The sequence below is a fragment of the Homo sapiens genome, chromosome 9 (genome assembly GCF_000001405.40).
Source record: "Homo sapiens chromosome 9, GRCh38.p14 Primary Assembly".
In the NCBI taxonomy this organism is placed as follows: Eukaryota; Metazoa; Chordata; class Mammalia; order Primates; family Hominidae; genus Homo; species Homo sapiens.
In genome coordinates, this window is record NC_000009.12 from 96207798 (window position 1) to 96781179 (window position 573382).

A 573382-nucleotide genomic window follows, 5' to 3' on the forward strand; every position below is an offset into this window, starting at 1 on the left:
AACATAGTGATACCCTGTATCTACAAATAATAAAAATGAAAAATTAGCCTGGCGTGGTCATGTGCACCTGTAGTCCCAACTACTCAGGAGGCTGAAGTGGGAGGATGGCTTGAGCCCAGGAGGTCGAGGCTGCAGTGAACCATAATCACACCACTGCACTCCAGCCTGGGCAACAAGTGAGACCCTAACTCTAAAGAGAGAGAGAGGGAGAGCGAGAGAATGTGTAGAAAGCACATGAAGTGAGAGAACATGTAGAAGGCAGGCCTGGCACGTTATAAGGGCCCAACTACTCTTACAGAAATTGGATATTTTGTAATGCAGTGAACTGGGGGACGAGCCTGTCAACATTGGAAGTTCACGATCCAGGAGCTTCATGCATGGTCCCCATCAACCAAGACCCATGGTTTCTGCCTTCCTCTTCTTTGGGGTTACCTCCTGGAGCCTCCTACCTAGAGAGCAAGCCTTGCTTCTCCTGTTCCATTTGGAAGAGTTGACCCCCGAAACCTAGAGTTGGGGCACCCCATCTCAGTGTTACATCCACCACTTTCTCAGGGGATGGGATTCTTATGCAAAGGGCTTTTGGAGGCCTTGCCCAATAGCTCAGAATTTGGGTGTAAGCATATAATTTGTTCTTCAATTAGATATTGTCTTAGCCTGGACCAAGTGTTGGCAGGAATTGGTAGCTGGTGGCGAGGTGAGGAGAGGGCTGAGGACAGGGCAACGGGGACGTGAAGGACTCAGGCTGCCGCATGGCTAGGAGGCATTCTTGGTCCAGCTAGGACCTCCAGGACAATGTTGACTAGAATTGACCACAGCAGATATCCTTGACTTGTTTGCAACTTCAGGAGGAAAGTGTCCAATATTTCATCTTTGTATAAGGTGTCACCCACAGATCTTTCGGAGATATCCTTTAGTAGATTATGGAAGTGCCTTTCTATTTCTAATTAGTCATAAACAGGTGCTGGATTTTGTCTAATGCTTTGTTTAGAATCTATTGAGATTATCATGTGACATTTTTTCTCCTTTATTCTATTAATATGATTATTATGTTGAATTTTAAACCAGCCTTATATTCCCAGAAAAAAAAGCCACTTGTTCATGATGTATTATCTTTTTTATATATTTTTGTATTTTATTTGCTGCCTGCCTGCTCATGAGAGATGCAGGCCTATACTCCCCTTTCTTATAATGTCCTTGTCAAGTTTTGATATCAATGTTATGCTGGCCTCATAAAATGAATTGAGAAATGTTCTTTCTTTTCCTAGTCTCTGCATCTTTTCTGTACTATTGATATTATTTCCTCCCTAAATATTTAGACTACTTCTTGACATCTGTGGTTGTTTTTAAAATAAGTCCACAAATTCTTTGATACTCTTCTCTTCAAGTGGTGGAGCTTAATTCCCTTTCTTGTGCATGTAGGCTGGATTTAGGGACTTCCAGCTAATGAGTGGAATAATGGCAGGCCACATCCAAGATTAATTCATGAACTGCAGCTTCTGTCGTGGGTTCTCGTCCCCGTCTCTCTCTCCCCCATCAGTCCCCCTAGAGAATCCACTTGCCAGGCTGGGAGCTGCCAGTGAGGACCCAAAGCTTCCCAACAACCATGTGAGTGAGCCTGAAGTGGTTTCTTCAGCCCCAGGCAAGCCTTGAGGTGACTGCAGGGCGACAGCTTGACTGCAGCCTCATGGGGGGCCCTGAGCCAGAACCACCCATCTAAGCTGCTTCCAAACTCCTGACCCTCAGAAAGCAGGTGAGATGAGAACACGTGTTGCTTTTAGCTGCCATGTCTCAGGGTGATTTGTGATGCACCAACAGGTGCTGTGGCTCAGAAGTTAGCTCTGTTAAACTCACCTCTTGCTTGTTCGTAGGATACCTTTACATTCCACTGGAGCACATCCTGCATTAACTTCCTAAAAGGAGTATAAGAGTGGTAAAATCGGACAGTTCTTGCAAGTTTGAGATGCCTTCATGTTATCCTCACACTTGACTCATAGTTTGGCTGGATGTAGAAAACTGGGTGGGTCATAAGTTTTCCTGAAAAGTGTGAGGACATCACTTGACTGCCTTCCAGCTTCCAGGACACTATGGGGAAATGCAATGTCATCATGATTCTTGTTTCATTGTGTGTCATTGCTTTTTCTTCTCTTCTAGAAGCTTCTGAGATATTATTTTGAATCCCTAGAGTTATAAAGAATGAGTGTTTTTTCACTAATTATGAAATTAATGGATTCAGTGCAGAGCAGCTCCACATGGCAGGGCTTTCTGTGATGAGGGAACATTCTTCATCTGCATGCCCAATATAGCAGCCACCACCCACACGTGGCTATCACACACTGGAAATGTGGCTAGCACAACTGAGGAATGAAATTTTCATTTCATTTAATCTCAATTAATTCTCATTTCAACTTAGTTAACCATGGTAGCTAGTGGCTACCATCTTGAACAGTGCAGATCTAGATATCCTGCGTACGTTCTGATAAAGTGCCTTTTTCTTTTTTATTTCTTCTCCTTTCTCTGGCTTCATTTTTGGGTTCATCATTGTTAGATATCCTTGATTGGTCCTCTTAAGCTTCTTACATTTATGTTCTTCTTGTCCATCTCTGCCTTTTTGTTCCTCCTTTGGAACATTCCCTTTGTTTTCTACTTCAACTTGACTTTTTTTATTTTGCTTTTTTTCTTTAAGTTTCAAAAGCTCTTCTTATTGTCAGATTGTTTATTTTTAAAGGGTCTTATACTTGATATATGGATGCATTATTTTACTTTATCTCTGAGAGGTGGTTTTTTTTAAGTTTTTGTGTGTTCTATGCATTTTCTCTTTCCTCTACGATCACCTCATTCTGTCTCTGTCATGTGAGTGTTGCTCTTTAATGTCTGATAATCTGGGGCTATTTGCTCATATTTAAGACTTAAGTGTTAAAAGTCTGAATGAAAGCTTTGAGGGGTTGGCAGAGCTTCTTAGTGTGTGAGAGTCCCTTCAGAGTCCTCAGGTGACAAGCGTCCTGATGGAGGTCCCTAACAGGTCAGTGTCAGGAGGTCTCCTCTCTGGGTCCATTTCGTTTCTTAAGGGAAGCGTCCTTCAGTCCCGTGCCTGCAGGAGGGCGGGGCCACTGGTGTGTGACTGCCTTCCCATGTTCTGAGAGCAAAGAAAGGTAAGAAAGCTGGAGACCTCACCATTCAATATGAAGACGTTCCCCATATCCCCCCATTTTTAACCCTGCATCTGACCTCTCTTCTGCACTGCGCTGTCTGATGGCCCCTAGTCCAGAGCAGAAGAGCTGAATTTCTCACCAGATAACTCTCCAGCCTCCTGAGGGAAGAGGGTGGCAGTTGCCTGGGTGAATGGGCAACTTCATCCAGACCTTTATCAACCCCTTGGTTTTTGGCTTCACTGAGCATGGCACCTGGTGCCTTTGAGACCTGACAGGTTCTAGGGGATAAGGAAGCTCCTTCTCACTTGTGTCCCCTCTGCTGACATTCAAGATGGACATTTTTGGCCTGTTCTGTCCATTACTACTTCTTCAGCGTCTCTCTATCTTTCAGGGTTGTCCTACAGTCTCTCTTCTACAGCTATGTTGGCCCTTGTGGGTTTACCTTTGTATTTCCTTTATTGTCATCCTGGTGAGCTTTTGAAGGGATAGGAAACAAACCCACGTGGCCCCTCCGCATGTAAGAGGCCTTCTTTGTTTTTGAATCTGATTCGAGTTCTCCACATTGGCTTTCCTCCACCAATTAGCCCCACTTGCCTGCCTACATCTTTCCCATTCACTCAGAAGGCTTCATCTGCAGCCAGCGCCATTCTCAATCCCAGCTGCCTTCTGAAAGCTCACGTTGCTTTTCTTCCCTCAGTATCCCTCCCATTTAATTCAACCTCAAATCCCACTATCTCCATGGAGTACTCAATGACTGGTTCAGCCTATAATAAACTTTTTGTTCTCCAATTCTTTTAGCACCTATAGTTTGCACATGTACTCTAACTCTATTTATTGATTTACTTATTCCTGGATTCATTCCTTTACTTATTAGTTGGGAACTTGTCTCCAGAGCCTTTTGCTTTGTTAGGTTACATAAAATGCAGTCATATAGAGCATATTAGAATCATGTGGGAAAGAAAAGGAAAGGGCCAAGGTAAACTGGGGCCAAAAAAGGAGCCGATACAAGAGCACATGCTGTCACATACTCAGTCCTACATGCTCAATGGGTGCATCAAAAAATCAGCTTCAGGCCATTGCGGTGGCTCACGCTTGTAATCCCAGCACTTTGGAGGCCAAGGCAGGTGGATCACCTGATGTCAGGAGTTTGAGACCAGCCTGGCCAACATGGTGAAACACCATCTGTACTAAAAATACAAAAATTAGCCAGGTGTGGTGGTGCATGCCTGTAATCCCAGCTCCTCGGGAGGCTGAGGCAGGAGAATCACTTGAACCCAGGAGGCGGAGGTTGCGGTGAGCCAAGATCACGCCATTGCACTCCAGCCTGGGTGACAAAGTGAGACTCCATCTCAAAAAAAATCAGCTTCCATTATCCAGCCTCTGCTAGTGCTCAACAGGATGGCTGCTGACACGTTGGGCTTTTTCACGAGGGGATCCCATGTCCTGAAAGGCACATATCCTCAACTCCACCCTCACAGACACTGGGGGTCCGGCAGTGGACGCCACAGGACTGTCGTGAAAGGTCACTGAGCTTTCCCGGCTAATATGGTGGGAGAAAATTGCCACACTCTTTCGTCAGAGAATATTGAATACCCTTGTCAGAAACAAGATGCTGGACCTCTGGGCTAACACAGGGTGGCATTTCGCCTGTGACCCCAGCAGTGTCTCCTGGGCAGTGCATAAGACTTGAGTAGTGTTACAGGCCCAGCTTTTCACTTTTATGTGAATCTCTGGTTTTCTCTGAATTTTGGTTTCCTTCCTTGTAAGATGAAGATATACTTACCCTGCCCGCTACTCAGCACTAATATGAGAATCAACTGAGTTAATATCCAAATACTATATAAATCAAATTTAAAATGCTATACATCTATCTTCTTATTGTCTATGCTTTTTCCTGAAATCTAAATTACCCTTTTGAGAAACTATACTGTCAAACCTCATATGGTTTGAAGATGCTAAAGGAGACATACCCATGACACACTACGGGGCCTTAAAACATATGGGGCTAAGCTGCCTCCGGAAATAGAAAGCCATGTCCCAACATTGAATACACTGAACTTGGAACAGAGAATCTAACACAGCAGATCTTTTTTTTTTTTTTTTTTTTTCGGAGACAGGGTCTCACTCTGTGGCCCAGGCTGGAGTGCAGTGACACCATCGTAGCTCACTGCAGCTTTCGTCTCTTGGGCTCAACAGATCCTCCTGCCTCAGCCTTCTGAGGAGCTGGAACTACAGGCATGCACTGTCAAGCCCAACTAATTTCCTAAATTTTCTTGTAGAGATGGGGTTTCTTCACGTTGCCCAAGCTAGTCTCAAACATTAGGGCTCAAGTGAGCCTCCTGCCTGGGTTTCCCAAAGTGCTGGGATTAGAGGTGTGAGCCACTGCACCCGGCCCAGCAGATCTTTAATATATGCAGACATGAAGCCAGGCTAGATGGAGACTGTGTCAGGCTGCATCTCACAAAGCCCTTTCGCATTCTCTATCACATTAAATGCCTACAACAATGCAGTGAGGTAAGCATGACTACTCTCAGTTTAAAGAGAAGTGAGATGAATTTTTCAAAAATCAATCAGTTAAGTGGGAAGACATTTCTCAGTCCTAAATCTTGCTCAGCATCCACACAATCTAAAGAATTTGTCTAACCATGGACGATGATAAGAGTGAGCACATACACGCTCTAAATCAGGGGTCCCCAAACCCCAGGGCGAAGACGGGTACCAGTCCATGGCCTGTTAGGAATCAGGCCACAAAGCAGGAGGTGAGTGGTGGGCGAATGAGCATCCCCACCTGAGTTCAGCCTCCTGTCAGATCAGCAGCGGCATTAGATTCTCATGAATAAGGGCATGAACCCTCTTGTGAACTGTGCATGTGAGGGATGTAGGTTGCACACTCCATAAGAGAATCTAATGCCTGATGATCTGAAGTGGGACAGTTGCATCCCCAAACCATTCTCCCCCTTCTCCCCCCACCCCTGCCCCGCCTTTTTCCACAAAACCAGTCCCTGTTGCCAAAAAGGTTGGGGACCACTGCTCTAAAGGACTCCTCATAGTCCAGTGGCTCTAGGAATGAGTGACAGGCACATAACAGTACTGATAAAGGAAATCCTTTTGAAGGATGGGCTGAACATGTCCTTTAAATTTGGTTTCAAGCTGGACTGAAAGGAAGATGCTTCATAGGATCTCTGTTTAAAACTGTGGGGTACAAAGTCCTTTGTTTAGCATCTGGTTCCTGCCCTAGGAAAAGAACATTGTCTTTCTTGAGCTTTGCCTAAAATCCCTAGAGCAGACGATCCTCTGTTCTCAAACCACCACTTCAAACATCTCAGGGTAGGGGTTAGAAATAAAAGAAAGCTCTTGTTTTTCCCACTACAACCACCATACAAAACGCCAGCAGCTCATGGCTCACCCCAAACCGCTGGGCACTTAGGGATCCATGGTGGCCATGAGAAGCAACGAGATGGAGAGTGGAAGGCAAAACCACTTACGGCAACATAGTCTGCCTCATCGCCAATGCCCACATGACTGGCAGAGTGCATGAGCCTGGGGTAAGAGGGGATGGGCATGGAGGGCTCAGGGAGGAGTTGCTGGAACTTTCAGTACCATGGCTGTCTAGTGCTTAAACCAACCTTCCCACTGAAAACCACCAAAAATGCTAAGGAAGAAAAAGTTTACCTGCACCAAAAACTGATCATTATCAGGCCAAACCTACATGAAGCCAGACCCCCAAAGAGATAGCTGTGATTTGTAGCTCTTTAGCCCTGAAGGCATTTGCTGAAGTCAGCACATTTGAGCTCTGGTTTTTACAGCTTCCCAGAGCACTGGGGAAGAAGACAATACTTCAATACTTCGGGACCACCCAAGGTGGGAAACCTAATAGAATAGTGTGACCCACAAGGCTGCCCCACCCCTTCCCCAAGGCACTGCAAAGAGAAGCTACAGTGCTGAGCAGAGCAGGGGGAGGCAAAAGCTGCACCCGCATAGCAGCCCTCTCTGTGTTAGCAGCCAAACATACGAAACATCAAGCTGTGAATTTCGTTAAAAGCACTGCAGGTGGATAGTGGCCTCCCGGGGCAGAGGTAAGTGCAGATGTTCTCCAAGAACACCCCCTCACTCCAAGCCTCAGAGAGACCCCACAAATAACCTTCTAAGGCTAGGGAGTGACCCTGTGAAAAATAAAGCACACAAGGAAAAAGGCATCATGAGTGGGAAGCGGCAGAAACCAAGTCAGGGTACCAGGCTTTAGTTTGAAGCGTATGGACTTTATTACAGGGGAGCCCTGTGGACCGTATCTGACCACGCTGAGATCTAAGAACATTTTAGCCAAAAGGAGAACAGCATTAGAAGAGGGGATTGTCACCAGTGTGCAGGCTCACACCTCCGACTGACAGATGGCATAATTCCCTGGAATTTAAAGTTCCTGGAAAAGCAGAGGATGCAGTGTGGTTGATCTTCTGCTTCTCTTTCCGCGGCTGTTTTCACCCTCCTCTGCCTCATGAAAGAAGCTGACTGCACTCTGTACCTTCCCCGCTGCCATGACCCTTCCACTATGCTCTGGATAACCAGCTCACCTCCATGTGTTACAGAGCCCACTCAGCCTATTCTCCAGACAGGATCTGGAGGGTGCCCTCAAAATTAATCCGTCTGCAGTCCATTCCATCCACAGGAAAGCATTTCCTGCTCATCTGGCCAGTTTGGCTAATGGTGATTAAAAACCATTTTCATCTGCTTCACCTGCTGTTATCACCTGCTTCAAGATCTTGAGACTCTTGTAAATAACCATTTTCGACTTCAGTAACCATCTCCATGACCCCATGAGATCCAGCTCATAAGTCCTCCATTGCTTTCACTCGTACAGCACTTGGGTCACCAGCACTTGAGTTAGGGTCCATGGACTATGTTCAGTGTCCCACCTGTACCCCAGAACTCTGGGTTCCCTCGGCCATTTCTGCACCTCTGGCCTGAGAGCTTTCCCCCAGAACCTCAGAGGTCACTCTCACCATATGCCTGCAGGTGGCAGGAAGGCCTGAGGAACTGACACACACTGAGCACCTCCACTAGCAGCCCTGAATCAACTACTCTTAAGACTTGGTGTATACATACCCCAGCTCCCTTGCCTCTTGGGTTAGATAATTCTGAGAGGCGAGTTTCCCTGAGTTCCCATGGGATGGGGCTCCTTAGCACTTACCTTCCCTCCTTCCTCTCAGGCTTGTCCAGGAGGATGGGCAGGAGGCACTGAGCTCCCTGGTGGCCTTTGTGAGCACAAGGTCAACCCCAGACCCTTCCTTAGTTCCCAAGTGACTAGAGCCCGGACCTTCTGGGTGGCTGCCTTAATTTTCCCCTTGTCCTCCTGGAAGGAGGCCCCAGGATGTTGAATTCTGGAGGAGCTAAAAGGCTCCACTTAAAACTTCTCCCTCCTCCCTGGGCTAGACCTAAAAATTCTATTAGAATCACACCTCTGTTTCAGACAGAATCTCCACAGCACCCCCAGAGGAATGGGACAGGGGATGGGAGAGGTCGCGTGAGGCTTATCAGCCACAGGAACACGTCCTTCCAGCAGGGTTAGAGGATCCCAAAGAGAGCAGAGACTCCAGGGAAAAGAAGAAGAGCACGGAGTCAGCATGGAGACAGTGCTTATCTGCAGGCGGGGAGCCAGGAGGGATTCTTTGCCCTTCTTGACTATACTTTTCAAATTCTCTAAAATGTTTCAGAAATAAGATAATCACAAAGTCTGCAAGTATCCCCCCACAAGGTATAATCACTTTACAGTGGAGAACACAGCAGACATCACCTAACCAAGTGATAAAGGTGACATCTCCAGGAACGGCTGCTCCCTGGCAGAGGCAGGGGTGGGGGGTGCACCAGGAAGAACCCAGCACCGCCCCTGGGATTCCGAACAGTCTGATCCTGAGGGAACGTCAGACAAGCCCAAGTTCAGGGACTTCCTACAAGATAACTGGTCCATATGCTCAAAAATTGTCCAAGTCATGAAAAAATGAAGAAAATCTGAGAAAGTGTTCCAGATTAGAGGAGACTAAAGAGACGCAATAACTAACCCAAGGTGTGATTCAGCAAAGGCCCATTCATGGGCCTCGGGGAAATATGATGAGGGTCTGTGGAGGATAACACAACTATATCAATGTTAATTTCCTGATTCAGTCACAAGCCTGTGGTTATTTTGAGGGGAAATATAAACCAAGGCATTTATAGGGCATCAATGTGGGTGAAGGGTGCATGTGAACTCTTTGCATAATTTTTAAACTGCTTTTAGAAGCTTCAAATTATTTCAAAATAAAAAGTTAGAAAAGAAAAATGGCCATTAACTTTATAATCAGAAAAAAAAATGTTTTAGGACAAAAATATGTCTCTGGTCATAGCCTGTGCTGTGAATCCATGGAGTAGATTCTTGCTGTCAGCAAAGTTCCCAACAGCTGGAGAAGAACAAGGAACAAAAGCCGAGCTGCCCTCCTGAGCTCCCAGGGTCCCAGACACAAAGCTGGCCTCTCAGGCTTTACTGAAAGATAAGTGCTGATAAGGCCTGCGGGTCATCTTCGTCTACGCGGGCCCCCCAGCTCGCTGAGAGGGGCCCGCCCTTCCAGAGCTCAGCCAGACATAAGCCAGAGCAGAGCGTGTTTCTTTTCAGCTGAAAGCTGCAGCTGGTGCATCCACCCTGGGTATGAGCAGACTCGCAGCAGGGTGCCCACCAGAGTGGGGACCTGCAGATGCCCCTGCCCAGAGACGCCGGGAGGCCACAGCCCAGGTCTTCCGGATGGAGACAGAACTTCAGCATTCCGTTTGGATCAGTCCAGAAGAAAAAAAAAAAAAAAAAAAAAAAACAAGCAAAATCTCACTATCACTGCTACTAAAACAAGATAAGCTACAAAAACAACTAATGCAACTACTGGCTTACACCCAAGTCTCACCAAGTTCCCCATAATAACCAAATTCCCCGTAAGAACGGCCACAAGGGTGACCACACTGACTAGTTGTCCTAGCCTGGTTGACCACACTGACTAGTTGTCCCAGCGAAGTGTTGCTGGAAACATTGTCAAGGTAAGGTTTGTGCCTGGTCCCTCTTGAGGCCAGGGCTGGAGGTGGGCCCCTCCGTGCGAGCTGGCCGACTGGCAGACCTGGTTGCATCTGGGCAAAAAAAGGCCATCATCGCCATAGATGCTGGAAGCTGCTCTCTCGCCCACTTTAACTGTGGGGGCCTCGGCCCCCCGTTTTTTAACTACTGGAAGACGTAGCCCTGAGTCCAACCTCTTCCACGCCTGGCGACGCTGCTAAGAACGCGGAGCAGGGCTGGAGGGCTCAGCGCCGGCGGGCTCAGCGCCGGTGGGGGCAGGGCGCGGGTCCGGGAGCGGGCGCGGAGGCACGGAGCCACACTGCCCCCTGGCGGCCATCCCCTGCCCCGCCGGCACCGCCTCCGTGAGGCGGAAGGTTGAATGTCACCACTGCGTTGCTGAATTCCGGCTCAAGATTATTAGTGCGGGGGCATCGGGTCCATCCAGGGGAGGAGAACGTTCCTAATGCGGAGTCACAAGCCCTACCTTTAAGGTCTGGCTCTGGAACTCTGGGCAAGTTGCTTAAATTCTCTGTTCTCAGCTGCGAAAGGAGGAAAATAATTAAAGCCTGTGTTGTAAAGACCTCACTAGGCAATGTGTGCTCTACAGGCTTTCCCTGCCCCTGACGCAAAGACACACGCACAGAAAGCAAGATCATGAGGGATAGATTTTTTTTTTTTTTTTTGACAGAGTCTCGCTCTGTCGCCAGGCTGGAGTGCAGTGGCTCGATCTTGGCTCACTGCAACCTCCACCTCCTGGGTTCAAGCGGGTCTCCTGCCTCAGCCTCCCGAGTAGCTGGGACTACAGGCGCTCACCACCACGCCTGGCTAATTTTTGTATTTTTAATAGAGATGAGGTTTCACCATGTTGGCCGGGCTGGTCTCGATTTCTTGACCTCGTGATCCTCCCGCTTCGGCCTCCCAAAGTGGTTGGATAGGCTTCAGCCACCACGCCCGACCGAGGGTTAGATTTTAACCCAAACACTGTCCCTTCTAATGTTCTCCGCTGCCGCCCAGTGCAGCTCCCAACGCTGACCCGGGTTTCTGGGGTGGAAGCAGCAGAGGCGCCCCCACCCCCACTCCCGCGCTCCACCGAGCCGGAGGGCAGCCCAGGGGCAGCAGCCCCACAGTGGGGCCTGAACAGCGTCCGCGGACCCGACCCGCGCTGCGGCCGCGCTGCCCCGCTCCTCTGGGCGCCTCCCCGAGGGCCTCGCTCGTCTGACCCGCAGTACTCTCCGCCCTGCTCCTCGTGCCTTTGGTGGGCGCGTGGCTTCCGGCCTGCGGAGGCTGTGCCTCCTCGCCAAGGAGCCGTTCACAGCCGCGCGTTCGAAAACCCAGCCGCCGGCCGCGCGTCCTGGAGAAGGGGCACGGTCAACTCGCACGCCCTAAGGGCCGGGCCACCGGGGTCACTGCCCGGCCTGCGGGGGCCGTGCCTGGGGCGTAGGAGCAGCGCTCCTCCGCAGGCGCTATGCATGCCTGCGCCCTCCTGCAGGATGGGCCACGAGCCCAACTGCCAGGCGATCGGCCGAGACCCAGAAGGGTGAGAGGGGGAAGCCGCACCCTCTTCGTGGGTGCGATGCTGTGAACGTCTTCCTTCAAGGAAAGAGCTGCTTCTGGATTTTCCTTGAACTCCAGGAGGTGCTAAGAAAGCTTCGTGACTGTGGCAGATGCGGCTCAGCGGCCCCTCCCAACCCGCCCGCGCCAGTTGGGAAAGTGACTCCCCCGCTCCCCGCCAGTTGGGAAAGTGACTCCTTCCTGTGGGCAGAAGGCAGCGGACCTGGAGGGAGCCCTCGGGCTCTGAGAGTCACGCGGGGGGCGGCCTGCTCTCCCGCGCCCCCTAGCGGAGCATCGGCTCACACGCACCTGAGAGGTCGGAAGAGGCGGGCGCTTCTCTGCCTCCCCCACCCAGGCCCCTTGCAGTTTGTATGCCCTCACCCTGGATAAAAGATTTTGGTTCAACTAGAACTATCTTTTCTAGATCTCATTCCTTTATAACTTTTTTGCTCACAGGAAAAAAACAGGATTATAAAGCCTCTGGAATACGGTCACAGTCGCCAGACTGGGCCCTAGGAGGGCTGAGTTCCTCATTCATTGTTGGTAGAAATATAAAATGGTATGACCCCCTTCCTTTGGAAAATAGTTTGGAGTTTCATAAAATTTTAAACATACACCTGTCATCTGACCCAGCCATTCTACTCCTAGGTATTTACTCAAGAAAAACAAAAACATCTGTCTATACAAAGATTTGAACCTGACTGCTCATAATTGCTTTGTTTGTAATAGCACCCGAGTGGAAGCGACCCAAATGTCCACCAACAGCTGAATGAATAAATAATTTGTAGTACAGACACTCCAAGAAATATTACTCAGGAGTAAAAAGGAATGCACTGGCCGGGCATGATGAGATTACACGCCTGTAATTTCAGCACTTTGGGAGGCCGAGGTGGGCAGATCATCTGAGCCCAGGAGCTGGAGACCAGCCTGAGCAGCATGAAGAAATCCCATCTCTACAAAAAAAAAAAAAAGAAAAGCCAGGTGTGGTGACGCAGGCCTGTAATCCCAGCTACTCGGGAGGCTGAGGCAGGAGGATCACTTGAGCCCAGGAGGTCGAGGCTGGAGTGATGCAATCTCAGCTCACCCAGCCTGGGCAACAAGAGTGAGACCCTGTCTCAGGAGAAAAAAAAAAAGGGCTGGGCGCAGTGGCTCACGCCTGTAATCCCAGCACTTTGAGAGGCTGAGGCAGGCGGATCACCTGAGGCCAGGAGTTTGAGACCAGCCTGGCCAACATGGTGAAACCCCGTCTCTACTAAAAATACAAAAATACAAAAATCAGCTGGGTGTGGTAGCCCATGCCTGTAATCCCAGCTTCTAGGAGGGGCTGAGGCAGGAGAATTGCTGGAACCTGGGAGGCAGAGGTTGCAGTTAGCTGAGACTGCGCCACTGCACTCCAGGCTGGGCCACAGAGCAAGACTCCAAACCGCCCCCCTAACACACACACACACACACACACACACACACACACACACACAAAGAAAAAGAAAAAGAAAGGAATGTTGTGCACACAACAACATGGGTGACTCTTTTTTTTTTCTTTTTTTTTTGAGACGAAGTCTCGCTCTTGTCCCCCAGGCTGGAGTGCAATGGAGCGATCTCGGCTCACTGCAAACTCCGCCTCCCAGATTCAAGCGATTCTCCTGCCTTGGTCACCCCGAGTACCTGGGATTACAGGTGCCCGCCACCATGCCCGGCTAATTTTTGTATTTTTAGTAGAGACAGGGTTTCACCATGTTGGCCAGGCTGGTCTAGAACTCCTGACCTCAGGTGATCCACCCGCCTCAGCCTCCCAAAGTGCTGGGATTACAGGCGTGAATCACCGTGCCCGGCCAACAACATGGGTGATTCTCAAAACAATTACGTTCAGTGCAAGAAGCCAGACTAAGAAGAATGCCTACTGTGTGATTCCATCCTATAAGCTTCTAGGAAATGCAAATGAATCTATAGTGTCAGAGCAAATCAGTCATCACCAGAGTTTGGGATGGGGCAGGAAGGACATATTTCGAAAGGCACAAGGATGTTGGGGAGGGTGAGGGGTGATCAATATTGTAGTCATTGTGATTGATTGTGATAGTTTCAAAACATATCAAGTTAGGCAATTTTAATATGTATTTATTGTATGTAATATGTCAGTGTCACCTCAATAAAACCATTTTTACCCAAAAAACAACAAACATCAGGTCTCTGGGCTTAGCACCCCTTGGAGAAAGAGGCTACAGGTGGTCAGGAGTAGAGCCTGCAAATCTTTATTTTTCAACTTGTCCCAGTGATTCTAGAGCATAGTCTTGTTTGAAAATCAATGGTTTAAGCAGACCAAAGCAGAGAGGTGGGCAGCCAAAAGTCCACAAACAGCACTGTCCTCCACACCCAGGCATCCTCAAAAATGTTTAGGGACAATCAATTGCTCTACACCCCAACAATCAACACCAAGCAACGGAAACACCAGGGGACACTTGCGGAAAGTCAGACCATCAAAAATCCCATCTTCCCATACCCTCAGCCACCCCAGGAAACACACCATCTAAATAAAATGGCACATCTAGCCCCTCCCGCCAGAAGACTATCCCTAAAACATTCTTAAATAGAAATTCTAAGCCATAAATTTATTTCCCCTTTTTAGGAATCAACTCATGCCTTGGTCAGTGACTAACACACCTACTACTACTCATGACACATTGGTTAGTGCCCCTAATCTTCCTCATCTCCCTAATTTTGGGACCCCAGCCGAAATGGTTTAGTCTTGCTGGAAATGTTCCCACTGGCCACTAGGGGAAGTAGTGCCTGGATTATACACATCCCCTGAGCCTCCAATCCCCAGCTCCTGAAAACTGCCACACATGCAAATTTCTCTTTTTGGGGGTAGTCAGTAAGGCATCTTCAGATTCAAGACCCACGTTGTAATGATTCTGGACTTGGTTTTAACTCAGGGTAAAATTCCAGCAGTCTTTTAACTTATCTGAGCCTCAGTTTTCTCATCTGTAAACTTAGCACAATGAGCCCTTTGGGGCTAGCCTCCCTACAGCACCGACACCCTTAGTGTAGCATCTCCCTCTCCCTTGGCTATTCCTGCATCCACAGCCAGCAGCAAATGTGGACATATGGGATTGAGAGTAGGCAAGGAAGTCCCTGGAAGACAGCAACCATTGAACTGGGTCATGAGTGTAAATGGCAAGCCTGTTCTTCCCTAGTTCTGCCAGGAGGATGGAGTGTCAGCAGAAGTCTATGGAGGTTCCTCCCAATTGACCACACTGGGAAATTCTCCCAACAATGACTCTTCAAAGCCATCCTGGTAAATTCTTCCTCTTGAGTGGTTCCCAAACAGTTGCCTCATTTTCTCCAGAACTTTACAAGTTCAACGTCCATGGTTTGGATCATGGTTTGGGCTCAAATTCATGTTTGTCCCTATACATTTATATATTTTTTAAGGAATAAGAAAAGTTCGATTATGCATTGCTTATCCAAACAGGTTTGCAGCTTCAAGAGTTTTAAAACTAGTGCTTGGATTCAGGGCTAATTTTCCCTGGTAATTGAGGGCAGTTTTGTTGCTAAAAGGCTGAGTTGCTTCAAAGTTCCTTTTATTTCCCTTAATCCCAAAGCCTGTGTGAGACAGTCATTGATGAACATTGCAAACATCCTCATTCTCCTTAACTACATAATTCTCTACGCCTAACTAAAATAGAATAAACTAGAATGGAAAGAAAGAACCCTTCAACATAAAAAACTTCTAAGCCAATAGTCCATGTTTTAAGTCACTATCCAACAAGCAAGGACAAATTGGGTAAAAGAAAACAAAATCTCAAGTGTCAATAGCAGTGAAATAAATAGATTACATTAAGAATCACCTCTTTAAAAATATGCTGGCCCAGGCAGTTTAGAGGCATGTTAAATCTCCAATGAATTGAAAATATTTCTGCTATTTAAACTGTTCTGTAGGATAGAAACAAATAAAAAAAATTCTAAGTTTATTTTACTAATCTAGCACAATCCTGATGCCATGGCTGGTGGGAGGATAAATTAGTAGATGTGTTCTGGAGCAGCCAGTGAGTTACAAGGAAATTAGAGTGTGATGTCAGGAAGTAACATGAAGAAAGTGTTCCAAGAGTCAGTGACAACTAAAATAAGAACCAAGAAGTGACCATTGGATTGGCAACATAAGGGTCATTGCTGACCTTGACAAGCATATTCTCCATGGAGAGGTGAGAACAAAGGCTAATTAGAGTGGGTTGAGGATATAATGTGAAGTGAGGAAGTAGAGAATGTGACAAAGAAAAACTCAAGAAGTTTCATGAAGGGAAACAGAGAGGAGCAGCAGCTGCAAGATGATGTGGAAATAAGGAAGGAATATTTGTTTAATAGTATATGCTAGAGCTTGTTTGGATGCTCATGCAAATGATCCAGGAGTTGGAGAGAAACTGATAGTGAGGAAAGGAGAGGAGATAGTTACAGGTGATATGGGATAGAAACCAGAGGACCATAGGCCTTGGATGAGATCATTCATCCTTAGTAAAAAGGGGAAAACAGAGAGTGTGGGCACTTGGAGGGTAATTACGATGTGCATAAAGATTTTTCCATATGGACATTTATTGAAACATTGCTTATAATAGCAAAAAATAGGAAACAACCTAAATGCCCGAAAGAACATGGACTGAATATTTCAGAGTACTAAGCAGTCATTAAAAGTGATGTTATGTACCTATAACTACCATTAAACTTAATGATAAAGGCTAAATGCTTTCCCCTAAGATTGGGAACTAGGCAAGAATTTCTGTTTTCACCATTCCTATTCAACATAGGACTGGAAGTCCTAGCCAGTGCAATAAGGCAAGAAAAAAAAAAGGCATACAGATTGGAAAGGGGTGGGGCGGGGCTTGTCCTTATTTTCAGACGACTTGACTGTCTATGTAAAAAATTCCAAGAAATCTACCAAAAAAACCTCTTAGAACTAATAAATGGATTTAGCAAAGCCACACGATACAAGGTCAGAATGCAAAAATCAATATATTTCCATAAACTATCAGTGGACAATGGGAAACTGAAATTTAAAACACAATACTGTTTATCATTGCTAGGAAAAGAAAGGAAAGAAGGACAGAAGATAGAGTTAAGTATATATCTAACAAAACATGTACAGCATCTGTATGCTAAAAACTACAAAACCTGAAAGAAATCAATTAAGATGTAAATAAATGGAGAGGCATGCCATGTTCATGGATTGCTAAGACTCAATATAGTAAAGATGTCAATATAGTAAAGGTGTCAATTCTCAAATTGATTTACAGGTTTAATATAATTCTTATTAAAATCCTAGTGGGTTTTTTACAAATATGGACAAACTAAATCTAAAATTTAGATGGAAAAGCAAAGTAACCAAATCATTAAAACAGTTTTAAAAAAGAATAAAGTTGGAGGAATTGTATTACCTGATTTTAAGACTTACTGTAACTACAGTAATTAAGATAATGTGGTACTGACAAAGTTATAGAGACATAAACCAATGACAAAATAGAGAGTTCTGAAATAGACCCACACAAAGATGGCCAACTGATTTTTGACAAAGATGCAATGACAACTCAATTGGAAAGGGATAGTCATTTCAACAAATGGTGTTTGAATTCTTGGACATGAACTTCAACCTAATCTTCACATATTATTCAAAAAGTAACTAAAAATGGATCATAGATCTGTGTGTAAAATATAAAACTATAAAGTACTTAGAGAAGGCCATGTCTTTAATCCCACTACTTTAGGAGGCTGAGGCAGGAGGATTGCTTGAGACCAGGAGTTTGAAACCAGCCTGGGCAATATAGCTTAGACCCTGTCTCTACAAAAGAAAAAAATAATAATTAAGGAGACATGGTTGCACATGCCTGTAGTCCCAGCTACTTGGGAGGCTGAGGTAGAAGGATTGCCTGAGCCCTGGAGTTCAAGTCTGTAGTGACCTATGATCATGCCACTGCACTCCAGCCAGGATGACAGAGTGAGGCCCTGTCTCTAAAAACAAACAACAACAACAACAAAAAAAAAGAGAGAAGACTTTTAAAGGAAAACGTAGGAGAAATTACTTGTGACCTAGGGTTAGGCACAGAATTTGTAGATATGACACCAAACATATAATCTATAAAAGAAAATATTGATCAATTGGATTTCATCAAATTAAAAATATTTGCTCTCAAGACCCTGATAAGAGCATGAAAGAAAAAGCCACAGATGGGAAAAAAATTTTCAATATCGTATCTGACAAAGGACTTGCATCATCCAGAATACATAGAGAACTCTCTAAACTCTATACAAACAAAATTAAAAATTCAATTTAAAAATGGTCAAAAGACTTGAACAGACAATTCATCAAAGAATATACATGGATGGCAAAAAAGAATGCTCATGAAGATATTCATTATCATCTATTTGTAACCAATAAAAGTAACTCTGCACTAAGTCAAAAAAGACAACACTGCAGTTTCTACAAATTTACTAGGATGTTCACTGTTGAAGCCCTGAGTTGTCACGTAAGAAGATAGCTATGCTGCAAGGAAGCCCAAGCCACATGGAGAGGCTTCAGTTGAGAGCCTCAGCTGAGGCCCCAGCCAATAGTTCACATCAATTGCCAGATGTGTGAATAAAGAGACATCCAGATGACTCTAGTCCCCAGCCATTGTCACTCCCATTCACCTAGCCTTCCCAATTGAGGTTCCACATCTTGAAGCAGATACAAGTCTTTTCCACCATTCTCTATCCAAATTAACAACCTGCCGAATTCATTAGCCTAATAAAATGATGCTTTAAGCTACAAAATTTGGGAACAATTTATTATCCAGTAATAGTAACCAGAACAAACTGGTACTCTTTGTTCCTATTGCAAAACATATTGACTGCAAATCAGCGAACATGCTTACTAACATCTACTAACAAGTATGAAGCCACTCTCTGTCATGCTCGCTTTCATATCTTCCTTCCAGGTGAATTGTGCTTATGAAGAGACATGTGTTGTTTCCAAATCTGTCAATGTAAGCTGTATTTATTATGATAATTACACAGTTGAATTAAAAATATATAAGCCAGTAAAGCCTTGGCATGAAAAGAGAGTTACTGGCCAGGCGCAGTGGCGCACGCCTGTAATTCCAGCACTTTGAGAGGCCGAGGCGGGCAGATCACGAGGTCAGGAGTTTGAGACCAGCCTGGCCAATATGGTGAAACTCCATCTCTACTAAAAATACAAAAATCAGCCAGGCGTGGTGGTGCACGCCTGTAGTCCCAGCTACTTGGGAGGCTGAGGCAGAAGAATCGCTTGAACCCGGGAGGCAGAGGTTGCAGTGAGCCGAGATCATGCCACTGCACTCCAGCTTGGGCAACAGAGCGAGACTCCGTCTCAAAAAAAAAAAAAAAAGAAAAGAAAAGAAAAGAGAGTTACTATTATTATGAAAACTCAAGGACAAATCAATAAAAGTTATTATTGTAGATGCAGGTGTCAACATAATATCTATAAAAGATTGTTGGGGTGATTTTGAAAATCCAAAAGAATCCTGATTCTGCATTCAGATGTCTTTCAAGTGTCATTAAGTTCTCATTCCACTTTAAGGAAATCAAAACTACATATTATAGTTGGTGCATTAGATGAGTGTGGTTTACGTAAGAAAGACAAGCTGCAATTCCAATCAGTGGCCCCACATTTAAAGGAAAGGACTTGGCCCTACATCTAAAGATTGGCAAAGGAATATACTTTTATATGTTTTAAGTTAAAATAAAATGTTTAATGTACCAACCCTTTGACCCAGCAAATCCACTGGTGGGTATAAACCTAAGAGAAATGAAAACATATGTCCACAAAAATACTTAAGCAGAAACGTTCATAGCAGCATTATGCATAAAAACCCAAGCTGTAAAACCAAATGTCTTTCAAGAGGAGAATAGATCAACAAATTGTGATATATTCCTACTGAAATAATACTCAACCATAAAAAGGAGTAAATGCAACAACATGGGTAAATTTCACGGACATGACACCGAGTAAAAGAAGCCAGACCCAAAAGAGTCCATCCTGTATGAATTCATTTATATAAAAGTCCATTACAGGCAAAACTAGTCTACAGTGGGAGAACTCTAGAAATTTCCATGGTGATCAAATCACACTTCTGTGTCTATTTGTCAAAATTGTACGCTAAGATTTGCATATTTGAATGTACATAAACTTTACCTAAAAAATAGAATTTAAAAGCTCCAGTGGGGGATGGGGAGAAGATGGAGTTAGAAATGAAACAAGAATGGCAGAATGATGATAATTGCTGAAGCTGGGTGATGAGTACATGGGACGCATTATACTACGCTGATTATTTTGTATACGTTTGGAATTTTCCACAGTAATTTTTTAAGGTAAAATGTTTAAGGAATGTGTTATTGCCTATGATTCTCAGTTTTAACCAACTTTTTTGATGAACTGATAAACTCCCTGCCCCAGTGAGGGCCTCTGCTGCACAGATTCCCCTGTGCTCTCTCCTGAGCTTTGGCAAAGGGTTGGCACCAGTGAGCTTTTCAAACCACAGCCAGGACTCTATGCCACGTATTCTAACACTTAAATAATATCTGCCATGTTGTGCAACTGATGTCTTGGTAGCTCCTTAAACTATTAAGTGAAAGGTGAGGTGACAGAGCAGGAGAACAAACAAATATGAACTTTGTTTTCAGACAGAGCTGGGGTCAAGACTCAGGTCTAGCATTTTTAATCTATGTAACCGAAGGCAATTTAATGTCCCTGAGCTTCTACGTCCTTCCGTCTGAGGGCCAGGAAAAAGTTGTGCGGAGGCTGCTCTTGTTTCCCCCTTTATCTGTTACCCCCTTTTCCCAGTAATAGAAGTCTTGAGATGTGTGTACAGTCTTACAGAATATCAGCCTCCCTTGCAGCTAGGTGTGGGTGTATGACTAAACTCTCCCTGTGAGAAATAAGAGTACATCATGTGACAGCTTCTAGGAATCTTCTTTAAAATAAAACAGGCATACCCTCTTTGCTTCTCTTTCATCATCCCTTTTTTCCATCTTGTTGTCTTGAATCATCATCAAGACAATATCTTATTGTCTTGAATGTGGATGTGCTGACTGGAGATGTAGCCACCACTATCTTGGACACCATAGGAACAGAGAAGTGGCAAGTAGGCAGGGGCCCTAAAACCTTCCTGGAACAGAGCTGCCATTCCTGCCCTGGACTCCCTACCTATGGATTTTTATGTAAAAAAGAAATAAACATCCTCATTTCATAAACCACTGCTGAAGTTTCCACTACACAACTATAAGTCCGCAACTGCACTCAAATCTAACCAATGAAATACCTACTTCATGGTGTGCAGTGATGAGTGGACGTGCACATGTGTCTAACATATATTAGCTATTGAAGATAGTAATAACTCATCACTATCATTACAGCCCTCGAGTTACTGTCTTGTTGATTTTCTGCACCCTGCTCTGTTTCTAGCGATAAATAACCCACAGTGGGCTTTAACAAATACTTGTGGGAGTGAGTTGAATATCTCACACTCCAGCTTTTAGTGATAGAAGACATACTGGTCCAAAGGAGAATAATTCAATAGTATAATGGTAATCATTGGCCAGGTAGGATTTAACATAATTCTAAAAGAAAGAATGGTTGGATGAAAACAATGGAATATTGAGATGGGTACCCCCATTAACTGCAGGTCAAGTTTCTCAACATTGGCAATACTGACATTTGGGTCCAGATAATTCTGTGTTGGTTGGGGGTAGGGGCAGTGCTGTGCCCTGTCGGATGTTCCGAAGCATCGCTGGCCTCTATCAATGAGAGATGCCAGCAGCATTCTCCTTCCCTGAGTTGTGACAACCAAAAACGTTGCCAGACATTTTTGCGAAAAATGCAAAATGTCTTCTAGGGGACAAAATCGTTCCCCAGTTGAGAACCACTGCTAAGATGGAGGTGTATATTTATACAACTTTTCTAGAAATCACTTGGTAATAAATATAAAGAGCCTTAAAAATATTTAGACTTTTTGGCCGGGCGTGCTGGCTGACCCCTGTAATCCCAGCATTTTGGGAAGCCACAGCAGGTGGAACACCTGAGGTCAGGAGTTCAAGACCAGCCTGGCCAACATGGTGAAACCCCATCTCTACTAAAAATACAAAAATTAGCCAGTCATGGTGGCAGGCACCTGTAATCCCAGCTTCTCGAGAGGCTGAGGCAGAAAAATTGCTTGAACCCAGGAGGTTGCAGTGAGCCGAAATTGTGCCGTTGCAGTGAGCCGAAATTGTGCCATTGCACTCTACGTCAGGCAACAACAGTGAGATTCTGCCTCAAAAAAAAAAAAAAAATTAAACTTTTTATCCAGGAATCCTACTCTGGGGAAATAATTGGTAATGCACACACAGCAACAATTAAAAGACAAACAACCTCATTTTAAAAATGAATCAAGCATCTGAGTATACATTTCTCCAAAGAATATATACAAATGGCCAATAAACCCATGAAAGATGCTCAAATCATTAGCTGTCAGGGAAATGAAAATGAAAACCATAATGAGATACCACTTCATATACCCACTAGTATAGTTATCACCAAAAAGACAGAAAAAGAACAAGTACTGGTGAGGATATAGAGAACCTGGAACCCTCACCCTCTGCTGGTGATAATGTAAAATGGTTCAGCCACTTTGGAAAAGTGAAGCATTTCCTCAAAAGGTTAAACACAGAGTGACCACATGACCCAGCGATTCTACTCCTAGGTAAATAACCGAGAGAAATGAAAACATATATCTGCACAAAAACTTGTACCAAATGTTTATAGCAGCATTCTTTACAATAGCCAAAAAGTGGAAACCATCTAAATGTCCATCAACTGATGAACTAAGAAATAAAATGTGGTCTATTCATACAATAGAATATTATTCAGCAATAAAAAAGGACTGAAGTACTAATACATGCTACAACATGGATGAACCTTGAAAACATGGTGTTAAGTGGAAAAAGCCAAAAACAGAAATCCACATGTTATATTCGTTACATTAAAAGTCCAGAATACGGCCAGGCCTGGTGGTTCATGCCTGTAATCCCAGCACCTAGGGAGGCTGAGGCAGGCAGATCACCTGAGGTCAGGGGCTCAAGAACAGCCTGGCCAACATGGTGAAATCCTGTCTCTACCAAAAATACAAAAAAATTGGCCGGGCATGGTGGCGCACTCCTGTAATCCCAGCTACTTGGGAGGCTGAGGCAGGAGAATCATTCGAACCCAGGAGGTGGAGGTTGCAGTGAACTGAGATTGCACCATTGCACTCCAGCCTGGGCGACAGAGTGAGACTCCATCTCAATAAATAAATAAATAAATAAATAAAATAAAAGTCCAGAATAAGCAAGTCAATGGAGACAGAAAATACATCAATGGTTACCTAAGGGTGGGGGGTTCGGGTATGGAACGTGGAGTGACTGCTAATGGCTATTGTGTTTCCATGTGGGTGATGAAAATATTCTAAAATTGTTCTAAAGTTGATTGTGATTATGGTTACACAACTCTGTGACTATACTAAAAACAACTGAATTGTATACTTTAAATGGGTGAATCATATAGTATGTGAATTAAAGTATAAAAAGAAGTTGAAACATCACAACAAGAAAATGCACATACAAGGATGGATGTTGTTATAAGGTTTTGTGGGGTTGTTTGTTTGTTTGTTCGTTTTTTGAGACAGGGTCTCACTCTGTTGCTCAGACTGGAGTGACGTGATCTCAGCTCATGCAGCCTCCATTTCCTGGGCTCAAGAGAGATCCTCTAGCCTGAGCCTCCCAGGTAGCTGGGACCACAGGTGTGCACCACCACACCTGGCTAATTTTTTAATTTGTTGTAGAGAAGGGGTCTCACTATGTCTCAGGCTGGTCTCAAATGCCTGGGCTCAAGCAATTATCCTGCCTTGGCCTCCCAAAGTGATGGGATTACAGGTGTGAGCCACTGTGCCCAGCCTATAAGATTTTTAAAATCAGAAAACACCTAGATGCACATAAAAAAGGGATGGTAAAATAAATTATGTTCAGTACTATGAACAAATATTAAGCAAACATTATAAATCATCTTTGGAATAGCTACTATCACGAGGAAATATGCTTTAATCTTAAGAGGAAAGGCAGATATAAAATCTACCCTTAGATTCACAAGCACACACACAAAACACACACATGAAAATTATAAAAGGAAATTCACAATCAGTGAAGAGTGGTTCATTCTGGATGGTGGGATAATGCTGGGATTTTTATTTTCTGATCTTTTTCTGTAGTTTTTCTATTTTCTACACTGTATATCTAATTAGGAAAATGGTTTTTTTTTTGTTTTTTTTGTTTGTTTGTTTGTTTTGTTTTTTTTTTGAGACGGAGTCTCGCTCTGTCGCCCAGGCTGGAGTGCAGTGGCGGGATCTCGGCTCACTGCAAGCTCCGCCTCCCGGGTTCACGCCATTCTCCTGCCTCAGCCTCCCAAGTAGCTGGGACTACAGGCGCCCGCCACTACGCCCGGCTAATGTTTTGTATTTTTAGTAGAGACGGGGTTTCACCGTTTTAGCCGGGATGGTCTCGATCTCCTGACCTCGTGATCCACCCGCCTCGGCCTCCCAAAGTGCTGGGATTATAGGCGTGAGCCACCGCGCCCGGCCGGAAAATGGTTTTTTAAAGATTTTTAAAAGACAGTTTATTTCCACAACTTACTGGAGATTTATAGACTATAAGAGCTGAATAAAAAAGGATAAATCATGTATAAAACCTTCTAATGTTACTGATGAGGTAACCAGAGCCCAAAGAGGCTAAGGGGCTTGGCGCTTCCTCAGTCACCTTGCCAGAGCCTGTGAAACTGAAACAGGTTCTTTCCTCCTCTCGCCTCCTTTTCTTTCTTTCTTAGAGACCCTGCCCCTTACACACACACATGCGCGCGCGCACACACACAAAGCAACTCAAAAAAATTGAGAGATTTATTTCCCCAAATTAGCCTCTGTTCTAACATTTCTACCAGATTAGGTAGGAAAGACCCAACAGCTTCTCTCCCAGAACATTAGAGGGCAGTAGCGAGTCAGGCCCGCCGCACTATAGGATGAACTATAGTGAGGACAATCATCTCTTTTGGCATGAGAAGCACAAGAAACTGATTAAAATTGGCCCTAGACTCTTCAGCTTTCTCTGGTAAGCCCTGGCTTACAGAGTCTTTGAAGTGGGGTGCTCTGGTTCCCATCCACAAGAGCAAGAAAGGGATGACACCCCAGGGAGCCGCCCCAGCAACAGCTGCCAATACTTCTTGGAGCAGCAGCCCATAATCACCTCATTTTCCTGCTCCCAGTGCCATCCGAAAGGGACTCTGCGGCCTTCGGCTTCCTGGGAGGTAGCACAGATGGAAGGCTGCAAGGACGCAGAGGGAACACGTCTATCAAAACGGCCGGCTTCTGATGCTGGGCCCTGGGGTCCCAAGCCCTCCAAAGATAAGAGAATCAGGCGAGAAACAAGAGCCCAGCACTTTTCCGCAGAAACAAAAGGTCAGTGAAACTTGGCAGGCCTCCCTGTTCCTGAATGATTCCCAGAGGATAGTAAATTTGGAAAGTGGTCAGTGTTGAAATCCAGACATATGGGCCTGGCTGCTGAAGCCTGGCTCCCTCCTGTTGCCTCCACAACATGTGAGAGTGAAATATACAGATTTGAGGGCACGGCATTCACCCCTTGCCATTAATTTCGATTAAATAAACTTAGCCCAGACGTAGGGCTCTACTGTTCTGCTTTAGCCAAGGTGTGCGGGAAACGCCAGCTCTGCCACTCACTGGTCAAGTGAACCCACACACATGAGTTAAGTTTTCTCTGCCTCAGTTTCCTCATCTGTAAAATGAAGGCAATACTAATAGTACCTACTTCTTCAGTTGTTATGAGGCTTTACATAGTCCCTGACTACAATTAGTGTTCAATGAATGATAGCTATTATCTACTACTAATGATGATGAGGATAAAGATCTTAAAATATGGAGTTTTTCTGCCCTCATTTCGTAAGAAGTCAGTTCAACGTCTTGGGGCCTTTACTGTTAGGAAATTCTCTCTTACTTTAAGAACCCTCAAGAAGCTTGTTGGACAACCGTGCAAATCAACCTAGGATTATTACACTAGAAAACCCGTATCACACATCTAAAACTTACCTCTAAATATCTGCCCCAGGCCATTTAAGCTGAAGTGTGTCTCTGTTCTTACCTAAGGTGCTGGTTGTAGAAGTTGTTCCTGAAAGGCCAATTCACCAGGGTTTGATTGGAAGGTTCTAGAAACACAGTGTCTACACTTTTATAAGTCGCTCTAGTGCCAGTGGAAAGGCCAAGTAATTCATCCTACTTACACTAAACTTAGGACAAACACTTACACTAAGATGGATGAATGGAGAACACATTTTCTAGAGATGAGCATGACAATATCCACCATTCCATCGGATGCTCTTCCCATGGCAGGTTTTGCATCTTCTCCCATTGAATCTGGGAGGGCTTGGGCACAATACCACGTGACTTCCAGGGGTAAGTCATACAGGACAGTACAGCTTCCTCCCAATTTTCTTTGGGATGCTCATTCTTGGAAGGCAGCCACCATGCTTCGAGGAAGACCAAGCAGCCACTCAGAGAGGCCATGTATAGGGGCTTCATGTGACAGCCCCTGCTGGGGTCCCAGCCAACAACTCCCTCAATCTCCGGACAAGTAAGGATGCAGTCCTTCAGATAATTCTAGACCTAGGGCTGGACACATCACTCCATGTGTCCCCAGCACCCCAAGAGTTGGAGACCCTCAGAAACCTCATTTCTAGTTACCAACTCCTGCATTAGAGCAAGGGTTTTTTAAACATTTTGAGTATCCTATCCTGTTTTTGTTTTTACCAACAATCTTATATAGAACCTCAAATATAAATAAAATAGATAAAGCTGGTGTTGCATTCATTGATGTGGGTCGGGAGGAGACCAGAAACTGGCCTGATGTAACTGTTGCCTGACGTCTTCCTCTGTTCAATGTGAAAGATAAATAAATCTTGGGACCCCAAAATCCCTAAGCCAATGGGACAAGTCAAGCTGGGAGCTGCATCAGGTAAACCTGCCTCCCATTTTATTCCTAAATAAGATGACTACAAAGAAAAAAAGCTACAGACCTCCTTTGCAATTTGCCCACTAAGAAATTCCTTGTGTGTCCCAAGATCTTTACCCTAAAATGGTTCTGTGGAATTTTATCCTGACAATGTAAATTGATCACTTGTCTTCACAGGACGGAGAGAAAGGACAAAACTCAAAGTCATCTCTCTGCTCACCTGAGACAAGTACACATCTGATTGCTTCCTCTGATGTAAAAAAGCAGAGTCACTGAGCTAGACAAGGCATAAGTGACTATTCCTCTACCCCCTCCCACATGTGAATTGTGTATTTGGTGAAAGGCTGATCAAAGACTCAAAAGAATGCAACCGCTTGTCTCTTATCTGCCCATACCTTTGCAAAATTTCTTCCTCTTTCCCCAATATTCTCCCTTTAAATATTGAAGCCTTCAAAATCATCATTGGAGAAAGGCACAAACTTGCCTCCCAGGTGCACGTCCTTAACCTTGGCAAAATAAACTTTCTAAATGATTGAGATCTGTCTCAGACACTTTTGGGTTCACACCAATTTCCTGGGTCTTTCAGGAACCCTGTTTGAGAACAGGTGAGCACTTCAGGACAACAGCACAGATTGGCACCACAACTTTCCCAGAGATATTCAGACTCAAGTAAAGTGGCAAAAAATGTGTATTCTATGCCTCTGTGACCCCAGCCCCCTCCATCTTCAGCGGACTAGGTTGAAGTGCTGGTCTGCTCCTCTGGTCCTCTTCAGCCAGCATGGGACTGGTGAGGAAAAGGTTGTGCTGGACTCCTCACCGCCTGGCTACCTGACCTTGGTGTTGAGCTTCAGGTATGCCACATAGTGTGTCAGGAGCAGCCTTTGGAAGGCACCGCTGTAGAAGGCCCAGGCCGGGATCAGGCTCAGAAAGCCCGCCTTAAACAGAGAGAAGCATCAGTGTTGGGGAGGAAGGAATAACAAGTACCTCAGTTCATCTTTGTGGTCTTTAAAAATATTTTTTTCTGACTACTAAAGTGGAGCCCCAGAACCTTTTATGTAATTGATAAAGTTTAAGGGTCTTGTGACACTTTCTCAGCTCACAAGGTTTTCTCAGACGCCAAAGTAGCCAGTCCTTTTAAACTCCTTTGGACGACCTAGTACAATCAGCCCTAAGGATTTTTTTTTCTTTGAGACAAGGTCTTGCTCTGTCACCCAGGCTGGAGTGCAGTGGCACGATCACGACTTACTGCAGCCTCAACCTCCTGGGCTCAAGGGATCCTCCCACTTCAGCCTCTTGAGTAGCTGGTACCATAAGAGTGTGTCACCATGCCTGGCTAATTTTTTCTTTTTTTTTTTTCAGAGACAGAGTCTCACTATGTTGCCCAGGCTGTTCTCAAACTCCCGGACTTAAGTGATCCTCCTGCTTTGGCCTCCCAAAGTGTTGGGATTACAGGTGTGAGCCACCATGCCCGGTCTGGAAATTCTAAATGAAGAGAACTCTGTGTTAACCACCTCCCTGACTTACTTTTTCTCTTAGTGAGTATGTCCCCACTTGTCTTCAAGTCCTTTCTACCAAGCTTCTGTTAAAATGAGGATCCTGGGCCAGGCATGGTGGCTCACACCTGTAATCTCAGCACTTTGGGAGGCTAAGGCAGGTGGATCACTTGAGGTCAGGAGTTTGAGACCAGCCTGGCCAACATGGTGAAACCCCGTCTCTACTAAAAAGACAAAAATTAGCCAGACATGGTGGCGCATGCCTGTAGTCTCAGCTACTCGGGAGGCTGAGGCAGGAGAATCACTTGAACCCAGGAGGTAGAGGTTGCATTGAGCTGAGATCACAGCATTGCACTCCAGCCTGGGTGACAGAGCGAGAGTCTGTCATAAATAAATAAATAAATAAATAAATAAATAAATAAATAAAATGAGGATCCAGGAGAGAATCAGAAAGGCTTTCCATCATTTGGCACAACTCCAAGGCATAGTGGGCGCTAAGGAAATACGTGAAGCCTGGATGAATGGAAGTCAGTCACAGAAAGGTATAGATTATCAACATGCAGCACTTGCTTTTCAAAGAGGGGGAAGCCTTCAGTTCAATGTATTTCAGGCTGTAGGTACGGGCCTTGAAAGATTCCTTGCCACCAAATTGCAACTGTGTCTTGCACAGTTCTGGGGTCCAGGACCCCAGAAGCAATCATTTCATAATGATTCACAGCATAACTTTATTAATCCAACATGCCTCAATCCACCTATTCCCTACAGAACAACAGGATTCCAACCAGAGGAAAACTTGAGCTTTTAGGGGAGCTATTCATGTTTTGTCAGCCAGCTCAGATCCTCAGATCTCTGCATTCCTCTGAGATATTTGAAGACAAGGGACTAATGACAGCTTCTGGGAGCCAAAGCTGACCTCTCCTCCCACTAGCCACGTCGCTGAATCAACACAACTTCTTCCTCAAGAACTTCATTTTTCTCTCCGAGCTTTCTTATCTCACAGCAAAGTCAAGCCCTTTCAGTAGCTCTGTCTTGAACTAAATGTTTTGCCATAGTGAGGTCAGCCATAAAGAAAATAAGCAAAATAAATTACAATTCCAGCCCCCTTTAAAAAGTCCTAAAAGAGTCCCTCTTCCATCTCCATCTTTGTCTACCCCTTCCCAGCCTGGAAGGGCCATGTAGGAGCCAGAAAAGGCTGTGGCCCCAGACAAAAGCAGACTTAAATTCTAGCTTCACCATTACCAGCTGGGTGGCCATGGGCCAGCTGTTGCAGCTCTGAGCTTTGTTTTCCTCCATTGTAAAAGGGTGACTCTAAGTCCTATCTCACAAGATTATTAGGACAACTAAGTGAGGCAACATGCATGAAGCCTCCAAGCACGACAGGGTCTCTGTAGGTAGGGGCTCCATTCCTGCCTCGGTCCCAGCCCCATGCTCCCTGTGGGTGGAGGGCGTGCTATCTTTGCCTGGCCTCTTGGTAATAAAAGGGTCGCTTATTTACCATTTGATGATACATGGTTGCCTCTCTCTTTAGATACAATGATCTTTCTAAATCCTGGCAAACTCGAAATTGGCTTTAATGATTAACGTATTTTCATTTATTTTCTCTCCTATTTCACCAGGCACAAAAACTCCTTTTCCTGGTCTGTTCTTGGCAACTGTTTGCCTGAAGAAATTAGAATCTGTTATCTAAGAAATTAAAAGGAAAGGTCAAGAAAATATTCAGGCCGGGCACAGTGGCTCACACCTGTAATCCTAGCACTTTGGGAGGCCAAAGCGGGAGGATAGCTGGAGCCCAGGAGTTCAAGACCAGTCTGGGCAACAAAGTGAGCCCCAGTCTCTACCAAAAAAAAAATTAAAACATTAGCTGGATGTAGTGGCATGTGCCTATAGTCCCAGCTACTGCGGAGGCTGAGGTGGGAGGAAATCTTGAGCCCAGGAGTTCAAAGAGGCTGCGGTGAGTTGTGATCCTGCACTGCACTCCAGCCTGGGCAACATGGCTATGTCAAAATTAAATAAAATATTCAACTTTGACCCTGTGTCAAGATAAAATAAAATTTTATTCCATTTTTATAAAAATAAAATGTTTATTTTTCTACAAGGAAACATTTTTCAGATGCTGATGAGTTCTGTTTAAGCCATCAGCATCCTGGAGGACTAAGGTCACAGTGTCCTCCTGAAGGTGGAAGGGATGCCATCCCCACTGGAGAGGGCTAAGCTGTGACACCGAGAAAGTGCACAAGAAATCTGTAGTTTTGGCTGGGTGTGGTGGCTCACGCCTGTAATCCCAGCACTTTGGGAGGTCAAGGCAGGCAGATCACCTGAGGCCAAGAGTTGGAGACCAACCTGGCCAACATGGTGAAACCCTGTCTCCACTAAAAATACAAAAATTAGCCAGTTGTGGCAGAGAGCACCTGTAATCCCAGCTACTCAGAAGGCTGAGGCAGGAGAATCGCTGGAACCTGGGAGGTGGAGGCGGCAGTGAGCCAAGATCGCACCACTGCACTCCAGCCCGGGCAACAGCGAGACTCCATCTCAAAAAAAAAAGATCTGTAATTTTTCTTTCCTGGAGATAGTGGGAAGTGGGAGGAGAGAAAGAGAAAGGCGTGGTCAGAAGTGTGTCCTCTGTCGGGTGTGAGCTCTGGCCTAGGCTGGGGGCTGAAGGATAAGGCCTGGCGCATGAAGGATGGAGAAGTGTGATTCATGAGTAAGGGTGGCACTGAGGGCAAAGAAGGGGCCATGGCCCCCACTCCTCTGCAGTCCAACCACAGGAAATTATCTCAGCATGGTGAGACAGGTGCTGAGATTTGGTTTTTCCAGCTTCCTTCAGGTCCACGTTGGTGCTGATGTAGAGATAGCAGCCAGAGGTCTATGTGGATCAAAGCTGCAGATGGACCTTGGGCCTGTAGCTGGAGGGGGATGTGGCAGAGTACAGCAGTCTGCTGCCCTCAGTAGCTGGGGAGACCTTATCAGGGTATCCACTGGCCAAGTCAAAAGGACAGAAAGGTTCATCTCCCTCATCCTTGACAGACATAAACTTCAGCAAGGTGAACAGCCACCCAGGACACCAGCCCACACACATGGAAGGACCGTCATGGACCACAGGGCATCCTCTCCCAGCGCCACCTAGTGAGAGGGGCAGGAAGAAGGGAGCCTCCAGGGAAGGATGAACATTTCTCCCTAAATAACAGACTAAGAGTACATTTCCTAAATGGCCAGTTGAGATGACTAGATCAAACTCAGTTTAGACTCATTGGACATTCGATGAATTTTCCTGCAGCAAGTGGTGATCTGGAAAAAGACCAGATCAGCAACAGAAAAAATAAAGACTTTATATCCTCTCTGCATGTCTGCTTTGTAGTGTGAGTTACATTGGTGATTATGCACATTGTTGAGGTTCTACATAAAAATAGCAAGTAATTGAGAAAGTTCAATATCTCTTGCCAGAGTCTTTAAGTCCCAGCAGATAAAGGAATGCTTTGGTAGACTTTAGCGCATGGAGCCATGAATCCTTCTACCATCCATGAAAGACAGAGAGAGATCCAATTCCTGCAGTAGAAAAGCCAATGAGACAGAGGAGGAAATTGGCAGATGATGGGTAAGTGAGGAAACCCCATCTAACTTTCTTTGGTGGGACTGGAGTCAGAGCTATGCCAATGTTATGTTTGCTTCAGTATTAGTGAGCAATACTCAAGTCTACCTTTGTTTCATGTTTGTGTTTGTTTTTAAAAGCAGTCCAGGAGTGGTAAGAGCCTCTTCTGCCATATGCTGGATCTGTGGCATGCTGGAGCTGGCTTGCACTCACTCATAAGAGCCCACTGCGATCATTCTCAGCAAACTAACACAGACACAGAAAACCAAACACCACATGTTCTCACTCATAAGTGGGAGTTGAACAATGAGAACACATGGACACAGGGAGGGGAACATCACACACCGGGGCCTGTCGGGGGGTGGGGGGCAAGGGGAGAGAGAGCATTAGGACAAATACCTAGTGCAAGCAGGGCTTAAAACCTAGATGACGGGTTGATAGGTGCAGCAAACCACCATGGCACATGTATACCTATGTAACAAACCTGCACGTTTTGCACATGCATCCTGGAACTTAAAGTAAAATAAAAATGAAAACTAAAAAAAGAGCCCTCTGTGCACCATGCACTCCTCAATTCATGCACACAGCGTCATGTCCGTGGCTTAAACTCAGCCATGCTGGAAGTATTTATACCGTGGAAGTCAAATGCTACACATCAAAGTGGTTTGTGCTTGTTTTGTTTTTTTGCCTGGAGGGCTGATAGCTAAACATTGACTGGAATAGAGGGTCAAGAGAAGACAGCAGCCCCCACGTGGAAGCGCCATATATCTTGGTCTTCCCTGCCCAACAGCTCCTGGGAGCCACCTTACTTTCTGAGGGGAGGAGGGAGGCAGCCAAGAATGAGACTTGCCAACTTCGGGGTTATCTAGTGGCTGAGCTCCCAGGCTCCGGCTTCTCTCCACCTCGCCACATAGTCCTTGTACCTGGCTATATTAACGCATCAATGAGTGCTCCAGCAGCAAGGAAGAGCTAGCCCAGCCCTGCCAGGGCCACCTGCGTGTCCTCCCTCCCTGGCTTCAAGAAAAGGAGAAGTTATCAATTACCAAGATTTCATGGGCAAGGCAGCCACAGGTTTCACCTCCAATTGTGACATAATTCAATGACTCTTTGACAAACTCATCAGCAGTCTTGGTTATCACATTTGTATTTAGATACTTTGTCATTGCAGTCGAGACAGCATATGGGGTCAGCACCTACAACGGGAAACAAAGACCATGGCACAGAAGCAATCCACCCCAGGAAGAAGACTCAGAAATTAACACTCAAGCCCCCATCCCACCATTTCCCGACCCTTCTCTTCCTAGGCAAAGTTTTAAGATCTTGAGTGGAAAAAGGCACAGTACCGGCACAGAGCTGGGAATCAGAAATTTGGTTTCTCAAGATGAGAACCTACCTAGCCAACATCAAGTGGCCCAAATGCCCTGCCCAACACACAGTGTGAATGGGAAGAACTCGGGTCTCTCTCTCAGAACCAAGTTGCAAGACAGCAAATAAAAATACAGGATGTCCAGTTAAATTTGAAGTTCAGACAAACAATGAAAACCACTTCAGCACAATCGTATCCCAAGTATTGCATGGGACATACTTATACTGAAAACTATTCATAGGCATCTGAAATTCAAATTTAACTGGAGGTCCTGTATTTAATCTGGCAACTCTATCTCAGAAGTTTGTTTCTAATACATATAACCAAAGTTGGAGCAACTGAAAGCACTCTGGATTCCCACTTTCACACTTCAGTTAGGAACCAAGAGTAGCACATACCTCATAACCTCTTCCTGTTGTGGTAAGAAAAACAATCACACATTGTGCCCTAAAAACCCAACACCATGTTTCCACCTGTGGGCTAACCACATTGTGGCCTGGCATGGGGATTCATAATGGGGTTTTATTACCTTATTCCCAGAACAAAGGGTTTGGCATCTTTAGAAAGAAAAAAGGCTGGCATGGTGACTCATGCCTGTAATCCCAGCATGTTGGGAGGCCAAGGCAGGACGATTGCTTGAGCCCAGGAGTGCGAGACCAGCCTGAGCAACATGGCAAAACCTCATCTCCATTAAAAATAGAAAAATTAGTCAGGCACGGTGGCACATGCCTGTAGTCCTAGCTACTTAGGAGGCTGAGGCAGGAGGATCCACTGAACCTGGAAGGCAGAGGTTACAGTGAGCCAAGATCGTGCCACTACACTCCAGCCTAGGCTACATCAGAGTGAAACCCTGTCAAAAAAAAAAAAAGAAAAGAACAGAAAAAGAAAGAAAGAAAGAAAGAAAGAAAGAAAGAAAGAAAGAAAGAGAAAGAAAAGAAAGAAAAGAAAAAGTAAAAAAAAAAATCCACAAAAGTTTTCTAGGTTTTATTTTTCTTCACATCACATTTGGAATTACATTATTTCATAATTGAACCCAATTATGAATCAATTAATCCAAATGAGCAGGTTCCTATGGAAATTAAAGCATGATTAATTTGTATAACACTTTTCTTCCAAGGATCTCAAAGTGTTACTCTTTGAGAAATATAAGGAGTGTGCTTTCTCCACCACAGTTTCCAGATAGGGAAGTAATGATAAGTATTTTCATTCTTAAGTGATTTTGGGTTGACAAAACACCTGTATGTACAAAATAGGGGCTCAATAAATATTGTTTAAACATATGTACTTATTTCTTCGTTAGATCTTTACTATAACCCAGAGATATAAGCAGGCATTATAAGCCCCTTTTTATGGATGGGAAAACTGAGGCTCACAGAGTTTAAACAAGCTGACCAGGATCACTCAGATGATAAGTGGTAGAGCTGTGATGAAATTCAAACCCAACTCCACAGTACATACTTCTTCATGCATTCAGCGAGTATTTATTCATTCAGCGAGTATTTATTGAGTGTGTGTTCGGAGAGGCCAATTGGTTTTTGAAAGATCACAGTCTTTTCACTTTCTCCTCCTTGCTAGAAGAGCACCTCCAAGTTCTCTGCATCAGGGAAGGGACAAGGGACTCCATTTCCCCACCCACATCTCCTCCTGACCCTCCTGCTCCATAGTACCCACTACCTCGGCAGCTGTGCCCCAAGGATCAAGACAAGATGCTGCTGAGGGTCACATGGCTAGGAAGCAGGTGGCTGCGATGATCATTCATGTTTAGAAATCACCAAGGATTCTTGGTTCCTTCTTCTTCCAGACACATGCATAATAGAATTGCACTTCCTGGCCCCCTGTGGCTGTGTAGGACCATGCAAGCAGAGTTGGCCAGTGATTTATGAACAGAGGTGACATGTGTCATCTCTGGGCCAGAGCATTTCATTGTCAAAGCAGGACCCACTAGAACTTCCCACTCCTTTTCCTCTGGCATGTCGGCTGCTCCGTCAGCCTGGGGCCCTGTGTCAGCACAGTGAGCCAATGTCTTCTGTGAACCCACAGTGGATGTGTCACGTGAATGCAAAATAGGACTTTGTTGTTTTAAGCCACTGAGATTTTAGGGGTTATTTTTTTACTGCAGCAAACTTAGCCCAGACAGAGTTGCAGCATTACAAAAGCGAAACTCCAGCTTCAGCTGGGAGTGGGAGCACGGAGACCCCAGCATGGAAGCAGGACCCTCTGATGGGTCAGACGGCTTCTGCATGGCAGAGAAAGGGACTGTGACCCGGTGGCAAGGCTGTTACAACCACTCACTATGGCTCAGAGATGATATTATTGGCCAAATTCCTACCATTAACTCATATCTGCCTACTTAATAAGCTTTACCCTGTAGCTGGTTAGTTTATAGGAACAGCTGCCTAAAATACTCTCACTGGATATTTTAATTGAAAATCAGTGTGCGCAGCAATAATTTCCAAGATATAATTTTGAGTGTGCCTTTCTCCATTTCTAATAGTATATCGTAAAACTTCTTCCCACACAACAATAACAAAACAAAACAAAAACTCTGTTTATTCTACGTTCCAGAAACTATCTAACTCTAACTCTGTTGCTGAACCAAGCACAAATAAATCACTGACACTTTAGGAATCACATTGCTCAGCCTGCAGCAGGCAGTGACAGCCCAGCTCTGCCTAGGTGAGGACAGGTCATCTCCACGATGACCTGTGGAAGGGAAGCAGAGTGCCTCCTCCTCACCTGCTCGAGAACCAGAGTGTGGGGACCTCTGTGGCCCATCACAGAAGGTCCCCTCCCCTGGTGACTAGCCCCTCCCCTCATTCAAACTCGGATCAAGTGCCCAGTTTTGTTTTGTTTGCTTCTTCTCCAGAATTCCTCCCACATAAGCCTGTGTTCTGTACCAGGGTCAGAGAGGAAAAGCCACAACCAACCCGAATGTCTGCTCTGATGAAGCATCAGGTAGCAAGAAGGTCCACAGCATTTCTGAGCAGCCACTCCCCTCTCCTATTTCCTCCTCCAGCACCCAGGGCACGGGGGAGGGCAACAGAAGCCACAGCAGCAGGTGGGACTGAGGCGCCCCAAAAGCCCACGTGGCATCCCCAGCTCATCTTCCTGTTGACCACACATGAGCAGCCAGACCCACAGGAGGCAGTGGCCCCAGCCACGGGAGGTCCAGAGTAACCCTTCTCAAGGACTCACAGCCGCCCACCTCACCTGGATGATGACAAGGACTCCACAGCTGCCCACCTCACCTGGATGATGACTTCTTTTGCTTTATATTCCTCTTGCAGGGCCTTGGAAAATGCGCACACAAACGCCTGGAGCAAGAAGGAGAGACACCTGAGGCCCCAGAGTGAGCTCCCTCGTCAGAGCCAACTTCCTCTGACTTCAAGGGGCACTGCAGACACACTACCTGCTAGACCTTAAAATAGAGTGGGGAGCTCTGGGTACGGAGGGTACGGAGTTTCAGCTGCACAGGGTGAATATGTTCTAGAGATCTACTATACAGCATGGTGACAAAAGCTAACAATCATAGACAACATACCTGAAAATTACTAAGCAAGTAGATCTCAGGGGTCCTCACCACAAAAAAAAAACCGGTAAGTATGTGAGGTCATGGATATGTTAATTCGCTTGACTTGATCGTTTCACAACATATACATATATTAAAATATCACCTTGCATACTATAAATAGACACAATTTTTATTTGTCAAGTACGCCTTAATAAAGCTGGAGAGTGGGGCAGAAAGAGGGTAAGGGAAAAAATGAACCAGCTTGCCTTGATGGGAGTTAGCACTTCATCCCCCGGTCTGGGAAGAGGACCTCCCACTCAGCAGGAAAATCTGTTTTGGGATAAATCCATCCCTAGGGCCCCTGCATAGATTAACCTCCCTTGTACAGCGCCCCCTCCTCCTCAGGCTGTTTTTATGACTAGGGCATGGGGACACCAGGCTAGATCTCCCAGTCTGGAAGGAAGCTACAGTGTCACTTGTCAGCAGGAAGATGGCAAGGGCTCCCAGAGGAGGTGAGTGGGGCAGGCATCCCCGGAGGCTGGCCAAGTTGTGCACCGCAGGGCTTCGTGTGCCCAGAGCAGGTGCTTTATTCTAATTTTCTCTTGGACTTCCCAGTGAGTAGCTCAGCCCTGCACATAAGAGAGCATCTCCAGGTAAACCTTTCCATCAACTTGCCAGATGATCAAAGGAAATTGCCAACTGGGAGAAATAAGAGGAAGAAGGAAGAGACTTGGAAGTCATGACATCACTCACCTTGGAAGCTGAGTACATGGAGTAGAGAGGCCAAGGAAACAGGGCTATCCCAGAAGAAATGTTCAGGATGAGACCTTTCTGCCTGAAAGGCAAAGAAGCAAAGTTCCCATGGCTTTGTTGCCCTACCTGACCTTGAGTACAAAGAAAACAAAGGGTCCCGTGTGAACACTGCCGGACTCGACCCTTTCTAGGCTTCCGCAAGTGCTAGGGGCTCTGCTTCTAGGAATGGTAAGTGAACTTCCCCTACCTTCCCCTGGAGGGCGCCACACAGAGATGTCTGGATTTCCGCCGCACAGTGATGCCACCTGGCAGTCATGTGACATCATATAATGTGAGGGGCTTGCTCTTGGAAACAGGCTGTGCTACAACTGAGGTCTCTCCACCAAAATACTGATAACCAGCTCAGCTCAGGATTTAAGGGGAGAGAATCCTTCTCCCTTAAATGTGACCACATGAGCTGCCGGTCCCTTTGGACTCAGGACCCACAGCTGGACAGATGTCACATGGTGGAATATTGTCTTGGATAGAATTTCACAGTACAGGACCTGCTCACACAGATACCCTATGCAAGTCTCCAGGAGCCTTACTTGTCCTTTTGAAATTTAATATTCTTAATCCTTCCCAATTAGACGGATACAATGGAGGGGCAGGGGACAAGAAACTGCAAATTAGAATCCAAGGCCAAGCCCCTTCTTCCTCTAGGGAAGATAAGCTATCAAGCATTTGCTTTTAATGAACACACCTGAGAAAAACCAACTCCCAAATGGGCATTGGAATAGGGTGACATAAATATGGAATAAGTGGAGGAGCTGACAGGGCAGTGATTTTCACAATAAATTGGAGTATTCTCTCTGACAAAAGCTGAAATTCCTAACAAAGAGATGGTCTTGATCTCGGGCCAACTTCTGAAGTTTTCTTTTACACTCAACATTAGTTAATTTTTCTTTAATCCAGTGTGTGCTGAAACTGCCGTTCTCTTCCTCCCTCCAATGTGTGTTACGTTTGACCTTCACATGAGCTTGTCTGTCTGCAGAGCTGGCCTGGCCCAGAACGTTATGTTTTTTTTCCCATAATCACCGTGTGCTTTCATCATAGCTGTTATCGTTTGTTAAAGCACAGCCAGATGGACTCTGTGTCCCCAGTCCCTGAGTTAGCTGACCGCCAGGGCAGGGAGGCCATGTTGCTCCACACTTTTTTGAAGAAGGCCTTACCTTGATTCCATATGTTTCAGAATTAGCTGTGTCATCTACAAGAGAAGGCCAAAGGTAAGCCCGACAAGGAACTAAGTAGCAGTGCAAGGGGGCGGGATGGAAACAGGGAAGGGAGCGCGGGAGGAAGCTGGGAAAGAGCCTCATCTTCTCAGACGGCCTTGAAAATTGCTGGCACTCATTGGAGGTCACTCTGGCCACATTAGAGTCTGCCTGGAACCCACAGGAGCCAACCTAGACAAATGACAGGCTGCTCTGGGGCCTCTGATTTCTTCCCCCTAAAGCTAATGTCTTCCTGGAAAATGAGGGCAGTGAAAAATTGGGGGAATTGGCTTACAGCTGTGGGACCAACACTGAGGTTCCCATGATACTCTTCATTCTGTGGGACAGGCAAAAGTGGACTGGCCATGAGTTGGAATTGGGGAACTATGGGGAAACCTAACAAGACTCTGTAGAGAGAAGGACACCTCTTTGATTCAACAGCAACCGCTTACGCAGCCTGCAGCTAGGCTATGAAATAGCTCCGTGGACACAGTGCATGGCCACTCCTGTGTATTGGAATTACAAGAGCCTTGAGAGGCCCCTTCCCCCTCCCAGCCTAGAGACCCCTGAAAAGGTCTTCTCTGCCATTTCAGGAGCCTAAAAGAACTTTTTGTTTCAAAATTACAAGGTACACATTTTACAAATGAAGGAAGAGGCAACCCCATGGACTGAAATGTTCTCTGAAGTAGAATTGACCGCAATCAGGCCTGGCAGGCCTGGAGCAGATCCTGACTGCAGCAGGTTTGAGACAAGGGACCCAAGTGAAAGGAGAGGGGTGGAGACATCAAGGCACCTGGGGACCGGAAGACACAGGCTGCCCATTTCTCCATGCTGTCCAGGGGCCCTGCAGCAGCTCCTCAGAGGTGCCCACTCCCAGGCCAGGCCCCAGCCTGTCTCAGAGCCTCCAGGGAATGTCTTCGCTGCTGGGGGGCCAGGGGGCCAGGGCAGTGGAGGGGGTGGGGCTCTCTAGAACCACTGGGCTGCCTCTGCAACACTGGATTTTGGGGAAGAAGAGGGAGGATGAGGGGCGAGATAGTGTCAGACCGCTTTCCGTGAATGACTTCATAGGGATATTATATGAGCCTTGTCAGCCAGCACCCACATTGCCTCGAAGCCTCCCGAATGAACTCACTAGCCCTGTTGGCTGAATGATCCCAATGAGAGAGACAACACTGAATCTCGTGGGTCCCCGCCTCAAGGCTTCCAATGTTCAGTTTCTTATTCCACCTTCCCTTTGCCCTCAAATGCATATTCTCCCATCCCTGCCCCGAAAGAGAACTCGACTATCTCCAGACGGCTTCTTTAAAATAGTGCAGCTTCACTAGTCATGCTTCTAACCAGCATGGTTCACTGGGGCGTGGTATACTTAGAAGCTAAACTTCAATTTATTTTATTTCATACTTAGGGAACTTAGTGTTTATCAATATATAATTTTTTTAAACAAATCAAAGCATTTCTCTGCTAAAGGAGTCAGAGGGTTGTCAAGTGCATTTGGGAAATACCTATGATCAAACAGCCCAAGACTAAAAGGTCAGTTGTAAAATAACGTGAAAGACTTTAGTGGTAAGGCTGCAGATGACAGTTAGACATATAAAACTCATAATTACATCAGCTGGGGGCTCCAAAAAGCCATCAATTGCTAAGCACAAAAAGATGTGTGTACCCAATAGCAACTGAGCAAGAAACCATAAAATACCAGCATGCTTATAGAAAAACAACCAAATAGTTATTGTCCGCCCAACTTATTCACCTGAAAAGAAAAAATTTTTTGTCTACTCTGCCTCCATTTCCCCTCCTTATCTTAACAGCAACCTGGCTTTCTTTGGGAAATCTGTCCTCCCCTACTTCCAGTCCATGTTGTTCAGATGGGTGAGACTGAGCCTTCTGCTAGTCTCCAACCAGGGTCCCAGCTCCTTGAAATCAGGAATCAGACTTTACTTATCACTGCAGTCCTACTGACCTTCCAGAGTGGTCATCAAGGCTGCCATATACAGCTGTGAATGTTGTGTACTGAGCAAGGTGTGGGGTTAGTGCAGGTGGGAAGCTCAGAGCTCACTCACAAGCCACGTGTCCTAGTAGAGGAAGAGGGCTTTATCCCCAGAGGAAGGGGGAACACGTCATTCACACAAAATCCTCATCTACTCACCAAGTCACACAGCCTCAAGCTGTGTCCATTCTTAAACAGTACCTTTCTCTAAATTGTCTACATAGGATAGCTTTGAGGGACTCATGCTATACATCTTTGTGCAGCTGACCCTCACCAAAGAACTTGAATGCTGAATGGTGCCTAAGACATCTCTTGATCCACAGCCATTTTTTTTTTTTTTTGGAGACAGAGACTTTCTCTGTCGCCCAGGCTCGACTGCAGTGACACAGTCTCAGCTCACTGCAACCTCTGCCTGCCTGGTTCAGGCGATTCTCCTGCCTCAGCCTCCTGAGTAGCTGGGATTACAGGTGCCTGCCACCATGCCCGGCTAATTTTTGTATTTTTTAGTAGAGACAGGGTTTCACCATGTTGGACAGGACGGTCTCCAACTCCTGACCTCAGGTGATCTACCTCGGCCTCCCAAAGTGCTGGGATTACAGGCATGAGCCACCACGCCCAGCCAATCCACAGCCTTTTAATAGCAGATGCAGAACGTTAAGTTCAAGGAGGCTACATAACTTGTCCAATGCTGTCCAACTAATTAGTAGCTGTGCTGGGACCAGAACACAGATGAATTTGAGCTTTGATTTAACAAATATTTATTGAACAACAAAAGTCCAGAAAATCCAAGCCACGCCCTCCGTCAGTTTTCCAGAGTGAGCTTTCCTCTATCTACAAAGCCTAAAATTAGAGGAAGATACTAATTTTTTTTAGAATTGCCTTGGAATCCTGAATACGTTTCAGCATCATCGAGCTTAGTATGTTCCAACGTGTGACAAAACTGAAAGCAGAAATAGAATTCAGATACAAGGGAGAGTTGAATCCATTACTGTATTTTCTAGATGAAAAACAGAACAAGACAATTACAAGACCACGACATGGCCTCTCAACTAAGTGTGGTTCGATTTCAAAGAATCCTGCTTCTACAGTGGATGGGCACAATTCTCCTGAGTTGCCAAATTTCAAGTTACTACATGTTAATGCATTTCGCACATATATTGATCACATACCTTGACTACGGAGGTGATGTTACAATGGATGAGGCTCTGTAATAAATAATCACAACCACACATCAGCCGGATGATTAGAGAAATTCTCCTGGAAAGTAGTTGGTGCTAAAGAACCATGAAGTGGGCAAAAGTGCATGTCTGAACGGTTTCATCACTCACCCTGCAAATTAGGCTCATAACTGCCTTCCAGCAAGCATGTACTAGCATCAAGAAACATCTGACTCCCATTCTGTCATTCTGTACCCACGTCATCTTGACTAGACATCAATTAAGAGTTTCCTGGAAAACTCGGAACTATATTCCTGGAGGAATATAAATACGGTTTTTCAAAGGGAGCTACTCCATTCTCAGCTGGAGGAAGAGGGGTTAGCCTATGTGAGTCCAGGAGAACAGAAAGACAAATGGTTGTATAATATAAGGTAGAGGTTCTGGGCTATGGAGGGCAGGTAAAGAAACCACTAGAATGACCAAAGATAAAGAGAAAGGACAAGAGGACGGACACAGACACTAGCACAAACACAGACACACACAGGCAGAGGAGCAACCCTGGAACTTGCTTCTTGAAGAGACGTAGATTTGTGCCAGAAACAGAGTGTGGGAGACAGAGCCCACACAGGAGATGTGTGGTCCAGAGAGGAGTTCAGGAGTTTGGTGAGGATGTGCAGCAGCGCCCAAGCAGTCTGGCATTATCACCCGGTGCAGCAGACTCGGGGCTTACACAGGACGATGGGATACCTGCAGAAGTGGGGAATGGAAGCATGAGAGCCTGTTCAGATTGGTGTAGCCCTAATGACTCCAAAGGTCAGGGCCTAAGAAAGGGTCAACAAATTGTGCCTTCAAAAACTGTTAAATGCGGCCGGGCGCAGTGGTTCACGCCTGTCATCCCAGCACTTTGGGAGGCCGAGCCAGGTGGATTACCTGAGGTCAGGCGTTCGAGACCAGCCTGACCAACATAGTGAAACCCCCGTCTCTACTAAAAATACAAAAATTAGCTGGGCGTGGTGGCAGGCGCCTGCAGTCCCAGCTACTCAGGAGGCTGAGGCAGGAGAATCGCTTGAACCCGGGAGGCAGAGGTTGCAGTGAGCCGAGATCATGTTACCGCACACCAGCCTGGGCGACAGAGGGAGACTCCATCTCAAAAAAAAAAAAAAAGAACTGTTAAATCCATTAAAAATGTACTCCCAACCAACAATGGCAGTCATGGGTCTGAGCCAAGTTTACTGAACTTACAATCCTGCCAGCCATAGAGTTTGTGTCATATACTTCCCTCACACTGAAAGTTACACAAATCTTAGTACCTGGGAAGACAGAGAAAGCCAAAGAGCTGGTCTTCTCCCATATATGTTCACAGCTGCGAATGTGTTAGGCAGAATTACCCTTTATAAAGTAGAGTGCAGCACCCCAGAAGCATAGGACAATGGACAGGTAAGTTTTGATGTGCAGAGAAGGAGGAAGATGTCCATATCCTAGAGATATCGTGAAAAGTGGTACTCTTGACTGTGGATCGAGTGCTAAGGTGAAGAGGAAAGGGGGCCTCAATACATACAGTCCAGGATTTCGGCCAGATGCATGCTTCCATCACGCCTTCCCAGGCCTGACTCATTACCCAGCCAGGGGACCCAGAACCTGGATAAGAGGAATCTATACACAGAAGAGCACAAGTCTACCTGGATTTCATCCGGTGCGTTCAGGAAATGGCTTGGGAGAAGGTTTGGAAGCATTCCGACATTGTTGACTGGCAGAAAGAAGCAAAACAAAAATGTGTCAGAAGATCAGGTGGGAGATTTTCCCAAAGAACCATGTACAAAAAGATTGACATGTAAGGTTGTTCATCGCAGCATGATTTGGTAACGGTGAGGAAACTGGGGGGAAGTTTTTGTCCAGTAATAGGAGACACCTTCAATGAATCATGGGGTTGTCATATGTTGGAATGCAGTGTAGTCATTAAAAACTATGGCTGGGCTGCTTACATGGGAGAACATGCATGATGTAAGTTTTTTAAAAATATATGACAAAACAGCACATACGTATAATTCCAGTTTTGAAAATATGTGTGTTTAGGATTAGAAAAATGTGCACCAAAATGCTACCTCAGAATATTGGGATTTTAAGAGATTCATATTTATTTTATTAGCCTGTCTATTCTTTCCAATTTTTCTGCAATGATATGCTGTACACTTTCATATGTAAAAATGTAATTATTTTTAAAATTCAGCAGAAGGTTTAGAAATCCAATTTGACTTTCTTCTATATATACCATAAACACTGCACTGTGCACGCGGCCGTAAAGTATCTTGTCTATAAATCATTACAGAAATAAATATTATCTTGTTTTCTGAATAAGAAAGAGAGTCAATTCTCAACTATACTATTTCATGGATCAATCACAGCAATGTTTGTTTGCTAAACTAATTCCTTTAGGCCAATGTTTCTGGGATTCTTTTTCTGCCAAATGTCAACGTCAGTTCCATAAAAGAAAATTCATTTTAATATTAGAAAATATAGTTGGTCCGGCCGGGTGCAGTGGCTCACACCTGTAATCCCAACACTTTGGGAGGCCGAGGCAGGTGGATCACGAGGTCAGGAGTTTGAGACCAGCCTGGCCAATATGGTGAAACCCCATCTCTACTAAAAATACAAAAATTAGCTGGGCATGGTAGCAGGCGCCTGTAGTCCCAGCTGCTTGGGAGACTGAGGCAGGAGAATCACTTGAACCTGGCAGAAAGAGGTTGCAGTGAGCCGGGATCACACCACTGCACTCCAGCCTGGGTGACAGAGCGAGACTGCATCTCAAAAAAAAAAAAAAAAGAAAAGAAAATATAGTTGGGGGTTGAAATATGTATGTTTGATACATTCCAAACCAATATATAAATTTTTTTATTCAGTAATGCCTCTAGAAGAAGTGTGCTTTGATATTCAACTTAATGGGACAGCTTAAAATACAGTCATGGTTTGAGTATAAATCACCATGAAATAATCAAATGTCACTCATCAGTGTCAGGTTATTTCACTGATGTATGACAACAAGCTTTGCATCTTGCAATTTACTCACCTAAAATTCCAATTTCTAAGCCTGCAAGTTTTTCTTTAATATGCTCGTAGATGTCATCTTTTGTAAAATCTGCTTGTATAATCTTCACACTCCTCCCTGTAGTCCGCTCTACACGAGAGACAACAGTTTTTTTAATGAACAGGGATCCAAATGCCCCCTCGCCCATGAAGTTTCCCCCAGTGCTCCTGTATTACCTGAGCAGACATTGAAGAGGACAGCCCATTGCCCCAAATAAAAATGGGACATGGTTCTGGGTAAATGTTGGGAGGTGCTAAGATTGGTGAATGGTGGTTCCTACGTGTCTCTAAGAGTTACTGCAGGGACACGTATATGCATTAAGATAGATTTACTGCAGCGGTTCTCAAAGTGGAGTCCACAAACCACAGCATCAGGGTTACAGGGAAACTTGCCAGAAATGCAAATTCTCGGGCTCTACCCCAGACCTATTGCATCAGAAACTCTGTGGGTGGAGCCCAGCCAGCCACCTGCTTAACACACCTCCGAGGGACTCTGCTGCTTGCTCAAGTTCGAGACCCCAGACTGACAGCTGTAAAAGCAAGGTCTGACACTGCCTCTGCTCACAAGTGTCAAGTCTCCTCCACACAGACCCAACAACTCTTTGTATTTGTCCAATGCTTTAGCATTCACAGAGCATTTACATACACAATGTCTTATGGTCATTGTCCCTACAACCTTCTAAAGTAGGCATTATGACTTTCATTTTCCAGAGGAGAAAATGAAGGCTCAGAGAAGCTAACTGACGTAGCCAAGACCATCCACTCTCTGGTCACTCCACGTTCAATGCGCTCCCCACTACTCTGTGTTAACTTGCCTTCTGCGGGAGTTTTCCGTCAGATGTGAAAGCTACAGAGTTTACCAGTGGCTTGGTGAGCTGCTTTGCTTTGGAGTGGGCCAAGCAATCTTGAGGCATAGTTTGGGGGTGGACAATGCTTTCAGTCCAAAGACACTACTTGCTTTTCAAAAGGATGATAAAAAGCACATTTCAGCATTGTGAGGCAAACACTGAAGAATGTCTCGGTCCTAGTCAAAGTTACTTCTGATATCCAGACACAGAACAAAAGCAGAATTCATGGGTTCAAGGGCACTGTGCTTCACAGTGTGACTGCACAGCCCACACCTCCCACACCCATCTCCTGTCCCAAATCTCCCCCAGGGAAACAAGGCTCACCCCTGACAGCCCACCATAGTCTTCACAAGTCTCCATAACTAAAGTCTCATCCCTTTGAGTTAAAGAGTTTGTTAATTATTAAATTGATAATTATTAAAATTCAAAGGTCCCAAAAGAAATATGATTATCACTATTAACAAAAGAACACTTCAGAGCAAATCATCATAATAAAACATTATGATATAAAAGTTGCCTCAGGGTTGTACAGTGTACAACCTCCACATCCTTACATGATGATCCTGGATCAAAACTGTTTATAAAATCTGACAAACACCAGTAAGCATTGTCCCTCATCCTCCTGCCAACAGCAGAGCACAGACATGGGGAAGGGAAGTCCCAAACACCGATCTTGCTTTTGAAGGGAGTGGCAGAAGCAACCAGGCAGCCTGCTGGCTCAAGGATATGCTGTACACTTTCATATGTAAAAATGTAATTATTTTTAAAATTCAGCAATTAGTTAATTCAGGAATTAGTTTAGCAAACAAACATTGCTGTGATTGATCCATGAAATAGTATAGTTAGTTGAGAATTGACTCTCTTTCTTATTCAGAAAACAGTGTATCATTGCACAAAAATTGGAAAGCCCGCTCAAGGTTGAGCAGGGCTGATGTAGCAATGAAGGAACCCACCCAAAGGAGAGAGCAGACCTATTTGTGCCTCAGTTAGTTCCTGCTTCCCCCAGCCCACAGAGCCAGTGTGCACTAAAGCTGACACCTTCTATCCCGCCCTCTGCTTTGTAACCGGGCTCCCCAGGAGAGCTGGTGCCCCAGGCTCTGAGAGCAGATGTGGGGATGCCAAGTACATCAACTGGCATGGTGGGAGCAGGCTTGGTTGGAGGGCTCCACACACATCTCCCTTATTTGGGGGGTCACTCACCGATCTCTGTGGCAATGGCCTCTAGTTTTTCCAGCGTCCGGCTAATAAGGACAACATTGAGTCCACGTTTTGCTAGCTGAGAGTGGGAGTGAAAAACCAAGAGACAAGGATGATGAGCAGACAGGGAGGGCTTGTGTTAAGGTGACTTGGTCCTGAGACTGTGCACATACTGGCAGGGTGACATGGTTGCTTCACCTGGGTTTAAGTGTGCAGAATGTGACAAAGCTTTCTGGGCTAGGAACAACACAACCCCAATGGGCCAGGCTAACTAGTAGGGCCATCATGATAGGAGTTAACACTTATTGTGTGTTTATTGTGTGCGGGGAACTTTTCTAAGTGCTTTCCTTGTCCAGGCCCACAAACTGAAAGTGCTTCTCTGAAATTCATGGGCTCAGCTATGCATCAGAATTTAAAATACTGGGGACTTTATACTATATCTTATGTAGCAGGGGGTGGGGCAGCATCCCATAATAAAAGCAGTGTTTCTGCCCCAACATTTCTTTTTTTTTTTTTTTTTTTTTTTTTTTTTTTTTTTTTTTTGCAATAGAGTCTTGCTCTGTTGCCCAGGCTGGAGTGCAATGGTGTAATCTCGGCCCACTGCAACCTCCACCTCCAGGGTTCAAGCAATTCTCCTGCCTCAGCCTCCCAAGTAGCTGGGATTACAGGCATGCGCCGCCAAGCCCGGCTAATTTTTGTATTTTTAGTGGAGACAGGGTTTCCCCGTGTTGGCCAGGCTGGTCTCCAACTCCTGACCGCATGTGATCCGTCCGCCTCAGCCTCCCAAAGTGCTGGGATTTCAGGCCTGAGCCACCATGCCCGGCCATCTGCCCCGACTTGTGAGCTGCTTCCTATGCACAAGTACATCCTTCTGTGGTTCACTCGACCTGAGACCTTTCTTCCTGTTTTCTGAGTCCCAACAGAAGAGAAAACGGGACGGGGAGCACAGGGTAGAGAGCTGGACGCGTCCCCTGAGATCAGCAGGGCGGCCCTGCAGAGTGGATAATGCCTGGACTCCAGAGGGCTGCGTGAAGGGGTGGGGAGCTGCGTGCTTCACACAGAGCAGTCAGAGAGATTCCGCGGGGGACACGTAAACGTGGAGCGCTGGGGGGTCACAGGCCGCTGGAGATGTGTCTGTACCTAAAACTGCTACCAGTGAGAAAAGTTAGAGTTTTTCCTGAAAGACGAAAGGAAAAACCAACATTCGTTTAAACAGAGACGGATGACATTTGAATTAGTGACAAAGGCCCCACTTTATTGAAATCTGTCTCTGTGGTTTCAGTCAAATGATTCATACTGTTATTTTCTTTAATTGTGGTAAAATACACATAACAAAATCTACCACCTTAACAAAAATGTGGAATACTTTACAAATTTCTGTGTCATCCTTGGGAACTCATGCTAATGTTCTCTGTATGGTTCCAATTTTAGTATATGTGTTGCAGAAACAAGCACTACACTGTTATTTTAAAAAGTTACGTATTATAGGCTGGGCACGGTGGCTCACACCTGTAATCTCAGCACTCTGGGAGGCCAAGGCAGGCAGACCACTTGAGGTCAGGAGTTCAAGACCAGCCTGGCCAACATGGTGAAACCCTGTCTCTACTAAAAACACAAAAAATAAAAAATAAAAATAAACAAATAAATAAATAAATAAATAACTGAGCGTGATGGCACACGCCTGTGATCCTAGCTACTTGGGAGGCTGAGGCAGGAGAATCGCTTGAACCCAGGAGGTGGAGGTTGCAGTGAGCTGAGATCGTGCCACTGTACTCCAGCCTGGGTGACAGAGCAAGACTCTGTCTCAAAAAAAAGAATTACATATTATAGAAAACACATAAGAAGCTGAATTATGAATTGTGGTCTATAATATATAGTCTCCAATAGCCAGCAATTCACTATGGCCCACGGTCTCAGAATCACCCAAGGAGAGGTCAAAAAAAAAAAACACTGATTCCCACCAAACCGTCTGATATGGTTTGGATCTCATGTCAAATTGTAATCCCCAATGTTGGAGGTGGGGCCTGATGGGAGGTGATTGGATCGTGGGGGCCATTTCTTATGGATTAACACCATCCCCCAGGTGCTGTCGTGGTAAGAGTGAGTCATCTCCGGATCTGGTGGTTTAGGAGTGTGTGGCACCTCCCCCTTCTCTTCCTGCTGCTCCAGGCATGAGAAGTGCTCGCTCCCTCTTTGCCTTCCGCCACGTTTGTAAGTTTCCTGAGGCCTCCGAAGCCGAGCAAATGCCAGCATCATCCTTCCTGTACAAGCCTGCAGAACTGTGAGCCAATTAAACCTCTTTTCTTTATAAATTACCCAATCTCAGGTATTTCTTTATTGCAGTGCAAGAACGAAATAATACACCATCCCGATAAAAATCTCTGGGGTGGCAGCCTCAGGATTTTCATCTTTTTCTATTTGTATTTATTAAATTATACTATTATATGCACAAATACATCCTCATTGTAGAAGATTCCAACAATGTCAAGGAAACAAATGTCTCCAAGTCTGCCCCCCTGCCCATTTCCCCGCCCACCCCTAGGCTCCCACCACCTTTAGTTTGTTGTTGAGCCTTCTCTAACTATCTCTGCATTTACGGGCATATATAGGCACATATAGAAATAAAGGTTTGTTTTGTGGGTTTTATTTATTTTTATCCTATATAAATGACATTATAAGCAGTGTCCTGCAATATTCTTTTTAACTTAATGACGTATTTTATCTCTAAGAATCATATCTATTTCCATAGCAGTCCACGAAGAACCACTTCATTCTTTTCTATTGCTCCATGGTATTCTAGAGTTGACCTTTGAATGAGCACTTAGGGTGTTTTCAAGTTTTCCTATTACCACTCTTGCTACAGTGCAAGCCCTTCTACATAGCTCTTAGTATATATGAGTAAACTAATTCCTATATACTGTATAGGATTATGTGGGACTACAGATGCGTGCCATCATGCCCGGCTAATTCTTTATTTTTTGTAGAAATGAGGTCTCACTATGTTGGCCAGGCTGGTCTTGAACTCCTGGGCTCAAATAATCTTCCTGCCTCGGCCTCCCAAAGTGCCAGGATTACAGGGGTGAGCCACCCCACCCGGCCCCTTTATTGCTATCCAATTATCTAATTATCAGTGGGGCTGAGCATCATTTGCTATGTTATGTGTGAATTACCAGTACATACCCCTTGCCCATTCTTCTATGGAGTAACTTATCATTTTCTTATCAATTTGTAGAAGTTGTATATATCCCAGCTATTGATTATTTGCCTGCCATGTACATAGCAAGTATTTTCTACTTTGTTTCTGGTGCCCTTGTCATACATTATATACTACTTGTAATATTATCAAATTTGTGAATGTTTTCTTTGTTTTATATGTTCTTTTTGATTTTCCTTACCTTCAAGGTAATTGTTTATTTCTGAGAATGGTATGAGGTTGAAATTATTCCACAATATGTTTTTCAAATTGGGTGCCTAATTGTCTCAACAACATTCTCCACTTTGTCCATTAATTCCTAATTTAAAATGTTGACTTAGTCATTTGCTCAATTCTCATGTGTGCCTGAGACTGTTTCTGGTCTATCAGTACTGTTCCACTGACCTATTTATCAATCTCCACGCCAGGGCCACTTCTGATTTAATCATAATCTTATATTAGCCTTTGATAACTTTCCAATATTTGCATATTTTTGGCCTCATTATCTTAGCTGACCCCTCCTATACAATGTTAAGGAAGCCCCTACCATTTATTATTCTCTTTCAAAATTTTATTTCATCTTGTTTAATCTTCCAAATAAATGAGAAAATCATCTAGACAAGTATTGAGGTAGGGATATTTAGGGAAAAATTTATATCTTTGCAGGAATCAGTTGTCTTACCCGTAAGTATATTATAGTATCCATTTTTTTTCAAATCTCATATAGTCTTCTAAACATTTAGAAGTTTTTTCATGTAAATCCTGGACATTTCTTGTTAGGTTTGTGTTAATTAGGGTAACATTAGTTGCTGTAACAAATAACTCTGCAATTTCAGCAGTTTAACACAAAAGAAGTCTGTTTCTGTCTTATGTAGCAGACCCTATTTCACATTTGGGAACCCATTCAGGACCCAAAGCTGAGAGAGGGTTTGTCATCTTTACCGCCAGGTCTCTAAGATTGCCCTGGGCTTTGCCATCCAGCTAGTGCCAGGATTGAGAGACTCTGGAGAAGATATGCCCCTCTGTTAACCACCTTGATCAAGAAGTGACCCGCATCCTTTCTGCTTGCTTTCATTTGCAGAATGAGTCGCATGGCTTCACACAGGTGTCAAGGAGCCTGGCAAGCTCCCTGCTGGGAGCCATTTACCAGCTGCAACTCCACCCTACGGAAGAGAGAGTAGGCATCTGGGTGGACAATGAGTTGTTCCTGCCACCAGGATCTTATGTTTATTCACTGCCATGATGACCTGAATTATTTTGGATAGAAGACACTTCAGGATTCAATAGGTAGGTTCAATTCCTGTCTCTACCACTTATTTCCATCAGCGCAAGTCAGTTGTTGTGGGGATCATAGAAGGGAATACATTCAAAAGTGTGTGGCGTGGCCGGGCACATTGGCTCATGCCTATAATCCCAGCACTTTGGGAGGCCGAGGTGGGCGGATCATGAGGTCAGGAGTTCGAGACCAGCCTGACCAACATGGTGAAAGCCTGTCTCTACTAAAAATATAAAAATTAGCTGGGCATGGTGGCGCATGCCTGTAGCCCCAGCTACTCAGGGGGCTGAGGCAGGAGAATTACTTGAACCCAGGAGGCTGAGCTTGCAGTGAGCCGAGATCACGCCATTGCACTCCAGCCTGGGCGACAGAACAAGACTCCGTCTCAAAAGAAAAAAAAAAAGTGTGTAGCGGAGAATCTGTCACATAAGAAGCCCTCAATTGTGTTACTTATTTTTCTATATATTCAATTTGTTATTAATTGTGAATGAGAGCTCTTTACGCAGCCACCTCGCAGAATTTTTTATTTGTTCTGATAGTCTGTTCATCAGTATTTGGTTTTCACCATAGACAATAGTATTCTCTACAAAGAGTACAGTCTTGTCCCTTTCTTTCTAATATTTGCATATTTTTGTCCTCATGATCTTGGCAGACACCTCCTATACAATGTTAAGCAGTTGCAGTAACAGCAAACATACTTGCCTTGCTCCCTACTGTCCTGAGAACACTTACAGTGTTTCTCAGGATGCAAGCATGAGCTTTCCTGTCACTTCTGGTAGATATTCTTTATCAATTTAAGAACATTTACATCTGTTCCTTTTTTCTGAATTGCTTTTTTAATAAACTGCTGGATTCAGTTTGCAAATATTTAAATTGGATCATACTTCTCTGATGCTATCCTTGTCCCATTTTGGTATCCAAGTCATGCTAATCTGTCTAGATAATTTATAAAACATGTACGGGATCAACTTGTCCCAGGAGCTTCCCAGTTTTAAAACTGAAAGTCCCACATCTGAAATCACCTTTGCAAAAATTGTAACAGTGAGAAAATTATGGCAGTGAAAGAGATCTGATCTAACCAGCCCCTTGTCTTGCCCTTAAGCTTTCAAATTGTCCTTAATTATTCTTGGGTTTGGGCCAACCTAACTTTGGGAGAGACTTAGTTTATAATTTAAATTATAATAACCCGTTCCCAAAACTCAATCACCTTGGTAAAGCTAATGAAGGGCCATCCTGGTCAACATGGTGAAACGCCATCTCTACTTTAAAAAAATACAAAAATTAGCTGGGCATGGTGGCATATGCCTATAAGTCTCAGCTACTCAGGAGGCTGAGGCAAGAAAATCGCTTGAATCCAGGAAGTGGAGGTTGTAGTGAGCCGAGATCGCACCACTGTACTCCAGCCTGGCGACAGAGTGAGACTCTATCTCAATAAATAAATAAATAAACAATAAATTTAAAGGTGAAGAGAGTAGCAACTAAGAGGAATGTGTGAAAAGGATTTCTTTGGTTCTCTCTGCTGCCAAACTGTGACTCCCATCCCCCTCAGGTCGGGTGTGGAGGGAGCATTGCCCGCCTCTCACCTCACAGTAAAGGAGAGGGCTCGCAGTAGTCCCTTCCCGTCTTGTTTCAGGTTTTATGTTCACTGTGCGCTCTTATTTTTTATTCCCCCTCTCCTTTTTTGCCTGAATTAGTTCATATAGGATAGGTAATGCTGTGGCAACAAGTTAACACTGAAATCTCAGCAGTTTAACACAACAAAAGTTTACTTCTTACTCATTATGCTCAAACTGTAGACTGATCTTTGACCCAGACCCCCCAAAAATCTAATGAGCAGGAGATTGTTGCTTCTCAGCTGCTTTGACGATGGAGCCTTCTGCTGCCAAGACTTGGTTCAGGCAGTAGAAATGTAAGTGTTTATTCATGATGTTGGCTCACTGCAACCTCAGCCTCCCAGGTTCAAGGGATTCTCCTGCCTCAGCCTCCTGAGTAGCTGGGACCATGGGCATGTGCCACCATGCCCGGCTAATTTTTGTATTTTTAGTGGAGACGGGGTTTCGCCGTGTTTCCAGGCTGGTCTCTAACTGCTGACCTCAGGTGATCCGCCCGCCTTGGCCTCCCAAAGTGCTGGGATTACAGGCATGAGCCACTGCACTTGGCCCAAAACTTCTATCTCAAAGCACAGAGACCTTGGGGGAAGCAAAGTTGGAGGCAGAGTGCTGGGTGGCAGGGCCTGAGGAGGCTGATGCAGGGTGGGGTGCATTCGCCAGGGCCAAGGTCCTGTAGAGCAGTGAGCGGCACCTCCACGGGGAGAACCCATAAAAGGGCCCCACAGGGAAACAGTCGGTATCAGTCACCAGACCCAGAGAGGGAGACACGCAGACCTGCCCAATGCCTCTTCTTTGTCCTCCCTCCTGTGCTCTCCCATCTCCCTACTCCTCAGACTTGGGCAGGTTCTGACATCTCAGTTAGCAATGACAGAATGGAGAACTGCTAGGCCAGGAAAGAGAGAAAACACCATGGCACTGTCTTCCGATGGCAGTGATGTCCAAAGCAGGTCCTAGCTGTGGGGAGGGGAGATGTAACTTTCATCACAGGTTCAGCACTTGGACTACTGCAGGTGACTGGCACTGTAACTACGAAGTGAAACCATGTTTGCATCTGAAAGTGACCAAAGGACTTTGTTTCTCCTAGGAAGGATCAGTGAGGCAACAGGAGTGGCGGCAGAGAAAGAACCACTATGAAGTTTAAAGAGACACTTAGAAACAGAATGGTCATGAACAACGCCCAGTGAGTCCCATGAGACTGCTTATTGAAAACACTGGTTACACTATGTGTTTCTACCTCTGAAAAAGACATGCTAGTTTCCCACAGTGGTTGTAAACATGTCAATTGCTTTTTTTTTTTTTTTTTTTTTTTTTTTTTTGTGAGATGGAGTCTTGCTGTGTCGCCCAGGCTAGAGTGCAGTGGCACAATCTCGGCTCACTGCAAACTCCGCCTCCCCAGGTTCAAGCAGTTCTCTGCCTCAGCCTCCCTAGTAGCTGGGATTACAGGTGCCCACCACCACGACTGGCTAATTTTTGTATTTTCAGTAGACACGGGGTTTCACGGGGTTTTGGCCAGGCTGGTCTTGAACTCCTGACCTTGTGATCCACCCTCCTCAGCCTCCCAAAGTGTTGGGATTACAGGTGTGAGCCACCACACCCAGCCAATTGCTTTTATTTTAATTTCTTTATACTTTCAAATAATTTGAAGTTATATTGTCAGGAATAGAATATGCCCAGTATTAATAATCTGAAATTTATTAATATGAATATTTTCCTTTTATTAGGTTGGTGCAAAAGCAATCACGGTTTTTGCCATCAAAATAATGGCAAAAAGTGCGATTACTTTTTCACCAAGCTAATATTATTTCTTGTCTTGAATTATATTTTGTCTGATACTAATATTGCTTCCATTCCTTTTCTTTTGTTTTGATTTTCCCAGTATATGTTTTTTCATTCCTTTATTTTCAACCTCTCTGAATCAACATTGGATTTTGAAGCCCCATCTGAGTATTTGCCATTTATCAGTAAGTGTAACTGTCATATTTATTGAGATTGCAGATTTGTTATACTAACTTCTGCTGTCTTATTTATGAGTTTCCCTTCGCTATGCTTTCTTTGCCATTTGTCTCCCTTTTGTGACTAGTAAGCAGGATAGGATGGGCAATACTGTAGTAACAAACTAGCCCCAAGTCTCAGTGACTTCGTACAAGAGGCATTCATTCTTCCTCCTGCAGTGTCTTCTGTAGGTAATGCAACAGTCCAGGGCAGCCCCTCTCTGCAATGATGCAGGGATCTAGACTTTCTTCCAGGGCTGAAACTAGGATGAGGCAAGTAAAGCACTCCAGATGCAAAATTTAAGGAGGTGCTCTTTCTCAGGTTCATGGTCACCTCGCAAGCCTCACCTTAGTCCTGGCCCTGTTTTTTCCATCTAGTGGCTGCACTCTTCAACACAAAGCCTACACTGGTTTGCCTCACAATTGGGTAATTGAGCAACAAATTTGATTACAGTGTAGCAAAGACAAACTCATGTCTGCAATTTTAAAATAAGCTACAAGAGTGGGGCACGGTGGCTCACGCCTGTAATCCCAGCACTTTGGGAGGCCGAAGCGGGTGGATCACGAGGTCAAGAGATTGAGACCATCCTGGCTAACACAGTGAAACCCCGTCTCTACTAAAAAAAAAAAAGAAAAAAAAATCAAAAAGCCAGGCGTGGTGGCGGGCGCCTGTAGTCCCAGCTATTCGGGAGGCTGAGGCAGGAGAATGGCATGAACCCAGGAGGCAGAGCTTGCAGTGAGCAGAGATTGTGCCACTGCACTCCAGCCTGGGCAACAGAGGGAGACTCCTGTCAAAAAAAATAAATAAAAAATAAAAATAAAAATAAGCTACAAGAACAAGAATAGTCATTTTCTGAGGTGGGGGTTATTGCAAAGATATTGCTCAAAGGATACAAAATTTCTTTTTTGTATCCTTTGATGGAAAGTAAGATAGGAAAAACAGTTCAAGGGATCTATTGTACACCATGTATACATGTTGTATTAACTATAGATATACAACATCTATAGTTAATAACAATGTTTCATATTCTTTAAAATTGATGAGAACAGGTTTTAAGTGATCTCAGCACAAAAAATAAGTATGTGAAGTAATTTATATGTTAATTAGCTCAATTGAGCCATTTTACAATGTATATATATTTTAAATGTCATTTTGTACCCAATAATATATACAACTTTTATTTGCCATTTAAAAATTAATTAATTTAAATAAGTAAAAGAATAGGCATTTTTTGCAAACTGCATATAAAAAGACTAGTTCTACCTATGGATTAGTAAAACACTGAAATAAAAAATGCACACAAAACAATAAACATTTTCTAAAAATACCTACAAACAAAAAGATGCATATCAAACATATTAGGAAGGTTGCACATGGGAAGACGGGGAATAGAAATGGGGGGTGGGAATGAAAGAAAATAAATGAGAGAGGGACTTTGTATGGATCAATGATAATAACTCAATCCTCTATGTCTTTGACAAAGAAGGAGGAGGAAGAAAAAAAAAGTGGGATAAAGGATCAGAAAGGGAGGAAAATAGAAGAAATTAGAGTATGACTCCAGGGTAGACCTGTTTTATTGTTGCTGGGTTGGTTGGTTGGTTTGTTTGTTGTATTTTTAGTAGAGACGGGGTTTTGCCATGTTGGCCAGGCTGGTCTTGAACTCCTAGCCTCAAGTGATCAACCCGCCTCAGCCTCCCAGAGTGCTGGGATTATAGGTGTGAGCCACCACGTCCAGCCCCCACACTGCGTCTGGCCTCTGTGGTAGACCTATATTTTGATGGAAGTAGTATATATGTCATTTGCTACTTATTAAGTAAAGTATACTAATTCTAACTTTTACAATAGCCATGATAGAAAATTTAAGTTTCTTGTCTATAAAAGCTTATTTACTTTACAGCAGCCTTTAGCTATTCTAGTTTATATTTTAGCTAAGGCTACCTTTAGCTTTATCAATTAATAAGACCAGAATCGCATACATTCTGACAAAATAGTTTTATATTTTTATGTTAAATTGTTAAAGAAAACTTTATTCCAAACTTCAAAAAAAGCAAGCTGATGATTGCTTGAGTTTTTAAAAATTAATATCACCCTAGAATATTTTCTAATAAGACTGCTTGACCTCATCTGACACCCTTAGGCAGGTAACTTTGCTGTTACCAAATCTTTGTTTAACAATTCTCAGCCAGTGAAGGTGCAGACAGCTCACGGCCAGTAAGGTTGGAAACAGAGGAGTTGTTGGGACATTATAGCTTGACAGAGAAGCTGACCTCCAGGTGACATGGTCAATAGCCCTTAGAAAGTCAGCCCACTGGGTACCTAACTCAGCAATATTATTTTGCATTTCTTTTTAGACTAACTATATAAATCCCTATTGCTTAAATGCTGTTCACTCAGATCTTTTGTCTTCTTGCTTAGATCCTTTGTTACTAAGTCAATATAAAACTTTAACAACTGCTAACATATGTCTTTGAGAGTTGTGCTCTTACAACACTGAATGTGTAATGTTGTTTGATCCTTTGAGTTATTTGGCTAAATGGCCACAACAGTTATACTATAATCCTAATGTCTATAAGATTTCAGAAATAATGTAATAAACATACTACCGTGCTCTACTAAAGACAATATCAAAAGAAGTTTTAAGATCTAGCTTTATGGTATTTTCAAGAGATAGCCTAAAAGAGAAAGTTAAAGTGAAAAGAAGAGAGACATATATATATGATATTTATTCATATCAACTAAAATAGGCATTAAAGCAAATAAGTATTACTAGAAATAAAAACGAGTTAAAAGGCTAAATTTATCAGGAAGTTATAGCAATTGTAATCCTGGATTGCTTAATAAAATAGCTTTACATAAAACTACAAAGGGAATTGAAAAATACCCATCAGAGTGGGAGATTTCATTTTACCTTTTCAGTAATTGTTGGGTGAAACACACAAACACTTGGCAGAGATACAAATTATGTACACCACATAAATAACGCATCTGATCTAAGGGCCATGTCTAAACACAGAATAGGGGCAGATGATGTTCCTTTGAAAGTTGGCTCTTTGAAAACACTGATAATACTGACAAATCTCCAGCAGAATTGATCAAGGAAAAGAAGAGAGCACACGAATAAGCAGCACACAATATGAGGAATTTTAAATGAGCATAATTAGAGATACAGGCAAGATTTAAAATATAGAAAAAGGGTTAAGAGAGGAGAGTGAGCACACACAGTTAATTTTGCTGCCTATTGAAATCCTTTTAAACCATAGGAAATTTCTCCTTTTAGCGTTTAGTTTTTTCCTAGGAAAACATAAACCCATGGGGAAGATGACAACAAGAGACAAGAGGAATCCCAAATTGTTTTTGGAGACAGTCTCACTCTGTTACCCAGGCTGTAGTGCAGTGGTGTGACCTAGGCTCACCACAGCCTTGACCTCCTGGGCTTAAGTGATCCTCCCACCTCAGCCTCCTGAGTAGCTGAAACTACAGGCATGCACCACCATTCCTGGCTAATTTTTTTTTTGGTAGAGTTGGGGTCTTGCTATGTTGCCCAGGCTGGTCTCAAACTCCTGGCCTCAAGCTATCCTCCTGCCGCAGCCTCCCAAAGTGCTGAGATTACAGGCATGAGCCACTGTGCCTAGCCCCAGCCTACAAAATTTTTGTTCCTAGAAAATGGATGGGCAAGATCTCAAATCCTAAACCAGCAACAGAGTAAGCTGAGAACTGACAAAATGTATACCAGTAAAATCCTCAAAAGTCTCAGGCACTGCCAGTACTGAACCTGGGAGAGAGAAGCTAGACTCAGGAGGCTTGGGTCAGAGTGAGAAGTCATCAGCCCCAGATGCCCTTCTCCACTCCAGGCATTGAGGACAGGGCCCTCTCCGAGACTGAGGAGATAAAGCAGTGGGTATGCATCGAGTGCTGATTCCAGAACAGCAGGTGGCCTTCACTCTACAGGCAGGAGGTAAGATGGTTTTTCTCTGCGGAATCTGACCCACCCCAAGGAAAAGACCTTGAGGCACTTGCTTAGGACTCCTCTCACCCTATAGTACACCCTGATCATACTCACAACTACAAGACCCACTCAACACAAGGCATGTCCAGGCAGGTTCCTAACCTCACCTAATCAAACACAAGAAGTGTGTATGAGCAGTGGCTAACTTGAAGACAGACTGCCAGACAAACGCGGGAAAGAGCAACTTAGTGGAACAGCGCCAGGCAAAAGACAACATTTTTTTTTTTTTTTTTGAGATGGAGTCTTGCTCTGTCGCCCAGGCTGGAGTGCAGTGGTGCAATCTCGGCTCACTGCAACCTCCACCTCCCAGGTTCAAGCAATTCACCTATCTCAGCCTCCTGAGTAGCTGGGATTACAGACACATGCCACCACGGCCAGCTACTTTTTTGTATTTTTAGTAGAGACAGGGTTTCACCATGTTGGCCAGGCTGGTCTCGAACTCCTGACCTCAAGTGATCCACCCACCTCGGCCTCCCAAAGTGTTGAGATTACAGGTGTGAGTCACCGTGCCTGGCCAACCATTTTTAAAAGAAGAAAAAAATACCTTCGGAGGAATTAGAGAAGCTACTACGTCTATGAAAAGAACACGCTGCTCCACAAATGAAAATTCAAAAACGTAAAACATTTTTAATTTCTTTAAAATTTTTAATTTTAAGAAATTGAAAAAGAAAATAGCAAAAATGAAAAAAATTTATTTGAAAGGAGGGAAGATACAATTGATGAAATCCTTTTGCAGAAAGGAAAGCAAAGGGGCAAAGAAATAGAAATTATGAGAAAAAAAGGAAGAGAAATAAAGAATGTTTTCAGGATCTGCATAATAGGAGTTCCAGAAACAACATTTTTCAACATATGAGTGACAGGAGATCCAGAAAAAAGAGACCAAGCAGACAGGATGAATGAGAACACCCTGGCCCACCCTGCTCTGTGGGGCAACCCTAGCTGTGCCCCCACAGCCTTCCCCCTCCATATCTCTGCTCGTTTTCTTTTTTCTTTTTCTTTTTTGAGACAGAGTCTCACTCTATCACCCAGGCTGAGTGCAGTGGTGCGATCTCAGCTCACTGCAACCTCTGTCTCCTGGGTTCAAGCGATTCTCCTGCCTCAACCTCCCGAGTAGCTGGGACAACAGGTGCACGCCACCACGCCCAGCTAATTTTTGTATTTTTAGTAGTGATGGGGTTTTGCCATGTTGGCCAGGCTGGTCTCGAACTCCTGGCCTCAAATGATCCACTGGCCTTGGCCTCCCAAAGTGCTGGGATTACAGGCATGAGTCACGCGCCTGGCCTCTCCACTTATTTTCTGAAATGGTTCTTGAGCCTTCTCAGGGATTTTGTGAACTAGGTGATAGCTTTACAATAAACTCATTTCCTGCTTAGGTTTTTTTAAACATAGTAAGATAATATTACAAAAAAAAACTTTATGCCAATCAATTTGAAAAGTTAGGTGAAAGGGATATATTTCTATAAAAATATAAATTACCAAAACTGGTGCAAGAAAAAAATTAACTCAAGTAGTTCTACCACCATTAAAAATTAACAATAATAACAAGATGATAATGATAATAAGTGGTCCCACAAAGAACACTGCAGCCACAGATAGTCTTACAGATAGATTCTATCAAACATTTAAAAAACCAATCATTCCAAAATTACACAATCTTTTTCAAAGAATAAAACACCTCTATTCAGTTTATGAGGCGTATGAAAACATGACACAAAAACTTTGGAAAGCCAGGCATGGTGGCTCACGCCTGTAATACCAGCACTTTGGGAAGCCGAGGTGGGCAGATCACCTGAGGTCAGGAGTTCCAGACCAGCCTGGCCAACATAGCAAAACCCTGTCTCTACTTAAAATACAAAAATTAGCTGCACGTGGTGGTGCACCCCTGTAATCCCAGCTACTAGAGAGGCTGAGGTAGGAGGATAGCTTGAACCCAGGAGGCAGAGGTTGCAGTGAGCCGAGATCGTGGCACTGCACTTCAGCCTGGGCAACAGAGCGAAACTCCATCTCAAAAAGAAAAAAAAAACTTTGGAAAAGTTGGCATTACATCATTACATATGTCACTTAACAGGGATATGTTCTAAGAAATGCATTATTAGGCAGTTTCATCGTGCCAACATCATAGAGTGCACTTACACACACCTAGAGGGTGTAGCCTGCTACATAACTAGACTTTGTGGTAGAGCCCATTGCTCCTAGGCTATAAACCTGTATGACATGGGACTGTACTGAATATAGTAGGCAGCTGGAACACAGTGGTAAGTAATTGTGTTATGTAAACATAGCAAAAATATAGTAAAAATATGGTATTAGAAACTTACAGGACCACCATTGTATATGCAGTCTGTCACTGACCAAAGCATTTTGTGCCACATGAGTATATTTAGTAGTGCTGACTAGGTAAGCTGTGACCCAGTAATTCTGTTCCTGGGTGTGTTCTCTACTCATGACATATCCTGCAGGAGGCAGAAGTGTTTCTATCAGCAAAAATAGTAACAACATAAATGTTTGTTGACAGAGGAAAGGATAATTAAATTGGGATGTATTGGAATGCTGTAGTAGAATAGAATACTATATGTACTGAAGATAAATGAACCATGTTCCATGGTTCATTTCATTCATCCATGTCGGCATGGATGAACTTCAGAAGCATGATGTTGATTTACATAAAAGAAGCAGATTAGGCCGGGTGTGATGGCTCATGCCTGTAATCCCAGCACTTTGGGAGGCCGAGGCAGGTGGATCACCTGAGGTCAGGAGTTCGAGACCAACCTGGCCAACATAGTGAAACCCCGTCTCTAGTAAAAATACAAAAATTAGCCAGGCATGATGGCAGGTACCTGTAATCCCAGCTATTCGGGAAGCTGAGGCAGGAGAATCACCTGAACCCAGGAGGCAAAAGTTGCCGTGAGCCAAGATCGTGCCACTGCACTCCAGCCTGGGTGACAGAGTGAGAATCCATCTTAAAAAGAAAAAAAAAAAAAAAAAAAAGCAGATTATAGAATACATAGGACTCAATTTACATTAAGTGCAAAACAAGCAATAAAACCAACATATTATTTAGGCATACCTGCATATGCAATAGAACCACTTTGTTAAAAAGCAAGGAGATTATTAAAATAAGTGTTTTACATGTGTCGGGGTGAGGGAAGGTAAACATAAATGTGGCATACAGGCAGCTTCAAGGACACTGGTGATGTTCTGTTTCTTAAGCTAGTGATAAATGACACAGGACTGATTTTATCATTTTTTGTAACCATATCTATGCATTACATACACTCTTATTTGATCTATCCCCCCCAAACACATACACACACACACACACACACACAGAGAGAGAGAGAGAGAGAGACAGAGACAGAGAGAGAAAGAGTGCCATGGCATGCTATAATGTACTTAGGATATTCAAAGCCTGGATTAGAAATTGCAGGGTTGAAGTCAAGTAGCACAAGAACAAAGGAACAAATCTAGAGGAACATAAAAATAATTAAAAGCTGCTGTTTTCATTTAAGGCCAGATGAAAGAAAATATGCTGAGAGTGCAGATGGAGGAATTTAGACATTAGGAAGAAGAATTTCCTTACTGGCCAAAGACACTGCCATATATTGCAAAGTAAGCATGTGCTATTATTCAAAAATAGGGCAAGGCAGTTATTTTTCTTGGGTTGGTCTGAGACAGAGCTAGCCAAGTGATTTTAATCCAAGGGCCAACTGTGTGCCATTACCTGAAGTTATCGGGAACACTGTCTTCAGAAGAATTCTGACTGCCCTGTCTGTCACACTGGAGGTGGGCAGGCCACCCAGATGTTGCCTTCCCAGGTATTGGGAGATGGCACTAGAATGGCCCAGATGTGGAGAATAAAACTCAGCTAAGCTTTCATCTTGTATTTTGGTTCTAGCATTCTCTGAGCAATAACAGCCAAAAATACATGTTTACACATATCAGAGTGACAAAAAGTAAAATTAATAATATTTCATACAAACAAGTGTAGTGAGAAGATCTCTCAAATCCTCTCGGGGGGGGGGGTTAAGATTGATATTATCAAAAAGGAAACAATTTGGCAATGGTATGCAATATTTAAATTCACATACCTATTGAGCCAGCAGTCTTACCGATAAGGATGTAGCCCTGGATGTGGGCTCAAATGTATGCTCAAAGAGGCAACTTACAAAATTATTTGCAAAAAGAAAAATGAAAATTCACCTTAGTGTTCATCCCTAAAGGCTGATAAAAGAGACATGGTACATCCATGGGATGGGATATCCTGAAACCATTAAACAGAATCAAGCCCATCTGTGTGCCTTTGCTGTGGTCAGGTCTCCATGCTATATTATTAAATAAACAAAGCAAAGTTTAGAACAGGGTTTATGGTTGTGTGAGGTAGGATCCCATTTGTGCTCAGTGGGCAAAAATTAAACAATTTTTAATTCTGATAATTTAATTCTAATAATAAATTCTGACAGAGAACTGCTGCTGGGGCTAAAACTTGTTCTCTCCTTCTTCCTGGGTACATGACTAAGTGACATTTCCCAGCCTTCCTTGCACTTGGGTTGGCCACAGAACTGAGCTCTGTCCAAGGGAAGGTCAGTGGACCCATACTGGAAAGCTCTGGGTGTACCATGATTTCTTCCCCTTCTTTCCTTCTCACAAGTCAAAGCAGATATGTGTTATGATCCAGCTTCAACCATGAAGAAGAGAGCAAGAACCCACACGATAGATGGAACTTGCTCAGATCTACTTGCCAATAGGGAAAGCTCTCATTTTTTGTGAAGTCTCTAGACATTATTGGGTTTTTTGTTGTTGTTGTTGTTGTTACAGTTGCTAATCTTCATCATACTATCAACATCTATAGCAACATGTAACTGTAGAATTTTTTTCTTACTTTTTCTGAAAGGAATGGTTTTTCCTTACCTTTCTGAAAGGAATCCCAAGACATTTTAGCACTGGTTACCTTTACAGAGAGGGGTAAGGTAAAAGCAGGGTTAGGAAGAGGCCTTTATTTCTCTTTTTGTACCTTGCTGTACTGCTTGAATTTTCTAATTTTATACCCCCATTACTTTTATTTTTAACAGGAGTTATTTAGGCAAAGAGATGGTGGCCTTAGTCATTTTCTTCTATTCCTCTCTTTGAGTTAAAAATACATATATAGGTCAGGCACGGTGGCTCACACCTGTATTCCCAGCACTTTGGGAGTCTAAGGCAGGTGGATCACCTGAGGTCAGGAGTTTGAAACCAGCCTGGCCAACATGGTGAAACCCCATCTCTACTGAAAACACAAAAATGAGCCAGGTGTGGTGGTACGGACCTGTAGTCCCAGCTACTCAAGTACTCAAGAGCCTGAGGCAGGAGAATCACTTGAACCTGGGAGACATAGGTTGCAGTAAGCCGAGATCATGCCACTGCACTCCAGCCTGGGCAACAAGAGTAAGACTGCATCTCTCTCTCTCTCTCTCTCTCTCTCTCTCTCTATATATATATATATATATATATATATATATATATATATATAAAATATATATGAATATAATATATATACACACACATTATTAGCCATCAGGGAAATACAAATTAAAACCACAATGAGATATCACTACACAACCATCATAATGGCTAAAGTAAAAACTAATGACAACACCAGATTCTGATGAGGATGTGGGGAAAATGGATCATTCATACACTGCTAGGGGAATACAGCAACTGTGGAAAAGAGTTTGCAGTTTCCTAAGAAACTAAACATGCAACTTCCATACAGCCCAACAATTGCAATTCTGAGCATTTGTCCCAGAAAAATAAAGACTTATGTTTACATAAAAAGCTATATATGAAAGTTAACAGCAGCTTTATTTGTATAGCCAAAAACTGGAAATAGCCGGGATGTCCTTCAGTAGATTAATGGTTAGATAAACTGTGGTTCATCCATACCATGGAATTCTACTCGGCACTAAGAAGGAAAAAACTACTGATATAATGACGTTGGTGAATCTCCAGAAAATTATGCTAGGTGGGGGAAAAAGGCAATCCAAAAAGTTTTACATAGTATATGATCCCACTTAGATAACATTCTTGAAGTGACAAAATTATAGCAATAGAGAACAGATTAGTGGTTCCCAGAAGGGACTGGGAGGAAAGTGGGTGTGGCTATAAAATGGCAGCCCAGGAATCCTTGTAGTGATGGAATTGTTCTGTATCTTGACTATATCAATGCCCAGAACCTGATTGTAATATTGTACTATAGCTTTGCAAGATGTTACCATTAGGAGAAATTGGGTAAAGAATACATATTATCTCTCTATAGTACTATGAGATCTTAGTCCACACACCCCCATAATTTAACATTTATCCACCAATAAAATAGCTCTGGGAGAAGTCCTGATTACAAAGAAGTTTCAGCAATTCAGTGGAGCACAAAAACTGAGGATGAACACATAGAAATGCATGGAAAGCAATTGTATCTGTGTCACCCCATCTCCCAGTCTGGCACACCTTGGCTCCAAAAGGATCCCCTTGGCTGTGACTGTCCCTCATGGGAGAAAAGGAGAGCAGGATGACTCCAGCAGCCTCAGCCACCACAGACATCTGCCTCTTTTACCCTTGAGGACTTCAACAGTTTTCACAGATGCCGATCCAAGCCAATGGGCCTGCGTGGAGTCCACACCACTGCACCTACTCTGAAGAAGAAGCCACCACTCCAGCCTTGGCACCACCATGCCTGCACTGTACCCTCAACTCTGACACCAGGAGGGATCCCCTTGGTCATAACTTCCCCCATGAGGGAAAAAGGAGAACAGGAAGATCTGCATCCGCCTTCACTACCAAGACCCCACAATCTTTGCCAACACTAACCCAAGCTGACTGCTTGGAGTCCACAGCATTGCACACGCACCCCACCCCCAGGGCCAGAGTTATCGGTGCATTCTCCTAGAGCCAAAGCCACCACACAGAATCCAGCCACCTCCCTCACACTCAACCATAGGTGAGGGTGTTTCCCCACCAAAGCCAGTTAATAAAGACTGGAAGAGGTGATTTCTTCTTCAAATGCACAGACATTAATGCAAGACTCCAAGGAACATGAAAAATCAAGGAAACATGACACAACTAAAGGAACATAATAAATTTCCAGTAAGTGGCCCCAAGGAAATAGAGATCTAAAACTGTCTAACAAAGAAGTCAAAATAATTGTTTTAAAGAAGATCAGCAAACTACAAAAGAAGACAAATAGGCTGGGCATGGTGGCTAATGCCTGTAATCCCAGCACTTTGGGAGGCCATGGTGGGTGGATCACCTGAAGTCAGGAGTTCGAGACCAACTTGGCCAACATGGTGAAACCCCATCTCTACTAAAAATACAAAAATTAGCTGGGCATGGTGGTGCACACCTGTAATCCCAGCTACTCAGGAGGTAATCCCAGCTGGCTCAGGAGGCTGAGGCAGGAGAATCACTTGAATCCGGGAGGCAGAGGCTGCAGTGAGCCGAGATTGCACCACTGCACTACAGCCTGGGCGGCTGAGTGAGACTCCATCTCAAAATAAATAAATAAAAGAACACAGATAGACAACTCAACAAAATGAGGGGGGAAATACATGAATAAAATGAGAACAATAAAGAGGTAGAAATTATAAAAACAACCAAACAGAAATTATGCAGCTGAAGAATTTGATGAATAAAATGAAAAATGCAATAGAAAGCCTTAACAGCAGACTCAATCTAGCAGAAAAAAGAATCTGTGAACTTGAAGAAAGGACATTTGAAATTATCCAGTCAGAGACAAAGAAGAAAAAAGAATTAAAAAGATTGAAGAAAGCCTATAAGATTTATGGGACATAAACAAGCAACCCAGTATATATATTATGGTATTCCAAAGAGAACAGAGAAAGAAAAGGGCAACAGGCTTATGTGAAAAATAAGGTCTGAAAAATTCCCAAATCTTGAGAGGAAAATGGACATCCAGGTTCATGACTCCCAAATCACCTCAAATAGGATCACACAAATTAAGAATACTCTGAGACACCTGATAATTAAATTGTCAAAATTTAAGGACAAAGAGAGCATTTTGAAAGCAGCAAGAGAAAAGTTGGAACCCCCTACTAGCAGATTTCTCAGCAGAAACCTTGCAGGCAAAAAGAGAGTGGGATAATATATTCAAAATACTGAAAGGAAAAAAAAAAGCTGTCGACCAAGAATACTATACCCAGCACAATTATCCTCTTTAAATAGAGGAAAGATAACGTGTTTCCCAGACAAAAACTGAGGAAGTTCATCACCACTAGATTTGCCTTAAGAAATGCTTAAGGCAGGTCCTCAAATTGAAATGAAAACACACTAAACAACAACACAAATCATATGAAAGCATTAATCTCACAGGTAAGGGAAAATATTTGGATAAATATAAAATAATATAATAGTTGTAATGATGGTGCACAAATCACTTTTTGCCCTAATATAAAAGTTAAAAGATAAAAATTTGTTAACAGATACCCGGTATAAAAAGCAAACTTTACAGGCATGATGGCACACACCTGTGGTCTCAGCTACTTGGGAGGTTGAGATGGGGGGATCACTTTAGCCTGGGAAGTGGAGGTTGCAGTGAGCCAAGATCATGCCACTGCACTGCAGCCTGGGTGACAGAGTGAGACCCTATCTCAGAAAAAAAGAAAAAAAAAAGCAAACTCTTTCTACAAAAACACAAAGAGGGGAGAACAAAAGTGTGGAGTTTTTGTATGTAATTAAATTGTTATCAACTTAAAGTAGACAATTATAAGATATTTTATGTAAGCCTCAAGCTAATCACAATGAAGAAAAAGCAATAATCGATACAAAAAAGATAAAGAGAAAATAATGAAAGCAAATCAATGCAAAAAATCATGAAATAAAGGAAAACAGCAAAAGAGGAAGAGGGACAAAACAACCACAAAACAGACAGAAAACCATTTACAAAATGACAATAGTAAGTCCTCACCTATCAATAATTATATTAAATGTAAATGAATTAAACTCCCCAGTCAAAAGGCATAGAGTGGTTGAATGGACTTAAAAAACAAGATCCAGTGGTACGGTGTCTGCAAGAGATTCACATAAGCTGGGCATGGAGCATGGGGAAGTCAAGGCTGCAGTGAGTCATGATCACACCACTGCACTCCAACCTGGGTGACAGAGTGAGATCCTGTCTCATAAAAAAAAAAAAAAAAAAAAAAAAACAGAAGAAAGAAGACAATTCGATTCACAATAGCAACAAAAAGAAGAAAATACTTAGGAATGAACTGGTAAAAGACTTGTACGCTAAAATTTATAAAACATTAATGAAGGAAATGAAAGAAGACACAAAAATGGAAAGATGTCTGTGTTCATGGATTAGAAGATAGAAGAATTAATACTGTTTAAATGTGCATACTATTGAAAATAACCTACAGATTCAATGCAATCCCTATCAAAAATCTCAATGGCATTTTTTATAGAAATAAAGAAAATCCAAAAATTCATATGGAACCACAAAAGATCACAAATAGCCAAAACAATCTTGAGCAAGAAGAACAAAGTGGGAAGCATCACACTTCTTGACTTCAAAATATATTATAAAGCTACAGTAATCAAAATAGAATGCTTTACTAACATTAAAAAAGACATATAAACCAATGGAACAGAATAGAGAGCCTGGATATAAATTCACACATCTACAGTCAACTGATTTTTAACAAAGGTGGCAAGAGCACACAATTAGGAAAAGATAGTCTCTTCAACAAATGGTGTTGGGAAAACTAGATATCCGCATGCAGAAAAATGAAAGTGGAACTTATCTCACACCGTATACACAAATCCACCCCAAAGGGATTAAAGACTTAAATGCAACCTCTAAAGCCATAAGATTATTAGAGGAAGACATAGGGGAGAATCTTCCTGATGTTGGTCAGGGCAATTATTTTTTAGATATGACACTGAAAGCACAAGCAACAAAATAAAAATAGACAATTGAAATTGCATCAAACTGGCCAGGTGCGGTGGCTCACACCTGTAATCCCAACACTTTGGGAGGCTGAGGTGGGTGAGTCACAAGGTCAGGAGATCGAGACCATCCTGGCTAACACAGTGAAACCCTGTCTCTACTAAAAAGACAAAAAATTAGCTGGGCGTGGTGGCAGGCGCCTGTAGTCCCAGCTACGCAGGAGGCTGAGGCAGAAGAATGGTGTGAACCTGGGAGGCAGAGCTTGCAGTGAGCCGAGATCACACCACTGCACTCCAGCCTGGGCGACAGAGCAAGACTCCAGCTCAAAAAAAAAAGAAAGAAAATGCATCAAACTAAAAAGCATCTGTGCAGCAAAGGAAACAATCAACAGAGTGAAAAGGTAACCTACAAAATGGAATAAAGTATTTGCCAACTACATGTCTGATAAAGGATTGATATTCAAACTATATAAAGAGCTAATAAAACTTAATAGCAAAACAAAACAAATAACGTGATTTTAAAAAAGGAAGAAGGATGTAAATAGACATTTTTCAAAAGAAAACATACAAATGGTCAATAGGCATATGAAAAGATGTTCAATATCGCTAATTATCAAGGAAATGCAGATGAAAACCACAATGAGCTATCACTTCACACCTGTTAGAATAGCTACTATAAAAAAGACAAAAGATAAGTATTGGCGAGGATGCAGAGAAAAGGGAACTCTTGTATACTGTTGGTGGGAATGTAAATTGGTACAGCCATTAGGGAAAACTGTATGGAAGTTCCTTCAAATAATAACTACTTTATGATCCAGCTTCTGGCTATATATCCAAAGGAAATGAAATCAGTATGTCTTCAAGGTATTTGCACTCCCTTGTTCATTACAGTACTATTCACAATAGCCAAGATATGGAAGTAACCCCAATATCCATTAACAGATGAATAAGGAAAATGTGGCACACACACACACACACACACACACACACACACACAATGGAATATCATTTAGCCTTTAAAAAGAGAAGGAAATCCTGACATTTATGACAACATGGATAAATGTTGGACATGGATAAATGAGGAGATTATGCTAAGTGAAATAAGTCAGACACAAAGACAAATACTGCATGATCTCACTTATATGTGGAATCTAAAACAGTCAAGCTCATGGAACTACAGAGTAGAATGTTGCTGCTAGAGGCTGGGGGAGGGGTAAATGGTGAGATGTTGGTCAAGGGACACAAAGTTTCAGTTATGCAGGATGAATGAGATCTAGAGAACTAATAGACATAGTTAACAAGGACATAGTTAACATAGAACATAATTAACAAGGCTGTATTATATGCTTGAAATTTGCTAAGAACTGTAAATCTCGTTTTCTCACCCCTCCCAAAAAAGAACAAGAAAAGATCATGGTAATGATATGAAATAATAGATACGTTCGTTAACTTGATTATGGTGATTATTTCACAATGTATACATATTTCAATATATTAAGAAGTCATACACTTAAATATATACAATTTTTATTTGTCAATTATTCATCAGTAAAGGTGCAAGGAAATATTCAATATTTTTTAAGTTAAAGGAGAACAAAATAAATACACAAAAATTAGATGGCAGTGCTCTTGAAATGGGTGTGGGGATGTGTGTGGAGAGGGTGGGTGCTGCGTGGGGCTTGAGTGGGGCCACCCTGCTTGTGTCCAGCTGGGCTGAGTGATTGTCTAAGGCCACAGCAATTACACACACTCCCTAAGGGAACTCTGTCTACAACTAGGCAGAAATGATGGGAACCATGAATTTGATGGTAGGCCATGAATTTGATGTCTTTATTTGATGTAAGCCTATTTGGCTGCTGTTAAGTATTGGGTTTTTCTTATAACCTCCAGTAATTAGAAATAAATGAGGACTGTAGGTACCCTCCCACAAAACCCAGCCAGCAGATGGTGCCTTACAAGGCAAGCAAGCTTCAGACTGAACTCTACCACACCTAAAACATCAAGCTGGATCAAAGAGTCAGGAACCTGTTCTTGAAAGCTCAGTGGAGCCCCAGCTCTCTGACCCTTAGGCAGTCTACTAAATGTCTTGCATGAGGGCTCATCCCCGGTAGATAAAATATTCTAAGGGGTGGATACAGTCAACCTTCTAGCTAAATCACATGGCAGAATCCTCCACTACGTGGCAGGATGTGGGACCAAATCACAGTTCAAGGCCATGAATGCTACTCTGCTATACCCACAGATATTACACCTGTAAATCAAAAAGTGTCTGAGACAGGTCTCAATCCATGCTGAAGTTTATTTTTCCAAGGTTAAGGACATTCCAGTGGCACAGCCTCAGGAGGTCCTGCGAACATATACCCAAGGTGGTTGGGCTACAACTTGGTCTTACATGTTTTAGAGAGACATAAGATATCCATCAATACATGTAAGATGTACGTTGCTTCTGTCCAGAAAGGCAAAACAACTCAAAGGGGTGGGTGTGGGGGGACTTACAGGTCATAGGTGGATTCAAAGATTTCCTGATTGGTAATTGGTTGAAAAAGTTTATCTAAACACCTGGAATCAAGAGAAGGGAGTGTCTGGGTAAGATAAGAGATTGTGGAGACCAAGGTGTTTATTATGCAGATGAAGCCTCCAGGTAGCAGGCTTTAGAGAGAATAGATTGTAAATGTTTCTTATCAGACTCCCAGTTAATTCTCTCCTGAATCAGGAAAATGACCTGGAAAGGGAAGGGGATTCTCTACAGACCATAGATTTTCCCCACAACAGAGAGCTTTGCAGGGCCATTTCAAAATGTGTCAAAGAAATACATTTGGGGGTAAAATACTTTGATTTCTTTTAGGGCCTGCTGTCTGTGATGTTGGTATCTTATTGCTACAAAGAGTCTGCTTTGTCACTCTTTTTTTTTTTTAGATGGAGTCTCGCTCTGTCACCCAGGCTGGAGTGCAGTGGCGCGATCTCGGCTCACGGCAAGCTCCGCCTCCCAGGTTCACGCCATTCTCCTGCCTCAGCCTCCCAAGTAGCTGGGACTATAAGCGCCCGCCACCACCCCTGGCTAATTTTTTGCATTTTCAGTAGAGGCGGGGTTTCACTGTGTTAGCCAGGATGGTCTCGATCTCCTAACCTGGTGATCTGCCCGCCTGGGCCTCCCAAAGTGCTGGGACTACAGGCGTGAGCCACTGTGCCCGGCCTGCTTTGTCACTCTTAAGGTCTCTGTGTTGATATCAGCGGTGCTCAGCTGTGCCTGAATTCCAAAGGGAGGAGGCCGTAATGAGGCATGTTCAACCACCCATCTCCATCATGGCCTGAACTGGTTTTTCAGGTTAACTTAGGAATGCCCTTGGCCAAGAGAAGGGGTCCATTCGATTGGTTGGGAGACTTAGAATTGTATTTTTGGTTCACATACTTTTGTTCATTCAAGGGTAGAAGTGCCTGTACAACATTTTTTCACCAATCCACTTATTTTGAACGACTATTCCACAGTATAAATAATTTCCTCAGGAAAATTACTTATAACATCTGTTAGGCTAGCAAGCCTTCTAATGAAGGTCAAGTTAGCTGAGGCATAGATGTTGATGAACTCTGATTTGTCATTTTTAAAAATAACTAAAAACTCAATTTATCCAGGGTTCTGGCAGAAATAGCACACTCAAACTGAGTAATTTGGAGAGAGTTTAATATGAAGAAACCACAAGGGACAGTGCAATAGGGTGGGGCTGGCAACACTGAGCTGCTGTTACCATGTCAGAGGTATTTGAGCCACAGCAACTCCATCTTAAATAGGAGCTGGGTGAAATGAGGCTGAGACCTACTGGGCTGCATTCCCAGATAGTTGAGGCATTCTATGTCACAGGGTGAGGTAAGAGGTCAACACAAAATACAGGTCATAAAGACCTTGCTGATAAAACAGCTTGCAGTAAAAAAGCCAGCTAAAACCCACCAAAACCAATATGGCGAGGAGAGTGACCTCTGGTCATCCTCATTGCTACACTCCCACCAGCGCCGTGACAGTTTACAAATGCCAGGGCAATGTCAGGAAGTTATCCTATATGGTCTAAAAGGGGAGGCATGAATAATCCGCCCCTTGTTTAGCATATCATCAAGAAATAACCATAAAAATGGGCAACCCGAGGGCTGCTCTGTCCATGGAGTAGCCATTTTTTATTCCTTTACTTTCCTAATAATCTTGCTTTCACTTTATGGACTCACCCTGAATTCTTTCCTGCTCAAGACCCAAGAACCTTCTCTTGGGGTCTGGATCAGGACCCCTTTCCTGTAACATCTTTCTGGTGACCACAAAGGGATTATAGTGTGAAAACCCCCTTCCCAAAGCCTAACTTTGGGTAAGTGGTGGGGTCTGGTAACATCTTTCTCACTAACCCTGAAGGCACAATACTAAAGAAGCCCCAATACTAAAGAAGCCCCCGACCCAAAAAAAATAGACTACAGCACTGATTGGATGGCTTTGGGTAAGTGGGGCGCATTTACCCGGGTAAAGGATGGGGCTGGGTTAGAGGCCCAACTTAGGGGAGTTAGAGCCTCTCCTAAGACAGAGCAGGTTAGAGGCCCTTCTTAATAAAAGGCAAGGGCACTTGACTAGCCTTGGGTTAGAGTCCTAACTTAGGAGGGTTAGAGTCCCTTCTAATATTTAGGGGGTTAAAGTCCCCTCTCAGAAAAGTCCCTCTCGTAAAGTCCCTCTTGGCTAAGAATGGGTTTGGCCCTACGGGATGTTAACTGCTTTTCTCTTTGGAATAATCTGCCTTTCGCTCTTTGCTAATGGCTGTGGGTGACAGGATTAGGCATGTACAGCATTGTGGTACACGGGGAACTTTTTCCTCCCTAAAAGGGGGAACTTAAGAGCTGATGAGACTGCAGGAAAAGATCCCTTCACTACTGACAAGCAGCCACCTGAACTTTTCAGCGTTGCTGCAATGGGTGGTTTTTTCTCTGGGCTCTGTGAGCGTCTCGCCTCCCCCACCCTGCCTCAGGCAATGCTTTCCTTTCTGTCTCCCTCTGTCTCTCTGCAAACTGGTTAAATGGTAAAAATCACTGCTTGTCTCCTCTGTAAAGTTTTGATTAATGGGAAAAAGGATTTGTGAGGCTAGTCGTAAGCTGCAGCAAATTTGGTGTGCTTTGTGTGTCTTTCTATATTGTTCTGCCACAAAGAGGGGTAACTTAGGATAGAACATGGGCATAGGACACCTGTAAGCCCGCTTTTCAAGATGGCCCAGCAAACTGGTCAGTTATGTCCTTGGGAGCTTGACCTTGTAACCATATGGCCGTGCTTTCTCTTTTCAGAATGGTGGCCTGGGTTCAAGGTTTGATTCGTGTCTTAGGGATGAGTCCTTTATTCTCTGTCTGTGTATTTATATATGTTGCATATGTGATATAAAAGAGCTTTGATTAATTGGTTTAAAAATAATAAGCGCTTAAATCAAATATTTTATGAGAAAAGTAAAAAGTGTAATGTCTTTTAGTTCATGTGACTTAAGTAATCTTTGAGAAATAAAGATAGTTTTAAAAATATTGGTAAAATAAAGACATTTGGTCTAAAGTTAAATAGGTCAAATATTAAGTTTACTTAATGCTTTAAGGTCATAAACTGCTTCTTTGACTTTTGAAAATTGTTCAATTTACCTACTTTGGCGCATTAGTTCTAGATAAGGCCAGGGACATGTGGAGTTAGCCACACCCCCTAGCTATGCTGGAGTCAGCCCTCATCTGCACTTCTGCCTGGTGTGTCCTGAGCTAGGCTCCACACTTGGCACATGATTAAAATTGCTTCCTAACCAGGTTTTTCACCAGAAGTAAAAGTTGCTAAGGGTTAACATTGTAACGTGTAATTAAGACTACTGAAGAAACAGTTCTACCTGTAAGGCATGTAAGGAAAGCAGAATGTGTTTTTGGTAAAAGATAATAAGAAGTCATGGGAATGTGGATTTTTCTGCCTGGATTAAAAGGTTAAAAGTTTAAGGAAATTTTGGAAGGTTTGTGAAAAAAATTAATATTGTAAAAGAAATTCTGTGTGTAAACATATTGGCTAAAATAAGAGAAGTATTTTATTCAGTTTTTCTGTAAACTCAACATTGGAATAAAAGCACAACAGGTTTCTTTCTTTTTTTTTTTTTTTTTTTTTTTTTTTTTAGAGATGGAGTTTCACTCTTTTTGCCCAGGCTAGAGTGCAGTGGTGCAATTTCAGCTCACTGCAACCTCTGCCTCCTGGGTTCAAGCGATCCTCCTGCCCCAGCCTCCTGAGTAGCTGGGATTACAGGCATCCACCACCATACCCAGCTAACTTTGTACTTTTAGTAGAGATGGGGTTTCTCCATGTTGGTCAGGCTGGTCTCAAACTCCTGACCTCAGGTGATCCACCTGCCTCAATCTCCCAAAGTGCTGGGACTACAGGCATGAGCCACTGCGCCCAGCCATTTCTCTTAAAGCAAAAACCTGCTTATAATCTGCTCTTTAACAAAAATTGTAAAGGTTTATATAAGGTTTATGAAAATCTTACCTTATGGTCAAACTGATGAAGATTAAATATATTTGTCTATAAGGTTTTATTAAGAATTGAGTCTGACATCAATAATGCACTAATGCAAAAGTGACATTTGGCTTATTTGGTATAAAAATCATACAGGGAGCACTGTCAAATATAAAATAGTGTGTGGCTTTCTGTGTTCCAAAATAATGGGAAATTCCTATAATTCTGATATGACTTACTGTATGTTAATTAATAATTATAATTGTTACATAAAATCATTGTATGCCACAAAGGTAACCAAATTTCCTTTGTCAATCATGTTTTTTACTGTGGCTGTCCTAAAACTTTTTGTCATCCACAAAAAAAATTGTTGTCTTGTTTTGGTCCTCTTTGGAAGATGGTTTATAACTAGTTATAGAGCTCTAACAAGTGCTCTTAAATGCAGGTTTCTGATAACTTTGGAAATTGTGACATTAGAATAGAGGAAAAAACTTTCAGGACTCTCGTGAAGAGCTGAAATGTTCATGAATATCAAGCAGAACAGCAGTTAACCTGAATTGACTGAACCAGTAAAAGTCTAAAGTGGCTGGTGCAGTGGCTCCTGCCTGTTAATCCCAGCACTTTAGGAGTCCAAGGCAGGTGAATCACAAGAAATTCCAGACCAGCCTGGCCAATATGGTGAAACCCCATCTCTACTAAAAATACAAAAAAAAATTAGCTGAGCATGGTGGCAGGTGCCTGTAGTCCCAGCTACTCAGGAGGCTGAGGCAGGAGAATTGCTTGAACCTGGGAGGTTGCAGTGAGCTGAGATCATGCCACTGCACTCCAGCCTGGGTGACAAAGTGAGACTCCATCTTAAAAAAAAAAAAAAAAAAAAAAAAAGACTAAAGTAATCTTTTTAAACTTTTTGCTTAAAATGTTACTGTTTTGTTTTGTTTTTCAGAGTCAAGAAAACTTTTCTTTTGAGCTATTTAAAGCTTTTAACAATTGAGTAAAGTATACTACTGTGAACAAAATTTGGAGCACATTTGTTTCTCTCTACCTGATTTCTCCAGAATTTGAAAACTAGTTGCGAGTATTCTTAATTTAATGACAGTATAGCTATTTGCATAAGTGCAAAAAGAATCTGTTTTCTTTTGCAAATTGACACAATTAGAGAAACTGGTTATTTTACCAAGGCTTTAACTGGAATGGTGTGCTTTCCTTTAAGGAATCATACTTGACTTGTAAAGCCAGTAAGAGTCCATTGAGAAACTGGCCTCATACCTTGCCTACGCAGTGCCAGTACAAGGTTTCTGACCCATAGTAAGTAAAGAATATCACTTTCTAACAGGTCCAGAAGCCCCAAGTTATCTTGGGACCCCCAAGAGGGGAGGAATTTACTCAACTCATAGGTATTTGAGGGTACAAACCCATGACAGGGTTCAGCTCTAAAAAGTCTTATCGAGATTCCTTCTATGGAACAGAGTTTCATCAAAGCCAATTTTTTTTTTTTTTTGAAACGGAGTCTTGCTCTGTCGACCAGGCTGGAGTGCAGTGGCGTGATCCCAGCTCACTGCAACCTCTACCTCCTCAGTTCAAGCAATTTTCCTGCCTCAGCCTCCCGAGTAGCTGGGATTGCAGGCACCCACTACCATGCCTGGCTAATTTTTGTATTTTTAGTAGAGACGGGGTTTCACCATGTTGGCCAGGCTGGTCTTGAGCTCCTCATCTCAAGTGATCTGCCTGCCTCAGCCTCCCTAAGTGTTGGGATTACAGGCGTGAGCCACTGCACCCAGCTGAAGCCAATTTTTAAAAAAAGCTAATGTGAAAAATAATTATTCTTGCTGTACTTTATACAAATAATCAGGCCAAGTATAATGAAGCAAATCAGTCTTACCATGATTTGTCTTTACTAAAAATGGGAAAACGGAGAGAGAAATATTATGTTTCAAGAACTATGGTACACGTGTATCAAATTCTAGTCTCATCAGCTGTTTTTAAGTTTGTTTCTGCAATTTAGACTAACCCTGTTTATTCCAGTGAACCAACCAGTGATCTCTGACTGCTGTTCAGAAGAAATAAGAGGAATGGGTAATATAAAAATCTGAATCAGTCCTCTAATTCTGGGAACATTGGAATCAGCTAGCAACCCCGTATCAGCTTGGTTCCAACAGTTTCTCACTTCATGGAAAGCCTTCTAATTTAGTTTACTTGGGATAATTTTACTTATTTTGCTTTGCTGTTGTGGAACATATTGCAGTTGTACTCTTTGTGTAGGAATGCAGACAAGTTTGCTCACCGTTTTCTTAAATTGGACACTTACTAATCTTCCAGATACCACCTTTTGTTGGAACTTGGAGTTATGAATGACCCTCACAATATTGATGCCTTCTCACTGAGCTCCTCTCTACTCTGAATACAAGAGACCCTAATAGTTAAGCAGGAATATCATTGCCCCTATTCAGCCTGAAGAAGTTACAGAAGATGGATTTTCATCCCTCTGCAACCTTTAGGATTAAGGGTTCTCTTATGAAAGGGAGGGGAAAAATGTCAGAGGCGTTTGAACCAGAGCTACTCCATCTTAAGTAGGAGCTGAGTAAAATGAGGCTGAGACTTACTTGGCTGCATTCCCAGGTGGTTAAGGCATTCTAAGTCACAAGGTGAGATAGGAGGTCAACCCAAGATACAGGTCATAAAGACCTTGCTGATAAAACAGGTTAGGGCCAGGTGCAGTGGCTCATGCCTGTAATCCCAGCACTTTGGGAGGCCAAGGCGGGCAGATCACCTGAGGTCAGGAGTTCAAGACCAGCCTGGCCAACATGACAAAACTCCATCTCTACTAAAACTACAAAAATTAGCCAGGTGTGCTAGTGGGTGCCTGTAATTCCAGCTACTCAGGAGGTTGAGGCAGGAGAATCACTTTAACCCGGGAGGCGGAGGTTGCAGTGAGCCAAGATCACACCACTGCGCTCTAGCCTAGGTGACAGAGTGAGACTCTGTCTCAAAGGAAAAAAAAAACAGGTTGCAGTGAAGAAGCCAGCTAACACCCACCCACCCACCATAACTGGCTGGGCATAGTGGCCCACGCCTGTGATCCTAGCACATTGGGAGGCCAAGACAGGTGGATCACTTGAGGTTAGGAGTTCAATACCAACCCGGCCAATATGGTGAAACCCCATCTCTACTAAAAATACAAAAATTTAGCCATGCATGGTGGCACATGCCTGTAATCCCAGCTACTCAGGAGGCTGAGGCAGGAAAATTGCTTGAACCCAGGAGGCAGAGGCTGCAGTGAGCCAAGACTGTGCCACTGCACTCCAGCCTGGGCCACAGAGGGAGACCCTGTCTCAAAAAAAAAAAACAAAAAAAAAACCAAGATGGCAGGATGACAGTGACCTCTGGTCATCCTCACTGCTACACCCCCACCAGCACCATATCAGTTTACAGATGCTATGGCAAAATCAGAAAGTTACCTTATATGGTCTAAAAAAGGGAGGCATGAATAATCCACCCCTTGTTTAGCATATCATCAAGAAATAACCATAAAAGTGGGCAACCAGCAGCCCTCAGGGCTGCTCTGTCTATGGAGTAGCCCTTCTTTTATTCCTTTACTTTCGTAATAATCTTGCTTTCACTTTATGGACTTGCCCTGAATTCTTTCTTTGATGAGGTCCGAGAACACTCTCTTGGGGTCTGGATCAGGACCCCTTTCCTGTAACAACCAGGGGCCTGAAAGTGTTGGAGAAAGAACTGTGTAGAGACGTCCACCCAACAGGGGTGGTGACCTTCAGCAGAAGACACAAGCTGCCCTCCACAACCAGGGAGACAGCACAGTCTCCCGCTTTACTCTCCCTCTTACCTGTTGCCAGTGTTCCCCACTGGCCAACCCAGCTGAAACCAGAGGCCAAGGGAGCCCAGTGGTGCAGGTCAGCCTCCCAGGCAGAGACTGGACCCACAGGGGCAGGCAGGTGAGACCGAACACACCAACACACACAGCCACTGGGTGGAGCAGACAAGGGTGCTCCAGCTGCTACCCAACTGCTGCAGAAATGTGACTGTCGCCAGCCGACCTTAATGATAACTTTACTGGCCGGGCGTGGTGGCTCACGCCTGTAATGCCAGCACTTTGGGAGGCCGAGGCAGGCGGATCACGAGGTCAGGAGATCAAGACCATCCTGGCTAACACAGTGAAACCCCATCTCTACTAAAAATACAAAAAATTAGCCAGGCATGGTGGCACACGCCTGTAGTCCCAGCTACCAGGGAGGCTGAGGCAGGAGAATCACTTGAACCCGGGAGGCAGAGGTTGCAGTGAGCTGAGATCACACCACTGCACTCCAGCCTGGGCAAGAGAGCGAGACTCCGTCTCTAAATAAATAAATAAATAAATAAATAAAATTTTTTAAAAAGACAACTTTACCTTGCAACCCAGAGACTCCACTGCTAGGTAATCTACCCAAAGGAAAGAGAAAAGTGTCCACACAAAAACTCAAGTGTCAATATTCACAGCAGCATTATTCATAATAGCCAAAAAAAAAAAAAAAATGGAAACAACTCCAACAGTTGTCAACTGGAAAATGAATAAACAAAATGGAGTATATCCATACAATGGAATATTATTCTGCAGTAAAAATTAAAGAGCTATTGACACATGCTACAATATGGATGAACCTCCAAAACAATATGCTAAGTGGAAGAAAACAGTCACGGAGAACGGCATGTTGTATGGTGACCTTCATATGAAATGTCTAGAAAAGATCAGTGGCAGCCTAGGGCTAGGGATAGGAATGCAGGATTAATAGCAACCAGGTGTACCTGATCTTACTCGAGTGATGGAAATGTTCCAAAACCGGATGGTGGTGATGATAAACAACTCGGTTAATTTCCTAAAAATTACTGAAGTGTACACTTGGGTGAATTTTATGGTATATAAATTATATCTCAAAAAGCTGTTCAAGATTAAAAAACTGACCCACATGTATATGACACCATCGATCCTGAAGTTTTAAAAAGTCAATTATATTCACTCTCACAGGTGATTTTCAGCCATGACTCTGGAGAGCTGAAGGTGTTAACACCACAAAGGTATTGTCACAAGTTCCCCCCAACCTGCAATCTCCACAGTGAGGTTTCACTCCATTAAAAAGACAAGCAATTAGGCCAAGTGAGATAGCTCATTTCTGTAATCCTAGAGCCTTGGGAGGCCGAGGCAGGAGGATCACTTGAGGCCAGGAGTTCAAGACCAACCCAGGCAACACAGCAAGACACCCCCACCACCACCACCATCTCTACAAAAATTAAAATTAAAAAATTAGGCCAGGCTCGGTGGCTCATGCGTGTAATCCCAGCACTTTGGGAGGCCCAGGCCGCAGGATCACAAGGTCAGGACATCGAGACCATCCTGGCTAACATGTTGAAACCCCATCTCTACTAAAAATACAAAAAAAATTAGCCAGGCGTGGTGTGGGCGCCTGTAGTCCCAGCTACTGAGGAGGCTGAGGCAGGAGAATGGCGTGAACCCGGGAGGCGGAGCTCGCAATGAGCCGAAATTGCGCCACTGCACTCCAGCCTGGGTGACTGAGCAAGACTCCGTCTCAAAAAAAAAAAAAAAATTAAAAAATTAGCCGAGCATGGTGGCACAGCCTGTAGTCCCAGCTGCTCAGGAGGCTGAGGTGAGAGGGTCACTTGAGCCCAGGAGGTCAAGAATGCAATGAGCCGTGATCCCACCACTGCACTCCAGCCTGGATGACAGAGCAAGACCCTATCCCTAAAAAAAAACAAAAACAGAAAAAAAAAAGATAGGCAGTCACTAGATGCTGCATCAATTGTTTCTTTAAACAGTTGATTTCCTGGTGTGTGTGTGTGTGTGTGTGTGTGTGTATGTGTGTGTGTATGGAAGTGGGTAATGGGGGAGACTGCGTGTGTGGGGGCAGAAGGCCTATGGGAAACCTCTATACCATCTGCTCAATTTTTCTATGAACCTATAATTGCTCTAAAAAATAAAGTCCATTAAAAATGTTTTTTCATTTTAAAAAGAACACTAAACCAAGGACAGTCCTATTTCAAGACTGACCCCTGCCAATGACATCCCCAAGTCTTCTCTCTTGTTCTCTCCATGGAAAATTCCCTACCCCCACCTCTAGCCTCCATTTTTGAGTCTTGGAATCCATCAACAGGATGGCTAAAGAATTAAGCACCTTTGTCTCCCAATTCACTTCATCAGCCTCCTGAAGAGGAGATTGCCCAATAAATGAAAGTCCATTTGCATTTTCAGCACAAAGGATGCTCTTTGCCTGGTGGGCTTGTTTCTCTCAAGAGCCACAGGCCTTTTAGAGGTTCCATGTGAAGTGGTCTGGGCCAAGAGGGGGGCGCCCGAGAACACTTGGTTGTCTGGGCTGGCATTGTTCCCTTTGTCTGCTTGAACAGGACTCAATCTTATTTCCAGAATGTCCAGGCTGACAGGCTCCATACACAGGTTTTGCCACCCCCTTTTCAGAAAGTTAAGCTGCAAAAGCCTCCCTTTCCCAGAATTCACTGCCGGGGCCCCATCCTGATGCAGAACGGCTGCCGTGGGATGAATGGGCCTTGTTTTCCTTCTCCTGTATGTTGGGGCCTGGGTCAAGGAAGGTGCTTGTAGCTGCTAATCTACAGCGGGTAGTGGGAATGCCAGGAAAAACAGGGCTTCCTCTGTGTGGCCAAGAATAAAAGAAAGGGCTTGAATTCAGGTGCTACAGGAGTGGAAACGGTGTGAAAAATAGGGTGAGCAGTGGCTTCAGAGGTATGGAAGAGTGGGCCCACTCTCTTCCTCCCTCCACCCCAGGCCCATCCCTCTCCACAATTTTTTCCCACCTGCCTCAAGTAATGCTTGAAATTCTTTTAACAGGAAGCAAAGCCTCTCCTGCCACTCTAAATGTAAACGCAGATTCGGTTAAATGCAGTGAAGAATAAGCTTCTGGAAGGGCGGAGGAGAAGTGCTTTCCCTATTCCCACCATTAAGTCCATCAAAAAAAACCTGGACACAATACATAAAACAAAGAGAAGAAGACTCCAGATGTGAGAGGAGGTTCATTTAGGGGCCTCGGAACCTGAGGAAGGGCACTGTGGTATTTCCTGGGCTTTTTTTTTTTTTTTTTTTTTTTCCACATATCCCAGACATTGCTGGAGAAACTGGCAGTTTAGAAATGCCAACAGATGCAGTTATTAAAAAGTCTCGCTGGGCACAGTGGCTCACACCTGTAATCCCAGCACTTTCGGATGCCAAGGCAGGTGGATCACCTGAGGTCAGGAGTTTGAGACCAGCCTGGCCAACATGGTGAAACCCCATCTCTACTAAAAATACAAAAATTAGCCAGGCATGGTGGCGGGTGCCTGTAATCCCAGCTACTCGGGAGGCTGAGGCAGGAGAATCACTTGAAACCAGAAGGCAAAGTTTGCAGTAAGCCGAGATCGCGCCACTGCACTCCAGTTTGTGTGACAGAGTGAGACCGGGCAAAAGAACGAAACTCTGTCTCAAAAAAAAAAAGTCTCAACAAAAGCCTGCCCTCTCTAACTAGAGGACCAGAAAAGGGGATGTCTAGTGAGACAGAAAACATTTAGACAGCAACTGTCTACTCCAAGCAAACACCTTGGGAAAAACTATGACCCCACCCACACCCCTGCCAGTAAAGGCTGGGTGGGGAGCTGGGTCTTCCACGCTGGTGAGGCTCTGTAGCAAGGATCCTGGGACTTTCATTGCAGCTGCCACCATCCCCGCGAATGTCTGTGGAGATCTGAATTCCACCCCCACCTGGCAGTAACAAGGCACCTCTTCCCCTCTTTGTCCTCTTCCTTTGCCAGGGATGATAACAGAGGAGGCCTCATGGAGAGCCAGGACTTTCACCACTGCCCAGTGGAACGAGGCCACCTCTCCCAAGTGTCATCGGAGGCCTTGTGGAGAGCAGTAAAGAAGTGTTTCTGCCCCTCCCAGCCAGAGTGGTATCAGCAGAGGCCCAGGAAGAAGCCAGAACCCCACCCCCACCCAACAGTAAGAAGTAGGCAGCTCTCCACAAGTGGAGAATTGAGCCCCCACTCCACCTGGTAGAAACTAGTCAGTTCCCCCTCCTCTCCCTCCCACAGCAATGTCAGTATGGACCAATATAAACCAAAGATTTAAATAAGATCCAGAGTCCCATAACGTAAAACCAAAATGTTGAGGATTCAGTCAAAAGCCACCCATCATTCAAAGAACCAAGATCTTAATCTGAATGAGAAAATACTAACAACAGATGCCAACATAGAGATGACACAGACATTAGAATTATCTGACAAGGTTTGGAGCATAAAAATGCTTCAGTAGGCTGGGTGATGTGGCTCATGCCTGTAATCCCAGCACTTTGGGATGCCACAGCAAGCGGATCACTTGAGGTCAGGAGTTTGAGACCAGCCTGGCCAACGAGGTGAAACCCCGTCTCTATTAAAAATACAAAAATTAGCTGGGCGTGGTGGTGGGCACCTGTAATCCCAGCTACTTGGGAGGCTGAGGCAGGAGAATCACTTGAACCCGGGAGGCAGAGGTTGCAGTGAACCAAGATCGCACCATTGCACTCCAGCCTAGGTGACAGAGTGAGACACCATCTCAAAAAAAGAAAAAAAAAAGTTCAATAAACCATTATAAACACACAAAACAAATGGCAAAAATAGAAAAATCTCTGCAAAGAAATAGAAGATGTAAGGAAGAACCACATGAAAATACTTGAACTGAAAAATATAATCACTAAAGTTAAAACCTTGATGGATGGGCTCAGTAGCAGAAAGAGTGGGACTAAGAAAAGAATCAATGAACTTGAAGATTAAAAAAAAAGCAATTACCCAATATAAGCAACAGAGAAAAAATACACTGAAAAAATTGAACAGAATCTCAAGGGCCCATTGAACTATAAAAAGGTCTAATATTCATGTCCATTGGAGTGTTACAAGGAGAGAAGAGGGCAGGGCTGAAAAAGTATTTGAATAAATAATGGATGAAAGTTTTTGAAATTTGTTTTTATTGATTTATTTATTTTTTGAGATGGAGTCTCACTCTTGTCACCTAAGCTGGAGTGCAATGGCACAATCTTTGCCTCCTGGATTCAAGCAGTTCTGCCTCAGCCTCCCAAGTAGCTGGGATTACAGGTGCCCACCATCATGCCCAGCTAATTTTTGTATTTTCCGTAGAGACAGGGTTTCACCATGTTGGCCAGGGTGGTCTTGAACTCCTGACCTCAGGTGATCCATCCGCCTCAGCCTCCCAAAATGCTGGGATTACAGGCAGGAGCCACCACACCGGGCCCAAATTTGTGAAAAGATGTAAACCTACAGATTCAAGAGGCTGAGTAAACCCCAAACGGGTAAAACCAAAGAAATCCATGCCAAGAATCATTGTATTTAAACTTTTGAAAAATAAAGACAAAGAAAAAATTTTGAAAGCCAAGAGAGAAACACTCCCCTGTTTATTGGGGAAAAGCAATTCAAATAATATCAGATTTCTCATAAGAAGCCGCAGAGGCCAGAAGGAAGTGCCACAGTATTTTTCAAGTGCTGAAAGAAAAGGACTGTCAACTGCAAATCCTGTATCTAGCAAAACAATCTTTTAGGAATGAAGGGGAAATGAAGCCATTCTCGAATGAAGAAAAACTAAGATAATTTGTTGCCTGCAGACCAACCCTAAAATAATAGCTAAAGGAAATTCTATAAACAGAAATAAAGTGACTTAAAAAGGAATCTTGGGACATTGGGAAGAAAGAAAGAGCAACAGGAAGAGAAAATACTGGTAAATACAAGATATTCTTCTTCTCTGTAGCGGTGAACATTGTGTTTCAACTTGACTAGGTCATGATACCCAGCTACTCCATCAAACATTATTATGTTTCTGTAAAGCTATCTTTATATGAGATTAACATCTAAATTAGTAGACTTTGAGTAAAGCATATTACACTCCATAAGGAGGGTGGGCCTCGTCTCGTCAGCTGAGGGCCTTAAGAAAACAAGATTGACCTTCCTGGAGGAACAGGGAATTCTGTCACCTGATAGATGGCCTGTGGACTTGAACTGCAGCTTTGCCTCTTCTTGGGTCTCCAACCTGCCAGCCTACACTGCAGATTTGGGACACACCAGCCTCCATAACCATGTGCGTCAATTCCTTCAAATAAATCAACCTTTCTCTCCTCTCCCTCTCCCTCCCTTCCTCTCCCACTCTTCTCTCTCTGTCTCCTTCCCTCTCCCTTCCTCCCCACTCTCTTTCTCTCCCTTCCTCCCCTGCCCCCACTCCCAGCTGTCTCTATGTGTCTGTGTGTCTGTGTGTGTATGTGTGTGTGTGTGTGTGACACACATCCTATTGATTCTGTTTCTCTCGAGAACCATGACTAATACATTCTCAAAAAATAAAAAAAGCCGTATATGTGAAAGGAATCACAGTTTAAATATCCAATAAGAACAAAACCTAACCTTGGAAAGCTTACTCTGAGCAAACCATTTTGCCTGTCTCATCCTATTTAACCCTTACAAAAACCTAGGTGAGACTGTTATCACTTCCAGCTCATTGATGTGGAAATTCAGCCAGTGAGCCTTGGAGGGAGGCTTTGACACACATCTGATCAATTCCCAACCTCAGGCTTTTACCCATTACAGTCCACAGCATCTCAGGCTCAGCTGCACTCCTTGGAGCAGCAGTTAGCAGGGAGAGAACAGGATCTCTGGAAGGGAGAAAAGCCTACATGAAGGAGAGGTTGGGAGCCCAGAAAATTGTTTAACACAGCCTCAGTAAAGAACATAAAGAGGCTGGGCACAATGGCTCACGCCCATAATCGCAGCACTTTGGGAGGCCAAGGCAAGAGGATTGCTTAAGCTTAGGAATTTGAGAACAGCCTGGCAACAAAGTGAGACCTCATCTCTACAAAAAAAAAAAATTAAATAAAAAGGCAAAGAGGAAAAAAGTCCACAAGGAGAAGTACAAAGCAAGAATTCATCAAGGACAGAACACAAAGTTGGCAAAGACCCAGAAGCGCAGAATGGATGTGTAACTTGTCCAAAATCTCCAGACAGCATCATGGTGAAGACTGGAACCCACAGCTCCTGACCCCCAGGGCCATTGCTTTGTGAAACAATAAAGAAATGAATGGCTAAGGACAGCTTCCACATGGGGTCTCCCCTAAGCAGAAAGAAGAGTGTCTGAGTCTTGCGATAGCAAGGGACCACAGGAAGGTCAGGTCAGCATGAACTTGAGAAAAGATTCTGGAGAATCGTGAAGAATTGCTTGGCAATCCAGGGAACTTAGAGGTAAGGTGAAGAACCTTTTGGTTGACATATTAGGTCTTTCCAAAACCTGGTCCAGGGTGAGAAATCGTTATATAAAAGGTTATATAGTTTTAATGCAAATAGCTAGAAACATTTTCCTTCTGATTTGGGGGAATGGAAGACACATTGTTTTGAAAAGTGACTGCTGGGTGGTCTCTCCAACTTCAACACTCAAATATGACCACTCATCTACCGAGTGTCAGCCACTCCTGTTCACCAGTAAGTTGCTATACATGAATTAGAATAAAAGCAAATAACTCCTTATCTTAAAAATAAACAGAGATGAGATAGAAGGGTCAGTGTCAAAAAATCATCAGCAGCAGATGAAGGACGGGGGTCAGACACGAGGAGCTTTTTTTTTTTTTTTTTTTTTTTGAGATGGTGTCTCGCTCTGTCGCCAGGCTGGTATGCAGTGGCACAATCTCGGCCCACTGCAACCTTCACCTCCTGGGTTCAAGCGATTCTCCTGCCTCAGCCTCCTGAGTAGCTGGGATTACAGGTAAGCACCACCACGCCTGGCTAATTTTTGTATTTTTAGTAGAGACGGGGTTTCACTACGTTGGTCAGGCTGGTCTGGAACTCCTGACCTCATGATCTGCCCACCTTGGCCTCCCAAAGTGTTGGGATTACAGGCGTGAGCCACCACACCGGGCCACAAGGAGTTTTTTGGTTTGTTTTTGTTTTTGTTTTTGTTTTTGTTTCAGACGAAGTCTCACTCTTGTCCCCCAGGCTGGAGTGCAATGGCACAATTTCAGCTCACTGCAACCTCCACCTCCTGGGTTCAAGCAATTCTCCTGCCTCAGCCTCCCAAGTAGCTGGGATTACAAGCACCCGCCACCACACCCAGCTAATTTTTGTATTGTAAGTAGAGACGGAGTTTCACCATGTTGGCCAGGCTGGTCTGGAACTCCTGACCTCAGGTGATCCACCCTCCTCGGCCTCCCAAAGTGCTGGGATTACAGGCGTGAGCCACTGCGCCCAGCCCACGAGGAGCTTTTTTAACTGACATGCTTGAGGTTTGTTAACATACGCCAAGTTTCTAGCAAGTGCGTCCCAGATGCCTTGCACTGCTGTTTCACATAAGATGGCTTTGTTATGATGCAAGCCGTCTGGGACAAGAAAAGGCATGGGTACTGTACTGTAGTTGAATGCATTTTTCATATGAACCGAATGTTTTGTGGCCCCCCCAAAATTCATATGCTGAAATCCTAACCCCCAATGAGATGACACTTGGAGGTAAGGCTTTCAGGAGGTAATCAGGTCATGAGAGTGGGGCCTTCACGATGAGATTAATGTCCTTATGGGAAGAAACACCAGGCCAGGCATGGTGGCTCATGTCTGTAATCCCAGTACTTTGGGAGGCCGAGGCAGGCAGATCACTTGAGCCCAGGAGTTCAAGACCAGCCTGGGCAACATGGTGAAACCCTGTCAGTACAAAAAATTTAAAAATTAGCCAGGCGTGATGGCACACGCCCGTAGTCCCTGATACTCAGGAGGCTGAGTGGGAGTATCACTTGAGCCCAGGAGGTTGAGGCTGCAGTGAGCTGTTTGCACCACTGCACTCCAGCCTGAGCAACAGAGCAAGAACCTGTCTCCAAAAAGTAAAAGAAGAAGAAACATCAGAGAGTTTGCTTCCCCTCTCTCTGCTCTCTGCCGTGTGAAGCTACATCAAGAAGACAATTGTCTGCAAACCAAGAAGAGAGCCCTTGCCAGACATCAGATCTGCTGGCACCTCGCTCTTGGACTTCCCAGCCTCCAGAACCCTAAGAAATACATGCTTGCTTAGGCCACTCAGCTTATGGAATTCATTCTGCAGCTGAAGCTGATGAAGACCACATCTGTCTCAGAAATGGGTGTAATTACTATAACATAGTGGAAAGCACTGGAACCTTACATATATTCACAACCTCTAACCCAGCAAGACCACCTCAAGAAAATAGCTCCCAAAATAATTGGATATAAGCAGAAAAGTTTCTGTATTTACTCCCAATTTTATATAAAATGAAGAAAAATTCAGAAAAAAATTAAAATTTTTACCAAGAAAATGGTTAAATTATGGACCATCCATTTGATGGAATATTATGTTGCCATTTAAAAATCAGGGTTTTCGGCAGGCTGCAGTGGTTCATGCCTGTAATCCCAGCACTATGGGAGGCCAAAGCAGGCAGATAACTTGAGCTCAGGAGTTCAAGACCAGCCTGGACAACAGAGGAACAGTGAAACCCTGTCTCTACAAAAAATACATGAGCCTGTAGTTCCAGGAGGACACATTGCTTCGGGAGGCTGAGGTGGGAGGATTGCTTGAGCCCAGGAGGTCAAGGCTGCAGTAAGCAGTGTTTGTACCACTGCATTCCAGCCTGGGCAACAGAGCAAGTGTCTCAAAAAAAAAAAAACCCACAGTTTTGACATAAGAAAATGCTCACAACTAATGTAACATTTAAAAAATAATGGTATGTATAATCTGGGATTTGAGATAAATTTAGGAGAAACTGTTAGGTTTCAAATATCTTTCTCTTCAAGAATGTGGTATTTTTTTCTCTTATTTGGAATATCTCATATTTCTCAATGGAATTTTACAGTTTTCTTGAAAAAGACCTACAAATTTTATGTTAACTGTATTTCTAGGATTACTTATTTTTCTATTGCAAATGGAAAAGCTTTTCATTATATTTTTAAGGTGTTATTGATTTCTTTTTTTTTTTTTTTTTTTTTTGGAGACAAAGTCTTGCTCTATTGCCCAGGCTGGCGTGCAATGGTGCGATCTCAGCTCACTGCAACCTCTGCCTCCCAGGTTCAAGAGATTCTCCTGCCTCAGCCTCCCAAGTAGCTGGGATTACAGGCACCTGCCAACACACCCTGCTAATTTTTGTATTTTAAGTAGAGATGAGGTTTCACCATGTTGGCCAGGCTGGTCTCGAACTCCTGACCTCAGGTGATCCACCTGCCTCGGCCTCCCAAAGTGCTGGGATTACAGGAGTGAGCCACCGTGCCCAGCTGGTGTTATTGATTTTTAAACAGCTTTCCTCTTACAGTTTCTAGAATTCTTTCTATTCTTCTATTGTATTTGACATGGTTCTAGACATCAGTGTAATAGGCATAAGGAAGAAATAAAATACATAGGAATTCCAGGAAACAATGTTTCATTAATAAAAATGTGAAATTTATAATTATAATAGCATATAAAACCACATATGTTATAAATGCATTTTTTAAAGTATAATTATCAATCTATCTATCTACAGAGAAATAAGCGTGGAAGCAAATACTCAAAAATACTAATTGTATTCTAGTGACTCTCAGTTCTATTAGACCTTCTTTTTATAGAATATGCTATAATGCCATTAATGTCCTTGAAATGAAAGTCACTGATAATATGTTTTGCCTAAGCAAGTGACTTTTAAAAAATCAATATATGCCCTAGCTTAATGTAAATAATAAATAAAAGGAAAGTAGTTTATAATGTTTTGAAAAAATTAAAGTATATAAGCTGATATGGCACAATTACACTAGAAAATACCAATGCCCCACAAATTCCCAAAACAATCCCTAAGGCAAGGTACTGTCACCTTTGAATATCATTGTGTTTAAAAAAAGAGATCCAGGGAGTGAGATTATTATTTTTGTTTGCTTTTCCATAGAGTATATTTTCTCCTTTAAATGAATGCATACTGCTTTTATATTCAAAAATCTAGTGTTGGGGTGGATGTCTCAGGACTGTGATTGTTCAATACAAGGGAGGAGAAAGTCCCCAGGAAGATAGCTTACCTCGAACGAGTACGCTTTCCCAATTCCATCGCCTGCTCCAGTGATCACTGTGAAAAGCAAGAATGCTTTTAAAAGACAGAATTCATCTTTAAACTTCTCTTTCTCACTGGCCACGTTTTCTCACAAGCCTAGTCTCCAGGGCAGTCAGTACTCCAAAGGTTCATCCCTTTGCTCTCCAGCCCACGCCCTTGAAGCCCCTCACTAAACATTCAGGTGAAAGGATTGTTTGGTTGGTGGGTGGGTTGGTTGGTTGGTTGGTTTGTTGGTTGGTTGGTTGGTTGGTTAGTTGGTGTTTTGGAGGGATTGGCGAGACTGTGGAAAACATGTTCCAAAATGAAACAGATCCGCAGCCAGGGAACATTTCCTGCAGGCCCCATGAGGATGCAGATATTGTGAGCCTTCACCCCACAAGGGCAGGCAGTGTTCCCCATTATCTCTCTGCCCAGGCACCCATCTGTCATTGTAAGGACATTTCAAGGTTCCTTCTAAAAGTGGAGCTCTGCCCACTTCTCACCCCCACCCCACAGCAGCAATTAAAGGCCTATGGAAGGTAGGGAATTTAGCAAAGAGGAAAATACCAAAATGCAAAAAGAAAATGCAGTGAAATGAAGAAACCTGAAGAATTTGTACTCAATAGAACTATCTGTTAATATACAACAGTCAAATAGGTCTGCTAGTCCTTTCATATCAACATTACAGACATATTTAATGATTGAGCTCTAGTATACGCTTCATTCGTGAGAACGTCACAATTTCAAAATTCACTACAATTCGGTATATCGTAAAACTTACAATTTACCCTTGCAACAACAATTAAAGGGCATGCTTTCAAAAAGTGTGAACAAAAGGTACATTTAGCTCACCTGAGAGTGAGTGCAGGCCAAGCTGTACAAGCCTCACGGACCACACTGGCTTTAATAATTACTAATGATGTGTCTGTTCGTTTAGGAACTTCTAAGAGGCTCCATGCACACCGTCTGCAGCTCTGGGTGGAGGAACTATGCTCAGGGCATCTTGGGCCTTACCTTCCCCTCCCTGTGGGGAATCTTCAATTCACCCAATACAGGGCCTACACTACAGGCAAGATGATACCATCAATAATAACGACGGATAACGGTCACACACTCACTTCTTGCCATGTACTGCTTCTAGTGTTTTAGATGCATCATCTCATTTAATGTTCAAAACAAACCTAAAATGCAGGGACCATCATTATCCTTAGTTTATAAATGAGGAAGCCAAGGGGAAAAAGTTCGTAACTTGATTAAGGTCACACTGCTAAAAATGATGACACAAGGATTTGAACCCAGGCTGTCTGACTTTGGGGCCCTGAGTCTATGAATATACACTAAGAAAAGAATTAGGAAATCCAGCACAGAGCTCAGGGTACTCTATCTGAGGAATTAAAAATTTAGCCTCTAGTTCTTGCGTTTCTTTTTTGTCCCCTACTTGAAATATATTATCTCCCTGATATCTGCCTCTGCCCAAACATATTTTACTCCTGCTAGAGGTAACTCTATCCATCTTGACTCATAAAAACAGGTTAAGATCATGTTTTTCCTTTGAGTCACCAAATGCTCTTAGTCTCTGTCCCCATTTGAACTTCTTTTAGAATGTAGGTTTTTAGAAGGGCTTTCCCTACACAAACGACAGCAGCTGTGCAGAGTGCTACGTCCACCCACACGTGGGCATCTGAATCTGTGTGGAGTGGGGTATTTAAATCCAGAACACTCAGGTCAAGCTGCTGAGCAAGTTCAAGCAAGTTCACTCCTGACAGCATAATACCCCAAGAGGACACACACACACACACACACACACACACACACACACACACACACGCACACAGCAAATATAAGACGCAGAAGTCAAAAATCCATTTGTCATCCCAAACAATTTCTCACACGGTAATTTTTTTAATTTCCATTGCTAAGTTTTTAAGGTTGCCAGGTTTAGCAAATAAGGATACAGAATGCCCACTTAAATTTGAAATTAAGGTAAATTATGAATTGTTTAATGCATGTCTCATGCCATATGTGAGTTATACTAAAAAAGTATTCCTTTTTTTCTGAAATTTAAATTTAACTGGGTATCCTGTATTTTATCTGGCAGCCCTATAAGCATATTAGAATCTTTCCTATTTTGCCTAGATAATATCTCTAAAGTCACTTAATCATTTTTGTCATTGGATTCTTTGTGTGTGTGTGTGTGTGTGTGTGTGTGTGTCCAAATTTGAAATATAAGGCCCTGCAAAGACTTTAGCATTTCAGATATTCAAGGAGATGCTGAAACCATGGCCTCATGCTCTTCACCTTAACTTCAGTCATAGGGCTGAAGTTCTGCATGGGCGTTCCAGTAGATAAATCCCATGGGGAGGCAGCATTAATTGACACCAGCCAGACCCAGATTCCATTCCATACCATCCTGAAAACATGGCTCCATAGAGTTATGCGTTGCCTTGATTTTGTAACACCTTCATTTCTTAAAAACACTTGGATCCTTTTTTTAATACAATGAGTTAAAATTATTTAGATTTCAAAATTTGGAAACACCTTTTAGTAAAGTGAAAGCACCCTGGGCTTTTTGTAAATTTAGAGATGAGGATGCAGAAATTTCTGCATTATTTATTATTTGTATTAGCAGGAAACTCCCAAAAGAAGAAAACTCATCTAATGGGGTTGAGAGGATAAGTGCTTAGCAAGGGCTGGGTAGCCTTCTGCCCTAGTGTTCCCCTAATGCCCTACAGCTTGTGTTGCAGACCATTCTAATTTCACTCACACTTTTCTAATCCCCCCAATTAAAATTACCCAAAGGAATTACTTCTTTGCTCTCAAAGAGAAAAAAATGCAATATCCCTTTTGAGACATAAATAATAATAAGCAGGGGCTGGGTGCGGTGGCTCACGCCTGTCATCCCAGCCGTTGGGGAGGCCGAGTCGGGTGAATCACAAGGTCAAGAGTTTGAGACCAGCCTAGCCAACAGGGTGAAACCCTGTCTCTACTAAAAATACAAAACGTTGGCTGGGTGCGGTGGCTCACGCCTGTAATCTCAGCACTTTGAGAGGCTAAAGTGGGCAAATCATGAGGTCAGGAGTTCGAGACCAGCCTGGCCAACATGGGGGAACCCTGTCTCTACTAAAATACAAAAAATTAGCCAGCCGTAGTAGTGTGTGCCTGTAATCCCAGCTACTTGGGAGGCCGAGGCAGGAGAATTGCTTGAACCCAGGAGGCAGAGGTTGCAGTGAGCAGAGATCGCACTACTGCACTCCAGCCCGGGCAACAGAGTGAGACTCTGTCTCAAAAAAAAAAAAAAAACACCATTAGCCAGGTGTGGTGACAGGCGCCTATAATCCCAGCTACTTGGGAGGCTGAGGCAGGAGAATTGCTTAAACCCGGGAAGCGGAGGTTGCAGTGAGCCAAGATCGCGCCATTGCACTCCAGCCTGGGTGACAGAGCAAGTGTCTGTCTCAAAAATAATAATAATAGTAACAAGCAGGAACAACAGCAGCAAAAAAACATGAGATGGAACACTCCCTTACCTGCCCACTGTCCCATTGACCGCAAGAAAGACTTTGGCAAAACTTTCCAGTAGTTCAGTAAAACACATCTGGAGAATCTCACGCACTTCGCCAGGCAGGCCAGGCACACCAGCAGCCCTGTGAGGATGAAGAACTGTTCCAGGACGTCCCCCATGGCTGCACTCAACAGACTGTTTCAGCCCTGGCCGTGGCTCTCTGTGTATGCCTCCTGGGACCACGCTGCTCTGGAGACCTCCAGATCTTCTTCCAGGAGTCACTGGACGTGTTCCATCAAGTCAGGGGCATCTAGATTAAAGTAACTTCTTTACATAATCCTCTGACTCACAGGCCTTTGAATAAGGCTTTTGTTACTGTGGAGGAGCTGGTGAAAAAGTAAAAGGTGGACATGAAGGGAAAAAAACAAAGCCTGGACAAATATAAAATGGCAGCCCACAGTTCTCTCCCTGAATTTGGGAAAGTTAAAAAGGATGCAGAATCCAAGGCAATTATTCATACATTTAGCACTATGTATTGACTGCCTACCAGGTGGAGTCCCCTCTTGAAGGCATTAGGAAGTTAATAGTGACCACAGAGGGTCTCTCTGGTTTGGAGCTTAGATTCTGGTAGCAGGGACAGATGATGAGCAGATAAATAAGATAACATCAGATGGGGCAGTGGCTCACGCCCATAATCCCAACATTTTGGGAAGCCAAGGCAGGCGGGTCACATGAAGTCAAGAGTTCAAGACCAGCCTGGCCAACATGGTGAAACCTCATCTCTACTTAAAATACAAAAATTAGCCAGGCCTGGTGGTGGGCACCTGTAATCCCAGCTACTTGGGAGGCTGAGGCAGGAGAATCACTTGAACTTGGGAGGCGGAGGTTGCAGTGAGCCAAGATCACGCCATTGCACTCCAGCCTGGGTGACAGAGTGAGATTCTGTCTCAAAAAAAAAAAAAAGATAACATCAGTGCTATGAAAAAGCACTATTGAATGATGTGTTTGAGTAGCTACTCAGGGAATGCTTCAGAGAGGGTGTTCAGGAAGGAATTCCATGAAGAGGTGGCATTTTTAGTTGAAATTTGAATGAAAAGGAGCCAGCTCCGCAAAGATGAGTTTCCCCCTCCAGGCTAATGGAACGGCTAGTACAATGCCTGAAGTGAGAAAAATCCACGTATTTGAGGAATAAGAACTAGGACAGGACAGGCATGGTGGCTCACGCCTGTAATCCCAGCACTTTGGGAGGCCGAGGCAGGCGGATCACAAGGTCAGGAGATTGAGACCTACTAAAAATACAATAATTAGCTGGGTGTGGTGGAGCATGCCTGTAATCTTAACTACTTCGGAGGCTGAGGCAGGAGAATCGCTTGAACCTGGGAGGTGGAAGTTGCAGTGAGCTGAGATTGTGCCACTGCACTCCAGTCTGGGCGACAGAGCAAGACTCCATCTCAAAAAAAAAAAAAACACTAGGACAACACAGCAGAGGGACTGGCCACAGAGAGTAAGGGAGGAAAAGGCCAGAGCAGGAGGGAGGAGCCATGCCCTACGGGTGAGTGTGGACTTTCAGAGCAACCAGAAGCCATTGCACAGATTTAGGAAACAGAGTTCTATACTCTGAATTATGCTTTTAAAAGGCCACTGGATGCTGAGGGAAGATGTCCTTCTGGGGGTGGGATGGAGGGTGGGTGTGACAACTGAAGCAAGGGCAGCCAGGATACTGAAGTCATCCCTGCAGAGGCCACAGGATCAGTCCTTGGCCTTCTCTCATTTCTGCCTGTGCTCACTCTCAGCTCACTCTGTGCTGCAATCAACAGCCTTGCGCTCACCCTAGAAGCAGAATTGCTGGCCAGAACATAGATTCATACGTCTTTATGCTAGATATTGTCAGATTTGCCTTCATTTTGCATTCACGCCAACAACACGTGAGCATGTTCGTTTTCCCACTGCCTTAGCAGTAAAGCATGTTGTCAAGCTTTGGGACTTTTGCCACCCAGTAGGTAAGAAGTAGCATCCAATGTTGTTTTAAGTTTAAATTATCTTATCAGCCAGGTTGGAGAGATTTTCTTAAGCCTAAGAGCTATTTTCACTGTTTTCTTTGTGAATTTTCTCTCTCCTGCCCGTTTTTCTATGTGGTTTTTGGTCTTTCCCTTCTCTGTATTTAGAGATGGTTTCAGGACTCTGATTAGTCAGAAATTCGACCTGCTCACTCTGTCCTTCATGGTCATTGATTATCTCTTCAGGTGTGTCTGATCATTGTTAAGTCAGCCCATTGTGGTTTTTATTTTAATGACCTTAACTTCATTTCTAAAAGTTCCTTTTCTTTTTTGCAAAACTGAGGCTTTTCTTCTTATGGTTCTCTGCTCCATGCAGATATTTTTAATTTTGACTTTCTTTACCTCAGCATAATTGTCTTATGATCTGGCTTTAACAATTCCAGTACCTACATCAGCCTTTCTGTTGCTGTCTCCTCTCTCTGGTAGGTCTCACTCATGGTGCCCTGTTTCCTTGTGTGCTTGATAATTTTCACCTGTGCACATCCCATTTTGCTTGGAAATTTCTCTGTGAGGTTTTCTGATGAAGCTGTATTCCTCCATAGAGGAGGTGGTTTTGCTTCTACCAGATACCTAGAGGAACTTCCAATTTGGAAAATTAAATTCATGGCTAAATTCATAGTTTTCTAAACCATGCAGGTGAAGTGAATTTGGTCTGCCATGACACCCCACCCTGGCCTGTGTTGATAAACCCATAGGACGGTTCTCTGGCCATCTCCACCCACCACCACCTCCTCTGCTCAGTGCCAAGGTGCATTTCCTTGTAGTCCGGGAGCATGTTTCTTCTGGACCACGGTTACCCTGAGGATGTAGAAACCTTTTGGGACCCCGGCCTTATGGAATGTTCATCTATTAGACTCTTCCTGACCTTCATTTCTGTCCCATACCATCACCACTGAAGCTCCCCATCACCCCGTCCAGCAAATGCAGGGCTTATGTGGCTTCAGTGCTCAATTTACCTCTCTGTATTGCTGCTTTCTCTTATACTGAAATTTTTGACTATCTTAATAGGTTTAATGCTTTTAATAAGCTCTTTGAGAATATCTCTTCTGCCCACAAAAACATGGATAAATCATATTTTGTCAAGCAAAAGAAGTCACAGAAAAGTACTGCATTAGTTATCTATTCTGTATAACAAATTAACCCAAAACTTAGTTGCCTAAACAATGCCATGTATTATCTCATGATTTCTGTGGGTCAGGAATCCAGGCATGGATCAACTGGATCCTCTAGCTCAAGGTCTTTCACAGGTGGCAATAAAGTCCAGCCAGGTGGCCGTCATCTCCAGGCTCACCTGGGGAAACAGCAGCCCAGTCACTTGTTTGTTGCAGGATCCGGTTGCTCCTCCTTTGTTCCTTGCTGTGTGGGCCTCCTCACAGGGCAGCTCCCAAGAGCAGCTTGCTTCATCAGATCTAGCCAGTGAGAAGAATCAGACAGAGAGAGAAGGCAGAAGCCACACTCTTGTAATCTGATCTCGGAAGGGCCATTCCATCACTTTAGCTGCATTCTGTGCATTAGAAGCAAGTTCCTAGATCCACTCCATATTCAAAGGGAAAAGATCACACAAGGGAGTGAACATAGCGGGTGGGGATCATTGAGATCCATTATAGAAACTGCCTTCTACATGTACATACCATAGGATGTTATTTATAGGAAGTTAAAGAACAGGCAAACATAATCTTCAGTAAAATAAAATCAGAACACTTGTTGCCTGGTAGAGGTGAAGGGATTGGCTAGAAGGGTCATAGGGAACTTTTCTGGTTGATTAAGATGTTCTATATTTTGATAAGCAATGTGTTCGGAAGGGCATGCCTTAATCAAAACTCACTGGACTGTACACTTTTAAGCTCTGTGCAATTTATTGCATGTAAATTATCTGGAAACTTCAAACAAATTTTATCCTGCAGTTATTCTTTGGATGGTGGATAATTTAGACTTCCGTTACCAGAACTGTAAGCCGCAATTCATTTGTGTGCTTGGTCACAGACCAAGATTTCCCCACTTTTACTTTTCAGCATCAAAAACTATATCCAACCCCATGTAATAGATTGAGAAATTACATACCAATATCTGACTGTGAATTCAGCAAAGCTTTTAAATAAATGTGTATTTTTCTATTTGCAAGATGCTATGACTTGTATCACCTACCCCCTGGCCCCAGCCAAAATTCATGTATTGAAGGCCTAACCCCCAGTGTGATGATATTTGGAGATAGAGCCTTTTGGGGGTGATGAGATCATGAGGGTGGGGCCTTCATGGTAAGATTAATGCCCTTAAATGAAGAGACACAAGGCTGGGTGCGATGGCTCACACCTGTAATCCCAGCACTTTGGGAGGCCAGGGTGGGTGGATCACCTGAGGTCAGGAGTTCTAGAGGAGCCTGGCCAACATGGTGAAACCCCATCTCTACTAAAAATACAAAAATAAGCCAGGCATGGTGGCACCCGCTTGTAATCCCAGCTACTCGGGAGGCTGAGGCATGAGAATTGCTTGAACCCAGGAGGCCGAGGTTGCAGTGAGCCAAGATCGCACCACTGCACTCCCAGCATGGGCGACAGAACGAGACTCCATCTCAAAAAAAAAAAAAAAAAAAAAAGAAGAAGAAGAAGAGACACAAGAGATCTCCCTCTCTCTCTCCACCACATGAGGGCACAGCAAGCAAACAAGCAGACCACTGTCTATAAGCCGGCAAGAGAGCCCTCACCAGGAACCAAGTGGGCCACCACCTTGATCTTGGACTTCTCAGCCTCCACAACTGTAAGAACAAAATTCTGCCATTTAAACCACTCAGTCTGTGGTATTTTTCTATAGCAGCCCGACCTGACACAGAGTACATGGGAGCGTTTAAAAATTAAATTCTTCAACGTGGAGACATGTTATTTCCCCAGCATATGTTTGCTGTTGTTTTCTGCTCCACTTGAGAAATGTGACTGAATGACTGATATTATTATAGCAATAACATTAATGCCGATGTAAAACTTCTAAATACATGATTTTCAAAACTCAATAAATAGTAACCAGAAAAAAAAATTCTTACCATACATCTAGCAACTCTGCATAGTTGCTAAGCAGAGAAAAACAGTTTGAGAACTGGATCTCCAAAACAGGGATCATAAACTCAGATGCTCACAGTGGTGGAAGGCAGGTGATGTAAGTCCATGAAACAGGGCAGGGACTTTGTGCTGTACTTTTTTTTTTTTTTTCTTTTCAAGACAGAGTCTTGCTCTGTTGCCCAGGCTGGAGTGCAGTGGTGTGATCTCGGCTCACTGCAACTTCTGCCTCCCGGGTTCAAGCAATTCTCCTGCCTCAGCCTCCTGAGTAGCTGCGATTACAGGTGCCCGTCATCGCGCCTGGCTAATTTTTGTATTTTTAGTAGAGACAGGGTTTCACCATGTTGGCCAGGCTGATCTCAAACTCCTGACCTCATGATCCGCCACCTCGGCCTCCCAAAGTGCTGAGATTACAGGCGTGAGCCACCGTGCCTGGCCTTGTGCTACACTTTTCCCTACAGACACAGAGCAGGTATAATGTTCACTTCCACAGACAAATGCACTCTCTTTCATTGTCTTTGAAATCTTGTCTCTCTTGATTTAGCTTTTATTTTCTTGTTTTCCTCTCAGCTCTACTTTAGGAAATGACACTACAAACACCCTGAAGGATAGAGACTGACCCTAAGCCTCCACTCGTGGGACATAGAGAACAGGGAACATGGAGAACATGAAACAGAAACTGTCCACTCCACCCAGCTCCAGCTGTCCTGTGGAACTGTGGCCTAGTAGGCAAATTGTGATTTTTTTTAAGTGATAAAAAAAATCCAGTTTCTAATAAGACATGTCTCCATTTTTATAAAAAATGTTATGAAAATAACAACTGGAATATAAAGCAACAAACTCCGAAACCATGTTAACACCGCATAGACAAAATAAAACACATCTGCAGCCCTCCAAGGGCCCGTGGATGAAAGGTCTGAGGCTTCAGATTAAGGAGGTGAATTAACTTAGTTAAGTGCAGTGTGCATGTACTTGGTGGGGCAGTGGGGCTGGGATTGAAGTGGGTGAGGAGACAGTGAACAGAATGCAATAACCAAGTTCACTGAGTACCCTCTCCACAACACTACAGTAAAGCTAGGAGGAGCAGAGGCAAGAACAAATATGGAAAAGCTGGTAGCACTGAGAAAACACATAAAGTCAGTAAACCAAGCTTGATATGGGTCCAAACAAGGCCTTAGATGCAGGACATAAGGGAGCAACTCAAAGGTCAAAGAACATCTTGAAGTAACAGACATGAGCAGAAAATTGGCCGGGCACAGTGGCTCATGCCTGTAATCCCAGTACTTTGGGAGGCTGAGGCAGGCGAATCACGAGGTCAGCAGTTCAAGACCAGCCTGGCCAAAATGGTGAAACCCCGTCTCTAATAAAAATACAAAAGATTAGCCGGGCATAGTGGCGGGCGCCTGTACTACTTGGGAGGCTGAGGCAGGAGAATCGCTTGAACACAGGAGGCAGAGGTTGCAGTGAGCTGAGATCGCACCACTGCACTCCAGCCAGGTGACAGAGTGAGACCCCATCTCAAAAAAAAAAAAAAGACATGGGCAGAAAATTAAATGAAGAAATACAACTAGTATGCAAATGTGTGGAATGTTTAACCTCATACATTATTAGAAATGTCAACTGAATGAGTAAAATACTACATACACATAAGCTAGTAAATAGAGCATCAGGCTCGCATGCAGTGCTCATGAGGTTGCAATGGAACTGAGACTCTCCTCCGTGCCTCCGTGGTGTAGATTAAACAGCAGAGGCTTTCTGAAATACACTCTGTACACAGCTTCCCAGGGGAAGGGGAATCTTTTGGGGGTCATGGAAATGTTTTAAAACTGTATTGGGGTGATGGTTGCACAGCTCTATAAATTAACCCCCAAATCATTAAACTGTACACTTAAAATTGCTGGTCTTTAAGATATTTAAATAATACCTCGATCAAGCTGTTTTTTTAAAACTGGCAGAGCTAGGACGTGGCCCCAGGCCGTCTGATTCCAGAGGCTGTCATCACACAACTTCTGCCCACCTCCACCATCACAACAGGAGAATAAGGCACCTTTAGAAAGTCCAGCCATCCCGATGTCAGCAGCTTCCTTGGTTGGTTTCCTTGATAAAATGCACAAGGACTGGATGATCTTATTCAACTCTCAAGGTGACCCCATCCACCCTGCTCTTCAAGCCAGTACCCCAAGTTTGAGATGAAAATGCAAGAACAAGTCAGTCTAGAAGAATTGTTCTGAACTAAGGTTCCCAAATCACTAGAGAGTTCCTGAAAACAAGAATGGCCATCCTCAAGTCATTTTCAGTATCCCCCAAAAGTCAAATTTTCAGAAGACTTTTCTATCACAAAGCTGTAAGGATTAAGACAGTCATCAACTCTCCGTACTTTTGGCTAGAATTAACTCCAGTCAGCTGGTTAGTAACATCAGCTATCTCATGTCAACCAGAAATTCTAATTGGGAATCACACAGTTTTGACAAATACAAAATACAGATTGTGCACAAGTACAATTTTATGTTTTGAAGGTTTTTTCAAAGTGTTGGCCTGAGGGAGCACTAACCAGGGGGTGCTGGGGTTGAAAGAGTGGGAAACCCCCTGGAGGAGAGCGCTAAGGGATTGGTTCCTACTTTTGGATCTCACAGAACGGGTACTCAGTAAATGGTAGTTGTCATTAACAGTATTGCTATTGCAGATGTGATCACATTTAACAAAACCTGGAGGAGCAAGCATTTCTATAATTGTGAGTGGCTAGCAATGGCAGAAAGGGTGTGCAGTCTCAGCCCATCAATAAAAAGGGTCCTTCTACCAGCTGATCAAGGACACCCTGGGAGTCTAGAAGATGGGATAAATACTCGCTTCTTGCTCCCATCCAACTACCTTTCAAGGCCTGCTTGGCCTCCGTTCAGCTCATCATTGCTAGCTGTCCCTATCCTATGAAGTTCCCGTTCGTAAACATCCTACACAGAAACCCAACTCTATCTTGCTAATATGCAGGCTCTCTCATGCCAGGGGTGAACATGTGGAGGCACAAAGAAGAAGAGAGCAGGGAACCACACCCTGTCAAATAAACTCTCATGAATATTCCAAGTTTAGTTTACTTAAGAAGAGAGAATTTCGCCTTCATTTACGTTTTACGTTAAGAGAAATTCATTGAAGAAAAACAACATCCTGAAGCTTGCCCTTTGATTATATGGTCTATTCATTCATTCAACAAGGATCTTTCTGTATGCACCGTGTACCAGGCCTTGTTCTACTCAATTTAGAGTTTTTAGAGCCAGCTTTATGGGCATAAACTCCACTTCAGGAATCACGTCTTTCTGTCCCAGAATCAGTGAAAAGCCAAATAGCAACAAGCTTTTCTGTAGCAGGTGCTTACTAATGTTTCTTTCTATTCTTTTTCAGGGTAATTTATTCTTATCTATACTGAAAATGTTTATTAAACTAAGGCTCACCACACAAAGTAAGCTACATAGTTTACTCAAGAAAGATAACCAGGGGAAAAGAAAGAGGTTTTGGAGCTGCCAGAGCTGTGTTATCCAAATCACTAACCACTGGCCATATGTGGTTATTTAAATTTTAATTTGATTTCATTTAATTTAAAATTCAGCTCTTCAGTTGCACTAGCCATTCCAGGTGGTCAATAACCACATGTATTGAACAGCACAGATTTAAACACATCCCTCAGTGCAGAAAGTTTTACTGAACAGTGCCGATCAGACCTTTGTGAGCCATTTTGCTTCCAAATGCATACAGTTACCAGAGCTTATAAACCTCATCACTAAAACTAAAATATATAAGAGGAATATTTATGTTTAGAACATGGTTTCTAGAACTTTATTGATATCACTGAGTTAATAACAGGGTTTTCTCAGATCCTGGGGTGGAGGGAGGAGATGAATATGACTGTGTTCCTTATGTAACTCTGTCTACTCTTCCTTATGAGGGCATGCCAGACACAGCAGTATTCCTAAGTGTAGTATTCTGTTCTCATGCTGCTAATAAAGACATACCCTAGACTGGGTGATTTATAAAGGAAAGAAGTTTAATTGACTCAGAGTTCCACATGGCTGGGGAGGCCTCACAATCGTGGCAGAAGGCGAAGGAGGAGCAAAGTCACATCTTACATGGCAGCAGGCAAGAGAGTGTGTGCAGGGGGATCTCTGCTTTATAAAACCATCACATCTTGTGAGACTTACTCATTATCATGAGAACAGCAAGAGAAAGACCCACCCCCATGATTCAATTACTTCCCACCAGGTCCCTCCCGTGGCATGTGGGAATTATGGGAGCTATAATTCAAGATGAGATTTGGGTGGGGACACAGCCAAACCATATCACTAAATATGCATAATGAAGTCAGACTTAATGTCATGCCTATAAAACACTCTATTCTTTTTCATGGACTTTCTTTTCAGTACTTTGAATGTTATTCCACTGCCTTCTGGACTCCACTGCTTCTGATGAGAAGTCAGCTGTTAGGCCGGGCACTGTGGCTTACGCCTGTAATCCTAGCACTTTGGGAGGACGAAGCAGGTGGATCATGAGGTCAGGAGATCGAGACCATCCTGGCTAACACAGTGAAACCCTGTCTCTACTAAAAATACAAAAAATTAGCCAGGCATGGTGGTGGGTGCCTGTAGTCCCAGCTACTCAGGAGGCTGAGGCAGGAGAATGGCGTGAACCTGGGAGGCGGAGGTTGCAGTGAGCCAAGATTGCACCACTGCACTCCAGCCTGGGTGACAGAGTGAGACTCATCTCAAAAAAAAAAAAGAAGTCCGCTGTTAATCTTATTAGGGTTCCTTTGTAAGTGATGAGTAGTTTCTCTCTTGCTGTTCCTAAGATTTTCTCTGTGTATTTGGCTTTTAGTATTTTTACATCAATGTCTTGATGTGGATCTCTTTGCATTTGTCTGTGGAGTTTGTTGAGTTTCTTGGATGTGTGAATTCATGTTTCTCAACAGATTTAGGAAGTTTTTACCCATTATTCAATTTTTTTAACTCTTTTCTCATTTTCTTCTCCTTCTGCCCCACCAATTATGCAAATGTTGATTTGCTTTCTTTTCATTTTTCTTCATTCTATTTTCTCTGATCTTTAAATTGAATAATCTCTATTGATCTCTCTTCAAATTTACAGATTCTTTCTTCTGTAGGTTCAAATTTACTCTTAAGCCCCCAAATAAATGCTTGATTTTGGTTTTGTACTTTTCAACTCCAGAATATCTATTTGGTTCTTTTTTAATACTTTCACTTTTTGATTTCCCTGTTTGATGAAACATTGTCTTCATACCTTCCTTCACTTATTTAATCATGTGTACTTTGGTTCTTTGAACTTATTTATAATGAAGTCTTTATCTGTTAAATACACCTGGTCCCTCTTATAAGCTGTTTCTGTTGTCTGCTTTTATGGGTCACACTTTCATGTTTCTCTGAATGTCTTATACTTTTTTGTTGAACCTGGACATTTTAGGTAATATATTGCAGGAACTCTGGATACTGATTCCCCTCCCTTCTCCCTGGAGCTTGGTTTTGTTGTTCTGTTTATTTTGTGACTTGGCTACACACTAGAATATTTTAGTAAAGTCCATTTTCCCCTTTGGTGTCACTCCTTGGAGGCTGAGGCTTGATTGCACACTGTCTCCCTGCAGTGACACTGGGTTTAAGGGGGTTCTCTTTGCCTCTTTCCCTGATTTATATTTTAAGCTGTCTGCTTGACTTGGTTATTACCCGGGTCCATCAGGCCCCAATTACCAGTTTATTGCTCTATTGTTTTTGATAGTGCCCTGGGGCATAAATTGCCTAGCAGTCTGATCCAATTAAATTCTGGCAGGGGTAGTTATTGAGGCCAGTTTTTGAGGTCTGTTCTGACTCCACGAGAGCTCTTCTTTGCTGTCTCTTTCCCTGGTTCCCCCTGGTGAACCAGTTGGACTATGATTTAGCTTGTTGTTCTTAATTAAGAGAGGCATCATCTTCAAGAGTCTCTTAGACATGCATTTTCCCCACATTCTGCTTCAAATAAAGTCAGTTCCTTTAAGGAGTGCCCTGGAGCTCTTTTTTCTCGTGGACTTTGTGTTAATTTGGACAACTACAATGTTTAAGGGCACACAGCCCCCATGGGACCACCCTCATTTCTGATACTAGCTGCAAGTTTGAGGAGTTCTCAAAAACAGCCTCAGTTTTGATCATTTGGTAGGACTCATAGACCTCACAGAAAGCTGTTATACTTGTGGTTACCGCTTATTATGAGGAAAGAATACAGATTAAAATGAGCCAAGAAAAGCATTGGATTGGACAGTGTGTGGGCAAGTGCCAAATGTAGAGCTTCCATTGTCTTCTCTCACAGAATCAAGACACATCATTACCTTTCCAGCAACAATGTGTGACAATATGCACGGAGTATTGCCAACCCGGGAAACTCAATCAAGCCTCAGTGTTCAGAGTTTTTATTAGGGCTTCATTACATAAACTTCACTGATTGCCCACATGGCTGATCTCTGTCTCCAGACTCCCCAGGTATCACCCAAAGCCTTCACCCTAAACCACCCTGTTGGTCTTTCTGGTGTAGCCAGCCCCCATCTGAAATCACATTGTTAGACTATCTAATGTAACCCAAGGTCCCCAGGCAAACAAAGACACTCCTCTTTGGCATGATATTCCAAGAAGCTTAGGGCAAAGACCAGACATCTTTTTGGGCAAGATTAAATTCTTTACTGCACAGGCTGCGTCCTCCCTGGGCAGCCTCTCTGAGCCACTCGTCTGGGTGCTGGACAGGGTGGTAGCCTCTGGTCTTGTCAGATCATCTCTCCCCAGTGTGGAACAGCCTTCCAAGTGAGCTGGGGCAAGGGTAATGGGGACCCCAGTATTTGTGGCCTGCTGTACTTGAGGTAGAGCCTGCATCTAATGGGTAGGGGCTTGGTAGAGAGGGCCCTAGCCCCTCAGCTGCACTCACCAGGAATTGAGCATCTCTGGCTGGGCATGGTGGTTCACACCTGTAATCACAGCACTTTGGGAGGCCAAGGCAGGAGGATCACTTGAGGCCAGCCTAGGCAACATAGAAAGATCCCATCTCTACTAAAATACAACAATTAGCCAGGTGTAATGGTGTGTCCCTGTGGTCTCAGCTACTTAGGAGGCTGAGGAGGGCAGATCACTTGAGCCTGGGAGGCAGTGGTTGCAGTGAGCTGAGATAATGCCACTGTACTCCTGCCTGGGCAACAGAGCCAGACCCTGTCTTCAAAAAAAAAGATTTTTAAAAATAAAGATACAAGCATGTGTATGTTCACTGCAGCACTATTCACAACAGCAAAAACATGGAATCAACCCAAATGCCCATCTATGATAGACTGGATAAAGAAAACATGGTACATACACACCACGGAATACTATGCAGCCATCAAAAGGAACGAGATCATGTCCATTGCAGGGACATGGATGGAGCTAGAAGCCATTATCCTCAGCAAACTAACACAGGAACAGAAAACCAAACACTGCATGTTTTCACTTATAAGTGGGAGCTGAACAATGAGAATACATGGACACAGGGAGGGGAACAACACACACTGGGGCCTGTTAGGGGGGTGCGGGAGAGGGAGCATCAGGATAAATAGCTAATGCATGTGGGGCTTAATACCTAGGTGATAGGTTGATAGGTGCAGCAAACCACCAGGGCACACATTTACCTATGTAACAAACCTGCACATCCTGCACATGTATCCCAGAACTTAAAATTACAAATTAAATTTTTAAAAAATAGCATCTTCAACTTAGATGGGATGAGAATTCAGGTGGTCTTCTCCCAGTTGGATCCAATTCCCCAGGAACCGAGAAGAGAATGACCCCTTTTTGGCTATGCCCACCTGAGGCAGAACTTCCACCAAGTCGAGCTGGGAGAAGGAAAAGAGAGGAGTGGGGTCAATTCTCAAATGCCACGGCTGCCTATCGTTCTTACCAAGTGTTAGTAGGTTTACCTGAATCAATGTTTCCTCATTTGCCCTTATAATGTCTGGAGACTGTAATTACTTCTCTTTTTATAGTTTTTGCCAGCTTTGCTTGTTTCACAGAAGAATGAGTCCACAGGACTCCTCACGCTGCCATCTGACCTTTTCATAGACTTTTTCTTTAAAGACAAGGTCTTCCTTTGTCACCCAGGCTGAAGTGCAGTGGTGCAATCATGGCTCACTGCAGCCTCAACCTCCCAAGGTCAAGCTATCCTCCCACCTCAGCCTCCTAAGTAGGTGGGACTACAGGCATGCGCCACCATGCCTGGCTAATGTTTGTACTTTATGGTAGAGATGGTGGTCTCACTGTGTTGCCCAGGCTGTTCTCAAACTCCTGGGTTCAAGCAATCCATCCGCCTGCTTTGGCCTTCCAAAATGCTAGGATTACAGATATGAGCTACTGTGCCCGGCCTTCACAGACTTTTTTTTTTTTTTTTTGAGACGGAGTCTCGCTCTGTTGCCCAGGCTGGAGTGCAGTGGCGCGATCTCAGCTCACTGCAAGCTCTGCCTTGCAGGTTCACACCATTCTCCTGCCTCAGCCTCCCGAGTAGCTGGGACTACAGGTGCCTGCCACCACGCCCAGCTAATTTTTTGTATTTTTAGTAGTGACGGGGTTTCACCATGTTAGCCGGGATGGTCTCCATCTCCTGACCTTGTGATCCACCCGCCTCGGCCTCCCAAAGTGCTGGGATTACAGGTGTGAGCCACCGCACCTGGCTAGATCCTTATTTTTCTTTTATGCCATGGACCACAATGGCAGTCTAGTCACAGCCTCCTTCTTTGAATAATATTTTTAAATGCACAAAATTAAATACATAGAATTATAACGGAAACCAATTACCAAAAACCAGATACACACTATTTTTAATGTGATGTACTGAAAATATGCCTCTTTATGAACATATTAAATAACAAGAACCAATGGAGGGTCTAACAACTAGTAAATGACAAGTAGGGTATAAATGGTTTTTCTGTGAAACCCATAATGCAATATGCAAATATCTTTAATTCTATTGGTAACAAAGTTACAGGTACAGCTAATACTACTGTGGTTTCTCCTACATTCAAATGGAAAGAAATGCTAAATGTTGGTTAGAGGTTAGGGAAAATCCGGATGTATTCTTTCCCTAGCTGTGTGCACCAGCTCACTAAATCTTGTCCATGAACTCCAGGTTAAGAATCCCTACTACTTAAAGGATGGCCCAGGCTGGGCATGGTGGCTCACAACTGTAATCTCAGCACTTTGGGAGGCTGAGGCAGGTGGATCATTTGAGGTCAGGAGTTCAAGACCAGCCTGGCCAACATGGTGAAACCCCATCTCTACTAAAAATACAAAAATTAGCCAGGCATGGTGGCATGTGCCTGTAATCCCAGCTACTCAGGAGGCTGAGGCAGGAGAATCCCTTGAACCCGGGAGGCAGAGATCATGCCACTGCACTCCAGCCTGGGCAAGACAGCAAGACTCCATCTCAAAAAAACAAAAAAAAAAGGGGGGGAAGATGGTCTGGACCAACAGCCTGGGGTGGCTGGTGCTTTTCAAATCCCCTGGGATAAATGCAGGTTCTGATTCAGTGAATGTTCCCTGACAGTCTGCATTTCTAAGAGCCCCCAAGTTACCAATGCCACTTCTGGTGAAGGGACCACAGATTGCAGACAAAAGCCTCAGGGCTTATCCTGGTGACGACTTTGGCCTGGAGGTGCCTTTTTTGTGTGTGTGCCTGAGGGCACAAAAAATATATATTTCACTCTTCTCTAAACTAGGTCCTATTATTTAATCAACCTCAGCTGTGAAAAAGCTCCAATGCTTGAGATATACTTTATATATATATAAAGTATTAAAACAGGCCAGGTGTGGTGGCTCACGCCTGTAATCCCAGCACTTTGGGAGGCCAAGGCAGGTGGATCATGAGGTCAGGAGATCGAGACCATCCTGGCTAACATGGTGAAACCCCGTCTCTACTAAAAATACAAAAAACTAGCCGGGTGTAGTGGCGGGCGCCTGTAGTCCCAGCTACTGGGGAGGCTGAGGCAGGAGAATGGTGTGAAACTGGAAGGCGGAGCTTGTAGTGAGCCGAGATCGCGCCACTGCATTCCAGCCTGGGAGACAGAGCAAGACTCCCTCTCAAAAAAAAAAAAAAGTATTAAAACAGCAAGAAATAGTCCAAGTTAACAAATGGTGTAACTGTTATTTGTAGTACCATGGCAAGAGGTGTGCAAAATATCAAGGTAAGTAAACTAATGTTTGTGTCCCATCCACTAGTGGTTTTTACAATGTTTTTACCAGGAAAAATTATATCTGGAGACCTGGGTCACTGGACCTACATTTTTTCTTCAGCCTCGATGGGGTTTGCAGAGCCTTTCCATACCACTTCTCCACCTCCAGCACCCCCAACTAACCTTAGTTCAAAAGCCTGATTGGAGCTTCCTTCAACCTCCCTCCTCCCTTAAACCCAAGTTCTTTAGCTGTACAGCAAACATTTCAACTTTCAACCCAGCTCCTAGGGCTGCTGGGCTGCTCTTAGGGTGCCCTCTGCTGGCCACACGTGGAAGCAAGTGTAAAAGTCTTAAAACACATCTTTAAGAATTCCAAGAATAAAAATTAAAGATTTTTTTAAAAAATTGGAAGAAAGAAGGAAATTAGTTTTTGTTTGTTTTGCTTAGCATCTTTGGTCTCTGGAATTCAAAAAGTATGTTGATGCAACAGGAGGTAGTTAACAAAAGTTTGGATGGCCAGGTACAGTGGCTCAAGCCTGTAATCCCAGCACTCTGGGAGGCCGAGGAGGGTGGATCACCTGAGGCCAGGAGTTCGAGACCAACCTGACCAACTGGTGAAACCCAGTCGCTACCAAAAATACAAAAAAAAAAAAAAAATAGCCAGGCGTAGTGGCGTACGCCTATGATCCCAGCTACTTGGGAGGGAGGCTGAGACACAAGATCACTTGAACCTAGGAGTTCGAGATTGTAGTGAGCCGAGATCATGCCACTGCACTCCAGACTGGGAGACAGAGCAAGACGTTGTCTCAAAAAAAAAAAAAGTCTGGGAGCTCCAAGTTTACACTCCAGAAGCCTTTTAATTATTTTATCTTACTATTTGTGCTTGTAGACACAGATCTTGCCATATTGCCATGCCCAGCCCTCCAGAAGCCTCTTAAAAGCACATTGAAGGCTGGGCACAGTGGCTCACACCTGTAATCCCTACACTTTAGGAGGCCAGGGTGGGAGAATCACTTGAACTTGGGAGTTCGAGATCAGCCTGGGCAACAGGGCAAGAGTCTGTCTCTACAAAAACTATTTAAAATTAGGCAGGCTAATTTTTTAGTAGTGGTCCCAGCTCCTCGGGAGGCTGAGGTGGGAGGATCGCTTGAGCCTGGAAGATGGAGACTGCAGTGAGCCGAGATCATGCAACTGCACTACAGCCTGGGAGACAGAGTGAGACTCTCTCTCAAAAATAATAATAATAAAATAAATTAAATATAAAAGCGTATTGAAACAGTAAAGAACTCCTACAACTCAACAACAATAAAACAAACAATTTGATTAAGAAATGGGCAATGGACTTGAATAGACATTTATTTAAGAAGATAAATAAATGGCCAACAAGTACATGAAAAAATGCTCAACACCACTAATCGATTAATTAGGGAAATACAAATCAAAACCAAAACACAGCCAGGCAGGTGAGCCTGTAGTCTCAGCTACTCCAGAGGCTGAGGCAGGAGGATCATTTGTGCCCAGGAGTTGCAGACCATCCTGGGCAACATAGTGAGATCCCATCTCTAAAAACAAAATAAAATAAAAATAAATTATTTTTTAAAACATCCATTATGATGGCTACTAGTAAAAATGAAACAGAAAATAACAAATGTTATTGAGGTTGTGGAGAAATTGGAACCCTTGATGGCGGGAATGTAAAATGGTGCAGCCACTATAGAAAACAGCATAGCAGGTCCTCAAAAACCTAAAAATAGAAAGACCACAGGATCCAGCTATTCCACTTCTAGGCATATATCTAAAAAAATTGAAAGCAGAGCCTTGAAGACATATTTGAACACCCATATTAATAGCAGCATTGTTCATAATAGCCAAATGGTGGAAGCAAGCCGAGTGTCCATCAGCAGATGACTGGATAAACAGAATGCGGCAAATCCACACCACACATTCAGACGTAAGGAAGGATGCTCTGCATGCTACAACATGGATGAACCTCGGTGATATGGTGCTAAGTGAATAAACCTGTCACAAAAACTATGTGATTCTACTTATATAAGGTATCTTGAATAGTCAAACTCACAAAGAGAGTAGAATGGGGGTTGCCAGGGGCCGGAGGGATGGGGAAATGGGAGTTCTTGTTTCATGGGTACAGAGTTTCGGTTTTGCAAGATGAAAAAGTTCTAGAGGTAGGTTGCACAATCAGTATGGTTACTCCTACTGGACTGTATACACTTAAAAATGGTTAGGATGGTAAAGTCTGTTATGTATTTTACCACAATTTAAAAAAAAAGTTTTTTTTGAGACAGGGTCTCACCATGTCACTGAGGCTGGAGTGTAGTGGCGTGACCACAGCTCACTGCAGCCTCAACCTCCCAGGCTCAAGCAATCCTCCCACCTCAGCCTCCCCAGTAGCTGGCATCAGAGGTGTGCGCCACCATGCCTGGCTAATTTTTTTGTAGAGATGATGTTTCGGCCATGTTACCCAGGCTGGCCTCAAACTCCTAGGCTCAAGCGATTTTCCCACCTCAGCCTCCCAAAGTGTTGGGATTACAGGCGTGAACCGCCGCACCCAGCCACATAAAAATCCACACGATTCCTTCCTGTGTTGGCCTGCTCCAGATCTGGCTCAGCTTCTCGAAACTCAGAAAGTTGCAGCTTGCAAGGATTTAGAGATCTAGTTGAATTTTACAGATTAAAATACTAGAGGCCACAACGGGCCAAGTGACTTGGGAAAGGTCTCCCGAGTTTAATAGTAGAGACAAGATTAGTTAGTCTGGCTCCTGACTCCCAGACTGTGGCTCTATCCCGCACTCCAGTTCCAGTGGGGACACCCATTCCCACGCAGGGAGGGAAAAGGCACCCTATCCATTTGGGCCTCCTTCCCATACACCAGGGGTTGGCGGTAGGTGAGCATGTGAGGAAATGCACCTGTGGTAAAAGCTCCTGAACAAACCTGGAGGGAGATGAGAAGAAACAAACAGGTGAGCGCTTAAATGCTAACAGGATTGGCCGGGTTCGGTGGCTCACGCCTGTGATCCCAGCACTTTAGGAGGCCAAGGTGGGCAGATCACCTGAGGTCAGGAGTTCAAGACTAGCCTGGCCAACATGAGGCCAAACCTTGTCTCTACTAAAAATACAAAAATTAGCAGGGCGTGGTGGCAGATGCCTGTAATCCCAGCTACTCGGGAGGCTGAAGCAAGAGAATCACTTGAACCCGGGTGGCAGAGGCTGCAGTGAGCCGAGATTGCACCACTGCACTCCAACATGGGGAATAGAGTGAGACTCTGTCTCAAAAAAAAAAAAAAAATAGCTAACAGGATAAAGCCTGAGTATTTTTTTTTTCCCATTGAGTTACTTTGTAGCTTTCCCCAACCTCGAGTCATAAAGGAGTCTGGAATTGTCCCTTCAAGGTGACACATTCTGTTACATTGTGAATGATGGGCACCGTTTTCTGCCTCCAATAATATCACATGATGAGGCATACATAGAAATGATTTTTTATTTACTTTGATGATTAGGGAAAGATACCAACATAGCTTTCATCAAAGCTAACAAATAACTTTACTGGCAGTTAACTAATTTTATTAGACTAAAGACATGTCTGTTTAAACTGAAACAACTGGCCCTTTGCTTTGGCTGGGACCTTGGGAATCACGGCCAAGGTGCTGATCAGAAAAGAGTCACCATTACATCAACCTCCTCCCCAGCACACAGCACAGAGATGCCACGAAGGCCCCATAGGTCCCTAGAAGAGCAGCTGGGGCTCCACCTACCGAGTCCCAGTGGCTTATTTTGAAAAGATTTGCTTTCCACAGGTAAGGTGTCGCCCGAGTACATTTCTTGAGACTGCCATTGGCTCATCCTGCATATGAGGTAGTTCTCTTTGCATTTTGCAGATGCTCTCACTTGCCCAGGGGGTGGATGTCACGAATCCGAAACCTCTGGCTTCACATTCCTACTGGGAATGCCCCCCCAGCCCGCAGTCACAAGTCAGTCTCCAATCCTGCTGCAGACTCTTTAGCTCTTCAAATCCAAACAGATGTTTTCTTCACCCACAGGTTTAGGTTTTAACTGGCTGCTCAGTGTTAAAAAGGAATATCTCAAGCCCCCTGCCATGCTGAAAGGAGAAAAAAAAGTGAAAATAAATGACTGGGAATTTCACAGGGGCTCCAGCAGCAGTTGCTGGCGTTTTTATCAATACACCTGCTTCATGCGGAGGGAATTATTCCAATATCTGTGTTTCTCCTCAAGTTTGTGGATTGCTTGATGAGAATTTCCCCTTATTTACAAGCCTTTGGAGGCAGAAAAAGAGTCATCAAATCTAATGCAGAACCTCAGAGAGAAAATAAGCACTTGGTTTCTACTGAATAAACTACATACCCTTAGCCTTAAATAGTATCCCACTGCTGAGACCCCAAATGCCTTTCAAAGCTGGCTTAGTCCACACCCCCTGCATGCCGAGCCTAGTGGGCACAAAGGTTAACACCCTCCACTTTATAGGAGGAGGGCAGAGAACGCAGGGGCCTGCTGTGAGGAAGACAGGTGAGTTAAATTCCGATCCCAGCCCCGCAAACTGCCATCACACGTGTCCCCATGGATCTGCATGAGGATGAACCCAGTGATGAAGTAAAATTATCTTAGAAATTAGAATGTCAAAACGCCTCCTGGCTTAACGTGAAAGACTTCTCCAGGCTCTTTTGCTTATTACATATTAATCAGAGTGTTTAAGGTTCTTGTCTTCCCAAAGCGAGTCCATTAAAAATTCCCACTCACCAAATATTTAACCCTACAAAGTTTAACAAAGAGAAAATGTAGTCTCCACCGATTAATATCCCAATGTAGGCAACGGATACATTCTGCAGAAAAAGAGAGAGGATTCGTCATTTTAAAAGTAAACTGTTTAGGGGAAAATATAAATAGTAAAACCTGAAACTAGACATTTTAGTTACTTTGCATAGAGACTTGTACATAGGGATATTCACAGGTGGTTGAACAAAATAAAAACCATTACAGGCCAGGAATGATGGCTCACGCCTGTAATCCCAATACTTTAGGAGGCCAAAGTCAAAGGATCACTTGAGCCCAGGAGTTTAAGACCAGCCTGGGCAACATAGTGAGATCCCATCTCTACAAAAAATTTTTTAAAAGTAGCCGGGCATGGTGGCACATGCCTGTAATCCCAGCTACTCCACACGGACTGAAGTGGGAGGATTGCTTGAGCCCAGGAAGTCAAGGCTGCAGTGAGCTACATGCCACTGTACTCCAGCCTGGGCAACAGAGCAAGACCCTGCCTCAGAAAAATAAATAAATAAGCCATTACATATGGGGCTTACTAAATAAATGCAGTAAATTATGGTATGATAACAACAGAAAATTGCATTATTCTCTCTCTTGATCCAGTTGGCATGCAGGCAAAAGAGGAAGAGTGGGGCTGTCATCAGCTTGCCAGGTTCCTATCTCTTTACTATCATTGGGTAGTGAGGTTTTCTGGGGTTTTTTTTTTTTTTTTTTTGAGACAGAGTCTCACTCTGTTGCCCAGGCTGGAGTGCAGTGGCACAATCTCAGCTCACTGCAACCTTTGCCTCCCAGGTTCAAGAGATTCTCCAGTCCAGCCTCCCAAGTAGCTGGGACTACAGGGCACTCACCACCACGCCTGGCTCATTTTTGTACTTTTAGTAGAGATGGTGTTTCGCCATACTGGCCAGGCTGGTCTCTAATTCCTGACCTCAGGTGATCCGCCTGCCTTGGCCTCTCGAAGTGCTGGGATTACAGGCATAAGCCACTGTGCCTGGTTTTTCTTTTTTTTTTTTTTTTTCAACCTTGGGCTCCCACACTACACTGCAATCTGTGGACACAACAGGGCCAAGTAGTGAGTTAATTATCTTGATCGTAAACTTGAGCAGAGTGGAGACAGTCAACAAATTCCAGGCCGTGCTCTGCCCAGTGCATTCTAGGAGACCTCTGGGCACCCAGGGGACAGGTAAACTCTTGAAGCAGGCAGTGTTTTCACACACTCTAGGACTTCATGTGAATAGAAAAATGAAGCAATTATGGAATAGAATCCAGAACACCTCTCCCCCTATTCATTCATGTGCATGTGTGTGTATTCAGATGCATCCACACAAGCAAACACCCACACACCAACCCACCAGCTCATGATCTCACCACACAGCATACACCTCCACAAGGGCTCCACTTCTCAGTGGGCAGGTTCTCCCAGAAAACCAAATTATGGATCACAAGGTATCTTGCTAATCATTGATACCTGGACTGATTTTATTCTTTTTAGCTTTTTACTTCATTTTCCCAGACCCACCCCCTCTGAGCCACCCCCAACTTAAAAGTTATAATTCATCTCTCCTTTATAAATTAGCAATCTGTCCCTCTATTCTATGCAATAGATTAGAAGAAGTAAGACGGGGCCGGGCTCGGTGGCTCACGCCTGTAATCCCAGCACTTTGGGAGGCCGAGGTGGGTGGATCACGAGGTCAGGAGTTCAAGACCAGCCTGGCCAACATGGTGAAACCTGGTCTCTACCAAAAATATAAAAAATTAGCCGGGTGTGGTGGCAGGCGCCTGTAATCCCAGCTGCTCGGGAGGCTGAGGCAGGAGAACCGCTCGAACCAGGGAGGTGGAGGTTGCAGTGAACCAAGATCGTGTCACTGAACTCCAGCCTGGACAACAGAACGAGACTCTGTCTCAAAAAAAAAAAGAAGTAAGATGGGATCACACAGGCCGAGCTGAAAAGGTCACAGCCCTCGTTCTTACACCACCACCAACAACAAAATCAAACCCGGCCTCCCATGGAATATTTGGATTTCCATTCCTTGACTCAGTTGTTCCCTTCCAAGTTTCCATCCACTCACCTTGATGGCTCCAACCACTGCTGTCGTCAGGGCTGAATTGTAATAGCTGCACAGAACCGTGGAGTACATCAGCAGAAACCTGTGACAAGGAAGCAGACACTGGAGTGTGTGCCTCACTACGCTGGGTAATGACAAATAGGTTAAGGCCAGCAGTGACCCCCACACAAGCACTTTAAGCGAAGAAAAAAGAAACACATATCATAAAGGTTTTGTAACCCACATCTTAAGATATGTTGCTATTGGTCTTATGACAGGAAAATGGTCCAGCTGTGAATTAGCTAAACCTTCTACTTAAGGTATCCTTCTCATTTTCTCTGTACATTTCCAATGAATGTTTCCACAACATGGGAGTAAGGAGAACAAGGTTTAATGACCTGAAATCTCTCATTTATCAGCATGTTAAATGAAGTTAAGAATTGGAGTTTTTAATCCTCTGTGCCTCAGAATCGCCTGCTGCACTTTTTTTTTTTTTTTTTGGTGGGGACGGAGTCTCGCTCTGTCACCCAGGCTGCAGTGCAGTGGTGCAATCTCGGCTCACTGCAACCTCCACCTCCTAGGTTCCAGCAATTCTCCTGCCTCAGCCTTCCAAGTAGCTGGGACTACAGGCTCATGCCGCCATACCCAGCTACTTTTTTTTGTATTTTAGTAGAGATGGGGTTTCACCATGTTGCCCAGGCTGGTCTTGAACTCCTGAGCTCAGGCAATCCACCCGCCTTGGCCTCCCAAAGTGCTAGGATTACAGGCGTGAGCCACCGCGCCTGGCCCGCCTGCTGCACTTCCAACACACAACGAACGATGCCTGGCAGAGGTTCTGCTTCACATGGTTTGAGGTGGGGCCCCGACCGTGCACGATATGAAAGATCCTCAGGTGATTCTGATCTGTAGCCAGAGCAGAGGACCTCTGGTGTCAGAAGAGAAAATCAGCTGAGCGATTGCTGCCTTGGACGGAGGAGATTGAAATAGATTCCACTTGTGGATAATGCTCCTGTAACTGTTACCAAAGTTAACTCAGGCACTTAACATGACCGTAGGTATTGATACTTACTTGCCAATAAAATGACTACAGCCTTGTGGATGAGCGCCAGACAAGAAAACACATACACAGGTAAAGAATGCCAAATCCAGTCAGGTAAAGAAGCGAGCTAATTCCAGTCAAGCAGTGATGGAAATTAGCTGCAACCTCACCTAAGCTGCAACTCAGATCAGATGATGGAATGTTGAAAGGGATTACAAACTGGCTGAGAAAGAAACATGGATGGTACAAGGAGAGTACAAGATGTGTGAGATTTGAAAAGCTAAATCCCAGGTCAGGTTCGGCACGGTGGCTCATGCCCATAATCCCAGCACTTTAGGAGGCAGAGGTGGGTGAATCACCTGAAGTCAGGAGTTCGAGACCAGCATGGCCAACATGGTGAAACCCTGTCTCTACTAAAAATACAAAAATTAGCCGGGCGTGGCGGCACATGCCTGTAATCCCAGCTACTCGGGAGGATGAAGCAGGAGAATTGCTTGAACCCAGGAGGCGGAGCTGAGATCATACCACTGCACTCCAGCCTGGGTGACAGGGCGAAACTCCATTTCAATTAATTAATTAATTAATTAGTCCCAGGTTAAAGGCAGGAACTTGGATTCACCATTGACAGAGAGAAGTGAACTCAACTCTAGCAAAGGGGTTAGTGCACCTGCACTTGGGTAAGCACAGAATTTATTTAATTCTAGAATCCTGCTAGAATTCAACACTCGGTCTTGGTCCTAGGCTCAAATCTCTGGTGAAGATCACAGTCACAAACCTTCAACACGATAACCTCTGTTGGCCTGAGTGTGTTTATTACTAGAGGTGGTAGAGGGAAAAAAATCAGAATATCAAGCTTTACAAGTTGAAGAATAAACTTAACTTCAAACTTAAATTTTGTAATCTTTGCAATACTGTGTGCATTGTAATTAAAACAATTTGAAAAGTTAAAGAAACTCTGTGGTTCTAATTTGAAATATATAATTGATATTAGACTTGCAATTTTAATTTGAAAGAAGAGCGTCGAAGTCTGCATCAGGATTTGAATGTTTTTAAGAAGCTGATTTACCCCATTTCTAAATTTGGTTTATTCTATTTCAAAGAGTTGCTTAAGTACAGAAAGCAATCTACTAGCTTTGTTAATTGGCCTCAGGGGTTGGAATTGCTGAAGAAAAAGTAGGCAGCTCCCATTTGTAAAAACAGTTGAAAATGCTTAAATTCTTTTAATTCACTAAGTTGTAAATGGAACTGATTTACAGTACATTGTTTAGGGGATTTTAATCAGCTAAACTTGAGTTAATAAGCCATTTATCAAATAATGAAAGTAAATGTTCTTTTATAGAAAAATTGTTAGCCTTCTAAATAAGGCAATAATATTTGTAAGTTGAACTTTAAGGCTTAAGAAAAAATCTAAGTTTCGGCCAGGTGTGGTGGCTCACGCCTGTAATCCCAGCAGTTTGGGAGGCCAAGGCAGGCAGATCACAAGGTCAGGAGATTGAGACCATCCTGGCCAACATGGTGAAACCCTGTCTCTAATAAAAATACAAAAAAAATTAGCCAGGCATGGTGGCATGCGCCTGTAATCCCAGCTACTCGGAGGCGCTGAGGCAGGAGAATTGCTTGAGCCTGAGAGGCGGAGGTTGCAGTGAGCCGGGATCGCACCACTGCACTTTAGCCTGGGCAACAGAGCGAGACTCTGTCTCAAAAAAAAAAAAAAAAGAAAATCCAAGTTTCTCAAATTGTTATAATTTTAATAAATCTAACATTAATTTAGATTCCCAGGAGCTATAAATAATCCTATTTATCCATACAATGAAAAAATTAAAAAACTCAAACTGATGCCACTGAGTGCCTGCTCTGCCAGGCCCTGGCTGTCAGAGGGGACCATCCCATCCACAGCACCTGCCCCGGAGCCACTCAGACCCAGATCAGAGGAGAGAGCTGCACAGCAGCGGGAGCACAGCACAGGGCCCAGCCCAACGCAGGGGCAGAGAGGAGCTTCCTGCAGGCCGCCTATGCACCAGCACAGCCTTAAACCAAGGACAGCATGGATGTTCTTTATTTCCACTTTTGCTTTAAAATTCCAACTCCAGGGTTCCAATCATGCAACATTTTCTCCATCCTCCATTTTTCTTTTCTTAAAAAAGGGTTGGGGGGAACCTCATCTCTTGACAAGATCTGGCTATATTACCCAGGCGGGACATGAATGCCTGGGTTCAAGTGATCCTCCCGCCTGTCTTCCAAGTAGCTGGGACTACAGATGTGTGTCGTCACACCCAGCTCCATCTTAGTGAAACCACCTCAGCCTGCATTCAGAATCAGAAGACATCATGGATCTAAGATCCCAGCACCCATCCATCATGAGTGTGGGTGACTAGGACATCACTCACCAGCTGGGCTGAGCCAAGGGAGGAGAATCCCTCCCTAACATTCTGGAGTGAGCCTCAGTGAGCAGCCATCCTCCTTAGCAACAGATGGCGGCTAGATAGAAGGGCTGCACTTCTTTTTTCTTTTTCTTTTTCTTTTTTTTTTTTTTAAAGATGGGGTCTCACTCTTTCGCCCAGGCTGGAGCGCAGTGGTGTGATCATGGTTCACTGCAGCCTCCACCTCCCAGGCTCAAGCAATCCTCCCACCTCAGCCTCTCAAGAAGCTGGGACTACAGGTACACATCACTAAACTTGGCTAATTTTTAAATTTTTTCTAGATACAGAGTCTTGCTATCTTGCCCAGGCTGATCTGGAACTCTGGGGCTCAAGCAATCCTCCCTCTCTGGCCTCCCAAAGTGCTGGGACTATAGGAATTAGTCACCACTCCCAGCTTGCACTTCTTAATATACCCACTAGATGTCCCCAGAGAGGGCAAATATAGAACCACCAGGCTCAAAGTAGCAGTATATTACATTTTTTAAAAGAATCTATTTCTATATGCAAAAAAAACTTGCATAGTTCTTTGGCCAAAACCAAGACTTTGAACTAAAAGAACCTTCGTTAACTCAGTACTCAGTGCAAGGGAAACCTCACCACTTTTATTACTGAAAATATCAACCTCCACATGACTAGCTTTGATTTTACTATCTGTAGATTAATAAAATACAAAGATATTTAAAAGTATTGCTGAATTCTTAGTAACCTTTTTTACCATTCTATATTTTTTAGATAGGGTCTCACTCTGTTGCTCAGGCTGGAGTACAGTGGCACAATCACAACTCACTGGGCTCACATGAGCCCAGCCTCCATCTTCTGGGCTCAGGTGGTCTTCCCACCTCAGCCTCCCAAAGTGCTGGGATTACAGGTGTGAGCCACCACGCCCAGCGTGCTCTGTATTTTGAAGTCATGATATTATCTGTGTACATTTGAAATATAACAGCACATACATCTGATGCACATTTATTCAGACAACAGAGGCCAGCTGAGTGTTCTGCTTCTAGGGCCCCCAGGGTGGAGGTGCCCAAGTAGAAACTCCTGGACCAGAGCCTCTGCTCAAAGCCTTCTTCTTCCTGTTCTAAAAACAGCACAAAAAGTAACTGCCTTACCCAACATTGTGGCAGTCACAAACAGAACTCAAATGACCTAGTTTATACCTTGTCACTGATTACCGTTCCCTGCCCCAACAAATATAGAAACTCAACAAACGTTCAAATATTCACAGGCCACTTTTGCATTCTTTCCACCATCCACAATGGTACCCAAGCACATCATTCTCTTATAATTCCAGATTTCAAAGAATTCCAAGGAACCCCATCCTCACCATCTCTAGGAAGAACTCACTCCTAAGAACTCACAGAGTGCCAGCCTGGACAACATGGTGAAACCCCGTCTCTACTAAAAATACAACAATTAGCTGGGCTTGGTGGCTGGAACCTATAATCTCAGCTACTCAGGAGGCTGAGGCAGGAGAATCGCTTGAACCCAGGAGGCGGAGGTTGCAGTGAGATGAAATCGCGTCACTGCATTCTAGCCTGGGCAAACAGAGTGAGACTCCATCTCAAAAAAAAAAAAAAAAGACATTATTTATGTCTTTTAAAGGACAGAAATTCTACAAGATTGAATAATTTGGCAGGAGACATTTACATATATACACACACACATATACATATATACTTTTATATATATAAATACACACTTTTTTATATATATACTTTTTTTAGAGACAGGCTCTCCCTCTGTTGCCCAGGCTGGAGTGTAGTGGTGCCATCATAGCTCACTGCAGCCTCAAACTCCTGAGCTCAAGCAATCCTCCTGCCTCACCCTCCTGAGTAGCTGGAACTACAAGAACATGCCACCACATTTGCCTAACTTTTTTCTGTAGAAATGAGTTCTCATATGTTGCCCAGGCTGGTCTCAAACTCCTGGCCTCAAGTGATCCTCCCACTCAGCCTCCCAAACAAAGCTTTGGGGCTACAGGCATGAGCCACTGTGTCTGGCATAGATTTCTTGTATTTCTCACCTGCATTTTCACATCTATGATCTTCAAAACACTCCTCCACTGGTACTTGGAGAGTGGCTGTGGCCCACGGATTTTGTAAGCATACGCTGTCCATTTGCAAGTTTGATAATTGCTCAGCCATTGCAATTAAGCAATGTTCTGCTTTTGCGGCACCAATAATAACTAGCTTTTAAACTTTTATTTTTCACAGCCCTTTTGTGAGAGAACATTTTCACAGATCTTTTCTGTTGTGTTGTTAGGAATACAGTAAGAAGGAATGATATTTGGCTTCCTCAATAAAGGAATCTATATTAGTCAGCGTTCCCCAGAGGAACGGAACCAATAGAACACACAAGTATAGATATATGAGAGGGGATTTATCAGGGGAATTGGCTCCCACAATTATGGAGGCTAAAAAGTCCCAAGACAGGCCATCTGCAAGTTGGAGACCCTGAGATGCCAGTAGCGTGGCTTAGGCCAAGTCCAAAGGCCTGAGAACGAGCGAAGCCTTTGGTGTAACTTGGTGGTCCAAGGCCAAAGGCCTCCTGACCACAGACTGCTGGTGGAAGCCCTAGATTCCCAAGGCCAGTGAGCCAGGAGTTCTGATGTCCAAGGCAGCAGAAGAAAGTCTGTCCCAGATTTCAAAGAGGGATGGATTCGCCTCTGTATTTGATCTCTCCATGCCCATGGCCAATTGGCTGGTGCCTGCCAACCATGAGGGCAAATCCTCCCCACCTGGTCCACTCAGACTCACAGGCCAATCTCCTGTGGAAACCCCCACACATATACACACACACAGACACCTAAAATAAAGCTTCACTGGGTTCCCAGGTATTCCTTAATCCAGTCGAATTGATACCTGAATTTAACTCCACAATTCCCCCTGCTTGTCAATTGGCACCCACAGGCATCGCCTTAAACCATACTTAAGTTTCCGAATGAAGACAGTAACAAAGAAATTTTGTTATTTAGTTGCATCCATCTGATGTGACACAACATGTATCCTGCATACAACAGAAATACACAATCCCTTCCCCAGAATTCAGCTTTCAGGATTTCAACATTTGAGATTCTACTCTTTCAGGATTATAATTTTTTGAAGTTAGATCTTTTGGGGGTTATGGCATTCAGGATAGTGTTGTGAAAGGAAAATTAAATCTCAGAACCCCAAACTCACAATGCCAAAGGGAGAAGTTAAGTCTGGAAACTGAGTCACACAAAAACTGCCTTCCATTCTGTTCCTCAATAGATAGCTGCAAAGAGAGAGGGCCACACATCTCCCCAGGTGGCCTCCCTCGCAAATTGCTCACAAGGAAGTTCCTTGCAGTTCCCAAAATCTTCACCCTAAAACAGAGTTCTGCTGAATTTCACCCTGATTTTATTTATTTATTTATTTATTTATTTTTGTCACCCAGGCTAGAGTGCAATGGCACAGCCTCGGCTCACTGCAACCTCCACCTCCCAGGTTCAAGAGATTATCGTGCCTCAGCCTCCCAAGTACCTTGGATTACAGGGGCACACTACCACGCCCCGCTGATTTTTGTATATTTAGTAGAGACAGGGTTTCGCCATGTTGGCCAGGCTGATCTCGAACGCCTGACCTCAAGTGATCTGCCCACCTCGGCCTCCCAAAGTGCTGGGATTACAGGCTTGAGCCACCATGCCCGCATGATGATGTAAATTAATAGCTTATCTTAAACAGGTATGGACAAAGACAGAACTAGAAATCATCCCTCTGCCCACTCCAAGACAAATGCGTGATTGCCTCCTCCTTCTCCTGTATGCTTGCTTTTATCTTATGTAAAATGCAGATTTGCTGAAAGCCAGACAAATGAATAATTGTTCCTCGACCCCTCCTTTCACATGTAACACGTGGATTCAGTGAGCACTAATCAAAGTCTTGCAAGAATGTAGGACTCACTCACCTTACAAGAATGTAACCACTCACTTCCTGACATACCCTCCCTCCCTTTTTTTTTCTTTCCCTCTGCCCCTCCTGCCACCCTTTCCCCTTTAAATACTGAAGTCTTCAAAATTCTCCTTGGAAAAAGCACAGGCCACAGATCCTACTGTGATTTGTGTTTCTTTTTCCCCAAGTGCATCCTCAACCTTGGAAAAATGAACCTCTAAATAGATTGAGACCTGTCTCACACACTTTTTGGTTTACAGCAGGAGTCCCCAAGCCCCAGGCCGCAGACCGGTACCAGTGCACAGCCTGTTAGGAACCCAGGTGCACAGCAAAAGGTGAGCAAGCATGTCCGCCTGAGCTCCGCCTCCTGTCAGATCAGTGATGGCATTAGGTTCTCATAGAAGCGCAAACCCTATTGTGAACTGCGCATTTGAGGGATGTAGGTTGCATGCTCCTTATAAGAATCCAATGCCTGATAATCTGAGGTGGAAGAGTTTCATCCCAAAACCATCCTTACCCATCCTGCATCCATGGAAAAATTGTCTTCCAAGAAACCGGTCCCTGGTGCTAAAAAGGTTGGGGACTGCTGGTTTACAGTGTCTTTCAGGACTGTGGTTGGCACTGGCCCTTTCACCATTCTGTCGGCTTCTTAACAAAACATTTCAAAGCGTAATAATTTTTAAATTATATTTTCAACTCAGAATAGAGGTTTGGTGGCTGAAAAGAGCAAGTCCGAAATGCAAACCTGAAAGCAATGAAAGCAGGTAAGAGGCTGAGTGGGCTCGCCTCGAGTCTGGAGTTGCGGTGTGTGTGTTAACCCTAAAACATCCCTTCGCACCCGTCAGGAGAGAAGAGACAGCCCAAGTCCAGCACCAGTCCCCAAAGCCAAGGATGTGCTGGGAAGCTTACTATGGAGATGCAGATGATCAGATCCTAGCATACTTTGACTGAGAAACTACAAGAAAGCAGTATTCTGAAAAAGCCGCCATGCCAAAATGGAAGTCTCCTTGCAGTGCAGTTTCAGACTTAAAACTTTACCATTAAAGGTAAAGTTCATGTTGGCCGGGTTCAGTGGCTCACACCTGTAATCCCAGCACTTTGGGAGGCCAAGGCAGGCAGATCACCTGAGATCAGGAGTTCAAGACCAGCCTGGCCAACAAGGTGAAACCCTGTCTCTGCTAAAAATACAAAAATTAGCCAGGCGCAGTGGTGGGTGCCTATAATCCCAGCTACTCGAGAGGCTGAGGCAGGAGAATCGCTTGAACTCAGGAGGCAGAGGTTGCAGTGAGCCGAGATCGCGCCACTGCACTCCAGACTGGGTGACACAGCGAGACTCCATCTTAAAACAAAAAAGACCCACTTTGGAAACTAACATCCACCTTGTTTCATCAAACTTGAGTAAACCTGAAATGTTAATGATTTCATCATTTTTACTGTTTTACTTATAATAACTACACCTTTGCGAATTTTTTTTTTTTTTTGAGACAGAGTCTCGCTCTGTCGCGAGGCTGTAGTACAGTGGCACGATCTCGGCTCACTGCAACCTCCAACTCTGTGGTTCAAGTGATTCTCCTGCCTCAGCCTCCTGAGTAGCTGGGATTACAGGCACATGCCACCAGGCCCAGCTAATTTTTGTATTTTTAGTAGAGATGGGGTTTCACCATGTTGGCCAGGCTGGTCTCAATCTCCTGACCTCATGATCTGCCCACCTCAGCCTCCCAAAGTGCTGGGATTACAGGCATGAGCCACTGCGCCTGGCCTGAATTTTCAATTTCTAAAATGACTACTGATAAAATAATGTATTAATAATTCTTATCAAAAGGGCATTTGTTTTTAAGAAACACATTATTAAATGGGGAAAAAAAGTATGGAATTGTAGGCCGGGCGTGGTGGCTCACGCCTGTAATCCCAGCTCTTTGGGAGGCTGAGGCGGGTGGACCACGAGGTCAGGAGATCGAGACCATCCTGGCTAACACGGTGAAACCCCGTCTCTACTAAAAAAATACAAAAAAATTAGCCGTGGTGGCGGGCGCCTGTAGTCCCAGCTACTCAGGAGGCTGAGGCAGGAGAATGGCGTGAACTCAGGAGGCGGTGCGTGCAGTGAGCCAAGATCGCGCCACCGCACTCCAGCCTGGGCGACAGAGGGAGACTCCGTCTCAAAAAAAAAAAAAAAAAAAAAAAGTATGCAATTGTAGACAGATGGGATCAAGCCTGTCATGGGCAAGCCCTGGAGGGTAACAGCTCACAGCGAGGCTGCCCGCCCTCACCCACTGAGGACAGCTGACCTCAGAGGGTCCACTTCTTGGTTTCCTTCATGGAATGGTTAAACGGTGAAGTGCATGTTAAAAACAAAAAACAAACCAAAAAAGCCAATATCTCATCAAGTTTACAATGACATGAGAAGACTTTGAAACTTTGCTCTCCTGTTCACAGAGGAATATGGGCTTAGCCAGGGAAAGGTGCTAGTCTAAGTTTGTGTACTAAGGGTTGACTTCTTATTTTTCGATTAGAGAGAAAAATAAGAGATGGTTTGACAAAGGGTGACTCACAAGCATGGCTTAGATTTTTTTTTCAAGGTTAAATGTTCCCACTCAACAACTGGGTAAACTACAGGTATTTTACTAAACTTATGCTTCCAACAATGGCTAAGTGCTCTAAGGCAGCAGTCCCCAACCTTTTTGGCACCAGGGACCGGTTTTGTGGAAGACAATTTTTCCATGAATGGGGAGGAAGTTTGGCTTGGGGCCAAACTCTAGGGGGAGGAGGGGATACTGAGCCCAGACTCCCAAAAGGCCTAAAGGGATCAAGGTCTGGGGCAACCCCTGGCTACCAGCAGAAGCAAATACAACTTGTCCCTATAGAAAAGTGTCTCAAATTCCCAATTTCAGCTCATGGGACTGATCAAAGTTAAGCAAAATGGGCCGGGTGTGGCGGCTCATGCCTGTAATCCCAGCACTTTGGGAGGCCGAGGCAGGTGGATCACCTGAGGTCAGGAGTTTGAGACCACCCTAGCCAACATGATGAAACTCCGTCTCTACTAAAAATACAAAAATTAGCCAGGTGTGGTGGTGGGCAACTGTAATCCCAGCTACTCAGGAGGCTGAGGCAGGAGAATCACTTGAATGCAAGAGGCAGAGGTTGCAGTGAGCCAAGATCGTGCCACTGGACTCCAGCCTGGGAGACAAAGTGAGACTCCATCTCAAAAAAAAAAATTTTTTTTAAGCAAAATGCTCACAATCACAGGTCACCAAACACAGAAGAAAGCAAACCACAATGAACATCGCCTGAAACAAAAAAACTGCATGCTTAAATTCTCAAGAGCTGCTGCCAATGCTGGGATTGTCAGATACAGAATATGGAATAGCTGTGTGTGACACCTAAAGAAATAAAAGGCACAGTCACAAGGATCACCAGTGAGAGTATTCTAAATGAACAGATACGTTTGGGAAAAAACTGTGGAACTTTTACAAATAAAATATAAAATTGTTAAAATCAAAAACTCCATCAACATTAAATCATTAAATCAGACACAGCTAAAGAGAGAACTAATGAATGGAAGATAGACAGAAATGTTTTTACTGCATGTGAGTACATCATTGCAATTGAAATCAAGTTTGAGAATTGAAGAGTGTTGATCAAAGAGGTCAGGAGTTGTCTTTGTTCATTTACACAGAATGAAAAGTGTGGCAGGTGAGAGGGAATCCATCTTCCTTCACAGGAAAAATCATTTGATGAGTAATTCCCTGCTATAGGAATTCAAGGGCCCCTTCAGTATGGGAGAAGGTACCAATGCCTGTATTGGAATGAATGCCCGCTCAGGGAGGATACTCCCAAGATTTCCAACAGTGTTGCCTCTGGGGAAGAAAACTACAGTGTGGAGGCGAGGAAGAATGGAGGGGAGTTGGTGTTCCCTATTTATTCTTTTTGTTTGTTTGTTTGTTTGAGATGGAGTCTCCTCTGTCACCCAGGCTGGAGTGCCGTGGCGCGATCTTGGCTCACTGCAACCTCCACCTCCTGGGTTCAAGCGATTCTTCTGCCTCAGACTCCTGAGTACCTGGGACAACAGGTGTGCATCACCACACCCAGCTAATTTTTGTATTTTTAGTAGAGATGGGGTTATGCCATGTTGGCCAGGCTGGTCTCAAACTCCTGAACTCAGGTGATCCACCTGCCTCAGCCTCCCTATTTATTCTTTTGCACCTTTTTAATGATTTCCTAGTTGCATGTATCACCTATTCATGCAAAGGGATTTTCAAGTCTTTAGAAGACTGAAATAGACACAAACTATATGGTCTCTCAACCAGAAGATATACCTAAAGAAAATTTCAAGAACGGGGCCAGGCGCGGTGGCTCACGCCTGTAATCCCAGCACTTTGGGAGGCTGAGGTGGGCAGATCACAAGGTCAGGAGATTGAGATCATCCTGGCTAATACAGTGAAACCCCATCTCTACTAAAAATACAAAAAATTAGCCAAGTGTGGTGGTGCATGCCTGTAATCCCAGCTACTCGGGAGGCTGAGGCAGAATTGCTTGAACCTGGGAGGCAGAGGTTGCAGTAAGCCAAGATTGTGCCACTATACTCTAGCCTGGGCAACAAAGCAAGACTCCATCTTCAAAAAAAAAAAAAAAGAAAGAAAGAAAATTTCAAGAACAAAAAAGCCTAACTGTTGGACAATACAACAGCCTGGACATCTCTCTTTAGAAATTTTCCTGAATATAGCAGGTATAGCACTATAGGAAAAGGCTGTCATAGTCACATAATTATTTGAGGAAGGGATCTTGAAAAACTAAGGACATGGTGACAAAGATGAAAACATATTACTGCCAGGCCTGGAGGCAGGAGCCTGTAGTCCCAGCTAATCAGGAGGCTAAGGTAGGAAGATTGCTTGAGCCCAGGAGTTTGAGTCCAGCCTGGGCAACACAGTGAGACCCCATCTCTTAAAAAACAAAAACCAAAAAATCCTCAGCATTGAACTTGAAATGTCAGCTGACTTCATTTCAGACAAACTTTCAGAAATCAATAGGCAACATCATATTTTGAAGAAGAACAGGACATTAGCATGACTTTCAAAAACAAGAGTTGTATGCTTGTTCCTGGTCTTTCAGGCTGGGTTTCCAGGTATCCTGGGTCCCTGACACCTCCTTTGCTGCAGGGGTACTTTCCAGAGAAAGTCAGAGAAACACAAAGGAATTCTGACAGAATAGACAGAAGGCATATCTTGATTTGACTTGTCAAGAGATACTGTTGACCAATGCTTCTACTTATCTATGGTTTCTTACCCCAAAAAACAGGAAAGAAGAAACTGTAGGATAAACACAACATTCTTCCATTGGTTGAATTCAGTAGCCTATTATTAAAAAGAAAAAAACTAATGATTAGGTTAATAATACTGCAGTTTAAATTTACTGGTTTTACCAAACTGCATTTTGATACAGGAACCATCTTCCCAAACAGAAAACATAAAGCTAAAAATCCTAGGTCATACTAGTTGTGGGACATTGGGCAAATTTATTTTCTTCCCTGAACTTCAGATTCATTTTACAAAATCTAGCTTATTTAAAAAAAGGAAAGCCTTCCTCAAAACGTTGATATAAGGACTGAAAGAAATTGTTTAGGACTGTGCTGATGGCCAGCACAAAATCGCAAACGCTATTATCGCTGAGGCTATCATTGATTCACTGACTTTATACACCTTTACTAATTTAATTTGTGGTCCCAAATTCAAGGTTGGGTTTATTTTTTATAAATCGTTTTAGAAGAAAGTTAATTATCTCTTTTTTTTCTTTCTTTTTTCAGACCAGGTCTTGCTCTGTCACCCAGGCTGGAGTGCAGTGGTGTGATCATGGCTCACTGCAGCCTCTACCTCCTGGGATCAATCAGTTCCTCCCACCTCAGTCTCCTGAGTAGCTGGGACTACAGGCACAGGCCACCATGCCTGGCTAATTTTTTTTTTTTCTTTAAGTAGAGACAGGGTCTCACCATGTTGCCCAGGCTGGTCTCAAACTCCTGGGCTCAAGTCATCTGCCTGCCTTGGCCTCCCAAAGTACTGGGATTACAGGCATGAACCACCACACCCAGCCAAAAAGTTTATTCTTAATTAATAATGTAGGCAAGAAAAGTTTAAGGTCATAAACTGTTCTCAGGAACTTGCACATGCTTAGGAAGTATTGTGAACAAATAAACTATTATTTGCTACTTATAAAGCAATCAAGTAATTGGGGTGGAGGACATGGTAGACAAAGAAGTTTAAGACTTCATTTTTGGCCGGGCGCAGTGGCTCACGCTTGTAATCCCAGCACTTTGGGAGGCCGAGGCGGGTAGATCACCTGAGGTCAGGAGTTTGAGACCAGCCTGGCCAACATGGTGAAACCCTATCTCTACGAAAAATACAAAAATTAGCCAGGCGCAGGGGCAGGTGCCTGTAATCCCAGCTACTACAGGGGCTGAGGCAGGAGAATCACTTGAACCCGGGAGGCAGAGGTTGCAGTGAGCCGAGGTCACGCCATTGCACTCAGCCTGGGTAACAAAAGCAAAACTCCACCTCAAAAAAAAAAAAAAAAAAAAAAAACTCAATTTCTGCTCTCCAGGAATTTAATCCCTAGCTGAGAAAATAAAATTAACCCTCTTGAGGTGACAGGTGACAATAAGGAGTATTTTATTCATGGTTGGCCCCTGCCTGTATCCAAAAACGATCTGAAAGTGTCTGAAGACTGCCCGTAAGTATGTGCTCAATAACATGATCGAATATAAGTTCTACTCACTTTCTATTAAGCAATACTTTGTTAGCCAAGTTTTAGAAACTCAATGTATTTAAAATGAAATCTTTTAAGTTTATAATTCAAATTTTTAAACAATTAAGGTAGAATTCTCTTCTCCAATCTGTACCATCTTGTCACATTTCACTGTCATTGTTTCATGAGTAATGCTTTGCCCACTTCACTTCTCAAAAGGATACACATGACAAAAATTAGCTGGGCATGGTGGTGTGCACACTTGTAGTCCCAGCTACTGGGAAGGCTGAGGTGGGAGGATCACCTGAGCCCAGGAGATGGAGGCTGCAGTGAGCTGTGATGGTACCACTGTACTCCAGCCTGGGCAACAGAGTGAGACCCTGTCTCAAAAAAAAAAAAAAAAAATACACGTTAAATGTTCCTAATTGTTGAAACTGGCTGATGGGCATATATGTGGAGTTTGTCATGTCACTCCGTCTCCTTCTGTATATGTTTGACAGTTTCCTTGCGTCATAACACTTTTTGTTAAATGTTCACTTATGAAAGAAAAATATAATAAATATAAATCTGTCTTTCCAGCAAGCCCCAAGCTAATCAAAGGAGCAGAAAACTTCCAAAAGAATTAAAGCCAAAAAGTTTATGCTTAAGGTAGTCAAAGACCAAAACAAAACAAAACCACAAAAATCATGGGAAACACTTAGTGTCTGAAATTAAAATAAAATTGGGAATAAGAGAAATACTTAAGTTTTAAATTTCAAACCAAGGGTAGAAAAACATCTATTCTCTCAAAGAGCTAAAAGTATTTATGCAAACAGTAAAATATCAATCAATCCATTAATAAGAAATAAATAAAAACTCTATATGTGTTCCTGATACTACAAAATCCATTGAGGGCTATTTTGTGACTCTCATAAAATATTTAGATTCTTCACCAACCTAAATTTTGTTTTGTTTTTTTTTGAGATGGAGTCTCGCCCTGTCGCCCAGGCTGGAGTGCGGTGGCACGATCTCAGCTCACTGCAACCTCCACCTCTCGGGTTCAAGCGATTCTCCTGCCTCAGCCTCCCAAGTAGCTGGGACTACAGGCACTCGCCACCACACCCAGCTAATTTCTGTATTTTTAGTAGAGACAGGTTTTCACCATGTTGGCCAAGATGGTCTCGATCTCTTGACCTCATGATCTGCCCGCCTCAACCTCCCAAAGAGCCGGGATTACTGGCGTGAGCCATCGTGACCAGCCCCAACCTAAATTTTTATAGATTTTAGTTTTATTTCCTTAATAATGATGAGACGGTATTAGTGGCATTTTTAAAATAATGCAGCATGATTTATTTTTAAATCATAAAAAATAATGTAGCATTATTTATTTTTAAAAAGAAATAATCAAAGGTAAACAACAATAAAGCCCTTCTTCCTTTAGACTTACTGTTGGAACGTGAGTCTTTTTCACTTTGCACTCAGGGTTTTTTAATCAGGGAAAAAAAGTCCTATTATTTATCTCTATTCATCAACTGTAATATACTAGATGTACTTTGAACCTATTGCAGTGATTCAAATACTAAAGAAAGTTCACCCGCTGAGTATTTTCCAAGGGCCTAATTTGTTAACAAGAGAAGCTGTCATCTCTGACTTTGTTCATCAGAGATAGAATTGAGGCACTGTTAATAGATCTATTGACTGTGTAAGTCCAAAGTCTGGGCTTGAATTCCCGGAGGAATGAGTCACACACACACATTTACCACAATCTCTGATCTTCTCCATCGCTCCTAGTCCCAGTTAACCAGGGAAAATGACTCATCAAGTTTCTTTCCATTAACAAGAGAAGTTAACATTTTGCTCTAATTCATTAATCAGCTTTCAGAACACTCAAACCAAACTTGGTAAACAAAAAGCAATTTTATATTACAGGCTAACACACCTAATTCATTTCTTTCTCCTATTTGGTTTACAATCTAAAATGAATTCCACCACATTCAAAAGGGACCAATGGGAAGAAATTTGCCCTGATTCAGTGAATACAGAGCAATGTTAGTAGTGGAAATCTCACTGTTGTTTTTTGCTTTTTGTTTTTTATATGGGGTTGATGGCTTTTTTCTTGCAGATTACAGTGAGTGTCTCATATATTTTGGCATCTCGTCATACAATACTTTTAAAAACTAGTCAAACTTGGCTGGGCGCAGTGGCTCACGTCTGTAATTCTAGCATTTTGGAAGGCCGAGGCGGGCAGATCACGAGGTCAGGAGTTCGAGACCAGCCTGGCCAACATGGTGAAACCCTATCTTTACTAAAAATACAAAAATTAGCCGGGCATCATGGTGGCGGGCGCCTGTAGTTCCAGCTACTCAGGAGGCTGAGGCAGGAGAATCGCTTGAACCCAGGAGGCGGAGGTTGCAGTGAGTCGAGATCATGCCATTGCACTCTAGCCTGGGCAACAGAGGGAGACTCCATCTCAAAAAAAAAAAAAAAAAAAAAAAAAAAAAAACTAGTCAAATTTTTAACTCCATGACTTGACTTGTACTTTGTTATTTTATAGAAGGCCTTTTATTATGGTTATAACTATACTCTATATCTTCTAATTATAATTTTTCTTATTGGTTTTGAAAAACAAATCTATATAGTTAGCACTTTGGTCCATCTGGAATTTCAATGATTAGCAGTCACTCTGGCGGCTCGAAGGTACTTACAGACTTTCTAAAGGAACTTCTGTTTGAAATCTTTGAAGTCTGATCAAATAGAAGAGGCTAAACAGGGTAAATATTCGGATATTCCAGTACCACAAGCCAGAATAGGAGGAGGATATTCTCCTAGAGCATTAGGATTTAATAAAGTATATGTTAGCTGAGCACAGTGGCTCACCCCTGTAATCCCAGCACTTTGGGAGGCTGAGAAAGGCAGATCACTTGAGGTCAGGAGTTTGAGACCATCCTGGCCAACATGGTGAAACCCCGTCTCTACTAAAAATACAAAAATTAGCTGGGTGTGGTGGTGCGCTCCTGTAATGCCAGCTACTCAGGAGGCCGAGGCAGGAGAATTGCTTGAATGTGGGAGACAGAAGTTTCAGTGAGCCAAGATCATGCCACTGCACTCCAGCCTGGGTGACAGAGTGAGACGCTGTCTCAAAAATATAAAATAAAATAAATAAAAATAAAGTATATGTTAGGTCTCTTGTACTTTCTATAAGGGAAGGATATGTTTTCACACATGAAGGAGAAAACAAACACTTTTCATATACAAATGAAGTAAATAAAGATGACAGTGGAGGATGTGTTTCTAGAGCCAGAGTGCCTGGACTGACCACCTGCTATCCTTGGGAATGTATTTAAGCACAATGCCCTAGATGCTTTGCCTATACGATAGAAATAGTAACAGGACCTTCTCTTCTGCTGTGGAAATGCAGTGAGATAGTTCATGAACAATGCTTTGAAAAATGTCTGACATAATAAGCCCTCAGCAAGTATTAGCTATTATTATTATCACATGAGAAAGCAGAAGATTCCACATGATAATCATTACAGGCAGAGGGCAACTTCTGAAAACACCATGCTACAAGTTTATAAGTCAATGACGTTGATGTAAGAACACATATTTCTTCTGAAACAATGTTATACATTATTAACATAATACACCTAATCTATTTTACTCATAAAGAACCTAAAATTCAGTTTCTGGTCACTATGCCTTTCATAGTGTTGTTGCCATGGGGAAATATGCTTTTAGCCCCAGTGAGATGTTTTAACAATATTTAGGAGTTTCTAGATTTATATTTTTGGAAAAAAAAAATATATATATATCTAAAATACCAGAATTTCAGAACAGATAAACTCCGCTGATTTAAAAAAACAAAACAAAACAAAAACAAAAAAAAACCCTCGTTTCTATAATAATGAAAGGAGACAAGCCTCTAGGACCACTTCATTAAGAGTTCATAATTTTTCTTTTTATCTTTTTTCCTTTTTTTTTGAGATGGAGTCTCGCTCTGTCACCCAGGCTGGAGTGCAATAGCGTGATCTCGGCTCACTGCAACCTCTGCCTCCCAGGTTCAAGTGATTCTCCTGCCTCAGCCTCCTGAGAAGCTGGGATTACAGGCACCCGCCACCATGCCTGGCTTATTTTTGTATTTTTACTACTACTAAAAATACTCTCTACAAATGGGGTTTCATCACGTTGGCCAGGCTGGTCTCAAACTCCTGACCTCAGGTGATCTGCCTGCCTCGGCCTCCCAAAGTGCTGGGGTTACTGGTGTGAGCCACCTCGCCTGGCCAAGAGTTCATAATTTTGTTTTGTGTAATGTTGGAGCACTGACTCAGTTTAAAATTGATTGATGGTAGCTGAAAAACAAATACTGTGTTTTCAGGTATCATGCCCTGCTCATTCTTACTAGAGAGGTGCAGGTGCCCGCTTTATCTTCCAAAACGGAATTAACAGGGAGGCTCAGGTTCACAACGTTCTAAATAACCCGAAAAAGAGAGCTCTTTATCGAGATTGGTGCCACTTGGTAGTTTTCCATATAAACCCGTGGAAATGGCTGTTTGTGCCCGGGGACGAGGTTGCTAAGCCCTTCTGCTGATCCCTCCTTCTGGGAAGAGAATTGGACAAGTGAGAAAGTCCAGCTGGAGAAAGAACAAGGAGCTGCCCAGGAGTCCACAGCAGCCTGCAGCCTTTCAGAGTCACTCAGACCCTAAAAGAGCTGCAAATGGGATTGACTTTCAACTGGTGGGCAACATACACCCATGCTGATTGCTAAATATGGAAACACTGTCCTGTCCATGGGTAAATGGGTGCTGCCCCAGCCCCAGGCCAGCAATGACGGGGTTATCGCCTGGCTGGTCAGGGCTGTGTCCGGAGTCGAGTCTGTGGGTGGAGGTCCCGCTGAGGAGGGTTTTGCCCATCGCATCTCGTTTCTCACAGTCACTTACACATCAGCAAAGTTCTCAGAGGCTGTGTGGCCCGCGACTTCCTGAAGAAGTCCGGGCTTGCACCCTTCGGGGTGGCCACTGGAGCTGTCACTATGGAGAATGTCCACACGTCCTGAGAGACTTGGCCTCCACCGCTCCACTGGGCCTCAGATCTTACCACTAATTTACCATTTTATTTGTCTCTCACCAGCAGCAGATACGGTTTCAGGGCAAATGCTGAAAGAACAACACCTTCCCAAAATTCAAATGTGGATCCTGGAATATTTAGAGGTAAAATGGCGTGATGGCTGGGATAGGTTTTAAAATACTCCAGAGGAACAAAAAGCTGGGGATGGATGAGGACAGATAAAATAAGATGGCAAAATGCCAAAGTGTTGAAGCTAGGTGGTGGGTCCCTGACAACTCATTGAATTACTCTATTTTGTGCATGTTTCAAAATGTCCGTAATAGAAAGTAACAAATAAATAAACAAACCTATGTTTTAAAATGATCAAAATCCCCTTCTAGGGTAAGTAGCTCTCCCAGGGTCCCCACATTAGCAAAGGGGGATATGGAATTCAAACTCAGATTTGTATTGTTGTTTTCCAAAAAGTACCAAGTCCAGAGTTCTTGGCTCTCCTTGATATGTGGCTAAGGATAAATGCCAATGCAAGGGTAGTGCCAAAAGGTGTTACTAGGGATATCAAACATCTTGTTATCATGTACCCTCCTGGTAGTCCTAGCTAACTTTACACTTTTTGTTTCAGTGCATATCAAATGTTAAATATTAAATTTTTTAAAGCCAGCTAAGGAAAACTGTAATGATTGTCATCAGCTCACCTGTTGCAGGTCTCCAGTGGAGACACTAATAATAAGAGTTGGGATAATCATGAAGCAGGCATTGTAGAAAAGTACTCCGTATTTCCCTAGCTCCTGCAAAAACAAAAATGTAAAAACCACTCAGTTTCAGAAACGTGAGGCACAGATTTCCTGGAGCCATTTATACAACTGCATATTCATGCGAAGTTAGAATGTGCATTCTGAGCAACTCTTTTGGAATATTTTCAGCAAATTTCTGACATAAAATGCTTTGGTTTGAGGGTACTGAGATTTTGGAATAAACATTTGTTTTACACCAAAACTACAGAGAAAACGCATGGCAGTGGGAAGCCTCTAGGGTTCCATTCATCTCCAGCATTCTAATTATGTGGGGTTTTTTTTAAAGCATGTAATTCAAAATGGGAAATCTGGAACAAAATAAAGAACATTAAAAATGTTAATATAAACAAAACTCTTTAAAAACATCTGCTCTTTCCATTAAAGGACAGCAGCATCATATATTTACTTTCATTAAAGTGGCCACACCACTTCACCATTTTCAAAAAAGGATGACATATTGTGATCCTCAAAAGACAACAAACCTGTTTTTGCAAAACTTCTACCGTTAAAAAAAAAAAAAAAAAAAAGGCCATGCAGGGGAAAAAAAAAAAAAACAGAGCAGATAAAAAAAAAAAAAAAAGAGCAGATTAAAAAAAATAGCTCATGGAAATAAGCCTGTTGGTCAGAGTGAACTCCCTCATCCAGCACAAAGAGCTTGGAACAAAGAAACATATGCCTGACTCATCCTCCGGGCTTCCTTGTAACAGCTGGGGGTGGGGGAGGGATGGGGGAGGGGGAGGGATGGGGCCTCCACGTGACAGGCAGCCACACAAAAGCAAAGCTCCTCTGCCCCACCCCTCATCATCAGAAGCAGCAGCTATTGCTGGACAAGACCTTACAAATTATCCATTGCAGTCATTTCATTCCACAGATAAGGAAACTGAAGTTTGGAGAAGTTAAGGTTCAAAGTCACAACAGTCAGTAAGTAGAAAAACTTGTGTCTGTAGCCCACATCTCCAGACTCCAAACTAGCGCTCTCTGAACAAATATCGTGACCCCTGACCTTGCCTTGGTGATTGATGATGCTGGTAAAAAAATTAATTTGCCTTTCAGAATAATCCCTTTTTATATGTTCTGAGTGTGCATCTAAACTAGTGGCTTTTCCCATCATATCTCATTTTCACCCAAAATTTCGCAAATAATAACTTATACAGACAAGATAATTGAAAATAAGGAATTTACAGGTCATATTATATAAATTAAATTACATTCCAACTGTACACATTCATTTTCATTTTTCATATAATTCTAGGGGCCAGATGACAGAGCCAAAAAGCCATAGGCAAGGTCTGGTACCTTTGGGTCCATTTTCTGTTTGGTATAAACTCCATTTGCTGCTGTGAAGATATCATTCAGGAATACAAAAATATAGCCTTCTAAGTTAAAAGCAAGGTCAGACCTGGGAGGGAGACCACAAAGGGAGAATGATTACTCAAAAACTCACAACTTGGCCTCCAAGCCCGCCTGATCTACCTTTCCCTAATCAAACCCACTTTTCTGTGGCACACTTTCCCCGCTTTGTGGTAGTGAATGATTAATTCCTCTGCTTTGCCTCCAGACAAAAACCAAACCAGCCCATCAGATGGCTTCGACTCAATCGTGAATGGCTTAAAACCAGAGCGACATTAAGCATCTTCCTTCAACTGCAACCCCTTTCTTTCGCTAGCTGATGAATCCACATAATAACTGGTGAGCCCTGACTTTCCTAAGGGGAGTGATTCGCCCCGATCCACCCAGGGGCTCTGCTTATTGTAGTGAACAGGGCCACCTCCAGGGTGCAGCCAGTGAGGGGCAGCTGGGCAGAGGCTGGGTAAGAGGGGTCGCATGAGGCAGCCACACCTCCATCTGGTGCCCAAACCGCACCCCGTCCATCAAAATGGCAAGGCAGGTATCCATCCTTCTATGTGACCCCTCTATGGCTCCTTTCTTCCCATTCTTTTGAAACAGCTTCTCTTCCATTTCCATTATAAATAGCACCAGCATAAATACGTTTGGGGATCTATGACAGGAACAAGAGGAAGAGCAATAGCTGAGCCATGATGTGGCCCACCCACCTGCACTTGATCGTTGCAGACAGTGCTAGGCCATGTCATAATTCAGAAATACACATTGCCAGGGAGGAAAACCTTTTCCTGTACCCTCTTAGATTCAGTGTCTGGGGGCCTGCTAATTTAACTGATAAAAGACAGATTAACAGGAGAAAGAGAATACGAATCTTATTAATATGTTCCCTGAAGTTCACAGAAAAGAAGTGAAACTCAAAGAAACAGTTAGACTTGGGGACTTACGTTTTAAAAAGGAAAGAGGATTTGGGCTTCAAGGAACAAATAAATTGTGTAATTGTTAGAAAGTAACTAGGAAACCTATGGTGGAAATGATGAACGAGAAGGGTTCTTTTAGGGTTTGTTTATGCAGATGCATCTCAGGGCCGACCCTCCGTCCAGTGATAGGAATTGCTCTCCTCTTCCTGGGATGGGAGAAGCGGTCCTCTTCACAATGGGAAATTGATTCCCTGGTTTTTAGGCAGAAAGGAGAAGGCAGCAAACTTCCTGATCTGTTGATTCTCAATCTTTCTCGGCTCAAAATAATCCTGATCTCACAGTGGCACAGTTTGCAGTGGCATACCCTGAATCTTCTTCAATGTCAAAATAAGATTATTTCTAACCAAAGAGAATGAAACACAGAGCAAAAATTCTACCAAAATCTGAATGCAAATTAAATTGGATTTTTGCTTGACGCCTCCACACATTATTATCTACAAATATATTTGTGAGAAGGGAAATTAATTTTAGTCATCATAAGTCAGAATTCTCCCTCAGTCACAATTTAAAAAAAAAAAAAAAAGGATTTTTGGCCAGGCGTGGTGGCTCCTGCCTGTAATCCCAGCACTTTGGGAGGCCAAGGTGGGTGGATCACCTGAGGTCGGGAGTTCGAAACCAGCCTGACCAACATGGAGAAATCCCATCTCTACTAAAAATACAAAATTAGCTGGGCGTGGTGGCACATGCCTGTAATCCCAGCTACTTGGGAGGCTGAGGCAGGAGAATCACTTGAACCAGGGAGGCAGAGGTTGTGGTGAGCCAAGATCGTGCCTCCAGCCTGAGCAACAAGAGCGAAACTCTGTCTCAAAAGGATTTTCTTCAAAATAAGGGTCTTCCAAATTTCTTACCTACCCACATGTGATTCAGCGTGAAGAAGAGCAGAGTCTGCCGCCCCCTGAGACAGCAGAGCCAAGTGAGTGGAAAGGGGATGGGGGGAGATGCTGCCCACCTCCTGGGAGAGCTGCAGGGGAACTCCTACTCAGGGGACCAAGAGTTCCCAGCAGCGCTGTTCCCACTCCCGGAAGCCTGGGTCACTGTCAGGCAGCTTACCCACTGTTTGTTTAGGCCAGTGGTGACAGCACAGACATTTCTGAAGAATTTACTTGTTTAATCAATTAGAGCAGATTCATGTAACCCTTGCAGTTGTTCAAGCGATCCTCCCATCTCAGTCTCCTGAGTAGCTGGGACTACAGGCATGTGCCACCATGCCCGGCTAATTTTTTTACTTTTATTTTTGTAGAGACAGGGTTTCATTATGTTGCCAGGGCTGGTCTCGAACTCCTGGGCTCAAGCAATCCCGTCACCTGGGCCTCCCAAAGTACTGGGATTGTCAGAGGCGTGTGAACCCGAGCAACTCCATCTTAAATAGGAGCTGGGTAAAATGAAGCTGAAACCTACTGGGCTGCATTCCCAGGCGGTTAAGGCATTCTAAGTCACAGGATGACATAGGAAGCCGGCACAAAATACAAATCATAAAGACCTTGCTGATAGGCCAAAACCCACTGAAACTAAAATGGCCACAAAAGTGACCTGTGGTCATCCTCACTGCTACACTCCCGCCAGCGCCGTGACAGTTTACAAATGCCAGGGCAATGTCAGGAAGCTACCCTATATGGTCTAAAAGGGGAGACATGAATAATCCACCCCTTGTTTAGCAAATCATCAAGAAATAACCATTAAAAATGGGCAACCAGCAGCTCTGGGGCTGCTCTTTCTATGGAGTGGCCATTCTTTTATTCCTTTACTTTCTTAATAAACTTGCTTTCACGCTGCACTGCAGACTCGCCCTGAATTCTTTCTTCCACAAGATCCAAGAACCCTCTCTTGGGGTCTGGATCAGGACCCTTTCCTGTAACAGGATTACAGGCATGGGCTACCACACCCAGCCCAGATGTATTTTAACTTTTTCTGGCCATGTAACTTGTTTTTGAATAAAATGTAAGAGAAGGTGACACGTCACTTCTGGGTGAAACCTTTAAGAGCCAGTGCATAATTCCCCACCTTCCCTTTTCCTGCTTGTTTGGCAAAGGAAGTGCCCTCTGAGGCAGGGATTCCATCAGCCTGGATCCCTGAGTGAACACATGGAGCAGAGCCCTCGCACTAGCACTGCCTAGTGTTGGACAGCGTGGATGGCGTGGATGGGGTGCATCTGGTGAGTGAAGCTACTGCCGTGTGGAGGTTGTTTGTTACAGCAGCATCACCTGCTCATCCAACAGTCTGATCTGCCACTGCTTGCATCTGGATGTGCTAATGTAAGAGGAGAGCAGGATAGGGTCACTGCTGGTCTGTAGCTAAGCACTCACTGCTGATCTGTAGCTAAGCACTGTGGCTAAGCACTATGAATGCCAGCTACCAGGTGGGGATCCATTCTGTGAGTGCCAGAGGAAGAGCCAGGCTGAGCATGGCTACTCCAGGCTGGCTCTTGGTTGAAAGTTAGATGCTTTAGGAACCCCGATTTACCCTTTTAGATTGTTTGTAGACTGTCCTTACATATGTGAAGCACGGACTGGATTTCTGATCACTGGTTCTGGAAACGCACCTGCATACCCACGGTAACTGAAGGGCCATTCCTCACCAAAGACTTACCACAGTTTTATAAACCATTTTTTGCAAAAGTCTTTAACTGGCTGTAAGTCAGTGGTTTTCAAAATGAGCCCTAAGGAAGCTAGAAGAGAGGGGCTGTGCCGGGGAGACCTCAGAGTGCTATGGGAGAAGCCCAGGGAATTTCACCCCAAAAATATGGTACCCTGGCATACAGATTATTTTACATGGAAAGCCTTTGAAGGGCAGCAGATGCTGAAGAGGCTTTTCTTGGATACTCCCTTTTCAATCTTAAAAGAGTGCGCCCACCCATGAGAACACACTTGCTTTCCATCCCCCTCTCTGAAATCTACTGCAGAGAAGACAAGGAATGCAGCCACATCTGGGCAGACTTTAAAAATATAATGTCTGCCTCTCGGGTGCAAATTCCAAAGAGAATCAATCCTTTACAATTTTTGTCTCCCAGGTCCATTCATTCTCTCCAGGCATCATTTCTGAACTCCCAAAAGCATTGTCCCCATTCCCTGCCCTCCCCTGAAGAAGGATATAGAAGCACCTGCACCCCACTGGGTCACTGGGTGGCCGCTCTCCCGTGATCTCTACCCCAGGCATGGGAAGGTAAATCTGTGTGTCTTTCTCTCCTCTCAATCTGCTCTTTTGTCAGTTCCTTTTTTTTTTTGAGATGGAGTCTCACTCTGTCGTCCAGGCTGGAGTGCAATGGCACAATCTCAGCTCACTACAACCTCCACTTCCCAGGTTCAAGCGATTCTCCTACCTCAGCCTCCTGAGTAGCTGGGATTATAGGCACCTGCCACCACACCTGGCTAATTTTTGTATTTTTAGTAGAGATGGGGTTTTGCCATGTTGGCCAGGCTGGTCTCTAACTCCTGACTTCAGGTGATGCACCCGCCTGGGCCTCCCAATCGCTGGGATTACAGGCATGAGCCACCACGCCCGGCCTGTCAGTTCCTTTTTTAATGAACCTTCAGAGAGTAGAAGGGGAAGCTGTCTCCCTTAGCCCCTGGAGCATCCTCCACAGAACTCCTCCCTCTTTAAACTACTTTACTTATAAAATTTCATTCCAAAAAAAGCCTGTCATGACTAGATGAGGCTCTGAGAACTGCTGTCTAATGGGTGCTGGCCCTATACCTGCGGTGTGAATTGGAGCACTGAGACCCCAGAGCCAGCTTTCAAGCAGTAAAACTCAGCCCCTGGCTAGGACTAGGGGAGAGAAAGGTACAGATGACACGTAAGTAATAAACCTTAGTCTACACAATGGACTAAATACATTTATAATGACAGTAAGCATGATTTGTTTTTCTTAGAGACAGGATCTTACTCTTTTGCTCAGGCTAGAATGCAGTGGTGCAATCATTGCTCACTGCAACCTCAAACTCCTGGGCCCAAGAGATCCTCTTTCCCCAGCCTCCTGAGTAGCTGAGACTCCAGGCACACACCACGACGCCAGGCTAATTTTCTTTCCTTTTTTTTTTTTTTTTTTTTTTTTTTTGTAGAAATAGGTTCTCACAATGTTTCCCAAGCTTATCTCAAACTCATGGGCTCAGGTGATATTCCCACCTAGGCTTCCTACAGTGCTGGGATTATAGGGGTGAGCCACCACACCCAGCCTGGAGCTAAGTTTTGAACCCAGGGATGTAACTATTCACATGCACTATCCACCATGCTATAGCAGAAATCTGAGCACCTGCCTGCCCACGAAGACTTGGAGTCCTCGTTATTCCTTTTGCAAAATAATTATTAAAGTAGTAGTCATGCACCAGTGTTGGCTCATATCCCAAACGTACAAATATATTTAGCATTCTACCATCGGAAACAGCAACTGCTAAGGTATCATGGAATAATAAAATAAATCAGCAGACAAAGGCTTTGTAAGTCTGTTATTATTAATCAAATGCCTAAGAACTTCTCAAGTAAAGTTGTTATAATGAAGACAAACATTCAGTAAGAAATGTAAACAGTTCACTGCTTTTTGTGAAGAAAAGCTATATTAATATCTTGCAATGCTCTCTTCATATATTCTCAGAAATTTTCTGGCCAATGTGGGACCCACTTTGACTTTCATAGGAACACATGGGGATTCCACTAACTTCAACAGATTTGTCTCTTGCCTGCTCAATTCAACAGCAGCCAGATGGAAAATGAAAAACTGAGGATGGGGCTGGGCCTATTGTCAAAGACACAAAGAAGTTATTGAGCAGAAACAGTCCAAAGTCTTACCCAGCTGCTATGAAAGCCCCGAGAATAATGGCAAAGACACTGAGGATGATGTTGAGTGAATACTGCTTCCTGTAATAAATACACAAATAAGAAAGGAAAGGGAGCAGAGAGGAAAACATTGAAATATGATTATATTTTTTAAACAAATTGAAAATAGACATCAGCATTTTTATAGCTAAAATCCAGCAGACAATGCTTGATGCAGAGAAAGCACTAAAAGTGTTTCTAAGTCAGACTAAATTTACATTATTTCTTAAGCAGTTTTCTTAATCTAATTACAAACTGATTTCTCTGTTCTCACTAGAGAGATACTGGGACAAAATACAGAAGCGCTCCTGCTGGTGGATCTAGTTTGCATGGACTGATAGTGAGTATTCAAAGATTATGATAAAATTCAATACAAGGGCTTAAAACACTGAACCACCAACCAAAATTCATTTCTAAATAATCCTCCCAGCAAAATCAAGAATCAACTTTTTGGATATCAGACTAAATATCCTTATGAAAAATTTTATACCAACAATATAAAAATTAATTTCTTCTGATATTATAATTACTGCGTCAGAATTGATATCCCTCATACCCTGCACAACTATCCTGTATGTATACATGGACAGTTTCCCTTCTGTATTCCAAAATTGGTTTATATTCCATCTGGCTCAGGAAACAGGTTTACATCCTTTTTGGAGTGTTTCTTTTACTTTCTTACGATTTTCTACCACAAACATGCATTATTTGTCTATGGTAAAATTACAACTTTTAAAAAATCCCTCATTAAGTTCTTAGGGAATCACAGAAGCACAAAACTACTTTTAAATGAATAAACCATTTGTCCTTAAATTATTGCAACTAGCAATGGCTACTAGAATTTGCTGGGTAAAAGAAATGCAGTGGGTGGGAGGCACACTGGAAGAATGGAGGAAAAACAAAATCACCCAAGTATGATGGTTTCCAGAAGTAAGGTAAGTGGAATGGTGAATTTCCTGAGCACGGTGAACATCGGTAGGCTGCCAGGAAAAGAGTGAAGCATGTCAGACACCAAGGGTTGGTTGATTGGTTTTATCTTTTACATGTTTTACATTTTTAATTAAGCTTACTAATTTTCCAAATCAATTTTCACATTTACCATTAACAAATCACATTAAATAATAAAAATAAATGGAGATTAAATAATTTCATACCACTTTCACTTAGCAATTTATTTACTTATTTTTTATTTATTTATTTATTTTTTTTGGAGACAGAGTCTCGCTGTGTTGCCCAGGCTGTAGTGCAGTGGTGCAATCTCGGCTCACTGTAACCTCTGCCTCCCGGGTTCAAGCGATTCTCCTGCCTCAGCCTCCCAAGTAGCTGAGATTACAGGCATGCGCCACAACACCCGGCTAATTTTTGTATTTTCAGAAGAGACAGAGTTTTGCCATGTTGGCCAGGCTGGTCTCAAACACCTGACCTAAGGTAATCTGCCCGCCACAGCCTCCCAAAGTGCTGGGATTACAGGCGTGAGCCACCGCACCTGGGCTTCACTTGGCAATTTAAGACACCGTTCTGTCCATCCATTCTAAAGGTTGTGCTGAAACTACTTCATGATGTGAACCAATACATCCTTTGACAAATCAAGTCAGGCCTATGCGTCATCATTAAATAGTCCTGACCGACTGGGCACCGTGGCTCTCGCCTGTAATCCCAGCACTTTGGGAGGCCGAGGTGGGCAGATCACTTGAGGTCAGGAGTTTGACACCACACTGACCAACATGGTGAAACCCTGTTTCCACTAAAAATACAAAAATTAGCCAGGCATGGTGATGTGAACCTGCAGTCCCAGCTACTCGGGAGGCTGAGGCAGGAGAATTGCTTGAACCCGTGAGGCGGAGGTTGCAGTGAGCCAGGATCGCACCACTGCAACCTCTGTCTCAAAAAAATAAAAAAAAGTTCTGACCTTGGACCTAATTACTTCTTCTTGGGAAACTTATTCTAAGGTAATAATCAAAAGAAAAAAAAACCACATGCATAAATGTGTTCACTGCAGTGTCTGTGGGAAAAACATCAGAAACAACCTAAATGTCAGACATCACAATAGTTAAATAAATTATGATACATTCAGTTGAGGGAACATGATACTATAACTCTGTAATACAAATACTATTAGAAAATGAATATTAAATAAAACAAATGGATACAAAACCATGTAGGATCTACAACTGTAACAAGATACATTCTGTATACAGAAAAGGGCTGCAAAGGATTATTTATTTATTTATTTATTTATTTAGAGATAGAGTCTCACTCTGTCACCCAGGCTGGAGTGCAGTGGCGCGATCTCAGCTCACTGCAATCCCCACCTCCCGGGTTCAAGCGATTCTCCTGCCTCAGCCTCTCGGGTAGCTGGGATTACACTACCACGCCCAGCTAATTTTTGTATTTTTAGTAGAAATGAAGTTTTGCCATGTTGGCCAGGCTGGTCTCGAACTCCTGATCTCAGGCGATCCACCTGCCTCAGCCTCCCAAAGTGCTGGGATTATAGGCGTGAGCCACCGCACTGGGCTGAAAATGAGTATTTAAAATTGTGTGTTAAAAGGTAGATTATGGGTGATTTTCTTCCCCAAATTTTATGTAGTAAGGCTAAACTGCCTTAAAATATATAGTTAAGAACCTTCTACCCACTCCTAACACCCAGAGATTCCACGATGCAGCTCAGCGCATAGTCAACAGACTGCCAGGGCTGCCAAATGCCAGCCCATCTCCACCTGCTTCTAGATGCGACCCTGAGCGGCCGATGAGCTAGGGAAAGAAAGTCAGAGCTGGAACAGCAGCACAGGAGGAGAGTGGCAGCTCAGCCACCCATACCCCAGCACAGGCTTCACATCATCAACCACACTGCATCCAGAGAGCAGCTGCAGAAAGAATGTTCAGGAACTTTATATTCACACCTAAAGATGTCTTACAAGACTGGCTGGACCTACATTTTTCAAAGCTGCAACAACAACAACAAAACGCTTTATATTTTCAATTGCATTCGAAAAGTATTCTAGATTATGCCTTTTAAAAGCAAATAAGGTATACTTAATGGTTAAAAAGTGAATGTTTTCCGCCTATGATTAGGAACAAGACCAGGATGTTCACTCTCACTATTGTATCTATTCAACACTGTATTTGAGGTTCTAGACAGTGCAGTTAGAAAAAACAAACATCTCATTTGGAAAGGAAGAACTAAAGCTATCTCTATTTGCAGAGAACACCTTCTATACAGAAAATCCTAAGGGATCCACTTAAAAATTATTAGAACCACAATAAGTGAATCAAGCAAACAGGCAGGAAACAAAACGAATATACAAAAGTCAACTCTGAATATACACTAGCAATGAGCAATCCAAAAATGAAATTAGGCTGGGCACAGTGGCTCACGCCTGTAATCCCAACATTCTGGGAGGCCAAGGTGGGTGGATGAATTGAGGTCAGGAGTTCAAGACCAGCCTGGCCAACATGGTGAAACCCCACTTATACTAAAAATACAAAAAATTAGCTGGACGTAGTGGTGCGTGACTATAATCCCAGTTATTTGGGAGACTAAGGCAGGACAATTGCTTGAACCTAGGAAGCAGAGGTTGCAGTAGCCAAGATCGCACCACTACACTCTAGCCTGGGCAACAAAGTGAGACTCCATCTCAAAAAAAAAAAAAAAAAAAAAAAAAGTTACCAAAGCAATTTCATCTAAAATAGCATCAAAAAGAATAAAATTCTTAGACACAATTTTAACAAAAGAAGTGTAAGACTTGTGTGCAGAAAACTACAAAACATTGTTAAAAAAATTTAAAAAACCAGGTGCAGTGGTTCATGCCTGTAATCCCAGCACTTTGGGAGGCTGAAGTGGAAGAATTGCTTGAGGCCAAGAGGTTGAGAGCAGCCTGGGCAACAGAGCAAGACCCCGTCTCTACTTTGAGACAGGGTCTTGCTCTATTGCCCAGGCTGGAGTGCAGTGGCGTCATCTTGGCTCACTGCAACCTCCGCCTCCTGGCTCAAGCGATTCTTGTGCCTCAGACACCCAAGTAGCTGGGATTTAGGTGTGCACTACCATGCCTGGCTAATTTTTGTATTTTTAGTATAGATGGGGTTTCACCATGTTGAGCAGGCTGGGTCTCAAACTCCTGACCTCAAGTGATCCACCTGCTTTGATCTCCCAAAGTGCTGGGACTACAGACGTAAGCCACCACGCCAAGCCAAAAAATATATATGTTTTTTAAATTCACAGTAGTGAATGTCTGTAGTCTCAGCCACTTGGGAGGCTGAGACAAGAGGATGGCTTGAGCACAGGAGGTCGAGGCTACTGCAGTGAGCTATGATCATGCCACTTGTACTCCAGTCTGGGCAACAGAGTGAGATATTGTCTCTAAGAAAAAAAAAAAATTTTTTTTTTTTGAGACGGAGTTTCGCTCGTCGCCCAGGCTGGAGTGCAATGGCGCAATCTTGGCTCACTGCAACTTCCACCTCTTGGGTTCAAGCAATTCTCCTGCCTCAGCCTCCCAAGTAGCTGGAATTACAGGTATCCACCAACACACCCAGCTAATTTTTGTATTTTTAGTAGAGATGGGGTTTCACCATGTTGGTCAGGCTGGTCTCGAACTCCTGACCTCAGGTGATCCACCTGCCTTGGCCTCCAAAGTGCTGGGATTACAGGCGTGAGCCACTGTGCCTGGCCTTCTAAGAAAATGTTTAAATCAAAAAAAGAAAGTAATGAAGACCTAAATAAATGGAAAGACACTCCATGTTCATGGATCAAAAGACCTTAAGTTATTAAAACCTTATGTTATTAAAAATACTCTTCAAATAGATACACAGATTGCTACAGTTTGGATATCTGACCCTTTATGCCTCATGTTAAAATTGGATCCCCATGTTGAAGGTGGAGCCTGGTGGGCAATGTTTCAGCTGTGGGGGCTGATTCCTCATGGATAGATTAATCAACTGGGGCAGGGGGAGTGAGTTCTCACTCTGTTAACTCCCATGAAGGTTGATTGTTAAAGGAGCCTGACAGCACCCCCTCTCTTGCCATGGGATCTCTGCGCGCACTGGCTCCCCTTCCCCTTCTGCCAGGAGGGCCTGAGGCCCTCACCAGATGCAGATGCTGGCGCCATGCTTCTTGCACAGCCTGCAGAACTGTGAAGCACACGAACCTTTTTTCTTCATAAATTACCCAGCCTCAGGTAGTCCTTTACAGCAACACTAACAAACTAAGTCACAGATTCAACACAATCCCTATCGAATCTTAGCTGGCTTTATTTATTCTTTTTTTTTTTTTTTTTTTTTGCAGAAATTGACAAGCTAATTTTAAAATTAATAAGGAAATGCAAGAGAATTAAAAAATCAAAACTATCTTGAAAAAGAAGAACAAAGTTGGTGTACTTATGCTTTCCAATTTCAAAATTTAATACAAAGTTACAATAATCAAGACTAGCTAGTACTGGTTTAAAGATATCTAGATAGATAGCTGGCTGGGCATGGTGGCTCACTCCAATAATCCCAGCAATTTAGGAGGCTGAGGCAGGTGGATCCCGTGGGCCCAGGAGTTCGAGACCAGCCTGGGCAACATGGTGAAATGCTATCTCTACAAAAAAAATTAAAACAATTATTAGCCAGGTGTGCTGGTGCTCACCTGTGGTCCCAGCTACTTGGGAGGCTGAGGTGGGAGGATCGCTTGAGCCTGGGAGGTCAAGGCTGCAGTGAGTGGTGACTGTGCTACCACACTCCAGCCTGGGTGACAGAGCAAGACCCTGTCTCAAAAAAATAATAATAGAGATAGATAGGCTGGGCGTGGTGGCTCATGCCTGTAATCCCAGCACTTTGGGAGGCCGAGGCAGATGGATCACCTGAGGTCAGGAGTTCGAGACCAGCCTCAACATGGAGAAACCCCGTCTCTACTAAAAATACAAAATTAGCTGGGCGTGGTAGTACATGCCTATAATCCCAGCTACTCTGGAGGCTGAGGCAGGAGAATTGCTTGAACCTGGGAGGTGGAGGTTGCGGTGAGCCGAGATCGTGCCATTGCACTCCAGCCTGGGCAACAAGACCGAAACTCCATCTCAAAAAATAAAAAATAAATAAAGATGATATACAATCAATAGAATACATTCTTAAAATTATGATCAACTGATTTTCTACCAGGGTTCCAAGACAATACAATGGAAAAAGAACAGTCTTTTCAACAAATAGTGCTGGGACAACTGAACATCCACATGCAAAAAAAATGAATTTGAACTTCTATCTCATACCACATATAAAAAATTAACCCAAGAGCTGGGTACAGTCGCACGTGCCTGCAGTCCCAGGTACTCGAGAGGCTGAGGTGGAGAATCATTTGAGCCCAGGAGTTTGAGGCCACAGTGAGCCATGATTGCACCAGTGAAAGCTACTGCATTTGAGTCTGGGTAACACAGCAACATTGAAAGACCCCATCACTTAAAAGAAAAAAATTTTTAATTAATTGAAATGTATTAAAGACCTGGACATAGGATCTAAAACTATAACATTCTTAGAAGAAAGTATAGAAGTAAATCTTTATGACCCTTCAGTTAGGCAAAGCCTTAGATAAAACATCAAAAGTACAAGCAACAAAAGAAAAACATAGAAAAACTGGAATTCATAAAAATTAAAACTTTTACAGGCTGGGCACAGTGGCTCATTTCTGTAATCCCAACACTTTGGGAGGCTGGAGCAGGCAGACTGCTTGAGCTCAGGAGTTCAAGATCAGCCTGGGCAACATGGTGAGACCTAGTCTCTACAAAAAACATAAAAATAAGCCAGGCGTGGTGGCACACACCTGTAGCCCCAGCTATTCAGGAGACCGAGACAGGAGAATCGCTTGAGCCCAGCAGGGTGAGGCTGCAAGTGAGCTGTGATCGCACCACTGCATTCCAGCCTGGAGACCCTGTCTCAAAAAATAATAATAATATTTTTATAAATGGATAAACAAAATATTATATATTTTATATATATATATATATATATATATATACCTGCAATGGAATATTAATCAGCCTGAAAAAGGAATTAAATTCTGATACCTAATATAACATGGATAAACCTTGAAAATATGATGTAAGAGAATAAGCCAGACAAAAAAGGCAAAAATATTGTACAATTCTACTTCTATGAGATGTCTAGAGTAGGCAAATTTGTAGAGACCTAAACGTAAAATGTAAACTATAAAAATTCTGGAAGATAGCATTTGGGTAATCTTGGTTTGATGATGAGTTTCAAATTCAAAACCAGAAGTATAATCCATGAAAGAAAAAAAATGATTGTGAACTTCATTAAAATTAAAAACTTCTGCTCTGTGAAAGACAGTGTTAAGAAAATAAAAAGATAAGCCACAAACTAGGAAAAAAATATTTGCAAAACACATATTTGATAAAGGACTTGTATCAAGTAAATGAAAAACCATGAATCCATGATAGGAAAACACAACAACAAACAAACAAAAAACAACCCTTCCTGGTCACTATTGAAGGTGTCAGGACACTAATTTATTAGTCTGAACATTGATAAAGGAAGCTTTTATCCTGCTTTTCCTATATGAAGTGGTGAAAATTTGTTCTTATCGAAAAAGTTTAGGTTGGGTGTGGTGGCTCATGCCTGTAATCCAAGTACTTTGGGAGGCCAAGACAGGCAGATTACTTGAGGTCAGGAGTTCAAGACTAGCCTGGCCAACATGGTGAAACCCCGTCGTTACTAAAAATACAAAAATTAGCTGGGCACGGTGGCAGGTGCAGAATCCCAGCTACTTGGGAGGCAGGAGAATCGCTTGAACCCAAGAGGTGGAGGTTGCAGTGAGCCAAGATCACATCACTACACTCCAGCCTGGGTGACTGTGCAAGACTCCATCTCAAAAAAAAGATAAGATATCAACCCCTTAAAATCATTAACAGTGGCCGGGTGCGGTGGCTCATGCCTGTAATCCCAGCACTTTGAGAGGCTGAGGCGGGCGGATCACGAGGTCAGGAGATGGAGACCATCCTGGCTAACACGGTGAAACCCCGTCCCTACTAAAAATACAAAAAATTAGCCGGGCATAGTGGCAGGCGCCTGTACTCCCAGCTACTGGGGAGGCTGAGGCTGGAGAATGGCTTGAACCTGGGAGGCGGAGCTTGCAGTGAGCCGAGATTGTGCCACTGCACTCACTCTAGCCTGGGCGACAGAGCGAGACTCCGTCTCAAAAAAAAAAAAAAATCATTAACAGTGAAACTGATCCATTTAATAGCATTCCAAGAAGGATAAGGTATTATGTGCCCCATAATCAAAAGACCCTGAAATGGGCCGGGCACAGTGGCTCACACCTGTAATCCCAGCACTTCGGGAGGCCAAAGCGGATGGATCACCTGAGGTCAGGAGTTCAAGACAAGCCTGGCCAACATGGTGAAACCCTGTCTCTACTAAAAATACAAAACTTAGCCAGGCGTGGTGGCAGGCGCCTATAATCCCAGCTACTTGGGAGGCTGAGGCAGGAGAATCGCTTGAACTCAGAAGGTGGAGGTTGTAGTGAGTCAAGATAAGGTTGCACTCCAACCTGGGAGACAGAGTGAGACTCTGTCTCAAAAAAAAAAAAGACCCTGAAATAAATGCAGATGCAAATTTCAGAAGTTTATAACACACACTTGAAAATGTCTGTCATTATTTTTCCCTGCACCAAACCTGGTCTACACCAAGGCTGAGGAGATGTTCCTGCTCTTATAAAACTGAGATGAAACCAAAAGTCACACAAAATCATATTCACACCAACAATCCCACCTGGATAAATCAGACCTTCTCTACCTTAATGTCTACAGCTCTCAGATTCTATGTTCAGGCTTGAATATAATTTAAAAAAATAAGCTTTTTAACATTCCTAAAATCATTGGCCAATTAAACTCAAAACTCCACCTTACTTTCTTAAACTACTAAATATTATTGTCTTCTATATATGGTACAAGCACTATCAATGGCAAAAATCAATCTTGGTCTTTGTACCACTGGCAGCACAGAGGTGAGGAACTTTCCACCAGCCATTATCCTATACTCTACCTTAATTTACTTGTGCTTGATAATCCACTTATGTGGTTTCCAACGTAGAGGAGAGGCAGAGGAAACAGCTTCCATTAAAAAAAAAAGAAGAAATATTTGGTTAGAACTCCAATAAGCATTTTCCTTCACATATAAAAATGGTGACAGATACTTCACCAGAGAGGATCTTCAAACAGGCATTAAAAAAATGATTTTGGCGGGGCGCAGTGGCTCACGCCTGTAATCCCAGCACTCTGGGAGGCCAAGGTAGGCGGATCACGAGGTCAGGAGTTCGAGACCAGACTGACCAACACAGCGAAACCCCATTTCTACTAAAAATACAAAAATTAATTGGGCATGGTGGCACACATCTATAGTCCCAGCTACTCGGGAGGCTGAGGCAGGAGAATCACTTGAACCCGGCGGGCAGAGGTTGCAGTGAGCCAAAACTGCACCACTGCACTCCAGCTTGGGCAACAGAGCAAGACTTCATCTCAAAAAAAAAAAAAAAAAAAAAAAAAAGAAAAGGTGCGCCTTCTCACTAGTCATCAGGGAAATGCAAACTAAAGCCCATAAGATGTCACGACACACCCATCAGATTAGCAAAATTTATTTATTTATTTTTTGAGACAGAGTTTTGCTCTTATTGCCCAGGCTGGAGTGCAATGGTGTGATCTTGGCTCACTGCAACCTCTACCTCCCAGGTTCAAGCAATTCTCCTGCCTCAGTCTCCCGAGTAGCTGGGATTACAGGCATCCGCCACCATGCCCAGCTAATTTTTTGTATTTTTAGTAGAGATGGGATTTTGCCATGGTGGCCAGGCTGGTCTCGAACTCCTGGTCTCAGGTGATCTGCCTGCCTCAGCCTCCCAAAGTACTGGGATTACAGGTGTGAGCCACCACACTCAGCCCAGATTAGCCAAATTTAAAATGACTCACATACCAAGAATATGAAGCAACAGGGACTTTCAGGCACGTTTGTCAGAAGGTGAATTGGTATAGCCACCATGAAGAACAGTTCAACGATACATATTAAAGCTGAAGATATGCATGCCCCAGGGGCCAGCAGTTCCACTCTGATAGATACATTCCTCACTCATATGCACTGTTATGAAATGAATCTTGTTTTTCCCCACATTTATATGTTGAAGCCCTAATCCCCAATGTGACTGTATTTGGAGATGAGGTCTTAACCAAGGTAATTCAGGTTACATGAGGGCATAGTGGTACAGCCCTAGCCCAACAAGACTGGTGTCCCTATATGAAGAGAAGAGGCCAGGCACGGTGGCTCACACCTGTAATTCTAACACTTTGGGAGGCCAACACAGGAAGATAGCTTAAGCCCAGGAGTTCAAGACCAGCCCTGGCAACATAGTGAGACCGTCTCTACAAAAATTTTTTAAATTAGCAAGGCATGGTAGCAAATGCTTGTAGTCCCAGCTACTTGGGAGGCTGAGACAGGAGGATCACTTGGACCCATGAGTTCGAAGCTGCAGTGAGCTGTGGATGTACCACTGTACTCCAGCTTGGGTGACAGAGCTAGACCCTGTCTCAAAATAATTAAAAAAATGAAAACAAAAACAGAAAAAAAAAAAAAGGAAGTGGAAGAGATACGAGGAGTGCACACACAGAGGAAAGGCCATTGAGGACACAGTGAGAAGGTGGCCGTCTGTAAGCCAGGACGCAAAGCCTCACCAGAAGTCAACCCTGCCAGCACTTTGGTCCTGGACTTCCAGCCTCCAGAACTGTGAGGAGATCCATTTCTGTTGTTGAAGCCACCTGGCCGGGGGTATTTTGTTACGGCAGCCTCAGCTAACACATGTACGCCAGGGTCCAACTAGAAGCATGTTCAGAGTGGTACTTTTTATTTTTCTAGCCCTCAAACTGGAAACATCCAAATTACAATAGAACAGATAAGTAAATTGTGGTATATTCATACAATGAAAATAAAAGAATACAGCCACACACAACACAGATGAATTTCACCATCATAATATTAAGTGAAAGAAGCAAGATACCTAAGAACATAGAGTTAGATTCCCTTTATCTCAAGTTTAAAAGCAGGTAAAACGAGACTACAGAATTTAGGGATGTGGCTGGGTGTAGTGACTCAAGCCTGCAATCCCAGCACTTTGGGAGGCCAAGGCGGGCAGATCACCTGAGGTCAGGAGTTCAAGACCAGCCTGACCAACATGGAGAAACCCCATCTCTTCTAAAAATAAAAAATTGGCCGGGCATGGCGGCGCATGCCTGTAATCCCAGCCACTCGGGAGGCTGAGGCAAGAGAATCACTTGAACCCAGGAGGTAGAGTTTGCAGTGAGCTGACATTGCACAATTGCACTCCAGCCTGGGCAATAAGAGCAAAACTCCATCTCAAAAAAGAAAAAAAAAAAGAATTTAGGGATGCATCCAGATTTAGAATAATTACAAAGAAAGCAAGAAAATTATTGTTAGAAAAGTTAGGATAGTGGGTAAGGAAGACTTTGTGATCCCATTTCATGACCTAAATAATGGTTTACAAGGGTAATTATTCATTCAACTACACATTCAAATAGGATGCCTTTTTCACTATGTATAGATTAGATTTTACCATTTTAAAATTTTTTTAATTATACTATACCACAAAGTAAGAGTAAGTAAGCCCAGTAATATTCTGGTTTTTCTCATGATGATTAGGTTGACAGCTTTCATATACTTCAACCTTGTATTTTTCTCTTTTTCTGGATGTCCCTGTTTTGTTTTTTTTTTTTTTGAGATGGGGTCTCACTCTGTCGCCCAGGCTGGAGTGCAGTGGCACAATCTTGGCTCACTGCAACCTCTGCCTCCTGGGTTCAATCAATTCTCCTGCCTCAGTCTCCCGAGTAGCTGGGACTACAGGTGTGCGCCACCACGCCCGGCTAATTTTTTTGTATATTCAGTAGAGACGGGGTTTCACCATGTTGGCCAGGCTGGTCTTGATCTCTTGAACTCGTGATCTGCCTGCCTTGGCCTCCCGAAGTGCTGGGATTACAGGCGTGAGCCACCCCACCTGGCTTATTTTTTTTTTTTTTTTGAGACAACGTCTTACTACGTTCTCCACACTGACCTCCAACTCCTGGCCTCAGACGATCCTCCTGCCTTGATCTCCCCGAGTCACTGGGATTATAGGCGTGAGCCACCACACTGGGCTCCCCTGATTACTGATGCTGTAAGCATGTGCTTCTTTGGTCTGTCTGATAAATAATCCAGTGCTAGATGCTGGCATTTTTCCAAGCACTAGAGAAACAGCAGCAAACCAGCCACATGAGATCCTCACCCTCAGGGAACTGACAGTCTGATTTAAACCTAAATGCTGTCATAATCCATAAATACCACCTGTTGTATGGGACTGGTCTAAGAATTAAATGCCTGCCCTAATGTCTGGAACCCAGCAACTGTTCAACAAACGTTAGTTCCATTCCACAGTCCACGAAGGAATGGCAGATTTTATGTTTCTAGTTCCAGGACGGAAAAAACTGCGTATTTCTATGTATATCAAATTGCATTCTTCATTCCACTCACAGCTTTTGTCAGTCCAGGATAAAAATGAAAACTGAAAACAGAAATCAGTAAACTAGAGCTCAAATCCAGCCCAGCTCTTGTTTATGTAAATAAAGTTTTATTGGAACACATGGACATCAACCCATTTAAATGTCATCAAGGGCTACTTTCATGGTACAGTGGCAGAGGTGAATAATTACAAGAGATGGTCTGACCCTTTACCAAAAAAGTTTGCCAATGCCTAATTTAGAGTTCTCTCACTTCCCAAGACACACAGTATTCATTTATTTGATGTCAGTTGTTAAGCACATACTTTTACTACTACTTACTGCATTACATAAATGGACAACTAAATGATATACAGTCTTTATTAAAGTTTCTTGGCCAGGCACAGTGGCTCACACCTGTAATCCGAGCACTTTGGGAGGCTAAGGTGGGTGGATCACTTGAGGTCAGGAGTTCGAGACCAGCCTCACCAACATGGTGAAACCCCATCTCTACTAAAAATACAAAAACAAAACAAAACAAAAAAAATTAGCTGGGAATGGTGGCAGGCACCTGTAATCCCAGCTACTAGGGAGGCTGAGGCACGAGAATCACTTGAACCCAGGAGGCGGAGATTGCAGTGAGCCAAGATCACACCATTGCACTCCAGCCTGGGCGACAGAGCGACAGTCCATCTCAAACAAAAAAAGAAGTTTCTATCCAGTGCAGGCAGGAAGTACAGTGTGTATAGAAATTGACCTGTACTCTAAAATCAATGTGTATTTTCACATCTTCTATCACAGTCATACATACTTTTCATTACTTACCTTTACAGGAATTTTCTTATCAAAATCAGGGAAGTGAATGATTTTGTTTAGCTTGGACACATATAGTATCATTATGGTGGCTGCCATCTGAAGAAAAGGGGAGAGAGAAACTTCAGCAAAATATCTGCAAAGATTGCTTGAGGTACAATGACATCATCAAAAGAAAACACATTCATCAAAAAGAAATATAGCAAAAAATTCATTTTCTAGGTTCCAGAAAAAAATAACTATTTCTTAGAATATTAACATTGTTTTCCTTGCCACAGTACAGATTCCATCAGAACTCCAGGCAAAAAACGTAACGTCGGGCAGGGCACGGTGGCTCACAGCTATAATCACAGCACTTTGGGAGGCCAAGATGGGTGGATTACTTGAGGTCAGGAGCTCAAGACCAGCCAGGCCAACATGGTGAAATCCTGTCTTTACTAAAAAACAAAAATTAGCTGGGCATGGTGGCAGACGCAGAATCCCAGCTACTCAGGAGGCTGAGGCAGGAGAATCGCTTGAACCTGAGAGGCCAAGGTTGCAGTGAGCCAAGATCACACCACTGCCCTCCAGAGTGAGACACCACTGTCTCAAAAAAAAAAAAAAAAAAAAAAGGTAATATCAGCTGGGTGCCGTGGCTCATGCCTGTAATCCCAGCATTTTGGGAAGCTGAGGTGGGAAGATCACTTGAGCCTAGGAGCTCCAGACCAGCCTAAGCAACATGGTGAAAACCCATCTCTACAAAAAAATACAAAAAATTAGCCAGTCTTGGTGATCTGTGGTCCCAGCTATTCGGGATACCGAGGTAGGAGGACCACCTGAGCCCGGAAAGTCAAGGCTGCAGTGAGCCCAGTGAACTATGATCATGCCACTGCACTCCAGCTTGGGAGACAGAGCAAGACTCTATCTCAAAAAAAAAAAAAAGTGTAATATCCAATAGACACACACACACATTATCTCACGGGGCTCTAGGAATGAACTGTGGCAGAGGGAGAAAGGGAATGGTCTCCCTGACAGTGACAAATGTGCAAAAGTGATCACAGCCAGTGAGATGACACAATGATCCTGGACCATATTTCCCATATACTAAGCATATGGCATCCTCCCCCATAAAGGCACGGGAACATTCTTTTAAAAGAAACTCCACACCTAAGCACATTTTTTAAAAAGTCCATTATTTCCATAAAACAGAAGACCAACAAAGAGGAAAAAAAGTTCTTTAAACTTTACTTTTAAAGATTTACTTTTCAATCTAGCTGGTATAGCAAAAATGTCTCCTTCAAATCCTCTTAATCTGGAGTACCCTAGGTATACTGGAAATACTCCATATCATTATTATGAAATAAAAATTTAATGTCATCTTTCATGCAAGTTTTAGAACTTACTCAATTCTCTCCATTTTAGGATGTGAAAATTTAAGACTCCTTCAACACGATTATAATCCTATACCTTGCTCCTGAGTTTACAAACTTAAAACTTATAATATATTTATGTAATTAAGCCCATCCTGAATTATAACTGTACTTTGTACTTACGCCTCACATTATAATTCTTAAAGAAATACAATAACATTGGCCAGGCGCAGTGGCTCACGCCCATAATCCCAACACTTTGGAGGCCAAGGTGGGCAGATCGCTTGAGCCCAGAAGTTCAAGACCAGCCTGGGCATCATGGCGAAACCCTATCTCTACAAAAAATACAAAAATTAGTCAGTGTGGTGGTGCATGCCTGTAGTCCCAGCTACTTGAAAGGCTGAGGCAGGAGGATCACTTGAGCCCAGGAGGTGAAGGGTACAGTGAACCAAGATCACACCACTGTACTCCAGAATGGGCAAGAGAGCCAGACACTGGAAAAAAAAAAAAAAAAGGAAGGAAGGAAGAAAATAAAAATAAAATAAAATAAATATACTAACACTTAAATGTAATTCAGACTTTTAAAATTAGATCTAACTGGCCTCTTCCCTCAACAAATTGCAAATCAGAAAGGCTTTACCTTTGAGTATAAGCCACTGGGTTAAAGAGTAATGAATTTATTTCACTTAGAGACTACAAAGGACACCTTATCACTGATTTTTTTTTTTTTTTTTTTTTTTGAGACGGAGTCTTGCTTGTCACCCAGGCTAGAGAGCAGTGGTGCAATCTCGGCTCACTGCAACCTCTGCCTCCCAGTGAATGTTCAAGCAATTTCTGACTAATTTTTGTATTTTTAGTAGAGACTGAGTTTCACCATGTTGTCCAGGCTGGTCTCAAACTACTGACTTCAAGTGATCCACCCACCTCGGCCTCCCAAAGTGCTAGGATTATAGGCATGAGCCACCGTGCTCGGCCTGATCTTTTTTTTTTTAACGTGCTTTTTCCTAATATTTTTACATTGAAATATAAAGATAATTTTTTTACTGTAAGAAAATTCTTGTTATGATTGTTTCTCCCTAAAATGATGTTGCAAAGAGGTATTTATTAGCAAGACATTTAATCAGAATGATGTTTATTTGGCCAGGCACAGTGGCTCATGCCTGTAATCCCAGCACTTTGGGAGGCCGAGGTGGGTGGATCACGAGGTCAGGAGCTGGAGACCAACCTGGCCAACATGGTGAAACCCTGTCTCTATTAAAGATACAAAAAATTAGCTGGGCATGGTGGCACGCACCTGTAATCCCAGGTACTCGGGAGGCTGGGGCATAAGAATCACTTGAACCCAGGAGGCAGAGGCTGCAGTGAGCCAAGATCACACCACTGCATTCCAGCCTGGGCGACAGGCTGAGACTCAGTCACAAAAAAAAAAAAAAAAAAAAGAATAATGTTTACTCACATAAACGACAGGCTTTTCCAGATTCACAATTAAAAATTTAGTTAACAGGTACTATTTTCATAATGTTAAGCTTTTCCCTCTATGAATTAAATCAAAATCAAAACAAACAAACAAAAAACATTGGTATCTGTTACTATTTATTTATCTGGAAATCACCAGTATACAACCACAAGAATAAACAAGCCACAAATTAACATAAATGGGAAATTTCAGAAACTGCCAAATGGGCGTAGTTTGAAAGCTTACCCAAGCTCATCCTTGTACTTGTAATCCCAGCACTTTGGGAGGCCAAGGTGGGTGCGGATCGCCTGAGGTCAGGAGTTCGAGACCAGCCTAGCTAACATGGCGAAACCCCGTCTCTACTAAAAATACAAAAATAGCTGGCCATGGTGGCAGGTGCCTGTAATCCTAGCTACTTGGGAGGCTGAGCTGGAAGAATTTCTTGAACCTGGGAGGCACAGGTGGCAGTGAGTCGACATTGTGCCATCGCACTCCAGTCTGGGCGACAAGAACAAAACTCCGTCTCAAAAAAAAAAAAAAATTCAAACTCTCTCTTGAAAACCTTCTGATGCTAATAATAAGGGCAGCATGGTGGGTCCCACCCCATCTCTCAACTCTTTTCCTGTCAGGCACAATGGCTTAAACTAAGTATCAAGCTGACACTTTGAGTGGGACAAGTATTCTCTCTCCCACCCAGTCCTCAGCCAACTCATGTGTTACCCTCCAGGCCTTGGAGGCTTTGAGTCTTGCAGCCCCCTGCTTTAGAGTAATTAAATTCAGTTAAGGAACTTAAAATAAGAAGCTGTTTTTCCCATAAATACAATTGTTCCTAAATTGTAGACTGAAATAAAATAAGTGTCAATATGTCCTGTTGTCTCACCAGGAGTACCATGACCCTCTGGTCCTCTGCCAGCTGAATAAATTTGCAAACCACAGCTTTAAACAAAAGGACTTAAAATGTCATTATGAATACTGATAACAAAATAAGAGGTTAATTCTATTTTTTTTCACTCACCTGTCCAATTCCAAGGAAAATTGGTGACGGGAAACTACAAAGGACACAGAACAACAAATCAGTTGAGCAAATATAAAACTCTGAAGATAGTACATAATAAATAATGACAAGTTATTAAACAATCTGAGAAAATGAAAATTTATCAAATTGTTCACTTTTCATTTAATTCTTTTTTTTTTTTCTTTTTAAGACAGTGTCTTGCTCTGTTGCCCAGGCTGGAATGCAGTGGTGTAAACATGGCTCACTGGAGTCTCAACCTTCTGGGCTCAGAAGATGCTCCCACCTCAGCTTCCTGCCACCCAGGCTGGAGTGCAGTGGTGTGATGGCTCAAGCCATCTTTCCACCTTTGCCTCCCTAGTAGCTGGGACCACAGGGGCATGCCACCACACCCAGCTAAACATTATATACACACACACATATATATATGTGTATATTATATATATATTATATATATTATACTCCCTCTCTCTCTCTCTCTCTACATATATATATATACACACACACACACATTGAGATGGAGTCTCACTCTATCACGCAGGCTGGAGTGCAGTGGCACGATCTCAGCTCACTGCAACCTCCACCTCCTGGGTTCAAGCGATTCTCCTGCCTCAGCCTCCCGAGTAGCTGGGACTATAGGCGCGCACCACCATGCCCGGTTAATTTTTGTATTTTTAGTAGAAACGGAGTTTCATCATGTTGGCCAGGCTGGTCTCAAACTCTTGACCTCAAATGATCTGCCCGCCTTGGCCTCCCAAAGTGCTAGGATTATAGGCGGGAGCCACTGTGCCCAGCTAAACCTGATATATTTTTAATTTGCTTCAAAATACTCTGGGGGGAGATGGTGGAGTGAGTGGGAGATGGACACAAATGCAGCAAGGTTGTGGACACTGGGTAATGAATCGCTACATAGTGATTCATTATACTAGTTTTAAAAGATAATAACCCAGGAACAAATCTAATCAAAGATTTGCAAGAAAGGCATCTGTATAAAAAATTATATATCAATATTCTCAAAATTAAAGATCTAAATAAAGGTCATGGGTTGGAAACTTGCTATTGTAGTGAGGTCCATTATCCCCGAACTTATTTATAGAATCAGTGCGATCTCAGCAGAAATATCAGCAGATATTTTGTGGAAACTGGCAATCTGATCCTAAAGCTGAATGAAAAGAAAGGCAAAGGGCACCAACATATCACCCAAGACAATCCTGAAGATAAACAAAGTCAGAGGAATGACTCTAATGGATGTCAGGATTCATGTTCAAATTACAATAAATGAGATTGTGTGGTATTTGCACAAAGATAATCCAATGGGACAATGGAAAAGAACAGAGGTCAAGACAGGGACACACATATATGGATGCCTGATTTATGACATAGATGATGCTGCAGAGCAGTGGAGAAAAGACGATCTTTCAGCAAACGGCACTGGGTGATTTGGATGCAGACTTCTGACCCCTACCTCACATCATATTTTAACAAGGCAGGACCGCACCTGCACTGGCTCAACCCTTCACTGGCTCCCAGTCATTTCTCAGGCTACTCACAAAGCTGGAATACCCCACAAAACTCAGCCCTCAATCTGTATGTCAGAAGGGAAACACACCTGTCTCAGACAGTCTAAGAAGAGAATAAAGAATAAACCTAACTTATCAGAGAAAACAGAATGAATGGCTGGACAGTACCACCATGCAAATAAAATTAACTCTACTGAGTGCTGGGTCATGCCACCCATACCCTCTTCCACACAGAAGCAACCATTCCCCAGCTGGGTCCTCTGCTGCAGAAAGCTGCCGGATAATAGCATGTCCACTCCCTGAGCATGGCCTGCATTTTAACTGTTGGTCTCTGCAGGGGTATAACGGCTACACCCCTGCCCCAATTCAGGACAGCTCTGCAGAGCCAGTACAACTCAAGGCCCCTGGGATGAGGCCTTTGCTGTGACTGCCTCAGAGCCCAACTTCTCCCTCTGCCTAATTCTGCCTCCTGGCATCACTTCCTAACATATTTCCTACGCCTCTGAGAATACAACCTGTAACATGAAGCAAAATCACAAGGCAACAATATAAACAAACAGTAAAACAACAACAAAAAGGGTCACCCGGCTAGGAGTGGTGGCTCATGCCTATAATCTCAGCACTTTGGGAGGCCAAGGTGAGCAGATCACCTGAGGTCAGGAGTTCGAGGCCAGCCTGGCCAACATGGTGAAACTCCGTCTCTGCTAAAAATACAAAAATTAGCCGGGCGTGGTGGTGGGCACCTGTAGTCCCAACTACTTGGGAGGCTGAGGCATGAGAATCACCTGAACCCAGGAGGCAGAGGTTGCAGTGAGCCGAGATCGTGCCACTGCACTCCAGCCTGGGCGACAGAGCAAGACTCTGTCTCCAAAAAATAAAAAAAAATAAATTTTAAAAAATAGTAAAATAACAACAAAAAGGCTCACAGAAGATAAGTCAAAGAGCCCAGCCTAGAAGAAAATTTAATGCATGGAAGAGAAGGAAGTCTTGCTAATTGCTTCAGGCCATAGAACACCTCAGAAAGAATAAAACCAATAAAACAAAAGCTCAAAATTGAGTTGATATGACAGTCAAAGGAGATTAAAAGAAAGCATGCAGACCTAAGGAAACCAGCTAAGACCAAACAACCTAACTGCCACATAAGGAAATACCTTTAGAAACACCCAGGAGCTACATGGCGACTGCTGAAAATGGAATGACCAACACCTGAGGTGATCATAGTGCATGCAGAGGAAAACAACTTTAAAAGATAAATTGATCTGGAAGACAGAAAACCACCACTATACAGGGCTAGTTAGTAGGCCTGGAATTTAGAAGACTATATTCCATAACTTTATATTGAATTCCATTCTATAATTTAAGTTAAACCACCAGAGTTATTAAACTACTCAATAGGCCAGATGCAGTGGCTCATGCCTGTAATCCCAGCACTTTGGGAGGCCGAGGCGGGTGGATCACCTGAGGTCAGGAGTTCGAAACCAGCCTGGCCAACATGGTGAAACCCCATCTCTACTAAAAAATACAAAAATTAGCCAGGCGTGGTGGCACACACTGGTAATCCCAGCTACTTGGGAGCCTGATACAGGAGAATCACTTGAATTGTACCTGGGAGGCAGAGGTTGCAGTGAGCTGAGATCACGCCACTGCACTCTATCTAGCCTGGGTGACAGAGCGAGACTCTGTCTCAAAAAAAAAAAAAAAAAAAAAAAAAAAAAAAATTTAAACACTGGATCTAAAAGAAACTCAATAACTTTAGCTTTTTAATATTTTTCATTGATCTTAGACCTCTTATATTTAGAGGGATCTTTTAACACTTTTAAGACATATTAATCCTTGTAGTAAAGAAATATATATCTTTGAAAGTCAATAATTCTTTCAGTTGAACTTCTACTTCTCTTTTCTCCATTCAGTTCAGTTAAAACTAAATTTCTTTTTTTTTTTTTTTTTTTTTTTTTTGAGACGGAGTCTCGCTCTGTCGCCCAGGCTGGAGTGCAGTGGCGGGATCTCGGCTCACTGCAAGCTCCGCCTCCCGGGTTCACGCCATTCTCCTGCCTCAGCCTCCCAAGTAGCTGGGACTACAGGCGCCCGCCACTACGCCCGGCTAATTTTTTGTATTTTTAGTAGAGACGGGGTTTCACCGTTTTAGCCGGGATGGTCTCGATCTCCTGACCTCGTGATCCGCCCGCCTCGGCCTCCCAAAGTGCTGGGATTACAGGCGTGAGCCACCGCGCCCAGCCTGGTTAAAACTAAATTTCATACATGCATGCTATGGCAATACCCATCTAAATAACTCTTCAAGTGCAGCCAGCATGACCCGAGCTGTGGCCACTCCTGATACAGTGTAAGACGACGTTCCCAGGGTAGCTATCAAGTATTCTTGCCAAAAATGTTTAAACCAAATGAAATAAAGTCTTTAGATCTAACTTTCAGTTAGAAAATGAGAAAGATAAGTTAATTGAGACTTCAAAAGATGAACTGAACAATCCAAAATATGGGACATTTTACAAAACAACTGGTCCAGGCTTTTCAAAAAGTCAATATTACGGGGAGGGAGTGGGATAGGGAACTTTTCTACATTAAAAGAAACTAAAAAGACAAAACTGTATGTATTGCATGAGCCTTGATTGGATCATAAAACCATAAAAAACATCTTTGGGACAACTGGGATTGTGGGGAGAAAAGAAGAAAAGAAACTTTTTATCTAAGGAATTATCAGGCCCAGAGAGGCCCTGGAATGTAACAGCATTCATATTGCTCCTCTCTGAGCTAAATAATTAAATAATTACTTTTTTTTTTTTTTTTTTTTTTTTTTTTGAGAACGAATCTCACTCTGTTGCCCAGGCTGGAGTGCAGTGGCATGATCTCAGCTCACTGCAACCTTCGCCTCCCAGGGTCAAGCGATTCTCCTGCTTCAGCCTCCGGAGTAGCTGGGATTACAGGCGCGCACCACCACGCCTGCCTAATTTTTTGTATTTTTAGTAGAAACGGGGTTTCACCATGTTAGCCAGGCTGGTCTCGAACTCCTGACCTCAGGTGATCCGCCCACCTCTGCCTCCCAAAGTGCTGGGATTACAGGCACTAGCAACCATGCCCGGGTTTTTTGTTCTTTTGTTTTTTTGTTTTTTTTTTTTGAGACAGAGTTTCGCTCTTGCCCAGGTTGGAGTACAATAGCATGATCTCGGCTCACTGCAACCTCTGCCTCCTGGGTTCAAGCAATTCTCCTGCCTCAGCCTTCCGAATGTCTGGGATTACAGGCACCCACCACCACGCCTGGCTAATTTTTGTATATTTAGTAGAGATTGGGTTTCACCATGTTGACCAAGCTGGTCTTGAACTTCTGACCTCAGGTGATCCACCCGCCTTGGCCTGCCAAGTGCTGAAATTACAGGCATGAGCCATCACCCCCGGCCCAATAATTACCTCTTAAAGCCACTTGCTATGTGGAGCTAGAACGATACCAAGTAGCCATAAAATGCCATACACCCTATAGTTCAACAATGTGTAGCCAATCACTAACCAATATTATTTCTGCAAACAATGAGAATTCCTGACAAACCACTTTTGTAATCACCCCCTCCCCTGATATGTCCTTTTTTTCTTTAAAAACTTGAGCCTCTCGGCCGGGAGTGGTAGCTTACACCTGTAATTCCAGCACTTTGGGAGGCCAGGTCAGGCGGATCACGAGGTCAGGAGTTCGAGACCAGCCTGGCCAACATGGCAAAACCCCATCTCTACTGAAAATACAAAAATTAGCCGGGTGTGGTGGCGGGTGCCTATAATCCCAGCTACTCGGGAGGCTGAGGCAGGAGAATTGCTTGAACCTGGTAAGCGGAGGTTGCAGTGAGCAGAGATCACGCCATTGCACTTCAGCCTGGCCGACAAGAGCAAGACTCTCTCAAAAAAAAAAAAAAAAACAATTTGAGCTTCTCTTTTGTTCTCCTGAGCAGTCCCCAAGGAAACCCAGAAGTGTTTCAAGTGTCCCAGGCTGCAATCTTCAACCTCAGCCCAAATAAGCTCTCTACGTTAATTTTCCCTCAGCTTCTTCGCTTTAGGGGGACCAGATGATTATAGATTTGGTAGTAGATTATTTTAGGAAGTTGTTGTTAAGTTTGTTAAAAGTCAAATGATACAATGTAGGAGAATATCCTAAGATCTCAGCAGAGGCAAGCTGAAGTATTTCAGAGTGCAGTGCTGTGATGCTTGCAACTTACTTTCAAAGGCTGGAGGGGAATCCCAGTACTGTGTGTGCCCTGTTCACTCCTCCTTTGCTTTCCCGTTTTCAGTATGCTTGAAACTTTTCAAAATAAAAAGTTTGGGAGAGGAGGAATCTAAGTAATCCTCATAAAATTAAATAATTAAATCAAAGGCCCCATTTCCAACTCCTTTTTGGATTAAAGAAAATAATTTATAAATGAATAGCTTCTATAATATGAATCCATCTTTATAAAAAGTAATTCATTGGCCGGGTGTGGTGGCTCACGCACGGCCTGTAATCCCAGCACTTTGGGAGGCCAAGGCAGGCGAATCACGAGGTCAAGAGATAGAGACTATCCTGGCCAACATGGTGAAACCCCGTCTCTACTAAAAATACAAAATTTAGCTGGGCATAGTGGCTTGCGCCTGTAGTCCCAGCTACTTGGGAGGCTGAGGCAGGAGAATCGCTTGAACCTGGGAGGCAGAGGTTGCAGTGAGTCGAAATCGTGCCACTGCACTCCAGCCTGGCGACAAAGCGAGACTCCGTCTCAAAAAAAAAAAAAAAAAGTAGGCCAGGCGCAGTGGCTCACCCCTGTAATCCCAGCACTTTGGGAGGACGAGGCGGGTGGATCACGAGATCAGGAGATGGAGACCATCCTAGCTAGGACGGTGAAACCCCATCTCTACTAAAAAAATAAAAAAAAAATTAGCCGAGCGTGGTGGCAGGCGCCTGTAGTCCCAGCTACTCGGGAGGCTGAGGCAGGAGAATGGCGTGAACCCGGAAGGCAGAGCTTACAGTGAGCCAAGATCACGCCACTGCACTCCAGCCTGCGCAAAAGAGCAAGAGCGACACTCCGCCTCAAAAAAAAAAAAAAAATTCATTTATGTTTCTATGTCTCCACCTATTTATCTATATCCATCCATCCAAAAAGATGTCTGAAATTGTTGCCTCATGTTCATTATAGTAAATTTTTTTTAAATTTTACCCTAATATTTCTATTTTGTTTGAATTCTTTTTTTTTTTTTTGAGATTGAATCTCACTCTGTTGCCCAGGCTGGAGTGCAGTGGCTCAATCTCAGCTCACTGCAACCTCTGCCTCCCGGGTTCAAGCCATTCTCCTGCCTCAGCCTCCCAAGTAGCTGGGATTACAAGCGCCCACCACGATGCCCGGCTAATTTTTGTATTTTTAGTAGCGATAGGGTTTCACCATGGTGGCCAGGCTGGTCTCAAACTCCTGACCTCAGGTGATCCGCCCACCTGAATTCTTTATAATAATCACAACAGAATAACTTTTCTTAAAAAACGTACTGACAGCCGGGTGCAGTGGGTCACGCCTGTAATCCTAGCACTTTGAGAGGCCAAGGCGGGTGGATCACCTGATGTCAGGAGTTCGAAACCAGACTGGCCAACATGATGAAACCCCGTCTCTACTAAAAATACAAAAATTAGCTGGGCATGGTGGCTCATGCCTGTAATCCCAACTACTCAAGAAGCTGAGGCAAGAGAATCACTTGAACCCAGGAGATGGAGGTTGCTGTGAGCCAAGATCATGCCATTGCACTCCAGCCTAGGAAACAAAAGCAAAGCTCCATCTCAAAAAAAAAAAAAGGTATTGATTCTAGGTAGTGGGAATTATTATTGTCTTCTTTGCTCATTTCTGTATCCCCAATGTTTTAACTGAGTTCTTGTAGATGTGAACATGAGGAAGTGAAGATCATGTGGGCAGAACTCCTTCAAGAGTCTTCTGATTCTGGCTGGGTGTGGTGGTTCACGCCTGTAATCGCAGCACTTTGAGAGGCCAAGGCAGGTGGATCACTTGAGGTCAGGAGTTTGTGACCAGCCTGGCCAACACGGCAAAACCCCGTCTCTACTAAAAATAAAAAAATTAGCCGGGGAGTCAGGCGCAGTGGCTTACTCCTGTAATCCCAGCACTTTGGGAGGCCGAGGCAGGTGGATCACTTGAGGTCAGGAGTTCAAAACCAGCCTGGCCAATATGGTGAAACCCCATCTCTACTAAAAATACAAAAATTGGCCGGGCACAGTGGCTCATGCCTGTAATCTTAGCACTTTGGGAGGCTGAGGCAGGCGAATCACGAGGTCAAGAGTTCGAGACCAGCCTGACCAACATGGTGAAACCCCTTCTCTACTAAAAATACAAAAAAATAGCTGGGCATAGTGGCAGGCGCCTGTAATCCCAGCTACTCGGGAGGCTGAGGCAGGAGAATTGCTTGAACCCGGGAGGTGGAGGTTGCAGTGAGCCTAGATGGAGCCACTGCATTCCAGCCCAGGTGACAGAGTGAGACTCTGTCTCAAAAAAAAAAAAAAAAAAAATACAAAAACTGGCTGGGCGCAGTGGCTCACGCCTGTAATCTCAGCACTTTGGGAGGCCAAGGAGGGTGGATCACGAGGTCAGGAGTTCGAGACCAGCCTGGCCAATATGGTGAAACCCCGTCTCTACTAAAAAAATATATAAAAATTAGCCAGGCATGGTGGCGGGTGCCTGTAATCCCAGCTACTTGGGAGGCTGAGGCAGAAGAACTGCTTAAACACGGGAGGTGGAGATTGCAGTGAGCCGAGATCGTGCCATTGCACTCCAGCCTGGGCAACAGAGAGAGACTCTGACTCTAAATAAATAAATAAATAAGCCAGGAGGTTGGTGGGCGCCCATAATCCCGGCTACTCGGGAGGCTGGGGCAGGAGAATTGCCTGGACCCAGGAGGGAGAGGTTGCAGTGAGCCGAGATCACACCACTGCACTCCTGAGTAGCTGGGATTACCAGGCCTGGCTAATTTTTGTATTTTTAGTAGCGACGGGGTTTCACCATGTTGGCTGACCAGGATGGTCTCGAACTCCTGACCTCAAGTGATCCACCCGCCTCGGCCTCCCAAAGTGCTAGGATTATAGGTGTGAGCCACTGCGCCCGGCCATGGGGTCAACAATTTGAAAGTAAACCAGCCAGCCAGATGTGGTTTTCGGCTCACAACACTCAAGAGCTGCTCAAGTGCTGAAAGAAGCAAGCAGAAGACAAGTGCATGCCAAAGTGAGAAGAAAAGAGTCTCACGTGTCCCTCCTAGAGTGGCTCTCAGCGGACCAAGCAGAGAAACAATGCCAGGAGGCACAGTCACAGCAGCGAGAAGGGACTGAGGAGGAGGCCTGGGGAAGCCAAGTGTGGACAGCCTGCAGGGGAGATCTCGGAGAGGTGCAGTTACTCGTGTTACCGCTGATCATCCGAAACGGGCCACTCTTGTCATACCAAACTAAAACAGTAACCAGGTAGGAAAAGCATTCGGGTACAAAATATGGCTCCAAGAATATAATTCTCTGCAAGCCCAACTGCTGGAACTGCTTGTTGTAACCTGAAACCAGTTTTATCTCTAGCTTCTGAGACCACTTGCTGCAACTCCAGGACTAATTTTGTCCACCACCTTTGCTCACCAGTCATTGTTTGCCAGCTCCCCAAACCCTGACAGTGCCAATAAACTTTCTCCCAGCACAGTATGTAACATTTCTTCTTTTTCAGCAAAACCTCGAACCTTCTCTTTGTTCTTCAGACATTCCAAAGATCACCCAGATTGTATGTATGACTCACATGGCAATTCTTTCTTCCCAAATAAAACATTAAATTTACAGCCTTGTCTCCACATTGTTATTTTGACTTTGACACTTGTAAGGAGAGGATCCTGGCAGCAGTCATGGGAAGCAAGGTTCAGGAGAGTTTGCTGGAGACCAGAGTAGACTGTGACACTTCAGTGTGTGGGCCCTGAAGCCACAGGAAGGGTGACCTGAGCTAGGTGGAGAGGAAGGCTAAGACTTAGATAATCAGTCACCAGAAGCTCAGGCAGCATTCCACAGGAGACAGAAAGGATGGCACATCCAGAGTCTCAACAGAGCATGAGCAGCTGGGAGCTAGGAGGACCCAATCCCATCTCCTGGCCTAGGCCTGGTGGGTAAGGCAAAGATCCAGCTCCATCAAGGGGGGTGAAGGAAGCAACATCTTCGGGACAGAGTCAGGTTTTCATTAAAGTAAGAGCACATTAGGAGTTGCTTTTGGTTTGGGATACAGAATTCCAGTTCCCACCACTGAGGATTCCAATTCAGTACCTTTTATTAAAAAAAACCTCTCCAAGTGATTAAGACTACTGGGCAGGTTTGGAAATTACTGTGTCTAAACCAGGCACAATGGCTCATGCCTGTAATCCCAGCACTTTAGGAGGCCAAGCCAGGTGGACCACTTGAGCCCAAGAGTTCGAGACCAGCCTGAGCAACATACTGAGACTCCATCTCTAAAAAAAAAAAAAAAACAGCTGGGCACGATGGTGTGCACCTGCAGTCCCAGCTACTCAGGAGGCTGACTTTGGAGGATTGTCTGAGCCAGCAGAGGTTCCAGTGAGCCGAGATTGCATCACTGCACTCCAGCCTGGGTGACAGAGTAAGACCCTGTCTCAAAAAACAAAACAAAACAAACAAAAAAAAACCTCAAAGCCTTTGGATGCATACTAAACATATATAGTAAATAGTGAGCAAATATTTGTTGAAATGAATACAGTAAAGTTAGATATTTTTATTAAGCATCATTAGCAAATTCTTCCATGTCACAGACTAGGAGTATAATATTATATAATGTTAAAGCAGAAAAGACCAGCTTGGTGTGGTAGCTCACGCTAGTAATCTCAGCACTTTGGGAGGCTGAGGCAGGAGGATCACTTGACTCAGTCATTTGAGATCAACCTGGGCAATAGAGCAAAACCTCGTCTCTACAAAAATTAAAAATTAAAAAAAAAAATTTAATTCAAAAATGACCCAGGAGTGGTGGTGCACACCTGTAGTCTCAGCTACTCAGGAGGCTGAGGTGAGAGGATCACCTGAGCCCAGGAGGTAGAGGCTGCTGTGAGCCTTGATCATGCCACCGCGCTCCAGCCTGGGCAACAGAACAAGACCCAGTCTCAAAAGAAAGAAGAGAAAAAACTGCACAACTCCAGAACAACTGTACAACACTTATGAACTTGATCCCAAAGGACCAAGAGTATAACCAAGCCAGGCGCGGGGGCTCACACCTGTAATCCCAGCCCTTCAAGGGGCCAAGGCGGATGGATTGCTTGAGCCCAGGAGTTCAAGACCAGCCCGGGCAACATAGCAAGAACCCCTCTCTACAGAAAAAAAAAAAAATGCAAAAATTAGCCGGGTGTGGTGGTACACTCCTATAGTCTCAGCTACTCAGGAGGCTGAGGTGGGAAGATCACTTGAGCCCAGGAGGTAGAGGCTGAAGTGAGCTGTGATGGTGCCACTGCACTTCAGCCTGGGTGACAGAGTGAGACCCTGTCTCAAAAAAAAAAAAAAATAAGACATAACCAACTGGCCACAAACTCTGAAATGCCCTTATTTTCCCCTCTCGCCCCAATAGGTTCTCACAGTTCACAGCCTTCAAAGGCCTCTCTGTCCAACCAGGTAAATCTGGCATTACAATGAATTATAAAACTAACAAATCACTAAGATCACCCATTCATTTGGTACCCTGACCAGAAACAATCTGCCCAAAATGAAAGAGGAAAAAGTATCCCCTGAGCTACATTCCCATGACCCTGCGAATTAGGTAACTACCAAAAGGTCCTTTCTTCTATCCTACAACACAACATTCTATCCTCAGACAACTCATGCTTGGATCCGATTTCTATGGTTTATTGTTGTAACCACATCAACCCACTCCTCCTCCCCTCAATAATGTGAGCTTAAAGCATTTTGAGAGGAAAGAATGAACAATGTTATGTGAACAGGGTTCTCCAACTGTATATTACATTACAGAAATGTGGAATGTTTATTTAAAAGGATTATGAGGGTTTTGGCCTTCCTATGGCAAGAACTCCATTTTCTCCTTCAATCATGAAACTCAATAAGTTAAAGATAGAAAGGCTAGAGCCTTTTTTTTTTTTTTTTTGAGACAGAGTCTCACTCTGTCACCCAGGCTGGAGTGCGATGGCGTGGTCTCAGCTCACCACAACCTCCGCCTCCCAGGTTCAAGTGATTCTCTGCCCCAGCCTCCTGAGTAGCTGGTATTGCAGGCACCTGCCACCACACCCAGCTAATATTTGTATTTTTAGTAGAGATGGGGTTTCACCATGTTGGTCAGGCTGGTCTCAAACTCCTGACCTCAGGTGATCCGCCCACCTCAGCCTCCCAGAGTGCTGGGAGTATAGGCGTGAGCCACCGCGCCCGGCCCTTAGAGCCTTTCTTAGGAGGTGTCTTATATCATAAGTCTTCCTGGTTAAACACTGCCCTTCATCTTCAAAGCACTGACCATGGTTTGCTGGTGCCTGCTTCCAATAAGAGGACTTGGGTTTTGGAGGTGTTGACTGCCATGGTCAGTCAGCACCCTGCTCACTCAGGTGCACAAAATGAAGACTTATCTTCAACCATCATTGACATAATGACTGGCCACTCCCAAACAAGCCCATCAATAGCATTTTCATTTTCTGGTATTTTTTCTTTTTTTTTTTTGAGACTGAGTCTCACTCTATCGCCCAGGCTGGAGTGCAGTGGTGTGATCTCAGCTCACTGCAACCACTGCCTCCTGAGTTCAAGTGATTCTCCTGACTCAGCCTCCCAAGTAGCTGGGATTATAGGCGTGCACCACCATGCCCAGCTAGTTTTTTTTTGTTTGTTTTTTTTGTATTTTTAGTAGAGACAGGGTTTCACCATGCTGGCCAGGCTGGTCTCGAAATCCTGACCTCATGATCTGCCCACCTCAGGCTCCCGAAGTGCTGGGATTACAGGTGTGAGCCACCGCGCCCGGCCTTTTTTTTTTATCCTAAGTGTTTAAGTTTTCTTTTTCCTTCATTAGCTTCCATGTCAAATGCTCCAGGTTTAGGTACAGTATGTCCATGTTCATTTCCTTGAGGCAGGGCTGTGTTTTCCATGGACACCAGGCAGCAGGCTGCAACACACTGGAGAGACCTTGCCAAGAATACTGACGGCCACAGGATCACCAAAAAATATCCCAAATCCATCCCTTCCTTTTACCTCCGCTGCTATGCCCTGCCCAGTCCACGCCGTCTTTACCTGCAGCCCTGCAGTGGCTTCCAGCCCCTCTCCCTGATGCCAGTACTGTCAGTTCTCCACCCGCCTGCCAGCCAGAGAGATCTTTTTAATCACACAAATTGTGTCAGGTCACTCCCATGTCAAAACCTTCCAAGGGACTTCTAATTGCATTTAGCATGAAACTACAACTATTTATCCAGTCTCATCCTTCCACCCTGGTCCCCAGATGTCGGCTCTCAACACAGCAGCCACAGTGATTTAGATCATGTAATTCCCCTGCCTGACACCTTGCGTGGCTCCCATCTCATTCAGAGCTGATGCCAGAGCCCTGGCGGTGGCCTCCCAAGGCCCCACACAGGCCAGCAATCCATTACTCTCAGACCCCATCTGCTACCATTCCCATTCAAACTCTTCACTCCTCCAGGCCTGGAATGCTCTTCCCCCGTCCCCCAGTGTGGCTTATGTCCCCACCTCACTCTGGTCTTGGCTCCAATGCCACCTCCTTCTGAGGCTCCACTGATCACGCTCACACTGCATACTCTCCCCTCCCTCTCTCCCTCACTCCCTTTCCTGTTTTATTTTTTCCCCAGCACCTTGGTCACATCTGACATAATGTAAATGTTACTGGCTCATTTATTGGTCCACAAGGATGCAGCTCCGTGAAGTTAAGGATTCTGATCTGCTCTTTTCACTTCTCTTTCCCAAGAACGGTGGGAAAACACTGTTCTCCTCGAACAGTGCTGGTACATCACAAGTGCTTAGTGAAAGCTATCAAAAATGAGAGAAAGAGCTGACTCCTGCCTTCCCTGCCTACCTCCCCGCCCAGGCACAGTGATCTTCTCTCTGTTCCTCCAGCAGCCAAGCTCATGCCCACTTCAGCACATTGTACACTTGCTGCTCACTTCTACCTGGAATGCTCTGTGACAGCTACTCCAGCCCAGGCACTCTCACATCAGATCTGAAAGTGTCTCGTTTATTCATGAACCTACCTGTTTATTTTCTGTCTCCACCACTGAAGCAGAATCTCCAGAGCAGGGACCTTGTGCTGTTCACAGAGGCTTCCCTGGTGCTTGCAATGGGCTCAGTATTTAGTAGGTGCTTAATAAATATCTGTTGGAGGTACAACCAATCGAGCTTATGTGGGCCTCAGTTTTCTCGAATATAAAATAAGAAAGGTGAGGCTGGATGAGATAGTTTGCACCTGTAATCACAGCACTTTGGGAGGCCAAAGCAGGCCTAGACCAGCCTTGGAAACACACTGAGACCCCACCTCTACAAAAAATCAAAAAAATTGCCGGTGCAGTGGTGCACACCTATGGTCCCAGCTTCTCTGGAGGCTGCAGCAGAAGGATTGCTTGAACCCAGATGGTCGAGGCTGCAGTGAGTCATGATTGTGTCACTACACTCCAGCCTAGGCAACAGAGTGAAACCTTGTCTCAAAAAAATATTATACACACACACACACACACACACACACACACTATATATATATATATATATATGCCTGCCTTGGCCTCCCAAATGCTGTGATTACAGGTGCAAACCACCTCAGCCAGCCTCAGCTTTCGTATTTTATATTCGAGAAAAGTGAGACCCACATAAGCTGAATCTGTATGTATATATAAAAAAAGAAAGCTGATACTCTAAGATACTCTCTAACTAAGACACTCTAGGTCTCTTTGGGCTCTAAAATGTTGATGGCATATTCTTGTAACATAGTAGAGTTTACAAAGAGCCTTCACATATAACAGCTCGTGCAGAGCCCTGGAGGGTAATTAACACGATTGTAATCATTCAGGTTTTTTGCATCTGAAAAAAATTGCTGACTGTGAGACTGGTCCAAAAAGACAGGTGTTAACCGGTGGAGCTGGGTCTAAATCCACAATTTTCTCAGTGCCGCTACAATGGTAGCAGAATTAAGCAGGATTTTCTAGTCCTTACAAATAGGTTCAAGGCAGCACAAATTTGCGTTTACTTCACACTAATCCAAAAAAGTACTCCATATGAACTTCCAATTGTTTTCCCGAGTTTTCCATGAACACGCTGGTCATCTGAGAATGAACAGTCAATCAATACAGACTTACTGGCTCAGGAGTACCTGACCGTTGAACATGGAGATCTGTGTAAGGAATTGCGTCCTTTGAAGCAGGCATTTGAATCCCTGTTTTCAGCTCGCTGGGTGTATGAAAGAATCTGTCTGAGCTCTACCAGCCCACCTAGGACAGGGCGCCTCGCAGCAGGGCAGGCGCGCTCAGGAAGAGAACGACTTTCTCAGGTTGTGGCCTGAGTGTAGAAAGCTGAGCGAGTTCTGGAGGGCGCCTGGGAAACTCGACCAATGTGCCCAGCTGAGACTCGAGGGTCCCTGTCCCCACCCGCCCTGTCCCGGGCGCCGCTGAAGCGCACGGAGGACAGGGGCAGCCCCGCACTCCCGCAGACCCCCCGGCCCCGGGCCCCGCCTCACCCGTAGGTGGTCAGCAGCGCCTTGTTGACAAGCACGATGAGGAAGGAGCAGGTCCCGTAGAAGAGCGCCGACAGCAGCCGGGCCACCCGCGAGGGCAGCCGCGCCGCGCCGGGCTCCCCGCCAGCGCCCTCGGCCTCGGCCTGGCCGCCGGCCGTCATCTCCTGCGGCCCCGCGGACCCCGCCGCCCGCCAGCCCCGGCTGCGCACTGGTCCCGCCCGGCCGGGCCGGGGAAGAGGGCGCGGCAGGAACAGGAAGAGCCCGGCGCAATCCCAGGTCCCGACCCGCCCCCTGCGAGCGCCCGAGGCCGGCGCGGGAGGACCCTGCGCGCTGGACTTCACCCTGGTTCCAGGCACCTCCTTCGGTCTCCAGGGCCGGCAATGCGCTGGGGAGTTGAAAAGCGCTGCCTTCCTCCAGGCTTTCCTGGAAAGAAACGCTTCAGTAAGTCTCAGGGCTTGTTTTGCTTTTTTTTTTTTTTCCCTACAACTTTTTTGTTTAGTGTATAATTTACATACAATGAAGTGTACACATCTTGCCAGTCCATAGTTTGAGATGAGCTTCGACAAAGGCATCCACAGGAGTAACTACTCAAAACAACATTTCCATCGCCCCAAAAATTCCCCTTGCTGCCCCTTTGAAGTTAACGCCCGCATCTCATCGATGACTATTGCTGTAGGTTAGGTTTGCCTTTTCCGGAATTTCAAATAAACAGGGTGCTTTCTAGAATTTATGAATGAGCATGTGGTCTCAGGGGTTTTCACTCTATGCTTTGGACTCGACCATGTGGTTTGTTTAATCGTTGAATAGTATCACAAATTGTGTATCCATTGGTTGTTTCCAGTTTAGGACCATTAGGAAAAATGCTTCCATGAAAATTCGTGGGCGTTTGTGGGACCTGTGTCTTCATTTCTCTTAAATAAATATCTAGGAGTGGAGTGGCTAGGAGTAAGGTGGGTGAAGCCTTGGGACTTGGGTGTCCTCTGGGTGCTTTGTGGTAGGTGCATTCCTCGCGGAGGGCCGTTTGCCTTCGGGTCAGGTCAGTTGAAGGACAGCTTCCCAGAACCGCCTACCCTTGTCAGTCTTTAAAAAATATGAACTTTTGGCCAGGCGCGGTGGCTCACACATGTAATCCCAGCACTTTGGGAGACCGAGGCGGGCAGATCACGAGGTCAGGAGATCGAGACCATCCTGGCTAACACGGTGAAACCCCGTCTCTACTAAAGATACAAAAAAAATTAGCCGGGCGTGGTGGCGGGCGCCTGTAGTCCCAGCTACTCAGGAGGCTGAGGCAGGAGAATGGCGTGAACCCGGGAGGCAGAGCTTGCAGTGAGGCGAGATCGCGCCACTGCACTCCAGCCTGGGCGACAGAGCAAGCCTCCGTCTCAAAAATATATATATTATATATTTAATATATAATGTATATTATATATATATATATATATGAACTTTTAGCTTCTTAGAAAAGCTTAAGATTTCAAGTTAAATAAAAGTTGGGGCCTAACTATATAGATGCCCAGAGAATTGTTTTTCTACCCTTAGGCACTAAACAACCAGGAGAATGAAAACTGGGAAACATTTTCAGCCCTGATAAGAACTAAAGCAGAACTCGTGAAAATTAGCTAGCATTAAAAAGACCAGAAGTGCCCAAGTTACCCAAAACAAGAAAGAAAAGACATGTTAAGTCCGTTTTAAAAGAGAAAATGAATCCATATTCAAGTTAAACAGGAAATCGGTCATTTTGGTTAATTTCCTCAGAACATTCAATTTTCTTGTGAGTCTCCAAATGTTTTGACTGCAAAAAGAATATTTTAAAGTTATTTTTAATGATGACCTTCATCATAATTGCATTTAGTTTGATTGTATACACATACTTCCAGGACCTTACCTCGCTGTCAAAATCCCATCCTTACCCTGTTTAAACAGCAACTCACACTAAGGAGTTGCTTGTGATATTCTTCTGCACAAGGGTAGGACAGGCTGACCCTTGCCACTGCAAATACACAACTAAAGATCTACCAAAAATAACTGATGAAAAAAGAAAACCAATTTGCTAGACTCTTAGAAAAGTACACAGGCTTTAAATGGATTCTTGAGGAGCTGACCCCAGAGACAACCCATCCTAAATGTAAGTGAAATGAAATCCCTTTTCCTTATTACCCTAATTTAAGGCCTGGAAATGGGGTGGCAATAGTTCAATACTTATCCACAGCAGTATATTTTTAACACTGTAGTAATGAACCCGATGAGGAAGTTAAATATCTATAACCTTAAAAGCCATAATTAAAGTAAGAAAAAGCAATCCACACTGTACTTACAACTACGCAAACATGTACTGAAATAATACTGATGGCTGAACATAAGGCTGTAGGTGATGTTTCTATCTTTTAAATTTTTTTATATCATGGTTATTATATTTTCGATAGGAAAACAAATGATAAAGGCTTTAAGAATGACCGTGTACTTTAAATTTTAAATTAAAATAAATTTTTATTCAAAGCATCTTTTAAAATTACAGCATGTTTATTCTTATGCTGTTAACTCTGCCAAACTACAACTTAGCCATATGAAGCATAAAACACTTCAAAAATTTGAATGTAAACCATTTTTTAAAACAAAAAGCAGTCTTAACACACCTCAAATTTTAGATACCAATGTATTTTTCCAAGTATATAGCTTATATCAAAAAGAACATTTTAAATGTTTCTAAATAGTTGTGATAATTTCTTAAACTGTTGCAATTATACAAATAAAAAATGTTTATGAAAAAACTATTAGAGTTGACAAAAGCTGACTGGAGAAACAAGGAAAAACCCTTACTTTTGAAGGCCTTAAATGTTATCATCTGTGAATTGGCAAATATTTGTATTTGAAAAATTCTTACTACCCTTCCTTCTTTAGTTAAGTTGATCAAAGTTCAAATTTCCCAAGACTGATGAGTGTTGTTTTTAGTTCATTAAATCACATATTTGAGAGCAAAAATTCTAGAGGAAATGCTGAAACATAAACCAAGATAATTCAGATGCTATAGTCTCTCTTACCAGCTTATAAGTGCTCCAAATTAAAATTCTATATACCACATTACAAAAAAATTCTTAGACCATTACAAATATAAATTCTCTTATTACAAAAAAATCCCTAAAGATTTGTAATTTACTGTACAGAGGAATTACATTTTTAAAGTATGTCCTCATCATACACATTATTCGTAACTATCGTATCTTCTTTCATACTTTTTCTCCTCTTCAAGACATTTACATGCCTCCCCTTCCCCGTGGCTACATATTTTAAACTATCTGTGTACTATGACACATTGGGATTTTTGGATAAAGAAGCCTACTTTGTAATGTTTAAACTACATCTGTAGGAACGTCTTCAACTCAAAAAAGCTAAAAAGGCACTGAAGAGCCCATATTTCCCTCTATTACTCTGAGTTTTACTCCAATTAAGCGATCTGTAAGTTACCATGCTATGCATGTCATTTAGTTCTGTTTAGAACAAAAGCCAAAATGATGGAAGTTTTGCCTACATAAAGGAGGTGGTCTGCTCAGCTCTTGATTTTTCTGTTCATGCTTCAGTACATAAAGTGGTGTTTAATAACTTTATTTGGAAAAATGGCTTCAAACCACCACACAAGTTAACACACTTGCAGTTAAAACTATTTCAGAAGCCTACTTATTTGAGTAGCTAATATTTTCTGCAGTGTTTAACTGATAGCTAAATTTAGTGAACACAAAATAGCTTGGCATGTTACTCTGAAGTAAAGCAAGAAGGTGGCTTTATGCACTGAAAATATAAATATGGAGGCTTCCATTTGCTAATAATTCTAAACAAGCAGTACAATTAAAATGTAGTGTTTGCTAACAAAAGATCTAAAACATTTCACTACAAAACAACCCTGCAGGTGTCCCTTTAGTAAAAATCCAAGTGCCAAATCTCATTACAGGGCCCTTAATATGTATTTTTAAAATTACCAATTACTATGTTACCTAGACTTTGCAAGATTAATCACTCAATTTCAGCAAATGAGAAATATGAAATGTGCAAAAGTTCCCAAGTTAACATGCTAGGGATGACAAGTGCTTTTCAAACTTAAACATTATACTGAGTTGTAAAGCCCCAGATAGAATAAGACTGATTTTGCTCCAATTTCAAAAATTCTGAACTATTGTGCATCTTACCAAGAGCCTCAAATATCTATTTTCTTCTAAGTCCATTACTTAGAACATCTTCCAAAATAGCCTCCCATTTCTCTAGCCTTAGTGGGCACAGTATTTTGCAATTAAAATTATCTATCTTACATATTTTATACTTTCTTGCTTGCTTCAGTGTTTACAGTATTGTTAAACATACTAATATATATTGTTAAAAATGATCTTATAAATAATCTGTTTTAATCTTCTTTGGCTATTTGTACCATTCTGTTTTTCAAACAAGTGTCTTATTCAGAAAGTGCTTCCTGTGAGAACTGCTTCCAATGAATGCATTAAACTTGCAAAATCTAGCTTCCCACAATATGTAGTTTTCTACCCTGTACTGTGCAGTCCATATTTACAAAATATTTTAAACTTTACGATGAATTCATTTCCATATTAAAAAAGTGCAGTTCTCTCTCACCCCATATTCTGGGGCAATAACATTCTTCATAAATTTCTACAGAATAGCAGCCTATGATAAGCAAATAAGGTGCTTAGCTTATGCCCAAGGATCTACTTTTTAAGTATGCTGGGCAGTACTTTTGTACAGTGGAAGAGTCAGTGTCCAAGCTACTGTCGGAGTGGCGCCCCAGTCAGGTTGGCAAGCTCTATGAGCGCGAGGGCTCCATGCAGGCGCTCCCGCTGCTCCTGCAGCCGGCGCTGGGCCCCTCTCTTCTCGTCGTCCTCTTCATCAGACTGAAGGTATTCCAGAGGGTCCTGCTGCTCCTGATCAGCCTTCTGAACCAGCTTGCCTTTCAAAGTGGGGGTGCGCTGCTCTCTCATTTCCCAATACCTATGTGAAATGCAGCAACATTAGTTACATGGCAGACATGAAATTTCCAAATGTTTACTTTTCTTTTAAAAAGTTCCATACCACAATATTACTTTTATGTGGTTCAGTTTATAAAGTTATAAAGTGATTTAACATAAATTTCCTATTTATAGAGGAAAGAAACTGAAGTTCAACGAGGTTAAGAGACGTGCTCAGGTTTCCACAATAAACCTGGCAGTTCTAGATCTTCTACTCACTCTCAAATCACGTTTTTGCCATTAAACTATCACCGCCTTAAAGAGCCTGTGTGAAATGGACTTGAGTAAAATACAGAAATAGTAGAAAAAACAGTCTTTAGAAACTTATTTATCCTATCTACAGAGGGATGGTAACTTCTGACAGCGTTAACGCTGTAAATATTAAACCCACAAACTATGAAAAAGTGATTAACATCTGTGACACAGAGTTTATTCAAAAACTTAAAAACACTACCCTTATTCTGTTACATGGCCAACTGATAATTTACAAGAGAAAATGCAAATGCTCAACTCTTTGGTAACTAAAGAAATGAGTATTTAGGCTGGGCGCAGTGGCTCACGCCTGTAATCCTAGCACTTTGGGAGGCAAGGCAGGCAGATCACTTGAGGTCAAGAGTTCAAAACCAGCCTGGCTAACATGGTGAAAACCCCTCTGTACTAAAAATACAAAAAAATTTGCCGGGCATGGTGGCAGGCACCTGTAATCCCAGCTACTCCAGAGGCTGAGGCAGGAGAATGACTTGAACCTGGGAGGCGGAGGTTGCAGCAAGCTGAAGTCGGGCCGCTGCACTCCATCCAGGGTGACAGAGCGAGACTCCGTTTCAAGAAAAAAAAAAAAAAGAAAAATGCATTTTAAATGACAGTAACAGATCATACAAAACTGTCCATACAAAGCCTTGTATATTAATGTTCATAGTAGCTTTATATGTAATAGCCAAAAATAACCCAAATGCCCATCGAGAGAATAAACAAACTACATTTGTATAAAACTACTATTTTATAGTGACAGCAGATCAGTGTTGTATGGGGGGAAGGGGGACAGGGAGGAATGTGTAGTTCAGTTCACAAAGGGGGCACGAAGAAACTTGGAAATGATGGATATGTTCACCATCTTGATTGTGGAGATGGTGTCACAGTATATACATGTCAAAAATGTATCAAATTGTATACTTTAAAATGTATTAAACTGTACACTTTAAATGTATCATAATTTCTTATATGCTACTTATATACCAACAAAGCTGTTTTTATTTATTTTTATTTTATTTTTCGAGACAGAGTCTCACTTTGTCACCCAGGCTGGAGGGCAGTGGCACAATCTTGGCTCACTGCAACCTTCGCCTCCTGGGTTCAAACTATTCTCGTGCCTCAGCCTCCTGAGTAGCTGGAATTATAGGCGCCCACCACCATGCCTGGCTAATTTTTTTTTTTTTTTTTTTTTTTTTGGAGACAGAGTTTCACTCTTCTTGCCCAGGCTAGAGTGTAATGACGGGATTTTACCATGTTGACCAGGCTGGTCTTGATCTCCCGACCTCAGGTGATCTGCCTGCCTAGGCCTCCCAAAGTGCTGGGATTACAGGCGTGAGGCACCGCACCAGGCCTGTATTTTTAGTAGAGATAGGGTCCTGCCATTTAGCCAGGCTGATCTTGAACTCCTGACCTCAGGTGATCCACCCACCTCAGCCAAAGTGTTGGGATTACAGGCGTGAGCCACCGCACCCAGCCCCAACAAAGCTGTTTTTAAAATTACATACCAAAAAAAAAAAGAAATACAACTACCAAATTTCAGGAAATCCAGACTACTTAAAGTGGAAAAGTTTTGGCAATGCCCACAGAGGTCTAAAAAAAGAAAGTGCAAATTGTTCAGTATGACTTGAAGGATGACTAGAAGAGGAGAATGGCAAAAGATAAGTTCAGCAAGTCAGCAGGAACCAGGTAAGGAAGGACTTTGAATTCCATAATAAAGGGTTTAGGCTTTAGACTGAGGATCATACTGACATTTTAGAAAGATCCCTCTGGCAGCAGCATGGAAAATGGATTGAGAGCATTCAAGTGGCTGAATTTGAGTTAGTAAGGAGGTAGATGTCATAACTTGGTCACTGAGTAGACAGCAGAAAGACAAGGAGGCGAGGTGCGGTGGCTCATGCCTGTAATCCCAACAGTTTGGGAGGCCAAGGTGCGAGAATCACTTGAGGCCAGGAGTTTGAGACCAGCGTGGGCAACGTGACAAGACCCAGTCTCTACAAAAAACTTAAAAATTAGCTGGGCATGGTGGCACACACCTGTGGTCCCAGCTACTCAGGGGGCTGAAGTGGGAGGATCACTTGAGCCCAGGAGGTCAAGGCTCAATGAGCTAATAATCCTGCTACTACAGTCCAGTCTTGACAACAGAGTAAGACCCTGTCTCGAAAAAAAAAAAAAAAAAAAAAAAGACAAGGATGACCAGTAAGCTTCTGGCTGGGACACAATTAGAAATAATGGGGCAGTAGGAGCTAACCAGGAGAAAGAGGAGGGGAGGAAGTGATGGAGATATTTAGTTTAAGGTACCCCTAGAATTGTCCATCTAAACAATTTCTATGACAGTGCTAACAAATTTCCCTGGACGTGAATAATCAAATAGTATTTCCAGATTCCATTATATAATTCTTATGTATTTTTATCCAAACAAAACAGAGTTTATTCCTTCAAATATTTATCAAGGCCCAGAAGCTCTGCTAGGCCCTAGGCTTACCATAATAAACAAGACAAATATCCCTGCCCGGGGAAGCTTTCAGTCTGGCAGGGAAGGTATAAAATAAACAAATAAATGTGTGATGGATGTTTTGAAAAGGAAAATGAAAGCATCTGTTAAGTTGGTCCCAGCCCGTTTGTTGCTGAGCAGGTCAGGGAGGCCTTCCTGAGTAAGAGATGAAGGTGAGCAAGAGGCTTAGCCAAGTGGGGAGTGAGTGCTCCAGGCAGAGGAAGCAGGGTGCACACAGGCCCTCATACAAAGGCACCTGTGTTGAGAAACCCACAGCCCAGCATGGCAGGGGACAGTTGCCTTATCAGAGGGAGGCAGGGCTATGGCAGCACAGCTAGGAATCCTGGACTTTACCCTAAGCAGCCAGTGAAGCCTGGGTGAGGCCTGAGCAGCTGCTGCTGGCTCGTGTACAGCAGACAGGCCCTTCAACCGAAATATCCTTAGAGAAATTCTTTTATACTGGCCCCCTTGTTGCCATTGGAAAAAATTAAATTGGTGTTTTTGGAACCTCACCTAAGAAGAACCACTAACATCTATCCCTGGTGTTTTTTTGTTTTGTTTTGCTTTGTTTTGAGACAGGGTCTCACTCTGTCACCCAGGCTGGAGTACAAGAGTGCAGTGGGGCCATCTTGGCTCACTGCAACCTCCGTCTCCCAGGCTCAAGCGATTCTTCTGCCTCAATCTCCCGAATAACTGGGATTATAGGCACGTGCCACTACTGCCCAGGTAATTTTTGTATTTTTAGTAAAGATGGGGTTTCACTAAGTTGACCAGACTGTTCTCAAACTCCTGACCTCAGGCGATCCACCCACCTCGGCTGTCTATCCCTGTTTTAATTGGCACGTAGCTAAGGCTAACATAAAGAAAATGAAAAAGGTTGCATTCATGACGAATGAAATACAATACATATAAAACATTTTTTCAAAATAGGAAAACTCTTCCTTTTAAAATAAACTGTAGTCTGGGCACTCTAATTATATTGTAATTTTCTATCACACACAGATCCTAAGATCCTAATACCACTCACAACAATTTTATAGAAAATCAGGGGTCATTTCTAATTATGTTATAAAATGTGTATAAATGCAGCTTATTTAAAATGAGAGGCATGTCCAGGTCCCTGACATAGCCCCAGCCCGCGCTGTGCATCTTCACGGTGGACTAAAGGCAGCATTCCTGACCTCGCCAGCCACTCGGCCGCGGCCTTGTTGTCGGCAGCCTGATGTTTGCTGAGTGTGTCCGTGGGCTCCTCTCTCTTCAGCCTGGCGTAGGGGTGCTTCGGACAGTGGCGGTTTGCATGGGTGAATCTGCTCAGGCAGCCTTCAAAACACAAGGTTAACACCTGTCAGGATCTGGACATCCAGCACATAGACATGTGGAAAACATTCAGTTTCACTGGTATCCAGAAAAGTAAATTAATATGGTGAAATTTAGGATCTATAATTTGGAGGAGAAAACAATCAAACCAGCACAGTCTCATCAGTGCTAGAGCGGGGACAGGAAGACAGTCACATTTTGGTCGTGGCCATGTGTGTCCAACACCATTGGAAAGTGATTTATTAGCATGAGTTCAAAATGTTCAAAATGGCAGGGCGTGGTGGCTCACGCCTGTAATCCCAGCACTTTGGGAGGCCGAGGCAGGCGAATCACTTGAGATCAGGAGCTAGAGACCAACCTGGCCAACACGGCAAAATGCCATCTCTACTAAAAATACGAAAATTAGCCGGGTGTGGTGGTCTCTGCCTGTAATCCCAGCTACTCAGGAGGCTGAGACAGGAGAATAGCTTGAACCCAGGAGGCAGAGGTTGCCGTGAGCCGAGATCACGCCATTGCACTCCAGCCTGGCGACAGAGCCAGACTCCATCGCAGGGGTCGGGTGGAGTTCAAAACCTCAGACCCGAGAATTCCATTTGTGGATTCCAACATAAGGAAGCATCCCAAAAGATGAACAAAGCTACACGTGTGAAAACATTCCCCTCAGCTTTGTTGGTAACAAGAACATTTAAAAAACAAATTAAATATTCAGACCAGGTGCAGTGGCTCATGCCTGTAATCCCAACACTTTGGGAGGCCGAGGCGGGTGGATCACCTGAGGTCAGCAGTTCAAAACCAGCCTGGCCAACATGGTCCCCCATCTCTACTAAAAATACAAAAATTAGCCGGACATGGTGGCACAAGCCTGTAATTCCAGCTACTCCAGAGGCTGAGGCAGGAGAATTGCTTGAACTCAGGAGGCGAAGGTTTCAGTGAGCCAAGATCGTGCCACTGTACTCCAGCCTGGGCGAAAAGTGAGACTCCATCTCAAAACAATAAAAAATAAATAAATAAATAAATGCTGGGCGCAGTGGCTCACGCCTGTAATCCCAGCACTTTGGGAGGCCAAGGTGGACGAATCACCTGAGATTGGGAGTTCAAGACCAGCCTGACCAACATGGAGAAACCCCATCTCTACTAAAAATACAAAATTAACTGGGTATGGTCGCGTATGCCTGTAATCCCAGCTACTCGGGAGGCTGAGGCAGGAGAATCGCTTGAACCCAGGAGGCGGAGGTTGCGGTGAGCTGAGATGGCGCCATTGCACTCCAGCCTGGGCAACAAGAGCAAAACTCCGTCTCAAAAAATAAATAAACAAATATTCATTATTCAACATAGAGGAAACCATTGCATATAGGCTTAAGCAAACTTGCTGGATGAAAACTTTGCAGACTTTTGCAACATTTGTAATAATCAAGAAAATTACAGAGCAACAGGACAGATTGCACGGAACTTCAAATATACTGTAACTGCATAAAAATGTGCATCTTTAGAAACTGATAAAAGATTAAGAAAATCACTTAGGATAATATGCTTACTTCACTTTAATAATTAAAAAGTTTAAAATGTTGCTCCAAAGGCTGTATTTACTTTTACAGATTTTTCTACTGCCTACAACTGGATATAGTATCTTTAATTGCCCTTTAAGGTTTCATCAAAAAGGATTACTTTATTTAAAAATCAATTATTTCTTAAGCCAGGCACAGAAAGACAAACATCACTTGTTCTCACTTATTTGTGGGATCTAAATATCAAAACAATTGAACTCGTGGAGATAGACAGTAGAACAATGGTGCCCAGAGGCTAGGAAGGGGAACTGGGGGATGAGGGGCAGGTAAGGATGGTTAATAGGTACCAAAAATAGAAAGAATGAATAAGACCTAGTATTTTATAGCACACGGTGACTATAGTCAATAATAATTTAACTGTACATTCTAAAATAAGTTAAGAGTATAACGGGATTATTTGTAACACAAAGGACCCATGCTTGAGAGGATGGATAGCCCATTTACCATGTGATTATTATGCATTGCATGTCTGTATCAAGTATCTCATGTACCCTGTAAATATGTATACGTACTGTGTACCCACAAAAATCAAAACCAACAAATTTTTAAAATCAATCATTTCTGAGAAATTCAGCATGTATCACAATTATCAAAGAAGAAAGCTTATAAAGTTTTATAAAATTTATATTAAAAAATCTTTCCCCTCAAAAAAATTCAAGGAAAGGATATTTTAACTGTTAAGTCACAACTAGTTATTCCATAAACTTAACTTCTAACACCGTACCATTTTCTGAACAAACAAAAGGTTTCTCTCCGGTGTGAAGACGCTGATGTGTTTTGAGCTGTCCACTTTGAACAAAGGCTTTTCCACAGTCTGGATAGTCACACAGATAGGGCCTCTCACCTAAGTAGACAGATGTTAGATATTATATCTGAGATAATAAGGCCAGAAGAGGAGGGGGATGGGGAGAGAATCAGCCTTTATATAGGTCATGACTCCCAATAACAATAAAACATGTCATGGCCCCTACTGAGCTGCAGGTGGAAATGCTAATGGCAGCACTTGGGTGGCATCAATGACTATCTGCTGGGGAACACAATCTATTCTTTAGGCCTTGAGGTTATCATCTTGAGCTTATCCCATATTTTTTCTCCCTCATACTCCAAATCACTAGATCTTGCTGATTCTTCACTATGTCTTCCACCCACTCCTGCCTTCCCACTCAGCTTCCCCTGGTCAGACGGGCAGCCCTCCCACTAGGATGAACCCTCCGACAGCCTCCTGGCCGGCCTCTTGTTTCTCCCCCTGCACAGCAATCCCAGAGTAGCTGGCATAGAAATCTGCTTTTGTCATACCAACTAGCTCCTGAACCACCCCCAAATCCTATTACACACCTTGGACAACTAAAAATTATCTGCTGACTTAAATGGTCCTCTAAGATCGGCACTCTAGGCAATCTCACCAACCTCATTAGCTACTGGGGTTAAGGGGCAGAGTTTATCCTTACTTCCCTCCTGGAGAATCATTCCAGCCAGGAGGCAGTTCCTCATCTTGTTCTAATCCTTGAAAATCCTATTTTCTCTGCCCATTCAAATCTTCCCAATCCTGTAGGCTCTCAGTGAGATTCTTCCTATCTCCCCAAATAACTGAATTCTTCCTATCTACCTCCAAATAATTGAACTTTGTATACCTTCATTAACCTGGGGTCCTGTGTTGTTTATGTGTCATGGTAGTCTCCTGCAAAGATTCCTAGTACCTTATACTTCACTTAAATTCCTATAGACAACACAGTGCCAGGCTCAAGTGCTGAAAAATTTGTTAATGATAATTAAACATTATTTATTGAAAAAAACATTATTTAATCAACAATTGTACATTAGTTTGCATTTTCCAGTATAACTCAAAGAATAACAAGTCCTCCCTAAATTTCTCATTATTTAGAGACATAATAAATGGTTGTGATAGTTGAATACAAGTTAAAATAAAACACAGATATAGGGGGATTGTTTAAAATAGTAAGGGAAAAGCTTTTTACAAAATATGCTAATAGGGCTCAACTATCCCTTAGGGATCCTCCTTTCAGTTCCTTGATGTACAGACATCTAGGCTGATGCCTGGGGTATCAGGTGACACAGTGAGGTAGTGGTGATCAGGACGGCACTCAGCCCTTTCTTCATTCTGCCACATAGTCTTGAATCTTACCCACACTGGCAACTCTACGGCCTACAAACCAGTTATCCAGGGGATATTTTAGAATATTTAGATTGAAAAAAATATATAAAAATTCTCAAAATTAGAATGTTTCATTAAGTAATCATTTTACTAATGGTATCCAAAGTCAAAACTTCTAGACACCTTAGTTTATAATGATTTAAAATTCAAACATTACCCCTTTCCAGGGATTTAACTTAAAAAAAACCTCTATTCTATCATATCATTTAAATATATATTTTCAAAAACCACAAGTTAAAAAAAAGTGAGAAACAGGTGAGCACCATAAACATGGTGGAAAAAAATAGGGGACTGAGGGTTACAGGCTTAAGTTCTAAACCAGTACTGCCCAATGAAAGACAATATGAACCACTTCTAGAAGGCACATTAGAAAAAGTAAAGAGAAAGAGGTGAAATAAATTTTTTTTTTTTTTTGAGATTGAGTTTTGTTCTTGTTGCCCAGGCTGGAGTGCAATGTCACATCTTGGCTCACCGCAACCTCCACCTCCCGGGTTCAAGTGATTCTCCTGCCTCAGTTTCCCGAGTAACTGAGATTACAGGAATGTGCCACCACACCTGGCTAATTTTGTATTTTTAGTAGAGATGGGGTCTCTCCATGTTGGCCAGGCTGGTCTTGAACTCCTGACCTCAGGTGATCCACCCACCTCGGCCTCTCAAAGTGCTGGGATTACAGGCGTCAGCCACCGCACCCAGCCATGAAATTAATTTTAATAATGTATTTTATTTAATCCAATTTATCTAAAAGTGTCATTTCAATACATAATCAACAGTAAAAATTATTGTTTACTCTTTTTTTCATATTAAGTATGTTTTATATTACTGCCCATCTCAATTTAGACTACCCACATTTCAAGTGCTCAGGAGTCACAGTGGCTACTGTATGGGGCAGTGTAGCTCTAGCTTTAAAGGTATGAGAGACTGATTGTAAGCCGGTAGTAGTTGGATTTTTGGCACTTCAGTTTCCTCACCTGTAAACTATTAGATGAACTATAAGGTTCCTTCCTTTGGGGCCAACTTTATAGCGAGAACAAGGGCCCTCTATACTTTTTTTTTTTGGCTCTCTAAATGATATTTAAAATGCAAATATAATTTCCATATGCAAATAAAGATGTACCATAATCTTGAGATGGCTGCCTACCATAGTTCACCACAGATTTAATGCTTAGGTCAAATGTCCTGATAGCACAGTGAGGACTCTAAACATTCTATTAAAAACTTGACAATTAATGTTTTTGGCCTACAGATGAATTTTAACAATTACATAGATAAAAGTATATCAAGTACAATTTGGGCAAGTAGGGGGTAAAACTAAATTTGCCAATAACATGACTATGACATCTAGGTTAATTACCATGATAACTTTAGAAATCACATGTAACCAGTATTCATAAAACCACCACTCTCCACCAAAAAGAAACTGACTATACTGCCTTTTTAAAAAACTTCACAACTAATAGTGGTAATAAGAAAATATAAAGCAACTAAAAAGTTAATTTATTACTCAATATCAAATCAGCATTCAGTTAAGTGTTACTTCTGGCCAGGCGCGGTGGCTCACGCCTGTAATCCCAGCACTTTGGGAGGCCGAGGCAGGCGGATCACAAGGTCAGGAGTTCGAGACCAGCCTGACCAACATGGTGAAACCCCATCTCTACTAAAAATACAAAAATTAGCTGGGCGTGGTGGCACACACCTGTAATCCCAGCTACTCAGGAGGCTGAGGCAAGAGAATTGCTTGAACCCAGGAGGCGGAGCTTGCAGTAAGCCAAGATCGCGCCACTGCACTCCAGCCTGGGCAACAGAGCGAGACTATCTCAAAAAAAAAAAAAAAAAAAAAAAAAAAAAAAAAAAGTGTTACTTCTGGCAGTCTCTATAAAATTTGCTCAACTTACCTGTATGAGTCCTTTTGTGAGCCTGGAGCGATTTCTCCCGTGGAAACACCCTATTACAGATGTTACAACGGATTCTGCTGGATGAATGCTCTCCTTCATTTATTAAATCGCGGACAGTATCTGCTCTGGGCCTACCACGTCGGATTCCATCCTGTTGATAATTTTTATAAACATTAATATAATTTATTTAACGCTACTCATTAAAGCAACGTATCATAATATAACTTTCAAAAATCTTTCTTGGGAGCTGGGCGCAGCGGCACACACTTATAGTCCCAGCTATTTAGGAGGCTGAGGTAGGAGGATCACTTGAGGCCAGGAGTTCGAAGCAACATAGCACAAAACATTTTTGTTTTGTCTCTAAAAACAAAGCAAAAGCCTTTCTTAAGGGACATCAGTAAAAATGGTGAGGCAGGTAACTCCAATGGCCCATCCCTCCACAGATGACTAAAAAATCAAGCAAAAACTGTCAGATCAGCTTTGTCACAACTCCAGAAAATACATTTATAGCAACTCAGCAAACTGAATAAAAAAGCAACTTGAAACAGTAGAAAAGCTTTGCAGCATTTTGACTTGCCCTCTCTCTTTCCCTTCCCCAGTGGCAGTCTTGAAGACAGCAGCCTGCATTCTCAGTCTGGGAACCTACTCCTTTAGTCCCTGCTTCCAGAGGAAGAAATTCTGAAAGAATTGCGTTTGCCTGTTTTGAGCCTGCGGGTTACCTAAAGGACTGACACAAGACATTGGTCTTTGCTTTCCCTAACTTGGAACAGGGCAGAGAGGTGTCTCTTCAGAGGGTATTGCTCAAAAAACTTGTAAGGCAAATAATCTGCAGCCACCTGGGGCAAAAGATTTCAGTTGAAGCAAACAGACACACCAACAGCCTGAGAGGAAAAGCTGGGAGAAAGTTTCTTTTGGAAATTTGGGCATTCAACAATGTCCACTTATACTAAGGTTAGGAATTTAGAAAGTCATGCATATATGCCCAGGGCAGGAAGCATGCTCAGAAAAGATCTGAAAAGACCCTTTAGCTGAACTTTCGGCTCAGCACAAGCAGGAAATGAGGCTACAGTAGAGTTGTAAACAGCAGGGCTAAGCAACCACAGTGTCCCCCAACACAGCCATTCTGCAAAGACTGGGAGAAGGTGGTTGTCCTCCTTTCTGTCTACTCTTTTTTGGGGGATGGTGGAGGGAAGCTCTAGGTATTCAAAAAAGTCTGTCAAAACACTAGTGGTGGCTCAGCCTATAATCCCAGTGACTCAGGTGGGAGGATCACTTGAGCAAAGGAGTTCAAGGCTACAGTGAGTTATGATGCCCCTGCACTGTAGCCTGAGTGACAGAGTGAGACCCCATCTCTAAAAAACAAAAAACAAAGTGTCGGGCGTGGTAGCTTACGCCTATAATCCCAGCACTTTGAGAGGCTGAGGCCAGTGGATCACCTGAGGTCAGGAGTTCAAGACCAGCCTGGCCAACATGGCGAAACCCCATCTCTACTAAAAATACAAAAATTAGCCAGGCATAGTGGCACACACCACTAGTCCCAGCTACTCAGGAGGCTGACGCAGGAGAATTGCTTGAACCCGAGAGGTGGAGGTTGCAGTGAGCTGAGATCGCGCCACTGCATCCTGGCCTGGGTGACAGAGCAAGACTCCATCTCAAAAAAACAAAAAACAAACAAACAAAGCATCAGCTGAACACAGGCTAAGAAAGAGACTTTAGAGAACAAACACAACAAAGAACACAGAATTTAGAAAGAGTTTAGAACACTCACTAAACAACTACAACTCATAGCAAACAACAAAAACTCAGAAGGAAGGGTCTGATTTCCGGAGTCACATTATAATATTCAAAACCTCCAGTTTTCAACAAAATGTTACAAAGCATGTGAAGAAATAAAAACAGTATGGTACATACACAGGAGAAATTAACACAAAGAGTCTGAGAAGAAGAACAGACACTGGACTTACTAGACAAAGATTTTAAATCAACTGTCTTAAATGTGTTCAGTGAGCTAATGGAAATGATGGACAAAGAACAAGAAGCCTGGGTAACATAGCAAGACCCCCTTTCTAAAAGGAATAAAAATAAATTAGCCAGGCATGGTGGCACTTCTCCCAAGCTACTTGGGAGGCTGAGGTGGGAGAATTACTTGACCCTGCAAGGTCAAGGCTGCAGTGAGCCATGATTACACCACTGCTCTCCAGCCTGGGCAATAGAGCAAGACCCTGTCTCAAAAAAAAAAAAAAAAAAAAGGAAAAGAAAAAGGAAAAAGAATGACAAGAAACCAGGAGAACAATGTCTCAACAAACAGAAAACCAACAAAGAGACAGAAATTATAAAAAAGAATCAAATAGATATCCTGGAGCTGAAACATACAATAACTAAAACAAACAAAAAAAAAACTTCACTAGAGGATTTCAGTGGCAGATTTGAACTGATAGAACAATCAGCCAACTTGAAGATAGGTCAGTTGAATTTATCCAGTCTGAAGAACAGAAAGAAAAAAGAAGGAAGGGAAATCAACAGAGTCTAAGATGCCTATGGAACACCATCAAGCATACCAACATACATATAACTGGAGTCATAGAGGCAAGAGAGGAAAGGGAAAGAATATTTGAAGAAATAATGACAGAAAACTTCCCAAATTTGATATGACACAAATCTAAACATCCAAGAAGCTCAATACACTTCAAGAAAAATAAAGGGATCCACACCAAGACATTTTGTAATCAAACTGTCAAATGACAAAAAGAATCTTGAAAGCAGCAAGAAAGTAGTGACTTGGATAAGCACCATGGCTCAAGCCTATAATCCCAACACTTTGGGAGGCCAAGGCAGGAGGATCACTTGAATCCAGGAGTTTGAGACCAGCCTGGGAAACGTAAGGAGACCTCATGTCTACAAATAATTTAAAAATTATCCAAGTGTGGGGGTACACGCCTGTGGTCCCAGCTACTCAGGAGGCTGAGGAAGGAGGATCAGCTGAGCCTGGGAGGTCAAGGCTGCAATGAGCCATGATCGCGCCACTGGACTTCAGCCTGGGGACAAAACAAGACCAGGCCTCAAAAGGAAAAGAAAGTGGTTCATCATGTAAAAGGGGTCCTCGATAAGATTAACAGCTGATTGGGAGGCCAGGGTGGGCAGATCACAATGTCAGGAGCTCGAGACCGGCCTGACCAACATGGCGAAACCCTGCCTCTACTAAAACTACAAAAATTAGGCCGGGCACGTGGCTCAAGCCTGTAATCCCAGCACTTTGGGAAGCCGAGGCGGGCAGATCACCTGAGGTCAAGAGTTCGAGACCAGCCTCAACATGGAGAAACCCTGTCTCTACTAAAAATACAAAATTAGCCGGGCATGGTGGTGCATGCCTGTAATCCCAGCTACTCGGGAGGCTGAGGCAGGAGAATTACTTGAACCTGGGAGGCAGAGGTTGCGGTGAGCCAAGATCGCACCATTGCACTCCAGCCTGGGCAACAAGAGCGAAGCTCCGTCTCAAAAAAAAAAAAAAAAAAAAATTAGCCAGGTGTAGTGGCGCACACTTGTAATCCCAGCTACTCAGGAGGCTGAGGCAGGAGAATCGCTTGAACCTGGGAGATGGAGTTTGCAGTAAGCCAAGATTGCGCCCCTGCACTCCAGCCTGGCAGACAGTGTGAGATGCCATCTCCAAAAAAAAAAAAATTTTTAAATTAGCAAGGTGCAGTGGTGTGTGCCTATAGTCCCAGCTACTCAGGAGGCTGAGGCAGGAGGATCACTTGAGCCCAGGAGTTCAAGGCTATAGTGAGCTATGATCACACCACTGCACTCCAGCCTGGGCAACAGAGCAAGACCCTATCTCTTAAATTTCAGCACTTTGGGAGGCTGAGGTGGGCAGGTCATGAGGTCAAGAGATCAAGACCAACCTGGCCAACATGGTGAAACCCTGACTCTACTAAAAATACAAAAATTAGCTGGGCATGGTGGCACGCGCCTATAGTCCCAGCTACTCAGGAGGCTGAGGCAGGAGAATCACTTGAACCCAGAAGGCGGAGGTTGCAGTGAGCCGAGTTCGCACCACTGCACTCCAGCCTGGCAACGGAGCTAGACTCCATCTCCAAAAAAAAGAAAGAAAGAAACAAAAGAAAAGAAGAAAGAACTGTGAAAGGACAGAAAAACTTATAACTTTTAGAAATATATATACACCTAAGAACAGAGCCTCCTGCAAAAGGTGACAGAATTAAAAGGAGAAATAGTTCAAAAACAGCTGGAGTCTTCGATACCCTACTTCCTTTACTTCTTTCTTTCTTTTTTTTTTTTTTTTTTTTTTTTTGAGACAGGTTCTCACTCTTGTTGCCCAGGCTGGAGTGCAGTGATGCAGTCTCAGCTCACTGCAACCTCCACCTCCCAGGTTCAAGCGATTCTCCTGCCTCAGCCTCCCGAGTAGCTGGGATTACAAGTGCCCACCACCACGCCTGGCTAATTTTTTTTTTTTTTTTTTTTTTTTTTGTATTTTTAGTAGAGACGGTTTCACCTTGTTGGCCAGGCTGGTCTTGAACTCCTGGCCTCAAGTGATCCGCCCACCTCGGCCTCCCGGAGTGTTGGGATTACAGGCGTGAGCCCCTGTGCCCAGTTAATACCCTACTTTCAATAATGAATAAGACAACTAGGCAGAAGATCCACAAAGATATTCTCCAACATAGACCATACGTTAGACCACAAAAAAGTCTCACTAAATTTTAAAAGACTGAAAGCATTCCAAGTATCTTCTCTGACCTCATGGAATGAAACTTTACAGAAGGAAAACAGGAACAAATATATAGAAATTAAACAACACACTTTTTTTTTTTTGAGACGGAGTCTTGCTCTGTTGCCCAGGCCCGAGTGCAGTGGCATGATCTCAGCTCATTGCAACCTCCACCTCCCAGGTTCCAGCAATTCTCCTGCCTCAGCCTCCTGAGCAGCTGGGACTATAGGTGTGTGCCACCATACCCAGATAATTTTTGTATTTTTAGTAGAGACATGGTTTCACCATATTGACCAGGCTGGTCTTGAACTCCTGACCTCGTGATCCACCCGCCTTGGCCTCCCAAAGTGCTGGAATTACAAGCATGAGCCCCCGTGCCCAGCCCAACACACTCTTAAATAGCCGATGGGTCAAAGAAGAAATCACAAGGGAAAAAAGAAAATACCTTGACACAAATAATACCAAAAACACAACATACCAAACTTATAGGATACAATTCAAGAATTAGATGACTTAAAATTGATAAGATAGCAATGCTATCCAAAGCAATCTTACAGCCACAATGCAATCTCTATTAAAATTCCAGGGGTTTTTTTTCTTTTTTTTTCTTGCAGAAATGGAAAAGGCTATCCTCAAGTTCATATGGAATTATAGGAGGCTCCAAATAGCCAAAATAATCTTGAAAAAGAGAACAAAACAGGAGGACTCACACTTCCCAATTTCAAAACTTACTACTAAGCACTGGCAATTAAGACAGTGTGGTAATGGCATAAGGAAAGACATATAGACCAATGAAATAAAATTTAGAGTACAGAACCTAACCTATACATGAAAGGCCAATTGATTTTCAACAAGGGACCCAAGAACATTCAACAGAGAAAGAATAGTCTCTTTAACAAATGGTTCTGGGATAACTGGATTTCCATATACAAAAGGATAAAGTTAGACCCCTACCTTACACTATATACAAAAACTAACTCAAAATGTACCACAGAGCTAAATATAAGAACGAAAACTATAGAGCTCTTAGCTGGACACGGTAGCCCATGCCTGTAATCCCAGCACTTTGGGAGGCCAAGGTGGGTGGATTGTTTCAGCCCAAAAATTCGAGATCAGCCTGGGCAACCTGGTGAAATCTCATTTCTACCAAAAATACAAAAAGTTAGCAGAGCAGGGTGGCACATGCCTGGAGTCCCAGCTACTCAGGAGGCAGAGGTTGCAGTGAGCCAAGATCATGCCACTGCATTCCAGCCTGGGCAACAGAGTGAGACCCTGTCTCAAAAAAACAAAAACAAGGCCGGGCGCGGTGGCTCACGCCTGTAATCCCAGCACTTTGGGAGGCCGAGGCGGGCGGATCACGAGGTCAGGAGATCAAGACCATCCTGGCTAACACGATGAAACCCCGTCTCTACTAAAAGTACAAAAACTTGGCCAGGCGCAGTGGCTCACGCCTATAATCCCAGCACTTTGAGAGGCTGAGGCGAGTGGATTACGAGGTCAAGAGATCGAGACCATCCTGGCTAACATGGTGAAACCCCGTCTCTACTAAAAATAAAAAAATTAGCCGGGCGCGGTGGCGGGCACCTGTAGTCCCAGCTACTCGGGAGGCTGAGGCAGGAGAATGGCGTGAACCCGAGAGGCAGAGCTTGCAGTGAGCCGAGATCACGCCACTGCACTCCAGCCTGGGCAACAGAGTGAGCCAAGATCACGCCACTGCACTCCAGCCTGGGCAACAAAGCGAGCCTCCGTCTCCAAAAAAAAAAAAGACTGTAATGCTCTTAAAATAAAAACAGGGATGACTCTTCTTGACTTTGTATTTTTTTAATGGATTCTTAGATATGGCACCAAGAGCTAAGCAACAAAAGAATAAATTGGACTGAATCAAAATGTAAAACTTTTGTACATCACAGGACATTACAAAGAAAACGAAAGGCCATCCTACAGAATGGGAGATATTTATTTGCAAACCATACATCTGATAAGGGCCTAGTATCAAGGATATAAAAAGACCTCTTAGAACTCAACAACAACAAAAAACACAAAAAACTCAATTAAAAAATAGGCAAATGACTTGAACAGACATTTCTCCAAAGCAGTTATATGGCCAACAAATGCAGTTATATGGCCAGCAAATACATAAAAAGATGCTGAAAATCAGCCACATGCAGTGTATCACGCCTGTAATCCCAGCACTTTGGGAGGCCAAGGTGGGTGGATCACCTGAGGTCAGGAGTTCAAGACCAGCCTGGCCAACATGGTGAAACCCCGTTTCTACTAAAAATACAAAAATTAGTCAGGCATGATGGCGAGTGCCTGTAATCCCAGCTACTCAGGAAGCTGAGGCAGGAGAATCGCTTGAACCCGGAGGTTGCAGTGAGCCGAGATCACACCACTGCACTCCAGCCTGGCCAACTAAGCAAAACTCTGTCTCAAAAAAAAAAAAAAAAAAAAAAATCCTCAAAATTATTCATCATTTAGGAAAATGCTAATTGAAACCACAATGAGATACTGCTTTGCACCAACGAGGTTATACTATACTGGGAGAAAAAAAGGAAAATAAGTAGGAAATAGTTTTTTTATTAAAAATGTAGAGAAATTGGAACCATCATATACTACTGATGAGAATGTAAAATGGCTCAGCCACTGTGGAAAAGTTTGATAGTTTTGTATCGATATCATATATATATACATATACATACACAATGGAATATGTATACATATATAATGAAATTATTCAGCCATGAAAATAATATATGCTACAAAGTGGATGAACCTAAAAAACAGTATGCTAAAAAAAGAAGCCAAACACAAAAGGCGACATATTATGTGACTTCATTTAATGAAATATCCAGAATAGGTAAATCCATAGAGACAGAAAGTAGGTTGTTGGTTTCCAAGGTCTGCATGTAGTAGGGAACAGGGAATCGTGGTCTAACAGATCAAGTTTTCTTTAGAGGTGATAAAAATGTTTTGGAACTCTTAGAACATTATGAATGTACTAAATGTCACTAGATTGTACACTTTAAAATGACTAATTTAATGTTATGTAATTTTACATTGATTAAAAACCTAAGGAAATCTGAATATGCTATGGGATTCAGTTAATACTAGTGCATCAACATTGGTTCATTAATTTTTAACAAATGTACCACATTAGTGTAAGATGTTAACAGGGAAGCTGGGTGTGCAGTTTATGGGAACTCTCTGTACTACCTTCACAGCTTTTCTATACAGCTAAAACTAATATAAAATAAACATTTACTTGAAAGAAACTTTGTTTCCCAGTTAAGTGAACTTTCACACATACAAGTTACATGAAAAAAAATCATAAAAGGATCATATACAACTACTTCTAAAATGAAGATGCTTTTAGGGCTTTCAATATCAAAACTCAAAGCCTTCCAAAAGCTTAAACATCAGCCTGAAACCTTGAAGGATAGTAATAAGCTACAGCAAAATTCCCTTCAATCAAATTTTCACATTGAAAGAAAAGTTCAATCCCTACATGGATGAATTATCTTCTAGGATAAATCATGTTTTATGAAAATCCTTAGATATTAAAATCTATATTCAGCACAACTTAATGACCTGATTTCAGTCTTATACCATGAATATTCAAATTAGTTGTACACTTACTACTTTTATTCTGAAAGTCTAAAGAAAGTTTTCAAAAGATTTAATGAAGTCTTTACCTATTTTTCCTTTAGTCTTTAGATTCAGGCAGCGTACTAAACAGGAACACCTAAAAATTATTAATAACTGAAGAAATATGTTTTATGTTGGTAAATTCTCATTAGCCATTACAGTTAACTTTTTTAATGATTAAGACCGTGGGGGCCGGGCACGGTGGCTCACGCCTGTAATCCCAGCACTTTGGGAGGCCGAGGCAGGCGGATCACGAGGTCAACAGATTGAGACCATCCTGGCTAACACAGTGAAACCCCATCTCTACTAAAAAAATACAAAAAATTAGCTGGGCGCGGTGGGGGGCGCCTGTAGTCCCAGCTACTCGGGAGGCTGAGGCAGGAGAATGGCGTGAACCCGGGAGGCAGAGCTTGCAGTCAGCCGAGATCGCACCACTGCACTCCAGCCTGGGTGACAGAGCAAGACTCCATCTCAAAAAAAAAAAAAAAAAAAAAAAAAAAGAACGTGGGGGTCAGGCACAATGGCTCACATCTGTAATCCTAGCACTTTGGGAGTCTGAGGTGATAGGGTCGCTTGAGGCCGGAAGTTAGAGACCAACCTGGGCAACATAGCAAGACCCCATCTCTATTATTAAATAAATAAATAGCTTTCCTGTCCCGGCCTGCGTGGCGTGGGCTTGTGGGTCTTTGAGACCCGAAAATTGAGAGCATTTTCGCACCCCAGGGGCTGCTCCTGGCGGCTCTGCGGCCGTCACCATGCCACAGAACGAATATATTGAATTACACCGTAAACGCTATGGATACCGTTTGGATTACCATGAGAAAAAGAGAAAGAAGGAAAGTCGAGAGGCTCATGAACGTTCAAAGAAGGCAAAGAAAATGATTGGTCTGAAGGCTAAGCTTTAACATAAACAGCGCCATGCTGAGAAAATATAAATGAAAAAAAGACTATCAAAGATGCATGAAAAGAAAAACACCAAACAAAAGAATGATGAAAAGACTCCACAGGGAGCAGTACCTGCCTATCTGCTGGACAGAGAGGGACAATCTCGAGCTAAAGTACTTTCCAATATGATTAAACAGAAACGAAAAGAGAAGGCGGGAAAATGGGAAGTCCCTCTGCCTAAAGTACGTGCCCAGGGAGAAGCAGAAGTATTAAAAGTTATTCGAACAGGAAAGAAGGCATGGAAGAGGATAGTTACTAACGTGTGCTTTGTTGGAGATGGCTTTACAAGAAAACCACCTAAATATGAAAGATTCATCAGGCCAATGAGACGGGGTTTCACCGTGTTAGCCAGGATGGTCTCGATCTCTCTGATCCGCCCGCCTTAGCCTCCCAAAGTGCTGGAATTACAGGCATGAGCCACCGCGCCCGGCCAACGTGAGTAATTTTTAATAGATTAAAATATTGGCAAATAGCCTGTTTCTGTAAATAAAGTTTTAATGGAACACAAAATAAATAAATAAATAAATAAATAAATAAATAAATAAACGTTGGACACAGGAAGGGGAACATCACACACCGGGCCTGTCGCGGGGTGGCGGGAGCGGGGAGGGATAGCATTAGGAGATATACCTAATGTAAATGACGAGTTAATGGGTGCAGCACACCAACATGGCACATGTATACATATGGAACAAACCTGCACGTTGTGCACATGTACCCTAGAACTTAAAGTATAATAAATAAATAAATAATAAATATTTTTTAAAAAACAATGTGGGAAGGCTACATATACAAAAGAAATGAAAACAGAATCTCAAAGACATATTTGCACATCTGTGTTCATTGCAGCATTATTCACAATCGATAGCAACCCAAATGTCCACTGACTGATGAATGGATAAATAGTGCTATATACAGTTTAGCCTAAGCAAACTCAGTGTGTTAGTAACAATGGAAAACTACTCAGCCTTCAGAAAGATGGAAATCCTGCCATATGCCATAACATGGATGAACCTTTAGGAAATTATGCTAAGTAAAACAAACCAGTGACAAAAAGGCAAATACTGCATAATTTTACCTATATGAGGTATCTGAGGTCATCAAACTCTTAGAAGAGTGGTGGTGGCCAGGGACTAGAGAGGGGCGGGGGAAAGGCAAGTTCAGTGAGTATAGAGTTTGTTTTACAAGATGAATAAATTCTAGGGACTTGTTGCACAACCGTTTACATATAGTCAACACTACTGTACTGTATACTTAAAAATGGTTAAGGTAGAAAATATTATCGGGTTTTTGCCACAATTTTTAAAATGTCAGAAGGCACTGTGGCAGATATTATTGCAAAAACATTCACTGCCCCTTTCACTGTGGGTCCAGAGTGCAACTTAGCCATATGACTTGCTTTGGCCAATAAAATGTGAGTGAAAATAGCCTGTGTAGTTTGGATGTTTGTCCCCTCCAAATCTCATGTTGAAATTTGATCCCCAGTATTGGAGGCGGAGCCTAGTGGAACGTGTCTGGGTCATAAAGACAGATCCCTCATGAACATCTAGACGCTGTGCTCGCTCATATTGTTACCATGAGATCTGACTGTTAAAAAAAGCCTGTCACTTCCTCCCCTCCCTCTTGTTCCCTCTCTCACCATGTGAAACCTGCTCCCCTTCGCCTTCTGCCTTGATTCGAAGCTCCCTGAGGTCCCTCACCAGAAGCAGATTCTGGTGCCATGCCTCTGGTACAGCCTGCAGAACTACAACCCAAATAAACCTATTTTCCTCATAAATCACCCACCTTCAGGTATTCTTTTATAGCAATGCAAAATGGACTAATACAACATACGGTTCTACCATCTCTGTTTTCTCTCTGCTTTGAGACCCATCTGTCCCAGCTTGGAGAGATTCCTTCAGGATCCTAGAATGAACAGAATGTGGAGCACACCAGTGGTCAACCCTCCCAGGACACATAACATGAGCCATGTTGAGGCTGAGATTGCCATCTTGAAGTTGCATTCTGCAGCCTGCTTTTTAGCCTGAGCTAACTGACTCAGTGGGTTAGTAACGAATATCTGTTGATGAAACAAAAAGCTCATCAACCTTACTTAATTACTCAAGAAATTCCCATGCATAATGAAACAGGAATTAGCAAGATCCTAATGGACCATGACTTATTAAAGTACAAATTAACAAATCAACTTCTGGCCATGATTGGTGGTCATCAAATTCTTTCATCTTCTTTACTCCTTGGCTGTGATCCTCAGTAGCCACATATAGCTCAAGTCTTGCTTGCTAAAATTATTAACACAGAGTCAGACAGAAGGAGCTACACAGGAGTGAAATCTTCATTGCCATCATTTATTAAGCCACAATAATTTCATGGATTATTGCTGGTTATGGTCATATCATGAATAATTGTTTTAATAAGTACAAAATAAATATAAAAGAATATAGCATCTGTGATCAATAAAAATAGGAGCTGATTCTGTTAAGAAAGAAACAGAACATGAAATCAGGACAATTAAAAACCACAGGCCAGGCGCGGTGGCTCACGCCTGTAATCCCAGCACTTTGGGAGGTCGAGGTGGGTGGATCACGAGGTCAGGAGATTGAGACCATGGTGAAACCCTGTCTCTACTAAAAATGCAAAAAATTAGCTGGGCGCAGTGGCGGGCGCCTGTAGTCCCAGCTACTCGGGAGGCTGAGGCAGAATGGCGTGGACCTGGGAGGCGGAGGTTGCAGTGGCCGAGATCGCACCACTGCACTCCAGCCTGGGCGACAGAGTGAAACTCTGTCTCAAAAAAAAAAGCCATAGGCCTGGCTGGGCGTGGTGGCTCACGCCTGTAATCCCAGCACTTTGGGAGACCGAGGCGGGTGGATCACGCGGTCAGGAGATCGAGACCATCCTGGCTAACACGGTGAAATCCCGTCTCTACTAAAAAATACAAAAAATTAGCCGGGCGTGGTGGCGGGTGCCTGTAGTCCCAGCTACTCGGGAGGCTGAGGCAGGAGAATGGCGTGAATCCAGGAGGCGGAGCTTGCAGTGAGCCGAGATGGCACCATTGCACTCCAGCCTGGGCAACAGAGAGAGACTCCGTCTCAAAAAAAAAAAAAAAAAACAAAAAAAACCATAGACCAGGCACGGTGGCTCACGCCTGTAATCCCAACACTTGGGGAGGCCGAGGTGGGTGGATCACAAGGTCAACAGATCGAGACCATCCTGGCCAACATGGTGAAACCCCGTCTCTACTAAAAATACAAAAAAAAATTAGCTGGGTGTGGTGGCACGCGCCTATAGTCCCAGCTACTTGGGAGGCTGAGGAAGGAGAATCGCTTGAACCCGGGAGACAGAGGTTGCAGTAACCCGAGATTGCACCACTGCACTCCAGCCTGGCAACAGAGCGAGACTCTGTCAAAAACAAAACAAAACAAAACAAAACAAAAAAAACATAGTGGCTGGCCACAGTGGCTCACGCCTGTAATCCCAACACTTTTAAGAGGCCAAGGCAAGAGGATCACTTGAACTCGGAATTCAAGACCAGCCTGGACAACATAGTGTGACTCCATCTCTACAAAAAAAAAAAAAAACATAGCCAGGTGTGGTGGCATACACCTGTGGTCCCATACTCAGGAGGATCACTTGAACCCGATAGGCCAAGGCGGCAGTGAGCCATGATTGCGCCACTGTACTCCAGCCTGGGCGACAGAGACCTTGTCTCAAAACAAACAAACAAAAAAACCTTAGTGATACAAGTCCTCTGCCATAAAAGGATCCCTTTCCTAGTATTTTTACATATGTAAGAAAGGCTGGGCGCCGTGGCTCATGCCTGTAATCCCACTGCTTGGGAATTTGAGGCAGGAGAATTGCTTGAGTCCAAGAGTTTGAGATCAGCCTGGGCAGCATAGCAAGACCCCTGTCTACAAAAAAAAAAAAGGCCAGGTGTGATATACACCTGAAGTCCCAGCTACTCAGGAGGCTGAGGTGGGAGGATCACTTGAGGCTGAGGTGGGAGGATCACTTGAGAGTGGGAGTTCAAGGCTGCAGTGAGCCCTAACAGTGCCACTGCACTCAGCCTGGGTGACAGAGTGAGACTTCGTCTGAAAAACATAAAAAATAAGTAAACAAATAAATATGCAAGAACATATTGCTGACTTTTGCAATTTGAAATAACTGATTAGTTAACATAAAAAAAAAAGTTAACCATATGGCTGCCTCCCAGCAACTCTAAGAGACTGTTTCTGCCACCAGCAACACATTTATATTTTCCAAATGAGAAATGGAGTGAGTGCTGAAATATACAGCATAATACAACATACTGGCCATATACAGGGAAGGGTTCACTAAGTGCATTCTTTTGGGTTTTTTTGTTTTGTTTTTGTTTTTTGAGATGGACTCTGGCTCTGTCGCCCAGGCTAGAGTACAGTGGCATGATCTCAGCTCACTGCAACCTCCGCCTCCTGGGTTCATGCGATTCTCCTGCCTCAGCCTCCCAAGTAGCTGGGACTATAGGCAAGCGTCACCATGCCCAGCTAATTAATAAGTGCATTATTTTAGCTCAGAAAATAAGACAAAACAAATAATCATATAATGCCCTAAATAAATGAATAAAGACCATCTTTTAACAATACATATTAAAATAAGCAATGTTACTTAAAGAGGACCCTCTTCCTTTTGGCCTTAACAATGAGAAAACCATGTTTCTAGGCATCTTCGGACAATTACAGAGTGTTACACTCAGCAGCCAAGTGCACCTGGAGGCTAAGGACAGATCTTGTCAAGACTGTTGACGATTCGCAACACAAAATTATTAAATTGCCAAAAACTTTTGCATACCTTAGTAATTATAATTTTAAAAACAATCTCCATACCTCTAGAAGGTTGATTAGTGATTTTGAAAGTGTTTAGTCATGTGATAACTAAAAAACCTAAAAGTCCTTGACACATTTTTATAAGTAGAATTCAAATAAAGGGAACAAGCACAACCTAGAAGGAAAACAAAAATAGGTCTCAGAGGGAGGCGTGTGAACCTTTTCACATTCAGATTTAGATACAAACTTCCCATGACTTGCATACATGCTTCCTAACTTGTAACTACCTACTTCCCATCCTGACCTATCTTCACAACTTCTCAAGTTTTAATTCCAGTTTATTGAATTGAGTGCACTTTTATAAAGCATCTCAATTGAGACATAGATAAGCTATACATAGTATGTATTTCTTTTTTCTTTTTCTTTTCTTTTTTTTTTTTTTTTGAGACAGAATCTCGCTTAGTCGCCCAGGCTGGAGTGCAGTGGCACAATCTCAGCTCATTGCAACCTCTGCCTCCCGGGTTCATGTGATTCTCATGCCTCAGCCTCCCGAGTAGCCGGGACTATAGGTGTGCACCACCATGCCCAGCTAATTTTTTTGTATTTTTAGTAGAGACAGGGTTTCACCATGTTGGCCAGGTTGGTCTCAAACTCCTGGCCTCAAGTGATCCATCCACCTTGGCCTCTCAAAGTGCTGGGATTACAGGCATCAGCCAGCATGCCCGGCCAATAGTATGTATTTCTTATGTCTACTTATCTCAGCTTAATATTTAAAAAACAAAAATAAACCCCTGAAGTCTATTTACATGTGATAGTCCCAGGAGCAGTGCAGTATAGGGACTAAGAACAGGGACTCTAGAAGGTTCCGATCAGTTCTGCCACTTACCATACAATCTTAACTAGATTTTGTCTTGGGGACTCTAATTTCTCATTCCTCATCAGGTAAACAGGATAAAATGAATTAAAGAATTCAAAATGCTCAACACAGAGCCCAGCAGTTTGCTGCTAACATTATGAAATGCTTACTCTGTGCCAGGCAATAAATAGTGCCTACTATGTTAACATGATGTTAGGTTTAACATGGTGCTCAAACATTACTATTCATAAATACTATGAATTTATGTATTATGTATAAAGTATTTAAAAATCAGCTATTCGTAACAGTATGTACAGTCTAGGTTTTGAAGTGTTCAGGTGACACAGAAAGGGGAAGTAGGATACGGCAGCCGGTAGATCCTGTAGGGTGAATAGTATCTGAGAAGCCAGACCCCACCAGCCCCAGTGAAGAAGTAACTTCAAATGCAGTCTTAGTAGAGGGCACAGGGACAAGGTGGGGAGCCTTGGAACAACTTGTGGCAGAAGGCAGTTAGACCTGCTTTCTTCCCTCTCAGAATTCTACAATCCAGAAGAAGATAATATATAATTATATGCCAACAGTGCTAAGCACTCGTGTGATGAGCAGCCAAAATAAGCTAGTAGGTGTTCCCACAGGCGAGGGAGGCAGTGTTGGGCAGGAACAATCAAAAGAGCAAGAGAAAGCTGACACAGGGTGTGCAGGACTCAGACGCTGACACCTCCCCTGGGAGAAGTGGCAAAGAATAGACAGTAAATGAACGCAAATATTGTTCTCAAACCCACAGCTGTTAGTGCCTCTATGTGGCATATTGGGAGAATGTTATTGGCACTGGCTATATTGCAGACTTGTCTCCTCTCTTCCCCAAAAATGAGCAGACTCAGCACAATTCCCTGATGATGCACATGGAGATAAGGAACTACAAGTACTTTAAAGAAGCAAAACAGTAAAACAGGCTGGGACTCTCTATCTTTGTAGTTCAGTGTACTGACCACAAATCAAACTAAGCAACTTCCTTATTTTTTTCTTTTTCCTTCTTGCCCCCACAAAGCTTAGTCTAGCTAGCAACTTTCTTAAATAAAGGTGTATTCCAGACCCTTCTGTCTTACGGTGGGAAAGCTAAATAAATGAATTTTTGGAGCTGCATGTGGATTGCTTCATCAATAGAAAGACATATTCAAATCAATTTACCAAATAATTTATGAAAGTTACAACAGGAAAAACTACATGAGAAAAGAAAAAAGCAGAAATATAAAACAGCCATTTCACTTTTACATGTTTTTTACAACCGTTGGTATACTTTACCTCTGAAAAGAGGTGTACAGCATGGAAATACAATTCAAACCCATGCATCTTGTTAGCAATTTTTTTTTTTTAAGACGGAGTCTCACTGTGGCCAGGCTGGAGTGCAGTTGCACGATCTCGGCTCACTGCAACCTCCGTCTCCAGGGTTCATGTGATTCTCCTGCCTTAGCCTCCCAAGTAGCTGGGACTACAGGGGTGTGCCACCACACCCAGGTAATTTTTGTATTTTTAGTAGAGACAGGGTTTCACCATGTTGGCCAGGATGGTCTCGATCTCTTGACCTCGTGACCAGCCAGCCTCGGCCTCCCAAAGTGCTGGGATTACAGGCGTGAGCCTCCGCGCCTGGCCACAGTTAGCAATTTTTATAAAATGTCTGGGTAAGGACAAGTCTGTTTTAGGCCAAAAACAACATACCTATAGATTTCATCTATATAACATTAATCTTCTTGGGTGATCCAGAACTAGATTAATCTATAAGAATAAAACCATAAAGGCAAAATCTTACACAAGAACTTATGAATGTATGCCTTTATATTGTTCAACTACATAATCTAATTTAGTGTTTTTTTTAAAAGACTAAAACTTATAAATGGTTAACACAAAAATACCTAGGATACCCATCCAAATTTTTTTTTTTTTTTTTCTGAGACAGAGTCTTGCTCTGTCGCCCAGGCTGGAGTGCAGTGGCACGATCTCGGCTCACTGCAAGCTCCGCCTCCCGGGTTCACGCCATTCTCCTGCCTCAGCCTCCCGAGCAGGTGGGACTACAGGCGCCAGCCACCACCCCTGGCCAATTTTTTTTTTTTTTTTTTTGTATTTTTAGTAGAGACGGGGTTTCACCGTGTTAGCCAGGATGGTCTCTATCTCCTGACCTTGTGATCCGCCTGCCTCGGTGTCCCAAAGTGCTTGGATTACAGGCGTGAGCCACCCACCCGGTGGATACCGATCCATCTTACATCTCACTAGGGGATACCTAGAGGCAGCCCAACAGCAACTGTAGCCTTTAGTAATACTCAGCAATACTATCAACGCTTCTATCGTTAGTTTCTTCATTTTTTTTTTTTTTTTTTTTTTTTTTTTTTTTTTTTGAGACGGAGTCTCACTCTGTCCCCCAGGCTGGAGTGCAATGGCGCAATCTCGGCTCACTGCAACCGCCGCCTCCCGAGTTCTACCAATTCTCCTGCCTTAGCCTCCCAAGTAGCTGGGATTACGGGCGCCCGCCACCACGTCCGGCGAATTTTTATATTTTTAGTAGAGACAGGGTTTCACCATGTTGGTCAGGCTGGTCTCGAACTCCTGGACCTCAGGTGATCCACCCGCCTCAGCCTCCCAAAGTGCTGGGATTACAGGCGTGAGCCACCGCACCTGGCAAGTTTCTTCAATTTTTGTTAAAGAGTTGAGGTCTTGCTTTGTCACCCAGACTGAAGTGCAGTGGTGCTATCATGTCTCACTGTAGCCTCAAACTCCTGGTCTCAAGTGATCCTCCTGCCTCAGCCTCCCATGTAGCTACGTATATAGGTGCAGGCCGCCAGATGCGGTCTATGTTGCCCAGGCTGGTCTTGAACTCCTGGTCTCAAGTGATTCCCCAGCCTCAGCCTCCTGAAGGGATCACAGGCATGAGCCACCTCACCAGGCTCTGTTATGGTTTTTTTTTTTGTTGTTTTTTTTTTTTTTTTTTGAGACGGATTCTCGCTCTTTTGCACAGGCTGGAGCGCAGTGGCCTGATTTCAGTTCCCTGCAAGCTCCGCCTCCCGCTTCACGCCATTCTCCTACCTCAGCCTCCCGAGTAGCTGGGACTACAGGCGCCCACCACCAAGCCCGGCTAATTTTTTGTATTTTGAGTAAAGACGGGGTTTCACCGTGTTAGCCAGGATGGTCTTGATCTCCTGACCTCGTGATCCGCCCGCCTCTGCCTCGCAAAGTTCTGGGATTACAGGCGTGAGCCACCGCACCCGGCCCAGGTTCTGTTCTTTCAAATGTTTACTGAGGTGCAGTTTCAAGAGCTGAAGTGTATAAAAACCTATAGTTTTATAACCTTATAATTATTTAATAATAATGCCACATAAAATATATCAATTTCCTCAAAACCCAAACAATGTAGTTTCAACATCCTTGTGACTGCATGTAAAATGATCAAACTCGTTTCAACTTATACATTATGTGCTGATACAGATGCAGTTATCCACTATGTGATTTACTTGTTATCTCTTGCAAATTGCTTATCTTATACAGCCACTTAACAAATGGAACCTGGATATTACCCTTCTGTTAGCACCATTCATTCATTACACAAATATTTTTTGAGCACCTTTATTGAGCATTTACAGAATGTAAGGTAGTAAAGTCATATAGTCTTCTAGATAGAAATACTCCTGGCTCACCTGGAGCTTACAGTCTACAGAGTTCAGTATAAGTCAGCAGAAAGTCACCCCAAACACATGCAGGACTAAAAGCCACAAAACCTCGACCTAGTCCCCGCTCTTCCACTACTGAGCTGTGCCATCGTGGGAAGGTCGCCTCACTAATCACTGTAAGCCCCAGCTGCCTGATCTGTAAAATAGGTTTGAACCAGTGGTAACGACCTTCCCAGCTTTAAGCAGTCGGAGACTGCAAGCAATTTTAGCGTCCCATTCCACTATGTGCTCTCAACACCTAGCAAGTAGTATGCTGGATAAATGAAAGGCAGCGAAGGCACAACTTCAGCCGCAGAACAGGCCCAGAAGTCCTTTCTTGCTCTTCGGCTGTCTCTGCAGGGCATCTTTTAACAGGGCGAGGGCGATCTGCAGTAATGGAGCAAACACTGTGCGCTCCCTGCCCTCTCGCAGTCGGTGGAACAACTCAAGGCCCTCATCCCTCTCGTTTCCTCTCGGAACTGAGGACTCGGCAGCCCGCCGGGAGGATGTCAGTGGCCGTTGACCCGGCCTCCCCAGCGACCCCGGGCCGCGCTCCCGCCCACTGCACCTGCCGCAAGGACGGTCTCCCGCGCCGCTCCCGCCTGTCACGTGACAGGCCCCCCCCGACTGGGGCCGGTTTTTGGCGCGCGGCAGTGACGTCAGCATCCTGTCAGCCGCAGCCCCCGCCGTAGCCGGATCGACCTCGCGTTTTCAACTCCGCCCCGCCCGCCGCACCGTTAACGGGCCCCGGCTGCCCCACGTCCCGCCCGCCCGCCCGCCCGCGCCGCTCACCTTGAGGTGGCCGCTGTCTGGGCTGCTCGCTTCCTCCTCGTCCTCACCTCCCGAGGCGGCGGCGGAGGCCGAGGCGGCGGGCGGGGGCGCGCCCCGGCCACGAAGCCCCGAGTGCTCGGCGGCTGCGGCTGCAGGCAGGGCGGCCGAGGCGGCGGCCCCCGCGGCCCCAGGGCTGAGCGTCACGTTGTGTGCGTTCTCGCCCCAGCGCCACGGGTACACCATGAAGTCGCTGAAGCCGGGGCTGGTGGGGATGAGCGGCGGCGGCGGCTCCGGCTCCCCTCCACCGCCGCACGTTGGCTTGATCGGGGTCGTCCTGATGACCGACACCAGCACCCGCTTCGGGGAGTCGTGGCAGAAGATGACGGGCGGCGGCGGCGGCGGCGGGTTCTCCGCCATGGGCGCCTCGAAGCCCCGGATCATCGCCCGGCCCGACCCCCAGCTCCGGCGGCCCCGGGCCGCACTCCTGAGCACCGCTCTGCCCCTCACTCGCTCTGCTCCGAGTCGCAGGCTCAGTCCTGCCGGCTCATGGCAGACTGACGTTTCCCGGAATCCTGCGCAGCAGCCACCTAACTAGTTGAGCAGACGGCACCGGCGGGCAGGGCTGGACCCCAGCCCCAGGTCAAGCGCGCCCTCCGCTCTTTGTACTCCGCAGCGCAGGCTGCAGGGGTGGGAAGCAGCGGGCGGCCCGGCCCTTGCGGTGACAGGAAAGCAGGACGCGCGGCGCTGAGCCCCCAAAAATAACAACCTGCCGCCGCGGTGCCTGCCCCGGCTTTTCCCGCGTTACATTTCGCGCCTGGGCGGAACCAGTCACCGCGAGGCCGCTGCCCGCTGGCCGCACCGGCGAGTGACAGGCGGCGCGAGCCAATGGCCAGGCCTGGCCTTCTTTCCAGCCGGCCGGGGCGGGGCCGGGTCTGCGCGCGGGTCCTTCCCACCTCGCCATTGGCCGCCGCTCTTATATTTTTTTCTGTCTGGAGGGCCAACAGCGTTCGAAACTCCAGTGGAGCGCGCGGCGTCTCCACTCGCCCGGACACACCCGCCTGCCGCCCCGCCCCGCCGTCCCTCCGCGTGGTTAGTCCGGGCCAGGGAGACAAGGGCGGCGGGGAGGGCGGCAAGAGGGCGGCTGATTGGACAGCGGCGGGGCGGGGTCGGGGGGGGTGGTGATCGTTGGGCGGTGGAGGCGCGCGCCCCGCTCGGCCCCGCCCGCCGTTGGTTGTTGGGCCGCGGTTCCCGCGCGCAGGGAGTTTAAAGGGCTGGGGCCCCGCCGCCCGCCCCGCCCTCGGTCCCACCACCCGCCCGGCGGCTGGAGTCTCTGCTGCCCGAGGTCCTGATGGGCACCCGGCGTGCCTGGTTTCTTAATCGAGTTCCGTCTGCTCAGCTGTTGCACGCTCTGTGAACCAGCCCTGTCAGCACCGCCCTGACTCCTCCGGGCCGATTGTGGGCCTCCGGTTCCCCATCTGTGGAAAGGGGAGAGTCCAGGAAGTGGCCTCCGAAGTCCCTGCGGGCCGCTCGCGGCGCGGAGGCCACAAGAGCCGGGCGAGAGTAGACACTCTCACCCTGGACTGATGCCCCGAAGTTGCCTCGGGGATCTCCCCACCCCGGCGACCCCGCTCTACCGAGCGGCTGCTCCGGGAGTCGGGGCAGCGCCCTACTTTGCTCGGCCCCCACCTGCCCCGGCCGCGTCCTAGTACTCGCGCCGGGACGCGCGGAGCCCCAACGTCCTCTGCCCGCCCCGCCCCAGCCCCGCCTGGCTGGCGCCGACCGCGGCCCGGGTGGGGCTCGCAGGCTGCAGAGGAAGGACCGGGCGGAGGGGTTGCCCGGCTTCCTACCCGCTAGATGTGGCCTGGGGAGCTGCGTTTTGTTCTTGGGAATACAGATTCCCAGGCACCGCCTGATTCGCGGTAGGGGCTCAATAAATATTTGCTGAATGGATGAATGAATATCCATTGGTTAAGGGTTAGGATTGGTAATTAAGTTAGAACACGACTGTATAATAACAGATAACTAAGCTGAATAGCTTTTCTCTCTGTGAAAGACACACAAATGCACAGCTATGACTAAATTAAGCCACAATTGTTTAAAAACAAATAAAGGAAACTGTACTGATATGAACAATTTCAAAAATGTATTTTTATTTTAAAAGGCAAAACAAGCAATAGTGTGATTTTATGTAAAATTGTTAAAGTGGGGAAAATACGTTTTTACTTTTAGACGTACATAAAATATCTGGCAAGATGCAAAAGAAACATGGATCATGGAGGGAAATTGTGTGGCTGGGAACAGAAGTGAAAAGATTTCAAGAAATACAATATATAACTATCTTTTGAACTTTGAACCAAGTGAAAGTATCCTTTTAAGAAATGAAACAGTATATAGCCTCCATTTTCTGGAGGCCTACTACAAAAATAGCATATATGTACTGATACACAATAATACATATGGATGTTTCACAGTTCACTCAACAATTGGGTAAGGAAGATATTTTTCCCATTTTATAAATGAGAAAAGTTGAGGCTTGTACAAGATTACATAATAAATCCTTTGGAAGAATAAGTCTGTACTGCCTGTGGATTATATTCAGTGTCTGCTGAGCAAAAGGAGGAAAAGGCTGAAAAATGGGACTCACACATTTCTCGGTCCCGTTTCTCATATTCCAAAACTTTCAGGGTTTAGGGGCAAATTTCATATTGTAATGGTTGATCTAGAAAGTTGAAAGTTCAGCCCTACTTTCACCTAATTTAGTAAACATACATTTTGTTTTTACAGTTTAATACCAAAAAACATATTTTTCTGAATCAGTTGGAAGGGAAATGTTATCCATCTGTTTTATACTTGACAAGTAGTGTAAAGAAAAAAGTGATCTATCCATCATGGACACTCGAATTAGGGGTTGAGCAAAATCCAACAGATTAATCACCAACAAATAGTTACTGTTTAACATTCAGAGCATGCCCCAGAGGGCAAGATGAATCATCCAGCACAGGATGCTGACTTTCTGCTTCTAAAAATTGCCCTTCATCAACAGTAACCTGGCAACTCCACTTGCTCTCTTCCCCAAGAGAATGAAAGACATGCCAGGAATGTGTGAACTGGGCAGAAGGTGATTCCAGGAGCAAAGCTGAGGTCATACCAGATCTTTGCTTGTTTGGCTCCATTTTCATGCAATGAAGAAGCTGTCTGAAGTGTATGGATCATATTCCTGATGTCTTTGTTCTGTCTCAGATATTAACAGCCCATAATGTCAGAGGCCTGTGAACCAGAGCAACTCCATTTTAAAAAGGAGCTGGGTAAAATGAGGCTGAAACCTACTGGGCTGCATTCCCAGACGGTTAAGGCATTCTAAGTCACAGCATTAGATAGGAGGTCAGCACAAAATACAGGTCATAAACACATTGCTGATAAAACAGGTTGCAGTAAAGGAACCGGCCAAAACTCACCAAAACCAAAATGGCCATGAGAGTGACCTGTGGTCCTCCTCAACTGCTACACTCCCACCAGCGCCGTGACAGTTTACAATGCCATGGCAACGTCAGAAGGTTACCCTATATGGTCTAAAAAGGGGAAGCATGAATAATCCACCCCTTGATTAGCATATCATCAAGAAATAACCATAAAAATGGGCAACCAGCAGCCCTCAGGGCTGCTCTGCCTATGGAGTAGCCATTCTTTATTCCTTTACTTTCTCAATAAACTTGCTTTCACTCTGCACTGCGGACTCGCCCTGAATTATTTCTTGTGAGAAATCCAAGAACCCTCTCTTGGGGTCTGGATCAGGACCCCTTTCCGGTAACAACAATACATACTAAATCTGAAAAATACTGAAACCTATCTCAGGATACTTACTATATTACTAAAGTAGCATTTTCAACTCTTAAAAATATAGGCCCCTTCAGCTGGGCGCGGTGGCTGACAGCTATAATCCCAGCACTTTGGGAGGCCGAGGTGGGCAGATCATGAATGAGGTCAGGAGATTGAGACCATCCTGGCTAACAGGGTGAAACCCCGTCTCTACTTAAAATACAAAAAATTAGCCGGGCGTAGTGGCGGGCGCCTGTAATCCCAGCTACTCGGAAGGCTGAGGCAGGAGAATGGCGTGAACCCGGAAGGTGGAGGTTGCAGTGAGTGGAGATCACGCCACTGCACTCCAGCCTGGGCGACAGAGCGAGACTCCATCTCAAAAAAAAAATATATATATATATAAGTAGATATATATATATATTTTATATATATAAGTAGATATATATATATTTTATATATATAAGTAGATATATATATTTTATATATGTATATATGTATATATATATATTTTATATATATGTATATATATATTTTACATATATATACCCCTTCTGATAAAGATAGAAACCTCAAACCCCGTTTTAAAAAAAATGTATTTTAAAGTTTCAAGATAAAATTGAAGTAAGACAAAGCAGCAGTTATTAAAGTCTATGTAAAACATAGCAGGCCAGGGGTGGTGGCTCACACCTGTAATCCCAGCACTTTGGGAGGCCAACGCAGATGGATCAACTGAGGTCAGGAGATCAAGTCCATCCTGGCCAACATGGTGAAACCCTATCTCTACTAAAAATCCAAAAACAATTAGCTGGGCATGGTGGCATGCGCCTGTGGTCCCAGCTACTGGGGAGGCTGAGGCAGGAGAGTCTTTTGAACCCAGGAGGCGGAGGTTGCAGTGAGCCTAGATCACGCCACTGAATTCCAGCCAGGGCGACAGAGTGAGACTCCATCTCAAAATAACAACAACAACAACAAAAAAAAGCAAGGTTTTTTGTTTCACTTTGTTTTTATTTTTAATTATATATATATATATATATACACATTTATATATAAATATATTAAATATTATATATTAATTATTATAATATATTAATTATGTGTATATAAATATATAATATAATATGTATTAATTATTATATATAATATATAATATATTATATATTAATTAAATATTATATATTTATTATATAATATATAATATATATAAAATATTTTATTTTTAATTTTATATATATGTGTATATATATATATACACACACACATACACACACACTTTTTTTTTTTTTTTGAGATGGAGTCTCGCTCTGTCGCCCAGGCTGGAGTACAGTGGCGCGATCTCGGCTCACTGCAAGCTCCACCTCCCGGGTTTACACCATTCTCCTGCCTCAGCCTCCTGAGTAACTGGGATTACAGGCGCCTGCCACCACGACCGGCTAATTTTTTTTGTATTTTTAGTAAAGATGGGGTTTCGCCGTGTTACCCAGGATGGTCTCGATCTCATGACCTTGTGATCCGCCCGCCTCGGCCTCCCTAAGTGCTGGGATTACAGGCATGAGTCACCGCGCCTGGCCCATTTTTATTTTTTATGTTTTTGAGAGGGAGTCTAGCTCTGTCGCCCATGCTGGAGTGCGGTGGCAAGATGTCAGCTCACTGCGGCCTCTGCCTCCTGAGTTAAAGCTACTCTCCAGCCTCAGCCTCCCGAGTAGCTGGGACTATAGGCATGCGCCACCACACCCAGCTAATTTTTGTATTTTTAGTAGAGATGAGATTTCACCATGTTGGCTAGGCTGGTCTCCAACTCCTGGGCTCAAGTGATCCGTCCACCTTGGCCTCCCAAAGTGCTGGGATTACAGGCATGAGCCATGGTGCCGGACCCCAGCATTTGGTTTTATTGATGAGAGATACAATGCAATCTCAAGTGAGGATCAAGTGATCCTCCCACCTCAGCCTCTTGAGTAGGTAGAACTATAGCCACGCACCACCACACCTGACTAATTTTTTGTAGAAACGGGTACCACTATGTTACCCAGGCTGGTCTCCACCTCTTGGCCTCAAGCAATCCTCCTCCCCCCAGCCTCCCAAAGCACTGGATTATAGGCAGTCCTCAATCTAATTCTCATCTCTCCCCCACTTAACTAGGACTAACGATGCATTCCTAGCAGCTTGCTTTACATCAGCTAACATCCCATTGGCCAAACAAGCCACATGGCTCAGCCCAAGACTGGAGAATTATGCCCTGATGTTAGGTGGGAGGACACTGCAAAGTTACTTGGCTGAGGGTGTGGATACAAGGGAGAGTGAAGAATTGGGCCATTAACACCCTCACAGTCTGGGAGTGTGAATGCCCTCCTGTGGTGCCAGGCTGTTAACTCCAGTGCCACATGTTGAAGAGATGCTGAAAGACATGTTCTCCAGGGCACAGGTTTGCAACCCCCGGGCCGTGGACTGTGTGGCCTATTGGGAACCAGCCACACAGCAGGAGCTGAGCAGCGATAAAGAAGTATTACTGCCTGAGCTCTGCATCCTGTCAGACCAGCGGTGGCTTTCGATTCTCATAGGAGCACAAACCCTGTTGTGAACTGCGCATGTGAGGGATCTGGGATCTAGGTTGTGTGCTTCTTTTGAGAATCTAATGCCTGGTAATTTGAGGCGGGACAGTTTCACTCCAAAACCATTCCCTTTCCTCTCTCCATCTGTGGAAAGGTTGTCTTCCACAAAACGAGTCCCTGGTGCCAAAAAGGTTGGAGACCGCTGCTCCAGGGCACAGTTGCAAGTTTGCACAGGCCCTGCTATGTGACTGAGTCCCACAAAAGACATTTTGTAACAAGAGGACTAAAATATCACCCAAACTTTAAACTTGGGGCCCACGTAAACCTCAGATAAGGTAGTCTTCCCCTCATGGGAGCACGGTAAAATCTTCTTGGCTAACAGATAACTTGACTAACTATAAACAAATCATTTTTAGCTGCTTAACCACATTAGGGATAACCTACCAAACCTCCTTCAACCTGAGATCACCACATTCCTAGTAATATAGGGACTTTGGGCCTCCAGAATTGTCAGTGAGACAGCTTGGGAATGACAGTCCGATTCAGAAGGCTGTCCCAAGGACTTGCCTTGAAACTATCTTTCCATAGCAAGTATATATATGTACATATATATATGTGTGTGTGTATATATGTACATATATATATAATTTTTTAATTTAAGAGATGAGGACTATGTTACCCAGGCTTGAGTGCAGTGCCTATTCACAGGCACATCATAGCTCCCTGCAGCTTCAAACTCCTGGCCTCAAGCAATCCTCCTGCCTCAGCCTCCTAAGTAGCTGGGACTCCATGGAGCCTAACTACAAGCATGATGTTTTTACTTAAAGTATAAGTTATGTACCAATACAAAATAGTAAATAGTAAATACTTTTGCAAAACTTACACAAGATTGAGAAAGTTTCTGTTACTCCTACAAATGAATTCTACTATTATTGCTCACCTCTGGAATTGCTTTTGGTGACACAGGTGGTGATTTGGGGGACTGACCCATCTTCTAAGCATTCCTTGACACCCCCACTGTCTTCAAGGATCTGGAGGTTGGACCATTTGACCCTTCTGTAATCTTGAAAGTGACTGAGTGGGCCAGGTGACTCTTGCCTGTAATCCCAGCACTTTGGGACACCGAGGCAGGCTGATCACATGAGTTTAGGAGTTCAAGACCATCCTAGCCAACATGGTGAAACCCTATCTTTACTAAAAATACAAAAATTAGCCAGGCGTGGTGGCGCACACCTGTAGTTTCAGCTACACGGGAGGCTGAAGTAGAAGAATCGCTTGAACCCAGGAGGCGGAGGTTGCAATGAGCTGAGATTGCACCACTGCACTCCAGCCTGGGCAACAGAGGGAGACTCTGTCTCAAAAAAAAAAAAAAAAGAAAGAAAGAAAGGAAAAAGAAAATGACTAACTGACTGAGTGACTGTGAGGTACTAATATTGGTTCTCTTATGCTCCACAAAAACATCAGTTTCATTATCTTAGACCCACAATGATCAATTATCAGCTGGATATGGAATCAACTTTAAAATAATATGTGGCTCTACACTGTAAATTATACTAATTTGACTTGTTAGAATAAAATCCAAAGTAGATTTAAATGAAGCAGTTTAATTAGGACAGCAGATTCATAATACTTTCAAGAAGCACTTAAGTCTTATAAGAGGTCATTGAACTGACTCTTGGGACAGCTTCCCGTTTTATCACACTTAGGATCTGCGGGTATCTCGAGTGCCCTAGTTGTAAGCTTGTGCCAAAGGTAGTCAGTACATTTTACATCCAGGAAGACTTTCCACTGTGGTATTTCATCATGTTTATTGCCATTTAATTAAGGTAAGTAAGGACATAGACATTTTTAGTTTAAATTCTATTCCTCCTCACTTCTGTGTGTCAGAGGTCAACTTTGGAGAGTGGGTTGTCAGTACAATTATTGTTGTTTTTCTGATATTCTGTCTTTTACTTTTTACTCTGAATTATTTGAGGCTTACAGAAAAGTTGCAAAAATAGTAAATTTTTCACACATACCTCACTCAACTTCCCCTAATGCTGGCATCTTATATTACCACAACCACGTATCAAAACCAGGAAATTAACATGTGTACCATATTATTTATTAAACTACACCCCTTATTCTATTTTAATCTTTTTCTTTTTTTCCACTAATGTCTTTTTTTCTGTTCCAAGATCCTGTCTGGATCTTACATAGCATTTAGGGATTATTTGTCCTTAGTTCCCTGCAGTGAGTAACAGTTCTTCAGTGGCTCAGTGGCTCCTTGTTTTTCCTTTTTTTTTTGAGTCAAAGTCTCACACTATTGCCCTGGCTGGAGTGCAATGGTGCCATCTCGGCTCACTGCAACCTCTGTGTCCCGGGTTCAAGCGATTCTCCCACCTCAGCCTCCCAAGTAGCTGGGATTACAGGCACCCATCACCAAGCCCGGCTAATTTTTTGTATTTTTAGTAGAGATGGGGTTTCACTATATTGGCCAGGCTGGTCTCGAACTCCTGACCTCGTGACCCGCCCGCCTCAGCCTCCCAAAGTGCTGGGATTACAGGCGTGAGCCACCACACCCAGCCCCTTGTTTTTCATAATTCCGAATTGGTCAGAATTACGAAATTGGCTGGGCGCCAATGGAGAATCCTTTCTCCATTCTACGGAGAAATAATATTTCATTGTATAGCTATACTATATTTTGCTTATCTATTCATCACTTGATGGATATTTAAGTGGCTCCCACTTTTTGCCTATTATGAACAGTGGTGCTGTGAACATTCGTGTGTCTGTTTTTATGTCGATATATGTTTTTATTTTTATTTTTGGTTATACCTAGGTGTGGAATTGCTGGGTCATAGAGCAGCCGTGGGTTTAACATTTTGGGGATCCGACTTAACTTTTCCAAAGCAGCTGCACTCACTCTGTTACCCAGGCTGGAGTGCAGTGGTGTAATCATGGCTCACTGCAGCCTCAACCTCCCGGGCATAAGCAATCCTCCCACCTTCGCCTCCCAAATAGCTGGGACTACAAGTGCACAACACTATGCCCAGCTAAGTTTTGCATCTTTTTTGATACAGACATGGTCTCGCCTTGTTGCTCAGGCTGGCCTCAAACTCCTCAGCTCAAGCAATCCACCCACCTCAGCCTACCAAACTGCTGGGATTATAGGCGTGATCCACCGTGCCAAGCTGTCTCTTAATTTTTTTTAAGAATTCTATATATATGAGAACATTGCCCTTTTGTCTGTAGTATATGTTGTGAATATTTTCTCCCAAGCTGTCATCAGTTGTCTTTTGACTTCATTCATGAAATTTTTATCACATGACTTTATTTAAAAATTTATCTTTATCCTTGTGATCTGAAATGCCACCTTTTTCATATACTAAGTTTCCATATGTATTTGGGTCTAACTTTACATTCTGTTCTACCAGTCTGTTTGCCTGGGTTTTTGTTTGTTTGTTTGATTTCTGTTTTTTGTTTTTTCGAGACAGAGTCTTGCTCTGTCGCCCAGGCTGGAGTGCACTGGCGCAATCTCGGCTCACTGCAAGCTCCACCTCCCAGGTTCAAGCGATTCTCCTGCCTCAGCCTCCCAGGTAGCTTGGGACCAGAAGTGTTTGGGATTTCAGATTTTTTTGGATTATGGAATTTTTGCATATACATAATGAGATATCTTGGGGATGAGGCTTAAATCTAAACATGAAGTTAATTTACATTTCATGTGCACCTTATACACGTAGCCTGAAGGTAATTGTATACAACGTTTTAAATAAAAATAAAGGTGTGTGTATGTTGAACCATCAGAGGCGAAGATGTCACTATCTCAGCCACCAATGTGGACATCCCCATGCTTCCTGACTCTGCATTTATATGATACCAATAACCAATCATTTTCTTAAACTCACACATACGTACTTACCAGTAAAAAATATGACATTTCATTAATGCAGTGAAAAAATAATGTGTTCAGGGCACCCAAGATAGCATCACCAGATACCTGCATCAGTGGCTAAACAACAGCAGCTTCTGGTCTCTACCTATGATACTACCTTTTGATTGAAAGGCTGTACACTGTATCTTCTTTTTTTCAGTGAAAAAAAAAAACATCAGTAGCAGTTAAAGGATCAGGAAGTGGGTCCCATAGGGGTGAGGAGGCATCTGCTGGATGGCTTTTGAAAATGTTTCATTCAGCATCATCTGCCTCATTAACAACAGTTTCTGTCTTTTTTTTTTTTTTTTGAAATGGAATTTCACTCTTGTTGCCCTGGCTGGAGTGCAATGGCGCGATCTTGGCTCACTGCAACCTCCACCTCCCAGGTTCAAGCAATTCTCCTGCCTCAGCCTCCTGAGTAGCTAGGATTACAGGCATGTGCCACCACGCCTGTCTAATTTTGTATTTTTAGTAGAGACGGGGTCTCACCATGTTGGTCAGACTGGTCTCGAACTCCCAGCCTCAGGTGATCCACCCGCCTCGGCTTCCCAAAGTGCTGGGATTGCAGGCATGAGCCATCACCCCGGCCAGTTTCTGTCTTAGACGTCTCTCTTGATTTTTATGAATTGACATGATTTCTTGTTTGGTTGTGAATGCACACTGCCCTAGTTTTCAATAAGCCCATCATACATTTTCACCAGGTCCTCTATAGGTGCTTTTTCTATAGTGTTAACATCATCATCTTCACTGTCACTGTTATCACGATCACCTTGGTTCAGAACCAACTCAGATATTTCACCCTCAGTTAGTGAAGGAACAAGGCTCATTAAAAACGTCTTGAATATCCACTTCTTCCAGCTCTGACACAGACTACATATATATATGTATATATATGTATATATGTATATATGTATATATGTACATATGTATATATGTATATATGTACATATGTATATGTGTATATATGTATATATATGTATATGTGTATATATGTATATGTATGTATATTGTGTATATATGTGTATATATGTATATATATGTATATATATGTATATATGTATATATATGCATATACGTATATATGTATATATGTATATATGTATATATATGTATATATGTATATATATGTATATATGTATATATACGTATATATGTATATATGTATATATACGTATATATGTATATATGTATATATACGTATATATGTATATATGTATATATGTGTATATACGTATATATGTATATGTATGTATATGTGTGTATATATGTGTATATATGTATATATGTATATATGTGTATATATGTATATATGTATATATGTATGTGTGTGTATATATGTATATATGTATATGTATGTATATGTGTGTATATATGTATATGTATGTATATATGTGTATATATGTATGTATATATGTATATATGTATGTATATATGTATATATGTGTATATATATACACACACACACACACATATATATATATATATATTTTTTTTTTTTTGAGACGGAGTCATGCTCTGTCGCCCAAGCCGGAGTGCAGTGGAGCGATCTCGGCTCACTGCAACCTCCACCTCCTGGGTTCAAGCGATTCTCCTGCCTCAGCCTCCCAGGTAGCTGAGACTACAGGCATGTGCCACCACGCCCAGCTAATTTTTTTGTATTTTTAGTAGAGATGGGGTTTCACCATGTTGGCCAGGCTGGTCTCGAACTCCTGACCTCAGGCGATCCACCTGCCTTGGCCTCCCAAAGTGCTGGGATTACAGGCGTGAGCCACCGCACCCAGCCGACACAAACATTTTTGATGAAAATTTCAGCTGGGGAATGAGCAAAATCGGTATCAAGGAATAACAAAATCTTACAGTCCTCATTCAGTTTAGTTTCTTTGCAGTGAGCACATGCCACTAGTACAAAATGTTTGTGAAAACAATTAGAAAAGCTGTCCCTGATGATCCCTGCCTTTTTGTTAGCAGAACAATGGACTGGTAAAAAATTCACTCCTTGAAAACAGCAAGCTTTTTCACCTGCCTGTCACAGTAAGTTTACATTTATGTGTGCCTGCTGCATGAGCACATTGCAACATAGTTATTCTGTCCTTGGCATCCCTAATTCCTGTAGGGGCTGTCTCACCAGCTGTAGTCAATGTATTTCTGGGGTAATAACAGCAAAACAATAATGTTTCATCAGCATTATAGACTTGTTCTGCTGTCAGATTTTCATCAGCAATGACCTTGGCACACTAGTTAATTTCTCTGCTGCTTCATGATCACCACGAATCTTTAAAAAAATTTAATGCTGTGTCTTCTCTTAAATCTGCACCTAGCCTGCTGAATATTCACAGTTCCCTTCAATATTCAGTTCATCGTGATAGATCTTTGCTTGTCTCATGATAAGCAGGCCATTAAGTGGCATATGCTCACTGCAATGCTAATGGATGCACTCTTTCAATACATGATCAAGATCTTCATTTTCAGCTTTGCAGTGTTTTTCTATTTTTCATTAACTTCTATCCATCACTTTTAGCACAGAAGTTCAACAGTTTATCCATCTGTTTCTTCAGGTCACATATGGTGGTCATTCCAACACCATACTGTTCTGTAAGGCATTTCACACTTCCACCGCCATCCAATTTTTCCAACAGCATGACTTTCTGTGCTATAGATAAACATAAGTGCTTCTTTTTTTTCTTATCACTGTTACCCATAGGGGTATCTTTTTGGCATTTCCAACAATATCTTTAAACACAGAGCAGAGAATAAGCAAAAAAAAAAAAAAACACAGTGAGTAATGCACATAGGTCTTGGCCCTATATGGGGCATTGTGGGGAACCTGCCATTGGTGCATCCAGCTGCATATGTACAATTTTATTACCCTTTACAGGCACGCTTGTTGGGGGGTAATCTGGGCATGCACAGAAAAGATATACCACAGCTGAAAGGGGCCGGGAGGGTCTTTTTTTCTGTTGGGGATGCTGAATAAACCATGTTGTGCAACTGCATTTTGACTGCAACCTATCACATGAGGTCAGGTGTGGAATGTTCCATTTCTGGCATCATGTGAGCACTCGAAAAGTTTCAGATTTTGGAGCATTTTCAAGTTTGGATTTTCAGGTTAGGGATGCTCAACCTGTAATTGATTTCTGTCATCTAATCATAGTAGTTAACACCTCCAATACAATGTTGAAAAGTAGTGGATAGTGAACATCCTTGCCTTATTTCCAATGCTAGAATTCCCTATAGTGTATCCCCATTAAATAAGAAACTAATTTTAGGAATAACATTCAATTATGTTAAGAACGTATTTTTTAATTCCTATCTTCCTGAGTGCTTTATGACGAATGTATGTGGATTTTTTTCCAAAGGCTTTCTCTGCTTTTAAGGAGGTAATAATATTATCTTTTTTCTTTTTTCGAGACGGAGTCTCGCTCTGTCGCCCAGGCTGGAGTGCAGTGGCTCAATCTCGGCTCACTGCCAGCTCTGCCTCCCGGGTTCATGCCATTCTCCTGCCTCAGCCTCCCGAGTAGCTGGGACTACAGGCGCCCACCACCAGGCCTGGCTAATTTTTTGTATTTTTAGTAGAGACGGGGTTTCACCGTGTTAGCAGGATGGTCTTGATCGTGATCCGCCTGTCTTGGCCTCCAAAAGTGCTGGGATTACAGTCGTGAGGCACCGCGCCCGACTGTTTTTTTTTTTGTTTTTTTTTTTTTTTTTTTTTTTTGAGAGGAGTCTTGCTCTGTCTCCCAGGCTGGACTGCAGTGGTGCAATCTCGGCTTACTGCAAGCTCCGCCTCCCGGGTTCACGCCATTCTCCCGCCTCAGCCTCCCGGGTAGCTGGGACTACAGGCGCCCACCACCACACCTGGCTAAATTTTTGTATTTTTAGTAGAAACGGGGTTTTAGTAGTTTTAGTAGAGACAGGGTTTCACCGTATTAGCCAGGATGGTCTCGATCTCCTGACCTCGTGATCTGCCCGCCTCAGCCTCCCAAAGTGCTGGGATTACAGGTGTGAGCCACCATGCCCGGCCAGCCAGGCTGGTCTTGAACTCCTGACCTCAGGTGATCCGCCTGCCTCAGCCTCCCAAAGTTCTAGGATTACAGGCTTGAGCCACAGTGCCTGGCCTATATAATTTTTAAAAAGCAATATGGACAAAAGAATAAGACCCAGAGGGGATACACACACATACACACACAAAAGGGTAGTCTCTAATTGGTAGGTGTCTAGTACATAGGGTCTATGGTTCAATCTGTCCCTTTTGGTATAAATTAGCATGCCAAGATACAGTTTGAGTCAGCCAATCCTCAAGAATTACATTTTTATCTGAGGTACATTTTAGAATCTAATGTAGTGTCATTAGACACATGTGCAAATTTTTTTTTTTTTGAGATGGAGTCTTGCTCTGTCACCCAAGCTGAAGTGCAAGGCATGAGCTCGGCTCACTGCAACCTTTGCCTCTTGGATTCAAGCCATTCTCCTGCCTCAGCCTCCTGAGTAGCTGGGATTACAGGTGTGCGCCACCACGTCCAGATAATATTTTGTATTTTTAGTAGAGACTTCTACTAAAGGCTTCACCATGTTAGCCAGGCTGGTCTTGAACTCCTGACCTCAAGAGATCTGTCTACCTTGGCCTCCAAAAGTGCTGGGATTACAGGCATGAGCCACTGTGCCGGGCCAAGATGTGCACGTATTTTGTGTGCATACTGTTCACCATCCCCCGCAACTACATGGAAAGCTTGTCTGGGAGTTTAGATAAAGATGGCTCCAGAGCTCTTGCCGAATTCCCTGGCTATATCAGGTGCTCAAAAGTTGATGACTTACTATTATTTTGATATAATCATAACCCTTCATGATGCTTTGCAGGTGTTCAAAGCTCTTCTATGTATTTTCTTATTCGACCCTCACAACATCTCTTATTGGGCTGACTTAGCAGAGTATCTGCGTTTTATAGCTAAAGAGAAAAATATCAAAGAGATTAAGTGGCTTTGCTAAGGCCATATGGCTCACATGGGGTAGGGCTAGGACTGGCACAAATCCACTCTTCTTTGCTTTATGCCGTAGTGCTCATCAGAGCCTGAATTTCTTTTAAGATATGTTTTAATAATATGTCCCATCACAGTGTTTGATAAATGATAACATCAATAGCAGAGATATCATGTAGGCAAAAACAATTTAGGAATTGCATTTTTAAGTGCTCACTCAGCCTTAAGAGGGTAATTATATAATGAATTTAGAAAACCCAACCACTTTTAAAGACTTACTGTAATGGCAGAAATGATATTGGATGCTAAGCAAAAGAATCAAGTACACTGTGTTGCTCAGCATTTCTATTTAGTTGGAAGCAAGAGTTTTCAGATATTTCACCCCCTATTTATTCGACAAATATTTATTAAGTGTCAGTTGCGTGTCAGCTCTGTTCTCCGCACTGGAAATACAGCAGTGAGCAAAACAATCCCTGCTCTCAGGAAGCTCAAACTCTTGTGGAAGGGACCAGGAAACAAACAAATGCATATACACAGTGGACAATGCGATGGAGGAAGAAAAGGTGGAAAATGGGGCAGAGAGGCTGGTCAGAAGCTGGGTGTGGTGGGGTGTGCCTATGGTCCCAGCTACTAGGGAGGCTGAGGCAGGAAGATTCCTTGAGCCCTGGAGTTGGGGGCTGCAGACTGTGCCACTCCACTCCAGGCTGGGCAACAGAGCAAGAACCCATCTTTTTTTTTTTTTTTTTGAGATGGAGTCTTGCTCTGTTGCCCAGGCTGGAGCGCAGTGGTGCGATCTTGGCTCACTGCAACCTCCGTCTCCCAGGTTTAAGCAGTTCTCTGCCTCAGCCTCCCAAGTAGCTCGGATTACAGGCGAGTGCCACCACACCAGGCTAATTTTTGTATTTTTAGTAGAGACGGAGTTTCAGCCATCTTGACCAGGCTGGTCTTGAACTCCTGACCTCATGATCCACCCGCGTCGGCCTCCCAAAATGCTGGGATTACAGGCGTGAGCCATTGCGCCCAACCGAACCCATCTCTTAAAAAAAGAAAGAAAGAAAGAAAAGAAAAGCTGGTCAGGGAAGTTCTCTTTGATTAGGAGACATCTGAGCAGGGACTTAAAAGAATTTAGGGAGTGAGCCATCTTAGGGAAACTTGGCTCTGAGCAGAGCAAACAGCAGGTAGAAACATCCTTTAACAGTAGAAAGGCCCTGGGGCAGGAGAAAAAAATTCTCTCATTCTCTCTCTCTCTCTTTCTCTCTTTTTTTTTAAAGAGGCAGGGTTTTGCTCTGTCGCCCAGGCTGGAGAGGAGTGGCATGATCACAGCTCACTGTAACCTTGAACTAGGCTCAGGCAATCCTCCCACCTCAGCCTCCCGAGTAGCTAGAACTACAGGCATGCCCCACCACACCTGGCTAATTTTTACTTTTTTGTAGAGATAAGGTCTCACTGTGTTGCCCAGGCTGGTCTCAAACTCCTGGTCTCAAGCAATCCACGTACCTCAGCCTCCCAACGTACTGGAATTACGGGTGTGAGTTTCATTCTTAAAAGTGTAGAAAACAGCTGGGCATGGTGGCGGGCGCCTGTAGTCCCATCTTGGGAGGCTGAGACAGGAGAATCACCTGAACCCGGGAGGCGGAGGTTGCAGTGAGCGGAGATCGTGTCATTGCACTGCAGCTTGGACATTAACAGCGAAACTCCGCCTCAAAACAAAAGTGTAGAAGACAAATTCTCTCATTCCCAAGTGATCCAGAGGAGGGCCAATAACTCTCAACTTTTCCCCCAATATTAAAGGTAGTGAGAAGAATGTCTTGTATTTACATGATTACTTTTATTTAAAATAATATTTCTAATAAATAGTAAAAGCTACTATGCCTCTGTTACCTAAAAAATGTCAAATATTTTTAAGAATAAAATATTGATCATTTTATTTATTCATTCTACATATCATTATGTCTTCACCATGCAGACAACTTTGTCTTTCTTCTTTAATAAATTGAAGTTTTACCTAAAGGGCTTACTTAAGCTACACACATCATGAAGTGCTTGAAAAATTTAGTTGGCCAGGGAAGAACAACCAGAAGAGATGGCTTTCCAGCTGGACATTTGTTGAACTGAACTGCCTTCTGTGTCACAGAAAGCACACTTCTCTCTCACGATGTTCATCTCCCGTCCTCTTGGATTTTTGCCTATGCTGTGGAAATACCCAGGATATTGGGTATCTTTGTGTTACTGACTTCCCAGCTTAATGATCTGTAAGGCCAAAACTTAAGTGACTTAAAACAACCACCATTTCATTTTCTTATAATTCCGTGGGTTGACTGAGCTCAACTAGGCAGTTCTGCTGGTCTTGTTTTGTATGTCTCTGGCAGTTGCAGTCAGATGGCAAATGGGGCTAAAGTGATCTGGAAATTTGCCAGTAATAAAGGAATGGCTGAGTCTTTCTCCTTCCCCATATAGTTTTAGGGCTTCTCCTCTCCAAGTGGCCTTTCCATGTGGCTGCTTGGGCTTCCTTACAGAATGGCAGCTGGGTCCAAGGAGAATCCCAAGAAAAAGAAAGCAGAAGCTGCCATTTCTTTTAAAAGCTAGGTCCGGAATTGGCACAGCATCATTCCCACTACATTCTATTAGGTAACATGAGTCACAGCCAGTCCAGATTCAATGAGGGAGGTGACTGCACAAACACACGAGAACTGCGAGGTGTACCTCATTGTGAGCCATCTCTGCAGAACAGTCCTAACACCTTCTCATTTGCATTGTCTTTATGTATATTTACTTTTGTTGGATAATCAAACAGAAAGCCCACAGGACATGCTGGTACAAAGTATGAGGCAGAGTAAAAGGAAGGACTAACACTTTCTGGTGGGGGAACGAACAACCTTGAAGTAAAGGTGGCTTCCAAGCTTTCTCTGGAATGGTGAATAGTCTCCCTGAGGAGCTCAGGGAGGGTAAGTCAAGCAGAGGAAACAGCATACGTGAGGTCACTGAGGCCTGAAGGAGCCAGGGATGTTTGTAGAACATAGTCCTGTAAGGATCATATGAGAGGGTGGAGAAGGTGGTGGAAAAAACTGGAGAGGAAAGCTGGCATATGATTAAGAAAGTATAGCTAGTCATGGTGATACATGCCCATGGTCCCAGCTACTTGAGAAGCTGAGATTGCTTGAGCCTAGGAGTTTAAGACCAGTCTGGGCAACATAGCAAGACTCTGTATGAAAAAATAAAATAAAATAGAGAGAGAGAAGAGAGAGAAAGAGAGAGAATGAATGAATGAAAACAAGGAAAAAAACAAAAGAGAAAAAAATAAAGAAAAGGTTCTATCTGAAAATGAGTTAGCCAAGCTCGAGGTGAAGGGCACAGTCCTTCAGACTGCCAAGTCTGCCTAAGACTGCAGACAACAGCCACGATGAGTCAGAGCAGATAGGTGCCACAAGAGTGTCCTCAAGTCAGACACCAGCCTCAAGTTTGGGGGCTCCCTGGGCCACCCTCATTCAGACCAGCTAGCTGCAAATTAGGGTTCCCATGACCACCCTCAGGTCTGATAATTCACTAGAATGACTCACAGAACTCTGGAAAGTGTTATATTTGTGGTTATAGCTTTGTTACAGTGGAAGGCTACAACTCAGAACCAGCCAAAGGAAGAGACACCTCAAGCGAAAACCATAGTGGATCCCCATGTGCAGCGCTCCTGTCTTCAGGAATGGTTACCGGCCTGGTGTCCACGTGTGGCAATGCACTGGAGGACTGCCAGCCCAGGAAGCTCAGCTGAGCCTCTGATGTCCTCGTTCTTACTGGGACTTGATCACACACTGTTTGCATGGCTGACCTTTTTAGTCTCTGCCCCTCCGGAGGTCGCAACTGATAGGGCATGTCCCAAAGCCCCCACCAGAAATCACATGATTATGGTTGTCTGATCGCAAAAGCACTCCAGGCAAATAAATAACTATAAGGCAGGATATTCCAGGGACCCCCAAGTCACCTCTCAGTAGCCACACGCACAAAGGCCAGGCCTCTCTTCAGAGGAAGTGAATTCTGCACCGCACAGCACCCTGCTGTATTGTGAATACAGGTTAGGAGTGCAGGCTTTGGAGTGTGTCTGGGTTTGCCTGCCCTGTGTGGTCGCCAGTCGCTGTGAGGCCTGGTTCTTCTGTCCTTCAGCACACTTGTGGGACTGTGCTTCCGTGCACCCTTTGAAGACAGGGGTGGTCTCGTGACCTGCCTCAGCTGAGCAGCAGAGCTTCAGGAATCAATGCCAGATTCACCACAGGCCCTTTCCTCTACCTCAGGGAGCGGAGAGGGTGTTGAGATGAAGGCTCCATCAGCCTGGACCCCTGAGTAACCGGGGGGATCATGTGTCCACCCCAACCCTTGCCAGACTTGCTGCGTGCGTGAGAAATAAACCTTTGTTGTGTGAAACTGCTGAGATGTCAGATGTTCTTTGCCACAGAATATCTTTTTTTTTTTTCAGACGGAGTCTCGATCTGTCACCAGGCTGCAGTGCAGTGGCGCGATCTTGGCTCACTGCAACCTCCATCTCCTAGGTTCAAGCCGTTCTCCTGCCTCAGCCTCCTGAGTAGCTGGGATTACAGGTGTGTGCCACCACGCCCAGCTAATTTTTGTATTTTTAGTAGAGATGGGGTTTCACCATGGTGGCCAGGATGGTCTCGATCTCTTGACTTCGTGATCCGCCCGCCTCAGCATCCCAGAGTGCTGGGATAACAGGTGTGAGCCACTCTGCCTGCCCGGCCCACAGAATATCTTAGTCTAGCCTGATGTTACATCACCGGTGACCTTGGGCAAGTTCTTCAGCTCCCCTGCTCCTCAGTTTTCTCACCTGTAAAATGGGGACAATAGTGCTAACCTCTCAAGACTCTGGTGAGAAGAACTGAGTTACACACTGTGTCAGTTTGTTCCGGCTGCCATAACAAAGGCCCATAGGCTGGGGGGCTTAACCATGGAAAATTTACTTCCTCACAGTTCTGGAGGCTGGAAGTCCCAGATCAAGGTGTTGGCAGGGCTAGATTCTTCTGAGGCCTCTCTCCTGGGCTTGCTGCTGGCTGTCTTCTCCCTCTGTCTTCACAGAACCTTTGCTTTATGCATGTCTGTGCCCTACTCTCTTCTTATAAGGACAACAGCCATATAGGATTAGGGTTCACCCTGATGACCTCATTTTAATTTAATTTCCTCAAAAGACCCCATCTCCACATATAGTCACATCTCAAGGTACTGGGGGTCAGGATTTCAACATATGAATTTTAGCGGGTCAAATTCAGCCCATAACACACATGGAAAACATTTACAGTGGAACAGCACGTGGTGCATAGTGAATGTTCAATCATATTAGCTATTATTATTACTATCATTATATTTTATATACACTGACAAGAAAATATAGCCAATAGTTTTACCTGAACAAGGTTGCTGAACAATATATTTGCCATTATCTCTATTTAATTAATAATAAGCAAAGAATCATGTATACTTAAGGACAAAAAATTATTTAAAATATGCCAATCTGGGTTGGGCGTGGTGGCTCACACCTGTAATCCCAGCACTTTGGGAGGCCAAGGCTGGTGGATCACCTGAGGTCAGGAGTTCAAGACCAGCCTGGCCAACATGGTGAAACCCCGTCTCTACTAAAAATATAAAAATCGGCTGGCTCCTGTGTAGCTGGGATTACAGATGCATGCCACCACGCCCAGCTAATTTTTGTATTTTTAGTAGAGCCTGATGTTTAGTGTAGCCTGATGTTACATCATGGGTGACCTTGGGCAAGTTCTTCAGCTCCCCAATCTGAAAAGGCTACCTCCTGTACTAGCCAACTCTATGACATTCTGGAAGGATATGTCCAGAGGCAAAACTATGGAGACAGTGAAAAGATCAGTGGTTGCCAGGGGTTGATGGGGGAGGGTGGGATGAAGAGGCAGAGCCCAGAGGTTACTTAGGGCAGCAGCCCTGCTCTGTGTGATACCATAATGGTAGATACATGTCATTATACATTTGTCCAAACACACAGAATGTGCATCCCCACAACTGAGCCCTAGTGCCAACTACACACTCTGGGTGATAACAATGCATGGATGTGGGCTCAGTGATTGTAACACGTGTGCCATTATGGCGGGGAATGTTGGCAGTGGAGAGGCTGTGAGTGGAAGCAGGGGGCTTATGGAGCTCTGTACTTTCTGGTCAATTTTGCTGTGCATATGAAACCACTCTAAAAGTAGTCTATTACAGTTTTTTAAAATGCAAAACAAATAATATGCTAAACTGTTAATAATGATGGGGGAGGGGTATATTACAAGGATATTTGGTCATATATTTTGATAATATTTGAATTTCTTTTTACCTGTGTGTGTGTCTATGTAAATTTGTAATCAGAAAAAAAAAATGTGTAAGAAAACAAAAGGGTAGCCAGCTCCTGGGGATCAATAATCAAAAACAAGGGCGGTTGGTCCACATCTTGTACTTCTGCACATGCAAGGCCTAACTCTCAGCTGATGCTCCATAAAGGTTGGCAACATCCTCACTGCTTGCTAATCTCTCAGCTGGGTCATAGCTCCAAAAGATGTTGGGAAGGAAGGGCTCATCCCCTCAGAAGTAACCTCTGTCCCCTCTCTAGTAAGACCTGGCTAGGATTGAGAACTCCAAAGGACAGAGGGGCAAAGACTTAGGAGGGGGCTCTGTATGTGTGAAGAGGTGTTCAGATGTCTGTGGGAAGGGACCCTGAAGGAAGGACCACCAGGACCAGAACAGACAGGGAGGGGCTTTCACAGGCGACTTCAGCGACCATAGCACATGGTGAGGCCTTTTAAGCCAATGTAGAAGATAGCAAGTCTACTGGGTCTTTGCCCCGTAGACTATTTATATATGATGGGGTTTTCTGTTTGTTTGTTTGTTTTTTCGAGACAGAGTCTCACTCTGTCGCCCAGGCTGGAGTGCAGTGGTGCAATTTCAGCTCACTGCAAACTCCACTTCCTGGGTTCAAGCAATTCTTGTGCCTCAGCCTCCAGAGTAGCTGGGATTACAGGCGCACGCCACCACGCCCGGCTAATTTTTTGTATTTTTAGTAGAGACGGGGTTTCACCATGTTGGCCAAGATGGTCTTGAACTCCTGACCTCAGGCAATCCATCCACCTCGGCCTCCCAAAGTGCTGGGATTATCGGCTTGAGCCACCGTGCCCAGCCTATATATGTTTTACAACATGGCAGTGGCTTTGGCTTAGACTTAGAAAATCTGAGGTCAAATTCCAGCTTTACTAATTGCTACTGCTGTGATCTCAGACAAATCATTTAGGTGTCTGACCATACGTTTCCTTGTGTATAAAATGATGATCATGATGCCAGTTTTCCAGGATCTTTGTAAAGATTTCCTGGCATAATGTGGGTGCTCACTTGATTAATGGATTGAGATATTTCTTTAAGAAGTGAACACCAATAGGCTGAACTGAGGAATTTGTAGGTAGGAACTGGGGTGGGGGTGAGCAGGAAAAAGAAGGCTTTCATGCAGAAAATGGGGCCTTCTACACTTTGTGTGTGTGTGTGTGTGTGTGTGAAATGGAGTTGTTGCCCAGGTTGAGGGCAATGGCATGATCTCGGCTCACTGCAACCTCCACCTCCTGAGTTCAAGCAACTCTCCTGCCTCAGCCTCCTGAGTAGCTGGCATTACAGGTGCCTGGACCACGCCTGGGTAATATTTGTATTTTTAGTAGAGACAGGGTTTCACCATGTTGCCCAGGCTCGTCTTGAACTCCTGATCTCAGCCTCGGCCTCCCAAAGTGCTGAGACTATAGGCATGAGCCACCGTGCCTGGCCAACAGTTTTAATTCTGTTTACAAACATCTATAAAATGTTATGTGTAATATGATAATACAATTTTAAAAATATTCCCAAGGGGAATAAATTAATCTCCTAAGAGTAAAAATGCACCTCCTCAGGTATTAAATAAACCTGAAGGAGTTGAAAGAGCTCTGATGGTCCTAGGTGTGGCTGGGTAGGGGTGTGTTACACTGGGAAAGGCTCGACTGGTTAAGAGCTTGGACTTAGATGACCATTCTGAGATGGGAAGTGAATCCTTGAGCCTATAATGACTTCTTTTTATTTTGTTTTGAGACAAAGTCTCACTCTGTCCCCGGGCTGGAGTGCAGTGGTGCAATCATGACTCACTGCAGCCTCAATCTCCTGGGCTCAAGAGATCCTCCCACCTCAGCCTCCTGAGTAGCTGGGACTATAGGTATGTCCCACAATGCCCTGCTAATTTTTTTTTTTTTTTGAGACAGTTTCACTCTTGTTGCCCAGGCTGCAGTGCAATGGCACAATCGACTCACTGCAACCTCCGCCTCCTGGGTTCAAGCGATTCTCCTGCCTCAGCCTCCCAAGTAGCTGGGATTACAGGCATGCACCACCACATCCAGCTAATTTTGTATTGTTAGTAGAGACGAGGTTTCTCCATGTTGATCAGGCTGGTCTCGAACTCCCGACCTCAGGTGATCTGCCTGCCTCGGCCTCCCAAAGTGTTGGGATTACAGGCATGAGCCACCGTGGCCAGCCTCCCTGCTAATTTTTTAATTTTTAATTTTATCTGTAGACACAAAGTCTCCCAATGTTGCCCAGGCAGGTCTCAAACTCCTAGGCTCAAGTGATCCTCTTGCCTTAGCTTCCCAAAGTGTTGGGATTACAGGCATGAGCCACTGTGCCTGGCCTAAAGACTTCTTAAACAGACAATTTTTCCTAGCAGCTACAGTGATTGTTAAGAAAGCAACTGTGGCCAACTCTTAACAAAGCCCTTGGATATCTCTAAGTAATCCAGGCTGCTGCTGATTTCCACATTTTCTCTGGCCAAATTTATCCCAGGACCTACTTTGATTGATTAATCCAAGAATGGGATGCAAATCTCTTCATGTCCCTCTCCTCAATTTAAAATTTTTGTGTAATAATCATTCAAGTGTGAGAATATATATGTCTACAGTCACTCAACATTGTTGAGAATGGTGAAAAATGGGAAACACTAAAATGTCCACTACTAGGGAACTGGTTAAGTACATTATAGTATGCAAGTTATTAAGGTATTGCCTGGCAGCACCAAACTCACCCTTTATTGCCTGCACTGTGAAAAATGCATCTGGCTGGACCTTTTAAATTGTTTTCCTTTGCCAGAAGTTTGATGTTAAGCCCTGTCAGTAGAGGGAGCTAGAGGGACACTGGAGGAGAAAGAATACTTCTTTTCTTAGATCTGGGGTAGCTTGCTTGCCAGGCTCCTGCAGAGCACACTTTTTTCCTCACCACTTGGCCCCAAGTGGTTTTTTTCTCTACGGCCTGCTAGGCTTCTACTTTTTCCAGCTTTCAATTTAAGCAGTAGTGGCAGGATAGCCAGGAGCCCCAGAACACATGGGGCCTGCGCTCCAGCAAAGGGACCTCCGTCCCTATGCGGTAGTCAGGCTATCTTTTTCAATGATGTGCCTAGGTCCCAGGCTGAACACATTAAATGTACCAGCTGCTGGATAAGGCTAAACTGCCTCAGCCAAAAAGGACGATTGGGTATCTATCCAGATGATACTGACAGATCTAATTTCTGACTGTGTATCTTTACTTTAGCTCCATGCTTCTAAAATTTTACTGTATACAGGAATCTCCTACAGATGTTGTAAAGTGTAAATTCTAATTCAGTAGCTCTGGGATAGGCCTGAAATTCTGCATTTCTAAAAAGTTCTCAGATGTGGAAGCTGCTGGTCCACAGACCATCCTTAAAGAAGTGAGGTGTTAGCTTATGAACACACTTCTGAAGTGTAGTCTAAATAGGAGAACAGCCCTATTTCAACATCTTAGCCCAATGTTAGCACAGACACAGTATAACTTTCACTCTGCAAAATGATATTTTGTGGGAGGTCTGTGTATACCAGTTGCCCCCACTAGGGCCTCAGTAAGCATATCCTCATATCATTTCTTTTTTTTTTTTTTTTTTTGGCTCTGTCGCCCAGGCTGGAGTGCAGTGGTGCCATCTCAGCTCACTGCAAGCTCCGCCTCCTGGGTTCATGCCATTCTCCTGCCTCAGCTTCTCGAGTAGCTGGGACTACAGGCGCCCGCCACCACATCCGGCTAATTTTTTGTATTTTTAGTAGAGACGGGGTTTCACCGTGTTAGCCAGGATGGTCTCGATCTCCTGACCTCATGATCCACCTGCCTCGGCCTCCCAAAGTGCTGGGATAATAGGTGTGAGCCACTGTGCCCAGTCCATCATTTCTTTTTCTTTCTTTTATTTTATTTTATTTTCTTTTTTTTTTTTAATTGAGACAGGGTCTCACTCTGTCACCCAGGCTGGAGTGCAGTGGTGTGAACATGGTTCACTGCTGCCTCTACCTCCTGGGTCCAGGTGATCCTCTCATCTCTCAGTCTCCCAAGTAGCTGGGACCACAGGAGCATGCCACCATGCCTGGCTAATTTTTAAATTTTTTGTAGGGACAGGGTCCCACTGTGTTGCTCAGGCTTGTCTTGAAATCATTTCTATTAGTGATCTAGCTGTGGGTTTACACACAATTCCCCTTTACAGCAATTTTTTTTTTTTAAATGGAGTTTCACTCTTGTCACCCAGGCTGGAGTGCAATGACGAAATCTTGGCTCACTGCAACCTCTGCCTCCCGGGTTCAAGCAATTCTCCTGTCTCAGCATCTCGAGTAGCTGGGATTACAGGAGTGCACCACCACGCCTGGCTAATTTTTGTATTTTTAGTAGAGACGGGGTTTCACCATGTTGGCCAGGCTGGTCTTGAACTTCTGACCTCAAATGACCCACCCGCCTCAGCTTCCCAAAGTGCTGAGATTACAGGTGTGAGCCACTGAGACTGGTTCCCTTTAGAGTGATTCTAAGAACTAGTGCTTTATATACACAGTGATGTCTGCCTCCTGCTTGCATAGGTCTTTAAGGAGAGAGACTATGTCCTACTAACACCCCATGTTTTAGCTCAATGCTTAGCAGTAGAGCATGACAGTTAGACGTGTTCATGAGCCTGACTCTTCCACTTGCTGAGGCATTCATCTCAGCATACCATGGGACTGAAAAAGCATCTACCTCATCAGGTTCAGAATTAAATGAACAGGCCAGGCGTGGTGGCTCATGCCTGTAATCCCAGCACTTTGGGAGGCCGAGGCAGGCAGATCACCTGAGGTCGGGAGTTCGAGACCAGCCTGACCAACATGGAGAAACCCCGTCTCTACTAAAAATACAAAATTAGCCTGGCGTGGTGGCACATGCCTCTAATCCCACCTATTAGGGAGGCTGAGGCAGGAGAATCGCTTGAACCTGGGAGGCGGAGGTTGCGATGAGCCGAGATCGCGCCATTGCACTCCAGCCTGGGCAACAGAAGCGAAACTCCATCTAAAAAAAAAAGAATTAAATGAACAGATACAAAATGCTTAGAAATGATTAGAAATTATTACTCGTACCCAGTAAGCACTATATAAGATTCAGCTTACAATTATCCACAAATGTGTAAAATAATAAATCTTTCAGAAAAAGAAACAGTATCACATCTGTTTGTCTTATAATATGCATTTATCAGCTTCTCATCTATTAATTAATTTGCTGCATTTTTACTTTTTTTTTTTTGAGACAGGGTCTCACTGTGTTGCCCAGGCTAGAGTATAGTGGCATGATAATGGCTCACTGCAGTCGCAACCTCCCTGGCTCAAGTGATCCTCCAACCTCAACCTCCCGAATAGCTGGGACCGCAGGTGTACACCACCACAGCTGGCTAATGTTTAAATTTTTTTGTAGAGATGGGGTCTCATGGTGTTACCCAGGCTGGTCTTAAACTCCTGGGCTCATGTGATCCTCATGCCTTGGGCTCCGAGAGTGCTGAGATTAAAGTAAAAATGTGGCCACCACACTCAGCCACATTTTTATTTTTAACACATGTAAAATTACTTGTCATAAGTACATGTATATAAACAAGAAATTCATTCACCAAACAACAAATATTTCCTGAATAAAAGGCACTGAAGATGAAACCAGAGAGAAGGGAAGGAAGGGATTCAGAAATGAATTAGACACTATTTCTAACCTTAGGGAGGAGAAATAAGGACAAAGAACTATAATGCAGGCCAATAATCCAGTGTGACAAGAGGCACAGCAATACCACATTCATGCTCATCATCACATGCAAGGAATTCTGTTTGCTACCTGCCCAGCATCTATTCCTACCTGCTGGTTTAGAAACCTTATTTTCCTCAGGGAACCACCCCATCAACTCTCAGTTCCAGTGGTTCAGGGGGTGATGACTTCAATCAGACTCCAGCTTGGGCTGGTAATCAAGCCTGGATGATGAGAGAATTAAATGATCTTCAGTACAGCAACTGGGTTCAATGGTGTATGTGTGACCCAAGACATAGGCCCGTGATTCAATTCTGGGACTTCTGTGCATGCACTAAAGTCAAGTCGGCCAGGCATGGTGGCTCACGCCTGTAATCTCAGCACTTTGGGAGGCTGAGGCAGGTGGATCACCTGAGGTCAGGAGTTCGAGACCAGCCTGACCAACATGGTGAAACCCTGTCTCTACTAAAAATACAAAAATTAGCTGGATGTGGTGGTGCACACCTGTAATCCCAGCTACTGGGGAGGCTGAGGCAGGAGAATCACTTGAACCTGGGAGGTGGAGGTTAAAGTGAGCCAAGATTGCGCCACTGAACTCCAGCTGTGGCAATAGAGTGAGACTCCATCTCAATAAATGAATAAATAAAGTCAAGTTGGCCAGGCATGGTGGATCATGGCTGTAATCCCAACTCTTTGGGAAGCTGAGGCAAGCAAATTGCCTGAGCTCAGGAGTTCCAGGCTGGTCTGGAATTTCTGGAGCGAATCACTGTTCCTGGTAGATTTTTTTTTTTTTTATTGAGCCAACAAAGTCCTTGGTTTTACTTATTCCAGATGGGTTTTCTGTTGCTCACAACTTGAAGGATCTAGAATAAATGAGGAAATAAAAAGTTCTAAATCCCCAATTATTTATTTGGCCTTGATTAAAGTTACAACTAGAGATCAAACTTTTAATAGTAGGAATGGGAGAGAATAAAAATTTCTATTGGCACAATTGCTTTGAGTATACAAAGCACTAAGCTATCCAGTAACCTTTTGTCATAAGAAGGCAAGTTGGAAAGACCCTCAATGACACCAAGAATACAAATATTATTAGCAGGTTGGGGAAATTATTTCATGATTTAAACATTGTGTATCTGATCATCATGAATGGATTTCCGCTTGCTAGAAGTTCTTCTGGTGCATCCTGATTGTTAACTAATGGTTTATGGTTCTACAACTCCTGACTTTGAGCCTATGTACTTGCTACTTGCTTTATTCATTTGTTGTGGGAAACTGAATTTGAACTCACTTATCACCCTTAGAATAGTGAAACCAGGAACTATTATGTAACTTCATTGATCCTGTCATAATTGACTCAACTGGCATAAAAGATCAGATCCTCTTAGAGTTAGGAAAAATACTTTTGTTTTTGCATATATTATGCAAGTAGAAACAATTATAAAATAGTGAGATTTATTTTTACCTTTTTCAATTGACTTCTTTGGTCTTGTCTTCCATTCAACTATATGAAGAATGCAAGACAGGTTATAATCATCCTAACTTTAGGGACAAGAAAAAGGTAAGGAGAGAGAGAGCAGGAATTCAGCGGCAAAACAGAGCAGATTGAATGCAGTGCTTTGGTAATTAACAAGAACTCACATCCTCGCCAGCCTGACCTGGCCTCTCCTCCTTGGCTCTCACCCAGGTGTTGCTCCCTGCATGTAATTGAAAGTAATGAAGCTACATGTGTCTAAACTCTCAATTAATGGTTCTGTGAATTCCAAGTCAATCTGGAAGATGTTAGTGTATTTTATTATTCCTAATGGGACTCCTCTATTAAGTAATTCAAGGTAATTTACATCTTGTATACAGTTAAGTTTCACTGCATTTCCATTGGTGGTAATAAATAACCACTGGAATATATATAATAATCATGGAAGGGCTGGTAGTATTATTCAGCATCCACACTTCACAGCATTTTTGATGTGCTTTGTTTTTCCATGCTATAAGATGTGTGTTATTGTTTGGTATTATGATTACTAAAAGCTGTTTTCATATATCAGATTATGAAAAAGATCAGTCTATTAAACTGACCACATTAAACACAATGTGTGAATAACTTATGCTAATGTGGTAGAGTTGTATTTTAGGAATGCATTTAAGGATGCAATCTCCTAGAAGAAAAAACAATCAGTAAAAAATATGAGGGTGCTTAACCTTACTCTCAGTAAATTGTGCAGTAGTCAATAGCCCCGTAAGAAACTCATGGCCATGGCCGGGCACGGTGGCTCACACCTGTAATCCCAGCACTCTGGGAGGCTGAGGTGGACAGATCACTTGAGTTTGAGAGCAGCCTGACCAACGTGGTGAAACCCTGTCTCTGCCAAACACACACACACACACACACACACACACACACACACACACACACACAAAGAAAAAAAAGAAAAAAAAGAAACTTGTGGCCATCTAATACCAGGTAAGGATTACTCATCTCTATTTCAGTTCTAAAGATGTTCTGAATCCTGAAGCAACGAGAGTTGGTTCTCTTACAACCATTTGGGGCATTTGTGACTTGGAAATGAGGCGGCAGTGCTCACAGGGCATGCTTTAAGAACTTACAGTGGCTGGTTATGCTGTAAGGAAGATAAGAAGAAAACAGGGGAGCAGGCTAACTCCAGATGCCCAGTGGGAAGACGACAGGCCCTTCTCTCACATGATCATGATTCCTTGGTGTTGTGGTTTGGTGATGAGCAGTTTAAAGATACCAAAGATAACTTTAGCTTGAAGCAGTGCTTCTCAAAGTGTGGTCTCTGTTGCATGTAGTGATTCTGGTTCATTGAGATAAATTTACTATTTTTACTCTGGTTCATTAAGATAAATTTACTATTTTTACAAAAAATTTACTATTTTTACTAAATTTTACACAAAATTTACTATTTTTACAATTTTAAAGTGTACAACTCAGTGACATTTACTAAATTTACAATTTTGTGCAACCATCTCCACTATCTCGTTCCAGAACATTTCATCACCCCACAGGAAACTCCCATGCCCATTAAGCAGTTACTTTCCAACACTCCCAACCCCCACACCTGGTGACCACCAATCTGCTTTCTGTCTCTATAGATTCTGGACATTTCATATAAATGGAATCATACAACGTGTGGCCCTTTTTGTCCGTCTTTCACTTAGCACAATGTTTTCAAGTTTCATCCCTGTTGTAACAAGTATCAATACTTCCTTTTTGACCAAATAATATTTTTTGTACCACATTTTATTTATCCATTCATCGGGTGACATGTATATTATTTGTTTCTGTCTTTTGGCTATTGTGAATAGTGCTGCTATGAATACTCATGTACAAGTTTTGGTTTGAACACTTGCTTTTAATTCTTTTGGGTAGAAAGCGTAGGCATTAATCTTTGCTCACTCAAAAGGAGATGACCAAATATCTTAAATTCTTCAATCATTCAACAAATATTTACTGAAAACCTACTCTATAGCTGCTTAGAACGCCAAGCACTGGGAATACATACTGCAGTGAATAAGACAGGCATCATCCCTGTCCTCCTTGGGAATAACACAAAATTCAATAAGTGAGTAACACACAGACTTTACAGCATTTAGGATTAGGAATTCCTTTGCTATTAAGGAAAGTAAAAGCTGGTCACAGAGCACCTGGCAAGATGCTCTAACTGGATGCTTTCGGATGAAACAAGCAAACACAACTAAGCGCAATCACATCTGTCACCTTACATCATAAGCCTCAAGTAGGGAGGTTCCCAAGTGGGTCCAGTCGGCAGCTCAACCTCATCAAGGATCTAGCCTTTCTCTATCCTGCTCTGCCATCCTCATGGCCACGCTAAGGAACAGCCACCCGAGGCATCATGTCTTCTCATGGAACAAAGACCAGGGAACAGAAGGGGGGGAGATCCCTTCTCAATCCCTTGTTAGGTGCAAGAAAAACTTTCCCAGAATACTTCTCAGATCTGTTCTGCCCGATTTGCCCCACAGCCTATTCCTAAGCCAATTACTGGCAAGGAATTGGAATCAGGTGCAATGAATAATGTATGATTAATCAAGTTTGAGGCTGGAAGGGGCCCTCTTCCCCTGGGGAATATGATGCCTGAACAAAATACAGGCTCTGGAAAAATGTAAGAGGGAAAGAACGGCTGTAGGATAGGCAGCCAAGCGTGTCTCCACCGCTGCCTATGCAAAGATTTCCTGGAGGAAGTCCAGTCCGGCGTTCTCTAAGCTCCAGGCCTCAACTGAATATCTCAAAAGAAAACAAATATCCAAACCTCAACGTGTCCCAGACTGAATTAATGATTCCCGTTAAAGTAGTGTCTTCCAGTGGTAACTAATACTATCATTCAGATGCTGGAGCCAGGAAAATAAGAGTCACCGTATCTTCTTCTCCCTCATCACCACCTCTAGCGCATCACCAAGTCTTTGAATCCATCTACTCTCTTCGCCTCCACCGCCACCATCCTAATCCCAGTCACTATCAACTCTTCCCTGGAGCTTTGCAACAATCATGTTTGGCTTCCCAGCATCCATTTGTATTTCCCTCCAAACTATTAGTTCACAGTGCAGGTAGGGTGGCCTTTTCAAACCCAAATCTGCTCATGCTCAAAACTTGCTTCCCACTGCTCTTAGAATAGAGACCACTTTGAGCTTGAATAGGCTGTGCACATCCCACCTCAAGACTGCTGCACTTGCTGTTCCTCCTCCAACCCCTTGTCACCCCTCTCCCTCGGCTTAACTGTCATTTCCCAATTAGGTCAGATCCCTTTGCTGCAGCCCGTAGAGAGCTCTGCGCCTGTCCTTCAGGGCACTTTTTCTCCATCTACAGACTCAGATCTGTGACAACACGGAGCTAGTATTTCCTACAACATAATGCCTGGCACACGGTAAGTGCGCAATATGTAGCTGTTGCACGGCTAAATGTATACATAAGCTTCAAAGCAGAGTGGCCCATAGCAAATACGGTCGCAGTCCCGGGAGAAAGCACACACAGCCGAGACCCCACCGCTTCGTCGGCGCCGCCTGGACCAGCCAGTAGCTCCGCCCCTGGGCCCCGCCCCTCCCTGCTGAGCGAACGGGGCGGGGCCCAGAGGTCGCGTGACGTGACAGCAGCCGGTCGGTGATTGGGTCTCCAGGCGCGCCGTGTCGGAAAGGGGGCGCACCCGCGCGCGCTGACTGGCTGTCTGGCGCAGCGGGGCGGACGGCGGCGGCGCCGCGGGGGCGGGCGCCGGTAGGGGCCGGACAGGGTAGGGCCCGGAGGGCGGTGGCGGCGGAGCGGGCGGCATGGGTCCTGGCCGCCGGCTTCGCTGAGACGCGCTCGCGTGGGCTGCCCTCCCGGGCCCGCAGTGGTCGCGGCGGCATGAAGGGCGCTCTGGGGAGTCCCGTGGCTGCCGCTGGCGCCGCGATGCAGGAGAGTTTCGGCTGCGTGGTGGCCAACCGCTTCCATCAGCTGCTGGACGACGAGTCGGACCCGTTCGACATCCTGCGCGAGGCCGAGCGCCGGCGCCAGCAGCAGCTGCAGCGCAAGAGGCGCGACGAGGCGGCGGCGGCGGCCGGGGCCGGTCCCCGCGGCGGCAGGAGCCCAGCCGGGGCCTCGGGCCACAGAGCCGGCGCGGGCGGCCGGAGGGAGTCGCAGAAGGAGCGCAAGAGCCTCCCGGCGCCCGTCGCTCAGCGGCCCGATAGCCCCGGGGGCGGCCTGCAGGCGCCGGGTACGCGGGGACAGCGGGGTTAGCGGACCACGGCTCGGCCCGCTGTGAGACTGGGGTCCCGGGGGCCGGTTTCAGGAGGAGGGGCCCGGGAACAGTAGGGAGAGTTGAGGGTCCTGGTGGCCGCCGAAGGTAGGAGGAGAGGGGCAGGGGTCACACCCCTTCCAGCTCTCGCCAGCCTCGTGCGGGGCTCCGGGGGAAACGCTGGCTTGGGGTGGGATAGGGCCCTCGAACCCTGGCACTGAGGCTCTACGGCAAGTTGGACGAAGTTGAGGGAGGTTGTCTGGGTGGCGTGTGGGGGCGAACGGCTGAGGTCGCTACCCCGGGGCTCCCACATCCAGACCTGGCGGGGACCTTCATCTTCCAGCCCAGCCTCTGCAAGATTGAGGTCGGAGCCACCCGAGAGCGCGGTGGGGAGGAGGAGGGCGCCTGGTCCCGGGGCTGGGGGCCTCTGTGATGCCGGAGGCCTGGGCGACCGCGGGGCGGCCTGTGACGTCGGGGCCCGGGCGGGGGTCCCCGGCGCGGTCCGGCCTGGCGCCTTCGCCCCTTCTCCGTCCGGTAGCTTCCAGGAGGCAGCCGGCATCGTATTTCAGTACTTCGTGTGGTGTTGATGGGATGTGCAACTTATAAATAGCTCAAGGCTGCTTTAAGAAAAGCGTTTTTAACCTTTCCAGCAAGAATATTCGGAGTTCCCCACTCCCTATTTAGCAAGAAAAACCGGTGCGCAGCGTGGTGTCCTGCTGCCTGTGGACGGGGAGGGTGCTTCAGAGTTCATTCTCTCACCGAACTGCGTCAGTGGCAGAGCCAGCAACACTCCACCTGTGTTTCCTGTTTTCTTGAAATGAGGCAGCGGTCCCAAGGTTTGCAGAGTGTTAGGATTAAGATGTGTAGGTTGACCATTCCTGCCGACGTTTGCCAGTGTGTTCAACTTGGCTTTATTGGTTTGTTCCTTGCTTGATAAAAATTGTGCATCGCAGCCCTGAGGAAACGTCTCAGGTTTAAGTATTAGGGCTTTGATGTGCAGCTGGGTAATGTTTACCTTTATTTGTGAAAAGCTAAATCCAGAGTCATCACTTGAGAATCAAGTCACTACAATAAAGATGTTGAAAATGATTTTTAAAAAAATGTTATTTACTATCTCACGACACTTTGGTAGGCCAGTAAATTTCTGAGCCTATCTAAACAGTGAGACTGGAGATACATTGTGCATTTTATATCCTGTTTTTTATCTTTTTCTCTTAAACTTATTTACATCAATATAATAAAGGAATTGAGGAAGGCTAAGCTTTTCTTCACCCTTTATTTTTTAACAAATGAAAATGCCGGGTGTGGTGGCTCACGCCTGTAATCCCAGCAGTTTGGGAGTCCGAGGCGGGCGGATCACGAGGTTAGGAGATCGAGACCATCCTGGCTAACACGGTGAAATCCCGTCTCTATTACAAATACAAAAAATTAGTCGGGCGTGGTGGCGGGCACCTGTAGGTCCAGCTACTCGGGAGGCTGAGGCAGGAGAATGGCGTGAACCCAGGAGGCGGAGCTTGCAGTGAGCCGAGATCGAGCCACTGTACTCCAGTCTGGGAGAAAGAGCGAGACTCCGTCACAAAAAAAAAAAAAAAAAAATTCTGTGCTTCAGAAAAACGTGAGACGAGTTAGTGCTGTTAATACATTGATTTTTAGCCTTTTTAAAATTGTCATGCATTTTTGTGTTAAGAATTTTAAGCAATTCCAAAATGTATGAGGTTAAGTGAAAATCCTCTTATTTTTCCTACTAACACTTTGCATTTATATACATAAATGCACAGAGCTATTTCTTTTCTTTCTAAACTTAAATGATATAAACTGGGTTGCAACCTGTTTCCTGCACTTGATGTTGTCATGTAGTACACTCGTAACTTTTTTTTTCTGTCAGTTGTTAGGTCTAAGTGATCTGGCTTTTGAAATCAACTAAAGGTATTTAGTTGATTTTGTAGTTAGAACGGAAATTTTATCATTCAAGTTCTTTTTCAAGTATGTGTTATTTCAGGAGCAAACAGCTCATTAATTTCCATTTATGTAGTTACTGTACTAAATTTATCTATAATGGGTGTCAAGGAGCTATTCTCTCAAGGTTTTGTAACCCTAGTTGATAAGAAGCACTGTACTTTTCTAACATTCAAAATTTTTTATCTAGTTAGAATGTTGTAAGTGAATGCTTAGTGTAGACAAAAATAAAACATGTTTGACATATCATAGAAATGTTAATCCTGAAAGAATGTGGAAGTCACAAGCTTTTCCTATGGAAAAGGGTTTTTTTTTTTTTTTTTTTTTTTTTTTGAGACAGAGTCTTTTTTTTTGAGACAGGCTGGAGTGCAGTGGCATGATCTCGGTTCACTGCAACCTCTACCTCCTGGGTTCAAGCGATTCTCCTGCCTCAGCCTCCTTAGTAGCTGGCATTACAGGCATCTGCCACCATGCCCGGCTAATTTTTTTTTTTTTTTTTTTTTTGAGACAGAGTGCAGTGGCGGGATCTTGACTCACTGCAACCTCTGCCTCCCCGGTTCAAGCGATTCTCCTGCCTCAGCCTCCTGGGTAGCTGGGACTACAGGCATGCGCCACCATGCCCAGCTAATTTTTGTATATTTTTTAGTAGAGGCATGGGTTCACTATGTTCATGTTGGCCAGGATGGTCTCGATCTCTTGACCTCATGATCTGCTTGCCTTGGCCTCCCAAAGTGCTGGGATTACAGGTGTGAGCTACTGTGCCTGGCCTAATTTTTTATATTTTTAATAGAGATGGGGTTTCACCATGTTGTCCAGGCTGGTCTTGAACTCCTGACCTCAGGTGATCCGCCCGCCTCAGCCTCCCAAAGTGCTGGGATTACAGGCGTGAGCCATGATGCCTGGCCAAAAATGTAGGTTTTTAATGTCTGACTATCTGTCTAGCAATATGTATATAAACCCTTGGGTGAGCCTTGCTCAATAAGTTCATTCTTAAAGTCATGAGAGGCCGTTTCAGTTTTGCTTTTCCTAGCCTTTCAGAATTATGTTCTTTGAAACAAAGGTCAATTTTATTTTGTGGAAAATCTTACTGTAAATTTTATTGTATTCTGTTTCTTTACCTGGGCTTGGTTTAGATGATGATGAATGCATGTGCCAGCCTTTTCTTGGCGAGGTTAGTGAAATGCAGTGCTTGCATTCTCCACTTGGAGCTGCTGATCCAGCACAGAAAAACAAGCCCAATTCATGGCAGTGTTGATCTCTTAGTACTAAATTGTGGGGAAAAAATTGGATGCTGATTATCTTTGTTTTGGGAGAGTTGGGAAGGAGAACGAGATGTTTGCCCAAAACTGATCATTATTCTAATTATCTTTGTTTTGGGGGGTTTGGGAGGGAAAATGAAATGTTTGCTTGATATTGATAATTATTCTAATAAGTAGCCAATTGTATTTAACAGTTTTCAGTTTTATACTGTTGGAAAAGGCTTTAATATGGTGTACAGTAAATGTCCTATTTTAAGTTTGATGAATTCCAAATTTGACGCAATTAAAAAATAACTTGGAGGAAGCAGAAAGGTGGGATAAGCACCTATAAGTAATTCTGTAGTTGAGTGGAGATAATAAAAGATGTTTTTAAAACTATGGGTTGGAAATAGGAAATCTGAAACTATGTTAAAATAACTCTTTTTACGCTGGGGTAAAAGTATGGAAAAGTATTGTTACTGTTGACAAATTTTCTGATGACTGTTATGTCATGATCTGTTATAATTTTCAACTTGTTAGGTAATTAACTTTCTTAGTGGCTTTTTCTGCCTTACATTTTGAATGCCTTTTCCAGTTCTGAACTCTTTTTTTTTTTTTTTTTTTTGAGACGGAGTCTCGCTCTGTTGCCCAGGCTGAAGTGCAGTGGCACGATCTTGGCTCACTGCAAGCTCCACCTCCCGAGTTCAGCCATTCTCCTGCCTCAGCCTCCCCAGTAGCTGGGACTACAGACGCCCGCCACCACGCCTGGCTAATTTTTTGTATTTTTAGTAGAGACAGGGTTCACCGCGTCAGCCAGGATGGTCTCAATCTCCTGATCTTGTGATCTGCCCGCCTTGGACTCCCAAAGTGCTGGGATTACAGGCATGAGCCACCGCGCCTGGCCCCAGTTCTGAACTCTTAATAAAGCACGTGCCCCCAGATCTGATGTTGCACACTCCTAGGCAACCGGGCACAAGTGTCAGTCACAGTGGGGGCTGCGTGGTGGCTCACGCCTGTGATCCCAGCACTGGGAGGCTAGGCGGGAGGATCACTCGAGCTCTGGGGTTCAAGACCAGCCTGGGCAACAAAATGAGACCTGTCTCTACAAAAAAAAATTTTTTTTTTAATTAGCTGGGTGTGATGGTGCAGCCTGTAGTCCTGGCTATTTGAGAGGCTGAGGTGGGAGGATCAGTTGAGCCCCAGAAGTCAAGGCTGCAGTAAACTATGATCACACCACTGCAGTCCAGCCTGGGTGACAGAGACCCTGTCGAAAAAAAAGAAAAGTGTCATTATCTTGATATGTCTGCAATCAAAGCATAATACTCTGCTGGGTGCAGTGGCTTATGTGTGTAATCCCAGCACTTTGGCAGGTCGAGGCAGGTGGGTCACCTGAGGTCAGGAGTTCAAGACCAGCCTGGCCAACATGGTGAAACCCTGTCTGTAGTAAAAATACAGAAAATTACCTGAGCGTGGTGGCACAGGCCTGTAATCCCAGCTACCTGGGAGGCTGAGACTTGAGAATTGCTTGAACCTGGGTAACAGAGGTTGCAGTGAGCTGAGATTGTGCCACTGCACTCCAGCCTGGCAGTCTGGGTGACGGAGTGAGACTGTCTCAAAAAAAAAAAAAAAAAAAAAAGTGGCCAGGCACAGTGACTCACACCTGTAATCCCACTACTTTGGGAGGCTGAGGCGGGTGGATCACCTGAGGTCTGGAGTTCGAGACCAGCCTGGCCAACATGGTGAACCCCCATCTCTATTAAAACTACAAAAAAATGACCTGGGTGTGGTGGCAGGCACCTGTAATCCCAGCTACTCAGGAGGCCGAGGCAGTAGAATCACTTGAACCAGGGAGTTGGAGGTAGCAGTGAGCCGAGATGGTGCCATGGCAGTCCAGCCTGGGTGATAGAGTGAGACTTGGTCTAAAAAAAAAGGCAGGTGTAGTGGCTCATGCCTGTAATCCCAGCATTTTGGGAGGCCGAGACCGGTGGATCACTTGAGGTCAGGAGTTCGAGACCAGCCTGGCCAACATGGTGAAACCCCATCTCTACTAAAAATACAAAACTTAGCCCGGTATGGTGGCACATGTCTGTAATCCCAGCTACTTGGAAGGCCGAGGCAGGAGAAATGCTTTAACCTGGGAGGCGGAGGTTGCAGTGAGCCAAGATCACACCATTGTACTCCAGCCTGGGTGACAGAGCGAGACTCTGTCTCAAAAAATAAATAAATAAATAAATGAAACATTATGCTCCACTTATGATAACATCTTTCCCATATCCTAAACATATCACAAGCCTCAGATTATGACCTCACTACAGGATATGAATTGAATTTAAATATTTCTAGGTTATGGGAAATTAAAATTATAGTAGGTTGAATTTAGATCTGTTGTGCAGCTTTCACACTTGAAAAAAATACTTTAACAAGGAATAAATTATATAATTTTATGTTAGTGATGTCATAAACATCATTTTTGCTTTAAAATGAGACCGGTTAAGATTTACCTGTACCCAGATGATAAAGTTTTGGTAGAAAATATTAAATGGGAAAATAGAAAAGTGTGTATCTACATATATTCCTTAAGGTCTTATGTGTATCTAAGTGGGAGGGAAGTCTAATAGTTAAAAAATATAACTGTGGCCAAGGGCAGTGGCTCACGCCTGTAATCCCAGCACTTTGGGAGGCCGAGGTGAGCAGATCACGAGGTCAGGAGATTGAGACCATCCTGGGTAACACGGTGAAACCCCGTCTCTACTAAAAATACAAAAAATTAGCTGGGCGTGGTGGCGGGCGCCTATAGTCCCAGCTACTGGGGAGGCTGAGGCAGGAGAATGGCGTGAACCCGGGAGGCGGTGCTTGCAGTGAGCCGAGATGGCGCCGCTGTACTCCAGCCTGGGCAACAGAGCAAGACTCCATCTCAAAAAAAAAAAAAAAAAAAAAATATATATATATATATATATATATATATATATATATATATATCCATTAACTTGAATAAATGTCATAGCTATACAACTAATGTGGAGAGTAATTTGTACCAAGAAAAATTGAAGCCACTATAGTAAATATTGCACATAGTGAGAGGAGATCTTTTAAATGTATATAAAAAAAGATAGACTTTTTTTGAAGATTAAAGATGTGACAAAGTTCTCCACAATGTATTTACCAAGTATTAGATGGCTTCAAACATAGACTTTGCTTAAGATGTTTAAAGCATTAAAACTAAAGGGGAGTAAAGCAAGGTGACAGGACAGAGGAAAAGACCAGAGTCTCGGCCGGGCACGGTGGCTCACGCCTGTAATCCTGGCACTTTGGGAGGCTGAGGAGACCAGCCTGACCAGGTTAGAGAAACGTCGTCTCTACTGAAAATACAACATTAGCCAGGCGTGGTGGCGCAGGCCTGTGATCCCAGCTAATCTCTACCCGGGAGGCGGAGGTTGCAGTGAGCCGAGATCGGGCCATTGCACTCCAGCCTGGGCAACAAGAGTGAAACTCAGTCTCAAAAAAAAAACACAAGAACAAAACCAGAGTCTGTGGTCCCAGCACAGTGTCCAAGTGCTGGACTGAGTGGACAAAAAGAGATGCCCTCAAGTACTGGCTGACTCTTGGGCAAGTTGCCAAATAGCAGTGTTTGGTTCATATTCAGGAAGTTATAACTGCAAGTCTATATATCTCATAGAATAGCAGGAAAATCTGTTTTCAAAGTAAAAATATAAGCACTACAAACTTTAAAAACAAAAACCTTGGCCAGGCGCTGAGGCTCATGCCTGTAATCCCAGTGCTTCAGGAGGGTGAGGTGGGTGAATTGCTTGAAGCTGGGAGTTCGAGACCAGCCTGGCCAACATGGTGAAACCCTGTCTCTATTAAAAATACAAAAATTAGCTGGGCATGGTGGCACATGCCTGTAATTCCAGCATCTTGGGAGGCTGAGGCATGAGAATTGCTTGAGCCTGGGAGGCGGAGATTGCAGTGAGCCAAGATTAAACAGTGCACTGCACTTCGGGCTGGGTGACAGAGCAAGACTCTGTCTCAAAATAAGTAATTAAGTAAATAAATTAAAAAAATACAAAATAAAAACAAAAACCTTAGTAGCCAGTGATAAGCCATAGTTGCTATGTAATGTGCAGTTGGGATTCTAAAAGTACAGTCTGAAATATAGGGTATTCTTTCATTTTCTAGGTACGGCTTACACACTGTGTTTTTGTAAGACTGCTTTTGTGAACTGTAGCTTATTTAGTAAAATGTACCCATGGCTGTCACAGTTATTGGGAGATGCCTGTAATTATAGGTGAGCTTAGTTGGTCATATACTTTCTAGGATATAGGGAAAGCATGATTTAATAGTAACATCCTATTAAAAAGTAGACTGTGGGCAGTTGTAGTATCAGCAACTTTTTTCTTTGAAGTTTTCTAAACTTCCTGAATTCTCCTATGACGTTGATTTCTAGAAAAATGAAATTTACAAGTACCTGTAAAGTTTAATAGTGTGCTGTTGCAGATGTTGTGTTCCAGCTCTCTGCTTTGATTTTCTGTTGGTAGGCCAGAAGCGGACTCCTAGAAGAGGGGAGCAGCAAGGATGGAATGACAGCCGTGGGCCGGAGGGGATGCTCGAAAGAGCTGAGCGGAGATCCTACAGGGAATACCGACCCTATGAGACAGAGAGGCAGGCAGACTTCACAGCTGAGAAGTTTCCAGATGAAAAGTATGTGCTGCAGTCCTCAGCAGGGCGGGTGGGGAACCAGAAAGGTTTTGAGAAAATGCTACTTTCTTTTTCTTTTCTTTCTTTCTTTTTTTTTTTTTTTTGAGACAGTTTCGCTCTTGTCGCCCAGGCTGGAGTGCAATGGTGCGATCTCGGCTCACTGCAACCTCCGCTCCCGGGTTCAAGCAATTCTCCTGCCTCAGCCTCCCAAGTAGCTGGGATTACAGGCATGTGCCACCACGCCCGGCTAATTTTGTATTTTTAGTAGAGACGGGGTTTCTCCATGTTGGTCAGGCTAGTCTTGAACTCCCAACCTCAGGTGATCCACCTGCCTTGGCCTGCCAAAAGTGCTGGGATTACAGGAGTGAGCCACCATGCCCGGCCCAGAAAATACAACTTTCTACTGGCTACTGCTTTTTGTGGTACCAGTCCTAGGAATGTTTTACTAATTTATGTGCAATTCATGTTACCTTAGATGATGGGAAGGATCTTCCTTTTTCCTCATAGATGCCTTTACGTCTTGGTTCAGGAAATGATTGTACAATTAAAAATGAATTGCTTGTTGGTAACTGAAGAGCACTCTTAAAAAGAAATTACACAGGAGTGTGTTGAACTGGTTTTCTTTTGAAGTTCTAGATTAGAGATATAATTTTGGACTAGGGATATAATTATGGTTTTTGATTTCACATTACCAATTTAGACTGCTCAATGGATTGAAATAAATTCCTAGCTCCACGGTCAGGTCAGTAGGCTGCCATGATGAAATTTGAAGAAGAGTCTGTTATGATGTGTAATACCAATTTCTGGAGGGCATGGCTGCTCTCCGAAGTACTCTAACATGGACAGAAGTCGTGGGCTGGTGGAGTGTTGCGTCGCTGCTTAGTGATGTGGCAGCATGGTGGCCACCGCACTCCACCTCAACACGGGGAGGGGTTGTGTCTTATGTTTGGCACTTGCTGCTTAAAGTCTTTGTTTAATCATTAAACCTGTTTATGTTAAACAGAAACAAGTAGTGAATCACATTTCAAGGAAAATAAAGTTAAACAAGCTAAGGAAGACTAGAATAGTGAACAGTTATATGTCAAGGGAGCCATTTTTCCAAACTCTTTCTGCTTCTTGACTGCTAATTCCATTCCATTTAGGATTCTGGCTACAAGTTTTAACCAAAAAATGTGGCTTTGTAAAACTATACTATAGAGCCTATTAAAAACAAAACAAAACAAAAGTCCAGCAGAGAGTAACTTAGCCTGGGTGGGCTGAGCAGGTGATGACTCATGCAGAACTGTTCACCTGGAAGTTACACATTCAAGACATTGAGATAGTCTATCTGCAACCATGTTGGAGGGAGAAACTTACAGAAAGCCTTAATTTTGCACCTTTTTTGGTGATTACTTCAAATCTGCTGTGTAGTAAGCACAGTCTCCTTGTTTCTGCAAAGCTTCTTGTAGCAGAGCTGCTTATTTTTGGAAGCATTTGGGTATTTATTTTCCCCTCACTTTAGGGATTCTGTGGAAATGAGGAAATTATAGTTCACTTGCACAAACCCATGTTTCCCCCCTTTTTTAGTAGCAAGACTGTGTAGTCTTTAAAAAGGATAAAATAGATCTTTATATGTGACATGAAAAAATAGCTATTAAGTGAAATAATACATATATGGAAGAGTAAGGTGGGATATGGAATTATGGAGGGGTTTTTTAATTTAAATAAGGTCAGAATTACAGAAAAGTTTTAAGAATTATACGAAGAATTTCCATCTGCCCTTCGAGACCCCCCACATACTAACTGTTTACCACATTTGCTTTATCATTCATCCCCCACCACACCACACAGCCTTTCTTTGTTATTTGAGAATAAGGTGTAGGAATGTCCCCTTACTCCTAAATACTTTAAATGCATTTCCTAAAAACATGATACAATTTTCAAAGTCATTAAAATGAATACAATACTGTTACCTAATTCTCTAAATTACGGAGTCTACAGACTTTACTCAGATTTCACCAATTGTCCCAGTGATGTCTTTTCACAAAAGAGAAAACATTTCTGCTTCAGGATCCACTCCAGGCAAATGCATTGTATTTAGTCATCTTTAATTAGGAACAGCTCCTTAGCCTTCCTTTGTCCTTATGAATTTGACATGTTGTAGAGTATGAGCCAGTTATTTTATAACATGTCCCAGATTTTGAGTTTTTCTGATGTTTCCTCGTGGAATGAGGTTACGCACTTTTGGCAGGAATGCCACAGAAGTAATGTGTTCTCAGCGCATCGCAGTACAGATATGTAGGGGATTTTCACTTTCAGGGAAATCTGAATCTTGATATCAGAAAACATTTTCTTAGTTTCTTAAAAAATACCCTCAATAAATAATACTCTTAACTAATAATAAAAACACTCTTAATAAATAAAACATATAAAGTTTTATTTGTGACAAACTCACAAGCAAAAGGAAGGAAAATAACATTTGAGCCAAGCATCCTGCTTTATAGACTTGTGATTCACTGTCTTACAACAGTCCTAGCAAGTAGACATGATGCCTGTTTCACAAGTGGGAAGCCTGAAGCCCATGAAAGTATGAATGAGGAGTTCAGTGTGGATACCAAGTTTCAGTTTGAAAACATAAAAAGTTCTGGAGAAGAATGGTGATGATAGTTGCACAACAGTGTGAATGTACTTAATGCCACAGAACTGAACACTGAAAAATGATTAAAATGGTAAATGTTATGGTATGTATATTTTACCACAATTTGCTTAAAGCTTGTTAATAATGGGGGGAGGGTAAACATCTGAGGGATTTTTTTTTTCAGAACAGGAATTGATTTTAAATGACCAGTAAACTACAGAAAGGAAGAGCCAAAATTCATCTAGACAGAGGCAGACTAATCTCCTAATAGTCTGTTCTAAGAGTTCAGTTAAGTTTATTTGGAGCCTAAGGAAAAATTCCTACTGCATTAAAAACAGTAGTTTACTCCCAGAATATGTGCACCACATGATATAGCAGATCTCGGGGGCGGAGACATGCCCGTTAATCCCAGCGCCGTTTATGACATTGCTTCCGTGGGAAAACACGTTCTCTGCCTGGGTAGAATAGAAATCCATGGCAGCTGGCTGTGACAAGACTACTACACACATTGCTGAAACTCTGGGTCTGTTTTCTCATTGAAAAATGGAGAGGGCTGAATTTAGATAATCTTTCGAGATTATAAAGATTCTATAATTCTGTCCAATAAACATGTATAGGTATTAAAGAAACTCAAGGTGACACCCTTTTTCACTATCAGATGAGCAAAGATCAAATTTTATCATATTCAAGCTTGGGGAAAGTGCTATAAGAAATGCTCTTGGCGGCACAGTGGCTCATGCCTGTAATCCCAGCACTTTGGGGAGGCTGAGGCAGGCAGATCACCTGAGGTCAGGAGTTCAAGACCAGCCTGGCCAACATAGTGAATCCCCGCCTTATTAAAAATTCAAAAATTAGTGGGGTGCGCCTGTAATCCCAGCTACTCGGGAGGCTGAGGCAGGAGAATCGCTTGAACCCAGGAGGAAGAGGTTGCAGTGAGCCGAGATCATGCCACTGCAATCTATCCTGTGTGACATAGTGAGATTCTGTCTCAAAAAAAAAAAAAAAGAATTTGTAGGTTGGGCACAGTGGCTCTCACCTGAAATCCCAACACTTTGGGAGGCAGAGGCAGGCAGATCACCTGAGCTCAGGAATTCGATTCCAGCCTGGCCAACGTGGTGAAACCACATCTCTACTAAAAATACAAAATTAGCCGGATGTGGTGGCACACGCCTGTGATCCCAGCTAGTCTGGAGGCTGAGGCAGGATAATCGCTTGAACCTGGGAAGTGGAGGTTGCAGTGAGCCAAGATTGTGCCACGTCACTCCAGCCTGTGTGACAGATGAGACTCTGTCTCTAAAAAAAAAAAAAATTGCCAGGCGTGGTGGTGCACAGCTGTGATCTCAACCACTGAGGAGGCTGAGGCATGAGAATCACTTGATCTGGGAGTCAGAGGCTGCAGTGAGCTGAGATTGCACCACTTCACTCCAGCCTGGGAGACAGAACGAGACTCTGTCTCAAAAAAAAAAAAAAGAGAGAGAGTTTACTGTTGGCTGGGCACAGTGGCTTATACCCGTAGTCCTAGCACTTTGGGAGGCCTAGGTAGGCGGATCTCTTGAGCCCAGTAATTTGAGACCAACCTGGGCGACATGGTGAAACCCGCATCTCTACAAAGGGTAGTTAGCCGAGTGTGGTGGCACATGCCTGTAGTCTCAGCTGCTTGGGGGACTGACATGGGAAGATTGTTTGAGCCTGGGAGATCAAGGCTGCAGTGAGCAGTGATTGGGCCATTGCACTCCAGCTTGGGCAACAGAGTGAGATACTGTCTGAAAAAAAAAATTACTGTTACTTTTCTTTTGTTTTAGAACTGTACTTTAGATTTCTTTTTTTGCTCTGTTTCCCAGGCTGGAGTGCAGTGGCAGGATCTCGGCTCACTGCACTCCTGGGCTCAAGTAATCCTCCCACTTCAGCCTCCTGAGTAGCTGAGATTACCAGGCATGCACCACTATGCCTGGCTAATTTTTATATTTTTTAGTAGAGATGGGGTTTTGCCATGTTGCCCAAGCTAGTCTCGAACTCCTGGGCCCAAGCGATCCAACTGCGTTGGCCTCCCAAAGTTCTGGGATTGCAGGAGTGAGCCACCACTCCTAGCCTGCTTTAGTTTTTTTATTTTTATTTTTAAGACAAGGTCTCGCTTTGTTGCCCGGGCTGGAGTGCAGTGGTGCCATCTCGGCTCACTGCAACCTCTGCCTCCTGGGTTCAAGCGATTCTCCTGCTGCAGTCCCCCAAGTAGCTGAGATTACAGGCGTCCGCCACAACGGCCGGCTAATTTTTGTATTTTTAGTAGAGATGGGGTCTCACCATATTGGCCAGGCTGGTCTCAAACTCCTCACCTCAAGTGATCTGCCCGTCTCGGCTTCCCAAAGTGCTGGGATTACAGGCGTGAGCCACCGAGCCCAGCCTGCTTTAGATATTTGCTATAGTTTAGGATCAGGTTTTGCTTTAGATATTTGCTATAGTTTAGAATCAGGTTTTGGTTACAGGAGGTGGGAGACAGAAAAGCCAACTTGGAGAATTTATTTAAGTTGTGTTTCTTATAAGAGACTGGCATGACGTTAATGATCAGTACTTCTGTATTTCTTTATTTTTTGAGTAAGGAAGATTGCGAGTTTTGTATACTTTTACCCACTATTGTATAGCGGTTTCTTAATGTAACACTTTTAGCCATAAAAGTAGATTGTAACATACCTCTACTGCTGGTGTTTGAGCTACTAATGCCACTAGGTTTCTTGATGCCAGGACCTCCATTAAATAAGTAATTTCTTGTGATTTTAAATGTTTTTAAAAGCCTTTCCAAATTAGAAAACATTTATTAAACTATTGTTACAATGGTGAAAAAGAGCTTAGAGCTTAGTGAAGGAGAGACAAGTCCTCAGAAAGAGTGCTGGTGCCCAGCGACGGTGCAGGGAGGAGTGGGTGGGCAATCAGGTCCTGGGTCCAGGCTCTGATGTGGCAGAGGAAGAAGAGGGAGGAGTGGCTTGGGCTCTCGCTCGTATTGTGAGTTGGGAATCACAGGAGGAATAAGGGCTCCGCGTTGGGCATGTGTGTGCCTGACTTGGGGATGTCCGGGTGGAGATGTCTAGGAAGTAACTGGCTTCATGTCCTGCAATCAGATGAGAGACACAGGGCCAGTTAGCATTAGCATGGGGGGCCAGGCGGATGTGGCATGAGCCGAGATCCTGCCACTGCACTCCAGCCTGGGCAACAGAGCAAGGCTCTGCCTCAAAAAAAGAAATCTAAAGTAAGGTTCTAATAAAAGAAAAGTGAGAGTGCCCACAAGGATAAGGACAGATGGGTATCCGTATAGAGCACCAAGACAAGTGGTTAGGCACGAGAGGCAGACGGAGAACTTTTCCCTTCTGTGAATCTTGAATTGGCTGCCTCTGAGAAGTGGAATTGCGTGGCTGAGGAACAATGTGAGTTTTGTACCATGTTTGGGTATTATCTATTCCAAAAATAATTTTCTAAGGGCAGGCAGAAAAAGAGAAGCCAGAAAGTCAGGAAGATTGGTGGCCAGGAGTGTCATATGACACTGGGGTCAAATGACATGAAGACAAAAGTTGCTATTGGGCTTAAAGAGGTCTTCAGCTGCCCTTGGCCGTTTATGTGGAGTAATGAGGTGGAAGGCAGGTTAAGGTTTTCACAGTTCCAAATGTTACCGGCTGGTTGTGTGTTTAGGAGGGAGATTTGGAAAGGGGCATAATTTGAAGTTTAACCATTTTTCTTACACAAAACATTCCAAATTTAACTTAAAGATTTGGTATTAGAACAGGAATGAACGTTAGAATTTATTTATCAACATTCTCATTTTTTGAGTAAGGAAACTAGATCCAGAGAGAGAAAGGAATGCCCCATTCAGATTAGTACTATGCCTGTCTAGCACCTGCTTCTCCTGGACTGGCCCCACCACTTAGCCTACTCTCTGCTTCCGTTTCCTCATCTATAGGCAATAATTGTATATTAAAGATTTGTTTGTGAGAATCCAGTTACTATATGTAAAGTGCTCAGAACAATGCCAGGTATATAGTCTATAGTATGCGCTCACTAAAGGTTAACTATTAATTTGTGATTCAAGCCACCATTCTTTCCAGTATACTATAACCATGATTTTCTTTTAGAATTTTTTTCTGGAGAGACCTTAGACCTTTAATTTACCAGTTTTTATTATATCCACTCCTTCCTAGACCAGGTGATAGGTTTGATCGAGACAGACCGTTGAGAGGACGTGGAGGCCCGAGAGGGGGTATGCGCGGCAGAGGCAGAGGTGGCCCTGGGAACAGAGTTTTTGACGCTTTTGACCAGAGAGGAAAGCGAGAATTTGAAAGATATGGTGGGAATGACAAAATGTAAGTTTCTTTGTAAATGCTATTTTCACTTTAAGATGGTGTCAGCACGTGGTATGAATCTATTATGTGTTAATATTTAGTTAACTTTATAGTACTGTGCTGTTATTCTTGTGAGAAGCTGATCCTGGGACTTTTATGAACCACTCTTTCTGATTTGGAGATTGACTGGAGACTAGCTTCTGGTTTAAGGGACTATTCTTTCTTTCCGTAGAGCAGTCAGAACTGAAGACAACATGGGTGGATGTGGAGTTCGAACCTGGGGATCGGGTAAAGATACCAGGTACGGTGTAAGTGTGTGCCCTCTGAGAACCTGCAATTAAGTGGAAATCTCTGGATCTTTGCTTTTCTTGAAAATGATGTCTTCTGTATTGTGCTTTATACTTGTGTGCCCCTAAGTAGAGATTGATTTTAGGCTTTTGTTTCGTGAGATAAGTTTTTAAAACAGGTTTGCTATGTTGCAGTTAGATTTAAACTGCTTTTAAAATTCTATTACTTTAGCCAAACAAATTTGTGACAGATGACCATGTATTTGCTGATGCCTCAAACATATGGCACTGTACATTTGCACATGCCTCAAAATGCTTTTTGTTGGCTGCACACGGTGACTCACGCCTGTAATCCCAGTACTTTGGAAGCCAAGGTGGACGGATCACTTGAGGTCGGGAGTTTGAGACCAGCCTGTCCAACATGGTGAAACCCCGTTTCTACTAAAAATACAAAACCTAGCAGAGCATGGTGGCAGGCACCTGTAGTCCCAGCTACCCAGGAGGCTGAGGCAGAAGAATTGCTTGAACCTGGGAGGCAGAGGTTGCAGTGAGCCGAGATGGCACCACTGCTCTCCAGCCCGAGTGACAGAGCGAGACACAGCATCTCAAAAAAACAAAAAAAAGCTTTTTGTTTTGTTCATTATTTTTTAAAATGGTGACAAGATCTCACTATGTTGCCCACACTGGTCTTGAACTCCTGGGCTCAGGCAGTCCTCTTGCCTCAGCCTCCCAAAGTGCTAGGATTACAGGCATGAGCTACCACATCTGGCCTAAAATGCTTTTTAAATTCCTGGATATTCTATATGTTTTTACCTTTCAAAGTTCATGTGGATCCTTGACACATCTTCATTTCATAAAATCATTTGTAGATTGAAGCTTAGTGACAGGTTTCACCTGAGGCTCAAGTTGGACATTTCTCTGAGGCTTCATGGTGCCTTAGATCTGTGCCAATTCTTCTGCTAGTTAGAGTGGATACATGGTTCTGCTCTGTTTTATTTCACAGCTGGAGGGATGATGCCTTCCTGGTGTCTGCAGAAGAAGAGGTAGGGCATGCTGCAGGCAGTGCAGTGTGAGCAGTGCTACAGGGCAGGCTTCCCGCTAGTGCAGAGGCTTGAGGGGATCCAGGCTTCCACTTTTCTTCTTTTGAAGAATATAAGCTTTTTTTTTTTTTTTTTTGAGACGGAGTCTTGCTCTGTCACCCAGGCTGGAGTGCAATGGCGCGATCTCGGCTCACTGCAACCTCCGCTGCCCAGGTTCAAGTGATTCTCCTGCCTCAGCCTCCCAGGTAGGTGGGACTACAGGTGCACGCCACCATGCCTGGCTAATTTTTGTATTTTTAGTAAAGACGGGGTTTCACCACATTGGTCAGGCTGGTCTCGAACTCCTGACCTCAGGTAATCCACCTGCCTTGGCCTCCCAAAGTGCTGGGATTACAGGCATGAGCCACTGTGCCTGGCCAGAATATAAGCTTTTTACATGAACTTATTTTTCTTAAATTGTTGTCCTTAAAGACAAATGTACAAACTAATATCAAATGTAACAGCGTTAGATTTACTACCATTGCTCATTTGTGTTCTCCTTGAAAAGAAGAGAAACTTGTTGAATGTTTCTCTATCTGGGGTTCCATAGGATCTTGATGACAGATCTTTTAATTTTGTTTTATTTTACTTTGATAATATATTTTAAAAAGTAATATAGGCACTTTCTTTCCTTCTTTCTTTCTTTCTCTTTCTCTTTTTCTTTTTCTTTCTTTCTTTTTTTCCTTTTTTTTTTTTTTTTGAGACGGAGTCTCACTCTGTCACCCAGGCTGGAGTGCAGTGGTGCGATCTCAGCTCACTGCAACTTCCACCTCCCAGGTTCAAGCAATTCTCTTGCCTTAGCTTTCCGAATAGCTGGGATTACAGGTGCCCGCCACCACGCCTGGTTAATTTTTGTGTTTTTAGTAGAGATGGTGTTTCACCATGTTGGCCAGGCTGGTCTCGAACTCCTGACCTCAGGTGATCCACCTGCCTTGGCCTCCCAAAGCGCTGGGATTACAGGCGTGAGCTACCGTGCCCAGCTTGGGCACCTTCTTTCTTCATCATCTGATTTACCACCTTATCTAATACTACCACTTCATTTCAGTTTGCCTTTGAACTTAAAATCATTTTGGCTCTAAGTGGTTACTTATCCTAGAGGGCCAGCCTTGGCCTTGTAATGTTAAGAGGTGACCACTTGTGGCCCTGGCAGGCTGGCATGTCTCAGTGTTAAAATGACGTGTGCCCCATGGCACTCATTTTGGATTGGTTTGTGAGTTATAAAGTCAAAGCTCTTTTTTTTTTCCTCTCTCTGTCTCTAAGACAGGGTCTGACTCTGTTGCCCATGCTGGAGTATGGTGGCTCAATCTTGGCTTACCATAACCTTGAAACCCCGGGCTCAGTTGATCCTTCCACCTCAGCTTCCCGAGCAGCTAGGACTACAGGCGCATGCCACCACACCCACTACACCCAGCATTTTTTTTTTTTTTTTTCTGAGACAGAGTCTCACTCTGTTGCCCAGGCTGGAGTGCAGTGGCATGATCTCTGCTCACTGCAACCTCTCCCTCCCAGGTTCAAGCGATTCTCCTGCCTCAGCTTCCCCCGCAGCTGGGACTACAGGCGCATGCAACCACGCCCAGCTAATGTTTTTTGTATATTTAGTAGAGATGGGTTTTCACCCTGTTAGCCAGGATGGTCTCAATCTCCTGACCTCATGATCCGCTCACCTCAGCCTCCCAAAGTGCTGGGATTATAGACGTGAGCCACCGTGCCCGGCCTTTTTTGTATTTTTAGTAGAGATGCAGGTCTGCCATGTTTCCCAGGCTGGTGTCAAACTTCTGGGCTCAAGCAATTCACCTGCCTTGGCTCCCAAAGAGCTAAGACTGCAGGCGTGAGCCACCACACTCAGCTAGTCAAAGCTCTTAGGTGGTTATAATTTGTAATGGAAAGCTTTTCTTAGAATAAGACTAATTTCTTAATTAATAAATAGAGATAAATTTTATGTATGTATACATATACTTCATACATTTCTTTATAAAGTGAGTAAGAAATTTATTTCTTAGTAAATCGGCTTGAGGTCATGAAAATGATGTATGCGAAGGAGTTATGTGCTACTTTTGATTAGTGAGAAGAAAGTGGAGGTGAGCCTAACACAGTAAGTAATGTGTTTGTGGCTGGCAAAGCCCAAGTGCTTCCCAGTGTATTAAAGGTGTAAGGGCTTTGCTGTAGTCGAGTATTCCTATTTGAAGACGCTGACAGCAATAACTGGATTTAAGGACAAAGTGCCTTCAAACTGGTATGACTGAGCCATTTCAGTAATACTGCTTTTCTTCAACAGTTTGACAGCGGTAAAATAGAATTTTTTCTATTTATCTGTGCTGAAATAGAATTTTTCCATCTGCAATAATTTAAAAAGTGTATCAGATATTATTTTCTTGTTAAAATTGGAGTAGACACCCATGAACGCAGTTTTCAATAATGCTGCCTTTCAACTTTTATTGTGAAGAGCAAGACAGTTTTATTTGTTCTCAAAGCAAAATTTGATGAAAATCTGTTGTTGTCAGAGATTTGATTAAGTTTGAGGTCTGATTAAATTTGAACTAGGTAACAAAGCCTTGAAGTGTGTAACATCATTTTATGGAACATATGTGCACAAATAGGCATTTTCTGCACTAGTACAAATGAAGTCAAAATATAGACATGGGCCCTGGGGTTATATCTTTCTTCTGATAAATCCAACATTGGTGATTTACCTTTTTTTCTTTTTTTTTGAGACAGAGTCTCCAGGCTGGAGTGCAGTGGCATGATCTCGGCTCACTGCAACCTCCGCCTCCCGGGTTCAAGTGATTCTCCTGCCTCAGCCTCCCAAGTAGCTGGGACTACAGGCACCCGCCACCACGCCCACCTAATTTTTGTATTTTTGGTAGAGACGGTGTTTCACCATGTTGGCCAGGGTGGTCTCAATCTCCTGACCTCGTGATCCTTCTGCCTCGGCCTCCCAAAGTGCTGAGATTACAGGTGTGAGCCACCGCGCCCGGATGATTTACTTTCAACAAAATAGCAGAACCTGCCAAATTAATTGCTGCTAATTTTGAAACTTAATTGTCTTTCAGTTTTGATCATACAGTTCTATGATAGCTGTAGGCACAATATTTTATATTCATTTATAAAATAGGTCAACATAGGAGGACATCTATGATTTTTCTTTTCTGTAAAATCAGCTAATTGCTGAAGTTTAAGAAATACTCAGTTTTTTGTGGTTCATGCCTATAATCCTAGCACTTAGGAAGGCTGAGGCAGATGGATTATTTGAGCCCAGGAGTTCAAGACCAGCCTGAGGAACAAAGTGAAATCCCATCTCTACAAAAAATACAAAATATTAGCCGGGCATGGTGGTGTGCGCCTGTAGTCCCAGCTACTCCAGAGGCTGAGGTGGGAAGTTCTCTTGAGCCCGGGAGGTCGAGACTACAGTGAGCTGTGATGGCGCCACCGCACTCCAACCACCATGCCCAGCTAATTTTTGTATTTTTAGTAGAGACAGGGTTTCACCATGTTGGCCAGGCTGGTCTCAAACTCCTGGCCTCAAGTGATCCACCCTCCTTGGCCTCCCAAAATGCTAGGATCACAGGCGTGAGCCACCCTGCCGGCCTGGAACCTTCATTTTAAAAAACAAAAGTTAATTATTCAAGTTTTGTTTTAAAAAGAGTGAGTTTTTAAAGAATTGATTTCAGTAGGTTGGAGTTGAGAATTTAATACTTATTTAAATTGAAAAAGTCTTTTCTGTTATTGTAGTTCAATTTGTGGTTACTTTTAAAAAAAAACTTACTTTAAAGCCCTCAATAGGCCAGGCACAGCAGCTCGTAACTGTAACCCCAGCACTTTGGGAAGTCGAGGTGGGAGGTCAGGAGTTCGAAACCAGCCTGACCAACATGGTGAAACCCTGTCTCTACCAAAAATACAAAAAAAATTAGCTGGGCGTGGTGGTGGACGCCTGTAATCCCAGTTACTCAGGAGGCTGAGGGAGGAGAATCACTTAAACCTGGGAGGGAGGTTGCACTGATCCGAGATTGCACCACTGCACTCCAGCCTGGGCGACAGAGTGAGACTCAGTCTCAAAAAAAAAAAAAAAACCCAAAAAACCAAAAAAACAATGTTTTCTCCTTCTTAAACATACAAAGGCATTGGTATGAATGTATTTGTGTGACTAGAGAGGGTCTTGCTGTTTTTCAGTGATGTGGAGCCAACTGCACCGATGGAGGAACCCACAGTGGTGGAGGAGTCCCAGGGCACCCCGGAAGAGGAGTCTCCAGCCAAGTAGGGCATTTTGTTCATTCCCCATTGTGGTGTTGGTTCTCTTCTTAATGATTTCTTTTTTTTTTTTGAGATGGAACTTGCTTTGTCACCCAGGCTGGAGTGCAATGGCACAATCTTGGCTCACTGCAACCTCCACTTCCTGGGTTCAAGCGATTCTCCTGTCTCAGTCTCCTGAGTAGTTGGGACAATAGGCGTGCGCCACCACGCCCAGCTAATTTTTGCATTTTTAGTAGAGATGGCATTTCACCATGTCGGCCAGGCTGGTCTCGAACTCCTGACCTCAAGTGATCCATCCGCTTCAGCCTCCCAAAGTGCTGGGATTACAGGTGAGCCACCGCACCTGGCCTTTCTTGATGATTTCTAAGAGCTCTTCACAGACTGGGAATCTCAACCCCTTATCCTATCACAGAGGGCTGACCTTAATGTATGAATGACTGGTGATCAAACTAATTAATAATTAGTTCAGACAACCTAATGAATATCAATGATAATTAATGGGTGAAAGTTGGGCATTCTGTCCTCTGCTCACAAGCTCTTTTCCAGCAGCTTGTTAAATTCCTTGACTTGGAGTAGCCTGACTCTTGTATGGACCTCTAGTGTCTTGTCCCCTCTGTGCTCTCCCAGTCCTCCCTCCCTCTCTTTTCATTATGTAGCTTAGATACCGGCTCCGTCTCCAGCACCCTTCCAAGTTCTGTTTTTCTGGGGTTTTTTTTGAGACAGAGTTTCACTCTTATTGCCCAGGCTGGAGTGCAATGGCGCGATCTTGGCTCACTGCAACCTCCACCTCCCAGATTCAAGCAATTCTCCTCCTCAGCCTCCTGAGTAGCTGGGATTACAGGCATGTGCTACCATGCCCGGCTAATTTTGTATTTTTAGTAGAGACGGGGTTTCTCCATGTTGATCAGGCTGGTCTTGAACTCCCAACCTCAGGTGATCCGCCCATCTCAGCCTCCCAAAGTGCTGGGATTACAGGCATGAGCCACTGTGCCTGGCCTCCAAGTTCTTAAATACCCATGCGCCTTCAACTCTCTGGCCCTTTGGACCTGCTGCTGTAACTTGCTAGCAAAACCCCTCCTGGGTGACTCCACTATCTGCCTTCTCTCTGCCTGTTCCCACAAGCTGAGCACTACAAGTCACATCGTGGGCCTGGTTGGAACCCCAGTAAATTCCCGGTCACTGATATTCTGAAACCAGGCCTTGGCGATCCCCGGTTCTTGGGTTCACTCTTTCTCTCACCTTCTCTAATGACTGTTTTAATTTCTCCTCAAAACCCTGACACTGCCTCCCACTGTACCCTTCCGCCATCGTCCTCTTTCATTTTCTGGATGCAACATTTCCTTCTATATCACAGAGTAATTATGATCCATTAGGTGGCAACTTCATCATCCTCCCACTGCCAAAGATACAAGACTGCTACACCTGCACGCCTCCTGGGCTCCTTCCCTCGTGCTAACCATCGGGCTGCCATCCCCCCCGACCTCTTCACGCTTCAGATCTTTCCTACTGACTTCATGAAAACTTCATACTGTTAGTTAGCTCCTTCCTTTTTTGGTATATTCATCTCCTTCCTCCCAACCCTAGTCTTCCAGTCAGCATTTAAACATGCTCAGTCTCTCCTGCGTAAGTGTCCTCTGGACCCCACATTCTCCGTCAGCTGCCTCTTTCAGAGTTGCATGTGGCCTTCTTCACTTCCTCCCCTCCACTTATTCCTCCCTTTAGTCCAGGCCTGGCTTCTGTCCTCACTGTCCTTCTGAAACAGTCACCATGTCTCCAGATCTAATGGATGCTGCAGTCTGCGTCTTTCTTGACCTCTCAGAAGCATTTGACTTTATTGATTTCTTCGTAAACGTGCTCTCCTGTTGGTTTCTGTGATCACTCTGCTCTTCTTTTCCTTCTGCCTCTCAGCATCTCCTTTGCAGGCTCATCCTTGTCTTTCGGGTCTTTTAAAATGTTAAGTTCTTCAGGGCCCTGCCTTAGGCCTTCTCTTTCTGTAGAGTTTCTTTATAGGATCTTATGCACTTCTGTGACTTAAATTGTCGTTTACACACTAACTCTGGAATATGTATCTCTGGCTCTTAACTTCAATGTGGGCTCCAGGCCTGTGGCTCCATCTGCCTACTGGACACTTTCCCTGGGACATCCCAGATGCTCCTGTGCCCAGCCTGACCGAGACTGAGCTGACTCCTCCCCACACCTCTGGTCCTCACTCAGTGTTTCCATCCAACTGTACAAACCAGAAACCTACGAGTCATCCTTGGAACTTCTGTCTTCTTGACCCTCCTCTTTCCAAAACCCAGTCCTTCCCTCTGCTCTGGTGATTGTACCCCTAAATACCGAGCATCACCACTCACCAGCGTCGTCTAAGCCATTGTTATCTGGACCACCACTGGAGCCCCTCACAGGGCTCCCTGCATCCTCACCTACGCCAAGGTGGTGTTCACACCGCATTCTGATTGTCATGCCCCCACCCCTTGCTTAAGACCCTCCAATGTCTTCCTGTCCTTTTTCTGTCCCCTGTTCTGACCTGCAGAGTCCTGTGTGGTCTGGCCCCTGCAAAACCCTCAAGTTCAGACATTCCTGTGCCTTCTCTGGGTTCACCATGAGGCCTTTATTTCATGTTCTCAAATGTACTTTTATCCCACCCCTGCCCTCACACTTGCCATACAGCTTTCACAAGTGTTGTTTCTTTGTTTTCCCAAACCCCCTTTACTCTTCGCCTATCTGTCTCTTACTCATCCTTCAGCTGCCAAAAGGCAGGGTGTCTAGTGGTTAAGAGCACAGACATTGAACCAGTGTGATGAGTTGAAATCCCAGCTCTGCCACTTACTAGTTGGGCAAGTTATTTAATTTCTTTTTCAGTGGCTCAGTTTTCTTCATCTGTAAAATGGGAATAATAACGTACCTACATTATAGGGTTCTTGTAAAGATTTTGTGTGTGTGCGTGCGTTTATATCTGTGTCCTAGAGTGGTGCCTGGCATGTAGCTAGTGCTTTATCAGTATCTGCTCTTATTATTGTTACTTACTTCAAGAGTGAAAGGCCACAGTGATTGATGATTGTGAAAGCTGTATTCAAAACAATTGCAATGTATTATTCAAAACAAGAAATGTGTTTCATTAAATAAATAGGAGTAACAGTTAATATGAATATTTAGACAGTGAGCTAACTAAGGAACTAGATTAACAGTTTATATGAATGTTGAGAAAGTTAACTGGATACCTTCAGGAGAACATTATATCCTTTTTGAGCCAATAAACATTTATACAAATTCAGGTAATATAAGGCAGAATAATAGAGAGTAAATTATAGTATTGTTCTAATCTATAGAATTGATTGAGATACTCTAGTATTCATAATATTAGACAAAAATATTTAGTCACTGTGAAAGAAAATAAAGCTTGTTGACTGTCTGTCTGCAGTATCCCAGGAGAGCTAGCTGGAAAATCTTTCTCTCTCTTTTCTGCTGACCTGGGGGGAAAGTGAGCATCTATTTGGAATTGCAAGTGCAATGCAGGTATTGAGTGACCGTGCCGAGAGATTCTTTTTTCTGCACTGCCTTGTCAAATTTTAACATTATTACTAAAATTTCTAATAATACAATTATAATTTTTTGATACTCTAAAAGTTGGGCTGGTATCCGAGAAATACATTGAGTGATAGCGATGCTCTCTGGTGTCAGCCCTGTTTGAATGTTGATTTTGCACTCTGGCTTCTGGCATTTAGCCTGAATGTACATTCAGTGTACCTCTCAGTTCTAGAATGTCTTGATAGATGAATCTAATGTACTCTCACTTATGTTCAAACACACAACCCAAAGTGCACTTCCATTTTCCTCAAATAGGACATATTTTACTGATAATTATATGTGCAATGCCCTTCCATCCTTCCATCTTCTCCTTTCATTACAGAAGTATTAACTGTTCCTTGTTGCATAGTGTTCTAGTGTCCGACGATACCTGTGACGACTCTTTGTATTTTGTTTTAAGAATAACTCTAACATTGGCCAGGCGCGGTGGCTCACACCTGTAATCCCAGCACTTTGGGAGGCCGAGGTGGGTGGATCACAAGGTCAGGAGATCAAGACCATCTTGGCTAACACGGTGAAACCCAGTCTCTACTGAAAATACAAAAAATTAGCTGGGTATGGTAGCGGGCACCTGTAGTCCCAGCTATTCAGGAGGCTGAGGCAGGAGAATGGTGTGAACCCAGGAGGTGGAGCTTGCAGTGAGCCGAGATCGTGCCACTGCACTCCAGCCTGGGTGACAGAGCGAGACTCCGTCTCAACAACAACAACAACAAAAAAAAAAAAAAAAAGAAGAAAAAGAATAACATTTTTAGAGCATTTGCTGTATGCCAAGAACTGCTGTAAATGCTACCATGTCTTAATTCATTCAGTTCTTTGCCACTCCATGAAGGAGGAGCTACTGCTATTCTCACACTGGGACAGAGGTTCAATACCTGCCTAAGGTCACCTGGCTCATGTGCAGAGCCGGAATTTGAACCAGGCAGATGCATAGGCATTCATACTCCTCTAGTGAGTGGTAGGAATAGCAAAAAGTGCTGTTCAGAACACCTGCTGGTAACTCAGGAGAGGGCAAAAGATGTTGGCCCTGGAAGGTAAGAGCTGCCAGGATCTCTGAGCGTTTCCCTACTCAGGAATATGGAGCATCAACTCCCATCCTTCCTGAAAAATACTTTATTAAAAGAAACTGTGAGCAAACAGTAATACAAACTATCTGCAATAAATTATTTTTATTGTAATCGGTTTCCTAGTGTATTTGCTTAAACAATGAAGATTTTCTTATGTTTTAGGTTAAATTCATTTGTCCCAGTTAAATATCCGATTAGTAAAGCTTTATTTCTGGAACCTACTTTCTTTGATTCACTGCACTCTTTCATATATTCAGGTGAAAAGGTATTGCATGAATGGAAATGTGGACATTTGAATTGATGTTTTGTATCTTTCTTCTGCGCATATCATGACTGTTTTCCATCTAGGTATTTTTCTGTGCCCCCTTATTCCCTGAATCTCAGTGGAGCACAGAGGTTGAGTGTGGGCTTTGGAAACGCAATGACAGGATTGGAACTTGCCTCTTCTATTTATTTGCTCACTATGTGACCTCTCTCTGCCTCGATATTCTTATCTGTAAAATGGGATATTAATTATATCTAACTATTGATATCATGAAATAATATAAAGCATTTTGAACAGCATCTGGCACATGGTAAGCATACAGTGTTAGCTAGTCTCATCCATTTCTAAATAAAGGGAACTGTGGTTAAAGCAGTATGATTTCTATAATTTCACGTTTAGAAACAAATATATAACTATCAAATTTGTATATAGCATTATTCACATTACCATAGATTTGACCACCTTATATCCATAAGTCATTTTGATGGAAAATTCCCTCCCAAAAGTTTTTTATAACAAACCAAGAATTGTGAAGGTCTTTGAATTACTCAAAAATGGGGGTGTTAAAGCAATAGCAGTTATGAGGCTCTCAGTTGTTAGAAATATACTTGCATGAGTCCTTCCTAGAATCGAAGGATACATCTCTTCCTGTTGAATATTTAGTCATTGCTAAAACTGCCGGTAAAACTGTACTCAGAACCAATCAAATGGGAAATGGGGTATGCGTCACAGGATTGTCATAGTGTGTGTTTGCTAATAACTTTTAGTGGGTAGGGAATAAGGTTAAGGAGCCTGTCCTTGGTGATACTATGCTGCTTTCAACGTGGCTTGTTGAAACTGCAGCTGATAAGCAGGGCATTCGTGCCTCTGATATGGGGCATTTGTGCCTCTATTCTTGAATGAGGTGCATTCCAGTCAACAGCTTCAAGCTGATACTGCTGAAGGAGGCTGTAACTTGTAACTAATCTGAATTACACTATATGCTTTACTTTATGTGTCTATACACAGTTTCAAGCTTGCATTTCATATATACCTTGTCCTTTTTTGATCTAGTTCTTTGTTTAGATATGATGTCCTTTAAGCAAACAAACAAACTCTGTTAATAACAACTACTTCTGTGGCCTTAATGTAAAATCTATTCTTTCTAGAATTGAATTTTCTGGAATTTATAAACTTGTATTAGGTCGTCTTAAGTATGAAAGAATTACCAAATTTATAGCATTCAGTTCTGTTGATTTTTAAAATTCTGTCACAAGTAGGCTAAAGAAGATTTATGATTCCTTAATATTTCTTTATTTTTAGCTGTGTATTAAAATTTTATATTATGGAAAATTATACAAATTAAGTAGTATAAAGAACTTGTAAGTAAGTTGTTCAGCTTAAAGCTGTTACCAAATCACGGCCACTCCTGTTTCATGCATATTTCTACCAACTTCTGCCTCCCCCAGGGTATCATATACCACTCATAAATGTTTCACAGTGTTATACCTGCTACTCTTTTTTAATAACATAACTGGAATACCATTACTCCATTAAATTTTTTTTAATATACTTGATATCATTAATTCCAAGACACTTCTTCAGTTTCCCTGATTGTCTTCAAAACTTTTTAAAAAGATAATTTATTTGTTTGAAATAATATTGAAATATACATGTCAATTGGTTAGTCTCATGTCTGTTTTTAAAACAGCTTTGAGATATAATTCACATCCAATAAATGGCACATATTTAGCATGTACAGTTTTACAAGCTTTGATATATTTGTACACTTGTGAAACTATCACCATGAGCAAAATCATGAGCATAGCCATCGCCCCACAAAGTTTCCTGGCGTTCCTTTGTAGGCCCTCTCTCTTGCCCCATTTCCCCCCGGCAGCCAATGATCTACTTTCTGTCACTACAGATTAGTTTGCAGTTGCTATAATTTTATATGAATGGAATCATGCAGCTTGTATTCTTCTTTGGTCTGTGTTCTTTCTCCGAGCATACTTACTGTGTGATTTGTATCTGTTCATTCCTTTTCATTGCAGAGTAGTAGTCTGTTATACAGGTGGACCACCATTTATCTGTTTACCTGGTGGTGATCACTGGGTGGTTTCCAGTTTTTGCTATAAAGCTGCTATGAACATTTTTTTTTTCTTTGAGACAGAGTCTCACTCTGTCACCCAGGCTGGCGTGCAGTGGTGCAATCTCGGCTCACTGCAACCTCCGCCTCCCAGGTTCAAGCGATTCTCTTGCCTCAGCCTCCCGAGTAGCTGGGATTACAGGCGCCCGCCACTACACCCAGCTAATTTTTGTATTTTTAGTAGAGACGGGGTTTCACCATGTTGGCCAGGCTGGTCTCGAACTCCTGACCTTGTGATTCGCCCTCCTCGGCCTCCCAAAGTGCTGGGATTACAGGCGTGAGCCACCGTGCCCGTCCTGAACATTTTAATATACAAGTGTTTATATGGATATACACTTTCATTTCTCCTGGGTAAATACCTAGGAGTGGAATGGTTGGACCAAATGGTATGCGTATATTTCACTTTGTAAGAAGCTGCTGAACTCTTTTCCAACATCCTTGCTAGAACTTGCTATGGTCAGTTTTTATAACTTTCAGTCATTTTAATAGGTACATATCTCATTATGGGTTTTTGTTGTCATCGTTTTTTTTTTTTTCTTTTTTTAGAGACAAGATCTTGCTCTGTCACCCAGGCTAGAGTACAGTGGTGTGATCATAGCTTACTGTAACTTCGAACTCCTGGTCTCAAATGATCCTCCCACCTCAGCCTCCTGATGTCCAGCTTATTTTTTACTTTTTGTAGAGATGGGGTCTCGTTTTGGTACCCAGGCTGGTCTCCAACTCTTGGCCTCAAGTGCTGCCTCGGCCTCCTGGAGTGCTGAAATTACAGATGTGGGCCACCGTGTCTAGCTTCATTGTGGTTTTAATTTGCATTTCCCTAATGACTAATAATGTTGAGCATTTTTTGTGTGGTATTTCCCATCTGTATTCTTTAGTAAAGCTGCTTTGATAAAGAACCACTGCCACCAGGGACTTGATTGTTTCCAGGGCATTTGGGTGGACAGAGATGGGAAATACACACATACACATTATAAGATAAAATATGAGTTCATTCAATATTTCCAATTCGAAGTTAAGATATGGGATTTTTACCTAGACTGCTTGTTTCTCCTTTTCTTACATACTGAAAATTCTAGTTCTGAGTAACATTGTGCTTTTAATCATTTGTTGCACATAAAACAGTCACAGCATTACCAACATTACCTTCAGTAACACAGTTACTGAAAAGTTATGTCGAGGAGGGAGATGAGTAATCAAATTTGTATTTCAAAATCATTTGAAATAGTTCTCTTGATGGTTATATCACCAGTTTCATAAACATTTAGGTTACTTTGATTCATTTTACTTTCAAATTTTAGAGATTGAATTTTAATTTAAATCTGTTTTATAATTATGTAAAATATTTACATGTTTCCAAAGTTCAGTCTGAAAAACATGATTTTTTTTTTTTCTTTTTGAGATGGAGTTTCACTCTTGCCGAGCCTGGAGTGCAGTGATGCAATCTCAGTTCACTGCAACCTCCGCCTCCCGGGTTCAAAGCGATTCTCCTGCCTCAGCCTCCCGAGTAGCTGGGATTACAGGTGCCTGCCACCATGCCCAGCTAATTTTTGTATTTTTAGGAGAGACGGGATTTCACCATGTTGGCCAGGCCTGTGTCGATCTCCTGACCTCAGGTGATCAACTGGCCTTGGCCTCCCAAAGTGCTGGGTTTACAGACAGGAGCCACCGTGCCCAGCCAAAACATGGTATTTTCAAATAGCTTTTATCCCTATTGTTTTCCTGGCTTATATTCCAATTTAAAAAAAATGCTGGCCGGGTGCGGTGGCTCATGCCTGTAATCCCAGCACTGTGGGAGGCCAAAGTGGGTGGATTGCTTGAGCCTAGGAGTTTGAGACCAGCCTAGGCAACAAGTGAGACCCTCCCCCACCCAGTCTCTACAAAAAATACAAAAATTAGCTGGGTATGGTGGTGCATGCCTGTAGTCCCAGCTACTCTGGAGGCTGAAGTGAGAGGATCCCTTGAGCCCAGGAGGTGGAGGTTGCAGTGAGCAGAGATCATACCACCGCACTCCAGCCTGGGTGACAGAGTGAGACCCTGTCTCAAAACAAAACAAAACAAAAAAACTATCTATCTCTATCGGTGCTATGCATATATATTTGTGTGGCTCTCCAAGGTACTGTACACCCCTCCTTGCTTTTTTCTCATTCACTCTGGAAGGTGCTCCATAGCAGTATATACAGATAGTCCTCATTCCTTTTTTAGCTGCTATACTATAGTTTTTTCACCAAGTTCTTTTCTAGATAGGTTTGGGTTATTTCCATTAATTTGCTGTTCCAATGTCTTAGTATCTTTTAATATTTTTGCCAATATATATTTGAGATCTATATTTTGATATTGGTATTTTTCCAGCATTTTATTGTGAAAATTTCAAAACACAGCAAAGTTTAAAGAATTTTATAGCGAACATCTATACTTACCACTACCTAAATGCTACCATTTATATCTTATATATTCATTTTACATAAGTATTCATTAGTCCATGTTTTTTGACACATTTCATAATAAATTGTAGACATCTGTACACTTCCCCCTAAATAGTTCAACATGCATATCACTAAATAGAATTAATATTTGTTTACAATTTTTTCTTCTGATATAAAATGTATATACTATGAAATGTATAAATCTTAAGTGTACATTCACTGTTTTGACAAATGCATGTACTTGTGGAATCCAAACTCCTGTCGAATACAGAACATTACCAATCACGCCAGAAAGTTCTTTCATATTCCTTCATGTTATCTTTGCTTTGATGTTTTTTCTACCATCAGCTTGGTATTGTAGAGTCACTGCAAATTTGTCTATTTTGGATGCTCTGTGGTTAGGTTTCTCTACTGATTTTGCTTATATTTTTCATAACATTGATCTGTGTATTTCTATAATAGAACCTTAAATTACATCAGCTCTTCAGTGAAGATACAGATTTGATTCCCCACTCCCCACCTACTGTTTTGTTTTGTTTTGTTTTGGAGAAAGAGTCTTGTTCTGTCGCCCAGGCTGGAGTGCAGTGGTGCCATCTTGGCTCACTGCAACCTCCGCCTCCCGGGTTCAAGCAATTCTCCTGCTTCAGCCTCCCGAGTAGCTGGGATTACAGGGATTACAGGCGTGTGCCACCACACCCAGCTAATTTTTGTATTTTTAGTAGAGACGGGGTTTCACCATGTTGGTCAGGCTGGTCTTGAACACCTGACCTCATGATCCACCTGCCTCGGCCTCCCAAAGTGCTGGGATTATAGGTGTGAGCCACCGCGCCCGGCCTGTTTTTTCCCCTTAAACACTTTTGAGATATAATTCTCGTACTATAGCACTCAAATCTCTAAGTATATAGGCCAGGTGTGGTGGTTCAGATCTGTAATCCCAACACTTTGGGAGGCAGAGGCAGGAGGATAGCTTGAGGCCAGGAGTTCAAGACCAGCATGGGCTACATGGAGAGACCCCGTCTCTACAAAATGGTTGTAAAAATTAGCTGGGCCTGATGGCTCGTACCTGTAGTCCCAGCTACTCTCAGGAAGCTGAGGTGGGAGGATCCTTGGGCTCAGGAGGTTGAAGGTATGGTGAGCCATCATCATGCCACTGTACTCCAGCCTGGCCAACAGAGTGAAACCCAGCCTGTATCAAACAAATAAATGAGTAAACGACTGAATGCATGGATGGATGGTTTGGGGTATGTTACATTATTAATTTTTTAAAATTGCAGTAAAAATAACATAAAAATTGCCATTTTTACCATTTTAATATATATAATTTAATGGCATCAGTAACATTCATATTGTGTGTAACCATCACCACCATCCATCTCTAGAACTTTTTTTTTTTTTTTGAGATGGAATCTCACTCTGTTGTCCAGGCTGGAGTGCAGTGGTGCGATCTCGGCTCACTGCAACCTCCACCTCCCGGGTTCAAGCGATTCTCCTGCCTCAGCCTCCTGAGTAGCTGGGACTACAGGCACATTCCACTACACCCGGCTAATTTTTCTGGTATTTTTTAGTAGAGACGGGGTTTCACCGTATTGGCCAGGCTGGTCTCGAACTCCTGACCTCATGATCCGCCTGCCTCAGCCTCCCAAAGTGCTAGGATTACAGGCTTGAGCCACTGTGCCTGGCCTTGTAGAACTTTTTCATCACAAACAGAAACTCTATATCCATTTAACACTAACTCCCCATTTCTCCTCAGCATGTAGTAATCTCTATTTTACTCGTGTTTATGAATTTGCCTATTCTAGGTGCCTCATCTAAGTGGAATCGTTCAATGTTCCTTTTGCACCTGGCTTATTTTAACTATTAGCATCAAGTTTTCAGCTTCATTCATGTTGTAGCATGTGCCAGTCTTCATTTCTGTTTTTCTTTTTTTGTGTGTATTTTTGTGATGATTTTCAAATCTACGATTTTAATCCTTTTAAAGTGTACAATTCAGTGGCATTTAGTACATTCAGAGTGTTATGCAACCATCACCATGATCTGGCTCCAGAAGGTTGTTATCATCCCAAAAGGAAACCCCATGCCCATTCAGCAGTCACTCCCTATCCTCCCTCCCTGCAGCCCTGGCCACCACTGACCTGCCTCCTGTCTGTGTGAATCTGGCTCCTCTGAATATTTCATGTAAATGGAATCATACACAGAAGTCTTTTCTGCCTGGTTTATTTCACTTGCATCATTTTTTCAAGGTTTGTTCATGTCGTAATGTGTATTAATACTTTGTTTCTTTTTATTGCCAGATAATATTCCAAAAAATGTGCCATATTTGGTTTATCCACTCATTAGTTAATAGACATTTAGGTTGTGTCCACTTTTTGGCTATTATGAATAGCACTGCAGTGAACACTTGGGTTTAAGTTTTCATGTGGATGTGTGTTTTCATTTCTCTTGGGTATAAACCCAGGAGTGAAATTTCCGGGTCAGAGGCTAACTCAGCTTAGATTTTTGAGGAACCGCCAGACTGCTTTCCAAAGAGGCTACACCATTTCACATTCCCACTGGCAGTGTATGTGGGTTCCAGTTTCTCCACATCCTCCCCAACGCTTGTCAAATGTCGTTTTGGTTCTAACCATCCCACTGGGTGTGGACTGGTGCAGCTCTGTGGTTTTGACTTGTCTTTCTCTAATAGCTAATGATGTGCAACATCTTACTGCCTATTTGTATATCTTCTCTGGAAAAATGTTCACTCAGATCCTTGCCTTTTTTGGGGGGAGGGTGGTCATTTGTCTCAACTAAAGAGGACTTGTATCTAGAATTCATAAAGCATTCTTTTTTTTTTTTTTAAAGAGACAGTGTCTCATTCTGTTGCCCAAGGTGGAACACAGTGGCCATTCACACGTGTGATCATAGCTCACTGCAGCCTCAGATGCCTGGCCTCAAGCGATCCTCCCACCTCAGCCCCCTGAGTAGCTAGGACTATCGGCATGAGCCACCACGCTTGGCTGTTCATAAAGAATTCTTTATGTATTCTAGATACAAGTCCCTTGTGAGATATATTATTTGTAAATATTTTATCCCATTTTGTGGACTGTCTTTTTACTTTCTTGATGGTGTCCTTTGTAGTATAAAAGTATCTGATGATGTTCAATGTATGTACTTTTGTTGCTTGTTTTTTTGGTGTCATGTGGAAGAAACCATTGCCCAGTCCAGGGTTAAGAAAGTTTCTGCCTAGGTTTTCTGCTAAGAGTTTTATATTTTAGCTCTTGTATTTATGGTGTGAGGTAGGTCTAACTTCATTCTTTCTTTTGGTGTGTGTGGATATCCAGTTGCCCAAGCACCGTTTGTTGAAAATACTTTTCATTCTCCATTGAATTGTCTTTGGCACCACGGTTGGAAAAAAAAAATCAGTTGACCGTAAATGTGAGGGTTTATTTCTGGACTCTGAATTCTTTGCTCTCAATCTATATTTCTGTCTTTTGTTTTCTTTTTAAAACTCATTAAAGAGGATATTTGCAAAAGTATGCATTCATGAGCCACTGCTTTAAAACTTGTTTATGGTTTCCTGTATTTTATTTCAACCCATTGTCCATAATTACCTCATTTTGTCTGTCATGCTGTCTGGAAGGGAGTGCCAGTGGTGAAGTGTGATGTTAATGTCATCAGGATGGTGATGTTCCCATTTTTCAAAGATTGATTTGAACACAGATAGGAAGTATCTTCTGTTGGCAGTGATGACATAAAATGTTGAAAATGAAATATGGAAGCTTGTGAGTCAAAGATTTCCTTACCTTATTTGCATTTGAAATGCAGTACCACAAAAATATGTTGAATTAATGGTTATAACTTTTTCTTTATAAAGTAGACATTTTAGTACCATCAAAAAGTATTCTTTATGATTATATATCTCTTTATAGAGTTCCTGAGTTGGAGGTAGAAGAAGAAACCCAAGTTCAAGAGATGACTTTAGATGAGTGGAAAAATCTTCAAGAACAGACCAGACCAAAGCCTGAGTTTAACATCCGGAAACCAGAATCCACTGTTCCTTCCAAAGCCGTGGTGATTCACAAGTCAAAATACAGAGATGATGTAAGCATTGCATTTCGTATGTAGAGGTAATCTTTACTTTTACCTTACTGGAAGTGAAATGTACCTTTCCACTTCTGTCTTGAAAATGGAACATTAGTAGTTGGCAGTCTTTGTTTCTAATCAGAGATGATGCATGCCTAATTTTACTGTATTGTTCATTAAGAAAAGGAATTGAAACTTGAGGTATTGACAGATGCACAGAGCAGTTAGAGTGACAGTGCATCTTCTGCTCACCCTGGGACTATGCGGGTACTGTACACATACTGTGTATTAACTGTATTTCATTTTTCTCAAGGGAGAGTTACAGATTGTGTCTTGTACAATTCAGAGTTAATCAAAGGAGAACTACACTCTGTGTCCCCTGAGTAGGTTACTTTCAACTCTGTTTCTTGATAAGAGCATTTCACTGAGTAGTTGATGACTTTTTTTTTTTTTTGAGATGGAGTTTCGCTCTTGTTGCCCAGGCTGGAGTGCAGTGGCGCGATCTTGGCTCACCGCAACCTCCGCCTCCCGGGTTCAAGCGATTCTCGTGCCTCAGCCTCCCAAGTAGCTGGGATTACAGGCATGCGCCACCACCCCGGCTAATTTTGTATTTTTAGTAGAGACGGGGCTTTTCCATGTTGGTCAGGCTGGTCTTGAACTCCCGACCTCAGGTGATCCACCAGCCTCAGCCTTCTAAAGTGCTGGGATTACAGGCGTGAGCCACTGCACCTGGCCGAGTAGTTGATGACTTTTTAAACTGTGGTTGAGGTTCCATGCACTTCTGACGCCTTTCCCATGTTGGTTCAGCAGCTTTGCGCCCCCTGCCTAACTGCAGACGTGGCGGGAGATGAGTCCCCGAACGCTTGGCTGCTCGGTCAGGCACTGCCACAGCGGCCAGCGTGCTGCAGGGGTTGCTCAGGGAGCTCCTCCGTGTTGTGAGGCCTTATTGCTCACGGCTTACGTCCAGCTCTTCTCAGAAGCTTCAGTTTTGCAGGGAGAGGTTTCGGGGAAACATCTAGCAGCATATGTTGATAGGGATGCCATGGGGTCATCAAGTCCCCGACTTGTTACTGAACTTAAGGCTAGGTCCACTGAAGCATTCCCATTATGGGATTTAGAATCTGTATCATTCCATCTACAGCTTGATACCAGTCACTATTTCGAGGTGGGAGTGAGCAGGTAGCAGGTTCTTCCTCTCTGTGGGGTATTAGTTATTGATTTTCATGTGGAATCTCAGGAATGTTATGCTATTGTAGAGTTGTCATTTACACTTTGGTTAGTTTCATTTTCTGAGTGAGTACTTTGATTAGGTGTCATTTAAGATACAGGGTTCTTGGGAGGCCAAGGCAGGTGGATCACCTGAGGTCAGGAGTTCGAGACCAGCCTAGCCAACATAGTGAAACCCTGTCTCTACTAAAAATACAAAAACTAGCCGGGCGGTTGGCGGGTGCCTGTAGTCCCAGCTACTCGGGAGGCTGAGGCAGGAGAATCGCTTGAACCCGGGAAGCAGAGGTTGCAGCAAGCCGAGATCACGCCATTGCACTCCAGCCTGGGCAACAAAGTGAGACTTCGTCTCCAAACAAAACAAAAAAAAAGATACAGGATTCTCTCCCATCCTCTTGTTTTGGTCAGTCCAAGCTGTAGGAGGCCTTACTGAGTTTTGAGCTGTTCCACAAGAAATGGCTTTTTGTAGACATAGGCGGCCGGAGCTTTATTTCCCTGGCAATCTCTGGGAGGTGTTTTCTAACTCCATTAGCAAGCTGGGTTGGTTCTTAACCTGTCCACTTCCTTTGTTCTTTTTTGTTCTAGGCATTGTAAATAAAAATTTCTCTAAAACAAATGTGCTGTCAGGATTGAAATATGCAGCTGACATGTTAGGTAAAAATAGAAGCTGCTCTTTCTTAATCCACACCAGATTTGTCCTCCCGGGCTCCAGAGGTCTCCCAGAATATTTGAAGCAAGTGGGTTAGCTGAGTCATCAAGCCTGGTCTCAGTGAAGCACACATCTTGGTCCTTGTTAATCTTGGAGGATTGAAGATTTTAGCTAGGAATTGTTCTTAAAGCAACACAAGCCAGATCTTGGGTTCATCAGTTTACTTTGTTCTGGACACCTGAAGAGGCAGAAGCACTAGAATACCTAGCAAAGTTCAGACCTAGTAACAACCTCGCGTAAGGCACTGGGCGGTGAAAGCACTTGGGCCAGGGCCAGCTGGAGCTGCAAGTGGAGCCCAAGCCTTAGACTGTGTCCACTCCCTGCTCCACTGCCCCGAGGCCCTTCCTGCCCCTTCCTGCAGTGGGAGGCGACTCAGAGCAGGGACCCCAGGGAGACCTTACCAGCGCTTCCCTGCTGAGTGCCAAACAAGGCAAGGGTTGAGTATTTTGCCTGTTACTATTTTTTGTGTGTATCTTTTTACAGAATGCCAGTGCTCCTGGACTGTTTTTCTTCACCTTTTTAGCATTAAGCATCCAACTACCTAAAGCCTCTGCTTTATTTTAACCTGAGACCTCAAAGGGGACACAAATGTTAAACATGAAGGCTGTCATGAGCATATGGCCTAAAGGTGTTGATATGCTCGTGGAAACTTTGCTCCATTTCCTGGTTGTAGGAATGTTTAATGTTGTAGCACTTTGGAGATTCTCATCTGAAATCACTGACATATCTTCCTTTCTGTAGGTTTTTACTTTACTTAAAGTGGGGTTTTTGTGTGTGTGTGTGTGTGATACCCATTATTATGAGTTGAAGCCAAATCAAATTTGGATCAGATTTAATTAATTTATTTAATATAGCTGTCACAAGAGATAGAATTTTAATGAAAGCAGTTCTTAAAAAGCAGCTTGACTTCTTTGTGCAGTGTTGGTAGAACACTCAGGTAACCATACTCTTGTTTTTATAAAGTTTCTCTATATTTTGAGTCAGAATTGTTTATTATAAATCATGTGATTTTTAGCACATGGTATTATAATCAGCACCCATGCTGAAAGGAATTTCTCTGTTAAGTTCTGTTCTGGGAAGGGGATATTTCCTTATTTATCAAAGCATTTGTGAACAGATAAGACAGAAAATAAGCAGAAATGAAAACTTTTTTATCTCAGCAAAATACACTTAGATATAAAACATGTATATTGTTTGCTATTATTAGTCATGCCAAATCTTATATCTTAACCTGCTCAGCTGATAGAAATTTGGTCCCACTTGAAATCATAATAAGTTCAAAGATGTTTGGATTAAGATTGTAATTGCAAGAATGTGGGACTCTAGAACATACAGAACTCACTGTCTTAGAATCAGAACAGCAGTGCTGTCTTCCTTTGTCCAGCTCTGCAGCCCAGGGCCAGAGACAAATCCAGAGAATGGCTCTGACTAGCCCCTGATGGTGTTTTAGCTCCTGTGTAGCACACTGCAGCCACTAAGCCAGATGAGTGTGGGGATGGCTGTGGACTTGTGCGTGTTTGATGCTGTAATTGTGTTTCAGATGGTAAAAGATGACTATGAGGACGATTCCCATGTTTTCCGGAAACCCGCCAATGACATCACATCCCAGCTGGAGATTAATTTTGGTAACCTCCCTCGTCCTGGGCGTGGAGCCAGAGGAGGCACCCGGGGAGGCCGGGGAAGGATCAGGAGGGCAGAGAACTATGGACCCAGAGCAGAAGTGGTGGTAGGTGTCTGTATTGACGGTTTGGCGAAAGAAGTTAATAAGGACAGTGCCCTGGGCCCAGGATGGTCTAATTTCAGAGGGTCATGAGTTTCTGCAGTCACTTCTTTCTGTAGCTAGTGTGGGACTGATGTTGGGGCATTTGGACGGTGTTGTAGCATCATGGACATCTTGCCTAGAGACCGTTCTGTAGCCCTGGCTTCCAGGGTCTGCTGTGAAGGCACTCCCGGGATCAGAGAGAAACTCACTGTCACCCGCATTAGACAAGATCCCCAGGCTTGGGATTGAACTGGAGCACCTGACGTTTTGCTTACTGTGGCCTGATTGTGTGCCTTGGGCTCAGGTGATGCTGTCAGAGTGGACAGAATCCTCCCTAAGATCTCAAGCCCTTTGTGAGGGGACCTTCCTCAACCCCTCCCCGGCTCACCTGCCTCACACCGTCCTCAGCCAAGGCTGCCTGATTCTAGCTCTCAACACAGCACGCTCCTTACCCCTGGCCTCTGCCTGCTGGCCTCCATTCATCCTTCCAGCCTCACTTCCTCACAGGTTTCTTTGATCACATCTCCTAGACCGATCAAGGTCTCGGAGCAAAGGAGTTTCTTTTCATTGAAGCCTGATCTCCGTGTGCGGCTGTATTCTCACTGGTGTGGCTATCGGTCAGCGGCTGCTTTTGCTCATTACCGGTTTACGCAGTGCCACGCAGTGCCTGGCATGTAGTAGGTGCTTCCTAATGTGGTATGGACACTTATTCATTGGAAATCAGCCCCGAGGCCCCATGGCACAGACCCCTTCTCTGTGGCTGGTCTTGGCAATGCTCCTCCTGCTGCCCGGTTCCCTCGCTCTAGGGAGCAGCCCCTGGAAGCAGTGTCTATGGTTTGTTTTTGCTTAAGCAGGAGCAAAAACACAATTTTTTGGGCGGGGGGTGTAGGGGTATATTTGGGGCCAGGTTGGAAATAGGGTCTATTCTGCGATAGGAAACACACCCTCACTCCTTTCCTATAGCGGAGCTCTGTCCCCTGCAGCACTCCAGGGAGTGTGTTGGGAAACCACTCTGAGATCCAGTGCCACCCACCTCTTCACTGGCATCTGTCCCCACCTCCACAACCTGTGCATCCCTCCACCTCAGAACCGCCCTTAGGGCCCGCCCCCGCCCCCATCAGGTCACACTGTTTCCCAATCCAAGTCCTTGTTCCCTTTGCTCATCCATTGAGGTTCATCCCAGGGAGAACCTTCTCTTCCCACAAAACCTTGCCTGACCTTGGTGTCCACTGTGCCACCAAATTGCACTGGATGGCCCTCCTGTGGCCCCTCCTTCCCAGGACGTGTTAGTGAAGCTCCTGATTCGATGGTCAGTTTCTCCAGCACCGTGAGCTCCCCGAGGATAGGCACTGTCTGTGCTCCTCCAGTGCCCGGCACGCAGTAACCATTCTATTTACTCGATGAAGGACGTGCCCATGCAGAACCCCCAGTAAGAGCTTGCAGGACGTAGGAAGGGAGGCAGCTCCTTTTTCGAGGAGGCTGGAGGCCTGTGTGGGAGGGGGAGCTGTACTTTCCTGGGTTAGCAGTGACCTGTGACTCTCCCCTTCCCACTGTGGGTCCTGCCTCTAATGCAGGCCCCTCAGCGTTGGTGCCAGGCCCTTGTTATCCCACTGGGATATCGGGAATGGATGAAGGGGCAGTGGATTTCAAAGTATTTCTTTTTTTCTTTAGATGCAAGATGTTGCCCCCAACCCAGATGACCCGGAAGATTTCCCTGCGCTGTCTTGAAAGAGCCCTGTTTCCCAGCACCGCGGAGCTGCACTGCACACCTGTGGGGAGACTTTTCCAGCTGGGCCAAGGGAGTCAGACTCTAAGAACAATAGATGTTGCTTTTCCCGTGTCATGTAAATTTGTTGCACTTTTTTGGGCTGAGCTGTTAGAGGGGCTTCTCCAGAGGCTCGAGAGCAGGCCATTTCCCAAGAAGATGAAGAATGGTGACTGTGTTTTTATTGAAGGAATTTCAAATGAAGAATAATGTTTAAAATGTGTATATAGAGATAGTATAGACTCCTCCGCGGAAGCATGGAGGGAAAGGAGGTTGTAAAATAGACTCCATGGAGACTCTTAGGAAGCAGTAGATTCCCGGGGGCTGTGCCTTTAGCGTTAGAGGAAACACATAGAGCTGGAACTGTTAATGGAAAGCAGTCACAGCTGAGTTTTCGGAGACCAAGAAATTAAAATACAATTGCACTTACTGTTTACTTGTAAATGTTATCTTCTCTCCTGGAATATTTTGAGTTCTGGTTTTCACTTAACCAATCATTTAAAAATCGCTATTGTGTAGCCACTGGCCACCACTCTGTGACACAGAATCAGAGAAAGCGTTGATTTTTAATGGTGATTTAAACTACCTCGTGGTTTCTGTGTGTGTGCACACACACATCTAGTGTTTGGGTGGTTTTTAGGAAGAATATTAAGTATGTGACTTCAAAAACCATGTTATTTAACCTGCCAATCAAATGGAAAGGGATCATGGCAAAAGCAAATACCGCATCCTTTTCTTCCGCAGAACTAGAGTCAGAGTTCGGCAGCTGCGTACAAAGGCCTCTGCCCTCGGCTTGAGCAAAAGTTGTAAATAACTAGTATTTATTAAGCACTTATAAGCAGTTTTTCTCACTTAGTCCTGGCTCCAGTTCTAGAGTTCCTCTTTATTGCTTTTGGTGAAAGTTTGGGGTTGGGGGTACACCTCAGAGGTTCAGTAATTCACCTGGAGTCCCACCCTGAACAGAGCTGGACCCAGAGCCACACACGCCCGGGAACACACACTGTGCTGGGGAGGAAGTGGGCCTAGGAGGGCCTGCAGGTCCAGGCAGCTGTAGAGCTGCTAGAAGCTGGGGTGTTGCTCTCCCCGCTTTCTCATAGACACAGAGGTACTGTCTGCCTGTTGTCACACAGTTCATATGCTCGCTTGAGATGGAATCTGAACCTTGGTCCCAGGATCTGTGCTTTTTCCCACTTTGCCACACTGTCTAAGGTGGCTTTGAACTGGAACCCAAGTGCAAATAAAGGTTGGTATTCGCTCCTGACTTTGTGTAGAGAAAACAGTCCTTTGGTTACTCCAGGCCACAGCAGTCGGTCATGATTTTGTTGAATAATCAAAGTTGAATCCATACACGTTAGGGTCAGTTAAGGATGTTTGCTTTGGGTGATAGCCTACTTTTGGTCTCTTATTTATTATCTGAGTACTAAGGTTTATCAACTGAGTGTTTTCTTCCCTTTCCTGGAAAAGGCAATGGATGCAAGTGCCCTGATTTCTGAAATCTGAACCTAGCCGGTACAACATCAGGGCTGTGTCATGAGTCAGTGGCTTTGAAGCTGTCACACTGTCATTTTGCCTAACTGCGGCTTTGAAGATTAGCCAGAGAGCCCTTTGAAGAAACTTTCCTTTAGTGTTGTGAATAATACTTGAAAAGCCCACAGCACTTGGTTTAATGTTGCAGTTGCAAAAACACTGACAGTTCCTATCCCATAGAGCTGTTGAGTCATGTGGTTGAAGACAGTTTTGGGGAACCCGGTGCACGTTCTGAACCTGTAATGGGCTATGTTTGCTTACCAGGGCTAGCTCTCGCTGACTTGGTCGTGTGCCTGGATGTAGGCATTTTGTTTGCACCCTTTCTGGATCGTGCCAGGTTGTACATAGCCCCAAGTGCCCCAGAGAAGCCAGGGAGGACAGAAGCGAAGGGCAGGGGGGTGTCACCAGCATGCCGTTGGGACAGTCAGATGCGGAGGCGGCAGGACCTTTTGGACCACAGTGCCCCGGCCGGACTCCTCAGGTGCTTGTGACGTGGGTGTGGACATGTCCTGAGGCAGGGCACCCTGGGCACCACGTTTCTGGCTGGCGACTTAGACTCAAGCAGATTAACCCCATGAAAGACGCCGATGAGGGCTGTCGTCCCCAAGTCTCCTGAAAAGTGGAGGTCAAGCAAGTTTGAGCTGGTTATAGCCAAGCCCAGGCTGGACTGGATCATGTCTGAATCAGGAGTTGACTGCTAGGCCTCAGGGGTGTCTGAGTTGTGCCACCAGGGCGGCTCCTGAAGACTCAGCTCAGGGTGAGGTCCTGGGGCTGCTGCGCACAGCCTGTCACCAGGTGGGGAAAGCTGCCCTGCAGTAACTGGGCTGGGGGGCCAGATCCTCTAGAGATAGGGGTGCTTGGCTGGGTGCGGTGGCTGACACCTGTAATCCCAGCACTTTGGGAGGCCAAGGCAGGCAGATCACTTGAGGTCAGGAGTTCGAGACCAGCCTGGCCAACATGGTGAAACCCTGTCTCTACTAAAAATACAGAAATTAGCCGGGCGTGGTGGCAGACGCCTATAATCCCAGCTACTCAGGAGGCTGAGGCAGGAGAGTCGCTTGAACCTGGGAGAAGGAGGTTGCAGTGAGCCTAGATCGCGCCACTGCACTCCAGCCTGGACAACAAGAGCAAGACTCTGTCTTTGGAAGAAAAAAAAATTTTTTTAAAAAGGGAGGTGCTGCCCAAGAGGGAGGGGTCAGTACCTAACTTGGGATGAAAGCCTAAGCTGCATGTCAGACCAGCCTGGGAAGAGGCAGGCTGGACACACTGCTGCCGGCTGGGAATGCCTCCGAAGTCAGAGTTGGATGCTTTGAACAAGACCCCTCTAGCCTAATGTTGCTCATGAGCCTTTGGCGTTTTCATTCCACGCAAGGTGGGCCCCTCTGAGCCAGCCAGCCTCCTTCCTTGTGCTGGTCAGACTTCAGACCATTTCCTTCTGTTGATCAGCAAGTCCATGCCATTCCAGCACATGGGAGCTTCACGGGAAGGAGACTGCTGTCCTCTGAAACTGTACTGTGCGGTGCTGGCAGGTGCTTCGGAGCAGCTGAGCCTGCGTCTCCGAAGCTGGGAAAGGCAGAACAGGAGCTGCCCGTGCCTGCCCTGTTCTCAGCAGCAGTGGGCCTGCCTGCTCTCTCCACATGGCGGCCTCCGCTGTAGACACAGAAGACAGATTTGCTCATTTTCTTTGGCTGCTGCTGTCTCCTCTCAGCCTTCTGCAAGGACCGTGGCCCATGTGAACAGCCTTCCCTGAACCCTCCCGACACTCATGCCTGCTTCAGACAACCTGGGGTGGGCTGCGGGCGTGAGAGGCTTTGGCCTGGCTGTGTCCCACAGGGGGCCTGTGTTGTGGATGGAGGATGAGGTGTGGAAAAGGGAATGAGGAAGAAAAAATGCAGGGATATTTTAAAGCCTTTTTATTATCAAATAAGATACAGATAAAAGTGCAAAACTAGACTGGGCATGGTGGCCCACACCTGTAATACTTTGGGAGGCTGAGGTGGGAGGATTGCTTGAGGCCAGGAGCTCAAGACCAGCCTGAGCAACACAGTAAGACCATGTCTCTACAATAAATTTTAAAATTAGGTGGGTGGCACACACCTGTAGTCATAGCTACTTGGTAGGCTGAGGCAGGAGGATGGCTTGAGCCCAGGAGTTTGAGGTTACAGTGAACTATGATCATGCCACTGCACTCCAGCCTGGGTGACAGAGAAAAACTTCATCTCTTAAAAAAAGTGCAGAACTGCCTTGTAACCACGTTTTCCTCCAAAGCCTGGCCACGTGGACCATGCTGATCACCACCTCATCCCCGCGCTCCCAGGACTCGCGCTGCCTCCAGGCGCTCCCCTCCACGCCAGTGCTGCCTTTTCAAAGAAGTCTTTCAGACTTTAAGTCCGAAGGATGCCCCTCCTCCTACCCGCTTTCCCCCTGCACCTATGGCAAAGCCTGGTTACTGAAGGAGCAGAGCGTTTGCTTGAGAGCCTGGGAGCCCTGTCTTGTCGTGCCTTGTCATTTTACAGTCAGGCAAGGACGCTGTCTTTCTTGCTACCTGGCTACTATTAGGGAAGGTAGAAACTGAAACCAGATTCAGTCCCTGAGCCCCACATCCTTTCTACACACTCCTGAAATTTCCAGTGAAAGGACTAGTCCCTTGGGCAAAGCTGTTAGGAGAGGGGACAGGAAAAGGGATGCCTGTACCTCAGGCAGGGGATGAAAGGAGACATGGAGTGTTTGCCTCTGTGCTCAGCCACTCTGAGCCATGTGGCGATGGCCATGGTGCCTAGCAGGGTACTGCACACTGCAGCAGTGCAGAGGGCCCACGCTCAGGTATTCTCCATGTAAACCGGATGGGACTAAAACTTGGCTCCCTAGGCCTAAAGGCCTAGCGGCTCCTGCCTGCTTTGCCCAGCCCAGCTTTTCTGCACATCTCCTGTTGCTCCTGGAAAGCTCTCTGCCTGGCCACAAAGTTTCCTTGGACTCTAGATGACAGGAATTTCCCAAACCAGATTGCAAAGGCTCTCACACCCCCCACAGCTACGCCTTGGGCCAATCAGTCCTCTGTGGGGAAAATCAGGGAACCACTGCCATCTGAGCACTCTTTTCTTTCTTTCTTTCTTCCTTTCCTTTCCTTTCTTTCCCTTCCTTTTCTTCCTCCCCTCCCCTCCCGTCCCCTCCCCCCTCCCGTCCCCTCCCGTCCTGTCCAGTCTCGTCCCGTCCCATCCCGTCTCCCCTCCCCTCCCCTCCCCTTTCTTTTTTGTCGGAGTCTCGCTCTGTCGCCCAGGCTGCAGTGCAGTGGCGCGATCTCGGCTCACTGCAAGCTCTGTCTCCCGGGTTCATGCCATTCTCCTGCCTCAGCCTCCCAAGTAGCTGGGACTACAGGTACCTGCCACCACGCCCGGCTAATTTTTTGTATTTTTAGTAGAGACGGGGTTTCACCGTGTTAGCCAGGATGGGCTCGATCTCCTGACCTCATGATCCACCTGCCTCAGCCTCCCAAAGTGCTGGGATTACAGGCGTGAGCCACCGCGCCTGGCCTGAACACTTTCTTTACAAAACTGTGCCCAATCCCAGAGGGCTGAATTACATAACTTTGGGAGCTCAAAGCCATTTGTAAGGTAAGGAGTGCCTGCCATGTGGCATCAACTTGTACATAAACCCACAGGAGGCTTCTGAGAGTCTCAAATGTTCTCAGACACTGAGGCAGGGTAAGACATTTCTCAAGAACCACCACCCTGCAAAGGGACTGAGGGCGCCTTCAGCAAGGCTGCCCTTTCTGGGCACCCATGTGTGCTGCCCCCCCCCGCCCCCCGCCCCTGCCCAGGAACTTGGCTCACATTGACTTCAGTGTGCCTGGCACTCCCTGGAGTTGTGCGATGAACAACCTGCACAACTGTACTGGCGGCCCACATGGATACTGGCCACGGGTCTTGCGTCAGAGCAACAGTGAGGAAAACGTTTCAAGTATCTGAGACAAGTTCTAAGCAAACTGACCACAACTTGCATGTTTTGCTGGTGAGAGGATAGAGCTGGAGCCAGCGGTGATGCTGGGGAAGTTTTCAGGAAGAGGGAAGGTGGATAGAAAGACAGCAGGAGAAATGGGAACGCCGTGTGGCCTATGAGGGACATGCTTGGGGAACTGGGTTGCTGTGACCAAGGTAGAAAGATGCCCTGGGAATTTTTACTGAGGCTCCCCGGCAGGCCCAGGCAGGGTGAGGCTGCGTGGGTGTTGCTGATTGATGAATAGACCCTGCCATCACTGCATATCTCCGGGGGTGCCTTCCACACGGCATCTGTACAAACAGCACACCTGGGGTGTGTGGCCACAGCCAGCAAGTCACTAAGTTGACCCATCGATGCAGCCTTCAAAAATTTGGTGCGAACTTTTCTGGGGAGATGGAGGGGCCTCAGCTTCCATCAGATCATCGCACAGGGGCTCCTAGCCTAAGAAAGTGTCAGCAGCACTGCCCTGCTGCGCCTGGAATGGGCCTCCTACCATCCCAGGGTGGGTGTCAGCCCGGCCATTCCCAACCCAGTCAGGCCGAGGCCCACCTAAAGGAAGGCCCTGGGCTGATGGCTCAATACCCAGTGGAAGAATGAGGCAGACGCACCTGCTGAGAGGCTTCAATTGCACCTGGAGAGAACTTGCAGTGGGCAACGGGCGTGTCCAGGAGAGACCTTCCCCGCAGGTCTAGTCCTTGTGGATCCCGAGCCAGATCAGAAGCCGGTCTAGAAAGGTGACAGCCTGGGACAGCCAACCATCGCTGGAAAAGGGAGGAGATGGACAGCGCTGTACTTACCACCACCACCACCACCACAGGGCCTGTCTCAGGGCTTGAGTTTGTGTGGACGGCAAGGACTAGCTTCCTGGGCCGCTAACTCTCAACCGCAAGGCAAACTTGGGTTGGGGCCCAGAACGGCCGTCAGCCGTTACCCTCCAGCCTGGCCAGTGAGTGCTGAGTGGACACTCCGCGGCTACTTAAGGACACGCCAACCGCGGTCCTGCCGGGGCGCTCCGTGCGTCTCCCTCCGGCTGGGTCCCGGCTGACCCCGCAATCCAGGCGCAGGCAAGGGAGACCCCGCTGGCTCCACCGCCCAGGCCACCCTGAAGTCCCCGCTGGAGGAGGTGCAGCGGACCCGCTCCCGGGGAGCCCGTCCCGCGCCCTCCCTCCGAGAAGCCCCTTCCTCCAGCTCCTTCCTCTGCCCGCCGGCCCGAGAGCACCGAGGCGGCTTCTCTGTCCTGTGTACTGCCCAGGACAAGCGGCATTGGAAGCGAGTGAGCCGTTCCCAGCTGGGGGCAGCAACAGCCCGGGGCCAGGGAAACGCATGGGGGCCTGGACCGTCCGGTGGCACCGAGTAGGCGGGTGCCAGGACGCCAGACACGCTGCATTCCCCGGAGTCCCACGCCAGGGAGAACGGCCCCGCCTGAAAAGACGTCGTTTAACACAGAGAAACACACCCAGGGCCAGGAGAAACCATTGTCCTCCCCGAGTCCCACAACGCACAAAGCACACGGTGGCCCTCCCACGCGGAGTCGTCTACCCCTTTAGAAACAGACTTGGCCCATTAGAGCCTCCGCGGCCAGGCCGGGGCCTCCTTACCTGGGGATTTAGGTGTGGACCCAGCACGCGTCGTCCAGAAGCGTGTCAAAGCCATGCAGACTTGCTGCCAAAGAGTCAGGCGGGGTTAGAGGCGGGGAGGCAGGGGCGGGGAGGCAGAGGCGGGAGGCCCCCCACTCCCACACAGGCCAGGGACCCCCGAGGCGCTGGGGAGGAATCCGGAAGGCTTTGCTCAGGGGGATCCATTTCTCCCCCAATAAACGGATAGACACAGGGAGGCTAGGACGTAAGGGCAGGCTGCGCCAACCGCTTGGAAGACAAAATGCCCAAAATCAATGTGGAAAAGCTAAAGCTAGGACGACATAATACAGCAGGACAGTGAGCGTGACCCCCTACCCACGGCGCTGAGGCCAGCGTCCTGCTATTAACTGAGCAGCTCACCAGCGTCACAACAGCTGCTAACGGGAGAGGAGCGGGCAGCGGCGACTGTGCATTTTTACACTTCTCCTGGACAGCATTAATTTTATTTTTTTTACTAGGCAAAATATATATGGCTCTTAGCGTGTGCCAGACACTTGTTCTCAGCTATGAAAAATATTAACTTTTCATTTCATCCTCACACAACCCTCTAAGATGGATACTGCCATCCCCATTTCAGAGAAGAAACGGGTTTAGGGAGCCTAAGTCACTTAGCCCAAATCTAAGCTAAGTGGCAGCACTTAGGTTTGCAAACAGCCTGGGCCCAGAATGCATGTTCTCAACAATTGTACCAAGCTGCTTTTTCACACAGTGTACAGCAAAAGCTTTAACGTCTTACAAATTTTTGACCCAGAAACCCCTTTTGTAAGAATTTATCCTAAGGAAATAGCCAGCACCGCCCAGGAAGAATTTCTGCAGAACACGGATGCAGTGCTCTGACAGTAAGACGTCAACCGGGAGAGTGTGGCAGCTAGTCAGGGCGTGCTACAGAGGAGCTAAAGCTCGTGTTCTTGGAGAATTCCTCCCTAGATGCTCCTTTCCAATGCACCCATAGCTGCACTTAGACACACAGAGGAGGGGGAGACGGCAAAGTTGATGTCACAGTCCCCCAGCTAAGGCACAGCCACGTACTTCTGTTAAACCAAACGCTAGGTGCTCACTAGTCCAATTGTACCACTGAACTAAGTGAGGCTCGGCCAGCAGATCAAGGGTCCCCAAGGCCACAGAAGTGGCGGAGCTGGGGCAGATACGCCCAGTGGGACTTGCACTTTCCACGGCAACTTGTATTTCAGTCCACTGAGGGGCCGCGGGAAGGGTCCCTTGCAGCTCCTCTCCCATGGCCCAAGCTTGCCTCTGAACAACCACTCTCGAGACTTAGCTTCAGCGTGTGGGTCCCCACTTCAAGGCAAAATAGTTTACGTGACCTCTTTTTAAATGTTTACACCATTACCTGTGCATAAAATTATGCTGCAGGTACCAAAAATATCAGAAACTGAGGGACTGTAATCTGCTATCAGTCATTCTTTCCCCAATTATCTAGAGAAAATGACCTAAAATATATGACAAAGTAGCGAATTGAAAGATATGCCCCGATACTGTTTTAAGCACTTTCCACGTGTTATTTTAACTCTCATACCAACTGCTAAGGTAGGGATTCTTTTCATTTCCATTTCACTTAAGCAATGGAAGCAGAGGGGATGAGCAAATCCCGCACAAGGTGGATGGGCCCTGGGCCGAGTGGCTCTAGATGACAGGGAAGGAGACAAGTCTCTAAGGACCAGGGGTCCCTGCAGCCTGCTGCCTCCCAGCCACAGGCCTAGAAGGCCCAGCCCCCCAGGAGGAACAGACATGCCTCGTGGTTTCATCTCAAACAATGCCTCCAAGCCGGCCCCTTTGCAGCACTCAGGGACTTCACGGAGCTGCGTGGTGGCGCCAGCTGCCTGAGCTCTAGTGGGTCAGGGGAGAGCTCTAGTGGCCTCAGGGGAAGCCATGGAGGGGCAGGGAGAGGCCACAGCTCCCACAGAGCCAGGGTCTGCAAATGAACACTCTGGGGGGTCATGTGTGGTGTGGAGTCGGGAGAGGGGCGAGAAGGCAGGTCTCTGGTTTTTACTTTGGACACTTGTAACCCAGTGTGAATCCAAGCACAGCTCCTTGGGGGAACTGGGTAGAACTCGACAGAACACAGGGTCTTGAGTCTCAGCAGTAAGCTGTGTGTGAGGTGTGGACACTGAGCCCTTGGGGTCCTGCCCGGCACCAGAGGCAAGGCAGGTAGAAAGCAGGGGTCTGGCGTCCGGGGTTGGACCACAAGCTGGGGAGGGTGCTGGGGCCGGTGCCGCCCGACCTTGGCAGGCAAAATGCCCTGCAGGATCCCAAGAGCCTGACTGACTTAAGTCTTATCTTTAGAGGTCTGCAGAAAGTCAAAACTTTGTGTTGTGTGAGCTGGTGCTGGGGTGTGAGGAATGGCCTGGCAGCAGGAGCCCCCTGTCACTCACCACCTTACCCTACAGAAGGGGGCTGGACTAACTTCCAGATTCAAACACTAAAGCCCTAACCCCAGCCCCTTCAGATGTGGCTCTATGTGGACATGGGGACTTTAACGACGTGGTGAAGTTAAAATGAGGCCATCGGGGTAAGCCCCAATCCAATCTGACTGGTGTCCTCTTGAGAGGGGAGTAGAGGGGAAGAGAGGCACCAGGGCCACGCAGGCACCAAAGAGAGGCCCTGCGAGGAGGCAGCGCCTCCAAGCCCAGGAGAGAGGCCTTGGGAGAAACCAAGCCCGCCCACAGCTTGGTCGTGGACTTGCAGCCTCCAGAACTGTGAGGAAATGAACTTCTGTGTCAGCCACCCAGTCTGGGGTATTCCATTATGGCCGTCCTAGAAAACTTACACAGATTCCGGGTTACCTCTGCTTTATGATCTAACCCACTGCCTACCAGAATTCAAAATGCTTGGTAAGTAACACAATAAACAAAAAGGCTGTTGGGTTAATACTTTTAATTACATGATTGTAATTATACAATTTCCACTATTCGATATTTTGTATAAAACCAGTTACAACCCACAAGATTTTCAAATGTGACAATATGTATCAAACTACATACATATGCAAAGTTTACACGCCATTAGGAAGCTTTATCTTAAAAATACCTTCAGGAAAATAAACATTCATTCAACCAGTTCTCTTGGCTTTAAAAAATATGATTAGAAATATACGCTGTAAAAAAAAATCAAGACAATGATTGATCAATACTGATCAGTTACATTTTAAAACTTTTAATAATCTGTACATGAGTGCAGGTTAGATAAAAGTCTGCAAATTATTAATAGAAAACTGCAGTACTATCATCGGATGAACATGTCTGCTGACAATTCTACCAGGTAATTAAGGAGGTAATTTCCTACACAGTATAGGTGAATTGTCCAGTCTTTAAACACATCTGGAGTCATCTCCACTGAGTGACATGGAGAATAACCTGATGTGGGTAAATGGAAGAGCAGCAGATAGCCTCTCCAGGGCAGTTTCAGCGGGAGAGAACATTTAAAGGAACAATAAAATAGGTTTTAAAAGTTGCTTTTGATGAGCACTGCTTTCCAAAATGCAATAATGATTTTTTTTAATGTAGAAAGAGAAGCTGTGTTAAGAACAGACATCCAATGAGTGCACTGCTTCTGTGGCTCCAAAGGTGACTGGGAAAAGAGAAGGCCCCAGGAGAGCCCTCAGGCCACACACAAGCCCAGGCCATCCCGCCCAGCCCAGCGAGCACACTGGCCTCATAACAATGCTTGGGAACTCCTCTAAAACTTGCCTAGGCCCAAGAAAACAGAGAGGTAGCAATCACCCCTGTGAGAGGGCTAGAGAGGAGGGGAGGAAGTAGGTAGGGGACAGGCTAGGGGCATCAAGCTCAGAACAGGGGAATTCTGGAGGCCGCAGAGCTGCGTGCTGCCGGGAAGCACTGGCCACGCCAGGCCATTCTGCTCTCACGAGGCGCTGCTCCTCACCAAATTCTACAAAAAGCTAAGTCCGTCTATACTTCTAGGAACCCAGTTTTGCAGACGCTCTTCCTCCGGACTGTCCCTGACTTTTGATAATTTTGAGTCCCCAGAAAGCTTCAAGAGCACCTAAAAATATTCACTTCCAATTTTAATTCCATCGCAAACCGTCCCAGTGTACTTTCAGGGCTATTTAAGGCTCTTAGGTTAAGGGGATCTCTCCATCTGACACACAGTTTCATGTTCCATAGCAACAAGGTCTTCTATAACAACGACTCTAAGTCAGAATTCCAGAAGATTCTGGTTGTTTGTGGTTTCAGTTGGGGGTGAGGGGAAGAGTCCACTCTCATTCATAGCAGGAAGAACTTTCCATCCCTCAGACCCAGAGACTTCCTGGATGCTAGAGACAGTCCTCATAAGTGTAACACTGCCCTTGCTATGCACACCATCCCAAGTCATTTGGTTATTACAAGGAATGCCTCTTCACCAAATCACAAGTTTTCTATGACTAATTTCAGTGAACCAGTTAAATAGAAAGATTTTTAGAAAGAGCCACAGTGATAGCAATTCTAGGTGGAAACTTGAGCAGGCAACATGAAGAGGCAGTTTATAAAATGAAAAAGGGCTGTGGTTCCAGTGACACCCTTTCTTTTCTTGGACGAAACACCAGGAGGCTCATTCACCGTGAGGGAGACAGTACTCACAAGAGCTGTGGCGCCTACGTTTACTTGTTCTGATGGGATGAAAAGCCAAACTAAGAAGGGATCAGATAGAAGCACGATTTTCACAACTACCTGGATTATTATTAATGGAGGGGATGGCCTTAAAAGGGGTAAGGGGAAGAAGAGGTGCCCTGAGAATTCAATGCTTTATGCATGGCACAGTTTGAATATTTATATTGTCTCAGCTCAAAATAGCAAAAGGAATGTTCCTCCTCCCACCCAAATCTTATTGAAGAGTAGTCTGCCCACAGCCAAGTGGGTCTTTGTGCCTATTCATTTCCAGGGACAGAAAACCACTGTTTTTCTGTGATCCAGTCCCCAGTGTTTAAAAGCTGGCCTGACCCCACCCGACAGTGCCTGGCGGGGAAAGAGTTGCTTGTTTGGCTGAGAACACGGCATCTTCCGTCTCTCATGATGCCGGTCAATTTTATACTTTCTTCCAAGAAAGTACACCAAAATGGAGGCACTGCCTTTCAATTACTTTTTGCATTAAAGACTTTTAACTTGTTTATTCCAACCGCTTTTATTTCTTCCAGTTTTGTGAAAAAGGCAGCTTCTTAAAATGGAGTTGCCTACTAATCTGGCGCACGCCTTGTGGCTTAGGAGGGCATTTGTTTCCCACTGCCTGTCGACATCTCAGCCCTCCATGCTCCCGGCACAGGCAAAAATGGCTTAACAATCATTAAACCACCCACTTCTTATGGAAGGAACTGAGGTGAGTACTATATATTCTTTTATTTCGGGCCCCATTTTTTTTTTTTTTTTTAGCAGCACATCAATTCTGTTTCTGTAACTGCTTCATGGCACAGACTCTGCTGTGTTCCAGTAGGGCTGCGGGAGAAGGCACTCTGCAGAGTTACTAGTTGTGTTCCCTAACCAAAGGCAACAGTGAGATCCAGAAGCAGATCATTGTCACTGAGATCGCAGGCCACGTCAATGGCCTTAGGTGGATCTCATAAGGGAAAAAAAAAATCCAATGTTACAGGGAAGGACTCTAAAAAAGTGGTAACTTTTTTTTTTTGTAAGCCGACATTATTTGGGATTGCTGTTTCCAAGGGGAAAAACCAATAGTGTGTTTCTTCCATTCATGGAAGGAAATATGATTTTAATTTGTATGACTGGCAACCAAACAATGGGCAGCCTCCCAGTTCTTCAGTCCCTGAAGGACAGAAAAAGGAACGACTTGCAACATCTTCCAACTCTGAAGTCAGTTTCTCCTCCTGAGTCTTCTAAAGCTACCATTAATATTCTCTTGCAAGTTTTAGGTTACTAAGGTACCACCTGGTCTTACAACATGCAACAGTGTTTAAATGTGATTTTCACAGATTCTTGTTAATAAAGCACTCTTTGGTGGAAGACAAGCAGCTTGGGTACTTAACAGAGTTAACATTACAACAGTATTACAAATAGTCAAGTGAAGATGATTAAGCCAAATAGTATCAAATTACAGAAAGTACCATTTCAGTAATGCCTTTTGTATCTTTATAAATTTTGACACAGGGTCACAAGGTGAACAGAAAATAAATACATAAAAAACCTCCATCAGATCCTCAATTCTTCTGAAGGCCAGCAACTACAATGATTGCCATCACAGGGACACACATGCACCACAGACCAGCCAGCTCCCTGGGTACCAGAGGGCTTGGGTATTTACACCTGAGACTAAATTTACAACAGCATGTTTGTCATTCAGCTTGAGAGCTGGACCCTTCTCTGAGTCATTTGCTTGCACCCAAACTCAAAGTTCATTATTCAAACTCCAGTGGACATTTTCTCCATTGATCAACTTCTTAGGTGGAAAAAGCAACTAAGGCTTTTGCAATTTTGTTTTGTTTTCAAATTGTGCTAATTTCTGTTGCAGTTTTCAGTCCTAGAGTCTTCCTTCAGCTCTGGTCACAGGTTTTTACTTAACGCAAGACTGTTTTAGTCCTTGAAATGGAGAGACTACAGGGGGAAAAAAAAGGATTTTTACCAGAAAGTTTACACAGCGTCCACAGGCAGTTATCAAAGACAAGGAGGGCAACATAATAAAAATACTGACATGCTAAAAAGTATACGCTTGCTGTAAGTTTCTAATGACAAATACTTTGGAGAAGACAACACAATATCAACCACAAAGGAAAGACAAACAGGAGAAAGGCAGGGCAGAAAAAGGCTCAGTTCTGCAAAAAATAGAAATTTAAAAAAACCAATACGAGTAAATAAAAATCATAAAAGACGGACGGGCAGGGGCAGCAGGGCCAGGAAAGTACCATGACGCCGCCAGGGGCACGTGCTGCAAAGCACTCCTTGTCCTTCCTTTCCTCTGAGGGACCAGGCTGTGGGAGGAGCGGGCAGAATGAAAAGATAGAGAACTGTTACTGGGTTATTTCAAAAGCCAGAATTTGGTCACAGAAAAAGCTCTGGCACCTAAGCGGCTTCCAGCTCCACCGAGCACAGGAGGCACCCCACGGGCTACCTGCCTCCGCACTCCACGATTCTCATCCTGCCTCTCTTCTCTCCTTCCCCAGTTCACGACGCTACACTTTCAGGTCAGTAACAACTTTCAGAAAGCAAACAAAACCAAAATAAGAGTCAGAAAAACCACTTCCAATCTGGAGGGCTCCTCGCCCGATGCTGCTGCTGCTGCGCTCTTCAAGGAGAAGCGTTTGAATCGATCATTTCGTTTTCAGAGATCCCAACAGAGCACTGAGTCAAAGATCCAGACCAGCTAGTGAGACAAGTGGGAAAATATCTGGAATTTCAAAGGATCATTAATATTTTAAAACACTGGAGAGAAACAGTATTTTACAAAGAAACATTTGGAGACAACCTTCTGGGACTCCTCTCCTGATGGACTTTGGAGATAATGGCAGTAGCCAAAAATTAACACCCAGAGGCAACGGAACAGGTGCCCAGATCTGAGACTCTGAGGGTCAAGAGGCAGTGGCAGGTGTGACACCAGCAAAGCCACCCGAGAACACTGAAGAAGTTAGAGGTCCTAGATGCAGCTGCTCCCAACTGAAGGGCTCCTGAAAACACTCGTGGTTTTAGAAGCTAAGGAAAGAGGCCGGGCGCCGTGGCTCACACCTGTAATCCCAGCACTTTGAGAGGCCGAGGCAGGCAGATCACCTAAGGTTAGGAGTCAAGACCAGCCTGGCCAACATGGTGAAACCTCATCTCTACTAAAAATACAGAAGAAAATTTTTAGCCAGGCGTGGTGATGCACGCCTGTATTCCCAGCTATGCAGGAGGCTGAGGCAGGAGAATCACTTCAACCTGGGAGGTGGAGGTTGTAGTGAGCCAAGATCGCACCACAGCACTCCAGCCTGGGTAACAGAGTGAGACTCTGTCTCATTTAAAAAAAAAAAAAAAAGATGCTAAGGAAAGAACCTGAGCATTTCTCTCCCCAGCCCCCACAATATGAAGAATTAGGTACAAAGCACTCCAGAGCCCCGGACCTTAGGTTTGGTTTGGCAGCTGCAGCAGAAAGTGATGGTTCCTAGTGATACAACTCAGAATTAAAGTAACTTGTACATGCCAGTTTCTTAGAAAATGAATGAAGTTATCATTTTAAAAAAAGAAGAGCCTGCCCAAAAGAAACAGCATAAGCTAACAAACACGCACCAGCGGAAGGGCTGCGTGAAGACATGAGTGAATGCGAGCAAATGAGGTGGCTGCAGGCTCTCACTCGGGGCATGATGAAATTTCCAAGACTGTTCTAAGAGAGCTCTTCAGAGAGGTCATGTGAGAACACTGAAAACAGGCCGATTCAACGGAGCCAATTATTCACTGGATTTATTAATTCTTAAAAGAGAAAGGTTAGCATGGATTTATAGCTCTAACAGGAAGTGGGAGGTAGAGAAGCCCACTCACCTCCCTCTCCAGACTCAGGGAAGGGAATGAGAAGGTGCCACACAGAGCCCTGGCAGGACCGAGGGCCACACAGGCTGCCTGGCCGCCGTCCCAGACCTGTGGCCACATGAGATTTAGGTTTCGATGTGGCACAGCTTCAAATGGATACACGAGGGGATAGTCATCTTCTGTGAGAAACAGTGGCACCTTTTCCCAAAGACAAATAGTTAAGACATCACTCCTATTTTTTCAGCTGCCCCAAGTAATTGCTCTTTTGACGTTTTTGAAAAAGTTCCCCAAAGCTGAAGAGCCTCTCAGTAAAACCAAAAATCAAAAGCACCAATTAAGCGCAAAGCGAGTTTGGGTGGAGTCTTCATCCTGGATGCCAAGGAACATGAAAATGGAAGGTCAAGTTCCCATGTGCCGCAGAGATGATGACAAACCAGTAGGAACTGGTAAACCTGCTACGTTGCAGGTAGGGATGAAAGGACCCCAAAAGGGTGCTCTATTTTTTTTTCTACTGCTGTTTAAAGATTTCAACTCAATACTTTAAATTTACTCAACAATCTTAGCTCATACTATTTTGTCCAGAATCAGACCGTGCACCAATATACTAATTCCCTCTTGCCCTCCAAACAGAAATGAATACTATTTAGTATGATATTATGAATAATATTCAGTAGGATAAAAGCTCCAGGCTACAGCTTGGCTAACTCCAATTCTTAAAACCTATACATAATTTGCCTTTCTTTTGTAAGCTGTAGGTGGATAACAGGTAGGGTGATGTGAACACAGGACAAAGTCCCAAAAGAGGCACAAAGAAAGAACCCACTTAGAGGAAGGTGGGGAAATAAACTGTGAGTCCCAGTTAATCCTCACTGTTAGACTCCTTTTGCTCTCCACATCATCTCTGAAAGTCCATTTTGGAATTTAAAAGAAGTCTTTTTGGTTTTCAGAACTATCCCAAATTCCTGGAAGCTGCTTTGGGTCATTTCAACATTCAGTCCAGATTACTGACTCTGAAATCTACCTTAGGACCCTCAAAGCATCCCTGCCAGGGACCTGAGGCAGATGCTTGCTGCAACCAGGAACCACTTCTCCAGAGAGGCAGGAGTTCAGGTTACTAGAGTGACATGAAAACGCAACGAGACCTAGATAGAAAAACAGAGGCAAGGCCAGCCCTTCCTTCCTCACAGGAAGACGATATGACCTGGCAAGTGCCAGCCAGGCTCCCGGACTCTACTCTTCTGTAACCTAAAAAGCATAATCTAAAAAAGCAAACAGCAGAATTAAATGTGCAAGACACACTACGCTGTTAACAAAAGCCTGAGCGGCCGGGCGCCGTGGCTCACGCCTGTAATCCCAGCACTTTGGGGGGCTGAGGCAGGTGGACCACTTGAGGTCAGGAGTTCAAGATCAGCCTGGCCAAAATGGTGAAACCCCGTCTCTACTAAAAATACAAAAATTAGCCAGGTGTGGTGGCACATGCCACCCACAAGTAGTAATCCCAGCTACTTGGGAGGATGAGGCGGGAGGATGAGGCAGGAGAATGGTTTGAACCTGGAAGACGAAGTTTGCAGTGAGCCGAGAAAACACTACTGCTCTCCAGCCTGGGCAACTCCATGTCAAAGGAAAAAAAAAAAAAAAAAAGCCTGAGCACTCATACCTAAAAAGAATATGCCCCTTCAAGACATGTCAAAATTAACAATTAACTGTCATCAACGATAGGCTTTTTATTTGATTTTTTTTTTTTTGAGACAGAGTCTTGCTCTGTTGCCCAGGCTAGAGTGCAATGGCGCGATCTCAGCTCACTGCAACCTCCGCCTCCAAAGTTCAAGTGATTCTCCAGCCTCAGCCTCCCGAGTAGCTGGGATTACAGGCACCCGCCACTGCACCCAGCTAATTTTTGTATTTTTAGTAGAGACAGAGTTTCACCATCTTGGCCAGGCTGGTCTTGAACTCCTGACCTCATAATCTACCTGCCTCGGCCTCCCAAAGTCCTGGGATTACAGGCGTGAGCCACCGCGCCCAGCCTGAATTTTTAATAGCTTGGCTCACCAAAAAGTGTCAGTTAAAACACTCCCATTTCCCTTCATTTATTGTAGAAAAATTGGAAAATAAGACGATAAAAAAGAAAAAAATCCCAACTGTCCCACCAACCAGAACTTTTATTAGTATCATAGCATATTTTTCCTGTCTTATTTCTATGCATATATAGAAACTTACTCATCTATAAATACAGATGTATTGTAGGTATATAAATATTTATACATCTCTATATTTCTATACATATATAGTATACTTACGCTTACAAAATTAGAGTCATACTTCAGAATTTTTTTTTTTTCTTTTTTGAGACAGAGTCTCACTCTGTCGCCCAGGCTGGAGTACAGTGGTGTGATCATGACTCACTGAAACCTCCGCCTCCCATGTTTAAGCGATTCTCCTGCCTCAGCCTCCCGAGTAGCTGGGACCACAGGTGCCTGCCACCACACCTGGCTAATTTTTGTATTTTTAGTAGAGACGGGGTTTCACTATGTTGGCCAGGCTGGTCTCAAACTCCTGACCTCAAGTGGTCCACCTGCCTCCGCCTCCCAAAGTGCTGGGATTACAGGCGCGAGCCACCGCACCCGGCCCATACTTCAGAATTGTTATGCATGGCTCTTTTCACTTACTGCTTCGTGTACTAAACTAAATGTATGACTCCCAATTCATTTGGCATAATGTAACAATCTTGAGCCCATTTCCTGTTTCTCACTGTTATAAATAACACTCCGCTATTGTTCCAATGTACCGAAATCTTTGACCTTTGGTCAGTATTTCTCTAATATTCTTCTCAAGAAGAATCAAACAGTAAAGAAATAGGAATATTTGGTACATTTCTAATGAAAAATTTTAAATCCTGGAATCATGAGTCAGTGCCTGACAGTCCTCCAATCCTTATGCCGGGGCACTGCTGCATCCCCATGCGAGTGTTAAGTGTGCAGTAAGGTTGTACAAAACAGTGTAGAGGAGACATGGCAGAGCTGAATGAGTCTTCAAAAGGCAAAGCACACAGAACTCCCAGCTCTGCCAAGGTCTCTTGGGAGACTGGCTGCTTTGCACTGGGGACTAATTTCACACTGATAAGGCCCCTAGGCCCAAAGCCTCGGATATACATGGCAGGGAAGCTGAAAAGAAGCAGGGTACACGTGCAGGACATTTTAAAGTCTGGTTCTGATTATCTTCAGGTCGCTCATGTCTATTAGAAGAGATCGTTTTTACCAGGAGGACAGAAACAGGACTGCATGGGCTGCCAACACCAGGCAACGATGAAAAGGTGCCCCCTTCTACTCCTGAGCCATCTATCCCCACTTCCACTCCTGGGCTATTTATTCTCTCTTCAGATGGGATCTGTTTTCAGAATACTTTAAAAATGACATGTCCACTTCATGAGAAATATCCAAAGACAACAGAGTCACCGACGTGGCCACAGAACACATTGGTTTCCTTGTGAAATTCTGCCTACACTCACTGAAGACAGTGACGACAGTGAAAGAACTAGTGCCTCGGGTGTGGGCTGTGGCCAAGAGGACAAAGAGTCACTAGGTAGAGAAGGATCTTCAAACTCTCTGGTTATCTCATTTCTACCATCACATTCATTTGCAGCTAATCGTCCAGCAATGATGCTGTATCTGATATACACCTAGAAAAATGTCCTCCAAGTCCTGACAGCCAGCTTTGGAAATTCTTAACTTAAAACTTTCCCATATCATGACCCAGAGACCATACTTCCAGTGTTGAGAATTACTTCTAAAAAACAAAACAAAAGCCTACATTAAAATGGTCCAGATTTTCTTAGATAATGAACAAGGAATACACATTTGATGAATTTCCCATCACAGAGACTCTACTTTCTCCTAATTTCATGTCAGTCTCCAGAGGTAGGGTCCAAATATTAAACTGGAAAACAAACGCTTGCAACTTTTCAGAAGAGTAGGATTCTTTTCTCACCTTTTAACACTGCTTTTCCTTGAAGCAGATCTGGTGGTTCTTTTAGTAATGCCTGCACTGCCAGAAATGTTAGGTTCAGATGTTTTACAGCTCTGAACACTGGATTGAAGAATTACTCTGAAAATAGTTGGAAAAAAATAAGATTATATTCACTGAAACCATTTGCAAATACTTGACAGAGGAAAGTATTTTTGCACTTTAGTGCAAATTATCTTGAGAATTGAGAGGATTTTCCATCAACACATTTACCAAAAAAATCTGAAACACATTTTCACATCAAGGCCTTTTAAAATGAAGCATCTCGTTTCTCTTTGAAGGTTACACAAAGACAACCAGAGGGCTTTGCTCCTGGAAGGCGAATGACTTGGCATTTTAAGCAATTCCCACACCAAAGAAATCCACCAGCTAAAGAAATCTTTGTGCCCAACAAAAGTAGAAGTAGCTTCTCAGACTTTCAGTCATGAAACAAGACACCATTAAGAGCTCAAATTCTAAAGAATAGGAACATAAATTTAGGAAATAACTATACAATATTCACTCTTCAAAGCTGTAAGTATGGGTAATAATCCACTAAATCAATACTAATTTTATATAACGTTTCAAAATTTTAGAAAGTGTTTAAGCAAAATATGAGTTTTGCCTGAATTATATATAACACTTACTAAATCTCCAAGTGCCACTAAAATGAAAGTGAAAACACTTAAATTTTGTAAAGCTTGCCTTAATTAAACTCTAAAAAGCTTGAGAAACTGGTGCATATGAGAGTAGGCTGCCCAGGAGGAAGCACACGATGAATCAGAAAAGAACATCCTGAGATAAAGGCCACACGGAATGTCCTTTAAGAGGCAGATGGTCCTTTGGTTTTTTTTTTTCTTTCCTCTTTAAATTGTTATAGGGAAAACAGCAGAAGACATCAAAAGATTTTATATGCAATTCTTTTTTTTTTTTTTTGAGATGGAGTCTTGCTCTGTCGCCCAGGCTGGAGTGCAGTGGCGTGATCTCGACTCACTGCAACCTCTGCCTCCCAGGTTCAAGCGATCCTCCTGCCTCAGCCTCCTGAGTAGCTGGGACCGCAGGCGCCCACCACCTCACCTGGTTAATTTTTGTATTTTTAGTAGAGATGAGGCTTTGCCATGTTGGCCAAGCTGGTCTCGAACTCCTGATCTCAGGTGATTCGCCCACCTCACTTACTCCCAAAGTGCTGGGATTACAGGTGTGAGCCACCACACCAGGCCTATATGCAATTCTTTTCTTCAAGAGATAATCAATGACAAACTAAACACATATACACACATTTATAGATACCAACTTTTAATTCTCTGAAAGAGAAAATACTGACTTAACAAGCTTTCTTCTCTCCTATTCAAACATAAAGGTGAGAAAGCCAATAACAACTTATGAGAACCCAGCTCAAAGGAGTAAAAAGTTGAACCATTACAATTAGTGAGCATCCCACCTCACGGGCCTCAGCTACCACCATGCTGGCTAATATACCAAAGACAGGGCCTTAAAATAGGCTAAGATTAATAAATTTCTACAACCTTAGCATGACCCAAACCAAAGCATATCCAACATTTAGTAAAATGCTAAACATCTCATCACTAAAAAAGCAACAAGAGGCTGGGCACGGTGGCTCACACCTGTAATCCTAGCACTTTGAGAGGCCGAGGTGGTTGGATCACGAGGTCAGGAGTTCAAGAGCAGCCTGGCCAAGATGGTGAAACCCCGTCTCTACTAAAAATACAAAAATTAGCCGAGTGTGGTGGCAGGTGCCTATAATCCCAACTACTCAGGTGGCTGAGGCAGGAGAACTGCTTGAACCTGGGCAGCAGAGGTTGTAGTGAGCCGAGATCGTGCCACTGCACTCCAGCCTGGGCCAAAGAGCGAGACTCCGCAACCAGAGCATAACCTGGAGCTTGTCTGGGCCAGCGGTCCCAAGCCTTCTGGGGAGAAGGGGATGGGCAGCTTTCCCCACTATTTCACTTTACTCATGCAGGATTTCTGAGGGCCCCATGAAACTAGCTTTCTGTCTCACAGAGGGACATGAATCCTGGATAAATCAGCCAATGTTTGGTTCAGAAATTCTCCTAGAGTGTGATCATCTGATATGTTGAATGTTCTAACAAAATAGAAAAAGGAGGTGGTTGCGGTGGCTTATGCCTGTAATTCCAGCACTTTGGGAGACCAAGGCAGGAGGATCACTTGAGGCCAAAATTTCGAGACCAGCCTGGACATTTTAAGCAATTCCCACACCAAAGAAATCCACCAGCCAAACAAGTCTTTATGCCCAAAAGTAAAAGTAGCTTCTCAGATTTTCAGTCATGAAACAAGACACCATTAAGAAGCCCAAATTCTAAAATATAGTGAGACATCCTCTCTATAAAATAATAATAATAATTAGCCGGGCGTGGTGGGGCGTGCCTTGGTTCCAGCTACTTGGGAGGTTGAGGTAGGAGGATCACTTGAGCCTGGGAGGTCAAGACTGCAGTGAGCCATGTTTGTGTCACCGATCTCCAGCCAGGTGATAGAGACTTTGTATAAAAAAAAAAAAGAAGAGTGTATATGCATCTTAATTGTATGATTAAAGACAACTATTACCCTGGCTTGTGAATTCTACTTCTAAAAACAAGGAATTGTTTTTAAAATTTTTTTTCTTTTTTTTTTTTTTTTTAAGAGACAGGGTCTCACTCTGTTGCCCAGGCTGGAGTGCAGTGGCGCAATCATAGCAGCCTCAAATCCTGGGCTCAATTGATCCTCCTACCTCAGCCTCCAGAGTAGTTGGGACCACAGGTACATGCCACCACACCCAGCTAATTTTTTCATTTTTTATTTTATAGAGATGGGGTCTCGCTATGTTGCCCAGGCTATTCTCAAAATTCTGGCCTCAGTGATTCTCTTTCCTCGACCTTCCAAAGTGTTGGGATTTATAGGCATGAGCCAGTCTGCCCATCCCTAAAAATTATTTGTTTATATAAAGTGATGGGGAAATATTTATTCATCTCTGCTAAGAATTTGAATATAGAATTTTGCATAAAACCAAACAAAACAAAACAAACTGCTGCTGCTTCATTGCTACTTCTGAAGCCCAGGCCGGGGCACTCGTGCTGCCACTGTTCTCATCCGCTCCCCTCGGCCACTCCCTTACGCACGGAGAAAACAAGACTCCTGTTGGCTTTTTTTTTTTAAATACAACACCTAATTCTCAAATAATTTGAGGCCACGGTTGGCCAAAAGTACAGACAACAATCACACTGCAAAATAATTAATCTGAGAAAAAAACAAGAGCTGATACACTGCCTGCTTAGGAAATCTGAATCCTGATTTCTCAAATTAAAACTATGACTGAAGTGTTTAAATGCCATTCAAAACAAGACACTACTGCTAAATCCTGTAGTCATTCTCAGGCTGCTGGAAAACATCTTTTTAAAAGTATTTATTTCTCTATAAAATTAGTGTAAATTAAAGTGAACTAATATAATAATAATATTAAATAGCTAGTAATTTCTGTGGAACTTTAAAACCAAGAGAATGATAGAACTTGAGTGTATTAACCACACCACGGAAGACTCCAGTTATTTGCACTGACAACACGGTATTTATCCTAACTGCAGGTTATGCACTGATGAAATCGGGGTTGGGGGAGAACTCCACTGAGCTATCATGAGTGACAGCACACACCACCTGACAGGCACCAGAGGGTGACGTGTTGCCTCTGTCACAGGGAACCCGGGCACTCGCGGCCTTCTGCCTTCCAACCCAGGCCAAGCATGGCTTTGCAGAGCAGTGTGCAGCAGATGTATTTTCTTCCTTCCCATCTGCCCTGACAAAATCCTCCATCCTACCTACCTCTTGCCTATATTCCAGTTCACCTTCTTCTCTGCAGCATCCTTGGAGCCTCGGTACTCTGAGATTTCAGATATAGTGAAATCTGCAACCCAAGGAACACGGCAAAGCCAAAAACTAAAAAGCCAGGTCTCGAACATAAATGTCCAATTCCAAGAAAAAAATCCATCAGGGCAACTATGCACTATGTATACTGGCTGTCCACTCCGGACACCACAAGAGCGTGCACAAAGGTGACCCTGAGGCCCTGCAGCCTCCAGAGAAGGCTTTCCCACTATCTCTGAGTCTGACTCAGAAGCCTGAAGTGTTGTTATGGCCTAATTCTCCAGGCATGCTGCATAACAGGAGCTTTTCACTGGAAACAACTTAGCAGACGATGCCACACCACCTGCGTCCACTGCCAGCAGAGGTGGGTGGTGATGACAGAGGATGGTGGAGCTCAGGAGTCACCACCTTACAAATAAAACCCTTTTGAGAGAAAGACATGGGGGTGCTACAAAGATGATACTGATTAACACCACTGTAACTGTCACAAGCTTTTTGCTTCTCAAAATTCCAAATAATTAGTCAGGCTGAACTGAATACTCTGCTTGGGTCTAGAAATACAATGGCAAACGTCATTACCAATAACAACAGAAGGTATAGTTTACATGGAATACTGAAAAGAAGAGAGCCTGATAGAGACCATGTTTAAACTTACCCTGGGAATGATCATTCAACCACAAAGTGCCTAAGCATTATTTGCAACTGCTCCACCCATTCAGAACATCTTTGCCACTTGGAACAGTTTGAGAAGAATAACTCTATGTAGTGCATGATGCTCTTGAGTCAGAATATGTGGCAATCGTAGTTGACTAAGAGAAGTAAAGAAGAAAACACCCAAAAGGTTAATCTATCTCAGAAATACAGCAGGTCTGAATGCGCGACAATAAGCTTTTATTTGTAAGATATTCAAGAAAATGCCATAAATAGGAGCAAGTTAAGCAGGTTTTGCCTAATTCTGAAGAGTGAAATCAGCTTGATTTTTAAATCTTTCTCAGCTATGTGAAAATACTCAGTGAAACCACAAAGTACCAGAGTTGGTTGCAATGGAATTTTTCTTTGGAAGAGATCTTGCAAGGAACTTTTGCATTCTTTCATAACTTCCAAGTCCAAGAGGAGACAAGAGAAGAAATTCTTAAAATATGAGTTAAGGAAAAAGCTTCAGAGAAGGAAGAACGCAGCTCAGACACAGAAGGGTGGCGGTGGACCCCGTGACACGGACACACCCGCCTTCTGGGGGTCTTCAACATGCTGTTCCACAAGTGGGCCTCTTGTACATTCTTCTGCAGAAATAAAGCCTCTTCGCTGTTAAGGTCTTCATTTCAAAGATGAAAGATCTCAAGAGAATACAGATTTGCTGCTATTAGCCTATTAAAGGCATTCTGGCTATGTCTGGGCAAGGAGAAAAGCAGGAACAATGACCATCATATGGAAATGCACCAATTTAAACAGGCGACCTCAGCTCCGACCTCCTACTTTCATTTAGCATCAAGTGCTACACACTGTACTTACTGTATTCCCTAAAGGGGAGGAGGAAAATGAGACAGAGCAGGAAATTCTGCACACTAAAGAGAGAAGACTTATGAGAGAGCTGCTGTACAATGGCAGATTTCGAGGCTACAAAATCACATATTTAATGAAAGTAGATCAGTGGGAAAAATGCTTCTTTGCTAGACTGGGAAGGACATACTCAAGATACAGAAAACTAGAGGGAAATTGTATAGCCAACTGACGAAAATAAAACCACCCCAATTATCCTAAGCTAACTACTTTTGATAGGGAAGAAAAACTGTTTCAGTGAAGAAAAACTGTTTCAGTGTCTTTATCAACTGCTATTTTGAAATATGTTAAGGATAAGCATAACTTTAAAACAACGTATGTTACTTTCAATATCCTTTCTATGAGAGGAACAGTGAAGCCCACCTTCCCTCCCCACCACCATCCCATTAATTGAAAAGATTCAGAAAAAGAACCTTTGAAAATAGGCAAACCAACAAAGCTAGGAGCTGACAAGGAGAAAAACATGCATTGTGGGAACCACACTAGGCACCAGAAGTAAGCAACGGCAGAGAAACAGAACGGGACACTTACAGCAGCTATCTGTCAGGGGGTCCTGATGGCTACTGTGTTCTGAAACCATCGAGACAGAATAGCAGGATGGGAAGAATGTAGTCACAAACAATCCACCAGATGACAACACTACACAGTGCAGAGGTCAGCACAGCTAGGGGACATCTGGAAAGGGGTGAAGGGGAAAGAACAGATGTTCAAATTGGGAAGCCAAAATAAATTACGCAATCATCAATCAATCAAGCCATATGTGAATTTTAGACACCCTAAAAGCCCAGCCAACAGCAACAGGGATACAAAGGGGTGGTCAACAAGGATGGAGTTTTGCCATTTTATGTTGAATAAAAAAATGCTGTGTTTAAACAGGTTTCATACTTTGGGACTCAGTCACTAGTGAGATAACTACCCCATGTTAATTTAACTTTATGATACTGAAATCAGTCACAGATAAATGATTGAGGTTCTTCAAAAAGCAGAAGATGTGCACACACAGAAAACTAAAGCAAACCACAAGGGGCAAAGGAGGCAAAACCAGATAACCAAAAACAAACAAACAAAAAAACACAAAACCCCAGACTAGTTAACAAAATCACAGGAGGCACAACTAAAAATGAACGTAATACAGCAGAACTGATCTCACTTCAAGGGAGTTACTAACTCCTGAGCCATCCAGGAAGCTAAGGGAATGGCACATTTTTATAATATGGTTCACATTTAACCCAGGGCAACACAAAATGAGCAAAATTTCACTTAGGTATGCATACTATAGACTTTTCTTAGTTGTTTTCCACACTCATTTTCCTCATACTAGTTGGCTTTCAGCTTGGTGTTTCTTTCTTATTTTTTATTTTTTAATTATTATAATTTTTTGAGATGGAGTCTTGCTCTGTCACCCAGCCCGGAGTGCAATGGCGTGATTTTGGCTCACTGCAACCTCCGCTTCCCAGGTTCAAACAATTCTCCCACTGCAGCCTCCTGAGTAGTTGGGATTAGAGGCGCACATCACCACGCCCGGCTAAGTACTGTATTTTTAATACAGGGTTTCACCACGTTGGCCAGGCTGGTCTCAAACTCCTGATCTCAGGTGATCCGCCTGCCTCAGCATCCCAAAATGCTGGGATTATAGGCGTGAGCCATCGCACCTGAGCTCTATTTTATTATTTATTTATTTAATTTTTTTTGAGATGGAGTTTCACTCTTGTCGCCCAGGCTGGAGTGCAGTGGTGTGATCTCGGCTCACTGCAACCTCCCCCTCCCGGGTTCAAGCAATTCTGCCTCAGCCTCCCAAGCAACTGGGATTACAGGCATGTGCCACCATGCCCAGCTAATTTTGCATTTTTAGTACAGATGGGGTTTCTCCATGTTGGTTAGGCTGGTCTTGAACTCCTGACCTCACCCTGCCTCTTTTTTATTTTTAAGAAACAGGGGTCGGCCGGGCGCAGTGGCTCATGCCTGTAATCCCAGCACTTTGGGAGGCTGAGGCAGGTGGATCACCTGAGGTCAGGAGTTCGAGACCAGCCTGGCCAACATGGTGAAACCCCGTCTCTACTAAAAAAATACAAAAATTAGCCAGACGTGGTGGCATATGCCTGTAATCCCAGCTACTCGGGAAGTTGGGGCAGGAGAATTGCTTGAGCTCGGGAGGCGGAGGTTGCAGTGAGCCGAGATCATGCCACTGCACTCTAGCCTGGCCGACAGAGCGAGACTCTGTCTCAAAAAATAAAAAAAATAAAAAAAAATAAAGGCCGGGCGTGGTGGCTCACACCTGTAATCCCAGCACTTTGGGAGGCTGAGGCGGGCGGATCACGAGGTCAGGAGATCAAGACCATCCTGGCTAACATGGTGAAACCCCGTCTCTACTAAAAATACAAAAAATTAGCCGGGCGTGGTGGCAGGCACCACGCTACTCGGGAGGCTGAGGCAGGAGAATGGCATGAACCTGGGAGGTGGAGCTTGCAGTGAGCCAAGATTGCGCCACTGCACTCCAGCCTGGGCGACAGAGCAAGACTCCGTCTCAAAAAAAAAAAAAAAAAAAAAGAAGAAGAAAGAAAGAAAGAAACAGGGGTCTTGCTCTGTTGCCCAGGCTGGAGTGCAGTGGCGTTATCATAGTTCACTGTAACCTCCAACTCCTAGGCACAAGCAATCCTCCCACATCAGCCTCCTGAGTAGCAGCTGAGACTGCCTGTTCATGCCACCATGCCCAGTTTTTTTTTTTTATTTTTTTTGTAGAGACAGAATCTCACTATGTTGGCCAGGCTGGTCTCGAACTCCTGGGCTCAAGTGATCCTGCTGCCTTGAACTCCCAAAGCACTGGGATTACAGGCATGAGCCACTGTGTCCAGCCTCAGCTTGGTGTTTCTTAATCCATTGGTCTGGGTTCTAGCAGTGAGGAAGGAAACCTCCTCCCATTTGGAAGGGCAGAAGCTCTTTCCAATGACTATACTTCCAAATGGTCACCTGGATACATCTGTGACCAAATATTAGAGCCTCTACTGAGCATCTGCTGTGTGCAGAGTACTGCTAATCAATTTGGAAATGGCTGATTTGGCTTATCATGTCATTTTTATTGTTGACCTCATCACTGTCATCATTAAAAATTACATGTCAGGCCAGGCGCAGTGGCTCACGCCTGTAATCCCAGCACTTTAGGAGGCTGAGGCGGGCAGATCACGAGGTCAGGAGTTTGAGACCAGCCTGGCCAACACGGTGAAACCCCATCTCTACTAAAAATACAAAAATTAGCGAGGCGTGGTGGCGTGTGCCTGTATTCCCAGCTACTCAGGAGGCTGAGGCAGGAGAATCACTTGAACCCATAAGGTGGAGGTTGCAGTGAGCCAAGATTACGCCACTGTACCCCAGCCTGGGTGACAAAGCAAGACTCTGTCTCGGGGAAAAAGAAATTACATGCCAGGCATCCTATATTGTGGAAAGGGATTAGACTAAAGGGTGAACTCGAAATACAGCCTAACCTTACCCCACAAGTTATACCCACACCATCTTATTTAATCTTCCCACAAAAAAAACAAGCTACTAATATACATAAAGATCACAGGGGTGAATATTTAAATGGAATGAATAAATGGTCTGGGAGCCCTAGAGAACTCTCTACCGATCCCAGCCTTCACCTTCAGTTCCTTAAAGGCAGAATGGCCCGAATGTCCAAGTGTCAGCATTATAGATGGTTACTTTTTCCTCTAGTAAACCTCATGGCTTAAGAATTATTTTCCGGCCGGGTGCAGTGGCTCACACCTGTAATCCCAGCACTTTGGGAGGCCAAGGTGGGCAGATCACGAGGTCAGGAGATCGAGACCATCCTGGCTAACACAGTGAAACCCTGTCTCTACTAAAAATACAAAAATTTAGCCGGGCGTGGTGGTGGGCGCCTGTATTCCCAGCTACTTGGGAGGCTGAGGCAGGAGAATGGCATGATCCCAGGAGGCGGAGCTTGCAGTGAGCCGAGATCGCACCACTTTACTCCAGCCTGGGCGACAGGGCGATACTCTGTCTCAAAAATAAAAATAAAAAATAAAAATAAAAAAAGAATTATTTTCCATTGCTAACAGATATACTCATCTCCAAACCTACCAAAACCATCAGTATGCAGAACGACAGGCCTCATGGCTCAAGTTATGCAATCTACCAAATCCATTTTAGCACAGACAATATACTTGTCATCACGTCCTGAAGATCAGCTCAATGTCATGGTGCCACATGGTTTCCTGTCATCATTGTAGTCAGGATCAGACAGGCTGAGCAAATGGCCATTTTATAATCACTAAAAACTTAAACTCTCCCCCAAAACTGACCATTTATAAAAGAGAAACCGGCCAGGCGCCGGTGGTTCATGCCTGTAATCCTAGCACTTTGGGAGGCTGAGGTGGGTGTACCACTTGAGGTCAGGATTTCGAGACCAGCCTGGCCAACATGGTGAAACCTTGTCTCTACTAAAAATACAAAAAATTAGCTGGGTGTGGTGGTGCATAATCCCAGATACTCCGGAGGCTCAGGCAGCAGAATCACTTGAACCTGGGAGGCAGAGGTTGCAGTGAGCCGAGGGCACACCATTGCACTCCAGCCCGGCCAACAGAGCAAGACTCTGTCTTAAAAAAAAAAAAAAAAAAAAAAAGAGAAACCAATCATTGGAATAATATTTTATGTACTATAACCTTCTCCTAAGAATCACTAGTACTTGTGTATTTCTCACTAACTTTCCTTCTTGCATGTACTGTATTTTCATAAGGCTAAGTGCCAATGCTAAAGCAAAATAACTTGCTCACAGAAATCAATGAGTCAAACTTGGATGAAGAAATTGATTTTGTATTTTTCAACCCAAGCAACTGTTGAGAACAGTCCCTCAGGGACTTCTATTCCTAAAATAACAACATAGACACAAGAGGGAAAGAAAGAAAATCTTCAATTGATCTTTTCTAGGGCCAAAAAACTGCAAATAATAGCAGAGAGGGTTTGAAAAAGCAGAGACGGGGATAAGCAAAATGTTGTAAGGGAGGAGGAAGGAGATTTGCTGAGACTCATCAAAAATCCCCTCGGGTCTATACACATAACTCAGAGCTTAGAAAAACTAGCATTTCGCTTTCTTCTTTAAAAGTGTGGCCTAAAACTTTGTTATTTGTGTTATGTGGGGCTATTTATATATATTGTTTTTGGGATATTACCAAAAGGAATCCTGAGCTACCTCTTTGTTTTTTAACTTTTACCATTGTACTTGATTTTACTTATTTATTTAGACAGGGTCTCACTCTGTCACCCAGGCTGGATGCAGTGATCATGGCTCACTGCAGCCTCAGACTCCTGGGCTCAAGTAGTCCTGTTGCCTCAGCCTCCCGCATAGCCTGGTCTACAGGTGCGCACAGCCACGCCCAGCTAGATTTGAACTCACGTTAATGAGAGTAGCAGATTCAGAGGGTGACTAAAGGAAATTTCCTATTTAACAAAAACTTTTGACTAAGCAGGATTTGTATCCCCTGACTCTCAACTTGACTTTTGAACAGCAGGCAACAAAATATTAAAACATAAACTGATGATGCTGATTCTGAAAAACAAAACAAAAAATCCCAGACACAGCTAAAATCAACCCACAAAAGCATCAGTTTCCTAGGGCTTGCAATTCAATGTGTGGTCCCTGGACCAGCAGCCTCGGATAGAAATGTGAACTCTTGGGCCCCACCCCCACCCCACCAATCATAACCCATATTTCAACAAGCGCCCGGGTGCCTCCTGCACACTGAAGTCTGAGAAGCACTGCTCGAGGGTGCTGCCTGCCTCCTCCACCACATCCAGAATTAGTATCTGGATGATTACCTGGAGCCACCATAATACTTCCAAAGAAAAACCATTAAGGCCTTAGGTGAAGACTTTTAATAAGGAAATTAAAAACAAAATGGCATTTGGAGTTAAGTAAATTATACAAAGGCACTATTTTTGTTTGTTTGTTTGTTTTTTGAGATAGAGTCTCACTCTGTCACCCAGGCTGGAGTGCAATGGCACGATCTCGGCTCAATGCAATCTCTGCCTCCCGGGTTCAAGCGATCCTCCTGCCTCACCCTCCCGAGTAGCTGGGATCCTATAATGCCTACAGCTCCCACCATCATGCCCGGCTAGTTTTTGTATTTTTGTAGAGACGGGGTTTCACCATATTGGCCAGGCTGGTCTTGAACTCCTGACCTCAGGTGATCTGCCCACCTTGGCCTCCCAAAGTGCTGGGATTACAGGCATGAGCCACCACACCTGGCCAAAAGGCACCATTTTTAAAAAAGTATAGTTGACTAAAGTACCACTAAGTTGCAAAAGAAATGCTTAATAAATGCCTATAATCAAAATGGATGCCCTACATTCATTCACATAACACTGCATATTGTAAAACTCAATTCTTTGCCTTGGGTCTTTTAAGAAGAACCTCCCAGGGGAGCAACCCATAATGACACATGCCTTAGGTGTAATTCTACTTCAGAATTTTTATGACGAGACACTAGTGAGGAATTACTTTTAATTGAAAAGAAAACCTGTTCTCTGCCAATATAAATGGTATATTATATCATACTTCCTTACCATATTACAAGATGCTTACTGAATAAATGATCTATGTCCATCACACTCCCTCCCCGCAAAAAAGAAGGCTGGAAATCTGGTGTCCCACAATGAAAAAGGAAGTAACTAGAAGGAAGAAATCCAATGGCAACAAGTGGGAGCATTTACTAAAGAACAGCCTACAAAAAATACCATGGTCATGTACTTTGCTTCTGCATATTTTTCTAACAATCTTGGATGCTCCATCAGGTTGAATCCCAACTAACACACATTCACAAGAATGTACACATAGACATACATACACTCAGTACTACAACATTTCCTATTCTCAGGCTAAATCTTCCTCTATAATTAGAAAATCATTCCCCAAAGAAACAAACGAAAAACCCAAAATATAGTTTAGACCAGTTCATTGTTGCCCCAAAACAACATAATGTCATTAAGCCATCATGTCATGCTTATCAAAACAAATGATCTGCAACATGGCAAATGTAAAGAAATACACCACTTTAGTAACTATGGACAAGTCTGGCATCCTGGGCTTTACATCTGCTGTCGCGCTCCTGAGGATGCCCCATGCTGATTATTCATGGAGAAAAAGTATCCCTGATGTCGCCTTCCCACCCATAAAGGCTCATGAGGACCAAGGTAAACAAGGGACAGCTGAGAGCTTCCAAGGCCAGCACCCCTAGGTTTTAAATAACATAGGCAAGCATTTCAAAGTGGCATCATGGGCTTGCAACTATGGAGAAAAATGTACAGGAAAAACCCTCACCAAGGACCCCACACACATATGAAGAAACATCAACCACAACAAAGGAACCCAGACTCACGTGAGAGGAATAGCGTTTGTTTTGGATTGTCTTCTGCTTTTCAAGGCCCGAAGTCTATCACCTTGTGTCACTCCATTGATTTCGTCATCATCACTGTACTGTGTAAGTAAAAAAACACTGAGCTAATGATTTAAGTTGCACTTATTAATGCAGTACAGCAGAGCAGCAATTTATCCACATGAACACAGTCCAAGTTTCTGCAAGCTCTAGAATATTTTTCCCTTTCACAATCAAGCTTCAGGTGACATTTTAAGACAGCCAAAGTTGACTTTCAGAGACAACACAGCAGCACTCTTGTTAGAAAACACATCAACAGTGAAGAGGGTTAATGGGCTTTCAAGTTTGAAAACGCTCTTTTTAAAATCTCAGTGTACTTACTACCACTTAATGTAGTAGTACTGCTACCCCCTAAGCCTTTGATTTGTTAAAAGCTCTCTATTTGAGAATGATTGCTTTCCTAAATCAGCTGTTGTGAAATGGCAAAAAGGGGTGAGGGGCAGGGGTAGATCTGGCTGAAGAGCTCACTTCACAACCTTTTATGCACCTGCTGAGTAAGTAAAACATAGTTTTATGGACACACAACCTTGTTTCCACTATTTTGGGTAAAAAGTGCCTAGAGAGGGTTATAAATATAAAAAACTGACAATCATCCAAGAGCTGCTTTATTATTTTACCTACGGTTTTCTCCATACCCTGACAGGTTCTCAATAGCAGTTAAAGCAGTAACAACATCGCAACAGAAACGGCTTGATTACCGGTTCGGGTTCTTGCTGATCTTGATTCTCGACCCCATTTATGGAAATGTCATCAACGCCAGAGAGAAGTTTGGAGAAGGCTGCTCTGTGTTGTCCATTCTCCTGCCCCTTTAACTTCTGACGAAAATAGTCCCCTTCCAGCCAGAGGTTGGTTTGCTTCCTAGAGCATTTAAATAACATCAAAATAGAGCTTTCCAGAAAGATACATGAACAACTTCTTCCTACCAGATTATCTGTTGTTGTTGGAAACTAAAGGAAATTCCACTCCCCATCAGATTCCAACCCCACATGTTCCCTGGGAACTACAGACGTAGGCTACTACTTACATCACCAAAAACTGCTGCTGAGGCCCAATCACCGAGCCAGGTCTGCAGATCCTGACCCACGCAATGGTCTCGGCTGCTGTCATCCTGTAATGCTTCATGATGTAGCAGGCTATCAGAGTGCCCGTGCGACCAAGGCCAGCTAGGAAAATAAAGAAGCACAGAAATGAAACTTGGGCTGATGTACTCCAGGATTTTGTTGGGCAGGCAGAATTTTTTTAAAAGGCTTCTCATGACTCTGCTTCTTTCAATAGTGGTTCTCAAGGCTGGTTACACTCTGGAATCACCTAGAGAGGTTTTTAAATACTGATGCCCGGTCTCACATCCGGAATGTATTTATTATTTGTTTCATTTATCTATTTATTTTTGAGACGGAGTCTCACTCTGTTGCCCAGCAGGCTGGAGTGCAATGATGCAATCTCAGCTCACTGCAACCTTCACCTCCTGGGCTCAAGCAATTCTCCTACCTCAGCCTCCCAAGTAGCTGGGATTTACAGCCATGTGCCACCACAGCCGGCTAATGTCTGTATTTTCAGTAGAGACGGGGCTTCACCATGTTGGCCAAGCTGGTCTCAAACTCACCTCACCTCAGGTGATCCGCCTGCCTTGGCCTCCTAAAATGCTGGTATTATACACTTGAGCCACCACGCCTGGCCTTACGCCAAGAATTTAGATTTAACTGGTATGCAGCATAGCTTGGACACAGAGATTCCTAAAATCTTCCAGATGATTCTATGTGTAGCCGAGGTGGAGAATCACTTTCTGAGCAATGATTCTCAGTAAGTGCAGTGTCTTCTGCCCTGGGCATTTTAGAAAAACGGTACCACCATCTTTGCAAAACCAAAGGCTTGTAATTTTGCACTTACTCCCACATCCAATTATGTTTTCTGGTCTGTAATACCCATTTTCACTCAGATTTTTTTAAACCTCTATTGGTGCTGGCCTGTCTTATCTAGACTATTATCATTACCTCCAGTGATGGTTAATTTTATGTGTCAATCCGGAATGAATCTTTGGAGATTAACATTTAAGTTGGTGAGCTTTCAGTAAGCACAGTTCCCTCCATAATGTGGATGGGCCCCATCCAATTAGCTGAAAAACCTGGGCAGAACAAAAACCCTGACTTTCCTGAGCAAGAGACTGCCTTTGGCTTTCATCTGCACCATCAACTCTCCCATGTTTCCAGGCTGCTGGCCCACGCTGCATATTTTGGACTCACCAGAATCCATACTTGCATGAGCCAATTCCTTTTAATAAATCTCCTACATATAAAAAAAATCCTACTGCTTGTTTTTCTGGAGAACCCTAAATACAGATTTGGATCATGAGATAGGGGTCACTGTAACAACTACATAGAAATGGAGAAGTGGCTTTGTGATTGACAACCTTGCATATTTAGCAGGGGAGATTTGTAAGGAAAGTGTTGAAGATACAACCTGGTTTCTCCTTACTGGTTACTGTAAAATGCAAAAGGAAAAAGACGAATTAAAGAAGAAATTGTTAAGCAACAGGGAATCAGGAACTAGAGTCAGAAAATTCTCAGGCTATCCATATTGCAAAAAATAAGAGTGTTACAGAGAGAAAAGTCAAGGGTGTGGCTGGACACTCCCCCTCTAAAGAGATTACCTAGACTTAATCAGCCATCTCAGCAGAAGCAAGGACAAGAGATGGGATTATACCAGCAGAGACACTGGCATCTTGCACTAAAGGGGATGGACATGGAATAAAATAAAGTAAGGCTTTTGGACTTCTGACAGCAGAGCTACCTGGATGCAAACATTCTTTGTCCTTCAAGAAAAGGAAGGATGATCCCAAGGGCAATTTAGAGACCCCCAGTGCTGCCACTGCCACCGAGACACAGAGTATATAAGCTCAGGGAAGGCCTGCCTACTCCTTGATTTCACAGGGTAGGGCCACCTCTATTAGTTACAGCAAACCCAGCTGCCTCTGACCACAGCCCTCAGGGACAAAGCCACTACCCTAGAGGGCCTGGAGGGCAGAGCGTGGAGCCAAAGAGGATGATTCTCTAGCCTTAAGATGTAATGGGATTTGCCTGGCTAGGTTTTGGACTTGCTTAGAAGCTCTTTCTTCTGGTTTCTCCCTTTTGGAATGGTAATGTCTATCCTGTGCCTGTACCATCCCATCACAGCTGGGAGGAATTATGCCTCAGGATGGATCATACCTCAAGTCTCCCCTATACCTGAGTTGGATGCTATTTAGATGAGACTCTGAACTTGGAGTTGATGCCGGAATGAATTGAGATGTTCAGAACTGTTGAGATGGGGTGAATGTATTTTTGAAGTGAAGGGACATAAATTTGAGGGGGGCCAGATGGCAGAATATAATGAACTGAATTGTGTCCCCCCTAACCCAAATCCATATATTGTTCTAAGTCCCAATACAACTGTATTTGCAGATAAGGCCTTTACGGAAATAAATAAGGTCACAGAGTGGGGCCCTAATCCAATAGGACTGTTGTACTTCTAAGAAAAAAAAGAGATAGGCCGGGTGCGGTGGCTCACACCTGTAATCCCAGCAGTTTGGGAGGCCGAGGAGGGCAGATCATGAGGTCAGGAGATTGAGACCATCCTGGCTAACACAGTGAAACCCTGTCTCTACTAAAAAATACAAAAAATTAGCCGGGCGTGGTGGCAGGCACCTGTAGTCCCAGCTACTCGGGAGGCTGAGGCAGGAGAATGGCGTGAACCCGGGAGGCGGAGCTTGCAGTGAGCTGAGATCGCGCCACTTTACTCCAGCCTGGGAGACAGAGCGAGACTCCATCTCAAAAAAATAAAAGAAAGAGACGGCAGGAGTTAAGTGCAAACCATGAGAAGACTCAGAGATGACAGACATCTGCACTGCAAGCCGAGGAGAGAGGCCTCCCCAGAAAACATCCCTGCCAGTGCCTTGCCCTTAGACTTCTAGCCTCCAGAACTGTGAGAGAATTAACTTCTGTTGTTTAAGCCACCCAGTTGGTGATATGCCCCAGCAGATTAATATACCTCTTAATGAATCTCAATTTTCACTGTACAGCCCAATTTTCATACTGTCATCATTTTTCTTCCCTAAACAAAGATGCAATCAAATAAGATCCTCTCTAGGCTTTTAATTGGTCATCATTCTATTTCAGGGTATCTCAACCTCAGCAGTACTAACATTTGAGGCTGGATAATTATTTATAGTGAGGAGCTGTCCTGTGCGCTGTAGGATGTTTAGCAGCATCGCTGATCTCTACCCACCAGATGCCCGTGGTACCCAACCCCCAAAAAAGGTCTCTGCAGGTTGCCAAATGTCGGGTGTGTGATGGGGTTGGGGTGCAAAAGGACCTTGCTGAAGAATTCCTTCAACTGCTTTTTATAATTAAAAAATGAAATAAGCAATGCTGGCTTTTGTTTTAATTATGTTTAAAAATTGGAGTAAAATATACATAAAATTTACCATTTTTCTTCAGGCATCATTTTCCTGATTTCATTTAGTTGTCTGAATTCTGTTTTAGCTCACTGAACATGTTTAAGACAGTTATTTTAAATTCTGTATTGGGGCCGGGTGCGGTGGCTTACACCTGTAATCCCAGCACTTTGGGAGGCCGAGGCAGGTGGATCACAAGAGATCAAGACCATCCTGGCTAACACAGTGAAACCCCGTCTCTAGTAAAAATACAAAAAATTAGCCGGGCGCGGTGGCGGGCGCCTGTAGTCCCAGCTACTGGGGAGGCTGAGGCAGGAGAATGGCGTGAACCTGGGAGGCAGAGGTTGCAGTGAGCTGAGATCGTGCCACTGCACTCCAGCCTAGGCGACAGAGCAAGACTCCGTCTCAAAAACAAAAACAAAAAAATTCTGTATTGGTTAATTCGGAAACTTGTATTTCCTTAGTGTAAGTTTCTGAATATCATTTTAACCACTTTTTATGTGTACAGCTCAGTAGCATTAAGTACATTCACATTGTTGTACAAACATTACCACCATCCATCTTCAGAACGTATTTCATCTTACAAAACGGAAACTCTGGACCCATTTTTATTTTTTATTATTTTTATTTATTTATTTTTTTGAGATGGAGTCTTGCTCTGTCGCCCAGGCCGGAGTGCAATGGCGCAATCTCAGCTCACCGCAAGCTCCACCTCCCGGGTTCACGCCCTTCTCCTGCCTCAGACTCCCGAGTAACTGGGACTACAGGCGCCCACCACCAAGCCTGGCTAATTCTTTGTATTTTTAGTAGAGATGGGGTTTCACCGTGTTAGCCAGGATGGTCTTGATCTCCTGACCTCGTGATCCGCCCACCTCAGCCTCCCAAAGTGCTGGGATTACAGGCGTGAGCCACCGTGCCCAGCCAACTCTGGACCCATTAAACAATAACTACCAATCCCTGCCTCCCCTCAGGCCCTGGCAACCACCAATCTACTTTCTCTTACCCCAAGTATCTCATACAACTGGATTCATACAATATCTGTCCTTTTCTGACTGGCAAACCTAAATTGGCCTAATATCTTTAAGGTTCATCCATGTGGCAGTACATGTGTCAGAATTTTCTTCATTTCTAAAGATGCATAATATTCTGTTGTATGATATAGCACATTTTCTTTAGCCATTTCTTTAGCCTTCCTCTGATGGAAACCTGGATTGCTTCCACCTTTTGGCTATTCAGAGTAATGCTGCTGGCCGGGCGTGGTGGCTCACACCTGTAATCTCAGAACTTTGGGAGGCCAAGGCGGGTGGACTACTTGAGGTCAGGAGTTCGAGACCAGCCTGGCCAACATGGTGAAACCCTGTTTCTACTAAAAATACAAAAATTAGCTGGATGTCATGGTGCGTGCCTGTCATCCCAGCTACTCTGGAGGCTGAGGCAGGAGAATCACTTGAACCCAGGTGGCAGAGGTTGCAGTGAGCCAAGATTGCACCACAGCACTCTAGTCTGGGAAACAGAGTGAAAGTCCATCTCAAAAAAAAGAAAAAAAAAGAAGAAGAAGAAGAATGCTGCTACAACATGGGTGTAAAAATATCTGTTCATATCCCTGCTGTCAATTGTTTCTGAGCATATAACCAGAGATGGAACTGCTGAATGACGTTAATTTTTTCAGGAACTGCCACACCATTTTCCATAGCAGCTGCATTGTTTTATACTCCCACTAGCAGTACACAAGGCTTCTAATTTTCTCCACATCTCCACACTTGTAATTTTCTGGTGGTGATGTTTTTGTTCTTTTAGATAACAGCCATCCCAATGGGTATAAAGTGGTATCTCACTGTGGTTGTGATTTGACTTTCCCTATAAGTCAAAAATGCTGAGAACTTTACTTGTGCTCACTGGCCATTTTATATCTTTGGAGAAAGGTGTATTCAAGTCCTCTTCCCATTTATGAACTGGGTTTTGTTGTTGTTTTTAGGCGTTTTCTCTATATCTTCTGGATGTTAATCCCTTATCAGAAGTGATTTGCAAATATTTTCTCCCAATCCATGGGTTACCTTGTTACTCTGCTGATAGTATACTTTGATGCACAAAAGTTTTAAAATTTTATATAGTCCGATTTGTCTGTTCTTTCATTGTCAGTGCCTTTGGTGTCATATTACTGCCAAATCTAATGTCATGAAGTTTTCACCCTCTGTTTTCCTCTAAGAGTTTTATAGTTTTAAGTCCTATATTTAGGTCCTTGATCCATTTTAATTTTTGTATATGGTGTTATGTAAGGGCCCAATTTCATTCTTTTACATGTGGATATCAGGTTTTCCCAGCACCATTTGTTGAAAAGACTGTCCTTTCCCCATTGAGTGGTTTCTGTATCCTTCTTGAATGTCATTTGACCATATACACAAGGATTTATTTCTGAGCTCTCTATCCTATCACTGGTCTATGTATCTGTCTTTATGCCAGTACCACACAATCTTGATTGATGTAGCTTTGTACTAAGCCTTTTTTTTTTTTTTTTTTTGAGACGGGATCTCACTACGTCACCCAGGCTGGAATGCAATGGCACAATCATGGCTCACTGCCGCCTCAACCTCGCAGGTTCAAGGGATCCTGCTATCTAAGCTTCCCGAGTAGCTGGGACTACAGGTAAACACCACCACACCCAGTTAATTTTTGTATTTTTTAGTAGAGATGGGGTTTTGCCATGCTGTCCAGGGTGGTCTTAAACTCCTGGGCTCAAGCAATCCTTCTGTCTCAGCCTCCCAAAGTACTGGGATTACAGGTGTTAAGCTACCATGCCCAGCCTGTATGAAGTTTTAAACCAGGAAGTGAGTCCTCCAACCTTTTTATTCTTTCTCAAGATTGTTTTGGCCATTTGGCATCCCTTGAGATTCCAAATGAATTTCAGAATCATTTTTCTATTTTTGCAAGAAATGTTGAAATTTTGACAGGCTTGCATTGAATCTGTATATCCCTTCGGGCAATACTGACATGTTAACAATATTAAGTCACCCAGTGCACAAATGTGATGTCATTACATTTAATTACATCTTCTTTAATTTTCCTCAAAAATGTTTTATACAAATCTTTCATCTCCTTGGTTAATTCCCCAATATTTGATTCTTCTTGATGCTATTATAAATGAAACTGTATTCTTAGTTTCTTTTTTATATTTTTATTGTCAGGGCTTAGAAACAAGGGATTTTTGCCTGTTGATTGTATATGCTGCTACTTCTTTGCTGAACTCATTTATTAATTCTAGCAGGGGCTCTGTGTGTGTGTGCGTAATCTTGAGGGTTCTCTCTCTGTTTTTTTTTTTTTGGAGACAGAGTCTTGCTCTGTCCCCCAGGCTGGAGTGCAGTGGCGAGATCTCAGCTCACTGCAACCTCCACCTCCCAGATTCACGCAATTCTCCTGCCTTAGCATGCGCCACGCCCGGCTAATTTTTTTTTTTTTTTTTTTTGGTATTTTAGTAGAGGCGGGGTTTCACCGTGTTGCCCAGGCTGGTCTCAAACTTCTGAGCTCAGGCAATCTACCCACCTCGGCCTCCCAAAGTGCTAGGATTACAGCCAAGAGCCATTGCACCTGGCCCAGGGTTTTCTATAATACATATAAGTCATATCATCTGCAAAAAGATAATTTTACTTCCCCCTGTCTAATTTCGATTTTTTTTTTTTTTGCTTACTTCCTTTGGCTAGAACTTCCATTACCATGTTAAATAGAAGCCACAAAACCAAGCCTCCTTGTCTTCTTCATGAGCTTAGAGGAAAAGCTTTCAGTCTTTCACCATTGAGTATGATGTTAGCTGTGGGCTTTTCACATACGGTTCTTATGTTGAGGTAATCTCCTTCTATACCTAGTTTGTACTGTGTTTTTATCACAAAAGGGTAATGACTTTTGTCAGACGCTTTTTGTGCAGAGATGATCGTATGGTTTTTGTCCTTAACGTGGTATATCACACTGATTGATTTTCATATGTTGAACCACTCTTGTAATCATGGGATAAATCCTACTTGGTCATGGCACACAATCCTTTTAAATATGCTGCTGAATTCCATTGGCTAGTATTTTGTTCAAGGTTTTCACATCGATGTTCGTAAGGGATACTGGCCTATAGTTAGTTATCTTATAGTGTCTTTTTGTTTTTGGTATCAGGGTAATGCTGACCTTATTGAGTTAGAAAGTGTTCCTTTTTCCTCAAATTTTCAGAAGAGTTTGAGAAGGACTGGTTTTAGTTTTTTAAGTGTTTGGTAGAATTTACTGGTGATGCTATCATGTCCAGGGTTTTGCTTTCTCAGGAGGTTTTGGATTACTTAATCTCCTTATTAGTTAGGGGTCTGTTCAGATTTTCTATTTCTTTATGATTTAGTTCTGGTGTTTTGTTTTTCTAGGAATTTGTCCATTTCATGTAGACTATCCAATTTGTTGTCCTACAATACTGATCATTTTTACGTACTGATCAGCTTTATTTCTGTAGTATCAGTGGTAATGCCATTTTCATTTCTAATTTTAGTAATTTGAGTCTTCTTCCTTTTATACTTCATCATTCTAGCTAAAGGTTTATCATTTTTGTTATTCTTCTTAAAGAACCAACCCTTGGTTTTGTTCATTTTCTCTATTGGTTTTCTACTCTCTATTTTATAAATTACAATAATATACTACTTGCAATTTTTGTATATAATAATACACAAAAATTATACTACTTGCAAACGACAAATTATTTTACAAATTACAATAATTTACATATTATAATATTTGCAAGTTACAATAACAAGTTACAGTAATAATATTTTACAAATTATCTTGTTACAATAAAACTAGCTTTTATAGTGGTCCTTGTATTTGCCTTTATCAGAAATCTTTATTTCCTCTTCTCAAATGGCTGTGTGTTACTGTCTAGTGTGCCTTCATTTCAACCTAAAAGACTCCCCCTTTAGAGTTTCTTGCAAGTCAGATCTAGTGATTAAAAACTCCCTTTTAAGTGTTTGGTAGAATTTACTGGCGATGTTATTATATCCAAGGTTTTGCTTTGTCAGGAGGCTTTGGACTACTTAATCCCCTTACTAGTTAGGGGTCTATTCAGATTTTCTATTTGTTTTTTGCAAGTTACAATATTTACAAGTTACAGTAATAATATTTTACAAATTATCTCGTTACGATAATACTAGCTTTTATAATGGTCCATGTATTTGCCTTTATCAGAAAGGCAAACTGATTGCCTGGGCAAAGTCTTAATTTTTCCATTATTTTTGAAGGAGTTTTGCCAGATGTAGAATTCTTAACAGGTTTTCCCTCACTTATGCATTTTGAATATATCAACCCACTGCCTTCTGGCCTGCAATGTTTCTGATGAGAGATCTGCTGACAATCTCAGTGGTATCCCCTGTATGTGGTAGGTCACTTCTCTCTTGCTGCTTTCAAGACTGTCTGTGGCATTATAGCTTGATTATAATGCATGTTCACATGGGCCTCTGAGTTTATCCTGCTTGGAGTTTGTTGAGCTTCTTGGATATTCCTGCATATATCAAATCTGGGGAGTTTTCAGCCAAATCATCTGTCTGCTCCTTTACTTCTCTTCTCCCTCTGGAACTCCCACGATCTGTATCTTGGTCTACTTGGGTGTGTCTCAGGGATCCCTTAAATTCTGTTCATTTATGTTATGCTCTTTATTCTTTCTGTTCCTCAGACTTGCTAATTCTTTAATGATTCTAGCTTCACACGCACTGATTCTTCTGCCTGCTCAAATATGCTTTTGAATCCCTCCAGTGAATTTTTCATCTCAGTTTTAGTACATTTCCAGAATTTCCTTTTGGTTCCCTTTTATGTGTTCTTTTTATAACTGATATTAGTATTTCTTCATAAATCGTTTCCTTGACTTTTCCCACATATTCTTTTAACTCTTGGGTATCTTTAAGATGGTTATTTAAAATTTTTTGCCTACTAAGTCCACAATTTGATCTTTCTCAGGGATAGCTTCTGTGGATTTATTTCTTCTTCTTTTTTTTGTTCTGTCTATTGGCCAGGCTGGAGTGCAGTGGCATGATCTCAGCTCATTGCAACCTCTGCCTTCCGGGTTCAAGTGATTTTTGTGCCTCAGCCTCCAAAGTAGCTGGGATTACAGGTATCCGTCACCACACCCAGCTAATTTTTTTGTATTTTTAGTAGAGACAGGGTTTCACTATTTTGGCCAGGCTGGTCTCAAACTCCTGACCTCAGGCGATCCGCCCGCCATGGCCTCCCAAAGTGCTGGGATTATAGGCGTGAGCCACCATGCCCGGCCTGGATTTATTTCTTCCCTTTGAATAGGCTATACTTTCCTGTTTCTTTGTATGCCATGTAATTTTTCAATAAAAACTGAAATGTGATGTTTTGCCATTATATTTAAAACTACAAATACAGCAGTAACTCTGGAGATCAGTCTCCCCCTTTCCCCAAGGCTTGCTGAGCTTTTTTTCCAATATTGGATTTTTGTAACAAAACTATATTTCTTGTTTCTTAATTAACTAACAAGAGAGTTAAATAAATCCTACTATCTTCATACCATTTATTATTGTATAGTCATTCATTTATTCAAAAAATATCTATTAAGTGCCAGGCACTGTTACAATTGCTGAAAACAGAGCAACTTGTTAAGAATATAGTTTCCATTAAGACAGGCTCTTACAGTCTACGCTACTCATTGATGTATCCTAGAATTATATAGGATGCACCCAATAAATATTTGATGAATAAATAAATGCATTTCAATGTGATGTATTTGTAGAATTACTTATGAAAATAAGTTACTATACTTTTCATCTGAAATCAAAGGTTTCACGGCACTCTAAAAATAAAGGCAGTTTCATGTTCTGACACATAAACTAAATGAATATGGTCTGTTTCTACATATTCATATACTCATACTGTATACTATTCTTTAACCACCCCTAGAAACATACCTTTGCAATGTACTGCAATGGCACCCTCAGCATTTTCACAGATATCTAGGAATTCTTTGACAATGGCATCAGTAGGGGTGCTGCCATCCGCAAAGAAAAGATCATGGTGATCGAAGCCAGCATCCGTAAAGCGTTTGGCATCATACATCCTTTTATTCAGACGAATAATGGTAGTAACATTGTGATTCTTAAAATATTGAATATAAGTCTCAGGAGAATGTTGGTGGTAACCTACATAAAGAAATGCACCAGATCTTATAAAACACATAAAGAAAACAATGGCTAATAGTTTCACCTGTAACTGAACGGAAACAGTATCTGGACTGGGAATTAAATACCAATTTGATTATAACTGTAAAAAACAAAAGAAAAGAAAGTTAAAATCCAGTCAGAATGATCTACTGAAGTGACCAAGTATGCTTAAATAATAATTAACACTTGGTCAAGCTTGGTGTAACTCTTTCAAAAGAAAATATAGGATAGATATTTTCAATAACAAAATGAGATTAATGCCATAATTTCACATACCACTTTCAAGTCTGGCTCTTGAATGAGGTCCACAGAAGGCAATAAATCGGTCTGGTATTATCCAATTTAAATCTCCATTTTCTGCTTTCTGCAAGGGGAAGACCAGCACAATTCGTTTTTAAATGTATTCTCCCCACAACCTCTCTACTCAAGACTGAGTCTCTGAAGGACTTCAAACTCATTTGCTTTAGCGGAAAAGCTGTTTACAAATTGCCATGAGACAGGAATCTCAATTTGCCCTGCTATAAGTATATCTAGGGAATGGACGTATATCCTGTTCCTAATCATCTTCTTTTAACAGTGTTTCATTGCTAGGGTATCAGCCCTTGGAATACAGAGCTGACTGCTGCCATACAAATATACTATTTGGTTATTTTATCTGAATCAATTCTCATTATAGTTGCTGCTAATTAATAAGAAAGCAAGCAAACTTTTCCAGTATAAGGAATCTGGGAACTTCCCTGTTTTCCTGAATGACTAACTGGCTTCCAACATGAGCAATCTTGACTCCACGAATAAAGGGGGAAAAACTATCTACTTAGGTTTCTGGCTTCCCAATATTTACTTACTTACCTACTTACAGAGATATATCTTTCCACTATCTTCCTAACTATTTAATAAGGCAACCAATTTAAAAAGTTCATTTGTTCGTGATCAGCCTGACCAACATGGAGAAATCCTGCCTCTACTAAAAACTACAAAATTAGCCAGGCATGGTGGCGCATGCCTGTAATCCCAGCTACTCGGGAGGCTGAGGCAGGAGAATTGCTTGAACCCAGGAGGCGGAAGTTGTAGTGAGCCGAGATTGTGCCATTGCACTCCAGCCTGGGCAACAAGAGCGAAACTCTGTCTCAAAAAACAAAAATTAAAAAAATAAATAAATAAATGCACTGAACCGACCAGGAAACTAAAAAATTACAAGTATACCAAGATCACAGTATGTCCCTACAAAAAAACAAATATAAACTGATATGTAAGACATGTTACTTCCTGTTATTAGGTCCTTTGGATTGAGTTACCATTACTATTATAACATAGATACAGTTCAAATTTAACAATAATAGAAACTTCTGTCTTAATGAAATGGACAACAGAGACTTAAGCAGGAAGTAGAAGACACTTGATAGTGCAGAAGGAGAGGACTCGTGATTAAAAACAACAGATAAATTAGCTTTGAAATTGGGGTGTTTCTACGTGTACCTAAAAATGAGTAAAAAATAACAGAGTTTCTTGAATATCTACAGGGACCAAGCAGGTAATCCCAAACCAGTTTACTGGACTTAATGATCAACATGGGGAATCAGTCAGCCCATGTTCCATAATACAAAGGTCTAAACAGCCGGGTGCAGTGGCATGCACCTGTAGTCCTAGCTACTTGGGAGGCTGAGGCAGAAGGATCACTTAAGCCCAGGAATTTGAGTCCAGCCAGGGCAACACAGTGAGACCCTCTCTCTTTAAATAAAAAGAAAAGGAAAGGTCAAAGCAGGAATGAGGGCAGCTGTTGCCAGATATTCTGATTTTAAAGTGAAATCAGAAATCTGGACTTTTAAATAACAAACCCGTGATCAGTTGTTGGCAACAACTAGATTTCACTGAATTGCTGATGCCATTAATTAAGATACATCCTGAATTCAGAGGAGCTGAAATAGGAAAAAATGGGCATTGTAGAATCAATGAATGACACTATCCCCAAATTTCTAAATACACTATAATAACTGAACTGGTGTGTGGGAACCTAAACAGTTCCCTGTGTCACCACACAGCTTCATGGAGGTGAAGACGTTTGTGGTGTGCCCCTGCTACCCCCCAGCCCAGACCCTCCAATCTCTACAGTAGTAACAGGGGAGTTACTTAGTGCCTATATTATTCATTAATAGCACACAAAGGCATCACTACAAAAGGAACAAATACCAACTAGTGTTTTTAGCAGTTTTGCTTACATAGACAAAGTAACTTGTTTCAAATGTTTAATGTTTTAAGGACAAGCGCAAAAAAGGTGTTAATAACTTAGCTATATTCTGTAAGTTTAAGGTGCTAGTTAAATGTACGTTGTACTTTAGAAATGGACTGCTATCAGAGAAGTAAAGACAGGGTTGGCCCTAATGAATCCTACAATGTATTCTTACATCTTTGGTACATCACAGAAACAACTGAGTGTCATTATTAACTGAAATTGAAAAAACAGTTCAGTTAAACGTAAGAGTTTGAAATAATATTTACTTTGGACGTTGTGAAAAAGAATTCTCTGAGGATTCAAGATGCTGCCACATGAAGTGCTGCTGTTTGAGGAATCATCTCCCCAGTGCTGGGGAGCAAGTCTGCTCAAGGTAACTACAGCAGGGTAAGAAGACAGGAGGCTACAACTACTCTGGGCTGAAAAGGGCTTTAGCACAGTATCTTACTCATTCCCTATTTGGAGGATAAAGCTGTAGAATCAAATTATTTATTCTTTTTAAAATATATATACTATGTTAAAAAACATAGAACACACCTGTGGTTTTGCCTGGCTTATCTCTCCCTGGCCCTGTCCTATGTTTTTAAGAAATTTTGTGTGGTTGGGTGCCGTGGCTTACATCTGTAATCCCAGCACTTTGGGAGACTGAGGCAGGTAGATCCCTTGAGTGCAGGAGTTTGTGACCAGGCTGGGAAACATGGCGAAATCCCATCTCTACAAAAAAATTACAAAATTAGCTGGGCATGGTGGCACGTGCCTGTAGTCCCCGTTACTGGGAGGCTGAGGTGGGAGGATCACTTGAACCTGGGAGAGAGAATGCAGTGAGCCAAGATCGCACCACTGCACTCCAGCCTGGGCAGCAGAGTGAGACCCTGTCTCTAAAAAAGAAAGAAAGAAAAATAAAATAAAATAAAACTGTTAGAAAATAAATTTTTTTTTGGTCCGGCTGGTTTGATGGGGCTGACCCTATGCCCCAGGCTCCTGGGATGGCCAGAGAACTAAGGCTGGCCAGAGTATTCCTTAGCCCTGCCCTGCCAAAGAACACAGGCTGGTGCAGAGATGGGCACATGACGTAAGTCAGGCCAGTGAGAGGCATTCCTGGGCCTTCTGATGGAGCTAAGATTACACTTTTCTGATCATTTTGCCAAACTGGCAGGTCAAAGTTGCTGGTGGCCATCTTTATCACTACTGGAGAAGGCTGGCCTGAGAATAAAACTAACTTCAAGTCCAATTTCTGATTAAGTGTCTGAGCACCTGAAGGGGCATGCTAGAAGCCAATCCTATTCCTGGACTTTTAATTTATGTAATCCAGTAAATTTTTCCCTTTTTTTTGAGACAGAATCTTGCTCTGTCACCCAGGCTGGAGTGCAGTGGGGTGATCTTGGCTCACGGCAACCTCTGCCTCCCGGGTTCAAGTGATTCTCCTGCCTCAGCCTCCTGAGTAGCTGGGACTACAGGCGCCCACCACCACGCCTGGCTAACTTTTTGTATTTTAGAGATGAGGTTTCACCATGTTGCCCAGGCTGATCTCAAACTCCTGAGCTCAGGCAATCTGCCCCTCTAGGCCTCCCAAAGTGCTAGGATTACAGGCATGAGCCACTGCGCCTGGCAGATTTTTCCTTTTTTATTTAAGCTATTTGTGTTTACTTTCTGTAACTTGCAACCAGAAGTGTCCTGACAAACCGAAGGTTATGGCAAAAACAAAGATATTTTCCAGAGATAATTAGGTGTATAATGACTATTCATCTCATCTTATTCTATGCTAAGGGTTTTAAAAGCATCTCAATCACTGTGTGACAGCCATCAATACTAAAATACATTTAAACTAAACAGTATAAAGAACACACGGGGCACACTCATTCACTCTAGAATTGTGCATCAAATGCAGAAATTCCCACTGAGAATTGGGACAGGAGAAATAGGGATAAGAAGATGAAGACTTGACTTTTTTTCACTCTATACACGTCTAAAACAAAACAAGAATATTGCTTCTGTAAGTGAAATGGGTGATTAAGAAAGCTAAAAACAGGGCCGTGCACAGTGGCACACATCTGTGATCCTAGCACTTTGGGAGGCCAAGGTGGGAGAAGTGCTTGAGGCCAGGAGTTCAACTCTAGCCTGGGCAACAAAGTGAAACCCCATCTCTACAAAAATAAAAATTAAAAAATTAGCCTGGCATGGTGGTACATACCTGTGATTCCAGCTACTTGGGAGGCTGAAGAGAGAGGATCATTTAATCCCAGAAGTTCAAGGCTGCAGTGAGCCATGTATACCACTGCACTTCAGCCTAGGTAACAGAGCGAGACTTGGTCTCTCTCTTTTTTTTTCAATTTAAAAAAAGAAAAATTAAAAACAGGCAGAGAAATTTTGGTCAGAGTACAAACCATCAGAGGATAAGTAAATTCTGGAGATCTAATGTGTGTACTGTATGCTTGAAATCTGCTAGAGTACATCTCAGGTATTCTCATCACACACGCCAAAAGACTAAATTATGTGAGGTGATGAATATGTTAATTAGCTTGATTAGGTAATCATTTCATGGTGTATACATATATCAAAACATTACTTTGTACATCTTAAGTATATATAAGTTTTATTTGTCAATTATTCCCCTCAATAAAGCTGGGCGGGGGGAGGAAGAGTTGAAAACATGATCCTTGAAGACTTACTTCATAGTGTTCATATTCATCAAGGTTAAATGAGTTGAAATTAAGGAAGCCATACTGCATTGCCTAAAATCCAAAAGAAAGCTTTTAAGAACAAGGATGCAAATAAGAAAACAGTTTCCTATCCAATTTCAGAATACTAAATATCAGGGGCCCCCCAAGAAAGTATTGTCATGATCAGATTACTTTCCACTGAACAGCTTTCAAAGGAAGTGGGCGGCGTCTTCTAAGTGCTTCTTTTATATGGAAATTAATTATAACTATATGTAATAAGTTTGTTGTGTTTTGTTTGGATTTTGTTTGTGAGATGTGCTTTTTTATTTTCATTCACCAGTCATCCTATCCATGTATTGTTAAATAATCACGCCCTGAAAGTAATCCTCTTCTCTTACCAGATCACTACCACCCCTGGCTGAAAATTCAGAAGTTTAGGATTCAAATATAATGCACAACCCAATGGTCTCTACATCGATAAGAAAGAGGAGAGAATCCATGTGCTAGTTTATCCCAAACAAAACCCTCATACTTCATCCATATCTTCATTTTCAAATTCTTCCGAACAGTCTTTAATCAATGTTCCCTAAAGTAAACAGCTCTGACATCAACACTAAAATCAAAACTTTTGAGGAAAAAAAAGATATTCTTTCCATAGGAATAAAACAAAAAAAATTTCTGTCCTATCCTATAGCCTTACTCTGTGTGATAGCAGGCAGAGTATGATAACCAAAATAAGCAGAGTGTCTATTTTCTGAGACAAGGACAAACAGACCTAGCAGCCTCTGAGAAATATCCTCCTGGCTGCTGATCCCTGAGCCAAACAGGAGGGAAGCAAGAATTGCTGATCCACAAGGTATTCTTGGTTCAAAGAGGGGGCTTTTGTACACCCAGTTTTCAAAAGTAAACTACTGAAATACAAATGTAAAATAAGAAGGCTAGAATATCAACTAAAAAGGTCTTCATTTTATATAGTTATTTAAACACTAATCCCAAGACTAAGTCAATCACAAAATTTATTTCCTTGACTGCAATATATTTCATGATTTTGGACTACAGCTATTTCTAATAGAATGAAACAATAAAAAAAAGTAGTTTATAAGGAATTCCTATTTTCCTTTGAATTTCATGAGGTGATCTTATTGGAAGTGAATCACACTGAAAACATAATTACATTGATGCATGTTTCTTCATATATGCAATATTCAAAATCAGTCACAAATAAAAAATGCTTACACTGCAAATCAGAAGATAGTGACCCTTAAATAAAACTAAATATAGTGGCTGGGTGCGGTGGTGCACGCCTGTAATCCCAGCACTTTGGGAGGCCAAGGTGAGTGGATCGCTTGAGCTCAGGAGTTTGAGACCAGCCTAGGCAACATAGTGAGACCTCATCTCCACAAAAAATATAAAAATTAGCTGAGCATAGCAGAAAAAATGAAAATTTAATTTTAAAAAAACCCAAAATATAGTATGCAAATGGCAATCTTTGACCTATCGTACCAGCTAATTGACTTTGGGTGCAATACCCAATTAAAAAAAAAAAAGCCAAAAAATAATAATAGAAGCTGCCATATGGTGTTATAATAGATCATTTCCAAACCCCTCAAAGCTTTACTTTTCTCTTTTTAAAGGTGAGTGTGCCTGCCTGCATGAGCCCACCTGGCAGGGGCTGCAACTGCAACCAGAAGGTACCATTTACACCTGTTGCCCTTTGGTCTCCTGATTTCCACCAGTGCCCCATACCTGCCCACACTGAGGGCCCATGGAGCCGCCTCAGAGCTCATGGCAACTACCCCAATCAGCTCCATATCCCACAGTCACTGGGCTCAAATCCAAACAATGTGCCCATACCTCATTGATTGATACAGGGAAAAAAGTATATCAATTAGTCTCTGAATTTGTATGCTGATTAGTCCTCTCGTTTTAAGACATGTCTGTCACAATTCCCAGCAAGCCACCATGTTTCATTATACAAGAAAGTAAACCTGGGTTCCTTTTGGCTCTAAAAGCACAAGTTACAGAAAAATGCTGTCAAAGGCTTATTTGATCCATGGGCTACTGATTTACCATTCTAGTTTCTCCTGCTGTCCTGACATTAATACCAGGACTTGCTGCACTGTGTGACCCCAGGGGACCCTGTTCACGTAGAACGTGATAGGGAGGGTGTCCCCTGGAATCAACACAGCAGCCCTGGTTATGACCCAAGGAATCACTTGGAAATAGTTTGACAAAGCAGCAGTGACCCACTTAGTTTCACATAAAACTGTATAACAAACTAATTGAGGCATTCAAATTCTGTTGAACTAGAAATTGAACGCCTGACAAAACAAAAATGAAGTGTTTGACAGTGACTGTGTTACGTCTGTTGTAATGGTATTGGCAGGAATCAGGTATATAGAATATACAAATCAAAGAGAACTTACCAGTAAACAAGTCATCTTTACTTTTGTTCTTTTAGATCATAATATACTCAAAACCAATTCTGGATCTAGAACCTAATCGTATAACTCTTATTTTCCCTGTTTCTTAAGTGACTTTTCCCCCAACTCATACATAGAAGCACTCAGAAATTCAGAATAAACTGTTTCCTGGTTTGGTCTCATTCTGACATTAGTTGGGAAATGGAGCACCTCTGTCACCATAGGCATCTTGGAAGAAACACTAACAAAAAGATCTCGGGAAGAAGGCCTAGTTTTCTTGGACCGCATGTTAGTTCCTCAACACAACACTGGGTGCATCCTACATGTCACTCACCTTCTTTACTGCATGAAAACAGTCAAGAAGTGTAATGTAGAAATTGCAACTTCCATAGGCAGCATCTCTGAAACCCAAGAGTAATAAAATGTAGATCAGTTAATTTTCTGCAATTACACTTACCTAAGACAAAGGTGACTAGAATTTAAAATCAAATGTACACTCTGAACCATTATCAAGAAGAAAAAAATCTCGCCTTTTGACTTTTAAATAAAAGATAAATCAATTACAAATTTCACTGCAGTTTCTACCTATTCCAATAGGTACTGTTTTATGGGCCTGGATCAATAATGACCACTTCCTAAATTTCAAATGTTCTCTCTGGATTATTTTTGGCTTTAACAGCTGAGCCACCTTCTTGAATTCAACAAATCAATACCTATCTCTCCCCCAAAGGGGCAAAGCATTTGAATTTTTTCTTTAAACTGGAAAATACCGTATGAAAATCTTACTGGGAAAGACTGCTTTTTGATCCTGTAATAAACATATGTGTGTATGTGTGTCTATTTATACGTGTGTCTGTCTGTGTGTGTGTGTCTCCAACCAAGTATGACAGAAATACTGAGAAATCAAGGTCACATTTAAAATATTAGGTAGAAGGTCATAAGCATTTTGTTGCTATCGTTATCCTAAAGACTTTTACCCATTTAACTGGGTAACTTCTGGGTTTTTTTTTTAAACTTTTTTATAGAGATAACGTCTTGCCCTGTTGCCCATGTTGGGGTGCAGTGCAGCTCACTGCAGCCTCAAACTCCTGGGTTTAAGTGATCCTCCCACCTCAGTGTCCCCAGTAGCAAGGACCACAGGCATGTATCACCGCATCTAGCTAACTTTTTTTTTTTTTTTTAAGGTAGAGATGGAGTCTCATTATGATACCAAGGCTGGTCTTAAACTCCCGGCCTCTGCCGGGCGCAGTGGCTCAGGCATGTAATCCCAGCACTTAGGGAGGCCGAGGCAGGTGGATCACGAGGTCAGGAGTTCAAGACCAGCCTGGCTAAGATGATGAAACCCTGTCTCTACTAAAAATACAAAAATTAGCCAGGCACGGTGGTGGGCGCCTGTAATCCCAGCTACTCAGGAGGCTAAGGCAGAGAATTGCTTGAACAAGAGAGATGGAGGTTGCAGTGAGCCGAGATCATGCCACTGCACTCCAGCCTGGGCGACAAAGTGAGACTCTATCTCAAAAAACAAAAAACAAAAAACAACAAGCCCAAAACACCCACACAACTGGCTGGGCACAGTGGCTAACGCCTGTAATCCCACCACTTTGCGAGGCCGAGGCAAGTGGATCACAAGGTGAGGAGATCGAGATCTTCCTGGCTAACACGGTGAAACCCTGTCTCTACTAAAAATACGAAAAATGAGCCGGGCGTGGTGGGGGGCACCTGTAGTCCCAGCTACTCCGAGGCTGAGGCAGGAGAATGGCGTGAACCCGGAGGCGGAGCTTGCAGTGAGCGGAGCTTGCGCCATTGCACTCCAGCCTGGGTGACAGAGCGAGACTCGAGACTCGTCTCAAAAAAAAAAAAAACTTCTAGCCTCAAGCAGTCTTCTCACCTTTTTGGCCTCCCGAAGTGTTGAGATTACAGGTGTAAACAGCTGTGCCCTACCTTCTTTCTGATTTTTAAAGGACAGTAATACCAATAAAACCACAGGAACTAACAAGTCAACTACCTTCCACAGGATCACTCTAGTTTTGGGAAAGTGCTTATATTACTTTACAGACAACTCCAGCCAAACACTGCATCAATACATACCAGTAAATCTTCCTATACAAATCTCTTAATATCAAGTAAGGTTTTACCCAGAGAAATAAGGCACCCCGACCCCTACCCTGCTTCTCCTTTTTGGCTACCTTGAGCCATTACAAGATGAAATCTTCTGGAATTAGGCAACATAAAAATTAATTTAATTATGATTAAGCTAGGCATGCAGAAAAACTGTGCCTATCTGAATGGTACTCATTTGCTCCTGGGGAAACAGGGTTGCTGGTGGAGCTATCACTAATTCCCCACCTTATTTGGGTCTTCACACTGTAATATTTCTTACTGTGTGGTAGTTACATAAATACATGTAAAACCTTACTACTGTACACTTAAGATTAGTGTTTTTGAGGCCGGGCGTGGTGGCTCACGCCTGTAATCCCAGCACTTTGGGAGGCCGAGGCAGGTGGATCACGAGGTCAAGAGATTGAGACCATCCTGGCCAACATGGTGAAACCCTGTCTCTACTAAAAACATAAAAATTAGCCGGGCATGGTGGCGCGCACCTGTAGTCCCAGCTACCCGGGAGGCTGAGGAAGGAGAATCACTTGAACCTGGGAGGCAGAGGTTGCAATGAGCCAAGATCGCACGCCACTGCACTCCAGCCTGGTGACAGAGCGAGACTCCCATCTCAAAAAAATAAAATAAAATAAAAAAAGATTAGTGTTTTTGTTAAAAACTATAAGTTATACATTAACTTAAAAGGGGAAAATGAATATTCCACAAATGTTAGAATAAAAACTAAACCACATTTTAAACTTTTAATTCTTGCTCAAACCTTAAGGGCCAAAACTACAGCAATGAGGGCAAGAAAAGGCATCCTTTTTAGCTAAAATCGTCTTCAATGTTACTGACTGAGCTGCTTAGAATTACTGAGCTATGCGAACCTTCATGAGGACAGAATGCAGGGTCTTGTTTTCTTTTTTTGAGACACGGTCTCACTATGTTGCCCAGGCTGGAGTGCAGTGGTGCAATCATGGCTCACTGCAGCCTTGACCTCCTGGGCTAAAGCGATCCTCCCACCTCAGCCTCTGGAGTAGCTGGGACCAAAGGTGCACACCACCAGGCCTGGCTAAGTTTTCGTATTTTTTGGTAGAGTTGGGGTTTCACCATGTTGCCCAGGCTGGTCTCGAACTCCTGAGCTCAAGCACTCTGCCTGCCTCAGCCTCCCAAAGTGCTGGGATTACAGGTGTGAGCCACTGCGTTCAGCCAACACAAGGTCTTAGAACACACCATTTTTGTTCTGTAAGGTTCTGAAGTGAAAAACTTCTCTTCCACATCCTAGAAAAAGTCTTTAACCTAAAAGGCCACGATTTTACCAACACTTTATTGGCAATATTCAGAAAGAAAAAAACAAAAGGACTTCCAGCAGTGGTCCCCAGGCCAGCAGCACCAGGACCACCCCACCTGTTAGAAATGCAAATTCTCAGGGCTACCCCACATCTACTGAATCAAAGTTCTCGGGATAGGGCCAGGTAATTTGTGTCTTAACAGGTCCTCTAGTTGTCTGTGATTGTGTTCAAGTTTATGAATCACCAACCTACAAATCAACACAAATCCTGGTTTTGTAGAAATAGGGTGTTCATGGAATAAAGAACCCATTTAGGTAGAGAAACTAAGGCAGGAAAATGAAGTACTTTAGCCTAAATCAAATCAAAATTATCAATGGAAATGGGGTAAACCCTCAAGTTGGATCCCAATGATTTTAACCATGTCTTCTCTGTGAAGGAGTATGATTATTTTCTTTTTTTTTTTTTTTTTTGACAGTCTCCCCCTGGAGTGAGTGCAGTGGCGCGATCTTGGCTCACTGTAAGCTCCACCTCCTGGGTTCACAACATTCTCCTGCCTCAGCCTCCCAAATAACTGGGACTACAGGCGCCTGCCACCACGCCCAGCTAATTTTTTTGTATTTTCAGTAGAGATGGAGTTTCACTGTGTTAGCCAGGATGGTCTCAATCTCCTGACCTCGTGATCCACCTACCTTGGCCTTCCAAAGTGCTGGGATTATAGGCGTGAGCCACTGCGCCTGGCTTGATTATCTTCTTAACCTACTGATAATCTTTTCCAATCAAGTTAAAGACATGTTGATTCAGTCTCTGTGACATTTTGGCAAATTTCTTCAATGCTTTTTTTTTTTTTTTGAGAACCTACTGTGGGGCACAGCCCCGCTCCAATCTGTGATGATTTCACACGCTTTCATCTGGGCCCTGCTGAAGTCCTGCCTCATACATCATAGAATCTGAATATACGACAAGAATCTTTGCTCACTCAAGTGTATTTCATTAGCACCTCCAATTTTAGACACACCCACATCACATCTTCCTCCCACCTTGCATTCAGCCTTCTTCCAATAGGCAGAACAGCAACTCTGAGGCTCAGTTTATAAGCCTTGGGCAGTGGGGAGGGATCCTTGTCACCAAGATCATTTAACAAATTTGGAAAACACGTAAGAATCAATAAATGGGCACTGCTTAGAAACTGCACAACAATGTCAAATACTAGTTTTAAAGAATGGCAGCTTTCGTAACAGCTCGTATTCACCACGGCCAAAAACTACGAATGACCCAAATATCCATCAAAAGGACCACAGGCAAATAAATTGTGGTATACTCATAGACTGGAATGCTACAAAAGGAATAAAAAAGGATGAACTACTGATACCTTCCACAACACAGGTAAATCTCATAGACATTACATATGTGAAATCCAGTTGACAGCTCCCCAAAATGCATACCAGTAATATCAAGTTCAAAGGCAAGCAAAACTGATAGTGGTAGAAGTCAGAGCAATGATTAGCTGGGGGTGATGACTGACTGGAAAGGGGTGGGAGGGAAATCTAGGAGACAGAGAATTTTTTTTTTTTTTTGCGGGGAGTGGGGTGGGGACGGAGTTTCGCTCTTGTCGCCCAGGCTGGAGTGCAATGACACGATCTCAGCTCACTGCAATCTCCGCCTCTCAGGTTGAAGTGATTCTCGTGCCTCAGCCTCCCAAGTAGCTGGGATTACAGGTGTGCACCACCATGCCCTGCTAATTTTTGTATTTTTAGTAGAGACAGGGTTTTACCACGTTGGCCAGGCTCATCTTGAACTCCTGACCTCAGGTGATCCACTTGCCTCAGCCTCCCAAAGTGGCAGGATTACAGGCGTGAGCCACCGCGCCCGGCCACGACAGTGATTTTTAAACATGTAGGTAAATGGCCGGGCTCGGTGGCTCATGCCTGTAATCCCAGCACTTTGGGAACCTGAGGCGGGAGGATCATGAGGTCAGGAGATTGAGACCATCCTGGCTAACACAGTGAAACCCCGTCTCTACTAAAAATACAAAAAATTAGCTGGGCGTGGTGGCAGGCGCCTGTAGTCCCAGCTACTTGGGAGGCTGAGGCAGGAGAATGGCGTGAACCCAGGAGGCGGAGCTTGCCGTGAGCCAAGATCGTGCCACTGCACTCCAGCCTGGGCGACAGAGCAAGACTCCGACTCAAAAAAAAGTAGCTAAATGACAGTCAACTTAAAAGGGGGAAGGTTGGAATATTTAACAAATATTAGTTAAAGGCCAGGTACTATATCAAGTGTTTGTTTTTTTTTTAAGAGACAGGGTCTTGGCCAGGCACAGTGGCTCATGCCTGTAATTCCAGCACTCTGGGAAGCCGAGGCTGGTGGATCACCTGAGGTCGGGAGTTCAAGACCAGCCTGGCCAACATGGCAAAACCCCATCTCTACTAAAAATACAAAAAATTAGCCAGGTGTGGTGGCGGGCACCTGTAATCCCAGCTACTCAGGAGGCTGAGGCAGGAGAATCGCTTGAACCCAGGAGGTGGAGGCTGCAGTGAGCCGAGATCACACCAATGCACTCCAGCCTGGGTGACAGAGCGAGAGTCTGTCTTAAAAAAAAAAAAAAAGATACGGTCTTGTTCTGTTGTGCAGGCTGAGTGCAGTGGCATAATGAAAGCTCACTGAAGCCTCCTAGGCTTGAGGGATCCTCCTGCCTTAGTCTCCCAAGTAGCTAGGACTACAGACACATGCCACCCTGCCCAGCTAATTTTTTTTTCCCCAAAGAGAAATGGTCTTGCTATGCTGCAAGGCTGATCTTCCAAATCCTGGCCTCAAGCTATCCTCCTGCCTCAGCCTTCCGAAGTGCTGGAATTATAGGCATGAGCCACCATGCCCAGCCTATACCAAGTGTTTTATATGCAGGATGTCACTTCATCCTCACAACTCCTTGAGAGAGAATGTATTATTGTTTCTGTTTCTGTTTTTTTTTTGAGATGGAGCCTCGCTCTGTTGCCCAGGCTGGAGTGCAGTGGCACCATCTCAGCTCAATGCAAGCTCTGCCTCCCGGGTTCACAGCATTCTCCTGCCTCAGCCTCCTGAGTAGCTGGGACTATAGGCGCCCGCCACCACGCCTGGCTAATTTTTTGTATTTTTAGTAGAGACGGGGTTTCACCGTGTTAGCCAGGATGGTCTCGATCTCCTGACCTTGTGATCTGCCCACCTCAGCCTCCCAAAGTGCTAGGATTACAGGCGTGAGCCACAGCGCCCAGCCTATTGTTTCTGTTTAAAGACTAGGAGACCAAGGCTCAAATCTGTAAAGGACCACAGAGATGTCAGTAGCAGAGCTGACAGCAAGACTCCCATCTGTCTGATGTCAAGTCAAGCTATTAACAAATATACAATACTACCTCTCAAGAAAACAGGAAGCAGAGGCAAGCCCCACACACACAAAAACAACTAAGAAGCAAAGAGTATTATAACAGATAATACCAGAGAACAGAAATACACACTGTTCATAACAATGATCCTATGATATTTAAAAAAAATTAAACTATATTTTATACTATTTAATTATGCAGACCAGACACAGAGAAATATTTAATATAACTCAATAAGAAATCATATACACACATACACACACACATACATACACACACACTTTAAAACTCAGTGGTTAAAGAAGGCTGGGCACAGTGGCTCACCCCTGTAATCCCAGCACTTTGGGAGGCCAAGGTAGGCGGATCACTTCAGGCCAGGGGGTTGAGACCAGCCTGGGCAACTTAGTGAAACCCCATCTCTACTAAAAATACAAAAATTAGCCGGGCATGGTGGCATCTGCTCTAGAGGCTGAGACATGAGAATTCCCTGAACCTGGGAGGCAGAGGTTGCAGTGAGCCAAGATTGCGCCACTGAACTCCAGCCTGGGTGACAGAGCAAGAATCTGTCTTTAAAAAAAAAAAAAAGAGAGAGAGAGAATTCTATCTAAGTTGAATTAAATCTAATTAAATAAAACATTGCTACAGAACATAAAAGAACTTATTTGCTATAAATGAATGCCATTCTTGCACAACGTCGTGTTAGCAATACTTTGTTGGTCATATTTATTCTATGTACTTAAAGTGGCAAGATACAAAGAATATAATGTCATTTCTATCAAAATATTATCAGGCTTTATTAATTCTGATTGGACTACTTTCTAATTGATAAGTTCTATAGAACACTATGTGAAGAAGCACTAAATTTAAAAACTAAGTCTATCACAGGTTGACACTTTTGTAAGATAAATATGAAATGCAATAGTACTATACTATTACATATCCAGTAATGCAATAATCTTATTTTTGTGAATAAAATAAATTACTAGAAAAATGAAAGGGGAAAAAAAACAAAATACAAGCTCAAATTTCTTCTACTATTTGATTCTACAGACATAAAATTGCTCTATTCGATAACTATAAATGTTTCTAAAATCTTATTCTCAACTTCTGTATTTATCTCAACACAGGCTGGTAACAAAATGTCACAGATCGGCACCAGTTCACAGGCCACACTTTATGAAATCCCAGCACTTTGGGAGGCTGAGGCGGGCGGATCATGAGGTCAAGAGATCAAGACATCCTGGCCAACATGGTGAAACCCCATTCTCTACTAAAAATACAAAAATTAGCCAGGCGTGGTGGCACACGCCTGTAGTCCTAGCTACTCGGGAGGCTGAGGCAGAAGAATCGCTTGAACTTGGGAGGCAGAGGTTGCAGTGAGTCCAGATTGCACCACTGCACTCCAGCTTAGCGACAGAGCAAGACTCCGTCTAAAAAAAAAAAAAGAAAGAAACACTGTTTAGATAAATCAAATACCTAGTATCTACAATAGAAGAGATTCAAATTCCACAAAGCTGAATGGTTTCTAGCTAAGTCTTGCCTTTTGGAGAATTACTGACTGATGCTCCTGGGACCAAAAGGAACTAACTTCATTTCTCAGTGCCAAACTTTAATAATTTGAAACATAGCAAGGCAGTAAGCAATGCTTATTCTGTTTTTGGCACCTGTATTTAAATTAACTCAAAACGTCTTTTTTCACATCAACAGTGTTCCATGGATCCTTCATTGCACAGTGCGAAATGTGTGAGCATGTTCCTATTTCAGGACCTTGTGCTGTAAATCTAAGAGTGGCATCACAAAAGATTACCATTATAAAGAAGAGTTCTATAGAACAAATGTCACTACATCAAGAGATGACCAAGGTGCCTGTGACTCAAGACCAAAAATACAAGCATTTCTTTTAAAGGAAGAATGTGGTTGCTATTATGTTATAGGTTGAGAAGAATTTTCCAGCTTAGAAAATGATCTTTATTTCCCCCTCTTCCCTTCCTACCCACCTCAAATAAAAGAATACTTAAGATGAGCCATGAGCTAGCAGAAAGGGATGATACTGGGTTCAAGCCAATTCTAATTTGCTCAATCACAGATTTTCACAATTTTTCATGCAGCGTATTACTGAAGTCTTCAGACTGCCCTGACAAATTGTTATTTCATGGAGTAAGTCCACAGGCAGGCCTATAAAGTTATTTGAAAGGGAGATTCTGCCAATAATTAGAAATACCCATCCCAAGGCTCATCTACAATAAAGTCAGATTCACAAACTCCCTTTTTTAAAGTTAGGGCCATACATTCAAAATCAGGCATTTGTGGTTTATGTAACAATCCTAATACGATAAACTAACGAACTAATTAGTTTGAACAATGAACTAATAAGCAATAGTTATTATTAATTTGTGAATGGAAGAACAAGCAGTTTTTGAAAATATCAAAGTCTTCAATGAGTAAAATTATTTCATACATTTATTACCCATTAAGTACCATACAAGTATTTAAACTATAGAGCTAAGTCAAGTATTTTGATAAACGAGCAGAAAAATTTTTAGAACTTGATTTAAGCACTAGTCTTCTAGAAATATCTTCAACACAATCGCATGCTAAGTTTGAGATGATGTCATCCATTCCTGTAGACATCACTAACTACCACCTCTGGAACACAGTGACTTGACTGGTTTTTCTGGAAGTGGTACTGCATTAGCAACCTTATCGACTGTCTCTACTGACTGTGTCCCCAGAAAAAAGGGGTTCATTTTGGTCCCAGAAAGTAACTACTGATTATTGGGAACGTTTCTTAACTTCTCAGGAACCACACTCCTCAGTGGTAGTTTTGAGTACAATAACCCAGGATTCTCACCTGATACAAAGCCTAGGTTTTGGGGTTTGCTTTTTTTTTTTTTTTTTTTGAGACAAGTTATCTCTCTATTGCCCAGGCTTGAGTGCTGTGGTATGACCATAGCTCACTCACTGCACCCTCGAACTCCTAGGCTCAAACAATCCTCCAGCCTCAGTCTCCCAAGTAGCTGGGACTACAGGCATGTGCAACCACGCCTGGCTAATTTTTTTTAAAATTTTTTTATAGAGATGGGGTCTGTCTTTGTTGCCGAGGCTGGTCTGGAACTCCTGGGCTCACGCAATCATTCCACCTTGGCATTCCAATATGCTGGGATTACAGGCATGAGCCACTGTGCCCAGCCAAAGCTTAGTTTTCATCAATGGCAGTAGTTCTCAGCGTAGGGAGATTTTGCTCTCCATCCCCCAAGGTCACTTACAGGGATATATGGCAATGTCTGAAGACATTCTGAGTTTTGACAATTAGAGTGGGTGTGGGGATTTTACCAGCATCTAGTGGGCAGAAGCCACGGAGGCCACTAAACATGCTACGACGCACAAGATAGCCTCCATGACAAAACGTCAACAGTGTCACTGTGGAAAAACCCAGATCTGTGGTGTTATTTGCGCTCATCCTAAAATGACTATTTACCAGATCTTCTTTTTTCAGAAACAACTATCAAGATATTTCTGGCAAGGATCTGATTACCTGAATCTACCACATCATTCTTATATTTACCTGAAAGGAATATAGGATGTCTCTCCAAAGATTAATATTCTATATGCTTCTTCTGGGGTTCTCCCCAAATATATAACCTATGTTTGAAAAAAGAAGAAAAAGGCAATTTATTTCTAAGTGAAGATACAGTGCTGTCACTGCGAAGTAAATTTTGTCCAATTTCCAACCAACTGAGCAGGGTTCTCCAGCCTTCCCCAGGAGCCTAGGAATCACCCAGAATCCTGTCCATAGATTTCTTTTTTGTTTAAATCCTCCATTGCTGGTTTCTGTTGTTTGCAGTATAAGCCCTGACCAACAACTCTTCACAGCAACCTTTTGTGGTAAGAAGCACAGTATTTTAAAAACAGATTTTCCAAATCAAGACGTTAGACTGATCCCATGCTTTTACCTCCCCTCCTTCCTGAAAGTCCACTGAAATGACAGCTAAGCAGCGTGTAGGAGATGGGGATGGGGTTAGACTGGGGTGAGGTGGAAAGAGACACAAAGGCAGAACACAGACTGTGATTAACTCTGTCCATGTAGGTGTGAGGGCTTGCAATACTGAACAAGTTGATTATCAAACTGCACTTGTTTTCGACGCTCATTGACTTCTTTTGTCCTTAGAACTATGCTATGCTTTGACTTTAACCTGGGAGAATACCTCAAGTATATTCTTCAGCATTTGAGGTCTATAGTTGGTATTCCTTGCCTTTCCAAACATTTTTTTTTTCCCTTGACATTTTTTATTTGACTACTATGCGTAGGATTTTTGGTCTGCAGTCATTTCCTCTTGATAGTTTCTAGATAACGTTCTCATGTCTTCTCACTTCTAGTGTTACAGAAGTATTTTACTGATCTAAGTATCTCTGTCTGCTTCTTACAAGTAACCTGTTTGTTCTAGAAATCTGCAGTTTGAGACTTTCACCACCATCTCTCTAAGTAAGTCCTCTGCCTACCCCCTATTACATTTGCCTGGGACTTCAGAACCTTCCTGCAGGGCCCTTTCAACTAATGTACGGAAGGTTGGGGTTGGGGAGGCGGGAGCGGTGGGAAGGAGAAACAGCATTAAATCTGGCACATATATTATCACTAAAATTAGGTTGAACTCCAAAGATTACTTTGGGGAAATAGATTTTAAATTTCACTAATAAAAAAAAAGAAATCACTAAAAAAAGTTAATTGCAAACTTTTTATCTCCATTACTTAACATGATACATGTGACCTGTTTCCACAACCAAATGTGAAGCATTCTGAAGTTGGGACCCATGTCTTATGGTTTCATTACACACCAATCCGATTCACTGATGTACTTAGCTGAACCCAAATCTACTTACAATAGTTAGGAAAATTTTAAATGTTTAATAAAAGTTGATATCAATGTGAAACTATCACTGGACTAAGAGAAATTTTTCAAAGTTCAAAGATCCAGCAAGGATCTTAGAAACTCAGAAACAGACATATCCTAAAACTAGTCATAAGCACTGACTCAGCTTCCAAAGGGCATTTCACCAATTTTCTGACTCAAGACTCATAAACGGAAAATTTTCCCAATGACTGGCCTGTTTCTGTTTCTTTCTTTTCTTTTCTTTTTTTTTTTTTTTGAGATGGAGTTTCACTCTTGTCGCCTAGGCTGGAGTGCAATGGTGTGATCTCAGCTCACTGTAACCTCCACCTCCCAGGTTCAAGCAATTCTCCTGCCTCAACCTCCCGAGTAGCTGGAACTATAGGCGTGCACCACCACGCCTGGCTAGTTTTTTTGTATTTTTAGTAGAGATGGGGTTTCACCATGTTTGCCAGGCTGGTCTCAAACTCCTGACTTCAGGTGATCCGCCTGCCTCGGCCTCCCAAAGTGCTGGGATTACAGACATGAGCCACCATGTCCGGCCTACACACAGATCTTCTAAGCATCAACCTATAAGTCATGAAAATTAAAACATTTAAAAAAATCAGCCTGTTTTTTCCAAATTCCCTTATTCCCTTCCAGTCTCCGATGCATGTATGCCTCTTCTAACACTTACCAGATAACATCAGTAAAGTCTTTCATTTTCTCCATTCTATTTTAAGACTTCCTAGCAGATTAAAAAAAAACAAAAAACAAAACCTAAAACCGGAAGGGTGCGGTGGCTCACGCCTGTAATCCCAGGACTTTGGGAGGCCATCACAGGCAGATCACGAGGTCAGGAGATGGAGACCATCCTGGCTAACACGGTGAAACCCCGTCTCTACTAAAAATACAAAAAATTACCCTGCATGGTGGCAGGCTCCTGTAACCCCAGCCACTCAGGAGGCTAAGGCAGGAGAATCCCTTGAACCCAGGAGGCGGAGGTTGCAGTGAGCCGAGATCGCGCCACTGCACTCCAGCATGGGCGACAGACCAAGAGTCAGTCTCAAAAGGCAAAAACAAAAAAACAAAACAAAACCCTAAAACCAAAAAACAAAACCAAATAAAAAAACACCTTGAAGCCAATAAAAATAAGAATAGAGTCTGATTCATCTGTGTACTAAAATGAAATCTAGAGACCCATTTAGGAATTTCTCTAAATTTCTAAGGCCTTCTCTCAAATTATACAAATTTTTCCTTAAGCACTAATTTAAGATAATTTTTCCTGCTTGTGATTACAGTTCTTTGGGTTCTTTAATTAGTAAAATTGCAATGGTATTACTTTCTCCTAACTTTCAAAGCAAAAATAGTCTGTAATACATTAAGGACTGTGGTTTAGCCTTGGAACACTAGTTTGATTCAAAAAACCACAAGAACAATGTAACATTTTTTTCCTATGGGGGAAAAAACCCCTAAATTCCTGACGATGAACTTTAAAAGACTGTAATTTAAAAATCCAGTTGGGGAATGCTGGCACATAAATAAATAATGTAAAGCATAACTAGATAAACTGAAGGAAGTTTACAGATGCAGAACAAATCCACTTATATAACTATCAAAGATATATTTGCCAATCTATAACTTTTACCTTTTTTTCTTTTTTGGCCAGGCATGAAGGAAGTAACTTTTACTTTTACACCTACTCATCTTGCTGATTCAAAAGGCCTTCCCAAATGAAATCATTCTAAATTTGTTACTAAAGAAGAATCCTATAAATAACTCCTACATTAACACAAATTCTCAGATTAGTAAACTCTAAATTGATGCAACTTATGATCTATCACCGTGCTTCTGGCAGTCTGGACACTTGGCGTTTCTCAAATTCTTTTGATATATTTTCATGAGAAGCTATATATATAGAATGCCCACTCTAATTCCACAGTGCTAGTTAAGAACAGGAAACAACAAATGATGACCAAGAGAGCTGCTGACCAGCTGTGATCGCCAGCTTCCCAGGCAACCCCAAAGAGTCTCATCTGCTGGCATTTCCACCCTTGTGTGGTCCCCTCCCACGGTGAACAGGGTGCCCCTGTGTAACGAACAGGATACTGGAGTAATAGGGTGTGATTTCAGAGGCTAGATCATAAAAGAGGTAGCTCCTGTCATGCTTTCTCTTAGAACCCTCGCTCTGGGTACAGCAAGCTGTTATTTTGGGAGGATACTCAAGCAGCCCACGTGGTATGGAAGAGAGGCCTCCTGCCAGCAATCGGCACTAACCTGCCAGGTATGTGACTGAGCCCCCTTAGACATGGACCCTCCAGGTGAATGCAGCCCAGACACGGTACAGAACCAGACCAGACCCAACCAAGTTAAGCAACTCCCAGATGCCTAACTCATAGACATGGTCTAAGACAATTCGTACTGTTGTTTTAGGTCACAAAGTTTTGCAGTAATTTGCTGGGCAGCAATAGTGTGCAGTAGCACACTCAATTTAAGGAAATGGCCGTTTCCATTTGTTAAAAGTGAATAGACAAATACATGAGGCGTAAGCACAGAGATGCAGCTTAGGAGGCATCAGTAAGACCTTGTTTCTCTAGGATAAAGACTCTCTCTGAACGAGCAAATATCACACAAACACACGCAAATACTGTGGTTGAAAATGCTTGAGACTGGTGTGGTTTTCAAAGTCATGGCACAAAGTTCTTTTTTTGCTGAACAATACCTCAACCATTCCCAGGACTTCCCACCACCCCCACTTTCTAAAATCACCATCTGCATGCCAGAGTCCCTGTGAGAACGCTGGACCCTCGATTACTAACATACGTTTCAAAACCTCGGAGGTATTGAACTAGCAGTGATGGAAGAACAAGCAACAGAAGCAACAGGATCCCAGCTGCATTACTTCTCCTTTCAATGTTTCAATGCTGACAAGCCGGGCCTCAAATCATGGAAACCCAATTAGACATGTGCTTCCTATTTCTACTCTTATGCACAGGATTCTGAAGCTTTATTTATATACTTAGAGAGCCTCTGTACAATTTAGAACCCAAACGTTACACAAGTCATTTCACCCTAGAGCTGAGAGTGACAAAGGATATTGAAATTCCAGCAACAAATGTGGCAGCCTGAGTAACCAGGAAATCCTGGAGAGATGTCACAATGTTTCCAGCACTTAAAGACTCTTGTGACTATTTTCATGTCAGCCAGATGATACAGTCTTTCCTACGCCAAGAACTTGATTGATTATTAAAAAAAAAAATCACTCTCTCCAGATTAACAAAGAATGCTCACAAATCAATGCAAGTTGAAGATAGGCTTACACATTCAACTGCTCAATAAAAAAGGTGAGCAGAGGAAAGAACACAGAGAATAAAAAAGTAAATAAAATCACTTTCATAGCTCCTGCACAAAACTGGTTAAGAAAAAAAACTCGTTAAAAAAAACCTCAGATGAACTTATATTTCAATAGTTTTAACTTTTAAAATTACTTTTACATATATATAATGATATATATAATGATCCTCAATTTCGACAAAATGAAACTGGAAGTTCAGAGTAGCAAACACGTATCTACCAAGTCTGCTAATAAAAATAGTGAATTGGCCCTGGGAATTAGTACACATTTGAGTGGTAGGGACATTTTTTAAAGACCAAGAAAAAAATCTTGATTTTTTAAAAAATGAAATCTCCTAAATTTTAACCACAGAGGAAAAAAAACCCACAACTATTTATAATGCTCTGTGAGTTTCATAAAACTGGCAGGCTACAACTTTCCAGACCTTGGCATCAACTGCTCATCCAAGATCACACCGCCTATTATTGATGGAAGAGGGCCTGCTCCTCTGGCCGTATTTATAGACAGGAACCCATCCTATCTAAAACAATGACCGGAACAAGGATGGGACCCAAAATTCCAGAAAGCTTAACGGATCTGCAGTCAAGGATCTTAAGCTATCAGAGAGCCATTTCTCTTCACTTTTTCCCCAAGTTAACAGCACCCAGCAAGCACCACGGGCAGTGGAAACGCCCGTCAGAAGCCCTCGGGTGGCAAGGGAAGTCAAACTGTGATGCACTGTGAGCAGGGCAGACAGCTGCCTCCCACAGGGCCGGCTCCCAAGGAAGCACTGGCTTCCCACTGAGGGCCTGTGCCGTCCCTTTGCTCAGCCCAGTTCGCCTCACACTAGCTGGGGCCTGGCTACTACTGACGGTTGCCTCGTGCTGTTTGCCCTGCCTTTCACAGACACCCAGGAAGGGTGTTATGACCTCATTCTGTCCTCCAGCCTCTGCTGTCCCATCTGGGCAGCTGTTTGCTGAACTGGATTCTTACCCACTGCGTCTAGATCCTCGTTCTCTGTTCCCTTGTCTTAACTTCCCAACTGATCCTTTCCTCCTGCAGGCACTGGCTATTCTGAGTCCAAGATAATTAAATCATTTAAAAAGTGGGACCACAGATTCAAAAGATCATCATTAAATAACAAAGTCCCTGAGCTCTTATCATAACTGTAGAGGCAATCTCAAATTTAATGCAGTTTAGAATTCTTCTCACAGATTGCTGAGTTAATATATTCTTAAATTTAATTAGTATCATCATTTTCAACATAAATGCTTACAAGGTAAGCCATTCTTACAGCTATAAAAACTGCTTAAACATAAAAAATAATAATATACAGTGATAAATTTTGAACAGGGAACCTACATGTTACAATTAGCTCTACCAAAGTAATCTATTAAACATTAGAGGAAAGCAAATTTGCAAGCTACGTGCCAAAAGTTTGCTTGTGTCATTTATTTTTTACACAAAATGCTTGGCATTTATTTTATACACAGAAAGATGTTAGAAATGGTGGTTAATTTCCCAGGCTAGCCCTCAAAAGTACATTTAACCCATAGAAGAGATGAATACCATGTATCTTCAGAAAATCTAACTGCTGTGGCAGGAAGATGTAACCAAAGTTGAAAGACAAATACCATTATGTTCTCACTCATATGCAGGAGCTAAGTAAGTTGATCTTATGGAGGCCAAGAGTAGAATAAGGGTTATCAGAGGCTGGGAAGGGCGTGTGTGGTCAGGGGGAGTGAAGAGAGGTTGGTTCTTTGGTACAAATGTACAGTTAGAATGAACAAGTTCTAGTGTTAGATAGCACAGTAGTGTGACTATAGTTTACAATAACTTACTGTGTATTTCAAAATAGAAAGGAAGATTTAAAATGCTCTCAACACAAAGAAATGACAAATGTTTGAGGCGATGGATACTGCAACTGCCCTAATTTGGCTGTCACACATTATATACATGTATAAAACTATCACATGTAACCCATAAATATGTACAATTATGTACCAATAAAAAATTTTAAAATTGTACTGTAAACATAAAACATATACGTACACAACATACATCTGTGCATATACACACACGTGCACGTCTTGTTTCTAGAAATATAAAAACTTCTTTTTAAAAGATTTTTTAAATTTCTCAAGAGTGCAAATATGGATTTTGTGTATGACATTTTTACAACAAAATTAACAAAACAAAATTTCCAACTTTTCTTTCCAAAAGGATTTTTATTATGAATTTGTTTTGAAAAGCACTTAAAATTTTCCACTTAAAATTTCACCTTTACTTTGAAATGACAGGTTAAGTATCATTATCCCTCAATCTGGCCAGGTCATAGCCACTGGCTTAAATAGGGCAGCAAACTTATTTTGTAAAACAATATAGTATGTTTACCTTTTTGTGAATAAGCAAACAAACAAAAGCTCAAGTCATCTTTTATATTTTTCAACTCTTACAGTGGTGCAAAAGATTTTTAGCTTCACTCTAATTTGATACCAAAGAGTCTACCATTCAGATAGCTGAATGGGAAAGCCATTTACCAGGCCACATGAAGAGCAATACTTTGAAATACAATAAAGACAAATGAGTACTCAACTCACTCTTCTCACTTCTTGTAACACACATGACGCCTGACCATCTGTCAAAAAGACCAATTGTGGGCATGTCAATTCATATTTTACACATTTTTGAAGCCTCACCTCTTCTGTTTTTAAGATAAAAAATAAATATAACACTTTATTTCCATGCCATAAAGGATTACCTCACACTCTCTGCCCAACCCACATTAGGTCTTTCTGTGTATACAAGGATGAAGGAAACACGTTACTTTCAGAAGCCCTGAATTCAAAAAGGACTGATAAAAATAAACAGAGTCAGTCTATTTGGAATATTTCTTTCCTAAAGATTCTTCCTCCAGATTTTTTTGGTTTTGTTTTAACATTACCATGCCAAGTCGAACACTAAAGAACCTTACTCTCTCCAAAATTCCTGACGACTCCAGAAAACGTTATCAAGGATGCGGATCAGTTTATAGGGAACTAGCACTCATCTCCACAAATCTTTAACCAGAGGATTTAACGTATTTTAACCAGATCAAAGCTTCACTTGCTTTGATGTGTTATCTTTTCAGGTGTCCATATTATATCTTGACACTGCTTTTCTACTATGAATACATTTCCTTTTCTTAGAAGCTTTTCTCCTGCTTTCCTGCCTATCAACATTACAGCTCCCAATTCCTATTTTAGCAGCCAGCTATGGCTGCAAAGGCTTCTGTCACAGCCAAGAGCTATAATCCTCCTGCCAAGCTAGCTCCTCACTGGGTAAGTAATAAATGCGAGTGAAGATCCAAATTTGCTTACCTGGCACTTCCCTAACCAATCAAATCAGTACTAACCTGAAGGTGTGAAATTCTGGAAGGATTTCTAAATCTAAGATATATTAACTATAGAAAAATAAGCTTCTGTGGTCCAAAATACAACCATAAACAAAGTCAAAAGGCCAATATAAAACTGGAAACAAATATGCCAAAAAATTTTCAATACATACGTCAAGGGGTTGTTGTTTGTTCACTAGTAGTTTAAAAACGACAGCAACAAGACTTAAAAAGAGTGATTTCTTATTTATAAACTTATCACACATTCTGTTTCTGTTTTTAAGACAACCCTGACTGAGTTCCCACTATGCCCATAGCCACCTTCAGAGAGGTTCTTCACGCTGTAGTCCTCGTGCCTGGCTCCTCAAGACCCTACCATCTCAGGGACATCTCATCTGACCAGAGACAGCAATTGACCCGGAAGTGGCCCGGTCTGGCCCCTCTGCTTTGGAGTTCTGCTCAGGAGCACTCTCTCCTAGATGGAACTTCAGCCATCCAGACTTTGTCCAGGTCAGTGTAAAGGCAAGATCCACAAAGAACGGTTGGAACTTTTTTCTGTCACACCAAGGACCATTTCTCCAGGGTTCCCTTTAATATTTTATGAATCTCAAGAATTCTGGCTGAATTCCTTTTTCTATAAAGTTGTCATGATTTATGTTAATCTATGAGGTTCCTCTCCCCAGTGACTGGCCAAGTAATAGGACCAAATGTCCCAGTTAAAACACCCACTTCTCCATACTCTTTTTCTTTCTTGGGTTCATACATAGACTTTTCTCTTTCTCTTTTTTTTTTTTTTTTTGAGACGGGGTCTCATTCTGTTGCCCAGGCTGGAGTGCTGTGGTGCGATCTCGGCTCATTGTAACCTCTGCCACCCAGGTTCAAGCAATTCCCTGCCTCATTCTCCCAAGTCGCTGGGATTACAGGCGCCTGCCACCACGCCTGCCAAACTACTCAAACTTTTTTTTTTTTTTTTAAGGCTTTTGCTGCAAGTACGAGAAACACCAAGAGAGGCTGGGAGAAAGGAAAACACCAATACGTCTGGGAAAGCTTATGAAACCAAATTTTAATAGACAATCTATAACCTATGTTTCATACTTTCAGGGATGATAATAAATTTTGAAGTTTTCTCAGAAACTTTTTTTTTCTTTTGGAGACAAAGTCTCACTCACTGTCACCCAGGCTGGAGTGCAGTGGCACGATCTCAGCTCAGGGCAATTTCCAACTCCTGGATTCAAGGGATTCTCCTGCCTCAGCCTCCCGAGTAGCTGGGACTACAGGCATGTGCCACCACGCCCAACTAATTTTTGTATTTTTAGTAGAAACAAGGTTTCACCATGTTGGCCAGGCTGGTCTCGTACACCTGACCTCAAGTGATCTGCCTGCCTCGGCCTCCCAATCAGAAGCATTTAATTCAACTTTTGTGAGCATAAATAGGAAAACAAAACAAAGACCTTAACCACTGCTGTTAATGATATACCTTATACATAAAAAAGAAAATTATTAAATCTTGAGGTACGATTTCAACTAATATCACCAACTTTTGGACTAGTCTTTGTAAATTCCAGATTATCAAACTATACTCCAGAAAATAATTTTAAAATGGTCCGGTAAGGCATGCCAGAGATAAGGAGCAAGCTAGAAGTGGGGAAGAAAGAACCTAAAGAGCTCCAAAAACAACCCTGTTTTTCTTTTTTGAGACGGAGTCTCGCTCTGTCGCCCAGGCTGGAGTGCAGTGGCGCGATCTCCGCTCACTGCAAGCTCCACCTCCCGGGTTCACGACGTTCTCTTCCCTCAGCCTCCCAAGTAGCTGGGACTACAGGCGCCCGCCACCACGCCCGGCTCATTTTTTGTATTTTTTTTTTTTTTAGTAGAGACAGGGTTTCACCATGTTAACCAGGATGGTCTCGATCTCCTGACCTCATGATCTGCCCGCCTCAGCCTCCCAAAGTGCTGGGATTACAGGCGTAAGCCACTGCGCCCGGCCAAAACAACCCTTTTTTTCAAGTCTCAGAGAGAATAACTATTACACTGATGGTGGGGTGGGGGTGGAAGAAACATCCCCTGGCTACTCCCCACTGAACAGCGTGGCCAGCTTTCTCACCACCAGACACAGGGGGTAGTACTCTGGAGGAGCTCTAAGCTGGCTCTGGAAAAATTGCAGCTTTCAGGGCCCCTGCAGACAAATCCACTGGGTGCCAAACAAAATGTGACTCTTCAAAAAATAAATCTTTTCCATCATATTTACAAATAAATGAAATTCACAACTCTTATGTAAATACTGCTATTCCAAAGTACATTTCCAATGATCCAAATGGAGCACTTGATGGCATATGTATGTAATCCGTGTGGTATGTAACCCATCTTCTGACAACACTGACATCCCGTGGCCTCCTGCTAGATGTTTTGATGAGAAAGGAGATGACCTTAATTAGGGGAAAAATGCCTAGATTCAAATTTTAGAAAGCACTTTTTAAAAAAATTTTTAGAAAATTAATAGTGGGGTCCTGACCCCAGTAAGATGATTTTACAACTCACTAAATGGATCACGAGTGAATAGAAATAGCTTTGGAGCACTATTTTCCAACCTTTAGTGCCATAAAACATAAACCTTTGCCAAAGTAGTTGGGCACTTTTTAAAAAAATATAGGCTTTTTTCCCGAGCAGTTTTAGGTTCACAGCAAAATTAAGTGGAAGGTACAGGAGATCTCTCATCTACCTGCTACTTCCACATAAGCACAGCTTCCTTGAATTGGTCAATTTTTTAAAAGCAAAACACGTTCTTTCTGAAGAGAAATCAAGACATTATCTTGATTTCAAAATTCCAACTGCAAATGTAAAGAACCACTGTTGTGTGCATTTTTATGAATACATTAGGAAAACAAATACTTACCATGTAGCATCCAACAAGGAAGGCAGCATTTGCTTGTTTTCTCTGATCAGAGCCAGTAAAATGAACAATTTTCTTCCTTAACATTGTAATGGACTGCATAAAAATAAATAACTGTTAGCATTTTCTTTTTAATTTCAAGTCTTCCACAATTTCATTTTGTGATGAAGATCAATTCCAAATCCCATAACCATTCATATTATTAGCAAGACCTTTGAAAAGATTAACATTGATACCCACAAATACCATATATCTTCCCATAAAAAGGCACATTCTGGGATGAGAATGAACATACAATTAGAGAAGAGGGGAGGGGACATGAATGGACACATGCTTAAAGCATGGGCTGCTTCTGAAAGAGCAAACCAAGAGTGGTAGAAAAGACCACCTTTCCTTCTGTTTGGTTTTTAAAGAAATCTGTCCCCAAAGCCTTTAAGTTAAAATAAAAAGGTATACAGAATCATCTACAGTGTTATAAGCCAGGGCAGTGAATAACCAGGGGAGGGGTGTGCAGAGACAGGAACTGGAAGACAGCATGGAGGGCTGCTATGGGGTGCCGCCAGTGCACTGCTCCTGACTGGTGATCAAGATAATCATCTATGTATATTCCATTAGTGAAAGTTTATTGAGCTCTACATCCATGATGTGTACATATTTCTATTTATATGTTAAAAAGTTTTCTGGTGGGTGCGGTGGCTCACGCCTGTAATCTCAGTACTTTAGGAGGCTGAGGCGGATGGATCACAAAGTCAGGAGTTCGAGACCAGCCTGACCAACATGGAGAAACTCCGTCTCTACTAAAAATACAAAACTAGCTGGGCGTGGTGGCACATGCCTGTAATCCCAGCTACTTGGGAGGCTGAGGCAGGAGAATCACTTGAACCAGGGGGGTGGAGGTTATAGTGAGCCCAGATTGCTCCACTGCACTCCAGCCTGGGCAACAAGAGCGAAACTCTGTCTCACGGGAAAAAAAAAAAAAAAAAAAAGGAAGAAGAAAAAAAGGACTGATACATTTTTGGTTGACCCAAAGACTAAAAGTCCACAGATGGTTGAGTACAGGAAAAAAATTTTTTTCCAAAATTAAAGCAAAGGAACAAATGTTGGAGGAAGAGAGAATTATTTTTAGCTTCCTAGTCCTGCATGAAACAAAAGATCTGCCACTGGCAACTGGAAAAAGGAGGGGGAACTCAAATGCACAAGGCCATAAATAGTTATATTCCTATTTAAGAAAGGCAAAAAAGAAGAGTCTCCAGCTCTGTAGCAATATAGCTTTCATGGTCAAGGAAAAACATCTGCCTTACCCATGAATTTTTAATTAAAGCATGTTAAAATTCTAATTAAAAATAAATTTTATTTCCTCTCTGTATTCAATTAAATTTTTTTTTTAAGTGCCTGTCCCAAAAAGCAGTATTTTCCAGTTGAGAATTTACAGTGACTGATTTGGAACTGCTAGTAAGCAGTACATACATAACTTCCTACCGTGCATGGCCAACAATTCAGTGTTTTACATACATGAATGTGGTCTAAGTTCAAACCAATACAAATATACTTGTGTAACTCTCAGTAATACAGCCTTAATGACATGCTTATTTGCCCTAGATTCTCACGCCCCTTAATCGTATGTATAAAGGATCATGTAGTACAGTATCATGGGAGTTTCAAAATAGGAGAGAAAGTAAGATGAGTCCAGCTTTCTTGTTAGTTTGCTATCACTCCCCATCAAAATGAAGGCAGAAAGAACAATGGCCACAGCAAGGGAAGAGTTTCTCTTGTTAAGTTTCAGTTCTATTAGGTCAGACAATACGAGGTTCACTTAATTAACTGATTCCCACTTTGGCTTTTCAAGTATTTGGGCATCACTAATTCAAACTAGAACCAAACGACCCAAACTTAAACTGTTCATTCAAAACTCTAGAAAACAAATAGATACACTATGATCTTATAAAACAAGAAAACCATGTGCATGTCCCAAACACCACTGCAGTGAAAAACATGTCATTTCCTTTTTAAAAAGAGATGTTTTCCTTACTTTCGTCCCCCAGATCAAGCTAACAATGATTACTTAAGTCAAATCTTAAAGACTTTACCTTTAATTTCTTATTGATCTTGCAACAATATCTGTAAACCATTGCCAGATTGAGTGGTCCAAAATCTGCGTAGAAGCTTTAAAAATGAAAAATAAAAATGTGATGTACATTCTAGATGCTCTGAATATAAATGCCTTTTTTGGGTCTACAAGATCAAATTAAGATAAGCAAGCATATACCAAATTGTTATGGGCCAATACAACTTAAAGGTACTGTTTTACTGGTGGAAGACTATTCTGGTAAATAATGCCTACTTAAAAATGCCACAAGTGCTATAATGCCTACATGTAACCTCAATGAACATGAACATACCTTCTAAATTAAAAAAGCTGTTTTTCCACACATATTTCCAAGGGCAAAACCACAATATCTTACTTAGTACACATTTATATCTCATTGTAGTGTAAATATTAGACTAGCAAATCTAAATGTTTAAATTTAGGGAGGTTTTTTTTTTTTTGCTCTAAAGGTTTATTTTATTACTACAGGTGAAAAACAAGCATCCTGTAATTAGCAATCAATAGATTTATAATTTTCCCAGGCCATCCCATTTATAACCATACCTTTAGATTCTTCAAAAACAAAAAGTTAAAATCTTTTAAAGAGCAATACTTACTTCTCATATTCAAGTTCATTATCTATGCTGAAATAATGTACATTTGATGCACTCTTTGGTCTGCTGTAGAGAATGGCAAAACAAAGGCGATCTGAAATGGAAAAATTGCAATGTTCCTTCCTGGAGGTTACAAAAAACGTTTCATATATCATGACACAACTCTTTTCAGATGAAGTCAATTTTTCATTTTTTTCATGCACGTTTCAGATGGTAGGAGTGGTAATGGGTAATTACAAAATATTCTGGCTATTTGGGTGGGAATAATCAATGAGCACATTTTTAAAAGAGAAACTGCCTTTAACCGTAAGTTTCAAAAGTGGTGATTTTTCATGTAGTGATATGACTTCTAAACAAACCTATTTTTGTAAAAGTTTAGCTCCCCTGGATCAAGACATTTCAGCAAATTGCAGCATGCATGTGATGGCTAGCATCAACCTTGTAAGTTTCTAGATGAATTTCACTACGTTTTTCAAGACATCCTAAAAAGTCATTTCAGTAAGAAACTATTTTTTTCTTAAAGGGAAAGAATGCTTTCAAAATTGCTTCAAAATTACCGCTTACAGCTATAGAACAAACCATATGTTTCTCCAACTGTTCTTAGGGATCACTACTTTCTAACTTGGAATCACTACTTCGGTATTTTTACAATTAGACAAATTACCATTAAAACAGAAGCAATGAGGTTTCTGCATGATGGGTCTGAGATGAACTTGTGTTGCATAAATGCAGTTAGGCTGCTGTGAGGTTAGCAAGAATGGTAATGAGTAGTAAGGCTCAGGAGGCTCCACCCGCATTCCTTGCCTAAAAATCCTCGGGTGAAATAAAGTCATCCACAATATCTAATAGTAATACTAGTGGTGCTAAGAAAATACTTACACTCACAACGTGGCAAAATCAAGCACAGCCTTTAAAATATATATACTTTCAGCAGAGCCAGCTGGCACCCTTTCCCCAAATGGTAAACTATTTTTTTTTTTTTTTTGATCTGCAATTCAACTCATGCAATTACTGCGTTTATTTCCTTGTAAACTCCTCAGCTAAAACTTCTTGCAACCACAAACACTCAAATGGGTGACAGGGCTTAATCCTTTCCAACCACAAGGACCTTTGATCCCTGTGACAGAGCCCAAGGATCTCGCTCCCGCGGGCGGGGAGGTGCAGCTCACCTACTAGGCTCAGGTGCAGGCACGCAAGGGTCACAGCCGCCCATGAGCGCTGTAGCCCAGAGCCTGGGGACAAGTGCCGAGGCCACCCACACGCAGGAGACAAGGGCGGCCGGGGCCCAGACTAGGGGCACCTCCAAGCCAGCACTGCCCGCCCTGTCCCAGCGCGGGTGCCGGAGCCCCCAGGGGAAGCCCCCGCCCTCCCGGCTCACCTTTGATCACCTCGGCTACCAAAGCTGCCCCCGCGCCCTCCCGGCTCATGACTCCAAAGCATCTGGAAGGCGGGGCAGAGGCAAGGACTGCCAGCCGCCGAGAGGGGAGGCGCCGCGACCACACCCCCGAAGTTTAAAAAACAAAGTTTAAAGGGCCGCGCGGGGCAGCGGGCGCAGCGACACCCCTCGGCGGCCCAACGGCCTGACACGACAGCGCAACCCCGGAAGTCCCCAAGTCCTGGAAAAAGCCCCGCGCGCGACGAGGCCGTGGGGACGGACAGCACCCCGCCCCACCTCCCGCTTTCTTTCCCCCCGCCTGGCCGCCCGCCTTCCTTCCCCAGCTGGGAACGCGGGGCGGCCTGTGCCAACCAGGGCTCCTCCAGTGCCCAAACGCTCCGCAGAGGGGACATGCGTCAGAGGCCAGCGGGCCTGCAGAGGGAAGAGTCTGGGAAAGCTCCTTAGCGATTAAAGGACTTCGAGCAAAAGGGCTCTGCCCCAGGCCAGGGACAGACCCGAGGGTGATGGCAGCCGGGGCAGGGGCCTCCTGGCGCCTCCCCCGCCGCACTCCTGCTGCCAGGAGGTGCTGCAGCCGCGCCAGGCCCGGGCCCCTGCAGTGCGCCCTCCCGGAGCAGGGCCCAGCCCCTTAGCTCTGCCAAGACCCGCCAAGTGCCCCCGCAGGGCCGGGTCTTATGGGAAACGGGCATCTTCAAAATCGTGCAAGATTTCCTGAGATCAGCTGCCTCAGAGAAAACGCTTTTAATTGTGCAAGATTTAAAGGCAACCCTCTGGTCATGCATTCCTTTAAAGGGACGGTTTGGGATGGTTTAAAAACAAAAATGTTGACACCCTTTTTAAACAACCATTTAAAATTATTGTAGAGATAGAGAGTAGAAGGATGGTTATCGGAGGCTGGGAAAGGTAGTGTGGGGGTAATGGGCACAAAAAAATAGTACAAATAAATAAGACTTATTATTTCACAGCACAATAGGGTGTGGGTGACTACAGTCCACAATAGCTTAATTGTACATTTAAAAATAACTAAAAGAGTACAACCGGAGTGTCTGTAACATAAAGGATAAATGCTTAAGGGGATGGATACCCCATTCTCCATGATGTGATTATTGTGCATTGCCTGCCTGTATCAAAACATCTCACGTACCCCATAAATATATATACCTACTTGTACCCATAAAAACATTAAATAAATTAAAATATATTCTAAACCTATGTTTGTATTTTAATCTCAAGTGAAAAAAATTGAAATCCCAGCATAAGCATGATCTCAGTTGTTATAGATAAGAAGGTGCTGGGATTGGGGTTCATTTTCATTCCCTCCTGTATTTTCCCAAGTTTTCTATAGAAAAGTGTTACTTTATACATACTTTTGCCTCAAAAGTAAACCTGCATACCTCCTAATCTTATTCTACAATTCCAGATGGATCAAAGACTTTTTAAAATACATTTTTTAAACCATGAATTCTTTTTTATACTCTCCAACTGGGGAAGACCTTGCTAAATGATACAAAATCTAAAAGCCATAAACACATTTTTAAGTAGTTTTCATGGCAAAAGATACATAAACGAAATCAAGAGATAAACTGGAAAAATATGTTAAATTCATTGAGAAGATACCTAACCTCAATTTGTTATCACAAAAGTAACAGAAATGCAAAGTTCCACTATGAGGTACTATTTTTTCCTCAGACTGGCAAAACTCAAGAGAGTTGGATAAGGTGCTGCAGTGTGTCGGGAGGTTGAGAGCACTCACATCCGTCACCTGTGGGTGGGAATATAAACTGGGCCACCTCCATGGAGCCAACAAATGGGAAGTTTGGGAGAAATGTTTAAGACTGAAAACTGAAAACTAGACAGACGTGGCGGCTCATGCCTGTAATCACAGCATTTTGGGAGGCCGAGGAGGATGGATCATCTGAGGTCAGGAGTTCGAGACTAGCCTGGCCAACATGGTGAAACCCTGACTCTACTAAAAATACAAAAAGTTAGCCAGTCGTGGTGGTGCATGCCTGTAATCCCAGCTACTTGGGAGGCTGAGACAGGAGAATCGTTTGAACCCGGGAGGTGGAGGTTGCAGTGAGCCAAGATCACGCCTTTGCACTCCAGCCTGGGCAACAAGTATGAAATTCCATCTCAAAAGAAAAAAAAAAAAGAAAACTGAAAACTAAAGATAGCCAAGATGGACTGTTAAGCGCTACCACTTCTATGTGTGAGTTTAAATCCTATATACACATGTATACGATTGTGGATGAAATCGTAGGTAGCAAGTCTGTGGAAGCAGCCACAAGAAACGTATCAATGCCTTCATAGTCGGTGTCTAGAAATAGGGAATAAGAGAGATTTATGCCTTTTTACAGCTTTTGCATTGTACGATGTATTACCTATTCAAAATTACACTGCTTCTAAAAAGTCAACTTGCAGGCTAACAGTGTTTTTCCAAAGCCGACTCTTGATCAAGATAGGAAGCATATAATGAGCACAGTATGAGGCAACCTGGAAAATATCCTTCGTATGCATTTAAACAAGGGAACTGGTTAGTAACAAGTTTTGGGTTCTACCTATCTCTTGAAATTCCAGTTTCTTTCAAAAAACCCAATTGAAACTAGAAAAGTAGCTAGATGGAAATGGGAAGAAATTTTCCCTCCCAGCCCAAACCTTAAGTTCAATTCCTTAAGGAGTATTTTATATATTACAGGTCGGGGGAAATCACTGATTTCTGATGTGCAATTATCTCTACATAATGCCAATATTTTATTGTTAGAGTAACACATCAATAAAGTACTACAGAGACTATGGTGCTGGGTTGAGGGCCATTTATTAGGAACCTGGAACCAGAAACAGGGCTCTTCTTTTTTTCTTTTTGATGGAGTCTCGCTCTGTTGCCCAGGCTGGAGTGCAGTGGTGCAGTCTTGGCTCACTGCAACCTCCACCTCCCAGGCTCAAGCGATTCTCCTGCCTCAGCCTCCCAAGTAGCTGGGATTACAGTCACATGCCGCCACTCCCAGCTAATTTTTAGTAAAGATGTCAAACTCCTGACCTCAAGTGATCCACCGCCTCGGCCTCCCAATGTGCTGGGATTGTAGGCATGAGCCACCGCGCCTGGCCGAAACAGGGCTCTTTACAAAGTTTGCTTAAAGCTTGACGATTAACTTTATAATCCTGTTAAAAATCCATGTATCCCCCCATTGATGTTTCTGTTGTCAGAAACAGAAAGCAGCAGTCATCTTTTTGCCTATACATCCCTGTCGCACCACATCATCACTACTTCTTCTTTGAGTAACATGATATAGGAGAAAGAAACAAAATCTCATGATTTAAAAATGTTAATAAAAATATTTAAAATCCATCCTTGGGCCTAATTTGTCTGTAGGTCTGATTTGACTTTTGGGCCTCCAGGTTGACTACCTCTTCCTTTAGCAAATATCTGTTAAATTTGAAATGAAAAACATTTTCCTGGATAACAGCTATAGGTATTTGGGGATAATTAACCATAAAACATAGAAATATGTAGGAGTCGGTGGGAATTATAATACCGTATGTGCTTGTTAATAGGAAAGATTTGAAGAACCCTATTTGGACCTAGAGACACTTTGTATTTCCCCCTTGAACTGGGTGTATGGCCTTCACAGGTCCTGGCAGAGCCAATGGAGAAATGGACAGCTTCCCTACAGCTAGGGGAAGTCAACCTCTGCTGAGTTCACCACAGACAGGCAGAAAGGAGATTTTACATGCTAGGGAGCAGGAGAGAACAGGCTCCACCTGAACAGATTGTCCCTCAGAGACAGGACCATAGACATCAGGCTGTCATCTGTATTAGCCACTTGTTTTTTGAGGGTAGGAAAGAACACGGGGAGCAGAGGAAGAACTGTTCATCAAAGTACTGATTAACAAAGAAGCGGCAGCAGCATTACCCACTCAAATGACAATGATAACCAACGATGATGGAGAGTTTAGTGTCGCGTATTGTATTCAGCTCATTATACCCTGTGAGGTTAGCACTACCAGGGTCAACTAGCTCTAAGGAGGTGGAGTGACTAACCTGCACAAGGTCACAAAGCTGCTGGGAAGTGGCAGAATTGGGATTTGAACACAGGCTATTGGATCTGAAGCGTAAGATTAAGTCCCAGCCTCAAAGACTTGCCCAAATATAAATCAACAGTAATTAAAACAATAGGATTTTAGCACAGCAACGTACAATCTGGACCCAGAGATATATGAACACTTACAAGAAAACTGATTATTTCAATTCAGTAACAAAGAAGGCCTTATCCAATATACGGCAGGTGTTAACATATATGAAAAGAAAATGAGATGCTAATATCACATATTTATAAAACACAGATGAAATGATTTTGAAAAAGCTGTCAGACAACTATAAAATTATAACGAAAAAAAAATTTTTTTTTTTTTTTGAGACGGAGTCTCGCTCTGTTGTCAGGCTGGAGTGCAGTGGCGCAATCTCAGCTCACTGCAACCTCTGCTTCCTGGGTTCAAGCGATTCTCCTGCCTCAGCCTCCCGAGTAGCTGGGACTACAGGCGTGTGCCACCACACCTGGCTAATTTTTGTATTTTTAGTACAGATGGGGTTTCATCATGTTGGCCAGGATGGTCTCAATCTCCTGACCTCGTGATCCGCCCGCCTCGGCCTCCCAGAGTTTTGGGATTACAGGGGTGAGCCACCTCGCCTGGGCTATAATGAATAATTTTATAATTTAACACACAGAATTTTAAAGTGTGACAAAAAACAAGTCACAAAGGGAAAAACTAGGAGAGACTTGGGGGAAAAGACCTATAATAAAAGTTAATTATCACAACAGATAAAATGTCTCTCCAAAGCAATATCACAATCTGTGATATTATAATTATATACTTATTGGTTTTCATCCACAGTTCCTAGCTCCCAACTCCCATAAGTTTTGTTACAACATCTTGTTATATGCTGGGCGCTGTGGACCTCAGAAAGCCGGCCTTGGGAAACAGAGTCTCTTTGATGTTTTCCTGCTCTCCTTTCCCCAACCCAAGGCAGGGCTCTAATATGACTGTGAGCTGTAAGACCCTCATTCCACAAAGCATCCCACCCCATACCCTGGAGGAAGGAATGCTGCCCAGAGAGGCTGGAAGAATCTGAACAGACAGGCCTTGCTGGGTGTAGATTATACCCTTTTTGTCCAATCATATTTCAACACACTTGTCCATCCTTCAGTCATGGACAAGCAATGAAATCTCCACTAGAGGCCCAAAGGACAGGGTTCAGAGGGCTCCTGGAGAGCTGAACCACGGAGGCTGACAGGATGGTGAGTGAGAACTCATCCACATGCCCGGAGGGTGGTGCACCCCAACTCCACGGTGTCAGAAGCTCCTGCATTTGGGACCCTTCCAGACCTCACCCTGCGCATCTCTTCCTGTGGCTGTTTATCTGTATCCTTTAAAATAGCCTTCATAATAAACTAGTAAGTGAGTTTCCCCGATTCCTCCAGCAAATTAATTGAACCCAAACAGGGGATACCGGGAACCCCAACTTGAAGCCAGTCAGTCAGAAGTTGCTGAGGCCCGGACTTGTGACTTGTGGGAAGGAGGGGGTGGTCTTGGGGACTGAGCCCTCAACCTGCTATCTCCAGGTAGATGGTGTCAGAATTGAATAGGAGGACACCCAACTGGTGTCTGCCACAGAAATCCACACATATTACAGAGGTCTTTTGTGTTGATAATTGCTGTGTTGATGTGACAGCAGAGGAAAAACAGTTTGAGTTTTTCCCTAACACAACCTAAGAGATAAAAAATCTAGGAAGGCTATGAACACTCAATTCAGAAAAGAAATACAAATGGTCAATAGCATATGAAAAGAAAATTAATCTTATTCAACATAAAAAAAAGCCTATCAACATGAACAGATTACAGGAAAAAGTCACACGATTATCTCATTAAAAACAGAGAAGGAAGTCATTAAAATCAACACTCATTTCCAATTAAGTCTTTGCACAATGGAGCTAAAAGAGAACTTCCTTAAGCTGATAAAGACTGTTCCAACAGCCAATATCACACTTTATGCCTTAACTTTGGAAGCATCCTTATAAAATAAAAAGCAAGAAAAAATTCCCACTATCATTACCTCTTTTTAACAATGTAGTAAGTGGAAGTGCTAGCTGATATCAAGATACAGAAAGGAAATCAGAGAAAACTGGAAAGGAAGAATCAAAACTGTCCTTGTTTGCAGATGACTGTCTACTAAAAAATACAGACACGAAGCCAGGCGTGGTGGCTTATGCCTGTAATCCCAGCACTTTGGGAGGCCGAGGCGGGTGGATCACCTGAGGTCAGGAGTTCAAGACCAGCACTACCAAAATGGTGAAACAGCATCTCTACTAAAAATACAAAAAATTAGCTGGGTATGGGTGGCCCGCGCCTGTAATCCCAGCTACTTGGGAGGCTGAGGCAGGAGAATCACTTGAACCTGGCAAGCAGAGGTTGCCGTGAGCCCAGATCATGCCACTCAACTCCAGCCTGGGTGACCAAGTAAGACTGTCTCAAAACAAAACAAAAAAAATACAGATGAGAATCGGCAGATAAACTACTCAAATAAATAATAAAGTTTTGCAATGTTTCTAGATACAGAAGATTAATACACAAAAACCAATAGCTTTTCTATCTACTTGTAATAAGCAATTACGAAATGTAATAGAAAAAAAAAAGATGTGCATATCCCTTATGGATAAATGGAGAAATAAAGCAGGTTTATCAACAGGAAGACTCAATATCATAAAGATAGTAATTTCCCTCAAAAGAAATGCAATTCGAATCAAAATCTCAACAGGTCTTTTCATGAAACCTGACATGTTAATACATGTAAATTACATGCTAATAAAGGAATTAAATGTAATAAATTTACATGTTACATGTAATAAACTACATGAAACCTGACATGCTAATACATGTAAATTGCATGCTGATGTATGAATTAAATGTAATAAATTTACATGTTACATGTAATAAATTACATGGAATATGACATGTTAATACATGTAAATTAATCCAGAAGATCACAGGACCAAGAAGAACAAAAAACATTGTGAAAAAAAACAAGAAGGCCGGGTGCAGTGGCTCATGCCTGTAATCCCAGCACTTTGGGAGGCCGAGGTGGGCGGATCACGAGGTCAGGAGATGGAGACCATCCTGGCTAACGTGGTGAAACCCTGTCTCTACTAAAAATACAAAAACTTAGCCGGGCATGGTGGCGGGCACCCGTAGCCCCAGCTACTCGGGAGGCTGAGGCAGGAAAATGGTGTGAACCCGGGAGGCGGAGCTGGCAGTACGCCGAGATCGCACCACTGAACTCCAGCTTGGGTGACAGAGTGAGACTCCATCTCAAAAAAAAAAAAAGACCAAGAAGGGGGCTCCTGTTCTATCACATATTAAAACTTAGAAGAATTTAGGCAGTATTGGCACAGTGTACTATTGGCACAGATATAATAGGCAAAGATGAGAGCCACATATAAATGAAAACATCTCATATGACATTAGGGACATTACAAATCAATGGGAGAAGAATATTCAATACACGTGGGACAACTTGTTGTCCATGTTTTTGGGTGTGGGGGAGGGAAGAAATTTGATCCCTATCTCATACCATACACCACTACACACCAAAGACAAAAAAATACCTCAAGTGGATTAAAAACCTAGATATAAGAAGAAAAGCTTTAAAAGTTTTATAAGAATATATAGGAAAATAACTCATATTAGTGAAACAGGGATGGATTTCTTTTTTACTCAAAACAAAAAAGACCCAAACTGTAAAGCAAAAGATTGAGAAACTTGATTACATAAAGATTTAGTGTTTCAATACAAAAATTAGCTGGGAGCCGAGATTGCGCCATTGCACTCCAGCCTGGGCAACAAGAGCGAAACTCGGTCTCACAAAAAAAAAAAAAAAAAAAAAAGATTTAATGTTTCTGTTTAACACAGGAGCCCAGAAACAAAATTTAAAAAGATAACTCACAGAATAGGAGAAGATAGACACAATGTATAAAACCAATAAAGTGTCAGTATTTAGAATTTACAAAGCACCATACATCAAAGAGAAAAAAGCTAACACCCCAATAAATACGTGAGCACAGAGTGAGATAAGAAATGCACAAGATGAAGAAGCCTAACTATCCTTCCTGCTCCTCTTTTTCAGACTGACCAAACCTACAATTAGGATGGTTCTGGTTCACTCTATACCCTATGATGAATTGAGTTTATTCGTCAGAATAAGCTGTGACAACAAATAACCCTGAAATCTTAGTGATGTGATTTACAACGGATGTTTATTTCTTGCCGGTGCTACATGTCCTCCGGAGATAAGAGGGTGGAGGAGGCACTATTCTACACAATCACCCATGGATCCGGGGTGTTGAAGGCTCTACCCATTTGCAGACACACTGTCTAGAATCTGTCCTTGTGGTTGTCCGATGTGCCAGTGGCTGCTTGCGCAAGTAATTCCAGTTGCCTTCGGATCTAAATGCCCACACAGATAAACCAAGCCTGGTAATTTTAATCTTTGTCTGTTTGACTCCTGTGTTTCTCAATCAGCTGGTCTGGAACTAAGGTAGAAAAAAGTAATCTTATCTACAGAAGCCCTGGACATCTCCCCCAACATTGTTAGTCTCCATACTCATTTGTATCTCTGAAATACTTTGTAAGTTCTTTTTTTAAGGGAGGCACTAGAAGAACTATATAAGTTTTCATACTTTCCAAATCACTACAGCAAGAGAGAAAATGACACTAAGAAAATTGAGCAAGCCACCCAATAGCAAGAAGATATATTAAGGCAAACAAAACAGAATAAGATGGTGGGAATAAGTCCAAACATATGAGTTATAATTTTAAAATGCAAAAAAAATCACCTGTTAAAAGACAAGATTTTCAAAATGAGTTTAAAAAATTCAAGCTAGGCTGGGCTCACATAATCCCAGCATTTTGGGAGGCTAAGGCAAGAGGATCCCCTGAATGCAGGAGTTCAAGACCAACCTGGACAAGAAAGTGAGATACCATCTCTATCAAAAACAAACCAAAAAACCCCAAAAAGTCCTCAAGCTATATGTTTAATAAAGACAATAAAAACAAAGCCTTACAGAAAAAACTGAAATGAAAGGATAGACAAAGGTATGCTATGCAGTTGCTAGGAAAAAAGAAAGTAGCAATATTAACATCAGATAAAACAGAATTCACAGGCTGGGCTTGGCGGCTCGCGCCTGTAATCCCAGCACTTTGGGAGGCTGAGGCGGGTGGATCACCTGAGGTCAAGAGTTTGAGACCAGCCTGGCCAACATGGTGAAACCTCGTCTAAATACTAAAAACAAAAAAATTAAGCTGGGCATGGTGGCGGGCACCTGTAATCCCAGCTACTTGGGGAGGGTGAGGCAGAAGAATTGCTTGAACCCAGGAGACGGAGGTTGCAGTGAGCCGAGATCATGCCACTGCACTCCAGCCTGTGCAACAGAGCAAAAACTCCATCTCAAAAAAAAAGAATTCACAATAAAAAGCAATTAAAAGACAAAGGTGTTTAATGTTTAAAGATATATAATCACCAGGCAAGGTCGCTCATGCCTGTAATCCCAGCACTTTGGGAGGCTGAGGCAGGTGGATCACTTGAGGTCAGGAGTTTGAGACCAGCCTGACCAACATCACAAAACCCCTTCTCTACTAAAAATACAAAAATTAGCTGGCACGGTGGCCATGGGTACCTGTAATCCCAGATACTCAGGAAGCTGAGGCAGGAGAATTGCTTGAACCCAGGATGCAGAGACTGCAGGGAGCTGAGATCAAGCCACTGCACTCCAGCCAGGGCGACAGAGCGAGACTCCATCTCAAAAAAAAAAAAAAAAAAAAAGATATAATTTACCAAAAAAATTATAACCATCACACATAACAGATTTTAAATCTATCAAGCAAAAACAAGTGAAAATAGGAGTAATTAGTACATCCATAATCATAGAAGACTAAACACACTTCAAAAAAATGAAATAAGGAATTAGTGGCATGACCCAATAGATAGAACTGTTTTCAATATAGAACACAAAAACTTTTCAAATAGGGTATTCAGTTGTCATGTGTTAGGTCACAAGGAGATCTCAACAAATTCTGGAAAGCAGAAACCATACACATAGACCATGTTCAATGACTACAATACAATAAAAGAAATGTTTTGGCGGGGCACAGTGGCTCACGCTTGTAATCCCAACACTTTGGGAGGCCGAGGTGGGTGGATCACTAGAGGTCAGGAGTTCGAGACCAGCCTGGCCAACATGGTAAAACCCCATCTCTACTAAAAATATAAAATGAGCCGGCGTGGTGGCATGTGCCTGTAATCCCGGTTTCTCGGGAGTCTGAGGCAGGAGAATTGCTTGAACCTGGGAGGTGTAAGTTGCAGTGAGCAGAGATCACACCACTGCACTCCAGCCTGGGTGACAGAGCGAGACTCCATCTCAAAAAAAAAAAAAAAAGTTTTGATGAAAAGATCATAAAAAAATCTATCAATCTATCAATATGGAAACACTTAAAACCCATTTCTAAATAACTTGCAATAATGGGACATTAAAAGAAAACTCAACATAAATTAATGTCAGTAAGAATTCTTATTTAAATCTACGGAATGTAGTCAAACAAAAATCTGAAGAAAATGATTTGCCTAAAAATGTCTCCCTCTATCACACCATTTTTCAAAAAAAATTAATTATTTCTGGATTAAAAAGTTGAACATAATAATTCTGGCTCTCCACATCCCAGGCCATGGTGGGACTGCTTGTGCTGACTGCTTTGTGGTTAAGTGAACAGAGGTGAGAATGCCACTCCCAGGCCAGACCACTAATCCATGGTGCCAAGACCCCACCGAACTCTCCCTCTATCCTGCAGCATTTAAGATTACAGCGGCAGTACAACCATTTTAGAAAGCTGACAGTATTTACATACAAAAAATAAACATAGCACATCTTCTGACTTAGTAATTCCAGTTCTAGATTTACATACAACAGAAATTCATACATATGTTCACCAAGAAAGGTATTTTTTAAAAGCTCATAGAATCATTATTTATAATAGGCAAACACTGAAAACAGCCCAAATGGGAACTTACTTACAATGGAATATTATATGGCAATGAGAGTGCCTGAGGCTACAGCCACACACATCACAAACAATGCTCACAAACATTTAGTGAAAGAAGCTGGAAGAAAAACAGAGTAAATACAGCATGATTCCATTTATGTAGATTTGAAAACCAAATTTACAGAACACACTATAAAAATATCTTTTAAGAAAAGGGGGTGGGAGAAGAGTGTGATACTGGAGCCAACCTGAAAAACTGCAATAGTCAAATAAAGAACAATTTGAGCAACAACGTAAGTATATAATATTGGATTTTAATCCAAAGTGTAAAGTAATATGCATGAATCCATACTGTCATAAATAAGTGATTGAGTAAGTAAATGGAGAGGAGACAAATCTTCCTCATAGAACAATTCCAAATTATACACATGTAGCTACTTCTCTCCAAGAAGTGATGCTTAACCCCTCCTTAGTCCCCTTTGAGTGTGGACTGGACTTAGGTGACTTGTTTCGAAGAATACAGTGTGGAAAGGGAAAAATAGTAACTTTACAGAAGAAAAACTTAGCAAACACTATTTTAACCAAATGCTCGTGACTAACCCGTGATGTCGTGTGGATTTCATGTACCTCTGACAAGATGTGATAGAAGGGCACTTCACCTTCTGTGGTATTCATGCCAAAAATCCAGTCTAGTCATGAGGAAAACAAGCACAAGCAGACATACCCAATTTGAGGCACATTCTACAAAATAGCTGACCCATTCTCCTCAAAACTGTCAAGATCATGAAAAACAAGGAAAGACTGAGAAACTTTCACAGACCTTAGGTGACTAGGCAGATGACAACTAAATGCAATGTGGATTGAATTTCAGAATAGAGAAAGGTTAATGGGAAAGCTGGTGAAATCCCAATAAAGTCTGCAGTATAATTAATAATAACACATCAGTATTGGTTTCTTTTTCTTTTCTTTGAGACGGAGTCTCACTCTGTTGCCCAGGCTGGAGTGCAATGCCGCGATCTCGGCTCACTGCAACCTCTGCCTCCTGGTTCCAGTGATTCTCCTGCCTCAGCCTCCCAAGTAGCTGGGATTACAGGCATGTGCCACCAAGCCCGGCTAATTTTTCTATTTTTAGTAGAGACAGGGTTTCACCATGTTGGCCAGGCTGGTCTCGAACTCTTGACTTCAGGTGATCCTCCCGCCTTGGCCTCCCAAAGTGCTGGGATTACAGGCATGAGCCACCGCACCCAGCCCAGTGTTGGTTTCTTAAAGTGCCACAGTAATGTAAGATGATGTTATGGACTGAATTGTGTCCCTAAAATTCTTATGTTGAAGCCTTGACCCCCAACGTGACTACAGGGAATAGGGCCTTTAAGGAAGAAATCAAGGTTAAATGAGGTCATACAGGTGGGACTGATATCCTTATAAGATGAGAGATACAGGCCAGGCGCAGTGGCTCACGCCTGTAATCCCAGCACTTTGGGAAGCCAAGGCGGGTAGATCACAAGGTCAAGAGATTAAGACCATCCTGGCTAACACAGTGAAACCCCGTCTCTACCAAAAATACAAAAAATTAGCCTGCATGATGGCGAGTGCCTGTAATCCCAGCTACTCAGGAGGCTGAGGCAGGAGAACGGCCTGAACCCGGGAGGCGGAGCTTGCAGTGAGCCAAAATCACGCAATGCACTCCAGCCTGGGTGACAGAGCAAGACTCTGTCTCAAAAAAAAAAAAAAAGGGAGATACCAGAGCACTCTCTCCCACTGAATGCACACAGGAAAGGTCACGTGGAGGTACAGGGAGAAGGCGGCAGTCTGCAAGCCAAGGACAGAGGCCTCAGCAGAAGCCAACCCCGCTGGCTCCTTGTTCTTGGCCTTCCTAAGCTCCAGAATTGTAACAAAATACATTTCTGTTGTCTACACCACGCAGACTATGCATAGCGTATTCTGTCACAGCAGCCCTAGATGACGAAGACAGATGACAACACTAGAGAAAAGTGAAACTGTGAGGCGGACAGAGGAATGCTCTACTATTTTTATCTTTTCTGTAACTCTAAAAGTTTTTTTTTTAAAGCAATTGACTAGGAGAAACTATTTGTAGCTTATATAACAAGGACTATATATAAATAAAAAACTATTTCTATGAAAATCTTAAAATTACACACAGTCCGATGAAAATAATCATATATTAAAAAGGCAAACCAGAAAAATAAATACAGATGACCAAAATCCATGTGACATATTTGGCCTAATTAGTAATTAGAAAAATGAAAATTACAAAATAATGAAATTTCATTTCATGCCATCCAGTTGGAAAAAAATTAAAATACTGATAGCAATCCTAGGGAAAGGTTGTGGGGAGAGTGCCACTTTTTTTTTTTTTTGAGACGGAGTTTCGCTCTTTTTTTTGCCCAGGTTGGAGTGCAATGGCCCAATCTCAGCTCACCGCAACCTCCGCCTCCCAGGTTCAAGCGATTCTCCTGCCTCAGCCTCCCGAGTAGCTGGGATTACAAGCATGCACCACCACGCCCGGCTAATTTTGTGTTTTTAGTAGAGATGGGGTTTCTCCATGTTAATCAGGCTTGTCTTGAATTCCCCACCTCAGGTGATCTGCCCACCTCGGCCTCTGAAAGTGCTGGGATTACAGGCGCGAGCCACTGCGCCCGGCTAGATTGCTACTTTTATACAAAGAAGGTGGACTGTAAATTGATGGGGGCGTTCTGGAGGGCAATCTGGCAGTATCTGTTATGCATGTAACCGGTAACCCAGCCAATCCCTCTATTGAAATCGACCCGAGAGAAATACTGGCATAGGAGTACTAAGAAGCAATGGACAGGTGTTCACTATAGCAGTGTCTGCAGTAAGACTAAATGGAAATAATTGTCATTAATATGGGAATAATTAAACCATGGCAATCATACTATCACTTAAAGTTAATAAAGTAGATCAATATGTAATCTTTCCACAGTCATACAAAGATCAACTAAGTATTTAAAAAACCTAATTGCATGATATATGTAAACAGAATAAATCAAAACTAAGCCTTATTTCTAAGGTAAATTTATATGTATAAAAATAAACAGATTTAAGCTCGGTGCGGTGGCTCATGCCTGTCATCCCAGCACTTCGGGAGGCAGAGGCGGGTGGATCACAAGGTCTGGAGTTCAAGACCAGCCTGACCAACATAGTGAAACCCTGTCTCTACTAAAAATACAAAAATTAGCCAGGCATGGTGGCGCGCGCCTGTAATCCCAGCTACTCAGGAGGCTGAGGCAGGAGAATCGCTTGAACCCAGGAGGTGGAGGTTGAGGTGAGCTGCGATTGCACCACTGCACTCCAGCCTGGGCAATAAGAGGGAGACTCTGTCTCAAAAAAGAAAAACAAAATTAACAGATTTGTATCCAATGAAGCACAAAGAAGAAAATAAATAAATAATCTTCTAAAATAAAGATAAACAGAGGGCCAGACACAGCGGCTCATGCCTATAGTCCCAGCTACTTGGGAGGCTGAGGCAGGAGGATCACTTGAGCCCAGGAGGTTGAGGCCACAGTGTGTTATGATTGCAGTACTGCACTCCAGCCTGGGCGATAGAGACCTCGTCTCTAAAAAAATTAAATTAATTAATTAAATTAATTAAATTTAAAAAATTAATTTAAAAATTAAAAAATTAAAAAAAGACAACAGAAAAATGCCCCTCCCAAAGAGTTACAGTGGTTACCAAGGAGATGGCCACTGTAAAGAGTTACAGTGGTTATCAAGGATTTGGGGGCAGGGAAGGAAGTATTTACTTTTTGAGTATTAGGTGGGTTTGAACGTGTTGGTGTTAGTCCATAAGTGAAAATATATTCCTCTGGGGAGTGAGGGAAGGATGAGGAGGAAGCCTTTCATCTTTCACAGTTATGTCCCCCTTAACCTTGGTGTCCTCTGCATCCCTGTTCAGTGTGGTCAAACAACAGCTATTTCCTGCCAGGACAAGATCCACCGTCCCAGCACAGATATAAGGTTAAATACAGCATTGGTAGCTAGTGCTCTGAAATGGAAAGATGCGATAACAACTCCAGCTAGTTGCCTTTCATCATCATCCTTCCTTATCCTAGTTTATCCCCTGCAGCCCTGGGCTGGAGACACAAAGCTGACTCCCAGTGCGCTTCATGGTGAGAACCAAGGGACGGCTCCATCAGCTAGCTCTCTGCTTCTCCTCCTGTTTTACGACAAAGGGCCCTGAAACTTAAGTCACTGGAAAAAACCTCTCCAGCCCCCGTCCCACATGCTGTCAATGTGACACTGTAAAAAGTAAAGTAGAGGTTCCTCTTCAAAGACTTTCCTCCCCGTCCAATTAGGAATAAATAGTAACTTTTCTTAGAAGCAAAATTTATCCAAAGACCTATGCTAACATTCTTAAATATCTGCTAACCATAATAAAAAAATCAATATACTTTATGTTCTTAGCTCCCACAATTTAGCCTAAATATTTGCCCTGGCATGCTTATACTGGTCCAAGCAAGCATTAGGTCATAGCCTGTTCCTCTTTAAAGTGTTTTTACCTTTCTCAGCATTTCACAAGTTACTTCCTCCTTCCTTTGTTCCACTCTACCTCTGCCTCTTTTAAAAAGTTCTAAGTTGCTAGTCAACTGGGACAAATACAGAATGTAAGGTACGGTTCCAGTCAATGGAAACTGGACACAGCAGTAGGGTGGATGCGTCAAGTTATAAATGACCCTGTCTCCTTTGTTTGGTGTACTTTCGTGACAAAACTGCTGGCGAGTGTACCCTTTCTGCAGGAAGTAAAAAAGGCCTTACTAAAAAAATTAAATGTATGTTCAAGTGCTATTTCTTTATGGCACTGAGGAACAAACATTTCAAACAACACAAAAGCAAAATCAGAGTTCAAGACCTTAGTTTCCTGTGTCACTGGATGCTGTATAATTAAACTCTCATCTGAGACTTTTACCAGATTTACTAATTAAATTGATCAGGATAGAGAATGGACTATCCAGATGAATTCCTCTTACTAATTTTATATAATGGGCCTGGGTTGTTTATTTACTTTAACTGCAGGGACAAGGATAAAACATATATGATTGGTTTAAGCTACAACAGGGAGCCGATCGGGCAGATCTGGTGGCAGTTGCTCTAATCAGAAACTTACACTCCAGAGACGGATGGCCATTATTAAAGCAGGGAGTCACATTCCAGAAATAATACAGTAGCTCTTCTGTTACGCATACCTCTGGAAAATTTATAATTCAAATACTGGGCATCAAAAATATTTTTATTGGTAAAATTAGTGGCATGTTCATCAGAATAATCCCTGTAAGAAATGGGCTCTCATTGGTGAAATTAGTGACTATCCACATATGCAGATTTGTCTAAAATATTTTATGGATACACCCCACATTTGCATGAACAGATAAGAGGAATCTAACGAGACTGTCTTCAGGGATAGTGTTTGAAATGTCAGTCTGGATGCGTAAACCGGCGCCACCCTCCGGCTACTGGTTGTATTTATTTATTATTATTATTATTATTATTATTATTATTATTATTATTATTGAGACTAAGTCTCACTCTGTAGCCCAGGCTGGAGTGCAATGGTGTGATCTCGGCTTACTGCAACCTCCACCTTCCGGGTTCAAGCGATTCTCCTGCCTCAGTCTCAAGAGTAGCTGGGACTACAGGTGCGCACCACCACGCCTGGCTAGTTTTTGCATTTTTAGTAGAAACCGGGTTTCACATATTGGTCAGGCTGGTCTGGAAATCCCGACCTCAAGTGATCTGCCCGCCTCAGCCTCCCAAAGTGCTGGGACTACAAGCGTGAGCCAAGGGCCCTGGCCTGGTTGTGAGGATTTCTTATTTTTTATTTTTATTTTTTTTTGAGACGGAGTCTCGCTCTGTCGCCCAGGCTGGAGTGCAGTGGCGCGATCTAGGCTCCCTGCAAGCTCCGCCTCCCGGGTTCACACCATTCTCCTGCCTCAGCCTTCCAAGTAGCTGGGACTACAGGCGTCTACCACCATGCCCAGCTAATTTTTTGTATTTTTAGTAGAGACGGGGTTTCAGCATGTTAGCCAGGATGGTCTCGATCTCCTGACCTCGTGATCCGCCTGCCTCGGCCTCCCAAAGTGTTGGGATTACAGGCATGAGCCACCGCGCCTGGCGGTTGTGAGGATTTCTGATTGACTGGAACCAACTATAAGCATGACAAACCCTATACCTGTGCTTCAAGTAAGCTTTTCATAAAAGGGGTCAGAGTACCCACAAAATGCAAGAGCTAAGCTTTCAGGACAGGACGAATCATCTGTTTTGTGCCTGCTTGCTAATAAATATGCATTGAATGAACGACTGTTGAGTGGCAGACTTTTTCATCTGAGGCTAGCTTTTATTATAACTTGGTAGCAGTGTTGTGGGGAAGCAGCTAAACTCCATCTACCTCAAGTCTTTTTGGTTGTGACTGTAACCTATCAAAAAGTCCTAAGGGGTGTGGATGACCAGATTGGCTCAGGTCCGTTTCCAGCAGTATGGTACAAAGAATTAGATTACATATGGTATCACTAATATGCCCTAAAACATTTGGATCATAGTCAAGAAAGTCAGACTCCTGACCCAGAGAAGAGAAGGCACAGAGGAAGAAAGCATTCACTTTCAGCAGATAAGATATTCTTCTAGGATAAGCCAAGAACTCTGATAGGTTACATTCTAATTTTTCCATCTAAATAAGCATTTCAAAGGGGAAAAAAGATAAGTAAGTGTCTATATCATTTCAAATTTCTTGGCAATTAATAAAACAGACTTTATTTTATTTATTTATTTTTTGTGACGGAGTCCCGCTTTGTCGCCCAGGCTGTAGTGCAGTGGCACAATCTTGGCTCACTGCAACCTCTGCCTCCCAGGTTCAAGCAATTCTCCTGCCTCAGCCTCCCAAGTAGCTGGGATTACAGGTGCGTTCCACAATGCCTGGCCAATTTTTTTGTCTTTTTAGTAGAGGCAGGGTTTCACCGTGTTGGTCAGGCTGGTCTCGAACTCCTGACCTCAGGTGATCCACCTGCCTCGGCCTCCCAAAGTGCTGGGATTACAAGCATAAGCCACCACGCCTGGCCAAGACTTACTTCAATGAGTATTTTGAATACATAATTGCCTTATCGGAAGCAAAATTATTCATAATATTTTATCTCCAATGATATTTCAAATCCTTCCTAACATTATTTAGGACATTCACAATTCTAGGCCACTCAACATATTAATAAGTAATTCTTTCTTTAGAAAACAACTTCTCAGAGAGATTTAAAATGCATTGTCATGCCAATTGCACTGTTGTTGTTTATTTAAAGAAAATGGTGTGGAAGGGATTAAGGCACTTTTTTTTTTTTTAACTTTAAGTTCTGGGATATATGTGCAGAACGTGTATACATGTGGCATGGTGGTTTGCTGCACCCATCAACCCGTCATCTAGGTTTTAAGCCCCACATGCATTAGGTATTTGTCCTAATGCTTTCCCTCCCCTTGCCCCCAACCCCCAGACAGGCCCCAGTGGGTGATGTTTCCCTCCCTGTGTCCCTGTGTTCTCATTGTAAGGTACATATTGAAGTTTTAAAAATGGGAACCAGGGCAAAAGTTTTGAATACATTTCACAAAAGCAGATACAGGAATGGCCTATAAGCCCATGAAAAAAGCATTCAGTATCAGGGAAATGCAAATTAAAACCACAATGAAATACCACTTCACACCCATTAAAATGGCTAAAATTAGAAATGACAACACCAATTGTTGGAGAAGATGTAGTGCAATTAGAATTCATACATTGCTAATGGAATGTAAAATGGTATGTAGACACTGGCAAAATTGAGCAGTTTCTTACAAAGTTACTCAGGCTTTCCCTATGACCCAGACATTCTACTCCTAAGTATATATCTAAGGCAAATTAGTATGTGTGTCTACAAAAAGATTTGCAGATGAATATTTCTGCAGCTTTATAAAAGCTAAAAACTGAAAGCAACCCAAATGTACATCAATAAGACAATGGATAGACCGCATATATTCATACAAGGGAACACCGCTCAGCAGTAACAAAGGAATGAAGTACTGATACACAAAAGGAGACAGACACAAGAGTTTGTTTTATGATTCCATATGCATCAAGTTCAAGAGCAGGTAAAACTAATCTATAGTGACAGAAACCAGACAGCAGATGCTTGGGGTAGTGGGATGACAGGAAAGACCCAGGGAACTTTAGCGTAGTTGTACACTTGCTAAAATTCAAACTACACATAAATCCATGCATTTTACTGTATGCAAATTACACTTGATTTTTTTAAAACCTGGGGTGGGGGAGGGAAGGCCACCCAAAAACTCTTAACTGATACAGATCCATGAAAAGGCTACAGAATTAATGAAGTATTCTGTAAAGAATATAATTGAGAATTATCTTGACCTTAGTATCTGTTACAGACTGTTGACAGTAAATGACATTGCAACTTTAAAAGACCTACCAGAAAAGATAAATGTGGTTAAGTAGAAAAATTCTTTTAAAGATTCTTGAAATAGTAATTGTATCCTTCTTCAGTCTGCAAAAGACGTTTACTTAAATAATTTTATTTTATAGACAGGGTCTCACTGTCACCCAGGCTGTAGTGCAGTAGTGTAATCACAACTCACTGCAGCCTTGACCTACTGGGCTCAGGCGATCCTCCCACCTCAGCCTTCTGAGTAGCTGGGACCACAGGTGTGCACCACCACACTCAGCTAATTTTTAAATTTTTTTGTGGAGATGGGGTCTTGCCATGTTGCTCAGGATGGGCTCAAGCAATCTTCTGGCCTCAGCCTCCCAAAGTGCTGGGATTACAGGTGTGAGCCACCATGCCCAGTCCATATTTTAAAAATTTTAAAAAGTGGCTCTTCAAGTCCTAAAATTGGCACAAAGGAAAATTCATGGAAATAGGGCCTAAGTTAGCTTTAATAGATTATCTGCCATTCCCTATATTCTATCAACCCCACTACTTTAAAAAAACATGAACTGGATTTAAAATGAGAAAACAGGCCAGGCGCGGTGGCTCATGCCTGTAATCCCAGCACTTTGGGAGGCTGAGGTGGGCAGATCACTTGAGGTCAGGATTTCGAGACTAGCCTGGCCAACACCGCGAAACCCTGTCTCTACTAAAAATACAAAAATTAACCGGGCGTGTTGGCGTGTGCCTGTAATTCCAGCTACTCAGGAGGCTGAGGCAGGACAATCGCTTGAACCCAGGAAGCGGTGGCTGCAGTGAAAAGAGATTGCACCACTGCACTCTAGCCTAGGCAACAGAGTGAGACTCTGTCTCGAAAACAAAAACAACAAAAAAAAAGAGAAAACAGTGACTAGGCCAAGCTCTCTCACCACCTAAAACATCACCATCCAAAAGAACTTTCTGCAAGAAAGGGAAAGTCTCTATCTGCTCTGTCTAATACAGGAGCCACTGCCACATGTGGGTAGTGGTCACTACAATGGACAGCACACACGGAGGAAATAAACCTATCAGTTTCTAATCTGTAGCCTCTGACAAGGGGGATCCTGACAGACAAAAGGCCTCCACGGAAGCAAGGAGCAAATAGTGTTCCTTCTGCCTTGAGGGCCTTTGCTGCCAAGAGCCTTGATCCCAGCACCAGGCATCACTGCACCCCTGGGCAGATACACTTGGCCCTGCACTGCTGAGCTCACACCAGACACTCAGCTAATGCCTGTTTCATAAACAAGTGAATATGTACACAGAGGTTGGGCTCCATGGAGTACATCTTAGTCTAGGCACTTTATACATGTGATCTCCTTCACCTTTCACCAGTCTGATGACATAGGTCTTAGCACCCTTATTTTACGAATGGGAGAGGCGGCACCAAGGAAGAGTAAGTAGCCTGCACAGGGCTTGTGATGACAGGGTGATATATGAACATATGTAGCCAATGTATTCCGAATCAACAAATACGAAGGAGCACATATATCAACAAGTGCCCCAGAGCAATTTTTTTAAAGGAAGCCAACTCCCCGCCCCGCCCCCACAATTTCTCATTATTATATCATAGTGTTATTTCAAGGAAAGCCTATGGAAAAATAATTAAGTGGCTCAGGTAAGTGACTTCCAGACTGCCTACTTTATACGATATGGCTTTCAAGATTTAATTTTTTTTTTCTATTCCAGAAAGGAAAACCAAAAAAACCCTGAAACCCACATCATAGAAAGTTTCAATTCCCTTCAAAGCTTTGCTTCTTGTGGGGGCTGCAATACTACAGAAGAAACACTCTGGGGGTCCAGGGGAGGGGGCAGGAAGCAGCAGAACTGTGTGGAAACGCAGGAGAGGGAGTGGGCTGTTCACTGAAAGCCCCCTATTAACCCACGCAGGGCTTTCAGCAAAGGAGTGTGCTGCTTTTACTTATAAGCCGGCTTTTACAACAACACATTTCCACAGCAGTAACATTCAGCTCTCTGCAGCAGCCCACTGCTGTGCATAGCCTGTCAGCAACTCCACTGGAAGCCAAAGGATTTTAAGAGAAATTTGCTTATACTTTGATGTTGAGGGCAAAAAGCTCACTAAGTTTCCCAAATTGACATTAAAATTTTGAGTTAGTTTTATCCAGAATAGGAAGTGTACTTAAATTTATAGGGCTTTTCTTGTTGTTTTTGCGATAGGGCTCATCTGTCGCCCAGGCTGGAGCGCAGTGGCGTAATCAAGGCTCACTGCGGCCTCCACCTCCTGGGCTCAAGCGATTCTCCCACCTGAGCCTCCCAAGTTGCTGGGACCACAGGGACACAACACCATACCTGGCTAAGTTTTGTATTTTTGGCTAAGACAAGGTCTTGCTATGTTAACCAGACTGGTCTTGGACTCCTGGGCTCAAGTGATCGTCCCAAAATGTTGGGATTACAGACGTGAGCCATTGCACCCAGCCAAATTTGTAGTTTTTAAAACACTACCTTTTCTTACATAAAAAGGGCGGTTTTAGAAGAAGTCAGTAAAAATCTGGGAATTTTAATGTCAATACTGAATTATATTTATTATCTATTTTATAACAAAGTGATGTTTAGCTTGTAACTATGAAGTAGATTTAAATTTTGTAGTATCATTTGGATAGTTATCATAGACAAAATACCACTAGAAAGCAGGAGTTAAATCTTTCTGTAGAATGAAATTCATAAAGTATTAAACATTTTGATTAAAAGTACCCTGGTGGCCAGGAGCAGTGGCTCATGCCTGTAATCCTAGCACTTTGGGAGGCCGAGGCAGGTAGATTGCCTGAGCTCAGGAGTTCAAGACCAGCCTGGGCAACACAGTGAAACCCTATCTCTACTAAAATACAAAAAAAAATTAGCTGGGCGTGGTGGCATGCGCCTGTAATCCCAGCTACTTGGAAGGCTGAGGCAGGAGAACTGTTTGAACCTGGGAGGTACAGGCTGCAGTGAGCTGAGATTGCGCCATTGCACTCCAGCCTGGGCAACAAAGTGAGACTCCGTCTTAAAAAAAAAAAAAATACACCTAGTAAGTATATTTGGTTTTTTGTTTAACTTGAATGAATATGCAAGAATTCTGTTTATGCTTAATCACACAGCCTAAATTTTCCTAAACAATTCTAATTTCATATTTCCATTCCATTCCTAAAAGTAACCTTTTCATTTGTCAGGTGTATGCACTTATTTGCTTAAGGTCCAAGTAAAATATTCTTTGAAATCTGGACTCTTGATCTTCAGGAGCCTAATGTAATTTAGGAAAGAATAGCTACACAAATAGAATATTAAGATTAGTCTGCAAATAGAAATAGATGTAACACCGAGCTTTTAAAAACCGTAAGTTTTTAGGCCGGGCACGGTGGCTCACACCTGTAATCACAGCACTTTGGGAGACCCAGGCAGGTGGATCATGAGGTCAGGAGATCGAGACCATCCTGGTTAACATGGTGAAACCCTGTCTCTACTAAAAAAATACAAAAAAATTAGGCAGGCGTGGTGGCGGGTGCCTGTAGTCCCAGCTACTCAGAAGGCTGAGGCAGGAGAATGGCGTGAACCCGGGAGGCAGAGCTTGCCGTGAGCTGAGATTGCACCACTGCACCCCAGCCTGGGCAACAGAGCAAGACTCCATCTCAAAAAAAAAAAAAAAGTTTTTAAATTGTGGTCAAAAACAAACAACATAAAAATTACCATCTTAGCCATTTTAAGAGCACAGTATAATAATGTTAACTTGTATGTACACTGCTGCGCAATACATCTCAAAGTTTTTCACCGTGCTAAACTGAAACTCTATATCCACTGAACAGGAACTCCTCTTTTCCCTATCCCCCAAAGGTCCTGGAAACCACCATTCTACTTTCTGTCTCTAGGAGTCTGACTACTTTAGATACCCTATATACATGGAATCAAGCAGTATTTGTCTTTTCGTGACAAGCTTATTGAACGTAGCATAATGCCCTGAAGCTTCATCCATGTTGTAGTATATGACAGGATTTCTTTCTTTTTTAAAGCTGGATAATATTCCACTGTTAGATACATACCAGATTTTCTTTTTCCATTCATCTGTTGATGAATATTGAGGTGGCTTCCACCTCTTGGCTCTTGTGAAAAATGCTGGACTGGACATAAGTGTAAAAGTACCACTGGGCAATCCTGTTTTCAATTCTTTTGGTGGTATAACCAGCAGTGGGATTGCTGGATCAATTTTTAGTTTTCTGAGGAACCTCTATACTATTTTCCATAGCAACTGCAGCATTTTACATTCCCACCAAAAGTGTACAAGACTTCCAATTTCTCCACATCCTCGCCAACATTTATTTCCTGGTTTTTTTTTTTTTTCCTTTGACAGCAGCCATCCTAAAAGGTGTAGTTTTGATTTGCATTTCTCTAAAGATTAGTGTCAGTGAGCATCTTTTTTCTTTTTTAGAGATGGGGTCTCTTTTGCCCAGCCTGGCCTGGAACTCCTGGGCTCATGTGGTCCTTCCACCTCAGCCTCCCAAGTAGCTGGGCCTACATACAGGTGCATGCCACAGCTCTGGCTGTGGAGCAGTTTTCATACGCTCATTGGTCATGTGTATATCTTCTTTAGAAAACTGTTGATTCAAGCCCTTTGCGTATTTTTTAATTGGTTTGTTTTCATTTGTTAAGTTGCAGGAGTTGCGTATATATTGTATATATTAGCCCCTTGTGCTATCCCCTTATCAGAGATACGGTTTGCTTCCATTCTAGGTTGTCTTTTCACTCTGCTGTTTTCTTTGCCGAGCAGAAGTTTCAAAGTTTGATGTAATCCCACTTGTCTATTTCTGCTTATGCTGCCTGTGCTTTTGGTATCATATCCAATAAATTATTCCCAAATCTAACGTCATGAGGCATTTTCCTATGCTTTTGTCTAAGACTTTTATAGTTTCTGGTCTTATGTTTAGGTCTTTAAGATACTTTGCATTAATTTTTGTATCTAGGGTAAGGTAAGAGTCCAACCTCATTCTCTTGCAGGTGGACATCCAGTTTTCCCAAACCATTTGTTGAAGACACAAATTCTTGGTATCTTTGTCAAAGATCATTTAACCATATACATAAGGGTTTATTTCTGGGCTGTTTACTCTATTCCATTGGTCTGTCCTCATGCCAGTATCATACTGCTTTGATTACTGTGGCTTTGTAATATATTCTGAAATCAGGAATTGAAGCCTCTAGCTTTTTTTTTCTTTCCCCTTTTCAAGCTTGTTTTGGATATTCAATATCCTTTGAGGTTCCATATAAATTTTAGGATTATTTTTCTAAGTCTGCACAAAATGCCATTAGGATTTTGATAGGGACTGCATTCAATCTGCAGATAGCTTTAGGTAGTTATTAACATTTTAACAATATTAAGTCTTCCGATTCACAAGCAACAAGATGTCTTTCCATTTATTTGTGTCTTTAATTTCTTTTTTTTTTTGAGACGGAGTCTTGCTCTGTGGCCCAGGCTGGAGTGCAGTGGCGCGATCTAGGCTCACTGCAAGCTCCGCCTCCCGGGTTCACGCCATTCTCCTGACTCAGCCTTCCGAGTAGCTGGGACTACAGGCGCCCACCAACTCGCCCGGCTAATTTTTTGTATTTTTAGTAGAGATGGGGTTTCACCGTGTTAGCCAGGATGGTCTCCATCTCCTGACCTCGTGATCTGCCCGCCTCGGCCTCCCAAAGTGCTGGGATTACAGGCATGAGCCACAGCGCCCGGCCTGTCTTTAATTTCTTTCAGCAATGTAAAACCTTAAGGGTTTTTTTGTTTTCTAAGACAGGGTCTCACTCTTTTGCCCAGGCTGGAGTACAGTGGAAAAATCACAGCTCACTGCAGCCTTGACTCCCAGGCTCAAGCGATCCCACCTCATCAGTCTCCCACATTGCTGGGACTACTGGCACATGCCACCACACCCAGCTAATTGTTGTATTTTTTGTAGAGACACGGTCTCACTATGTTGCCCAGGCTGGTCTTGAATTCCCGGACTCAAGTGATCCACTCGCCTCTGCCTGGCAGAGTGCTGGGATTACAGGTGTGAACCACCGCACCCAGCCAAAAAGCTGTTTTTGCTTCTCAAGCAAATTCCTATGCACTTATCGAGCAAAGAAATCTATTCACTGAAATATGTTCACCATCAGTTTTGTAACTTATTCTTCAAAAACAGGTTGCTGGCCAGGCACAGCGGCTCACGCCTGTAATCCCAGCAATTTGGGAGGCCGAGGTGGGTGGATCACAAGGTCAGGAGTTCAAGACCAGCCTGGCCAACATAGTGAAACCCTGTCTCTACTAAAAATAGAAAAATTAGTCAGCATGGTGGTGGGTGCCTGTAGTCCCAGCTACTCAGGAGGCTGAGGCAGGAGAATCACTTGAACCTGGGAGGTGGAGGTTGCATTGAGCCAAGATCGCGCCACTGCAGTCCAGCTTGAGCAACAGAGTGAGACTTTGTCTCAAAAAACAAAAACAAAAAAACAGGTTGCTAAACAAGGACATTAATAAAGTCTTATTTATAAGGGCTATAATAAGATAAAATACCTACAAGATCAGAAAGGTTAATTCCTATAATTTTATTAAATTTAAAAAAAGCCATTTGGTATTCATCTACAATGTAAATGTAGTATTATGGAGGTTACAATAACTCCTCAGTCTTTAATTTCTAAACATTGAGGAGTCAAAGTTAAATAAAATTAAAATGTTTGCCGTAAGAGTTGTTAACTGCTCAGAAAATGGTTCATATGTGAAATAAAATAGAATTTAAAAACCCCATTTGTAGTTCCTAAATATCTAAGAAAAAGTTTAACATGTAATGTGCAAGACAGGTATGAAATTTTAATATATTACTGAGGGACCCAAAAGAAGACTTCAGCAGTCAAAAAGCCATACTATAGCCAGGTGTGGTGGCTCACGCCTGTAATCCCAGCACTTTGGGAGGCCAAGGCAGGCGGATCACGAGGTCAAGAGATAGAGACCATCCTGGCCAAGATGGTGAAACCCCGTCTCTACTAAAAATACAAAAATTAGCTGGGCGTAGTGGTGCACACCTGTAGTACCAGCTGGTCGGGAGACTGAGGCAGGAGAATTTCTTGAACCCAGGAGGAAGAGGTTGCAGTGAGCTGAGATGGCACCACTGCACTCCAGAACGGGCGACAGAGCAAGACTTGGTCTCAAAAAAAAAAAAAAAAAAGCAAGCCATACCATGTTTGTGAACAGACAAGTCATTATAAATATTTTTTTCTGCCTAAGTTAATTCATATAAATAATTAACAGGATTTTTTGTTTCTTCGTGGAAGGCAAGTGGATCCTAAAGTTAATATGGAAAAATAAGGAAGAACAAACAAGAAGAGTTTGGGAGAAAGCTGGGAGGGGAAAAAAGCTCTAAAAAGGGATAGCACACCTGGATATGTAAAGATATTAAAAGGCCTCTGTTACTAAAACAGACAGTTGCTGGCATCCAACAGACATACACAAAGAAGAGATGTCAAGAGAAGTCCTAAGATAGACCCGAACACATTCAGGAATGTAATACATGATAAAGATGATAAACCAGATGTCATGTAAATAAATGGTATTAGGTAGCCATCTGAAAAGATAAAGTAACTCTCACCTCACAACTGAGTAAACTTAAAATGAAGAAAATATTTAGACGTAAGAAAATAAAAACAAAAAATCTGTAACAAAACATAAGATTTCCAATACTAGACAAGATGGAGCGACAGGAACCAGATTTACTATTCCTCTGGAAAAAGCAACTAACTTAAATTATAAAAACCAAAATACATTATACGTTTTTCAAGACTGGATATCAAGCAATGAAGGACACAGGCAATCCCTGAGACACAGGAAACAAAAAGGTGAGCCCTGCAACTGCTTTGGCTTACCGCTGCTGCACAAAGAGTAAACTGAGGCAGAACCTGGCAGATGCCCTGAATTAACGACATGGAGCTGAGTCCAGGGAAAATCAAGGCAGCAAGAGCTCCCAGGACAGAGTAACCAAAGAGAAGAAAGCTGCACAGAATAGAGAACCCTAGAGATTTGCAAAGGGTCCAAAGTATCCAACAGAATCCAACAGAACATAGAACATGCAAGTGAGAAAACTACTAAAGACCCAGGAGAGGGTGGCCGCAGTTGGTGCACACCTGTAATCTCAGCACTTTGGGAGGCCAAGGCAGGTGGATCATTTGAGGCCAGGAGTTTAAGACCAGCCTAGGCAACATGTCAAAATCCCCTCTTTACTGAAAACATAAAAATTGGCAGGGTGTGGTGATGCATGCCTGTAATCCCAGCTACCCAGGAGGCTGAGGAATGAGAATCACTTGAACCTGGGAGGCAGAGGTTGCAGTGAGCGGAGATTGCGCCACTGCACTCCAGCCTGGGCAACAGAGCAAGGCTGTCTCAAAAAAAAAAAAAAAAAAAAAAAAGCCCAGGAGAGAACCATCTGAAAGAATTACAGCAGAATCGTACAGGCTGGCATGAGTGCTTGTTCTCAGCACTCCTAAGTCATCATGGGGCACTGAACGGAGTACTCGGGAAATAAATAATAATTAGCCCTTGGCTGGGCGCGGTGGCTCACACCTGTAATCCCAGCACTTTGGCTGTCTGAGGCAGACGGATCACGAGGTCAAGAGACAGAGACCATCCTGGCCAAGATGGTGAAACCCCGTCTCTACTAAAATACAAAAATTAGCTGGGTGTGGTGGCACGTGCCTGTAGTCCCAGCTTACTCAGGAGGCTGAGGCAGAAGAATTTCTTGAACCCGGGAGGCAGAGGTTGCAGTGAGCTGAGATCACACCACTGCACTTCAGCCTGGAGGGAGAGCGAGATTCCGTCTCAAAAAGAAAAAGAAAAATTAGCCCTCAACTAAGCATTGGTCCAGGTCTGCCTAACAAATCATAAAAGCAAGACCTGAAAGTATCAGACTGTTTAAGTAACTTAACTACGTCTCTGAAAGTTTAAGGTTTATAACAATACGAAAATATTTAACACCCATGAAGTAAAATTCAGCATCCAGTCAAAGACTGCCAGGCATACAACGAAGCAGAAAAGCATGACACGTAAAGAAAATAATCAACCAAAACAGACTCAGAACTGACATACAGTTGGAGTCAGCAGAGAAAGACGCTACAAGTTACTATAACTCCATTCCATATATCGGTAAGATAGGCATCTACCTATACACACCCACATAAAAACTTGTACGTGAATGTTCTTAACAGCACTATTCATAATAGCCTAAAAGGAGAAACAACTTGAATGTGCATCAACTGGTAAACAAAATATGATACCGTCATACAATGCAATATTCAGCCATAAAATGGAATACGTACTGATACATACTATAAAATAGGTGGACCTCACAAACATGCTGTATGAAAAGAAACCAGGCATAAAAGAACACAAATAGTACGATCTCATTTATATGAAATATTCAAAATAGGAAATAAGTAGTGAGAGAAAGTAGATTCGTAGTTGCGCCTGGCTGGGAGAGGTGAGGGGAAGGGAATAGCTGCCATTGGGTATGAGCATTTTTGAGGGGATAATGAAAATATATTAAAATCAGATCATGGTAACAGGTACACAACTCTACAAATACTCCATTTATTTAAAAAAGCTTTAAAAATATTTAAAGTTAAATAATTGACATTTGAATACTATATAAAATATAACTTTCAACAAACACACCATTGAAATACACATTTTAAGTTGGTGAACTGCATGATATGTGAATTAGAGCTGTTATTTAAAAAGAAAAGAAAAGAAAAAAGGCTGGGCATGATGGCTCATACCTGTAATCCCAGCACTTTGGGAGGCTGAGGGGGGCAGATCATGAGGTCAGGAGTTTGAGACTAGCCTGGCCAACATGGTGAAACCCTGTCTCTACTAAAAATATAAAAATTAGCCGGGCATGGTGGCACGGACCTGTAGTTCCAGCTACTCAGGAGGCTGAGACAGGAGAATTGCTTGAACCCGGGAGGCAGAGGTCATAGTGAGCCGAGATTGTGCTACGACACACCAGCCTGCTGGGAGACAGTGCAAGACTCCATCTCAAAAAAAAAAAAAAAACACACAAAAAGACATGAAAGATATAAAAATGGCCCAAACTGAACTTTTCTGAAGATAAAAACTACAATTATGAGATGAAAAATACACTGGATAGGACTAATGGCAGATAAGACATAAGAAAAGATTAGTGAACCTGAAGGCACAGCATTAGAAACTCTACAAATGAAAAGAGAAGGGAAAACAATACAAAAAAATGAAGGGCAGGCATAGTGGCTCACTCCTACAATCCCAGCATTTTAGGAGGCCAAGGAGGGGGGATTGCTTGGGCCCGGAAGTTGGAGACCAGCCTGGATAAGATTGTAAAATCCTGTCTCTACAAAAAATACAAAAATTAGCCAAGAGTAGTGGCATGTGCCTGTAGTCCCAGCTACAGGAGGCTGAGGTGGGCGGATCACTTGAATCCAGGAGGTCAAGGCTGCAGTGGGCTATGATCACGCCACTACACTCCAGCCTGGACGGCAGATGGAGACCTTCTCTATCTTTAAAAAAAAAAAAAAAAGTGTAAGAGTGAGCTATACAACAACATAAAATGGTCTAATAAGCAGATAATTATATGTTAAGGAGAAGGAGGCAGAAAAAATATTTACATAAGTAATGGCTGAGAGCTTTCTAAACTGATGAATTCTGTAAGCACACAGATCCAAGAAGTTCAACCAATCTCAAGCACACGAAACATAAAGAAAACCACACCAATGCACATCATAAACTGTTCAAAGCCAACAAGAGAAAATCTTAAAAGCAGCCAGAGAAAAAAGAAATATTACACACAGGGAAGCAAAGAAGGCTATCAGATTTATTGTTGCTACCAATTCAAGTGATAAGACAGGAGAGGGCCAGGCGCAGTGGCTCACGCCTGTAATCCCGGTACTTTGGGAGGCCGAGGCAGGTGGATCACCTGAGGTCAGGAGTTCGAGATGAGCCTGGCCAACATGGTGAAACCCCGTCTCTACTAAAAATACAAAAATTAGCCGAGCATGGTGGCATGCGCCTGTGATCCCAGCTACTCAGGAGGCTGAGGCAGGAGAAACGCTTGAACCCAGGAGGCGGAGGTTGCAGTGAGCCGAGATTGTGTCATTGCGCTCCAGCCTGGGTAACAAAGAAAGACCTTGTTTCCAAAAAAGAAAAAAAAAAAAAAAGACAGAAGAGAAACATCTTTAAAGTATTCAAAGAAAAAAAATGAAAAATGTCAACCTAGAGTTCAACATTAAGCAAAATCTTCAAAAACAAAGGCACAATGAAGACATTTTTAGACATTCAGAAGATGAAAGAGTTTATCACTAGCAGATCTACACTATAAAAAATGTTAAAAGATATCTTCCAGGTAGAAGGAAAATGCCAGTTGGAAATCTGTATTTATACAATGGAATGAATGGCCCTAGAAATGCTAACTACTACATGGAGAAATGTTTAAGAGTTTACTGTCCTCATTTAAGTTGCTTTAAAAGATGATTATTTTGACAAAATTAACAAAAGTAACAGGATTTATAATATATGTAAAAGTAAAATTCATAAGGACAATAGCATAAAGGCTAGGATGGGAGAAATGGAAGAAAACATAGAGGAACTCCTTAATAAATTTCTTGAGTACAATTATGACTTAAAATCCCGAAGCCATAATAGAAAAGATTAACAGAGTCAGCTATAAACTTTGTGTGGCAAACACAAAGCACTAATCAAGTATAAGCAAATCAAAAGGTAAACGACAAAAAGAAAATACATTTGTAATTCATCACAGATAATAATGTCACTAATACTGAAAGAGCCTAATGCATAAAAATTGGAAACAGCCCAATAGAAAAATGTGCAAAGAATATTTATGGCCAGTTTTCAGAAACTCAACCTATACTCATAAGAGAAATACAAATGAAAACTACATTGAGACTATAATTTTCCAAACATTAGATTGGCAAAAATCTAAAAGTTTGGTAACCTACTTTATTTGTGAAGTGTTTTTTGTTTGTTTTTTGTTTTTTTGAGATGGAGTCTCGCTCTGTCACCCAGGCTGGAGTGCAGTGGCACGATCTTGGCTCATTGCAAGCTCCACCTCCTGGGTTCATGTCATTCGCCTGCCTCAGCCTCCCCAGTAGCTGGGATTACAGGCGCCTGCCACTACACCCAGCTAATTTTTGTATTTTCAGTAGAGACAGGGTTTCACCATCTTGGCCAGGCTGGTTTTGAACTCCTGACCTTGTGATCCACCTGCCTCGGCCTCCCAAAGTGCTGGGATTATAGGTGTGAGCCACTGTGCCCGGCCTATTTGTGAAGTCATTAAAAAAAACTATTCTCATACATTGCTAGTGGGACTGTAAATTGGTAAAGCTTCCATCAAAATTACAAATACATATACCTCTAACTCAGCAGTGCACTTTTGGAATGTCACCCTGATACACATCTGTATATATGTGAAATGACATATATGTCCCAAATTATTGAATACAGCATTTTAATACCTAAAGACAGAAAACAATCCACATGAGTATCAATAAGGGCTTGCTTAAAGATCTTTTGTATATTATAAAGTGAAATTCTATGTAGGTACAAAAAGAATGAGAAAATTCTGTGAAATAAAGTTGAAATCTTTCCAAGATGTATCATATTCCATTAAATCTAAAATGTACTTTTCTCACATTTGAACATCTCTGAAATTATGCCGTATCTTATAATTAGTAACTTACAATTATAATTGGCAGCATTTTTCCTTTCTTAGAAGTACTTAGAGCCGGGTGTGGTGGCTCACACCTGTAATCCCAGCACTTTGGGAGGCCAAGGTGGGCGGATCACCTGAGGTCAGGAGTTCAAGACCAACTTGGCCAACATGGCAAAACCCCATCTCTATTAAAAATACAAAAAATTAGCCAGGCATCATGATGGGTGCCTGTAATCCCAGCTACTCGGGAAGCTGAGGCAGGAGAATCACTTGAACCCAGGAGGCGGAGGTTGCAGTGAGCCGAGATCTCGCCATTGCACTCCAGCCTGGGCAACAAGAGTGAAACTCCGTTTAAAAAAAAAAAAAGGAGAAGAAGTACTCAAAAATAATAGTTACATTCCATTGGATTTTGAAATCAATGAATTATGACATCATCAGTTGAGAACACTAAATGCAGAACCACATGGAGCACATGCTATCTCTCAATTCAAAGAGAATCTGTTTAATGCAATGTAGTGTCCTGGACTGTATCCTGAACAGAACAAAGATACTAATGAAAAACCTGGGGAAATCCAAATAAAATCTGAAGTTTAGTTAATAATTCACAATGATGTTAGCTTCTTAGTGGTGATAAACATGCTACGGCAACATAAGATGCTTTCATTTCAGGAAACCGGGTGAGCTCTCTGTATTATTTCTGTAACTTTTCTTTTGTTTTCTTTTTTTTTTGAGACGGATTCTCACTTTGTCACCAGGCTGGAGTGCAGTGGCGCAGCTCACTGCAACTTCCACCTCCCAGGTTCAAGCGATTCTCCTGCCTCACCCTCCCAAGTAGCTGGGACTACAGGCGCATGCCACCACACCCAACTAATTTTTGTATTTTCAGTAGAAACGGGGTTTCACCACGTTGGCCAGGATGCTCTCAATCTCTTGACCTCGTGATCCATCCACCTTGGCATCCCAAAGTGCTGGGATTACAGGCATGAGCCACCATACCTGGCCGTTATTTCTAAATGTAACTTTTCTATAAATCCAATTTTATTCCAAAATAAAAAGGGTAAAATAATAACTTTTTAAAGAATCTTGGCTGAGCATGATGGCTCTCGCCTGTAATCCCAGCACTTTGGTAGGCCGAGGTGGGAGAATCACTTGAGGCCAGAAGTTTGAGACCAGCCTGCACAACATAACAAGAGCCCATCTCTACCAAAAAAATTATATATATATATATATTTTATGCAAATACATTTTTTAAAAAAATTCTGGAGGGAAATGAGAAATTAAAATCTGTGAGGGATAGCAGGGGTAAGAAGAACTGGACAGATGAGGGCAAGGAGGGGCTGATGAGAGGCTCTTCACTTTATACTTATTCTCAGAACCATGTGAATTTATTTACCTACCAAAATATCAAGTGTAAAAAGTTATTACACTTTTGTGAGGGAGATTAATGGGATAAGGAGAGAGTATTCTAAATAGAGCTTGTGGTTTTTTTTTTTGAGATGGGGTCTAACTCTGTTGCCCAGGCTGGAGTGCAATGGTGCGATCTTGGCTCACTGCAACCTCCACCTCCTGAGTTCGAGCGATTCTCCGGCCTCAGCCTCCTGAGCAGCTGGGATAACAGGTGTGCGCCACCAAGCCCGGCTAATTTTTGTATTTTTAGTAGAGACAGAGTTTTACCATATTGGCCAGGCTGGTCTCAAACTCCTGACCTCAAGTGATCCACCTGCCTCAGCTTCCCAAAGTGCTGGGATTACAGGTGTGAGCCACCGCACCCGGCCTAGCGTTTGTGTTTATAACCTATAAACTATAACAGCAATCCATGGCTTGGCTAGGGATGGTGTCCACAACTCCTAAAATTCTCTACCCAATGTTATGCAAATGAATTTATGTACATTTTTCTCAGTAGAGGATACATAAGGAAACAGATTATTATGCAACCATATAATGGAACAGTATGCATCCACTAAAAAAAGATATCCATGTTTAGAAGTGTTTATGACAATAAAATATTCCACTACATTATATGAAATAGGAAGAAACTAATGATATGATAGTACTTGGAATATTTATCTTGTTGATGTGAAAGTATATGCGACATAGCAAGACTCCCTCTCAAAAAAAAAAGTGTATTTCTCTATAGACATATCTGTGTATCTAAACATGCTCTGAACAATCTAAAAACCTAACTGTGGGGCCAGGTGTGGTGGCTCACACCTGTAATCCCAGCACTTTGTGAGGCCAAGGCAGGCGGATCATGAGGTCAAGAGATTGAGACCATCCTGGCCAACATGGTGAAACTCCGTCTCTACTAAAAATAGAAAAATTAGTTGGGCATGGTGGTGTGCGCCTGTAGTCCCAGCTACTTGGGAGGCTGAGGCAGGAGAATTGCTTGAACCCGGGAGGCAGAGGTTGCAGTGAGCCAAGATTGCACCACTGCACTCCAGCCTGGTGACAGAAAGAGACTCCATCTCAAAAAAAAAACTTACAAAAGGGCCGGGCGTGGCACACCTGTAGTAAACCCAGCACTTTGGGAGGCCGAGGCGGCAGATCACTTGAGGTCAGGAGTTTGAGACCAGCCTGGGCAACATGGTGAAACCCCATCTACTAAAACTACAAAAATTAGCCGGGTGTGGTGGCAGGCGCCTGCAGTCCCAGCTACTCGGGAAGCTGAGGCAGGAGAATCACTTGAACCCAGGAGGTGGGGGTTTGCAGTGAGCTGAGGGCGCACCACTGCACTCCAGCCTGGGCGACAGAGCAAGACGCTGTCTCGAAAAAAAAAAAAAAAAAAAAATTGGGAGGCCGAGGTGGGCTGATCACAAGGTCAGGAGATCGAGACCATCCTGGCTAACACAGTGAAATCCCATCTCCACTAAAAATACAAAAAATTAGCTGGGCATGGTGGTGGGTGCCTGTAACCCCAGCTACTCAGGAGGCTGAGGCAGGAGAATGGCGTGAACCCAGGAGGCGGAGCTTTCAGTGAGCCAGGATCGCGCCACTGCACTCCAGCCTGGACGACAGAGCGAGACTCAGTCTCAAAAACAAAAACAAAAACAAAAACAAAACAAAACAAAAACTAACTGTGGTAGTCATTAGTGCTGTTCACCAAATATTTCTGGCCTGTTGGATGGAACCATTTGATTACTTCTGGCCTGTGAGCTATGAGTGGAAAAAGGCATCTAAATGTTAATTCCAGACCTTCCACAGCTCTTTTCCCTCTGCACAGGGACCAGCAATACTGAGAAGATGCTGCTCATCAGCCCATGTCCCCAAGCAGTCACAACAAGCACAGTTCCCTGCTGAAGCACAGCACCTCTGCAAAAAAGAATTACGTCTGTATTTTCAGCTGCTGAGATTTGGGGGTCTTATTTTTTATTACCACATATGTTAGTCCGTTTTCACGCTGCTGATAAGGACATCCCCGAAACTGGGCAATTTACAAAAGAGGTTTAACAGACTCAGAGTTCCACGTGGCTGGGAAGGCCTCATGATCATGGCAGAACATCTCACACAGCAGCAGACAAGAGAAGAGAACTTGTGCAGGGAAACTCCCCTTTATAAAACCATCAGATCTCATGAGACTTATTCACTATCATGAGAACAGCACAGGAAAGACCTGCCCCCATGATTCAATTACCTCTCACCAGCGTCCCTCCCACTACACATGGGAATGTGGGAGCTACAATTCATGAGATTTGGGTGGGGACACAGCCAAACTATATCACCACACAACCAAGTCTAACCTAACTAATGGAATTAGCTATTCTTTGCTATTAGGATCACTGATGATTTTTTTTCTCTCTCTCTGCGTTCTTTTTTTAAAAGTAATGAGCACCTATATCATAGAAACTTTATTTGTGGGCTGGGGAGAGACGCAGGTTTAGCAGGAGCCTTAGCACTGAAGAGACAGTAACTACACCAAGGCTATTATCACCACATCTCGACTTAGAGAAGCTTGAAACCATCAGCTTCCAGCCAGCTACTGGATGGAAACCAGAAGCTTAACCATCCGTTAAGATCTTCCATCTCCCTTTGTTCCAATTCTGTGCTCATTGAGTAACCTAAGAGCAGTGAAAAAAAACAAGATGCAGAACAATGAGAATAATGTGGTGTCATTTGAGGTGATAGAAACGGACACACACACACACACACACACACACACACACACACAAATACACAAAACATCTCTGGTAAGACACACAAGAGGTTAGTAATATTGACAGATTATGGGGAGGGAAAACAGGAAAGTGCCTTAGTCTATGTTGTTTACTCTTTTGTTATCTTTTGAATTTTGAACCTACATGCATATATTACCTATTAAAAAATAAACAAAATAAAATGAAAAACTTAAAAAAAAGAAAGCAACTCTAGGTGAAGAGGTATAATGCTGTCTAGTTGGCCACATTTGAAAAATACAGGAAGCCTAACCAAGGGCCAGGCATAGGCCAATGATAAATGCGTCATGAAACTAGAAACCTGGCTGTACCACAAGTGCAGGCTTAAAGGGGAGGAAGACCAGCACTACTTAGTCAAACACATTCTAAATGCTGCCCACTGACATTCGAGAAACTGCAGAAAAATTATTTCTAAAACTATTAAGCTTCCAACGTCAAGGCTTTTATTATTGAATCTTGATCCCATGTGAAAGCTTGAGCATGTTAAATTCCACTTCTTACAAGATTAGCACTATGACTTATTTTTCCCCTCCAGTAAGAACAGACTGAATTACCTCTGAAGAAAAAATGAAAAGACACTGCGCAAGATTTTAATAAAGAGAGGAAAGCATCCAAAAAGGTACCGATAGTAAACAGCACTGAGTGACATCACATGCGGTAACCTGTGATCTCCCTATTGCCTAGCTTCGTGTAAGCATGTGACACACAGATTAGAAACCCTGGAACAATTAAACCAGTAGATCCACCTTGAAACATTCCCAAGAGTGCCAAAGTATTTGTTATCTTCCCTTATTCGAAATAAAAGACTTAAAGTGGTTGACTTTACAGGCACACACTCTGTCTAGCTAAGGACGAGGAGTTCCTGGAAATGGAACTTGAACGGAATCCACAGTCTCTGTGGAGATCCATTCCTGGCATGCTACACTGGCAATGGCTCAGCTCTTCCAGTCACTCCACATTCACCGAAGTCAGGACCTGTCACTGGCCATAATTCTAGTTACACAACTGTTAGTCAAACTTCCAAGCTACAGTGATGTTTATAAAGCCTTTCATAAAAATCACACAACTTCCAAGTCCTTAATTGCATACTTATCTTTACCTGGTTTCCTTAAACATTTCCTTGAAAAGGCCTCGTGAAGCTTGCATTTATTATTATTATTATTATTATTATTATTATTATTATTATTATTATTATTATTTTGAGACAGAGTTTCCCTCTTGTTGCCCAGGCTGGAGTGCAATGGTGCCATCTTGGCTCACCACAACCTCCGCCTCCCGGGATCAAGCGATTCTCCTGCCTCAGCCTCCCGAGTAGCTGGGATTACAGGCATGCGCCACCACGCCCGGCTAATTTTGTATTTTTAGTAGAGACAGGGTTTCTCCATGTTGATCAGGCTGGTCTCAAACTCCCGACCTCACGTAATCCACCTGCCTTACAGGCATGAGCCACCACACCTGGCCTTTTTTTTTGCGGGGGGCGGGGCAGGAGGGGGACAGAGTCTTGCTCTGTCCCCCAGGCTGGAGTGTAGTGGCACGATCTTGGCTCACTGCAACTTCAGCCTCCTGGGTTCAAGCGATTCTCCTGCCTCAGCCTCTCAAGTAGCTGGGATTATAGGCATGCACCACCATGCCCAGCTACTTTTTTTGTATTTTAGTAGAGAGGGGGTTTCACCATGTTGGCCAGGCTGGTCTTGAACTCCTGACCTCAGGTGATCTACCCGCCTCTGCCTCCCAAAGTGCTGGGATTACAGGTGTGAGCCACTGTGCCCAGCTGAAGCTTGCATTTTAAACACCCAGTTTAGTACTCACCTTTCCACTGCTTCTAACAAATCCGCCCTGTCACATGCATATGCTTTCTCAACATTCACTGTCAAAAATGCCCTACCAGGACACAACATAGTGACAATAACACATTCAATTTAAGGATAATGGTTGAGAGGGAACCAGCTAAGAACTTACAATAATAGCACTAAGAGCACAGAGGAAAAAAAAAATAACAATAACGTAATGGAATGCAGCAGGCGCTGTTAAGAACCAGCCATATCCCCTTCCCATTTTCAGCACAATTTCCAATTTCCAATTGTACCACTATTTCTTTCAGGGCTTTCTCTGGCCTAAAGAGTCCATTTTGCCTACTGTCATAGGACTTGAAAATGATCATTCCCCACTCCCCAGCAAGACACAAGCAGGGGTAAGTGACTGGCATATAAATATCCCACGCCCTCAACCCTCAGTGAGGAAAACTCTGCAGCGTGTGTCCTATACTGGCTCCCAGGGTTCCCCTGCGGCCTCTAACTCCATTCCCACAGTAGTAACCTGCCTGATAATGAGCTATTTGTGGCTTGCCTTTCCTTACCATCTCACTTCCCCACTCCCCTGTGAGTGCTTCCTGGGATCATTTCCCAAAGGAAGTACTTTCACTGGATCCTTGACTCAGCATCTGTTCTGGGGAATGCAAAGCAAGACACTGACTGCAGACATATATATGCCTACTTAGTTTTAGTAAAATATTTTAAGGGCCAGGGGCAGGGGCTCATGCCTGTAATCTCAGCACTTAGGGAGGCTGAGGCTGGAGAATCGTTTGAACCCGGGAGGTGGAGGTTGCAGCGAGCCAAGATTAAGCCACTGCACTCCAGCCTGTGCAACAAGAGCGAAATTTTGCCTCAAAAAAAAAATTGTTTTTTTCAAAGACAAATAGTTACAACGAAGCAGCACTGCATGATGGTGTTATGTTCAATGGGATGTGTAACAGGTACACAAAAAATTGGCTTTTTCTAAAAAATAGCTTTTATAGCATTAAACAACAAAACTTAATATTTATATTCATAAGTCTCTATATTAAAATAATATTTGCTGCCCGGGAATGGTGGCTCATGCCTGTAATCCCAGCACTTTGGGAGGCTCAGGTGGGCAGATCACCTGAGGTCAGAAGTTCGAGACCAGCCTGGCCTACATGGCAAAACCCCATTTCAACTAAAAATACAAAAATAAGCGGGTGTGGTGATGTGTGCCTGTAGTCCCAGCTACTCGGGAGGCTGAGGCAGGAGAATCACTTGAACCCAGGAGGCAGAGGCTGCAGTGAGCCAAGATCGCACAACTGCACTCCAGCCTGGGGAACAGGGCAAGACTCCATCTCAAAAAAAAAAAAAAAAAAAAAAAAAAGAATATTATTTGTTCTCTGAAATCATTTTAAACTAAGAGTTCCAGCCAGGTGCAGTGCTCATGCTTGTAATCCAAGTACTTTGGGAAGCCTGGGCAGGAGGACAGCTTGAGCCCAGGAGTTCTAGACCAGCCTGGGCAACAGAATGAGATCTCATCTCTACTAAAAGTTTGTGTGTGTGTGTGTGTGTGTGTGTGTGTGTGTGTGTGTGTGTGTGTGTGTTTCTGGAGATGGTGTTTCACACTTGTTGCCCAGGCTGGAGTGCAATGGTGTGATCTCAGCTCAACGCAACCTCTACCTCCCGGGTTCAAGCGATTCTCCTGCCTCAGCCTCCCAAGGAGCTGGGATTACAGGCACACGCCACCACGCCCGGCTAATTTTGTATTTTTAGTAGAGATGGGGTTTCTCCATGTTGGTCAGACTGGTCTCGAACTCTCGATCTCAGATGATTTGCCTGCCTCAGCCTCCCAAAGTGCTGGGATTACAGGCGTGAGCCACCGTGCCTGGCCTACTAATAATTTTTTTAAAAATTAGCTGGGCATGGTGGTGTGCACCTGTAGTCTCAGCTACTCAGGAAGCTGAGGTGGGAGGATCACGAGCACAGGAAATGGAGGCTGCTATGATTGTGTCACTGCATTCCAGCTTGGCCAAGAGAGCAAGACTGTGTCTCAAAAAAATTTAAAAAAAAAAAAATTTAAATAAGAATTCCTAATCCAGAGCTTTGATTAAAAAAAACAAAAAAAAATCTGAGTTTATTGGGAATTTAATGGTTAGCTTTCAGAATATCCCACATATCTTTATTTTGGAAATTCCCAAAACTCTCACATTAAGAAAAAATTCTATTAGCACTGTGGCAGGAAATGGTTGTCTTCTGAATCCATAAATTTAAGCTCTAAAAATCTGATCAATGCTACCTGAAAAGGCCCCCATGGATAAGGGATGCTTTGAGGTATTTCTTCCTTTTCCTGCCTTCCTCAGTAAGACAGATTTCATTAAATTTTTTTTTTTTTTCATTTTGGAGCAAAGCTGTTATTCACTTCAGGTTAAACGTGATGTCTTTTTTTTTTTTTTTTTTTTTTTTTAAGATAGAGTCTCGCTCTGTCGCCCAGGCTGGAGTGCAGTGGTGCCATCTCGGCTCACTGCAAGCTCCGCTTCCAGGGTTCACGCCATTCTCCTGCCTCAGCCGCCTGAGTAGCTGGGACTACAGGTGCCTGCCACCACGCCTGGCTAATTTTTTTTTGCATTTTTAGTAGAGACGGGGTTTCCCTGTGTTAGCCAGGATGGTCTCGATCTCCTGACCTCGTGATCCACCCGCCTTGGCCTCCCAAAGTGCTGGGATTACAGGCGTGAGCCACCGCGCCCGGCCAATGTGATGTCTTCATTCTTGTTAGTGGCAGAATACACGAGCAATGTGGGACGGGTCTGGGGAAGTTGGAAAAGAATCTCTCCCTCATGCTGGAGTAGAGTCGATTCCCACTCCCAGCTATCACCCACCACACAACTGCCACCACAGGGGCAACGGCTCTGCCAAGAAGCAGAAAGCAGACTCGTGTTGCTGTGATCCAGAACAGTTCCTGCTGGTTCTGGAGGGGAAAATAGAAAACCTTTAAAACCTATTTTAAAACTCCTTTCCAAGGATCCCATTCATTCAGAGGCACACATCTTGTTTGACTCTCTATGAGTTTTACAGATAAGGTCTTCCATGCAAAACAGCTGGCGGCACCAGGTTGTACCTTGCCTGACCCAGTCTGTGTGCTAGTGTCAATTCCCAGACGTCAGTGGTCCAGTCTGAAATCTCTACCACATCTTTTTCAGCAGCTATTACAAGGATGAGACTATCAAACGCACTCAAACATGTCTGGATTGAATTAGTGCTGTATGCCCTTTCAGTTACAGTAGTTTAAAATTAGAATATATTAATAGTGGAGTTAAAATCCCAGCCTCAGCTGTGTTTGTTAGATAAACTCAAAGCTTTTTTGACAGTTCATTGTCAGAAAGAAAAGAGATGCATATTAAGATGCTTCACTTTCACGTATTAGCTGCTTCCAACAAACTATCTAATGACAGTATTACAATAATAAATTCCAAGAGCAAACTGAGAACAACTCCCCAAAATTTAAGACCGACATTTTAATTCTATTATACATTCATGTCAAAGCAGTTCTTCCCCAGCACCCATAAAAGAATGGAAAATTAGAATGCTTTTCAGTTCAAGTCACACAGTTAAATCTAGTTCCCGAAATATTTAGCAATCTTTATCTTTAGTGCCTTCAATTTAAGAAGCAATACTCAGCTTAAAGGTGCTCTGTAATTACTTCTTACCGAGAATAAACAAGAAATCTTATTTTAAATTATATCCTCTGGGATAGCAAGAGATCCAAATTAGAGATATAGAACTAATTGAAATGTAGACCTTTTCCTTTAGATGTATTTTAATAGAGATAGGGTTTTCGGTGAATTATTAACATATACTTATATATGATCAGTTACATACCAAAATGACACTATTCCCTGTTGTTTAAAGGTTAAAACACAGACACACACACACACACACACACACACACACACACGAAAAGACACACAAGACAGATTTTCACCAGACATTGGAAAAATTATTCATATATATATATTTTTGAGATGGAGTCTCACTCTTTCACCCAGGCTGGAGTGCAGTGGCACAATCTCTGCTCACTGCAACCTCTGGTTCAAGTGATTCTCCTGCCTCAGCCTCCTGAGTAGCTGAGATTACAGGTGCATGCCAACACGCCTGGCTAATTTTGTATTTTTAGTAGAGATGGGGTATCACCATGTTGACCAGGCTGGCCTTGAATTCCTGTCCTCCAGTAATCCACCTGCCATGGCATCCCCAAAGTGCTGGGATTACAGACGTGAGCCACTGCGCCCAGACCAAATTATTCATTTTGTATAGGAATGATCGAGTGACATTTCCAACACACAATTCTTTCAAACTGATGCTATTTAAATGATGAAAAGAGCAAAACTACATAATGACTAATTCTTTCATTACCTGTCTTCATTCAGATGATGATTTAAGAGTGTATTCTTTCTCAGTCTTCAGGGAAAAGGGGCATGTTATAAATCTTCACATCCCTTGCCCCTCCATTCTTTAATAACACTTGGCCCAATTCAAGTAGTTACTCAATAAATACTTGTTGAATGGATACATTAATTAATTCCATAGCACCATTCATATAAATATAGATAATAAATGAGCAAAACGCAAAGAATGATTCAGCTGAGATGGTCCTAAAATTGAGAGAAGGCTTTGCAGAATTCAGAATTTGTAATGATAGTATTGCATTATGGATTGGATATAAAAAGATCAATGTCATAAATTGCAAAGCAGTGCCAAGAAAGTAATGTTACTTTCAAATGAGAACTTGAAAGAACAATAAATATCACAGACATCAGGAACAAGATGTTTTTATTTTGTAAAAAGTACACTGCCAACCAAATTTTAATGGTATAAAACTGAACTACCTGAGAAATGAAGTTGATATGTGATCTTATGCAACTAGAATTAATTTATCCAGCCTAGCTTCTTCAGCTTTTCAGACTCAAAGACAATGAATAGGACCAAATTTTTGAGCCAACTGGTGAATGAAGCATTCTCTAAGAGAACTGCTCCTCTAGAATATAAATAATGCTGAGATTAAAGAAGCTGTATAAAAGACCAAGAGATTAAAGTTAGAATTGTTTTAAATTGGAAAGATATATAGATACACACACACACACACACACACCCATTCAGATTTGTTTTTTGCTTACTGCCCGTATCTGAGGCATTTGAAAGTCAACGTGAATAAGAATACTTCATTTATTTATTTATTTATTTTTTGAGATGGAGTCTCACTCTGTCACCCAGGGTGGAGTGAAGTGGCGCAATCTCAGCTCACTGCAGGCTCTGCCCCCAGGGGTTCACGCCATTCTCCTGCCTCAGCCTCCTGAGTATCTGGGACTACAGGTGCCCGCCACCACGCCCGGCTAATTTTTTGTATTTTTAGTAGTGATGGGGTTTCAGCATGTTAGCCAGGATGGTCTTGATCTCCTGACCTCGTGATCCACCCGCCTCGGCCTCCTAAAGTGCTGGGATTACAGGCGTGAGCCACCGCACCCGGCAAGAATACTTTTTAAATTAAAAAAAGAATATAGAAGCACTTCCCTGTTTCCCAAGTTAGCATTTCATGACATTTCCCTCTTGCCAAATTCAGTAAATAGGATATAAATCTGTCTATTAGTCAAATAAATGTCTAGAAAGAACTAAATGACCACAAAAAAAAAAAAACAGGAGTAGCTGTTATAGTTATAACAACTCATTGTGAGTACCCTTTCCACAAGAGCCTATGAAAGTGAAATTCAATTTAAAAAGAAAAACTGAATATTACCAAAAAATATCTACCACCCAAAACCTGGCATTCATATTAATCCAATGAAATATCGCAGAAACTACTTTCAGTATTAACTATCACAGAAACCAACAAAACCTTTCATATAAAGACAAATTTCAACTTAAGTCATAAACATACCAATGCTGCTCTACAGTTACAGAAAACTGAATCTGCTACCTAAGATTAAGACCAGCAAACAGGAAAGGACGGAACCAAGAATGACAACTAACAGATTAAATTCTACAGTTTAAAGTCATATAAAAGAACTGCAAAGTAGTCAATGATCTGAATACCTTTGTTGGAGCAGTATCCATGAAAAGCTATAGAAAAAAAAAAAAGAGAGAGAGAAAAGGGCGTAAAACTTTCATATAAACTAGAGAGTCCAGATGAGATCTACACATTCCAGTTCAATATCCTTGAGTTTAGGAAGGTTACAATCAATTTTGGAAAATGTTTTCAAAAGTAATCCCTGCCTAATATGGACGTCAATTCTTCTTATAACACTAGAAATCAAATGACTCACTTTGGAAGCTAAAAATGAAATAGTGGAAAGAAACAATATTTGAAGATTAGTTAGTTCCTGCGAACCAGTCTGTTTGTCTCTAATACAATCTCTTCCATATTTGTCCTCAACAACTCCGCACCTACTTACCTCATTCATAAAGATGCCTGATCTAGATGAGGCGTGGCTTTGAGATGTTCAGATGGTCTGTCCATGTTTGCATGTCAACTTACAGATCCTTATAACAATGTTAATGTGAAGGATTTACTTAGGTTATACAAATATTCAGTAGCTAAGATGGGAAGGAAAACAAAAAATACTGGCTACTAAAATTCATTTTTCCCAGGGTAATAAAAAATAGATTTAAAGATCTCATTTCTTCTTTATATCCTATTCCCAACCTTTCCAAATAACTTGTCTCTCTGCTACACATTAAGCATGGAAAGGTCCTTTGAAAGCAATTTGTTTTACAAACAAAAAAACAAAAAAAGACCCTGTCTGCCAATAATATGCACCATTAGTTTCAAATCTTTTGGATAATCGTCTGTGAAACACTATTTTAAAACATATACAAGAGCATTTTTTAAATTAACCACTCTGAAAATTTATATTCTATCAGTAAATAATTTCATATATTGTTTTATTTTCTACCTCAGGCTCTCCCATGGTAGAGGGGTCTCCCATCTTTAAGAAGACCTCCCCAACAATAAGCTTAGCTGCAATTTAATATTAGGCAATATAAGTCTTCAGTATAATAAAAATACATAACAATAGCCTCAAGAATGAAGTAACAGCTTTGGTTTATTCCTCCTTTTACAGGGAATCTTTCTAAAGAGAAACTCTAACATTTATCCCAAGGCAGAAAAGATGATCACCACGGCACCAAACCTCCTCCGCTGCTCTGACAAATACAGAGCCAGCCTCATCTGGAGCATTTCTGCCCTGAGCTCGCTCTCAGAAGCAGACAGAGGAACACACTGCATTTCCACTGTGCTGATTCACTGAACCTTTTGTGCAAGTACACGGGAATGTTTGCTTCTTAGCTTGAAACCCTTCCAGCCGTGATGACTGTGCCTCAGCCTGCCCTTTGTCCTCGCAGCTGCTGTCACGCGTGTGACACAAGAGAACACTGATGCAGCCCTGGCCATCAATGGGCATCAAGCCAGGCACTTCATATGCATCCCCTTCATTTCATTCTCACAACAAATCTGTGGCAGATGAAAGCATCGAGGCTCCAAAAGGTTACTAATAATCTGTCTGTGCTCAACCCTGGGATGGGGCAGAGACTAGGTTTCCCCAGTGTCCTCATGCCTAGTGGCTAGCTTAGCTGGCCTCATAGAATTGGCTCTTCAAAAACTCTTTGATTAAAGTTTTTCTTCCCTAAAGATTTCAACCGCAATATGCGATATGGTTACTCTATATGCTAGTTCTCCCTCAGACCCTCCCAGTGTTATTTTCTCAATTAACACTGAAAACATAAACTCCATGAGAGCAGGGACTATCTCTAGCAGTGCTCTATTTTTAGCACTTGAGGGGAAGAAAGCTTGGCAGAGTAGGTATTCATTTGCACATATTCATTATGCATTTGTTGAATGAATAAAATATCCGGAAAACTGGGGCTGTTAATGACAGTCAATTTGGAAAACAGCATGACCTGCAGAAGACCTGAATGATGTACTTGTTTTGCTCATTTTCCTCAAATTCAGTAGGTAATTATTCATCTCCTAGCCTAAGTAGCACAGGACTAACTAGGAGATATCCAATAAATCATTTATGTACAACTCTGTGAAGCAGCTTTATCTGCTGGCAACAGTAAAAGTCAGGTAGTCATGGCTTTGCCAAAAAGAAACTACATCATTGTGGCCCAATTTTATCTCTGGCCCTTTGGCTTCTTCACAGGGGAATGTGGAGGGTTTTGATCTCTTGAAATTCTTTCCCCTGTCCTATCAATTCAGTGATTCCCACAGACTATCTCAGAAATTTCCAAGAAATGTCACTTGTGTGCATCAATGCCTTTCTTCCATCCTAAAAATCCACAGTGTGGTTTCAGTCCAGCTCTTCCTAACCCCAGCAGAAACTGGGAACATTCCTTCCCATTCAAAAGCACAGAGCAATTACAATTTGCACTGACTGGCAACTCCCTGGCATCAGTACCATTTCTGCAACACAATTATTCCACCTTCCATTCATGTCTGTGCCCAACTACTCTGTATGTCCACTTAAGGAGTGACATTTGAAACTGTCAAACTGTTGCCTCCACGTGGTGTTGGAGTGCCTGAGGAATTAGATTTAAAGCAGATAACTAACATGAATATCAGAAGTGAAGATGTTGAAGAATTAAGCAAGCATAGAAATCAAGAAAACAAATTCACATTACAGACAAATTTAAGTGTAAGTAAAGGAGAACCAAGACATAGGCAAGAAGAAAAATGCACACTACACACTATGATGGGCTTCAATTCCTGAAACTGGATAATCTACTATAACACAAAACTCTTGAAGAAAAAGCAATTTTTTTCCTTGACTCAGTGTTCTACATAACAGCATTCCTTTTCTATCAAGAAAAATATACTTCCATCACTGCAATGAATATGCATGACTATTTTACATAGTAAGCATGCAATAAATACTTCTTGAATTAATGAATAAATTTTCCCTGTCTAATGTCTGCTGTGAATTTTAAAGATCTTAAAAAGGAAGGAGGGAGGAGACAATGCTGTATTTGTTTATTTGATGAGTATCCAATATATCACCATTAATTAGTGCTTTAAAATGGCAATCCTGACCTCAATTAGTGTTTTTCCAATAAAATTATTTACTATTATAATACAGACAGTCTTTAAAAGTTAGATCATGGCAGACACTCGAAAACTTGTTTTTAAAAAGGTAAAGAAATTTAACACAAACCACCAAGAATCTTTTAGCCAGTAGCTATTACCAATATTCTTTACTAATCAGAATTTTTCTTTTCTTTCTTTTTTTTTTTGAGACGGAGTTTCACTATGTCTCTTTTGCCCAGGCTAGAGTGCTGTGGAATGAACACAGCTCATTGCAGCCTTGAACTCCCAGGCTCAAGTGATTCTCCCACCTCAGCCTCCGGAGTAGGGGTTTTGCCATATTGGCCAGGCTGGTCTTGAACTCCTGGGCTCAAGCGATCTGCCCGCCTTGGCCTCCCAAAGTGCTGAGATTACAGGCATGAGTCACTGCTCCCAGCCTAATCAGAAATTTTAAAAATAAAAATAGTAAAATAAATCAAAGCTCTGCAACAACTATTACATCTTATAAATTATCAAACATAGATATATGCAGTAGTGTTAGAGTCTTTAAATTTTTTTTTCCTGAGGAAAGGAGAAAGTACACTGCCATGAATGGAGGTCCCTATTTAAGGGATGGGAAAATAGAGATAAAGATTCAGACCTCTGACATTAAGGAGGTTCATAGAAAAATCTAGTATTTTTTCCTTGAAAACCCTCCTCAACCTCCCCACTTCCTCCAGTTTCCTAGACTAGTAACAGCTCATTCTGATCTGTACCCAGCATCTTTTTAGCTTTAATGCTTACAGTTTACACCGCCTGTTTTGTTTTGTTTTTTGAGGTGGAGTCTCACTCTGTCACCCAGGCTGGAATGCAGTGGCGCAATCTCAGCTCACTGCAACTTCCATCTCCCTGGTTCAAGAGATTCTTCTGCCTCAGCCTCCCAAGTAGCTGGGACTATAGGCACGTGCCACCATGCCCAGTTAATTTTTGAATTTTTAGTAGAGAAGGGGTTTCACCATGTTGGCCAGGCTGGGCTCGAACTCCTGACCTCAGGTTATCCACCCACCTCAGCCTCCCCAAGTGCTGGGATTACAGACGTGAGACACTGTGCCCGGCCTACACTGTCTTTATGACCTTTTGTTTTCATGGTGGACTGAAACTGAACTAGCAGTATAGTTCAAGTAAAAAAATCCGTGTCATTGCACATGGCAAGAGGTGAATGAATGGCTCCGTGAGAGGTGGATGGGGTTGGAATGAGAGTTAAACCCCTTAGTCTGCTCCTAGTAAGAGTAAATGCCCAGTATAGTGGTGTGGGTGGCTAGATACTAAACAATAGTGATTATATAACAAATGATGACAGGAACAAAAATAGGGATTAAGCATCCTATATTAAATACACACACACGAAGTATCCTGGGATCTATGGGAATTCAATTTACAGATTAAATAGGCTGCAATAAAAATGTCAAGGGACTAAGTTAAAAAATGATGTATTTAAGGGCAGGGTGGACAGAAGTGACAATATGCATTAATTTTTACAAACCTACTCCACTGTGAAAGAATCTTGTCAATCCAATATTAAGTGCTGGCAAGGATGTGGAATAATTGGTGCATTGCTTGTGGGAACGCTGGCGGCGTAGCCATTCGGAAAAAGAGTCTGACAGTTCCTTAAAACATTAAACGTGGAGATACCATGTGATCCTGCCATTCTACTCCTGGGTGTTATACTGAAAACATGTCCATGCAACAACCTGTATATGAATGTTCACAGCAGCATTATTCCTAATAGCCAAAAAGTCCACTGAGGAATGGATAAAGTCCATATGTACTCTGGCCTGGCGTTTTCACCTCTAGAAATACACTCTATAGATATAGTCACACATATAAACAGACACATACATTGATGCTACTGCAGCCATTTGCAATAGGGACTGGAAAACCCCCAAATAACCAGCTATTTATTACTACTAAATAAATCATGATTTGGCCATATAATGCAGCCATCAAAAGATAACTAATCAGCTGCGGGCGGTGGCTCACGCCTGTAACCCCAGCACTTTGGGAGATCTAGGCTGGGGGGGATCACGAAGTCAGGAGTTCCAGACCAGCCTGGCCAACATAGTGAAACCCCATCTCTACTAAAATTACAAAAATTAGCCGGGCATGGTGGCGTATGCCTGTAGTTCCAACTACTCAGGAAGCTGAGGCAGGAGAATTGCTTGAACCCGGGAGGCAGAGGTTGTGGTGAGCCGAGATAGCTCCACCGCACTCAACCCGGGCAACAGAGCAAGACTCCGTCTCAAAAAAAAAGAGAACTAATCTTGCTGGTATGGCACAATTTCCAGAAACTTGAATGTGCACAGAAAATTGAAGGAGGAAAAACATTACCAAGGGAGGAAGACTCCATAAAACTCATTTGATAGGCTGGGTGAAGGCTCACGCCTGTAATCCCAGCACCTTGGGAGACCAAGGCGGGCGGATCACAAGGTCAGGAGTTTGAGACTAGCCTGGACAACATGGTGAAACACTGTCTCTACTAAAAATACAAAAATTAGCCAGGCATGGTGGCGGGCGCCTGTATTCCCAGCTACTTGGGAGGCTGAGGCAGGAGAATCCCTTGAACCCGGGAGGCAGAGGTTGCAGTGAGCCGAGATTGAGCCACTGCACACCAGCCTGGGCAACAGAGCGAGACTCTGTCTCAAAAAAAAAAAAAAACTCATTTGATAATGTTTGACTTTTTAGAAGTGTGCATGCACTGCTTTTTAAATTAAGAAAACAATAATGGAGGGAAAAACACGTTGAGAAGGAAGGGACCAGTTTGCCACTTGCTGAGGACAGGCCTCAAGCCTTCCCCCAAAAGCCCAATAAAAAGTAATCTGAACTCTGTATCTGAAGATACTTTAATTGGCCTTGTATATCACACTGCAACAGACTGATTAAGTATCATTTTTCCAGGAAGCCAAGACTATCACTGAGGGACACCTAGAGAAGTCACAGGGAAAGGTGACTATAACCTTTACTCCCCTGGAGCTCCCTTACATTAAAGCTGGACCCTTCCGTTATTAGGGCTTGCAATCTGATAGGATTTTTTTTTTTTTTTAGCAGCAGCAAGATTTATTGTGAAGAGCAAAAGAACAAAGCTTCCGCAGCGTGGAAGGGGACCAGAGCGGGTTGCCCTCTGATAGCATTTTTATTTCCTGTAACGCACCCCTCCTCAGTATTCTGCTTGGTTCTATTTTTCTGAAGTTGATTAATTGGTGACTGCCTCACGAAGACTAGCCACATATTTCATCTCCATCAAGAAGAAAGATTTATTCCAATGACTTTGCTGTCACAAACCTTCTGATTGAAAACCCAAATGTTCATCAACAGGGACTGTCTAAATAGGTTAAAAAACATTCAAATCTACATAAACATTTAAATCCATACGTACTTGTTAATGGTTTTATTCATAAAACCGTATGTACATTGGCCTAAGCAGTAATTAAAATCAAGTAAGCCAGTCTTATATGCACCAACTCAGAACAATCATTCTAATAAGAAACACTATGAAAACGGAAAAATGTGCAAAACAACATGTGTGCTACTCGCACGTGTATGGTAGAGAATATATAGTATATATAGTATGCATGCACAGCCTATTTCTAGAAGGCTTCACAAGAAACTGGGAAGAGTAGTTGCCTCTAGAGAAGGACACTTGGAGACTGTGAGACCAACTTTTCTGCACGTACTCCTGTGCACCTTTAGAATTGGAGTTCTGTACCATGTAAATGCATTACTTGTCCTAAAATTAAATCCCATTCAACACAGATCCTTTCAAGAGGTATAAACAATAACGGGCAGAAACTATGTATAGGCCCACCCGTTCCCAGCCCCATCCGTCCTCGGCGAGGCCCTCTCCTGGGAAGGGCACAACGTTAGCGGGACTTGGCTTCTCAGTCTCAGCAGGCTTCACCTCCCGCACACCCCCCGCAGCTACCGGCCGGGGACTGGTACTCAGGGCAACCCCTTCCTATGCCCGCTCTGGTTCCCAAGGGCCATCCACCAAAGCCGAGAAACCCGCTCTGCTCTCAGCTTCATTTCAAAACGAACTTAGTTTCCAGATTGTCCATGAACCTAGAATATTATTTCTCCTAAACGTCTGTGTTTGTCTAAACACTTCCACTTAATGTTCTCGCCACTCCAGCTTACCTGGTTTATCAAAGGCTAGGGGCTGGAAACAGTTTTTAATAACGCCACGCACCGAGGTTGACACATTCCCCGCCACTGAAAACAGACTGCCAATTCCCTCAAAATCGTGGACAGCTCTGCTGTTTACACAGCGTTGCCACATACATCATCACATTTAATGCCTTCACACGCGTCACTGTCAATCCCAGCAAACCTAACAGCTGCCAAATTGGATTTATGAGTCTCCAAGAACAGTCGAATCAGCACTAACAGAACAGCTATCGAAGGGCTGCTTGGCTACCTGCTCTGGCTGGCTGGGATTTCTCAAAAGTGACAACCCGGACATTCGTCTTGCCGGCTGGCTCGAATGCCACCAACGTGACACCTTCCTTCTCGAGGCCCCGGCGGGGAGCGGACCCCGGGAGGCGGAGGCGTTCGGGGGGCGCGCTAGGGGGCAGGGCGCGGGAGGCCCAGGAGAGGGGCTCGGGCTTACGCGCCGGACGGGCAACGCGGCGCCCAGGGTCCCAAGGCTACGGAGCAGCGGGGGTTTGGCCAACGCCAAAAAGGGGCAGCTCCCGTGCCAGGCGCGTTCAGCGCGCTCGGGGAATCCTCAGGGGCTGATTCAGAGGTTGTGACTCGCGCGAGGGCCAACCGGGCTCGCAATCCCTGAAGGCGGAATCCACAGGAACTCAGAAGCAGCCCGCGGGGAGGAGCTGCAGGTTCGAGGCGCCGGGCTGACGCCCGCAACTTAGAAAGGTGACCCTCGGTCCATCTTGCTGGTGGAGGAGGGTGCACAAGCTAAAGTTAAAGCTCGCAGCCCACGCAGCTAGAAACTCGGGGCGGGGGGCGCTCCTCAGGAGCCAGGCTCCTAAAGGGGGTGTGGCGGCCGGGGCGTTTAAGGGGGTGGGGGCGAAGGCATTTCGGCCCGGCCCCGGAGGCCCCGGGCAGCCCGGTGGGAGGTGGGCCAGGGCCCCGCGCCGGGTGCGGCCGTCCGGGGCCCTCCGCGCGCCCACTGGCCGGCTCACCGGTGATGTCCAGGTACACGTCGTCCTGGGGGTCCCGGCGGCGCGGGTCTTGCTGCGTGGAGCTGCGGATCTTCTTCACACCCGGCGAGGTCGACGAGCAGCGCCGCGAGCAGGGGGGCGCGGCGGCCCAGCTCGACCGCCGCTCGCTTTTCCGCTTCATGGAGGCGGCCGCGGCCCGTCAGGGGGCCACGACCATGGCCCCGCGCGCCCGCGCGCCCGCCGAGGCTCCCGCCAGCCCCGCGCGGGCGCTCGGGGCGGCGGGCGCAGAGCGGCGCTGCGGGGACGGCGGGCGCCGGCAGAGCCCGGCGGGAGGCGGTCGCGCAGGAGCCGGAGGAGGAGCCCGGCCCACAGCGCCTGCCCCGCTGCCTCCCGCGGCCGCCGCAGGACCGGCGCCGCAGCCCTCGCTACAGCGCCTCCTGCCGCGGCCGGCGCCCCCAGCCCGCCCCCAGGTGCCCGCAGCCGGCTGGCGCGGCCGAGGCGACGGGGCTGCAGCTGGCGGCCGGAGCTGCCCGGGGTAACCGTGCGTGCCCACCGCGGCCGCGGCCGCTGCTGCGTAGGCGCCGGGGCACAGCAGGACGCGGCTCGTGGGGACCCCAGGAGGGCTGTTCCGTGGCGCTTCATTCACAAAAAAGGGCCCACAACCCTCCTCGGGGCCCGCAGACTGAGGCCTTTCATTGGCCAATGCGGCGTGACGTCACGGAGACGGGGCCTTTCTACAGGCAGGTACTCGGTGACGCCATAAAGAAAACTCTGAGGGCTTCCGCCAATCAGAGATAAAGTGTGCTAGCGACCTTCGCCAGCCCCCCAACTTTTGTTTCTTCTGTGTCCTCCAGGTGCCAGCACCCCAGATCCCAACTTTCTTTAGTGAGTCACCAAACATTTACACAGCCCCACCCTAGTAACTTAACTCCAGGTCTTTGGCATATATATATCTTAAAGTATTTCTTGAATTTCCTTGTAATTCGCGCCAAGAGAAAGGGACTTTTGCCATGGCTGCCAGCTTGGAAGAGGATGGCCTGATTACATTACCTGCAGCTATATAGATTTAAAGTAGAGTTGATTTCAGAACTTAAGTAAAACTATTTAAACAACTACGCTCTATTTATCGACCTATGCCCAGCATTCAAACAGGCCAAGCAAGGGCTTCTTAAGGACCCGATGAAACTTCCGTGGAACCACAATATACCGTGGTTGTTTGCACCTCAGAGTTTCTCATCTCGGAATCCAGCGCCCACATTAATTCAGTAAGTTTATACACTCATTGCTGTGTATACTGAGGTGTCGACAGGTCCGATTATATCATGAAGTATTGAAGCAAGGGGCAAGTTTTGTCCTTAAACTTCTTTATCTGGCACACTGTAGGGTCATATCCTCTTCTTTTTCTACTGGATTAAAATAATGCCCTATCTTCCTGGAACTTAACCAAAAACTGTCATTTTGGAGGGCCTTTAAACAAACGTCCATGGTAGCATCTAAAAGGGTGAGAAGATTGGAGGGCAGTGTTAAGATTTCACGGCCCCAAATTTTACAACATCTGCAAGCTGTCCCTATTTTTCACCAGCACTTGAACGTTTTATCCTGCAGTTCCGCAGTTAACTGCCAGCCTGGGGAAAAGAAAGATGAATTTGAGTCAGTCCCCTTGGAAGCCTCTCAGAAATGCAAATTTTCATAGAGCACCTCAGGAAGGGGCTCTTTGACTTCTATTGTTGTGGGCTTTTACCTTAAGCACGGCTAAATAAGGAAGTAGGGGGGCTGTGTCTGAAGCTAGAGATCAGCAACTCTGTAAGCACTTTTTCTTAAGGTTGGTTCTCCTGTTCACTCTTCCTCTGTTTCCCCTAAGGAAATCAGTGAAGGCCTTAAATTTAAAATGATCTACATGTCTGTCTGTAGGGGCAGCAAAGAAGCTAGAGACGTGGGAGGCTGTGCGGCGCTGCGCAAGTAAGTTTTAGAGAGCAGAAACGGTAGGGTCACAGTCCTTTGTTTTGACCTGGAGGAGGAGGAGGAGACCTTTCAGACCGGCCTAGGGGCTCAGCATTGGAAAGCCACCCAGTTTCCCAGACTACCAGGGATTTTAAATGAGTGGGTCTTGTTTTGAATAGATATTACAGGAGAGTGGTCCGTGTGGCTCCCTGGAAGTACAGAGAAACTACCTCCATGACATTATGATCTTTTGAGAGTAATTTGTTTAAATGTCAGGAGGCAGAGGTTGCAGTGAGCCGAGATCGTGCCATTGCACTCCAGCCTGGGTGACAGAGCTAGACTCCGTCTCAGAAAAAAAAAAAAAAAAGTGTCATAAATACAGATAATTATACCATTTAAATATTTTCATACTTTGCAAGTATATAATTTTATGCTTTGTATAGTAGGAACAGACAAAGTATAGGACTACACTTTGTAATTACGCGAAAGTATCTTCCCTTCTTGTGAATAGGAAGTCTGTGTGCTGAGTATACACATTAAAGTTTTAAACCCTATTTATATTTTGTTTTTAGGTCATGTTTAGATAGAGGCAGAAAAGTGCTGTTTCCTAGCTGATACTTGTTTTGTGTGTGTGGCACTGCTCTTGAACTGTTTGACTCCTCCCCCTCTTTGATAAGTTGACTCCTGGGCTCTGAGAATTTGGCCACAGGAAATGTATTTTAGTTTGCTTCCCTGGTTAGTTTGTTGTTCATTGCTTGACGACTCATCATAGAATTTTAGAGCTTGAAAGCTCCTTAGACAATATTTGGTCCAAGGCTATCCTTTCACAGTGAGGACACGGGGACCCAGATGAGTGGCAGTGGCCAGGCTGGGGTGGGAACCAAAACTCTCTAGGATCTGGCTTGTCTTTTCCTGAACTGTGGCGCTTAGGGAACAGATGCGTCTGGTTGATTCTCAACATTATGGCAGCACAATGAAAAGGAAAAAAAAAAAAAAAAGGAGGGATTCTCTAAAATATTCCTATCTTTCCTAGGTAAATTTACCCTGAAATGAAAACAACTGTGGAACATTTTCTTTTTTTTTCTTTTCTTTTCTTTTTTTTGAGACGAAGTCTCGCTCTGTCGCCCAGACTGGAGTGCAGTGGCGCGATCTCGGCTCACTGCAAGCTCCGCCTCCCGGGTTCACGCCATTCTCCTGCCTCAGCCTCCCAAGTAGCTGGGACTACAGGCGCCTGCCACCACGCCCGGCTAATTTTTTGTATTTTTAGTAGAGACGAGGTTTCACCGTGTTAGCCAGGATAGTTTCGATCTCCTACCTTGTGATCCGCCCTCCTCGGCCTCCCAAAGTGCTGGGATTACAGGCATGAGCCACCGCGCCCGGCGGAACATTTTCTTATATGTATATTCCAGATAGAGCATATTCTGAAAATGTGAAATCTTACGCTAAAATCAGTAGCAACTGGTTGATAGAGACGTGATATGAATTTCAAATAATGTAAGTTTCAGAATCCGTGAATTACAATTTTAATTATGTGAAGATAAATAAGTTGTACAAAGTCAATTTCCATAAGTTGGTTAATTTCATAAAAAGTTAAATTTGATAAATATGGTACGTTCCATAAGAGGTTAAATTTCCATAAAACTAGAGGGCTTAGGTGGCAGTCATATGGGAAAACGGGCACACACTGAAGTCTTCACTTTCATATATAAAAAGAGTTGGTTTTGGCCGGGCGTGGTGGCTCACATCTGTAATCCCCGCACTTTGGGAGGCTGAGGCGGGCAGATCACCTGAGGTCAGGAGTTCAAGACCAGCCTGGTCAACATGGGGAAACCCTGTCTCTATTAAAAATACAAAAATAAGCTGGGCGTGGTGACACGTGCCTGTAATCCCAGCTACTTGGGAGGCTGAGGCAGGAGAATTGCTCCAACCTGGGAAGCGGAGGTTGCAGTGAGCCAAGATCACGCCACTGCCCTCCATCCTGGGCCACAGAGCAAGACTCCGTCTCAAACAAACAAACAAACAAAAAAAGAGTTGGTTTTGTTTCATTGGCTATCCTGGCAATCCCAACATTAATCTGAAGTCTGCCATGTTCATGCCCCTTAAGATGAAAATCTTTTAGAACCATAAAAATGGAAGGAATGAATGTTTGTTGAGCTACCAGCAAATACTAGACATGCTAGGGGCTTCATACTCATGCCCTGTTCCGTGGTATTCTCATTTGAGAGGTCATGGCAGTTACCCTAGGTCACTAAATGAGTTTGGTTTGGAAACCCAGGATACAGAACCACACGTGGCTCGAGTACTGAGGGGCTGGCATCATTCTTCATTGACAAGAGCAGGATCTAAAGGGATCCTGCCTTGCAGGTGGGCTTCTGAAATTAAATAACCTGTATAGTTGTGTAAAATGTCAGAAACTTGGATGAACGCCTTTGGATCTCAGACCACACCGTAATATTGTAGGTTTTTAAAACAATATTTCTGCGGTTGATTTGTTTTTTGGTTATATACACTCCTGCTTTAAAAAATAACTACAATCATGCATCACTTAACGATGGGGATGCTTCTAAGAAATGTGTCATTAGGTTATTTCATCATTGTACAAATATTGTAGAGTGTACTTACACAAACCTAGATGGTATGGTCTACTACATACCTAGGCTGTATGGTAGAGCCAATTTCTCCTAGGCTACAAACAGGTACAGCATGTTACTATACTGAATACTGTAGGTGACTGTAACTGGTAAGTATTCATGTATCTAAACATCATCTAAACATAGAAAAGTTACAGCAAAAATATGGTATTAAAACCTTATGGGACCACTGTCCTGTATGTGGTCTGTTGAATAAAACATTGCTTTGTGGTACATGACTGTAAATAAAATAAATAATAATAATGAAATGCCAGGGGGCAGGGGTAGGGGACGATGAGAATTCTGGTTATTTTAAGTCTTGTGTTCAGAGTATGACTGAAGATGCCTTTACCTGAAAGCCACAGAGGTCTGAGCCTCAAGGGACTGAATGATACCCAAATCTTCCTCAAGAATTACCTTTTTTTTTTTTTTTTTTTTGAGATGGAGTCTTACTCTGTCCCTCAGGCTGGAGTGCAGTGGCACGATCTCATGAGCCACCACGCCCAGCTTGCGTTACTTTTAAAAGACGCTGATAAATTAGCGGGGCGTGGTGGCACGTGACTGTAGTCCCAGCTACTCGGGAGGCCGAGACAGGAGAATCGCTTGAACCCGGGAGGCAGAGGTTGGAGTGAGCAGAGATCGCGCCATTGCACTCCAGCGAGATTCTGTGTCAAAAAAAAAAAAGAAAAAAGAAAAAAAAGAAAAAGAAAGATGCTGACATGCATTCTACATACTGTCAGGTAGTCAGTATGTCTCTAGAGTTGAATTTAATAATATGGGAGAAATGGGAAACAATACTCCACAAGTTCATGCTGTCTTGGCTAAATGCTTCCACCGGTGCTACTGAATGCTGCCTCCTCTCTATTCACCCTCCTCACTATTCGCTTCTCTTTTTCTTTTTTTGAGGGGGGGACAGGGTCTCGCTCTGTCACCCAGGCTGGAGTGCTGTGGTGCGATCTCGGCTCACTGCAACCTCCGCCTCCCAGGTTCAAGCCATTCTCCGACCTCAGCTTCCCGAGTAGCTGGGACTACAGGCACACACCACCATGCCTGGCTGATTTTTTGTATTTTTAGTAGAGACGGGGTTTCACCATGTTGACCAGGCTGGTCTCAGACTCCCGACCTCAGGTGATCCGCCCGCCTCAGCCTCTCAAAGTGCTGGGATTACAAGCTGAGCCACCACGCCCGGACTTCACTTCTTAAATCTAGGTCTTATTTTGTAATTTTACTTCAAAGATTTGTACGTAAGGAATTTTTTTCTCTTTGGTTTTGTCCCACAATAATACATGAACATGTGATTATATTTTTAAAAAATTTAAGTAAAAAACATATATATATGTTTATTTTAAAAGTTCTCCTTTACCTTCCTACCCCAATCCTCCTATGCTCATAGATAACTGCTGCTAATGATCTGTGTTTAGATAAAAACAGATTTTGGGGCCGGGCATGGTGGCTCATTCCTGTAATCCCAGCACTTTGGGAGGCCGAGGCGGGCGGATCACTTGAGGTCGGGAATTTGAGACCAGCCTGACCAACATGGCGAAACCCCGTCTCTATTAAACATACAAAAGTTATCCAGGTGTGGTGGTGGGTGCCTGTAATCCCAACTACTCGGGAGGCCGAGGCAGGAGAATCTATTGAACCTGGGAGGCAGAGGTTGCAATGAGCCAAGATCGCCCCAGTGCACTACAGCCTGGGTGGCAGAGCAAGACTCTATCTCAAAAAAAAAAAAACACACACAAAAAAAAACAGATTTTTAAAAATAAAATGGTTCATACTGGGCATATTGTTCTATGAGCTGCTTTTTTTCACATAATACTGCATTTTTTTTCCAGATTTGTTAATACTGGATCTTGAAAATTTTCCTTTTCAGTCCTTTTGACCAGCCTCATTCATGCTAATGGCTGCAAAGTTTCCCTTGTATCTTTTCCATCATTTCTTTTCCTGTGGATGGATGGTTAAGTTGCATGGGGGCTGGGAGGAAAAGTGCTGTTATGTACCTGCAATGAATACCCTAACATATGGCAATCCACAGGAGGTGGAATTGCTGAATCAAAGATACTCACTTTTTAATTTTTCATTGATACCAACAATATTTAAGGATAGCTGAGCTGATTGGGTGCAGTGGCTCACACCTGTAATCCCAGCACTTTGGGAAGCCAAAGTGGGAGGATGGGTTGAGCCCAGGAGTACCAGACCAGCCTGGGCAAAATAGGAAGACCTTGTCTCAACAAAAAAGAAAAAAATTAGCTGGGTGTGGCCGTGTGCACCTGCAGTCCCAGCTACCCGGGTGGCTGAGGTAGGAAAATAGCTTGGGCCCTGGAGGTCGAGACTGCAGTGAGCTATAATTACCCAACTGCACTCCAGAGCAAGACCCTATCTCAGAACAAAACAAAATAAAAAGGAATCCCATTTTCCCACATCCCTGAAATCACTGGATACAACGTGTTTTTTAAGTTTAAGAATTAAAAAGTCTCACTATTAGTTTCATTGTATTTTCCTGATCACTGGTGAAGTTGAGCATATTATAAAGTTCTCATTAGATGTTTGCAGTATTTTTTCTAAGAATTTTTAATTCATGTCCTTTGCCTGTTTTGTATTTGCTTTCTTTTTTTCGAGTTTTTTCTCCAACTCCCGACCTCAGGTGATCTGCCCGCCTCGGCCTCCCAAAGTGCTGGGATTACAGGCGTGAGCCACCACACCCGGCTGCATTTGATTTTATTTTTGTAGATGTGTGGCAGCTTTTTATATATTATGGATATCGCCCCTTCACCCTTTGCAGATGATGCCTGCATATCTACTCTTTGTCTTGCTGCTCTATTCACGTTGGTTTACAGAAGTTTTATGGTTTTGTTTTGCTTTGCTTTGCTTTTTTGAGGCAGGGTCTTGCTCCATCACCCAGGCTGGAGTGCAGTGGTACAATCATGGCTCACTGTAGCCTGGACCTCCTGGACTTAAGTGGCCCTCCTGCCTCAGCCTCCTGAAGTAGCTGGGACTATAGGCCCATGCCACCACACCCCGCTATTTTTTTTTATTTTAATTTTTTGTAGAGATGAGGTTTCACTATGTTACCCAAGCTGGTCTTGAACTCCTGAGCTCAGGCAGTCTTCCTCCCTTGGCCTCCCAAAGTGCTGGGATTACAGGCATGAGCAACCGAGCCTAGCCAGTTTTATCTATTTTAATGTCAAATACATTTTACCAATTTTTAAGGCTTCTAGGAATGATATATATTGTATTTTAATATTTTTCTTTTCCAACAATACTCAAAATATGGCTATCACCACCTTACACTAGACGTCAAACTTTGCCTCATTAGAGTGAGTCAGCATGATATTATGCTTCCTGGATGGTGCAGTGGTGGTTCACACCTGTAGTCCCAACACTTGGGGAGGCCGAGGAGGGTGGATCGCTTGAGGACAGGAGTTCGGACCAGCCTGGGCCACATGGTGAAACCCCTTCTCTACAAAAAATACAAAAATTATCCAGGCATGGTGTTGTGTGCCTATAGTACCAGTGACTCCAGAGGCTGAGGCAAGAGAATCGCTTGAACCTGGGAGGCGGAGGTTGTAGTGAGCTGAGATTGCACTACTGCACTCCAGCCTGGGGAACAGAGCGAGACTCAGTCTAAAAGAAAAAAAAAAGAGAGAGAGGTATGATGCTTCCTGATGCAAGGCAACATGATATACCCTGGATTACCTATAAAGTAGTGTTCTATCCAAAATGTTTATCCTGAATTGAATCAAGCCTTGAGATCTAACTTCGGTTTACAGGAAATATAGGGGGTGGAAGAACATGTTAAATGACTCATAAGGAAACAATCTGACAAATCTTGAATGTGGGATTTTCTATAAACTGTCTCTTTAACAAGTAAATGTCATGGAAAAAAATTTGTCCAAGTGGGTGAGGGGACTTGTGATAGATAAACAGAAGCTGGGCGTGGTGGCTCACGCCTGTAATCCCAGCAAGCCAAGCGCTGTGGCTCATGCCTGTAATCCCAGCACTTTGGGAGGCTGAGGCAGGCGGATCACCTGAGGTTGGGCGTTCGAGACCAGCCTGACCAACATGGTGAAACTCCATCTCTACTAAAAATACAAAAATTAGCCATGCGTGGTGGCCGGCACCTGTAGTCCCAGCTACACGGGAGGGTGAGGCAGGAGAATTGCTTGAACCTGGGAGGCGGAGGTTGCAGTGAGCTGAGATCGGGCCACTGCACTCCAGCCTGGGCAACAGAGCGAGACTCGGTCTCAAAAAAAAAAAAAAAAAAAAACCATAAAGAGGTATAACAGTCTGGGTGCGGAGGCTCATGCCTGTAATCCCAGCACTTTGGGAGGCAGAGGCTGTGGATCACGTGAGGCCAGGAGTTCCTGGCCAACATGGTGAAAACCCGTCTACTAAAATTACAAAAATTTGGCTAGGCACAGTGGCTCACACCTGTAATCCCAACACTTTGGGAGGTCGAGGCGGGCGGATCACGAGGTCAGGAGATCAAGACCAGCCTGGCCAATATGATGAAACCTCGTCTCTACTAAAGATACAAAAAATTAACCGGGCGTGGTGGTCTGCGCCTGTAATTCCATCTACTTGGGAGGCTGAGGCAGGAGAATCGCTTGAACCCGGGAGGTGGAGATTGCAGTGAGCTGAGATCACACCACTGCACTCCAGCCTAGGCAACAGAGCGAGACTCCGTCTCAAAAAAAAAAAAAAAGGAGGTATAATTAACATGCAAAAGCAAAGATCTTCAGTGTTAGTTCAATGAGTTTTAAAAATATATACACCTGTATAACCACCGTCCAAAAAGAAGATATAGGAGCAACAGGACTTTTAAAAAAAAAAGCCATCCTTGCAAAGCTAAGGATGGTTTCCTGGTCAGCCCTCTCTCCTGACTATCTCTTGCTGCATCCTCTCTTCTTGTTGCTCTCACTGCTCTCCATCTCTCTCACTGCTCTCCATCTCTCTCACATCTCTCCATCTCTCTCATGTCTCTCCGACTGTCTCGCATCTCTCCATCTCTCTCACCGCTCTCCATCTCTCTTGCCGCTCTCCATCTCTCTGGCATCTCTCCCTCTCTCTTACATCTCTCCATCTCTTTCGCCGCTGTCAAGTCTCTGACACCTGTTTGGCACCAGACCTCGGCTCCGGAAACACCTCTGGCTTGCTTACTCTGACCAAGTTGGACAGGCTCTGCTGGCTGGAGTCTCGGTCCTCTTCTTCAGACAGAACTTGGCTGTTCTCTCTTGGGCTCTGCAACATTTGCTACAAATCCAAGTTGTCCCTGCCTTTGGCCCCCGCTGCCAGGCTCACCCCCCAGGTCTCCTCCCTCAGGGGAATGGGAAAGACAGCAGAGAGCCTGCTTCACAGTCATAATCAATGGAGATCATCAGGTAATCCGAGGTAGCTAACAGCCTCCTTTATCCTCTACACGGTTTTCTTTCCAATCATTGCAGGACAAGAAAGACATCCTTGTCTGACTCTCCCCTTATCCACACAATTAGAAGTGAATTAAAGGCATCAATTTCAAGTCACTTCTGTAGTTGTGGAAGGGTGAAGGCAATTTATTTTTTATCTCCTGTTGTGGCTGGAAAGAAAACTTCTTGCAATGACTTTTCTGGTTTTGGAAGAGAACCAGCAACCAATTCTAAAATATCGGGTGATTTTTCTTTTTGTTACAAATTCTTCCGAATGTGATGAAATCCTAGCGCACTGGGTTCCCACTCAACCAGAGTTCTCCTTAGGAAAAAGGAGATCAGGAATGACCAAAATGCACAGATCTATAGTTTTGCATTCTCATATGGTGGGAAGTTTTTCTCTATTCATGATTTTTTTTTTCTCTTCAGTGATACCAGAGCATACATTTGGGCAGATTAGGTTGGATTCTCTATTAAGTTCCTCTTTCCATTTTTAAATGCAGATTCAAATGAGCAGTGAATTATTTTATCCAAAGTTAGGGGCTATATAAAATAAAAAAAATGAAGAAGGCTGAAATGGCCCCTTATATAGGCAGTCAGCTTCTAGAAATAGAAGCAAATGAATATTTAACAATACTTAAAGAAAGGCAATTTGTTTTCACATTTATATATTAATTATTTTAGTTTGTGCGTTATTAAATATTACATACCTTTTGGGAGGTTGAGGTTGGAAGATCGTTTGAGCCCAGGAATTTGAGACCAACCTGGGCAACATAGCAAAACCCCATCTCTACAAAAAAATTTTAAAAATTAGCCCAGCATGGTGGTGTCCACCTGTAGTCTCAGCTCCTTGGGAGGCTGACGTGGGAGGAACGCTTGAGCCCTGGAGGTTGAGGCTACAGTGAGCCATGATCACCTCACTGCACCCCAGCCTGGGCCACAGAGTGAGACTCTATCGGGATGCCGAGGTGGGCAGACCACCTGAGATCAGGAGTTCAAGACCAGCCTGGCCAACATGGGGAAAACACATCTCTATTAAAAATACAAAATTAGCTGAACCCAGGAGGCGGAGGTTCCGTTGAGTCAAGATCACACCACTGCACTCCAGCCTGGGTGACAGAGCGAGACTCTGTCTCAAAAAAAAAAAAAAAATCTGGGTGTGGTAGTACACACCTATAGTCCCAGCAGCTTGGTAGGCTGACGTGGGAAGATTGCTTGAGCCCAGAAGTTCAAGGCTGCAGTTCAAAAGGCTTGAGCCTTCAGATTGCTTGAGTCCAGGAGTTCAAGGCTATGATTGTGTCACTTCACTCTGTCCTGGGCAACAGAGGGAGACCCCTGTCTTTAAAATAAATAAGTAAATGAATAAATACACATTATATGAAAAAGTCATGCATCTGACTTAAATCTAGCTGCCAAAATAACTTTTTTTTTTTCTTTCCTGAGATGGAGTCTCACTCTGTTGCCCAGGCTGGGGTGCAGTGGTGCGTTCTCCGCTCACTGCAAGCTCCGCCTCTGGGTTCACGCCATTCTCCCGCCTCAGCCTCCCGAGTAGCTGAGACTACAGGCACTTGCCACCACACCCGGCTAATTTTTTGTATTTTTAGTAGAGAAGGGGTTTCACTGTGTTAGCCAGGATGGTCTCGATCTCCTGACCTTGTGATCTGCCCACCCAGGCCTCCCAAAGTGCTGGGATTACAGGTGTGAGCCACCACGCCTGGCCGGTCACAGGTCTCTCTACCAGAATGTCTCCGGTGCTATATTTTACTTTCCAAATTATACAGCATTCATCATTTTTTCCAATACATTTTTAAAGCATTTGCTTTTGTTTCATTTTCTTACTGTGTGGCAAATTATTAATTCACATGAAGTCTTTGTACTTGCCGATATAGACAAGAGCAACAAATATCAAAATCTGAGCTTTCAATTTAGGAAAATAAAGTGGAAAGCCCACTGGATTCAGCAAAAAGTAGGATTAATGTTATGCTTATGAGACATGGATACACATTGCTTAGAAATATGAAGCTATTCCTTATTTACATAAAGTCAGTAAATATGTTCACATTTGACTTACTTTTTTTGGAGGGGGATCATATATGGAGTGGTCTCACTCTGTCACCCAGGCTGGAGTGCAGTGGTGCCATTCCAGTTCACTGCGGCCTTGACTTCCAGAGCTCAAGTGATCCTCCCACCTCCACCTCCTGAGTAGCTGGGACCACAGGTGTGCATGCCACCACGCCCGGCTAATTTGTTTTTTTGTTTGTTTGTTTGTTTTTGTATTGAGATGGAATCTCACTCTGTCACCCAGGCTGGAGTGCAGTGGCACAGTCTTGGCTCATCGTAACCTCCGCCTCCTGGGTTCAAGTAATTCTCCTGCCTTAGCTTCCCAAGTAGCTGGGATTACAGGTGCCCACCACCACGCCTGGCTAATTTTTGTAGTTTCATAGAGACAAGGTTTCACCATGTTGGCCAGGCTAGTCTTGAACTCCTGACATCAAGTGATCCTCATGCCTTGGCCTCCCAAAGTGCTGGGATGGGGTTTTTCCATGTTGCCCAGGCTAGTTTTGAACTCCTGGGCTCAAGAGGTCCTCCTGCCTGGACCTCCCAAATTGTTAGGACTACAGGCATGAGTCACCCCACTCAGCCACATTTGGCATTTTAAATCCTTAGGCATCAAAATCCAGAAAATGTTAGTGATTACAGGCTGCTCTTAGAGTAAAGTTAAATAACAGTGTTCTGTAATGATTTCTAAAGAAACCTTAAAAATATTTTACTTACCTATTTTTAAAAATGGCATTGTAAGAAGATTGGCATAATATTTAAAATCATTTTCTAGAAACAAGTTTTACTTCCATAAGAGCTTTGATCAAATACCTCCTCATGATGAATAAGGCTAATTACACTTATGGTCTATGTGAGCTGCTTTAAAAAATTATATGCAAGCCTTCTTTGAACACTTCCATCCATGATCCCTCCAAGACCTTCAAATTTGCTGTGAGATTTACTGCACTGTGCAAAGGACAGTTTATCATCCCTGCCCTCTTTTGTTACCTACCCTGACGTTCTTCCTGCCCTCCCCAAATAGCTCCTGAATGATTAAAGGCAGAAATTCTGCCTTATCTGTCCTTTAAATCTCCCAGGGTATCAACACATATAAGCACTTGAAACCATCTTTTCCTTATCAGACCACATCACCTGTAGGGCAATACTACAGCACAAATCTCGAACAAGAAACGCTACTGGCCAGGTGCGGTGGCTCACACCTGTAATCCCAGCACTTTGGGAGGCCAAGGCAGGCAGATCACGAGGTCAGGAGGTCGAGACCATCCTGGCTAACACGGTGAAACCTGTCTCTACTAAAAATACAAAAAATTAGCCGAGCGTGGTGGCAGGCGCCTGTAATCCCAGCTACTCGGGAGGCTGAGGCAGGAGAATGGCGTGAACCCGGGAGGCGGAGCTTGCAGTGAGCCGAGATTGCACCACTGCACTCCAGCCTGGGCAACAGAGCAAGACTCCGTCTCAAAAATAAATAAATAAATAAAAAATAATAAATAAATAAATAAATAAAGACGCTACTGTAGCACTCTGGGTGCGAACTGAAAGGAGAGCTTAGTAAAGCTGCATGTTCTTTTTTTGCTTGTTTGCTTTTAAAAGACAGGGTCTCACTCTGTCACCCAGGCTGGAGTGGAGTCCTCCTGCCTCAGCCTCCCGAGTAGCTGGGACTACAGGTGCACCACAACACCTGGCCAATTTTTTTTTTTTTTTTATAGAAACAGGATCTTGCTACATAGTCCAGGCTGGTCTTGAACTCCTGGACTCAAGCAATTCTGCCTTTGCCTCCCAAAGTGCTGGGACTACAGGCGTGAGCCTTTGCACCCAGCCTTATTTTAACCTTTCAAAGATTTTAAAAGCCTGTCGATTTGAATCCTTTCCCTACAGTAAACTGTAACTGTGAGTATAACAGCTCTTAGCATGTTCTGTGAGTCCTTCTAGCAAATTATCAAACCTGAGTGTGGTTTTGGAAACCATCTGTAGTTGGTGTCAGAAATGAGGGTGGGTTGTGCATTGTACCCTCTAACTTTGCAATGTTTTGTCTGTATTGCCCATTTATCCTATTATGTTGTCTTGTTTTAAAAAATTGACTTGTAGACATTCCGATATATTTTTGGTATTAATCTTTTTTGTAGTTATGTGCATTATATATATATAATGCATATATAAATGCATTATATATATGCATATATATATATGCTGGGCATGGTGGTTCACACCTGTAATCTCAGCACTTTGGGAGCCCGAGGCAGGCAGATCACCTGAGGTCAGGAGTTCAAGACCAGCCTGACCAACATGGTGAAACCCCATCTCTACTAAAAATTACAAAAATTAGCAGGATGTGGTGGCTGGCGCCTGTAATCCCACCTACTGTGGAGGCTGAGGCAGGAGAGTTGCTTGAACCCGGGAGGTGGAGGTTGCAGTGAGCCAAGATCATGCCACTGTGCTCCAGCCTGGGCAACAGAGCAAGACTCCATCTCAAAAAATGAAACCCCAAACATACACACACACACACACACACACACACACACGCGCACGCGCGTCTCCCTTTGTTGCCCCAGGCTGGAGTGCAGTGATACGATCACAGCTCACTGTAGCCTCACTTCCAGGCTTCAGGCTTCAGGCAGTCTTCCTGCCTCAGCTTCCCGAGTAGCTGGGATTATAGGTATGTACCACCATGCCCAACCATGTGAATTTTTAAGTTGAATTTAGAGTAGCATTCACAATAATGTCAGATGTTTCACCTTTGAGAGAATACGCTTCCAAACATTTTGCTTTGACTTTGTAAACTGGATGAGAAAAGGTAACTATTAGCTCCTTTTTTAAAAAGAAATGAATGTAATCAAATTCTCTATTTAAAGCATTTGGTAATACTGACATAAAACTGGCAGCCTGTAACTTTTTTCAGAAGTTTCTAACAGAACCAGTATAGGAACAGCTACTACACTTCATTTTTAGTATGTCCATAAGAAAACTTGACTTGAAAAAGATTGGAATTAATTAGAAAAACCTCTTTGGCTTGGCACAGTGGCTCACACCTGTGATCCCAGCACTTTGGGAGGCCGAGGTGAGCAGATCCCTTTAAGGTCAGGAGTTTGAGACCAGCCTGGCCAACATGGTAGAATCCCATCTATACTAAAAATACAAAAATTAGCCGGGTGTGGTGGCACACACCTGTAATCCCAGCTACTTGGGCGGCTGAAGCATGAGAATTGCTTGAACCCAGGAGGTGAGGTTGCAGTGAGCCGAGATTGCACCACTGCACTCCAGCCTGGGCAACAGAGTGAGAAAAGCAAACAAAAAACAAAACAAAAAAAAACCTCCTTGATTTAAATGAAAAATCATTCTTCACAGAATGATGTGTCTATGTACATTCTTCAACTTCATATCTTAAATTACCTTCTGGAACACTCTTTTTAAAATAGCCATTAACTTTGAAGTAAATGATGTTACTTCTTCGGAAAATGTGTCTTCCAGTTTTCATGTAGTCAGTGATACCTCTTTGCCCCCCATTGTAAATGGTAATGTGAACAAACATTTTATGCAGGTTGCTAGTGTATCATCAGTTTTCTTGAAAAACAACAAAATATTTGATTTTAAAAATGAAACCATGCATTTTCATTTTATTGAAATTCTTGTTTCCATAGCAGTTCATCACACAAGCCATACAATGAATTTCCTCACTAGATTCCTTGGATGTGGATGGATTTGACCTTATTCTTACAAGGTTTTAGCCCTTCAAAAGTTTCCAGTCTCAGGCACAGGTCTTAGGTCCTACTTTACTCTAGAGCCTTAGTTTTAATTCTCTACTGTCCCAGACCTTTGAATTGGCCAAAGAATAACCTTCTCTAATTCCTGGGATGAATTCCTGCTCTGCAGTGCAGTCCATGGCTTCCAAGCATGCTCTTCAGCCTAGCTTCTGCTCGCTTTCGGCCCTAGTGGCATTTCTTCACTTTGTTGTAAGCTCAGCTTGAAAAAAGTTGTTGCTTCTTCTCTGCAAAATGGTGATGGTGATGATAACAATATCAGTTCCATAGAGTTAATGTATGTAAAGCACTTGGAATAGTACCTAACAAATCATTACCACCATAAAATGTTTGATGATATTATTTATTTTTATCCAATGTCTCCATGTATTTGTGAGAGAGGTTCTTCAGAATTTCAAGTCCAGTATATGACTGGATATGGAAGTATGTTTATAAAGTTAACAGTACATGTTATAGGTAATTTTATATTTAAAAAATGTGTTTGGGTAGGCAATTTGCCATTGCACTACACTTATGTACCTGTACCTCCCTGAAGCCACATAAAGAACATGTATTTATCTTAGAAAAATGTGGTGCACATTTATAAATACAATTGACCCTTAAACAATGTTGGGGGTAGGGGTGCCAATCCCTTACACAGTCAAAAATCTGCATATAGCTTTGGGCCTCCCAAAAACTTAACTAGTAATAGTCTATTTTTGACCAGAAGCCTTACCAATAACATAAACTGTCAATAACATATTTTATATGTGATATTTATTACATACTTATATTCTTACAATAAAGTAAGCTAGAGAAAAGAAAATGCTATTATGAAAATCACAAGGAAGAGAAAATATATTTTCTATTCATTAAGTGGAAGCAGAGCATCATAAAGGTCTTCATTTTCTTTTTTTTTCCTTGTGACAGTTTTGCTCTGTCACCCAGGCTGGAGTGCAATGGCGTGATCTCAGCTTACTGCAACCCCTGCCTCCCTGGTTCAAGCCATTATCTTGCCTCAGCCTCCCAAGCAGCTGGGATTACAGCTGTGTGCCACCAAACCCAGCTAATTTTTGTATTCTTAGTAGAGACAGGGTTTTGCCTGTTGGCCAGGCTGGTCTCAAACTCCTGGCCTCAAGTGATCTGCCTGCCTCAGGCTTCCAAAGTGCTGGGATTACAGGCGTGAGCTGCCATGCCCCACTGAGATTTTTTTTTCTTTGATTCATGTGTTATTTAGAAGTATGTTTTTAATCTCCAAGTATTTGGGGATTTTTCCAGTTATTGCTTTTGAGTATAATTCCGTTGTGGTCTGGGAGCAGGCATGCTATGAGTTCTATTATTTTACATTTGTTAAGGTGTGTTTTAGGGTACAGAATGCAGTCTATCTTGGTGCATGTTGCATGTGAGCTTGAGAAGAATGTGTGCTATTCTGCTATTGGATGAAGTAATCTGGAAATGTCAATTATATCCAGTTTAGTGATGGTGCTGTTGAGTTCAACTATGTGCTTACTGATTTTCTGCCTGCTGGACCTATCCATTTCTGATAGAGGGGTGTTGAAATCTCCACCTATAACAGTGGATTCATCTATTTCTCTTTGCAGTTCTATCAGGTTTTACTTTGTTGTCAGGAACATACACATCGAGAATTACTATGTCTTCAGTAGGAACTGACTCCTGACCCCTTCATCCTTATGTAATAGCTCCCTTCATCCCTGATAACTTTCCTTGCTCTGAACTTAGCTTTGTCTGAGAGCACTATAACTATTCCCACTTTCTTTTTATTTGTGTTAGCACATTAAATCTTTCTCCATTCATATACTTTTTTTTTTTGAGACAGAGTTTCGCTCTTATTGGCTAGGCTGGAGTGCAATGGCACGATCTCGGCTCACTGCAACCTCCGCCTCCCGGGTTCAAGCGATTCTCTGGCCTCAGCCTCCTGAGTAGCTAGGGTTACAGGCACCCGCCACCATGCCCAGCTAATTTTTTGTATTTGTAGTAGAAATAGGGTTTCACCATGAGCCACCGTGCCCGGCAATAACAAAATATTTCTAATTCCCTCATCTTGTCTCTTGTATCTTTGCTGTTATTCATTTATATGTAAGTGTCATTCACTTATATATAAGCATATGTAAGCATATCTATATATAAATATATATACATACATAAGCACACATAAACACACATACATTGTTGGTATTATTATTTTGAACTGTTATCTGTAAGATCAACTAAGAATAAGAAAAATAAGGCCAGGCGTGGTAGCTTACCCCTGTAATCCCAGCATTTTGGGAGGCAGAGGTGGGCAGATCACCTGAGGTCAGGAGTTCGAGACCAGCCTGGCAAACATGGTGAAACCCTGTCTCTACTAAAAATACAAAAATTAGCCAGTTTTGGTGGCAGTCACCTGTAATACCAGCTACTCAGGAGGTTGAGGCAGGGGAATCGCCTGAATCTGGGAGAAGGAGGTTGCAGTGAGCCAAGATCGCGCCATTGCACTCCAGCCTGGGTGACAAGAGGAAAACTCTGTCTCAAAAAAAAAAAAGAAAAAGAAAAGTATTTTACCTTCACTCACTTATTTTCCAATGCCCTTCCTTTTTTTAATGTAGATCTGAGTTTCTAATCTGTATCACTTTCCTTCTTTCTGAGAAACTTCTTTTAAATTTCTTGCATGACAGGTCTACTGGCAACAATGTCCCTCATTTTTTGTCTGAAGAATGTCTTTAGTTATCCTTCACAGGATAATTTTTTTCCTCCTGTTAGAAAGTTATTGAAGGATAATTTTGCAGAGTACTGAATTCTAGATTGGTGACTTTCCTCTTAACAGTTTAAATATTTCACTCCACTCTCTTCTTGCTTGCATGGTTTCTGAGGGGAAGTTGGATGTAATTCTTATTTTTGCTCTTCTATAGGTAAGGTGGTTTATTTCCCTCTGCCTTCTTTCAAATTTTCTTTTCTTTTTTTTTTTTTTGATACAGAGTCTCATGCTGTCACTCAGGCTGGAGTGCAGTGGTGCAATCTTGGCTCCTTGCAACCTCTGCCTCCGGGTTCAAGTGATTCTCGTGTCTCACCCTCAAGTAGTGGGGATTACAGGAACACACCACCGTGCCCAACTAAGTTTTGTATTTTTGATAGAGATGGGGTTTCACCATGTTGGCCAAGCTGGCCAAGCTGATCACCCCTGACCTCAGGTGATCTGTTCGCCTCAGCCTCCCAAAGTGCTGGAATTACAGGCATGTGCCACCACACCCAGCTAATTTTTGTATTTTTAGTAGAAATGTGGTTTTACCATGTTGGCCAGGCTGGGCTCGAACTCCTGACCTCAAGTGATCTGCCTGCCTTGGCCTCCCAAAGTGCTGGGATTACAGGTGTGAGCCACTGCGCCCAGCCAAGATTTTTTATCTTTGATTTTCTGAAGTTTGACTACGATATGCCTAGGTGTCTTTTTTTTTGGCATTTACTATGCTTGCTGTTTTCTGAATTTCTTGAATCTACAGTCTGATGTTTGACATTAACTTGGGGAAATTTTCAGTCTTTATTGCTTCTAATATTTCTTCTGTTAGTTTCTTTCTTATGATTTCCCATGATTCATGTTATGTCTTTTGTAGTTGTCTCTCAGTTCTTGGATTTTGTTTTGTATTTTTTGCCTTTGCTTTTCAGTTTCTAGTGTCATATCCTCAAGCTCAGAGATTATTTCCTCAGCCACATCCAGTCTACTAATAATCCCATCAAAGGCATTCTTCATTTCTATTCCAATGTTGTTAACTTCTAGCATTTCTTTTGATTCTTAGACTTTCCATCTCTCTGCTTACATTACTCATTTGTTCTTGGATGTTGTGTTTCTCCTTTAAAGTCTTGAGCACATTAATCATAGTTTAAAAAAAAATTGGTCTGATTAATTCCAACATTCTTGCAATATCTGAATCTGGTTCTAGTGCTCGTTCTGTCTTTTCAAATTGTTTTTTGTCTTTTCATATGCCTTATAATTCCTTCTTGGTAGTGGACACGATGTGCTGAGAAAGGAAAAAAAAAAAGGTCTTCATTCTCATCTTCACCTGGAGTAGGCTAAGGAGCAGGAGGAGGAGGAGGAGGGGTTGGTTTTGCTGTCTCAAGTGAGGCAGAGGCGGAAGAGGTGACAGGGGAGCCAGGCACACTTGGTATAACTGTCTCCCAGGCTGGAGTGCAGTGGCACCATCTCGGCTCCCTGCAAGCTCCGCCTCCCGGGTTCACGGGTTCACGCCATTCTCCTGCCTCAGCCTCCGGAGCAGCTGGGATTACAGGCGCCCTCCACCACGTCCCGCTAATTTTTTGTATTTTCAGTAGAGACGGGGGTTTCACCGCGTTAGCCAGGATGGTCTCCGTCTCCTGACCTCGTGATCCGCCAGCCTCGGCCTCCCAAAGTGCTGGGATTACAGGCGTGAGCCACCGTACCCGGCCCACACTTGGTATAACTTCAATTGAAAAAAAAATCTACATATAACTGGACCCGTGTAGAACCTATGTTGTTCAAGGGTCAACTGTATATAATTTTTGTGTAAGCATGTGATTCAGCAGTATGAAGTCTAAAATCAGCAAAGGTCACCTTTAGTATATAAAAAAAGCACAAAATAGTTTAAATGAGAAATTTCATTTTTATTGAATAAAAACATTATACAAACATGAAGATATATTCAAATATTTGAATACATTAGTTTTTTTTGTAACTTTATATGCTTCATATAAAAGTACTGAGTTCAAAGCAGTATTATACTTGCTAATCATTACCAAAATTCTGATTTTGCTATACTTTTCATCAGGATTTCTGGGACACCTCCCAACTAAACATATTAAGATTCTAGAAAAATAGGCCGGGCGCGGTGGCTCATGCCTATAATCCTAGCACTTTGGGAGGCTGAGGCAGGCAGATCACCTGAGGTCGGGAGTTCGAGACCAGCCTGACCGACATGGAGAAACTCCATCTTTACTAAAAAATAGAAACTTAGCCAGGCATGGTGGCGCATGCCTGTAATCTCAGCTACTCAGGAGGCTGAGGCAGGAGAATCACTTGAACCCGGGAGGTGGAGGTTGCAGTGAGCCGAGATCGTGCCATTGCACTCCATCCTGTGCAACAAGAGTGAAACTCCGTCTCAAAAAAAAAAAAAAAATTCTAGAAAAATGAAAGATAACAAGTCTCCCAAATAAGAGCAGTTTGAGGGTGAGAAATAGCAGTTCTCTAGGAATGCATAACTAAACCATAGTGTACATTTAAGTTACCAAGTTTTAAAAAATTTTAACAATTCTTGGCCGGGAATGGTGGCTAACGCCTGCAATTCTAGCACTTTGGGAGGCCGAGGCAGACGGATCACCTGAGGTATGGAGTTCGAGACCAGCCTGGCCAACATGGTGGAACCCCGTCTCTACTAAAAGTAGCCAGGTATGGTGGCGGGTGCCTGTAATCCCAGCTACTTGGGAGGCTGAGGCAGAATTGCTTGAACCAAGGAGGCGGAAGTTGCAGTGAGCTGAGATTGAGCCATTGCACTCCAGCCTGGGCGACAGAGCAAGACTCCATCTCAAAAAAAAAAAAAAAAAAAAAAAAAAAAAAGCCAGGCAAGGTGGCTCATACCTGTAATCCCAACACATTGGGAGGCCGAGGTGGGCGGATCATGAGGTCAGGAGGTCAAGACCATCCTGGCTGTTATAACACAGTGAAACCCCGTCTCTAATAAAAATACAAAAAATTAGCCGGGCGTGGTGGTGGGTGCCTGTAGTCCCAGCTACTCGGGAGGCTGAGGCAGGAGAATGGCGTGAACCCGGGAGGCGGAACTTGCAGTGAGCCGAGATCATGCCACTGCACTCCAGCCTGGGCAACAGAGTGAGACTCCATCTCAAAAAAAAAAAAAAAAAAAATTCTTATAGTTCCCTTTCAAAAAGCACACTGACCATATTTTTAAATACATATCTTAAATATCTAAAACAATTTTTTTCTCCATAGCTCCCCCAACCCCCCAAAATCCTAGTGAAACGGATAGCAAGTATGTAGTTTGAGAAGGTGCTGTGGACACTGGCTATATGTGAAATGTTCGGATTGCCACACTTCCTCTGAGTAAAGCAATTACGATGGAAAAGTGGACTACAGCTTATATAATTTTGCTCTTTTGTGAAGGTTGTTATGTGGCATAAAATTGTCCTATAATGTTTAAAGACCTTTTCCTGGCCCTACAATATTAATCATGCTCATTATATAACAGTTGGGAAATACAGAAAAGTACAGAAAAGAAAATAATAACACTAATCTTAACACAGAGATACCTACTGGCAACATTTTGGTGTTTATTTCCTGTCTTTTTCCAAAGCATACAAAAATACAAATATATACATATAAAAATGCAGTTACATTGTTGACAGATTTGATATTTTGCCTTCTTCACTGAATATAATGGTCTTGTGTTGTTCTCCTGTCCCCTTATATACTGTCAGAATTTATATTGCCAAAAAACTCTTTCATTGACTGAATATACCATAATGTAAAATAATTTAGAGTATTTATGATTTTATAGCTTTTAAAGTTATATTTTGTATATTCATTTTTTTTGTATAAAATGTTAAAAGTTATAAAATGGAAGTATATAACATATTTTGACAACTGATGCTTCCCAGCATGCAATTCAACAGGTTCAAGCCCCCTTTATGCTTCCCTAACTCCTCAAAGGCTGGGAAGGGACAGCAGGTTAGACACTGCACGAGGATATTACACCCAGGCATTGAAGGTCACATTCCAGAAGGTCCAGTTGAAAGTGACTGAGTGCATTTTAAGTCACACATGGATAACTGAAGGTCTGTTTGTAAAGTTCACATGCTGAACTCCTACAAGCTGTAAAACAGAGTTGATAGGTTTGTGATCCAACCTATTCCTATCGCGGTGTATAAAATGGATGTTGTTACCTAGAAGAGAATAAGAATAAAAGGCTGAGGCATAGTATTATTCATCAGATTTACTGCTTACTAAAATCAAGGAAGCTTTTCAACCTTTAATTAGTCCAAAGGGAAAAATTAATTACCTGGAGTGCATTATATTCTCTATATAATGCCATAATAATTTTAAATCATGGTAATAAAGTATGACAAGGATTATGGTTAAATAAGAGCCATACTTGATGTTTTATGAGATCCAAGGGGAAAGATTTTTAAATTATAACCTTCTGTTAGGTTTTATTAAATATAATTAAATAAAATGTCCTGTCAGACGGGCAGAATACGGAACTCACATAGATATCAAGCTGGAAAATCACATCTGTTTCTTAAATCTAATAATAGAATAAATATAATAAGGAAATAAATCACTCACTTCAAAAAATCCACTCCGAAATACTGATTTAACAGGCTATCTGTATTATAACCATAGCCCAAAAGAGGCTCTAAAATAAGGCCTTAAAAGACAATCAGTTATAATACACTTAGATGTTCACAATCCTTACATCTGTTCAAATACAGATTTTATAATTTATAATCATAAATTTACAATCTAGTTTCTGTTTGATTCTTGAACTCAAGACCAGAATTTTAACTTAAACCATTAGATTAAGTGTATGAGGCACGTTTTCATTTTTTTTTTTTTTTTTTGAGACGGAGGCTCGCTTTGTCGCCAGGCTGGAGTGCAGTGGCATGATCTCGGCTCACTGCAACCTCCGCCTTCTGGGTTCAAGCGATTCTCTTGCCTCAGCCTCCCGAGTAGCTGGGACTACAGGCTTGCACCACCACGCCCAGCTAATTTTTGTATTTTGAGTAGAGACGGGGTTTCACCAGATGGCCAGGATGGTCTTGATCTCCTGATCTTGTGATCCGCCCACCTCGGCCTCCCAAAGTGCTGGGATTACAGGTGTAAGCCACTGCACCCGGCCATGAGGCATGTTTTCTAAGCACAGCTGGTCTTCTGCATCCATGAGTTCCGCATCCTCATTCAACAAACCACGGATTGAAAATATTCAGAAAAAAAGGATAGCTGCATATCTGCTGAATATGTACAGACATTTTTTTTTCCTGGTCATTATTCCCTAAATAGTACAGTACAACAACTATTTACATTGCATTTGGTATTATAAGTAAACTAGAGATGATTTAAAGTGCAGGGGAGGACGTGCATAGGTTAGATCCAAATACTACAGCATTTTATGTGAGACACTTGAGCATCTCAGATTCTGGGATCCACTGCAGGTCCAGGAACCAATCCGCCATGGATGCTGAGGGATGACTGAATGGTCCCAAGTTGGCACACAAATGATGCTCTCCATGTGCTCTTTCTTCTTTACTTATTTATTTTTGGGGGCAGTGTCTTGGTCTCTCGCCCAGGCTGTAGTGCAGTGGTGTGATTTTGGCTCACTGCCAACCTCCACTTCCCAGGTTCAAGCGATTATCCTGCCTCAGCCTCCCTAGTAGCTGGAACTACAGGTGCATGCCACCATACCCGGCTAATTTTTTATATTTTTAGTAGAGATGGGGTTTCACCGTGTTAGTCAGGATTGTCTCGATCTCCCGACCTTGTGATCTGCTCACCTTGGGCTCCCAAAGTGTTGGGATTACAGGTGTGAGCCACTGCGCCCAGCCCATGTACTCTTTATTCTTACACAACAGAAGATGTGGACAAATGATTCAGAGACATGGAGATAAGGGACTCAAAAACATCCCCTTTTGGGTATGAGGATGGAAATAAGTTGTTCAGAAATATGGCTAATGTCATTCTGGGCTAATGCATAGGATTCATTCTCATTCATCAGGGCTTCTTTTTATAACGAATCTGTTATAAATTCATGAGAGGGAGGCAAAGGGAGATTTTGGCTACAATGTTCCAGCTGCAAAAAGCCCAAAAATCATATTACTCAGTCAAAACCCTCCTTCTAAAAAATATGGTATTGGCTGGGTGTGGTGGCTCACACCTGTAATCCCAGCACTTTGGGAGGCAGAGGTGGGCAGATCACGAAGTCAAGTAATTGAGACCATTCTGGCCAACCTGGTGAAACCTTGCCTCTACTAAAAATACAAAAATTAGCTGGGTGTGGTGGCAGGCGCCTGTAGTCCCAGCTACTAGGGAGACTGAGGCAGGAAAATCGCTTGATCCCGGGAGGCGGAGGTTGTAGTGAGCCGAGATTACACCACTGCACTCCAGCCTGGTGACAGAGCAAGGCTCTGTCTCAAAAAAAAAAAAAAAAAAAGGTATTTATCAAAGTAAATATTACTCATATAACTCTTATAAGCTATGCTCATTAAGCAGACAGTTTTAAAGAGGAAGAAAAAACAAAAAGATGGTCTTACAACATAGTGATTTAGGCTTTTGGGCCCTGTCTGATAAGGGTGTTTGTCCTTTGTTGCAATGCTGGAACACAGTAGAGATCTAATCAGTTACAATACACTTAGATGTCCACAATCCCTACATCTGTTCAAATACATCTGTTCAAACACTTAGCAGAGACGAGCCAAAGCAATCTCAGGTGGTCCACACCCATCAATAAAGTTAACAGTGTGTGGCTTATAGTCGGACCTCAATCCCATTCTTTTTTATTTTTTGAGAGGGAGTTTCCTTCTTGTCACCCAGGCTGGAGTGCAGTGGCACGATCTGGGCTCACTGCAACCTCCGCCTCCCAGGTTCAAGTGATTCTCCTGCCTTAGCCTCCCAAGTAGGTGGGATTACAAGCATGCACCACCACGCCCGGCTAATTTTTTGTACTTTTAGTAGAGATGGGGTTTCACCAAGGGCTGGTCTGGAACTCCTGGCCTCAAGTGATCCACCAGTCTCAGCCTCCCAAAATGCTGGGATTATAGGTGTGAGCCACCATGCCCGGCCTCAATCCCAATCTTATGGGATGAGCTGTCCCTAGCACTGACTAACTTGCTGACACTGAGTAAGTCTCCTAGTTTTGTTAGGTATAAATAACTACATGGATTCTTTTTTTTTTTTTTTTTTTTTTTTTTTTTTTTTTTGAGGCAGAGTCTCACTCTCTCACCCAGGCTGGAGGGCTGGAGTTCAGTGGTGCGATCTCGGCGCACTGCAAGCTCCGCCTCCCAGGTTCACGCCAGTCTCCTGCCTCAGCCTCCCGAGTAGCTGGGACTACAGGCACCCGCCACCACGTCCGGCTAATTTTTTTTTGTATTTTTAGTAGAGACGGGGTTTCACCGTGTTAGCCAGGATGGTCTTGATCTCCTGACCTCGTGATCCGCCCGCCTTGGCCTCCCAAAGTGCTGGGATTACAGGCGTAAACCACCGCGCCCGGCTGGATTCTTTTCTTGAAAAAAAAGGCACGTGACGATTTTCCCCTATTCAGAAATGTTCATCTCCACTGAACATTCCTAAATAGCGGAGTGTGTGACAGCCATATACAGATCGCCAGCCCACAGGTGACTGTGGGAAATCATCTAGGCATGGGATGATGGGCACGCTCATCAAATACATAAACATCAAAATATACAGAAGCCTTTGAAAACAAAAGATGCCCCCCTACAAAAGCACAGCATCCTGGCTGTAATGCCAAGATGTCCATTTGTACAGGGTGTCTGCTTTATGAAGAAAATGGTGGCCTCTGGGTGGGGCGCGGTGGCTCATGCCTGTAATCCCAACACTTTGGGAGGCCGAGGTGGGTGGATCACGAGGTCAGGAGACCGAGACCATCCTGGCTAACACGGTGAAACCCCGTCTCTACTAAAAATTTAAAAAATTAGCCGGGCGTCGTGGCGGGCACCTGTAGTCCCAGCTACTCGGGAGGCTGAGGCAGGAGAATGGCGTGAACCCGGGAGGCAGAGCTTGCAGTGAGCCGAGATTGCGCCACTGCACTCCAGCCTTGGCGACAGAGCGAGACTCCCTCTCGAAAAAAAAAAAAAAGGAAAAGAAAAGAAAATGGCGGCCTCTGAACTTGTAAAAAGCACAAGACGTCTACTGCTGAACCTGGGCTTTGATGCTTACCTGGACCTAAAATGAGGGTTCCACCTTGCTGAGCTGGGTCTCCTTGAAAATCAAAGAGAGGGCCAGTCACTGCCCGCCACAGGCTCTGAAGGCTTCCTGAGAGTAGATTTGATTTTATGTGGGGGCTCTGTCCTGAAATGTCGAAAATTGTCTTTAGATGTCATTTTATATTCAATTTGATATTAAGAAGATAATGTATTTCTAGAAAACATTCTCTTTCTTCCTTTAAAGAATGGTTTCTCAATCTTTTACCATCAACATTTTGGCTCAGATCATTCTTTGTCCTGTGCGATATACGGTGTTTTGCAACATCCTTGCCTTCTATACCCACTAAATACCAGTGGCACCGTTTACCAAGTTGTAAAAACCAAAAATGTCTTCAGACAATGCCAAATGTCTCCCAAGGGAGAGAGGAGTAAATGTCCCAGTTAAGAACTACTGCTTTAAAGGAAACGTGATGACGGACCCACATCATTTTCTGCCACAGAAAAATGTCAACTATCGACTTCTCAAATTAGCAGTGCTTTCCATTTTAATTCCCCATTTATACTCTGTTTAGTCTCACTTATTAATAGGCAGCTACAGTCCTTTTCAAGAGACATTGTGACACAGACTGCTACGTGTTGGTCAAAACCTGTTTCCTCTTTCTGGGCCCACAGCTGAAGTATATTTTCCAGTCTTAGTTGCAGTTAGGCAAGGCATGTGACTATGTTATAAACAATGAATGAAATGATCTGTGCTGCTTCCAGGCCAAGCTCCTCCCACAAGTGATTCTCATATTCCTTCTACATTCTTGGAAGGCTTGGGTTGAAGGTGGCAAAGCACAAGATGGAGGGTGCCTGGATCCCGGAACTGCTGCTCAAGAGGAAAGGCATCCAAATAGAAAAACCGTTCTTGAAAAAAAATTTTTTTTTTGAGATGGAGTTTCACTCTCGTTGCCCAGGATGGAGTGCAATGGCGCAATCTTGGCTCACTGCAACCTCTGCCATCTGGATTCAAGCAATTCTCCTACCTCAGCCTCCCAAGTGGCTGGGATTACAGGCATGTGCCACCACGCCCGGCTAGTTTTCTATTTTTAGTACAGATGGGGTTTCTCCACGTTGGTCAGGCTGGTCTCAAACTCCTGACCTCAGGTGATCTGCCCGCCTTGGCCTCCCAAAGTGCTGGGATTACAAGCATAAGCCACCGCAGCCGGTCCCGTTCTTGAAATTTAAGATAAAAAGAAATAACCTCCTACCATGTCATGCTACTGAGACATGGGGGCTTAGCTGTGACAACAGCCACTGCAGCTACCTCTTCACTTCTCCTTGGCTGTCAGTTTTCTATTTCTGTTATCACAGTGGCTAATACTTAATTTCCACTTCATTGGAGCAAAGAGACTCAGTCTCTTTATTCTTCTTGTAATTAATTTTTCTCCTATCCTTGCCATGTATGTCTTACTTTTAACTTTTTATTTTAATGACTATGCAGCCTTTGGCCTGCCTAATTTCCGAATATTTCCAAACACCTATTATTTCTCCTCATCTCTTCAACTCTTTGATTTCTTTCATGTTTACATTATAATGAGCATTTATCTTACCAAGAAACAAATACAGGCTCACTAGCATAGAGACTTGAGTAAAAGATTAAGTTTTACTTTGTTTTTTAAGAGACAGGGTCATGCTCTGTTGCTCAGGCTGGAGTGCAGTGGCACAATCATAGCTCACTGCAGCCTCAAACTCCTGGGCTCAAGCGATCCTCCCCCGTCAGCTTCCTAAGTAGCTGCGACCACTGGTTCATGCCACCAATCCTGGCTAATTAAAAATTTTTTTTTGTTGTTGAGATGGGGTCTCACTTTGTTGCCCAGGCCGGTCTCAAATTCCTGGCCTCAAGTGATCCTCCCACCTCCGCCTCCCAAAGTGCTGGGATTACAAGTGTGAGCCACCATGCCTGGCCTTGAATTTTACTATCTTATAGGATTCTACATGTGAAATAAATGCTCAGAAATCCAAACTCTCTCCTTATTTTTTAAAATGCAAAAGAAAATTTTGAGACAGGGAGTCAATCCGTCACCCAGGCGGGAGTGCAGTGGCACGATCACTGCTCATTGCAGCCTCAACCTCCCAGGCTCCAATCGATTCTCCCACCTCAGCCTCCCGCATAGCAGGGAGTACAGGCATGCACCATGCCCAGCTAATTTTTGTATTTTTTTGTAGAGACAGGGTCTGGCCATGTTGCCCAGGCTGGTCTCGAACTCCTACACTCAAGAAGTCCTCCCACCTTGGCCTCCCAAAGTGCTAGGAATGCAGGTGTGAGCCACGACACCCAGCCCAAACTCTCTTCTTATGTCCAAAGAAGGGGTCAATTAATATTTCAGAAATTTTAGAAATTCAACTTGAGATTCCATAGCCTAGAACTAAGTAATCTTTGTTGTCAAGCACAATCTAGTTTTGCCAGTTTGAATTTACTTCTTTTGTGTCAAATTCCTGTTTTTCAGTCTTCTACAAACCCAGTACTCCCTTGTATGTAATGGCTTCATTTTCTTATTCTTCATCTTTATTAAAATAGGCACCATTAATTTTAAATTATAATTATATAATATATTTTTAGTGCCTTAGTTTTCAAGTAAGACTATTCTGAGACTGATTTTGAGATTTATGCTTTATGTTTTTTTTAGGGAGAAACCTCAAAAAAATTATTTTATGAGAACCTAATATTTTGTTTGGCAATGCAGTCCTTCAACACAGGTTGAAGTAGTGAAGATTTGAATACACCCTCTCTTATAATTACAAGCATATATTCAACTTAGTATTCATCTATTTAGTTTGCAATTCCATATCTTTATTGTGACAATGAATAGTGAGGTGTTACTAAAGTGAAACTCACAGTTTATATATAAAGTGCTAAATTTTTTTTTTTGAGACAGAGTTTCGCTCTTGTTGCCCAGGCTAGAGTGCAATGGCACAATCTTGGCTCACCACAACCTCTGCCTTCTGGGGTCAAGCAATTCTCCTGCCTCAGTCTCCCGAGTAGCTGGGATTACAGATGTGCACCACCACACCGGGCTAATTTCATATTTTTAGTAGAGACAGGGTTTCTCCATGTTGGTCAGGCTGGTCATGAACTCCTGACTTCAGGTGATCCACCCGCCTTGGCCTCCCAAAGTGCTGGGATTACAGGCGTGAGCCACCGCGCCCAGCCCTAAAGTGCTAAATAATTAAACAGACCTTACACATGTTGAGACTCTGTTACAGCACATGAAAACTGTGTACCAAAAAGTAAGGTTCACAATCTGTACTGCTATGATTTCCTATACTAAAGAGAGAGAAACAAGCAGACTCTATGTTTATGCCAGCTCATCATTAGTTCTGATCAAGTTTAGGTCTTTTTCTTTAAAAACATCTATAAAGGAGCCGGGTGCGGTGGCTCATGCCTGTAACCCCAGCACTTTGGGAGGCCGAGGTGGGTGGATCACCTGAGGTCGGGAGTTCAAGACCAGCCTGACCAACATGGAGAAACCCTATCTCTACTAAAAATACAAAATTAGCAGGGCATGGTGGTGCATGCCTGTAATCCCAGCTACCCCGGAGGCTGAGGCAGGAGAATCACTTGAACCCAGGAGGTGGAGGTTGCAGTGAGCCGAGATCACACCATCACACTCTAGCCTAGACAACAAGAGTGAAACTCTGTTTCAAAACAAAAAACAAAAAACAAAAAAAAACCCATCAATAAAGGGATCAGCAACTCTGCCTCACAAACAGCTCCCAGACCCATCCCCTCCTCTCTATCCCCTCTTCAAGCCTTGTCATTTCTTTCTAGCTTATGTCTGCCCTACAACCCTGTCACAAATATCACTGGCTCTGGTTTGGCCAGCTCCAATCCCTGCTCCACATGGGTTATATGACTGTCTCACTTCTCTGCTTCAAACACTTGTATAATTCCCCAGCTGCTTCATAATAAATCCAAACTCCTTGGCACATTACCCCAGGCTCAACATGAACTGGCTGTAACTTATCCCTTGGCTCACACCAATTCCCCTAACTGGGTCTTACACTCTGGCCAGAGGAAGGGACCTGTATTTTTCTGAAGGAGTCATGTTTTCTCATGCCTTTGTGCTTTTGCACATGCTACTTTCTGTCTAGAGCACCCTTCCCCACCCTCATTTCACCCAGCTAACTCCTTTCAGAGTGAGCTGAGACTTCATCTCCTCTGAGAAGCCCTCCCAGATCCTACCCCACTTAAATTGCTGACAAAGGTATTTCTAGTCAGGAATGCCTCCCTCCATCACTGGCCCTTAGATGGTATTGTAATTAGCTGTTTGTGCCTGTCTCCCAGAGTAGATGATGAGTCTGCATGGTGGGGACTATGTATTTTATCACTGTCCTCCTGGGAGCATCCAACACAGTGGGTATCAAACAAGAGGTCGATAATATTTATTCAAAATTATTGATTTTTGTTTGAATTGAGTTCTCTTATCTGGCATTTCACAAACACACACAAGCAGTACAACTCAAGTTTTCTAAGCTCTATTAATTACAAGGAACTGTGGCAAGGGCAGAGAACACAGATAATGTAAAGATGAATAAACATGAAACTCTTCAACTAACTATACTCTCTGGTCCCCTTAAGTGCAATAATAGAGTATATAATAAAGTGCAGGGTGCTGTGAAAGCAAAAGGGAAGCAATGACTTCTGCTTGAAGAGTGATTCAGAGCCCCTTTCAGTTGGGTGATTTCAAACGATAAGTGGGATTTCCTCAATTAAAGGAGATGGGATATTAAAGACATGGTACTGAGGTATAAAATTATGTGAACTTAATACTACTTTCCGTTTAATTACAAAAGTAAAATATACTTGTAAAAAATACAAAAGCCAATTTTCTCACTCCCCTCCTTGAGGTAAACACTACCATATCTTTTAAAACCTATTTCATCATGTGCGCACGCGTGCACACACGATCTTTATGAAAATCCTTTTTGTTTTCACAAAAATGGAACCACATTGAAAACACTTCTGCAACTTATTTCCATTGAATAGTGCTTTGCTAACAGCCTTCCATGTCATTACACCCAGAAAATGAATCTTCTGGAGCCTGGTGTATCTGGACCACTTATTAGAATAATAAAAAGCAGCCTGAGGCTGGGTGCAGTGGCTCATGCCTATAATCCCAGCACTTTGGGAGGCCGAGACAGGTCAGGAGTTCGAGACCACCCTGGCAAACATGGGGAAACCCTGTCTCTACTAAAAATATAAAAAATTAGCTGGGCGTAGTGGCAAGCACCTGTAATCCTAGCTACTTAGGAGGCTGAAGCAGGAGAATCATTCGAACCCGGGAGGTGGAGGTTGCAGTGAGCCGAGATCACACCACTGCACTCCTGCCCCAGCAACAGAGTGAGACTCCATCTCAAAAAAAACAAAAAAGCCTGATTTATGAATTGACCATGTTTCCCTATGCATATATACACAAATATGAACATACACCACCAGTGTTTTCTATTTGAGACATGTTATGTCTTACCTGAGGAAGCAATTTCTTCACCTCTTTTCATTCCCAATCTTTTATAAATTTCTCTCTCAGGATCGACATAGATTTCATGAGAATATCCAGTCAGCTTGCAAAAAGGCTGAAAAGAGAGAATGGTTGGAATTTTTACAAGAACAAATGAGAGAAAAGTAATGATACTCTAACTTCAGCCAACTTAGCCTACATTTAGTGGTTTAAATAATGTAATTTTTATGTCTGAAACAGATTTTATTCATTAGTCTCCCAATGTACTAGATATTTACCTCAATATGATGGTAGGATGACTGTCCAATCACTATAAGGGTGACATTTGCTTCCTTAGGAGAAAAAAAAGGACATGTATATATCATTAGAAATTATGCATGTTTTATACAACATCCCTTAACCCAACTCTTATGTTTCATTCTAATGCCACCTATAGGCTTCTAGAGGAATGGAATACACAGCAAAATTGTGTGAGTTAATGCAAAGATATGTATAGTAAAATATTAATTCAGATGCTTCTTTTGCTAAGTAGGAATTTCCAGACTTACACATAAGACCTAAAACTATAAAACTACTAGAAGAAAACTACAAAACTGCTACATGACATGGGTGTAAACAATGATTTGTAGAATATGACCTCAAAAATACAGGCAACAAAAGCAAAAATAGACAAATGGGACTATATCAAACTAAAAAGCTTCTGCACAGCCAAGGAAACAATCAACAGAGAAGAGACAACTCACAGATTGAGAGAAAATATCTGCAAACTATACATCTGATAAGGGGCAAATATCCAAAGTGTAAAAGAAATTCAAACAACTTTGCAAGAAAACAACATAGCCTGATTAAAAAATGGACAAAGGGCTGAGCATGGTGGCTTACGCCTGTAATCCCAGCACTTTTGCCAAGTCAGGTGGATCACCTGAGGTCAGGAGATCAAGACCAGCCTGACCAACATGGTGAAACCCCATCTCCACTAAAAATACAAAAATTAGCTGGGTGTGGTGGCATGTGCCTGTAATCCCAGCTACTCTGGAGGCTGAGGCAGGAGAATCACTTGAACCTAGGAGGCGAAGGTTGTAGTCAGCCGAGATTGTGCCACTGCTCTCCAGCCTGGGGGGCAGAATAAGACTCCGCCTCAAAAAAAAAAAAAAAAAAGAAATAGCCAAGAGATATATGAAAAGATGCTCAAAATCACTACTCATCAGTGAAATACAAATTAAAATTACAATGATATAACCTCACACTTGTTAAATGGCTATCAGTAAGATGCAAGATAAGTGTTGGTGAGGATGTGGAGAAAAAGGAACTTTTGTACACTGTTGTTAGGAATGTAAATTAGTACAGCCATTACGGAAAACAGTCTGGAAGTTATTAAAATTAAAAATAGAAATATAATATGATCCAGCAATCCCACTACTGGGCATTTATTCAAAGGAAATGAAATCAGTATGTTGAAGAGATATCTGCACTCCCATGTTTTATTACAGCATGATTCACAACACCAAGATATAGAAGCAACCTCAGTGTTCAACAATGGATAAATATAAAGAAAATGCGGTATCGGCCGGGCGCGGTGGCTCACGCCTGTAATCCCAGCACTTTGGGAGGCCAAGGCGGGCAGATCACGAGGTCAGGAGATGGAGACCATACTGGCTAACACGGTGAAACCCGTCTCTACTAAAAATACAAAAAATTAGCCGGGCGTGGTGGCGGGCGCCTGTTAGTCCCAGCTACTCAGGAGGCTGAGGCAGGAGAATGGCGTGAACCCGGGAGGCGGAGCTTGCAGTGAGCTGAGATCGCGCCACTGCACTCCAGCCTGGGCGATAGAGTGAGACTCCATCTCAAAAAAAAAAAAAGAAGAAAAGAAAATACGGTATCACATTTGGTCATAAAAAAGAAAGACATTTTTCTGTTATTTGCGACAACACTAGATGCACCTGGAGGACATCGTGTAAGTGAAATAAGCCAGGCACAGGAAGAAAAACACCGCATGATCTCATTTACCTATGGAAACGAAAAAAGTAGAGTGTAATGATGGTTACCAGAGACTGGTTACTCAGGGATAAGGAAAAGGGAGGTGATCAAAGGGTACAAAGTTTCAGTTAAACAAGAGGAATAACTTTTAGAGATCTGCTGCACACCATGGTGACTATAGTTAACAATGTATACTTCAAAATTGCTAAAAGACTAGTTTTTACACGCTGTCATCACAAAAAACTAAAATCACTATCTGACATGATGGATGTATTATCTCGATTTAATCATTCCACAACGTAAATGCCTATGAAAATATTACACTGTATCCCATAAACACATACAATTATATATGTCAATTTTTAAAAAGAGAATAAAAGGATACGCAGAGGAACAGTCAAAACATTGTTTTCAAAATGATATAGTAAATAATTCTCTATATTCTCCCCAAAGACATTCTTTTTTAAAAACTCTGTAGCACAGTTTTTTTTTTTTCTTTTTTAGACGGAGTCTTACTCTGTCGCCCAGGCTGGAGTGCAGTGGTGCAATTTCGGCTCACTGCAACCTCCGCCTCCCGGGTTCACGCCATTCTCCTGCCTCAGCCTCCCGAGTAGCTGGGCCTACAGGCGCCCGCCACCAAGCCCGGGTAATTTTTGGTATTTTTAGTAGAGTCAGGGTTTCACCGTGTTAACCAGGATGGTCTCGATCTCCTGACCTCGTGATCCGCCCTCCTCGGCCTCCCAAAGTGCTGGGATTACAGGCGTGAGCCACCGTGCCCGGCCGCACAGTTATTTAATCAATGTTATTTTTTCACATCCTGATTGACAAGGTCTGCTGAAAGAACATCTGTTTTATAAAGGCTGCTCAATGCCTTTCCTCAAAAAGCTCACTTGGGCACAAACCTATCTGTGCCTCAAGAAAAACAACTATGTGGTTTGTCCTAGGGACATGGAACTTGCAGCCTATTAACATAAACATTTGCACCTTTACGATATATTAGTATTTTCCCATAATGAGCAGCTATTTGGAGTGTAACAAAAAATAAAGGGAAGAAAATAACCATTTCCAGCATTTGTTTTAGGGCATTATCAGTCAACATTTGAGAACAGGCACTAGGTTACCAGGCAACACCACAATTGTTAGTACGTTTACCACCAGGCAGCACCCAATGAGTTAGGGCAGAAATAGATCTCTGACGTCTCACTCCTTTTGGAGGGGCGAGGGTGGAGAGAGCTGCGGGGAGGGGCAATCCAGGCTGCAAGTTCCGCGCTGGAGCCGCGTCCTCCCCCGCCCCGCTCGCAAGGTCTGCAGAAGCGGGCACTGGGCCGCCCACGCTGGGAAACTCACTTGTAAGAAACTCCTGGGGATTTTGGCCAGATCCTCTACGTATTCCTTGCAGATGTAACACAGGAAATGCTGAAAGCCAAAACGGCAGAAAGGGCAAGTTAGTAAAGCAGCACCCTCGGGCCCCGAAGGATCCCTGTACTTCGCCGTGCGTGACGCGAGCAAAGGCGACGCCCGCGGGGCCGGGACCGGCGGCTCGGGCGCCCGGCGCGTGGGAAGCGGGCCTCGCCCTCGCCCTCTCCCTGCCCCGCCCTAGTTGGGAAGCGGCCGCGACTGGGCAGGCTGCCTTCCCGTTTCCGTCCTAAGAAGCAGGAGGCGCGGCTCGCATCCCGGCAGCCTGCCCGGGACCCTGGGCCGCGCTTCCCTTCCAGCCCCGCCGCCCGCTCACCCGCACGAACACCACCACGGCGCGGCGCTCCCGGAACAGCGCGCCGAACGGTACCCGCTGCCCGCGGGCGTCCAGCACCGGCAGCTCGGCCACGGCGGCCGCCAGGGGCTGCCCGCTGTCGGGGCCGCTCGGGGCCGGGACCAGGGCGGCGGCGCCGCTAACCTGCCGCGTGACCGGGGCCGGCGCGGCCATGACGCGGGGCGGCCGAGGGCCTGGGTCCGCTCTGTCAGCGCGGACCGGGGCGGGGCGCGCAGAGGTTGGGCGCGGGGGGCGGGGCGGGGCGTGCAGAGGTGGGGCCTGGCAAGTCACGGTTTCCGCGGCGCGGCGCGGGCCTGGGAGCTGTCGGAGTGAACCCCACGGGCGGTTCTGACTCAGCTCTCAGGGTAGGGGACAGAGAGAGAAAGTAAGGTCCGTCCACGGCGAGCAAGCATTATTGAGGAAGAAAGCCGCCCGCGCCCTCCATGGCCACCTGAGCGGATGTTCTCACCTATTCGAGAACTAATGGGTGTATGTGTAAAAGGTGGGCTAGGGCCAGGCCCACGTTTTGTAAACACACAGGCCGGGCCTGTAATCCTAGCGACTTGGGAGGCCGAGGCGGGAAGATCACTTGAGGCCAGGAGTTCGAGACCAGCCTGGGTAGGTAACAGAGGGCAACGCCATCTCCGTTTTTTAAAAAAATAAATAATAAAAATAAAGAAATAAAAGGTGAGCTGGGTGGGATGAGGATGATGAAGTTAGATGACTTAGCAGCTGTTTTGTAGAAATCCCACACTTCCAATTCAGTTTCTCCTGGGGTGGGTAGGCAGGCATAGGGAAATCTGGGGATCTCAGCCTTTGTGAGACCAAACTGGCCCTGGATTTAGAGGTTCATCTTTCTCTGGGGTTTCTCATGGGTGCTAACTGTGTGTCCAAGATTTCCAGAGCAGGACCAGATAACATTCAGGCTCTTTGTCTTCATAAGTTTACTCACTCTTGTGTATGGATTTGGGGTTCAGAAAGTACATCCTTTATCTATGGCCTTTGTTGAGCTGAAGAATATTTCTGGGGCGGAGTGCTAGGCAGGTCTATGTGACTGATGTGACTCTGCCACAAAGTGCAGGAAAGGGGGATGCTGCATCCTCTGGCTTTCACCTGTGTGAAGATTTTATACTTTATTGAGCACACATTAAGTGCTCTGTTTGAGAAGCTCTGCAGCGTGTTTACAAAATTTTAAGCATAGATCTGTTTCTAAGTCAAGATAGTTTCTTTCTGAGACAGGGTGTCGCTCTGTCGCCCAGGCTGGAGCATTGGCACGATCATGGCTCACTGCAGCCTCCACCTCCTGAGCTCAAGCAGTCCTCCTGCCTCAGCCTCCCAAGTAGCTGTGATCACAGGCATGCACCACCATGCCTGGCAAATTTTTTTTTAGATTTGTTTTTGTAGACACAAGGGTCTCCCTATGTTGCCCAGGCTGGTTTTGAACTCCTGGGCTCAAGCAATCCTCTTGCCGTGGTCTCCCAAAGTCCTGGGGTTACAGGCATGAGCCACTGGGCCTGGCCAGGAGCTTTATGAGTTTTTGGAAATAAATGCATGACCAAAGTGCAGGCTGATGAATAGCACTCACAACAGGCAGTTTGCCAGATGTCACCAAATTTATTGTAAGCAGTGTTTTGGTAAGCAGAAATTGATATACAGATAAGAATGGTGGTATTTTGGCAGCTCTGATTAATTGCTGGTATCAATGAATGAAAAATTTTCTTTGACATTACTGCTTTCAGTGTCATATTTCATGTGAAATAAATTACAGGTTAGACAATTTCATTTTGAAATACAAAGAGCCACATGACTTAGTTTTTGCAGAGTGATGAACTCAGACATCATCAAAAAATAGTTTTGTAGGAGGAATAGTAGCCATGCAGAAATGCAGAAATTAGAAGGTATTGTCTAGGGAGCATCAGTACATGACTGAATGAGACACTGAGAGATGAAGTGCCTGTGACAGTTATCAACTTGCTTCTCAGCTCCAAATCAACCCTTCACTATATACTCTGTGACAATGGACAGACTTCCTCTAAGCATCTAACCTTTGCAATGGGCAATATATTAAGCATTTTCAATAGACAGTGTTGGCAGGACATTGCAGGAGGAAGGGGATTTCAAATAGCCTCCTGAGGGTAGCGGGTGGGGCTCTGCCTCTGGCACTTTACCAGGATACACACTTCCTTGGCAACACTGCAACTATTGGCTGTTCTAGCAATAACCTAGCACCTCACTTGATGTGAAAACTGGAACTTGAACGCACTCCTAACTCCACTAGCAGCCCAATTCCTCACCTGTGCCCCCAATTCCTCACCTGTTCCCATCGAGCCACCGCTCTCTGTAGAGCCGTTGGCTCACCTGTACCCATCACCATTGCCTCTGCTCTCATCCACTGCTTGCTGATGACCTATGCCCTGCCTGCATTCTAGTGGGTTCCTTTCTGCCTTTCCCTTGACTGTATACCAGATCCAGCCTGGGCAAGCCATCAAACTTCTACACATAGCTATCCAGTAGGCTGAACTATACCTGCTCCAGTCAGATCTGAAACCCAGATTTGGGGAAGGGGTCCCTTTCAAGTTTGTCTTCTTTGAGTATTGGTCCTTAGCCATAGGTTCCTTATATTTTCTAGACACACTTTAATCAGAGTTGTTGTTTTTTCAGAGATGGGGTCTCACTAATGTTTTCCAGGCTGGAGTCCAGTGGCTATTCACAGGTGCTATGATTATAGCACACTACAGTCTCATACTCCTGGCCTCAAGCATTCCTCCTGCCTCAGCCTCCTGAGTAGCTGAGATTACAGGTGCATGTCACCTGATCAGAGTTTACTCATTCATTATATTAAACTTTCCCTGTTTAACCTACAGTGTGGTTTAAATCTCGTTATTGGACCCAGACTAATACAGCACCTTTAGATACTATGATTAAGGAAAAGTAAATGTAAACTATTACTGTTTCCGTTCTGTTATTATTTAGGAATGACCTGCTAATATTTGGTGGTATAACTTCATATGTCCATGGTTTAAAATAAATCAAAGAACACACACTAAAAAATACAGAGACAGCACTACATGTTTGTAGAGTTGCCAGTGTAACTACTGTGTTGCTCAAGAAAGCGTCCTCCAAAATATCTTCTGACAAGTCCAACTAGAGATTCAACTGCCAAGAATACAGCTCTGAGGGGATAATACAAACAGTGTGTACAGTTTTTCTTAATTTGTTAATTTTAAAAAATATTTCCCCCTTTTGTGGTAAAATATACATGACATAAAATTTCCCACTTTAACCATTTTTAAATGTGTAATTCATTAGCATTAAGTACATTCACACTGTTGTGCAGCCTGCTCCATCATCCATCTCCAGAGCTTTTTCATCATCTCAAACTGTAACTCCATAACCTTTAAACACTAACTGCCCATTCCCTGCTCTACCTAACGCCTGGCAACCACCATTCTACTTTTTATCTCTATGAGTTTGATAACTCTATTTATCTTGTGTAACTGGAATCATACAGTATTTGTCCATTTGTGATTAACTTACTTCACTTGGCACAATCTCTTCAAGGTTCATCCTTGTAGCAGCACTTGTCAGGATTTCCTTCCTTTTTAAGCCTGAATAATATTCCATTGAATGTATCTACCGCATTTTCTTTATCCATTCATCTGTTGATGGACATGTGGGTTGTGTCTATCGTATTATGAATAAAGCTACTGTGTATGTGGGTGTACAATTCATTAATTTTTTGAGTGTTATATTAGGGATCTCCAGAAGAGAACCAGACCATATATATCGATATATCTCTCTCTATAGAGAGATATATACATCTATATATCGATATATAGATGTATATATCGATATATAGATCTATATATATGTGTATGTATATATCTCTCTGTATATAAATAGAGACATTTTATACATATATATAAAATGGAGAGAGTATGTGAATTTATTTATTTATTTTTTGAGACGATGTTTTGCTCTTGTTCCCCAGGCTGGAGTGCAATAGCGCAATCTCGGCTCACTGCAACCTCCACCTCCTGGGTTCAAGTGATTCTTCTACCTCAGCCTCCCAAGTAGCTGGGATTACAGGCATGTGCCACCACACCCAGCTAATTTTGTATTTTTAGTAGAGACAGAGTTTCTCCATGTTGGCCAGGCTGATCTTGAACTCCCAACCCCAGGTGATCCACCCCCCTCGGCCTCCCAAAGTGCTGGGATTACAGGTGTGAGCCACCGTGCCCAGCCGAGAGCAAATTTCTTTTAAGAAACTTACTAGTGATTGTGGGGGCTGGCACATCTGAAATGTGTAGGGCAGGTGAGCAGGCTGTAAATGAATGTAAGTATTGGTGTTGCAGTCTTGAGTCCTAATTTTGCACGGCAAGAGGCTGGAATCATCTTGCAGTTTTGAGAAGTGCTTCTTTTTCAGGAAACCTGCTTTTGCTTAAGCCTTCTCTGATTGGATGAAACTCACCCACATTATGGAGGGTAATCTGCTTTACTCAAAGTCTACTGATTTCAATGTTAATGACATCTAAAAAATACCTTTATAACAACACTTAGACTAGCATTTAACAAAATGACTGGATATCATGTCCTAGTCAAGTTAACACATAAAGTTAATCACCAGTCTATCTCTTGTCAACTTGGCACCCATACACATCCCCTAAAACCACACTTAATCTCCATATAAAGATAATAACAAAGTCATACTTCTGCCTAACAGGATACAACTATCTGGCATAGAACTGAAAATGCAATGGCCGGGCGCAGTGGCTCATGCCTGTAATCGCAGCACTTTGGGAGGCTGAGGTGGGTGGATCACCAGAGGGCAGGAGATCGGGACCAATCTGGCCAACATGGCGAAACCCCGTCTCTACTAAAAATACAAAAACTAGCTGAGTGTGGTGGCAGGCGCCTGTAATCTCAGCTACTTGGGAGGCTGAGGAAGGAGAATTGCTTAAACTTGGCAGGTGGAGGTTGCAGTGAGCCGAGATATGCCGCTGCACTCCAGCCTGGATGACAGAGCAAGACTCTGTCTCAAAAAAAAAAAAAAGAACTGAAAAACGCATTAACTTTTCCCCCAGAAAAGGATGCAGAATCCTTGGATGATCTTCACTCTTCTTAATATCCTATAACTTAAATACTATGATAAAAAAGTTAAGAGTATTTAAATACTGTGGTGTAAAGTTAATACATCCTACAGTATATAAGGGGCTAAAGAAGACAGAAAAGATTTTACGCACACATGCGCACACACACAGACATATTCATAAGAAAATAAAGAAGAAATATTCACAGCAACTACCATTCTCATTTAAACAATTGGTCACGTGTTTATTATACCTGATATTTATAAATACCTTCCTCTATTATCCATTCCATATTCCCTTGTCCACAGCAAGCACTTCAGCTGGTTGTGTGGTTTTTTTGACTGGTGGGATGACCCAAACCTTCATTCCTGAAGGGGCTGAGCCATTCATAGTCCCGCCTGGATTGGGTTGTAGTTTTCCATTGACTTTAATCAGAGGGAATGTTAGTTCTAAGAGACACCCCAAGGGATGTCCTGCATCCCAGCCATATTTTTCCTTACCTCTATTGTGAAATCCAGTGACCCTTCGTAATTAGGAAAAAATCATCCCAGGCAGTAGAGTAGCTCCCTTCTTTACCTGTTGACTCAGAGGCATGCAGAGCCTGCAATGGCTGGGTGGTTGTCTTGTTGTCCAGTTCAATGAAGTTAATTGTTGTGTGACCTGGTGGAAGCATTCCTCCTTTCAGAACTAAGACTTGTAGACCAGCAGAGCATGAGGTCATGGGAACAGGAAGCGAAAGCTTTGCAAATATTGTGTAGTGCCACTCTCATTTCTACCCCTGGATTCCTGCACCTGTAAATACTGTCTGTCAGATAAACAGTATCATGTATCGGACACTGATTTAGAGAATACACGGCTTCTTGGGGAGCCTTGCCTCAGCCCTGCAAGGTATGGTCACCTAGCTGGTGCTGTAACTGAACTCCCTTCCCTTCCCCTCCCTTTCCCTCCCCTCCCCTCCCCTTCACTTTTTTTTTTGAGATGGAGTTTCACTCTTGTTGCCCAGGCCGGAGTGCAATGGTGCGATCTCGGCTCACTGCAACCTCCATCTCCCAGGTTCAAGAGATTCTCCTGCCTCAGCCTCCCGAGTAGCTGGGATTACAGGCACACGCCACCAGGCCCGGCTATTTTTTTTTTTTTTTTTGAGATGGAGTCTCACTGTGTCGCCCAGGCTGGAGTACAGTGGTGCGATCTTGGCTCACTGCAAGCTCTGCCTCCCGGGTTCACGCCATTCTCAGCCTCCCGAGTAGCTGGGACTACAGGTGCCTGCCACCACGCCTGGCTAATTTTTTGTAATTTTTAGTAGAGACGGAGTTTCACCGTGTTAGCGAGAATGGTCTCGATCTCCTGACCTCGTGATCCGCCCGCCTTGGCCTCCCAGAGTGCTGGGATTACAGGCATGAGCCACCACCCCTGGCCCTAATTTTGTATTTTTAGTAGAGACGAGGTTTCTCCATGTTGGTCAGGCTGGTCTCAAACTCCTGACCTCAGGTGATCCACCTGCCTTCGTCTCCCAAAGTGCTGGGATTACAGGCGTGAGCCACCATGCCCGGCTGTAACTGAATTTTCAAAAGGCCATTCCACTGTTCTGTCAAGCCAGCTGCTTCAAGATGGTGGGGAATATGGTAACACCAGTGAATTCCATGAGCACGAGCTCACTGCTGTACTTCACTTGTCTTGAAGTGAGTTCCTTGAATAGAAGGAATGTTGTGTGGAATACCATGACAGTAGATAAGGCATACTGTAAGTTCACAAGTGATAGTTTTGGCAGAAGCACGGTGTACTGGGAAGGCAAATCCTTATGTAGGGTGTGTCTATTCCAGTAAGAACAAAATGCTGCTGCTTCCATGGTGTAAGTGGTCCAATATAATCCACCTGCCACCAGGTAGCTGGAATCACCCTGGAGAAGGGTGCCACAGTGGGAGCACAGTGTCGATTTCTGTTTCTGGCAGATTAGGCCTACTCAGCAGCAGCTGTGGCCAGCTTGGCCCTGGCTAGTGAACGTCCACGTTGCTGAACTCATGCATACCTTCACCACTGCCATGCACAACTTTGGGTTGTGGAAAAAGGCTGACTAGTATCCACACAAAAATCAACCTATCCACTTGATTATTAAAATCCTCCTCTCCTGAGGTCACCCTTTGATGAGTATTCCTCATGGAATACAAATGTTTTCGTTTTTCACTTATTCGGAGACGTGGGTCCATTCACTTGTTCCCCAGACCTCCTTATCACCAGTTTTCTAATCATGTTCCCTCCAGGTCCTAACTTGTGTTGTCCCATTTGTGTTGTAATTCAGCTACTCTGAGGATGAAGCTCTAGGTTTGTTTTTCAGAGAAGCAATCATTAAATGTTAATCACAGCAAAAAAAATACCTTCACAGCAACGTGTAGACTGGTGTTTGACCAAACCCCTGGGGACCAGAGTTGAGCCAAGTTGACACATAAATTAACCATCATAAAGTGGAATCAACCTAATTACTCATCAACACAAACTGGTTACATAATTGAGGACATATTCATTATGATTTATAGAGAGAATGAAGTAGATTTGTATATACTGACATGGAAAGATCTTCAATTCATATTTAGTAAAAAAGGCAAGTATCAATGCATATAATACAAGCCACTTTAAGTGAAATAAAGAAAACTGATATATACATGTACTTATATTGATATGGATGCACAGAAAAGGAACTGGAAGTGTATATACTTGTTAACAGTGGCTACCCCTGTGAAGAGGGAAGTGAGGTTATGAGAGGCCTCTCGTGTTTTCCTCCATATACTTATGGATTACATGAATATTTGACTGTAAGAGTATGTCTAACATTAAACTGAGAAACAGAGTGAAAGAGAGTTAGAGGATGACAGAGAGAGAGAGAAACTACTAGACTAGATGATCTCAAAAATGCCAACTGTAGCCGGGCGCGGTGGCTCACGCCTGTAATCCCAGCACTTTGGGAGGCTGAGGTGGGCAGATCACCTGAGGTCAGTAGGTCAAGACCAGCCTGACCTACATGGAGAAACCCCGTCTCTACTAAAAATACAAAATTAGCCAGGCATGGTGGCACATGCCTGTAATCCCAGCTACTTGGGAGGCTGAGGCAGGAGAATCGCTTGAACCCAGGAGGCAGAGGCTGTGGTGAGCTGAGATCACGCCATTGCACTCCAGCCTGGGCAAAAAGAGCAAGACTCCATCTCAAAAAAAAAAAAAAAAAAAGAAAGAAAGAAAAAAAGAAAAATGCCAGCTGTAGGGAACCTGACCTACTGGGCTGGTTCTCGGTCTCCCACTCCCTCTTTCCAGCCTCACTCTGGCTGACTCGTAAACAGGACAGATGTAAACTCATGATTTGGTAGTATACGCATTTTGCTACATTGCCTGGGGAACACAGAAATCCAGCCTGCTAAGAAAGGAAGAAGAGCAAAGCACACATGAAGAGTCCCTGAAGGAGAAAGATTCCCAATGCAGCAGAGTCTTTGCTTCCAGTCCATTACTGAGCCCTGGCTGCATCTCTGCCTCTGGTTCTGTGAGTCACCTTTAAATGCTGATAACAAATTTCCCTCTTTGACTTTAAGTTGATTTTATGCTGTTCTCCTACTTGTAACCAAGTGTTTTAACTAACTGCAGATTTTTTTTTTTTTTTTTGAGACGAGTCTCGCTCTTTGGCCCAGACCGGACTGCAGTGGCGCTATCTCCACTCACTGCAGGCTCCGCCTCCCCGGTTCCCGCTATTCTCTTGCCTCAGCCTCCCGAGTAGCTGGGACCACAGGCGCCAGCCACCGCTCCCGGCTAATTTATTTATTTATTTTTTTGTATTTTTTAGTTGAGACGAGGTTTCACCGTGTTAGCCAGGATGGTCTCCATCTCCTGACCCCGTGATCCGCCCGCCTCCGCCTCCCAAAGTGCTGGGATTACAGGCGTGAGCCACCGCGCCCGGCCCTAACTGCAGAAATTATACTGATTCTATGGATAATGGTGACTTTGGTCCCCTAGAGCTCAAGGAGATCCTGTCGTATACATTGTTCTCCGTAACCCCAGCACCTATGACTGAGTTCCTCCTGAAGATACCTGATACGTTAGGACAAAGTGAAGTCACCACTTGCTATCTCTTCTGTTTGTTGTTGAAAATAAACATCTAGAAATGGCTTAAAAGTGAAATGAAACCCAATAGTGCATGAATTTTTGTGAACTATCCTGGCAGGTCAGAAAAAAATGAATTAGAATTCTCATTATATTTCATACATCAGATTGGCTCTTTAAATAAGACAAAAAGCAAATTATAAAGAATCATTTTTTTATCTAGAAGAACTGGCAAATATTGTACAAATAAAGGATTTTATTGGAGAAGTCACAAGAGGCATATACTGGGTGGTACTGCTTGTATACATTATAAATAGGAGGACCTAAACTTTTTTAAATTTTTTATTTTATTTTATTTTTTGAGGTGGACTGCTCTGTCACCCAGGCTGGAGTGCAGTGGCACAATTTTGGCTCATTGCAACCTCTGCCTCCTGGGCTCAAGCGATTCTCCTGCCTCAGCCTCTGGAGTAGCTGGGACTACAGGTGCCTGCCACCACTCCTGGCTAATTTTTGTATTTTTAGTAGAGATGGGATTTCACTATGTTAGCCAGGCTGGCCTCGAACTCCTGACCTCAGGTGATCCACCCACCTCAGCCTCCCAAAGTGCTGGGATTACAGTCATGAGCCACCATGCCCAGACTTTATTTAAATTTTATTTTATTTTCAACTGAGGGGATCATGTGCATGTTTGTTGCACAGGTACATTGTGTACTGGTGGAGACTGGTCTTCTAGTAAACCCATTACCCAAATAGTGAACAGTGGACCTGATAAGTGATTTTTCAGCCCTTGATCCCCGCCCACTTTCCCTGCTTTTGGAGTCCCAGTGTCTATTATTCCCATCTTTATGTCCATGTGTACCCGTTGTTTAGCTCACTTATAAGTTTCTACTTACACTTTAGCTCCCTTGTAAGTTTAAGCTCACTAAGTATAAGTAAGAACACATGCAGTATTTGATTTTGTTTGAGTTGATTTACTTAGGATGATGGCCTCCAGCTCCACCAATATTGTTGCAAAGGACATGGTTTTATTCTTTTTTTGTGGCTGCTTTATTTTTATTTTATTTACTTTTAGAGATAGGGTCTCGCCCTGTCACCTAGGCTGGAGTGCAGTGATGTGATCATTGCTCACTGCAGCCTCAGACTCCTGGGCTCAAGTGATCCTCCCACCTCAGCCTCCCAAGTAGCTGAGACTATAGGTGTGCACCATCATGCCTGGCTAATTTTTTATTTTATTTGTAGAAATGGAGTCTCACTCTATTGCCCAGGTTGGTCTTGAACTTCAGGCTTCAAGCAGTCCTCTCACCCTGGCATCCCGAAGCACTGGGATTACAAACATGAGCCACTTCACCTGCCTAATAAGAGGACTTTGGGAGCTCATTTGCACTTTGTTTTCAGTAGGAGAAGGAAATCCAAAAGAGGATTCTTGAGGAGACCTCCTTTCTTAGTTCTGGTGGTCATTCCCATCTTGGCAAACATATAATATTATCAAACATCTTCACTCAGATCTGATAGCAATATGGTAGAGAGCCTGATAGACTCGTTATCCCTGGACAATATGATTCTGACTATCATGTGTACCTCTGTCACCCCAGGCCAGATTCTAGTAATAAACATTTCTCACTGGCACACCTGCTTACCTCTTGAAAACCCTATTTGCTCAGAGTGGTGTGGCTCGCCAGGCTGAACGATCTGCGGTCCTCCTTACCCACCATGAGAAATGCTGAGGCAGGGAAATGTGTTCGGGGCTGACCCCGGGAAGATTGTGATCCTCAGACAGGAAACCTTTTTGAGAAGGGAGATGGGAAGATGAGAACTGAGTACTGGGCTTCAAAGGGAGTTTGTGAGAGTTGGTGCCTGTCCAGTTACATATGCTCTGACAGGAATATTCCAGAATATCCCAGCAATATTCTGGGACTTTGGAGACCACACTAGAGGAGTGAGGCCTTGCCAGGTGAGGCAGAATCTTTAGGGAGCATGGCTGCTGCTGTTAGTTACTGAGAGTGAGCTGGGTCTTTTAGTCTTGGGAGGACGTTCTTCCTAATAGTAAACTGGAGAAGGGATGTGTCAACCTCTCTTTTCCCCCCTTTCTTGGGGCTAGACATTAGGGGTAGAGGTGTCCCCCCAAGAAGTTCCTTGGTGGTGAGGGTAAAGATGGTCCCCTCTGGGCCGGGCGTGGTGGCTCACTCCTATAATCCCAGCACTTTGGGAGGCCAAGGCAGGCGGATCACAAGGTCAGGAGGTCGAGACCATCCTGGCTAACACGGTGAAACCCCCATCTCTACTAAAAATACAAAAAATTAGCCGGGCGTGGTGGCGGGCGCCTGTAGTCCCAGCTACTCGGGAGGCTGAGGCAGGAGAATGGCGTGAACCCAGGAGGCGGAGCTTGCACTGAACCAAGATTGCGCCACTGCACTCCAGCCTGGGCGAGAGCGAGACTCCATCTGAAAAAAAAAAAAAAAGATGGTCCCTTCTGAGAGCACAGCCCTGGAACTAGGACCAGAGGCCTCCTTGTGGTCAGGTGTGAGCTGACGGTGAGAAAACTGACCTATACACCAGATTAACTGGGTTGTGAAAGTCTCAAGATTTATTTTCCTTTCCTTTTCTCAGATTTTAGTAAATCCCCATTTGTAGGTCTCAGCTCAGTTTCAGCTGTGTCACTGGGTTTTCTAAGAAACCAGAGACCTTTCTGTGCATGATTGGAGGAACAGCACCTTCTTGTGGTCAGTTTGAAGGTGGCAGTATTAAACATTTATTTTTATTTATTTATTTATTTTTTTGAGATGGAGTCTCACTCTTGTTGCCCAGGCTGGAGTGCAGTGGTGTGATCTCGGCTCACTGCAACCTCCGCCTCCCGGGTTCAAGCGATTCTCCTGCCTCAGCCTCCTGAGTAGCTGGGATTACAGGTGCCTGCCAACACGACCAGCTAATTTTTGTATTTTTAGTAGAGAGGGGGTTTCGCCATGTTGATCAGGCTGGTCTCGAACTCCTGACCTCGTGATCTGCCTGCCTCAGTCTCCCAAAGTGCTGGGATTATGGGCGTGAACCACCACGCCCGGCCCAACATTTATTAAAGAAGGTATCAGTGCCTTGTGGAGCTGTATAAGACTAGAAGTTTATACCAGGGCTATGGTGTCCATCTTGGCCTGCTGGAAGTAGTAACCGCAGACTCTAAGTGGTTTGAACTCTGATTCTCCACAGCCAAGGCAGCTGGAGCTGGGGTCATCCCATCCAGCACATCCAGGTGGCCACTGGGATTCCCTGCAGGAGTCAAAATTCCCTGCAGCATGGGACATTGAAGGCCAAAGGGCTCCCTCTGGCCTCTGAGGAGAGTAACTGGAGGCCAAACTGAAAGGTTTGCGGGGACCCAGACAGGCCAGTGTAAAATTAGCTCTAATTTATGGGGGTGCCCCAGCACACTGGGCTCACCAGAAAATCCCTGCTACTTTTGCTTTATTTGTTGCTGTGATGACTAAGGTTTGAAGGAGGAAGAAGAACCATCAGGTAAACAAAGCACAGTTGAGGAACTGTGAGAGGGAACTGAGGGCCTGAACTTCACCTGGAGAAAATATCCCAAGCAAACCAAAAGCAGCTTGAGATGGGATGTCGTGAGTGGAGCAATAAAAGAGACAATGGAAACATTTCCCTCCCTTGGAATGGTCAGCAAGCAGGGCTCACAGATGCTGGGCTGCCAGTCGTGGGCAACCCTGCTCTGGTGCACCCCCAGGAAGCACATGAAGCTGAGGGGCCAAGGTCATTCATTCAGCCTTTTAAAGATCTTGCCTTCAGGTAGAGCACAGGAACAGTGGGTAGTATATGAGTGACACCAGACACTGCATTTAACGAATAAAGGGAGGGTAAACACTTCTGCCATCTGTCTCTTCCTATGTTCCAATTCCATTCTTACTCCTTGTTCTGGAGTGGTGTCGTGAGGCTCTCAAGGCACACTCCGACCATGTGCTCTTCCAAGGAATGCCTGCCCAAATGGCTCACTCCTGCCCTGGACATTCGACAAAACCAGTCCTGCTGCCCTGGCTGGGGACTGAGCTGGATTCAAAGGCAGCCCTGTGTCAAGTGATTCTGAGGGGTTGCTTGGGGATAAACCACTGCCCCATAAGAGTGCTCTGCCTGGGAAGCCAGAAAATGGACCCAATCCCATCTCCTAGAACTCTTGGAAAATATAGGTTCTATTTATGGCAAGTACAGGTTCTCCCATAAAGGGCAGGTCATGGGTCAAACAACGATGGTTCATGTTTCCTGCAATGTCTCCTGAATATCTTCACAAAGTACTAATCTGAGTGGCTGCTGAGTTATTTGATTGAATGAATTTTTTTTTTTTTGAGACTGAGTCTCACTTTATTGCCCAAGCTGGAGTGCAATGGCATGATCTCAGCTCACTGCAACCTCTACCTCCCAGGTTCAAGTGATTCTCCTGCCTCAGCCTCCCGAGTAGCTGGGATTACAGGCATGTGCCACCACGTCCAGCTAATTTTTGTATTTTTAGCAGAGATGGAGTTTCACCTCGTTGGCCAGGCTGGCCTCAAACTCCTGACCTCAACTGATCCACTCGCCTCAGCCTCCCAAAGTGTTGGGATTACAGGCGTGAGCCACTGTGCTCGGCCTTGAATGAACTTCTGATGCCTCCTCCCATCCACATGTACTCTGATGTACCATCACCTGAGTGTGACTGTTCCTTACGCATCTAAGAAGCCCAATTAATTCCTGCCAAAGGGGGGAGATTCCCTCCCTGCCAACCCCCGCCACTGCGTGCCGTGTGGTGCCATCTACGCTGAGGGACCATGTTTGAGGGAGGAGGCGCGGAGTCTCCAAGCGCTCTCACTCAAACGCCCGCACAGGGCCCTGAGCTTCCTTTCAGTTTGGTGAAGCTTTGTTCAGTTCTGTTCCTCCTCAAAGATAGGGTATTAACGTCCGATTGCTGTTGCAACAAACTACACAAACTCAGTGGTTTAAAACAACACAAATTTGTTCTTAGAGTTCTGGAGGTCAGAAGTCTGCAATCAGTTTCATTTGGCTAAAGTCCAGGTGTTGGCGGGGCCGGCGCCCCAGGAGCTATGAGGGGAGAATCGATTTTCTTGCTTTTTCAGTTTCTAGTGGCTACCTGCATTCCTCGGTTTGTGACTTCTTCCCTACATCACTACAATGTTTGCTTCCATCATTGTCACATCTCCTACTATTCACTGTGATCTCCTGCCTTCTTTTATAAAGATCTTTGTGATTACAGGCTAGGCGTGGTGGCTCATGCCTGTAATCCCAGCACTTTGGGAGGCCTAGATGGGTGGATCATGAGGTCAGGAGATCGAGACCATCCTGGCTAACACGGTGAAACCCCATCTCTACTAAAAATACAAAAAATTAGCCGGCCTAGTGGCGGGCACCTGTAGTCCCAGCTACTCAGAAGGCTGAGGCAGGAGAATGGCGTGAACCCAGGAGGCGGAGCTTGCAGTGAGCCGAGATTGCGCCACTGCACTCCAGCCTGGGTGACAGAGCGAGACTCCATCTCAAAAAAAAAAAAACTTAGTGATTACCTTGGGTCCACCTGGATAACCCAGGCTAACCTCCCCATCTCAAAATCCTTAACTTAATCACAACTGCAATGTTGGGAACAGGCCCCCAAAATGTGGCCATAAACTGGCCCCAAAACTGGCCATAAACAAAATCTCTGCAGCACTGTGACATGTTCGTTATGGCCATGATGCCCACGCTGGAAGGTTGTGGGTTTACTGGAATGAGGGCAAGGAACACCTGGACCACCCAGGGCAGAAAACCGCTTAAAGGCGTTCTTAAACCACAAACAATAGCATGAGTGATCTGTACCTTAAGGACATGCTGCTGCTGCAGATAACTAGCCAGAACCCATCCCTTTATTTCAGCCCATTCCTTTATTTCCCGTAAGGAATACTTTTAGTTAATCTATAATCTATAGAAACAATGCTTATCACTGGCTTGTTGTTAATAAATGCATGGGTAAAATCTCTGTTCAAGACTCTCAGCTCTGAAGGCTGTGAGATCCCCGATTTCCCACTCCACACCTCTATATTTCTGTGTGTGTGTCTTTAATTCCTCTAGCGCCGCTGGGTTAGGTCTCCGTGACTGAGCTGGTCTCAGCACTGCGATGTCCCTTTTACCAGATAAGGTAACATTCCAGACTTGAAGGATTAAGTTGTGCACAGATGTGATCACATGTTTCTTTCTGCAGGGAGCTCCTGAGATGTGGGGATCAGGCCATCCCTAATCCACTCAGCTTTTGCTCTTCCCAGTCTTTTTTTTTTTTTTTTTTTTTTTTTTTGGAGAAAGGTCTTGCTCTGTTGCCCAGGCTGGAGTGTAGCGGTGGGATCATGGTGCACTGCAATCTCAACTTCCTGGGCTCAGATAATCCTCCCACTTCAGCCTTCCAAGTAGCTGGGACAACAGGCTTGTGCCACCATGCCTGGCTAATTTAAAACAATTTTTTGGTAGAGATGGAGTCTCCCTGTTGCCCAGTTCAAACTGGGTCTTGAACCTAGGCTCAAGTGATCCTCCTGCTTTGGCCTCCCAAAGTACTTTCATTATAGGCATGAGCCACTGAGCCTGGCATCCGTGTCTTTTTTTTTTTTTTTCAGCTGGCGTCTTGCTCTGTTGCCCAGGCTGGAGTGCAGTGGTGCATTCTTGGCTCACTGCAACCTCCGCCTCCCAGGTTCAAGCAATTCTCCTGTGTCAGCTTCCCGAGTAGCTGGGACTACAGGTGTGTACCACCACACCCAGCTAATTTTTGTATTTTTAGTAGAGACGGGGTTTCACCATGTTGGCCAGGATGGTCTAGATCTCCTGACCCCGCGATCCACCTGCCTTGGCCTCCCAAAGTGCTGGGATTACAGGCGTGAGCTACCGCGCCTGGCCTATTCCTAATAGTCAAAAGCTGGAAACAATCCAGATGTGTTTTTTTCTTTTTTTTTTATTGAGATGGAGTCTTGCTCTGTTGCCCAGACTGGAGTGCAGTGCTGCAATCTCGGCTCACTGCAACCTCTGCCTCCCAGGTTCAAGCGATTCTCCTGCCTCAGCTTCCCGAGTAGCTGGGACTACAGGTGCGCACCACCACACCCAGCTAATTTTTGTATTTTTAGTAGAGACGGGGTTTCACCATGTTGGCCAGGATGGTCTAGATCTCCTGACCGCGTGATCCATCTGCCTCGGCCTCCCAAAGTTCTGGGATTACAGACATGAGCTACCGCTCCTGGCCTATTCCTAATAGTCAAAAGCTGGAAACAATCCAGGTGTCTTTTTTTTTTCGTTATTGAGACGGAGTCTTGCTCTGTTGCCCAGACTGGAGTGCAGTGGTGCAATCTCGGCTCACTGCAACCTCTGCCTCCCGATTCAAATGATTCTCCTGCCTCAGCCTCCTGAGTAGCTGGGACTATAGGCACGTGCCACCATGCCCAGCTAATTTTTGTATTTTTAGTAGAGACTGGGTTTCACTGTGTTAGCCAGGATGGTCTCGATCTCCTGACCTCATAATCCATCTGCCTTGGCCTCCCAACATGCTGGGATTACAGGCATGAGCCACCACGCCTGGCCTCAGATGTCTTTCAATAGGTGAGGGTTAAGCAAACTGTGGCAACCTCACATCATGGAATACTACTTTGCAATAAAAAAGAACAAAGCAAACTACTGACACACACAACAACCTGGATGAAGCTCCTGAGAATTACGCCAAGTGAAAAAATTAATTCCAAAGGTTACATGTTGTATGATTCCACTTTGTCATTCTTCAACTGACAAAATTATGGAAATGAAGAAAGGATTAGTGGTTTCCAGGGGTAAAGAAGGGGTGGAGATGGGAGGGAAGTGGCTGTGGCTATAAAAGAGCAACAGGAGTGATCCATGTGGTGACTGAATTTTTCAGTATCTTGACTATGCCAATGTCAACATTCTGGTTGTAATGTACTATAGTTTTGGTGATATTACCATTGCTGAAGACTGGGTAAAGGGTACATGGGATTTCTCTGTAAGAGTTTTTGTACCTGCAGGTGAATCTACAATTATCTCAAACAAAACTTAAAAAAAATTATGGAAGAAAATGGAAAGAGTTGGCAGAAACTACAAATAAATATGTATTCACCTCACCCCACGATGACACTTGGCTCTTATCCACCTTAGAAAAGTATGAAGATTTATTTGGAGGGAGAAGTCTCCTGTGCACTCTAAAGTCTCTAAGGCTGCCTCAAAGTTGAGTCTCATCAGTATCACTAAGATCTCTTGCAGAAGGGAGCACTATTAAAGCTTGTGAATTACTTTCTTACTTCTCCAAAACAGTTAGAGATAGATTTGCTTTATTTTTAAGATATTCTGTGCTAACTAGTAGCCCCTGGGCCAAAGAATTCATGACGCATTTCAAAGACCAGGCAAATTTCACAAATGGTCATAATGGATGAGGCTAGTATTTCCAATGTGGAAGCACACAGGACAGACTGGAGTACCTGAAACATGCCCACGGGCACGTGGGTCTGGGACTGGAAGGGAGGAGCATGGGCTCTGACTCTTAGGAGGAAAGTCATTCAAGATCTCAATCGCCACAAGGCGGACTGTGGCTTGCCTTTCAAGACAGTTGAACATGCTTTTTCAACAGATGCACACAAAGGGTTGGACAAAACTGCTTGGAGACTTTCTCACTTGGTTTGTGGTTACCTCAAAAACTGACAAGGGATAGTTATGTAAAATGTGAACACTGGGGAAGGATGGAGAGGGACATATGGACACTCATTGTACTATTTTTGTAACTTCTATAAGTAGTTCAAATAAAACATTTTTTAAAAGCTAACTTTGTCTTGGTTGGAAATTTGCTCAAGTCACTTTTGTTTAGTCAGTGAACAGGTAAGTATTTTCCCCCTTGAAAGTCAGTAAACATCTCGGTGAGGAGAGACCCTCGGACGCCCAGCCATGCTTAGGGTCTGGCCCTTCCACACCCACCTCATTGTCACTGCTGGATGTCTCAGTGTCATAGGAGGGCATGGGCTGACGCACAGGTGGCTCTTTCTCCTCAGGGTCATTGTGTTCACACTTTGCCAGGGACAAGGGTTCCTAATGTGTCTAGAGTTTGTTCCTTCCGGTGGGTTCATGGTCTCGCTGGCTTGCCGTGGACCTTCGTGGTCAGTGTTACACAGTGTTACAGCTTTTTTTTTTTTTTTTGAGACGGAGTCTCACTCTGTTGCCCAGGCTGGAGTGCAGTGGCATGATCTCAGCTCACTGCAAGCTCTGCCTCCCGGGTTCACGCCATTCTCCTGCCTTAGCCTCCCCAGTAGCTAGGACTACAGGCGCCTGCCACCATGCCCGGCTAACTTTTTGTGTTTTTTAGTAGAGATGGGGTTTCACCGTGTTAGCTAGGATGTTCTTGATCTCCTGACCTTGTGATCTGCCCGCCTCGGCCTCCCAAAGTGCTGGGATTACAGGCGTAAGCCACCGCGCCTGGCCAGTGTTACAGCTCTTAAAGGTGGCACCCAAAGAGTGAGCAGAAAGAACAAAGTTTCTACAGCCTGTATGAGGACCCAAGCAGGTTGCCGCTGCTGGCTTTGGGGGAGGGGATGGGGGAGTGGCCAGCTTTTATTCCCTTATTTGTCCCCGCCCATGTCCTGCTGATTGGCCCATTTTACAGAGTGCTGATTGGTCCATTTTACAGAGCACTGATTGGTGCATTTTACAAACCTCTAGCTAGCTACAGAGTGCTGATTGGTGCATTTTACAGAGTGCTGATTGGTGCATTTTACAAACCACTAGCTAGCTACAGAGCGCTGATTGGTGCGTTTTTACAGAGCACTGATTGGTGCATTTTACAAACCTCTTGTAAGACAGAAAAGTTCTCCAAGTCCACACTCAACCCAGGAAGTCCAGCTGGCTTCACTAAGGGGGCAGAAGGTCACATGAATTTTATTCAGCCAAGAAATAACATCTAAGAACAGTGAGATCCATGCTTTATCCTTTATACAGCTTTATGCTTGCAAATAAAGGGCACGATTATGGGAATTTTTCTCAGTTGAAAAGGTAGTTTTCAGTATTTCTAGCTGCTGAAGAATTCTCATGCTGACCCCATTTCTTATCCTACACCACAGAACTACTGATGCTCAGAGAATGATGAGAAGCATATTTACAACAGTAATTTCTCTTATAATTCTTACCCTTAGGATCCCCCTTATTAATTCATGGCACAGTCAGCATGTGTTGGGGCTCTTCTGGATGAAAAGAATGGGTTTTAATGACAAACCCAAAAGTTCCTCAAGACAATTTGTATTTTTAGTAATTAAAACAGAAATCAGGAAGCCAGGCACGGTGGTTCAAGCCAGGCGCAGTGGCTCATGCCTGCAATCCAAGCACTTTGGGAGGCTGAGGTGGGTGGATCGTCTGAGGTCAGGAGCTCAAGACCAGCCTGGCCAATGTAGTGAAACCCCATCTCTACTAAAAATACAAAAAATTAGCTGGGCATGGTGGCGGGTGCCTGTAATCCTAGCTACTAGGGAGGCTGGGGCAAGAGAATCGCTCGAACCTGGGAGGCGGAGGTTGCAGTGAGCTGAGATAGAGCCATTGCACTCCAGTGTGAGCAATAAGAGCAAAACTCCATCTCAAAAAAAAAAAAAAGAAAAGAAAAGAAAACAGGAATTTGATATTTCTGGTGTTTAATGATTGACAACAAGCAATATGTGTTCTGGCCATTACATTGAGACTCTAATTTGGCAACTCCAGACACTCCTGTTCCTTGACCCTGGTGATCTCTACTGATACTAGAAGGAGAGGGGAGTGCCATTAAGTAATGAGTCATAGCTACCATCACAATAAGCTCTGCCAGGTTTTCTCCAAGTTGGCATAGTCACTAAGAAAGGCAACAAAAAGATACTTGGTCTGGTTGCTGCTCAACTAATACCAAGAACAGCTCACATTTATACAGCACTTACTGTGTGCCAGATACTAAGAATCATATATGAAATCATTTAATCTTCATAACAATCTTAAAATTAGGTACTAGTATCATTCTCATTTTAGAGGTAAGAAAATTAAGTACAAAGAAGTTAAGGTTAGCTAATAAATGAAGGAGGTAGGATTTGAACATAAGCAGTTCCTGACTCATGGCTGAGTCATGATTTAAAAATACAAAACCTTTATGCCTTAATTTTTCCTTCTGCCAAGAAAAATAAAAATATAACTAATAAATGATTAAACACATTTTATTTAAGGCTCTCCTTATGGAGCTGTACAAATTAAAAGTTCTAAGGCTGAATTTAAAGTAATAGTTACAAAGTATCTGCTTTCTTCTTTCTTAGAGTCTATCTCTCAATTTGAGGACCATTCTTTCCTTCCTTAGATAAACCATCTAAAATTAATACAACTCTTCTATTTACAGGTGACATGATTTTATTTGTAGAAAATTCTAAGGAATACACACACACACAGAAAAAAAAATCATTAAAGCCAATACATGAATTCAGAAGGTTGCAGGACATAAAATCAACATATAAAGATCAATTGTATTTCCATACACTAATAAAGAACAATCCAAAAATAAAATTAAGAGAACAATTCCATATACAATAGCATAAAAAAGAACAAAATAGTCAGGAATAGGCCAGGCACAGTGGCTCAAGCCTATAATCCCAGCACTTTGGGAGGCTGAAGTGAGAGGATGGTTTCAGCCCAGGAGTTTGAGACCAGCCTGGGCAACATAATTAGACCCTGTCTCTACAAAAAGTAAAAATAAAAAAAGTTTGTCTGGGCATGGTGCCTCATGCCTGTAATCTTAGCACTGTGGGAGGCCGAGGTGGGCAGATCACTTGAATCAGGAGTTCAAAACCAGCCTGGCCAACATGGTGAAGCCCTGTATCTACTAAAAATACAAAATAATTTGCCAGGCATGGTGGTGGGCACCTGTAATCCCAGCTATTTGGGAGGCTGAGGCAGGAGAATCACTTGAACCCAGAAGGCAGAGGTTGCAGTGAGCTGAGATCACACCACTGCACCCTACCCTGGGCGACAGAGTGGGACTCCATCTCAGAAAAACAAAATAAAATAAAAAATAAGAAAAGTTAGCCAGGCGTGGCACACACTTGTGGTCCCAGCTGCTCAGGAGGCTGAGGCAGAGGATCACTTGAGCCTAGCAGGGTGAGGTTGCAGTGAGCCATGTTTGTGCCATTGCACTCCAGCTTGGGTGACAGAGTGAGACTCTGTTTCAAAAAAATAAAATAAATAAATGCAAAACTTGTATGCAAAGAGCTACAAAATATTTTAAGAAATTAAAGAAGATCCAAATTAATGGAAAGATATCCCATGTTCATACATCAGAAGAAATAGTATTTTATAGATGGCAATACTCTCCAAATTGATTCAATGCAATACATATAAGAATCTCAGCTAGCTTAGAAGTGGATAAACTGGGCCGGGTGCAATGGCTTATGCCTGTAATCCCAGCACTTTGGGAGGCTGGGGCGAGTGGATCACAAGGTCAGGAGTTTGAGACCAGCCTGGCCAATATGGTGAAAACCCATCTCTACTAAAGATACAAAAAATTAGCTGGGCATGCAAAAGAACAAAGCTGGAGGCATCACGCTACCTGACTTCAAACTATACTACAGGGCTACAGTAACCAAAACAGCATGGTACTGGTACCAAAACAGAGATATAGATCAATGGAACAGAACAGAGCCCTCAGAAATAATGCCACATGTCTACAACCATCTGATCTTTGACAAACCTGACGAAAACAAGAAATGGGGAAAGGATTCCCTATTTAATAAATGGTGCTGGGAAAACTGGCTAGCCATATGTAGAAAGCTGAAACTGGATCCCTTCCTTACACCTTACACAAAAATTAATTCAAGATGGATTAAAGACTTAAATGTTAGATCTAAAACCATGAAAACCCTAGAAGAAAGCCTAGGCAATATCATTCAGGACATTGGCATGGGCAAGGACTTCATGACTAAAACACCAAAAGCAATGGCAACAAAAGCCAAAATTGACAAATGGGATCTAATTAAACTAAAGAGCTTCTGCACAGCAAAAGAAACTACCATCAGAGTGAACAGGCAACCTACAGAATGGGAGAAAATTTTTACAATCTACCCATCTGACAAAGGGCTAATATCTACAAATAACTTAAACAAATTTATGAGAAAAAATCAAACAACCCCATCAAAAAGTGGGTGAAGGATATGAACAGACACTTCTCAAAAGAAGACATTTATGCAGCCAACAGACACATGAAAAAATGCTCATCGTCACTGGCCATCAGAGAAATGCAAATCAAAACCACAATGAGATACCATCTCACACCAGTTAGATGGCGATCATTAAAAAGTCAGGAAACAACAGGTGCTGGAGAGGATGTGGAGAAATAGGAACACTTTTACACTGTTGGTGGGACTGTAAACTAGTTCAACCATTGTGGAAGACAGTGTGGCGATTCCTCAAGGATCTAGAACTAGAAATACCATTTGAGCCAGCCATCCCATTACTGGGTATATACCCAAAGGATTATAAATCATGCTGCTATAAAGACACATGCACATGTATGTTTATTGTGGCACTATTCACAATAGCAAAGACCTGGAACCAACCCAAATGTCCATCAATGATAGACTGGATTAAGAAAATGTGGCACATATACACCATGGAATACTATGCAGTCATAAAAAAGGATGAGTTCATGTCCTTTGTAGGGACATGGATGAAGCTGGAAATCATCATTCTGAGCAAACTATTGCAAGGACAGAAAACCAAACACTGCATGTTCTCACTCATAGGTGGGAATTGAACAATGAGAACACTTGGACACAGGGTGGGGAACATCATACACCGGGGCCTGTCGTGGGGTGGGGGGAGGGGGGAGGGATAGCATTAGTAGATATACCTAATGCTAAATGACGAGTTAATGGGTGCAGCACACCAACATGGCACATGTATACATATGTAACAAATCTGCACGTTGTGCACATGTACCCTACAGCTTAAAGTATAAAAATAAATAAATAAATAAATAAAATAATAAGGAAAAAAAATCAGCTGGGCATGGTGTCGTGTGCCTATAATCCCAGCTATTTGGGAGGCTGAGGCAGGGGAATCGCTTGAACCTGGGAGGCGGAGGTTGCAGTGAGCTGAGATCATGCCATTGCACTCCAGCCTAGGCGACAGGGCAAGACTCCATCTCAAAAAAACAAAAAAAGGATAAGCTGATCTTAAAATTCATATGAAAACTCAAGAGGCAAAGAATAGCCAAACCAGTCTTGAAAAAGAACATTTCCCAGTTTCATAGCTAACTATGAAGATACAGTATTCAAGACAGTCAGAGTGGTACTAGTACAATGGCAGACAGATCTACATCAATGGAGTAAAACTAAGAGTCCAGAAATAAGCCATTACATTCATTGTTAGTTGATTTTTGACCAGTATGCCAATACAACTTGATAGAGAAAGAATAATCTTCTCAACAAATGCTGATGGGAGAACTAGCTGTCTCCAATCAAATATATGAAACTGGACCCCTACATTACACCATATACAAAATCAACTTAAAACAAATCAGGGACCTAAATAAGAGTGAAAACGATACAACTCTTAAAAGAAAAGAAAGCATAAATCTGTAAAAATCATATATTTTATAAGGGCCTTATATCCAGAATACATAAGAAATTCTTACAACTCAACAATAAAGAGACAATGCAATTAAGAAGTGGGCACAATGGATCTTAATGGACATTTCTCCAAAGAAGATCTACAAATGGCCTATGAGCACTACTTAAAATCATTAATCATTAGGGAAATCCCTATTGAATGCACAATGAGGTATCACTTCATATATACTTGGAAGGCTATAATAAAAAAGATGGACGGCCGGGCACGGTGGCTCACGCCTGTAATCCCAGCACTTTGGGAGGCCGAGGTGGGCGGATCACGAGTTCAAGAGATCGAGACCATCCTGGCTAACACGGTGGAGCCCCGTCTCTACTAAAGATACAAAAAATTAGCCGGGCGTGGTGGCGGGCGCCTGTAGTCCCAGCCACCCGGGAGGCTGAGGCAGGAGAATGGCATGAACCCGGGAGGCAGAGCTTGCAGTGAGCCGAGATCGCGCCACTGTACTCCAGCCTGGGCGACAGAGCGAGACTCCGTCTCAAAAAAACAAAAACAAACAAACAAAAAAAGATGGACAGTAAAAAGTGCTGGTAAGAAGGCAGAAAAACCGGCACTCTCATACACTGGCTGGTAGGAATGTAAAATGGTAAAGCCACATTGACAAACAGCTTGGGAGTTCCTCAAAAATTAAACATAGAATTACCACATGACCAGCAATGCCACTCCTAAGTATATACACAAGAGAACTGAGAACACGTTGTCAAAAACTTCTAGGCACATCTTCACAGCAGCATTATTCATAATGGCCAAAAAGTGGAAACAACCCAAATGTCCATCCACTGACGAATGGATCAACAAAATGTGAATATTTGTACAGTAAAATATTACTCGGCCCTATAAAGGAATGAAATTCTGATACAAGTTGTAACAGGGATGAACCCTAAAAACATTATGCTAAGTCAAAGAAAGCAGAAAAAAATTCACAGGGAAAGAAGGATTAGTGGTTATCTGGGACTGAAGGTGGAGGGCAATGGTGAGTGACTACTAATGGCTATGGGGTTTCTTTTTGGGATGACTGCTATGGTTTGAATGCTTGTCCCCTCCAAAACTCAGGTTGAAACTTAATCCTTAATGTAACAATACTAAGAGGTGGGGCCTTTAAGCGGTAACTGGGTCTTGAGGGCTTTGCTCTCATGAATGAATTAATCCATTCAGGCGTTAATGGATGGATGGGTTATCGTGGGAATGGGTTGGTTATCACGAGACCGGGTCTGTTATAAAAGCTAGGTTGGCTCTCTCTTGGCATGAGATGTCTTCTGCCACGTTCAGACACAACACGTGGCCCTCACCAGAAGTCGACCAGTTGTGGCTCCTTGACCTGGGATTTCCCAGAATCTCAAACTGTAACAAATACATTTATTTTTCAAACAAATTATCCAGTCTCAGATATTCAGTTATAGCAACAGAAAATATACTAAGGCACCTTGGATTCAGTCACACCTGCAGCCACTCAGTTCCTCCTCTTTCATAAGCTAAGACTAAGACAATGATAAAATGTTCTGAAATTATACAGTGGTGATCAATGCACAACTTGGTGAATATACCGAAAACTTTAAATGTGGAATCATTCACTTTAAAAAGGTGAACATTAGCCTACGTGAATTGTATCGCAATGAAGTAGTCATTAAATGTAACACTTTCTACTTAGAAAAAGCTAGCACACAAAAGTCCTGAAAAGTTTTAGCTTGCAGAACAATCTAAAGGTACTCAATAACAAAACAGTGATTCTTACAGAACAACATTTGTAAGTTTATGGCTTTCAAATTCTTTACTATTATTCCCCTTTTCATATTACTTTTATATAAACTGGAAAATAAATGCAGAAAGAACACTGGTAAGCAATTTCTCCTGTTCTGAAGACACATAGGTGGATTTGGATACACTATCACTCTATCGGTTTCCTTTAAATGTAATAAGTATTACAAACAGTAAATGCCTGTTATAAATGTAAAGAGCTGATGCTGCTCCCTGTTAAAGATGTTCCTTTTTTTACCAGAAACCAAACAGATGGCTAACCTGCTACAAACCGATAAGCAGCTATATCTGATAAGCATAGACACTTCTGTTACCACATTAAATCCTATGTTAAGACCAGTCTAGGAACAACAGAGGCTTTGTTAGAAGCGATGAAAGAGATACTCTTTTCACAACTTGGTTACTGCACAAAAATTTATTGGTGAAATTCTCTGTGGTGCTGTTCATGATAAATAAGTCCTTTATAGTCTACTGAAGCCTTACAACTGTCACATATACCTGAACATACCAATACACAAAAGTCCTTCCAAAAGTGCAGATGTGAAAAATCCATCAAACATTTGTGGGGCTTGATGATCTATCCAGTAACTGCTATCAGTAAAGCTAATACTCATCAGTGCCCTGCAGCTTTCCTTCCCACTGCCTCACTGTTCCTGTGGGTCAGTGATATGTCCAGTGGCTCTCCTTTACCTCATCTCCGGGAGTGAAAGGCTTCTCTACAATTCCTGGGAGATTGGCCTGGGTGGGATTGGGGGTGGGGGCACACCACAGTGTATCAAGTTTAAGCTGAACTACATATCTGCTTAAAACAATGCTAATGCCCAATCTTCTCTAGGTTTGTCTGGGTACAGATACCACATCTGCCTTATCTTTCTTCCTGAGCAGTTTCATTCACACTGCTTGAAAGCCCCACTTAACATAAATGTGATCAATCCTGAAATCCTAAAATAAAGCATGGGCAGGAGCAGTGGCTCACACCTGTAATCCCAGCACTTTGGGAGGCTGAGGTGGGCGGATCACTTGAGGTCAGGAGTTCGAGACCAGCCTGGCCAACATGGTGAAACCCCATCTCTGCTTAAAAATACAAAAATTAGCCAGGCAGGGGGGCAGGTGTCTGTAATTCCAGCTACTTGAGAGGCTGACATGAGAATCGCTTGAACCTGGGGGGCGGGAGTTGCAGTGAGCCAAGATTACACCACTGCACTCCAGCCTGCGCAAAAGAGTGAAATTTGTCTCAAACAAAAACAAAAACAAAAAAACTATAAAGGCTGTTAATATATATTAAAAAAATATAGCTGACCCTTGAACAATGCAGGGGTTAGGGGTACCAAGCTCCCACATAGTTGAAAATCTATGTGTAACTTTTGATTTCCCAAAAACTTAATAGCCTATTGTTGACCAGAAGCCTCACTGATAACATAAACAGTTGATTAACACAATTTTGTATGTTATGTATATTATATTCTGTATTCTTAAAATAAAGCTAGAGAAAAGAAAATGTTATTAAGAAAATCGTAAGGGCCAGGCATGGTGACTCACACTTGTAATCCCAGAACTTTGGGAACCTGAGGCAGGGGGATCACTTGAGGTTAGGAATTGGAGACCAGCTTGGGCAAAAAAGTGAGACCTTATCTCTACAAAAAATTAAAAAAAATTAGCCAGGTATGGTGGCATGTGTCAATAGTCCCAGCTACTTGGGAGGCTGAGGTGGGAGGATCGCTGGAGCCCAGGAGTTTGAGGCTGCAGTGAGGTATAACTGTGCCACTGCACTCCAGCCTGGGCAACAAAGACCCCGTCTCTAAAAAATTAAAAAAAAAAATCATAAGGAAGAGAAAATACATTTACAATGCTGTACTGTACTTATCAATGCCATAAGTTTATATCGTCTGTTTACAAGATGAATCATCTGTCTGAAATGGCAGGCAACTGCAGCTGCAGACCTCAATCTACGGTACATGTCAAACAATTTAACTTTTTCTCATAATATTAAGACTTTTCTCTGCTTCTTGGGAGCACTTACAGCATCACTGGTGGCACTTCATATGGGTTGCATGGTGTTATTAAAGGTTTATAGTACAGCAAGTACAGCATGTTTACTGTAAACCTTTAATAACTCCATGGAACCCATATGAAGTGCCTCTAAGTGTTGTGAGTAGCACCTATTTTTGAGAACCAGCAGAGATCACTTTTTACTGTGATATACAATTTACTGGAGACAAAATGCCCACACAGACATGACTAGTGTCACATGACATTTCAAGTGGCTATACACAACACTTGAGCTCACCACGATAGCAACAGAAGATGGCTACAAAATTATTATAGTACTACAGTATGTACTACAGTGAATTTCATGCAGTTAGGATTTTTTTCTTATTTATTTATTTATTGAGATGAAGTTTCGGTTTTGTTGCCTGGGCTGGAGTGCAATGGCACGATCTCGGCTCACTGCAACCTCTGCCTCCCAGGTTCAAGCAATTCTGCTGCCTCAGCCTCCTGAGCAGCTGGGACTACAGGCACACGCCAACCATGCCCAGCTACTTTTTGTATTTTTAGTAGAGATGGGATTTCACCATGTTGGCCAGGATGGTCTCGATCTCTTGACCTTGTGATCTGCCTGCCTCGGCCTCCCAAAGTGCTGGGATTACAGGCCTGAGCCACCTGCCCAACCTCAAAGTTGTTTTCTTAAGGGAAGTTCATTGGCACTGGCAGCGTCTTATAGCTGGTGTGTTCTGATTGATGAGTGTCAGCAGTTGCTAGATAGGACTTGTAATCTTGGAGTTACAGTTAGGCTCTTCCAGTTTTGGACTGGGTGTGTCAGGCAGATGCTCTCATATAATGGCTAGCTGTCCTTGTGCTGCTAGCTGTCCTTGTGTGACACATGTAGTAAGCTGTGGTTTGGAAAATTTTTTTGTGATAGTTCCTGTTATCAGCCAAATCATGTGTGAGAGCCCTCCCTTCATTGCCTTCCCTAACTCCGTTATACTAGAGTTTGACACAAGTGACTCCATTTTGAATTTGACAACTTTCACATAGACCAAAGAACAAAGTTATCGTTGAGGCTGAAATAGCTGGTGAAGGCTTCAGAAGGCACACATAGGAGTAGAAGGATGTGAAAAATATGGATAAGCAGAGGGTTCATGAGGGAATTCTGAGCATCAGAAGCATTAAGTTATCTGGCATGAGGCATTAGTAAGAAAACTGCTAGATAGGGAGATTCAAGTTGAAGAAGATAAGATTGAATGGCTAAGTATAAGGAAAGTCACATGGAATCTCAGAAGTCTTGTAAGCATGCTAGGTGCTCATTCATTCAGTATACATAAGTATTATATGGTAACAATATGAAAAGTACTAGATATACAATAGTAAACAAAAGACATATCACGCTTGCCTTCATGGCCTTAGGCGGCACAATATACAAATAAATAAACATGTAAGTAATCAAAAAAAGTGTTAAGTGCCAAGAAGGAAATTGAGAGAATGCAGGGGGAAGACTTCTTGAGATAGGGTGATTAGGAAAGGCTTTTCCTTTTTTTTAAGACGGCGTCTCGCTCTGTCACCCAGGCTGGAGGACAGTGGCGGAGTCTCGGCTCACTGTAACCTCTGCCTCCCCGGTTCAAGTGATTCTCCTGCCTCAGCCTCCCGAGTAGCTGGGACTACAGGCAGCTGCTACCACGCCCGGCTCATTTTTGTATTTTTAGTATTTTTGTATTTTTAGTAGAGATGGGGTTTCACCATATTGGCCTGACCTTGTGATCCGCCCACTTCGGCCTCCCAAAGTGCTGGGATTACAGGCGTGAGCCACCGCGCCGGGCCAATAGGAAAGGCTTTTCTAGGGTGATAGCATTGAAGACAACGGACTTTTTTTCAAGGTGGTAGAAGGAAGAAGGAAGCAGCTTCCTACACAGAGGTATCAGATAGAAGAGGCAGGGCCTCGTAACCGTAAGCAGCTTGACTTTTTTTTTTTTTGAGACGGACTCTTGGTCTGTCGCCCAGGCTGGAGTGCAGTGGCGCGATCTCAGCTCACTGCAAGCTCTGTCTCCCGGGTTCACGCCATTCACCTGCCTCAGCCTCCCAAGTAGCTGTGACTACAGGCACCCGCCACCATGCCCAGCTAATTTTTTGTATTTTTAGTAGAGACGGGGGTTTCACTGTGTTAACCAGGATGGTCTCGATCTCCTGACCTCATGATCCGCCCGCCTCAGCCTCCCAAAGTGCTGGGATTACAGGCGTGAGCCACCGCGCCCGGCAGCTTGACTTTTTTTTTTTTTTTTTTTTTTTTAAAGCAATGAAAGCGCTAAGTGTAGCTGTAGCTTAGCAGGAAAGTGGGGAGAGAATAAGGTGATGTTACAGAGGTAAGAATAAACCATTCAGAGGCTAACAGGGCAGGTTACAGAGTATGGATGTTTTGTGCAGTGCATGCTTGGTAAAAATGGATGCATCAACTTTCTTTTTATAGAGTTATGCATTCATCAACAGCAGGTCTGATTTTGTAGGTTTGGGGCAGGGGAACCCAGGTTCTGCATTTTGCACAACCATCCCATGTAACTTCTGATACACAGAGTGTTCAGGAAGGCACTTGGAGAATTATGCTCTAGAAGGCTCACTGGTCTCACCACCGGTAAAGTTCACTTGAAGTAAATGTTTTGATATCATGGCTTAGATTCTCATCTGGAGAAGTTAGGAACAAGGGTCTCCTTGGTGCCCACCTAACCGCCCAGTGCAGACTCAGATCCACACTACACACACACACTGAACACTTAGTGATGTGTTAGAACTTACTGTTTTTCTTTGCTTTTTTTTTTTTTTTTTTGAGACGGAGTCCCTGTCGCCCAGGCTGGAGTGCAGTGGCGCGATCTCGGCTCACTGCAAGCTCCGCCTCCCAGGTTCACGCCATTGTCCTGCCTCAGCCTCCCGAGTAGCTGGGACTACAGGCGCCCGCCAGCACGCCCGGCTGATTTTTTGTATTTTCAGTAGAGACGGGGTTTCACCGTGTTAGCCAGGATGGTCTCCACCACCTGACCTCGTGATCCGCTCGCCTCAGCCTCCCAAAGTGCTGGGATTACAGGCGTGAGCCACTGCGCCCGGCCTGAACTTACTGTTTTTCACAAGAACACAGTACCATGCTCAGTTAATGACTACCCAGAACTAGATGGGGACTCCCAAAGTGCCATCGTCAAGAAAGGGCCCCAGAATGCACTAATTTTGTTTTAAAGACATAAGACTGTGCAGAATTCCAGAGGGCAGGAATCATTTGTCTTTGATTCCTAGAACCTGACATAATGCTGAACACATAGCTACATAGAAGACGCTGGTAACTGCTTCCATTTTTGTTAAGAGTGGCAGTTAAGTGGCTGAAAAAAGTGTTATGTTAAAATTACTGCTAAAATGTATTAGGTATTCTCTACGAACTAAGAGTGTGTTTTCTTCTATAGACAAATCTTTTCTGGTTGGATTTAAAGTTGCAATCCCCACCAGCGCCCACTTGCAGGAAGCTCTTTGTGGCTCAGGTAAAATTCTCTCTACCGCAATTCTTCGCAATTCTTCAAAATTCTGTGGAAAATCACGAAGGAAGGAAATGTTTCCCAGTCTAGTTCACGGACTAGGCTAGAAAAAATGTTTAGTAAATGCTTTACTAAGGAAGACTTCCAATAATCTTTTAAAGCTATGTGCCAAGGTATTTTTTCTCTTTTTTTTTTTTTAAGTTTTGTTCTTGTCTCCCAGGCTAGAGTGCAGTGGCGGGATCTCGGTTCACTGCAACCTCCGCCTCCGGGTTCAAGTGATTCTCCTGCCTCAGCCTCCTGAGCAGCTGGGATTACGGGCGTGCACCACCACTCCCGCCTACTTTTTGGATTTTTTGTAGACGGGGGTCTCCACATGTTGCCCAGGGTGGTCTCGAACTCCTGACCTTAAGCGATCCGCCCGCCTCGGCCTCCCGAGTAGCTGGGCCTACAGGCGTGAGCCGCTGCACAGGCCGCGATGTGGCAATTTCTTCCCAAGTTTGCAGTGTATTTTTACAAATACTAATTTAATAGCCTGGAAGGTGTGTCTCCTGGCCCAGGCCGAGCTGCAGGGGGCGCCAAGCTGCGGCTATGAGGGGAATGCAATGGAACCAAATGCTCTGAGGAGCCCCAGCACCGTGCCTCGACCTCACCGGATTCTGGTCCTCACTGCCGCCCGGGCCTTTCCGCTTCTTCACCAAGGCGGACAGGCTGACGCACTACCACGCCGCGCGACAGCGACCGCGCGCAAAGCGCCAGGAACCCCCCCTACTGCCCGCCCCGCGCTGGCGAAGCGCGACCCGTCCCGCCCCGCCCCGCCCTCGGCACAGCGTCAGAGGCGGGGACGCGCGCTGGTCTATTTTTGGGCATCCGGATGGCGACTGCGGGAAATCGAGTTCTCATGCTGGGGCGAAAGGTGTGTCTGCAGGAGCCAAATCCAAATGAGCAGTCCAGGTACTTCAGAGTTTTAACCTGAGCGAAACAGGAATGTCTCGGGTCTTAACAGGACCGTCCGCCCGCTCGGAAGAGGCGAATCTCCCACGGCAGACGTCTGGGTGTGCGAATGCCAGTTGAGCGGGGCCTCGAGGACGCGTCACACACAGCGAGGATTTGAGGAGGGAAGCGCCTTCCAGGTAGAACGGTTTCTGGGTTCAGAGAACGGAAAGTTCAGTAAAGTGCGTAGGGGTGAAGTGGGGATGAGGCGGGAGAGGGATGCAGCAGCTAAAATATTGCTTTGAATACCGTATTTGAGGCGTTTGGACTTTATTGTAAACGCATTTTTTAATTTAATTTTATTATTATTATACTTTAAGTTTTAGGATACATGTGCACAACGTGCAGGTTTGTTACATATGTATACATGTGCCATGTTGGTGTGCTGCACCCATTAACTCGTCATTTAGCATTAGGTATATCTCCTAATGCTATCCCTCCCCCCTCCCCCCACCCCACAACAGTCCCCGGTGTGTGATGTTCCCCTTCCTGTGTCCATGTGTTCTCATTGTTCAATTCCCACCTATGAGTGCGAACATGCGGTGTTTGGTTTTTTGTCCTTGTGTAAACGCATTTTTAATTTAAAGAGTGTTGTGAGGCCGAAGCGGGCGGATCATGAGGTCAGGAGTTCGAGACCAGCCTGGCCAACATGGTGAAACCCCGTCTCTACTACCTATACAAAAAATTAGCCAGGCGTGGTGGCGCGCGCCTGTAATCCCAACTACTGGGGAGGCTGAGGCAGGAGAATCGCTAGAACCCGGGAGGCAGAGGTTGCAGTGAGCCGAGATCGCGCCATTGCACTCCAGCCTGGGCACCAGGGTGAGACTCCGTCTCAAAAAAAAAAAAAGAGTGATGTGATGTGTATTTTAGAGAGATAAGTGCAGTGGATTAAAATGGATTAGAAAAGGCAGGAAAAAACGATAGGCTGTTAACTTCGTTTTGGCTCTAAACTTCTCGTAAAGAAGTGGAGCAAGCAAGATGGGGAATGGAAGGCAAGAAGTATGAAATCTGAGGCGGACCTTTGCAAAGGATCGTTTCAGTATGACTTCACAGGGGAGTTAGGGAGTATAGGTGATATCTCAAGAGTTATCTCGGCCAGAGACAAGGGAGCTGGGCTTTCATACACTTACCTTGTTTTTCATGGGTTAAGGGCCGCTGAAGAGGATGTAAGTGTGCAGACACGCCTAGCTCTGCACATTTAGGGAAAGCAGTTTAATAGGCTGAACAAAGGCAGTCCTCTCAAGATGACCCTTCAGTGTGGGCATTTGAAAGTGAAAGCAGGTTGAAGTTGAGTGAAGGGGCAGGTGTGTGTGCACAGAAGTGGTACAAAGTGATTGGAGGGGGTGTATCAGTCAGGGTTATCCAAATAAATAGAACCAAAGGTTGTGTGTGTGTGTGTGGATAAGGAGGTTTATTTTAAGGAATTGTCTCATATAATTAAGGAGGCCAGGAAATCCAAAATCTGCATGGTGGACTGGCAGGCTGGAGACACAGAAAAGAGTCATTGCTGCCGTTCAAGGCTGAAGACCCAGGAAAAAGCTGACGTTGTGGTTCAAGTCTGAAAGCTGTCTGCTGCAGTTCCCTCTTGCTAGGGGGAGGTCAATCTTGTTCTAATCAGGCCTTCAGCTGACTGGACGAGGCCCACCCACGTTATGGAGGGCAATCAGCTTTACTCAAAAGTCCACGTATTAAAATGTTAATGTCATCCAAAAACATCATGGAAACATCTGGAATAATGTTTGACCACATATTTGCGTACTGTGGTTATGCCAACTTGACATAAAATTAACCATCACAGGAGGCATCTTGGTGGATGACTGATGTTGTTCTTCTATATATACATTTTGTTGTTTTGTTTTTACGAAAAGAAGATCAGGCTGGGCACAGTGGCTCACGCCTATAATCCCAGCACTTTGGGAGGCCAAAGTGGGTGGCTCACTTGAGCCCAGGAGTTTGAGACCAGCCTGAGCAACATGGTGAAACCCTGTCTCTAGAAAATATACAAAAATCAGTTGGGCTTGGAGGCTGAGGTGGGAGAGGATTGCTTAAGTCTGGGAGGTCAAGGCTGCAGTGAACTGTGATTGCACCACTATGCTCCAGCCTGGGCAACAGAGTGAGACCCTGCCTCCAAAACAAAACAAAAAAATCATTCACAAGGCAGCCTTTCCCAGCCGTGATAGACAGGATTGGCCACAGGGCCAGGGTGGTACAAATGAGCCTGGGAAAACTCTTGGGTATTAATCATGAAGAAACGTTTGCCAGCATGGCTTCACACTCTATGACTGGGTTGTACATATCAATTTTGCTTAAGGGAGAAACTTGAATTTCCTTGTATTTAAATTTTTTTTTTAATAAGTAGAAGCAGGTTTTAAGATGTTATGAAGTCAGACTCTTGCCTTGCCAAATATAGGACAGTATTTCTCTACCATTTTCTCCCTTCAACACATGACAGATTTGAAATATACATCAACGTACTGTTGGAATCATAAAGATGTGCTTTCTGAAAGGTTAATTTGTGAACTCATATTTAGTAGCACGGATTCCCTGACTTAAGTACTCATTTGATAAACATTATGCCAAGAAATGTGCAGAGGAAACAAAGGCAACCAGACCCTGCCCCTGCCCTTAGGCAGTTTACATCTGGTGGAGCAGCGTAAAGACCAGCTAGAGAACAGAGAATGTTAAAATGCAGATTCTCTCCTTCAGAGTCCAACTCAATAAGTGAGGTCAGGAATCTGCATTTCAGTAAGCCCCCAGGTGATTTTGTTGCAAGCTGTCTGGGTTATACTTTGAAAAACACTGATCTGGTGGGAGAGAGAACTCAAGATTGTGTAATGAGTTCAAGATTAGGTACTCATTCCTCTGATTCTTCCTGAAATACGTGGGGTAAACAGTGCATGGTTGCAAAAGCAAGGTAATCTGAAAGCCAGAATCAAGATTATCTTCCAAAAGTGGATTGAGAAGACTGAGAATGCCATGGATTAAGGTAGCTTTCTGTAAACTGGGCATATATTGATTTGTGAGAGAAAGAGGTATCAGAAGATCCCAACTCTTCAATCCATTTATTCAGCAAACATTTGTTGAGTGTCTGTGTTGTTCCAGTTGCTCTCAGGCATACCGTTCTGTTTAAAGGAAAATAATCCCTTCACCTGTGTCCTAAATCCTACTACCTCCTGTTTTCCCATAGGAATTACTTTATTGGTTGTCAGCTTCTTTTCTTGTATCTTCAGTCTTTCCTCTGCTCATTTCAACATATAAACACCTCATTTCAACATATAAACACGTTTCAATGTGTCTCATCTGAAAAATAACAACTTCTTTGACCCCTGTATCTACACTTTCTCTGACCATATCTGCTTTGTCTTCACAACCACGTGAGGATGCTTTTGGTTGCATGTAGCGGTAATACAACTCCCACTGGCTTAAGCAAAAGGAAATGTCCTGTTTTAAGTGACTGAAAAATCTTTAGGCAGAGCTTGGTTCAGTATCTCAAACATTTTTTTAGGACTCTGGTTTCCTTCTGTCCCTCTTCTCTCATTGAATCCTTACTCTCTACTTGAGGCCCACTTCCTACCCAATCTAGCAGCTTTAAATTCTCTCCTTATTGTTGTATTGACCATGGGAAGAAGATCTTTCCTAGTAGCCCCCAAGGAAGAGAGAGGAAGTTTGACTTTTTCAGAAGGACTCAAGACTCCTGGATAATACTGTATGTGGTATAATGACTACCATTGTGATCCTGCCTCCCTGTAACCATATCTTTTTGCATGTCACTTGCACACTGAGTCTGGGCTTGAACATATGACTGACTTTGGCCAATATAATATCTTTTTATGTGATGCAACCAGAGATTTGAAAATTGTTCTTTGGAACCTTGAGATTTCCATGTGAAGAAGCATGAAGATTGAGAGACCATGTGGAGCAGAAATGAGCTGTCCCAGATAAGCATCACCTCATTCCTATGATTAACTGCCACCCTTAGACCCAGACCATTAGTTCTTAGCTGAGCCAGTCCAGACCTGAAGAACCACTCAAGCCAACTGACAAAACTGTGAGAAGTAAAAAAAGTTTGTTGTTTTAAACTATTCCACTAAATTTTGGGATAGTTTGGTTTTGTAGCAAAAGCAAGTTTACACACTGGGTTGCTTGTCTATCCCTGATCCAATCAGTATGTTAGAGGGGTTGGCTTATTGGATTAAGCCAATTAGAACTACCCTTGAAGGTGGCCTTAGAGTCAATCCCACTTAAAACTGGCTAAGAACAGGGAGATTCCCTGAGGAATCTCTGTTTCAGGACAGGAGTTTGGTTCCTGATTGTCTCATCCTTCAGGCATGTGCAGGCCTGAGGGATATAATGGACGTGGGTCTACAGAGCACTGTCTGCTGTCATGCTCCTTGAAAGGCTGAGGAGGACATACAGGAGCTCTGATCTAAGAGCCAATCTGGCCTGAAGTCTTTCAGCTGGTATCAGGATCTGTTATGAGACTTCAGGAGCTTTGAAGGTCCAGGAGGGATTCCAGAAGGCTTTACTGGAGACCTGCTGGGTTCTTTTGGATCTTTCCCTGAATTTACCTAGGAACCAGTTTCAAGAGTTCCTATGGGAGTTTTTTAGGGAAGGAGGAGATGGGAATAAGGAATGTGGGGCGGGTAGGCAAGGTTGACAAGGCCTCAACTATAGTATCCTGGGGTTCAAATTTCTGCCTGAGTGTCTTTGTGTTCTGGACCTTAAAGTATAAGCTCTGTCCCTGGCAGGTCTCAACTCTGAGGGAATGAGGAGGTGTTTATGGGTCTCTCCCTATCCCCATAGGCTCTGTTACCTGTCGTAACAACTTCATACACAAACACCATAGCTTATCCTTGTATCCACTGGCTTCATCCTAAAAATTCAACAGTAATCACATGTCTTCTCAAAAGGGTCCTCTTCGCTCCCCAGTTAACTATTATTTTTTCTTTAGCCTCCCTACTGCATTCTTCTGTTTATGTGTCTGTTCAGGCTATATGGAAAGTAATGGGTGGTTATGTTATGCCCCTACTTCCATCTCACTCTTCTCTTCTCTTGTTTGATGTAGCAATTAGGATTGCACCAAACCCCACATGTACATTGCACTGCTGCCCTCAAATTGACCTGTCACAAGGAGCGTTTCAGTTGCTTCACTAAATATAAAGAGGCTGAATCCTATTAAAAATCAGAATGTCAGTTTGCGGCCAGGCGCGGTGGCTCACACCTGTAATCCCAGCACTTTGGGAGGCTGAGATGGGTGGATCATGAGGTCAGGAGATTGAGACCATCCTGGCTAACACGGTGAAACCCCGTCTCTACTAAAAATACAAAAAAATTAGCCGGGCGTGGTGGTGGGTGCCTGTAGTCCCAGCTACTTGGGAGGCTGAGGCAGGAGAATGGTGTGAACTCGGGAGGCGGAGCTTGCAGTGGGCCAAGATCACACCACTGCACTCCAGCCTGGGCAACAGAGCGAGACTCTGTCTCCAAAAAAAAGAAAAAAAAGAAAAAAAATGTCAGTTTGCATTTAAAAGAATAATCTTGGCCGGGCGCGGTGGCTCATGCCTGTAATAACAACACTTTGGGAGGCCAAGGCAGACAGATCACTTGAGGCCAGGAGTTTGAGACTAGCCTGGCCAACATGGTGAAACCCCATCTCTACTAAAAATACAAAAATTAGCTGGGTGTGGTGGCACACGCCTGTAATCCCAACTACTTGGGAGGGCGAGGCATGAGAATCACTTGAAGTCGGGAGGCGGAGGTTGCAGTGAGCCAAGATTGTGCCACTGCACTCCATCCTGGGCAACAGAGTGAGACTCTGCCTCAAATAAAAATAAAAATAAGAATAAAAATAAAAATAACCTCTGCCGAGACCAGCTCGGTCACGGAGACCCTAACCCAGCGGCGCTAGAGGAAGTAAAGACACACATACAGAAATATAGAGGTGTGAAGTGGGAAATCAGGGATCTTACAGCCTTCAGAGCTGAGAGCCCCAAACAGAGATTTACCCACATATTTATTAACAGCAAACCAGTCATTAGCATTGTTTCTATAGATATTAAATTAACTAAAAGTATCCCTTATGGGAAACGAAGGGATGGGCTGAATTAAAGGAATAGGTTGGGCTAGTTAACTGCAGCAGGAATATGCCCTTAAGACACAGATCGCTCATGCTATTGTTTGTGGCTTAAGAATGCCTTTAAGCGGTTTTCTGCCCTGGGCGGGCCAGGTGTTCCTTGCCCTCATTCCTATAAACCCACAACCTTCCAGCGTGGGCATTAGGGCCATTATGAACATGTTACAGTGCTGCAGAGATTTTGTTTATGGCCAGTTTTGGGGCCAGTTTATGGCCAGATTTTGAGGGGCTTGCTCCCAACAAACTTCTGTCTGTGTGTGTGTGTAACATTATTTAATCATTATTTCAGCAATGCAAGGGGACTTCAATATGAAATCATAACATTTAATATTCAACTTTAATATTCAGTGTTAAATAATATTAAGATAATATCAGTAGGCCAGGCGTGGTGGGTCAGGCCTGTAATCCCAGCACTCTGAGAGGCCACAGCAGGCAGATCACCTGAGATCAGGAGTTCGAGACCAGCCTGGCCAACATGGTGAAACCCCATCTCTACTAAAAACAGAAAATTAGCCAGGCATGGTGGTGCACGCCTGTAATCCCAGTTACTCAGGAGGTTGAGCTTGGAGAATGGCTTGAATCCAGGAGGTGGAGGTTGCAGTGAGCTGAGATCATGCTACTGTACTCCAGCCTGGGTGACAGAGCAATATTTTGTCTCCAAAAAAAAAAAAAAGAGAAAAAAGATATCAGTAGATACCAAGAGAGTATCTGGTATCTATCTATTTCTACTACAAATGGATATTTCTACTACAAATTTTACGTAACTAGTGTAAAAGTTAAGAATGTGATTTATGTAAAAAATAGAAAATCAGGTAACAGATTGGCTTTAAAAGCAATGGCTAAAAAACAAAGTTAATACTAAAAATTGGAGAATAGTGAGTGGATGGAGTTTTAAATGGCAGAATATTGATAATTGTTGAAGATGAGTGATGGGTCCACAGGGGTTATTATACTACATTTTTTACTTTTTTTTTTTTTTTTGAGACAGGGTCTCACTCTCACCCAGGCTGGACCACAGTGGTACAGTCTCAGCTCACTGCAGCCTCCCCCTCCTGTGCTCAGTGATCCTCCCACCTCAGCCTCCTGAGTAGCTGGGACTACAGGTGTGCGCCACCATGCTCAGCTAGTTTTTAATATTTTTTTGTTGAGAATTGGTCTCACTATATTTCCCAGGCCGGTCATGAACTCCTGGGCTTAAGTGATCCTCCCACTTCAGCCTTGCAAAGTGCTGGGATTACAGGCATGAACCGCTAAATGTTTGGGATTTTCCATAATAAAAAAATTCCTTAATTTTTTTTTTTTGAGATACAGTTTTACTCTGCCTTCCATGCTGGAGTGTAGCGGCATGATCTTGGCTGACTGCAACCTACGCCTCCCGGGTTCAAGCGATTCTTGTACCTCAGCCTCCTGAGTAGCTGGGGTTATAGGTATGCACCACCATGCCCGGCTAATTTTTGTATTTTTAGTAGAGATGGGGTTTTGCCATGTTGGCCAGGCTGGTCTCACCCTCCCAACCTCAAGTGATCTGCCTGTCTCGGCCTCCCAAAGTGCTGGGATTACAGGCATGGGCCACCATGCCCAGCTCTGAACTTTATGGCCAGGCACAGTGGCTCATGTCTGTAATCCCAGCACTGAGGATGTGGTGGCACATGCCTGTAATCCCAGTTACTCAGGAGGCTGAGGCACAAGAATCGCTTGAACCCAGGAGGTTCAGGTTGTAGTGAGCTGAGATCACGCCACAGTACACCAGCCTGGGCAATAGAGCAAGACTCTGTCTCCAAACAAAATAAAACAAAAAAACAGGAAAAACATGAGCAGTATATTCTAAAGGAACTAATCTAAATGGCCAACAACTATATGAAAAGCTGCACACTTTTCTCAGTAGGGAAATGTGGACTGAAATGAGACAACAATAATTGTGACAAAAATAAGTGGGAAAAAAACCCTATTAGGTACCGATGCATGGACAATATTGAAAGTACAAGAAGTAATAAGATAAAATTTTGGATAAAGTTGTAAAGAAAAAAATTGCTAGCCTGGAAAGCAAGGACAATATATATTGAAATTTAAAGTACATATAATTTCACATTGAGCAAATTCGTTCTGAATATAGTTTTTACTAGGGGCTGTGGGATACCCAAAAGTTGATTAACAAATACAAAAGTACAGCTAGATAGGAGTAATAAGTTCTAGTGTTCTCTAGCACTACAGGGTGACTATAATTAACAATTTATTGTATATTTTCACATACCTAGAAGAGCACATTTTGAATGTTTCTAACACAAAGAAGTTACAAAAGTTTTGAGATGTTGGATACGTTAATTACCCTGATTTGATCTTTACGCATTGTATACTTGTTGCACAATGTCATGTTGTACCCCATAAATACGTACAATTGTTGTGTGTCAATTATTAATAGAAATAAGAAAAAGTTAACTCTCAATTCCATTTTCAAAAAAATACTCTATCAGGTAAGGATTATATGTACTAGAACAATTATTCTAGTTTTGTTCCTGATAGCAAAACAGTTACAAAAAAACCTGGAACTCTCATCAGTAAAGAAATGGTTAAGTTATTTGTGGTCTGTTTATTCTGTGAGATAACATGGAGATTAAAATAAAGTGTAGGGCAGCATTAACTATCCATGTGTTAGCACTAGAGGCTACCAGTTATAGGGAACCACATGGCCACCAGAATGTGGATGGTTACAAGTTGAACACAATTTCCACCCGCAGAAAGTTGGTAATATCTTTGAGGAGTTCCTGCTTTTTTCTGGTCTTCCAGCATCAGGGTTTTCCATTCATAAGGTCACCAATATCCTGATATCCTGGATTCGAATGCCTGCTTCTCAGATTTTACCTCATTTGCCTACAGTTCTCCACTAGATACTGAAAAAACCTCTAGAAGCTTTTACTCTCCTAAAGAGAAGATTCCAGTTCTAGAGATGGTAGAATAAATATATCCCACTTTGTTTCTACTGCTGAATGCAATGATAAGTTCTTAACAGAATCAATGAAGCAACTGTATAAGGACTTTTCAAAGTAAATAGCAGAAATTAACACACTTTTTTTTTTTTTTTTTTTTTTGAGACAGAGTCTCGCTCTGTCGCCCAGGCTGGAGTGCAGTGGCGCGATCTTGGCTCATTGCAACCTCCGCCTCTTGTGTTGAAGCGATTCTCTTGCCTCAGCCTCCTGAGTAGCTGGGATGACAGGCATGCACTACTCCTCCCAGTAATTTTTGTATTTTTAGTAGAGACGGGGTTTCACCATGTTGGTCAGGCTGGTCTCAAACTTTTAAACAACCAGTGAATCAAAGAAGAAATCACATGGAAAATTAGAAAATATTTTGAGATGAAAGAAAACAACATACCAAAACTGATGGATGTAGTGAAAGCAGTGCTCAGCTTATAGCTGTGACTGCCTGTATTAAAAAAAAATTCCTAAAATCAATAACCTCACTTTACACTTTAAGTCACTGGACAAAGAAGAGCAACTAGAAAAGCAAGCAAGCAAGCAGAAGGAAGGAAATAATATTAGAGTGGAGATAGACAAAACAGAGGATAGAAAAGTAGAATTAACAAAACCAAAAGTTGTTTCTTTGAAAAGGTCAACAAAATTGGCAAACCTTTAGCTGGGCTAAGAAAAAGAGAAGCTGCAAATAAGTAAAGTCAGAATGAAAGTGGTGACATTACCAAATTTATAGAAATAAAAAGGATTATAAGTAAAAACTATGAACAATTGTATACCAACAAATTAGATTACCTAGATGAAATGGACAATTTCTAGAAACTCACAAATTACCAAACTGCCTAAGAAAGAGAGAATCAGATCTATAACAAGTTAAGAAATTTAATCTGTAATCAAAAATCTCCCAAGAAGGAAAGGTTTTTATGGCTTCACTGGTGAATTTTACAAACATGAGAACACAAATCCCTCACAAGCTCTTCAAAAAAAAAAAAAAAAAAAGAGAAACTCATTCTATGAAGCCAGGATTATCCTGATACCAAATCCAGACAGAGACACCTCAAGAAAAGAAAACTATAGCCTTAATATTTCTTATACACATAGATGCAAAAATTCTCAACAAAATACTAACAAAATCGAACAGCATGTTAAGAGAACTCTATGCCCTGACCAGGTGTGATTTATTCCAGGAATGCAAGGGTGGTTCAACAAAAGATAATCCACGTGATACACTACATTAATGGAATGAAGGGAAACCCTGCAAGATCATTTCAATTGATGCAGAAAAAGCATGTACAAAATTACATCTTTCATGATAAAAACATTAAGCAAAGTAGGAATAGAAGGGAACTTGTGCAACATGATTTAGAGCTTTTTGAAAAACCCACAGCTAATATCACACTCAGTAAAGGCTGAAAGCTTTACCCCTAAGATTAGGAGTAAGACAAAAATGCCTGCCTTTGCTACTGTTATTCAACATTGCACTGGAAATTCCAGGCAGTGCAATTAGGCAAGAAAAATAAATAGAGGGCTTTTGAGTTGGAAAGGGGGAAATAAAACTCTATCTTCGGCTGGGTGTGGTGGCTACGCCTGTAATCCCAGCACTTTGGGAGGCTGAGGTGGGTGGATCACCTGAGGTCAGGAGTTTGAGACCAGCCTGGCCAACATGGTGAAACCCCAGCACTACTAAAAATACAAAAATGACCTGGGCATGGTGGCAGGCAGCTCTAGTCCCAGCTACTCAGGAGGCTGAGGCAGGAGAATCGCTTGAACTTGGGAGGCGGAGGTTGCAGAGACTGGGATCACGCCACTGCACTCCAGCCTGGGTGACCGAGCAAGACTTCGTCTCAAAAAACAAAACAAAATAAACAAACAATACTCACTATCTTCACTGGTGAAATGATTCTATATATAACAAAACCAAAGAATTCACACAAAAACTATTAAAGCTAATTTAGCAAAGTTGCAGAGTACAATGTCAATATACAAATATCATTTGCATCTGTATACACAACTACCTTTCTTGAGAAGGAAGTTAATAAAAATTTCATTTACAATAGCATCAAGAATAATAAAATACTTAGGAATTAATTTAACCAAGGAAGTAAAAAACTTGTACACTGAAAACTACAAACCATTGCTGAAAGACATTCAAGCAAACATAAATAAATGGAAAGACATTATGTGTTCATGGATTGGAAGATGTAATATTGTTAAGATATCAATATCAACCAAAGCAATATACAGATTCAGTGAAATCTCTATTAAAATCCCAATGATGATTTCTTCTGAAATATAAAAATGTACTGTAAAATTCATATAGAATCTTAAGGGACCCTAAATAGCCAAAACAACCATGAAAAACAAGGGCAAAGTAGGAGGACTCACACATCTGATTTCAAAATTTGCTACAAAACTACAGTAATCCAAACAGTATGGTACTGGCATAAAGACAGATATATAGACTAAGGGAATCTAATAGACAGTCCAGAAATAAACTCATATATGCAGGCAAATGATCTTTGACAAAGTGCCAAGACCATTTGATGGGGGGAAATAACAGTCTTTTCAACAAATAGCTCTAGGAAAATTGGATATTGACATGCCAAAGAATGAAGTTGGACCTTTCCCTAAAACCATATACAAGAATTGACTCAAAATGGACCAAACATCTAAACCAAGCTTGTCCAACCCTTGGTACATTGGCCACATGTGGCTCAGGACAGCTTTGAATGCAGCCCAAACAAATTTGTAAACTTTTTTAAAACATGAATTTTTTTTTCCTCATAGCTATCATTAGTGTTAGCGTATTTTATATGTGGACCAAGACAATTCTTATTTTTCCAATGTGGCCCAGGGAATCCAAAAGATTGGACAACCCTGATAAACATAAGAGTTAAAATAATAAATCTCTTGATTGATTGATTGATTGAGACGGTCTCACTCTGTTGTCCAGGCTGGAGTGCAACGGCTCACTGCAACCTTCGCCTCCTGGGTTCAAGTGATTCTCCTGCCTCAGCCTCCTGAGTAGCTGGGATTATAGGTGTGCCCCACCGTGCCTGGCTAATTTTTGTATTTTTAGTAGAGATGGGTTTCACCATGTTGGCCAGGCTGGTTTCGAACTCCCAACCTCAGGTGATCTGCCTGCCTCGGCCTCCCAAAGTGCTGGGATTATAGGCATGAGCCACTGTGCCCGGCCCATAATCTCTCTGAAGAAGACATAGGGGAAAATCATGACATTGGATGTGCCTGTGATTTCTTGGATATGACAGGAAAAACACAACAACAACAACAACAAAAAATAGACAAAAACTTTTGTGCATCAAAGGATACTGTCAACAGGAAAATGGCAACCCAGGCAGGAGGTAAGTGTGTCCGGAATTTGTGGGTTCTTGGTCTCACTGACTTCAAGAATGAAGCCGCGGACCCTCGCGGTGAGTGTTACAGCTCTTAAGGTGGCGCGTCTGGAGTCTGTCCCTTCTGATGTTCAGATGTGTTCGGAGTTTCTTCCTTCTGGTGGGTTCGTGGTCTCGCTGGCTCAGGAGTGAAGCTGTAGACGTTCGCGGTGAGTGTTACAGCTCTTAAGGTAGCGCATCTGGAGTTGTTCGTTCCTCCTGGTGGGCTAGTGGTCTCGCTGGGCTCAGGAGTGAAGCTGCAGACCTTCGCGGTGAGTGTTACAGCTCTTAAGGCGGTGCATCTGGACTTGTTCGTTTCTCCTGGTGGGCTCGTGGTCTCGCTTCAGGAGTGAAGCTGCAGACCTTAGCAGTGAGTGTTACAGCTCATAAAAGCAGCGTGGACCCAAAGAGTGAGCAGTAGCAAGATTTATTGCAAAGAGCGAAAGAACAAAGCTTTCACAGTGTGGAAGGGGACCAGAGTGGGTTGCCAATGCTGGCTCGGGCAGCCTGCTTTTATTCTCTTATCTGGCCCCACCCACATCCTGCTGATTGGTAGAGCCGAGTGGCCTGTTTTGTCAGGGCACTGATTGGTGTGTTTACAATCCCTGAGCTAGATACAAAGGTTCTCCATGTGCCCATCAGATTAGTTAGATACAGAGTTTCCACACACGGGTTCTCCAAGGCCCCACCAGAGCAGCTAGATACAGAGTGTCGATTGGTGCATTCACAAACCTTGAGCTAAACACAGGGTGCTGATTGGTGTGTTTACAAACCTTGAGCTAGATACAGAGTGCCGATTGGTGTATTTACAATCCTTGAGCTAGACATAAAGGTTCTCCACGGCCTCACCAGAGCAGCTAGATACAGAGTGTCGATTGGTGCACTCACAAACCTTGAGCTAAACACAGGGTCCTGATTGGTGTGTTTACAAACCTTGGGCTAGATACAGAGTGCCGATTGGTGTATTTACAATCCTTGAGCTAGACATAAAGGTTCTCCACGTCCTCACCAGAGCAGCTAGATACAGTGTCGATTGGTGCACTCACAAACCTTGAGCTAAACGCAGGGTGCTGATTGGTGTATTTACAATCCCTGAGCTAGATATGAAGACTCTCCACGTCCCCACCAGACTCAGGAGCCCAGCTGGCTTCACCTAGTGGATCCCACACCGGGGCTGCAGGTGGAGCTGCCTGCCAGTCCCGCGCCGGGCGCTCGCATTCCTCAGCCCTTGGGTGGTTGATGGGACTGGGTGCTGTGGAGCAGGGGGTGGTGCTTGTCGGGGAGGCTCGGGCCGCACAGGAGCCCATGGAGTGGGTGGGAGGCTCAGGCATGGCGGGCTGCAGGTCCCGAGCCCTGCCCCGTGGGAAGGCAGCTAAGGCCTGGGGAGAAATCCAGCGCAGAGCCAGTGGGCCAGCACTGCTGGGAGACTCAGTACACCCTCCGCAGCCACTGGCCCGGGTGCTGAGTCCCCCGTCGCCCAGGTGCTAAGTCCCCCATTGCCCGGGGCTAGCAGGGCTGACTGGCTGCTCCGAGTGCGAGTGCGGGGCCCACCAAGTCCCCGCCCACCCGGAACTGCAGCTGGCCCGCAAGCGCTGCACACAGCCCCGGTTCCCGCTCGTGCCTCTCCCTCCACACCTCCCTGCAAGCTGAGGGAGTGGGCTCCAGCCTTGGCCAGCCCAGAAAGGGACTCCCACAGTGCAGTGGGGGGGCTGAAGGGCTCCTCAAATGCCACCAAAGTGGGAGCCCAGGCAGGGGAGGTGCCGAGAGCAAGCGAGGGCTCTGAGGACTGCCAGCATGCTGTCACCTCTCATAAGGACCTTAGAAGTCATCGCTCTGTTCTAAACAGATTAAAAGCTGAACAAATTGATAATCAACTCTTCTTAGATCCATCAGAAAATTGAGGTCACAGGGCAAAACACTGCCCCCAAAGTGAAGAAGACAGGTGGATACAGAGAAACACAATTTACCAGAGTGGAGACAGCTGAGGGGAAACTTCTGTGAGAACTATTACCTGGGATAGAAAATCTAGAAATGTAATTGACAAATTGCTAGAGGCTCAGTTTAGACATGTTTGAGGGTTAAAAACTCTTGGGGTTGGGGTCAGTCTTAAGGGAGCATGCCTATACTTTTTGAGTTGTACTGACAAGAGCCCTACCGGGTTTTCACACAGACGATCAGAGAAAAAGCCCCTTGTGCTTCTGGCAAGCATACAGGAAAAGTAGCTATTTTGAAGTATGTCGAGCATTCTGTTCATCTTAACAAGGTTTATGCTCAAGAGAAACTACCAGAACCTACCTGAGTGGAATTTTACCAGAGCCTAACTGACTTGGAGGAAGAGACATATCCATCGACGGCTCCCTCTAACCACCCTCTTCCCACTGAAAGGGGGCAGGAAACAGAAAAACACTTGTGAAATTGATAGTCCATGGTACAGACTCACTAAAAGACTGAGAGCTAATTACAAGATGGTGGAATGATTCCCCTCCCCTACATCTCACTGCCACATTACTAAAGGTCTATTTACTGCAGTGTTTCACCCAGTACATTATATTCGGCTTTCAAAAAAAAAATAAAAATTACAAAGCAACAACAACAAAAAGGCAACAACAACAAAAAATCCCAAAACAAACAAAATACATAAAGACTCTTCAGTTTGGAGGGCAGTGGTTTGTCCTATGACCTTAATTCTCTGATGGGTCTAAGAAGAGTTGTTGATTTTCAGTCAAACATTAGAAGCAGAGTCAGATACAGCAGGAATGTTATAATTATCAGTTCAGCATTTTAAATTAACTATAATTAATATGTTAAAGCCTCTAAGGGAAAAAAGTGGACAATGGGTAAGAATCGATGAATGGTATAAGCAGAGAGATGGAAAGTCTAAGAAAGAATAAAAAAGGGCCAGTTGCAGTGGCACATATCTGTGATCCCAACACTTGGGGGGCTGAGGCAGGTGGATCACTTGGGCTCAGGAGTTCAAGACCAGCCTGGGCAACATGGGGAAACCTCGCCTTTACTACAAATACAGAAATTAGCCAGGTGTGGTGGCATGCACCTGTAGTCTCAGCTACTCAGGAGGCCAGGTGGGCAGATCGCTTGACCCTGGGAGATGATGCAGTGAGCCAAGATCATGCCACTGCACTCCAGCTGCAACAGGATGAGACCCTGTCTCAAAAAATAAAAACAAAAAGCAAGAGATCAAAAGCACTGTAACAAATGAAGAATGCCTTTCAAGGGCTCACTAGGAGGCTAAATGTATCCAAGGAAAGAATGTCCAAGCTTGAGTATATGTAAATAGAAACCTACAAAACCGAAAAGCAAAGAGAGAAGACTGAAAAACAATATCCAAGAACTGAGGGACAACTACAAAACGTTTAAATGCAATTAATGGGAACAGCAGAAGGTGAAGAGAGAAAGGAACAGAAGAAATACTTGAGACAATAATGACTGATAATTTTCCTCAAATTAATGTCAGACACCAAACCAAACAAAAACAGATCCAGAAAGCTAAGAGAACATCAAGCAGGATAAATGCCAAAATAAATTAATTGAAAATACACCTAGACATATATTAAAACTACAGAAAATGTAAAGAAAAAAATTCTTAAGGGCAGGCATGGTGGCTCACACCTGTAATCCCACATTTTGGGAGGCCAACGTGGGTGGATCATTTGAGGTCAGGAGCTCGAGGCCAGCCTGGTCAACATGGTGAAACCCCATCTCTACTAAAAATACAAAAATTAGGCAGGGTGGCACACGCCTGTAATCCCAGCTACTCGGGAGGCTGAGGCACAAGAATCACTTGAACCCAGGAGGCGGAGGTTGCAGTGAGCTGAGATCGTGCCACTGCACTCCAGCCTGGTTGACAGAGTGAGACTCTGTTAAAACAAAAACAAAAACAAAAAAAAAAAAACAAAAGAAAAAGCCTTGAAAGAAGCCAGAAGAGAAAAACACCCATAAAGAAGCACAGATAAGAATTACACCTGACTTTTGAAAAACGATGCCAGCAAGAAGAGAGTGGAGTGAAATATTTAAAGTGTGGTGAGGAAAAAACCTACCAACCGAGAATTCTGTATCCTGTGAAATTATGCTTCAAAATTGAAGGAAAAATGAACAAACAAAAATTGAGGGAATTTGTTGCCAGTAGACAAGAGGAAACCATGTCAGATACCAATCTGGATTCACTAAAAGAATCCAGAAATCCTAAATATGTAGATATATGGAAAATACTTTCCTTTATTTTTTTCTGTTCAAATTTTGGAAAGATAACTTAGTTTTTGAAGCAAAAATAATATGTAAGGGTTTCTTACATATGTTGCTATAAAATATATGACAATAGCCAAAAAGACAGGGCACAAGTATAATTTTACTGTTGAAAGGATTTTAAATTTTTTGAGAAGTGGTACAATATTAATATAACTCTAAATATATAATATAACTAATCTAGTTAACTCTAAATAGATTATGATAAATTAAGAATGAACATTTTGATTTATAAACTAACCACTAAAAAGTAATATGGGGAAGTACAGCTAAATATCCAATAGAGGAATAAAAATGGAATTCTAAAAATATTTAAAAGCTGACAAAAAAAGTGGAACAGAGGAACAAAACCATCAAACAAGCAAAACAAATGAGGCAACTGGAAAATGAATAACAAAGTAGCAGATTTAAGCCCTACTATATCAGTAATTACACTAAATGGACTTAAACCTCAGATTTAAAAATGGAGGCTTTCAAGCTGGATAAAAAAGCGTGATCCAACTGTATCTTGTCTAAAAGAGATGTGTTTTAACTGTAAAGATACAGGTGGATTGACAGTAAAAGGGTGATAAGAAGTATACTCTGCAAAAAAAATAAGAAATATAATATGTGTTACTAACATGGACGCAGTACAATGGGTATTGTCATAGAGTTTCAAAAAGACAATTCATTATGTTAAGAAGGGTCAATTTATCAGGAAGATGTAACAATGGTAAATATGTGTGTACCTAATAAAAGAGCTTCAAAATACAAGCTAGGCACAGCAGCTACTAGGGAGTCTGGGGTGGAGGATGGCTTGAGCCTAGGATTTTGAGGCTTCACTGAACTGTGATCATGCCACTGCACTCCAGCCTGGGTGACAGATGAAGAGCCTGTCTCTAAAGATGAAAAATTGAGAGAAAGTGTCAAAATACACAATGCAAAAACTGAGATAACTAAAAAGAGAGACAAATCCACAACCTTGCTTGGAGATTTGATATCTCTCACAGTAATTGATAGAACAAACTAGACAAAAAATAAATCCAGTAGGATGGTAGAAGACTTTAAAAATGTTGTCAACCAGTTTGACAATATATGTAGAACACTACATCCAAGGATTGCAGAATACACATTGTTTTAAAATGTACGTGGAACCTTTACAAGGATAACCTATGTTTTAGGCCTTAAAGAAGTTCCAACAAATTCTGAAGATTGAAATGTTAGAGAATAGGCTGGGCGCGGTGGCTCACGCCTTTAATCCCAGCACTTCGGGAGGCCGACGTGGGCGGATCACCTGAGGTCAGGAGTTGGAGACTAGACCAGCCCGGCTGACATGGTGAAACCCCGTCTCTACTAAAAATACAAAAATTAGCTGGGCGTGGTGGTAGGCGCCTGTAATCCCAACTACTCGGGAGGCTGAGGCAGGAGAATCACTTGAACCCGGGAAGCGGAGGTTGCAGTGAGCAGAGATCGCACCATTGCACTCCAGCCTGGGGGACAAGAGCAAGGCTTTGTCTCAGAAAAAAAAAAAAAGAAAGAAAGAAATGTTAGAGAATAAGTGTTCCGACTGCAATGGAAATTGATTTAAAAATCTATAAACTTGTATTTTTGGTCCCTAGGTATCAGAGGTTCAAATGTATTCTCATGTGGTATTTTATGATATCTCCCACAGGTCGTTCCTTGACTGGGAATCAGTGAGATAATGAAATTGTGTTCAAGCAATCCTTATCCTATTAAGGCCTAGGTACTGTGCAGATCAGTTGCTTCTGAAATGGTCCAACCACATCTGTTATGGTTTGGTGCAAAACTCTTCCCAATATCCTATTGTTTCTTGGGAAGTAGAAATGCTAAGTGCATGTGTAGAAGCTTCATCCCTGGGGATCAAGCTTGATCTCAAACAATAACGATCTGTTCTCCACAAGGCCCAGGACCCATGATCATAGTAAGGCAGATGAGAGGACTTCTGGTGCCCCCTCACATCCCTGTGCATCTTGACAGTGAGCTCTTACATAGGGCACATGATGTATATATATATATATATTTTTTTTTTTTTTTTGACTGTGGCAATTTTATTTTTTATTGATACATAATAGATGTGCATATTTCTGGGGTACATGTGATATTTTGATATTATTAATATAAGTATAATAACCAAATCAGGGTAAATGGAACATCCATCACCTTAAACATTTATCTTTTCTTTATGCTGGAAACATTTGAATTATTCTCTACTATTTTGAAATATACAATAGATGTTTTACTATAGTCACTCTACTGACTTATCAAACACTAGGTCTATTTTTTCTATCTACCTGTATTTTTTTGTAGCCATTTATTGACCTCTCTTCATCCCTCCCTCCCCCTACCCATCCCTGCCTCTGGTAACCACCATTCTTTATGAGATCCACATTCCTAACTCCTACATCTGAGTGAGAACATGTGATATCTGTGTTTCTGTGCTTGGTTTATTTCACTTAACAGTGACCTTCAGTTCCGTCCGTGTTGCTGCAAATGATAGGATTTCATTTTTTTTAATGGTGGAATATTCCATTGTGTATATATATCACATTTTCTTTATCCACTTATCCATTGACGGGCACTTGGGTTGATTCCATCTTTTGGCTATTGTAAGTAGTGCTGAAATAAACATGGGAGTGCAGACATCTCTTCAATATATTGATTTCTTTTCTTTTGGATATATACCCAGCAGTGGGATTGCTGGATCATATGATAGTTCTATTTTTAATTTTTTCAGGAATCTCCACAGTTTTCCATGGTGGCTGCGCTAATTTACATTCCCATCAACAACGGAGGAGGGTTCCCTTTTGTCCACATCCTTGCCAGGAACCCTATTCCCTTTTTGATAAAAGCCATTTTAACTGGTGTGAGGTATTCATTGTGGTTTTTTTTTTTTTTTTTTTGTTTTTTTTTTAATTTATTTTTTTATTGATAATTCTTGGGTGTTTCTCACAGAGGGGGATTTGGCAGGGTCATGGGACAATAGTGGAGGGAAGGTCAGCAGATAAACAAGTGAACAAAGGTCTCTGGTTTTCCTAGGCAGAGGACCCTGCGGCCTTCCGCAGTGTTTGTGTCCCTGATTACTTGAGATTAGGGATTGGTGATGACTCTTAACGAGCATGCTGCCTTCAAGCATCTGTTTAACAAAGCACATCTTGCACCGCCCTTAATCCATTTAACCCTGAGTGGACACAGCACATGTTTCAGAGAGCACAGGGTTGGGGGTAAGGTCACAGATCAACAGGATCCCAAGGCAGAGGAATTTTTCTTAGTGCAGAACAAAATGAAAAGTCTCCCACGTCTACTTCTTTCTACACAGACACGGCAACCATCCGATTTCTCAATCTTTTCCCCACCTTTCCTGCCTTTCTATTCCACAAAGCCGCCATTGTCATCCTGGCCCGTTCTCAATGAGCTGTTGGGCACACCTCCCAGACGGGGTGGTGGCCGGGCAGAGGGGCTCCTCACTTCCCAGTAGGGGCGGCCGGGCAGAGGCGCCCCTCACCTCCCGGACGGGGCGGCTGGCCTGGCGGGGGGGCTGACCCCCCCCACCTCCCTCCCGGACGGGGCGGCTGGCCGGGCAGAGGGGCTCCTCACTTCCCAGTAGGGGCGGCCGGGCAGAGGCGCCCCTCACCTCCCGGATGGGGCGGCTGGCCGGGCGGGGGGGCTGACCCCCCCCCACCTCCCTCCCGGACGGGGCGGCTGGCCGGGCGGGGGGCTGACACCCCCACCTCCCTCCCGGACGGGGCGGCTGGCCGGGCAGAGGGGCTCCTCACTTCCCAGTAGGGGCAGCCGGGCAGAGGCGCCCCTCACCTCCCGGACGGGGCGGCTGGCCGGGCAGGGGGGCTGACCCCCCCCACCTCCCTCCCGGACGGGGCGGCTGGCCGGGCGGGGGGCCGACACACACGATGTATATTTATCCCTTGTATCCTGGAAGTTGCCTGGGGTGCTGTTTGGGGGACCTTGCTGACAGAGTGCGTAGAGGTATGAGTGGGCTCTCAGTTAAGCACTTGAAAGCCTAGAACTTCCTTTCAATTGTGGTGAGACACTGACCTCTATTCGAAGATGGTGGCCACAGGTGTCTGTCTACCAGAGTTCTCCAGATAAGTGCATTACACAGCTCCCTTTCTGCCACTCAGTTCTGAAGTCAGCTTCAGAATAAACAGCTTGGTTCATGATTTCAGGGGATGAAAATGCCAAAGATAACAGAGAATTTGAGAAAACCTCCAGACTTGGTTTTTCTGTTTGTTTTCCTGTCTTGCTGTATCCAATGGCACAGGGATTTGCACTCTGGCAAACTCTATCTTAAGAGGAAAGTGAGACAAAAGGGTTGTTTCTTATTCCCTACAAAGCATTAAAGAAGTTCCAGTGACAGCAGTGGAGGTGTCTCATTCTTTGGTACAGAATATAGTCCTTTATAGTTTTACAGAAACCTACAAAAACACACAGTGGCAGTGTCCTGGGACAGACAACTGTGCTCTCAGTCTCTGGGAAAGTGTATTGAAAGGTGCTCATACATTTCTCCCTGAGATCTCAGTGGGGGTGAGGAATGGGAAGTATGTAACTCCCTCCCTCTTCTCTTTCCAGCACCTCCAGGAAGAAGCGAGAGTTCAGTTTCCCAAGTCGAGGGAAGTAGAGAGGGATGGGAGGGTCTGTGAGAGGTGGAGGTCAGCACAAGGGCCTCTTACCTGAGCATTTCTGCATGGGGTGCATACTGGCACCTGGCTGTGTGTGCCCCTCAAACTGGCTCCTATCATCCAGAATCCCACCTGTAATAATTCTATTCCTGCTTCACTGAAGAAGAATATCAGCCCAAGGAGGTGCAGTGACTTCACTGAAGTCACACAGCAAGTTAGTGCTGGGGTCCAGACAAGACTCAAACCTTCTGGTTTCTAATCCAATTTTCTGGATGGAAAAAAAGTTATAAGTCCTTATTCTTTTCAACTGCTGTTCTTATTTCCCAAAGTGGAGTGCCCAAACATGGAAAAGAAAGACCCCCAAGCTACTCCCCTGGCTCCACATGGATGCTTATGGAGGGATGGAGGGAGAGGCTCTCCCTGACTTCTCTCACATTAACTCCACTTTGCATCATCTCTCATTTGCTGTGCTCTCTGTCTTGGGGTAGCAGTTTATTGTAATCCCCCACTTCCCATCCAGAAAAACCCCATATCTTCTCATTTCATCTCTCATAGTCCCTTCTACTATCTTGAGACCTTATATATAATGTTTCTTGGTGTAAACATTTCATCCGGAAGGGCTTGGAGAAAGGCACACTCCCTAGCCAGTTAACATTTTTCTACCAACTCCAAATTTTTAAACAAAGCTTCTCTTCCTCAACCATCTGCAAATCAGAAAATCGTTGAATCTACCTATGACATGTAAGTCCCCACTTCAAGATATTCCATCCTTTTAGGCCTAAAGCAACCTCCATGTATTGATTTACAATTTTGCCTACAGCTTCTGCTTTCCTGAAATCCACCCCTGCCTTTGAGATCCTTTGTCTGGAAGCCACTGGGGAGGTCAGGATTTGAGCATTTAGCTGCCTGGTCCTTCTTGCTTGGTGCTCTGCAATAAACACCTTTCTATTGCTGCAAACTTCAGTGTGGATATGTGGTTTTACTGTGGCAGGAGAGTGGACCCCACTTTGGTTCTATAACACTTAAAAGTTAAAACAACTGTCCCCAAAACTGATTTTCTTGGTTTTCATGATTTGTTAACAGTAGCACTGTTCATTTTTTTTTTCATGAATATCCATATTCAAGGAGTTTGCAGGTCTATCCTCATATGGATCTCACCCCTTTTTCTTGTTACTAATTTACACTCCAAGACCTCAGTATTGTTGTAGTTACCTCCTCACTAATCTCTAGTTTTTCCTCTCTCTAAATCTTTTTTTCACTTTGCTGTGAAAATAATCTTCCCTAAACACAAGTTTTATCACCAATTCCAGTTCATGCATTTGTCTTATACCTCCTCATGCACATGCACTGTCATTACCCTTGGTTGGCTCAACTTACATTTCCAGCTCTTTCTTACACATTGACCCTGGTGCGTCACACAGGCAACACACTAAGCTACTCACAATCTGCCAAGCTTTACCTGAAGTTTGCATCTTCGGTAGATAGCTTGCCATTGCAGGGGCTTAAAATGGACTTGGGAGGTGGGAAGGTGTGAGTTGAAATTAAAATTATGGCATAAGTTATGCTCGCATGAACACTGAAGAGCTTTGGGTTTATCATACTTCACCTGAGGATGATATTCACTTTGGATGGTTGTTGAGAAGATTTGAAGAACGCAATTTTCAAGTATCCAGAACTATATCTGACACTGAAACCACTTTTGCAAAATTATCACAGTAAGAGAAATCTGATATAGTTGACTCCATCTTGCTTCTAACCTCCAAGCTGCCCTTGGTCCTTCCTGGGCCTAGGACATGCTGACTGTGGGAGAAATTTAGTTTATAGTTTAACCTTAAAGCAAGGATGATAGTAGCCCTTCCTAAAACTAAACTGACTTTATAAAACTAATGAAAGCCTACAAGGCTAGGATTATGAGAAGGGCCTGAATTCTGCTAAAATTTAGGCATAAACAATAACAAGCCATTGTTCCAGAGGTCATAAGATTTGTAACTTCCCCAGTTACACTTGCAGATAACATCACTATTGTAGAACCTTAGGTTGGCCTTTGAGATGCCTTTTCAGACTTTCACATTTCTGATGACCAGCGAACTCCACCTGGACTCATGATACCACCAGTCCTGTGGCCCCCACCCAGAGGTGGACCCAGCACATGAAGATTGTTTTCCACACCTCTATGATCCCCAACCAATCAGCAATACCCGTTCCCTAGTCCCCTGCCCACCAAAGTAACATTGAAAGCCTCTAATCTCTGAGCCTTCGGGGAGGCTGATTTGAGTAAAAATAAAACTCTGATCTCCCATTTAGCTGGCTCTATGTGTATTAAACTCTCTATTGCAATTTCCGTGTCTTGATAAATCAGCTGTATCTGGGCAGTGGGCAAGATGAACCCATTGGGTAGTTACAACACATAATAGATGTTCAATAGGATGCCCCAAGGGATCCTCAGTGGAGCGAGCTCTTCTCTACCAGCTGCCCCCAGGCTCCACGGGCTGCTCTCCCTCAAGGCCCACTGTGCGTCTACACTGCAGCACCTGACTCAGAAGAGGTGGAGTGTGTTGCAGGCCTGGGGGCAGCTCTGCCTGTCCCTCTTAGTACCACCAGGCTAGGCTCTAGAGTCAAGCTGGTACATGGGTTCTGGGGTCCTGTGATCCTGGGTTGTGGGGAGTGGGATGTGTGTTTCCTAGGAAAGGTGCTGAGGGTTTGATATTTATATGTTTATATTTATAAAACATATTTGCTTTTTAATTTTAAAATATTTAATTGACAAAGATTGAATATATTCTTATTCAAAGTGTACAACATGATTATTTGATATATGTATGCACTGTGCAATGATTACCACAATCAAAATGAATGTTTTTTCGAAGAACATAGTACTTTCCTAGGAACATTTTTATTTATTATTATTATTTTTTGAGGTGGAGTCTTGCTCTGTCATCCAGGCTGGAGTGCAGTGGCGCTATCTCTGCTCACTGCAAGCTCCACCTTCTGGGTTCATGCCATTCTCCTGCCTCAGCCTCCCGAGTAGCTGGGACTACACGCCCGGCTAATTTTTTGTATTTTTAGTAGAGACGGGGTTTCACCGTGTTAGCCAGGATGGTCTAAATCTCCTGACCTCGTGATCCGCCCGCCTCTGCCTCCCAAAGTGCTGGGATTACAGTCCTGAGCCACTGTGCCCAGCCCCTAGGAACATTTAAATCTTGAAAGTTATTTGTCTCACTTAAGCGCTGTGGTATATGGCCTTACTCCACTCCAGTGCAGCCCTGTGGTTCTCACCAGGCTATTGGAAGTTCCCTTTCCCACTGCTCCCATTGCCAGCTGAGACACATGCCACCTTCTCCCTTTCTTTTCTCTCTGGACCTGTGTTGCGCCAGGAAAGTTGTTTAATGTTTTAGCAATCATGTGTATTAATGTGTGACAGACATTGCTGTGCTTTTCGAAACTTCTGTGTTGAAGTCAAATAAAATATGGAAATGAATCTGAAATTAAAACATCTTATTTGGGAGGAAAGAATTGCAATTTGGGGCATCCATGTAGACCGGGTGGTGTTCAGTATGTCTCAAGAACAAAGAGAAGGTTAGAGGTTTTATGAAAAAGGGAAATGTTACTTACTGTTCTTGGAGAAAGTTCCTTGGTACTAACTAGTTAGGTCTTGGGGAGCTGGCACGTTTGGATTGGCAAGTGAAGGCAGTGGGTACAACACAGCGGGTTGTTTCAGTAGTCATTTGCTTGTTAACTAAAGAAAAATTCATGGCTGTGTCTAGTGGCTCATGCATGTAGTCCCATTACTTTGGGAGGCTGAGGTGAGAGGACTGCTTGAGCCCAGGAGTTCAAAACCAGCCTGGGCAACATGGCAAGACCATCTCTACAAAAATTTAAAAATTAGCAGGCATGTTTGTGTGTGCCTGTGGTTGCAGCTACCCAGGAAGCTGAGGCAGGAGGATCCCTTGAGCCTAGGAGGTCGAAGCTGTGGTGAGCCGTTGTTCATGTCACTGCACTCCAGCCTGGGTGACAGAGTGAGACCCTGTCTCAGAAAAAACAAACAAACAACAACAACAAAACAAAACAAAACAAAAAACCCAACAAAGCAGAAAAACACCAAAGAAAATGTTACCAAAACACCAGGGTACAGCCTGGGTCCTGCTGCTTGCTGCACACAGAAAGCCAGCGACAGATCCGAGTATTGCCAAGGAAGGCGGCTTTAATCAGGTGCTGCAGCCAAGGAGATGGGAGCTCAATCTCAAACCCATCTCCCTGAGGACTAACACTAGGGGCTTACATAGCAGGGAAGAAATGAAACAATGTGTAAGAAAATAGGGACTAGGCAGGGGAAGGAAGCAATCATGATGAATGAGGGGTCCAGCATTTCACAGTCTGCATGTGGTGATCTGGAGAGTTTCGGTTCTTTGACGCTTTTTTTGAGAGGCCTGATGGTCATTTCCTGACCATCCCGAGTTCATGAAGGAACTCAGATTAAAAAAATGGAAGTTTCAAGCCAGAAGGGTCAATTTCTATGCTTATCCAAGAAACTGTCTATGGGATTATTGGATCGGTTTCAAAAAGAAAAAGAAAAATATCAGGCCTTTAAAGAACTAAAGTTAATACCAGCACTTTGGGAGGCTGAGGCAGGCCCATCATGAGGTCATTTTAAGACCAGCCTGACGAACATGGTGAAATGCTGTCTCTACTAAAAATACAAAAAAAAAAATTAGGCGGGTGTGGTGGTGTGCACCTGTAATCCCAGCTGTTCAGAAGGCTGAGGCAGGAGAATCACTTGAACCCGGGAGGCAGAGTTTGCAGTGAGCTGAGGTCGTGCCACTGCACTCCAGCCCGGGTGACAGAGTGAGACTCCGTCTCAAAAGAAAAAAAGAAAAAAGAGAAGAACCAAAGTTAGTTCTATTTAGAAGTCTTACTCAGGATTGTAACCTGGGAGAGCTGGAGCGTTTCTGTGAACCTACTCCAGAGTAGTGTTATAGCCCATTTTATATACACGTGATGGTGGCTCTGTATATGCTCAGGAATTACATTAGAGCAAAATCTCATCAAGGTTTGTGTGCAAGGGTATATCTGGTTATAGATTATAGAGGCATAATCACGAATTCTGTCAGACATTATTTTATGCACAGGGAGAGAAAGGCCCAGAATCATTGAATTTATCTTTTTAAAATATGTAATGATTCAGGCAAGAGTGGTGGGAACCTGTGCTCTATTCTGCTTATGGTTTTCAGGGCATTCTTCCAGAGGGCTGTGCTCAGTAAGCATCAGGAGCTTTGTGAAATTCTTCTGGCAAGTAGAATGAGCAAACATGTCTTCTTACATTTGCTACTTTGTCTCACAAGATAAAACTGGTTTTAGGTTACAGCAACTAGGCTTGCAGAGAATTACATTTTTGGAGCAATGCTATGGGTCCAGAATGTCCCCCCTTCCCTCAGACTTCTGGACACTGTTTTAGTTGGGTCTGACAACAGTGACTCAATTTGAATGATCAGCTTTCACATCTGATTATTATATTAGGTTTATTTTTGTCCTAATGATGTTTGGGATAGTTCTTTTAGGTCAAAAATAAAACGAAATGTCAAAAAGGAAACAATCTGACAACATTTTGAGATTCAAATTGGAATTTTGGCAAGGAATTTTTAGTATTCTCATGTAGAAAACTGGGATTCAGGCTGGGCACGGTGGCTCACGCCTGTAATCCCAGCACTTTGGGAGGCCAAGGCGGGTGGATCACAAGGTCAGGAGTTTGAGACCTTTGTGGCCAACGTGGTGAAACCCTGTCTCTACTAAAAATACAAAAATTAGCTGGGAGTGGTGGCACGCACCTGTAGTCCCAGCTACTTGGGAGGCTGAGGCAGGAGAATTGCTTGATTCGGAAGGCAGAGGTTGCAGTGAGCTGAGATGATGCCACTGCACTCCAGCCCGGGTGACAGAGTGAGACTCCATCTCAAAAAAAACCAAAAAGCAAAAACAAAAAATACTGGGATTCAAGTTCTCCTTAATGTCAGGAGTAAAGGTTTAGGCTTGTGTTGTCAAAGAAAAACCAGAACTAGATGGTAGTTACAGCAGTAAAAGCAGATATTATTCAGGACTATTGCAATAGAGGAAAAGAAATGGATTTAGAACTCAGTTCTGAATACAGCATGGACAACTGAGAATGTACAGCCAAGGAGTAGGGTGGGAATAAGTGGATGGAAAATTACTAAGAGGAAACATTTGGGGTAGGGAGAATTCTGTCTAAAATGAACCAACAGGATTCATGCTGAAGGCAGGCTGGGGTGATCAGACATCACCTGGGGCAACCAGATCTGGAGGATGGAGGGCTTCTTGCTAAAATTAGGCTTTACAAGCAAGTGCACAGATGTGCCTAGGAGAAGGTTCAGAAACCTGACTAAATTTTGCTCAAGCCAAGGATCTTTGTCAGTGTTCCCAATGTAACTTTTTTTAAATTTTTTATTTTATTTTATTTTATTTTATTTTATTTTAGTATTTATTGATCATTCTTGGGTGTTTCTCAGAGAGGGGAATTTGGCAGGGTCATAGGACAATAGTGGAGGGAAGGTCGGCAGATAAACATGTGAACAAGGGTCTCTGGTTTTCCTAGGCAGAGGACCCTGCGGCCTTCCGCAGTGTTTGTGTCCCTGGGTACTTGAGATTAGGGGTGGTGATGACTCTTAACGAGCATGCTGCCTTCAGGCATCTGTTAAACAAAGCACATCTTGCACCGCCCTTAATCCATTTAACCCTGAGTGGACACAGTACATGTTTCAGAGAGCACAGGGTTGGGGGGTAAGGTCACAGATCAATAGGATCCCAAGGCAGAAGAATTTTTCTTAGTACAGAACAAAATGGAGTCTCCTATGTCTACTTTTTTCTACACAGACACAGTAACAATCTGATCTCTCTCTTTTCCCCACATTTCCCCCTTTTCTATTCGACAAAACCGCCATCGTCATCATGGCCCGTTGTCAGTGAGCTGCTGGGTACACCTCCTAGATGGGGTGGCGGCCGGGCAGAGGGGCCCCTCACTTCCCAGACGGGGCGGCCGGGCGGGGGCTGCCCCCCACCTCCCCCTCGGACGGGGCGGCTGCCAGGCAGAGACGCTCTTCACTTCCCAGACGGGGCGGCTGCCGGGCGGAGGGGCTCCTCACTTCCCAGATGGGGCGGCTGCCGGGCGGAGGGGCTCCTCACTTCTCAGACGGGGCGGCCGGGCAGAGATGCTCCTCACCTCCCAGACGGGGTGGCGGTCGGGCAGAGACACTCCTCAGTTCCCAGACGGGGTCGCGGCTGGGCAGAGGTGCTCCTCACATCCCAGACGGGGCAGCGGGGCAGAGGCGCTCCTCACATCCCAGATGGGGCGGCGGGGCAGAGGCGCTCCCCACATTGCAGAGGATGGGCGGCTGGGCAGAGATGCTCCTCACTTCCTAGACGGGATGGCGGCCGGGCAGAGGCGCTCCTCACTTCCCAGACTGGGCGGCTGGGCAGAGGGGCTCCTCACATCCCAGATGATGGGCGGCCAGGCAGAGACGCTCCTCACTTCCCAGACGGGGTGGCGGCCGGGCAGAGGCTGCAATCTCGGCACTTTGGGAGGCCAAGGCAGGCGGCTGGGAGGTGGAGGTTGTAGGGAGCCGAGGTCAGCCACTGCACTCCAGCCTGGGCAAGATTGAGCACTGAGTGAGCGAGTCTCCGTCTGCAATCCCGGCACCTTGGGAGGCTGAGGCTGACAGATCACTCGAGGTCAGGAGCTGGAGACCAGCCCGGCCAACACAGCGAAACCCCGTCTCCACCAAAAAATACAAAAACCAGTCAGGCGTGGCGGCGCGTGTCTGCAATCCCAGGCACTCGGCAGGCTGAGGCAGGAGAATCAGGCAGGGAGGTTGCAGTGAGCCGAGATGGCGGCAGTACAGTTCAGCCACTGCTGGGCATCAGAGGGAGACCATGGAAAGTGGGAGAGGGAGGGGGACGGGGAGGGGGAGGAGAGGGCAATGTAACTTCTTGATGATTTTATTCTGTCCCCACACCTCAGTATTAGTAAGATCTAATTTCAAAAATCAATGTCATGGAGGAAGTAACTGATGCTATAAAATAGTATCTATCAGGCCGGGCGCGGTGGCTTACGCCTGTAATCCCAGCACTTTGGGGGGCCGAGACAGATGGATCACAAGGTCAGGAGATCGAGACCATCCTGGCTAACACGGTGAAACCCCGTCTCTACTAAAAGTACAAAAAAATGGCACCACTGCACTCCAGCCTGGGCGACAGAGCAAGACTATCTCAAAAAAAAAAAGAAGTATCAAAAAATGCTCATATGTAATTTAGTAAAAGAATGTTGCTGGGCATGGTGGCTCACACCTGTAATCCTAGCACTTTGGGAAGCTGAGGCAGGCAGATACGAGATCAGGAGATCGAGACTATCCTGGCTAACACGGTGAAACCCTGTCTCTACTAAAGGTACAATAAATTAGCCGGGTGTGGTGGCACGTGCCTGTACTCCCAGCTACTAGGGAGGCTGAGGCAGGAGAATCGCTTGAACCCAGGAGGCGGAGGTTGCAATGCGCCGAGATCGCGCCACTGCACTCCAGCCTGGTGACAGAGCAAGACTTCATCTCAAAAAAAAAAAAAAAAAGAATGTTCATGTTATATGACCACATGTCTCTAATTTGGTTATAAGACAAGAGGATGCCCACATAAGGGCAAGAGCTGAATGATTTGCATAGTAATTTTCTTTTTTAGAGATGAGGTCTTGCTTTGCCACCAAGGCTGGAGTGCAGTGGCAATATCCAGCTCACTGCAGCCTCAACCTCCCAGGTTCAAGTGATCCTCCTGCCTCAACCTCCCAAGTAGCTGGGACCATAGGCACGTGCCACTATGCCTGGCTAATTTTTCTATTTTTTTAGTGATGGGGTCTCACTGTGTTGCCCAGGCTGGTCTCAAGCTTCTGGGCTCAAGCTTCTGGACTCAAGAGACCCTCCCACCTCAGCCTCCCAAAGTATTGGTTGAGATTACAGGCATGAGCCACCGTGCCCCACCTACATAAGCATTTTCTTTTCTTTTCTTTTTTTCTTTTCTGAGACAGAGTCTTGCTGTGTGGTTCAGGCTGGAGTGCAGTGGCGCTATCTCAGCTCACTGCAACCTCCACCTCCTGGGTTCAGGTAATTCTCCTGCCTCAGCCTTCTGCATAGCTGGGATTACAGGTGCATGTCACCATGCCTAGCTAATTTTTGTACTTTTAGTAGAGATGGGGTTTCACCATGATGGCCAGGCTGGTCTCGAACTCTTGGCCTCAAGAGATCCACCTGCCTTGGCCTCCCAAAGTGTTGGGATTACAGGCGTGAGCCACCGTGCTGGGCCCATAACTATTTTCTTATTTTGCATCGTGAGTATTTTCATGTATTAAGTATATTTGAAAAGTTTTTTTTTTCTTTCTTGAGGCAGACACTGCTGCTTATGGATACTTTTCATTTACAGTACTGCTGTGCTCCATTTCAAGTTTTGTATTCCCATTTCATAGCCTTATTCCCAAGAAACATTTCTACGCACCTTGAATTCTCTTGGTAGCTTTGAATTTATAAGATACCCTGATGGAGGTAGAACCCCTATATCTCTTTTTACTTCATATTGCAACATTTTCAAACACTGGGAAAATGGTAAAATATGCATCTATGTATATGCATTTCCTCAATGTACATAAGAAAACTCAACATTTTGCCTTATTTGCTTAGTCTAATGCTTTTTCTGAAAATTCATTAAGTCAATTTACAAAGACATAACTTCAATCCTAAATATTTCAGCTCAGAAAACAATACCCCCAAATGAGGGCCTCAGAAGCAGGTTTTCCTCTGACCTTCTCCTGCACTCTCCCGTATCTTAGTCTCATTCTCCCCCAAGGCTAGCCATAGAAACTAGGATCCAGAATGCCTTTCCCCCAGAGCCAGCCCTAAAACCGAAAAATGTTATTGTAATTTTCCTTTTGCCTTTCCATGTAAAAACTGGCCATGAATAAATTAAATTATCTGACCCATGTTGTTTGACTGTAGGTCATAAGACCCCTATTCCAGAGAATGTCCTGCCCCATATTCAGAAGGAAGGAAGCATGCTTAGAGAGGCCAAGAAAACTCTAGGCCAAACCTGTCCAACCTACAGCCGGCTTGCGCCCCAGGACAGCTTTGAATGCTGCTCAACACAAATTCGGAAACTCGGCTCACTGCAAGCTCCGCCTCCCGGTTCACGCCATTCTCCTGCCTCAGCCTCCCGAGTAGCTGGGACTACAGGCGCCCGCCACCAGGCCCAGCTAATTTTTTGTATTTTTAGTAGAGACGGGGTTTCACCGTGTTAGCCAGGATGGTCTCGATCTCCTGACCTCGTGATCCGCCGGCCTCGGCCTCCCAAAAAGCTGGAATTACAGGCGTGAGCCACCGCACCCGGTCTGGAAACTTTCCTAAATCATGAGGTTTTTTTTTTAAAGCTGATCAGCTATCGTTAGTGTATTTTATGTGTTGCCCAAGACAATTCTTCCAAAGTGGCCCAGGGGAACCAGAAGATTGGATACCCCTGCCCCCGACAAACAGGTCTCACTGGGTTTTCCCACTCCATCTTTTAGCATTAGGTCCTACTCTTTTTGTCCAATCATATTTCTGCACGGCTTTACTTTGTTGAACCTAAGCATAAAAATTGACAATTTCCCCTGTGGCTTTGGGTCTTCATTCTGAAGGCGCCGGTGTATACTTGTTACATAAATTTGTATGCTTTTTCTATTAATCTGCTTAATGTTAGTGATTTTCTTTAAAAAAATTTTTCGTACAAAGCCACAGCCAACATAATGGGTGTTGATGTTGCACCAGCCCTGATAAAAACCAGTACGTTTTCCTACTTGATTGTAACGTTATTTTCACAATTAAGAGTAACCCAGTGCACGCTCCCTTCTCCTCTCCAATGTCTTCCGCAGGTGGTGGTTATTTAATGGGTATTTGATGGAGGACCACGCGTTGCATTTGGCGGTAAACTTTAACCCCTAAGGTCCCAGGGCGCTGAAACAATCTGGGCAGGAGAGAAGGTCACGGACATCTTCTGCGGTCTAAAAACGCGGAAAGGCTGCGAAGTCGCTTTCAGGCGCTGAGCGGAGGTCTGCGGGAAATGTGGTTTCGGACGCGTCTCCTGGGCTCCGTCTGTCTTTTCCCCTACCTTCTTCCTGCGCGGTGGGGTGCAGAGGATCTCAGAGGCTCCTGGTTCCCCACAGATGTAGAGGGTCCGCGCCCCAGGGGAGAGCGCGGGGGTGATGGGGCGTCTGCGCGGCGGGGACCAGCGTGGAGTGCTCGGCTTGTGCCTGGGGAGGAGGGAGCGAGAAGTCTCGGGAGCCCCCCAACATCTGGCGGGACTCCCCAGCGCTGGAGCCCAGCCCGGGCCTGTACAACTGCCCTTGCGGGCTCCTGAAGCGCGGGTGGGGTGGGGCGCGTGTCAGGGGCAGGTGCTTGGTGCCGTCCCGGGGGTGCGGGAGCGTGAGCCGGGCCCACCCTGCAGCCCAACCAGAGAAAAGCCCATGCTGGCGGCGGTAGGGGTAAGAGCGTTTCTGATGCCGGCAACGAACGTGCCAGACGCCAGAGTGCTTGGATCCGCGGCGAGCCCCCGAGCTCTGGAGCCCTGGAGCCCTGGCTAAGTTCCAGCTCTGGCACCTGTGAGTCAGGGCGAGGGAAGGAAGCCGGTCAGGTTTCTCATTTGAAAAGATGACTTTGCTCTGAGAGTTAGAAAATCCATCACCTGTAAGGCAAGTAGCCAAGTGCAGCTTCCCAAGGCCTCAGTGACAGCTAGTATTGTATTTAGAAGACACTTTGTTTTCTACTCACTGGGTGTCTTATGTAAAGCACCCAACCACTCTGTGAGGCCGGCATAACCATCTGCATTAAATATAACAACCAAGGCTCAGGTTGGTGGAGCAGTGCACTCAGGTCATAAGCTAGCAGTGAGGGAGGCTGGGTTCAAGGGCAGCTGTGATTTATTTCCCGTGTCAGCCCTGTCTAATATCACACCTGCCTAAAACCAGCACTGCAGCCTTCACAGCGCTTAGCAGAGTGACCTGTCTGCAAATACCCAGGGATAAAATGGGAAGTGAATGTGAAACTTCCTCTTGTCGAGTGTGTTCTGGGATTTCTGGTGTTTGCTCAGAATCCCTGGGGCAGAGGGAGACTCCTAGCTCCTCCTGCACTGGCAGGTGGTTTGTGTTTTCACTCTGATAGAGTGAATTCCAAGAGAGTCAGGTTTGTGGCCCTAAGCGGGTCTGTTTCCTAGATATTGAGAGACTAATTATCTTAGATCAAAGCCCGTCTTGTGATGTAGGAATCAGGGGGCTCAGGGAACAGGAATCTTACCCGGAAGGGAACAACATCCTGTTCTTAATTCCCTCACCAGAGCTTCAGAGAAGAGGCAGAAGTGTGCAAACAGGAGCAGGTCCAAGATTTGCATGGCCAGAAGCAATTCTTGATCCTCTTGGCTAGATTCGAAGATTTGGCCACCTCCAGACGCTACCACACTCTGGGACAGTGGGAGATTTGGAACAGCTTTGAGAAGAGCAAGGTGAGCTGGGACTTCCTGGAGCAGGCTGCCCAGGAAAAGCCATTCCATGGCAGAACTTGCGAGGGTGAGGTCGAGGGTTAAGGGATAAGCGGGCAGAGGGTAGAAATCCAATTGGGCTATTCCTAAAGCATCCCCAGTCGCTTGGTTTTCCACTCTTCACCGATGCTGCACTAATGCCACGTAGGTCCATCCCCGCATATGACACCAGGGATTTTATTCTGACCTCACAAGATCCCAGGATGATGGCTCACAAAGGGCTTCCCTGGTTATTTACTTCTGACTCTTGAAAGCTTAAAGAAATTGTGCCTGAGAGGTTCAGTACCTTGTCCAGGGACACCCAGTTTGTGCAGAGCCGGGAGGAAAACACAGTTCAGTTCACTGTCACAGGTGAGTCACCAAAAACATCCTATAAAAAGACCTTTTGAGAAACTGTAACCCCGTTAAAACTAGTTAAAAATTCTTGCCTTAAAGCATTCCATATTCATTTTACTTGGCTTTCTGTGGATTTTCTCCCATGAGAGACAAGCAGTATTAATCGGAAAACGGTTAAGTGGTGCAGCCTGAGTGTTTTGCTGTGTTAATTTTAATAAAAGAACAGTGCCTTATCCTTCAAGTACTTTAATTAATCCTCTGTTGTGTTGTTTCTGTTAGTCATTCAGAAAAACTGAAGTATCATTTAACCATGGAAAAGTGCATATTCCGTTGATGAAAAGCGTAGGTTTTAGTCCACTTGAGCATTTCTGAGTCTTAGGTGGTAGGTGGTGCTGCCTCTGCAGTTCTTCCTGGGCCTCCCTGCTGAGCCATCACAGTTCTATGCTCTCCCACAAGCTGCAGAAAACCAGCCAATCTCACACAAGCTCTTTATTCATTTCCCAGGCAGCTCTTTATTCATTCTCCACTTGGCATTGTAATGGATTTATGAGGCTTATAAGGGTCTGTATGTAAATGAAATAAAAATAGAAATAGATGAACCCAGTCTTGAGGGAAAATATATGTGGTTTCAACATAAACTCTGATATTTGCTCTTGGTGTAACCCAGGTTCCCTGGATTTTCCTGTACACTCTTTGAACCCACTTTGAACCCACTTGTAACTGTTGCACTTTGAGTTCTTGTTGTTTCAAAAAGTTCCAGGAAGAAGCTCAGCCCTTGCAAAACAAAAAAACTGGTTGGATCTTTGGCGAACTCTCCTCATTACCATTCTAAAAACCCTGCCCAGGGAGGAGCTTTTTGGCCATTTTCTACACATGCCACAAAGGTAGAAGCATGATCAGCTACTGCACCTGCACTGCCTTTACTCTACCTCTACATATAATGACTTAGCTAACCAGCCCAATAAAAGGCCTGTTTTCACTCTGTTTGGGGAGACACTGCTTTGGGGAACCATTCCCATGTCCTCTTTACTTGTTCCAAGTAATAAAATCCCCTTATTATGTCCCCCTTGATTGTGTTCATTGATCTGTCACCTGCCAAGTGATCAAACCCACCCATTGTGTGTGGAACATTGTGTATTGGTCTATTCTCCCATTGCTATAAAGAAACACCTAAGATTGGGTAAAGAAAAGAGGTTTAATTGGCTCATGGTTTTGCAGGCTGTTCAGGAAGCATGATGCTGACATCTGCTTCGCTTCTGGGGAGGCCTCAGGAAGCTTACAATCATGGCAGAAGGTGAAGGGGGAGCAGGCATGTCACAGGGCCAGAGCAGGAGCAAGAGAGTGAGGGGCGAGGTGCCACATACTTTTAAACCACCAGATCTTGGGAGAACTCACTATCACAAGGTTAGTACCAGGAGGATGCTACTAAACTATTCATGAGAAATCGGCCTCCATGATCCAGTCACCTCCTCCCGCCAGGCCCCTCCTTCAACATTGAGGATTACAATTGAATGGGAGATTTAGGTGGGGACACATATCCAAACCACACATCCAAACACTGGCTCTTGCTAGGTAACCTTTGTTGATAAGTAGGTTCCCTCTACTTACTAGTTTGCTTAGACTTTCATTTAGTCATGCATGAATGTACTTTGTTATGTTGAGTATCTTTTCTATCTCTATTGAAATAAAGCCCAGATTATTTTCTTTAATCTTATGCTAATCACAATATTTATTGTTGATTTTCTAATATTTATTATTGATCTCCTGTATAGATCTGACATGCTGATGAGTATGGTGAGTTGCTTTGAATGTGTGTTGAGTGGGATCCTTTACCAGTACTATATTTAGGATATTTATGTCTTTGTCATAAGTTAGGTGAACCTATAATTTCCTTTTCCCTTTTTGGTGTTATGGCTCTATTAGCCTCATAAAAGGAATGGGGTCACTTTTCTCCTCCTTTTTTCTTTCCTTGATGTTTTTCTCCCTGTAACTTAATATGAAAAAAATTGCCTGTTGTTTGTGGGGGGATTTTTGTGTGCAGATTTTGAAAATAACATCAGTTATTAATACTAAATGGTCAAGAGCTCCTGGATTTTCCTCTCACCATGTAGCTTATCTTTTCATATTCTTTTTTTTTTTTACTTAAAAATTATTTTTATATATTTAGGGGGTATAAATGCAGGATTCTTAAGTGCGTATATTGAGTAGTGGTGAATTCTGGGATTTTAGTGTACTATTGCCTGAAGAGTGAACATTGTACCCAATAGGTAGTTTTTCAACCCTCACCCCCTCCCACTCTCCCACCTTTTGGAGTCTCCAGTGTCTGATATTCCACATTTTTTTTTTTTTTTGAGACGGAGTTTCGCTCCTGTTGTGTAGGCTGGAGCACAGTGGTGCGATCTCGGCTCACCACAACCTCTGACTCCTGGGTTCAAGTGATTCTCCCGCCTCAGCCTCCTGAGTAGCTGGGATTACAGGTGCCTGCCACCACACCCAGCTAATTTTTGTATTTTTAGTAGAGATGGGGTTTCACCATGTTGGCCAGGCTGGTCTCGAACCCCTGACCTCAGGTGATCTGCCCACCTCTGCCTCCCAAAGTGCTGGGTTTACAGCCATGAGCCACTGCACTGGGCCTGTTATTCCACTTTGTCTGTGCATGTGTACCCACTGTTTAGCTCCCATGAATAAGTGAGAGCATGTGGTATTTGACTTTCTGAGTTATTTCACTGAAGATAATGGCCTCCAGTTCCATCTGTGTTGCTGTGAAAGACAATCTTTTCATATCTTAAGTGTCTTTAAAAAAGAAGGGTTTAATCAATCAAGTTTTCAAAAACTTTAACCTTTTTTTCTTATGCTTTTTTGCTCATGTATAAGAAATCTTTGCCTAAACCAAGGTCACAAAGATTTCTTCCCATGTTTTTTAGTTGCAGGTCTTACATTTATGTCTATGTTTTTTTTTTTTTTGGTAGAGGGCAGGGTCTTCCTCTGTGTCATCCAGGCATGATCATAGCTTACTGCAGCCTTGGACTCCTAGGCTAAAGTGATCCTCTTCCCTCAGCCTCCCAAGTAGCTAGGGTAGGACTACAGGTGCATGCCACTATGCCTGGCTGATTTTTAAATTTTTTGTAGAGACAGAGTCTCACATCATTGCTCAGGCTGGTCTTGATCTCCTGGCCTAAAGCAATTCTCTCATCTTGACCTCCCAACATGCTGGTACTATAAGCATGAGCCACCACCATGGCTGACCCTCTGTGATCATTTTGAATTCATTGTTATTTTTGTTACAAGGTATAGATCAAGTGTGGAGTCCTAATTAGGGAAAAGGAGTGGCTGGCGTGACCAGGGGAAAGCAAAGAAATAAAGCAGATATGCTATAAGGTCTGCCTTTCCTCCTGGTCCAGGACATAGAAACAAAAATAGAAAGCAGATAAACTGTAAGTCTGCTGTACTCCTTATGGCCCAGGACATATAGCCCTCCTGTGTAGATAATGTATAGAATTGACAGATTTCCTGCTTATCATCAAATGCTTCAATTTCTCATCAAACACCTCAGCAGACAGAAAAACGCAAGTTAGCTTCCTGCTACAGTTGCGTTATCCATCAGCCCAAATTCCATTCTATAAAGTCTGCAGCAAGTCTTTGTCTCCCAGCAGTCAGCTTCTCTCTTGCTGATTCAATCCATTGCTTTCTCGCAATGCATTTTCATACCTTCTCTAATAAATCTGCTTTTCTTTACCTACAACTGTCTTGGTAAATTCTTTTTACTCCTGTGCCACCAGCCCAGATAGTTGCCACTCACGCATGACTGTATGGGGGACTCTCCCCTTATGGGAAACACTCTCCCTTCTTATTTTCCCTTTCCCAACTTGGGACCCTTGGTGGACAAGTGTCTACGCACAAAGACAACTCTAGGTCTCCTGCTGGAGCTACACTCCCATGGGACTAAACGGTGTCCATGTGGAAGCATCTGATGGCCACCTTCTGTTCAGGTGAGAAACCTGTTTATTCTGTCTTTAGTCTTTCAGCAGCCGGCTTCTAGTATCTCCTGGCAATTGATGGTAACTGGCTGGAGCTGCTCTCTGGTGTTGCCTGAAGGCCAGAGAGTGAATAGGGCCAGCAGCCCTGCCTGCAAGGCAGAAAGGCTGTTCCTATATTTTCTGATCGGTAGCCTCAATGCCTACGTGTGACGCAACTGACAGTGGAAGCTCATTCACGGCAAATTCACATGTTTTGGATGACTCAGATTTTCTCTTTCTCACTCTAAATTCTCCTGTGGAGTCAGCCAGCCATCCTATTCCAGCTAAATCAGCTGATCTTGGTCACCACCCCATCCCCAGGGATGGGCGGAGGGGGTGGCGGCAGCGACAGCAGGGGAGGCAGCTGGATTAAACAGGTCACCTGCAGGTATTTTATGCTGGGGTTTGTAAGGAAGGTGATAACTGTCGCTACTCCCATGACCTCTCTGACAGTCCGTGTGGTGTAGTGTGCAAGTATTTTCAGTGAGGGTACTGTATTTATGGAGACCGCTGCAGATATGAACATAGCAAGCCATTGAAACAGGAAGAAGCAGCTGCTACAGAGCTAACTACAATATCATCCCTTGCTGCTTCCTCAAGTCTCTTGTCGTTAGTCGGACCACTTGTTGAAATGAATACAGGTGAAGCTGAGTCAAGAAATTCAAACTTTGCAATTGTAGGAGCAGGTTCAGAGGACTGGGTGCATGCTATTGAGTTTGTTCCTGGGCAACCCTACTTTGGCTATATTAGATTTTCAGTTCCCTTGTAGTTCATGTATCTGTCTTATTAGTTTGGACCTTTACCACCCTCTTGAAAATTTTCAGCTGTGCCTTCCTGCACTGAAGCACCTCTGCAGGACTCAGTGACCAAGGAAGAATCAGAGAAAGAGAAAAACTGCTGTGGAAACCAAGAAGCAGCTGTGCCCCTGTGCTGCAGTGAGAGAGTGCTGAGATGGGGAGAACTGTGTGCCTCTCCATGGAGATTCATGTGACATGTGTGGACTGCAGGTCCTGCATCCCATGGCTGCTGCCCAGAGATCACAGCATATAAAATTGTGCATTGAGGCCCATGAGAAGGACATGGAGCTCTCACTTGCTGTGCAGCGCAGCAAGGACGTGGTGTATGGGATCTGCATGGAGGTGGTCTATGAGAAAGCAAACCCCAGTGAGTGCTGCTTCGGGATTCTCTCCAACTGCAACCATGCCTACTGTCTCAAGTGCATTCGCAAGTGGAGCAGTGCTAAGCAATTTCAGAGCAAGATTATAAAGTCCTGCCTAGATTGCCAGATCACATCTAACTTTGTCATTCCAAGTGAGTCCTGGGTGGAGAAAGAAGAGAAGCAGAAACTCATTCAGAAATACAAGGAGGCATTGAGCAACAAGGCTTGCAGGTATTTTGATGAAGGACGTGGGAGCTGCCCATTTGGAAGGAATTGTTTTTACAAGCATGCGTACCCTGATGGCCTTACAGAGAAGCCACAGAGACAGAAAGTGGGAACATCAAGCAGAAACTGGGTCCAATGAAGGAACCACTTCTGAGAACTCACTGAGGAAAGAGATAGCAGCAACCCTTTTGACAATGATGAAGAGGTTGTCACCTCTTGAGGTGGGCGAGATGTTGCTTATGCTTTTGGCTGCAGGTGGGGATGATGAACTGGCAGACTCTGAAGATGAGTGGGACTTGTTTCATGATGAGCTGGAAGATTTTTATGATTTGGATCTATAGCAACCTTGTGTGGCGTGTGAACTGGTCTGCTGACCCCAGACAGCAGCTGTCCCCTGTGCTGGTGTGGCAGTGCCTGTGTTCTCTCCTAGGTAGGCCTATCAACTCCAGGTGTTGTAAAAATTTTTACCCAGGGCCTGTCTTCTCAACCCTTCACCTTTCCCCGAGGAGTGTGTTATTTTCCCTGTTGAAAACAGTTAAAACTTAAAGTTAGTTTTTTGTAACACAATTAAAAAAAAAATCAGGTGATCTCAAACAGCCTCAAAATGGGGAATCTTTCCTTATCTGTTCCCTCTCCTGGGCTAGTACAGGCAGAGTTCTCCCTTCACCCGCAATATCAAGGTTGTTTATTTTTGTTTATGTCTGAGAGTTCTAATATTTGTTCTCAATTGAATTGCATTGGCACCATTTTTTGGAAACATTTGACTTTTTATTATTTGTGGCTCTGTTTCTGGAGTCTGTATTCTCTTTTTTTCATTGTTGTTGTTTGTTTGTTTTTTGGGGATTTTTTTTTTTTTTTTTTTTTTTTTGAGACAGAGTCTCCCTCTGTTGCCCAGGCTGGAGTCCACTGGCACGATCTCGGCTCACTGCAAGCTCCGCCTCCCGGGTTGAAACGATTCTCCTGCCTCAGCCTTCCGAGCAGCTGGGATTACAGGCACCTGCCACCACACCTAATTTTTGTATTTTTAGTAGAGATGGGGTTTCACCATGTTGGTCAGGCTGGTCTTGAACTCCTGACCTCAAGTGATCTGCCCGCCTAGGCCTCCCAAAGTGCTGGGATTATAGGTGTGAGCCACTGTGCCTGGCCTGGAGTCTGTATTCTCTTTTGTTGATCTGTGCCAGTCCTTTTGCGAGTATGCCCCCCTTGATTACTATTCCTTTAAAATAAGTCTTGTATTCAGAATGTGAATCTCCCAAGCTTATTCCTTTTCAAAATTGTATTGGATATTCTAAGTCCTTTGCTGCTTACAACTTTAGAGTCTACCTTTCTGTCTTCAAAACTTGCTGTGACTTTGTGTGTGGTTGCATTAACTCTGAGGATCAATTTTAAACCTCTTTCTGTATTCCAAAATCATGTAACCAATGGTGCGGTATATAATTCCACCTGTATCTTCACAGATGTTAAATACCCATTTCCTTTTTCTTGTTCTTTTTATCTTAGTATATAGCATCATCATCTAACCATTTGCTCATGCAGCCTATGTACAATTGCACACAAAAATGATAATGAAAAATGTTGTTCCCTTCTCTCACAGGGATTAGCTTCCCAGTCTGAACCTCATTGCTTTACCTCTATGTAGGTCATCTGTTAGATTGTTCTCATCTGTTTTGCTCCTTAAGACATTCCCACTCTTCTGGAATATTGCTTCTGAAAGACAAGTTTGATCATGTGTAATACTTCCAGGGCTTACATGCATCCTTTGTTGGTTCCCTCTTAACCTAGCAGAGAACTGTGATGAGGTTTTTATATCCTAGAGAGTTCTCAGGATGGTCCACTAAGGTGTAGGAAAGATGGCAGAAAGCCTAACTAAAATAACTTTATCTAAAACAGAGACACTAAATCTTATCCATAGTATATTAGCTGACAGTCTATGTATATAATTTATAAATAAATATACATGCATTAGGGCATGAGAATAATATTTGTACCAATTATATGAGTACCCCAAAGCATAAGACAATGGCAGAGCCATAATAGGGTACTTTATAACATTTAAACTCTCAACAATAAACACAATACAAATTTGTTTTCAAAGGCATTTTCCACAGTACAGTTTCTAAACCCTTCAGATTAATTAGAAATGTGCTGTTGTATCACTTCTTGGCCTTTTGGCTAAGATCAAGTATAGAAATGTGCTGTTACAGGCGTCAGTCATTCCAGGATGTGACTGTGGAATTCACCCAGGAGGAGTGGCAGCACCTGGGCCTTGTTGAGAGGACCCTGTACAGAGACGTGGTGCTGGAGAATTACAGCCACCTCGTCTCAGTGGGTGAGCACAGCTTACCATGGGGTTCCCTCCAGAGTGCAGTTATGTTTCTCCTCTCTTTCTCACCTCCTTTTTATGTATTTATTTATTTTTTTGAGACAAGAGTTTTGCTCTTGTTGCCCAGGCTGGAGTGCAATGGTGCAATCTTGGCTCACTGCAACCTCCACCTCCTGGGTTCAAGTGATTCTCCTGCCTCAGCCTCCCTAGTAGCTGGAATTACAGGTGGCCGCCACCATGCCCAGCTAATTTTTGTATTTTTGTATATATACTTTTTTGAGACAGAGTCTCGCTCTGTCGCCCAGGCTGGAGTGCAGTGGCACGATCTCGGCTCACTGCAACCTCCGCCTCCCGGGTTCAAGCAATTCTCCTGCCTCAGCCTCCTGAGTAGCTGGGACTACAGGTGCGTGCCACCGCACCTGGCTAGTTTTTGTATTTTTAGTAGGGATGGTGTTTCACCATGTTGACCAGGCTGGTCTGGAACTCCTGACCTTGTGATCCACCAGCCTCAGCCTCCCAAAGTGCTGGGATTACCAGTGTGAGCCACTGTACCCGGCCCTCCCTTTTAATTTTTAAATCACTTGTATTGAGGTGTGACTAACAGAAAATAAAAGTTATTAAGTTTCAGTGTACAATTTGATGAATTTCAGAAATGTATATAGGTGATTACCACTACCAAAATCATGGCAAAATATTTCCGTCACCCCGAAAGATTTCCTTGTAGCCCTTTGCAGTCATTCGCCCTCTCAGCCCCTCACAATCAGTGATCTGTTTTCTTTCACAATAGTTTTGCCTTAGAAATTTTATATACATTATATTTACACTTTTTTCTTCCTGCTTCCACTTAGCATAATGCTTTTGAGATTCATATGTGTTTTTTGTATATCATTCTTCTCATTCCTGAGTAGTGTTCCTTTGCATGCATATACCACAATTTGTTATGCATTACCAGTTGACGGGCATGTAAGTTTTGTCCCCTTTGGGGTATTATGAGTAGAGCTGCTATGGCCACTTGAGTACAAGTCTTTGTGTTGACATTTGTTTTCATTTGTCTTGTGTAAATACCTAGGAGTAAGGTATTATCCGTCTTATGGGTAAGTGTATGTGTAACACTGTCAGAAACTGCCAGCGTTTCCAGTGTTGCTCTGCCAGTTTGCTTGTGTGTTAGCAATGTATGATAGTTCTAGTTGCACCACATCCTCACCAACATTTTGTATTGTCTTAAAAAAAGAAACATTATAGTGGGTGTCATTGGGTTTTAATTTGTATTTTCCTGATGATTAATGAAGGGGAGCATCTTTTCATGTTTCACACTTTTAGAAGTGTGTTAAAATATTTAGCCCCTTTTTTTGTCTTGTTGAGTTGAAAGAATTCTTTATATAATCTAGATACAAGCCCATTATCAGATAAAGATTTTGCTAGTGTTTTCTCCCCGTGGGTTGCTTGCTCTTTTCTTTCTTTTCTTTTCTTTTTTTTTTTTTTTTTTGTTGTTGAAACAGGGTCTCACTTTGTCACTCAGGTTGGAGTGCAATGGTGTGATCAAGGCTCACTGCAGCCTTGAACTACTGGGCTCAAGAGATCCTCCTGTCTCAGCCTCCCAGTGTTGGGATTATAGGCATGAGCCACTGTCCCTGGCCTTTATTTTCTTAATAGTGTCTCGGAAGAGCAAAGTTTTTCATTTGTTTTTAAATATGTCATTGTTTTTTATTTTCTATTTCATGGTTTGTGTGTCCTTTTAAATAAATTTTTGCCTTGTCCAAGGCCACTGAGATTTTATCCTATGTTTTCCTGAAGAAATTTTAGGTTTTACATGTAGGCCTATGGTTCATTTACAGTTAATTTTTCTATATAGTGTGAAATAAAATTTTGGTTATTTTTTTACATCTTGATGTCCAATTATATTGGCACCATTTGCCGGAAGGATTATTATTTTCCCATTGGACTGCCATGGCACCTTTGTAAAAAACAAATTGACCATATGTCGGTAGTTCTATATCTGGACTCTATTCTGTTTAATGGATTTGTATGTCTGTAACTCATCTTTCTTACGACGTAGCTTTGTGGAAAGTTATTGAATGTTTTGGTCTTTTAAGTATGCTCTTCATTTAAAAATTCTTTTGATTATTATACCATTCTTTGTTGTTCCACATAAATTTTAGAATTGTTAATTTCCTCAAAAACTTGTTGAAATCCTGGTTGAGATTGTCTTGAATCTTTTTTTTTTTTTTTTTTTTTTTTGAGATGGAGGCTTGCTTTGTTGCCTAGGCTGGAGTGCAGTGGCTTGATCTTGGTTCACTGCAATCTCCGCCTCCCTGCAACCTCTGCCTCCTAGGTTCAAGCGATTCTCATGTCTCAGCCTTCCAAGTAGCTGGGATTACAGGCGTGTACCACCACGCTTGGCTACTTTTTTTGTACTTTTATTAGAGATGGGGTTTCCCCATGTTGACCAGGCTGGTCTTGAACTCCTGACCTCAAGCTATTGGTTTGCCTTGGCCTCCCAAAGTGCTGGGATTACAGGCATGAGCCACGGTGCCCAGCTGTCTTGAATTTTAATAATAGTCTGAGGTAGTCTGAGGGAGGATTTTCATCTTAACAATATTAAGTCTTCTGATCCATTAAGGTATCCTTTGCCTCCTTTTATTTAGGTCTTTAATTTTTTTTTTTTTTGCAATGATTCGTAGCCTTCAGTATACTTTTTTTTTTTTTTTTTTTTTTTGAGACGAAGTCTCCCTCTGTCGCCCAGGCTGGAGTGCAATGGCGTGATCTCCACTCACTGCAACCTCTGACTCCCGGGTTCAAGCGATTCTCCTATCTCGGCCTCCCGAGTACCTGGGATTAGAGGTGTGGGCCACCATGCCCGCCTAATTTTTGTATTTTTAGTAGAGACGGGGTTTCACCATGTTGGCCAGGATGGTCTCCAACTCGTGACCTCAGGTTATCGGCCTGCCTCGGCCTCCCAAAGTGCTGGGATTACAGCCGTGAGCCACTGTGCCCAGCCCAGTATACGTTTTATACATATTTTGTTACGTGTGTTTCATGATTTTGATATTATAAATAATATGCATTTTACCATTTTAATTTTTAATTATTTGTTGGATGTTTGTAGAACTCCAGATGATTTATGTATATTACATTATGTTTTGTTTAATTTTAATTTTGTTTTGAGGCGGAGTCTTGCTGTGTCTCCCAGGCTAGACTATGGTGTGATCTCGGCTCACTGCAACCTCCGCCTCCTGGGTTCAAGCCATTCTCCTGACTCAGCCTCCCAAGTAGCTGGGATTACAGGCATACACCACCATGCCCAGCTAATTTTTGTAGTTTAGTAGAGACAGGGTTTCACCATGCTGGCCAGGCTGTTCTCAAACTCCCTACCTCAGGTGGTCCACCCACCTCGGCCTCCCAAAGTGCTGGGATTACAGGCGTGAGCCACCATGCCTGGCCACATTATGTTTCATTATAACTTTGCTAATTTTATTTATTCTAGTAAATATTTTGGAGGTTCCCTAGAATGTTTTGTGCCCACAATTATCTATACATAAAGATATATTTACTTCTTCCTTTCCCAACTGTATGTCTTTTTTTTTTTCTTTAATAATTGGCTAGGACTACCAATATAACTTTGACTACAAGTGGTGACAGAGGACATCCATGTCTTGTTTCTTTTGTTTTTGTTTTTGTTTTTTTTTTGAAACAGAGTCTCACTGTGTTGCTCAGGCTGGAGTACAGTGGTGCAATCTTGGCCACTGCAACCTCCGCCTCCTGGTTCAAGTGATTCTCCTGCCTCAGCCTCTGGAGTAGCTGGGATTACAGGCACCACCACCATGCCTGGCTAATTTTGTATTTTTAGTAGAGATGGAGTTTTGCCATGTTGACCAGGCTGGTCTTGAACTCCTGACCTCAAGTAATCCATCTGCCTCAGCCTCGCAAAGTGCTGGGATTACAGGCATGGGCCAATGTGCCCACCCCCATGTCTTGTTTCTAATCTTGGAGGGAAAACATTCAAACTGCACTGTGATATAGTGAACTAAGTTAATTGTATATGTTTTATGATTCTACTGATCAGTTTGTGGAAATTCCCTAGTCTGCTGAAATCTTGTTTTCATTCTTTGATAAATATCATCATTGAATTTTGTCAAATATTTTTTCTGATTCTACTGAGATAATCATATGGTTTTTCTTTTTTATTCAGCTAATATTGTGAATTACATTGGTTTTTTGAACGTTCAGCTAACCTTGAGTTCCTGGGATGAACCTCACTTGTTTGTGCTATATTATTTTTATGTTGCTGGATATGGCTCACTAGCATTTTAAGGACTTTTGCACCTATATTTATAAAGGATATTTGTAGATTTTCTTGCCTTGTCTTCTTATTGATTTGCTCTCTTGTTGCAATGCCTGGTTTGTAAAATGAGTTTGACCATTTGTACTATTTTCTAGAAGAAATTGGATAGGATTGATATATTTCTTCCTTACATGTTTGGTAGAATTCACCCCAGAATCATTCTGGACCTACAGTTTTCTTTGTGGGAGAGTTTTTATTTAAAGTGTGGTTTCTTGGCTGGGCACGGTGGCTCATGCCTGTAATCCCAGCACTTTGGGAGGCCAAGGCATGTGGATTGCTTGAGTCCAGGAGTTCAAGACCAGCCTGGGCAACATGGCAAAACCCTTTGTCTACTAAAAATACAAAAATTAGTTGGGCATGGTGGCAGACATCTATAATCCAAGCTACTCAAGAGGCTGAGGTGGGAGGATCGCTTGATCACAGATAGCAGAGTTTGCAGCGAGCTGAGATTGTACCATTGCACTCCAGCCTGAGTAACACAACAAGACCCTGTCTTAAAAAAAAAAGTATAATTTCTTTATTAGTTATAATACTATTTGGGTTGTCTTTTTTTTTTTTGAGACAGGTTCTGGCTCTGTTGCCCAGGCTGGAGTGTGATTGTAATGGTGTGATCATGGCTCACTGCAACCTCAACATCCCATGTTCAAGTGATCCTCCCGCCTCAGCCTTCCAAAGTGCTAGGATTACAGGCATGAGCCACTGCACCCATCCGGTTATCTCTTTTTTTATTATAGTAAAATATACATAACAAAATTTACCATTTTTTTTTCCCTTCAAGATGGGGTCTTGCTCTGTTGCCTGGGTTGGAGTGAAGTGGCATAACCATGACTCACTACAGAATTGAACTCCCGGGCTCAAGTAATCTTCCCCCACCTCGGGCTCCTGAGTAGCTGGGACTACAGGCATGTGCCAATATACTTGGCTAAGTTTTTAATTTATTTTTATTTATTTATTTATTTATTTTGAGATGGAGTCTCGCTCTTGTCGCCCAGGCTGGACTGCAGTGGCGCGATCTCGGCTCACTGCAAGCTCCACCTCCCGGGTTCACGCCATTCTTCCGTCTCAGCCTCCTGAGTAGCTGGGACTACAGGTACCCGCCACCACGCCCGGCTAATTTTTTTTGTATTTTTAGTAGAGACGGGTTTCACTGTGTTAGCCAGGATGGTCTCGATCTCCTGACCTCATGATCCACCCGCCTCGGCCTCCCAAAGTGCTGGGATTACAGGCATGAGCCACTGCGCCCGGCCAATTTATTCTTTTTTATAAAGGTGGGGTCTCCCTATGTTGCCCAAGCTGGTCTCGAACTGCTGAGCTCAAGGAATCCTCCCATCTCGACCTCCCAAAGTGGGATTACAGGTGTGAGCCACTGTGTCTGGCCTGAAATTTACCATTTTAACTCTACAGTTTTGTGGCATTAGCTACATTTCTACTGTTATACAGCCACCACTCCCATGTAGCTCCAGAACTTTTTCATGTTCTCCAACTGAAACTACCCGTTAAACACTAACTCCCCATTCCTCCTTTTCCCCAGCCCCTGTTAACCACTGGTTCTACTTTCTGTCTCTATGAATTTGACTACTTTATGTATCACATATAATTGGAATCATACAATACCTATCCTTTTGTGTCTGGCTTATTCCACTTAGCATAATGTCTTTAAAATTCAACCGTGTTTAGCATGTGTCAGAATTTTCTTCCTTTTTGAGGCTGAAAAATACTACATTGTATGTTTGTACCACATTTTGTGTATCCACTCATCCATTGGTTGATGCTTGGGTTGATACCACCTTTTGGGTATTGTGAATAACGCTGCTATGAACATTGTTGTACGAGTATCTGTTCATGTGCCTGATTTCTTTTGTGTATATATTCAGAAGTGATAGCAATTCATTGCATTTTTTTTTCCCCCTGAGAAGGAGTCTCCCTCTGTCACCCAGGCTGGAGTGCAGTGGCGTGATCTTGGCTCACTGCAACCTCTGCCTCCCGGGGTGCAAGTGATTCTCCTGCCTCAGTCTCCTGAGTAGCTGGGATTACAGGCGCCCGCCACCACACCCAGCTAATATTTGTATTTTTAGTAGAGACTGGGTTTTGCCATGTTGGCCAGGCTGATCTTGAACTCCTGACCTCAGGTGATCTACCCACCTTGGCCTCCCAAAGTGCTGGGATTACAGGCATGAGCTACCAAACCCAGACAATTCAATGCTTTTTAATTTTGAGGGATCACCATTCTGTTATCCACAATGGCGGTATCATTTTATATTCCTGCCATCACGTACCATGCATAAGGGTTCAATTTCTCCGTGTTTTCACCGATACCTTTTTTCTGATATTTTGATAACAGTTATCCAGTAAGTATGAAGTGGTATCTCATTGTGGTTTTGATTTGCATTTCCCTAGTTATTAGTGATGTTGAGCATCTTTTCCTGTGTTACTGGCCATTTGTATATCTTTGGAGAAGACTCTTACCTTTTTGAATTGAGTTGTTTGTTCTTTGTTGTTGAGTTGTAGGAGTTCTTCATATCTTGTGAATATTAATCCCTTATCAGATATGATTTGCAATTTTTTTATCCTATAGGTTACCTCTTCACTGTTCAATAGTGTACTGAAGTTTCTTTTCCCCTCCCCTCCCCTCCCCTCCCCTCCCTTCCCTTCCCTTCCTCTCCCCTCCTCTCCCTTCCCCTCCCCTCCTCTTTGACAGTCTCTCCTCCCCTCGCCTCCCCTTCCCTCCCCTCCCCTCCTCTTTGACAGAGTCTCCCCTCCCCTCGCCTCCCCTCCCCTCCCCTCCCCTCTCCTGTCTGACAGAGTCTCACTTTGTTGCCCAGGCTGGAGTGCACTAGCTATTCACAGGCACGATCACTGTGCACCTTAGCCTCAGACTCCTGGGCTCAAGCGATCCTCCTGCCTCAGCTTCCTGAGCAGCTGGGAGTACACGCATGTGCCACTGGGCCCAGCAGAAGTTTCTAATTTTGACAAAGTCCAACTTATCTATTTTTCTTTTGTTGCCGCTTCTTTTTGGCTTCATATCCAGGAAATCACTGCCAAATCTAACGTCATGAAGATTTTTTCCTGCTTTCTTCCAAGAATTTTATACTTTTAGCTCTTACCTTTAGGTATTTGGTCTATTTTGAGTAAACTTTTGAATATTATCTATTTTTTAAATGAGGTTTGGTAATTTGTGTTTTTCAAGGAATTTTTCAGTTTCATCTGAATTATTTAGGTTTAATGGTATGAAATTGTTCATAATTTCCTTACTATTTTTGGGACAGAAAGGTGTGATGCCTTTCCCCTCCTCATAAGAGTCATGGCTGACACTCCATAATAAAAGATGGGTTAAAAAGAGAAAAATATAATTTATTTGGTCATAGTTTTACGTGACATGGGAGCCTTCAGAATGAGGACTCAGAGGTACAGGGGAAATGATCTGGTTTTATGCTTGGGTTCAATGAAGCAGGGACAGCCATGTAGAAGTGTGACTGGACAAAAATGGTTATAAGCCAGTGTTAATAGACTGAGTGAGGAAACCCAGCAGGCCTGTGTGGTTCAGATTCTTCTTGGCCTCTCTGAATGGCATTTAATTTCTCCCAGGTATGAGTAGTATCCTTTCTGGAATGGAGGGTTTATGACCTATTATCAAACAAGGTAGATGAGAGATTTTCTTCATAGCCAGGTCTTACACAGAAATGGGGGAAAATTAGAGTAATATATTTAGGTTTTATGGCTAGCTCTGTGGAAAAGGGTTGCATTAATAGTTTCTATGACTTGCCTTGGGGAAGAGGAATTCGAGTTTCTGTGGCTTGCCTTGGAGGAGAATGATGGGGAAGAAACACAGGGCAAGAGAAAGAGAAATTTTGATTCTGAGGCTGCTGCTCAGTCCTTTGGGGTATCATTTTCTGAGCCCCAACACTATCATTAAAAAAAAAAACTTGGCCTCCCAGAATGCTGGGATTACAGGCATGAGCCACCGTGCCCAGCTTCCTGTGTTGTTTTTCTGACCCTTACTTGATTTTTTAATTATTTCTTTTCTTTTCTTTAATTTTTGTTTAATTTGTTAATGAAGTATGGCTAGCAGCAGGGTGACAGTCAGGTATACACCAGAATTTTTACATGATAGATCAATACAAAGAATTCTTCCTTTCTTTTTTTTCTTTTCAACTTTCAGTTGAAAAGTACTCTTCAGAGAATATCAGAGAGCTCTCACAGGGGTGAAACGTTTTGAGTTTGGGAAAAACGTCAGCCACATTTAAGCCCTTACAGTACATCATCAGAAAACTTACACATTGAAGACATCCTGTCATAATAACACATGCAGGGAAACTCAGTTCTCAGTCGACCTTCAATATACATCAGAGAACTCACATAAAGGAGAAGTCCTATTTGTATCTTCAGTGTCAAAAATTCTTCTCTAGGAGATCATTCCTTATACATCAAATAAGTCACAAAGTTGAGAAAACCTATGAATGTAATGAATGTGGGACAATTTTCCCTGAAAATAATCTCTTAGAGTACATCAGAGAACACACTCAGAGGAGGACCCTTTGAATGTACTGAATGTGGGAAGTCTTTCTGTAGGAAGTCAAACCTTATACATCAGAGAATTCACACAGGGAAGAAACCCTCTGAATAATGAATGTGGTAAAGCTTTCAACTAGAAATCAGGCCTTAGAGTGCATCAGAGAACTCACAAAGATCAGAAATCCTATAAATGTGATCAATGTGGGAAATTTTTCAAAGAGTTTTCAGTTGTAAAAAGCCATCAGATAAATCCCACAATGAAGAAATCCTATAAATATGATGTAGTAGGGAAGATTTCTACCAGAAGTAAAAACATGAAAAGTATCAGAAAACTCACTGGGATTAAATTTATAAACATAATGAGTGTGGAAAAGCTTTCAGCCACACATTAAACCTTGCACTGTATCAGAGAACTCACACATGTGAATGGGCCTGCCGGTGTCATGGATCTTGGAGTACTTTTAGGCAGAAATCACACTTCCAAGAACATCAGAGAACTCATGGGAGGAATTCTATAAAGGTGATGAATGTAGGACAACTTTCAGCCACAAGTCAGAGCTAAGAAAAGACTGGAGAACTCAGACAGGGGATGAAAACCTATTTACCAAATGAACGTGGAAGTTTCTCACTAAACATGTAACTTTTTGTTTTGAGACAGCGTCTTGCTCTTCTTCCAGGCTGCAGTGCAGTGATGCAATCATGGCTCACTGTAGCCTCAACCTTTGAGGCTCAAGTGATCCTCCTGCCTCAGTCTCCTGAGCAGCTGGGGTTTCAGGTGCATACCACCATGCCTGGGTAATTTTTAAAAAATGTTTTTCTTAGCGTCTCACTATGTTGCCCAGGCTGGTCTCAAACTCCTGGGATCAAGGGATCCTCCTACCTCAGCCTCACTAAGTGTTGGGATTACAGGTGTGAGCCACTATGCCCAGCCAACATAAGAGAACTTTCACTGGAGGGAAAGCCTTGAAATGTATTGCATGTGGATAGTCTTGTAGCCACTAAGTATAAGCTTAGTCCGTATTGGAGTCAGATAATTCACCCAGGAAAGAAACGCTATGAAGGTAATGAATATAGAAAATATCCTATGTGAACTAAACCCTTATAAACTTACACTATGGAGGAATCCTGAGAAAGAAATGAAAAGATGGATGCTTTCTGTCCTTGATTGAACGTCATTGAGCAGAGAATTTAAACGATGGAGAAAACCTAGGATGTAATAAATGTATGGTAATCTCAGCTCAAACCCACCTTTCTCAGTGCAACAGAAAATGTATACAGGCTGGGTGCAGTGGCTCGTGCCTGTAATCCCAGTGCTTTGGGAGGCTGAGGCGGGTGGTTTACCTGAGGTCAGGAGTTCAAGACCAGCCTGGCCAACATGGTGAAATCCCGTCTCTATTAAAAATACAAAAATTAGCCAGGTTTGGTGGTGGGTGCCTGTAATCCCAGCTACTCAAGAGGCTGAGGCAGGAAGAATTGCTTGAGCCCAGGAGACAGAGGTTGCAGTGAGCTGAGATTGTGCCACTGCACTCCAGCCTGGGTGACACAGCAAGACTCCATCTCAAAGAAAATGTATGCAGCAGTAGAGACCTCATAGTATATCAACCAGACCAAATAAATCATATGAAGGTAATGGATGTGGGAAATCCTTCTTCCAGAATGCAGCCACACAATGTGATATATATATATATAAAGTAAATAAAAGAGACCCCTATGGCACCTACTTGCGTGTTTGCATATTCTTGTGTGTTCACCAAGAACTATTTCCTTTTGTCCCTAGGCCAACAACCACTCTTCCATCTATATGGGGTAGTGGAATGTGGATTTCAGTGGTAAAACAAGTCCTATGAGAGATATCTTCATTCTATATGTTTTTTTGCTCTCCTTGTTCCTATACTAGAGATGAAAAATACCACATGGAAGGAGCCAAGGTTCAAGAATCACTGTGTGGAACAGTTTCCTCATCTTACTTCTCTGGCAGCCTTTTATGAGGAATAAACAAACTTGTTCTCTGCTGAGCTGTTATAGGTTTGGGTCTACTTGTTACTGACATATCCTAGACATCCCTCAGCTGATACAAGCTAAGAATATGACTTCCTTGAAAAGCGTGAAGTTGATATGTGTCTTAGTCCATTTGCATTGCTATAAAGGAATACCTGAGGCCGGGTAATTTATAAAGATAAAAGGTTGATTTGACTCATGGTTCTGCAGGCTGTACAAGAAGCATGGCACCAGCATCTTCTTCTGGTGAGGGACTCAGGTTGCTTCCACCCATGACAGAAGGGGAAGAGGGGTAGCAGGCTTCACTTGGAAAGACGAGGAAAGAGAGAGAGAAGGGAGGTGCCGGGATCTTTTTGACAATCAGATCTTGTGCAGCCTAATAGAGTGAGAACTCACTCATCAAGTTGATCACGAGGGATCCACCCCCATGACCCAGACACCTCCCACTAGACCCCACCTCCAACATTGGGGATCAAATTTCAACATGAGATTTGAAGGAGGCAGACGCCCAAACGATATCAAAAGCCTCATGGGAGAAACCCCTGACAACATCCTGACTGATCATTAGCTATTGCCCACAACTCTTCATTACTCATCTGGTAAATGACAGGATTTGTCTGATGTTGCCTTGTGATTACATTTAGGTTATCTACCTTTTGTAGACATACAGCATAAGTAACAGAAGTGTTGAGATTTCTTTTCTTTTTTCTTTTCTTTTTTTTTTTTTTTGAGACAGTCTCCCTCTGTCACCCAGGCTGGAGTGCAGTGGCCGATCTCAGCTCACTACAACCTCTGCCTCCCAGGTTCAAGCAATTTTCCTGCCTCAGCCTCCTGAGTAGCTGGGATTACAGGCGCTTGAGCTCAGGAGTTCGAGGATGCAGTGAGCTATGATGGCGGCACTGCAGTCTAGTCTGGGTGACAAAGCAAGACCTTGTATCTAACAAAATTAGAAGAAAAATCTTGTGAGGAGATATGTTCAGGCTATGCATGTATCCTCTCAATCCTCAAGTCACTACTCATTACTTTTAGTGTTTACTCCTGATCATTGCCCAAGTCACTTATTACCACAGTCGCAAAACCTGTTATTTTTAGTTCCATTATTCCTCACGTGTTTATCATGGTATAGAAAATAGTTTTCTTTTTTCCAGCATTTATTATTTATTTTTATTTATGTCTGTATAGATTCAGCTTTCTGTATTCAGTGGGTTATAATGCTTAGCTAGTATGGTTGTTTGTTTTTTATTCTCAAATCATCTGAGACGAAGCCTGTGGGGCATTTAAATTGTTCCTGTGTCCTTTTGTCATGTTTCTGGTATCTTTTTGCTTTTACCAAACCATTCTTGTACTTGTTTTGATAATTTTGATTTTTCCTTACAATGTTTAGAATTCTAAGCCCCTCTTAAGAAATCCTTTAAGATTGTGATTAGAATTTCATTTAATTTTGTCTCAATCAGGTGCCCATAGGTATAACCAATTCAATGCACTGGCCTAGATTCCTTCTGTGGAAACCCAGAGACACAGTCTAGCCATATGGGGCTCAGGCCTTTCCTAGTTTCCCTCTGTGCTGACCAATGTCCAGAGAATACTCCCCACCCAGTACCACATCACCCACTAGGGAATGTTTTCCGGGCCCTAAATGTTTTTAATGCTCCTTTTTTTCCCCCCTCTCTGCTTTATAGATCTTTTTTACCTGTGTCTAAACTTTTGTTCCAACAAATGGTAGGATCACCTGGAGACCCTGGAGGAATTAGATTTCCTGCTCACCTCCTTCTTTAGGCTCCTTATGTCACTACAGGCACATAGGCAGCCTGTTTCCGCAGGGTTTCCACACTGCTGCGTGTGGTGACTCTGCAGATGAGGAGCATTTTCACGCTTCAGCACTCACCCAGCACACCTTTTTCTTTCCTGTCTGTTGTTTGAAAGAATGATACTGTATCTTAGCTGCCTGTCTAGTTGACTAAGTGAATAAGTGTCTAACTATTATCAACCATATGTGACCTGACAGAGTGACAGACAACCCAGCTGTGTAACCACATAGATGGAGGGAACTTAGGGAGTGTTGCCAGGATAAATAGCTGCTTGCTTCTTTATCAGTTTAGGCTCCTCTGCATTGTGGAGCCCCTTACTCTGCCCTCTTGAGCACAGTTTTTAGTGTCAGGTAACTAGGCAATAAACATTCAGAACCACCTGCAGCCCACTGCTAACTTGAGTCCCATAAATGAGCTACAGGGAATTCATTAGCTGCCTGAGATATTCAAATTTATGGCTGTAGGTGGGTGTGCGCATACTTCTGGCATGAAGATTCATGGTTTTTGTCACATTTTCAAAATGATTGCTACTCTAATGATGCAAAATTGTCAAGAACTTTTGCTCAGGAGAGACCCCTAGGAAGCTCATGAATAACTTTCTGTTATATGTGCAGGTTTCTGGGAAGATAGTGCATAGCTGTTTTCAAAATTTCTAAATATTTAATAACTTAGTTACCTATTACCTATAATTTTTTTATATGGTTTGGCTGTGTCCGCACCCACATTTCATCTTGAATTGTAGTTCCCATAATCCCCATGTGTGGTGAGAGGTATCCAGTGGGAGATGATTGAATCATGGGGGCAGTTTCGCCCATGCTATTCTCATAATAATAAGTTCTCACAAGATCTGGTGGTTTTATTATTTTTAAAAATGTTTATTTATTTTTTTGAGACAGTGTCTTGCTCTGTCACCCAGGCTAGAGTGCAGTGGCATGATCTCAGCTCACTGCAGCCTCTGCCTCCTGGGTTCAAGCGATTCTCCCGCCTCAGCCTCCTGAGTAGCTGGGACTACAGGGTTGTGCCACCATGCCCGGCTCATTTTTGTATTTTTAGTAGAGACAGAGTTCCACCATGTTGGCCATGCTGGTCTCAAACTCCTGACCTGAAGTGATTTGCCTGCCTCGGCCTCCCAAAGTGCTGGGATTACAGGTGTGAGTCACCGCGCCTGGCCAAGATCTGATGGTCTTATAGGGGCTTCCCTCTTCACTTGGCTCTCATTCTTCTCTTTCCTGCCACCATGTAATTAGAAGGACGTGTTTGATTCCCCTTCCACCATGATTGTAAGTTTCCTGAGACCTCCCTTGCAAAACTGTGAGTCAATTAAACTTCTTTCCTTTATAAATTACCCAGTCTCAGCAGTGTGAGAATGGACTACTACAATTTTCATCTGCTGCTCAGAAGTGACCTCCAAGAAACTTACATTTATTATGTTCAACCCCCATGTTCCATTTCACAGCCACTCCGATGTATGATATTGCCATCTCAGGGGTCAGAGTGCTATGCAACAAGTTAAGAGTGTCTGGCTGACTCTTGAGCAGCACCTAGAGACCTATTCTTCTGTTTGGACTCAGGTTTCAAAGATTGCTCTCAGTGCCTGTGAAGAGCAAGGCTTGATCAAAGTCTTCCAGAGACTGGCCCAGGGCAGTCCACCAGCTCTGTTCTTGCTGGTGGCCTTCCTTACCACAGGATGATAATTTCAGGGCAGAAATTCTTCAGTCTCAAGTAGGATGTGAGGATCTTGATATAGCACCATCCTGTGTGGCTAAAGAAAGTGAACCTTTGAGAATAATCTGTGAGAAAATGACTTAGGTAGGTATTGGTCTATGACTTCTAGTTAATAATGAGTTCATTTGTGTATAAGATTGCATTGTAGGTGTGTATATATGTGAATGTTTTGTATAGCAGTGTGTTAGCTAAGCAAGGAAAGCTGTTTAGCAATGTTGTGTTTGATTGCAGCAGGTGAAGAGGTATTTCTAGAAGAAATAAACTTTTTAAAGATTCTTTTCCTTTTGGTGAGAACACTTGCTTGAGGAGAGTAGAAGCAACATTTAACAGTCAATTAAGAAACAGTATGAATGATTTAAGTGGTCTTCCTTAGCTGTTGTTGAGCCCACAATTGTTACCAATACTGCTCTGTTGCTATTTATTTGATGTGTTGTTTGAAGTGAGTGAAGAATTAATCTCTATTAATAGTTTGAATGGAACAACTACAGGTGAGAATATTTTAAAGAGAAGTTGTGAAAACACTTAGTGCAACCTGAGGTGGAATTGCTAAGATGTGTTTCAACTGATGGTGGTAAAAATATGTGGAACAGAAAAAAGCTTAGTTGTGCAAATCTACAGAGCTTGTGAAAATATAAGGTGTTGAAGACCTATGGTTATTCATTATATCGTTCATCAACAGGAACATTGCTGAAAACATTTCAGTCTGTCATGTCTTACTGAGTGAGTAGTGTAACAGTAAAACTGCTGGTCTCATTGACTTAACTCTGATGAGATCCATGAATTTGAATGTTTTGTCTTGTCCTGTCACATAGCTGATCAATGACTTAGCAGTGGTAAACACTTATTGTGAATTTTTAAAGCTTATAGCCAAGACTGAAATTTTTCTGAATGAGAAAATCTGCCCTAAAGCACTATTAATAAACTGTGAATGCCATAGGTTTGATAATCTTTCTGAATTCAGCTTGAAGTTACAAGGCAAAATAGCACTTATATGTGAAATTTAGATATGGTGGTTAAGTCATTCCAACAACTAATGTTTGAATCGCAAGTAACGTCAACCTGCTGTGTACACTCTTGTGTTGTCAAAAATTACAAGATCTGGGTGTGATGGCACTTGCCTGGGGTCCCAGCTACTTGGGGGTGCTGAGGTGGGAGGATCACTGGAGCAAAAGAGTTTTGAGTACAGCCTGTGTAACATAGCAAGACCCTGTCTCTTAAAAAATTACAGCAAGAAGAGAGATCTCCATTCCCATGCTTTAGAAGCTGAAACTACTATTCTAGCAGCATTTTGGGAGAAGTTTGATGCAAATAAAAAGGAAATTTCCATACTTCAAAAGCATTAAATTTTGAGGTGCTGCCACCTAATGTTTAATTGGAAGCGATTGATCTGCAGTGTAATACATGTTGAGGAGCTGATGTGCAGAGGACAATCAGATACAATTCTGTCAATACCTTCCTAGCGCAAAATAGCCTTAAATAGAATTGTATGCCAAGAATCAGTACTTGGCAGTATGTATTTGTATGGAGAGACTTTTTTTTTTTTTGAGCCAGGTCTCACTCTGTCACTGCACTGACATTGCTCACTGTGATCATGGCTCACTGCAGCCTGGACTTCCCAGGCTTAAGCAATCCTCCCACCTCAGCCTCCAGAGTATCTGGGACCACAGGCACTCACCATCGTGCCTGGCTAATTTTCTAAAGTTTTTGTAGAGATGAGGTCTCATTATGTTGCCCAGCCTGGTCTCAAACTCCTGGGCTCAAGTGATCCTCTCGCTTCAGCCTCCCACAGTGGAGAAACATTTTCAAAAGATGAAATATATAAAATCTCATTACCGATCATCATTAACAGGTGAACATTTGAACTGATTTTGATAAATGGGACACATACTAACTCTGAATTGCATTCAACAAAATGTAGAATTCCATTCTCCTTAGTAGACCTATACTACCTAAACTTGCACCTTTTAATTAAACTTCAAATTTCATGAATAACAATTTTGTGTAAGTTCTTTTTCTCCTTTTATATAAGGACCCATGTAATAGCCTTCATTTGTCTCTTTTTCCATGCAATCTAAAATATTTATGACTCCTTACATACAAAGTTTGTCAAGTGATACCCTACAGAAAGGACCATGCTCTAAAGTTATGTTTAAGACCATATTAGATGCACAGCGACAAAAGATTAAACAAAGCCTGACAGGGCCAGAAGCATCCACATGTAATTCAATTACTTGGTTTAGCAAAACAGTCAACATCCTATAATGGAAGTCAGCATTATCCAGGGTAGTGAGTTGAATTGTATCCCTACAAAGTTCATGTCTACCTACAACCTCTGAACATGATCTTAGTGAAATAGGGTGTTTGCAGATGTAATTAGGATAATGACTGAAATGAGCGTATCCTGGATTAGGGCAGACCCTAAATCCAATGAGAGTTTTCTTACAAGAAATAGACAAGGACACACTAGGACACAGAGAAGACAGTGTGAAGACGGAGGCTGAGATTGGAGTGATGTGCTTGCAAACCAAGGAATGCCAGGACCACAATAATCTGGGAGAAGAAAGGAAGTATTCTTCCTTAGATCCTTTAGAGTGTGGCCTTGATTTTTGACTTCTGGTCTCCAGAACTGTAAGAGAATAAATTTCTGTTTCTTCAAGCCACAAAGTTTGTGGTAATATGTTGCAGCAGCCCTAGGAAATAAATACATCTAGAATCTCTACAATATTTTATCTGTAATGTCTAACATAATTCAGATGCCTGACATATTAAGCAGAATAATGTGACGCAAAATCAAGAGGGAAAAAGCCTACCAATGGAAAAGGCCCGAGATGACCTAAATGTTGTAATGAGAAAACATGGGTTTTGAAGCAGCTGTTTTATTATGTTTAAAGATTTAGGCCTGGTGTGATGGCTCATGCCTGTAATCCCAGCACTTACGGAGGCCCAAGTGGGAGAATCACTCAAGCCCAGCAGTTTGAGACCATCTGGGCAATATAGGGAAACCCTGTCTCTACAAAAAAGTAAAAAAAACTAGTTGGGCATGGTAGCATGTGCCTGTAGTCCCAAGCTACTCAGGAGGCTGAGGCAGGAGGATCGCATGGGCCTGGGAGGTCGAGGCTACAGTAACTCATGATAATGCCACTACACTCCAGCCTGGGTGACAAAGTGAGACCGTCTCAAAAAAAAAAAAAAAAAAAGTCAGGAAAGGTTTACTTTTTTTTTTTTTTTTTTTGAGACAGAGTCTCGCTCTGTCACCCAGGCTGGAGTGCACTGGCACGATCTTGGCTCACTGCAACCTCCACCTCCCGGGTTCAAGCAATTCTCGTACCTCAGCCTCCCAAGTAGCTGGGATTACAGGCATGCACCACTGTGCCCAGCTAATATTTGTATTTTTAGTAGAGACGGGGTGTTACCATGTTGGGCAGGCTGGTCTTGAACTCCTGACCTCAAGTGATCCACCTGTCTTGGCCTCCCAAAGTGCTAAGATTACAGGATTGAGCCTCCACGCTGGGCCAGTAAAGGTTTACTTTTGAATGATACCAGTATGAGCCAAGGTTACCAGAGCCAGGACAGAACAGTGTCCCCCAATATTAGGAGATGTGCGGGGCCTCCTCTGTACAGCCCCAGGGGATGGCTCTTTCTCTCCATGTCACTCCCCATTGGCCCCAGGAAGGAGGCGAGCTCTAGAATCTCTGGCTTGCAGTGAGCTCCAGGCTCAGGAGATGTCAACTCTCTCCCCTTAGGTCAGTCTATGGCCATGCCCATTATCGTGGCATTCCCTCCCTCACCCCCCAGTTCTTACAACCACTAATCGGGTTTCCATCTCTATGTCCTTTCTTGAATGTTATATAAATAGTCATGAAATATGTAACCTTTCACATAACATAATTCCCTTGAGAGCTATGGAAATTGTGTAGAGCCATGGAAATTGTTGTGTATGTCAATAGTTTGTTCATTTTTATTGCTACGTAGTATTCCATAATATGGATGCACCACAATGTGTTTATATTCACCCACTGAAGGACATTTGAGTTTCCAGTTTTTAGCTATTACACATAAATCACATAACATTTGTGTTCAAGTTTTTGTGTGAACGTAACTTCATTTCTCTAGGATAAATGCCCACAAGTAGGATTGCTTGGTAGTATGGTACATGTATGTTTAATTTTGTAAGAAACTGAAAAAGTATTTTTGTAGCCATGCCATTTTTAATTCTATCACCAGTATATAAGAGATCTAGTTCTGTGTCTTTGTCAATACTTGTTAGTGTCAACATTCTAAATTTTAGCCATCTTAATAGGTACCTCATTGTGGTTTTAATTTGTAGTTCCTTAATTTCAAATCATGTTGAATGTCATTTCATTTATTTGCCATTGCATTCTGTGCCCAGGTCTTACTTATGTGGTGACTGAGTGATGGCATATAAAGGTCAATGCCATTGAAAGAAAAGTTTAATGTAACTGACAGTTCCCCTAGAAAAGAGGCATAGCATGCTCCACAGGGCCATGGGAGGAATACCAGGTTTGGTCAGGTGGCAGAAGACAGGAGCAAGGGGAAAGCTGAGACTGGAGTCTTTATTGGGGTTTCCATGGAAAAGACAAGGCAAGGCAGGGTAAACAGTTTAAGATTAGGTAGGTTGAATAATTCTGGTGGGCTCTCAACTAAAGGAGTGGTCCCTTAGTTGCCTGGTACCTGGCCCTGGATGATTAAGGTTGAGGAATATTGTCTTCTGGGATATACAGGCAAGACAGAGGAGGTATGGCTCTGGATTGATTAGTTTGCATATCAAAAGCATGCACCTGGTTGGGCCCTTTGCTGTCTCTAAGAGTTAGCTAGACTTGGGAGAGGCAGTCACTCCCCAGGCTGAAGGGATTCTTTTAAAATGCCGAAACATAATATACACGGTGGGAAATGTAACACACATTGGTATATCTTCATTGACAAAACAGAGACTACTCATGTCTTTTTCCCATTTTCGAATTGAATTGTTGTGTTACTGTTTAAAATTTTTTCGAGGATTTTTTTTCACATGCATGAAAAAGAGATATGTCTTTAGTTTTCTTTCTTTTCTTGTCTTTATTACATGTATGAAATTAATACAGGCCTCATGAAAGGAGTAGTAAAGTATTCCCTCTTCAATTCTGAGTTTGTGTAGAATTGATATTAATTCTGTAAATCTGTGAGAATTCTCCATGGAAATAAACTGGGCCTGAACATTTCTTTCCTGGAATGTTTTTACTACAAATTTTATTTATTTAATGGTTTTAAAAAGTTCAAATTATCTGTTTTATTTTGGGTGAATTTTGGTAATTTGTGGCTTTGAGGTATTGACCTGAATATTGGTCAGTTTCACCTAAATTGTCAAATTTATGTGCACAGTTTTTGTGCTGTTCCTATTATCCTTTTAATGTCTGTGGAGTCTGTAGTGATATCACCTCTTTCATTCCTCACATTGGTAATTTGTGTCTTTTTTTTCCCATCATAGTAGAGTTTCATCAATTTTATTGATCTTTACAAAGGATCAACTCAAGTTTCATGGATTTTTCTCTATTGTTTTTCTGTTTTTAATGTGATTGAATCCTGTGGTTATGTTAACTATTTCTTTCCTTCTGCTGGCTTTGGGTTTATTTTGCTCTACTGTGTTTCCTGAGGTGTGAGCTTGGACTACTGATTTGAGACCTTTATTTTCTCATGTAAACATCTAGTGGTATAAATTTCCCCCACAGCACTGCTTTGGCTCCATGGCACAATGTTTTGTTTTTTTGTGTTTTTTTTGAGACAGAATCTCACTCTGTCGCCCAGGCTGGAGTGCAGTGGCACCATCTCAGATCACTGCAAGCTCCGCCTCCCGGGTTCACGCCATTCTCCTGCCTCAGCCTCCTGAGTAGCTGGGACTACAGGCACCCGCCACCACGCCTGGCTAATTTTTTGTATTTTTAGTGGAGAGGGGGTTTCTCCATGTTAGCCAGGATGGTCTCGATCTCCTGACCTCGTGATCCACCCGCCTTGGCCTCCCAAAGTGCTGGGATTACAGGTGTGAGCCACCCGGCCCATGGCACGAATTTTGACAAGGTTTTATCTTTTTATTCCTTCACATTACTTTTTAGTTTTCTTTGCAACTTCCTATTTATCCTGTGGAATATTTAAAAGCATGCTTTAAAAGTATGCTGTTTACTTTCTATGTGCTTACATTAAAAAAAATCTTTTTGTTACTTATTTCTAGTTTGATTCCATTATAGTCAGAGGACATAGTCTGCATGATATCGATATTTAAAAATTTACAGTTTGCTTTATGACACATTATATGATCTAACTTGTTGAATTCTCCATGTGTACTTGAAATGAATGTATATTCTGCAGTTGTTGGGTGAAGTGTTCTATAAATGTATATTATCTTCAGCTGAGTGATGGAATTCTTTTATATATTTGCCAATTTCCTGTGTGGTGGTTCCATCAATTGTTGAGAGAGGCATATTGAACTCACCAACTATGTTAGTAGACTTTTCTATTTCTCCTAATTCTGTAAGTTTTGGTTTCATGTATATCGATGCTCTATTGTTTTGTGCACATAGGATTTTTGTCTTCTTGGTGCATGGAGCTTTTCTATAATGATGCAATATAACCCTCCACCCTGGAAATATCCTTTGCTTTGAAGACTACCTTTAATGTTTGATTTCTTTCAGTTAACATGTTTTTAGGTTCATCTGTGTTGTGGTACATATCAGTTGTACTTCATTACTTTTCATGGCTAAATAATATCCCATTTTATGAATGGATTAGACCACATTCTCTTTATTCATTCGTCTGTTGATGGGCCTTTGGCTTGTTTCCACCTTCTGGTTATTATATATGTGAATAATGTTGCTATGGCATTCATATACAAGTTTTTGTTTGAACTCACATTTTCAATTCTTTTGAATATACACATAGGAGTGGAACTGCTGGCTCATAAGGTAATTATATGATTAACATGTTGAGGAGCAGACAAACTATTTTCCAGAGTGACTGCACCATTTAATATTCCTACCAGCAATGTATGAGGGTTTCAAATTCTCCACATCTTTGCCAACAGTTGTTATTTATTTATTTATTTATTTATTTATTTAGAGATGGAGGCTCACTCTGTCGCCAGGCTGGAGTGCAGTGGCACAATCTTGGCTCACTGCAACCTCTGCCTCCTGGGTTCAAGTGATTCTCTTGCCTCAGGCTCCTGAGTAGTTGGAACTACAGGTGTGCACCACCAAACCCAGCTAAGTTTTGTATTTTTAGTAGACGGGGTTTCACCATGTTGGCCAGGATGTTCTTGATCTCCTGACCTCATGAACCGCCTGCCTCAGCCTCCCAAAGTGCTGGGATTACAGGCATAAGCCACTGTACCCAGCCTCTATTTTTTAAAAAAATCACAACCATCATAGTGGGTGTGAAGTAGAATGTCATTGTGGATTTAATTTGCATTTCCGTAATAACTAATGTAATTAAGCATCTTTTGATGTGCTTGTAGGCTATTTGTTATCTTTTCTAGAAAAATGTCTATTAAAGTCTTCGCCCATTTTTGAACTGGATTGTCTTTAGAATTTTTATATATTATGGATACCAGACCCCTATCAAATATATTATTTGAAAATTTTTCCTCCCATTCATTGGGTTGTCTTTCTGCTTCCCTTAGAGTGTCCTTTGCTGCACAAAAGTTTTAACTTTGATGAAGTTCAATTTATCAATTTTTTGTTGTTCCTGATTGTGTTCTTAGGGCCATATCTAAAAAATGATTGTCAAACCCAATGTAAAAAATTTATTCCTAGCCAGGCACAGTGGCTCACGTCTGCAGTCCCAGCACTTTGGGAGGCCAAGGTAGGAGGATCACTTGTGCCCAGGAGTTCAAGACAACCCCGGGCAACGTGGCAAAACACCATCACTACAAAAAAAGTACAAAAACTAGCCAGGTGTGGTGATACACACCTGTAGTCCCAGATACTTGGGAGGCTAAGGTGGAATGATCACCTAAGCCCAGGAGGTTGAGGCTGTAGTGAGCTAAGATTGTGCCACTGCACTCCAGCCTAGGTGACAGAGTAAGACCCTGTCTCAAAAAAGATTTATCCCTATGTTTTCCTCTCAGAGTTTCATAGTTTTAGCTCTTATATTTAGGTCTTTGATCTATTTTGAATTAATTTTTATATATGGTGTTGGGTAGGGGTCTATTTCACTCTTGCACATGGATACACAGTTGTTGTACCAGCACCATTTGTTGAAAAGACTCGTTTGTTCATCGAAATGTCTTGCCACTCTTGTCAAAAATCAATGGAGCATAGATGTATGGGGTTTTCAATTCTATTTCATGGATCTATATGTCTGTTCTTATGTCAGTATCACACTGTGTTGATTAGCTTTGTAATGAGTTTTGAAATTGAGGAAGTGTGAGTTCTCCAACTTCCTTTTTATTTATAAGCCTATTTGTGAAAGGTTGGTAGTAATGTTCTCACTTTCATTTCTGATTTAGTAATTTGAGTCCTTTTTTTCTTGGTCAGGCTATCTAAAGGTCTGTCAATTTTGTTAATTTCAAAGAACCAATTTTGTTTTGTTCTACTGTTTTTCTATTCTCTATTTTGTTTATCTCTCTTCTTTCTTTCCTTCTGCTATCTTTGGTTTAAGTTTGCACTTATTTATCAAGAGTTCCTTAAAATATATAGTTAGGTTATTGATCTATTTAATGTAAGTGTTTTCAGCTATAAGTTTCTCCCTAAGCACTGCTTTAGCTACATTCATACATTGTGGTAGATTTTCATTTTCATTCATCTCAAAGTATTTTCTAATTTCCTTTGTAATTTTTTCTTTAATCTTTTAATTTTTTAAAAATGTGTCATTTGATTTCCACATTCTCGTGTTTTTTAGTTTTTCAAGTTTTCTTCTCTTACTGACTTCTGTTTTCATTCTGTTTTGATCAGAGAAGATACTTTTTTTTTTTGAAATAAGGTCTCACTTCATCACCCAGGCTGGAGTGCAGTGGCACAATCTTGGTTCACTGCAGCCTCAACCTCCCAGACTCAAATGATCCTCCTACCTCAGTTTCCTGGGTTGCTAGGTCTACAGGTTCATGCCACCATGCTCGGCTGAATTTTTGTATCTTTTGGAGACAGGGTTTTGCCATGTTGCCCAGGCTGGTCTCAAACTCCTGGGCTCAAGATCCTCCTGCCTGGGCCTCTCAAGGTGCTGGAATTACAGGTGTGTGCCACTGTGCCCGGCCCCAGGAGGTACTTTATATTACTTTAACCTTTAAAACTCATTTAGGCTTGTTTTGTGCTCTAACATCATGGTCTATCCTAGAGAATGTTTCATGTACACTTGAGAAGAATTTGTATGCAGGAGGTGTTCGGTGAAGTGTTCTGTATAGATGTTAAGTAAGGTATAACTGGTTTATGGTTTAGTTCAGATCCTCTATTTCCTTTTGACCTTCTTTCTTATCTATTGTTTCACTCACTATTGAAAGAGGGGAGTTGAAGTCCACTAAGAGCTATCAAAGTGGATTGCTTTTACAATTTGTATTTTTCAAATGTGATTGTTGTGATACCTCCTCCTTTTTCTTATTAAATCATGACCTGTCCTTAAAGCCCACATTGTCCAGAGAGAAGGCAGTTACAAGTCATTGTTGACAAGGCAATACAAAGTGACAGAGACACTAGGAAAGTGGTAAAAGATAAGATCAAAGTTGGTAAGAGAGGCAGTAAATGACTTCGGGGCAAGGATTGTTACCATTAACGGAGGGATTAGGAATATGATGGTTAACAACTGTCATATTCTAAAGAATATTGCATGTTTCTAAGGAAATAAGGGATTCCTGAGGGTACAACTTACTTGGTGTAAAATGGATTAGGGCATGGCTTGCAGATTCATGCCACAGATGTCAGGCAGGTTACATCAATGAGGCAAAGGGGAAAAAGACTGATCATTAGTTGGCTCCAGTGAGGACTGAGAGATTGGTATGTTGGTTTGGAGCATTTAATTTAGTGCATCTGAACATCAAGTAAGAGAGAAGTAAACCATAATTAGGTATGCTGAAGGTATGTACAAGGTTGTCATCATCTCAATCCTTTTGGCTCATTAAATATTTTTTTTTTAAAGAGCATAGCCTCTTCACCCTTGCCATTTGAGGGATTGAATTGTTAGGCATGTATGCATTGGAGACATCTGGTGAATAAGGAACTAAATGAGGATAGGAAGGCTTCATTAGTTAGCGATGACATTACCTATCCTGAACCTGTCACTCAGTCCCAGCATATCTGATTAGTCAAATTTATTTTGGCAGATGTCTTTTGCCAAGAAATCAGGCCAACCAGTTTCCTAGTTTAAGTATCAATGGGTCAGTCAGCTGATGTGTAAGCTAGTTATACAGTTCTGTCAGTGCTCCTTAGAATACTGGAAGATCACTAAAATAGCCAGTTGGCCAGGCAGGCTGTTGGTACTTGAAGACTGTGCAATCTGACAAGAAAACAAATTTCTCTCCCATTATAAAAGGCTACCCTAGTACAAGGACAGAAGATACTATTTCTTCTGGGGTTCTGGGAAGACATTTAATATGACAAGGTATCAGAGAAGACAAACATAGAGGCAGGAAGTCACATGAAGGTGTTATACCCCTTCTTTCAGGGTAACATGTCTCTCCAAGGGCAAAGATATCTGAATGTAACAAAAAACTTCTCTTTTGAACTGTGAGAAGGATTATTTGGAGAGTAAAAATGAGGGGAACTATTGTTAAGTTGGATTAAAGTGATGATCCCCAGATTTTCTTTGCATGCCCATCTGGTTGATCTTGGAAATAGGATTTTACATTATTGTTTTGCAAAATTGCTTAGACTGGTACTTACAAAGTATTTGTGTGGAAGCAAAGCAGAAAAAAAAAAAAGGTTATACTCTACAATACTAATAAACTGATTAAATGTGTAGACATAACTTTGAACTGGGAATCTCAATTTATTGAAAATACATGTTTTGGTTGACAAAGATCTGAAGAACAGTTCTGTACACTTCTGAAGATTAAGAACAAGTTTTAAAAATTTATAAAATACCCGTGAATAGGGAACTTATAGCAATATTTTACCTATTTATAATAATCACCCAAAAGATAACTTGGAACATCAAAAGGAAAAATGCTCAGATTTCAGTTTGATAACTGTACCTTCAGCAAGTATTTCTGAGTGCCTAATACGAAGAGGGACTGCTTCATGTGTTTGAGATACACTGTGAATAAAACAGACAAAAATTCCTGCCTTGTTTTCTATCTTTATTAGCTTGAAGGCCCTTAGTGGGTGGGCAGACAGAAAATCAGCTCCTCCAGAGTCTCTAGATGAGGCATCCATCTGCTAGAGTAAAAGACCATGAGTTGCTAAGGAGATCAACCAGGCAAGGAGAGGGAGCATACATGACTAGAGCACAGACCATGGTCTCCAGTTGGTGATGTATTGTATGGAAAGGTATCCTGTGGGCCGCCCTCTGCTAAGGGACAGCAGGTGAAGCCTGAGTCCCCAGTCATGGGGCTTTGCCACCTGGCCTCCCAATGACTCAGGCCACCTCGGTGAATCAGTTCCACCCTACAGGGTTCCTGATCCTTAATACCAAACCCAGTCATAATCCTCAAATATCCTATTTAAAAGGGGCAGGAAGAGAGATGATTCTAAATATTTTCTTTCAGAAAGTGTCTTGAGTAAAAAAAGTTTAAAGACAGACTTGCTTTATATTAGGAAGTATTACAAAAACAGAGTAAACAGTGATGTTTTGATTCTCAGGGACTAACTGGTCCTAACAGGTACTAACTGGGCTTGTGTACCATTAATCTTCCTGTCATATCTGCTTCTCTCCAGGGGTAACCTTATGCTCTCCTATTGTCAATGCATTTTCTTGGTAAGGCTGCTGGCAGTTCTACAGTTACAATGTAACTGGCCTATGATATTCTATTTCTTAAGTCCTAAGATGTATTCTTTTTCCAAACTTGATTCAATTATCCTTCTGTGAAAAATTCAGTAGCAGGCCAGAAAGATGGGTATTATGGTTCCTATACATGCCAGTCCTATTCACAAAATGATGTTACTAAAATATCAGAATGTTTAATCAGTCATATGCACTATCTTTACAAATGACAATTTAGTATATATTTAAAATCAGTGGGAAAAAGGTGAATTAATCAATGGCATATGAAGTACTGGCTATTTATCCAGAAGGAAAAAAGTTTTGTAAATTCTTATATCCAATGACATCAATGGAAGCGTCAGATAAAGAGACCTTTATTTTGTACAGTACATGGTACTGTAAAAGTACCATGTACTTTTACCATGTCACCCAGTGTCACATGGGTGATTTTTTGCCATACCAGTAAAATGATGGATCCAGGTAGCAACCGTCACAATCTGGATGGAGAAAGCTGTCGGCAGCTTGATTCCAGTCAGTCTTATCAGAAAATAGTCTCTTATTATGGGCATCTACTTGAGCAACCCAGATGGTTGTACTAAGCAGCTGTGACTTTTACCCCCACTGTACAAAGAAAGGGTGCTTTTTAATCTGTAATTTCCAATTAGAATATCAAATATCTAGGCCACATCCAGAGCCAAGGCTTAACAAAAATGTAACATGGTTTATGAAATGGAGTATTGGCCAGAGCTGAGAACATCCTCGTGCTCTTTCCACTGAGAGGAGTGACCGCTTCACTTTGGGTTTGTTAATGGCACTGAGTTTGAACACACACAGGATCCTAGTAGTTTCAGTTGGCGAAAGCATCAGTGAGCCAGGCCCAATTACAGTAACCTCTATGAATTGAGGGCTCTACTAAGCCAGCAACTTTGCTTCGTTCTGGAAAGAGGTGATACATTATTTCCCTTCTAAGAGACAGCTACTACTATTGCCTATACAGCTGACATACTGTGGGGCCAGGACAGGTGCTTTCCTGAATGCCCCATTTTCATTCCACAAGTGAGGCTTGCTGGGTCCTTTTCATTTTGTTAGTTGTTGAGTCCAAGACGACAAACTCCTAAAGTGGAATTTTAGGTCAGAACCCTCTACCCAAGGAAGAGATATCCAATGTGTAAAAGAGCCCAAGAGTAAACTAACAGCTGCTTTTCAGAAGGGGTGGACCTGGTACCCTTGTCAGGGAACCAAGTCAATCCCCTGGCCCCCAGCTCCCAAGGGCTGCCCCCTTTTGCCAGAAGTTTCAACCCACAAAATCACCAGTCACAGAGAGAGACTTGAAGCCCAAAATGATCAGAGCTGTTGGACCTCAGAGGTATCTTTACATACAATTATTCCTGATTAGAATTCTATGACTTATGCGAATTACAGGGAATTAGAATTCTCTCTATAACTTATGGGAATTAATCCCTACTACACTTTCAGATGTAAACATAACTGTAGTATACTCTACTGGCCCAAAGTACCTCACCCATAAAGTTATTAAATTTGTTTGCCTTCCCATTGCCAAACCCCATTAGCTAAATCTAGGTGTCCTGTACCCCCACAGGAACTAGTAAGATGTTGCCTTGGGCATGGATTCAATAAAGCCATATAAATCTGAGTCCCTCCCCTCTCTGGAGGTTTCCCATAATACTTGGGTGGGTGCCAATGGCCTTTGGAGCCAGGGAAAACTCCTTAAAGCAGATATAGCTGGGGTATATGGAGGTGTCAGGAGGTGTGGGGGCAGTACCTCTGTGCAATTAAGGCACACTTACGTTGAACTGCACAGTGGCTGCTCACCATTCAGCCAAAAGACTTTTAGGTTCATGCAAAGCCCTGTATCAGGTGGTACTATCAATTTCATTACATTGAAAGGATGTCTTTTCCACAATTCTCTGATCATATTTGAGGTTCTCCTTGACTCTCTAGCCTCCTAATAAGGTTTGTGCCCTCTGATTGACTTAAGCCTGGCTTACACAGAAGCTTTCTGCCTTCCTAGCAGAAGATAACTAAATTATGTGTAGAAACAAATAGACTCAAACATGTGAAAGCTCAACAGAATACAGTAGTCCCTGCTTAACTACAAGGAATGCTCTCCAAGAATTCCAAGTTGATGTTTGAAACCACGGGTATACTGAACCCTGTATATACTATATTTTTTTCCTACATATACACATGCCTATGATAGTTTAATCTCTTGCTGTGCCTAATTTATAAATTAAGGACTAATAATGGAATAATTACAACAACATGCCAGAAATGCTCTTGCAATTTCAGGCCATTATTTAGTAAAACAAGGGTTACTTGAATACAAGCACTGTCATACCCTGACAGGTGATCTGATAACTAAAATGTCAAGTAAGTGACTAACTGGCAGATAGTGTATACACTGTGGATATGCTAGACTAAGGAATGATTCAATAACCCTCATGGGAGAGCAGGAGGGCATGAGACTTCATCCCACTACTCAGAATCGGGTGCAGTTTAAAATGTAGGAATTGTTTATTTCTGGATCCATTTAATAACTTTAAAGTACAGTTGACCATGGTTAATGGAAATTGCGTAAAGTGAAAATACAGATAAGGGGGGACTACTGTATAAGCTTAAATTTTGCTCACATAATGTTCAACTGGGAAAGACACAGAAGAGGAGAATTTTGCTGCGTGTATTCATTCAGGCACAGACTTCTTTATCTTGTACCATGCCACATTAAAGCACGGCACCAAGCTTGTCCTAGAAATGATATCCATTTTGTTGTGACAGGGCCCTGGTAATTTATTAGGGAAGTCTCTTATGTTTCAGACTGGGATGTGATATACATCATGGACATCCACATCTTAGTAGCCAGTCACAAAGACCAACCTGGATGAAAAGGAGATTGGGAAATCTGGACTATGTGCCTGGAGTAAAATGAAATTGGTGCTGGTGAAGAGATTACCAGCCTGTGTGATGTGTGGGAGCTATCTAATAGGGTATGACTTCATTCAGGCCTATCCATAGTACTCTGAAAACAGAAGCCTGTCTGAATTCTTTGATACACTCTGAAGGTTGCATTTTGGACACAATTCTTCCTGCATTCATCTTCATCTGGTTTCTTTCCTATGTGAATTCTCTGATTCACAGTGAGGGTTTACTTCTGGGACTGTCTTCTTACATTCACTACCCTCAATTGGTTTTTTGTGTATCTCTGATATCAAATGGGGTATTCCTTTTGTCAAAAGGATTTTCTAGTTATTACATCAATAGGGATTCCCCTCTCCCTGAATTTTCTGGTATAAGCTTAGGGTAGACTTCTTACATAATTTCCCATATTCATTGCATTCATAAGATTTCTCCCCACTGTGAGTCCTTTGATGTATTCTGAGGTTTGATTTCTGGCCAAAAGTTTTCCCACATTTATTACACTGAAAGGGTTTCTCCCCTGTGTGAATTCTCTGATGATCACTAAGGATTGCTTTCCGGACAAATTTCTTCCCACATTCATTACATTTAAATGGTTTCTCCCCAGTGTGAATTCTTTGATGCACTCTGAGGGTTGATGTCCGGGCAAAAGTTTTCCCACATTCGTTACATTTGAATGGTTTCTCTCCCGTGTGAGTTTTCTGATGTTGAATGAGATGATCTTTTCGCCAGAAGGATTTTTCACATTCATTACACTGGTAAGTTTTCTCCCCAGTGTGAGTTCTCTGATGTATTCTGAGGTTTGACTTCTGGCCAAATGTTTTTCCACATTGATTGCATTGAAAGGATTTCTCCCCTGTGTGAATTCTGTGATGATCTCTGAGGGTGGACTTCTGAACAAAAGTTTTCCCACATTCACTACATTCATAGGGTTTTTCTCCTGTGTGAATTCTTTGATGTCCCCTGAGGGTTGACTTCTGGACAAATGTTTTTCCACATTCATTACATTTATAGGGTTTTTCTGCTGTATGAATTCTCTGATGAGTACTGAGGTGTGACTTCTGGGAGAAAGTTTTTCCACATTCACTACATTCAAATGGTTTCTCTCCTGTGTGAGTTCTCTGATGTTGAATGAGATGTCCTTTCTGACAGAAGGATTTCCCACATTCATTACATTTATAGGGTTTCATCATTGAGTGACTTCTTCGGCGAACTCTGTGAACCGACGTCTGGTAGGATTTCTTATTTTCATGATATTCAGAGGATTTAACCCAAGTCTGTGTTCTGTCATTACTTACCAATGGGTTCTCTTCTATGACAGCTGTTTGAGGATCAGTGAGGTGTGCCTTTCTGTTGAAATTATTTCCACTTGGATTTAATTCATAATGTTTTATACCCATATTAAGTTTATTATATTCCTCCACAGTTGACTTCTCAAAGGATTTCCCACATTGATTAAGATGCAGGTGTTTCTTCCCTGTGCCAGTTCTCCTGTGGTCAAAGAGAGTTTTCTTATCACAATTTTTCCTAAATTCATCATCTTTAGAGGATGTTTCTCCTGTGTGAGAACTGTTATGTTTAACACAGTTAGCCTTATCATTAAAGGCTTTTCCAATTTTATTACATTCAAAAGCTTGCTCCAAAGTTTGAAACTTTGGATGCTTGGGAAGATTTTCATTATAATTGAGAGCTTTCATGTTTTTATTATGTTCATAAAATTTCTCTCCAGTCTGAGTTTTCTCAAAGTTAATTTTGAAAGGTGAATTCTCACATACATTACCGCAACCTATTTTCTTTGTTGAATAGTTTCTATTATTAATGATAAATTCAGAAATACTTTGCAAATTCACTTCCCATGAGTTGCATTTGCAGGACATTTTTGTTGAAGCAACAGCAGCTACATGCAGAGTAAATGGTTTCCCCAAAACTTTCTCTTCCTCTGTAGTCAATGTTTTATTATTGATACATATTGCTTGCTCCAAGTGTTTGTCTTTGATTTTCTTGTTCTGCTTGATCAGGTCATCACCTCTGTAATCTTCTAAAACAGAAATATTGAAAACATCTTATGACTCTTACATCTTCTGTGGGTAGAGCTTTATCAACATACAGCCTATGTTGCACCTAATTATTTGATTTATCAAGATTAAATAATTCAGATGTATGTGTGTGTAAATATATATATCTCAGACCACCCTCCTTTAAAAAATAATATTGATATAGTGCAAATGGGAGAGGAAGCTGGTAATGAATACATATTTTGCATGTGATTAGTAAGATTTTCCTAACTGGATAGATAGAGGAAAGAAAATAAAATAAAACTAAGCGTTTTATAGGGGTAGTTATTTTAGGGAGCAGGAAAAACAGAGAATGGGATAAATACAACAAAAACTCTAAATGTAAGTAGTATAACAAGGAAAATCAGGAGATAACAGGAATTTTGGAATAGACTCAACAGGGAGGGGGTTTAGAAGCTGAAAGTAAATTACAGTCTAGGTCTTGACATTATCTAGATTATAATGGTTAGAATAGTCTATTGTCTACATTCTTACAATTTGATATCCCTCATCAATTCAACATCAAATTAAATTTATAACAGCACCAACTCCTTTATGATTAAATGAAAAAGTTTATAGCTCTAACCTGTCTTATGGTTGTGATTCATAGAAATACAAGCAAGTATAAAATTGTTGAAAATAAAATCCATTCATGCAACTAACTTAGATGCACTGCTCCATTCTGGCTGTCATAGCATTGATTTATTCCATCAGAACTAAGTGCTAAGTGAACCTGATCATCCCATCCTGAGTTTCCACATTTCAATCTGACATGAGGGGTACAATTTTAAATAGGGTATCACAGAAAGTTCTACTGTGAAAATGACATTTAAGAGAGGTCTGGATTCTTTATGCATTCTAAATGCCTATCCTTGACAGGTCATATTGCAAATATCATCTGCCACTTCTCGCTTACCTCTTAACATTTTATTAAGCATGAAACAATATATATCTGCATAAAACTTTCATGTGCAACTTAATACTATTAAGTGAACACTCATGGAATCAGAAACCATGTCATGAAACACAAATGGCTCTGCAAAAATCCCTGTTTACCTATGCTTGGTTACAACTTCTCTATGCTTAGAATTCACACAACTTCTCTATGCTTAGAATTCACCAGTCTCCTAATATTTATGTAATAATTTCCTTGATTTTCTTCATAGTTTTATCAACAATATATGAATTCCTAAAATGTCATTGAATTTTGCCTGCTTCTGACCTTTACATAAATATAGCCATATATGCATATTTTTTCTTTTGGTTAATATTATGTTTGTAATCAGTGTACAAGATTTTATGTGGCTGTATAATTTTTCCTTAAAGAATACAACTGTTTCTCCATTCTACTGTTGATGAGCACTATTTTTGCCAAACATAAACAATACTTCCATTAATATTCTTTTATGTATTCCAGAGAACATAATCATATCTTTTTGTCAGTCATACAGTTAGAAAAGGAATTACTTGGCTACAACATATGCAAAAGTTTACCTTGATTAGAAAACATCCTGGTGGGATGCAAAGGCATAAAAATGATACAATGGACTTTGGAGACTTAGGGTGGGAAGGGGGACTGGGAAAAAAGACTACAAATTGGGTGCAGTGTATACTGCTTGGGTGATGGGTGCATCAGAATCTCACAAATCACCACTAAAGAACTTACTCGTGTAACCAAATACCACCTGTTCCCCCAAAACCTGTGGAAATTAAAAAAAAAAAAAAAAAAAAAGAGGCCAGGCACAGTGGCTCATGCCTGTAATCCCAGCACTTTGGGAGCCTGAGGTGGGCAGATCACAAGGTCAGGAGATCAAGACCATCCTGGCTAACATGGTGAAACCCTGTCTCTACTAAAAATACAAAAAATTGGCTGGGTGTGGTGGCAGGTGCCTGTACTGCCAGCTACTCTGGAGGCTGAGGCAGGAGAATGGCGTAAACCTGGGAGGTGGAGCTTGCAGTGAGCCAAGATTGCACCACTGCACTCCAGCCTGAGTGACAGAGGGAGACTCCGTCTCAAAAAAAAAAAAAAAGAAAAGAAAAAGAAAACATCCTCCTGATACCACAGTGGTTTTACCAGTTTATATTTCCAATCAATCAGTGGATAAGGGTGTCTAACATTCCATATCCTCACCAAGACTTGGCATTGCCATATTTGTAAACTCACTTCATATCTGTTATTTCACCTCATATCTCACTTCATATATTATTTTGTGCTCCATGAAAACTAATGAGATTGAACACATTTTCAAAGATTTACTGGGCATACATATTAAAAAGTTCTTGTTCAATGTTTTTGCCCATTTTTCATCTGGGTTGCCTATCTTTTCCCACAATGACTCGCAGAAGTTCTTTACATTTTCAGGAAGCATATCCTTTCTAAGTTATTTGCACTACATACATATTATGCTGGTTGGTGGCTTGTCTTTTCACCTTTTGAATAATATATTAACAAATTTCTTACTTTTAATGGAATCAACTTTATTAATTATTTTCTTTTAACTGCTGCTTTTTGTGCCTTTAGGCTTTCTAAGAAAAGTCTTGCAATATTTAGGTGTTCACCCCTAAAGTGACCTGGAGTCTAACCACTCCTGCAGAATTATGTCTACTACTGCTCAGTAACTCACTTGGGTGACTCTGGTTTGAGAATTCCTCCTCTGAGAACCAAGGCTCCTCTCCTTGCTCCAACTTGAAGATCACCTCTGGTTTGAAACAGCAGTACCCTGTTAATAAAACACAATCGAGGACTTAGACCAGATATATGAGATTTTAGTCTCCAAAAGTGGAAGAAAATACAGCTTTGGAAGCAGTATCCTGAAAGTGCTCCTTTGCATTTATCACTGGGAGTTGACAACACATTCTTTCTAGTCCTCGACAGGGCATAGTTACTTTGGAATCCTGAATGAAAAGCCTAAATAATTTAAACTTTAAGTAAATTGTTCACATGTATTGGCACTTAAAAAAGAAATACCTTCTATATGGAGTTACAAGGGTAAGTTATGTTTACATGCTTACCCACTGAGACGAGGTTGCTGTAGTTCTCCAGCATCACATCTCTGTACAGATTCTTCTGAACAGGGGCCATTTGCTGCCACTCCTCCTGGGTGAATTCTATAGTCACGTCCTTGAATGACACTGATGCCTGTAACAGTACATTTCTATTCAATCTGAAGGGTTCAGAATTAGATGATGTAGAAAATAGCCATGAAAACAATTCTTATCAGGTTTAACTCTAAAAAGCTTAAACGAATGTAAAGGATGCCTATTTTGAATCTAATTTAATCTTAGACTTTGAAGGTATTAAATTGGTAAAAGTTTTTATAGGAGAGGTGCAGTGGCTCATGCCTGTAATCCCAGCACTTTGGGAGGCCAAGGTGGGAGGACTGCTTGAGCCCAGGAGTTCAAGACCAGACTGGGCAACACAGCAAGGCCCTGTCTCTACAAAAAATTTAAAAAATTAGCCAGGTATGGTGGTATGTGCCTGTAGTCCCAGCTACTTGGGAGGCTGAGGCAGAAGGATTGCTTGAGCCCAGGTGGTTGAGGCTGCAATGAGCCATGATCACACCACTGTATACCAGCCTTGGTGACAGAGCAAGACCTTGTCTCAAAGAAAATGTTTATAAATGATCTATATATATTTATGAGTTATATACATATACTATAAATAGATACATTACTAAAACTTTTTTTTTATTCTTATTTTTGTAGCCAAAAAATGTAAATAAACTTCCTACAATTTGTATTCCATCCCAACAGACTACCCTGGGCATACATCATGGCAGGAGTCAGCAAATTATGGCCTTTGGGCCAAATCTGGCTTGCCAGTTTTTTGTGTATGTGTGGTAAAGACAGTGTCTTGCTATGTTGCCTAGGCTAATCTTGAACTCCTGGCCTCAAGTGATCCTCCCACCTTGGCCTCCAAAAGCTCTGGGATTATAAGTGTGAGTCACTGTACCTGGCCACTTACCGCTTTTTAAATAAAGTCAGTTGGCACACAGGCACACCCAATCATGTTGCATTGTTTATGGCTGTTTTTGTGCTGAAATAGCACTGAGAAGTTCCATCAGAGACCTTATGATTGTCAAAACTGAAAATATTTATTACTTGCCTTTATAGAAAAAAATGTACCATTCTCTGGACTAAATAATAGTATTAAAGAAAAGATAAAGTATAATACAACAACAAAGGAAACATTATATATATAGGGATTATGGAGATTGAAAGTAAAAGGATGGAAAAAGATATACCATATAATCAAAACCAAAAGATAGTTGATATGACTGCATTACTATCATATACAGTAGACTTTAAGGTAAGAAAGAGGTATAAAAAATGAGTAACGGGCCGGGTGCGGTGGCTCATGCCTGTAATCCTAGCACTTTGGGAGGCCGAGGCAGGCGGATCACGAGGTCAGGAGTTTGAGACCAGCCTGACCAACGTGGTGAAACCCCATCTCTATTAAAAATACAAAAATTAGCCGGGTGTGGTGGTGAGTGCCTGTAATCCTAGCTACTCAGGAGGCTGAGGCAGGAGAATCGTTTGGACCTGGGAGGCGGAGGTTGCAGTGAGCTGAGATCGCGCCACTGCACTCCAGCCTGGGTGACAGAGTGAGATTCTTGTATAAAAAACAACAACAACAACAACAACAAAAAACTGAGTAACGATTTGTAATGACAAAACAGTCCTTTCAATAGAAGATACAACAAATCAAAATTGCTATGCACCTGGCAAACATAGCGTCCAATTAGCATTTCTTATTATTCACGGATTACGTATTTGTAAATTCACACACTAAAATTATTTGCAACCTCAAAATCAACACTTGCAGTTATTTTGCAGTCATTTGTGGACATGTACAGGAAGGTAAAAAATTTGAATTGCCTGACCTACATGTTCCCAGATGAGGCTCAACAAGGTGATCTGCTTTCTTGTTTCAGCTCTGATACTGTAAATAAGTGTCCACTTCTCAGTCTATTTAGTGCCATATTTACTGCATTTTTGTGCTTTTTCTTGATGATTTCACTTTTTCTTTTTTTTTTTTGAGACAGAGTCTTGCTCTGTTGCCAGGCTGGAGTGCAGTGATGTGATCTCGGCTCACTGCAACCCCCGCCTCCCAGGTTCAAGCAATTATCCTGCCTCAGCCTCCTGAGTAGTTGGGACTACAGGCACGTGCCACCACGCCCAGCTAATTTTTGTATTTTTAGTAGAGATGGGGTTTCACCATGTTGGCCATGATGGTCTCCATCTCCTGACCTCGTGATCCACCCACCTCGGCCTCCCAAAGTGCTGGGATTACAGACGTGAGCCACTGCGCCTGGCCGATGATTTCACTTTTTAAATGGCCTATATGTATAACAGTTATGTGCTGTCTAGTGTGCCTATGTGCAAGAAGCCTGTGGTATGGCTCATGGAGAAAATATCTATGTTAGATAAGATTCATTCAGGCATTAGTTATGGTGTTGTTGGCCATTAGTTCAATCATTATAAACCAACAATATTAAATAAGGTGTCTTTATGCAGAAAGACACACAAAAAGATTATGTACTGACTGGCTGACAAAAATGTGACTAGAGGCTTAACCCCATATTTCTCCTCTGAGTAATGGTTCAGTATTTATTAGTTCAGTGTTTGTAGTGACTTTTTGGAACATTACTACTGAGAATTATGAGAACTGACTGTATATAAACAAAAGTTGATAGAAATGAGATATCAATCTACAATTTTAATTAGTGATTTTAATGTAACTCTCCCAGTAACTCATAGAAAAGCAGATTAAGAAAAACCAACAGGGATATAGAACAGGAGTCAGTGAACTACAGCACAAAGGTCAAATCCAGCTCACCACTACTATTTTTTTTTTTTTGTAAATGAAAAATACCACCACTACCAATTTTTTTTTTTTGTAAATAAAGTTTTCTTGGAACACAGCCACATTCATTTGTTTATGTATTATCTATGGCTGCTTAACACTACAGCTGCAGAGTTTGGTAGATGCAACAGAGACTGTATCTCTCACAAAGGCTACTATCTGACATTTACAGAAAGTTTTCTGACCACTGATATAGAAGATTGAAAAGACATAATTAACCAACCTGACTGACATATATAGGATAACCTCTGCATAACATAACTCTCTGGTTTCCTTTGCACATTAAAAAAAAAGGACAGTCTATCTCACTAAATTACAAAAAATTACAATCATACAGCGTAGCTTTAGATCTTAGCTTAGAGATGTAGAGAGCTGATAAAAGCAACGCTAACATCCTTACAAGAACATAGCTGGGAAAACAGAAAATTAGTATCTTTTTTTCAAACTATTAGGAGAGAGAGAGACGAGACAGGCACCTGCAGGGAGAATCAGGATGTGCTCATTTGCTTACTGGAGCAGATGCTACTCAACTCCATCTAATACAATTAGGAAGATAAAACTAGAAAAATTTAACCTGCTAAAGGCAAATGTGTACTAGTTTGAGTGTGTGAAGTCCCTGGGGGCCATACACATAGGTGGATTTTCACCTCGCTACAGGATCAAAGGGAAAATCAAAAGAGAAATGAGGCTGGGCATGGTGGTTCACGCCTATAATTCCAGCACTTTGGGAGGCTGAGGCAGGCGAATCACTTGAGGTCAGGAGTTCGAGACCAGCCTAGCCAACATGGTGAAACCCTGTCTCTACTAAAAATAGAAAAATTAGCCAGGTGTGGTGGTGCGTGCCCATAATCCCAGCTACTCGGGTGTCTGAGGCAGGAGAATTGCTTGAACCCGGGAGGTGGAGGTTGCAGTGAGCTGATATCGTGCCACTACACTCCAGCCTGGGTGATAGAGCGAGACTCTGTCTCAAAAAAACAAAACAAAACAAAACAAAACAAACCCCTGAGACCCAGAAATTAGAAAATACATTGAGATTACTCACAATGAATACACAAAATACCAAAATGCATGAGATGCAGCTAAGGCAGTGCTAAGTGTGAAATTTATAGCTGTAACACCTATATTAAAAATGATCCCAAATCAGTATCCTAATTGTATACTTTAAGGAACTAAATGAGGTGGGGACCTTACTACTAACCTTACAAAATAAAAAAGACTATAATAAAGAATACAGTGAACTGTATAGCAACAAATTACATAACCAAGATGAAGTGGACAAATTCCTAGAAACACACAAACCACCAAAATGGACTCAAAAAGAAACAGAACATCCGAACAGACTGATATAAGACTGAATCAGTAATCCAAATCCTCCCAACAAAGAAAGGCTCAAGACCAACTGTCAGTCTGTCTTTAAATGTTTGGTGAATTCTACCAAACATTTAAAGAAAAACTAACACCAATCCTTCTCTAATTCTTCCAAAAATAGAAGATGAGTGAACATTTCCTAACTCATTCTATGAGTTACCTTGAACCAAAGCCAGATAAAAAAATCACCCAAAAACTATGATATGTATCCCTTCTGAATATGTGTGCAGAAGTTTTCAACAAAATACTCGCAAACCAAATCTTGCAACAAATAAAAAGTACTATATACCATGACCAAGTACAATTTATTTCCAGGAATGCAAGGTGGCTCACCATAAGAAAATAAATCAGTGTAATATATCACAATAATAAAATGAAGAAAACAAGTCACACGATCATCTCAACTGATGCAGAAAAAGCATTTGACAAAAATATCCTTTCATGATAAAAACAAACATTTAACATGGTAGGACTAGAATAGAACTGCTGCAACACAATAAAAAGCATTTCTGAAAAACCACAGCTAACAGAATACGCTAGGCTAAAAAACAAGAAGGTTTCTTCCAAATATCAGGAATAAGACAGGGATGCCTGCTTTCATCATTTCTATTCATTATACTGGAAGTTCTAGCTAGAGGAAATAGGTAAGACAAAAATGCATCCAAATTGGAAAGAAAAAAGTAAAACTATCTCTATTCTCAGAGACCATGAGATTTAATACATGGAAAAGACTAAGGAAGCCACAAAAAACTATTAGAGCCAATAAATGAATTCATCAAAATTGTAGGATACAAGATGAACACACAAGAATCATTTATCTCTCTAAATACTAGCAATGAATAATAAAAAAGAAAACAATTCCACTTACAATAGAACAAAAAATAATAAAATAGGAATAAATTTAACCAAGAAGGTACATGACTTATACGTGAACACTAGAAAACACTGCTAGAAGAAATCAGAGGACCCAAATAAATGGAAAGACACCTTGTGTTCATGAATTGGAAGATTTAAAATTGTTAAGATGACAATACTCCCAAAAGTGATATACAGATTCAGTGAAATCTATATCAAAATCCTAATGACCTTTCTGCAGAAATGTTGAACCTACAATTTATATGAAATTGCAAGGGACCCTGAATAGTCAAAACAATCTAGAAAAAAAAGAAAAAAAATTGGAGGGATTACATTTCCTGATTTAAAAACTTATTATAAAGCAACAGTAATCAAGAGAGTGTGGTACTGGCATAAATACAGACATACAGATCCACAGAATAGCACTGAGAGCCCAGAAATAAACCCATACATTGGCCATTTATTAGGAAAAAAATAGTTTTCAACAGATGATGCTGGGATAACTGAATCTCATCAAAATAATGAAGCTGGACTCCTACCTTATACTGTATTTTAAAATTGCCTCAAAACAGCCAGGTGTGGTGCCTCACACCTGTAATCCCAGCACTTTAGGAGGCTGAGGCAGACAGATCACTTGAGATCAGGAGTTCATGACCAGCCTGGTCAACATGGTGAAACTCCGTCTCTACTGAAAAAATATAAAAATTACCCGGGCATTGTGGTGCATGCCTGTAATTCCAGCTACTCGGAAGGCTGAGGTGGGAGAATCACTTGAACCCAGGAGAAGGACGTTGCAGTGAGCCAAGATCGTGCCACTGGATTCCAGCCTGGGCAACAGACAAAGATTCCGTCTCCAAAAAAAAAAAAAATTGGCCTTAAAAGGGATCAAAGACCTAAATATAAGAGTTTAACTGCATGACTCTTAGATGAAATCAGGAGTAAACCTTTATGACCTTGGATTTGGCAATGACTTCCTGGATATGATACCAAAGAAAAAAAAATTGGACTTCATCACAATTAAACTTTTGTGCAAAGGATACCATCAAGATAGTGAAAAGAACCTACAGAATAGGAGAAAATATTCACAAATACTACATTTAATAAATGTCTAGTAGCCAGAATACATAAAGAACTCTTATAACTGAACAACAAAAAATGTAATCCAAAATGGGCAAAGGACTTGGATAGACATTTCTCCAAAGATGATAAACAAATAGCCAATAAGCGCATGAAAAGATGTTGAATGTCATTAATCAAGGAAATGCAAATCAAAGTTAAATGATACCACTTCACACCCACTAGGATGTCCATAATTTTAAAAAAAGGGAAAATAACAAGTGGTTTTAATGATGTGGAGAAAGTGGAACCCTAATACACTGCTGGTGGGAATGTAAAATGGTGCAGCCACTGTGGAAAACAGTTTGGCAGTTACCAAAAAAGATAAGTCAAGAGTTACCATATGAGTCAGAAGTTCCTTTTCTAGGATTAGTCCCAAGAGAAAACAGGTGTCCAAACAAAAACTTGTACATGAATGTTAATAGCAGCACTAGTCATAACAGTCAAAAGGGAGAAACAATCCAAATGCTCATCAGTTGAATGAATAAACAATGTGGTATATCCACACAATGGAATATTATTCAGTCACAAAAAGGAATGATGTACTGATACGTACAACATGGATGAACCTTGAAAACAGTATGCTAAGTAAAAAGGATAGTCACAAAGGGCCAGGTGTGGCGGCTCACACCTGTAATCGCAGAACTTTGGGAAGCTGAGGTGGGCGGATCATCTGAGGTCAGGCGCTCGAGACCAGCCTGGCCAACATGGTGACACCCTGTGTCTACTAAAAAAAAAAAAAAAAATAGAAAAATTAGCCAGGCATGACGGTGGGTGCCTGTAATCCCAGCTACTTGGGAGGCTGAGGCAGGAGAACTGCTTGAACCTGAGGGGGCGGATGTTGCAGTGAACTGAGATCGTGCCATTGCAATCCAGCCTGAGCGACAAGAGCAAAACTCTGTCTCAAAAAAAAAATATATATATATATAGAAATAGTCACAAAGATCACATATTATGTGACTTCACTTATTAGAAATGTCCAGAATAGCCAAACATATAGAAACAGAACACAGATTACTTGTTGTTTAGGGCTGAGATTGTGTATGTCAGGATGGGGGATGATAGCTAAATGATATGGAATTTCCTTTTGAAGTGATGAAAACATTCTAAAATTGATTGTGGCAATGACTGCACAACTCTACAAATATACTAAAAACCACAAAATTGTACACTTTAAAAGTGTGAATTATATGGTATGTGAATTGTATCTCCATAAAGCTGTTAAAAATAAAGGACACTAGAATAAGTAGCACGATTTGGATTTTCTATATCCTGTTAAAGAAACTGAGTTCATGAGCAAAAACCAGGCACAAGAAAAACTCCAATGCTAGACTACCTCACAGGTATATTTTTCCAAACATTTAAGGATGAAATAACAGCAATCTTAAACTCATTCAGAGAACACAAAATGAATAACTGTTTCCAAACTCATTTTTTGAGAATATAATGTTGACGCCAAAACGTGACATGACATGACAGAAAAACTGCAAGCCAGTATCTTTCCATTAATGTAGACACAAAAATATTAATTGAAATATTAACAAATTGAATCCAGAAATAACTTAAAGTGATAGCACTACCTTATGTGGGAATTATCCCAGGAATGCAAGGTTGGTTAAACATTGATAAATCTATCAATATAATTCAGCTCTTTAACAGACTAAAGGAATAAAATAATATGATTATCTCACTAGAAGCAAGAATAGCCATCTGACAAAATACTCATGCATGATTAAAAAAAAAAAAACTCAGGAAACTAAAAATAAAAAAGGGAACTTCCTTATTCTAATTAAGGACATATACAAAAAACATGTAGTTAAAATAAGACTCAATGGTGAAATACTGAGTACCCCTCAGGTGAGGTATAAGACAAGGATTTCTATTATCACCATTTGTACTAAACATTTTACTGGAAGTCCTAGCAGTAAGGCTAAAAAGAAATTAAAGATATAAAAACTGTAAAGGAAGAAGTAAAATTGTCTTTATTGCAAAAAAAATTTTGCACATTTAAAATCCAAAAGAATCCACAGATAAGCTATTAGAATGAGTGAATTTTGTAAAATGCCTAGGTATAAGATCAATACTAAAAAAATCCATCGTATTTTAATAAACTAACAATAAACTGGAAAATGACATTTAAAATGCAGTATCATTTGTGCTATTATCAAAATAGATCAAATACCTAGGAATAAATATAATAAAAGATGTGAAAGACTTCACCTCTACTCTGAAAAACTTTCCATCAGGATTTTCTGTGAAAATTGATAAAACTTCCATGAACATGAAAAGGACCTAAAATAGTAAATAAATTCACAAAATTTGTGACTTACTATAAAGCAACAGTAATTATGACAGTGAAGTACTAGCAAAAAGATAAACTAATTGGACCAAAGGAAGAAAATATACAGTCTACATTAGACCCGCATACAAGTCACTTGACTGACAAAAAACAGCTGCAATTCAGTTGACAGAAGATGGTCTTTCTAACAAATGGTGCTAGAGCAACTGGATATCCGTATGGAAATATGAACCTTGACACTCACCTTATACCAAACACAAAAGCTAACTCTATGTAGATCAAGCTAAAATAAACAAGTATGTAGTAACAATATAGGAGAATATCTGATCTTAAGAGTAGGGAAAGAGCTTTCAAATATGATACACAAGGAACTGCCATTAAAGAAAAGACGATCTGACCTTTATTAAATGTAAAAACTTTGTTGTCAAATATATTATTTAAAAAATGAATAAGCAAGCCATGGAATCCAAGAACATCAGTAATGCACACATGGCAAAAAACATTTACTGAAAATATTGAAATAATTCCTACTTAAAAAAAGCAAATAACCCAATTAAAACAGAGTTGAATAGGTACTTTATATATTACATAAAAAGAAATGATGTCTAAATGTCCAAAACACAAACAATGGTGCCCAACATTAGTATTTACCATAGAAAAGCAAATTATAAATTTTGATAAGATACCACACTATACAGCCACCAAAATGGCTAAAAACAAAAAGATTGATAATAACAAGTGTTGCTCAGAATCTGGTACAGCCAGAATGCTAGTGGGAATGTAAACTGATTTGACCACTTAGGCAAGCTACTTGCAGTATGTATTAAAACTGAACATATGTTTATTCTATGAACCAGCAATTCCATTTCTAAGTATATCCCAAAAGCAATGAGGACATACCCAAAGACACAAAAGAATATTCACAGCAGCCTTATTCCTGATAGCCTCAAACAGGAAAAACAAATGAAAAAATGCACTAAGAGGAGAATGAGGAAATAAATTATGGTCTATTCATACAATGAAATACAGCCCAGTGATAAAAGGGAAATATTAAGATACAGAGCAAAACATTCCCTTGAAAACTGTAAAAGAATACACTTTGTATGATTCTACTGGTATCATATTCAAAAATGAATTTATCTTTTTTCCCTAACATATGAGGTCAGAATTGTGGTTGCCCTGTAGAGGGGAGCAGTGGTGTTATCTTAATCTGGGTACTAAATTACATGAATTTACATATGTAAAAATCCATCCAGTTACACACTTCAGAGTACACTTTACTGGTATTAAAACTGCATCTCAGTTAAAGAACTAAGTTTTTAAAAGGAAAAAAGAGTGCATACAAGAGAAACAAAAATTTAGCAAAATATATATAGTTGGTAATTTGGGAAGGTGGGAACATATTTATTATATTATTTCTTTGTATCTTTCTATATTTGAACAATTTCTCAATTCCTTACAGGAAAAGAAAATTTGGACATAGACTCATACAGAGGAAAGATGATGTGAGGACAGACATCTAAGCCACGGAGCAAGGCCCTTCCCTCACAGCTCTCAGAAGGAACCAAACCTGTTGACATCTGTTTTTTTTTTTTTGAGATGGAGTCTAGCTCTGTCGCCCAGGCTGGAGTGCAGTAGCACGATCTCAGCTCACTGCAGCCTCCGCCTCCCAGGTTCAAGCAATTCTCCTGCCTCAGCCTCCCGAGTAGCTGGGATTACAGGCACCCGCCACCACGCCCGGCTAATTTTTATATTTTTAGTAGAGACAGGGTTTCACCACGTTGGCCAGGCTGGTCTCGAACTCCTGACTTCAAGTGATCTGCTCTCCTTGGCCTCCCAAAGTGCTGGGATCACAGGCGTGAGCCACTGCACCCGGCCCCTGTTGACATCTTGATCTCAGACTTCACCCGGCCCCCGATGACATCTTGATCTCAGACTTCTGGTCTCCAGAATGGTGGGAAAATAAATTGCTGTTTAATCTACCCAGTCTGTGGTTCTTTATTATAGCAGCCCTAGCAAACTAATACTAAGGCTCTAACCTTTATCTCCCTCCCCTCTCTTATTATTCCCTAAGAGGAAGTCCAAACTGCAATAGGCAAAGATTCTTAATGGACCTTGCATGCCTTGTTTAGCCTGCTCTCAAAATGCAGTAATCTCCTGTACTGCAACAATGAAAACCTTACCCATTTTTCAGGACAAAATCCTTTTAAACTCTCCACCTCTGATCAACAGAGCCTACACCATCGATCTCTCCTTTCTTTGACAGTCTGTCTACCTGAACGTCTGTTTCCATTACCTGAAAAACTGTATTAATAATAAAACTGAAAAACTGTATTAATAAAAGCCTGAGTTTGGCACTAAGCCGTCTACTTCCACTGAGGAAAAAGCAGAAGCAACATACTGCATTTATTTCAAGGCTGTTATGAGAAAGATTTGCACTGACACATGAAGACCAACAAAGACATTTTCCCTGACTTTGATAACTTTAGATTCCATGAGGAATCAGCCTGGTTTTAAGCTTCTCATCAATGCAAATCTGTAAAAAAAATACTGTCTGTCTGGCTCTCTGCCATGGCTATCAGAAAGAATGAAAACTGCAGTTCCATTTTGGAAAATCTGTAACATCAGGCGACCTCCATCTTTCCACATGCCAATTCTGCTGTGCTACTGCCCTGCTTTTCTATATATTCCTTGAATGATTTTGATCCATTTCTACATTTCCATATTAATATGTGGACCCTTAAACACCTATGAAATCCATGATGAAAAAGGTATTAGTAATTAACTCACCTGAGATATGTTCATTTTCTGCTGCTCCTGAAAGAGTGTGGAGAACCGTAAAGGATAACCTGGGGGTGAGGAAGGAGTCATGAGAGATCTGGGCAGCCTCCATCTTACCTGCCTACCAATGTCATCACACCAGCTGGGGAAAAAGGCCTCTCTACAAAAAATGTTCCTTTGACCTTTGAGAAGGGACAAGCAGCACTACAGAGAAAGCACCTCCTGAATATGTGCATCTTTAATATGATCATGTGGATGAACCCTTGCTGTGTGTGTGTGTTTTTTTGTTTTTTTTTTTTGAGACAGGATCTGGCTCTGTTGCCCAGGCTGGAGTGCAGCGGTGTGATCTCAGTTCACTGCAACTTCTGCCTCCTGGGTTCATGCAATTCTCCCGTCTCAGCCTCCTGAGTTGCTGGGACCAAAGGCACCCACCACTACACCCAGCTAATTTTTGTATTTTTTGTAGAAATGGGGTTTCACCATGTAGCTTAGGCTGGTCTCGAACTCCTGACCTCAAGCAATCTGCCCGCCTTGGCCTCCCAAAATGCTGGGATTGCAGGGGTGAGCCACCAGGCCTGGCCCCTTGCTGTTTTTCATCAGGCGATTGTAGACTATTTTCCTATTGATTTATTTAAAATGTATGTCTTCTTTGACTAACAACTTAAACAGAATTAACATTAATATTCTGTTAATATTATTTACACCAATAGAAAACACAAAACTGAAAAAAAGGAGATGCTGAAAGACTATTTTAAAATATTTTTGTTCTAACTTATAGTTTCTCAAAAGACTTTCGATAAGACACTTCTGGTGACTCACCTGTGACAGAGTGAACAGCACTGTGCTTTGCTCCAAGCTCTGTCCTGAGTGACCATGGACAAACTGTTCATCCTAGGTTCAATACTTTTTAAGGTTTTAAGAGTCAGAAATAGAAATCCTTTCCTGTATTATCATTTTTGTGATTCTACAGGTTCAGGATAGAGGCAACCTTAGTAAATTTCTAGATGCTACATGTGATGGATGTTGTGTGAGAGTGACTCAGAATCTGGAAAGAGTGAGGCAAGAATGAAGAAAATGGGGGCTCTATGAGGAGGATTAGAGACAATTTCCTCAGCCCTGGCTGGTTATGCCTTCCTTGGAGACCATGGAGAAAAGCCCTCCAGTAATGTGGCTTTTCCTGTGCAGTCTGACAGTCACCCACGCCTCTCAACCCCAGCTTACCACCTTCTGCAAGTTGGCCCACAGTGTTCAGTGTCACACAATCTGTGATGGCTTCTGGATGTGGCGACATCACCAAGTCTGGTGCTCTCTGGGCAAGGGGATGAAGAAGTGCCGCTGGTTGGGCAAATCAAGACCTGCTCCTTTCTGGGTTCTTCTGCATCTGTTTGGAAGCCCTGGTGAGGAGGTCTCTGTTCTGTCAGAGAGCAGTTCTTCGGTGGGACTCCTGTTCCTGGGGCTCCCTCCTTCCTGCAACATAAAGAGCTGCTTTGCTCCAGAGAAGCTGGGGCTGATGCCTGGGTAACAAATTTATTTTAGTTGAAACTTTCATGGAAAACAGTGTTCTTCACGTCAGCACAACTTCCATTTTGGGCTGGATAATCCTCTGACATAAGGAGTGGTCCTGTGCATTGCAGGATGTTTAAGAGCATTTCTAAACATGCACTAGACACTAGGACACCCCTTCTCCCTGTTGTGACAATCAGAAACGTCTCCAGGCCGGGCGTGGTGGCTCACGCCTGTAATCCCAGGACTGTGGGAGGCCAAGGCAGGTGGATCACCTGAGGTCAGGAGTTCAAGATAAGCCTGGCCAATATGGTGAAACCCCACCTCTACTAAAAATACAAAAAATTAGCTGGGCATGGCCATGCATGCTTGTAATTCCAGCTGAGATTACAAGCTGGGAGGCTGGGGCAGGAGAATCAGTTGAACCTGGGAGGTGGAGGTTGCAGTGAGCCAAGATCACACCACTGCCCTCCAGCCTGGGCGACAGAGAGAAACTCAGTCCCCTCTCCCCCCACCAAAAAAGTCTCCAACATTTCCAAAGTTCCCTAGGGAGCAAAATCCTCCTGGTGAAGAAGTGACCTAAGGCCTTAAACCTGATTCTCTTGGCATTAATTAGAACCCTGCTATCCATGACTACAGCCTCCAATCACATCAACTACTGAGCACTGGAAATGTGGCTAGGACCACATGTTGAAATAACATTTTGGATACACTGAGAAAACCACAGTATGTTCTTAAAATTAATTTCATGTTTTAGATTTTCATGTAGCTACTAGTTTAACATTTAAAATTACGTATGTGACTCATCTTCACTGCCCTAGAATATCAGACTGACTTCTAAAGACAGAGACAGGAGGGACAGCACAGGAGGTGGCAGGGGCCTCAGTCTAACCCAGAGGCTCTGGAGACATCCCAGAAACCCCACAACAAATACACTTGCCACATAGTAAGATTCTGTCCACACTGACTTCACAATCATTGTCCTGGGGTTTTGGGGACAATCACTCAGTGCTGTGAAGGCTGCAATGCTGGGTTAGGTAGGTAGGCCATTACAAACAGCCTGATTCGGGGAGTAAAGTGTTTATGTATTGACATCCTAGCTCTCTCATCCTTTGTGAGCTTGGCTCTATCTTTTCACTCCTCCTTCTTCATTTTTAATGATATAAATAGGGTGGTTGTGAGAATTAAACGAAATACTACATGAAAAGAACAAAGTGTCTTCCAAATATAACGGGAATCAACATTTACATGCTGCTTAGTAACTAGCGCTTAGCTAAATGCTTTACAGGGGATGGCTTACCTCTGAACGACACAAAGCAGTTTTTACTAATATCCTCATTTTCAAACGCTCAAGTGACAGAGCCAAAATTCACGAGGTCCTTCTAGCTCCTAGGCTCGGCCTCTCACCGCAGACCCACGGGCTGTACGCGCTTTGTGGCAGGTTCATGGTCAATACAATAAACGCGCATTCCCCTCCTGAAGCCAGCACCGCGTTTTCCGACGCCTGGCTGCATTCTGGCGCCCATACCTCGGCCCGCACCGAGCATCTTCCAACTAGGACTCAGCCCCACCTAACGCCCCCGGAGCCCGCCCCCACCGGCCCTTCTCAGGCTGAGGTCCCGGGCCGGCCGAGGCACAGGGAGCGACGGCCTGCTTTGGGGGAGTTCCCGGGACGTCGCGTTCCCGCCCCCTGGACACTAGCACATCCCTCCCTGCAGGTCCGCAATCCGCGTGGAGGCCCGGCGCTCTCACCTGAGCTGCGAACCCTCTGCACCAGCAAACACTAACAGGGAGAAGCCGGAAAGTGGGGTTGACTGCACATGCGCAGACGAAAACGCGCATATCCGTTCCCAGCATGCTGCGCGGTAACCCATAACATGCAAGACTACGTTTCACATGCAGTACGGCGCCAGCTGTCAGTGTTTTTTTGTTTGTTTTTCCCCCAAGATTTATGGCGTAATAACATGGACCGTCCTGATAACTGGAGCCCGGGTTCTGTCAGAGCCCCAGAGGTTGTGGGTTAGACTTGATGACATAACAGCAAATGCAGCGTGTGGTTACAGAAAGCAAGAGCCGCGGAAGACGTTTGAAAACAATTGGGAAAATTTGTATACGGACTGGAAATTAGAATTATTAATTAATTGTGGCAGCATTGGGATTATGTAGGTAATCTTGCTTATTCATAAAGAGATGTCTATGTAAGTATTTAGGATTGTATTATGTTTGTAAGTTTTTGGGTTTTTTGGTTTTTTTTTTTTTTTTTGAGACGGAGTCTTACTCTGTCGCCCAGGCTGGAGTGCAGTGGCGCGATCTCGGCTAACTGCAACCTCCGCCTCCCGGGTTCAAGCGATTCTCCTGCCTCAGCCTCCCAAGTAGCTGGGACTACAGGCGCCCGCCACTACGCCCAGCTAATTTTTGTATTTTTAGTAGAGACGGGGTTTCACCATGTTGGCCAGGCTGGTCTCGAACTCCTCACCTCAAGTGATCCGCCTGCCTTGGCCTCCCAAAGTGCTGGGTATACAGGCGTGAGCTACCACTCCCGGCCCGTTTGTAAGTTCTTTTTAAAAAATAATTAGAAATGGGAAGTATGGCAAAATGTTAAGAATATCTACTTCTAGAATATGGACATGCTTATTGACTATGTGTTGGAAAATTTTATAATATAAAGTTGATAAAGGGAAAATTGGGACTGTAATGTTACAAGTGTGCCTTTTAACTTAGAGCTGCCACAAAAATACATAAACAGCTTTGTGAATAAAGCCGTAAAATGTAACAAATACTAGAAAATGGAAACCATTATTAACATAAAAGAATAATATTTGTGATCCTCAGTTTATCTCTGGGGGGAAAAAAAGAAAAAGCAAGTAAGCTGTTCAGCATTACATAATACCTGAAGTACACACAATCCCAACTAAGAAAACCGTTATCCACAAATTATGCATCTCCTAGAGATGAGCTTGCTTAAATCTTATGTGGTATGCTTCTGAAATCAGGAACCAAATTAGGAACCTCTCAGCACAGTATTTTATGACACTCTTTTTAGTAACACACATACACTCACACACACACGGTTGATACTTTCTAACAGGTTATTTTATATGGCAATGATAAGTTTTGATTAGCAAGAAAAAAGATTAATGGCAACAGTAAACTAGTGCAGTATATATGAATCAAGGTATAAAATTTTACTGTTGACACTGAAAAACACTTTAATAGATACTGGAGGAAAAGACTAACATTTGTTTTTAAAAATTCTAATCATCTATGTTTTCTAAGTATATATTTTCTTTTTTTGACATTTATATATTTTGCCTGTTTTCCTAAAGGAACTATTCCAATTTTCATTCTAATAAAAACTTATGGTAATGATCAGAAAAGAATTGAAAATGCATAGCAATATCTCTATATTTACTATGTATACTATCACTAAATATTTAAAAATTTATCCTGGTGCAGTAAAAGTTCAACTATATGAAAAAGAAAGAATGTAGTATGTATCAGCTGGCTTTTAAAGCAGTGGAAAGAGAACCTTCAGTAACCTTGTTAGGACAATGAGATAGGTGCTGGGACAAAGGACATATCCATGGCACTAACATTACAATCAATAATTTTCACAAGGATTCATTCAACAATAAGCAATTAATAATATCAAAGTTTTAAATTTTTAAATTATACATTTCTTAAGTTTTTAAGAGAAACAGGTGTTTTAAAAAGATAAACCCTTTAATTCCTTTCCAAGGAAAGTCTCGCCCTTCACATCTGTCTGAAGGCTGAGACCTTGCCTGGTGCCCAAAGAGCTGCTCTCCGCCAACTTCCAAGTTCGGCGCTGTGTGTGTAGATGCAGCACCACCGCAGCTGATAAATATTTGCAGTGAGGTTTGGTTTGTTTGTTTGTTTTTGAGACCGGGTCTCACTATGTCACCGAGGCTGGAGTGAAGTGGTGCGATCACGGCTTATTGCAGCCTGGACTTCCTAGGCTCAAGTGATCCTCCCACCTCAGCTTCCCAAGTAGCTAAGTTTTGGACCTCCCTCCCTCCCTTCCTCCCTCCCTCCCTCCCTTCCTCCCTCCCTTCCTTTCCCTTTTTCTTTCTCTTTCTTTGTTTTTGTCCATGTTGGTCTCAAACTCTTGGGCTCAGGCGATCCACCCACCTTTGCCTCTCAAAGTGCTGGGACTACAGACGCGAGCCACCATGACTGGCCTGCAGTGAGATATTTTGAGGCTATAAAACATCATGTTTCTCTTAAAGTATCACTCACTAATTTAGTAGTGTTTCTTCATTCACCTGTTGAAGGGCAGCTGGTGGTTTCCAGTTTTTGACAATTATGAATAACCCTGTAATGTAAGATTCACACGCAGGTTTTTGTATAAAAATAAAATTTCAATTCACTTTAAAAAATCCTTTCTTCTTTGTGTTGCCTGGTCTGTCTATTCTTTTGCAGATATATTGTTTGGATTACTCTAATTTTATAGAAAGCCTTGAAATCTCATAATGTAAATTCTCCAATTTTTTCTTTTTAAGAATTATTTTGGCTATTCTAGTTTCTTTGCCTTTCCATGGAAATTTTAGAATCAGCCTGTTGACATCTACAAAAAGATTGCTGAGATTTGGGAGAGCTGGCATCTTAACAATATTGAGTCTCTCAATGAGTGAAATTGGTGTACTTTGGGTGGAGTCGTTCACACCTGTAATCCCAGCACTTTGCGAGGCTGAGGCAGGCAGATCACTTGAGGTCAAGAGTTTAAGACCAGCCTGGCCAACATGGTGAAACCCCATCTCTACTAAAAATACAAAAAATAGCCGGGCATTGTGGCACGTGCCTGTAATCTCAGCTACTCAGGAGGCTGAGGCAGGAGAATTGCTTGAACCCAGGAGGTGGAGGTTGCAGTGAGCCAAGAT

At 43.3% G+C, this 573382-nt stretch overlaps 7 protein-coding genes, 3 long non-coding RNA genes and 3 pseudogenes across 62 annotated transcripts, besides 44 other annotated features; 5 read left to right on the plus strand and 8 right to left on the minus strand.

Moving 5' to 3' along the window:
• Nucleotides 10212-10431: an enhancer, noted in NCBI's record as "active region_28650". NCBI's record gives its function as "activates an Ori minimal core promoter by ATAC-STARR-seq in GM12878 lymphoblastoid cells {active_cell/tissue: GM12878}" and the evidence as "EXISTENCE:reporter gene assay evidence [ECO:0000049][PMID:35858748]".
• Nucleotides 10442-10651: a silencer, noted in NCBI's record as "silent region_20076". NCBI's record gives its function as "represses an Ori minimal core promoter by ATAC-STARR-seq in GM12878 lymphoblastoid cells {active_cell/tissue: GM12878}" and the evidence as "EXISTENCE:reporter gene assay evidence [ECO:0000049][PMID:35858748]".
• Nucleotides 27509-94379, minus strand: HSD17B3 (hydroxysteroid 17-beta dehydrogenase 3). Its single transcript, NM_000197.2, has 11 exons — nt 94154-94379; nt 90619-90665; nt 47071-47146; nt 45006-45113; nt 43621-43688; nt 41954-41989; nt 38759-38793; nt 37548-37629; nt 36532-36597; nt 32961-33110; nt 27509-27773 (listed from the first exon to the last, which is right to left on the minus strand). Exons 1-11 carry the CDS (start codon nt 94305-94307, stop codon nt 27663-27665), a joined length of 933 nt encoding a protein of 310 aa, NP_000188.1. The 5' UTR covers nt 94308-94379; the 3' UTR covers nt 27509-27662.
• SLC35D2-HSD17B3 (SLC35D2-HSD17B3 readthrough) lies at nt 27509-175914 on the minus strand. The gene is made up of 26 exons (NR_182427.1): nt 175680-175914; nt 160475-160508; nt 156667-156753; nt 152357-152424; nt 144241-144312; nt 143306-143374; nt 137502-137604; nt 136107-136199; nt 128920-128987; nt 116294-116372; nt 114201-114283; nt 113201-113544; nt 106169-107102; nt 101157-101329; nt 97477-97594; nt 94154-94514; nt 90619-90665; nt 47071-47146; nt 45006-45113; nt 43621-43688; nt 41954-41989; nt 38759-38793; nt 37548-37629; nt 36532-36597; nt 32961-33110; nt 27509-27773 (listed from the first exon to the last, which is right to left on the minus strand). It is a non-coding gene; the product is annotated as an SLC35D2-HSD17B3 readthrough (long non-coding RNA).
• Nucleotides 38666-42464, plus strand: HSD17B3-AS1 (HSD17B3 antisense RNA 1). Its single transcript, NR_146524.1, has 3 exons — nt 38666-38812; nt 39426-39538; nt 41786-42464. It is a non-coding gene; the product is annotated as an HSD17B3 antisense RNA 1 (long non-coding RNA).
• Nucleotides 45509-45558: an enhancer, noted in NCBI's record as "active region_28651". NCBI's record gives its function as "activates an Ori minimal core promoter by ATAC-STARR-seq in GM12878 lymphoblastoid cells {active_cell/tissue: GM12878}" and the evidence as "EXISTENCE:reporter gene assay evidence [ECO:0000049][PMID:35858748]".
• RNU6-1160P (RNA, U6 small nuclear 1160, pseudogene) lies at nt 48419-48522 on the minus strand (annotated as a pseudogene).
• Nucleotides 81480-82030: an enhancer, noted in NCBI's record as "OCT4-NANOG hESC enhancer chr9:99051559-99052109 (GRCh37/hg19 assembly coordinates)". NCBI's record gives its function as "activates a minimal SCP1, AML or CMV promoter by ChIP-STARR-seq in primed H9 embryonic stem cells {active_cell/tissue: H9 hESC(primed)}" and the evidence as "EXISTENCE:reporter gene assay evidence [ECO:0000049][PMID:30033119]".
• SLC35D2 (solute carrier family 35 member D2) lies at nt 105647-175914 on the minus strand. 3 transcript variants are annotated; one of them, NR_104627.2, is made up of 13 exons: nt 175680-175914; nt 160475-160508; nt 156667-156753; nt 152357-152424; nt 144241-144312; nt 143306-143374; nt 137502-137604; nt 136107-136199; nt 128920-128987; nt 116294-116372; nt 114201-114283; nt 113201-113544; nt 105647-107102 (listed from the first exon to the last, which is right to left on the minus strand). NR_104627.2 is itself a non-coding variant. In NM_007001.3 (12 exons), the coding sequence occupies exons 1-12, from the start codon at nt 175835-175837 to the stop codon at nt 113445-113447; spliced, it is 1014 nt and encodes a 337-aa protein (NP_008932.2). In that variant the 5' UTR covers nt 175838-175914; the 3' UTR covers nt 112913-113444. The 3 variants fall into 3 exon arrangements, 2 of the variants coding, with proteins under 2 accessions (NP_008932.2, NP_001273919.1); NM_007001.3 differs by lacking the exon at nt 105647-107102 and having other exon boundaries at nt 112913-113544; NM_001286990.2 differs by lacking the exons at nt 105647-107102; nt 128920-128987; nt 136107-136199; nt 137502-137604 and having other exon boundaries at nt 112913-113544.
• Nucleotides 134681-135205: an enhancer, noted in NCBI's record as "H3K27ac-H3K4me1 hESC enhancer chr9:99104760-99105284 (GRCh37/hg19 assembly coordinates)". NCBI's record gives its function as "activates a minimal SCP1, AML or CMV promoter by ChIP-STARR-seq in naive H9 embryonic stem cells {active_cell/tissue: H9 hESC(naive)}" and the evidence as "EXISTENCE:reporter gene assay evidence [ECO:0000049][PMID:30033119]".
• Nucleotides 135206-135729: an enhancer, noted in NCBI's record as "H3K27ac-H3K4me1 hESC enhancer chr9:99105285-99105808 (GRCh37/hg19 assembly coordinates)". NCBI's record gives its function as "activates a minimal SCP1, AML or CMV promoter by ChIP-STARR-seq in naive H9 embryonic stem cells {active_cell/tissue: H9 hESC(naive)}" and the evidence as "EXISTENCE:reporter gene assay evidence [ECO:0000049][PMID:30033119]".
• Nucleotides 148702-148871: an enhancer, noted in NCBI's record as "experimental_110853 CRE fragment used in MPRA reporter constructs". NCBI's record gives its function as "activates a minimal promoter by MPRAs in K562 erythroleukemia cells, with activity observed for the non-introgressed 9:99118866 variant allele {active_cell/tissue: K562}" and the evidence as "EXISTENCE:reporter gene assay evidence [ECO:0000049][PMID:34662402]".
• Nucleotides 175513-175562: a silencer, noted in NCBI's record as "silent region_20077". NCBI's record gives its function as "represses an Ori minimal core promoter by ATAC-STARR-seq in GM12878 lymphoblastoid cells {active_cell/tissue: GM12878}" and the evidence as "EXISTENCE:reporter gene assay evidence [ECO:0000049][PMID:35858748]".
• Nucleotides 175573-175902: a silencer, noted in NCBI's record as "silent region_20078". NCBI's record gives its function as "represses an Ori minimal core promoter by ATAC-STARR-seq in GM12878 lymphoblastoid cells {active_cell/tissue: GM12878}" and the evidence as "EXISTENCE:reporter gene assay evidence [ECO:0000049][PMID:35858748]".
• On the minus strand, nt 178144-210573 carry ZNF367 (zinc finger protein 367). Its single transcript, NM_153695.4, has 5 exons — nt 209816-210573; nt 190367-190517; nt 187026-187145; nt 184601-184739; nt 178144-180662 (listed from the first exon to the last, which is right to left on the minus strand). Exons 1-5 carry the CDS (start codon nt 210233-210235, stop codon nt 180440-180442), a joined length of 1053 nt encoding a protein of 350 aa, NP_710162.1. The 5' UTR covers nt 210236-210573; the 3' UTR covers nt 178144-180439.
• Nucleotides 180866-181035: an enhancer, noted in NCBI's record as "experimental_110866 CRE fragment used in MPRA reporter constructs". NCBI's record gives its function as "activates a minimal promoter by MPRAs in K562 erythroleukemia cells, with activity observed for the introgressed 9:99151030 variant allele {active_cell/tissue: K562}" and the evidence as "EXISTENCE:reporter gene assay evidence [ECO:0000049][PMID:34662402]".
• Nucleotides 184450-184744: a silencer, noted in NCBI's record as "tiled region #10311; K562 Repressive non-DNase unmatched - State 17:Gen3'". NCBI's record gives its function as "represses a minimal TATA promoter and a strong SV40 promoter by Sharpr-MPRA in K562 cells {active_cell/tissue: K562}" and the evidence as "EXISTENCE:reporter gene assay evidence [ECO:0000049][PMID:27701403]".
• Nucleotides 199378-200183, plus strand: NSA2P7 (NSA2 pseudogene 7; annotated as a pseudogene).
• Nucleotides 205409-205578: an enhancer, noted in NCBI's record as "experimental_110873 CRE fragment used in MPRA reporter constructs". NCBI's record gives its function as "activates a minimal promoter by MPRAs in K562 erythroleukemia cells, with activity observed for the non-introgressed 9:99175573 variant allele {active_cell/tissue: K562}" and the evidence as "EXISTENCE:reporter gene assay evidence [ECO:0000049][PMID:34662402]".
• Nucleotides 205882-206011: an enhancer, noted in NCBI's record as "active region_28652". NCBI's record gives its function as "activates an Ori minimal core promoter by ATAC-STARR-seq in GM12878 lymphoblastoid cells {active_cell/tissue: GM12878}" and the evidence as "EXISTENCE:reporter gene assay evidence [ECO:0000049][PMID:35858748]".
• Nucleotides 209140-209379: an enhancer, noted in NCBI's record as "active region_28653". NCBI's record gives its function as "activates an Ori minimal core promoter by ATAC-STARR-seq in GM12878 lymphoblastoid cells {active_cell/tissue: GM12878}" and the evidence as "EXISTENCE:reporter gene assay evidence [ECO:0000049][PMID:35858748]".
• Nucleotides 209740-209979: a silencer, noted in NCBI's record as "silent region_20079". NCBI's record gives its function as "represses an Ori minimal core promoter by ATAC-STARR-seq in GM12878 lymphoblastoid cells {active_cell/tissue: GM12878}" and the evidence as "EXISTENCE:reporter gene assay evidence [ECO:0000049][PMID:35858748]".
• Nucleotides 210280-210419: a silencer, noted in NCBI's record as "silent region_20080". NCBI's record gives its function as "represses an Ori minimal core promoter by ATAC-STARR-seq in GM12878 lymphoblastoid cells {active_cell/tissue: GM12878}" and the evidence as "EXISTENCE:reporter gene assay evidence [ECO:0000049][PMID:35858748]".
• Nucleotides 210530-211189: a silencer, noted in NCBI's record as "silent region_20081". NCBI's record gives its function as "represses an Ori minimal core promoter by ATAC-STARR-seq in GM12878 lymphoblastoid cells {active_cell/tissue: GM12878}" and the evidence as "EXISTENCE:reporter gene assay evidence [ECO:0000049][PMID:35858748]".
• Nucleotides 210530-211387: a biological region, named in NCBI's record as "H3K27ac hESC enhancer GRCh37_chr9:99180933-99181466".
• Nucleotides 210854-211387: an enhancer, noted in NCBI's record as "H3K27ac hESC enhancer chr9:99180933-99181466 (GRCh37/hg19 assembly coordinates)". NCBI's record gives its function as "activates a minimal SCP1, AML or CMV promoter by ChIP-STARR-seq in naive and primed H9 embryonic stem cells {active_cell/tissue: H9 hESC(naive and primed)}" and the evidence as "EXISTENCE:reporter gene assay evidence [ECO:0000049][PMID:30033119]".
• Nucleotides 211388-211921: an enhancer, noted in NCBI's record as "H3K27ac hESC enhancer chr9:99181467-99182000 (GRCh37/hg19 assembly coordinates)". NCBI's record gives its function as "activates a minimal SCP1, AML or CMV promoter by ChIP-STARR-seq in naive H9 embryonic stem cells {active_cell/tissue: H9 hESC(naive)}" and the evidence as "EXISTENCE:reporter gene assay evidence [ECO:0000049][PMID:30033119]".
• Nucleotides 211450-211719: a silencer, noted in NCBI's record as "silent region_20082". NCBI's record gives its function as "represses an Ori minimal core promoter by ATAC-STARR-seq in GM12878 lymphoblastoid cells {active_cell/tissue: GM12878}" and the evidence as "EXISTENCE:reporter gene assay evidence [ECO:0000049][PMID:35858748]".
• Nucleotides 212438-213637: an enhancer, noted in NCBI's record as "BRD4-independent group 4 enhancer chr9:99182517-99183716 (GRCh37/hg19 assembly coordinates)". NCBI's record gives its function as "activates an origin of replication core promoter dependent on BRD2, P300/CBP, MED14 and CDK7 cofactors, and independent of BRD4, by STARR-seq in HCT116 cells {active_cell/tissue: HCT116}" and the evidence as "EXISTENCE:reporter gene assay evidence [ECO:0000049][PMID:35650434]".
• Nucleotides 212438-214240: a biological region, named in NCBI's record as "BRD4-independent group 4 enhancer GRCh37_chr9:99182517-99183716".
• Nucleotides 213454-214240: an enhancer, noted in NCBI's record as "H3K27ac hESC enhancer chr9:99183533-99184319 (GRCh37/hg19 assembly coordinates)". NCBI's record gives its function as "activates a minimal SCP1, AML or CMV promoter by ChIP-STARR-seq in primed H9 embryonic stem cells {active_cell/tissue: H9 hESC(primed)}" and the evidence as "EXISTENCE:reporter gene assay evidence [ECO:0000049][PMID:30033119]".
• Nucleotides 215708-216209: an enhancer, noted in NCBI's record as "H3K27ac hESC enhancer chr9:99185787-99186288 (GRCh37/hg19 assembly coordinates)". NCBI's record gives its function as "activates a minimal SCP1, AML or CMV promoter by ChIP-STARR-seq in primed H9 embryonic stem cells {active_cell/tissue: H9 hESC(primed)}" and the evidence as "EXISTENCE:reporter gene assay evidence [ECO:0000049][PMID:30033119]".
• Nucleotides 241790-241869: an enhancer, noted in NCBI's record as "active region_28654". NCBI's record gives its function as "activates an Ori minimal core promoter by ATAC-STARR-seq in GM12878 lymphoblastoid cells {active_cell/tissue: GM12878}" and the evidence as "EXISTENCE:reporter gene assay evidence [ECO:0000049][PMID:35858748]".
• Nucleotides 242150-242689: a silencer, noted in NCBI's record as "silent region_20083". NCBI's record gives its function as "represses an Ori minimal core promoter by ATAC-STARR-seq in GM12878 lymphoblastoid cells {active_cell/tissue: GM12878}" and the evidence as "EXISTENCE:reporter gene assay evidence [ECO:0000049][PMID:35858748]".
• Nucleotides 242305-283539, plus strand: HABP4 (hyaluronan binding protein 4). 5 transcript variants are annotated; one of them, XM_047423008.1, is made up of 8 exons: nt 242305-242353; nt 250582-250744; nt 257540-257701; nt 257913-257981; nt 263214-263297; nt 276665-276836; nt 280292-280477; nt 282185-283539. In XM_047423008.1, the coding sequence occupies exons 2-8, from the start codon at nt 250647-250649 to the stop codon at nt 282239-282241; spliced, it is 828 nt and encodes a 275-aa protein (XP_047278964.1). In that variant the 5' UTR covers nt 242305-242353; nt 250582-250646; the 3' UTR covers nt 282242-283539. The 5 variants fall into 5 exon arrangements, with proteins under 5 accessions (XP_047278964.1, XP_047278963.1, NP_055097.2 ...); XM_047423007.1 differs by having other exon boundaries at nt 242351-242369; NM_014282.4 differs by lacking the exon at nt 242305-242353 and adding an exon at nt 242372-242831.
• Nucleotides 242700-242759: a silencer, noted in NCBI's record as "silent region_20084". NCBI's record gives its function as "represses an Ori minimal core promoter by ATAC-STARR-seq in GM12878 lymphoblastoid cells {active_cell/tissue: GM12878}" and the evidence as "EXISTENCE:reporter gene assay evidence [ECO:0000049][PMID:35858748]".
• Nucleotides 242840-242889: a silencer, noted in NCBI's record as "silent region_20085". NCBI's record gives its function as "represses an Ori minimal core promoter by ATAC-STARR-seq in GM12878 lymphoblastoid cells {active_cell/tissue: GM12878}" and the evidence as "EXISTENCE:reporter gene assay evidence [ECO:0000049][PMID:35858748]".
• On the minus strand, nt 283142-412046 carry CDC14B (cell division cycle 14B). Of its 36 annotated transcripts, none has more exons than XR_007061366.1 (15): nt 358971-359179; nt 357596-357715; nt 356980-357055; nt 354896-354988; nt 343999-344075; nt 334029-334095; nt 331281-331343; nt 326658-326745; nt 326130-326360; nt 315790-315928; nt 315464-315623; nt 314709-314806; nt 301876-301992; nt 288410-288562; nt 283142-284417 (listed from the first exon to the last, which is right to left on the minus strand). XR_007061366.1 is itself a non-coding variant. In XM_011519149.4 (15 exons), the coding sequence occupies exons 1-14, from the start codon at nt 359030-359032 to the stop codon at nt 289445-289447; spliced, it is 1410 nt and encodes a 469-aa protein (XP_011517451.2). In that variant the 5' UTR covers nt 359033-359179; the 3' UTR covers nt 288503-288562; nt 289400-289444. The 36 variants fall into 36 exon arrangements, 30 of the variants coding, with proteins under 30 accessions (XP_011517449.2, XP_047279955.1, XP_011517451.2 ...); XR_929864.4 differs by having other exon boundaries at nt 283142-285455; XR_929865.4 differs by lacking the exon at nt 283142-284417 and adding an exon at nt 287784-288242.
• Nucleotides 286310-287100: an enhancer, noted in NCBI's record as "H3K4me1 hESC enhancer chr9:99256389-99257179 (GRCh37/hg19 assembly coordinates)". NCBI's record gives its function as "activates a minimal SCP1, AML or CMV promoter by ChIP-STARR-seq in primed H9 embryonic stem cells {active_cell/tissue: H9 hESC(primed)}" and the evidence as "EXISTENCE:reporter gene assay evidence [ECO:0000049][PMID:30033119]".
• Nucleotides 287713-288213: an enhancer, noted in NCBI's record as "H3K4me1 hESC enhancer chr9:99257792-99258292 (GRCh37/hg19 assembly coordinates)". NCBI's record gives its function as "activates a minimal SCP1, AML or CMV promoter by ChIP-STARR-seq in primed H9 embryonic stem cells {active_cell/tissue: H9 hESC(primed)}" and the evidence as "EXISTENCE:reporter gene assay evidence [ECO:0000049][PMID:30033119]".
• Nucleotides 303736-304235: an enhancer, noted in NCBI's record as "H3K4me1 hESC enhancer chr9:99273815-99274314 (GRCh37/hg19 assembly coordinates)". NCBI's record gives its function as "activates a minimal SCP1, AML or CMV promoter by ChIP-STARR-seq in naive H9 embryonic stem cells {active_cell/tissue: H9 hESC(naive)}" and the evidence as "EXISTENCE:reporter gene assay evidence [ECO:0000049][PMID:30033119]".
• Nucleotides 314606-315805: an enhancer, noted in NCBI's record as "BRD4-independent group 4 enhancer chr9:99284685-99285884 (GRCh37/hg19 assembly coordinates)". NCBI's record gives its function as "activates an origin of replication core promoter dependent on BRD2, P300/CBP, MED14 and CDK7 cofactors, and independent of BRD4, by STARR-seq in HCT116 cells {active_cell/tissue: HCT116}" and the evidence as "EXISTENCE:reporter gene assay evidence [ECO:0000049][PMID:35650434]".
• Nucleotides 359365-359524: a silencer, noted in NCBI's record as "silent region_20086". NCBI's record gives its function as "represses an Ori minimal core promoter by ATAC-STARR-seq in GM12878 lymphoblastoid cells {active_cell/tissue: GM12878}" and the evidence as "EXISTENCE:reporter gene assay evidence [ECO:0000049][PMID:35858748]".
• Nucleotides 359535-359624: a silencer, noted in NCBI's record as "silent region_20087". NCBI's record gives its function as "represses an Ori minimal core promoter by ATAC-STARR-seq in GM12878 lymphoblastoid cells {active_cell/tissue: GM12878}" and the evidence as "EXISTENCE:reporter gene assay evidence [ECO:0000049][PMID:35858748]".
• Nucleotides 361336-361536: a silencer, noted in NCBI's record as "peak7299 fragment used in MPRA reporter construct". NCBI's record gives its function as "represses an SCP1 promoter by STARR-seq MPRAs in K562 erythroleukemia cells {active_cell/tissue: K562}" and the evidence as "EXISTENCE:reporter gene assay evidence [ECO:0000049][PMID:32103011]".
• On the plus strand, nt 391820-404373 carry LOC105376163 (uncharacterized). 2 transcript variants are annotated; one of them, XR_001746853.2, is made up of 4 exons: nt 391820-391907; nt 395935-396018; nt 397501-397590; nt 404290-404373. It is a non-coding gene; the product is annotated as an uncharacterized LOC105376163 (long non-coding RNA). The 2 variants fall into 2 exon arrangements; XR_001746854.2 differs by lacking the exon at nt 391820-391907 and adding an exon at nt 394488-394556.
• Nucleotides 394896-395096: a silencer, noted in NCBI's record as "peak7301 fragment used in MPRA reporter construct". NCBI's record gives its function as "represses an SCP1 promoter by STARR-seq MPRAs in K562 erythroleukemia cells {active_cell/tissue: K562}" and the evidence as "EXISTENCE:reporter gene assay evidence [ECO:0000049][PMID:32103011]".
• Nucleotides 411197-411697: an enhancer, noted in NCBI's record as "H3K27ac hESC enhancer chr9:99381276-99381776 (GRCh37/hg19 assembly coordinates)". NCBI's record gives its function as "activates a minimal SCP1, AML or CMV promoter by ChIP-STARR-seq in naive and primed H9 embryonic stem cells {active_cell/tissue: H9 hESC(naive and primed)}" and the evidence as "EXISTENCE:reporter gene assay evidence [ECO:0000049][PMID:30033119]".
• Nucleotides 412047-431779: 19733 nt separating the features above from the next.
• On the minus strand, nt 431780-447520 carry PRXL2C (peroxiredoxin like 2C). Of its 4 annotated transcripts, none has more exons than XM_005251784.5 (6): nt 447455-447520; nt 446908-446976; nt 443862-443915; nt 443593-443698; nt 438096-438227; nt 431780-434089 (listed from the first exon to the last, which is right to left on the minus strand). In XM_005251784.5, the coding sequence occupies exons 1-6, from the start codon at nt 447482-447484 to the stop codon at nt 433962-433964; spliced, it is 519 nt and encodes a 172-aa protein (XP_005251841.1). In that variant the 5' UTR covers nt 447485-447520; the 3' UTR covers nt 431780-433961. The 4 variants fall into 4 exon arrangements, with proteins under 4 accessions (XP_005251841.1, NP_714542.1, XP_047278861.1 ...); NM_153698.2 differs by having other exon boundaries at nt 447293-447520; XM_047422905.1 differs by lacking the exon at nt 438096-438227.
• Nucleotides 447059-447128: a silencer, noted in NCBI's record as "silent region_20088". NCBI's record gives its function as "represses an Ori minimal core promoter by ATAC-STARR-seq in GM12878 lymphoblastoid cells {active_cell/tissue: GM12878}" and the evidence as "EXISTENCE:reporter gene assay evidence [ECO:0000049][PMID:35858748]".
• Nucleotides 447269-447478: a silencer, noted in NCBI's record as "silent region_20089". NCBI's record gives its function as "represses an Ori minimal core promoter by ATAC-STARR-seq in GM12878 lymphoblastoid cells {active_cell/tissue: GM12878}" and the evidence as "EXISTENCE:reporter gene assay evidence [ECO:0000049][PMID:35858748]".
• Nucleotides 447519-447608: a silencer, noted in NCBI's record as "silent region_20090". NCBI's record gives its function as "represses an Ori minimal core promoter by ATAC-STARR-seq in GM12878 lymphoblastoid cells {active_cell/tissue: GM12878}" and the evidence as "EXISTENCE:reporter gene assay evidence [ECO:0000049][PMID:35858748]".
• Nucleotides 458854-459354: an enhancer, noted in NCBI's record as "H3K4me1 hESC enhancer chr9:99428933-99429433 (GRCh37/hg19 assembly coordinates)". NCBI's record gives its function as "activates a minimal SCP1, AML or CMV promoter by ChIP-STARR-seq in naive and primed H9 embryonic stem cells {active_cell/tissue: H9 hESC(naive and primed)}" and the evidence as "EXISTENCE:reporter gene assay evidence [ECO:0000049][PMID:30033119]".
• Nucleotides 473390-473684: a silencer, noted in NCBI's record as "tiled region #12242; K562 Repressive DNase matched - State 5:Enh". NCBI's record gives its function as "represses a minimal TATA promoter and a strong SV40 promoter by Sharpr-MPRA in K562 cells {active_cell/tissue: K562}" and the evidence as "EXISTENCE:reporter gene assay evidence [ECO:0000049][PMID:27701403]".
• MKRN10P (makorin ring finger protein 10, pseudogene) lies at nt 518024-519670 on the plus strand (annotated as a pseudogene). Its single transcript, NR_026792.1, has one exon. The product of NR_026792.1 is annotated as a makorin ring finger protein 10, pseudogene (transcript).
• A 27085-nt stretch (nt 519671-546755) lies between these two features.
• On the minus strand, nt 546756-570290 carry ZNF510 (zinc finger protein 510). Of its 7 annotated transcripts, XM_017014483.2 has the most exons (7): nt 570237-570290; nt 569785-569914; nt 568203-568448; nt 566991-567049; nt 555709-555835; nt 555321-555416; nt 546756-552680 (listed from the first exon to the last, which is right to left on the minus strand). In XM_017014483.2, exons 3-7 carry the CDS (start codon nt 568270-568272, stop codon nt 550981-550983), a joined length of 2052 nt encoding a protein of 683 aa, XP_016869972.1. In that variant the 5' UTR covers nt 568273-568448; nt 569785-569914; nt 570237-570290; the 3' UTR covers nt 546756-550980. The 7 variants fall into 7 exon arrangements, with proteins under 7 accessions (XP_016869972.1, XP_005251865.1, NP_055745.1 ...); XM_005251808.3 differs by lacking the exon at nt 569785-569914 and having other exon boundaries at nt 546756-552677; NM_014930.3 differs by lacking the exon at nt 569785-569914.
• Nucleotides 570051-570150: a silencer, noted in NCBI's record as "silent region_20091". NCBI's record gives its function as "represses an Ori minimal core promoter by ATAC-STARR-seq in GM12878 lymphoblastoid cells {active_cell/tissue: GM12878}" and the evidence as "EXISTENCE:reporter gene assay evidence [ECO:0000049][PMID:35858748]".
• Nucleotides 570291-573382: the final 3092 nt, after the last annotated feature.

What these genes read in the sequence shown, in the direction of transcription:
- ZNF510 (NM_014930.3), bottom strand. Translation starts at nt 568,272, where the DNA reads ATGTCGCCACATCCAGAAGCCATCACAGATTGTGTGACACTGAACACT. An exon ending in CAGCAACCTCGTCTCAGTGG is followed by an intron (nt 555,417 to 555,708) that starts GTAAGCATGTAA and finishes TTTTATTAACAG; the next exon opens with GGTACTGCTGTTTCAAACCA. An exon ending in CTCAAACCAGAGTCACCCAA is followed by an intron (nt 552,681 to 555,320) that starts GTGAGTTACTGA and finishes TTTCTGTTTTAG; the next exon opens with AAGATTACAGAGGTGATGAC.
- HABP4 (NM_014282.4), top strand. Translation starts at nt 242,483, where the DNA reads ATGAAGGGCGCTCTGGGGAGTCCCGTGGCTGCCGCTGGCGCCGCGATG. An exon ending in AGTCAAAATACAGAGATGAT is followed by an intron (nt 276,837 to 280,291) that starts GTAAGCATTGCA and finishes ATTGTGTTTCAG; the next exon opens with ATGGTAAAAGATGACTATGA. An exon ending in GACCCAGAGCAGAAGTGGTG is followed by an intron (nt 280,478 to 282,184) that starts GTAGGTGTCTGT and finishes TTTTTTCTTTAG; the next exon opens with ATGCAAGATGTTGCCCCCAA.
- HSD17B3 (NM_000197.2), bottom strand. Translation starts at nt 94,307, where the DNA reads ATGGGGGACGTCCTGGAACAGTTCTTCATCCTCACAGGGCTGCTGGTG. An exon ending in ACGCACCGGATGAAATCCAG is followed by an intron (nt 41,990 to 43,620) that starts GTAGACTTGTGC and finishes TATTTATTACAG; the next exon opens with AGCCTCATCCATTGTAACAT. An exon ending in ACATCACCTCCGTAGTCAAG is followed by an intron (nt 38,794 to 41,953) that starts GTATGTGATCAA and finishes CTTCTCTTGTAG; the next exon opens with ATGACACAGCTAATTCTGAA.
- PRXL2C (NM_153698.2), bottom strand. Translation starts at nt 447,484, where the DNA reads ATGGCCGCGCCGGCCCCGGTCACGCGGCAGGTTAGCGGCGCCGCCGCC. An exon ending in CCGTGGTGGTGTTCGTGCGG is followed by an intron (nt 446,977 to 447,292) that starts GTGAGCGGGCGG and finishes TTTGGCTTTCAG; the next exon opens with CATTTCCTGTGTTACATCTG. An exon ending in AACCCTCATTTTAGGTCCAG is followed by an intron (nt 434,090 to 438,095) that starts GTAAGCATCAAA and finishes ATTCTCTTCTAG; the next exon opens with GTAACAACATCCATTTTATA.
- CDC14B (XM_017015242.3), bottom strand. Translation starts at nt 411,581, where the DNA reads ATGAAGCGGAAAAGCGAGCGGCGGTCGAGCTGGGCCGCCGCGCCCCCC. An exon ending in GTTTTCATGCAGTAAAGAAG is followed by an intron (nt 331,344 to 334,028) that starts GTGAGTGACATG and finishes TTTGGATTTTAG; the next exon opens with GCAATGCAGTATGGCTTCCT. An exon ending in ATCAGCAAGAACCCGAACCG is followed by an intron (nt 314,807 to 315,463) that starts GTAATCAAGCCG and finishes TTACTTACACAG; the next exon opens with TACAGTGATGATGACGAAAT.
- ZNF367 (NM_153695.4), bottom strand. Translation starts at nt 210,235, where the DNA reads ATGATCCGGGGCTTCGAGGCGCCCATGGCGGAGAACCCGCCGCCGCCG. An exon ending in CAGACAGCGGCCACCTCAAG is followed by an intron (nt 190,518 to 209,815) that starts GTGAGCGGCGCG and finishes AATTATCAACAG; the next exon opens with GATGGAATCCGACGTGGTAG. An exon ending in GCGGCCGAGTGGCTGGCGAG is followed by an intron (nt 180,663 to 184,600) that starts GTCAGGAATGCT and finishes CATTTCACATAG; the next exon opens with GTATTGGGAAATGAGAGAGC.
- SLC35D2 (NM_007001.3), bottom strand. Translation starts at nt 175,837, where the DNA reads ATGACGGCCGGCGGCCAGGCCGAGGCCGAGGGCGCTGGCGGGGAGCCC. An exon ending in TCAAGCACAAGTAAATTAAG is followed by an intron (nt 144,313 to 152,356) that starts GTAGAGTATAGG and finishes TTTTCCTGGCAG; the next exon opens with CCTACCGATGTTCACCGTGC. An exon ending in CCACTGGAGACCTGCAACAG is followed by an intron (nt 128,988 to 136,106) that starts GTGAGCTGATGA and finishes TTTTAATAATAG; the next exon opens with GCTACTGAATTCAACCAATG.